This window comes from Mustelus asterias, chromosome 3, assembly GCF_964213995.1.
Source record: "Mustelus asterias chromosome 3, sMusAst1.hap1.1, whole genome shotgun sequence".
Taxonomy (NCBI): Eukaryota; Metazoa; Chordata; class Chondrichthyes; order Carcharhiniformes; family Triakidae; genus Mustelus; species Mustelus asterias.
Genome location: NC_135803.1, coordinates 63,760,653 through 64,337,368, shown reverse-complemented (window position 1 = coordinate 64,337,368; position 576,716 = coordinate 63,760,653). Strand labels below are relative to the sequence as shown.

Sequence of the window (576,716 nt, the reverse complement as noted above, 5' to 3'; positions counted from 1 at the left end):
AGTAAAAATGAAATATCATAAGCATCGGAAAAGGTCAACGCTGTCAATGGACTGAAGCAAACTTTCCAGCAACGCAATCTATGCTCCCCCAGCACTTGGGAGGGGCTGTCCATCTGGCAATGGAAAGTAACCACAGTAATCCAGAAGGCCCACACATTGTGATCTGTATTTATAAAGCAAGCACTTGAATGAAAAACTGCTTCTCATTTGGTTTTGCTAGACTATGCCATTCTGGTTTTTTCTCCCTGAAGTCTTAACCTCCTAAACGTATCTGTATTTCTGTGCTTCAACCAGAGATCTCTTTGGATAGAGTTCAGGTTATTGCTGGACTCTTCAATACTATTTATGTTCACAATAACGTCATCTTGGGCTAGATCCTGTCCAGATGGTGTTGCTCAGAGGAGAGTTTACTGGCATGGTTGTTTGAGGGGTTGTTCCTGAACAAGTTCCTTGCCAATGTGTTATGAACATGAAAAGATATATGACTCGGGATTGTCTGCACAGCTCAGCAAGGTGCCAATTGGTAATAAATGCGCAGTTGGGTTTCTGCTTTGTTCTCTTCAAACTTGTTGATGTAAACTAAAGGCTCTTCTTGCCTTCCTTCAATTTCACACTCCCCACCTCCCCCACCTATAAACCTATCACGGGGGAGCAGAGCATGCTTTTCAGGTCGTCTTATTGTAATTGAAATGGAAAAAGAAATCTCCACAGTGTAGCAGCTTATTCTATTTTTTTGCATTTGCATGCATAGGTTAACATTCTTAACTTATACTTCCAAGCTTCAAAGAAATGAATCACTCATTGTTAAAGCATCAGTCAAATATAATGTTTCCTGTGTTACCAAGATTGAGCTAAAAAAAAAATTGCAGCCAGTTAATGTCAGTATGCTTTATTTTATAAATGAAACTTCCAGGAGAATTTCTATGCATACAATTCTAACGGTATTATCAAACCCATCGCAGAAGTATTTAACCAAAAGTTTTCCTGTCAGACTGGGGGATCTGGATATTACTATTAATTTCATTTAACATAGTCAGTATTAGCATTGAGGTTCAAACACTTGTTTCTAATCAGGAATTATAATCTAGACTATCCTCTTCTGTGGCCTTATCCATAACATTCAAATTTTCTAATGGTCTGACTTGCCCCACACATAGTAACTTCTCATTTGGAGACAGACTTACCATCTCAAAGGGAATTGCTTCTGTCTTAAATCGCCAAGTTTGTACAATGAGTGTGGTGTTGGTATAGAATCAAATACATTTTCCGCTCCCCAGAACTGTCTACTGATAACTGTTCTCAATATTACTTGTGAAGGTGTGGGCTGAGGATAAAGTCGGGCTCAGATTGTAGCCAACTAGCTTATTTTTGCACAAGCCTCGATTTTGCCATCAATGTCATTTTAAAATGTCACTTTAACACCCTCTGGTAAAATAAAACAGACTAAAAATAAATTCAGTTTCTATGGGTGCAGAAGAATCATTTGTATAACAGAGAGGAAACTGGCAAGGCCAATGGAACCAAAGTGATGTAAGAGACACTAAGGAGACATTACAAAGGAAATCACATTATATTGCTATTAATGTTGACCTCAGAAAAAAAGTCACTCAACTTTTCATGAGTTTGGAACATCTGCTCCTTTCAGATCGTTATCTTAGTCAGCATCATTACGTCAGCACCATGTGCTTCTGATACACATGCTACTCTACATATTGATGTGATGGAAACATGGCAGTATAATTGCAACCTCCATACAAGTCTGATTAACAGATGATCACAGACATGGCACATATAGAATAAAGAGTGGTTAGGATTTACTACAGATGGAGAAAAATTAATGGATAGAAATTAGTGCTCAGGGTTACAGCACATGTAGGATCATTCACGTCCAGAGATATATTACACAGAATTATAGCTTCAGACATTATCGCCGGGATTTTACCACCTCGCTCAGGCGAGGCTCATAAAATCCCGCCCGAGGCCAATGGAGAATTCCGTTCTGCGAGCCTCGCCCGCCCCGGAATCGGTAAAGTTCCGGCTCACATTTCATTCAGCCCAGTTCCCTCTGCTGGCTCTTTGAAAGAACTATCCAATTACTCCCACTCCAATCTTTCCCTGAAACTGTTCTTTCTGAAATAGAGAACGTTTCCTGTTATTTTTTGCCCTTCTGGTATTTTTCCAATTCCCTTTTAAAAGTTACTATTCAATTTACTTCCACCTTTCAGGCATAGCGTTCCAGATCACAACAACTTGCTGTGCAAAAAAATAAAGTTCCTTTGTGTCACCTCCGTTTTTTTGCTCTCTGTTACTTCGGGTGGAATCTTACCAAAAAATGGCAGTGTTGGTTCTGGCATGAAAAACTGAGTGATTCCTGCCGAAGGCGCTGCTGTGTTTTCGGGCCGAATCTTATTCCTCACTGTTAATAATTTTTATGCCCATGAGTTTCACGCTGTTCCAGTGGTGCATTCCCTCTGATTCGCCCATCCTTCCACAACTTAGCTGCTGCAAGCACTGGGGAGATCCATAACAGCTCCCCTGTCTATGTGGAGTTTGCACATTATCCCCGTGTCTGCGTTGTTTTCCTCTGAGTGCTTCAGTTTCCTCTCGTAGTCCAAAGATGTGCAGCATAGGTGAATTGATAATGCTAAATTACCCCTTAATGTCCAAAAATGTGTAGATTAGGTGGACTCGCCATGGTAAATGAGTGGGTTTACAGGGATAGAGCAGAGAGGAGGGCCTGGGTGGGATGCACTTTCAGAGAGTCGGTGCAGACTCAATGGGCTGAATGGCCTCTTTCTGCAGTGTAGGGATTCAATGGTTCTATGGCAGCACGGGGATCAGGAAAATTAAGAAACCGTAGGTACTTATTGGGCACGGGTGAGTATAGACACTAGTGTAGATAGGTCACCATTTGGTTCTGAATGTTTGTCATTAAATTTCACTTTGTTCACCCACAGAGCCTCCACCCTGTCTGTTCATGCCACCAAGCTTGGGGGAACCACTTCGCTCACCCGGCACCTCATCCCTGTGGAGTGTGAGAATGGCAGTGCTATGTTCCTCCCACAACGGCGACGCAGTAAGGAGGTGCTGCTGCTGGCATGCCCCCCTGGAGCCCATCCCCCAACCCCTATCCATGGAAGGGCCTTCGCCCTCCCCCCCATCAAAGTGCACCCCTCTCATGGCTAACAGTGTTCTCTAGTGATCACGAGGCCAAGGGCAGTCAAGGTGCTGCTAGGCTGTCCACCATGGCTGTAAGATGGATGTGAACACCAGGACTTCTGACCTGAATGGGGCCTATGGTAGCTGAAGCTGCACATCCCATATTTCCGAGCCTTATGATAAGCCCATTCAATGGCAGGATGCGTTAAACTCTCTGTTAGGCAGGAATCAGACATATCATTGGGGATGAGAGGAGCATCACTTTGTCCTCAATGCAAGTTATGATTATTCTCCCACAGAGTCTGGCCAATAACTTCAGTGCCCTGCCCATGACACCTGACAGCAGCATGGGAGCATACTGCTGGCACCACATAACTGGGGAGATTTTAGTCCCCATCGTGGGAGACCTCTTTGCTCCCTAGTCCTGCTCGTATCTGAAGTGAGACGCTATGAGGTCATCTGTAGCTCATCAGCCCAGTCGGGCCCTGTCCACTGCCCAAGGGGTTTTCTGCCTCCTCCTCTGTGTGGTCACCCTCATGACCCTCCTCAACATCCTCCTCATCCGAGGAGATGTGGTACTCCTCCATCCCCTCCAGGTCCTGGTGGTTACCCCTCTGCAGAGCCATGTCGTGGAGAGCACAGCAGACTGCTGTGATATGGGAAACCCTCTGGGGGCTGTATTGTAGAGCATCTCCTGACCGGCCCAGGCACCAGAACTGCATCTTCAGCAGGCCAATCGCCTGCTCGACCAGCATGCACGTTGCAGCGTGAACCTCATAGTAGTCAGTCTCAGCAGGTGTTTGAGGCCTCGCACTGGCGCCATCAACCACCTCCTGAGTGGGTACCCATTGTCCCCAAGGAGTCATCCCTCCAGCCACAGTTCTCTCTCAAAGACTGCTGGGTTTTGAGAGTGGCCCAAGGTATAGCTGTCATGGGTGCTCCCCAGGAAATGGGCACACACTGGCATGAAGCGACCACCATCCACCAGGTACACGGTACATACTCTTGCAACTCGGCCAACGTTGTCTACCTGATATGCTGCAGGAAAGGATGTCCCGAGGCATGGTACATTGGGGAGACCATGCAGACGCTACGACAAGGGGTGAATGAACACCGCTCGACAATCACCAGGCAAGAGTGTTCTCTTCCTGTTGGGGAACACTTCAGCGGTCATGGGCATTCGGCCTCTGATCTTTGGGTAAACGTTCTCCAAGGCGGCCTTCACGACACACGACAACGCAGAGTCTCTGAGCAGAGACTGATAGCCAAGTTCCACACACGAGGACGGCCTCAACCAGGATCTTGGGTTCATGTCACATTGGGCCCGATTTTACCAGAATTTCGCGCCCAAATCGGCCAGCGCGACGATTTAAGAAGCTCGCGCCCAACTTTACCGACAAATCTGACTTTACCAGGTTGCGGCCCATTTCGCGTCCGCGCATTAAACGACCTGCTAAATAAAAGTCCGAATGGGACTCCAATTCAGCAAGGGAACCACTGAAGCCAATCCCCCCCAACCATCCTTCGTGGACCCTCCCCACGAACCCCCACCCCGGCAGCACCCCCCCCCCTCAATCGGACCCCCCTGGGAGGCAGGCCCTGCCGGCAGACACCCCCCCGCGTTCGGACCCCCGTGGGAGGCACACCCCTGACCTAGCTTGATCGCTGGCCTCCCTCCACCATCCTTCCGATCTGCAGTCCGTCGAAAGCCTCCTGCATGTTCCTGGCCTTGCTCTGCCTTTCTCTGGGGGTGGGAGGGTATGGAGAAGGGGAGTGACGTGTCTGCCCCTGGGGGTGGGGGAGGGCGCTGCCAGTCTGCGGCCGATCCCTCCTCCCCACTGGAGGAGGGATCGGAGAAGGAACCCCCCCTCCAGGGGCAGACACGTCACTCCCCTTCTCCATCCCCCCTCCCCCCCAGGGGCAGACACGTCACTCTCCTTCTCCATCTACCCCCCGCCCCCCCTCCCCCCCCCCCGGGGAAAGGCAAAGCAGCACAGACAGCAGAGAGGATGAAAGGAATTCCCTTTGGAGGATAATGTCCAAATCACAGGAACTAAAAACCAGACAGTCCAAAATCTGGGATAATATTTCAAAATGTATATCCCCCCATCCCTGTCCTGTAATATTATCCCAGATTTTGGACTGTCAGGTTTTTAGTTCCTGTGATTATAACGTGGACATTATCCTCCAAAGGGAATTCCTTTCATCCTCTCTGCTGTCTGAGCTGCTTTGCCTTTCGCGCCCGGGCGCGTTGCCTGCGGTCTGTTCCGACTTGCCTGGGCTTGCAAAATCTCACGAACTGTCCTGTCTGGAGACAATACACATCTCTTTAACCTGTGCTTAACGCTCTCTCCACTCACATTGTCTGTACCTTTAAGACTTGATTACCTATAAAGATTCGCATTCCAACCATTATTTTGTAAATTGAGTTTGTGTCTTTATATGCCCTGTTTGGGAACAGAACTCCCACTTACCTGATGAAGGGGCAGCACTCCAAAAGCTAGTGGAGTTTGCTACCAAATAAACCTGTTGGACTTTAACCTGGTGTTGTGAGACTTCGTACTGTGTTTACCCCAGTCCAACGCCGGCATCTCCACATCATCACGTTAGAGGGCAGTCGAGCAGTTGTATGTGACCAGTGTTTCCATCCTGATGGGGGACCTCGCCAATGAACCCCATCATGACCTTGATTGGAGGGCATGATATTAGACATCACCATCACGCCTTGCATTGGGGTTCACATCAGTGATATCTGTGTGATGTTGCAGCCTGACTGCAAATGTCAGCTCAATGCCTGGGACATCGGCTTGCAAAGGGTTAAAAGTTGGCCTCCACTGAATGGCTGTGCTGTTTGGCTGCACAGCATTTATTGGCACAACCACTAGTTAGGGGAGGTTGGGGTGGCTGTTCAGCCAAGTGTCTTCCTCTTATGGCAGATGAGGCACAGCTGAATCGTGCAAGGCCAGCTATTAGCATATCCAGCTCATTCCCAGAGTGCACACTGTTTCTCCCAGGTCACAAGAGGTGTGGAGCTGAGCAGCCTACCATGACCCATTGAGATTTACCGCTACACACAAGCACCCCTGACAATTGGTTTTGGACTGTCGGACAGCTTCTCCTCTTCGACCGCATGCCGCTGCCTCAATGTGGGTTCCAATCACACTGCAGTCATCCTGCTCCGAGTGTGTGGCCCCTCAAGCCACATGAGAGGAGATGCAGCCCATTCCTGATTCCCCCCTTGTGCCCTGACAGCATGGGATCCCACCAGGGTAACTCACAGTTTCCCCCAGTGCTGAGCTTCTTGTTTTCCAGCCCTTCCACCCTCTTGCCAGCCCCCACTAATGAAGGGCACACTCCTCAGCTGTGATATGGACAGGAACCCAGGAAGGTGGACACGGGAAGCACTGTCTGCATACCAGCCTTCACAACCCCTTTAAAGTAAGAGGTGCCCCGAAAAGAAAGGAAAGTAAGGCCTGCAAGTGATCCCTCGTGACCCCTCTCCCCGAAATGACGATTCTGGCACAATCACCCTCGGCCCTGAGTTGAACTTATCTGTGTCCCCTGTGTCCTCTCTGGTGTCCCCTCAGCAGTCTGCACCGCGAAGGGTGCTGGCTGCCTGAGCATTCATCTCTGAAACCTCCTCGGGAAGGTGAAGGCGCCAGGTTCAAGCTTCTGTAGACCAAATGTAAATGGCACTGGCATGATGTCATGCTAGCACCTGCTAAATATCCAGCGGGGTGGGCAGTGGGGGGGTGGGGGGGGCGGTGTTCTGGAGAGAGTGCTCGTTAATAACATGCTAATGTATTAAAATGAGCTTTCTACGGTCCTGCGGCGTTTTTCACACGCCGACGCAAATCACGCTTTCTGGATTTTGGGCACACGCCACCATTCCTACAGATGGAGAATGTGGGCTCAAAATCACCCCCTCAGTCGCTGAGCAATGCACTTCTGTCTGGAAGAACTCTGCACACTGCAAACTGGTGGATGTCCAGCTGAATGAGATCACGAGGAACATCTCAGGAGCAATCCGGTCAACCACACAAATTGGCTTCTGTGCTTTGTAACATAGCACCACCGCAAATCCGTCGTGTAGTTCACACAGCACAATATGGAGAAAGAGTGCACAAAAATCCAGATCTGCCACTGGTAGAAGACATCGTTCACCCACCCAGCAAATGCCTCATCTCAAGGTGGCCAACCTGCACCAACCTGCCCGAGCCAGGCAGCTCTGCTGAGGACCTGTGGAAGGAGCTGTGGAACAACAGCAACAAAACAGCCCAGAATCAGCACCATGCACAACTGTGACAAAGTACAATCCATGATGCATATAATTGACATGTGCTCTGACCTGTGCTTCAGCGGTCGTCTCACTGCCCTACACTCGGCTGATGAAGAGGTTGCCAACTGGCTGAAGAATTTCAAAGTTAACATCTCGCTGTTCATCAGTGCATACAATAGTAGTTTGCCAACCACCTTAAATTGCCCACCCTTCTGCCATTGTAAAGAATTTACACTTGCAAATCATTCACGATTTTGAACACCTCTTTCAAATTTTCTCTTAATCTTTTCTTCTTGTAAGTTAACAACATCAGTGCAGTCAAGACCATAACAACTCATTCTGTAGAAAATGCTCTTCATCTCCCCCTGGTTCTTTTGCCAATGACCTTAAATCCATATCTCCTGGTTACCGACCCTGTGCCTCTTATGTCTGGATTAGTGGCAACAGACAAATTGCATGTAAGAAGTTAGAGATAAACCAATGAAAGTTAGATAAATGAATGACTAGGGACGCAGGCTGTGAAAAAACTGCTTTAAACTGGGATTTATTCAGAGGGCTAATACACATAAAAGACTGAAAACCAGTAAATCTGCACTAAATGAAGTTAAACATATCTAAAATCTATCCTTTGGTTTTACATCGCAATGAGTGTAGCAGGATGGAAGCAGATGAATAAATTTAGGAATATTTAGCACAGTGCTTTCTAGTTTAAAGACAGTTCACAGTATTATCCTCTTAAAGGCAAATGATGGCCAGAAATCAGGGGACTTCAGAGAACCATTCTTAATAATTCCTGACTTGCCTCGGTAGATTTGGATTAACGGAGATTTCAGACGACTTGTCAATCTGACCAGATAATATTAGTTGTCTAATTGTAACATCTTTGGTGAGTGCCATTTACCCACTAAATAGGTTTTCTCATTATGAAGGCATTCTAATTACTTTTCTCATTGGGATTTTGTGTCTTTTTGCTAAATGTCTGCTCCTCTCCTCACTCCCCCCAACAGCCACCTCCCTCCCCCCCCCCCCCCCCCCCCTTCACTAGTTCACTTGTTTTTGACTGAAAATGTTTGATTCTTTTATTCGGGTTCATTATGGCTTTTGAATGATGCAAATCAGCTTTAGTCCCAGTCCCTGGCTTGACATTTATTTTAAAATATTACCAGATGCAGTTTAAGTTCTTCTGAGACAGCTCAATAACCACAGTTACATGGTGTCAGTTTGAAGCTGACATGAGAGGACTCAGAAAGAGATCCAGACTTATTTTTGCGCATATACAATGGTTTTGTTTGGTGATATCGGATTGGCTGTTGTTGTACACCTCCCCTAAATTGTCACTCTCTTGAAGTCACTGGAAATTAAAATTCAGGGAGATGTACATGGGGCAGATGCTCCAATATTGTTCATTTTACACTTTCAGACAAAACCAACATGACTCCTTTTGTCCTCTCTTTGTATTTTAAATGCTGTCTCTAATTCACATCTAAGAGGGCTGGGAGTGGTCTGAATGGCATCATAAACCAACTGAAAATTTAATGCTCAGCACATTGTGTGAAAAAGGAGTGGCGTGGAAGATTGTCTAAGTGTGAAAGTGTTTGTCTTGTGTGGGGGTGAGTATTTAATACTGATTATTCAGCAAGAGTAGTTAAGACAATTATTTGGTGCGCGGGGAAGGAATACAATTAATTTTTGGCAGGCAACAGGTACAGAATTATAACTGTCCAGACTTGTCTGGTGTCTGTATTCAGTTCAGATGAAAGCCTTGAATCTTGTCATTATAATGACACAATTTCTTATTTTCACAGCGATCTGAACCTCTTATCCTAAAATAACGCCAGGGAAAAACTAATTTCTCAAAACTGCATTGTCTCTGGTGAACTTACTTTAATGCACATTACAGTTGTACATTATTCTGAGTGCACATACATAATCGAACACTTGGGGAATATAGAATCCCTACAATGTAGAAGGGGGCCATTCAGCCCATTGAGCCTGCGCCGACAACAATCCTATCCAGGTCCTATTCACGTAACCCCTTCCAGTCCCCTGACACTAAGGGGCAATTTCTTAAGATCCATCCACTTAACCCGCACATCTTTGGACTGTGGGAGGAAACCAGAGCACCCAAAGGAAACCCACGCAAACACCACCCAAGGCTGGAATCGAACCCGGGTCCCTGATATGTGAGGCAGCAGTGCTAACCACTATGCCACCGTGCTGCCAGGGCCAGAGTCAGGGCCAAGGCCATGGGAGACTGAGAGAAGCTGGGGCTGTGGAGGCCCAGGTGGAGGTGGGTGAGCGAGGGGAGTGTGGGCAAGGGTGAGAGTGAGGGTGGGTGAGTGTGAGGGTGGGAGTGAGGGTGAGAGTGAGAATGGGTGAGAATTAGGGTGGGTGAGGGTGGGTGTGGGTAAGCGAGAGTGTGAGTGGGTGCTCGCATTAAAAATACCATAAAGGTAAGACTTGAAGTATTTATTGAATAATATAACTTTTTTATTCTAATAAGTGTATACAAAAAAGACATAGAAACATATTTTAAATTTGTTTCTGTATGCATGTACCTATTGCACAATAATAATTATTTTTTGTGAACAAACAAAGAACAAAGAACAATACAGCACAGGAACAGGCCCTTCGGCCCTCCAAGCCCACGCCGCTCCCTGGTCCAAACTAAACCATTCTTTTGTATCCCTCCATTCCCACTCCGTTCATGTGGCTATCTAGATAAGTCTTAAACGTTCCCAGTGTGTCCCCCTCCACCACCTTGCCCGGCAGCGCAATCCAGGCCCCCACCACCCTCTGTGTAAAATACGTCCTTCTGATATCCGTGTTAAACCTCCCCCCCCTCACCTTGAACCCCTCGTGAACGTCACCACCGATCTGGGAAAAAGCTTCCCACCGTTCACCCTATCTATGCCTTTCATAATTTTATACACTTCTATTAGGTCACCCCTCATCCTCCTTCTTTCCAGTGAGAACAACCCCACTTTACCCAATCTCTCCTCATAACTAAGCCCTTCCATACCAGGCAACATCCTGGTAAACCTCCTCTGCACTCTCTCTAAAGCCTCCACGTCCTTCCAGTAGTGTGGCGACCAGAACTGGGCACAGTATTCCAAATGCGGCCGAACCAACGTTCTATACAACTGCAACATCAGACCCCAACTTTTATACTCTATTCCCCGTCCTATAAAGGCAAGCATGCCATATGCCTTATTCACTACCTACTCCACCTGTGACATCACCTTCAAGGATCTGTGGACTTGCACACCCAGGTCCCTCTACGTATCTACACCCTTTATGGTTCTGCCATTTATCGTATAGCTCCCCCCTACGTTAGTTCTACCAAAATGCTTCAATATATTAAGAATGTTCCTCATGAGTTCCTTCTCTTAGGAGTCAAAAAGGGTTCAGTGGCTGAAAAGTTTGGGAAATCCTGCCATAGACTAACGTATAGAACAGATCAGTGTTCCTCTTTCGGAACAATGTCATATCCCTGTGTAAGTACCATAACAGAGGATATGCTAGAAAATAAGGAGGACCAGCTGGACACAGTAACAGGAGGTGGAGATGAATAGGGTTAAAGAACCATATCAAGAATCAGCACAAATAGCTACTGTGTCATAAAGAGGCTCAAATCATGGGTCAGGCAATCCACTTTCAATAACAGAATCACAGAATGGTTATAGCAGAGGAGGCCATTTGGCCCATTGTGCTCATGTTGACTCTCTGGAACAAACAACTAACAAGGTGATAAAATTCACTGTTGCTCAAACAGCATAAAGGCCGCAATGTTCTGGGCCCATTCATTTGGATGCAAGTCCCATTATGGTTGCTAACTCTCGCAAGAGAGCCATAATGGGATTTGCAGCAGTGAGATCTCAGTTTGAGATCTTCCCATCCCCTCCTCAGTGAGGGTGTAAATGTGATTACTACCAATTTGCAAACATTATAATATTCTTAAACAGCTTAATGATGTTGTTTCCAGGGTCATCAGATGTTCCCCAAAAATGGAAACCAGACGTGATGACTGTGCTGGGGGCTCGGAGGTGAGTATACACCCGAGTGGTGAGGGACATGCCAGGTTGGCACTGCCAGGGGCACTGCCAAGGGCGTGTCTCGAGGGAATCACATTGAGGGGGTTCCCATTATGTGGAGGTGGGGTGGTAATAATGGGGGCGGGGAATGATGCGGAGGGATTGCACCTGCATTGCAGTGGTGGGGGTAGGGGGGACACTAATATCAGCGATGATGGGGGAGGGGTGGGCTTACCCTGATGCCTGTATTGTTGCCTGTCTGTGGTTGAATGTTGGGATGTTCCCAACGTCTCTGTCAGGAGAGTCCCGATGTCTGTTTGGGGGGTACATTGAAAAGTAAATCCTGATTTCTATGCAGCCAGTCATGCCGGTGTCTTTAGCCCCTGCCTCTCAAGAATTACAGCACAAAACAGGCCTCCTTGCTTTTTATTGACATTGGGGTGATTTTACCAGAACTTGGCAATGTCTTGGTGGAGTGAATCCCACCGACGGCTCTGACATGATTTCAGACTGAATCTGAGGCTTGTGAACAAAAGTTTTTATGGCCACAAGAATCACGCTGCACTCGTGATGGCCTCCCTCTGATTCACCTGCCCCGGCTCAACTTAATCGCGGCAATCACTGGGAAACTCCAGATAAACGGCTCCCAGATCTATTGCAGGGGATGGCTGCCAGGAAGCCCATACCTCGATTCTCAGAGATTGCTGGATGGAGTGCAACAGAAGTGGGATCCACTCTACTCCCTCTCCAGGAGAAGGCCTCCCACCAAGGTCACCACCCCCACCTAGAATGCAGTGGCAGCACTGGTGAGTGCCAGCTCATTGCAGAAGAGGATTGGGCAGCAGTGCCGCAAGATGAAACATCTTCTTTTGTCAGCTAGTGTAAGTGAGGCTCATGCAGTCTTTTTCTGGACCCCTCGCACACCCTTCACAGCTTCAACTTAATTGCTCACCCAGCTACTTCAGCCTTTGCCAACACCTGTAAGGAGGCCCTCCTTCCCCCCCTTCCCCAATCACCATATCCCCATACTTCCTGCCATGCTCCTCATACTCCAGCTCCCACTTAAGATCCAAGCAAGCCACACCTAAATGTCAACCCTGCTGCCTACACTCTCCCCATCTGTGTCATTGCAGGAGAAAATCAACCATAAGTGTGAGCAAACACGCCCAGCCAGAGTAATATTGGAGATCAGAACCCTCACAACCCTCGAGCTGGCTGGGGAGGAGGTAGAGCACACCCCTGCGCTGACTGTGAAGAGGGGGCAGCAGACGAACATGAGAATCCTCAAGACATACTGTTATCCTCCAAGTCTCAACTGAGTAATCAATGTTCCCTCCTTTATTCCCTGCGATACACTAATGCCATCTCCCTTCTCTTGAAGGCAAAGCAGCTGAGCAGCCCAGACTGGACATTCTCTCTTCCAGCTTCTTCCGTTGGGAAAAAGATACAAAAGTCTGAAATCATGTACCAACTGACTCAAAAATAGCTTCTTCCCTGCTGCCATCAAACTTTTGAATGGACCTACCTCGCATTAAGTTGATCTTCCTCTACACCCTAGCTTTGACTGTAACACGACATTCTGCACTCTCTCCTTTCCTTCCCTATGTACGGTATGCTTTGTCTGTATAGCGGCACTGTATACTAATACATGTGACAATAATAAATCAAATCAGATCAAAATCAAATCAAAATCAAAACCATCCTTGCCCAACCTGGATCCACTAGACTCGAGCAACTCTGAGGGAGACTTCTTGGACCCCACTATTGAAGAGGCATCATAGATGTCACCTGCACCCGGCACCAGGACAGATACTCACCTCAGTGGGTTCAAGAAGTAAACAGGTTTCTGGGTTATTCACTGGTAAGCACTTCACAGTTGAAGATTCACAGCAGGTGGAGGCAGGGATGTCTCAGGAAACCGACATCAGGAAGGGATGACAGCAGCACTCGGAGTGTAAAGCTAATTGGAGGTGTCCCATCGCGATCCGAGGAGATAGCACCGTCACTCCAGCACAATGAGACCAACACTGTGAGGGCACCATCCGCAGTGGAAACCATGGCGCAGGATGTGCATTCCATGGCAGGAGATGTCCGCACCATGGTTCACCTCATGACCTCCATGTCTGAGGGCTTCAACTGCGTGGTGCAGGCACTGGTGGGAATCCTTTAGGCGGGATGCAAAATTTTGAGCTCCAGATAGCAGGTTGAGATGCGGAGATAAAGTCAGTGATGTGTTTGTGGTATATCAGGCCTATGGCAGGTTTATACTTGTAATGGATTTTCACACCATGAATACTCATTAATATTAAACAGTTTTTTAATAAAGCCCTGGCTTCAATATAAAGTTAGCAGCTCACAAGAATCTCATTGCAGCCGGTTGAGGATTGTTTAATGGGTTCAGTCAGATTTATGCTGTTGTGCCTGAGTTCAGCAGCTTTCCTTGTCAAACTCTGTGAGGGCAGGAGAATAGGAGTTTGCACGTAGCTTGGGATTCAGCAAAGAAGGTGATTTGGAGTGGGGTCAGGGGCATGGAGGAGTGAAAGAAAGATCCAAAGGAAGACAAGGGTGGGGTCAGGGACATATGTGGTGGGAAGGGCCTGGCATCCTGGATGTGGTAGGAACACAGTAAGAAGTTTAACAACACCAGGTTAAAGTCCAACAGGTTTATTTGGTAGCAAAAGCCACACAAGCTTTCGGAGCCCCAAGCCCCTTCTTCAAGTGAGGGGGAATTCTGTTCACACGTGATCTTCTTGGAGATCCTCTCCACTTGGAGCCGGCAGTTTGCGGTGTTGATGGTAGTCATGATGTGGAAATGCCGGCGTTGGACTGGGGTAAACACAGTAAGAAGTTTAACAACACCAGGTTAAAGTCCAACAGGTTTATTTGGTAGCAAAAGCCACACAAGCTTTCGGAGCCCCAAGCCCCTTCTTCAAGTGAGTGGGAATTCTGTTCACACGCGATCTTCTTGGAGATCCTCTCCACTTGAAGCCGGCAGTTTGTGGTGTCGATGGTAGTCATGAGGTAGGAACACCCAGTCAAATTAAGAAAATGAGGGTCAGAACTGTCCCAGATATGGTTCATCTCAGGGTGTTGGCTGGCAGAGGGAATGTTCACAGTCACAAAAAGGAGGTTGATTTGATAAGGAAATATGTCCAGTCATAGAATCATAGAATCCCTACAGTGCAGGAGGCCATTTGGCTGATCGACCTTGCGCCGACTCCCCGATAGAACATCTTGCCCAGGCCCTATCCCTACAACCCCATGTATTTATCCCACTAATGCTCCTAACCTACCCATATTTGGACACTAAGGGGCAATTAACATGGCCAATCCACCTAACCTGCACATCTTTGGACTGTGGGGGAAAACCGAAGCACCTGAAGGAAACCCATGCAGACACAGGGAGAATGTAAAAACTCCACACAGACAGTCACCCAAGGAAATGAACCCAGGTCTCTGACACTGTCAGATAGCAGTGCTAATCACTGTGCCACCGTGCCGCCCTGGTGGTTAGGCAATCAAAGGTCTCATAGGGTGGGCAGGACAATGTCGACAGGGATAAATGTGAGCTCGTCGAGAGAGCTGGCATTTCTAATTGAAGGGTGGCAGGGTCCAGGGTAAGGCTAGTTAAAGCTTAATAAAGGAAAGGTGCAAAGTTTTGTTGGGTGGGTTAAAGTTAATAAGGGGTGAAGCTGACAGGAGGAGGGTGGAAAGTACAAACCTTAAAATGACCATTTGTACAACGTCTCTGGAAACATGTGCAGTGTCAGGATTGGAGCTTGAAGTGGGAGCAGTCCAGTGTGTTGTGGGTGGAGTTTTAGTTGTGGATAGTGAAGGAGTCATAAAGTTCACTGTTTATCAATTCTCTGGGGGAAATCCATAGAGCCACATGTTCTTAACTCACTGTCTGCCTTCTTCACACAGTATGATTGGTGGAATAACTACTGGTCTCATACACCCAATATTCCGGCAACCTCAGGAACAGAATAGAGGATGCGACAATGGAGGGCTCTTGCAACAGAGACCAGCAATAGGCAGCACCACAGAGGGAGACTGCTTAGGATGCTGTCATCCAGGAAATAAGAGGGACACTGGTGTTTGGCAGCAAAGTTATGTAAAGCCTCATTTTTTTGTCCAGAAAGCTGACAGTAGTTGATGGTGGGTTCTACAATGAAAAGCTTCTCCACCACAGAAGTGCATGTGTTTCCCATGCACGCCACCAGCGCTTTAAATTTTATTTATAATCTCATGGGAACCAGCAAAAAACGAGCTAACAGAAGTGGCACATGATTCCAGATATGCCACCAGGAGTGCCACGCTATTGACAAAACTGCACCGCACTCCTCCTTCCCATGTAGACATGTAGGATAAGATAGCAGGAAATAGACATTAACTGTAGTTAAAAAGATGTAGAGGATCATATTTCAAAAGGTGACCTCTTGATTTTGGGGCATTGGGGGGCAGGGGGGGCTGTTGGGTTTTTAAGAGGCAATTCACAACATAAATAGAAGGGTCATCCCAACTCGACACGTTGGTTCTATTCTCTCTCCACAGATGCTGTCAGACCTGCTGAGTTTCTCCAGCATTTTCTGGTTTTGTTTCTGATTCCAACATCCACAGCATTTTGCCTTTATAACTAAATTTATCTGTGTGAACAACAACATGCCAATTTTCTGGCTGCATCATTACTTCTGCAGGTACACCCTAAAGATGGCAAACTGTTCTGTTCTGGTTTTGATTCTGAGTAATCCGCGTGCTGAGCTTTTTGGAAAATCCAGCAGTCCAGTCAATTTAGGCAGTGGTGCCATTCTGCTGTAGATGTTTAGTGGAAAAGCTGAGGGTGATGGCCCTATTGAATATACAACTGTGGACTACAGCTGTGGGGCGGCACGGTGACAGAGTGGTTAGCACTGCTGCCTCACAGTACCAGGGACCCGGGTTTGATTCCCAGCTTGGCTCACAGAGTCTGCACTTTCTCCCTATTGTCTGCGTGGATTTCCTCAGGGTGTTCTGGTTTTCTCCCACAGTCCAAAGATGTCCGGGTTAGGTTGACTAGCCATGCTAAATTGACCCTAGTGTCAGGGGATTAGCTGGGTAAATGTGTGGGGTTATGGGAATAGGGCCTGGGTGGGATTGTGGTCAGTGCAGACTCGATGGGCCAAATGGCCTCCTTCTGCATTGTAGGATTCTATGATTCTGTACAACTAATAGTACTCTCTGTACCAGCTTCAAAAGAGACTGAGGAATAAATTGAAGGAGATGGTTAACTTGGCAGCAATTGGCAGGGCTGTATTCATGCTCAAAGTTACTGCGGTCTTTTTTGGCACATTTCTGTTGACTTTCTCCCTGCTAAACCTCAGCCTTGTAGGGGAGACAGGTTACCAGCTAGGTCATCTACGGGTTGACATATTGGCAGCAGTGGACAATGCATCTGCGGTGAGATCTGATTCCTTCCCCGTTCTACACTTCCTCCTCCACCAAGTCATGTGCAGTGAAAGCAATCATCGCAGCTGTGAACTCACTGACTGCAGTAAATGATTAGCACTGCTACAATTAATATCAGCTTCCTGATTTATGAGGATCTGCATGAGTTCTAATGCCTGTGTCACATGGGCAAGATTAACGCATTGGTCAGGTAGCACACAAACACTGTAATTTTATAAGCTGGTTCCTGACGAAATGCAATCCCACCCCCGCCATCCCAACTTGGAAGAAGAAACCCCGAGATTGTTGCATAAAGTGTACAATCCACTCGAAAACCCGGCTGGAAATCACTGGCTGCCCCCAAAAGGCAGGCTGTTATTTCAAAATTAACATTCTGGATAATTTCGATAAACTGACCTGCTTTTCTACAACTTCTGGTCTGGGAAATAAAGATTATTTTATCCTGTGTTCACTGTAGTTCAGGAATAGTAATTTGCATCAAAGCACAAAATTTCCACCACAAACATCTTCACATCACTTCAGCATGACATCATTGTGATGAATGTGACTAGCAGACGTTTCCAGCTGTTCTCCCTCATCAGCAGCAAAGGAAGCAGCTCTGTAAAACAGTACTGGAAAATATTACTGAAACACTATAAACTGCCTATGCTGCGTCGCTACATCCTTTATACATAAATACAACAACACAGTATAATTTGTTTTATGTTATCCTTATTTTCTTGCCTTCAAGAGGCATTCTTACCTCAAAATGTTCACATCCAGTTTAAAGATAGATGAGAAAGGCCAGGGAGATGAATGAACCAAATGCCTTTCCATTGTTCTTTTATCAGGTTCACTTTTATCAGATTGAGACTAACACATTCCAGCACAATGTGGTGCCGGCAAGTTAGAATTGTAGCACAGAGAGAGGCCATTCAGCCGACATCATTCCTGTGCCTGCTCAAGCTAACTAATTAATCCTACAAGCCACTTCTTTCCTCGTAGCCTTTTAAATTTGTCCCCAATATTTATCTGATTCTCTTATGGGTGTCACTATTCAAGCTGTTTCCATTACCCTTTCAGGCAATGGATTCCATGGGGGCAATTCTCCCATCCTGATGCACTAATTCTTTAGTGCGTGGGCCAGGAGAATCGTGCGTGCTCCGATTCACGGGATTTGCGCATGTGTTCCTGACACGCGCACATCTCCCAGCAAAGGATATGCGGCGCAGTTGGGGCCATGCTGGTTACCGGCGGGAACAGCAGGTAAGTAACTTTAACCTTAATTTAATGTTATTTAAATGTAATTATCGGGCCCGGGACTGAATTCTCCGGGCCCGAAAGCATCTCCCACCCCCCCAGTACAGTTTCACTCCTGCGGGGTTAAGAGTAGCTCCCCACTTTTGGGCAACTAGTGGGAGACCCGACCTAGGGGGCGGGGGGGGGCAATCAGGGCCCCCCGGGGCCGGGCAGCGGGGTGTTGGTGTACCCTGGGCAAGGGCACCCTGGCAGTGCCAGCCTGTGCACCCGCCATTGCCCAAGGGGCAAGGTGCCCATGTCCAGGGACACCTTGGCACTGCCCACTGGGCATGGGGCAGTGGTAAGGGAGCAAGGCCTGGGGGACAGTGCCAAGGGGCGGGGCCTAGGGTGTGGGGCCAGCTGGGGGCAGGACCTAGGGGCAATTGGTGCGGGTGGGGGGTCCCGCTGCCACTCTGCAGACAGGATCGGTCGGGGCTGGAGGGAGGCCAGCAATCGGGGCGGGCTGGAGGGGGTGGTCTGCCGGAGGGGAGTCTGCCTCCCGTGGGGGGGGGGTCTGCCTCCCATGGGGGGGAGGTCTGCCGGGGTGGGGGAATGGGGGGGATCGTAACTGCTGGGGGAGTGGCTGGCATTCGGGGCACTCCAGGACGGGGAGAGGTCATAGGCTTTCCCACGAATGGACGGGATTGGGCTGTGGCGGGGAGCTGGAGGTGCAGCACTGCGGGAGTCCCGGGCTGGCCAGCGATCGCGCTGGCCAGCAAACTGCAGGCTGACAGTTCGGGGTCACTGCACATGCACACAGTTCCAGAACTGTTAGACTCTGGCGTGAATAGGCCCTGCCCCCAAGCTTTTAATGATATTCATGATTGTGACCTCTGCATTGCACAGAGTGTGGGAGATTCGAGTCTGAACTCCCACTGAAAAAACAATCGTGAATTACACCAGTTTTCCTGTGAATTCAGCACTGAGAACTTTTTTAGGAGAATCACACCCCCCCATATCACAATAGCTCGATAAGTAAAAAAACGTATCCTCATATCCCCTCTGTTTGTTTTACGACTACCTTAACTCCATGTCCTCTAGTTTTCTGCCTTTTTACTATTATCAAAACCATTCATGATATTAAACACATCTAGTTAATCCCCTCTTAACATTCACTGCTCTAAGGAGAACAACCCTGGCTTCTCTCCGCACAACTGAACTCCCTCTACCTCTTTTCTGTGCTCTCTAAGTCTTGATGTCCTTCCTAAAGTGTGGTGCTAGAATTGAACACAATACCCTAGCTGGGGTTTAATTGGTGTTTTATAAAGGATTAGCATAAATTCCTTGCCTTTGTATACTATTTCTGTATTAACAAAGCCAAAAATCCCATGTACTTTTTAACCACCTTCTCAACCAGCTGTGCTACCTTTAAAGATTTGTGTATGTGCGAGCCAAAGGCCCCCCGGGTCCTGAACTTCCTTTAACGTTATAGTTCATATTGCATCTCCTCATTCTTCCTACTAAAATGCATTACTTCACACTTCTCTTCATTCAACTGTATCTACCATGTGTCTGCCCATTTTCAAATCTATGTGCTCTAGATTCTGTTACTATTTTCCTTATGCTTAACTACATTTCCAAGTTTTGTGTCATCTGAAAACTTTGAAATTAAGTATACCTGAATCCCATGATTAAAATACACAAAGCAGGGCAGTGGTCCTAATATTGACCCATTGGGAACATCACCAAATACCTTCTCTCTAATTTAAAAAAGTCACTGCAACCCTCTGCTTTTGTCCCTGAGCCAATCTTGCATCCTGCCATTGTCCCTATGTTACATGGACTTCCATTCTGTTAACAAATCTGTTATGTGGTACTTTGTTCAAATTCTTTTAAAAATCTTTATACACAATATCAACCACACTACTCTCAGCAGACCTCTCCATTACTTCATTCAAAACATCAATCAGGTTAATCAAACAAGGTTTATTTATAATAAACCAATGTTGACTTTCATTCATTAGACCATGGGATAAAGTTTCCAATCCCGCCTGCCACGGGAATTCTCACAGTCGAGGTGGGCAATTTAACGGACCATTAAAAGTTCCATTGACCTCAGGCAGGAATTTCCATTCCCTGGGTGGGTGGGACTGGAAGATCCTGCCCCATGTTTTTCCGAATCCTGCTAATTTTGCCCCAGATTACTGTCTCTAAGCGTTACCCCAGCAGCAATGTTTGGTTGACTGGCCTTTAGTGACTGGGTTTATCAATCTCCTCTTTTTTAGACAGAGGTGTAGCATTTGCTTCTCCTAAGGCCAGGCATTCCACTACTGTGACATGCCCCATCTCATGCCCTGGTCAGGGAGTGACAAGACTCAACTTGGGTATGACTGACAAATTAGGAACTGAAGCATTGCTGGGAGTCTGACCAACTGATGACTACATAATTGAAGTGAACAGCTTATTCATCTTGCTGCCAAGCCATCAGCAGCTGCAGGATTGTGCAGCTGTGTCACTGAATAATAGCCAGAAGGAGTAAAATCTGAACAGACAGTAAAACATAGATTCAGCAAACGCATCCTTACATTATGCAATTTGGCTGCCATAACTGGTGCCTCACAGTAACACAAATAAGGAATTTATTGTATCAGAAAGTGGTCGGATGCTATTAAAATGAATGGTTTTTTTTGCACAAGTTAAAATCAAACTGCCATGTACTTTGTAAACCATGGCTGGGCAGCAATTAAGGGAAAATAAGGAAAGGACAGAATAGGGAACAGCATGTTCTTTGCAATTGATACAATTAGCAGTCAGTGTTGTGAGCCAGGAAGCAGTTTAGACACAGATGAGGTGTTGAAGAAGCAGCAACAAGAGAGAGAAAAAGAGAGACTGCCATCCCCAAGAACCAGTTCAGCCAGAGCCTTAGGGGTTGAAGGCAGGAGAAGAGCAGGAGGGAGGAGCAGCCATCCTCAGGAAACTGCTCAGCTAGAGATGAAATGCTGAAGACAAAAGCCAGTTTGTGCAAAAGGAAGATCATTTTCTTCACTGAATCAAAGACCATTCCCAAGTCCTAGTCACTTCAGCTGTACAGTGTGGCAATCACTAGCCAGATTTGACCAATAGGTTTATGGTTGTTGTTTGGGAAATGGGTTCTCAGCAGAGTTTAGGATTATGGGGGAAATCGGTACTTTTGGGCTTTCACTCTCTGAGGGACTATGTGCTCACTGTTCATTTGCTGAAGTATAAGATTCTTCTTTGTAGTGTTTTATTTTCTTTCTTTTACTTGATAAATACTTTTATTTGTTGTTCAATTAAAGAGAGATGAGTTCTCACTTTTTCCGCAAATGTTTCTCGCTAATATCCAAAAAAATAACAATACACCATGAGATCCCAATGTTTCAAGTCGGAACATTCTCATACATAGGGCAGGATTTTACAGCCTTGCTTGTCCCAAAATCACAAAATCCCACTTGAGGTTAATGGACCTTTCCATGGTCCGCCCCTCGCCCACTCCGAATCCCGTGACCAGCGGGGCGGTAAAATTCTGGCCATAATATCAGCAGGGTTTCATTACAATTGAATGTTATGAAAGAACACATATATTTTTTGTTTTCAATTCTCACATCACTGGCAAAGCTGGTAGTTATTTCCCATCCTTAGTTATCCTTGAGAAGATGGTGGTGAGCCTTATTTTTGACCTCTTGCAATCTGTGTGGTGAAGGTACCTACACTGCTGTTAAAAGTGAGTTCCAGGTTTTTGATCAATCGGTGGACATAAGGAGCAGAGGAATCAAACTCCATGATGATTGAAAATTCCAGAGATGTTGCCCAAGAAAATTGGCAAGCGCACCAGTGAAGTCAGGGTTTTACTGGCACTTAAAACATCTGAAAAATTCACATTTTTATTCACAAGCACCAATGCAAGACGAGTTGCTACTGGCTGAACTGTGCTCATTTAGCCATTTCCTTCCTGTTTATAAATGTTTAACCTTTTTAAAAATTATTTTTTACTCCATCCTTAAAGTTACAAAGCCAATGCTCAGAATGGACCGGGCAAATCCAGATCCATTCTTTGCTTGCTCCAAAAAACCAAGTTCAGATTCCAATTGAATCCAATTCATGGTCCCCACAAGAGAGACAAACAAGATCCAAGCTGACAAGATAAGGCATTGCACCCCATTTTGAACTTGATCTGATGCTTACCTTCCTCTGTAATGTTATTCTCAACACAGTGAGTCTTGTATCTATTCTGTATAGTAACTTTATAATCTAATTTAGAACTGTTTTCACAAAGACTTTGCAACATACAAGGCGATGTGAGACTAATATTAATCTTAAAGACTCACCTATGTAGGTATATTCTATGAATTAGATCCTGAGTAAAGCCAAGCAGTGTTGTACCGGCAGTATTTACAACAGAGACATATGGCTGGTATGTACATTTCATGCAAGATCCACCCAATGAGCTGACACTGGTTTCAGAACAGACCATAAGACATAGGTGCAGAATTAGGCCATTTAGCCCATTGAGTCTGCTCCGCCATTCAATCATGGTTGATACTTTTCTCATCCCCATTCTCCTGCCTTTTCCCCAAATAATAGGATCGGGAATAGGCCGTTCAGCCCATCAAGCTTGTTCTGTTGCCATTCATGGAGATCATAGCTGATTTATACCTTCATTCTATCCACATGCTTTGGCTCCATTTTTTTAATATGTTTGCCTTATCAAAACCTTTAATTGAGTTTACCCACCGATTATCACTTAAATGGCTTCCATGCTTATTTTAAACAGGCACATTCTCACCTGGGAGAGCAGTAACATAATCTCTGCAACAAAATTGAATGTTAACTCACAGGTTACTCCATTCAATGATGCACTGGAGTGGATGATCCAGGAAGCAAGAGAAAGGAGGTCTGTCCTGTGTGCAACATTTTTTTATTCATTCATGGGATGTGAGCATTGCTGACTGGGCCAGCATTTATTACCCACCCCTAAGAGCATTTGAAAGTAAACCACATTACTGTGGGTCTGGCATCACATGGAGGCCAGGCCAGGTAAGGACAGCAGATTTCCTTCCCTAAACGACATTCGTGAACCAGATGAGTTTTTATGACAATCGACAATGGTTTCATGGTCGTCATTAGACTTTTAATTCCAGATTGTTACTGAATTCAAATTTCATCATCTACAATGGTGGGATTTGAACCTGGACACCCGGAGCATTATCCTGAGTCTCTGGATTACTAGGCCAGTGATAATAAAGGTGCCTTCCACAAAAACAACTGGAACAACAAGCCTTTCAAGAGAAGATAGGCAGGATCATTGCCGTTTACATAACTCAGTTAATTAGGAGTAAAATTCGAGAGAAAATGACAGATCGAAAAAACCTTTCCACCTTGAGGCTACTGTACAGCTTGTTATGCCAAGTAGTTGCCCAAAAGTAGCTATTGCTCAAAGTATTACTATATAATTGGTAAAGAATCATACAGATTCATCCTGTCCGTTTATACCATAAGATAAGCAGTCCATTGAATGCTTCCAAGTTGGTCATATCCATGGACCAGCCCCTGATCAAACAATTGTTGTTAACCTAAACCATATTTGCATTAATAGCTGTTCCAAGACTCAGTGTTTTGCATATTACTTACACCGTAAATATATTTATGCTAACACAGTCATTAAGGGTTATTGTCAGTGGGAGTGATGTCCCAATATCTGCTTGATTTCCTGAAGCTTCAGTACCCTGTGGAAGCAGTGATCCTCAGACATTGCCCTGTAACTATGCGACAACCTGTAGAATTATTGGGTGGTATGTCATGTGGTAGCCCTTCTTTGTTCGTTTTTTCCCAATTCCAATTGTTAAAAAAATGACAGGCAGGATTAATTGTAAGAAGGTCAAAATAATTGATAGGGTAGATAAAAATAAATTTTGGGGGGTGGGAGTGGAGCTCCAAATAAGGGAGTTCAAAATTAGTGCTAAGTCATTCAGGAATGGGTCAGAAAACACTTCTTCTCACAAAGGATAGTGGAAATCTGGAACTCTCGCTGAACTCTACTGGTCTACTGGTTTGATTAGTAAGTTTGCGGATGACACAAAGGTTGGTGAATTTGTGGATAGCGATGAGGACCATCAGAGGATACAGCAGGATTTAGATCGGTTGGAGACTTGGGCGGAGAGATGGAGATGGAGTTTAATCCGGACAAATGTGAGGTAATGCATTTTGGAAGGTCTAATTCAGATAGGAAATATACAGTAAATGGTAGAACCCTTAAGAGTATTGATAGGCAAAGGGATCTGGGTGTACAGGTACACAGGTCACTGAAAGTGGCAATGCAGGTGGATAAGGTAGTCAAGAAGGCATATGGCATGCTTGCCTTCATCGGCCATGGCCTTGAGTTTAAAAATTGGCAAGTCATGTTGCAGCTTTATAGAACCTTAGTTAGGCCGCACTTGGAATATAGTGTTCAATTCTGGTCGCCACACTACCAGAAAGATGTGGAGGCTTCGGAGAGGGTACAGAAAAGATTTACCGGGATGTTGCCTGGCATGGAGGGCATTAGCTATGAGGAGAGGTTGGAGAAACTTGGTTTGTTCTCACTGGAACGACAGATGTTGAGGGGTGACCTGATAGAAGTCTACAAGATTATAAGAGGCATGGACAGAGTGGATAGTCAGAAGCTTTCTCGCAGGGTGGAAGAATCAATTACTAGGGGACACAGGTTTCAGGTGTGAGGGGCAAGGTTCAAAGGAGATGTACAAGGCAGAATTTTTACACAGAGGGTGGTGGGTGTCTCGAATTCGCTGCTGGGGAGGTAGTGGAAGCGGATACCATAGTGGCTTTTAAGGGGCATCTTGACAAATACATGAATAAGATGAGAATAGAGGGATATGGTCCCCGGAAGGGTAGGGGGTTTTAGTTAAGTCGGACAGCATGGTTGGTGCAGGCTTGGAGGGCTGAAGGGCCTGTTCCTGTGCTGTAATTTTCTTTGATCTTTGTTCTTTGTTCTGTCCCGCAAAAGAGCTCTGAGGCTCAGTCAGTTGAAAATTTCAAATTTGAGATTGTTAGGTATTTGTTAGGCAAGAACACTAAGGATTAAGGTACCATGGCGAATAAATGAACTTATGATACAGATTAATAATGATCTAATTGAATGGTGGAATAGTTTTGAAGGGCCGAATGGCCTCATGTTCCCTTGTTTCTAAGAAGCTCTCTTGACTGTGAAGTTTTATGCAGGAGAACACGATTGGAAATGGTATAATTGGGGTTAGAGATCACAACATTTGAGAGCTTGGCTGATCTCTCTCTCCTAAATACTTCAAATAGCGCACTGCTTATGTGGTGTGTGTGAAGACAGCAATGTTGAGTGGGTTTGCATGCCAAATGATTGTTATGTACAGTACGGACAAGAAATTACACATTTACTAAAACTCTCACTCAGGAAGTGACAAGTGTTCCAGTGTGAAAGGAAACTAAGGCGTTGGCTATACTAAATAAGCGTTGCCCCTGACCAAACAATTGTTGCGAACACAAGCCGTTGTATTAACAGCTATTTCCAGGCTCACAGTTTTACGCATTGGTTAAAATGCAAAAGTCATATTAATACTAACACATTAGCCTATTATTTAGTGAGCTTCTGTTTCCATATTGATGTTTTGAATACATGTGCTTTCAAAAAGGAGTATTTTCTGTTGAAATAGCCGCAAGGCCATGAAATCAGTAGCAAATGATCTATAGAAATGAGACAGCCTCTTGATATATGAATCAATTACATGACATTAATGTAGGCTTTTTAAAGTCTATTTATGTGGGGTTGAAGTTTTAAGTGCTTCACGATAGCCTTGATTAGATTAAAGAGAAAGGTTGTTTGATTTAGAATAAGGGAATAAGCAACAAGACAATGCTGACAACATCTGAAATGTATTCAGCATTAGGCAATCCATAAATTTGCAATGATTACACACAAGGAAATGAAGAAAGAACTATGACGAGATAAAGTTCATATGCAAGACAACAGCAAGATCAAAAACATTTTAAAACTGAAAGTGATAGTTAAGTGACATCTGAGGTGAGGTTTTACAAGTCAGTAAAACAATGGGGAAAAAGTTGAGATTCACAACTTTGATGTATCTTGAAGGAGTGAATTAATGTAGAGGAAAGTGCAATAAGCTTCAGGTTCAATATGGTGTACGTACAGAAGGCAAGAAGCATGTGTAAGACACATTGGAGAAACAACAGAGGAGAATCAAAGCAATAAGAAAGAGTTTATTAGATGGAGACAGAGATGTTAAAAGGCTGCAATTTCAAGAAGTTGGATGCTATACGTGATACGAAGATTGCATATTAGGCACAATGGGCGGGAATTTCCAGTCACGTTCACCCCAAAACCGGAAAATCTGGCCTGAATTCAACGGACCTTTGCATGTTCCGCCCCCTGCCCGCTACGATTCCCGTGAGGGTGGGACGGGAAAGTTCCCCCCAATCTGTTTAAAGTGAAGGCCCTACACTAGATTTAGGAGTGAATGTTTACACAAAGACATCAATGCAATTAAATATTAATAACTTTCACCTGTAATTTAGTTATTTTAAAAATATATCACATGAGAACTGTAAACTGTTCCATAACAGTATGTAGCTTTTTGCCAATGGTAATTTGTTGTTCATTGCTAAAGAGTAACCTCATAAAAGGCACAAATTAGCTTCCTGAAAACGTCCTTCGCAAACCTTTCTCCATATGTTTACAATCATAGATTACACTGACACAAATCATATTAAAATCTGTCATAGCACCAGTAATCTGATGTTATCAGAATTGTTCTACGAGGCTTTTTCTTTCCCAAAAGAAATCAGCACTTTCATGACAACACTGCCCCTTTGAAAGATTCCAACTTTGCTGGCTGACCGCATTAACAAACTAACTGTAAATAAATTCCAATCCATGAGCATAGAAGACAGATCGAATATGCCACTAATGTCCCTGCCAAAAGTCAAGGACAGAATTCTTCATTTATGCGGCTAAGTGGTGGTGGGCAGTTCCAGTGGCACCTTTCCCGCTGGCCAGAATGGCAAGATCCTGTGCCAAATTCTGGACTTGGAAGACCATTAATTATGCATAGGCGAGTTTCCCTTTGAATCACCTGGTGGGCCAGCAGTTGGTTCGTCTGCCCACTATCAGCTGGCATGGTCGAAGGTCCCACCAGTCCAGCACATTCATATCACTCTCCCCAACCCAGCTGTTTTCAGGAGACCCCCCAACATATCAGGAAGCCAGAAGCAAAAGGTGAATAACCTCAAGAAAGAGACAGCTCCTGCTTCATCCACCAAGGCCCTGAAGACCCTTATTTGATAAGTCAGGTCCATCAGCATGTGCTGTACCCCAGAAATGTCTCAAGAAAGCACAGAAACCTCACCTCTCCAACCTGGAAGGCTGTTGCTGTTGCAATGCGGCTGGCACCCGTCCACGAAGCACCACATAGTGCAGGAAGTGGACGAATGACCTCACCCGTTCCACAATGGTAAGTCCTCTCTCAATTCCCTTCACTACCAAACTCTCAGGGTGGCACCATGTACTCATCTGGCGACTCTCTTCACGGAGTTTGCACATTCAGTCATGGGGACACATATCAACATTTATTCTCTCAACTAGGCTTTCACAACACCACCATCCCATCTGTCTTGTTGCTTACGCTCCATTCTCTGTCCCTTTGGAATAGGGCACACCACACACAGGGGACATGCATTTCATCCAACCTCTGCTCCACCCCCTCCGATCACATCTCTTTCTCCATACAGGCCTGAGCCACAGACAACAAAAATAAGCAAACCCAGAACAGGGGAGGGGCAGCAAAAATCCTCACCCTCAATGAGTTTGCTGGCACGGACAGCTTGTGGCAATGCAGAGTTTGGCCTCTCCCAACAACCTAGTACGGATCTCGTGGGCAGGCCTCCCACGTCTCCCCTCCTCAATGGCATCAGTGCACTTATGTTGCCGCTCAGCAGCCCCCTGGGCTTCCTGCACCTCCTCATCTTTCAAGAAGGTCCCCTCCTCCTCCAGTTCACCTTTTGCCATTGCTTCACCTCTATGCATAGCTACATTGTAAAGGATACAGCAAACTGCAATGGTACAACAAACCATCTGTGGTGTGTATTGCAGAGAGCCACCTGACCAGTCCAGGCATCTGAATCACATCTTCAGAAGTCCTATGGTCTGCTCTATGAGGGAGCATGTGGTGGTGTGAGCAGCATTGTACCTTTCTTCCGCTGGAGTCTGAGTCGGTATTTAAGTGGGTCGTCCTTGTATTCCAGCAATCATACATGTAGATGTTCTAGCCCTCAAAGATTCCAGGCACCTGTGAGTGACTGAGGATGTCGGAGTCGTGGCAATCCCCAGGGAACCATGCACACATGCAGGATGTGATTATGATGGTCACACACCAATACAGGTTGATGGCGTGGTGGCCCATACGGTTTATAGCATCAGAGGCTGCTACCAGGGAGAACGTATAGCCACATGGGTGCAGTTTATTGCACCCTACTCTCTTTAAAGGCCTGAGGTACCTGAAAAGCCAGTGTATCTCTGAGCCTGGCTATCCTCATCCAAAGCAAAGTTGACATATTGACGGGCCTTGCTGTAAAGGGCACTGGTCACCTTCTATATACAGCAATGTGTTGCTGGCTGTAAAATGCTGCACAGGTGCCCACTTGCTCCCTGGAAAGACCCAGAGGCAAAGAAATTGAGCGCCTCCATCACCTTGAGGGCCAATAGCAGGTAAAGCCTCCAAACCCATGTGGCGTCATTTCTTCTCAGAGCAATGGCATATGTGGCATCTCCAACACCGGCATCTCCACATCATATGTGGCAAACCAGATCTCTGGGCAATCGTAGCCTTACCTTGCACTGCCTCTCACTCATCTCTACATAGGAAACCCGTTGATGATAGACCCTCTGTGACAAGCCAGCCCTGATGTTTGGGTCTTTACTCCTCACCTGCTGTTGATGCTCAGGCTCCTACTGGCCATGTCCCCCAGGCAATGCCTCCTGCTGAAGCTGTGCAGGCAGACACCTTTCCCTCCTTCACCTCCTGCATCAAAATGGGATCCTGAGAAAAGAATGCTGGACTACTGGATCCATTATCACTTTTCCCTCTCTCTGAAAAGATATATTGAAAACCAGAATGGTTAAAAGATGCAGAAAAAGAAGGTGTGAATGAGAGACCAATGGGAGAAGGGGGGCAGCTAAACTTTGGCATTGTTCCTCATGTTATCATAGCCCTGGGACATAGAGGTTAACAGCATTCCATTCCATAGATGTTACATTTGGAGCCCTGGTGGGGGGTGAGAATCCGTGAGTTACATCATTGAACTAATGTGGCTCTGAACTCCGTTCATTGACTTGGTGCAACTCCGAGCATTTGTTTGTTCATGGTGAATGAATGAAATCTGTTTGGCTACCAATGAATGGTATTAATTATTAAAACGTGACTCCCCTTCACTGATGGGATGGCAGATTGATGAAGCTGTGCATCCTTCACTGTCGCCTTCACTCTCCAAGGTTGCATCCTGTCTGCCATTAGGTAGCTTTGCAAAATTTGACATGAGGCTATTCGAAATCTAGCTTGCTCTTGCTTCCTGGGCAATGGGGTCTCTGTCCTGCATAATTGATCTGGACCCTGTCCACTGTAGGGGCACCACAAGTGAGTATCGGTCCCAAAAAGGAGCCCTTTAACCCAGTGTAGTGGTCCTCTCATACTCATCATACCCCTCCCACACAGAACCAATCTTACTTTCAATTTTGGAAGATGCCATTTTACCTGAGTGTCAAGATAGCGTTGCTGCAGCTTTATTACAGGATAGAGTAGGAGCCCCCCCCCTCCCCCGTCACTGTCCATGTCCCTCTGATTTACCTGGTCATGGTGGATGTTGACACACTCCATCCATCACCAGTGACAGCAATGCCAAATATGGTCCTGAACCCACCCTATCTGGATGGCATGTGCAACATAACTTACAGGGGTTCCCACATCTCATGCCCAGTTAAACATCACCCCCCCCCCCCCCAACACACACACACACATACACACACACACATGCACACACACAGCCTTTACCCTTCCCTGCAGCTGGGGTACACCATGCTCCTGCTGCATGGCTGCTGCTCTTCTGCACTGTCTCCTTTCTCTGACTTCAGACTGTGGTGTCCACACAGCCACTGGACTGCTGTACATCTTTCCATTTTGCAGCAGGAATGTCTGCACTCTCTGACTCCTGTCTGCCAGCCTCTGAACTTAAATGGGAGACTTGACATGGTTCCCATTTCCAAAGGGGAATACAGACAATCGTGACCATCACAAACCACTACAGCCCCAACCTGTATGAACCACCCCTTAATGTGCCACATTAACAGGCCCCCACTCCTTTTTCCGGAGTCTGTGTGCAACCCCTTCCTTAGATCCCCTTGTTTGTCTGCATTTCATTCAGCCTTGTCAGGGTTCAGCTTCCCTCCCCTCAATCTTCCCTTTGCCTTCCATTGCTTGTCATCTTCATCCAACTCCTGCCCCTCTAACTGCCATCGTGGGCCCTCGCCCTCACCCTCCCCCATCGCTTGCACAACCCTCCTTCCACATTGCCCTACTTGTCTTCATCAGCCCAGCCTAGGTCAGCATTTATTGTTCATTCCTAATAGCCCTTCAAAAGGTGGTGGTGAGCTGCCTTCTTGAACCGCTGCAGCCGCTGTGATGTTGGTAGACCCACAGTGCTGTTACGGAGGGAATTCCAGGATCTTGACCCAGCGACACTGAAAAAACAGTGATTGATTTCCACATCCGGATGGTGAGTGACTTGGAGAAGAAACTCCAGGTGCTGGTGTTCCTTGGTATCTGCTGCTCGTCTTTCGAGGTGGTAGTGGTCATGGGTTTGGAAGGTGCTGCCTAAGGAATTTTGGTGAGTTCCTGCAGTGCATCTTGTAGATGGTACACAAGGTTGCCACTGTTCATCAGCGGTGGAGGGATTGAAAGTTTGTGGACGGGGTAGCAATCAAGCAGGCTGCTTTGTTCTGGATGGTGTCGAGCCTCTTGAGTGTTGTTGGAGCTGCACTCATCCAGGCAAGTGGAGAGTGTTCCATTACACTCCTGACTTGTGCCTTGTAGATGGTGGACAGGCTTTGGGAAGTCAGGAGGTGAGTTACTCGCCACAGGATTCCTAATATTGGACCTGCTCTGGTAGCCACATTATTTATATGGCTAGTTCAGTTCAGTTTCTTGTCAATGGCAACCCCCAGGATGTTGACAGTGGAGGATTCAGCAATGGTAATGCCATTGAATGTCAAGAGCGATGGTTAGATCCTCTCTTGTTGGAGATTGTCATTGCCTGGCATTTGTGTGGCATGAATGTTATTTGCCACTTGTCAGCCCAAACCTGGATATTGTCCAGGTCTTGTTGCATTTGTACATGAACTGTTTGAGTATCTGAGGAGTCGCGAATGGTGCTGAACATTGTGCAATCATCTGCAAACATCCCCACTTCTGACCTTATGATGGAGGGAAGGTCATTTATAAAGCAGCTGCAGATGGTTGAGTCTAAGACAATATCCTGAGGAAATCCAGCAGTGATGTCCTGGAACTGAAATGATAGACTCCAACCACCACAATCATCTTGCTTTGTGCTATGTATAACTTCAACCGGTGGAGAGTTTTCCCCTGATCCCATTGACTCCAGTTTTGCTGGGGCTCCTTAATGTCCTACTTGGTCAAATGCAACTTTAATGTCAAGGGCACTCACTCTCACCTCACCTCTGGAGTTCAGCACTTTTGTCCATACCGACTGACCCTGGCGGAACCCAAACCAAGCATCCGTGAGCTGGGTAAATGCTGCTTGATGGCACTGTTAATGATCCATTCCATCATTCTGCAAATGATCGAGAGAAGACTGATGGGGTAATTGGCTAGGTTGGATTTATCCATTTTATGTTTAAAGGACATACCTGGGCAATTTTCCATATTGCTGGGTAGTGGTGTACAGCAAATCAGGAGCGGTTGAGCAGTATGGCGGGTAGGTTTAGTATGTTGTGCTCAGCTCAAAATCTCTTGTGAATCACATTGTGCGTGCCTCTCTTTGGCAATCAAGTTTTAGACCCCTGGTGTGAGGCAAGGTTGGAAGGCCCGACAGGACCTATTTGATAGCAAATGGCGTTCACGCATCAACTAGCAGGAAGACTGACCCACCATTAACCCGCCACCGGGAAAAATGCAAAGTGTTTTTATGCTGTCAAATTTCCGATTTTTTGGCTGCTGCTAGATTCTCCACTCTTGCCCACCATGGATGGGATGGGAGAATTCTGCCCAAAGTCTTGAACTGATTTAAAGTTAGTGCTAAACCTTTTAGTTCAATCATGCTCTGCCAGTTTTTTTTTTGCATGTATGGGTTTTACATAATATTCCATAAAGTACCTTAATAACATGTGCTAGACTAGAGACTGGGACATGACACAGTGATTGGGGAGCACAATGCTAGTCACTATGTTCTGCAAGACATCAAAACGAAGAAGAATGTTCAAGTACAGTCTATAAATAATTGATGATGATGATTAATGGAGATAAGAAGATCTTTACAGCAAGGCACTCCCTGAAGTTAGTGAGGCTGCTTAGCCACTCGATATTTCATGCTCTTCATAGGCTAGTAGTCTGTAACTTGACGGTGCCTCAGTAAAAGGCTGAATACCAGGCCTGTAAAACAGCACCTGTTTTCTATTTTCATGCATTTAGTACCATCACTGTGGAAGCTTAAAGATTTCTTGGTATTCAAGAAAGACTATGGCGTGCAATTTTCAATCAACTGAAACCCACATTTCACTGTCTCCATGATCTTTTAATCAAAGTTGGGATTTTCACGACAGGTGCTAAGTATAGAAATTTTAGGATTTCTCATGAAATTTTAATGCATAATGAATCCCATCATTTAAGGATGATTTAGTCAACAAGATGGAGATATCATAAAGATGTTAGGGATAAATTGCACTTCATCATGCCTGTTTTGGGGGTGAGAATCAAGCATCAGGAGAACAGATTGTTGGGTCATGATCTCTTGCACCTGAAATTCTCCAGAGGTGCATTAGTTACCAAACTGGAATCTGTCAATCCCCAAGTATTCAGGTATCTGATTAGTCACAGCCTAGTGTGCAGATGAGACCTAAGACACTGTCAACCAAGTCTGAGGCTCACATCATCAGCCGTTCATCCACATCACTCTGCCACTTTGTACAAGTTTTGAAACAACTTGAATTTCTTGGTCCTGAACAAAACTGGTCCAGTATAAATCAATGCTTGGTTATATAAGTGAAACTTTGTGCCTTGGAATTGACTTTATTAGCTTGACTATAAACTTAGTCCTCCAGGTCCTCAGTCCTGGTTGATCCCCATTTTTGGGACATGTTCAAAACCCTTGATATGAAGATTCAGGGAATTTTCATCTCAATTTTTATGGAGACTTTGGCAGCAGAACAGGTAGATAATACAATATATACACAGTTGTACCAAATGGGCATCTCTACTGATACAATACCTCAATCCTGCAGTGGTGTCGATGTAATAATCCCATGTTAAAGATAATGCAATGAGTTAAAACAGAATTCCAAACATTCTAGTAACAAGGCAACCACGCATCTTGGCCTTCTGCAAGCCCCCTTTATCAGGAAGCTAAGGGGCAAGTGGAGGAATGACCTACTCTGGTATGGATTGGCTATCGTGGAAACTGAAGAATTTTAAATATTATTTTATTCAGCCCATTTGGACCTCAGGACGGGTAGCAAGGTGTCACCCCACCTTGCAAGGGCAGATCGGGTTAGGCCACAAGGGCAATGTGATGCACATTTAAAGTCTCCAGTTTGCATCCACAGGACTTGGCATCTCAAGCCCGGAGCTACATCAAGCAGAGATTTTGCTCTGCCACAATGATGGCAGTGTAGAGGGCACCCAAGAACTTTGGGCTGAGGGTCAAATTCACCATCCTCGTTTGCAGCAGCATGTGACCAGCCGGTAAGATCATGCCCATAGAGTCACACAACCATTTCGATTTAAATGCCAGCTGTTTAATTAGGTTTAAATCTGCCGAACACCTATAACAGTCATTTGATGTTGGTGTGTTATGATACTGATCAGAATAATGCTTTGGTTTAAATCCTCTTTGTCAGAACCATTTAAAGTTCCAGATGGGAAGTGATTGTGTTTCATGTGCTATCTGGCCAAGTACAGTACCAAAACAAAATCTTCTTTCCCTCTCTGAGCTCTATTTGAATCCAGGTCTGAGGATCTGTCAGAGTGAGGAGACCATATTCATCTTGGTGCCAAAAAGGTTCTTGAGCTTCTCACATGTGTTCTGAGAGGTGAAGGGACTAGGGGGGAAAAATAAAAAATATATGACCCTAAACAGTCACCCCTGCAACTTTGAGAAAAATAAATGCTACATTGTATTTTGGGACTCACCAAACTCATAAAAAATGTGATTCACAGCAATTATCAAGGTTTAACATTGATTTCACCACAGTGTTTGCTTTGACACACACATGTTAAAATTATGGGTAAGTGGGACTTTAGAGAAATATCATAATGGAATGCATACTGATTCTGAGCAAAGTGTTTGGATTTGAACTACGTGTTAAATGCCAGCTAATTTTACCAAACCGATCAGCCTGGTCTCATTTCAAGGAGTCATCACATTCATCAGGGATATGTTATTAATTCAGTTGGCGAGTTTTTACTCATCGCAGTGGTTCAAACTGAATAGCCAAATGGAAATTGGCATTGGGTAGGTATTAATCTCAGCAACTGTCAAGCACAGATATCAGAGGTAGTAAACAGCCATCACCTTGGAATGAGGAAATTGAGCTACTGCTGTTATTTAATAACATGCAGTTATTTATCCACGTTATTTATTACTTTGCCTTGAACATTGCCTTTAACTTGTACTAACTAAGTCAAATTTGCTTTCATTATTTTAGCATCTTTCAGTTGACAGGATGAAAATGCTATTGATGTGAAGAACTTGAGCTGAAATTGAGCTCTTCCCTTGGAAACAAGACGGAGCTTACTCATCATCTCTTAATCCAAGAGTGGTGCTCCATGCTGATATATTTCATCACAGACTGCTCCAAAGGTATTTAAAAGAAGATCCATATTAGCATGTGTGGTAAACCACTGTTAGCTTATTGCCTGTGTGTGTGACATGTCTGGACACGTCCCTGCTGGCCCTGCCCGGGACTCCTCCCCCCCGGTCCAAGTATAAAGGCGACTGCTCCCCACCCCCCTGCCTCAGTCTGGACCAGTTCATCGGCATGTGTGTGCTCCAAGTCTTTTGCTAATAAAAGCCTATTTGTTCTTGCATACAAACTAGTCTTGGCTTGATTGATGGTGCATCAGCATGTTCATGTTGACTGTGTCAGAACGACAAGATGGAATTCTTCTACCTACTTGTACACATCTAACTGTGAAGGAGACAGATTAAGAGATTTTGCTGGACACATTTTATCTACGAGACATTTATATGACTCAATTCTTACCAGTTTCCATGTCAAGTTTACACTTACCACGTTTTTTTAAAATTTTGATGAAGAAATAATGGATACGATTGTCCCACACATTGGACTGTTTTAGATGTTTTCACACTGGTCAGAGCCAATATCTTCTCAGAATGTGATTCATTTCCACCACAGAAGTGAATGAAAAAGAATTTTAGAGAGAATATTGCAGATAGTTTCAACCACTAAGAGTCAGGGACAGCTGTTTCAAGAATCCTGGTGCCACGTAACCATAGCCATAGCAAGGTTGTAAAGCAACAAGTCTTCTGCAATATGAGCTTCAATAAAGTGGTTGAATATTTCTGTGGCTCAGTGGCACCATATTTACCTCTTGAGTCAGAAGGCTGTGAGTTCAACCCCCGCTTCAAACTTAAACTCAGATCTAGTTGGGCACTTCAGTGCAATAAGGAGGGGGAGCTGTACTGTCGGAGATGCCACCTTTCAGATGAGATGTTAAACCAAGGTCTTGTTTGTCCAGTCAGGAGAAGGTAAGAGACTCAGTGGCACAATTTCAAAGAAATGCAAGAGTGTCTTAGCCAAGATTTATCCCTCAACTATCGCGACGAGAAACAGATTACCAAGTCATTATCACATTGACATTTATGCCACCTTACCATGTGCAAATTAGCTGTTGTGTCTCCCACATTAAAGCAGCGGCCTGAATTTCATGCACCCTGTGGCAGCATGGCCCCCTTTAAGGGGGCGATCTCTTACGCCCATGTGATCGGGTCAGACCCTAGGAGTGTCAAGCTGGGAAGCCGAGCCAATCGAGTGCAAGGGGGTGTGTCCCAGGTCAGGGAGGAGTGGAGAATAGTCGCGTATTTAATTCTGTCAGATCCTTGTTTGTAAATAACTTTATCATTGGTAATAAATTCTTTTATACTTTGAGCCACAACGTGTTGCCTTCAATCTATTACATTCCTCACCAGCGGGTTTTTGGACGTTAAGGGGGGAAGCAAGGAGCATGAAATTGATGGAACAGGATTCCCTCTGGGTCATACTCGCCCTGATCTTGCAGCGGTTTACACTGGGGCGGGAAAGGCCTTGTACTGTCCTTGGCCCAATTGAGGTCGTTAAATGGTCAATAATTAGCGACTTAAGGTCATTTCCCACCCAGCCTCAATTTTTAGGCAGGCAGAAGGATTTACCTGGCACGAGAGAGGCCCAAAAATGAATTATTTTAGAGCTCGGGGGGAAAAGTGAAAGGGGGGGGGGCACGTCCATCAGAAGACCCCTCCTAACTTCGGGTGCACCCCCTTTAAGATTCAGTGGCTGCTGAATCCCTTTTGCTCCACCCTCTCACCCAGCACGTCATTTGCCCACTTCCCCCCCCCCCAACCATCACCACCACCCCTGCCTAGCATTTCTATCCTGGGACCTCAAAAATGTACCTTGTTGTCTGTTCCCGGGACATGGACATGTGGCATGTTGAAGCACTTCCTTTTTCGTCCACTACAGCTCCTGTAGCTGTATTGGCTGGCAGCTCTCTAAGGCAGGACTTCCTCCTGAGTGATGGGCCCAAGTCCTGCCTGCAGACAATTGAGGTCCATTTCAGTATGGAATGGCCCCTGGGCAGTCAAACCAGAGTCAGTAAGGAAACTCTTTGTATAGCAGGAAGTTAAACCCTTCAAAATGTTCAGGCCAGTAACTCCACACTTAAAAGTACATAATCAACTGTAAAGCTTTTTGAGATATTTTGAGTTAATGAAAAGCACTTGAGCAAATTCTAAATGCGAATTTTTCTTTCTTTAATCTACTGTCATATTAAAATTAAATATGACAATTTTTTGGTGGAGGCTGCATATTGCACTGCAGCGCAATATTTATAGCTATCATTCCAAGCCCACAATTTAAAGTAATAAAAACAGAACATGGTGGAGATACTCAGCAGGTCAGTCAGCATCTGTGGAGAGACAAACAGAACCAATGCTTCAAGTCTGGCCCTTCGTCAGAACAGACCTGAGGCATTGGTTCTGCTTTTCTCTACAGATGTTGCCTGACCTGCTGAGTATCTCCAGCATTTTCTGTTTGCGTTTTGGATTTCCAGTATCTGCAGTATTTTGCTTTTGTGTGTGTTCCCAAATTTAAAGAACCATTCACTGATTTGCAAGACACTACAGTAATGACAACAACCCCGTTTTAAATGTGTAAATGTACATGTACTGTAGTGACTGACTATTCTTGAAGGTTTCGTGCAGACTGGCAATGATTTGCAATAGGAGGAATGTAACCTCATAAAGTACATCGGGGGGGGAATTTTATTAAGATGGAAAGGAATAAGACTGATCTGTTTCCTATGTTTTTCTCTGTTTTCCTGAGAGTAATGATGTTGCTATGTTATACACAAATACACTGAAAGTGCTCTTGCCCTGCATGGAGCCATTTTAAGAGGATGACACACAAATTGCATGCACGTTTCTGCACGCAAGGTGGAGATCAACAAGCCCCCTTCATATTCCACCACTGTGCGACCCCCATGCATGACGCCCTAAACGAACCCCCCTTCATAACCCCTGTCATAGTCCACCCTGTACTGCCCTCCTGTCATAGCCCCCATGGAGGCCCGACCCACACTCAGAACCCACCCCTGACACACAGGCCGGGATGGGGGGGGGGGGGGGGGTGCCAGGATGGGGGGGGCACCAGGATGGGGGGGCGGGGGTCAATCAACCAGGGGGGGTGTGAGATCAATGGGGAAGGGGGAGTGATCGACTGCAGTGGCCAGCAATTGGCGGGGGTGGGGGTCCGATCAGCCGTGGAGGGCAGCGATCGCAGGGGGAGGAGCCGTGCAAAGGAAAGAGGGGTGCAAGTGGCTGACAGATCTCTCTGTTCTGTTCATTACTTTAGCAAAGAGAAGGCGATAAAGGGAGCATTCCAGGAACTGGCAAACTTCGGGTATCTGAAAGCAGAAATAGAGCCGGGGAGAGTTGGGTGAGGAAGTCAATTAGCTCAGTTGGCTGGACAGCTGGTTCATGATGCAGAGTGATCCCCCTCAAAGGGGAAAGCAGCTTATGGTCATCTGGGAACATGGCGACTTTACCTTTACTGTCAGCCTAGAAGTGCTAAAGGGTGGAATTTTAAAAAGAGAAACAGTGGGCGTGATCTTACCGGTTGCTCATGCCACATTCCCGCTGCAGTGAGGTCGGAGAGTTTGATGCGCAGCTGAATCTCCATTCACTGCAGCGGGATGGCAAAATTCCGTCAGCATGAACGGTAGTAACATTCCAGCCTTAATAATAATGGCGAGAGTCATAACAGTGAGAACACTGAGTATTCCACGTCAGTCCATCAGACACGACCCAGGCTGCAATCATCCCACAATCAGTCACTTTCTGGGAGTTGCACACTGTTACTGGGGAGAAGGGCACTGCATAAACATGCCAGTGAGCCTGGCTGCAGAGAGTTTGTTTGCCGTTTTGCACAAGTGGCCTAATTTCACACTGCACTGGGAGACCACCACTTTCCCCCCACGGACATTGGGACCCCCCTCTCCCTCGCCTCATCGGTGGCATGTACCCCCAGCCTCTCCCTGACATGAGTCACTGGCATCGGGGCCTGTCGATGGGTTCCCCTGCCTGACCCTCAACATGCCCCCTTCATGCTTCACCACTGTGCGACCCTCATGCATGACACCCTAAACGAACCACCCCCTGCATAACCCCCTGTCATAGTCCCCCCTGTACTGCCCCCCTGTCATAGCCCTCATGGAGGCCCTACCCACACTCAGACCCCACCCCGACACACTAGCAGTCCCCATCTGGCACTGCCAGCCTGTCCTGTGGGCACTGCCAGTGTGACAGTTGGCAATGTCAGGTGGCAATGCCGATGGGCACGACCCAGCCATGCCCCTGACCACCCAGGGGCTTCAATTGTCTCCGAGCCCCCTGGTGTGGCCATTACACCAGGTCCCTGCCAGTGGAGACCAGTACTGATTCGTGCCTGTGTGACGTCCCGCTGGAGAGGTGGGAACATTCCCAGAGGGGGGGGACGATCACGTGTCGTACTTGCTAATGAGATTAAACTCCAGTCAATCTCATGCCTATCCGCCTCTTGCCCTTTCTGGACGCGATCCAGTTTGCGTCAGTAGAAAGGAGTCTGGATGATTGACACCGGGCACAGAATCGATTTTTAGGCCCGCACTCTATTTTCTGAGATCAGCACGATCTGTACCAGGTGTGGCAAGGTCAGAGAATCGCCCCCAAAATCTCTGGAGTGGATCTTAAACTCACAACCTTATAGTTTAGAGATAGTGAGCCAGAGCTGGCTCTGCACCATCCAACAAAGACTGAATCATTATATATTATCAATTAAATTGATCGTCAAAACCCTGTGTACGGTCCCCATAAATTTCACATCTAGACCCATGGTGACCAAGCTCCTATACAGGAAATAGCCCAGGACCCTTTCCCATCAACAAAAGAGTCAACTACAAAGGTATGTTACTCACAACATAATAAGCATGCCAGCCATTTCAGACAATTCAGTATGATTTTTTTGCACTTAATTGAAGTGTGATTACCCCCAGTCTTTCTGCTTACCATTTTGAAAGTAATTTTAAATGTCATTTAGCTTCTACTCATGACTATTCCCCTGATGTGTCAGAGTTGTTTGCTTCAAGACCATAACATGCACATACCATCACATTCCAATAATTTGTTCAGGGTGCGGTGAAATAGCAAATGAATGACTGATAGGGTTTACTTACTCGCTGTAGCAGGACGAGTCATATTGTCCTGACTGCCCTCTTTAGAACGTGGATGACTCATCCATAAACAAGGTGGGGTTGAAAAATTATGTCACGATGCAATTTTGGGCCTAGTGCTAGAGACATAGCAGGCAAATCCCACTTACACAAACTTACCCACTATAAATTACAGGACTGGGTCACATTGTCCACTTTCCATGTAAGGCACTCCCCCCATGTCACATCATTAATTCTTCTGTTGACAAATAGCAGTGGAGTTAAAAAAGAAAAACTTGTATTTATATAGCATCATTCACAACATCAGGAGATCTCAAATTGCTTCACAACCATTGGAGCAATTTTTGAAGTGCTATAATGTAGGAAACACTGCAATCAATTTGCACAAAGCAAGATTCCAAAATAGCAATAAAATAATGTTGAAATAATCTCTTTTACTGTATAGGTTGAGGGATAAATGTTGGCCAAGACTTCAGGGAGAACTCTCCTGCCCTTTATTGATGTGGTTCCATGGAATCCACCTGAAAGGGCAGCTTAAAGTCTCATCTAGACAGAAAAGGCACACAGTTCAGCACTCCCATGGGACTGCATTGTAATGTCAGCCGCAACTTTGTGCTCAGGTCCCTGGAGTAGAACCTGAACCAAAAGCTTCTGGCTCAGAAGCAATGAAGCTACACCAATTGCGTAGGCACCTGACACGCAAATCCTGGAGATCCCCCAAATGAATATCTAATGTTGACAAGCACCTTACCGTACATAAACCTCCCACAGTGCTGAAAGCTGTGACATTAAACATGTGAAGAAAACTATCAGCTGCAGTATCACAGGTCGCATTCAACTGTGGATTTTTTTCTTATGATCTTGTAAACAAATTGGAATTTTGACACATATTGATTCACGTTAGAGATCATGTGTATGAGGCCTAAAGAGAGAAATTGTACAGAGAAAAATGTGATAAAATAGCACACAGTTTGAAATATTGTCCACATTAATGAAGCTCATGGTACTGATTCATGAGGCTAACTGTCCCTAACACAATCTACCTTCCTCATTTTAGGATAACAACCCGATTTTGAACACTCTCCCACATTTTTAATAGACTGGTACTTATCATGCATCCTGTATCCGAGGTAACCAAAGCAGCCTTCTTGAAAGTCAACCCATGGAAAGCGACTGGCCGGGATGGGGTTCCCGGACGTGCACTCAGATCCTGCGCGGACCAGCTGGCAGGAGTATTCGCAAACATCTTCAACCTCTCTTTATAGCAATCTGAGGTCCCTATCTGTTTCAAAAAGATGACCATCGTCCCTGTACCAAAGAAAAGCCAGGCAGAGTGTCTTAATGACTATCTGATGGCTCTGATACCCATCATTATGAAGTACTTAGAAAGATTAGTCATGGCACAAATCAATTTCCGGCTTCCCAGATTGCCTGAATCCACTATAGTTCACCTATCGCCGCAACAGGTCCATAGCAGACGGCATCTCCCTGGCCCTACACTCAACCCTGGAACACCTAGATAACAAAGACACCTATGTCAGACTCTAATTTATTGACTACAATTCAGCCTTCATCACCATTATTCCTACAACATTCATCTCCAAACTCCATGGCCTGGGGTTCGGCTCCTCCCTCTGCGACTGGATCCTAGACTTCCTAACCCACAGACCGCAATCAGTAAGGATAGGTAACAATACTTCCTCCACGATCATCCTCAAAACCAGTGCCCCACAAGGCTGTGTCCTCAGCCCCTTACTATACTCCTTATACACCTATGACTGTGCGGCCAAATTCCCCTCCAACTCGATTTTCAAGTTTGTTGATAACACCAGCATAGTTGGTTGGATCTGAAACAATGATGAGACAGAGTAGAGGAATGAGATAGAGAATCTGGTAAACTGGTACGACGAAAATAATCTCTCCCTCAATGTCAACAAAATGAAGGAGGTAGTCATTGACTTCAGGAAGCATAGTGGAAGACATGCCCCTGTCTATATCAATGCGGACGAAGTGGAAATGGTTGAGAGCTTCAAGTTTCTAGGTATCCAGATCACCAGCAACCTGTCCTGGTCCGTCCATGCCGCGCTATAGTTAAGAAAGCCCACCAACGCCTCACGCCTCTACTTTCTCAGGAGGCTAAGGAAATTTGGCATGTCCACTATAACTCTCAGCAGCTTTTACAGATGCACCATAGAAAACATTCTTTCTGGTTTTATCACAGCTTGGTATGGCTCCTGCTCTGTCCAAGACCGCAAAAAATCTATGAAGGGTTGTGAATGAAGCCCAGTCCATCATACAAACCAACCTGCCATCCATTGACTCTGTCTACACTTCCCACTGCCTCGGAAAAGCAGCCAGCATAATCAAGGACCCCACGCACACCGGACATACTCTCTTCCACCTTCTTCCTTCGGAAAAAAGATACAAAAGTCTGAGGACACGTACCAAGCGACTCAAGAATAGCTTCTTCCCTGCTGCCATCAGACTTTTGAATGGACCTACCTCGTATTGAGTTGATCTTTCCCTGCACCCTAGTTCTGACTGTAACACTACATTCTGCACTCTCTCTTTTCCTTCCCTATGTACGGTATGCTTTGGCTGTATAGTACGCAAGAAACAATACTTTTCACTGCATACTAATACATATGACAATAATAAATCAAATCAAATCATCAGTTTATGGATATGGTTTCTATCAAGTGGTAACTAGGTCCATCTCTGTTCATCCTGAAAAGATGGTTCTGGGACTTCCTTAAATTACTGCAGATGTTATTCTTTGTAGCAGTTTGATACAAGTGAATGGCTCAGAGGGCAGTTAAGAATCAACCACCTTGATGTGGGACTGGAGTCACTTATTGGCAAGACCTTTTTACATTTTACAATATCTAACACTTGTCAAGTAAAGCACAAGGGAGAGAAAGCTGTGCTTTGCAAATGTAACTTGCTTTCCTGTTATCTGCACAGCCTATGTGACATTCCTCACTGATATGGGTGCACAGAGCTGAGCATGCCCGAACAGATGAAAATGGCGTGATTGAGACTTCACACCACCCTGGCTGATGTAACCCCCAGGTCACCAAAATTGGGAACACCCAAGTTGCTCAAGGAAGAGAAAAGAAAGTGGGAAGCAACAGCAAAAAGAGAAAATTCTGGAAAACCTCAGCAGGTTTGACAGCATCTGTGGAGAAAGAACAGGGCCAACATTGTGAGTCTGGATGGCTCTTAAGTAGTAGAGGTCATAGAAGCATATAGCACAGGAAAGGCCCTTTGGCCCATTGAGTCTGCACCGACAATAACTACCACGAAAGGCATGCTAATCCCATTTTCCTGCACTTATCCCATATCCTTGAATGTTATGATATTTCAAGAGCTCATCCAAATGCTTTTTAAAGGTTGTAAGGTTTCTGGCCTTCACTACTTCCCAGGCAGTGCATTCCAGGTTCCCATTGCCCTCTGAGTGAAAAAGTCTCAAATCCCCTCTGAATCTCCTGCCCCTTACCCAAAAACTATGCACCCTCATGACTGATCCCTCAACAAAGAGGAACAGCTGCTCTCTACTCACCCTGTCCATATCCCTCATAATCCTATATACCTCCTTTGTTCAAAAGAAACAATCCAAGCCTATCCAGTCTCTCCTTATAGCTCAAGTTCTCCATCACAGGCAATATCCTGATGAACCTCCTCTGTACCCCTCTAGTGCAATCACACCCTTCCTATAGTGAGGTGACCCGGGTTGTGCACAGTACTTGTCAGAGTGAAGTAGCAATGTAAGCTCTGCAGTAGAATCAGGCATCCTGATTGCAGCTAAGCTAAATTTATGAAGCATTTTCTATTGGGAAGTGTCTGAAAGTACTCTTGGGTGTTTATGGTGGTGTTTCTGTACATTTACCATTGAGTATTGCTACTTCTTGACTGGGATAGCAGAGTAGGTGACCTGTTTACATAAAGGCGGAAGCAGATATGGGGTAAGCGGTGATAATACCTCTGGATTTACAGCAAGGCAAGGAGATGGGGCAGGTGTGGAGAGTGCAAGCTCTACACCATGCCCTCTGCTAAGATGGAGCTGGTGTCCTTCATGTTCCTTGATATCAAAAGGAGGCTGACTAGCAGACCAGCCAATGCACCCACATCTTGGTGTTAATACCTATTCAACTTTCCTCTGTATGCTTCCCCATTAACATCTTCAATTGAATACTCTGCAGCAGTACTTGTCTTCCACCATGCCTTCCAATAAGCTGACAACCAATCCAACTTTTACCCGGGGCCAGTCTATTACCTACTCATGTCCAATCACTCACCGTCTGTGAGTGTCAGATCAATTGATGGGGCCTCTTCACCAGCACGTGTACTCTTGTTGCAGCACTTCCACCTGGGGCTGCTGTGGCTGGGCAGGCGGTTAGTCTTGAGCGCCTAATAACAGGATCTCAGAGGGGGAAGGTTGGAGAGGGAAGGGGGATGGATTGGGAAGCAAGATGCCACACTATTAGCAGCTTGCTCATTATGGCTGATAGCAGGATGAGGGTTAGCTTGGAGTTGAGAAGGGGCAGAAGGCAGGAAGCATCCTCATCCTCAAATTTCTTAGTGATGTCAGGTGCTGCAGGCTCCTTCACAGTCAATCTTATGATAAAGGAAACTACTTCCTTTATGGAGTTCAGGAGGCACAGCCATCCTTGTCCACATTGCATCAGCTCTCCTCTCTTCTATTATAAGAAGTCTCACAACACCAGGTTAAAGTCCAACAGGTTTATTTGGTAGCACGAGCTTTCGGAGCGCTGCTCCTTCATCAGGTGAGCACTGCCCCTTCATCATAATCTTCTATTTTGTACCTCTTCATCCTATAAGAGAGAAAGGGGCTAGATTATCAGTGACTGTTTAGTACTGTGTTAGGAAGATACTCCTGTGAGCCAAGGAGTCCTGCTGGGTTAGCGATGGGGGTCTGATGTATTGAGCAGTGTGAGAGGTTGGTGGAGTAGTGAGTAGGAGATGACATGTGAAGACTGACTTTGACTCTCAAGTGAGATCATTAGACTTCTTGTAGCTTTGCCGCCAGACTTGGACTCCAGAAGTTGACATTCTTCGCCACCTTGGCCCATTTCCTTCTGAGGGTGATTCTTGATGATCTCCTGCCCACCACACACATCCCACCCTGGAACCATGGTGTCCCTCCTCCTACCTACTTCCATCACTAATACCTCCGGTGCTGGAATCATCATTCAGTATTTTTCTGTGTGACCTGGAGTTCATTTGTCAAGAATTTCCATTGCACCAATCTACTTTTTCCATCTTCCCTTTAAGAGGCAGCCTGCCTTTAAGAAAAGCAAACAATGTTTAGCAGCAAAAAGTGCTGTCAATACGACTTGCTGTCGGCAGAACTTGCTGACAGCACTGGGGTGCAGAGACCAACACTGGAAACACAGGGACTTGGGCCACAATCACACAGATAAGGTGGTTGAACCAATTTCGCATTTTACGAGTATGGGTACACCACAAATTTTAGCCCAGAAATTGGGGTAATTGAATTTCACACCCAAAACTTCTTACTTTTTTACTGAACAAAGATTCTGTAGAACATCAAACCTTTCACAAATTTAACAACACAAGTTAAAAAGTTTTGAAGAGTTTTCTGGCTAGCCTTTCTGAGCTCTGTTTTACTTTCTGCTGACTACCAAAGAAGGATGGGGGGGGGGGGGGGGGGGGGTGTAAGTGACTGCAAACTGCAATTTGTCCTAATTATCTCCAGCTTGTAAATTTAGTGCTATTGTGCAGTGAATATCTGAAAATCTTATCCAGTAATAATGACGCATTGCTGTACATTTGTTTCATTTTCATTTCCTTCCATTTTCTTTTTATTGTTTTCTCTTGACGTTACTCTGCTGCCCTCTGTTTCCAGTCGCCTACAGTTTACCTGATATCGACTTTAACATCAAATGTTTACTCTGTTACAAAGGACTGAAAACTGCCCAAATTTTTAAAGCCTGTACCAATGCCAATTTTAAAGAGCTCTCTTTAAACGCCAAAATGTATTTGAGGGTGAGCAATTTGCCAAAAATATTTTCAATTTAGGAGGGATTCCAAGTGAAAAGTATCAGAGTATTAATGTTTTGAATGTTGTTACCAGGTGGCTTCCTATTGGAGAAGCAATGGTAGTAAGTGGAAGAAAGATTGTGGCAATAACTTAATTTTACAATCAATAAGCTGGTCCTGGTCCATTTACACTCCATAATAGAACATAGAACAGTACAGCACAGAACAGGCCCTTCAGCCCACGATGTTGTGCCGAGCTTTATCTGAAACCAAGATCAAGCTATAAGAGTCTCAATTTTTTGAAAATCTCAACCTTGTGTCTTTCAATCCCTTTATGGTCTTACATCTCCATCAGTATAACCTCCTCCTTCACTTCAAATACCCTCTTCCAAACTTCAGCATCTCATTCAACATTACCCTCCCTTTGCCCAGCATTAGGAGTTGATCTTTCACCTGCCTAGGACCCAGGTTCTGAATTCCCTCCCTGTGCCTTTTGTCTCTCAACTTCCCTCGAGCCCTTGAGGATATTTCGCAAATCATCTTCTTAATCATATCTATTGATATATCCTTCTTTGCTTCAGCATCCACTTTTTTGGATTAAGTCTCTGTGAAGTGCTTTGAGACATAGATGCAAGCTGTTGCCATTGTGAAAAGCTGTGGTTATATGCCATGTAAGAAGTCTCACAACACCAGGTTAAAGTCCAACAGGTTTATTTGGTAGCACAAGCCACCAGCTTTTGGAGCGCTGCCCCTTCATCAGGTGAGTGGGAGTTCTGTTCACAAACAGGGCATATAAAGACACAAACTCAATTTATAAAATAATAGTTGGAATGCAAGTCTTTACAGGTAATCACGCCTTAAAGGTACAGACAATGTGAGTGGAGAGAGGGTTAAGCACAGGTTAAAGAGATGTGTATTGTCTCCAGCCAGGACAGTTAGTGAGATTTTGCAAGCCCAGGCAAGTCGTGGGGGTTACAGATAGTGTGACATGAACCCAAGATCCCGGTTGAGGCTGTCCTCATGTGTGCGGAACTTGGCTATCAGTCTCTGCTCAGCGACTTTGCGCTGTCGTGTGTCGTGAAGGCCGCTTGGAGAATGCTTACCCGTAAATCAGAGGCCGAATGCCCGTGACCACTGAAGTGTTCCCCAACTGGAAGAGCACACTCTTGCCTGATGATTGTCGAGCGGTGTTCATTCATTCGTTGTCGTAGCATCTGCATGGTCTCCCCAATGTACCATGCCTCGGGACATCCTTTCCTACAGTGTATCAGGTAGACAACATTGGCTGAGTTGCAAGTGTATGTACCGTACCTGGTGGATGGTGGTCTCACGTGAGATGATGGCATCCGTGTCGATGATCTAGCACATCTTGCAGAGGTTGCTGTGGCAGGATTGTGTGGTGTCGTGGTCACTGTTCTCCTGAAGGCTGGGTAGTTTGCTGCGGACAATGGTTTTTTTGAGGTTGTAGGGTTAATGGGAATGGGGGTTCGGCAGGCATTGGGTCCCATGGTGACCCAGTGTGAAGTGACCACCAGAGGTCTCGGAAAACAATGTAGACAGATGGAAGTCTGCATCATGACTGCAGCACCAAGAAGACAATCCGGGAAGGTACTTCAGGTGGGCAGCAAGACCTCTATTTTTCTGATGGGTGTCTGTGCGCTCTTGTGGAGGAGGTGATAGCCAGGAGGGATGGAAGGAGGAGGCCACCCCACCTCACCAAGAAGGCCTGGGAAGAGGTGGCATTTGAAATCAGTGGATATGACCTGGACCGGCACACGTGGCTACAGTGCCGGAAAAGATTCAATGATATTTTGTCTTCGGCAAAGGTAAGTTTTGAGTTGGCATCATCCAGTGTGAGGAATTGAGGAAGGGTGCCCGTGCTGAGTTGCCCCTAAAGGCGTTGAAATCAGGGAGTCTCAGAACACACCTCTGCCCATGTATGTTCACAGACCTAATGGACTGCTCTAATACAGTAGAAGTCATCAAGATCACCAATTAAAATGGTGAACAACTGCCCCAGGAAGTGTTAAACATTTCTGAAACATCCCTACTGTTCACTTTTACTGATAAGAGAAGAGAGCTACTCCAGTCCATCCACATTGGTGCCCAGATGAGTCTCACACTCATTTCCTACCAACACACTTTCCCTTCCAAGCCACACCCCATCCTGACCTTGAAAATGCAATCGCCGTTCCTTCACTGTTGCTGGGTCAAAATCATGGAACTCTATCCCTAACAGCACTGTCATTGTACCTACACCACATGGACTACAATGGCATGATTTCAGGGGTCACTTCATTGCCTTCTCCAACTATTTTTTTTAAGAATTACTACAAAGTTTATCCAAATCTTCTTGATCCATCACACAACGACTCAAGACAGCACAGTGGTTAGCACTGCTGCCTCACAGCACCAGGGACCTAGGTTCAATTCCGGCCTTAGGTGACTATCTGTGTGGCGTTTGCACATTCTTCCCGTGTCTGCGTGGGTTTACTCCGGGTGCTCCAGTTTCCTCCCACAATACAAAGAAGTACAGGTTAGGGTTGATTGGCCAAATTATCCCTTAGTGTACAAGAGGGGACCCAGGGGAGGGGAGGGGTGGGGAGGGGACCCCCCATGTTAAGGCTGGAGAGAAGATCTGAAGCCCTGGACCCATCTAATTGTCAGATGTAAAAGGGGTGGGGAACATCCACATGCATCACAGGGGTGAAGGGGATAGCATGGCTTGGTGCTGGATGTGGAGGGTAGAGCACTCAATGGAGCTCTGAACTTACAGGAGAAACTAGTCATAACAACAGTGAGAGATCTGCCAGTGGTGGTAGGGTGGCTAACCTAGCAATCCTCACCAGCCATGGAAGCCCTGGAGCTGGAGTGCAAGCAAGGAGGGAGGTTCTCAGGTCGCAGAGAGGCCGGTGTCTCTGAGGAACGTAAGTGCCCAGTAGGCTGAAGCGTGACATCAGAAAGTGAAAAGCATGTATGGACTAAATAAGGATTTTGATGCACCAATCACTGAGCCACCGTAATGTCACTGATACCACTCACAGTGGGCCACATATCACGGACATTAACTCTGTGTGATGACTAATAACACTGACCAGTTGTTTGATCCCTCAAATGAGCCATCCACCAGAGCCAACCAGGAGGACGACAACCTCAGCAAGACACCCTTGACACTAGAGAGGATAATAATGAACAATGCAACCACGGTATGCTCCCTCAGCACCAAGCACCAGATGCTGGCACGTCAATGGGTAATAGCACCTCAGCTCAGTTGGTACTGCACAGTGGTGAAGGCACATCATGCTCACTTGAGCAGATGATGGATGCAGGGAGTGCCCAGAGTACCAGCAGTCAAAGGACTGCTGGAGACAAGGGCCATGATGAGTTCAAGGCATATGATGAACCTCTGGAGTTGTAAATTAGGCAGAAAATGCTGATGTTCAGCGGGATGTGCGGGGAGATCTGACAGAGTTCCCTGAGGGTCAGCATGACATGGTCTCTGTCATTGAGGAGTCCATGAGGAGCATAAGCACTGCACTGACCCTGAGCTATGAGTGCACAGACTCACCCATTGAGTGAGTGCCGACTTCATGGAGAGGCAGCTCCAGGGACAGAAAGAAGGCCCTGCAAGCCCTCACATAGGCAATGACCTCAGGAAGCCACTGCCAGTGTGGGAAACAGATGTGGCACCCAGTCTCTTGGATTGGTGCCCATCCATCAGTGGTGAGCCGGGAAGTTCGATCACACCTCACGCTGCCAAATGACCTGCCTGTCTTCAGTGGGCTCATCTCACTGTGCCTCAGACAAGGACAGCAGCTCCTCACCTCTCTAGCAGTCATTGCGCCATTCTCAGAGTCTGCGCCAAATAACAGTGCCCAACCATGTCTCAGACAGAGCCTGCCCAGCTCCCGCAGGCCAGTGAATGTCTGCCAAGGTTATTTGGGCTAATAAGACAGCACAATCAGCAATCTGCCTCTAATGCCGCTGTCAGCGACGGGGACAACAAGACATAGCACCCACAAAATGTAACTTTAGGCACAGTGAGCACAGCAATGGGTTTGCATTGGTGGCTTATATTTTGTTTATATAACTTGTATAAATCTGATCAGATTGGATATTTCTTGTTTGCTTCACTGAAATGTCCTGAAACAAATGATTATTGACTCACAAGCCCTCAGCTTCCTGTGTATTCGATGGATGTTTGCCTCATCAGTGCCTAGTGAAATTTCTGGGGCAGAAATTATCATTACTGAGGCAGTGCTGTGATACTGGGTTTATGGCATGGTTTTGTGTGGAATGTTTAGAAACAAGGTGGTGCCCTTGATGGAAGGCAAGTTTTGACAGCCTTGCTGAAGGATCGCTGATCCAAAGCCTCACTGATGTCCCTGTCTCCCTGAAGGTTCCTCAACATTTGTCTGCCGACTCCGTATCTGATTCTTCGTTGGGTTCCTCCTCTGAATCAGGTGCATCTGCCTCCTGGTTCAGTGGTTCCCCCTTAGAGAGAGCAAAGTTATGTAGAGCACAACATACAACGACAATGAGTGACAGTCACTCTGGAGGATATTACAGGGCACCCCCATAGTGGTCCAGGCAATGGAACCTCATTTTCAACTATTGTCCTTTCCACCACCGTCTTTGTGGAGACATAGCAGCAATTGTATCGCTCTTCTGCCTCTGTCCCTGGGTACCTGAGTGGCGTCATCAGCCACCTCTTCAAGGGATACCCCCTGTCACCAAGCAACCATCCGTTGAGGCGAGCTGGAGCCACAGACAGCCTTGGCACTCGTGAGTGGTGCAATATGTAGGCATTGTGGGAACTCAGGGAACTCTGTCAGATCTCCCCGCACATCCCGCTGGACATCAGCATTTTCTGCCTAATTTACAACTCCAGAGGTTCATCATATGCCTTGAACTCATCATGGCCCTTGTCTCCAGCATGGTGCCAGGGTACCATGCACCAACTTGCAGAATTTGGGTCCTGTGGTCACAGGTCATCTGATCATTCATGAAGTGAAACTCCTTCCTGTTGATAAAGGTGCATGGCTGGTTCCTTGATCACATGGGTGTAATCACTGACACCCTGGATGCGGGGGAGCCCTGCAATAGCTGCAAAGTCTCTGGCCTGCTCAGCCTGGCTGACTTGATCCGTCTTGAAATGTTCTCACCCGCCTGAACAGAGTGTAAGTGACCAGCTGGACACAGCTGTGTGCAGCTGACTGGGAGATTCCACAAAGATTATCCACTGAGCCTTGGGAAGCATAAAAGTGTGATAGTGACTTTTAGAGCCATGGGCATTGGATGTCCACCCACAGATTTGGAAGCGATCTCCACTCCAATCATCTGGCATATGGACATTACGGTTTCCATTGAAAGCCAGAACCTCCTGCTGCTCTGGGCCTCTGTCATGTCAAGGTAGCTGGATCGTGCCTGCGCACCCTGGCAGCTGGCTAGTGGCAACTTCTGCAGGGATGTCCCCCTTGCCCTCCCTGCTGGCCTTGAGCAGCCTGTGTCTGCTCCTCTCCTCTGAGGTGATGCTTTTGACCAGCTGGCCTCCTCTCTCTTTGCCCCCTGTCTTCTTCCTCAGAGGAGGAGGTGTTCCCTGCTGAGTAGACCATACCCATGTGCCGAGATGCTAATGGGGCTGACCTGTGCATGGAGGGTGACAGGGGACTGGAAATCTCAGGTGTCTCAAGACTGAAGTGCCCTGAGCTTAGGCACCTCCCCAAAAACTAACATCCTACTGCAAGGTGAAAAACAATTTGTCACCATCTATGGTGCTTGTATTTTTTCCCATTTTCTCCTTTTACCCCTGTTCCCCTGAGGTCGATGAGTTTATTTTCAACACACGATTGAAGAAATGTTCCTTTTTAAATTAGGAATTCCACTGTGACGAATTTTTATTACAACTCGTGCACTATTTTAGCAGGTTAGCCAATTTATTTTACGTTGTGCAATGATACATGTAAAATATCCCAAGCTTATTAACTAGCACAATATCACAAAGGGATTTATTTCTAAAAATAGTTTGTGCCTGAAATCCAATCCAAAGGCTTTGCTAGTAAGTAAATTATGTGATCCTCTGACGTAACATGGAGAGCTGTTTAACTGAAAAATAATGGACTCTTTTTTTACTGGGTTCACAGACGCCAGTGTATATATTATTATAAGCAATAATAAAGAGAAACTATTACCAAACATGGGCAACCCCATTTACGGTAACCTAGATCTGGATTTGCAAATGCCAAAAGTAAACAAATTTAGAAAAGTGGATCAGTGAATTGTTTTGACGAGGAAGGATTATGTCGTATATTAAAGCAATCGTGATTAATGATGACAGGCAGTAATGTAGATAAATGTGCTCTAATACATAAGAATGTAAATGTTGGATGCATTCCATAAGCGTAACAAGCATTCTGCTCTACTTACGTTGGCCTACATTCATTCTGTTCTACATTTCAGCGTCACACTATTTGGTCGCCAATGTTGGAATGGATTGCATACAGCTGTCCCATGAACTAAAGCAATGAAGTTCTGCCCACTGGGCACATTTTGCAGCTTCAAATAAGAAGTTCAATGTTTAACAACATAATAAATGGCTATGCCGCAATGGGAAAATGCTTTCACAAACTTCGAGTCAGGCCTTTCTCCGTCTTCCGAAATGTACCCGCAACTCATGGCTGACGTTTCCCAGGATTTTCATTTTTTTCACACATTGTTTGGGTTCGTGATGCAGTTTGTGGGTCACAGTGAAATGTGGGAGGAGTGCCGGTATGAGTTGGGCTGGTTATAAGGCCCATTCGCGGAATCAGCAGCCCAGCTCCCAATATCATTTACATCCTTCCTAAACCATAGCCAATCCCATGCCCTCTCTGTCGATAATATGTTAATTATATTGTTAGGACACACAGATGAAGGGCTTTGTTCAATTAAGTACTTTGAACACAGATATATAGGGGATAGCTTTGGCACTAGGTTTGTTTCAGGAGAGATATGGGACTGAACAAAATCTATTAATGAAGAAAATGTTGTATCTTGGTTTATGATCCATCTGGATCCTGTTAACATCCTCCATGTCCCCCCAGATTCCCCAAAGTCACTCACCCTGTGTGCACTATGTACAGTCCTTAGGAGCCATGCAATATCAATGGGAATTTTTAAAAATACGGATATGAAAGAAGGTAAACCTGTACAAATCTAATGGTACTTTCATTCAAACATTTGTCATTGATATTGCAAAGAAAATAATCTGTATCCCTCTAGAAGAAAAGCTAAATCCTTTGTTAGGAAATAGAGATAAATTTAAGCAATTTATATTTGTTTGTGTGGTTCTTAGAAAGATGATACAGGTTAAGTTTAATTTGTGTCTCTGTACTTTTGTGCTAAGAAAGGGTTAATAACTTCAGTTCAGTTCAGTTTTAGTTTCACTTTAAATTTGCCTGCATTATAATATTTGATTTATTATTGTCACATTTGTTAGTATACAGTGAAAAGTATTGCTTGTTACGTGTTATACAGACAAAGCATACCGTACATAGAGAAGGAAAGGAGAGGGTGCAGAATGTAGTGTTACAGTCATAGCTAGGGTGTAAAGAAAGATCAATTTAATATGAGATAGGTCCATTGGCAGCAGGGAAGAAGCTGATCTTGAGTCAATTGGTACATGATCTCAGACTTCTGTATCTTTTTCCCAATGGAAGAAGGTGGAAGAGAGTATATCTGGGGTGCATGGGTCCTTGATTATGCCGGCTGCTTTTCTGAGGCAGCGGGAAGTGTAGACAGAATCAATGCATCAGAGGCTGGTTTGTGTGATGGACTGGGCTTCATTCACAATCCTTTGTAGTTTCTTGCGATCTTGGACGGAGCAGAGCTGTTCAAGCTGTGATACATGACCCTTAAAGCAACACCGGGTATAAAAAACTAAGCTGTTGATTAGCAACCAGAGGCCCACCCGGTGAAAGCAAGGACACTTTAGAGTCAGTTTGGAACCAGGTAACCCAGAGACAAGGAGCATTCTACAGGCGCTGCAGAAGGACAGAAAGCACATCCCAGAAGCTAAAGAACAAAACGTCCCAGGAATTGGGGGATGGAACGTATGAGACTTTCAACAACTTAAAAGGAACAAAGATATAAAATCTGGAAAAAGGACTCTGGTGAAATCAAGAGCAAAGAGAAAAGCTCACAGTTAAAGACATGGCTGCAAGGTGCAAAACTGGGAGACATCGGCTTGTGAGAAGGCAGATATCTGAGGTGACACCATAATATAACCTGTAGAGCAGTGCTGTTCTGTTGGTGTAGCTAAGTACCGGAGCAATTCAAGGGAAGTTTGAACGCATGTGGCAATCCAAGGCAGAGGAATACTGAAAGGAGATGTTCAAATTCTGAGGGTGGCTCTTTCGCAAAATATCTGAGAGAAAGCGTTGCTTAGGAGAAGATTCCAAGGTATGTTCTTCAAGAAAGGAGTTTGAAAACACTTGTGTGAAAGTCAGAGTTTCAGTGAGACTGTTGTAGGGAAAAATCCCTTGTACCAGTGCATTCAAGGGAGTCAAGTCGCAAGGCAAGGTTCAAAGAGTTTTTCTTTATTGTACAATTACTGGGTACCCAGGGAGACCCCTGTAGCCAGCCTAGAAACAGTGCTTGGCCACGTTGATCTCAATGGTTATACATTTACTCTGGATATTTATAGGGATCCAAATTCGAGCAGGAACATTTGCTCATACATTTTTACAATACTTATAAAGTGGCCTGTCTGGTCAGGAAGTTCCCTGGGAGGCTTGTCAATTTGCATCTGTATGGTGTGTGTCCGTGTTAATGGGACTGCCTGTTCTTGCCCCGGTGTTTTAGTGTGTTTCCCATTATCCTCTCGATGTGTCCCCTTATCTAAATCGATCTCTACTGTTTTGTGTCTGTATTCTATGCTTGCGAGATCAGGTGTTAATGTCATTTTGTCCTGCTGTGTGTAGGGGGGTTTAATCTAATCTTTTATTCTTTTTATCCTAGTTTATTAAGTTTCTCTGCCTGCCTTGGCCATTTTATTCCTGTAATATTTTATTGACAGTCCGGTTATGCCATATAACTCACTCCAGGTCTTGACTCGCAGATATCCCGATCTTTTAGCCAAAGGCCGGTTTAAAATGCAGCTTCGTGCTGTTGCTGGGCAGAATAAGGATCTTTTGTCGGCTTTGAAATTAAAGGTCTCTCAGCTGTGCAGAGGGGGATTTAAACGAATGTCCATTCGGGTGTTCCCCTCTGCATTGCGGGCACGTTATGAATGGTGCCAATCAGTCCAATAAATGAATATGTTTAATGAGGTGAATATTGATGAGATAATAAAAATATGGCTTTTGGAAAATGGCCTATTTCAGTCCCTCCTCTCGTCCAGGGGGTCCCATTCATGGCTGACCCCCCATGGACGATCTTCAGAGGTACAGTGACTTGTACAGATGTCGTCCTTGCCGTTGTTCCTCTTCCTCTGTGGTGTGGTTAAATTCTTGCATCTGGATACTGGCAGTGGGTAGCATTCTTGATGCAATATTTGCACATATCACTTTAATACAGGCTAGGCCCAGGCAGAGTGTGAACAGGATGGCTACTACTAAAATTAATCCCTTCATAATGTATGCTCCCCAAACTGTGTTAAACAGCCACCATAACCACCCATCAGTCCCTGTAAATCCCTGTTTAAAGCTATCCAATTGCTTTTGTATCCCGGACAGGGCTGCTGTTATGTTTAATGTCTCGTCGTGTACATATGTGATGCAGTTTCCTTTGATGATGGTGCATACCCCTCCTTGTCTGGCTAGCTGATAGTCTATTGCATATCTCGTTTGCTGTGTGTATAGTCTGAGTTCTGCGAGTTCTTGGTCAATTGCACCCAGTGCTTGTAGGGTGTTGTTTCCTAAGGGAGGCCTGTCTGCAGCCGTCATGTATACATTTTTGAATAAAAACACATAACCTTCTTTAACCCGATAACATGCATTACCCCGGGGTCGTTTGACCACATGGTCCCATGTTGTGGAAACTTCCCTCCCCCGGGACTGTCCACTTGATTGTACCCCTTGGTGAGAATCAAATGGGTATGTCCCCGAGGCTGAGCTTACGTGGGTGCCGTTGCACTTGCCACACATAAGCTGCCTACCCGCGGTGACTGCAATGCATTTTTGTTGCTTGCAGTCACAAGTGAAGTGTCCTTCCCGGACCCGGCACTCCTGGAGAGCACAATGTGCCTCAGCGCACGAATCATTTTTAGGGACAAAGGCATGCACGCACCCCCATCCCTCTCCCTTAAAACATTGTAGGTAGTTCCCATGTGTCTCCTCCCGTTGGGGTCCCATCCCCCCTAGAATTCCCGGCTCAGTGAGCTCTACACACCTTCCTTGTATCCCTTGTTTAAAGTACCCAATATGTTCCTTGCAGGGTGCCCCCGATGTGTCAATAGTGAATAACTCTTGTGGGAGCCACCCTGGTGTTACGATGAATAGGGAGTTTACTGATCGCGCTGAAGGGTAACAAGGGGTCCGATTCCCATAGATCTGGATGTGTGTTTTCAGGAATAGGTTTTCTTCCATGATTGGTGGTTCTGCTCCCCTAACCCCCATGTGTTGGAGCGTATTTACAATGGTCATGGTTATTATCAAATATGTCCCTATTCCCATATTGGTTTTTTTTACAACAGTATTTTTACAGTTATAGTATATACAGAAAATAAACAGGCAATCAAATTAAAAGTAGTTTGTTCCGACGTCTTGATAGTAGATCTGGTCCTGGTTCCTGTAGAATTTGAACGAACGAAAACGGTATCTTTAGTTTATTTGTCTTCATACAGCTTTAATTGGGTCCAATGTTTCCAGACCCCCTGTCCCCTTATATCTATACAGGCACAGGTATCTCCGCTAATAATGACCTCGTAAGGTCCGTGCCATCTTGGGGCAAATCCTGGTTTTGCAGGAAGCACCTTTGTTAATACCGGCTCCCGGCTTTTGGGACCTCTGGCAATATTTCTGAGTCCTCCTCTGTATCGACCTGTGCCTGATTAAAAATTACGGACCGGCGCATCCCCTTCAATTGGGTGCTAAGGTCTCGGATGTATTGACGGATCTTATCCTTTATCGGACCCACATCTGTCCAGCCTGTAATAATGTTTTCGGGTAAATGCATTGCTCGCCCGGTCATCAGCTCATTTGGAGTCAAGCCGGTAGTTCGATTTGTGGTCGCCCTAAGCCTCATCAGAACTGCAGGTAGGACTTCTGTCCAATTTCTACCTGAGGATTGCATTGCTTTTGCCATGGTTATTTTTAGAGTCCGATTCATCCTCTCCACCATCCCGGAACTTTGTGGGTGATAGGGGATGTGAAATTTCTGTTTTATTCCTAATAGTTAGCAAATGTTTTTCATAACCTTTCCTGTGAAATGTGTTCCCTGGTCCGAATCAACTTGAATTGGCATCCCCCATCGGAGAATGACTTCTGCTGCCAATATCCTGGCTACCGTTAGGGCTGTACAATTGGTTGTGGGGAATGATTCTACCCGCCTGGTGAATTGATCTACTATTCCCAGGCAGTATGTTTTCCCGTGAGAGGGGGGCAATGGTCCTATGAAGTCCATTTGTATCTGTTCCCAGGGTCCCTTTGGTCTGGGTTGGTGTCCCATCTTTACCTTTATGGGCTTCCCGGGGTTGTGCTGTGCACATATAGTGCATCTGCGGCAGTATGCGGCCACATCCCGTCCCAATCCTTTCCACCACCACTCTCTCCCCAGGCTCTGTATCATTGCATCCCTGCCTGTATGGGGAAGTCCGTGGTGTAGTTCCAGTAATGTGTTCTGGATACATCCTGGTGCCAATACCCAGTCATCTTTTCTCCACACCCCGTCAGTCCCTTTAACTGCGCCCAGCTCCTCCCATCTATCTCGTTCTTGTTGGGGAATGTCCCCATGTAATTTCTGTATGTCAATTTCTTCCGGTTCTACCACTATCGCTGCAAGGGGCAGGCTTTTAATGTCGCTGTTTTCTAGTGCTTGCTGTGCCGTTGTGTCTGCGGCTTGATTCCCTTTGAAATGAATCCACCCCGGGGTGTCCCTTCCGGGTTCCCACTGGTGGGCTTTTATTTTAATTACTGCAGCCTCTGTAGGCTGTTCACTAGCTGCTAGCAGCGCCTTTATCTGCTGTTGGTGTTTAATGGGGGTACCTCCTGTAGTAATGAACCCCCTTCTCCCCCATGCGGACATGTAATCATGGATCACACCAAACGTGTATTGGCTGTCTGTATACACATTTACTGTTTTCCCTGCTGCTAATCTTAAGGCTTGGGTGAGGGCAACTAATTCTGCTACCTGAGCGGACTGACCCCCGTCGATCCGTCCTGATTCTAGGGTTTCCAGGTTCTGGTCTACTACTGCCCACCCTGTCCTTGGTGATCCGGATACATATTTGCGGGACCCATCCACATAGAAGGTCTTATTTGCTGTTGGAAGGGGTTCATCTCTAATCTTTCCTTCCTTGCTATCTTCGTCAATTTCTCCACAGCTGTGCGCTTCCCCAATGTCTAAAATCCCTTCCGCGGGGTTTTCTCCCGTGTCCCTAATGATGGTGACTGACTTGTTAGGTGGTAGGAGTGTGGCCTCCCACCTTGCCCTCCTTATATTTGAGACTGTTTTGAGTTTGCCCGTGTTTAGCGTTTCAACCAATGTATGTTTTGTGTGTAGCACAATATCTCCTGTCATGACAATGGGCTCACTTATCCTCACAGCCCATGCTGCACAATCTAGGGCGCTATGCACCTGGGCATCCCGGTGACTACTGGTCCCTCAGCCGTTGAATAATACCCTACGGGTCTCTTTCTATCTCCATGAGTCTGTGCCACTACGGCAGAATCGAAGCCGTCCTGGTTATCACAGAAGATGTGGAACTTCTTGCTTCCATCTGGCAGTCCCAGCCCTGGGGCTGAAACTAACCTAGCTTTCAACTCTGCATATGCTGTCTCTTGCTCTTGTCCCCACTCTATACTTTCCAAGGCTGGCTTTCCTCCCTTCACTAGTCTCTGAATTGGCTCCACGATTCTTGCGAAGTCAGGGATAAAACTCCTACTGTAATTGAATAGTCCTAAAACTTTTTGGACCCCCCTTACTGTAACTGGTCGCGGCATTTCTTTAATCGCGGTTTTGCGATCTGCGGGCATTTCTTTAATTCCCTGGGAAATTAGGTGTCCTAAGTACAGGACCTGGGGTTTTGCAATTTGTGCCTTATGTGGGCTGACTCTCAGCCCGGCTTTTGCCAATCCTTCTAGTACTGCATACAGGGCTGCCTTGTGCCCTTCTTCTGTTTTGGACGCTATTAACACATCGTCCACATACTGGAGGACCATATTGTCCTCATGCAATTTCACCCTACTCAGGATATCGCTCATTGTTCTGTGAAATATGGCAGGACTGTTATGAAATCCCTGTGGGAGGCGAGTCCATGTATACTGTTTCTCTCCCACAGTGAAGGCGAATTTGTTTTGGGATTCTGTGTCCAGTGGAAGGGACCAGAACCCATTTGCTATATCTAGCACCGTGAAAATGTTGTGGTCTTGTGCCAATCCGTTTAAAATAGTCGAGGGGTTTGCCACAATGGGGTGTAATTTAGGTGTTACCTTGTTCAAACCTGTGTAATCGATGGTGAGCCTGTAGCTCCCGTCAGGTTTTATAACTGGCCATGTGGGGGAATTGGTGGTACTGGTGGTTTCCATGAGGATTCCCTTTTCGATTAAACCCTTGACTATTTCTACCACTGCCCCTTGCGCTTCTCTCTTGATAGGGTATTGTCGGTGGGGCTTGTGTTCCGGTCCTGGGACTTTTATCGGTTCTGTGTCGGTTAGTCCGGTATCTAATTTCGTCCTAGCCCAGGCTTCGGGAATGGAAGCGCAGATGGCTCCGAACCCTTCTTTTTCCTGATCCCAATCTCGGGCCACGATGGTGGCTACCCCAACCGTCCCCAGGTGGCTAGCTAATGTCCCTATTCCGGTCTTCCTACCGTCAGGTTGTGGCCAAATTAGTTTCCCTTTCCCACAATCTATCAGCACCTGGTATTCCCTCATTAAATCGTTCCCCATGATTGTGCCCTCATTATTCTGACAAACGTAAAATTGCATTGGAATATACTTGTGGTTGATTTCTACTAGTGTGGTTTCGCTAAGATAGGCGGGTATTCTCTCTCTCCCTACCCCGGTGATGTGTATTCTTTTGTTGGTCAGTGGCAGGGGTAGGTTTGTAATTGATATGGCTGCTCCCGTATCTACTAACATGTGGCATTCCCTACCCCCTACCAAGGCTTCTACATATATTCTCTCCCCCTCTTTCCTGTTTTGGATGGGAGCTACGGGTTGTGAGATTTCGACCAGTGTTGGCCGATAAGTGGGGTGGACGGACACCGGCTTCTGTCGGGATTCACTGTCTTCTGTGGGCGCGGTGACACTAATCCTCTCTTGTCTCCCATCTCCCTGGTTTGGGGTCTCTTCTAGTCACCCTAGTGGATTCCGGGAATGTGGTGCCCCCGGGGTTGGTCTATAGTTGTCTTGGGGTCTCCCATGTTTCCCCCAACACGTTGCCTCGGTGTGCCCTGCCCTGTGGCAGTGGTCACAGCGGGGCCCGCCATTCCCTTTGAATGGTGCTCCCCTGCAGAATCTAGCCATATGCCCTGGCTGGCCACATGTGTAGCAGCTGAGCCCGGTTCTCCCCTTATCTCCGTTATGGGGGGTTCCAGTTCTCTCTCGTCTGGGCTTTGCCTGGGCAACCTTCCCTTCGTTTATCCCGTTAGCCCACTCGACTAGCTCGTCATAGTCTTGAGATGCTATCACCCCCATCTTAAGGATTTCTTGGTGTACCTCTGATAGCCCGTCCTTGAATGCCTGGATAAAAGCCCTGTCTCTCCTATCCACATTGTCCTGTCCTGAACATTCCCTATATACCTGGAATAATCTCTCTCCAAATTCCGATGCACTTTCCCCCTGTCCTTGTTTAGTATTTGTGATCCTGCTCCAATTAGTGGGGGAGTTCCCTAAGACCCGTTGGATTTCGGTCTTAAATAATGTGAAGGGTGCCTGCTGGTCGTCTATCTCAGCCGTTGTAGGAACGGCATGTGTCCACCTTCCTCCATTATAGTCCTGTGCTGCTTGGGCTGCTGGCCCTCCTGCCACCAACCTCCATTTATCCGCTGGACAGGCTGCCCTGACCAGCTGGTGTATGTCCCTTAAATGTAACTGGTGTCCTACCCAGAGTGAATCCAATTCGCCCCAAAATCCCAGGTTTGCGCTTCTGGGTTTTAACTTCCCCAGGGATGCCATAATCTGCTGCCTTTCCCCTGGGGTAAAAGGCTTATAGGTAGCTTTTGGTTGTGCTAACGTCCCTCCTCTGGTTACTGGCGCTAGATTATCATTTTTTATGTCTCCTTCTGATACTGGAGCGGTTGTATGTTTCTGCACTGACTCGTATGAGCGCCGAGGGTCCGTTTCCTCTGATCTCTGCGTTATCTCCACAGTGTGGCTTCTGTGTTCTAATTCCCTCACTCTCTCCTGCAATACCTTAATTTGTTCTGTCTCTTTGTGTCTCTCCTCCATGGAGGCATTTACCTTCTCAATTAGTCCAGCTAACTGGGTTACTAACATTACTCCCATTACTTTTGTTTTGTCCCGTTTAACTCCGTCTACCCACTTTCTCTGATCTTCTAAAGTTTGTGATGTGTTCCACCCGTTCCGTTTCATCTTTGCAACAATCGCTTCTCTGGCTAACAGATACTTAAAAATGAGAGCTACTGCAGTTTCTCCCTTAACAACGTGGTCTGCCATTTTTCTGTCTAGCAGTCCTGCAACCCCCGTATGCTGGTTCCAACAGTAAAAGTGCCCCAACTCTCTCTCTTATCTCCTGTCACTGATACTGCTCCAGCACCGTCTGTATTGCTGCAGGGTCTCGTAGTGGGGTCCCAGTGGGTCTCTTCCCCTGTGCTCCCCCAACTATTCCTGACACCTCACGCTTGGTCTATTTTGTGTTGTCTTATTGGGATGTGTGCTGGTCTTTTGGTGGGTTTGTCGGCCCCTGTCCCCAGCCCCTTTAAGTACAACGCCTCCCGCTTGGCCACCACCTCCACTAGCAAGGTTGATCCCTGGTACCCTGCTATGGACTGTGGTGTTCCCTACAGACGAACAAGGTTATCAAACTCCGCCCGGGTCCCTAATGGATTCTCCGTCGTTGTGTCTCTTGGTCAGGATGGATCGGGTCCCCTCTTCCTCAACACTTACACATATGTATCTGTTATCAAAGCCCCTGTTATAATTAATAACTGTACCGACTCTGAGGTTGTTCGTCCCTTCAGAGTCTGTGTTGTTACCCGATTTACACTGTCCGTGCCTTGCACCCTGAGTGCCTGTGCCTCTTAGCGCCCGCTTCAAAACCCAACCTTAGCGTGGGAGATTTCTCCTCTTAACGTCCAGTTTAGGGTAGGGCACCTTGAGTCAAGCACTCCCTTGTCCTATTGCCTTGGCACAGACAGCGGTTTCATTTACAATCCTGGGTTAGTTACACCAATTAGTTCTGCATGCGGTTCTTATCTTTATATTAATCTTAATTCCTTATTCCCGTTATCAAATAGCCCAAAACCTGTTATCTTTACCTCTGGTCCTCTATTTCTATTAAAGTTACTTACCTTCTTCCACGCGGTCGTTCTGACCTATACCTCTTTAGTGCAGACTTCTGTTTCAATTTAAAAAACTTAGGCAGCATTATACAGTTCTACAAGACAACAATATTTAAAACAGACAAACCCTAACCCTTAAAGGTACCTCACTTTGAACGGAGACTTGTACTCACCCTTGACTGCTCTGGATTTTTATCAGATTCGTTTAAATTTGATCCCGGCTTTCAGACCGTGGCCACCAGTCAGAAGTCAGATATCAAATCCTGCCGACTACGCCATTTGTTGTAGGGAAAAACCCCTTGTACCAGTGCATTCAAGGGAGTCAAGTCGCAAGGCAAGGTTCAAAGAGTTTTTCTTTATTGTACAATTACTGGGTACCCAGGGAGACCCCTGTAGCCAGCTTAGAAACAGTGCTTGGCCACGTTGATCTCAATGGTTATACATTTACTCTGATATTTATAGGGATCCAAATTCGAGCGGGAACATGTGCTCATACATTTTTACAATACTTATAAAGTGGCCTGTCTGGTCAGGAAGTTCCCTGGGAGGCTTGTCAATTTGCATCTGTATGGTGTTTGTCCGTGTTAATGGGACTGCCTGTTCTTGCCCTGGTGTTTTAATGTGTTTCCCATTATCCTCTCGATGTGTCCCCTTATCTAAATCGATCTCTACTGTTTTGTGTCTGTATTCTATGCTTGCGAGATTAGGTGTTAATGTCATTTTGTCTTGCTGTGTGTAGGGGGGTTTAATCTAATCTTTTATTCTTTTTATCCTAGTTTATTAAGTTTCTCTGCCTGCCTTGGCCATTTTATTCCTGTAATATTTTATTGACAGTCCGGTTATGCCATATAACCCACTCCAGGTATTGACTCGCAGATATCCCGATCTTCTGGCCAAGGGTCGGTTTAAAATGCAGCTTCGTGCTGTTGCTGGGCAGAATAAGGATCTTTTGTCGGTTTTGAAATTAAAGGTCTCTCAGCTGTGCAGAGGGGGATTTAAACGAATGTCCATTCGGGTGTTCCCCTCTGCATTGTGGGCACATTATGAATGGTGCCAATCAGTCCAATAAATGAATATGTTTAATGAGGTGAATATTGATGAGATAATAAAAATATGGCTTTTGGAAAATGGCCTACTTCAAGACCAACTGACTCGGGGGTGATCTTACCAAAAAAAACTCTAAGTTCAGGAAGGGCGGGAAAACGGGAAAGTTTCAGGTCCGTTTTTTGGGTGAGTTCAAATCTGCTATTTTATCCACTCATTGCATGAAAAATCAGCAGAAACGGTTTCTCACCTGTAGGGGAAGGGGGTGGGGCGTAAATCACCCAAATGCTGGCTAGGACCAGCAGAGGGCATCATTGTGCACGTGCAGGTCTCTAAAGTTTAATTATTAATCACAAGTAGGCTTACATTAACACTGCAATGAAGTTACTGTGAAAATCCCCTTGTTGCCATACTCCGGTGCCTGTTCAGATACACTGAGGGAAAATTTAGCATGGCCAAAGCACCTAACCACCACGACTTTCAGACTGTGGGAGGAAACCGGAGCACCCAGAGGAAACCCATGCAGACTGGGGGAGAATGTGCAAACTTCACACACACAATAACACAAGCCGGGAACCAAACGCGAGTCCTCTGCGTTGTGAGGCAGCAATACTAACCACTGTGCCACCATGCCGCCCCATAGCAGCAGAGACCTGTCAGTCAGCCTCTGCTTCTCTCAGGCTGCCTCCATGGCCACCACCCACAGTAGGCCCCACCCCTTCAGGCCACCTCCTGTCGGCACTGCCTGGTGCCCGGTAGGCAGTGCCAGGGTACCGGGCTGCCACTGCCAGGCTGAATTGTGTGGTTGTGTGCACATATACAATAAATGTAGGTCCTGCAACATTTCAAACAACAGAGCTGTTCTGAAAATATCTTTATTTTAGTATCGTCTGAACATAAGAAATGTACTTACAGAGTTAACAAAATAGTGCTGAGGTGTCTATTTTTGAAGACTCATAATGGGAGAGGCTATATAAAGACAATTTTTGAAAAAGCTGCACAGTCATATCTTTTTTCTGCTTCTGACTTCTCTGAATCCTGTTCAATACTTACTTTAAATCTCCACTCTTCACCTCAACATAATTCTGCCCCTTGTCAGATTATTCGATAATAAGCCACAATTACACAAAACAAAATGGTGGATCTTCTTGCTCTTCAAACAATTCTTCAGATTCAAAAGACTTCATGTTACAGGAAGTTATGACTTCTTACAATGTAAATCTAACTGTTTTGTTTTGCCTGCCCCATTTTTCTCCTTCCTTTCCCCAAAAAGTCTGATTTATGTCAAAGTATTTTTGCATAGGTGCCAGGTACTCTAACTTGTCCAAGTAATCTTGTATCGCAAGTGTCATCAGACTATGTGACTGTGAAGGCTGGCTGGGTGCCGTAGTGTCAGATCACTAAAACCCAGCAACAAACAATTCTGAAAAGATTGAAATTAGAAGCAACTTTGTTAATTAATGAACAATTAAAATATTCTCAGCTGCATTGGCAATTGTTTTGAGGGAAGCCAGCATATCTGTAAAATTGTTAATCAACGAAGAAAACTCCCACCTCAAGCGTTACAACAGAATAAGTAGTGAAGTTCTTCTTTAATACCTAAATTGTTACCTTTCCTGGAGGCCAATATTTTCGCTGGATATATTTGAGTGTGGAATTTGGTGTATAGCAATCTTGTGTCTATATGCTGCTAAAATTATAGACCAATTGAGTAGAGCTTGTGTTTTGAATCACACTAAAAATACTGGCCCTGCGAGAATCAAAGAGTGAAAGATGAATTAGCAGATCTATATTTGCAAGGAGATTGAAGCAGAGAAGTTCTATTCCATGTATAATCCTCTCAAAAGTAGTCAGTCATTTTTCTTTGCTTTTGTTTTAGCCCAGGGCTTCCAGGTCAGTAGAGGGTACACATGGAAACGAGAAGTCTTGAGCCAAATTGGGATGGGGGACTAGGGGGACGTATCAAATATTTGAACTGCAAAAATAAATGCAGCTGGCTTTTTGATGCGTTCTACAAGTGTTAGTAAACATTAGGGTGGCTGAGGAAAGCAGCTGTCTCGCTGCCTTCATCTTCATCAGGACATCAGGTGGCCCGATGTTTACTTATATTTTTACCATCGGCCACCCAAGGGTCAGGCAGTGCTCCTCCCATTGGTAACTTAGAGGCTTCTTCTAAAGGACTAACTTTTGAACAAAAGCTAATATGGAAGGAGGCCTGTAATGGGGCCACAGTCGTTGGAAATGCTGGAAACCCAGAAGGGAAAAACAGTAAAACGGGGAAATAGGAACACTGGTCCAAACTGTTTTTTTTCTCCTTTCTGGGAAAAAGTGGCTGTAACAGTAAGAAGTCTCACAACACCAGGTTAAAGTCCAACAGGTTTATTTGGAATCACAATCTTGGAGATCCTCTCCACTTTGAGCCGACAGCTCAAAGTGGATAGGATCTCCAAGAAGATCGCGCATATTGACACTCACCTGATGAAGGAGCAGCGCTCCAAAAGCTCTTGAATCCAAATAAACCTGTTGGACTTTAACCTGGTGTTGTGAGACCTCTTACTGTGCCCACCACAGTCCAACGCTGGCATCTCCACATCATGTAAATTGTAAGAAAGTGTTTTTCCTGAGCAGATCCAGCAGATTTCACTGGGATCCAGGACACAGGAGCCAAGTTACAGTCTCAAAGTCAGAAATGTAGATGCTATCATTGCCATGGTGGCCACCAATAATTTAAGTGCTCCTATTTCCAATCAAAGTGCTATGCCTGTGGGAAAGTCGGTCATATCCAGATGGCATGCAGGAGTAGAGGAAATAGCAATTATATAGCAATGCCCCAGGTTATAGTGAAGCACAAAACTGCAACCATGCACCAGGTTGAGGTCATGGTTGATCTGAAGTTAGTTCAGGGGCATGGAAATCCTTCAAGGTGCTTGTGATAGATATGGAAACAGACGTTGGTTTTATTGAGCAGGATGATTAAGAGTTGTGCTCAGTCAGAGAGCAAGAGAAACAGGAGATGGAAGATAGGGTTGGAGATATACTTCCAGCACCCACAGCAACAATAAAGTCAGTTCTGCACAACTTACTTTCATCATTGATACAGTTACAGTCGTATCTGTTATCTCAGAGAGTATAAGAAATCCCTACGTCTCAGTCCCAAACGGAAAACTGGTATGAAACTGGCTAGTTATTCCAATAACAGTGTTTAAGTGTGAGGTGAGGGCAGTGTTAGAAATATGCTGATACTACTACCAATGACAAGTATTGGATGTATGAGGAAACAAACCTTCATGGGAAGAAATTGGTTAAAAAAGATGCAGTTAAACTGAACCAAGTTATTTACAAGCAGACATCAATAAGTGTGTGTCTGTCTTTGAGGAAGTCCTGAAATGGCATAGAATGGTCATTAAGTAAAGAGGTCCAAATGATAAAATTAAACATTACAAGGCTGAAGTCAAGATAAAGGACGTGGTACAGCTGACATGTTTCTATGCTGGTGTTTTATGCAAAATTAGAAGCAGTAAATAAGGAGTTGGTGAAAAGTTGTGTAATGTGTCTCAGAATGAGGAATGATTCAAACAATGTTCTTTCCATTCCGTGGTCAAACATAAGCAAATGATGGGAATGAGTACAGACAGACATACCAAATTTGAAGCAAGAATAGGCCACTCGGCCACTCGAGCCTGCTCCGTCATTCAATAAGATCATGACTGATCTGATTGTAACTTCAATCCTATTTTCCTGCCTACCAGAACTGTACACAGTACTCCAGCTGTGGCCTAACCAACACTCTGTACAACTCCATCATTACCTCCTTGCTCTTATACTCTATACCACGACTGATGAAAGCAAGTGACCCATATGCCTTCTTAACCATCCTATTCACGTGCTCTGCCGACTTCAGGGATCGGTGAATAAATACCCCAAGATTAATCTGTTCATTTGAGCTTCCCACTGTCCTGCCATTCAGTAAATACTCCCTTGTCTTGTTTCTTCTTCCAAAATGCATCACCTCGCTCTTATGAGGGTTAAATACCATCTGCTGCTGTTCTGCCCATCTGACCAACCCATCTATATCTTCCTGTAACCTGCGACCATCTTCTTCACTATGGGAATAGAGGGATATGGTCCCCGGAAAGATAAGGGGTTTTAGTTCAGACGGGCAGCATGGTCAGTGCAGGCTTGGAAGGCCAAAGAGCCTGTTCCTGTGCTGTAATTTTCTTTGTTCTTTGTTCTTTAGTACATCAACAACCTTTCATCCCTTGGTAATCGAGAATCTACCCAACTTTGCCATAAAAATATTCAAAGATTCTGCTTCCACTGCCTTTTGAGGAAGAGTTCTAAAGACTCTCTTAGATGAGTGACCCCTTATTTTCATACAGTGACCCGAGTTCTAGGTTCTCCCTTAGCATTCATTTCAAGAGGATTAGAATACAAAAGCAGGGATGTACTCCTGAGGCTTTATTCCACATTTGGAATATCACGAGCAATTTTAGGCCCTGTATCCAAGGAAGGATTTCATGGCCTTGGAGTGGGTCCAGAAGAGGTTCATGAGAATGATCCCAGGAATGAAAAATTTGGCGTATGAGGAGTGTTTGAAGACTCTGGGTCTGTACCAGATGGAGTTTAGAAGGATGAAGGGGGATCTCATTGAAACTTACAGAATAATGAAAGGCCTGGATAGAGTGGCCATGGGGAAGATGTTTCCATTAGTAGGAGAGACTAGGATCCGAGGGCACAGCCTCAGAGTAAAGCGTTGCCCCTTTAAAACCGAGATGAAGAGGAATTTCTTCACCCAGAAGGTGGTGAATCCATGGAATTCATTGCCACGGAAGGCTGTGGAGGCCAGGTCATTCAGTGTAATTAAGACAACGATAGATAGATTCTTGATTGGTAAGGGGATCAAAGATTACGGGGAAAAGGCGGGAGAATGGGGTTGAGAAACTTATCCGCCATGATCGAATGGCGGAGCAGACACAGTGGGCCGAATGGCCAAATTCTGCTCCCACATCTTATGGTCTCCCGCAAGAGGAAACATCCTCTACACATTCAGCCTGTCAATACCCTCAGGATTTTAAATGTTTCAATCAAGTCACCCCTTACTCTTCGAAACTCCAGCAAAACAAGCCTAGCCTGACCAACCTTTCCTCATAAGACAACCTGTCTGTTCCTGTATTAGTTTAGTAAACATTCTCTGAACTGTTTCTATTACACTTACATCCTTCCTTAAATAAGGAAAGCACTACGATACACAGTACACCAGATGTGGTCTCACCAGTGACCTGTACAACTGAAGCATAATCTCCTTACTTTTATATTCAATTCGCCTTGCAATAACTTATAATATTCTATTAGCTTTCCTAATTACCCGGTGTATTGGCATACTAGCCTTTTGTGACTCATGCATTAGGACTCATAAATCCATCTGAATCGCAGAGTTGTACAATTTCTCATCATCATCCCCAGCATTGCATTTAGAGGATATAATGAGGTGCTGGAGAATCCCTCTTGGAAGTTCCCAGGTAAGGGTTTACCCGGCAATTGTTCATAAGTGCTAACTTCTCCTGGACAATTGCGTAGTATGGGAACCCATCCGACAGAGCGATTTAAGTCGCTAACTTTTTGATTTGATTTGATTTGATTTAATTTATTATTGCCACATGTATTAACATACAGTGAAAAGTATTGTTTCTTGCGCGCTATACAGACAAAACATACCGTTCACAGAGAAGGAAACAAGAGAGTGCAGAATGTAGTGTCACAGTCATAGCTAGGGTGTGGAGAAAGATCAATTTAATGCAAGGTAGGTCCATTCAAAAGTCTTAGAGCAGCAGGGAAGAAGCTGTTCTCAAGTCGGTTGGTACGTGACCTCAGACTTTTGTATCTTTTTCCCGAAGTAAGAAGGTAGAAGAGAGAATGTCCGAGAAGCGTGGGGCCCTTAATTATGCTGGCTGCTTTGCCGAGGCAGCGGGAAGTGTACCCGGAGTCAATGGATGGGAGGCTGGTTTGCATGATGGATTCGGCTACATTCACGACCTTTTGTAGTTCCTTGCAGTCTTGGGCAGAGCAGGAGCCATACCAAGCTGTGATACAACCAGAAAGAATGCTTTCTATGGATCTGTATCTGTAAAAGTTGCATCTGTAAACGTTGGTGAGAGTTGTAGCTGACATGCCAAATTTCCTTAGTCTTCTGAGAAAGTAGAGGCGTTTGTGGGCTTTCTTAACTATAGTGTCAGCATGGAGGGACCAGGACAGGTTGTTGGTGATCTGGACACCTAAAAGCATGAAGCTCTCAACCCTTTCTACTTCGTCCCCGTTGATGTAGACACGGGCATTCGAATTGAAGGGGAATTTGGCCGCACAGTCATAGGTGTATAAGGAGTATAGTAGGGGGCTGAGAACACAGCCTTGTGGGGTACTGGTGTTGAGGATGATCGTGGAGGAGGTGTTGTTGCCTATCCTTACTGATTATGGTCTGTGAATTAGGAAGTTCAGGATCCAGTCGCAGAGGGAGGTGCTGAGGCCCAGGCCACAGAGTTTGGAGCTAAGTTTCATGGGAATAATAGTGTTGAAGACTGAGCTGTAGTCAAGGTGTTCCAGGGTTGAATGCAGGGCCAGAGAAATGGCGTCTGCTGTGGACCTGTTGCGGCAGTCGACAAACTGTAGTGGATCCAGGTAGTCCAGGAGGCTGGACTTGACTAACCTTCCGAAGCACTTCATAATGAGTATAATAGCTTCAGATGGTTTGTGCCAGTTTTACCCTGGTAGTCACTCTGAAAGAATTAGAAGGAAAAAAGAGCAACCACTTTAAACACTGGGACCAGGCCCCACACAGTACACTCCCTGACACCCTGAACTCTGCAATGAAACATCTTCCATCCCAATCCCAACCCGACCTGACCCCTGACCCAACCAGGCTTGATGACCTGACCCGACTCAAATGACCCGGCAATCTGCTAGTGATTCCCACTCTGAGGAATTTACAGGCCTATTTGCTTCTTGTTTATCTTTCCTGTTAAAACGGACCTATATGCTTCAGTTGGGGTTTAAGGGGAATCGGAAGCCTGAGGGGCTACAGGGATCAGAGGTCAGGATAGCGTGGTGGGATTGGAGGTCCAGGGGACGGAAGTCAGGGAGGAGGGAGAATCAGTGAGCATTCACATATCTAGTAAAGGTTGGAGGGAGACTCCATCAGTGACATGTAGATCATTTGCTTGAAAGAGAAAATCTGGGAAAGGGAGAACAGGAGAAACCTCATATAATCCAAATTTCTTCTTTAGGCCAAAGTGAAGGCCACAAAGGAAAGTGAGACAGAGTCTTTGATTAAGACAAATCAATCAATGTCACATTCCCACCCATTAAGTAGAGTTCAGAGTCAAAGTTCAGGTTTCACACAGTCAGAGATGTTGTGAGAGCAGAGTCAAGCAAATGGTAATGAAAGAAACACCCAGAGAGAAAGAGAAAGAAGCCGGATAAGTTAATTGAATGTATATGGGCTCAGTGCAGATCATGTCGGTTATTGGGAAAGGCAGTAAGAGACTGGACAAAGGCAGAGTGAAGCGGCACAGCAAAGCGCTCTGCAACAGCATCCAGAGTATTGCTAAGCCAGCCATTCACTGCCTGGCTTGCCACGAGAACATCATGTGCATCTCCGGGCTGATCTACAAGGAGGTTTGGAGGATCCTCAAGGTTTTCCTGAAAAAGATCATTAAGGACTTGTTGACTTAGACTGAGCATGCCAAATGCGCAATGGAGATGGCCATGAATGTGGTGTGCGCCATGAAGCCCAGGGATGGTCCATGCATGTCTTCGGTGGTTGAAGATAGTTTTAAGAAAGACGAGGACTTATAGGAAGGGAGAAGAAAAATGTTTCTATTTTCATTATTTCTTGTCAAATGATATTTTTGTTAAACCCGTGTTCAGGAAAAACAATTATGTTTTACATGTATATTACTTTCGCAGTATCTGTCGTATCTGCCTTGTTTGTGATTACAGTAGAAACAAATAAGCAACCCAGCCTGTTCAATTTGAGGTTTTGATGTTGATTTAGTTGGAATATATTCTAGGAAATTATGCACGTGTGCTATTTTACATTTTATGGTATAATTTTTAAATTTAAGTTGGGGCAGCGCGATGGCACAGTGGTTAGCACAGCTGCTTCACAACGCCAGGGACCCAGGTTTGATTCCAACTTCCGGTCACTGTCTGTGTGGAGTTTGCACATTCTCCCTGTGTCTGCGTGGGTTTCCTCCGGGTGCTCCGGTTTCCACCCACAGTCCAAAGATGTGCGGGTTAGGTGGATTGCCTATGCTAAATTGCCCCTTAGCATCCAAAGATGTGCAGGTTAGGTGAATTAGCTATGGGAAATGGATGGGATATGGGGATAGGGCAGGAGTGTGGGCCTGGGCAGAGTGCCCTTTTGGAGGGTCAGTGCAGATTCAATGGGCTGAATGGCTACCTGCTGCATCTATGGGTTCTATGGGAGGGAGTATAATATGTTGCAAAATCTGAGAATTTTGTTTTATTGACCTCTCTGCTGCCTCCTCTGCTGGGGAGGAATAAAAAAAGTTATTTCAATAATGGCAGCTGGCAGCTGAGCATGTGTTAGTCTTACTCGATGCAATGCACATCACAACTTCTTCAGGTAACAGTGGATTGCTGGAAATAACAGCTTCATGGCATTTATCAGGTGTTACATTTTCACTTACATGATTCAGTACTTGGGCTTTGAAACCACTTACACATTAATGGACTGAAAACCTTTCCAATGCACTTAAACTGTGAGTTGTTGTTGGGGCCTAAGTTGCCACCTGGGCCTCCTATGAGCCCCAGAACCTTTGAGAGAAATTGCAACTTCCATGCCTGGTGGTACTGCCATTTTCTTTCAATGGAAATGGATTTGTTTAGTCACTTTCAAGACAGGAACAGAGGTGGAACTTCTTTGCAGGCTGTTAAGAAACTTCTCTGCAGGCTGTATTGGAGGAGATAATAATACTTAGAGCCTGCATCATGCGATGTAAAAAGAGAATCTGTTCAGACCTATGTAAGTGGGGATACTGAGGTGTAAATGTCAAGGCCTCGCATTTATTTTTTAAAATTTTTATTAATGTCACAAGTAGGCTTACCTTAAGACTGCAATGAAGTTACTGTGAAAATCCCCCAGTCGCCACACTCCGGCGCCTGTTCGGGTACATTGAGGGAGAATTTAGCACGGACAATGCACCTAACCAGCATGCCTTTCGGACTGGGGGAGGAAACCGGAGCACCCGGAGGAAACCCACGCAGGCACAGGGAGAACGTGCAAACTCCACACAGTGACCCAAGCTGGGAATTGAACCCGAGTCCCTAGCACTGTGAGGCAGCAGTGCTAACCACTGTACCACCATGCCGCCCCATTCCTGTGGAATTCTCCCGATCTCCTGCCTGAACTTCTGAGAACGATTGATGGACACCCTAAAGATATGGTACAAATGGCCATTTTTATTTACATGTGTTCCACCAGTCTTCCACTGCAGAATTTCTATGGAAATTTCAGTTGATGCTTCCCGTGGTGAGTCACTGTCAAATATTTTGTGCGTAATCACCTTTCTCCTGATTACCCTTCACAGCAACTCACTTATAATGCACTACCTGAAAGGGTGACAGAAGTAGATCCAGTAGCTTTCAAAAAGTAAAGATTTGCTGGGCTACCAGGAAAGGGCAGGAAAGTGGAACTAACCGGATCGTTCCTTCAAAGAATCAGCACAGCATGATGAGCTGACTGTTCTGATACTATGATCCTTTCACCAAATCCAAGGCTATCATTTCTCACACTGAACAATTTACTTGCTAAGAATGAAACAGCAGCTGTCAACAAGATTGAGAAAACATTGTGGAAACATAAAAAAGATGTGCCAAACACTAGACAAGAACTAGACAGATAGAGTCTTTCCAGAAGAATAAAAAATAATGTTAGATGCAACACAATAGTGAAAGACAACGGAAATTCTAAAAATCCAGAAAAATCCCGGCAGCTGCCATTTTACTAATGACAGGTAATGTTAAAGGAGTAAGAAAGTTTTAAAAAGGTGGCTTTGACATGGAAATAATTAGATTGAATCACGACATCTAATGATAGTCTCTCATGCTTATCACCAGTTCTCCAGAAAATTCCTAAAATGCAGAACTGAATATGATGTTTTACGAACCAGACAGTTGAGCCTCCTGACTGTATCTAACGAGTTACATAACTGGAAATTGAGTGTGTGATCACTGAAATTGTTCTAAACAGTCAAGAGGCCACAGAGGACTTTTAAATGATGAGATTATGACTTGTAACATGTTGTGCTCATTCCTTCAGCATTTCAAATGGCCACCATGGGCAAGCCATATCAAACCTAAAAAGCACTTACATTATTTTTCAAGATGCATTTTCCCTCTGTAATATCCACAGAGAAGTAAAACACAAAGGCAATTTCTACATTAGTCCATTTTAAAGGTCATTACTATCTACTCAAACATAAAACACTGTGGATGCCGGAAATCTAAAATAAAAACAGAGTGTTCTGGAAATACTCAGGCAACATCTGCGAAGAGAGAAACCGAGTTAACATTTCAGGTCAATGACCCATTGTCAGAACTGGACCAAATTGGAGATTTAACAGGTTTTAAGCAATAACAGAGGTGGGGAAAGAGAGGAGGCAAAAGACAAAGGGAAGCTCAATGCTAGGTTGAACGGAAGAAAGATGAAATAACAAAAGGGCCGATGGTGCAAGACAAAGGAGATGGGTCGAGAGTGGGTGTAAATGGAACAGCAAAGTCATTATCATTAGTTGCTCTCCAAAAAGAATGGGAGCAGTCATTAGAATCTCAAATTGTTAAACTCAGTGTTGAGTCTGGAAGGCTAAAAAGGACCTAATAAGAGGATGAGGTGCAAGTTCCCAAATCTACGCAATGCTTCATTGGAACAGTGCCGGACACCACGACAGCGATTGGGAGTGTGGCACAGAGTTAAAGCGGCCGGTGATTGGAAGCTTGGGGTCACACTTGCAAAATGACTGGAAGTTATCTGAAAGCTGATCACTTAAATCAGCATTTGATCTCCCCAGTGTAGAGGAAGTTACTTTGCAACAATGAATACAGTATATACAATTGAAAGGAGTACACATAATTTAAGATTCTCCCAGAGGAAATGTTTGGGACAATGAAAAACAGGAAGGAGGAGAAAAGAGAGATAGTATTTCTTTAACTTCCCTTTTACATTTTCCTTCCCTTGTGGAATCATAGAATCCCTACAGTGCAGGGGGAGGCCATTCAGCCCATCGGGTCCGCACCAACCCTTCATCCATCCCCCTAGCCCCACACATTTACTCCGCTAATCCCTGAACCTCTGCATTTTTTGGGACAGTTTAGCATGGCCAATCCACCTAACCCGCACATCTTTGGATTGTGGGAGGAAACCGAAGCACCCAAAGGAAACCCATGCAGACACGAGGAGGACATGCAAACTCCACACAGATAATCACCCAAGGCTGGAATCGAACACGGGTTCTTGGCGCTGTGAGGCAGAAGTGCTAACCACCGTGCCACCGTGTCGCCTTCCTCCCCTTTCACTGCCATGCTTGCTTAAAAACTGTTGAATCACTAACTTTTTTTTACTTCTGATGAAAGGTCATCGACCTGAAACGTTAACTCTGCTTGTCTTGCTACAGATGCTACCCAATTTGCTGTGTATTTCCAGCATTTTCTGTTTTTAATCTTATTTTGCTCTTTACTGATTTTGCCTTTATGTTGAAGAAAGATAGTGTGCAGCTACTATTCCCACAGTACTGTCACTTTAATAGATATAGAGCCACTAGAAACCTTTAAATTATAAATAGCTGAAACCATCATTTTCAGTAACCAGAGACATTAACAGTTATGTGATCGAATGTAGTGTAAATTTTACAGTATGTCAGATACCAGACAGAACACAGTAAGACTGAGGAGACAGCTGGAGTACAAATAGTCCTATACTAATCTTGTCTTTAACCTAGTCAGACATTTTAGAAATAGAAACATTTAATCTAGTGTCCTAAACGCATTGTGAACGACAGTGCATGTAATAAATTGTATTCAATCAGATACATAGCCATTCATCTCCCTCCTGCTGGCTCAATTCAACAGCTATTCAGAATCAAGCTCTCAGTCAAACTCCAACATCGTTATCTTTTTACTCCATTACTGTTTGACAGTTCATTCTGCTACTCATGAACAGATATTGATTTTAAAATTGGAATGATGTAAAAATATATATTTCCAATATTTTAATGTATGTGAAAAAGTATGGAGTTGAAAGTGCTTCGCAGATCAGTCAACATCCATGGAGAACCAGGAGTCAATCAGACAATGTTTCGGTCCTAAAGATCCACCTTCAGCACTGGGAGATTTTTTAAAACCAGCAGCATTTTAAAAAGAAACAGAACAAGGGAAAGGAGTAGCTGGTTGTGGTGGCAGAATGGACCTTTTTTTATTACATTTGTGAAATTCTGCATTGCACAATTTGCATTGAAATCTGCCCTAACTTTTGCCAGAAACCTTTGCTGTGCGACTCACATATGGCACTGCAATGAAAATAACTTGCAGCTGTTTCTTCACCTCATCGACAGGCGTCACTTTATGACTTTGTAGATTTAGCTGTTTGTACATAAAGAACGCATCTTTCTTAGGCTGCATCGCTGAACGGCAATGAGCTTCTGCGAACACTGAGTTGAACTTTGTTTAGTGCAACCTGGGGTTTATGCGACCAGTAGCCAGTAATTTGTCATTATCTGAGAAACAGCCAAGATTAGCAGAACAATGTCAATCTACAACCAGCAGGGAATAAATCATCCTCAAAGATCAAAGGAGTTGAAGGCTGATTCAGATATACTTAGTACTGTTGACGAGCCTTTTATTTAGTCTATGGTTGGCAACTAATACAGCTGGCAGGTCAGAATCAATTACAATGGGAAGTACTTTACGTGAGAGAAATCTGTCATCAGTTTGTACTGTGGGGCTATGGGAGTTACAACCTTCTGAACTATCTGCCTCCTTTATTAACAGTTAACTAAGAGGCTTTATTCATGTTAGTCAACTATAAAATAAACATAGGACCTGACATGTTGCTATACAATGCCTTCCATTTTGGTAAGTTATTAACTGCTGACAACCTTAAAGGTAGAATTAATAAAATGTTAGAGCAGTAAGAGTAGTAATAGATGACTCTAATCTGTTTGATACAATTATTGTATTTTTTCAATAGAAAGGTTCAGAAGAAAGAAAATACAGACAGATTTGCCTTTAAGAAGTACTGCCTTGAAGCACCCAGAAGTGTTTTACAGCCAATTTGGCACTTTTGAATAATCACTGTTATAATCGAGAGAAGGACAAGGCACAGGTGTGATAACACACCTCTGCCAGCTCATACTTTGATGCTTTCTCCTTAATTTCCCATGATCATACTTTGATGCTTTCTCCTTAACTTCCCATGATCTCCCATGGGCGGAGAGGTGGCAGATGGAATTTAATCCGGATAAATGCGAAGTGATGCATTTTGGAAGAAATAATGTAGGGAGGAGTTATACAATAAATGGCAGAGTCATCAGGAGTATAGAAACACAGAGGGACCTAGGTGTGCAAGTCCACAAATCCTTGAAGGTGGCAACACAGGTGGAGAAGGTGGTGAAGAAGGCATATGATATGCTTGCCTTTATAGGACGGGGTATAGAGTATAAAAGCTGGAACAAAGAACAAAGAACAGTACAGTACAGGAAACAGGCCCTTCGGCCCTCCAAGCCTGTGCCGCTCCTTGGTCCAACTAGACCAATCGTTTGTATCCCTCCATTCCCAGGCTGCTCATGTGACTATCCAGGTAAGTCTTAAACGATGTCAGCGTGCCTGCCTCCACCACCCTACTTGGCAGCGCATTCCAGGCCCCCACCACCCTCTGTGTAAAAAACGTCCCTCTGATGTCTGAGTTATACTTCGCCCCTCTCAGCTTGAGCCCATGACCCCTCGTGATCGTCACCTCCGACCTGGGAAAAAGGTTCCCACTGTTCACCCTATCTATACCCTTCATAATCTTGTATATCTCTATTAGATCTCCCCTCATTCTCCGTCTTTCCAAGGAGAACAACCCCAGTCTACCCAATCTCTCCTCATAGCTAAGACCCTCCATACCAGGCAACATCCTGGTAAACCTTCTCTGCACTCTCTCCAATGCCTCCACGTCCTTCTGGTAGTGCGGCGACCAGAACTGGACGCAGTACTCCAAATGTGGCCTAACCAGCGTTCTATACAGCTGCATCATCAGACTCCAGCTTTTATACTCTATACCCCGTCCTATAAAGGCAAGCATACCATATGCCTTCTTCACCACCTTCTCCACCTGTGTTGCCACCTTCAAGGATTTGTGGACTTGCACACCTAGGTCCCTCTGTGTTTCTATACTCCTGATGACTCTGCCATTTATTGTATAACTCCTCCCTACATTATTCCTTCCAAAATGCATCACTTCGCATTTATCCGGATTAAATTCCATCTGCCACCTCTCCGCCCAATTTTCCAGCCTATCTATATCCTGCTGTATTGCCCGACAATGCTCTTCGCTATCCGCAATTCCAGCCATCTTTGTGTCATCCGCAAACTTGCTGATTACACCAGTTACACCTTCTTCCAAATCATTTATATATATCACAAATAGCAGAGGTCCTAGTACAGAGCCCTGTGGAACACCTGGTCACAGACCTCCAGCCGGAAAAAGACCCTTCGACCACTACCCTCTGTCTCCTATGGCCAAGCCAGTTCTCCACCCATCGAGCCACTTCTCCTTGTATCCCATGAGCCTTAACCTTCTTAACCAACCTGCCATGTGGGACTTTGTCAAATGCCTTACTGAAATCCATATAGACAACATCCACGGCCCTTCCTTCATCAACCGTTTTTGTCACTTCCTCAAAAAACTCCACCAAATTTGTAAGGCACGACCTCCCTCTTACAAAACCATGCTGTCTGTCACTAATGAGATTGTTCCGTTCTAAATGCGCATACATCCTGTCTCTAAGAATCCTCTCCAACAACTTGCCTACCACGGACGTCAAGCTCACCGGCCTATAATTTCCTGGGTTATCCCTGCTACCCTTCTTAAACAACGGGACCACATTCGCTATCCTCCAATCCTCAGGGACCTCACCCGTGTCCAAAGAAGCGACAAAGATTTCCGTCAGAGGCCCAGCAATTTCACCTCTCGTCTACCTGAGCAGTCAAGGATAGATGCCATCAGGCCCTGGGGCTTTGTCAGTTTGGAGTCTGATGATGCAGCTGTATAGAACGCTGGTTAGGCCACATTTGGAGTACTGCGTCCAGTTCTGGTCGCCGCACTACCAGAAGGACGTGGAGGCATTGGAGAGAGTGCAGAGAAGGTTTACCAGGATGTTGCCTGGTATGGAGGGTCTTAGCTATGAGGAGAGATTGGGTAGACTGGGGTTGTTCTCCTTGGAAAGACGGAGAATGAGGGGAGATCTAATAGAGGTATACAAGATTATGAAGGGTATAGATAGGGTGAACAGTGGGAACCTTTTTCCCAGGTCGGAGGTGACGATCACGAGGGGTCACGGGCTCAAGCTGAGAGGGGCAAAGTATAACTCAGACATCAGAGGGACGTTTTTTACACAGAGGGTGGTGGGGGCCTGGAATGCGCTGCCAAGTAGGGTGGTGGAGGCAGGCACGCTGACATCGTTTAAGACTTACCTGGATAGTCACATGAGCAGCCTGGGAATGGAGGGATACAAACGATTGGTCTAGTTGGACCAAGGAGCGGCACAGGCTTGGAGGGCCGAAGGGCCTGTTTCCTGTGCTGTACTGTTCTTTGTTCTTTGTTCTTTATCAACATTTCAACGGTGCTTAAAATAAAAAAAGGGGAAAATAAATGTTGTAGTAGAGGTAACATGTTGAAATAATGGGATTGGTTTTGAAGTGATTGCTTCTAATGGGCAGGAGTCAAGTAAAGTAACGGTACCTTTCAAAATGTGGAGATGCCGGTGTTGGACTGGGGTGGAAAAGATGAGAGGCCACACAACACTAGGTTATAGTCCAACATGTTTCTTTGAAATAAAGGTGATTTCAAATAAACCTGTTGGCCTCTAACCTGGTGTTGTGTGACATTTCATCTTATCTTTCAAAAGGAATCAGAGGCCTGAGCCATTTTCAGGGGCCTATCCATACACCGACTGGGAAGGGTAAAGTAAATCCAGCAACTTCTCCGTGAAACCCATGTGGCCCAGGTAGGTTAAAGGGGGGAAGCAAGTGATTGCACATGAGGGCAACAGAGTGGGTGAATCTCTGTGGAGACATTTCCTTGAAATGTGAACTCCACCCATTGGTACTTCAAAATTGCATCAGGTCCTATTGAATCATAGGATTCTGAGTCTCACGGACTAATTTAAGTTTATTTATTATTGTCATAAGCAGGTTTACATTAACACTGCAATGAAGTTACTGTGAAAATCTCCTAGTCGCCACATTCCGGTGCCTATTCGGGTACATTGAGGGAGAATTCAGCAAGGCCAACACTCCTAACCAGTACATCTTTCGGGCTGTGGGAGGAAACCAGAGCACCCAAAGGAAACCCACAAAGACAAGGGGAGAACGTGCAGAGTCCACACAGACAGTGACCCAAGGCTGGAATTGAACCCGGGTCCTTGGTGCTGTGAGGCAACAGTGCTTACCACTGTGCCACCATGCCCCCCCTATGAGATTCCTGGCAGGAATCAGGACTCTTTTAGATTTTTGAATATAACTTAGAGTGATGTAATTTAAATACATATGTCAAGGCATCTTCTGATATAGAATGAATCATGAGGACACTGAAAAGTGGGATATGATATCTGGATGAACAATTGTGCAAGATAATTACTGTTTGGGTCATGTTTTAGTGGAGAGAGGAAAGAGAAAATCAATGACACTCATAACACTTTATGTTCCAAGTTTGTGCAATGAAATTTGATATTCTTAATTGTTTGACAATACTGTTGCTTCTATTCTGCTTGGCAGCATAACTTCCCTCATTCACAGCCATGGTCATGTTCATGCTTTTGCTGCTTCTACATAAAAATGGAAGACCTGTTGGTCACAATCCATTGCTTAAAGAAAAATAATGGTCACAAAATCTCGCCAGGTCTGAGTGCATCTGTGGCGAGAGAATAGAGCCAAAGTTTCGAGTCTAGATGACCCTTTGTCAGAGCTGATGATAAGCCACCAGAAGGAATCCCACTCTGCCCCATTTTTGGTGGTAATACCATCCTGGAGGAAAATTCAAGTCATAGAACATCAGGCACTTCCACTTTAAGACATGAACTTCTGTGGAGTTGATCAGAACTCCCTTTGTGACTTTGGTGGCAGATCAATTGAAGCCCTAGAAAAGAAGAAACTGCAACAACAAAAAATCATTGGCATTTATCAAACTGGTATAATACTTAATATGTCTAGAGGAGCTTCACAGAGATTTAATCAAGAAAAAGCTGATGTCAAGCTAAAGAAGGAGATTTTGGACAGGGTTACTAAATGTTTGTCTAAATAAATTATCTTGAAGAAGGAATTTAAAGGGAGAGAGGAAATTGGAGAGGAGGGCCTGAGGAAGGGGATTTTGCAGCATGGATGCCTATCAATGAAAAATGCTTTTCAGGGGTAGGGACAGGCAATTTGGAAGAACAGAAGGGACTTATAAGATTGAGGAGGTTACAGAGTTAGGGAGGTAGGAGGGTGGCCAAGAAAGCATTTGGAATGGCAAAGTCAGAAGATGACAGAAGGATGGATAAAAGTTTCAGTAAGAGATGGATTAAGGCAGATGATTGCTATTGAGGTGGGAGTTGGCAATCTCTGTGATGGGTTAGAAGCTGAGCTCAGGATCAGATAGTATGCTGAGGTTGCAACATGCTGGGCTGAAACTGAGACGGTAACTTGGGAGGGAGCTGAGTGGTCGCTGGCAAGGGTACAAAGTCTGTGACGTAGCTGAAGACAATGCCTTCAGTCTTCCCACTGTTTAATTGAAGGAAGTTTCTCTTTGTCAGAGGGTGTATCATATAATCAGTCTGACAAAACAGAGCAGCCTGAGGGCTTGTTGAAAGTTAGGTGGAGCAAGACTAAAACTTTGATCTATTCAAGTTTCTTAAATCAAGTCATTATATCTTTTATAAAATTATCCTTCCCATGCCTCAATGTCCTTTGCTCCTAATTTACACCAGTATTAATACTTTACTTTGGGGCTTCTCTTTAAACTCTCCACATACTTTTAAACCTCCTGTCAGCTGCTCTGAGTGGAGCTGATAGATAATGTCGCTGACATATTGCCACACTCTGCAGGCTAATGATCTGTGCTCATCAAAAATGTGCCCATGACCGTGCTTGCCAACCCATGTAAGGCCTCCTTGCTGAAACCTGCTTTGTGTTGCTCCTCTTGAACTTTTTTTTTAAACTACTATTCCAAATTCCACTGTTAGACTCTCAGCATTTTATACTGGTCAACTGACTCATTAGCAGCTATCGAAGTATGTGAAAAAAATCGCTACGGTAAGTGTTACTTTTCATTGCCACTTATGGAATCATCTCTCACGGTCACACTTAGGAATGTGGCATGCCAGGGATAGTTTGTTTGCAGATCTATTAAAGGCTTACACAAATCCTTTGTGTTTGTTTTGTTTGCGCAAACTGAAAGGATGTTGAAGGCGGTTCCACAATCTCAAACTTTCATTGGGGAGCTGCACCTGCGGGGAATGTGCCTTTCATGACCTTTTGCTGGCCCCATAGTGCTTTACAGCCTGGGAAGTAACTTTGAAGTGTCGTGGGGAAAGCTGGCCAAGCAATATGCGCATAGCAAGATCCCACAAGCAGGAACGACGGAATGACTGGGTAATCTGTTCTTTTTTTGATGTTGGTTGAGAGACAACTGATGAGCTGATACCGGAAAGAACGCTCCATCTTTTTAAAAAATTACCATTGTTGAATCTTTACCTAATTGAGTTTGGTTTATCGCCTCAGCTGAAAGATGGCACACATGGCAATGCAGCACTCCTTCAGCACTCCTTCAGGAAGGCATTGGAGTGTTATCCAAAGATAACACCCGAAGGGCTCAGGCCCCTGCAGTTAGGCATGAACCCACAACCATTTAACTTGGGGGAAAAAGTAACACCACTGAGCTGTGGTCAACATTAAAGGTGTAACATTGCAACCCTGAATCTTTGGGTCCTATTTTACCATTTTGATTCTAAGTGCTGGGCGGACTTGAAACTGGGAGTGTTTCAGATCCGACTTTTAGACCCATTCTGAGGCGCCCCCATACACACTCTGCCTGCAAAAATATCAACAATTCCGAATCACACTGCACAAGCTTGTGGGCGGGGTTTAACGCGCTCAAAACCCTGCAGGTCCAATCAGCGCCTTCAACTGCACATGCACTGAAAAAAAAGATAGAATGCGGCTTCCCTGTCACATCGCTCCCGGGCCGGATAATGCCTCTTTCTGGCCCCCACAGATATTGTCCTGCCCCCACAACATTACTGATCCCCTTATCCCCCCATCCTTTCCACCATCCAGACCGATCGCAGCCCCCCCCTTCCCCTCACTGATCACAGGCAGAGTGGCAGTGGACCCTCCTTTCCCCTCATTGATCAAAGACAGAGTGGCAGTGGACCCTCCTTCCCCCTCATTGATCAAAGACAGAGTGGCAGTGGACCCTCCTTCCCCCTCATTGATCAAAGACAGAGTGGCAGTGGACCCTCCTTCCCCCTCATTGATCAAAGACAGAGTGGCAGTGGACCCCCCTTCCCCTCACTGATCTCAGGCAGAGTGGCAGCGGGCCCCTCCTTCCCTCCCCCACCCCCCCATCCCCCCACAATCTCAAGCAGAGAGCCATTGGACACACCTTCCCTCCCTGCCCCCCACTGATCTCAAGAACAGATAAAGGGCCCAATTTTACCATCGCGTTGCACCCGTTTGAGGGTGCGAAAACTTGGTGAAGTTGGGTGTGAGGTTAGTAGCACAATCCACGCCTGCCTCTGTGCCAGTTCTCCCTTTACCAAGACCCGAAAATGGCTGCGATCGACACTGCGCCGGATGCTCGATACTTACCTCCTCATTAACTGGAGCGCCCGAATCGGGCGTATGTGGAGCATGTCTGTTTTGTGCCGATTCTGGATGGGCGAACACGGTGGTAAAGGGGGAAGGGCCAGTAAGGTTGGGCGTGCAGCCCATTAAGTCAATTTAAATGCATGCAAATGCATTTAAATGGCCTTCATGCCCGTTTCAGGTGCAGTGTCGATCGCAGCCATTTTCGGGTCTTGGTAAAGGGAGAACCGGCATAGAGGCAGGCATGGATCGTGCTACTAACCTCACACCCGACTTTACCAAGTTTTCGCACCCGAAAACGGGTGCAACGCGATGGTAAAATCAGGCCCTTTATCTGTGCTCCAGGAGAACTTAGCATTTCATTAGAATTGTGGAATTGGATGACCAGCCCTTGCATCTAATAAAGAACTTCATCAAGTTGCTTAGGTGGTCTGACTTATTTGTGAGAAGGGTTTGGTGCAGAGTCTATAGTAGTTCTAGTGACACATATTCTGCACTTCTTGGATGGTTGACTATGACCACTGGTTGATCTGGGATCACACTTACGCTCGCCAGTTGGATTGGAATACGCCGTGACTTTGAATAGTTTAAGGGCCCATAATTGACATTCTTACTAAACAGTGTTTTGGAGATTTATGTTGTCTGCCTTGCACAAGATACAGGTAGAGTCTCTGCTTTGTGAATAACCAGTGATTCAGGCACAGCATGTAACCAAAGTTGCGCCTATTTTGAAAAATGTTTTTCCCCCTGAGTTTGCAGTCAAACTTATTTGCATATTGATGAATGCAAAAACTGCAGGCACCAGCAAAATCAGGCAGCATTTTAGAACATATTTTTTTAAAATTGCTTTAACAAATGTTCTTTAAAAAAGTAATATTTGCATTTATATAGTACCTTTCACGACCCCTGGATCTCCCAAAGTGGTTTATAACCAATGAAGCATTTTTGAAGTGTGGTCATTGTTGTAATGTTGTCAGTGCAGCAGCCAATATGAGCTACCACAAGCAGCAATATGATATTGACAAAGAAGCTCTTTTCCCTGCGTTAGGTTTGATTGGAAATGCAGGGTGGGTTGTCCAGTGGTATTTCCAGCTCACAAAGGGAACTCAACACTTAAACTGGGAGAGAATAAGATACAAAACACAATTCTCCCATCAGGAATAAATCCCGTGGTGGGAATGGGGATGGTAGTATTTCCCGCTGGGAGGCCAACAGAAATCCCGTAGTATATTCCATCCCCGACCGCATTAAGTTTGCAGCCAGGGGTTTTGCGACATCTTCAATCTCAGGGCTGGCTGGATGGCATGTCATATCCTGCCATCGTATCCGGACACCATTTTTAAAAGGTGCCTGGGCATCCACTCAATTCTAACACCGGGATAACTAAAATGGGAGCTGAGGGGCCAGTGCATAGTTTTATTGACACCTCCCCGCCTGTCCTCCTGGACCGTATGGAGATCCGGAGGAATATATTTTTCCCAGCTGATGGGAGGAAGAGGTGAACAGGGACACCAACACTACATGGGTGCATAGATGGCTGTAAATGCCTAGGAGGTACACAATACAATGCTGGAAGGGGGTGAATGACCTTATTCTGTACCATGGCAAGTCCCATCAGATGATTGCAAAAGGAGATTAATATGCCAGGGTACATGGGCCTTAGTGGCCATGGTATAGTCATTCTTCACAGCCCCTCTGCAGTGCATCCACTCCGTGTTGGAATGATCATTGTGTCTCCTTCACCCTTCAATACACATAGAATACAGCATGGAAATGATAGTAGGGGACTAGGGGGATTGGGGGAACAGGAAACAAGATTAGGTGCAGAAAGAACTCGCAACTCCCGCAAATGAGATGCCTATTTGAGCCTTCTCCTTGCCTGTGGATGGGCTCAGCACTCTGGAGGGAGCTGGCCCACAATCTTCTTCACAATCTACCCCAGTGATGACTTGTCACACAAGAGGAGGCTCTCCTCTGAGGAGAAGTAGGAGAAATGAACCAAACTGCAATGTTCAAATGCATGAAGCATGTAACTCCTCTCAAACTCATGCTCTGTTCTCTTTGAGTAGGACAAGATCAATCACAACTGCAGAGAGAGGCAGAAGGTGAGAGAGGGGTGCCCACATCTGCGATCTCTCACTGAGTTCGAGGACAGGCATCTGAGCTCGCAGAAGTGGAGTGAGACCGTGCCATTGGTGACGGAGGGCTCAGACTTGGCTGTCCACCTAGTAATAATCCATCCATTCTATAGAATCCTGAGGGTCAAATGTGCCTCCATGTTGGAGGCAGCTGATGCTGTCACTTGCACTCTCCTGCCTCACTTACAGGTGCCACCATGAAGAGGTCAAGTACTGAGCAGGAGGACTCCAGACCTCAGCACCATTCCCAGTCCAGAGAGGAGGCAGGAGATAGGAGAACACAAGAGCTGTACACCTGTAGAGGCATCACAGCAGACACCAGCTCAGGAACACACACCTCAGTGGTATCAGTGGTAAGTGAGGAATGATTTCACGGTCTGGAGGTCACCACAAGGGCACATGCCCACAGCAAGAGGGGGCAGGTTTAGCCAAGATCCCCGGCTTTCGGAGGACTGCCTTCCTCCATTAAACTCATCTCACTGGTTCCAGCATATTCCAAGCCCCTCGGGGCTCCCTTTCAGTGTCCAGCTGAGATGACCTGCATCTCTGCTCACCCACTGACCCAACTCCCATGCAGCACCTGTGCCCCTCTAATATAAGGCTCTGCTCACTTTTGATTTTTCCAACATGGTAAGGGACATACGTTATAAGTTTCCCCACCATTTCCCCTCTCCGAGTCACCTATGTCCTTTCCCCATTCTCATTATCCTGGCATCACCTTCTATCATGTCACCTTCCAACCCAAACCTTTTCCCTTCCAGAATGTCCAGCTGTGCATCCCACCCCTGTTCACTTTGACCTCCTCAACCTCCTTCTGGCCACCCCCACTCATGCCTGCCTCCATCCCTGTGTCCCCAGTAACAACATTTGCTGTCCTTTCACCCAGTACCATTGAACCCTCAATCTACCACACTATCAGCTCCACCTGCTCACAATACCCTCCTATCATGCATATCGAGTTCGCTCCCCAGAAGTCAAGTATTGACCCCAATGACCTCTCCTTGTAAGCATGTTCACCTGGACATTCCCCCACCCCTCTTCAGACCTGTACATTCTTCCCCCCTGCCGCAACTCCTTCACCACCAATCTGTACCTCCTGTGGCTTTCCATCCCACAGCTCTGGGATCCCATCCCCCATGGCAAAGAAAGTTCAGTCCCATGGTGAACTTCCTGAAAGAAGTTTGATCTCATGACGAAGTCCCTGGAAGAAATTTGATCCTTGCCGCAAACATAACCAGGAGTTGAACTTTCGCTTCATGGGGATTATTCTTTAATTGCTGACACATTCAAGTTCTTTAACAAGTAACACCGTGTATTGTGGTTCTGAAAAAACTTTTGGTAATTTAATATCTTCTCCCAGTTACACTCATTGGAAAACATTTTAATGTTATTGTCAAGTGATTAATGTGCACTGGTGAATCGACCATCTGTTTTTCGTCCACCAATTGAAGGTCATTTGAATCCCAAAAGGGGTGGGTGCTGGAAAATTAACCAGACTTGTCTCATACCCTCCCACCTCCAGTTTTATTGCAAGTGGTATGATGGGGGAATGGCCAATCCACATTCAGGAGGTGGGGATTTTAAGGCCTCCATTTTAACATGCTTTCTATTTCTGACCATGGTCAGCTGGGTTGCCTGATTTCAAAAAATACATCAGGTAACAGGAGCTGAGAAGGGCTTGGTCCACGAGAACGTTTGCATTTACAGCACAGCTGGTGGGCAGGAATATTTATTCCAGACCCAACAAGCTAATCCTGTAAAAAAAGATACCAAATCAGTTCAAACCTCCATCTCCACAATCTTTAACTCCAGATCTCTAAACCTGCTTTTTCCTGACTTCACTATGATCACAAACTCTCCCCAAGAGCTCTCTGCTCCCCCACAGCCTCTGTGCCTCCCAGCATTACCCTATATTCCTACCTGCCCTGCACCTGCAGACTTGTGCCATAGGCTTTCCTGAACTACAGACAATGAGCTGGTAACCAGGCTAGGCTGTTGGTGTTTTTATTTTATTGCCTAGGTTTCCCACCCATCTGCTGCTATTATCAAGCGGATTTCTATAACTCCTACCCGCTATTTTGAGCATACACCTCAGAAAATAATGGATTGACCAACTTTAATGGAAAGGAATATTGGGAGCAGGAGACGTCAAACAAGCAGCCTATCTGCACCTATTTTTTGCCTGCCAATATAATGTAAAATTGTTCCCATTACATGGAGACCGGTGTAGAAGCTCTCCTTGTTGTCATCATCCACCACCAAAGCATTAACTTCTGTAAGTCTACAAATTGCCAGCTCTGGATCACCATGAATTCCCTCAATCACATGACTAACTCTCAGCTGTCAAACTCCTTGTTCAACATAAAATAATGATCTGATCAAAATTTACCGAAATCTTGCTGCCGTTCACACCAGCAGGATCTTACAGTCCCGCCAATAATGCTGCCCTGCCACGGGATTCCTGGTGGTGAGGATTGCGTTCAACATCAGGACAATAAGATCCCACCACCAGTGGCAGCACGCCACCACTGCAAAAGACACCATAGAGAGGGAGAAAAATCCCGCCCACTGTTTCTCCTTCCTCGCCTCAACCGCAAGGTGCAAAGCTTTCCTCCCTCTCCGTGGTGTGTTTTATTGCAGTGGGAGGCTGTGTGCCGCTCGCTGGTGGTGGGATCTTATGGTCCCACCTTTGTCAATAGAGCAAGCCCCTCACCGCCAGGAAAGCCATGGCAGGTGTGTACTGTCAGCAGGACCCGTCAGCGTGAACGGCAGCAAGATTTCAGCATTGGTATTTTTTCGATCCAGAGTTGAGTTTCAAACACAGTTTCACCATCAGCAAAATTGCTTCCATTCACCTCCACAACTTTGTCTGCCTCTACCTCAATCTCAGCTCCACCTTGCACAGTGGTTAGCACTGCTGCCTCACAGCGCCAGGGACCCGGTTTCGATTCCCAGCTTGGGTCACTGTCTGTGTAGATTCTGCATGTTCTCCCTGTGTCTGCATGGATTTCCTGTGGGTACTCCGGTTTCCTCCCACTGTCCAAAGATGTGCTGGTTAGGTGCATTGCTAAATTCTCCCTCAGTGTACCCGAACGGGCGCTGGAGTGTGGCAACTCAGGGATTCTCATAGTAACATTATTGCAGTGTTAATGTAAGCCTACTTGTGACGAATAAATAAATAAACTTTATAAACTTTTATATAAGCTTTAGTTACCTCTGGACATGATTTCTCAAAATCCTCCTTGCCAGCCTCCCATCCTATCATCCAGGCATCAGCCAAGCTGCAGTGCCAGCACTCCCTTCTCTGAGACAGAAGGCTGTGTGTTCAAATCCCACTTGAGTTTTGAGCACAAATTCCCAGCTATCAATTCAGTGCAGTACTGAAGGAGTGTTGTACTGCTGGATGAAACAAACAGAGGCCGCATCTGCAAAAGTTATTATCACATTTTTTTTTGCAGGATTTTGCTGTGCACTAATTGGCTGCTGCTTTTCCGACATTACAACAGTGACTACATTTGGAAATTATTTCATTTTCTGTAATGTATTGTGGAGCGGCCTGAGGCCATGAAAAATAGAATATATAGGTAAAACATTACTCCCTTTTTCCAGCCATTTACTCAGACACCCCTAAGGGTGGAATCGTGTGCTCTCACTGGCAAGGAGTTTGGCGATGGGTAGAGCATGTAATTAGGTGCAATGGTGACATACCAGAGCCCCGCTGTCTTCCCACCCCTGCCCATGGTTGACCTTCACTCTGCACCACATATTGAGGCCATTAAATCGCCAATAATTGACCACATAGGGCCTTGTCCTGCCACCATTTGTATTAACCCAATGACAGGCAGACTTGTTGACAGGTAGAATTGTACAACCAGCTTGTCACCTCTGGGAAGGGTCCCTCGATCAAATGTTCTCAGTGCATAATCGAGGGACTCATTATCGGGATAACGGGGCCTGCTGAGAACTACCCGCTGCCCTTGCGACTGACCCAACTACACCACTTTCCCAGTGACACTCACACATTGACACTCACACGCACAAACTCTCAGCTCAGGAGCACAAGAGCTGCCAGCCTCGGATTGACCGACAGCTCTCAGTCGGTGCAACATCAATTATCTTTGCCAGAGTGGTTGTCTACTTGCAATCTGGTTGATCATAAATTTAAGCAGCAGTTGATTGATCACTGCATGATCTCCTTCACAAAGACCATTGCTGAAAGGACTTTCAGCTACAGATTTCATCACATGACATCAATATTTTCTGAACTCATCATCGGCAGATTTGCTTCTATTATCATTCAGAAACTTTGCTGATGTTTCTTTGACAACTGTGTAAATTTAAAACAAATGAATTGTTTGTTTCTCGATGCCATTAGTACTGGCACAACAGTCTCGTAAGAAACATTAAGTTTTGTTAAAGGGGATCCAATAATGTCCTCACTGACTAAATTGCAGGTCAGCTGACTTTCTAAAAATAATTGCCTTATCATGTTCTATGTCAAGTTTCATTTGTGCCCTTTTCGTAGAAGGTTTTCCGAACAGAATAGTATTTGACTGGAGATTACATCAGTGCTTCTAAAAGGGCTTACTCCAACCACGGAATTATAACTCTCTTTAGTGACCTCAATGTCTCATCATCACCCAAATCTAAAACAAGTTGTACTTTTATATTACTTACCATTTCATTGAACCTCACTACATAGTAAGTATTGACCAACCTATTCCACATAGTGCTTTCCTTTGAGCTCTAAGCACTGTCTAGCAGAGCACAGTTAAAGGAGTATGTGGCTAGCACATTTATCACAGGACTAAAACTCTTTACAACTAGTGTAATTTGTTCAGATTTGTCATTGTCTTTGTCCTTTTCTTCAGCGTTCTCTTCATCATGTGTCATTTCAAGGATCCTGCTTTTCCATTTGAGTTGCTCAGCAGATGAAGCACCTGATACTTGTTCCTTGGGCATTCCAGGGATTCATTAACCTATTATTGCGGCTCCAATTTAGTCTACTGCTGTAAAAGCCAAACTTGCTAAACATTTCACAATTTCACTCTTTTCCTTTTTATCACAAGTGAATCCTCAGTTAATACCAATCATCTGCATACAATTAAACACAAATAACATAGAATTAATAATCTCTCTCAATATTTAAGTGTCAAAGTTTGTTCAGTAACTCTCCAGTGAAGTGTCTTGAGATGCTATTAATATAGGCACTATACAAATGCAAGCTGCTTTTGTTTCTGATGCTGGTCTCACTAAATTTTTCACACCCAAGATTGCCTGTTAAATTTGTAAATATTTCTGCATAAGTTTCTGACATATTTCCTATTGCATCAAGTTTTAAATTAAGAACTTTGAGTAAAGTAGAAAGAAAGGGCTCCTCGAAGGTTTTAGATACTGTTGGAATATATTTTCCAGCTGGATGGCTATGATTCGCAACATCACTGCTGCCTGGGACTGGATCCTGCCTGCTTACATTTATTTTATCTACTGCTCGGTGTTAACAATAAAGATGGAACACTCCCAGTTTTCTGATTTCCATTCGTCTTTGCCAAGATTTGGGAGAGTATGTTGCTCGACAGGAAACGTGACATCAAGGATTAAGCTGGCCTGCTCATATTGGGCACTTGCTGGTACTGACTCTACCACAGGGCTCTCCCTTCTGACAGTCTGTTATTTATAGTGCAGACTAGACTTTTTATTATGGAAAATGCATCTTACCAATGCCAGACCTAGTTCTGACACTGGAAGTCTTGTGAGACAGAAAAATTAGATAAGAAAGTCTTCCACATGTTTTGTATCATTCTTATATGTTAACATTTCATTGGTTGGTAGATAGAAGTAGCTTAATCTAAATATCCTTCAAGCAATGGTTAGCAGGAGAGGAGAGTTTACATTTTTTCAAGTGGTGTAGCTATCTCTAAAGTGTTCTTTTTCCTTACTTCAGTGCTGTTATTTCAAAAATAAAAAGTGCCGGGAAATCCCAGCAGGTTAGACAGCATCTGCAGAGAGAGATACAAAGGTAATATTTCAGATCAATAACGTTCCAGCAGAGTCTATTGAGATGAAGTATTAACTTGCCACAGAACAAAGAACAGTACAGCACAGGAAGAGGCCCTTCGGCCCACCAAGTCTGTGTGGACACAGGTGCCTCTCTAATCTAATATTTTCTTGCCTCTACGTGGTCCATATCCCTTTATTCCCTGCCTATTCATGTATCTTTCCAGATGCCTCTTGAACATTGTTATAAAATCTGCTTCCACCACCTCCTCCAGCAGCACATTCCAGGCATTGGCCAGCCTCTGTGTGAAAAACTTGCCCTTTACATCTCTTTTAACCTTTCCCCCTCTCACTCTCAACCTATGCCACCGAGTGATTGACCCTTCACCCTGGGAAAAAGATTCTAACTATCCACTCTACCCAAACCTGTCATAATCTTGTAATCCTCTCTCAGGTCCCCCCTCATCCGCTGATGCTCCAGTGAAAACAATCCAAGTGTGATCAATGTTTCTTCATCATCCATATCGTCCAAACCCGGCGACATCTTGGTAACTGACCTGCTGAGTATTTCTAGCATTTTCTGTTTTTATCTCAGACTTCCAGCATCCACCGTATTTTTCAAACATCAATTTCTTAAAATCTTGAGGGTTGTTGAAGCTGACAACGTAGATCTGAGGGAAAGGTATTGGTTACGAGAATATAAGCAGTGATATATAGTTGATTACAGGGAAGTTCTAAAAGTAATAAATATTTTTTGCTATACTTTAAAAAGATCAGCCTTAACTATACATCCCATAACCTTGTGGAAACAATGAATTAAAAGTAATGTCCTTGCCTAGAATCTGATGCATCAAGATTTCATGAGCATTTGGTTTTATCTCGTCAAAACAAATTCTAATTTGCCAAAATAAAGGCACATTCAAATTTGCTCAGGTTTATTACAGTATTGACAAAGATACATAATGATGAAAATTAATGTTATTACTTTTAAAGCATTGAACCATTTATAAGGACACAGCACATATTTAACAATACAGAGAGCAGCATTCGACACAAAAGTCCTCTTGATCGGTAGCCCACCCATTTAATTAAACATTCTCATCCTGCACCAATTAAATATTGCTGCCTGTATTATCGACAGGACCTGCTGCAGCAACTTAACCAAGTCTTCTTTGGCAGCACCACCCAAACAAACTGAGAAGCAAAAGAGCAGCTGGTGCTTGGGACCACCATCCCCTCTAGGTTTCACTCCAAGTCACACATTATCCTGACTCGGAAATATAATGGCTGGGATTTAACCGGTTCACCCGGCCCATCGATGGGTGGACCGAGCCGGTACAATCATGTGAAAGCAGAGAAATCAGAATCAGGCCCGATTTCTCAGCTCTTGCGATTTTACGAGAGCCGGATTTCCAGCGAGGTCAGTCTCTCACCAGAAATGGGCGAGAGGCTGAATAAATTATTTGAATTCATTTAAATCTTAATTTGCATCTGCTTAGCGAGCCTGGCGCTGAATCGTCCAGGCTCACTTGCCTTTATGGCCACACTGGCAGAGGTTCTCTCCAGCAAGGAAAACACCTGCTCCCTATTAACAGGGAACCATTGTGTTCACCTCGCCGGAGGTCATTGAGGCCCTCAGGGGAGGCTGAGGGCAAGGGAGGGGTCCCTTGGGCAGTGTTAGCCTGGAAGTGCCACCCTGGCACTTTGGCACTGCCAGTCTGCCACCTCCATTATGCCCACTGGGCACCTTGCACTGGGCAATGCCAGGGGGCAGGGCTTATGGGGGGGGTGGCCCAATGGGGGGATGAGAGGGGTGGGGGCCACTGTCACTCTGCTGATGCAACTGGTGGGGGAGGAAGAGGGCACGCTGTCACTCTGCCTGTGATCAGTTAGGAGGGAGGGGGTGCAAATGGTCTAGGCAGCAGGGGTGGTGGAGGCTGTATCTCGGGCCGTGTGGGCCTCCGCGATTGCGGTGGGGGGGGGGAAGGGTTTGTGAGGCTACCTGCAGCAGCAGGGGCCCGACAGCTCTCTCACTCTGTCAGACTCTTGCTGCTGCTGTTGCACATGTGCAGCATCAGAGGTCTGCACATGTTCAATAGCTCCCTCTATAGTTGCTATTACATATGTGCAGACACATCGGTCTGTGCATGCACAATAGCTTCCATTGCTGGCTGGCAAATTAAGCCCAGACCACTGCCTGCAGCGGCTAGAAAGAGTGCAGCCCATATTTTCAATGACTAAGTGCTTAAGATTGGGCTTGAAAACTCACCCAAAAAACAGATTAGGAACTGTCCCATTTTCACACTAGCTGGACACAATCAATCTCATAAAATTCCACCCAAAGGACCCCAAGGAATCATCATTGGGTCAAAATTCTGGCGCTCCCTAGCGAACAACATTTGTGGGAGTACCTTCATTAAATGGACTTCAGATGTTCAGAAAGACCCATCACAACTTATTTGGTCCCAAAACCAAATAAGGATAAATGGCAGATTTCTGAAATGCAGAATTAATATTCTGTTTCAGCACAACATGTGGTAAAGCTGCTTGCCATGTCATGTGATACATCCTGTGTCCTTTCTATCATCTCCAAGATTGCTCCAATATATGATTACATGTAAAACTCTTATATGCCAAGTAGCTACCAAGTTCAGGTACAGTCAGTCCAACCTAGGATTTCCATCTCCATATAACTTGTCAATTAAAAACTGCCATTGGAACATCCTTTGGGTGTTCCCTGACCAATTGCTGTAACTACAGCAGAAGATCAGCAGAAATCTCCCTTTATGTAGTTGTGGTATTGTTCACTGAAGTTACATTGTTACTTGATTCCCGGTATGGATTCCCTCCTTTTTCCTGCTTAAAATCCACACATAATGAGCTCCTAATCTCAGCCAGGTTGCTCTTGTGAAGAAAGGGCATGGTTTCCAAGGGGAAGAAAGATTAGGCCAAGTGCTGACTCACGTTCCATACGGCCATCACGTAGGGAAATTTAATAGCCGGCTCAAGAGCTACATCGACAGAACATAGAGACTTAATTATTTCTTTACTGCCTCATTTAGGGGAGCCTATAATCGGACAAAATAGCTTCCAAGAGTGGAATGGGGAGATATTACAAAACAAACCATTATACTTTTTTAACAGGTGACTAAGTTTATCTGATGCCTGGTTGTTAAAATTTGATTATATTGGCCTTACATAGCAGTTAATTAATAACTGGCTTGAAATTTGCACAAGGAAGTCTTTGAAGAAATCCTTGAACTTTCAAAGCATGTTTTCTTCAAGCATCTCCGACAAGCCAAGTAGCTGATCTGGTGGCTTCTGTTGATCCTGTAAAAGTCTTTGATCTGGAAACTTAACCACTTTCAAGCACCCTGCAAGCAGTATATAGTGATCACAATGTGTGATAGTATATTACTATAAAAAATTGAAAATAAATGTATGACTTGTGTTGCTTGTTTGAATAACATAGTGTTTCTTATCCGAACACATAAGAAACATCGTTTCTGCGATAAATCTCTCTGGGTTTATCCTTAAAGTGATTGTAAACTCCTTTTCCCCTCCCTTCCCCTCAGTCATGAAGACACACTCCATGCTTCCAGAAGCAGTACTAACGGGAAAAATAACACAAGGGAATGTTAGCTGAATCAAGTGCTTCAACATTGAACATTTGCTGGTTAAGTATGAATGTCAAGCACAAGAGTGATCTTACTGAAAATGGTTAAGTTCCTATCCTCACTCAGACAATGCAGTCTGGAATTTGTGGCTCATTATAGTCCATTCTGTACCTCACTATTCCTCTAAAATCACTTTTGAATACCCTAGTCTAATTCCTAAAAGGGGTGTTTCCTTGTACGATGAATACTGTGTACATGTTCCAGATTCCAGACTTGCAGGGGCCCTGGCAGACATATTTAAAATGTCAGTATTCACGGGGGAGGTGCCGGGTGATTGGAGGGTGGCTCATGTTGTTCCGTTGTTTAAAAAAGGTTCCAAAAGAAATCCGGGTAATTATAGGCCAGTAAGTTTGACGTCGGTGGTGGGCAAGTTATTGGAAGGTGTGATAAGGGATAGGATCTACAAATATTTGGATAGACAGGGACTTATTAGGGAGAGTCAACATGGCTTTGTGCGTGGTAGGCCATGTTTGACCAATCTATTAGAGTTTTTCGAGGAGGTTACCAGGAAAGTGGATGAAGGGAAGGCGGTGGATGTTGTCTACCTGGATTTCAGCAAGGCCTTTGACAAGGTCCCTCATGGGAAGTTAGTTAGGAAGGTTCAGTCGCTCGGTATACATGGGGAGGTAGTAAATTGGATTAGACACTGGCTCAATGGAAGAAGCCAGAGAGTGGTTGTGGAGGATTGCTTCTCTGAGTGGAGGCCTGTGACTAGTGGTGTGCCGCAGGGATCGGTGTTGGGTCCATCATTGTTTGTCATCGTTGTTTGTCATCTATATCAATGATCTGGATGATAATGTGGTAAATTGGATCAGCAAGTTTACTGATGATACAAAGATTGGAGGTGTAGTGGACAGTGAGGAAGGTTTTCAAAGCTTGCAGAGGGATTTGGACCAACCAGAAAAATGGGCTAAAAAATGGCAAATGGAATTTAATGCAGACAAGTGTGAGATATTGCACATTGGAAGGACAAACCAAAGTAGAACGTACAGGGTGAATGGTAGGACTCTGAAGAGTGCAGTTGAACAGAGGGATCTGGGAATACAGGTACAGAATTCCCTAAAAGTGACGTCACAGGTGGATAGGGTCGTAAAGAGTGCCTTTGGTACATTGGCCTTTATAAATCGGAGTATCGAGTATAAAAGTTGGAGTGTTATGGTAAGGTTATACAAGGCATTGGTGAGGCCGAATTTGGAGTATTGTGTACAGTTTTGGTCACCTAGTTACAGGAAGGATGTAAATAAGGTTGAAAGAGTGCAGAGAAGGTTCACAAGGATGTTGCCAGGACTTGAGAAGCTGAGTTACAGAGAGAGATTGAATAGGTTGGGACTTTATTCCCTGGAGCGTAGAAGATTGAGGGGAGATTTGATAGGGGTGTATAAGATTTTGATGGGTATAGATAGAGTGAATGCAAGCAGGCTTTTTCCGCTGAGGCTAGGGGAGAAAAAAAAACCCAGAGGGCATGGGTTAAGGGTGAAAGGAGAAAAGTTTAAAGGGAATATTAGGGGGGGCTTCTTCATGCAGAGTGGTGGGAGTGTGGAAAGAGCTGCCGGATAAAGTGGTAAATGCGGGGTCACTTTTAACATTTGAGAAAAACTTGGACGGGTTCATGGATGAGATGGGTGTGGAGGGATATGGTCCAAGTGCAGGTCAATGGGACTAGGCAAAAAATGGTTCGGCACAGACAAGAAGGGCCAAAAGGCCTGTTTCTGAGCTGTAATTTTCTATGGTTCTATGGTTCTATTCCATCAAGAATTTTGTGTACAAAGTCAAGCACAAGCAGTCAGCAGGGTTTTTGAACCCAGGGGAATACATTCTTTTCTGGATGTTTGAATTGTTATCAGAAACAAGCTCCACTTGAGACAATGGAACCAACAAGAAAATATGGAAGTGGGGGGTGCGATTTCCCAGCCCACTGCAGTGCTCTAGCAGCACAACGGGACGGGAGATATCAAAGCAGGCTGTTTAGCGGGCTTCCTGTGGACACCACGACCTCCATGAGTCTTCGGCACCGAGATCTTTGGAGTAATCATCTCCACGCTGGAATTCAGCGCAGAGCTGATTTAAATCGTCATTTCCATCTTACTGCGGGCCCGGAACTGAAGTCTCTGGGCCCACTAGTGTCTCCCCCTCACCCCCACTGTCCCCACTGCCAGGAGCGGTTCTCTCCAGCGGTGTTTACAACTGCTCCCCACGAATGGGGAACAGGCACCCGACACTACTGGAGGGAACAGAGGCCATGGAAGAGCCCCCAGGAAGTTGGAGGTAAGGGGGGGGGGGGGTTCTCCCTTGGGCATTGCCAGCCTGGCAGTGCCAGGCTGGCCCTGTGGCATTGTCCAAGGGGCAAACTGGCAATGCCCAAGGGGCACCTCGACATCGCCTACCGGGCATCGTGTAGTGCCAAGAGGGAAGGGCTAGAGGGGGCAGGGCCTACTGGAGGTGGGGCCATAGGGGACAATCGGTGGGAGTGGGTGGTTCCCGCTGCCACTCTGCACAGAGATCAGTGGCAGAGGGAGGGAAGGGGATGATCAGGGCTGGCGGGGATGATGAGGCTTGCCCGGAGAGGTCTGGGAGGCCAGCAATTGATGGTGGGGGTAGTCGGAGGTGCAGTGATGCAGGGTTGCAGGGCTGGCCAGTGATCGAGTTGGCCAGCGATTAGGAGGCCGGCATTGCAGGGGCCAGTGCATTTGCGCCGACTCCACTCTGACAGATTGGCGCATGCGCAGTGGCCCACTCAGCACCATGCTGCCGGCCTCTCCAGCGGGAATAGGTTCCACCCCCTGATTTTCAGAGTGAATCTCGCTAGGGCACTCTGCAGTGCTCAGAGTGTGGGAGATTCATTCTGAAAATCACGCTAAAATAACCAGCAGGAGTTACTCCAGTTTTCACGTGAATTTGGCACTTAGAATTTTTTTTGGAGAATCACCCCAATGGTGTCCCTTTCTGTGAGGGCAGCAAGGAGTTCCCCAGTCCATTCACTGTCACCATATTAGTACAACACTAACAGATTTATAGTGTGCCTGACTGCAAGTGGTAACTACACACCAGCATCGACAGTAAAGCAGACTTTTGCCTCTCTTTCATATGGCACAACAATTTGGATTTAATGCCATGCTGCAGCAGTGATGTGCTTTATTTTGCTTCCTGCATTAGTTATTTCACTTATATCCAATCCAATTACCAAAGCAACTCTGGTTCTATGTCAGTGATGCTCTAATCTACAAGAGGGTAGAAATCATCTCAATTCCATAGAATCCCATAGAACCACAGAACCCCTACCGTGCAGAAAGAGACATATCAACATTAATATTGGTACAGCAAAATTTCACATTGTGTATCCTGATCTAAATTTATGCTGATTCACAGAATGCTAGACAGCATTGAGGTAGTGACAAGGAAAAACATGAACCATTCTCTTGTTATGCATTGATGTGCAATGTTGTACTGAGATGGACAATGTACATGAACATTGTAGAACTCCTTGAAAGACAATCGTACACAAGCACAATTTTCCAACTAGTCCTTTAAGGTTGGTCAGCCTGGCAGCAGCAAACAGGTAGAAGCCACAGCACTGCATGGACATTAGCAAAGTCACACATCTCTGACCAGACAATAGGAAAATTTGCAGTCATAAGCTGCTCAACTAGTCGGTCTTGGGGAACATTTCAGTGTATAGGTATTGGGGATTGGAAGCAATGTATGTGAAGATGTGTCCAACATCCTACACTAGGTTTCAGATTCCACCCTGATAACTCATCATGTACTGTCGGCAAGCTTTCTATTGGCTCTGAGGTACATTCTGGCTTCACACAGTTTAGATTCCATATGTTGACAAACAGCAGCTGTATCAGCACATTGATTGTAAATTTATAGTATATTACACAGACATGTGTGGCCCCAATGTGTGGCCTTCAAGGTGTAGTATAAAGAGTTAGTGCGAACTGTGTAATATGCTAATAAGATACAGTATACATCATCACAGGTGGTGATGCAATGTCTCATGACATTGCTCCCTCTTGTAGACCTCATGCTGAGAGGTCGCTCGTAGTAAGAGATGTTCAAATAAAATTAATGTTTTCCTTACCTCAGTGGACTCGATGAATATTCTGTATTAATCTTTTCACTGGAAAGACGGAGGCTGAGGGGAGCCCTAATAGAGGTCTACAAAATTACAAGAAGCATAAACAGGGTGGATAGTCAGAGGCTTTTTCCTAGGGTGGAAGTGTCAATTACAAGGGGGCACAGGTTCAAGATGAGAGGGAGAAAGTTTAAAGGAGATGTACAGGGGATGTTTTTCACACGGAGCATGGTGGGTGCCTGGAACATGCTGCCAGAGGAGGTGGTGGAAGCAGGCACATTAGCAACGTTTAAGACGCATTTGGATGGATACACGAATAGGGAGGGAATAAAGGGATACGGACCAAGTAAGGGCAGAAAGTTTGTTTTTTAGTTTAGTTAGGGCATCGTGATCAGCATAGGCTTAGAGGGCCGAAGGGCCTGTTCGTGTGCTGTACTTTTCTTTGTTCTAATACGAGACCAAGAATATTGTACAATTTGTCATTTCTCCCTGATGTTGCAGGATCTGAGAACGCTGATTTTTGAGTTATCTGTGAATCAATCAGTAAATGAGAACATTTATAGCCATCTGGCCTGAGTAGAATCTATGTTCTATAAGGTGGCAAAGACCTGGGTTCAATTCAGGCCTTGGGTGACAGTCTGTGTGGAGTTTGCACATTCTCCCCGTGTCTGCATGTGTTTCCTCCGGGTGCTCCAGTTTCCTCCCACAGTCCAAAGATGTGCAGGTTAGGTGGATTGGCCATGCTAAATTGCCCCTTAGTAACCAAGATGTGTAGATTAGATCCTAGGTGGGGGAGAGGGCCTGGAGAAGATTCTCACTCAACAGAGTTGGTGCTGACTTGATGGGGTGAATGGCCTCCTTCTGTGCTGTAAGGATTCTATGATGATGATGATATCAATTGTGCTGTCTCCATTCTATAAACCCCATGTAGAGATAATTGGAAACCAAATACCTTGGAATCCTTTGGGCAGAATTACTTGGCAAAGGGCAATAGTTTCTTGTCCATCATCTAAGATCATTTCTGCTTATCTGTCCAATGCTAATGACATTATTCAACCAATAGCCTCCACAGCATAGTTCCTCTCATTGAGTGACTTCAATTGGCAAAGTGAGGATTGTCTAAGGGCCAAAGACAGACACCACAATGGGTACGTTACAGTCCACTTCACAATTGCCAATGACCATATCCCGCCACCTTATTCTTTGACTAAAAGGTAACATCTATTTTAAGCTAATGTTTACCAGCCCACAGAATCATTTAAAAATGCTCAGGTGGCAATCACCAGGTGACATGTCTGACCAATATTTGGATTGCATCTGAATAATTTCCTTTGGCGTTTTGAATAGAATATCAAATACAATGTGTGAGAGTAATCTCAAGCAGGAAGTTGTTATTTCAAGTTGGCATTTTTTCTGGATTTAGACCAAACAAGCATATTTAGTACCACACAACACAATACCCTATTCAAGCAGCTACATAGTCACATTGTATCATAATCCAAATTTAATGAAAAATGTGCTTCAGCCTTGGCAAAAAAAAGCAAGAATGTTTTGGTAGATGGAGAAGATAGAACTACCAGAAGGACACGAATGTATATCACATACTAAATGCCAACAAGAAAAAATGGTATGATTATTGCATCAGAGGTCGAAAATCAGTTCCAAGCTGACATAATTTTCAAAAAAGCTCTAATGACCCATAGAAAATTGTCAAATCTTTATTTCACAGCAAGCCCAACCCCATTATTATATTCCACAATCAAATAAGTTTCTCTTTGCAGTTGTATTGGCTCTCCAGTGAAACAGCAGTAGGCAGGAATGAAGAATCAGCAAGGGAATCTTTTCACTGCCTCCCTGATCATAGAATCATAGAATCCCGACAGTGCAGAAGGAGGCCATTTGGTCTATCGAGCCTGCACCAACAACAATTCCACCCAGGTCCTATCCCCATAGCCCCACGTATTTACCCTGCTAGTCCCTCTAACACTAAAGGTTAATTTAGCATGGCCAATCAACCTAACCTGCACATCTTTGGAGAGTGGGAGGAAACTGGAGCACCCGGTGGAAACCCATGCAGACTCAGGGAGAATGTGCAAACTCCACACAGACAATGATCCGAGGCCGGAATTGAACCTGGGTCTCTAACGCTGTGAGGCAGCAATGCTAACCACTGTGCCACCATGTCGCCCTGATAACCTGAAGCCTGTAACTTCCTATTGGAAGCAAATGTGGTGAAATGTAACGTGGAAGAGCACATGGGTTTAGAAGCGGGTGGTGATAGTGATGCAAGTGTGGAAATTGACAGTGCTTCAGGAAACAAACCCTCTCCAACCCATCAACCTGTGCATTTAACTGCAGTGTGTTAGGCTGCACATGAGTGAACCCCAGGAGGGGTGGGTTGTTAATTTCAATGTATTGAGCATTCATCTGCGTTGATATTGATATGTTTTGTGGCATTTAACTATGAATGCACGGGTTAAAGCATTGCTGGAACACAGTTAAGTTTCTGAACACATGACAGGAAGGTAAGTCTTGAAACTTCACAGTTGCTTTTTGTATGAAAGGCTTTGATCACCGTGCTTGTGGTGAGAGGTTACTTTGGATATTGTATCTCTCACTGCACTTTGAAACTTTGACTTCCGATCTATCGGACCAGCTTGGGTACCAATTAAGCTGCTTTATTTTGGGCCTGAAATAAGGACCAAACTAACCAGCAACAAGCAGTGACAGCATTTTCCTCTCAAACTTGTTGTTTCACATGAAAAACTAGATGAGCAGAGAGCTGCAGTTTGTGGGAAGCGGTATCTACAACACAGGGCCTTCAGGGAGAATATAACCTTCCTACACGTTGGAAAACCAATGCTTCAGAAGACTGAGATGGTGGCATACTGGAAATGGCACCTCAGTAATCCTGAGGAGCAGGCTAATACTCTGGAGCACAGGTTCAAATCCCACCATAGCAGATGGATTCAATCAATAAAGTCTGGAATTGAAAGCTAGTCTCAATAAACTATCATTGATTGTTGTAAAAACCCATTTTGCTCTCTAACGTCCTCCATTCTTACCTGCTCTGGTTTAGTTATGACTCCAGAGCTTCAGTAATGTCATTGACTCTTAACTGCCCTCTGAAATTATTTAGGAAGCCATTCAGTTCAAGAATGCTGGTCTTCTCATGATCTCATATCAGGTGGGAGAAGACCTGTTGTCAACTGGACCTGGTGGCCAAAGTTTACCAGTGGCTGTCAAAGACAAACTACCCTCAATTTCTTTGTCAATGGCTCCTTCCATGGGCTGTATTGTACTTGTCCCCACTGGACGTGTTTCAAATGGTGGGTGGGATGAGGGCATATAAAATAGGATGCGTGTCCACCACCTTCCCATGAGCTCACACCCTTAAAATGAGGAAGGCAAGCAAGCACCAAAATTGACAGCCTGTCCACCATATTTAAATAGGTGATCAATGGTCAATTAGGCCTGTGAGCAAGCCAATATTTTTTATTCATTCATGGGATATGGGCGTCGCTGGCTGGTCAGCATTTATTACCCATCGCTAATAGCCCGAGGGCAGTTGAGAGTCAACCACATTGATGCGGCCCTGGAGTAACATGTGGGCCTGACTAGGGAAGGATGGCAGATTTCCTTCCTTAAAGGACCTTAGTGAACCAGATGGGTTTTTCCGACAATCGACAATGGTTTCAAGGTCATCAGTAGATTCTTAATTCCAGATTTTTTTATTGAATTCAAATTCCACCGTCTGCTGTGGTGGGTTTCGAACCCAGCTGAGTTTCTGGGTTAATAGTCTAGCGATAATACCATTAGGCCATCGCCTCTCCTGCTTGTTGTCAAGGCACAAGTCAGGAGTCTGATGGAATACTCTCCATTTTCCTGCATGAGTCCAGCTCCGACAACACTCAAGAAGCTCCACATCATCCAAGACAAAGCATCCCATCCACAAACATTCACTGCCTCCACCACCAACGCACAGTAACAGCACTGTGTACCATTTACAATACGCGCTGTAGGAATTCACCAAGTCTCCTTGGATAGCACCTTCCAAATGCACATTCATTACCCTCTAGATGAACAAGGACAGCAGACCCAAGGGAACACCACCATCTGGAAGTTTTGTTCCAAGTCACTCACCATCCTGACTTGGAAATATATCGCCATTCCTTCATTGTCATTGGATCAAAATCCTGGAACTCCTTCCCTAACAGCACTACTAGTGTGCCTACACCACTTGGACTGCAGTAATTCAAGAAGGTAGCTCACCACCACCTTCTCAAGGGCAAGTCGGGATGGGCAATAAATGTTGATCTAGCCAGAGGTGCCACATCTTGTGAATGAATATAAAAAATTGACCTTGCTAATATATGGCCCACACTACAAAATATTTGGCTTACAGGTCCCATTTTAATGTGAATATGTGATCTCATGCACAATCTGCTCGAGTCCTGTGATGATGCATCTTTAAGGTGAGTAAATATGATTATTAGTTCATTATCGGGACCTGAAAGGTCCCGATTGAATCTCCCACGCCGCCAAGATTACTTCATTCCGGCGCGGTTCAGACTAGCTCCTCACATTTGGGGAACTAGCGGGAGACCCCGCCGGAATGAAGGGGGGCAAACCGGGCCCCCCAGGGGGTCGGGTGGTGGGGAGTGGTGCCCCCTGGGTAAGGGCACCCTGGCAGTGCCAGCCTGTGCCCCCTGGCACTGCCCAAGGGACAAAGTGCACATGCCCGGGGGTAGGGCCTATTGTGAGCGGGGCCGAGGGACGATTGGTGGGGGTGGGGGGTCCCATTCTGCATTGGGATTAGTCTGGGATGGAGGGAGGACAGCGATTGGGGCAGGCTGAGGCGAATGGTTTGCCGGGGGGCCTGCCTTCGGGGGCGTTCTGGCCCCCGGTGGGGGGGAAGGGGGGGGTCATCAGGGGGGATCTGCCAGGGTGAGGGGGGTGGGGGGGATCGCCACTGCTGGCGGGGGGGGGGATGGGCTGGACATTGGGGCGCTCTGGGACCCGGTGGGGGGGGATCAGGGCTGGCCCAGGAATTGTTGTGGGGGCCGCGATCGGGCCGAGGGGGCGTCAGGAGGGGCAACACTGTGGGGGTCCTGGGCTGGCCAGTGATTGAGCTGGCCAGCAAACGGGGAGTCTGACAGATCGGGGCCACTGCGCATGCGCAGAGTTCCGGAACTGTCAGGCTCCGTCGCGAATAGGCCCCACTCCCCTGGGTTTTTCATGAGATTCACGACTGGGACCTCTGCAGTGCACAGAGTGCAGAGATTCAGGTGAGAAGCTGAACTGACAAAACAGTTGGGAGTTAAAACAGTTTTCCCGCCAATTCAGCGCTTTTGGGAGAATCGCCTCCATTTTGTCCTCTTGGGTCATGTCCTGCAAGAAACTTAAAATCCCTGTGGGAGTTTAAAGACATATATTCAAATAGTCATGATAAGAATGTTTTAAGTGATCATTTTGCACATGTTCATATTTCAGTCGCTGCACAAATTGAATCAACACGAGTGAGTGTTGTATGCCATTTAATTGTCTGATATTTAATTCTGTCAACAGGTAGGTGGGAGGCACCCAGTTCCCATAAGGTATACGAAGAATCTGCTGATGTCCAGTACCTCCTTCTTCATAGCTTTCAGCTGAGAGATGACTAGAGGATCACCTCGAGTTCTTTGTCTCACTCTTTTGTTCTGTGCCCTTTGTAAGTAGGGCGAGGAAAGAACTATGAGTGAGAGTAATGGCATGTATTGAATGGATAGATGAAGAGCATTTGTTGAGGGTCTCTCTGAGGGAGAGGTGCAACAGTGTATAAGGATAAAGTTAAGTGTCAGTGATGAATAGACAGATAGAGATATGAGGAAGTGAACAGACAGAGAAGCATATGAATAACCCAAGTCATTAAACTACTTTCAGCATTAGATCCAGGAGCATGGCACCACACTCCTGCTATTTACTGTCTCCACTAGCTCCTTAGTTTCACTCGCCGGCTTATTTTCCCTGTCAGTGGATAGTAATTCCCTGTGGGCTCTTCAAACCCCAATATTACATCCAGGGAGTTATCACTAACATGAGATGCAGCCTTTGAGTATGAGTCTCCGTTCTGCCACTTGCTAATGTTTTGCTCCCAAATCCAAAATCCTTTAAATTTCATTGTGTGGAATGTTCCATTAAATACCGGAATTGAAATTGACTCATGCTGGTCATCACCATGGTTCCCTCAACCGAATTGGTCGGGAAACCAGGAAATAATACCGTGGCTGGGTTGAAAAGCCACTGACAGAGGCACTGCATCAACTTCTGGTTTTCCTGTATTCTACTGGAACCACTCTCCTCCCCACTCTCACCTCGTGAGCAACTTAAAATCCAGCCATATGTGTCCGCACAAATATTGGTGGGTGCATTGAAATGTGACACAAATGAGGGGAATCAGAATATGATGTGTATCCCATTTATGTGTAATAGCAATACTGGGCTCTAGGAACGCCTATAGATTTTCCAAAGACAGTCATGGAAGGACCTAAAAGGACTGTCCTTGCTGTAGTATTGGGGTTAATGTGGAATTCAGTACAGTACTGCCCAAACAGTGATGTAAGACAGCACATGATCTACACCCAGAATTAGTTGCATATTGGACAGAGCTGTGAGCATCAGCGGGCAGGGTTAGTTCCTAGCTTTACGATATATTTATCTTTACTATGTATTTGTAAATTGTTCTAAGAGTCAGTAAAGACTCATAGTTAACTTTCTCAGATTCACCAAACTGCAACCAATACCCTACAACGCTTACCTAGTACAATTGACCATGCATTATACATTACAAAAGATTCAAATTCAAACCCACCTTACATTTTCTGCCTGCATCGGCTGCATGTGAAGGAGATGTCACAGCCATTCCCCTTCTCCACACCAAGTGGATGCCTCAAGACTGGCACAAGAACCTAAAAATCCATCAAAATTATTGAAAACCCTTACCTCAGGAACTCAACCACAGTCAGCGATACAGGCATTGGATGAATACCTCATTCCAAAGTTTGATCCTGGAAACTTACTGGCTGTCAATGGATAAGACTGCCTTGCTAATCCTCCAAAGAACCGTACCGTACTCCAAGTGCCGCAAATGCTAGGGGAAAATTATATTCATGCCAACAAAACAAGAGCAGATTAAATTACATCCCAAACATTTGGTGTCAAATCAACAGTTTCACGTAAAATACCAGAGACCAAACATTGATCTTGGTTTCGGATAAAGCTCGGCACAACATCGAGGGCCGAAGGGCCTGTACTGTGCTGTACTGTTCTATGTTCGATGTTCTATTACAGACCACTTCTTCTGCATGTGAAACTTCCCATCAGACAACGCCATGATCTACAACTCTGCCCCATCAAACAGGGAAAGCAAATTAAGTGTTAGATATACTTTACTGTTGGCCACTCACTTTAGAGGTGTGAATGTAACCTTTGACTGAATGGGAAGACAGTTAAAACCTTCCACATAGTTACTTAGTTGCCAGAATGCTACCATCTATGATATATATCTGATTTTGATTTAATTTATTGTTGTCACATGTATTAACATACAATGAAAAGTATTGTTTCTTGCGCTATACAGACAAAACATACCGTTCACAGAGAAGGAAATTAGAGAGTACAGAATGTAGTGTTACAGTTATAGCTAGGGTGTAGGGAAAGATCAACTTAATGTAAGATAAGTCCATTCAAAAGTCTGACAGCAGCAGGGAAGAAACTGTTCCTGAGTCAGTTGATACATGACCTCAGACTTTTGTATCTTTTTCCCAAAGGAAGAAGGTAGAAGAGAGAATGTCCGGGGTGCGTGGGATCCTTAATTATGCTGGCTGCTTTGCCGAGGCAGCAGGAAATGTAGACAGAGTCAATGGATGGGAGGCTGGTTTGCATGATGGATTGGGCTACATTCACAACATTTTGTAGTTCCTTGCGGTCTTGGGCAGAGCAGGAGCCATACCAAGCTGTGATACAACCAGAAAGAATGCTTTCTATGATGCATCTGTAAAAGTTGGTGAGCATCGTAGCTGACATGCCAAAGTTCCTTAGTCTTAGAGTCATAAAGTCATAGAGGTTTACAGCATGGAAACAGGCCCTTCGGCCCAACTTGTCCATGCCGCCCTTTTTTTAAAAAAACCCTAAGCTAATCCCAATTGCCCGCATTTGGCGCATATCCTTCTATACCCATCATACCCATGTAACTATCTAAATGCTTTTTAAAAGATAAAATTGTACCCGCCTCTACTACTACCTCTGGCAGCTTGTTCCAGACACTCACCACACTCTGCATGACAAAATTGCCCCTCTGGACACTTTTGTATCTCTCCCCTCTAACCTTAAACCTATGCCCTCCAGTTTTAGACTCCCCTACCTTTGGGAAACGATATTGACTATCTAGCTGATCTGTGCCCCTCATTATTTTATGGACCTCAAAAGATCACCCCTCAGCCTCCTACGCTCCAGAGAAAAAAGTCCCAGTCTATCCAGCCCCTCCTTATAACTCAATCCATCAAGTCCCGGTAGCATCCTAGTAAATCTTTTCTGCACTCTTTCTAGTTTAATAATATCCTTTCTATAATAGGGTGACCAGAATTGCACACAGTATTCCAAGTGTGGCCTTACCAATGTCTTGTACAACTTCAACAAGACGTTCCAACTCCTGTATTCAATGTTTTGACCAATGAAACCAAGAATGCCGAATGTCTTCTTCACCACTCTGTCCACCTGTGATTCCACTTTCAAGGAGCTATGAACATGTACTCCTAGATCTCTTTGTTCTGTAACTCTCCCCAACGCCCTACTATTAACTGAGTAAGTCCTGCCCTGGTTCAGTCTACCAAAATGCATCACCTCGCATTTGTCTAAATTAAACTCCATCTGCCATTCGTCAGCCCGCTGGCCCAATTGATCAAGATCCCGTTGCAATTGGAGATAACTTTCTTCACTGTCCACTATGCCACCAATCTTAGTGTCATCTGCAAACTTACTAACGATGCGTCCTATATTCTCATCCAAATCATTAATATAAATGACAAATAACAGTGGACCCAGCACTGATTCCTGATGTACAACACTGGTCACAGGCCTCCAGCTTGAAAAACAATTCTCCACAACCACCCTCTGGCTTCTGTCAAGAAGCCAATTTTGTATCCATTTAGATACCTCACCCTGGATCCCATGAGATTTAACCTTGTGCAACAACCTACTATGCGGTACCTTGTCAAAGGCCTTGCTAAAGTCCATGTAGACAACATCAACTGCATTGCCCTCATCTACCTTCTTGGTTACCCCTTCAAAAAACTCAATCAAATTTGTGAGACATGATTTTCCACTCACAAAGCCATGTTGACTGTCCCTAAGATGTACTTGCATCTCTAAATGCCTGTTGATCCTGTCTTCTGAGAAAGTAGAGGCGTTAGTGGGCTTTCTTAACTATAGTGTCGGCATGGGGGGGACCAGGACAGGTTGTTGGTGATCTGGACACCTAAAAACTTGAAGGTCTCGATCCTTTCTACTTCATCCCCATTGATGTAGACAGGGGCATGTTCTCATAGAATCATAGAATCCCTACAGTACAGAAAGAGGCCATTTGGCCCATCGAGTCTGCATCGACCACAAACCCACCCAGGCCCTATCCCCATATCCTACATATTTACCCGCTAATCCCTCTAACCTACGCATCTCAGGACACTAAGGGGCAATTTTAGCATGGCCAATCAACCTAACCCGCACATTTTTGGATTGTGGGAGGAAACCGGAGCACTAGGAGGAAACCCACGCAGACACGAGGAGAATGTGCAAACTCCACACAGTGACCCAAGCCGGGAATCGAACCCAGGTCACTGGAGCTGTGAAGCAGCAGTGCTAACCACTGTGCTACCATGCCGCCCTTTACGCTTCCTGAAGTTGATGACAATCCCCTTCATTTTGTTGACATTGAGGGAGAGATTATTGTTGCCGCACCAGTTCATCAGATTCTCTATCTCATTCCTGTACTCTGTTTCGTCATTGTTTGAGATCCGACCCACTACAGTGGTGTCATCAGCAAACTTGAAAATCGAATTGAAGGGGAATTTGGCCGCACAGTCATTGGTGTATAATGAGTATAGTAGGGGGCTGAGAACACAGCCTTGTAGGGCACTGGTGTTGAGGATGATTGTGGAAGAGGTGTTGTTGCCTATCCTTACAGATTGTGGTCTGTGAGTTATGAAGTTCAGGATCCAGTTGCAGAGGCCCAGGCCATGGAGTTTGGAGATGAGTTTCATGGGAATAATAGTGTTGAAGGCTGAGCTGTAGTCAATAAATTGGAGTCTGACATAAGTGTCCTTGTTATCTAGGTGTTCCAGGGTTGAGTGCAGGGCCAGGGAAATGGCGTCTGGTGTGGACCTGTTGCGGTGGTAGGCAAACTGTAGTGGATCCAGGTAGACCAGGAGGCTGGAATTGATTCATGCCATGACTAACCTTTCGAAGCACTTCATAATGATGGATGTCAGAGCCACCGGCCGATAGTCATTAAGGCATGCTGTTTGGTTTTTGTTAGGTACTGGGATGATGGTTGTCTTCTTGAAGCAGATAGGGACCTCAGATTGTTGTAAAGAGAGATTGAAGATGTCTGTGAATACCTCCGCCAGCTGATCCGCACAGGATCTGGTCTCCTAAACAGGCAGTCAGGATCCTTCTTTATATTTTCTTGCTGGGTTCTGATATCATCAAAACCCAAAAGCATTTTAACTCTGGCATGAGCAGGGAAACTTTCCCAGCAGGTCAGCCAGTTCCAAAGAGGGCCAAGTGAGTTAACTTTTCTTTACTTGGTGAGTCCAAAAGAAGGAGTGTCTTTCTGAGACTCCCAATGAGAGGGCAGGCCTGCATTGCCCTGGACTCCTCTCTTCCTAAGCACAAGGTCAGCCACCACATGCTCCCACCAACTTCCCAAGTTAAAATAGCCCAGGTCTGTTTTCTGCAGTGGCAGGTGTGCTCCCAACTCACCTCACTACCCATCCACCTAAAACCCATCTGGAATTAAAATAAGGACCTAAATGAAAAGAGAAAGTTATTAACATGACAGTATAATTTCTTCAGGCTCTCTTTATTCCCAAAATCTAACTCGATCAAATTTGTGAAAATCTGCCTTCAATATGATTAATTTTCAGGTATATTTTCTTCTGCCCCCTGATATGGAAATTTTTTTTTCAATTCTCCAAGATGGCAGAGGACACTCCCACACTAAGCTACACAAGTCATGCCTAAGAATGCTCATATTTAGATATTTGCACATCATTTGGGTGTTATGACCTGCAGCAGACAGACAGATGTTCTCATTTAACATTTTACCACACTAAGCCATAAAAGCACAAGGTAAGTTCTATATTTTGTAAAAAAAAACTGGTATTAATGTAATGTGTTTTAAAAACAGAATTTTATACCTTTCCATTATGGCTATCATATTTACCAGATGATATAGAGAATGATGAATTGGTTAAACTAAAATTATTATCACATACAGCAACCTCCCCCTCTTTGAGCAATACAATTTATATCTGAGACAGTAAATGCACACTACTTTAGTGTCCACTTTAAATGCCCAGTGCACCATTTTTTTGAATGTAGCTGGAGTGCAGCGGATGGTGAATTTAGGCAGACATCAGCCCTTACTGCTTTCCACTCATTCCGGGGTCTGTCCATCCTGTCTATGGGTTTCGGCAGTAGAAGTTGCCATCTGAAGCAGTTTCCTGTATTCATTTAAATTGGGTCAAAATTATTGCCCCGGGATCTACCGCACTGTCACAAGGAACATCAACGATATTAGCCAAACTGCAGTCCATAAAAAATAGAAAAGAAGTGATTGGCATCTCGCTTGCAATTCCTGACACTTTTATTACTTTCCTCAAGGGCACAGTAGGAGGTGGCCTTGATTGTGGCACAGATTGCAGGATTTCCCAACACCCAGGGAGTTATAGACTGCATATACATTATAGTATTATGACAATCTTCATGAATTTCAAAGGATTTTACTCCAACGATCACAGCTAATCTTTGACAATCTGCTTAGCATCGTGCAGCTAACTACTCTGTATTCCCGGAGATCCCATGATACATTTGCCTTCAGCTGCTCTTTGTTCTCCCATCATTTAACCCAAGTAAATTAATGAACAAATAGTTCCTCAGAGTTCCAAGGCTAGCCACTGCAGATTTGATTTATGTCATGTGCACCTGTTGAACAGAGCAATAATGAGATCCATGCTGTCAGGGAAGCAATCATCAAACACATGACAGAAATCTTGAAACAATGATTCTGAAGCCTTGTTAGTAGTGGTTAGTTATTTCAATACAGACCAGTTGTAGATTTTATGCAAGTTACCTGATTTAGTTGTGCACTGAGGACTTTATATGGAGCTTACAAAGGGTGAATGCCTTCAACCTTTGTTAAAGGAAGATACAAAGTATCAAAGATGTTGAGAAATCTACTGGGAAACATTGAGGCATCTGACAAGATCTGACTAATGAGTCCTTCATTCGATGATAGGGGATCATTAACAATCTTGTTAATTATCCTATCCAGTCGCTGAAAATATGCAACCTCTATACATATACCATTGATTCCAAAACTGCCAAACATACATCACAGCTCAGCTTCCAATTTGCAAATCTTTTGCAGGTATATATACCCGGCTTAATCCAAATTATGTTCCAGTTCCTTTCTTTTTTGCTTACATTGCTGCCTGTCTTGTGATTGTTTTGCACTTGTTAATTGTATATTAGCTGAGTGTTTAATTGGCAGAAGAATTAGCAAATACATTAGTTGTAATTTATCAAAATTCATTGGACTCTGGGGAGGTGCCAGCTGATTGGACAAGAGCTAATGTAACGCCACTGTTTAAAAAAGGAGGTAGACAAAAGGCAGGTAACTATAGGCCGGTTAGCTTAACATCCGTTATTGGGAAAATGCTGGAATCTATCATTAAGGAAGAAATAGCAGCACACCTGTGATGCGCTATCAATTAGGCAAAAGACTACTTGTGTGCCAATACAACTGTAGGCTTTTATTCATAACAGAATCAGGAGCACATCCCAACAGGTAACCGACCCGAACTGAACAAGCGGGAGGAGACAGCCACCTTTATACTAGGTGACAAGGGGAGGAGCCAAGCCGACAGGGGATGTGTCCAGGCATAACAAAGGCACAACTGAAGTCCACCACAACCTGGAAAAGAATGGTTCAATCAAGCAGACGCAGCATGGATTCATGAAGGGAAAGTCATGTTTGACTAATTTACTGGAATTTTTTGAGGATATAATGAGTGCGGTTGACAGAGGGGAACCGGTGGATGTGGTGTATTTAGATTTCCAGAAGGCATTTGATAAGGTGCTTTACAAAAGCTGGTGCATAAGATAAAGATACACGGAGTTGGGGGTAAAGTGTTAACGTGGATTGAGGATTGGCTATCTAACAGAATAAGAAGTTTAACAACACCAGGTTAAAGTCCAACAGGTTTATTTGGTAGCAAAAGCCACACAAGCTTTTGGAGCGGAGCTTTCCAAGGCGGCCTTCGCGACACACGACGGCGCAGAGTCGCTGAGCAGAAACTGATAGCCAAGTTCCGCACAGTGTGGCGTGCCGCAGGGATCGGTGCTGGGGCCTCAACTATTTTCCATATACATAGACAATCTGGAGGAGGGGACCGAGTGTAGGGTAACAAAGTTTGCGGATGACACAAAGATGAGTGGGAAAGCAAATTGCGTGGAGGACACAGAGAGACTGCAGAGAGATTTGGATAGGCTAAGTGAGTGGACAAGGATCTGGCAGATGGAGTATAACGTTGGTAAGTGTGAGGTTATCCACTTTGGAAGGAATAATTGTAAAATGGACTATTATTTAAATGGTGAAAAATTACAACATGCTACTGTGCAGAGGGACTTGGAGGTCCTTCTGCATGAATCACAAAAACTCAGTTTGCAGGTGCAGCAGGTAATCAAGAAGGCAAATGGAATGTTGGCCTTTATCGCGAGAGGGATGGAGTATAAAAGCAGGGAGGTCATGCTGCAACTGTACAGGGTACTGGTGAGGCCGCACCTAGAGTACTGTGTACAATTTTGGTCCCGTTATTTAAGAAAGGATATATTAGCTTTGGAGGGGGTACAGAGAAGGTTCACCAGGTTGATTCTGGAGATGAGGGGGTTAGCTTATGAGGAGAGATTGAGTCGACTGGGCCTGTACTCATTGGAGTTTAGAAGGTTGAGGGGAGATCTTATAGAGACATATAAGATAATGAAGGGGCTAGACAGGGTAGAAGCAGTGAGGTTATTTCCACTTACAATGGAAACAAGAACTAGAGGGCATAGCCTCAAAATACGGGGGAGTCAATTTAGAACAGAGTTGAGGGTGGTGAATCTTTGGAATTCTCTGCCCAATGAAGCAGTAGAGGCTACCTCATTAAATGTGTTTTAAGTCACAGATAGATAGATTTTTAACCAGTAAGGGAATTAAGGGTTATGGGGAGCGGGCGAGTAAGTGGAACTATCAGATCAGCCATGATCTTATTGAATGGCGGAGCAGGCTTGAGGGGCTAGATGGCCTACTCCTGCTCCTATTTCTTATGTTCTTATGTTCTTTCCTCCGGGTGCTCTGGTTTCTCCCATAGTCTGAAAAATGTGCTGATTAGGTGCATTGGCCATGCTAAATTCTCCCTCCATGTGCCCGAACAGGCACCGGAGTGTGGCGACTAGGGGCTTTTCACAGTAACTTCATTGCAGTGTTAATGTAAGCCTACTTGAGACACTAATACATAAACTTAAACTTAAAACATTATTGTATTTAAGTGATGGGTATTAACTGGGATTCACTTCTGCTCCTAAAAATAGGGCAAGATTGAAACCTTGCTTTTTTGGGGGGGTGTTGGTAATATGTGTCTCTGTAAATAAAATCTAGTAAATGTGTCAAGGTTGAGTTCCACTCAACTTTCAGTGCCTGGTTATCTGAAGTAGAACACCCTTTTGTGTCTGTCTGCAGTACTTGTGTCTAATCTGGTAACTCTGTAGAGTAGTTTGCAGTGATTTCAGCAGGATTGTTGGTTGGCTACAGTTTCTTTTGAGCACAGGATTGAAAAAGGCCATCTATGGAGGCAGTCAGACTCTGCACAGTTCTAGCTTGTATGCAAGCATTGTTTGTGGTGGTGCAGTGTTGTTATCATCAGAGTAGGTACAGATTATTATGGTACAGATTAGTCATGACCTAATTGAATGGTATACTCAAGTTCCATTGTCCCAGAGCAACAAGAGTAACATTCATGCCTGTTTTATACCTGCCTCTGATAAAGATTTACCTCAATGTTGTCCACTGATCTGCAGTACAACAGACTCAAGATGACCATTACATTTAGTGGGGCTTCTAATAATACTATCCCCTAATAAATTCAAGGGAACTGTAGATCAGAGTATTTATACTGCCCCCACAGCCTTCGTCAAAGGAGATTCCCCAGATAGTTTGGTGTGACCACATTGTCCGTTGTGGTCTGCAGTACTTTGTTGCCATACATTAGCACCACCGCTTGTGTTAATTGTGGAATGCTCCACCCTAGCTATCATGTACGAAAGCTCCTAGACACACTGTCCAATGTTAGCAGTGATCTATCATGCTCAGAAAGTATCCTTTACAAAAGCGTGCCACTCAAATTCGCACGTCTGTCCTTTTAGAGAAAGGGAATAGAAGTAAACCAGTTTTCTAACTGATTCCTTTTCTTCTTTTGTCCCTGTCATTTCCCTCTCCCCACTTGTGCTCTTTGGACCACACAGAGCATTTGCTCAAAGTCATTATTTAAATCATGCATAATGAATATTTTTGCACAGGTATTTAGCAGGATAAGAATAAATGATGGTGCCAGATCTCCAGCATCCACATTTTTTGGTTTCTTTGTTGTCTTGCCCATGATTTGCAGCATTTACTTTTTAAGCGGGACAAATGTTTAAGGAGTCCTCTTCCCATATGGCCACTCCTGCTCCTGTTTTGGGCAGCATTTCCCTGCAATTAGAACAGAAAAGGTGAATAAATGATGTTGTCAAAAGTGCTTTCATCCTTCACCATGATGTGGAGTTGCTGGCGTTGGACTGGGGTAGGCACAGTAAGTAGTCTCACAACACTAGGTTAAAGTCCAACCTGCTGTTGTGAGACTACTTACTGATCCTTCACCATGTTATTTCTTTCTAACCAGTGTGAAATTTAAGGAACAAGTACTATGCAGTTGCATTAAATGGAAGAATGTTGCAGGGTAAACAACGTTTCAAAGTGTAAAAAAATAAGGAAGTAAGGCAAGGTTTCCTGCTGCCTAATGGTTAATATTTGAAGGATCCCAGGAAATGGCAGATTGACAAAAAGCTTTGAGGAGTGGAAACAATGCAAGTGCGATTTCATACCTCAGAACACCTGGTGAGGTCATTAAGTTTCTTCCTCCGGTGCAGTCAATGTGTGATATACACTACTGACTTTGGCTTTGTTTCCAACTTTCTGCTAAGCCTCTTTTCCAACTTTGCATTAACACTGCAACCATCTGAGAGAATCCCTCCAGTCCCCAAATCTGGTTCTCTAAGATCTCCCACTTGGTCCTGAAGCCGTGGTGCTTGTCATTTCTTCACTTGCCTCTTGGCATGCTTGTTTCTATTCTTGTGCAGGAAGTGTGTAGCAATCATTTAAGTTGCTTCCGGCCTGCCATTTTCTTGCCCCAGTGGGCAAACTGCCGATCCCTGGTCATGGTTGCATCTGCAACATCCCCTTAATAGGTAAATGAAGCTGACTCAAAAAACTCAGATTGGTGCTAATCTCAACACTTCTGATTCCTTATGGAGGTAAGCCAGAAAACAAAAACGAAACTCAACCTCTGTGTAATCGTACAGTTCACTTCCCATAACAACTCATTCGCCTAGAAATGACTGTCTTTGTATATCATTCTTCTGTCATTATTCCAAATTCTACAAATGGTTTAAAGCTGACATTAATTTCTGAACCACTATCTTCTGAGAAAGATTGGAAAGCACAGTATAAAGTTAGATTTTAGAAGCAGCTGAATGGGGAAGGTGGTCTGGAAGGATTACATTTGGCTGCTCTCCATTCTACTTTGCACATCAGCAAGTTACGGTCGGATTTTCAGCCCTCATCAATTGGTCATAGAGACAAAAACTATCCCTTATTTTATTTTAAAGAGGAATTGAATAAGTTTTTGAGAAGGGAGAAGAAAATAACAGGATAGAATTCAGAAGCAATGAAATGGGATGAAGGTGAGAGGTCTAGTTGAAGAGCTAGCAGTAGCTTCGAACATTGAGCCAAAATAGCAGCTTTTGCGCGGTAAATTCTCACATTCTCAAATTTTCATATTCCATGTGAGCCTGGAAACTTTGTCAAACTGCTTGAGTGAAAGAAGGTGTTGGCAAGAAGCCCATAATGTACCTGATTTGAGTAATTCCATGTCAACAATGCAGAGGTGTTTAGGAAAAGGTGAAATCTGTAATATTACTGATATGGAGACCAAAATGAACATTTAACTAAGGAGCAAAGTATTGGCTGGATTTGAAAAGCTAGTTAGGTTAGTGAATCATTGTGGTCATCGTGAATCCTAGTGTCAGGTTTAGACTGTTGAGGCTTTGACTCCTAATGTGCTTTTAAGCGGAACAGAGTTCTAACGATAATAGCGGGGGACCCTTGTGTGATGGAGCCTTGCAGAAGTTCAAAGGAGAAACATCTGGATCTGGATTAATTCTTACTGCATTATTCCACAATTAATGTAATTGGGACAGACACCAAGCTGTTCCTGCCCATTAGATCACCTCATGAAAAATAGGATTTGGGGGAAATTGTCAGCTAAATCCATTAAAAGACGAGGAGAATTCCTTCCATTGCAGCACTGAAAGATTGTTGTTTTCTGCCATTCCATACTCAACCCCAGCATGCACATCTTTTTCCTCTGCACGGGGTGAACTCACATAATTCATTGAACATCTGACAAATGGCTTGAATTATCAGCAGTATTCAGTCAAGCACTATACAGTTCATTATCGCTGTACTACGGCCTGTGCTGCTCAAAACTAACATGCTTCTTCTGACATTCCCTGTCAGCAGACAGCTCAGTGTAGACCAAAGATCGAGCAATTTCATTCTGCACAGCTTGATCAACCCTCCAGATGGATGTCTTTGAGCCTCCAGCCACACAAGCCAAGTCTTCTTTAGGTAAATAAACTGTTACAGTCATTTTTAAAAAAAGAAAACATAAATGTACATATGGAGGATGTCAAGAGCACACAGCTGCTCTTGGAATGCAAGAAAAGCAACATTTGAAATCCAAGGATGAAGGTAAAATTACATGTGTATGACAAATCTGCATTTGAATAGAAACCGAACCTAATTTGAGGTACAATTGTCAAAAAATTTGATTCTCTTGTTCCAGTTATTACCAATGTTAAGTTTAGACAAACTCAACTTTTGGGGCATCAGATTTTCGACAGCACAATTTGTGAATTATTTTGTTTGTTGTTATTTTGCAGATTTCTTTACTGTGACTTCCTACGTTTCCTTTCAGCAGAATAGCAACTCATTCATTGTATGTATTGAAATGGCTGAAATATAGCAGGCCCTTTTTTGACCTCTGATTACCATCATTACTACAACCTTTCCAATATGCCTGTAGCCAGCAATGACTTCTTTGACTTTTTAATTCACATTCTACAGTTCTTTCTTCCAGCAGCCTTGTGTGATATTTCCACCACAGTAACCATGTAGGTACTGAACCTCTCTGGGACTGACTGGTGCCTGGCAGCTGTTAGTTCTGTCAGTAAAATGCTTTCAACTGTGGCTGGCAGTATACAACATCTTACGATGTTCAACAGCTCACTTTGCCACGGACTGTAAATTATGACATCCAATCAGCACTGAGCTGTTCATTGATTGTCTTACAACAAGGATTAAATTCAGTTCAATCTTTCTCTCTGGTAAAGTAAAGGTAAGGGGCGGCAGGGTGGCACAGTGGTTAGCACTGCCACCTCATAGTGCCAGAGACCCAGGTTCGATTCCTGGCTTGGGTCACTGGCTGTGCAGAGTCTGCACATTTCTCCCCATGTCTACGTGGGTTTCCTCCGGGTGCTCCAGTTTCCCCTCACAGTCCAAAAGACATGCTAGTTAAGTGCATTAGCCGTACTAAATTCTCCCTCAGTGTACCCGAACAGGCGCCGCAGTGTGGCGACTAGGGGATTTTCACAGTAACTTCATTGTAGTATTAATGTAAGCCTACTTGTGACGCTCATAAATAAACTTGGGTTAAAAAAAAACTTTTCATCAAAAGCGAGACTCAACTGAGACTCAGTTGGACCTGAAATTATCTCAGCCATTCCCAGAAGACCAAGATCCAAACATAGATATCCTGGAAGTTATTGGTGGAACTGTCCAAGTAAAAGGTAGCTGACTGCTTCCAGTATTGCTGGCTGCACTGGCTCTAAATTTCTTCCATCATTTCATGTAAATCTTGACTGAAGCAGCCAATTCTTGGTTGGACTGAATTTCTAGAATTACACTTATCTCCAGTACAACCATAGAATAAATATTACATCACTTGCAGCATGTGCTAAAGCTATTAAGAAAATGTAGATATAGTTATGAATGCAACATTTTATAAGATGATTACATTTTGGGGGTGCCTCTTTAGTTCAAAATAAAATGGGGCCGTGAAGAGAGACATGTGATCTGTTTCAAATTTTGCCCAACAACAAGCTTGAATAGCTTGGTTACCATGCAGACAGGGTGAGAATAAGGTGCAAAATGTTCATATCTGAAACAAAGGCAAAGGCAACTTTGATTTGATTTATTATTGTCACAGGTATTGGTATAAAATGAAAAGTATTGTTTCTTACACACTGTACAGACAAAGCACACCGTTCATAGATAAGGAAACGATAGAGTGCAGAATGTAGTGTTACAGTCATAGCTAGGGTGTAGAGAAAGATCAACTTAATGTGAGGTAGGTCCATTCAAAAGTCTGATGGCTGCAGGGAAGAAGCTGTTCTTGAGTTGGTTGGTACGTGTCCTCAGATTTTTGTATCTTTTTCCTGACGGAAGCAAGTGGAAGAGAGAATGTCCAGGGTGCGTGGGGTCCTTAATTATGCTGGCTGTTTTTTCAAGGTAGCGGGAAGTGTAGACAGAGTCAATGGATGGGAAGCTGGTTTGAATGATTGACTGGGCTTCATTCACAACTAGGCTGACTGCAGACAGACTTTCCATCTCAGAGTTTGAATTGGACAGAAAGAGAAAAAGAGATAGCGAGAGAGAGAATGAAGTCTTTCAAAGGGACAACAAGCTGCGGCTGGTCTGATTAGCAGAAAGGATTGTGCTGCCTTTCTGTGAACTACCAGGCAGAATGCTAAACAGAGATGGTCTCTGATCAAAGAGATGCATCCTGTGACATTCTAAAAGGTTTGGCAAGGCTGGTGGGGAGGGAGGGGAAGAGTAGCTGGAGTGGGTTTAACGGCTGGTGGCCACTCTAGGAATTTTCCAAGAACTGAAGGAAGTACCTTTTAACAGTCATTTGAGATTATAACTTGGCAAAATAAGGAGACATTAACCCATTGGTAGCTGAGAGTAACTGTGGACTGTGTCCATTAAAAACAGTAATCATTTCTGAAAGTGTGCTGGAAAGTATATTTATGCAGCATGGGGTTATCAATCGCATTAGGCAGTAATTAGGTTACATTTTGTGTAGTTTAGAATACTAGTTGCCTACTAAGTGATGTTTTGTCAATGTCGTTTTAGTTTGTTTTTTACAGTAAAGTCTTGAAACTTGAAATCTTGTTGTGCAATTCCTTTAAGTTGGTCACTGAGAATTCAAATATCTTTTTTAAAGTTATCAATCTCCACAAAGATAATAGTACACTTTACTGTTCAGTTAGATCCTGTTAAACATCCACACCATTTTGATGAAAAATGTTATGCTTTAAACAGTATTACACTGTTATTTTAGTTGTCAGTTTTGTACAGTTTAGTTTTGTTTCAAAGCTACTTTTTCCTCTGCAACGGCTTTGAAATTAACTATATATATTTTGTTAAAATATTACCAAAAAGACAGCCATGTTGCCAAACTCTTTTGTCATTGAATCATCAGGGCAAATGCAAGAATTCCAAATTTCAAATCTCCTTGGCCAGAATTGTCTTGTCAACAAATCAGCATTCTTTTATCCTGTTGCATAAATTGTTGGTGATCATTTGATATTTGCCATTCTTACATTTGTCTTAATGCATTCAAAATGAGAAGCTTCAGCAACATGTCTTTATTTTCAGGAGAATACAAGCTCCATGCTACCAAGCACTTGCATCCAAATGGTTTGCCATTCTGTTTCATTCTTTGTGCTCCTGTATTCCTTGTATTAGGATTAACATTTATGCTAGGGTTAACGTTTCATTTCTTAAACTACTTAGATTTGAGCTTCAACTAATAAAACAGAAGAAAATGGGAATTGTAAATGGAAATTTCATCTTTTTGTCTGAACAGAGTTCAGATCAGACATATGTTTACATTTACTGTGATATTTTCTGATTTTCCTTCCATAGTTTTTGCAAGTTACTTTCTCCTGCCAAATCCCTGGCTCCCACTCAACCAGGCAGCTTTTCACTGTCTGGAGGGAGGACAACTGACTTGGGCTGTACTGGAAGAAATAAGTACTAGAATGTATGGGAGCTGGGGAGCTTATCATTAAAAATTGCTATCATCCATTCAAATCTACTCCGATGATTCTATGAATTATGCCAATCGAAATTGCCATGATCCAGATTTTGGATTTCATTGTGAATTGGGCTCTGTCTGTATTGGGTTTCAAGGAATAAGCCCCTGAGGGTCTGATGACTGTCAAGTTAACCCAGACATCTGAAACACACAAGCCCCATAACTCTGATTCAATGGACCATGTTACCATAGCATGCAGCTGGCACTCTGCAAAACGTGTATGTTACTAACCTTGGCTACGGAGAATAACCTTTATCTCCCATTCACACAGAGGTTTGTCATTATGCATCAAGGATTGTGGGCAAGGTGGAACATTTTAATATGATGGCATTGTGACAGCTATCAGGTTTAACTTCACATGAACTTGTCGGAAGTGTCGTCATGTTCATATGAACTTGTCAGAAGAACCCTGGCTTGTTGAGGTGCATGATAGTATCAGTGAAGGGAACACACATGGTCACATGGCTTCTTGGACATGAGTAAATCTGCCAAGATGTGAAATTGTAATGCCGAATCAATTCAGACAATAGGGTTTTCAATGACTTCCTTTCAAGCTATCTGTTTGTGAGGATCTCTTCAAGCTCACGTGGACTGCATTACATGCATTGTATGCCTCTATCGCAGATGATAATGTCCATTATGGGAAGAATAAAGTAAGAACATGACCATAATCTGCATTTATTGATGCAAGCAGCACATACTGAAGGATTGGTGTTCAGCAGTCTGAAATGTGCCATTAACGTGCAGTGGATAAATTTATTTTGTTCTATTTATTACAGTGCATGCGCATATCCTAATTCAAGTAAAATAGATGAAGTTAAAGCCAGGCAAACTCTACAAGATAAGGTTGATCTTCAAAGATGTCTAGGTATCTTTAATTTCTCGTCTCTACACATTCCCAATTTTGTAAAAAGAATTTCACTGCAAAGGGAATTGTTTGGAAAGGATGTGCATTTCCTGTGACATAAAAACCACCAATACATTTTTTGAAGCACTGAAAAAATCATTATCAGAGCAGTACCATTGCAATTTCATAATCCTAGGGAGACAACTACACTGGAGATATAGAGAGAATCTAAACATCGCCTCTTGATATGCAATCCAATATCATATAATCCTTACAGTGCAGAAGGAGGCCATTCAGCCCATTGAGTCTGCACCGACCACAAACCCACCCAGTCCTTATTCCCGTAACCCCACATATTTACCCTGCTAATTCCCCTGACACTAGGGTCAATTTAGCATAGCCAAACAACCTAACCAGCACATCTTTGGACTGTGGGAGGAAACCACAGCACCCGGAGAAACCCCATGCAGACATGGGAAGAACGTGCAGACTCCACACAGACAGTGATGAATCCCCCACTACAACAGTAGGTCAGAGGCTAGGAGTCGTGCAGTGAGTAACCCGCCTCCTGACTTCCGAAAGCCTGTTCACCATCCACAGGGCACAAGTCATGAGTGTGACAGAATACTCTCCATTTGCCTGGATGAGTGCAACTCCAACAAGACTGAAGAAGCTGAACACCATCCATAACAAAGCTGCCTGCTTGATTGGCATCTCTTCCACAAACATTCACACCCTCCATCACTGACAAATAGCGGCAGCATCTACAAGATGCACTGAAAGAACACACTGAGGTTCCTTAGACAGCGCCTTCCAAATGCATGACAACTACCATCTAAAAGGACAAGGCTAAGGGAACATTACCACCTGGATGTTCCCCTCCAAGTCACTCACCATGCTGACTTGGAAATATATCATGTACCTTCACTGTTGCTGGGTCAAAATCCTGGAACTCTTTCCCTAGCAGCACTATGGGTGTACCTACACATCAGGGATCGCAGTGGTTCATGAAGACGACTCACCATAATCTTTTCAAGGGCAACTATGGATGGACAATAAAAGCTGGCCTTGCCACCGATGTCCATATCCTATGAATAATAAAAAAATACTTGATTCCACAGTAAAACCCCTAATTCTCAATTGTGGAGAGACCAAGCTAGATCTACACATTGCAATGTTACATTTGAGAGCAACACCTTTAAGTGCAAATATTCCATCACTGACAGAGCTAATGTTTGGCAGATCAGCGCATACCAACTTATCTACTCTTACCCACTCCGCTCTCTCAGAAATTAGAGAGTAACTTTGGAAAGTCCAAGAGAAAATGACCGTTGTACACAATAAAAATGCAGATACAGAATTGTCAAGTTTACAGATGGGACAACAAGTGTGTATCCAAGATCCCACAAAGATACATGGCAGCCAGTTGAGGTGACAAGGATTAGTTCAGAACAAAAGTCCTATGAAGTCACCATTCACAAACCTCAATGCTGAGGCATAGCCAAAGACAAATGAAATCCATTCCAGCTCTTCAACCAAAATACAGCCCCATTGCATCAAGGATAAAACTCCAAATGCAACCAGGAACAACAATCCACGAATGACAATCCCACAAATCACTGTGAGCAATTTTTAAAAACCTCTAGACCAGGCATTACCTCTACACTTTAGAGGCTTGTTTCATCAGTTTGGTTGCAATTATGTAATGGCAACTATTGTAAAGAGTTATACTTCTTCAGAAGGGGGAATGTATCTTGAAAAAGATAGAGGCATGGTGTAATATGCCTTTAAGGTATATCAGCATGACATCATTGGAAGGGAAATGTGTAATGTGATCTGGTCTTTGTGTCACTTTTGCTTTGAGCAGAGAACAGCACACAGCTTTGATATCTTCAAGCTTTGTATCTATGTGTAAAATCTCATGTGATAAATAAACTCACAGTGTGTTTACCAAATCCCTTATGAGTGATTGTCACCTTGTATCTTGTATAGTAAATAAGTCTAAAATATTATATCTTTATAATAAGATGTCATGTTTATCCCAGAGAGAGTTTCCCAACACATATCCTTTCCATCATCAAGACCACCTTAATAACTTTATATAACTCTGCTCCATGTCTGCTTTTCTAATGCTGACACCCTTCCCCATGTCTTTTTTTGCACTTTTCCAATGCACTCTTGACCAATTTCCCACATTCTACCCTTCGTAAACTTGACACCATCCAAAACTCTTTAGCCAATGCTCTTGCTCACGCCAAATCCCATTAACTTATTACCCCATGTTGGTTAACCTCCCCTGGCTCTCAGTTAAGCAACACCTCAAATTCTCATCCTTCTTTTCAAATCCCTCCATGGCCTCACCCTCCTGACTCTGTAATCTCCTCTAGCCCACAATATCCTGAGATCTCTGCACTCATCTAATTCTGGCCTTTTGAGCATCGCCAATTTTAATTGCTCCACCATTCATCATGGAGCCTTCAGCTGCCTAGGCCCCAAACTCTGGAATTCCTTCCCTGAACCACTGTTCCTCCACTACCTCCAAAAATGTGAGAGTATTCCAAACTTATTGTGACTTGGTCTGTAGAACTAGTGGTAGACTGTTCTCCTTGTTCCAAAGGAAGGGCTTGCGTTTTATCAAAATATTCCATTACTTCCTTGTAATGGTGGTTTGGGGATTCTTTTTTGTATTAACGAGTGTCAGACACCTATTCAAATGGCTCTGGTTTAGAGATCTGCTGAAATTGCCTCCAAAAACAGGCCCCTGGAATGCAGCAATGGGATTAATGCCTGCAGAGATTAGGCACAGGCTATCGCTATGCTACACTGGAATGCTATTGCACCCAAGGAAAACAGGCACAACACGTGCCAATTTCTACCTCAACGTCCTTTTGGGGAGAACAAGGATTTAGGAAGATTATTAAAAGTTGATTAGGTAACTCTGAAATCAATCAAAATGAAATAGTCTTGTTGAGTGGTATTTCCTATCCGAAAACAAACCTTTTGTCCTCATGTTTAATTTGTAATATTTCATGAATCATTGGATGGTTTAATTTACCATCAGTTTTAAATTATCATGGGAAAAAGCAGTAAATAGCATTCCGACTGTCAGATGGTAGCTGTGCATAATTATCACAGCTATTGCCAAAGCAGCCTTAATACTCTCAGACAAGATGATTCCAGGCAATATAATCTTCAGTAGCTTATCCCCGAATATATTTAACTCTTGGTGCGTCACAGACCAGTTCACTCATTCTATGGTAATGGGTTTTTATTGATGCATGAAAATAGTGGCCCCGGTAATTATGGAGAGGCAGGAAGGCATAAAGTGTCTGAAAAATCTTGGAAGAGGACCTGGCCATCCAGTAAATCTAAGAGCGTAGGAACTTATCATTCTTTTGTTCCATTTCTCGCCTGGCGGCTGGCCAGATTGACTGCAGACTGCAGCTTGGGACCAATTCCCTAGGAGGAAGAGGAAGGCCATGGTCAGCCAGGAGGGGTGGGAACTGCAATTGGGTCGACAGGAGGTGACATGAATGATCGGGAGAAGAGGAGGGAGAGGTCAACACAGGTTCAGGAAAGCTGAAGCCTTGCTTTTGGAACCAGTGGAAACATTCCTGCCCCTTCAGAATCACAAAGTGTGAAAAGGGCACTTAGTTTGTAGAGTCGACTGCGTCCACATCCCTTTCACCACTGGGTTTCACAACCCCTAGGAAATCAAAGCAGCAATAGCTAAATTTAAATCAGGCTATTAAAATTTAATTTAAAATATATTAATAAATGCCCGCCTCTCCAAGATGGAACTCTGATTGTCCAATATCTGATGGTGTTAAAATGGGCACAATCTATTAGGGACACATTCTCTGTACCTACGTCTTTAATCTTCACTCTCATCCATCTCCCAACATCAAGTGGGGGCAGGGGTTAATATTGGGTCCTCCATGCCTGAAGCACTGGCATCCTTCCATCATCTACGAGAAATGATGCACATGCAACATCCATTTGGGTGGACACCCCACCTAAGTGCATCCATTTAGGTGGGGTGTCTGCATTTGGTGCAGTTTTGCTGATGCCTGTGAAGGTCAATTCTTGAAAGTCAGGTTCTACCACAAGCACTGCACAAGAATCTGCCAACTGAGGTTGTGGGTTGTTGCTTCTTGTGTTGGCAAGCTGCTGAATGAAGCCACTGGTCATCGTTGTAGTGCATGCCAGCTCACAGGAGGTGCTGACAGTTCCTTCAGTCAGCAGCTAGTGACTCCCAAGTGTGATTGTCAATGTTCAAAGCATTCGTGTCATGCTTGCAAGCATCCTTGACGCAGGTCCTTGGGTGTGCCACTGGTCATCTGACTCCAGCTACCTCGGCACGTGCAATATAATCTTGACATAACTGGGCCCTTGATGGCTGAAAAAAATGGCCTTTCAAAATGTATTTCTATGCAATTTTAAAAAAAGACAAAATTGTTTTACATAGAAATATGCATAGAAAATGGAAGCAGGAGTAGGCCATTCAGCCCTTTGAGCCTGCTCCGCCATTCACCATGATCATGGCTAATCATCAAATTCAATACCCTGATTGTGCCTTCACCCATATCCCTTGATCCCCTTTAACCCCAAAAGTTATATCTAATCCCTTCTTCAAAACACACAACATTTGGCCTCAATTACTTTCTGTGGTAGTGAATTCCAGATTCACAACTCTCTGGGTGAAGAGATTTCTCCTCACCTTAGTCCTAAAAGGTCCCTTATCCTCAAGCTATGAGACCTAGTTCTGGACTCCCCTACCATCAGGAACTTTCTTCTGAATCTACCTTGTCTAATCCTGTTAGAATTTTAGAAGTTTCTATGAGATCCCCTCTCAATCTTCTAAACTCCAGTAAACATAATTCGAACTGACTTAATTTCTCCATGCCCTCCACCCTGGAAGCCCAGGATGAACTTGTATCTGGGGTCACCTTGCAGATGTCAGAACAGCTTTCTTGAAGATCAACCCACGGAAAGCAACTGGTCCAGATGGGGTACCCGGATGTGCACTCAGATCCTGCGTGGATCAGCTGGCGGAGGTATTCACAGACATCTTCAACCTCTCTTTACAACAATCTGAGGTCCCTATCTGCTTTAAGAAGATGACCATCATCCCGGTACCTAAGAAAAACCAAACAGCATGCCTTAATGACTATCAGCCGGTGGCTCTGACATCCATCATTATGAAGTGCTTCGAAAGGTTAGTCGTGGCACGTATCAATTCTGGCCTCCCTGACTACCTGGATCCACTACAGTTTGCCTACCGCCGCAACAAGTCCACAGCAGACGCCATTCCTGGACCTGCACTCAACCCTGGAACACCTAGATAACAAGGATACCTATGTCAGACTCCTATTTATTGACTACAGCTCAGCCTTCAATACTATTATTCCCATGAAACCCAACTCCAAACTCCGTGACCTGGGCCTCGGCACCTCCCTCTGCGACTGAATCCTGAACTTCCTAACTCACAGACCACAATCAGTAAGGATAGGCAACAACACCTCCTCCATGATCATCTTCAACACCGGTGCTCCACAAGGCTGTGTTCTCAGCCCCCTACTATACTCCTTATACACCTATGACTGTGCAGCCAAATGAATGAAGACGTAATCCCCATCTCTGCACTCTGGCTCAGTGGACATATCACATATGATTGCATGATCTTCTCAATTTTAGGTGGAAGGACAGTTCCACATGGCCAGGACTATGGCTGAAAACTATTAGACAATTTTCTTGAACACTAAACTGTTAACAGAGTAGCACTTAGTACAAACACATTTTAATACAAATGCTCTCAAAATATTTTTTAAAAACTAGCAACGACATTGGGACAGAACTTGGTTCCCTTTGTCCCTGTTTACACCTGAAAATATCCAGCACATACCGCAATCAGTCACCATTCAGTATCAGAAAGACTCCTAACATAAGCATGATGCCCTCAATTAGCGTAGATAACTAATCTAACGCCTGCATTAGCCAGATGTCCAAACAAATTCAGTGGATGGCTCAAGTCCAACATGGAAAGAATATCGTGCACTTCACATTGGGCACTCAGTGCTTGTTTTTTTTTTACACAATCCAATCAGACTGTTTTACTTAATTAACATCTAAACTTTTCCATGTTGGATTTGCACACAAAAATCACGGCCACTTTACATTTTACCTCAAAGGCATCAGTCAGCCTGTCTGTAATGACAGAGGTGACAAACTGACAGATTGGACAGAAATACACCGCAGGAGAAAGATATGAAGATCTACAATGCATTTCAAGTTATATTTACATCCCTTGAAAAATTGATGACAAATGTCATATGAGTTTTACCCCATGTGTACTATAACCTGCAATAAAAAATTTAATAAATAAGCCAGCAAATACAGAAAATGCTAGATTCATGTCACAGAGATCCTCTCCCTGACACTGTCTGTTGTTAGCTTGAATTGCACTAGCTGCATTGTAAGTTCAATCTGGTGGGAAGTAGCATTTTAAAAGCACAATGCAGACATTTGGCCCATCTAAGATCTGTAAAATTTTGAATAGGATCTTTTCAAGTACGCAGTAGATGTTTCCTAATATTAGAAATTCAATATCAGAAGAGAAGAGCTTTATATGTGCCAAAATACAGAAGCACATAGCTCCTTTGTGGCTAACCTACAGCAACGTGTGGTCAGCAGTGAAACTATGCTTTACACTACACACACATCAGTCTGAGATCAGTAGCTGCAATGTAACTAAAGCCAAGGATTCATTTCCTATTAACAGGATAATAAGATTTGCAAATCAATCCACCAGTCTTCGCCCACAGGATCTGGTGGCCAAAGGATTTGTGGCATAAATCTGCCATTAGTTTGAAACAAGTCAGGGCTAAATTGTTCCATTCTCTCTGGCAGAATGAAAATGGAGGGATGAGATGAGATGTGGGGGAATAAATGAAAAGTGGTGCACATTGCAATCCCTAACAACCGCTGACAACTACTATCACAGTCAGCACTAAACTCTCCTCCCAAATAAAGATTCCAGGGCCAGAGGTAGCTGATAGTAATAGGAACTTGCTTTCATTTTCTGTCATAGTCAAGTCTGAGTCTGAGTCATTGAAAGTACATGGAACCAGATAAGGCTGGCAAGCTGTTAAATGACAAATAGGCACAGAATCATTCAAATATAAAGCCCCGTATATTTCGATTATAAATCGGTGGAAACTGCTGGAACAAGGCTGTATTTTGATGACACTGAAATTTGTTCAAAGATTTTCTTAATCTCTTTTAGATTTATGACAGTGCTTAAACGTTCAAAACATATGGCTGGAGGCGGTTATGAGTGAGTAATGAGGCAGTTGGAGAGTTCAACTGAAGTAATAAGGCATAGGATATCTTTGACAGAAACAGAACCTTTTGCTGATTTATTTTATACTAAATATGTGACAGTGCTCTTGCGATCGTTTCAAAGTACTTTTTCCTTTATTTACATTTTGATGGAGTCTACTATTAAAATCACAAAAGTAATTTGAATCTGCAGCTTCAAACCCTATCAGTCCTGTGTTGATCTGTGATCACCCCAGAGGAGGTGTAGATCTCAAGGTCGGTTGATATATTGAAGCTGGCCATTGAAACACTGCTGGGCCATAATCTGATGCAGCATCATCACTGGTGTATATTAAAGTAGCAGCAAATTATAAAGGAACCTGAGGCAGAGGTTGGACATTCCTTCTTATAAGAACCTGAGACAATATTTCCACAATGTACATTAGTGGAAATAAATTGACAAGCAGTTTCTGTGCTGCTTGTGAATTAGTGAACCGACTCATTACAATGAAGTGAAAATAAAAGCTCAGTTATCGAAAAGGAATGTGCTTAAGTGCGCTTTTTCAGCCCTCATCTTTTTGATTCCACCTTTTTAAATTGGGATGAGCTAGCCGGAAGAAAACAAAACACACATTACCGAAGGTCGTAACAGGCCTCAAAGCCAATGCAATGAGAGCAAGCCCTTATCTGAAAGCAGCTCAGTGGCACAGTGGTTAGCACTGCTGCCTCATAGTGCCAGGGACCTGGGTTCGATTCCTGGCTTGGGTCATTGTCTGTATGGAGTCTGCACATTCTCCCCGTCTGCGTGGGTTTCTTCCCACAGTCTGAAAGACGTGCTGGTTAGGTGCATTGGCCATGTTAAATTCTCCCTCAGTGTACCGGAGAACAGGTACTGGAGTATGGCAACCAGGGGGTTTTCACAGTAACTTTATTGCAGTGTTAATGTAAGCCTACTTGTGACTAATAAATAAAACTTAGGAAAAAACTTTACAACATTATTTATGAATTTGGAGCAAATCTACAAATGTTAAAATAATGGTATCTGTAAACTGGATCAGTTGTCAGATACATTGATGTTGTGATAGGCCTACGGAGTTTATAATTTATAGTCATGTTGAGTGCCATTGTAGTGAGCGGGATTGGAAATCTTGGCTGATTTCTTTTCTCTCCTCTCAGGACCATTGAGACTGGTGGAGATGCGCTACTGCATCACAGACTAGGCATCAAACCTGGGGCTCTGCAACTCATTGTGGGACAACTCCACTTAATCGAACAGTCCACATGTTACCCCGCAAAACTCTGTTTTCCATAAAGTAAGGAGTTGTGTTGGCTGTAAGTAAATCTGATGGTAAACTGCAGTGATGTCAGCTGAACGAACTGCAGGAAAGAAGAGTACAATCCCCCTGTGGTGAAAAATCGCATAGCAATTGTCCAATGTGATATCCAGCAGTGAATCTTGATTCAAGCTGATTATCTGCCAAAAATACATGAAAGCTGTTTCATCAAATATTTGCAGCAAATGTAAGGGTATTTTTCTGTGGAGGGACAATAGAGTAGCCTGTTTTCAAATTGCGATTTCACAATTTTTCATTCATTTATGGCCTTCTGAGAACTGCTGCAACAATTTCAACATCAAGAACAGGATTTTCACTAATTCAGAGAATATGGTGAGAAGGGAAAATTATTTAGGAACAGGAAACAGCTATTAGAACCAGTAATCCATTACTTTTTTTCTTCAGTCAACAATCTCACTATCTCACCATGTTCCTCAATCTTTTTGACTAGAATCATACCCACCTCAGGGAGGCGATGGCCTAGTGGTATTATCTCTAGACTATTAATCCAGAAACTCAGCTAACGTTCTGGGGACCCGGGTTTGAATCCCACCACGGCAGTTGGTGGAATTTGAATTTGATTTTAAAAATCTGGAATTAATAATCTATTGATGACCATTGTCGATTGTTGGAAAAGCTCATCTGGTTCACTAATGTCCTTTAGAGAAGGAAAATCTGCCATCCTTACCTGGTCTGGCCAATATATGTGACTCCAGAGCCACAGCAATGTGGTTGACTCTCAACTGCCCTCTGAAATGGCCACTCAGTTTCAAAGGCAACTAGGGATGGGCAATAAATGCTGGCCCAGCCAGTGACGCTCATGTCCCATGAACGAATAAAAAAAACCTTCAATCCATTTATACTATTCGACTTCCCTTGTTTTAAATTCTGGGTGAAACTATTTCACATGTCAGCTGTAGCTTAGCCCATATCTCTGAATCCTAAGGTTATAAGTTCAAGCTCCACTCCAGAGACTTGGGCATTAAATCCAGGCTGACACTTCAGTGCGGTAGTGAGGGAGTGTCAGACTATTGGAGCAGCCATCATTTGCATGCGACACGACATCAAGGCTTTGTATGTCCTCCCAGGCCAATGTAAAAGATCCCATTAGTTCAAACAAAAGTAAACAATTTCTCCCTGGTGTCCTGACCCAAAATTTAGCCTTCAAGCAATATTGCTAAATTAGATTAACTTCATTGCTCTTTAATATGCACAAATTACTGACTGTAACTGTTGATTTAGGAATCCAATTGATGCCAGTTCGTAACTATTTTTTATTTTCAAGACCTGTGAGGTTTTCCTTACAAAGTAGATTTTAAATATTAAGTTTAATTTTTTTCTAGTAGTGCATACATTGAGCAATATAAGACCAGGGATTGTGTCGTCAGTATTCTAAATGTGACACTAATTATAATCAGTAAGTCAGTTTTGTAGACATTATATGGCAAAAGAGCAGGGAGGCACAGAGTTAAACTAACTTGTTTTCAAAAAGCAAATAATAAAATATGTTTCCCTTGCATTAGTGTTGCAGTCCATGTGAAGCAATTCCATCAGGTGTCCAGTTCACCACAGGCTACTAAGCGATGCATACTCTATAATGAAGATTCAACACTCCAAATAAGCTAATCTAAATGCATAGCCTGCTTCTTGCATAAGGAGCAGCAGCAATAAAAAGCTAGCATTGCTTCAAGCTGCCTTAAAGGGCCACTGGAAGTAAAAAGCTGGAAATAGATGGCAGATTAGTCTGCTTCTCTCTCCACAGCCTGGAGGGATATTGCACGTCAGAGGTGGCCTCCACAGATGCTCATTGACCCGTTCTCTCTTTCCAGTCTATTCTGTTTCTTTTTCAGATCTCCAGCATTTGCAGCATTTTCCATTTAATTAAAAGACCACTGTTAACTTAGAAGTTTAAAAAGAAAATCTGCACATAAAAAAGAATGGAGAACTTCAGGAGTTTCAGTCTCATCAGTAACCATGTCATTTACATTCATTTCCACAATGTAAGTATAAAGGGATGATTTTCTCTCTGCCTTTATTTGCAACAAAATCATAATCATATTCTTTACAAGTAGATTTATGATTCTACTTCATAGATTCAAATAAATCTTCTCCCTTGAATTTTAAATCAATTGCTAGAAATTTCTCCCTTGAATGGGATGCTCCATGGTTGGGTTTTGTAATGGGACAGTCACAGATTTACTACAATGGAATCCCATCGCTATAAATGAAGAAGTTAAAATGACATCAATGGGGCCCATGAAGTTGGCCTCTTGGAGCATGAGCTCCCTGATTGAGGTAATGATTACCTACCTGCCCAATCAGGGAGTCTCACCTGTATATATATATATATATATATATGTCAGGGTGACGAACACTCTGGATTCTAACTTTGTACCTGAAGCACTCTTAGGAGTGGAATTGAGTTTGTAAATAAAGGGAATCTGGTGAAGGGACTCTGGCCTCTGAGGAGTTATTTCAGAAATGTTGTTTGGTTCATAGATTAAAATAATTTTTCCATGTTGCCATGCTCTGGTAGGCCTCTCAAATCACAGTGCCATCTTTACTGACAACCCCTATTTGAAACTTGGCTGAAGTGTTCTGAAATGGTATCTTAGTTTCAAACCCCCCCCCCCCCCAATATACCTGCTTCCTGGATTCAACATAGCAACTTAACTGCTAGAAAATCAAACCAACTTCTACCTCTAAAATCAAAAGAGGAAGTAATTTAGCAAAAATACAAGATTTGCACAGAACAGAACAAATTATATGGTCAATGGAGGCCTATTGCTCTGTATATTCTAATCCAATCAAGAGGAACAGAGCAGCGGGAAGCATGCGTGCACATGCACACACACATGTATATCACGCATACACACGCACACATACACACATGCACTCACACAATCAAAGCATGGAAAGAATTACTTTATTACATAGCATTTAGACTATAATAGGGTTTCCATGACAATAAAATGAAGTACAGAAAGCTTGCTGTGTTATATAACAATAAGAAAATTACCCTTCTGCCAGCAGAAATTGGCGAGTGTTTTAAGTAGAATTTAATGTGGTTTTGTCTTAAAATACTAGGATGAATGAGATTGGTTCAAGCCTTAGATCTTCAAGTACTTCTAGTATCTCAATCGTACTATTCTAGAGGAATGCCTGTATCTTAACTCCATTTACCCACCTTGGTTCCATATCCCTTAATATCTTTGCCTAGAAAAAAATCTATCAATCTCAGTTTTGAAATTTTTAATTGACCTAAACCCAATAGCTTTTTTGAGGGAGAATTCTAAATTTCAACTGCCTTTTGTGTGACAAAGTGTTTCCTGACATCACCACTGAATGGCTTAGCTCTAATTTTAAGATCATACCTCCTTGTTCTGGGCTCCATTGGAAACTTAGGCCGGAATTTTCTGGCCGTTCACGCCCCTCCGCTGCTGCAAGCAAGGATGGAGAATTTGGCACTCGGGCAAATCTCCGTTCACTGCAGCGGGACCAGAGAATCCCACCAGCGTGAACAGCCGGCAAATGCTGGCCATAATATTTCTCTATCTACCTTATCCACTCCTTTAATCAGCTTCAGCTTAAAACTTAAATTACCTCTGAATCTTCTACTAAAGAAGAAATAAGGAAAAGGCAATTTGACCCACAACTAAAAGAAAGGTGAATAAAAGAATAGTTAACATTGAAGTTTGACTTTAAACTCAAGATCATTTCAACTATTGTAAAGGGCAGAATTACTGACTGGTAAGTGGGTGTGAAAATGTTTCTGTGGTGTATGACTCAGGCAATTCATGTTACACATTTCTCTTCTATTATTTTTGCAACCACTTGAGAAATAAGTGCCGGTATTTCCCATTGAAGTTTGGCATGACATGGTCACAATGGAAGTCACTGAAAACATGCAATCGTCCAGTCCGGTCAATACGTGGTTGCAGCAGTGAACATGTGGTGAAGTCATCATTTACCATGCCCTTACAGGGCACCTCGAGTTTTAGATCAAACCTCCCCTTCAAAGAGAGAGGAGATTGTGGATTGCGCCACAGCAAGACATCCTGGGGTTTCACTTTACGAAATTGGAAGGAAATGAAGGAGAGACGTTGGTGGGAAGATAATATTTTCCTAATCCTCCAGGGTGTTTGCTACACCAGAGCTTGGCAAGCTCAGGGAAATGACAATTACATGTTTCACATGATGTTTTAAATCCAATGTCTTTTTTAATAAACACAATAGATGGAATATATTTAAGTGCACATTTCGGATTTTTGTTCCATCTCCCGGACGCAAAGTTAATTTTCAAAGAGAGATACAAGCTTGTTGACATTAATTCCTTGTAGGTCATTACATTTTCCAGTTGTCTCTGCTGTAGTTCTGAGCACTGCTAGAGGGAGCAGGAATGTGGGCTGATGTTTTCCTTGATAATTCAGCACAGACTGAAAAGCCTTGAACTTCTCCTGTGTGCATGTTAATATTCAAATCTATTACATTCCTATGCAATTCCTCTATCTGCTTTTTCACCGAGGTAGTAACTCCATATAATGCAGGCTAATGAAAAAGGCATTTGTATTCAAATCTTTGCACAGCTTACTGTTAAGATACAAGGATCAAATCTGAGAGTTGCTGGCCTGTGAGGATTAGTACCACACTGCATGCTGCATTTATCCTCTGATCCTTTTTGGAAGCCTGTGAATCCATTCAATATGCACAGATGCATTTGTATCACCATCTTCGAGTTATATTTTTTGCTTTGATGTTTGGCTTTCCCTCACTCATCATTCCCCAGACCACATCTCAGGACACCTGATTTAATTTTCTCCCATGTCTCTTTCTCCAATCTCAGGTGCCTCTCTCCCCTTATCCCTCCCTCACCCCGAGCATCCCCAAGGATGGTGGTCTTTGTCATTTTGGTGGGCACCACACATTTATTTTCTATGTCCTTTTTTCGTCAGCCCACTTAAATGTGGCGAGAATATAGTGGTGCCTTGAGACTGTATGCCTCCGCTTTGCAGCACTTGTACCAGATACCACACTGCACTCATAAATAATTCAAGCAAATAAGGTAGGAATTCGGATACGCGAAACCAGGCACAAGGTCAAAGAATTTAATCTTGAACCCTGTAGCTCATTCACGGTGATTGAATGGTGCTGCATCTACTTTACATGTCATTGCTGAAGGGACAACCAATCGACTGCTGGCCTCTGATTCTTAATGTAGTGAAAAGTTCAATTCCATCCAAGTGATAAGAGAAAACTTTATTTCTAAACTTCATGTGACTTGATTCTCAGCCTTTGCCAGTTGTTTGAAACTGTCCATTAATATTAAAGAGTAATTTAAGAGGAGTTAACTTTCAATTTAGAAATAGAAATCATAAAAACCCTACAGTACAGAAGGAGGCCATTCGGCCTATCGAGTCTGCACCGACCACAATCCCACCTCGGCCCTATCCCCGTAATCCCACATATATACCCCACTAACCCCTCTAACCTACGCATCCTGGGACACTAAAGGGCAATTTAGCATGACCAATGCACCTAACCCGCACATCTTTGGACTGTGGGAGGAAACCCGAGCACCCAGAGGAAACCCACACAGACACGAGGAGAATGTCCAAACTCCGCAGAGACAGTCACCCAAGCCAGGAATCGAACCCAGGCCCCTGGAGCTGTGAGGCAGGAGTGGTAACCACTATACCACTGTGCCATCCTAAACCATTGTGCCACCGTGCCGCCTTAAAAACTTCCTGTCCCTATCTGAAGAGGAGCATCTGCCTTCTAATATCTATCAAATATTTTCCCACTGCTGAGATGACATCACAAGAGGTAAAGAATCTGCAGTGTGTCGCACCATGTAGTTGATCTTATTGTGGCAAAATTCAGGAACAACTTTTGAAACTGAGAATAAAACAGCAATAGATTCACAACACCTTAATTCATTGTTGTACTGAAAGTCTGTGAAAATGCTGCATTCGTTAGTTAGATGGATTAACAAGAGACATTACACAGATATATGCTGTTATGATCCTAGACTAGATCCTTGAATTGGGTAATGATCTGGTTAAGGACCAGTAACTTTTCTGGTGTTACAGCAGACAAAATTTGAAATTCCAGTTATTTCCCAACAGAAGTAAGCCACAAAATGTCATGGTTTAAAACATATAGAAGAACTTTTGGTATACAAAAACCAGCAAAGCATCCAGTCAACACTATCCGTCTTATATTCTAATAGCCAGAACTAACATGAGATAAACATGAATTAACAGACAAACTATGATCATACACACCACAAGCTGCACATTAAATGGTAGACAGAAACAAGATGGGCCCCCTGAATTTTCTGAGCAACCAACCCAGACATCAGTCATCACTTTGAGTCACAAAAATTCTTTAAAACTCTGTCTTCCTCATGTTGGTTTTCAGTTCCTGTCATTTAAGCATCGAACCTTTGATTTCCCTCAACAGCAATTCTAACTCAGAACGCCCCAAAAACTGCTTGCCCCCAGTTGCTCAATTTCTTCTCTTGAGACTGTCTAACTGGATTCATAAGGCTGCACTCTAGAATCTAAACACCAGCATAATTCCAACTCTCACTGACAACTGCTGCTTAGGTTTTCATTTGCTGTAACTGCCAGCTTCATGGAGCTATCAATGAATTACTGACTTGATCCCAGCGCTCTCGCTGCTCTGAGCAGAACACCACAGTCCCTGGGCCTCCCAATAGCACAGAGCTAGCAATGGCTCCCAGGGCTTTTTAGAGATCCACCCTCCTCAGCAGCATAAAGCTAACAGCAGGTCATTAGCTGCAGGAGCCAACCTTCTTCTCTGTCTGCCTCCAACTCATTGCCCCTTGAACTGATCAGTGTGACTTGTTAATATCTTCCAACAGAGTTCCGCCCCAGTTCTTAGGCAGTTTTCAAGCTGGGACCATTCTGTACTTCAAATGTTACCATCTCCACTCAACCAGAGATCGCCGCAAAAGGCGCAAAAGTACCTTGGCTCCACATTTAGCATACACAAGACAAAAAGATCCAACAAATATAGATTTCATCAAAGTTCATTCAATTCTTAATACCAACACTTCTTATCAAAATACTTACTAATAATTTTCAAGTTTCAAGCAAGCAAATGGAAGAAATAGTAGAATAATTCTGGAAAAATATCTACTGGCTTCCTGAAATTGTCAAGTGTATTTTCTCGTTGCTTTTAGTTTCCAAGTTTCACTGCAGTGGCCAGGAACATGGGATAAGTTTATGACTTACCAACAAATGTAAAACTGACCACCCACTTTAGCAACTACCTGATTTTCATTCCCATCCTTTCTGTAATGAGTGGCCAATCACACACAGCAGTTATTTACCCAGAGGACAAGTGTAAAATCTACTCCCATGTGTTTTTATTAGAAGCTGTTCTTTTAGGCCGCATTATTGAGTGGGTGTCCGTAAAACACTTTGTAATCTGTTTCAATTCTCCATCCACTCCAACTTATCAATGTATGATCTTAGACAAGCTTAGACAAAAATCGACAATCACTTTAACCCAGTGATGCGTAACCTCGGCTAGCAAATGGGCCGCATGAATGGCTCTCCTTCATCTCAGTGAGCCGTAAGGTTAAATCTGGCTTGTTCATTAACCATGACCCCATGAATAAGATTAAATACATTTAATACACGCCAAATATTTCATAATGAATTTTAGCAAATGATTAATCACATATTAATAGAGCTATCATCAACTTAAAATGGTAAAAACAAACTAAATATTTACATTTTGGATGCGGAGGGAGTGCACGTCTCTCACAATCAACATTGTGTGCAGCCAACATGCATCTCACTTACTTGCTTTTGCTTTACCTGCGTATCATTTCAGTCATATCAGTAACAAAATAAGCTACATGGACAGAAATCAGTGGAATGTGACAAATCTGCACGTAGGCAATGGTCAACAAAATGCCCGTGGGCTGCATTCAGGACCCAGATGGGCCGCATGTGTCCTCAAGGCTGCATGTTGCCCACCACGGCTTTAACCACACCTAAATCTATTTTTTAAATCATTTATCACAACACGCTGTACTATCACTAATTTACTATAGAGTAGTTGTAAAGTTCTGACTTTAAGTTGAATTTGTCCAATGAAAGGGCAATGCATATGAAAATAATGATAAGATACCATGAAACTTAATCCATGGTGGTGGTGATGATACCAAATCCATTGACTTGCTCGCAAGTTTGACAAGTCCTAACATGTGGAAAGGGCAGCATGGTGGCACAGTGGTTGGCGTTGCTGCCTCACAGCGGCAGGGACCCGGGTTCAATTCAGCCTTGGGTGGATTGTCTGTGTGGGGGTTGCACGTTCTTCCTGTGTCTGCATGGATTTCCTCCCACGCTCCAAAGATGTGCAGGTTAGATTGATTGGCGAAATTAACTCTTTGTGTCACGGGGATTAGCAGAGTTTGTGTAGGGGGTTAGCAGGATTTATGGGAATGGGGCCTGGGTGGGATTGTTGTTGGTGCAGGCATGATGGGCTGAATGGCCTCCTTCTGCACTGTAGGGATTCTATGATTCTATGAAATTGGACCCACTAGCTTGGACTATCCAATTAGGAATGAACAATTATGCTCATAAATCGGGTAATCGTGATCAGAAAAGTGGAAAAATACCTGTTACAATGAACATCGGCCCATTTTGTTTCATATACATTTCTCCTTGGTGAGGAAAACATAATATACAACATCAGAAACAGGCAGGATATCCATCTAAGAATTAAATGTTTTACACAATATTTTCCAATGTTCCAGCCAGCAGGATGACTATTCATTACTATATCCTCATAAAATGGACATCCCGGGTTGCTGATTAACAATAATTTTATGGAAGATGAGGAGAGACAATATTAAGAGTACGGCAAGAGTATTCCTTAACCATATTTTTTGTCATTCTTTCCCCTCATTTGTTGTGAAAAAATATTTTCCTCTAACGTCATTACTGGCACCAATGGGAATTCCCTACTTGAGATCATTGGAAAAGGAAGATCATGGGAGAATTCCAAGCTGTGTAAGAGTGCTCACCCAATAATATCTGCATATCTGCATCTGTGGACATAGATGAACATGTCTCATTGTGATTAATGCATGCGGAGCTCTATACGCAAAGGAAGTAAGACCTGCAGACCCCCATGACAGCACTAAAATTTAGAACTGGCTGACAGGATGCAATGTTAGCTTCATATAAATACTGGGAAGACTGAGGTCTTTGATCCTTGCCACAATAACCATCCCCTAGTCACCAACTCCAACCCTCTCAATGACAACTGCCTGAAGCTAATCCAAGCTTTTACTTCACCACAAGGTGAGCGTCCCAACACTTATCTACTGTTACCAAGACCATCCACTTCCACTCCAAAGGAATATCGAATCCTGCTCTATCACAGCTCATCTGTTGCAAAAATATTCATCCATGGCCAAAATTTTCCAGTTGTTCACGCCCTGCCACCGCTGCATGTTGGGACGGAGAATTTGCCACTCAGCCAAATCTCCGTTCACTGTAGCGGAACCTGAGAATCCCGCCGACGTGAACAGCCAGAAAATTCCAGCTCATGGTCTTTCTAACTTCCAGACTTAATCATTCCAACATTCTACTGGCTTATCTCCCATTTTCTGCTCTTCATAAACTCAAGCTCATTCAAAACTCTGCTGCCTACATCCTAACTTGCACCAGCTTCACTCCTGTTCACTCGTTAGCCCTGTGTCCATTGACCTACAGTCCAGCACCACCTTCATTTTAAAATTCTAATGCTTACTTTCAAACCTCTCCATGGTTTCAACCCCCCCTTATCTCTGCAACCTCCACCAGCTCTTCAACCTTCCATGTTATTTGTGTAAATTCATGTCTGGCTTCTTGACCATCCCCGATTTTGATTGCACCACCATAGGTGGTCATGTCTTCAGCTACTTGCACCTTAAATTCTGGAATTTCCTCCACAAAGCTGTCTGTCTCTCCACCTCTCCCTCCACTTTTAAAGTGCTTCTTAAAGCCAATGGGTGCAATTTTCCTAAAAAAAAACACCCAAGTGCCCAATGGGCAGGAATACGGGGGTTTTCCCGCCCGTTTTTTGGGTGACCTTAGTTGAATGAATTTCCAGCACTCTGTACATCACAGAAGCCAAGAGGGGATTTACGGCAGTGAGGTGAGGAGCGGGGCATAATCCCACTGAAGAGGCCGGCAGCAGCGGGCTGAGGGGACCAGTGCACATGCGCCAATCTCCCAGTATACTGGGAGATCAATTGGCATATATGTGCCTCTCGCCCCGCCCCGCCGCCCACTGCCCAAACCTCTCACCACATCACCAGCCTTCTGATTGCCGGCCTCCCAGTTGCCGACAGCCTAATTGGCAGCCTCCAAATCACCAGCCCCGACACCCCCCCCCCCCCCCCCCCTCACAAACAGCAAGCAGATGGCTAGACCAGGGGTGGGGGAGGGGCAATCTTACCATTGCGCCATATCCAGCCAAGATTCCATATCCAAGATCAAGAGAGAGCCGGGAAATCAAGTTTCTGTCCGATTTCTTGCCCCTTGCGATCTTACCAGATATCTGCTGCGATCAGCCTCGCACCCATTTACAGCGTGAGGCTGAATAATTTTTGTAAACATATTTAAAATGGAATTTACATAGATTTAATGAGCCTGTGGCCTCTCCAGGGAAGGTTCTCTGGTGGGAAGGTGCCCACTAGGCACCGGACAGTGCCAAGGGGGCAGGGCTAGATGGTGCATGGCCTACTGCAGGAGTGGACCAGACCAAGGGTGGCCAGTTGTTCAGGGGGGACACGTTATGCACTCTGAGAGGGAGGGGGACGATCGGGACCGGCCATGGGGGAAGGGGGGGGAATCAGGCTGCCGATTGTGGAGGGGGGATGGGAGGTGTTGGGCCACCAATTGCTGGGGGAGCGGGTGTCGGGTCGCTGATTGCGGTGGGGGAGAAAGACAAGGGAGGGCGGAATCGCTCCGGGTAGGTGGTGGGGGGTGGTCACGATGGGCTACAGGTCCCTACGGTAGCGGGAGGGGTTATTTTCTTTAGGCCATGGAGGCAGGCTGACAACAGCAGAGGCTGAGTGACAGGCCTCTGCTGCTAGAGACCTGCACATGTCCAATGGAGCCCTCTGCTGCTCTCAGCCAGCGATCAGGTGACTTAAGAGTCCACTATAATTGAGAAACCGTTTCTGCTGTTTTCTTATGCACAGAGTCAGTCCTGGATTTTGAATTTTATTGGTAAGGTGGTCTCCCCCGGCCTCCAATCCCCAACCCCACCAACAGCCCCCAGCCCCAATGCAGACTTCCCCCTATTCCCTCCCCTGCTATCTCCCCCAACCCCCTGGAATGACCCTGCCCTCCCATGAGTCCACACCCCCTCAGGTCCCTCCCCTGGTGGGCACTGCCAGTGTGCCAGGCTAGCAGTGGTTGGGTGCCCAGTTGTCAGTGCCAGTGTGCCAGGCTGGCATTGCCCAAGAGGTACCCTTGCCCCGACCTCACAGGCAGCCTCAGTGATCTCTGGTCCCACCAGCAAGGCCGTCATGCCTGGCTCCTGTTGATGGGGATCATAGGTGATCCCCACTGCTGTGGGCCTCCACCAGTGAGGTCCGAAATATTAGCGAGCATGGTCAGTACCATCCAGGCTCACTAAACAGATGCAGGGCAGGTTTTGAATATTGCAATCGGTCTCGTGCTGTTTCTTGGTGCGAGACTAATTACATTTTAAAAAATGGCCCAAGAAGATCACGACCGGCCAGACGCCGATCGTGATTCCCATTTTTGGCCACCCACTGACATCTCCCAGACTGCTGCGCTAGTGAGCAGCACAGCGGACCAGGAAAACCGTGTCCTACATCTTTGACCAAGCTCTTTCAAAATAATGGCCAATTGCTCTCAAATATGATGTCCAGACCTTGGACGTGATGAGGTAACAGCAGGGACAGTGACTTCCTGCCTGCCTCACCGTGAGAGTCAACAAGCTCCTCCCATATGTAATAGGCTGAATAGCGCAACATCGTGTGTGGCAAACCACCTCAACAGAACTCACTCTCACTTCCACGTCCGCCATGGAAATAAGACTCCAAAATGGAGATTCTGGCCTATATACTTCCTTTTGCTGCCCATGATTTGTATGTTTGCAAATAGAAAGTGAGTGTTTTCCTATGCTCAGAGTGAGTGTACCAATTAAAATGGATTGTGTAAAATAGATGATAGCAAATCCATTAATGGAAATGATAACCAGGAGAAAAGTAAAACTGGCTACTGATTTTACACGAAGTCAACAATCTACACTAATAATGCAAAAACAGGCATCAAATATAGTATTAAAAATTGTGGTGAATTGGTATGAAGTCAAGTGTAGTGTCGTTGTGGTTGATATCTGTCATCACTCTTGCTTCGTATTGTTATCGATTCTAGGAGATTGCGTGATGAAGGATTATTTGAAGATCTGGTCATCACTCCAGAGCCTCTGTATTGCCTGGCAACAGAGATGACATTAGCTGTGGCTGACAACTCAATGCTGAATGCTGTCCGTTATCACTGAATTGAGAATGCATTGCCCTTTCCTGTTGGCAGGGAAAAGTTACTGTTGCATCTTTGAAGGAGCTTTCCACAGGGAGGGTCGCATTTTACACACATGACGTGAAATGTTCACAAATTCATAATTCTATTATAAACGAGTTCCTGTCAAGAGTTCTTGAATTGTGGGGAGCGATCGCAGGTGGTGCTTTTAAAGAGGGACACCGAAACCTCCAAAATCAGCGACATAGTCAGATTATTAAACTCCTGCCAGTTATAGAGGTTGTTACCATCAGCAGAATGAAACCAGACTGTCAGACCATCAATCCTGAGCATGATTAACAGCAGCAATAACAGCAGGAGCCACCCCTTGCTGTCACTTCTGAACGCATTGATGTGTCAGCAGTCATGATGACCCCCAAGTGAATTAAATAATGAGTGAAGCATGTAGGGTCTACTGCAGATTATAAAGATGCTCTGCTCTCAGAGCTTTGGGGACTGATTTTCTTAAAATTCACTTACTTTTACCATTCTAATTTCAAAGATTATAGGCAATATTTCTTCCCTGCTTGTCACCACACATAACATTAGTGGCATGCTGAGAGCAATGCTATTGAGTGACACTCTTAAAAAAAGAAAATACGCAATCCCCTAATATAGACCATTCAGAGTTTTTACGCCACACATTTGCTCTGACTCAAGTGTGCAAGAATGGAATACAGAATGCCATTAATATCTTACATTTTTTACAGCAACAGTGAAGGCAAGTAGGCAGGATGTGCTATAGCAGCACTAACGCGCTAGCATGCTATAGTTTTCAAAATAAAACAAAAGAGCTGTTCAGAGCAGAAGTCCAGCAGCTTCTGTGCCAGTGCTGCCAGTATATTTATTTTAGAAATTCAAGTCATGCTCCTTACCTGGGGAAAGGGAGGAATGGCAAATGAAACCTCGTGCCTTGTTTTGTTCCTGCACACCGTGAAGGTAGTTCAAAATTGCAGCATTTACATTTCCTCTGGTGACCTATCATTTCATACGTCAACAAAAAATAAAATAGGCTTTTAACACCACGATAGGGTACACAATGGAGGCACTCTCTGTCTCCCTTACCTGACCTGTAGGTTTCATCGCCTTCTGAGCTGGAAGGATAATAGGAGAGCTCCCTTGCTGTCCTTATTTGATCACCGAATCTACCTTCCAGCCAATAATTGGTCAATTTGGGGAAAATCACTCTCGGGCGTCTGTTACCCACACAGTGCAGGGTTGTGACCCCCATTTGACACCTTAGGATCCCAAGTCAAAAAGGCAAAATCCTGCCCTTAAGGTAACAAAGAGGTAAGGGTTTGAACAGCAGATGAACTAAGGAAGGGCTGGAAATGGGCCATGTAGCTGAGGTGGAAATAGGCAGTCTTAGGGCCTGATTTTACCAAACCTTCGCGCCCGTTTTCGGGTGCAAAATCACGGTAAAGTTGGGCGTCGGGCCTTTAACGCGATCTGCGCCCGAATCCGAGCAGATCACACCTTTACCGACACCCGATTTGGGCGCGGGTCCGGCCCGCGCCCGAATCGGGCAGCCCGATGATTTAAATGCACTTGCATGCATTTAAATCGACTTAATGAACCGCGCGCCCAACTCTACCGCCAAATCCCACTGTACCGTCTTCTGGCCCAATCCGCGTCCGCGCTGTTACCAACCTGCAAAACAAAAGTCTGAAGTCACCGCTGCAGCCTCCGAAGAGCGGGGTCAGAGACTGCAACGGCTCTCTGACCCAGGTCATCCTCTGGTCGGGGCAGGAAGGGTTGGGACGAGAAGAGGGAGTGTGACGCCTCATCCCCTGGGGGGGGGAGGGGGTGTGTTGTCTCATCCCCTGGGGCCGGGAGGGGAGGGGGGGGAAGGAGAGGGGGTGTGACATATCATCCCCTTGGGGGGGGAGGGGGAGGAGAGAAGGTGTGACGTCTCATCCTCTGGTCGGGGTGGGGGGGGGCGGTCAGCTGCCAGTCTGCGGCCGATGCCTCCTGCCGGAGTAGACATGCGGCCATGCCATCCCATCCCACAAAACCTTCAGGATGAAGCGATTCCTCGCTAAGAAGATGAAGCAGAACCGGCCGATTCCACAGTGGCTGATTCCACAGTATAAAGGGATACACCATCACTGGTACACTACCAGCCACAGCCATCTCTCCCGATCTCTTGCCCCTGCAGGGAAGAGTAATCTGTGGCTGGGAGTGTACCAGTGATGGTGTATCCCTTTACACTGTGGAATCAGCCACTGTGGAATCGGCCGGTTCTGCTTCATCTTCTTAGCGAGGAATCGCTTCATCCTGAAGGTTTTGTGGGATGGCATGGCCGCACGTCCACTCCGGCAGGACCCATGGGCCGCAGACTGGCAGCCGACCCCCCCCGACCAGAGGATGAGACGTCACACCCCCTCTTCTCCCCCCCCCCCCAGGGGACGATCGGTCACATCCCCTCCCATCCCACCCCCCCCAGGGGATGATCGGTCACACCCCCTTCCCTCCCACCCCCCCCAGGGGATGATCGGTCACACCCCTCCCACTCGCCCCCCGCCCCCCCCCCTCCCCCCCCCCCCCCCCACCCCCGACCAGAGGATGAACGTCAGAGAGCCGCGTTCTGCTTTTTTATTTGTGCCCGGGCACACTCTGTCAGATTTTTTTCGAACTGTGCATGCGCAGTTCAGAGCTCCGATCGGTCCACCAGCGTTAAGGGCCGCCCACAGCGCAAATTGGGCCGGAGCCGGCAAAACGCGTATGGGCGCGGTGGAAAGAGGATTCCAGGCGCGATCTATTTGATGCCCAGATTCAGCACTTAGGCTCAAAATGGTAAAAGTGTTGACCTGGTCATGTGGTCAGAGCACATTTTGGGGTCAAATATGACACTAAGGTTACATTCGGTCTAGTTCAGCCTTAGATATTTGCCAGGGCGAGAAGTTGGGAATTGGTGGCTAGTGAATGAAGTTAACGATGTTGATCAAAGACAATGGTTTCAGTCTTCCCAATATTTACATGGAGAAAGTTTTTGCTCATCCAGTCCTGAGTGCCAGCTAATTTCAAGATAAATTTAAAGGCGTCAATCATGGTGATGGTGAGATGGAACTGGGTGTTGCTAACATATATATGTAAATTGACGCTGTGTTTATGGATGATACCACCAAGCTGGTATCGAGGCCTTAACAAGTGAGCTTCTGGCAATGATTAGATAAATTGTAGATTCGTATAATCATAGAATGGAGCAAGGTTTGTACAAAGCCAGTCAGCTTGAGGACAGCGCGGAGAGGCGTTGGAGGAGAATAGTGTGGTCAATCATGTCAAAGGCTGCAGACAAGTCGACAAACTGAGAACAAGGGCAAATTTACCTTGTTAAAGCCACATAGGATGTAATCTGTTATTTTGATAAGACATTTCCATACTGTGACCAGGGCAGAAACCTGGATTGAGGGATTCAAACATGGAGTTCTGAAAAAGAGGAGCATAGATTTTGGAGGCGATCAAACACATTCAAGCAGGAAGTTTGGGGCAGTTGTTTTCAAGGATGGAGGGATTGCGTTTTAAGAGAAGGGTGGTTGGACACAGTTAAAGGAGAGAGAGAAAGAGAGAAAGGTACCTGAGAGGATGTGAATCAATATAATATCAATGACATGGGGGTCGGGGGGGGGAAGTTAGGTGGTCAGCAGTTTATTGGAGGTGATGAGCAGAAACAGAGAGAAACTAGAGAAAGCTGAGAGTTCAGGTCTCAGCAGAATAGAAGCTGACAGGAAGTTTGGTCTGGTGAGATAGCAAAGGAAAGGAAATGGCAAAGTCTGCTGAACAGAACAAAGAACAAAGAACAAAAAACGTAGAGCACAGGAACAGGCCCTTCAGCCCTCCAAGCCTGCACCGACCATGCTGCCTAGCTGAACTAAAACCCCCTACCCTTCCCGGGACCATTTCCCTCTATTCCCATCCTATTCATGTATTTGTCAAGACGCCCCTTAAAAGTCACTATCGTATCTGCTTCCACTAATTCCCCTGGCAGCGAGTTCCAGGCAGCCACCACCCTCTGTGTAAAAAACTTGCAGTAAGAGTTTTAACAACACCAGGTTAAAGTCCAACAGGTTTATTTGGTAGCAAATGCCATTAAGGCCTCATACATCTCCTTTAAACCTTGCCCTTCGCACCTTAAACCTATGCCCCCAAGTAATTGACTCTTCCAACCTGGGAAAAAGCTTCTGACTATCCACTCTGTTCATGCCCGTCATAATTTTGTAGACCTCTATCAGGTCTCTCCTCAACCTCTGTCATTCCAGTGAAAACAAACTAAGTTTCTCCAACCTCTCCTCATAGCTAATGTCCTCCATACCAGGCAACATCCTGGTAAATCTTTTCTGTACCCTCTCCAAAGTCTCCACATCCTTCTGGTAGTGTGGCAACCAGAATTGAACACTATATTCCAAGTGTGGCCTAACTAAGGTTCTATAAAGCTGCAACATGACTTGCCAATTTTTAAACAAAATGCCCCAGTCAATGAAGGCAAGCATGCTATATGTCTTCTTGACTACCTTCTCCACCAGCATTGTCACTTTCAGTCACCTGTATACCTGTACACCCAGATCCCTCTACCTATCAATAATCTTAAGGGTTCTGTCATTTATTGTATATTTACCATCTATATAAGACCTTCCAACATACATTACCTCACATTTGTCCGGATTAAACGCCATCTCTCCACCCAAGTCTCCAACCAATCTATATCCTGTTGTATCCTCTGACGGTCCTCATTGCTATCCACAATTCAACAATGTGTTGTCCGCAAACTTACTAATCAACAACGATTACATTTTCCTCCAAATCATTTATATATATTACAAACAGGTTGCTTCAATCTTGATAACAATGAAGTTGAGGGGCTTCTAGCACAATGTTAAGTTAAGTTTATTTATTAGTCACAAGTAGGCTGACATTAACACTGCAATGAATTTACTGTGAAATTCCCATAGATGTTGGAGGTGAAGATAGAGAAATGAATGATGAGGGGTTTCAGCAGACAGTTTGCAGCAGAGAAATGAAACTGGGGCTTATCTTTGCTCAAGAATGACTTTGGCATAAAAAGTAATTTTGGCAGATGAGAGCAGGGCCTGGTAGTTCTTTATGTGACTTAAGCAGATCAAGTGGTGATGGCTAAACCAGTTGACCTCTGTATCCGTTCAAGGCTTTGCTCCTTGGACTTAAGGGAATTGAGGCGAGGGCTTTTCCAGTGGGGAACGGCCGGGGTGAGAATGGTTTTAGTGCAGATTGAAGGTAGAGCTGAGGGTGTGGTTTATAGATTGATAGATGCAGAAATGTTGTGACAAACAGGGGGCCCAAGAGTAGACAGTTGGGATTTTGAAAGTGCAGTTGTAAGTGAATTGTAAGGTTGGGAAGTGGAAGGCAAAAAGGATGAAATGTGACACCAGGAAATGATCATAAATGGCCTTTATCATTTATTTTGATGGATGTAGCAAGGTCAAGGAGGCCACAACACTGCCAATTTAATAGTTCTTCAAATTATTTAGTGCAGGAGTGAACTATCTTGATTTCGTCTAAACCATACAAATCAATGGGGTTCCAAATCCAATCTCTGGTCTTTTATTGAATTTATTGATTTTTGGCGAGAAAAACATTTATATGTCAGCCGTGACTCATTTGGTAGCACACTTGCTTCTGAATTACAAGGTTCATGTTTCTGTCCCATTCCAAGGCCTGAACACAAAAACCTAGGCTGACAATCCAGGCAGTAAGCACTACACTAATGGAGGTGCCATCTTTCCAATCAGATGTTAAATCAAACTGCTATATTTCCTTCTCAGTTAGATGTAAGATGTCCCATGGCACTATTTTGAAGACGATTAAGGGAGTTGTAAAGTGTATATCTCAGAGCTGTGCAGAGTTGACATGATGTGGAGATGCCGGCGTTGGACTGGGGTAAACACAGTAAGAAGTTTAACAACACCAGGTTAAAGTCCAACAGGTTTATTTGGTAGCAAAAGCCACACAAGCTTTCGAGGCTCTGAGCCCCTTCTTCAGGTGAGTGGGAATTCTGTTCACAAACAGAACTTATAAGACACAGACTCAATTTACATGAATAATGGTTGGAATGCGAATACTTACAACTAATCCAGTCTTTAAGAAACAAAACAATGGGAGTGGAGAGAGCATCAAGACAGGCTAAAAAGATGTGTATTGTCTCCAGACAAGACAGCCAGTGAAACTCTGCAGGTCCACGCAACTGTGGGAGTTACAAATAGTGTGACATAAATTCTGATTCTAGGATCGCATGATAAAGACTCAGGAGGAAAAAAGCAGAAATATTTATGTGAAATAGTGTGACATAAACCCAATATCCCGGTTGAGGCCGTCCTTGTGTGTGCGGAACCTGGCTATCAGTTTCTGCTCCGCGACTCTGCGCTGTCGTGTGTCGCGAAGGCCGCATTCACGGGCATTCGGCCTCTGATATTCGGGTAAGCGTTCTCCAAGGCGGCCTTCGCGACACACGACAGCGCAGAGTCGCGGAGCAGAAACTGATAGCCAGGTTCCGCACACACAAGGACGGCCTCAACCGGGATATTGGGTTTATGTCACACTATTTCACATAAATATTTCTGCTTTTTTCCTCCTGAGTCTTTATCATGCGATCCTAGAATCAGAATTTATGTCACACTATTTGTAACTCCCACAGTTGCGTGGACCTGCAGAGTTTCACTGGCTGTCTTGTCTGGAGACAATACACATCTTTTTAGCCTGTCTTGATGCTCTCTCCACTCCCATTGTTTTGTTTCTTAAAGACTGGATTAGTTGTAAGTATTCGCATTCCAACCATTATTCATGTAAATTGAGTCTGTGTCTTATAAGTTCTGTTTGTGAACAGAATTCCCACTCACCTGAAGAAGGGGCTCAGAGCCTCGAAAGCTTGTGTGGCTTTTGCTACCAAATAAACCTGTTGGACTTTAACCTGGTGTTGTTAAACTTCTTACAGAGTTGACATACCAGTTTATATATATGTAATAGGTTTTATTCATAGTACCTTAAAATGTTTGCTCCATGCTTACCTCTATAGCTTAGAGCAATTCTACAGTTTGCTTATTTCCCTCTCAGTCCACATCCAAGCTTAACAATCAAGCACAGTGAGCATCAATAGTAAACAGACTCATGTAATCAAACAATATCAATTGAACACAACAGGGGTTATGCCTCATGTCCTGGTCAATATTTATCCCTCAATCAACATCATATTCTCTGGTCATTATCACATTGTTGTTTGCAAAGTGTGTGATGGCTGGCACATCTCTTACATTACATTAGTGACTAAACTTCAAAACTACTTCACTGGATGTGAAAAGATACAACTGGTGGTCATGAAAAGCACTGTATAAATGCAAGTCTGTCTTTTGTTTTCTTTCAGGACAATATGACCTCTTGGGTTAATCAAAAATAGAATCAGCTATAATTCTAATTCTAAACTATTGACCAAAGTTACTCCCTCCCCCTCCCACAAACAAGTATGTGTGGGTTGACATCAAATCAGAGGCGGAGGCCCCCACTGACGTCCATCCCCACAGTTAAGTTGCCTGTCAGCACACATTATTTAGCCTTTCACCTGAGGAATAGTTAAGCTTTCAGGTACTAGTCAACATTCCATCTCCAAACTCAGGAGAAGAGGGAAGAAAATTACAAATTATTTGACTTATCTTGAATCAGAAAAGAGATTTTTTTTCCTTTATATTACTTGTATTCTATCTGCCTCAGTGTTAAAATAAAACCTCACTTATAGACGCTGTTTTTGGTTTGATCTGCTGAAAGCCATTTTTAGAATACGTTTATAATAGATCAGCCTAAACTGGTTTTTAAATCCTAGTGTGTACAATTCTATCTCCAGCCAAGTCATGTGCTACTCTCAGTGTCGCTCCAAAGTTTCCACAGTCTGATTGGCTGTCATTAACTCCCCCAGAGGTCCCCCTCCAACACCACCACAATCCAGAGTTCCTCTCAGAGCTCTCCTCTACGGCATCTGCCTGCTCGTCTATGACTCTCACAGTTAGAATGGAATAACTTAAAAGAGTTTCAGCAGTGTTGTTCAGTCGACTCGCAGAGGTTGTCAGTGGAAGTCTGCTTCTCCCTGTTTTACAGACACTTCACCCAGAAGAGAAAGTAAGAGTGCCGAGACAACAGCAGGGGCTGTCTCTCAAGTGTTTTCTCTTTTATAAAACTGTAGTCCTTCATCAACTGAGCAGGAAGAATATCACTGAGAGTTAAAGGGTACGTGGACTTATGCTTTTACTTATGTTATCTTCTCATTTTCCTTCATAATTACCTCAGGCTTGTGTGTTGGTGACTGCATTATTAAAATGAATTAGAGCAGCAGTACTGCTTTGCTTACACTTATTGTCCCCATGAAGAAATCCTTTTGTAAAAAATCTGTGTTAAAGAGGGTTCCCAGTGGCATGACATTTATATCTATTGCTCCAGGCATGTTTTCTGTTTAAGTAATGGAGAAATGAAGTTAGAAGATGTAGGACCTCAATAATAGAGTTCGAGCAGAGAGGGCTCTCTGGTTTGCAGGTTTCTAAAGATATAATCAAAGAATCTTAATTATACTTTTTTGCTCATACTTGTGATAATGATTGTACTGTGTTGAATCCTGTCTATGTTTTTCACATTGAGGTGCTGTTATCACAGTATTGTAGTAACAAGTTTAGCACTGGGCTGTGTGAACAGTATTGAAGTTGGTCTGACGAACTGATTTGAAGGCAATTCTATCCACATGCATGGGTATGTTTATAAGACTGCTCCAGCTATTCGTCTAATGCAGGAGTTTTGAACTGCTTTCACCTCAAGCACGGGTATGCTTGCTAATACACATAGTACCGTCGAGTCTGTTTCTGCTGTGTCACATTAGAGCTATCTCCATACACAATATAGTTATAGCAACAACACATAAACAAGTCTTGCCAATGTTCAGTGGCAGCAAATTCTGTTATATAGGAAAGTGAGCAGAATCCACATGACCAAAGTTCTTGTTCCTCCACAGTTTGCGCACAGTAATATTGTGCAGTTTTTTAATATATATATATAGAATAATTGAACACCTAGTTACTAGACTGTAACTTAATCGAGGGAGTTCAGATGGCATCATAAAAAGCAACAGTGTAGCCCAAGCAGTTTATAAATGTTACCTGAAACCCTTACTAAAGTACTAGTATTAGCCTTTACCTGACTCCTTGGTAACTGATATTTAAAGTGGCACTGACTTCATTTAAAATTTGGCAAATCTTTATTCATTTGTTTAGAACTCCATATCAAAAGGTACCGTCAGGACACTTACAGATGATGCATTCTGAATCTATCATTCCCTAAACATTTTGTCATGGTGGCGGTGTCCCTTTAACAACTATGTGGAACATGACATTTTAATATTTGTTGAAACTTCCATTTGTTCTGTTGTTTCTGAACTGAATGCCATTCACAGAAAGGTATTATATCATACTTATTGAGAAAAATATTTTCAGTGCACTTTGGGATAAATTGCATGCATAATACATATAATAAAGGACTATCTGCGGGACTGCTGAGATTTACCTCTGTATTAATGTCATCAGTGTTAAATCTGTGTCAAATTTTCCTGACTGGCTCATTAACTATGTACTAAGACCTACACTCTTAATTCTAAAACATAAGCTTGATCAAGATGCTTCAGTTGTCTGGGGTATTGGTCTTTGTTTGTAATCTGTTGTGCCATATGCGTTGTACCTGTTGATGCCACATCCTTGCGTATGTCTGCAGATCCTGGTAGTTGTAATGGTGTGTGAAGGACTTGCGAGGAGGGAGTTACTGCACGTGGGAGGAGTTGTTAGCCAAGCTCCAAAGGTCGTAGTAATTAGATTCTGTCGAATCTCTCTGAGGAAATGCCTGAGAGGAATTAATTACACATTGTTGTTATTAGAAACCTGTTTCATAAAGAGACCGCCTGTTATGATTAATAAATCTGAGGCAATTCTTTTCATGTTATAGCACTGTCTCCATGTGGAGCTGGTACGGAACAGAGTGCAGAGAGCCTCTGTCGTGTGCTCTTTGTAAGCTCTTGTGCCTGTGACCAGTGCCTGCCTCTTCTTGTTTAATTCAAATACTTTGTGAGATTAATTTATACAGAAAAGACTTAAAGACATAAAACTTAATGTCCTTTAGGCGGGAGAATCAAGTCTCAGCAGGAACAGACCTGCATTAGGGAGGCTTCAATTTAGGTGCCTTAGGATACAGTGTAACAGAAATACTGGGTGAGGTCCACTAATTGCATCTGTCAAACAATCACTCTGTAGTGTAACTTCTCATGCTGGATTTTTCTTTGGAATTTGTGATAAGAGTTGCGAAAGAGTTAGGACAACATTAGTCAATTTTACAAAAGCGAGAAGAAAAGAAGTCCAGAAGATGTGAGGCAAGCAAAAGAAAATACTAGAACACATAGGGTGAAATCTTACCCAAAAAATGGCAGTGTTGGTTCTGACAAGCAAAACGAAGTGTTTCACTCCAGATCTTACCTCAATCTGTCCCAAAACTTCAGCTGGGCGTGTTTCAAGCCATCATGTGGAGGGACGAAGCCTCAACACGTGGGCAAAGCCTGGCTGCACTGTGATCGGGGCGCCATGTTTAAAGGGCACCCCGATCAGACCAAACAATGACCTACACCCCCACCCCACCACAGAGGTCTCAGGGGCTCCGCTCACCCTGTGATCGGAGCTGGCATTCACCCTCGGTGATCGGAACGGCATTCACCCCCCACCCCCCCCCCCCATTCCTGCTGATCCGAGCTGGCAGTTCTCCCTCCAGCCCCCAACAGTTGGTGCCGGCACACCGTCCTTCCCCTGAACTTCAGACCCCTTCCCCCTCCTCCAGCAATCAGTGCCGGCAACTCCACCTCTTTTACCCGAACATTGTACCCCCTTCCCCCAACCCTCCACCCACACAGCCATTGCCAGCACCACCGCCCCCCACCCCCCCACTCCAAACAGCCATTGCCAACATCCCCAGCTCCCATGTCTGCTCCTGCCCACCACCACAAATAAATGAATTCTCCCCCCCCCATGAGGATTCCATGGTGCCAAACTGGCAGTGCCAACGTGTGCCAGGGCAGTGGAAGAGGGCATTGCCAGGCCAGTGCCTGGGAATGACCCTCACCCCTGGGGGCGATATTCATTTTTGTGCCCCCGTGAGGATTCCCCACAACAGGTTCATGTCTGGGTGAACCTGCTGTAAACCGCGTTGACATGATGTCACATCAGTATGGTTGGAAAATAGGTTTGGGGCTCAATATCTGGTGGGGGGGTCTTTAATTATATGTAAATGTAGTCTAATATATGTAAATCAGGTTCACGCCCATTGTGGAATGAACCTGATTATGTCACCGACAAGGGGCAGCGACAATTGGAAGCCGTCATCTCGCCGGCGAGATTTGTGACTTACGGGTTTCTCCGGAGATTGAGGCCCAGCCACCATTCCCACAGACAACAAACGTGGGCCCAAGATTGTCCCCATAGAATTAGAAACATATTACAGCACAGAAACAAGGTCATTCAGCCCATAGTTCTATGCCAGCATTTAAATTCCACACAAACAAGTTTGCACCATATCTCATCTCACCCTGTCAACAGTTAGCAGGTCAGGCAGCATCTGCAGAGAGAACAGGCAGGCTGATGTTTGTGGGCAACGACCCTTTGTCAAACACTGTGAACATTTCAGAGTTTTGAGTGTGTCCAACATTTCTGGGGGCGCCAAATGCCTTTAGATGGAAGATGAAGTATAAAGAGCATAGATATTACATTCCTGGGCATCTAAGGGAAATCAATAAGAATATTAGTTACCTGGAAGCATCCTCATTTAGAAACTTCACTTGCAAACATAATGAACAAAGAACAAAGAAAATTACAGCACAGGAACAGGCCCTTCGGCCCTCTAAGCCTGCACCGACCATGCTGCCCAACTTAATTAATAACCCCTACCCTTCCGGGGACCATATCCCTCTATTCCCATCCTATTCATGTATTTGTCAAGACTCCCCTTAAAAGTCACTACCATATCCGCTTCCACTACTTCCTCAGCAACAATTTTCAGGCACCCACCACCCTCTGTGTAAAAAGCTGCCTCGTACATCTCCTTTAAACCTTGCCCCTCGCACCTTAAACCTATGCCCCCTAGTAATTGACTCTTCCACCCTGGGAAAAAGTTTCTGACTATCTATCAGGAGATAGGTAGATGTGCTAAAAGTCAGGGGAATGATGACTCAGTAGGTCAATCCGATGCACAAATTAAATCCAGCCCTTGCCTTCATTTAAAAGCTGCAAACTCTCATACAACTCAGGGTTGAAGCAGGTTGAGCCTAAGGGAAAGGGAGCGGATTGGGGTAATGAGCAGAGGTGTACAAAGCTGCTGACAGTTGACTGAAGCCTGCTTGTCAGCTGAGGGAGAGAGCTCACACTCTGATTGTTTCCTTCCTCTGTGCTGATTTGAAAAGAAACAGTAGTTAGGCCATTCGTTGCTCGGTACAAGTGTCCTGAGCATACACTGTGTAAACTGCCACCCACAGTGGCATCCATCCGTGGGGCGGCACGGTAGCACAGTGGTTAGCACTGCTGCTTCACAGCTCCAGGGTCCCTGGTTCGATTCCTGGCCCGGGTCACTGTCTGTGTGGAGTTTGCACATTCTCCTCGTGTCTGCGTGGGTTTCCTCCGGGTGCTCCGGTTTCCTCCCACAGTCCAAAGATGTGCGGGTTAGGTTGATTGGCCAGGTTAAAAATTGTCCCTGAGATGCGTAGTTAGAGGGATTAGCGGGTAAATATGTGGGGGTAGGGCCTGGGTGCGATTGTGGTCGGTGCAGACTCGATGGGCCAAAATGGCCTCCTTCTGCACTGTGGGGTTTCTATGATTTCTATAAACACCTGAGTTTTAAGCAGTATCTCGAAATCATTCCGAGATGCTAAGATGCTATTTTTTAATCCATAATCAGCCATATGTGTGCTTTAAGTGACCAGGCTACTCTACTTTTCTTCAGTCCTGCCTGAATATCATAGTGCGGGCTTTTGGTGTAAGCAGGGTGGCTGAGGGTTGAATTCCACTGCAAGCCAATCCAGTTTAGGCCACGACCCAAACAAAAAGCCAAAGAAGCATTGGAAATTAGTCAAAAAGGGGAACAAGAATGATACTGGCTCAATAATTAAAGAGGCATTAAGGGTACTATAGAACACTGAAGGGACAAGTGAGGCACAGTCTGAGATTTTTAAACCAGCAGAGTGAATGTGAGGAAGTGATTTGTGTGGAAAAAGAGAAAACGGAGGATGTGATTATACGCTGTGGAAATCTCAGTCTAAACCTGACTCCAGGAGTAACTACTATCCATTTGAAGCTATCCGTATGTTATAGCCTGATACCTGGCTTCATAATGATCACTGACAGTCACAGGAAATGAAATGCAATGTCTGATATCTTGAGTCTCACTCTGTTGAGGGACACAGATTAAAGCAAAAATGTTCTGGATTGCCGACTTCAATTATGAGCTTCTATCACGCCAATTTCTAATATGCCAAGAAGGACAAATTTGAATATACAGGTCATTTCTGTTTCATTGGTTTATGAGAACATGGAGAAATAAAAGCAGATGAAATTTCTATTAGGAAGCCCAGCTTTTCTCATGATATCCTGTAAATTTGTCAGACTATGGTTTAATGATTACCACTCTACAAAATCATAAAATAGGCTTCTAAGGATCATGGTTTGTGACCCTCTGGATGGAAAACTTAACTTTCCATTACATTATTGAACAGTTTGAATAGGATAACTAAAGCAATCGTACCCCCTTTACATCTGTCAGATAAATGTGCTGTAAAATGTTTGATAAATGGTGACATGTGGCAAGACAATAGGACAGTAATGGCTTTTCAGTTTGACAAGACCTTGCTGTAAGCCAACCACAAATAAGAGGTTTCATATGAATCAACTTTCGAAAGAAAACCAAAGGTTAACTTTCAAACTGCCCACCAAGGTGTAAAAGTGGTCTTGCTGATCAGCCATCCATTTGACACCTAAATGGCAATTTAAATCTACACCTAAACCGCAGTCATAATGAAGAATTGGATGATGTCCAATTTAAAGACAACTTGCAGTTAATAAAGCACCTCTCATGACCACAAGTAATCCCAATGTTCCTTTACAGCCAATTTCATACCTGGGAAGTGTAGTCAATTCTGTAACATTACCAATGGAGAAAATTATCTGAAGTTTGTCCAACTTTGTAAAATGAGCTTCTATCATTACGGATGTTAAGGTTGTGAAATACAGATGTAATTGAGGACAGGAAATGTTCAGTGGATCTTGTCAGTAAAAATACACAGTCAGGCCTTTGAATTATTTTCACATGTAACTTAATAAAGTTTATTAAGAAAATTGTTGGCAAAAATTGCGGCGTCAAAACTTCCTCTCCAACTCAGGAATTACTTGCAACAGGAACTTCCTGTCCTTGATTGCATTGTCATTTAATCAACAATGATGAAGGGTGATGATGGCTCACAGGGTAGATTTTATTCAATGGTGTGCACTCTCTTGCCCCAGCAGCAGAACGGGTAGCATCTCTTGGCTTACTGCAGTATCACAAAGCCCAGAGGTGTCTTACTGGACATTGTCAAAAGAAGTAACAATTTAGCCCTGATTAGAAATTTGAAAGGGGACTATGAAGTCAGTACTCACTAAATAGCGATGCACCCCAAACACATACAACATCACTGTAGTAGATATTTTGAATGTCATTCTTTAATGAAATCTAGTCTAATTGTCAACATCCATATCTGGTGCCAACTAAGATCTAAAGCTTACTGAAAAATTAGCAACTTATGGTGCAGTTCAAGTGTAACTCCAATTGAAACCTCTCATATAAATAGTAATTACCTGGGCAATAATTCACTCTCTGTCTCAGGTTCCTACTGGTGAAAAACAAAATGAGGAAAATGTAATTTTGGCAATTCTTCTTTTAAATAATTGAACTTGTTGACATAGGAAACGTAAATGATTTTTCTTTTAAACAATTTTGGCTTTTCTGTTCAACCTTTCCTGGCATTGACTTAGAATCATAGAATCCCTACAGTACAGGAGGAAGCCATTCAGCCCATCGAGCAGACAACAATTCCACCCAGGCCCTGTCATAACTCCATATATTTACTCTGCTAATCCCTCTGACACTAAGGGGCAATTTAGCATGACCAATCAACCTAACCTACACATTTTTGGAGTGTGAGAGGAAACCAGAACAACCGGAGGAAACCCACACAGTCACCCAAAGCCGGAATTGAACCCGTGTCCCTGGAGCTGTGAGGCAGGAGTGCTAACTACTGTGCCACCGTGCTGCCCTTACTTGTTGGGTAGAATCCTACTGATACACCACCCAGCCACCCCACACCTTATAAGAATCCATAGAATGCCTATAGTACAGAAGGAGGCCATTCAGCCCATCGAGTCTGTACTGACCACATCCCACCCAGGCCCTATCACTGTAACCCTGCTAATCCCCCTGACACTGGGGTCAATTTAGCATGGCCAATCAACCTAACCCACACATCTTTGGATTGTGGGAGGAAAGCGGAGAACCCAGAGGAAACCTACACAGATATGAGGAGAACGGGCAGACTCCACACAGACAGTGACCCAAGCCGGGAATCGAACCCGGGTCTCTGGTGCTGTGAGGCAGCAGTGCTAACCACTGTGCTGCTGTGGTTGCTTTTTATGCATAAACCTGGACAGCAAGTTTTCCCAGGTCATTTCACCATGGAACGCATCCCATCTTAATCTGGTCCGGTCCTCGCCCAATACACATCTGGCCACACCTTCCAGCGAGATTAATTGATGAAGAATGAGATGCCTGATTTGATTTTTTTCCTCAATAGCCCTGAGGTACTGAGGCAAATTGATTTGCCTAGTTGAGAATGGCTAATTCTGCACAGATCAGCGATAATACCAGAGACTTTCCTCAGTTATTTGTCTCAGTTATATAAAAAGTATTACATTTAATAAAGGAGACATTTGGAAAGCAGAACACTGAGTGCACCATGTATGATTAAGATGGAGAAGCGGTAGCGCAGCGTTATTGTCACTATCCTGTGACCCAGGGCAAGATCTGGGGACCTGGGTTCAAATCCCACCATGGTAAAATTTGAATTCAGTAAAAATCTGGAATTAAAAGTCTAATGATGGCCACGAAACCATGTATCAATTGTTGTAAAAACCCACCTGACTCACTAAGGAAGTCTGCCATGCCAACTTATGACTCCAGATTGACAGCAATGTGGCTGACTCTCAAATGCCCTCTGAAAAAGAGGGCATTTAGGGATGGGCAATAAATGCTGGCCCGGCCAGCGATGCCCACATCCCAAAAATGAATTAAAAAACAAGCAAAACTTCAAGTGAAATTTCTGTCACCAGGATTTTCCAGCTCTGTCGTGGCAGAATCCGCTATGGGAGATTTGGTGGTCTACCAAAAGTCCACTGACTATCAGTGGGACCAGACAATTCCTATGGTGAGCAGGGCAGGACTGGAAGTTCCTGCCCTTTATCCTATACTATGGCCATCAATGGGTTTCTAGACATTGTTTATAAAAAAATAGAATGTATGGGCTTCCCATTGCAATACTGCCCGGCCGCTAAGCAATGTTACAGACTTAGAACATAGGACATTACAGCGCAGTACAGGCCCTTCAGCCCTCGATGTTGCGCCGACCAGTGAAACCAATCTAAAGCCCATCTAACCTACACTATTCCAATATCATCCATATGTTTATCCAATAACCATTTGAATGCTCTTAATGTTGACGAGTCCACTACTGCTGCAGGCAGGGCATTCCACGCCCTTACTACTCTCTGAGTAAAGAACCTATCTCTAACATCTGTCCTATATCTCTCACCCCTCAAATTAAAGCTATGTCCCCTCGTGCTAGCCATCACCATCCGAGGAAAAAGACTCTCACTATCCACCCTATCTAATCCTCTGATCATCTTGTATGCCTCTATTAAGTCACCTCTTAACCTTCTTCTCTCTAACGAAAACAACCTCAAGCCCCTCAGCCTTTCCTCATACGATTTTCCCACCATACCAGGCAACATCCTGGTAAATCTCCTCTGCACCCTTTCCAACACTTCCACATCCTTCCTATAATGCGGCGACCAGAACTGTACGCAATACTCCAAGTGCGGCCACACCAGAGTTTTGTACAGTTGCAACATGACCTCCTGGCTCCGAAACTCAAACCCTCTACCAATAAAAGCTAACACACCGTATGCCTTCTTAACAACCCTATCAACCTGGGTGCCAACTTTCAGGGATCTATGCACATGGACACCCAGATCCCTCTGTTCATCCACACTACCAAGTATCTTACCATTAGCCCAGTACTCTGTATTCCTGTTACTCCTTCCAAAGTGAATCACTTCGCACTTTTCCGCATTAAACTCCATTTGCCACCTCTCAGCCCAGCTCTGCAGCTTATCTATGTCCCTCTGTAACCTGCCACTTCCCTCCGCACTGTCTACAACTCCACCGACTTTAGTGTCATCCGCAAATTTACTAACCCATCCTTCTACGCCCTCATCCAGGTCATTAATAAAAATGACAAACAGCAGTGGCCCTAAAATAAATCCTTGCGGTACACCACTAGTATCTGAACTCCAGGATGAATATTTCCCATCAACCACCACCCTCTGATTTCTTCCAGCTCGCCAATTCCTGATCCAAACCACTAAATCACCCTCAATCCCATGTGTCCGTATTTTCTGCAAAAGCTTACCATGGGGAACCTTATCAAACGCTTTGCTGAAATCCATATACACCACATCAACCGCTTTACCCTCATCCACCTCTTTGGTCACCTTCTCAAAGAACTCAATAAGGTTTGTGAGGCACGACCTACCCTTCACAAAACCGTGCTGACTATCCCTAATCAAATTATTCCTTTCCAGGTGATTATAAATCCTATCTCTTATAATCCTTTCCAATACTTTGCCCACAACAGAAGTAAGGCTCACCGGTCTATAATTACCAGGGTTGTCCCTACTCCCCTTCTTGAACAAGGGGACAACATTTGCTATCCTCCAGTCATCTGGCACTGTTCCTGTAGACAATGATGACCCAAAGATCAAAGCCAAAGGCTCTGCAATCTCCTCTCCAGCCTCCCAGAGAATCCTAGGATAAATCCCATCCGGCCCAGGGGACTTATCTATTTTTACACTTTCCAGAATTGCTAACACCTCCTCCTTATGAACCTCAATCCCATCCAGTCCAACAGCCTGCATCTCAGTACTCCCCTCGACACTGTCCCTCTCCAGTGTGAATACTGATGAAAAATATTCATTTAGTGCCTCTCCTTTCTCTTCAGACTTCACACTTGTTGTGTCCTGCCCAGCTTCAATTTTTAGGAGGATTTCCCAGATGTGGGAGAAGGCCAAAAATTATTAGGGCATAGGTCTCAGGCAAGAAAGAGGGGGGCACCTCCATTGGAATCCCCTTCTAACTTCGGGCACCCCATCCCTTGTGGTCCGGTGGCTGGCAGAACTCCTTCCCTCCACCGGCCTCTGCCCCCAACACCCCACTATCCAGTCCCTCCCAGCCCGAAACCTGCCTTTCCATCCAGTCCTGGGACTCCAGCTCTGATTGTCTTCAGGAAATTCCTCTTCTATCCTCCGCAGCTTCTGTTACTTCAGGGATGAAAGAGCTGCCGAACAATCTGATTGGCTGGCAGCTCTCCAAGGTACGACTTCCTCCCGAGTGATGGGCAGAAGATGCGCCTACAGCAATTTGATATTCATTCAAGCGTGAAATGGTTGCAGAGCGGGCAGAATTATAGAATCCCTACAGCACAAAAGGAGGCCATTCTGCCCATCGAGCCTGCACCGACAACAATCCCACCCAGGCTCTATCACTGTAACCCCACATATTTACACTGCTAATCCCCCTGGCACTAAGGGACGATTCACCATGGCCAATCAACCTAACCTGCACATCTTTGGAGTGTGGGAGGAAACCAGAGCACCTGGAGGAAACCCACGCAGAGACGGGGAGAATGTTCAACTCCACACAAAGAGTTACGCAAGGTCAGAATCGAACTCTGGCACTGTGAGGCAGCAGTTTAAAGTTTATTTATTATTGTCACAAGTAGGCTTACATTAACACTGCAATGAAGTTACTGTGAAAATCCCCTAGTCGCCACACTCTGGCGCCTGTTCGGGTACACTGAGGGAAAAGTTAGCATGGCCAATGCACCTAACCAGCACTTCTTTCAGACGGTGGGAGGAAACCTGAGCACCCGGAGGAATTTCAGCGCTAACAACTGTGCCACCGTGTCGCCTGAATCGCCAGGGATGTGATCCCCACTGATTTTTCAGATGTCAGGACGGGAAACCCCATCATCCAAAATATTCTGGCCTTTATTTGTTGGTCTCTCGACCATGTCTGCAGTAATGTTCAGTAAGTAGTAATAATGTATGAAATAACTTGCATACATAGCTGTCTCAGTATGAGTACAGTAAGAAGTCTCACAACACCAGGTTAAAGTCCAACAGGTTTATTTGGTAGCAAATACCAGAAGCTTTCGGAGCACTGCTCCTTCGTCAGATGGAGTGGAAATGTGCTCTCAAACAGTGCAAACAGACACAAAATCAAGTTACAGAATACTGATTAGAATGCGAATCCCTACATCCAGCCAGGCCTTAAAGGTACAGACAATGTGGGTGGAGGGAGCATTAAACACAGGTTACAGAGATGTGTATTGTCTCGAGACAGAACAGATAGTGAGATTCTGCAAGTCCAGGAGGCAAGCTGTGGGGGTTACTGATAATGTGACATAAATCCAACATCCCGGTTTAGGCCGTCCTCATGTGTACGGAACTTGGCTATCAGTTTCTGCTCAGCGACTCTGCGCTGTCATGTGTCGTGAAGGCCGCCTTGGAGAATGCTTACCTGAAGATCCAAGGCTGAATGCCCGTGACCAGCATGAGTAATGCAGAGTATGATGTATTATTTTGATATCTCTCAACTAATTCTGTTATGGTGTAACAGGTTAGTTTAAATTCGGAGGGGAATTTACACTGTTCCCATAAATAATCAAACTCCAACAGGGAGTTGTTCAGTGAATGCAGCAACTTGTCAATGACCAGAGAACTGTGAAACATCCGATAAAGACAACACCAGTATTTTGTTACTCAGGCACTTAGTCAAGTCAACAGTTAAGCAGTATGTCAGTCAATCAAAAGTGAGGAAAAGAGGCTCTGTATTGTACCAAAGCCGAGCAGCTAGCAGGGATCAGTTGTGTTTGTGTTTCCTTACTATACTGAAAACATCTAGATTAAAGTTATTTATGTTTGGTTAGCTGTTTCAGTGTGTTGAGAGATGAGAACCACTAAGGCCCAGGCTGTTAAAATATATATGCATGAATGACAACTGAAGCAATAATTCAATAGAGAAGTGACCATCTGAATAGCTACACTGTTGATGCTATACCACAGTAGCATCAATAATGTGTTAATTCATTCTTGCCTATGTTGATAGATTGCATGCACCACCGAATGGTCATTTTCTTTTACGAGTTGCGGATTTGCCAAACTCATCAATTCCATTTACAGAAGAACGCTTCAGTGAAATATTAAGATTTTGTGAGAGATAATGGGCCGACTGGTACATAATGGGCCGACTGGTACAGGTCTCATGACAGACCAACACTTCTTCAGTTTGTTGCACGTCTCAAAAGATTATCTATTATGAAGTTATGAAGAAGAATGGAATTACTGCAGAGGCTCATGTTTATCATGCTGGTCCGTTTATCTATTTCACACTGCACCTGGGACACAAATGTGGATCTCAGAAAGTTAGCTAGCAAAGCATGGCCAATCTCCAGAACTGCAACATTGTACAATGAAGATGCAACGTATATTTATCAACAATACAACTTCAATGAATTGTGAGCATTTCAACCAGAAGAATCTTGGGTGGCTGAATTATTACCATGACTTAGAAGCAATGAAGGCTGCTGCAAAGCTACCTCAACAGTTTATCAGCATTTTTAAATAGCGTAACGTATTTGCAAATACTAAAAGAAACTATAGAACAGTGCTTTTGGAATCATAAAATCTTGCAGCATGTGTGGAGGACATTCAACTTATTGGGTAGGATTTTACAGCCTCGCTTGTCCCGAAACTGTAAAATCCCGCCTGAGGTCAACAGACTTTCCTATTGTCCGCCCCTCGCCTGCTCCAATTCCCATGGCGGGCGGGACGGTAAAATTCCAGCCATTGTATCTACTCTGGTTCATTGAAAGAGCAATCCCTCTAGTTCCACTCCCTTACTCTTTCCCCATAGCCCTGCAACACTTTTCTTTTCAATATATATCTAATTTCCTTTATAATTATTGAATCTGCTTCCATTATCCTTTCAGATAAGTAATCCAGATCATCATAACGGATAGCAAAAAAAGCCTTATTTCCATTCTAAATCTTTAGCCAATCATCTTAAATCTGCAGGCCTTTAGTTGCTGATCCTCCCTTTAAGTGGAAATAATTTCTCTTTATTTGCTCTATCAAAAGACCTCGTATGTTTGAGCACTACTTTCAGATCTCCCTTTAACCTTCGCTAAGGACAACAAACCCAATTTGTCCAGATCTCCACATAAGTAAAGTCCTTCATCCCTTCAGCTGAATCACTCAGAGTTCTGCTTCCCCGATCAGGCTGTGCCAGTGAAGAGTGTTGCTCACTGGGAATGCGGATTGAGAAATTGTGGACCTAGAGATCTTGATTTTTCAACCATTTCAATGAAGGGCTGCAGAATTAGGTACCACAAGCCCACCTTGACCAGCATTGAGAACATTTCAAATGAGTGCACCAGGGAACCCGGGTTCAATTCCGGCCTCAGGCCACTGTTTGTGTGGAGTTTGCACGTTCCCCTTGCATGGGTTTCCTCCAGGTTAACCAGTTTCCTCCCACACTCCAAAGTTGTGCGGGTTAGGTTGATTGGCCATGCTGAATTTCCCCTTAGTGTCAGAGGGACTAGCAAGGTAAATACGTAGAGTTACAGGGAGAGGGCATGGGTGGGATTGTTGTTGGTGCAGACTTGATGGACCAAATGGCCTTCTTCTGCACTTTAGGGATTCTTTGATTCAAGCATGATCGTATTGAGTAGCAGAGCAGGCTTGATGGGCTGAATGGCCCACTCCTGTTCCTATTTATTCAGAGAGATGCATTCAAATTTTGCCACTGAAAACTTTATGATGAGGAATGTATCTTAATTACATCATTATTATTTCTTAATTGGGATTCTTGATTAAGTTCATGGTAAAAATGAAATTCTGCATTATGTTATATCCCTGTTGTATGTTTTTACTTCTAAATGTGTATTTTTGCTGCATTTTAGATGAAAAGAAATCGAATATTCCATTGCTGGAAATTTGTTTTTTATATTTGTCCTTGAGATGTGTGTGATGGTAAAGATGCAATAATTGCCCTGCCTTGGTTGTCCTGAGAAGGTAGTTGTGAGCCGAGTCCTTTAACTGCTGTGGTCCCTGAAGGACATGCTGGTTAGGTGCATTGACCCGAACAGGCGCCCGACTGTGGCGACTAGGGGAATTTCACGGTAACTTCATTGCAGTGTTAATGTAAGCCTTATTTGTGACTAATAAATAAACTTTAACTTTAATCCTTGTTGCTGCTGTTAAGTAGACCATTCTAGTATACTGGCCCAGTCACAAACTCCTAATTTTAAGCTAGGAAAAGAAAGTTAGCTTGATTTTCAGTGTGCTAATAATAATGTGAAAGAGTTGTAAAAACAAACAATGCTGGGAATACTGAACAAGTCTGTTGGCATCTGCAGTGAGACAGCCAGAGTTGACCTTTTGTCACAAGGAGTTGCAATGAATGACGTGGTGACACATTCGGAGGACAGAATCTCGCAAGAATTTGGCAGTGTCAATTCTGGTGGGAAAACTGGTGTGGAACTTTCCAGCTACACTGGCCAGTTTTCTTTCCAGATATTTTCACTTTAACTGCAAAGGAAAGGGTGGGCATGGTTTGCACCATCACTCTGATGAGGCGGGGACTCTTAGAGCCGGGAATTGGTTCCACTGAGATAAGGATGCCGATCACTGAAAAAGTAAATCTATCCCCCCTCCTCCATCACTAAGACAAAAATAAATCTACCCCTGCCCCCTCCCCCACTCCCCCCACCATGGAGGCATCCCCCTGCCTCCCCTTTCCTCCTCCATCATGGAGGTGCCCCTCCCCTCACCATCTCCCCCTTGATCCTCCACCATCACTGGCATCCCCATCGTTCTCTGTGTCTGCTCCTCCTTCCACCACAAACAGATGAGTCCCCACACTTGAGGCTCTCGGTGAGGTACGGAAATCCCGTGACAGGGAATTCTGGCAAGAGTGGTGTTCAATTACATTTTAAATTTATTTAAATGCATTGAAATCAAGTTCACAGCCATAGTGAGCATGAACCTGATTACATCATCAGCGAGGAGCGGCAAAATTGGAGAACGCTATCTCGCCGCCGAGATTCGCAATTTCCGATTTTCGCCGGATCTTGAGCCCCCGCCGGCGATCTCACGGACAGAGAGTGTGGGCCCAAGATTCCACCCGGAGTCATTTTAACCTCATCCACTCGACTGGAACGAGGCAGTTTTGGATTGTTTCACACCATGTCCAATTATAATTTCCATCAAAATCAAATTGAGTGATATGGAAACAGGTGCCTGTCTTGAACGGCCACACCTCCACCTGGCTAAATTCTGAGCTAAGTTAATCGCACCTATGAGCTTCCTGTCACTTGTCAATTCTCCACTTTTCTCTTATTCTGACCTTTCTGTCCTTGGCCTGCTACACTGTTCCAATGAAGTCAACTGAAGCACGAGGTACAGTATCTAATTTTTCGATTTGATATTCTACAGTCTTTGGGACTCAACAGTGAATTTAACAGTTATGATGTCTGCCTCCATTAGTTTTTTGTGCTGTGTCTGCTTTTCTAGTTTCTTTCTTTATTTCTTTACTTTGCATTCAGGTGGTTGTTACCCAGCCATTTGCACCTCATCTTGGCACATCTTTTGCTTCTTTCCTTTATCCATTATCATAAAACCCTTTGGGGGCGATCTTACAAAAAAAATTCTAAGTGCTGAACCAGTGTGAAAACGGGAAAAAAACATGCCCATTTTTTGGTGAGAGAAAAATTCAAATCTTATGCCACTTGGAGGAAAAAATGAGGCAAAGTGTGAGGAATGGATGGAGTCTATTCATGCCGGAAGGCCGGCTGCTGAATGATAGAGGGCACTGTTGCGTATGCGCATGATCACCCAGTGCATTGTGTAAAGTGTACACAGTTAGTGCACTTGGAACTTAACACTCCCCACACCCCCCAATTGTACCCCCACTCCACCCCCAATCGCAACCCCTCCCTGGCTGATTGTGGCCCCCGTTCACTCCTCCAATCTAATCATGGCCCCCTGTTTGACCCCCCCCCCATTTGATCACCGCCCCAGTTCACCCCCCAGATGATCGCTGCCCCAGCGATCACCAATTGCAGAGTGAGCAGCTCCACATGTGCAGCCTCCCATTCAGGCCCCAACCCCTCCCCTTAGGCCACACCCCTTGGCACTGCCCTTTGCTCAGTGGGCAGTGCCAGGGTGCCAGACTGGCACTGTCAGGGCCCCAGGCTGGGCGTGCCAGGCTGGCACTTCCCAAGGGTCACTGTCCTCTCCTGCCCCCGACCACCCTGGTGGCCTCTGGCCCCACCAGCAAGGCCATCTCATCTGGTCCCCATTGCTGTGATCCCCACTGGACCTTCACCATTGAGGCCGTTAATGCAAGTGAGCCCCCCCTTGTCATTTCATCTCTCCTGCCCTTCATTCTATCACAGGTCTTCCTTCCTGTTCTTTCACCCACCTCCCCCTTTTCATTTACTCAAAACCTACCTCAGTTTTGATTAAAGGTTATCACAACCTGAAACATTAACACTGTTTCATTCCACAGATGCTGCCATTTTTAAATTTCAGATTTCCAGCACCTGCAGTATTTTTGCTTTTGCATATTCAGGGCTAATGGATTAGTGTGCCAGTCATGGAATCTTTACAGTGCAGAAGGAGGCAATTGGCCCAATGGGTCTGTACTGGCTCTCTGAAAGAGCATTCCACCTCATCCCACTCCCCTGCCTTATCCCCGTAACCCTGCGCATTCATTTTTTTAAGACAGCAATCCAATTCCCTTTTGAATACCTCAATCAAACCTGCATCCATCACTCTCTCAAGAAGTTTGGTCCAGACTCCATCCATCTGTTGGATGAATTTTATTTCCTCACATCACTTTTACTCCTTTGTCAATTATTTTGAATCTGTACCTTCTAGCTCTTGAGTGGGAATAGTTTCTCACTATTTACCCTGTCCATACCCCTTAGAATCTTTAATACCTCTATCAAATCTCTTCTCAGCCTTCTTTTCCCCAAGGAAAACAGTCCCAATCTTTCCAATGAGTATTACCAAGACATGGTAGTATAATGCTCCATTATACAAGTATCAGGTTAATACACAAAACTTCAGGTAACTCAACAGAGCCTAAAATATCAAAACTCTTTCTATGGATTCAGATGACAACAAGGCAAAATATTTCTTTATGTAAAATTTATAACAGTGCATGTGGAGGTTTTTACAATGGAGAAATGCTAACTCTCCAATCACCATCATCACTGTCTAGATTTTCCACCAGAAGATGTCATGGAGTTGAGAATGTGCCTGCCCAAGTATTTCAAATACCAAAGCTATGGTATCCAATGTAATTCCTATTATTGTGTGCGAGTAATGATACACGTGGAGAACCCCAGTGCATTTCTAGTATACGGGGCTGATTGAAATGTTTGTGGAACATAAAACATTGCCTGCAGACCACTGACTGTGTACAGAAAAGCAAATCATTGTCATGTGTATGAACTGATTAAGGATAAGAAATAACTCTTTTTCCATTGGTTCTGAGAGATTGTTGTAGATGGGATAAGTTGATGAGTTAAGTGGATATTTGACTCAACAGTCAACATTGGTGTCATCTGATTTAGTGCAAACTCAACAAAGGCCAAGAAGATCTCAGGTTTCGTGTGTGAACTCAGCTAAGATCAACTTGTGGACTTCACAATTGGCTCCAAGTCATCAACAGAGAGGAACATTAGCTGGGAAATTAAGATAAGGGCTATCATTACCCCTTTACCTCATTGCTTTCCCAACTGATTTTGGTGTAGGATTGTAGAGGAAAATCCAAGCCTTTGAGAGGCTACTGACACCAGATTAGCCAGGATGCCAACTTCTCAAAGGCAATTATGGATGGGCAATAAATGTTGGTCTTGCCAACGCCACCTGTGAATGAATAAAAAGTAATATTCACCTTGGCTCACACATAAGAATGATCACTTTTGCAAAGGGTGCCATATCTCTGCAAACATTTCTTCAGTACAAGGCCGTACACTCAAGAGAAGAGAAAGAAAATTAGGAGTAAAAAAAAATTAGGCATTAGTCAATATCACATTTTGAACAATTGTACTGTTCTTAATGGTTACATAGAATGTGTGGTACAATGCGATATTGTTAAATGTCATACAGGGCAAGATTTTCTGACACAATTGGCCTCTATAATGTAGTCTATGGTTTTTATTTAAATTACCAAACAGCAGTTTCCTGCAATTTCCTATGAGTCTTTTTATTACTCCATACAAAAGCTCCAATTAAAATGCATAGATACTGTTGTGAATATCGTTTGAATGTTGTCTTTGAAAAGAAATGGAGACTTTTCCTCCTAAAAGGTTGTTGAAGGGACAGTGGCCTGATTACCATCGAGGGAGTACTGCAAAACAGTTAGACATTTGGCTTCAATGTGGAATAACATGCCTGCCATGCTTTCTCAAGTCATTTCAATACAAGCTGTGTCGTTGGATTGCATTTTGTGACAAAGCAAGAAAGAAAGTGAGTGAAACACTTTTATATAAATAAGTTTCCTAGACATTGGCTTCTGCTGCATCTATTTTTCAGACAATAAAATGTCTAATATGGAATGTGAGCTTATACCACACCTGAAGCACACTGTTACCATTGCTCCCTGTGTGACTTCGCCTGCAGGCCACTGACTGTGCATGGAAAATGCAAATTATTGTCATGGGACCTCGCTTAGCCAAGCTGTTCCAGTACAGATACAACACTGCCATCTACGCAGCAATGTAGAAAATTGCCCAGGTATGATCTGTACACAAAAAGTCGTACAAATCCAACCTGGCTAATTACATCCCCGTGCTCTCGCTCGTCGGTAAAGTGATAGAGGGGTCACCAACAGTGCAATCAAGCAGCACTTGCCTATCAATAACCTACACACTGACATTTGCTTTGGGTTCCGCCAGGACCACTCAGCTCCTGAACTCATTACAGCCTTGGTTCAAACATGGACAAAAGAGTTGAACTCCAGAGATTAGGTGAGAGTGACTGCTCTTGACATCAAGGAAGCTTTTGAATGAGTGTGGCATCAAGGAGCCTGGCAAAACTGGAATCAATGGGAATCGGTGAAAATTTCTCTGCTGGTTGGAGTCACATCTGGCACAAAGGAAGATGGTTGTGGTTGCTGAGGTCAGTTATCTCAGCTCAAGGACATCACTGCAGGAGTTCCTTGGGGCAGTGTCCTAGGCCCAACCATCTTCAGCAGCTTGATCAATGACCTTGCTTTCATTATAAGGTCAAAAATGGAGATATTTGTGAATGTTTAGCACCATTCATGACTCCTCAAATACTGAAGTAGTCTATGTCCAAATGCAATAAGACCTGGATAATATCCAGGCTTGGGCTGACAAGTGACAAGTAGCATTTGAGCCACATAAGTGTCAGGTAGTGACCATCTCTGACAAAAGAAATCTAACCAACGCCCTTTGACATTCAATGGCATTACTATCATGGAATCCCCACTATTAATGTCCTGGGGGTTATTATTGAGCAGAAACTGAACTGGACTAGCCATATAAATACTGTGGCTACAAGAACAGGTCAGAAGCTGGCAATCCTGCAGTGATTAACTCACCTCCTGACTCCCCAAAGCCTGTCCACAATCTGCAAAGGACAAACCAGGAGTTAGATGGAATACTCTCCCCATGCCTGGATGGATGCAACAACACTCAAGTAGCTCAACACTATCCAGAACAAAGCAGCCAGCTTGACTGGCATCCTTTCACCACCAACACACTGTAGTTGCAGAGGGCACCATCTACAAGATGCACTGCAGAAATGCACCAAGTCTCCTTGGAGACTTAGAGACCTTCCAAACCCACAGCCACTGCCATCTAGAAGGACAAGGGCAGCAAATGTTTGGGAACACCACCTGCAAGTTACCTTCCAAGTCACTCATCATCCTGGCTTGGAACTATGGGGGCGATTCTCCCAAAATAAATTCTGTGTCGAATTCTTGTAAAAACTGCAGTAAATCACGCTGGTTTTTCAGCGGGAGTTTCAAAATGAACTTCCCACACTCTGTGCACTGCAGAGCGTACTGACATAAATCCTGTTGTAAATCAGTAGGCGGGATCTTTTCCCGCTGGATAGGCCGGTGGGGAGGGGGGCGGGGGAGGGGGGAGATGCTAGTGGGCCCAGAGATTTCAGTCCTAGGCCTGCTAATGATATTTAAATGGTATGGAATTATAATTTAAATAAATTATGCAGCTCCGTGCCAATTTCTGATGCCGATCTGACGGCACCGGAAATTCGGCAGCTGGAGACTCACGGAGGCCGTGGCACCCAGCGGGGAGCCCGTGAAATAGCTTCCGCTCGAGTCTCCCAGCCTGCTGCACTACAAAAGCAGTGCAGTAGGATGGGAAAATCACTCCCTATATCACCATCCCTGCTGCTGAGTCAAAATCCTTAAACTTCCTGCCTAACAGCACTGTAGGTGTACTACAACACATAGACCACAGCCGTTCAAGAAGGCAGCTCACCACCACCTTCTGGAGAGCAATTCGGAATGTTAGCCAAACCAATGAAGCCCACATCCCCTGAAATAACAAAAAATAATTGTTATGATTCCAGACAGGAAAATCACCAAATTGTTATGCTCCCTGGTGAGAAGGGATGCACTGGCTCCCCTTTATTCAACCCACTTGGTTAGTCACAATGAGGTTAATTTAAAAAGGATCCCTTCCTTATGGGTAACTTTTCCAAATAAATTTATGTTTTAAAAGGAGCCAATTTAACCAGGCTTTCTTGAGTTAAAGAATGTGTCAGTTTATTAGCGACTAAAACGCAAAAAGAAAATAATAAAATGCAATATACATACACTGATTAGAAATGAGAAGCGAGTCGAAAATAAGACTTTTTTAAAATTCTAAAAATCAGTCTTTGGCTTGTCCGTGAGGAGTAGATAGTGAAACATTGTGGCCGTTAACAAGAACAAAGAACAGTACAGCACAGGAAACAGGCCCTTCGGCCCTCCAAGCCTGTGCCGCTCCTTGTTCCAACTAGACCAATCGTTTGTATCCCTCCATTCCCAGGCTGCTCATGTGACTATCCAGGTAAGTCTTAAACGATGTCAGCGTGCCTGTCTCCACCACCCTACTTGGCAGCGCATTCCAGGCCCCCACCACCCTCTGTGTAAAAAACGTCCCTCTGATGTCTGAGTTATACTTCGCCCCTCTCAGCTTGAGCCCGTGACCCCTTGTGATCGTCACCTCCGACATGGGAAAAAGCTTCCCACTGTTCACCCTATCTATACCCTTCATAATCTTGTACACCTCTATTAGATCTCCCCTCATTCTCCGTCTTTCCAAGGAGAACAACCCCAGTCTACCCAATCTCTCCTCATAGCTAAGACCCTCCATACCAGGCAACATCCTGGTAAACCTTCTCTGCACTCTCTCTAATGCCTCCACGTCCTTCTGGTAGTGCGGCGACCAGAACTGGACGCAGTACTCCAAATGTGGCCTAACCAGCGTTCTATACAGCTGCATCATCAGACTCCAGCTTTTATACTCTATACCCCGTCCTATAAAGGCAAGCATACCATATGCCTTCTTCACCACCTTCTCCACCTGTGTTGCCACCTTCAAGGATTTGTGGACTTGCACACCTAGGTCCCTCTGTGTTTCTATACTCCTGATGACTCTGCCATTTATTGTATAACTCCTCCCTACATTATTTCTTCCAAAATGCATCACTTCGCAGTTAGGTAATTAGTAGGCATTGACTTAGGCAGTTGGTTTGGAGATTCTCAGTTCTGCAGCTTAATTGAAGGATTTAACTGTGGCTTTGCTTCCAGCAATCAGAGAGAGACAGACTTTACCTGCCAGTGCTGGGGTAACTAGCTGATGTTCTTGATCTGTTATCTTCATAGTACACACTTGCACAGTTGAACTAAAACACCACACTAGCACATGGAGACCAGAGATACAGTTGGTTTTAAACCTTTTTCTTTGGCATTCCTGAAAGGGGAAAAACACAGGCATGTCTGGGATATAACTAAGATGTGGAGATGCCGGCGTTGGACTTGGGTAAGCACAGTAAGAAGTCTCACAACACCAGGTTAAAGTCCAACAGGTTTATTTGGCAGCACTAGCTTTCGGAGCCTCAAGCTCCTTCTTCAGGTGAGTGAGGACTTGTGTTCACAAACAAGGCATATAAAGACACAAACTCAACTTACAGGATAGTGGTTGGAATGCGAGTCTTTACAGGCAATCAAGTCTTAAAGGTACGGACAATGTGAGTGGAGAGAGGGTTAAGCACAGATTAAAGAGATGTGTATTGTCTCCAGGCAGGACAGTTAGTGAGATTTTGCAAGCCCAGGCAAATTGTGGGGGTTACAGATAGTGTGACATGAACCCAAGATGCCGGTTGAGGCCGTCCTCATGTGTGTGAAACTTGGCTATCAGTTTCTGCTCAGCGATTCTGCGTTGTCGTATGTCGTGAAGTCCGCCTTGGAGAATGCTCACCCGAAGATCAGAGGCTGAATGCCCGTGACTGCTGAAGTGTTCCCTGACTGGAAGGGAACACTTCAGCCTAGTAATTGTTGAGTGGTGTTCATTCATTTGTTGTCGTAGCGTCTGCATGGTCTCCTCAATGTTCCATGCCTCGGGACATCCTTTCCTGCAGCATATCAGGTAGACAACGTTGGCCGGGTCGCAAGGCGTTGAGTACTGAGGCAGTTGCAGCAATGCCGTCGTCGTGGGGGATGCTGATGTAGAGTGCTGAGACATCCATTGTGACGAAGAGTGCTCCTGGTTCAACTGCTCCATGTGTGCTGAGTTTCTGTAGGAAGTCCGTAGTGTCATGACAGAAACTGGGAGTTCTTTGTCCAATGGGTTTCAGGATGCCTTTGACGTAGCCAGAGTGGTTCTCACACAGGGTCCCATTCCCTGATACGATGGGACAGCATTGCTGCAACTGCCTCAGTACTCAACAGCGACAACTGCCAATCTCCAGATGCAATTCCACAACTCATCCGCTCCATCCTGGACCACAACGTCTTCACCTTCAACAACCAGTTCTTCATCCAGACACATGGAACAGCCATGGGGACCAAATTCGCACCTCAATATGCCAACATCTTTATGCACAGGTTCGAACAAGACCTCTTCACCGCACAGGGCCTTCAACCAATGCTATACACTATACCAGTGGTTCTCAAACTTTTTTCACTGTGCCGCACTTTCGGAATAAAAATTTGCTCGCGCCACACCAAATTTTTTATTGATAAGAAATACATTCAAAAACAAAACAAAGAACTCCTAGCAGTGCTTGATTCATTACATAGAACACAACTACTTTATAATATGATCATGGGACATCCAGAAAGTATAAAACAATGCAGCTACATAAAAACATGATTCATTCCCAAAATATACTTATAGACGAGCCTCTTACATATGTAACTTTAAGTAAGTATACAAACTCAATGAGAGGTGTGAGCTTGTTTTTGAGGGTAATCTCATTTATGTTAGGTTTAATTTGAGACAAACTCTCATCTCCTCATCAACACAAAGAAGCCTTTCTCTTTTCTGATCTTTGATATTTGTCAGAGCTGAAAATCCCTGTTCACAACAATATGTCGTGGAGAACTGTAGAAGAATAGCTAATGCTCTTGAAGAGATGCGTGGATACTGTTTCTGGTTATATATCCAAAAAGAGTCCAGTGGCATACTCCCGTGTTTCATTTTCAAGGTGCGATCACTCAAAATGCAGGCCATTTCCTCCTCCTCATCCAATGTCAGACCTGAACAGCTGGAATTCGCAAAGGGGTCTCTAACCCAGTCGAATTTTTCTGTCAACAACGATGGGAAGTAATGATCAATCTTTTCTACCAGTGTTGCAAGATGTTCCTGTATGAGGCCGTACAATTCATTGCTCGTTTTAAAACTTTTTACCAGTGGGAACATTTCGAGGTTATGTTGCATCGCTCTTCCGAGCCAGAGCTGAAGCTTTTTTTTGAATGCAGTTAGTTTGTCTGTAGTTGTGAGGATATTGTCATCGCGGCCTTGCATACTGGCATTGAGCACATTCAACCTGGAAAAGATATCAGCCAAGTATGCCAGCTTTGCACACCAGTCATTGTCATCCAGTTGGTGGTACAATGGGTTCCCTTCTTGTTCCAAAAATTCTCTTAATTTGTTCTTCAGTTCCAACACCCAATTTAAAACTTTTCCGTGGGACATCCAGCGAACCTCCGAGTGCAGAATTAGGCATTGATGTTTTGATTCCATGTCTTTGCAGAGTTGAGCAAATAACCGCACCTTTAGTGGTTTTGCTTTGATGAAGTTCACAATGCGCACAGTCTGATCTAGAACCAACTTCAAATCAGCTACAAGGGTCTTGGTGATTAATGCCTCTCTGTGTAAAAAGCAATGAGTTGATATTACATCTGGATTTTTCTGTTTGATGAGTGCCGCCAAGCCTCTCACATTCCCTATCATACATGGCGTTCCATCCGTACAAATTCCAATACAAGAATCCCATGAAATCTCAACTTTTTCCAAATACTCAGACAAGGTTTGGAAAATATCTTGTCCTCTGGTATGTTTTTCAAGTTCCTTGCAAAATAGAAACTGTGTGATTATTTCGTCATTGTGAATGAATCTGATATAGGCAAGCAACTGTGCTTTTCCACTAATGTCGGTCGATTCATCAACTTGAATGGCAAATTTAGAATTCTTCATACTTTCAGAAACATGCTTCTCAATATTAGCTGACATATCAACTATTCTTCTGCGAATTGTATTATCAGACAAAGGAATTTCCATAACTTCTCGCTCAGCATCATCACCAAACAAAGTTTTCACAATCAAGCTGCAGGCAGGCTGAATCAATTTTTCAGCTATTGTATGTGGTTTTGTCTGTTGAGCAATCAATTCAGCCACTTGGTAAGATACAATCTGCATCTTATCTGAGACTGTCATTCGTTTTTCGAAATATGATTGTTGGCATTTCTGCTGTTCCAAAAGCCTTTCAAAATATTGAACATCCTTGTTTGCCAGATTTCCATGTTTTGACAACAGATGTCTTTTCATCTTGCTTGGGACCATATTGGAATTGGAAAGCTTCTCACCACAGATCAAACACATAGGCCGAGGTACGTTTTCATCTCCAGTCCATGTGAAACCGAGACTCAGATAGCTATCCATATCTTGTCGACAAACTTTCTTTTTTGGAGGTTTGCTTGGGCCTGCTACTGGTGTAGAATTAAACGACTTTTCTTCAGCACTCTGTTCGAATGGCGATTCTGGATCACAACGTGGACTCGGATCGTCCTCAGCATCACTTGATGCTCTTGCTCTCACTTTGGAAAAATATCTATCCATGTTTAAATGTTTCTTTGATTGTCCTTGAATCTTCCCGCCACACTTGCCATCCTCTCTCACCGCACCAGTGTGGCGCGCCGCACCCTTTGGGAACCACTGCACTAGATACATCGATGACATTTTCTTCCTTTGAACTCACAGCGAACAATCGTTCAAACAACTATATGATGACATCAACAAGTTCCATGCCACCATCAGACTCACCATGGACTACTCTCCGGAATCGGTTGCATTCTTGGACACACGCATCTCCATCAAGGACGGTCACCTCAGCACCTCACTGTACCGCAAGCCCACGGATAACCTCGCGATGCTCCTCTTCCCCAGCTTCCAATCTAAACACATTAAAGAAACCATCCCCTACGGACAAGCCCTCTGTATACACAGGATCTGCTCGGATGAGGAGGATTGCAACAGACACCTCCAGACGCTGAAAGATGCCCTCATAAGAACAGGATATGGTGCTCCACTCATTGATCGACAGTTCCGATGTGCCACAGCGAAAAATCGCACCGACCTCATCAGAAGACAAACACGGGACACGGCGGACAAAGTACCCTTCATCGTCCAGTACTTCCCCGGAGCAGAGAAGCTACGACATCTTCTCCGGAGCCTTCAACATGTCATCGATAAAGACGAACATCTCGCCAAGGCCATCCCCACACCCCCACTTCTTGCCTTCAAACAACCACACAACCTCAAACAGACCATTGTCCGCAGCAAACTACCCAGCCTTCAGGAGAACAGTGACCACGACATCACACAACCCTGCCACAGCAACCTCTGCAGGACGTGCCGGATCATCGACATGGATGCCATCATCTCACGTGAGAACACCATCCAACAGGTACACGGTACATACTCTTGAGACTCGGCCAACGTTTTCTACCTGATATGCTGTAGGAAAGGATGTCCCGAGGCATGGTACATTGGGGAGACCATGCAGACGCTACGACAATGAATGAATGAACACCGCTCAACAATCACCAGGCAGGGAACACTTCAGCAGTCACGGGCATTCAGCCTCTGATCTTCGGGTAAGTGTGCTCCAAAGCGGCCTTCACGACACATGACAACGCAGAATCGCTGAGCAGAAAGCGATAGCCAAGTTCCGCACACATGAGGACGGCCTCAACCGGGATCTTGGGTTCATGTCACACTATCTGTAACCCCCACAATTTGCCTGGGCTTGCAAAATCTCACTAACTGTCCTGCCTGGAGACAATACACATCTCTTTAACCTGTGCTTAACTCCCTCTCCACTCACATTGTCCGTACCTTTAAGACTTGATTACCTGTAAAGACTCACATTCCAACCACTATCTTGTAAATTGAGTTTGTGTCTTTATATGCCCTGTTTGTGAACATAAGTCCTCACTCACCTGAAGAAGGAGCTTGAGGCTCCGAAAGCTAGTGCTGCCAAATAAACCTGTTGGACTTTAACCTGGTGTTGTGAGACTTCTTACTGGGATATAATTCACAGGAGATGATTTCTGCTGAGATGGTAATCAGCTTCCATTATCTGCACAAGAGATTACAGTTCAGTTTTTTTACATTGCATCTCTTCCTTTGGAATGCCTTTGGTTGGAAAAGGGTGCAATATCCCATTGTCTGTCTTGGGACTGAGCATAATCCACTCAGGAATTCCAGCAAGTGGTTGCTTTGCAATCTCAGCCAGCTTTAGCTTATACGTCCTTTTTTAAAAAAACAAATGCCTTATTTAAAAATCCAGTGGGTGAGATTTTACGGCCTCACTCATCCCGAAACCATAAAATCCTGCCTGAGGTCACCGGGCCTTTCCATATTCTGCCCCTCGCCCGCTCCACTTCCCATGGTGGCGGGGCAGTGACATTCTGGTCAATATGTCCGTATGTAATTCAGGGCTATGATCCATTGCCATGATAATGATAACACCGAATGACATACTGGTCAGGGTACCCTGTGGCCACTGAGAGCCTTGGGCTCATTGCCTGTGCATATTTGAGGCTGAGCACTTTCCTCAGGCCCCTTTCCAACATCATGTTATGCTGCGGTTAGTTTCCTGAGGCTCGCAACAGCAACGCTACAGTCTTTAAATGAACCATTGAAGGCTGCCACAAAAAACCTAAGGGCATTTTGATTTTTAGTTATCTAAATGTGGGCCAAGAGGATGCTCTAATAATGCTCCTCCTGGCACCACATGCTGTCCTCACATTCTTCATTCATGCCCCGGGTTAAAATCAGGGCTATAACCATGTTTGCCCATCTGAATAAAAGTTCCCATGGTGCTAGCCTATAACATTCAGTCTGTTAAAGGATGGTTATATCATCCAGGATAGACGATGTATTCTGGAGATTGGATTTGAATTTATTGTAGGCCTCCAAAATATGGTGTAAGTACAGCACTACATATTGCCACATGGACACGTTTGCCCATCAACCTGAATTGATGTTTTGAATTGATTTTTGTCTCAAATTCACTATATTTACATTCTCTCTATCTTGTGAAGATGAGGAGGGAGAACCATTGGTGATCTTTACCAGAGTGGCATCAAGATATTTTGTTTTGTGTCAACATTTCATCTGTTCTTCAACAACTGAAAAATATTTGACAAAATTGGTTTTAAAAAACATGATTACTGTTTCGGGCCAATTCTCTAGACAATGTATAAATTAAGAGGAAAGAGATTATAGTTGACACATTGAGTCTTGGCTCCAGTTGATGGGATTTTGGCAAGCTTAGCTTAGTATCAGTCGTTTGGGGACATGCTCTATCAACACATTTTTGTTACAGCTTCAAAGTACAAGTTCTTTGTAAGGTTTGAAATTTAGCATTTTTAAATGCAATCTTTTCCTTGGATGTATTAAAATAGCACAGCGCCTTTCAGCAGGAATGAGGTCTTTAGGATTGGTCATACAGAATGATTTAAAGCGAACCATTCAAATTTCTATTTGCCTTTGATATCATGTGATACAGTGGAAATAAAGTCAAATACTCTGCTTTCTGACTGTTGCCTCAGTGTAAGACAATGCAAATGGAACTAGAATATGAGTCAGAGTAAAGGTCACAGCTAATGATGAGAATTTGGGTACATTCAGCATTTGACATGACTTTAAAGGGCCTGAATTGAATGAGTTCACTGCCAGATCTGAACGTGAAATGTCAAACTTTTAATAATAGATTTAATCTAAAATTATGAATGCTCCTTACAGAATAGCAAAGATGAGTCTGCTGTATCTGGTTATTAGGCAATATAATACAAATTAAATAAAGATCAGGGATTACAGCCGTCAGCACACAGTTGCATATGCAGAATGCGTGCACATCTTAGCATAGGTATTGCTGACAGTGTAATTGCTTATCCTGAGGCAGTTGTGTGAATAAAGACAGTAATGTCATGAAATGCTCAGATCACATTTCCCACCCACTGAGCGCACCATTTAAAACTCCAGTATAGGCTTCATACTGACAGTGTATGCATTCACCTTCTCATCAGTTTGAATATGCTCATTATTACTATTAGAAGGGCCTCCTGCTATTTTCTTGTGGACCACGTGTCCAGTGCTCTATTCTCACCCATTTTAAAACGACCAGTCAGGTTCTTATTTGTGAGGAACTGGAGCATAACAGAGAGAAAAAAACTTGCATTGATATAGTGCCTTTCACAACCGCAGTGTGTCCTGAAGCACTTTACAATGAAGAATGTATTCTTGAAAGTGGAGTTGCTGTTGTAATGTAGGAAACAAGACAGCCAATTTGTACGCAGCAAGTTCCCACGAACAACAATGAGACAAATAGCTCAATAATCCGTTTTATATAATAAAAGCAAAATATGGCGGGTGCAGGAAATCTGAAATATAAACAAAAATGCTGGAATAACTCAGCTTGTCTGGAAACATCTGCGGAGAGAAAAACAGAGAATGCTTCAAGTCCAAGACAGACTCAAAATGTTGGCCGGAATTCTCCGGCCGCTCACGCCAGCAGGATTCTCTGGTCCCGGTGCAGTGAATGGGGATTTGGCAGGGTGGCAAATTCTCCGTCCTCACTTGCAGGAGCAGCGGGGTGTGAATGGCCATTAACTCTGTTTCTCTCTCCAGAGATGCTGCCAGACCTGTTGAGTTTATCCAATAATCTGTTTTGGATGTTGGTTGAGGAATAGATGTTTATCAGTATATTGGGGAAAACTTTCTTGTTCTCCTTCAAAATAGCACCATGGGAACTTTTACATTCGCCTCAGAGGGCAAACACACTTTGTGTCATTCAACACTCTCTCAGGAGTACACTAAATTAACTGCCTAGATCATGTGCTCAGGTCTTACGGAGTGGGAACGAACCATCAGAGGTAAGAGTGCTACTACCGAGTCCCAGTTGACACTCAACAGGTATTGGTAAGCTCATTATTTTCCCCTCACTCGATCAGTGGAATTGGAGAAACAAGGTCGAGCTGCAAAGGATATCAGATGGCACCAGCAGTTGTCTGGCCACACCCAGTTATCAGCATGTTCAGGCACAGCTACTTGGCACTGACTGAAAAGCAGTGACTTCAGAAGCACAGACCAGATACAACAAAGCAGCTATGAATGGCCCCTTGTACTTCTGAAAAGTCAGCAATGCAGCTGATTTGAGGTTCAACAGGGGTACAATTGCAGAGCTGTACCATTTTATTCAAAAAGAACTGCAGACAACTTCCAACATAGGAATTGTACATGCAGTGGCCACCAGGGCCACCAAGATGCACTCTCACAAGACTATATTAATGAACACAAAAGGTATTTATTAATAAGAATTGTACAGCAGCCTCACAGCTGTGGCTTGCTCCCAAAATGTCTCTGCCTAGGAACCTTTCTCATCATGGGGCGATTCCATACTCTGTTGGCCACCCAGGTCAAGTGACCCTTACTCTGCTGTGTCGCCCTTAAAGAGACAACCACCACAGTGGCCATCACCAACTGTCTTTGCAAACTAGTTCAGAAGATATCAGCTGTATCAGTTAACTGGCTCTCCACAGATATGTTAGAAGGATTCATTGCTTAGATAGGACATGATTTGGAGATGCCGGTGTTGGACTGGGGTAAGCACAGTAAGAAGTCTCACAACACCAGGGTTAAAGTCCAACAGGTTTTTTGGTAGCACGAGCTTTCGGAGCGTTGCTCCTTCATCAGGTGAGTGAAGAGTTGGGTTCACAAACAGGGCATATATAGATACAGACTCAATTTACAAGATAATGGTTGGAATGTGAGTCTTTACAGGTAATCAAGTCTTTACAGGTGCAGACAATGCGAGTGGAGAGAGGGTTAAGTACAGTTAAAGAGGTGTGAATTGTCTCCAGCCAGGACAGTTGGTAAGATTTTGCAATTCACACCTCTTTAACCGTACTTAACCTTCTCTCCACTCGCATTGTCATCACCTGTAAAGACTTGATTACCTGTAAAGACTCGCAGACCTGTAAAGGTTCCAACCATTATCTTGTAAATTGAGTCTGTGTCTATGTATGCCCTGTTTGTGAACCCAACTCTTCACTCATTTTATTAATTTTATTATTCCACAACCTCCATGCATCCCTGGCAGCCGGACGCGCCATCAGCTCCGCGCCAGAAATCGGCACAGAGCTGAATAATTTATGTTAATACTTATTATAATACCTTTAACATAAAATTAGCAGGCCTGGGGACTTCAGTCTGAAGTCTCTGGGCTCGCTAGCCTCTTCCCCTCACCCCCGCCAGGAATGGTTCATTCCAGTGGGGTTTAGTACTTGTGGGGAGCTGGCGGCCCGACCCCGCTGGAGTGAAGGGGGCAATCGAGGTCCCCCAGAAGGTTGGGCACTGGGGGAGCCCTGGGCATTGCCACCTTGGTAGTGCCAGCCTAGGTTCCCTGGCACTGCCCAAGGGGCAAAGTGCCAATGCCTAGGGGGCACCTTGGCACTGCCCAACTGGCATAGGGCAGTGCCAAGAGGTGGGGTCTAATGGGGGAATGGAACCTCTGAGGGCGATCGGCGGGGGTGGGGGGGGTCCCACTGCCACTCTGCATTTGGGCTGAGTGACAGAGGGAGGGAAGCAAGTGATCGGAGCTGGCCATCAAGGAGGTCAGCCTTCTGGGGGGGTCAGGGCTGCAGGGGGAAAGGGATTCATGTCTGCTGGGGGGGTGTGGGGGGGGGGAACATCAAGGCGGGTGGAGGGGGGGGGGTTGTGGTCGAGGCTGGCCCGGACACGTTCGGGGGACCAGCAATCAGGCCGTGGAGGGTCACCTCATGGCTGGCGATGCGGAGGTCGCAGGGCTGGCCAACAATCAAGAGGCAAGTCTGCTTCAATTTTTTTTAAGAGTCATTTTGTCCTGCACATGGAGTGGGGATCTCTTCAGATGTTTTAAGCTTAACAAATACATAAAGTGACAGACATATGTCAGTCCTTTGGTTGATCCTGTGTGTCAATAAATTAACATGTTACTAGCTTCCTAATCATGCGCTGTGTGAAGCTCCTTTAAGATTTCGACATAAGAACATAGTTTCAGATCAACGTTGCAGTACGTATTTGTTTTCCTGCAGCAGCATGGCTATGCATGCTAAGCATTTAATGGACTGTAAAGTTATTTGAATGTTTTGGAGCAGTAAATGAGTAACAGGTTATCAGAAAACACTGTGACATGCATACTTGGGTGAACTACTTGGCATAGAAAGCCACAATTTTGTTTCGCTTTGGCAGCTTTCATCAGATTTGCCATTTTTATCCATCCCCGCACGTGTCACAGACAACATTGACTCCTCTGTCAGCAATCCCCTGCTAAGCTTGTTGCCCAAGTCACTTCTACAGAGGGCGCCTGGCATTCCCAATGAGAACAATTCTCCTATCACTTAATTCCTGAGGTATTAGCTCCAATTCAGCAGCATCAATCATTAAGGTGTGTTACTGAAATTTTCTACTGCAGACCCATGCTGATCAATCCCAAACTGCAGTTTCAAGTCATTTATAAAATCATTGCATGGTCACATCATAAAAGAGGCCATTCCTCCCATCATTTCCACGCTGGCTCTCTATGTGTCCAACTCTCCAGCCTTTCCCCTTTTCAGGTATTTATCTAATTCCCTTTTGAAAGCCATAGTTAATCCTGCCTCCAGCATTCTCAGGTGACCCTACATACTTGTTGCCTTTGGTTCATTTTGCCATTCCCCTTAAAGCAGTGCCCTGCTTCAGCTGAGTAAATCCCTCTTCTGGGCTGCCCGCTGCGTGGGGCAGAGCTTGGGTGCAATCTGAGTCATTTGTAAATCACAAATGTCAAGGATAAATGGTAACTGGGCTTTCAAGGCTACTATTACCACAATGTTCCTTCCCAATGCACTGTGTGAAATCTAACAGATAATACCACAAGGTCACACACTTATAACCGCTAGTACAATTATTACCTTGGTATCAGGACAAGGGTACATGATTGCAGGTAGCTTTTGTTTTTGCATGAAATATACCATGACAAGCCACATTCGATCTTACCGGGCATTAGGATGCCTGTTGATGAAGACACTAAATAATCACAGACAGGTCAAGACTTTGAATCACCAGCATCTAGTTTATCCAGCTAAAACTAAGCCAAATTCATAACTGGTAAATAAACTGGCTCATTTCGGTTACCCTTGGCCTACTTGCAGATGTCAGCCTGGATTTTCCAACTGGTTTCACATCATTTTTGAACCTGTCTGAGGAAATCCAAAGTGGAAAAATAGGCAGCGATCGATAATTCCCATTCTCTGCCCACTTCATATCAGCCATAGGCAGGCAAAGCCAGCAAGAGGGGAAAACAACACTGACATATTAAGTTGAAGATGGGGACACCTTGGGTGTGCAAAATGCCCACTCAGAATCATTAGCATGTTAAGTGGGCACCCAATTCTAGGTCATTGAGTTGAAATAAGATTGTCAGGTTTGGCACAGCGTGGTAAATACACGATTTGACTACTGACATTAGATATCACCTTTTATCCACGGTGCCAACACAAATTGACAATGGTATCATTTTTCAAATGATTGAAGGAATGTCAAGCTTTAGCAGGGTCCTGTGAGCAGGATTGTTCTCTCTCAGTGTATTCATAATGGTCATAAAAGACTTGAAGTTTTGAAGTCATTTTTTTTTTGCAGTGAGCAACATACTGCTGTGTTGTGTGCTTCTGAATACATTTAGTACTCAAACAGAGGTTTCCATTGTTCTCTGCATGAAGCGTAAGATTGCGATTTTCTGCAATCCTGGAATAAAGACCAAATTCAAGCAAGGAAATAGAAAGTGAACAAAGACTTTGCTTGATGTAATACAGTTTCAATGCCCGTGTTTACTGTAGGACAAAAGGGATAAATTTCAGTTCTGCAAGGACAAGGCAACCTTGACAAAACTTCAGATAAGCTGAAAGTTTGAGTCATTATTGCAGCTTGTTTTTGTATCGAGCTCGGCAAAGAGCCTTTGTCTAAAAATGTCAGGTAGCTCATAACAAGGCTCGACATGATGGAAGCACTATTCGGCATCAGTTTCCATTGCTAATGATGGAGTTGAATCTGTAATAATGAGTGAACCTGCAACTAGCCCACCATCAATCATGAGATAGTTTTCCCACAGGGGACATACAGCCAATATAATAAAAATCACCGGAGTTAGGGTAGCTGCATAATGCATGTCCATGGAACAAATGTTAAACATGTGTTGGGCTTTATAAATAACAAACAGTATCCACTTTTTACAAGTCACTCACTTGGAACTGGATGTGAGACTCAAGTATTGTTTAGTCCCTAAGTCCCAAGAAAGTTTGTCGCTTCTGAGAAAAGCTTTTCCTGTATCCAACACTTTTATCATTTAAAAATAATAAAAGTATTATTCTTTCAATTATATTTCTATTTGTTAAAAAAGCACCATTTAGATGTCCTGAAATGCCTGGTTTTGTTTTCAGACAAGTCTTGGTTCCATCCATTTAGAAATTTTTAAGGAGTATTGACAAGTGAATCAAAGAGTGAGTCAAAAGATTATTCCATTGTCTGAAATGGAACTTGAAATTGAGACAAGAATATAGTCACTAAATCTTGGATTGTCATCCAATAGGGTACTCACAACTGGATGGTGGAATTTCCACCTCCAAATCAGAATGTTTAAAGTTTATTAGTGTCACAAGTAGGCTTACATTAACACTGCAATGAAGTTACTGTGAAAATCCCCTAGTTGCCACACTCCGGTGCCTGTTTGGGTACACTGAGGGAGAATTTAGCATGGCCAACGCACATATCCAGTACGTCTTTCGGACTGTGAGAGGAAACTGGAGCACCTGGAGGAAACACGCGTAGTCATGGGGAGAACATGCAAACTCCACATAGACAGCGACCCAAGCTGGGAATCGAACCAGGGTCCCTGGCATTGTAAAGCAGCAGTGCTAACCACTGTGCCACCGTGCTGCCAGAAGGTTTGGTTTTGGGCACCTTTCCAGACTGTCCCAGCAAGCAGAGGCCAGAGCATCTGCTTTGAATACTGGACTAACCTTCAGCTGAGCTACTTGTGTCCAGAGGGTGTAGGTGTCTCCCTGCAGTTAAAGGATACCTGAGGCTCTTTAGACTTGGTTGCAGCCCACTTACGAGAAGCTTCCAGAAAGTAAAGATAAACTACGAAGACAACTTCATATAAGTGACTCAAGGTTGTCATGTGAGAAACTTGATTTCGCACCATATTAAGAGAAGAATTGGAGATTCACAGACTGAATGTATTGAGATTGCAGAGTATTGATTTATAGAATTCTGACGGTTGAAAGTGATATTTCCATGATTTCAAATGCTTGTCCAGACTAAATTTACAATAATCTCTGCCATGTTGTCTTAAAACCTACTAAATGTGATTTCCCCTCGTGGCTTGAATCATGAGACTGAAGAACAAATTAAACTAATCACCTCTTAGTGGCTAACGCAGAAATTACAATGGCAACATTTCAGGAGAGGCTTGTTTGATCCTCCGAATGGTTCACAGGAAATAATTGTGGAAAAACAATAATAAAAGTGTCGCTGGCGATACCAATTTAATACTTCACACTATCCCGAGAAAGATTGCAATCTTGTAGTAAGTGTATACGAGTGGATTCTTAATACTTGGTCTGCCATTCTGCAAGGTTGCATAACTTTGCCTTTTCCACAGGGAACTATGATAGAAATTTCACCTCAATTTAAACGAAACTTAATGAATTTTTGAAAACCTGAGACTTTCTGATGTCCTTGGGGGCAAGAGAATGCATTTAAAGAATGAGTTTGTGATTTTACTTTTAAACAATTTTCATTTAAATTTCTCTGGAGGTTGAAATTGCACTGAGCAATATCAATAATGGGTTCGTTCATCTTTAATAAGAGCAGAGGAATATTGTACTAACACACCATTGCATTCATTATAAATATGGCACAGCCTGATTTGAACCCAAATGTACTGAAATGATTATGCTTATAAAATAGTACAATGAAAACACTGCTGAGAGTGAGGTTCAGCACCACTTGTGATGTGGAACTAAACTGCATTTAACACTTAAGTTTTGAATTAGTGAATGATGTTGTGAGGTTTGGACTTGGGTCATGCAGGTAACCCTCACCTCCTTCCTGCATTCGCCAGTTATGTGCCACCTTCTCCTGCACAAATGAGGGCAGTGTGTTATTGAATGTCATGCAATGTGTTTAGGTGGTCTGGCTGTCATGATTGATTAGTGGTCAGTGTGTGAGATATGGATGAGAGTCTTCTAGTGGTGAATAGTGACCAAGTTTTTCTGGCAGTTGATGTGGTGAGCCATTGGTCGATTGTGGAATCTTCTGGCCCCGCCAAAGTCTATGGTCTTTTGTGTGGTTCAGACATCCCGCCTCTGGGGAACCTGCTTATATTGTCTTGTCTGAACTGTAAAGACAAGGGGGGAATCCTCAAGCTGTTCATGCCATCGGGATTTTCCAGTCCCGCCCACAGCGCACCCCCTCCAATGGGTTTCACAGAGGCATGGAGTAACATCAATGGGACCAGAGAATCCCGCTGCCAGTGAACAGCACGCCACCTCCTGCCACCGACAAACACGTGGCTGGGAGGCCGGAAACTCCCCCCAAGGACCACCAACAACCCACACCATCTAATTTTCTCTTTGATCCTTAGCAAGAGAAAATTGTATCCCTCATCTCTCTTGGTGAGATAAATACAGCATAGATGTCAGAAGGTACCTCTTTAGGGTGATAAATGATTGGAACAGGTTCCAAGGAAGGATGGTTGATACAAGGACATTAGAGTCATTAAAAACAAAACAGATAGATGATGGAAGAGAAAGATTTGCTCTCTTGGAATGGGCAGATGTTGTGAGGGTTCTGCGAGGGGTTGACTTGAGCGGGACTGGAAGATTCCACCAGTGGGAGGGGCCAGAAAATCCTGCCCAATGTGTGAGAGTGAGGTGATGTTATGAGTGTTAAGTATGAGTCCTGATTGATGGATGTTGCTGGTAGGTGAGTGATGGAAGTGTGGTGAATTAAGTACTGACTGAGCCCAGTGGCACAATTAACATTTTTGTATGCTCTCACAAACTTTGATCTCTCATATGAGGTCATTGAACTTCTTGTGGTTCTGGATCCAGGAGCTGAGAATTAAATTGTTGGAGCTGACCTCGGGATTTATCTGTTCTGCCTGTCTTCTTGTTGTATGTCTGGAGGGTTTCCTGGTCACCACCTCCCTTTCCCCCACTGCGGGTATGAGATATCTCTGCTCCTTTCCAGCAGCTCCATAAAGGCCTCCAGTACAGCATTGGACAATCTTGGCACACGTCCTCCGATGATCAGCCAATTGTTATACAGCACTATTCCAAATGATCACAGCACCTCCAGCAGCCTCTATCTGCCATCCCTTGAAGAGTTGCAGGTTTTCTTGAAGCAGTGTTGGCAAATAATGATATCTGATGTGCAGCCAATGAACAGCACAGTTAGCACTGGCTGCAGCAGCAATCATTATAATGAGCATTCAACATGAAGTTGGTGTTTAAAGTTTATTTCATTTTTATTAGTGTCACAAGTAGGCTTACATTAACACTGCAATGAAGTTACTGTAAAAATCCCCTCGTCGCCACATTCCAGCACCTTTTCGGGTACACAGGGAGAATGTAGCATGGCCAATGCACCTAGCCAGCATGTCTTTTGGACTGTGGGAGGAAACCGGAGCACCTGGGGAAAATGTGCAGACTTTGCACAGACAGTGGCCCAAGCAAATTGAACCCGGTTCCCTGTGCCACCGTGGTGTGCTGCTTGTGTCACACTCCACAATCCCAGTGCCCATTTTTGAAGGTTATCGGATTAGCCTCCCGAAGCACTTGCGAAAGAAGGATTGTAACCTCACATTTTAAAATTACTCCCCTTCAAATAGCTCTGCCATTGCAGTATACCACTCCCTAAACAAAAGCACAAGTGGCAATCATCCCACCGGCTTATATTGACTTGTCTGAACAGTAAAGACCAGGACAAACCACGCCATCTGATTTTCTCTTTGGTCGTAAGAAAAAGCAACTTACAGTCCCGGCTCATTTCTTTGTCAGACACATACAACATAGGTGATAAATGGTTGGAACAGGTTCCAAGAAAGGATGGTTGGAGTCATTAAAGAAACAGACAGATGATGAATGAGGAAGAGTTGGCATCTCGGAATGGGCAGATGTTGCAATGACACATCTGGAGTTGTGAATTCAAAGGCATAAAATTGGTCAGGTTAGAACACCTTCATCACCACATTTCATAGATTCGAACTTAATGTCCAAAGGTAAGTATAAGTTCAGATCTTTGAACCACTTTAGACCAATCTATACAAAATGTTGGGGGATGTTTTGGCCAAAGGATGAGAACAGTTGCCAAAAGAATTCTGTGCGAATAAAACATAGCAATTTGAAAGTCTGGCTTTTGCGCACAATTTTGATCCTAATTGTTGTTTACCATAATTTGTACTTGCCTGGATGCACTGAACCAAACATTTGCAGATTTAGTATTGTTAACCTAACATATGGCAAGACCATAGAAATCATCTAACATATTATTCTGTTTTGAGCATTTTTCTTGCTTGCCATTTTGTATGAAAAACGACAAAATCACAACTGAATAGCTTGTAAAAATGCAGAAAAAGAAAGAGAAAGGCCAGCTATCTGGCATTGATTTCTCTCACCTTTGGATATTTTTGTCTCTCAAAGGAGATGAGACAAGTAGCTAACAATCCACAGAAACCTTAACCGGCAATAGGTTTGTAACTATCCTCAGGCCTTGTCTATCAACACCACTCCCCCATGTGGGAAGGCTCAATCTGAACATGGACTTAAACAAGCAGCAGTTCCTTCTTCTCATCCCAGAGTACCTGGAAGCAATTCCATGAGGCATCAGCTCACATTTTTAATGTATTTTTATGAACATAAGTCACGGTTGTTCCCAGTAGGTATGTATCATAAACTAATTTCATTTCTTCAGAATAAATGTATCAGAAAACTATCAGCACAGACAAATTTAGATTCAAGAATGTTTCCAAGTTGTGCATTCAGCCTGCATTTGTTAAAGAAGAATGAGAGAGGCTTTGCCTTTTATTAATGTAGAGTATTTGTGCTTTGTTACGGCTCAGTTTCATACAGATTTCAATGCAGGATTGTTACCACATTGAACAGTGCAGCTGTACAAGAAGCAATGTTAGATTAATTAGAAATAAACAAGCACTGCAATTGTTGTCAGTTATGTTCTCTTCTAGATAGAAAGGATGTGGGTCCCATTTAATGCTTGCTTCCCCACCAAATAAATGGTGGTGGAATATTAATTTTGGACACTACGTACTTGGGACTACGATGTTGTGGCCATTACGGAGACGTGGATAGAACAAGGACAGGAATGGTTGTTGGACGTTCCGGGGTATAGATGTTTCACTAAGTGTAGGGAAGCTGGTAAAAGAGGTGGAGGAGTAGCATTGATAATCAAGGATAGTTTAACGGCTGCAGAAAGGCACTTTGAGGGGGATCTGCACACTGAGGTAATATGGGCTGAAGTTAGAAATAGGAAAGGAGCGGTCACGTTGCGAGGAGTTTACTATAGGCCCCCAAATAGTAATAGAGATGTGGAGGAAGAAATTGCTAAGCAGATTATGGATATGTGTGCGGGTCACAGAGTAGTTGTCATGGGGGACTTTAACTTTCCAAATATTGATTGGAACCTTTGTAGGTCAAATAGTTCGGATGGGGCAGTTTTTGTGCAGTGTGTGCAGGAGGGTTTCCTGACACAATATGTGGATAGGCCGACAAGAGGTGAGGCCACATTGGATTTGGTACTGGGAAATGAACCGGGCCAAGTGTTAGATTTGGTTGTGGGAGAGCACTTTGGAGATAGTGACCACAATTCGGTGTCTTTTGTTATTGCAATGGAGAGGAATAGGGCCGTACAGCAGGGCAAGGTTTACAATTGGGGGAGAGGTAATTATGATGCGATTAGGCAAGAATTAGGGGGCATAAGATGGGAACAGAAACTGTCAGGGAAAGGCACTAATGAAAAGTGGAACTTTTTCAAGGAACAAATACTGCGTGTCCTTGATAGGTATGTCCCTGTCAGGCAGGGAGGAAATGGCCGAGGGAACTATGGTTCACGAAAGAGGTGGAATGTCTTGTGAAAAGGAAGAGGGAAGTTTATGTAGGGATGAGGAAACAAGGTTCAGATGGCTCGATTGAGGGTCACAAGTTAGCAAGGAATGAGCTGAAAAAGGGGCTTAGGAGAGCTAGGAGGGGACATGAGAAGTCCTTGGCGGGTCGGATCAAGGAAAACCCCAAGGCTTTTTACTCTTATGTGAGGAATAAAAGAATGACCAGGGTGAGGTTAGGGCCGGTCAAGGACAGTAGTGGGAACTTGTGTATGGAGTCAGTAGAGATAGGCGAGGTGATGAATGAATACTTTTCTTCAGTGTTCACCAAGGAGAGGGGCCATGTTTTTGAGGAAGAGAAGGTGTTACAGGCTAATAAGCTGGAGGAAATAGATGTTCGGAGGGAGGATGTCCTGGCAGTTTTGAATAAACTGAAGGTCGATAACTCCCCTGGGCCTGATGAAATATATCCTAGGATTCTTTGGGAGGCAAGGGATGAGATTGCAGAGCCTTTGGCTTTGATCTTTGGGTCCTCACTGTCCACGGGGATGATGCCAGAGGACTGGAGAGTGGCAAATGTTGTTCCTCTGTTTAAGAAAGGGAATAGAAATGACCCTGGTAATTATAGACCGGTTAGTCTTACTTCGGTGGTTGGTAAATTGATGGAAAAGGTCCTTAGGGATGGGATTTACGACCATTTAGAAAGATGCGGATTAATCTGGGATAGTCAGCACGGATTCGTGAAGGGCAAGTTATGCCTCACAAATTTGATTGAATTTTTTGAGGAGGTAACTAAGTGTGTTGATGAAGGTAGGGCAGTTGATGTCATATACATGGATTTTAGTAAGGCGTTTGATAAGGTCCCCCATGGTCGGCTTATGATGAAAGTAAGGAGGTGTGGGATAGAGGGAAAGTTGGCCGATTGGATAGGTAACTGGCTATCTGATCGAAGACAGAGGGTGGTGGTGGATGGAAAATTTTCAGACTGGAGGCAGGTTGCTAGCGGAGTGCCACAGGGATCAGTGCTTGGTCCTCTGCTCTTTGTGATTTTTATTAATGACTTAGAGGAGGGGGCTGAAGGGTGGATCAGTAAATTTGCTGATGACACCAAGATTGGTGGAGTAGTGGATGAGGTGGAGGGCTGTTGTAGGCTGCAAAGAGACATGGATAGGATGCAAAGCTAGGCTGAAAAATGGCAAATGGAGTTTAACCCTGATAAATGTGAGGTGATTCATTTTGGTAGGACTAATTTAAATGTGGATTACAGGGTCAAAGGTAGGGTTCTGAAGCCTGTGGAGGAACAGAGAGATCTTGGGGTCCATATCCACAGATCTCTAAAGGTTGCCACTCAAATGGATAGAGCTGTGAAGAAGGCCTACAGTGTGTTAGCTTTTATTAACAGGGGGTTGGAGTTTAAGAGCCGTGGGGTTATGCTGCAACTGTACAGGACCTTGGTGAGACCACATTTGGAATATTGTGTGGTCACCTCACTATAAGAGGATGTGGAAGCGCTGGAAAGAGTGCAGAGGAGATTTACCAGGATGCTGCCTGGTTTGGAGGGTAGGTCTTATGAGGAAAGTTTGAGGGAGCTAGGGCTGTTCTCTCTGGAGCGGAGGAGGCTGAGGGGAGACTTAATAGAGGTGTATAAAATGATGAAGGGGATAGATAGGGTGAACATTCAAAGACTATTTCCTCGGGTGGATGGAGCTATTACAAGGGGGCATAACTATAGGGTTCATGGTGGGAGATATAGGAAGGATATCAGAGGTAGGTTCTTTACGCAGAGAGTGGTTGGGGTGTGGAATGGACTGCCTGCAGTGATAGTGGAGTCAGACACTTTAGGAACATTTAAGCGGTTATTGGATAGGCACATGGAGCACACCAGGATGATAGGGAGTGGGATAGCTTGATCTTGGTTTCAGATAAAGCTCGGCACAACATCGTGGGCCGAAGGGCCTGTTCTGTGCTGTACTGTTCTATGTTCTATGTTCTATGATACACTTTTGATAATGAGGGATGAGATCTGTTTATCTGTCAGAACTTGAGCACAAAACTAATGCAGTACTGAGGGAATGCTGCACTGTCAGAGGTGTGCCTTTCAGATAAGATGTTAACCTATGGCTCCTCCTGCCCTCTCAGGTAGATGTAAAAGTTCCATGGCACCATTTGAAAGGAGAGCTGGGAAGTTCTGCCTGCTGCCCGAGCTAATATTTATCCCTCAATCAACATCACAAAGTAAAGCCAACTAAGCAGTCCCATTGCTGTTTGTGGGAGCTTGTTGTCTGCAACTTGGATGTTGCATTTCCTACATTACAACAGTTCAAAAATACTTCATTGACTGGAAAGTGCTTTGAAAAAAAGGTTCCATATAAATACAAGGGTTTTTTTTAAAAAAAAGCTCTGCTCTCTGCTTCTGGTCACAAATAAAACTGTCACCAGTTGTACAATTACTTTAATATGTGATATCATGAGCATAAATCTTTTTAACCATCAGTTGCATGTTTATTGATTAGACAAGAATACTAGTCCTATGATTGCATTCCCAGTTGGGAATTTGCAGACTTGCAGCCAGTGACCTTTGCTTCATTTAAATCCTGAGCTGCAACTCCACAATCTCCAGATCCAAGCTGCAGTCTCCAAGGGTGCTGCTGCACTCTGGGAGCAGACAGCTACAGAATCAGCCTGTAAAACTTTACTCAACCCCAAAGCTTTCAAAGCTCATGTAAAAATATGGCCCTGTTTCTTCAGACATCAAGTCTTAAAGTTAAACGTTATTTATTCGTTACAAGTAAGGCTAATATTAAAACTGCAATGAAGTTATTGTGAAATTCCCCAGTCGCCACACTCTAGCGCCTGTTTGGGTCAATGCACCTAACCAGCACGTCTTTCAGATTGCGGGAAGAAACCGGAGCACCTGGAGGAAACCCACGCAGACACGGAGAGAACGTGCAAACTCCACACAGACAGTGACCCAAGCCAGGAATTGAACCCGAGTCCATGGCACTGTGAGGCAGCAGTGCTAGCCACTGTGCCACCATGCCGAGAATCACTGTGCCAAAGGAGGCCATTTGGCCCATTGTGTCTGCACCAACTTCTCGAATGAACAACTCACCTAGTGCCATTCCCCCTGCTTTCTCCCAGTAACCCTGCACATTCTTCCTTTTCAGATAACTGTCTAATTCCCTTTTGAATGCTTCAACTTGCCTCCACCATACACTTGGGCAGTATACAGCCAGTCTTGATCATTCATTGTGCATTTGAGATGCTAATTCATGCAGGAGTCTCCCAAATTGCTATTCTGGCTTGTGATCAAGCTCACAATTGGACTCTGTGTTCCTATTCAGTGCCTTCCTTCCCCAAAACAGCACCACGCAGGTGGGAGATGGGGGTCATGATGGGCAAGGACAGGGTCAACAGGGGTGCTGTCCAATAATTAATAACCTTTTTATGACCATGTTTCAGTGCTGAGTGGAGAAGTTTAACAATGGTGATGTTGAATGTCAGCCAGCATGGTGACCCTACATCAGAAAATTCTGTGTTAGTGCAAGCGTTGCCATGGATATTTAGGTAAAGTGCTGAAAGGCTGTTGGCACCAGTGGAACCTTACGCCAGCATGAGACAGGTGGGAGAAATTTAACAACATTAGCCGGAATATACACACCACAATGGCCATAACTTTTCCTTTATAATTTAATGTGCTTGGCAATTCTAAAGACCTATACCTATAAAAAGTGAAGTGACTTATTTTCAGTCGTACAACTGTAATTGTCAGGAACAATAAAGTTTGATGGCATCTTTACTGGCAGAATACCAGTCCTCATGATGTTACCATAATAGGAGACACGATGCTTTGTGAAAAACATGAAAGCAACAGCTTGCCTCAACACTGAGAAACTGGCTGCCCAATTTGTGCCCTAAAATGTAAACAACAATAGAAGAGAATCCTGAAATAGAATGGAACAATGAATCAAATCTACCTAGTCCTGCGTAAGGCAGTCTGACAACTATTACCCAAGTGCTGAATGCCTGCTAGCATTGGTGAGAAAATCGGGAGGCTTCATATTCATCAAAAGTTTACAGGAAATTGTGGATAAAACTTCCTCTCGTGATTGGTTATTACTCACACTAAACTCCATTTTGTTCAGGCATTAGCTGTTTAAGCTAATTAACAACAGCATTTTTTTTAAAAAGCATACAGAGACACTTTAAGTGGCTGCACTGATATCAGAGAAAAGTCAGCACCTGATGAAATCAATAACTTAAAATTAGAAAAATGCAGTAAATCCTCAGAATCTGGGAAAAGACAAATTTCAGTTGTGAGAACTGGAGAACGCAAGTCTCTATATACTGAACAAAATAGCACGGTAAAGAAAGTAGGGATGGCGAACGCCATCACAAAGAAACAGTTATTGGAATGAATACTCTGTCAATGTGTTACCTAGAAAACTGGAACTAGGTGTAGAAGATATACAAGGAGAAATTCATAACAGATAACAAAGAGACGAAGGAAGAGTATCAGTCAAAGCAGCTTTGAAAGCAACATGGAAATGGATGTGGGATAGTATAAGTTCATAATATATAGAAGCAGAATTAGGCCATTTGGCCCATCAAGTCCACTCTGCCATTTGATCATAGCTGATATGCTGTTATGGTGCAAGGATCTAAGGTCATATATCATTAAAGGCAATCCATGGATAAGTCACCAAGGAAAAGGTAAAGATATTGTTCATTAGGTTTACGTTGAACTTTTCTTTCATGGCATGTGTGTCACTGGCAAAGCTAGCATCTGTTTCCCATTCCCAATTGTTCCTGAGAAGGTGATGGTGAGCCACCCTCATGAATAGCTACAGTCCAGATGGTATAGGTGCACCCACAGTGCGATTAGGGAGGAATTTGCAGGATTTTGATCCAATGGCAATGAAGAAACAGCAATATAGTTCCAGTTCAGGCTGGTGTGTGACATTAAGGGAAGCTTGAAGGTGGTGGTGCTCCCATGCGCCTGCTACCCTTGTCTTTCTAACTGATAGAAGTTGCGAGTTTGGAAGTTTTTGTCAAAGGCATTTTGCAGAGATGGTGCACACTACAGTCACTGTGCAGTGGCAGTGGAGGATGTAATTTTTTAATGTTGTAAATGGGGTGCTGATCAAGCCTTTTCCGGGATGATGCCAAGTTTCTTGAGTATTGTTGGAGCTGCACTCAGCCAGGCAAATTTTCCATCACTGACTTGTGAACATAAGTACTAGGAGCAGGAGTAGGCAATTCAGCCCTTCGAACCTGCTCCGCCATTCAATACCATTTCATCTTGGCCTCATTGCCAACTTCCTGCCCGCTCCCCATAACCTTTCATTCCGCTACTAATTAAAAGCCTATGGGGCGAGAGAATTCCATCGATTCAGGACGCTTTGAGTGAAGTAATTCCTCCTCATTTCTCTGTTAAATCTACCCTTTAGCCTAAAACTATGGCCTCTCATTCTACAATGTCCAACGAGGGGAAACATCTGCTCTACACCTGCCTTATCAATATCCTTTAGCATCTTATATATCTCAATTATATCTCCTCTCATTATTCGAAACTCCAGTCAGTATAGGCCTAAACTGCTCAACCTCTCTTCATAAGCCACATCTTTGATCCCTGGACTGCCTCTATTGCATTTGTGCCCTTCCTCAAATAAGGGGATCAAAACTGTGAGCAATACTCCAGATGTGGTCTCATCTATACAGTTGCAACAGCACTTCCCTACTTTTATACTTTGTTCCATTAGCAATGAATGCCAAAATTCAATTTCCCTTCCTTATTGCCTGCTGCACCTGCATAATAACTTTCTATGATCCATGCACGAGGACACCCAGATCCCTCTGTACTGAAGCATTTTAAGCTTCTCTACATTTAGATAAGTTGCCTTTTTATTCCTCCGACCAAATGGATAAACTTACAGTTATCAACATTAAATTCCATCTGCCAAATTTTGGCCCATTCAACTAACCTATCCCTAACCATTTATAAATATTTTATTTCCTGAATGCAACTTGCTTTTCCACCTATATTAGGGTCATCTACAAATTTGACTATAGTACATTCTATCATTGCATCCAAGTCATTAATATAGATGGTAAATAATTGGGGTCTGAGGATCAAACACTGTGGCACATCATTAGTTATAGCTTGATATCCAAAAAAAGACCCATTGACAACCAAATAAAGACTCATTTATCCCAACTCTCTGCTTTCTGATGGTTAGCCAATCCTCTGTCTAAGCTAATATATTACCCTCAACCCCATGGGATCTTACCTTGTACATTAACCTTTTGTGCGGCACCTTATCTTCTGGACATCCAGACACATCAGAGATGGCACTTGTGATGGCACCTCATTATTTGAGGAGTTGTGAATGATACTGAACACTGCAATTATCAGCAAACGCTCCCATTTCTGACCTTGTGATAGCGAAAAGGTTATTGATGAATCAGCTGAGGATTGTTGACCCTGTAGAATACCTGTAGTGATGTCCTGGGACTGAAATGATTGGCCTCCCACAACCACAACTACCTTCCTTTGTGCTAGGTATGACTCCAAGCACTGGAGAGTTTTCAATCATTAATGATCTGCATGAGGGCTTGAGAAGATTAACTTTAATGTTTTTGTCTCTCACAGTTGGTGGGATTTGAAAGGCGAGATTGAATTTCCTCTTAATATCATTAGTTTGAAAGTGATTCATTCCCATTACCTATTGAATAAATATTAGCCAACAACCCATCAGAGTACTTTCAGTCATCAGTTCAGACATGTGCATTGGCACTGCTAGTATCCAAGTAGCAATTCACTAAACAAAGCAATTATAGAAGCTGCAAACTTTGCTTTCTTGAGGAATCTAATTTACTTTAAAGGAACAATTTTTACAATTAATTTTCTTTGTGATTTAAAGCAATTAGATGTAGTAGTTTCTAATTTAGCAGATTCATGAGGTGGAACACGCTTTTCTTGGAATAAAATTTTCTTGATGAAACAGACCGACAATGTCTGCTGAACTTAATTGATTCAGAACCAAATTGCAAATAATTGTTGGTTCTTTCGATTGGCTTTGTGTCACCATTTCACCACCGACCAAATACTGTCCAAACAAGAAGTGAGTACAATTCATCTATGGTTCAGCTCTGAAGACATTGGATTAAGATAAGCTCCAGCTTCCGCACTGTCCCTGTTAATAAGGCATCACAACTTGGTGGTGTACCAAGATGTCATTAAGTGTAGCCACCAGCAGTCTTCAATTGAATGGTTGCTTCCTGTTTGATTTATTAGACACATGAACTCAACTGTTCACTGTGATTATCTCTGATAGTGATTTTCAGCTCAGAGGCTTTAGTTCTCTGGGGAGTTTGCAAGCCGATTGGAGAAATTCGACATTTAAACTTATTGGCCTAATTTTCTCCCTATGTATAACATCCTTCTGACTGTCTTGAATCGATCTATCATAAACTTATGTTAATGTGGCAAACTAGCAAAAGGCTTGTCCACGATTTCAAAAAGCTGAGACACTGGCTGAAATTCTCCGACCCTTCACGCCCTGTTGCCGCTGTCAGTGAGAACGGAGAATTTGGCGCTCAGCCAAATCCCCATTCACTGTGTGGGACCGGAGAATCCCACCTGTGGGGGAGGTCGGAGGATCCAGCTTACTATTCTATCCGTGACCGGCTTTTCACCTATAGTTCATGGCATCCTTCCCCACCCCTACCCAACCTCCAGTTCACAGTGATCACTCACTCCCCCACCCAGTTCACTTTGGCATTTCTTTTCCTGAGCAGTTCATGTTCCAGACGAGTGCTTTATCTCCATTCCTTGGTCTCTGGTTACCCCAAGGATCTATCCAATTCTGCCTCCTATTTTTCACCTCCATGCTGTCCCTCAACAACATCATCCAAAAGCAGTGTTAGTTCTCACATGTACAAATACAACAGCTCTATCAGTTCTCTCAGTTCCTCCACTGTTGCTAAATTATCAAACTCACTATCTAGCATTCAGTACTGGACAAGCATAAAGTTCCTCCAGTTAAATATCGAGAAGACTGAATCCATTGTTTTCAGTTCCCGCTCCAAATACTGTTCCCAGCTTTCATCTCCATATCCCTCTCATTGCCAATAGTCTGAGATTAAACCAGTCCAGTTGCAGCCTTGATGTCACATTTGACCCAGAGATGACCTCCCGACCTCGTGTCAACGCTTAGCTACCTATTTCCATCTATGCAACACTGCACGAGTTCACCCTGTTGCAGCTCATCTGTTACCTAAACCTTCATTCGTGCCTTTTTTCTCCCACATTCTGTCCTCAGTAAAACTTGATGTCATCCATAGCTTTGCTTCACATGTCTTAACAGTGGTTAGCATTGCTGCCTCACAGCACCAAGGACATGAGTTTGATTCCTGGCTTGGGTGACTGTGTGGAGTTTGCACATTTTCCACCTGTCTGCGTCGGTTTCCTTCGGGTGCTCCAGTTTCCTCCCACAGTCCAAAGATGTGCGGGTTTGTTGGATTGGCCATGCTAAATTTCCCCTTAGTGTCCAAAGATGTGCAGGTTAGCTGGATTGGCCATGCTAAATTTCCCCTTAATGTCCAAAGATGTGTAGGTTAGGGGGATTAGTGGGCTAAATGTGTGGGGTAGGTCGAGGGTTGTCTTGGGTAAGATACTCAGCCGGAGAATCAGTGCAGACATGATGGGCTGAAAGGCCTCCTTCTGCACTGTAGGGATTCTATGAAGTCACACCAAATCCTGTTTCTCTATCACCAACCCTCCCCTGCCCATGTGAAAATGGCTGAGAGTGAAACCAAGGCAGAAACAGAGGTAGCTGTCTGGTTTCCCAGGGCCCAGGAAACCCGGCTACCCAGAGCTAAAGTGAAAATGAGAGATAAAAGTGAGGCCTGCAGACTAAATATAATATTTAAATTCATAGCCCACCTCTTGGTAGCAGATTTTCAGCCTGCACTCCTTTCTAACCCCCACCCTGTCATCCTGCCTCCGTTAAAACCAGAGCTTGGAGGCAGCTTGGAGTCAGGGTTTAGATTTTTAATATTTTAACCTCATGCCAAACCCAAATTCTTCCCATTGACGCACGGGACATATAAACTTCATCGTGGCAGCAAGGCCATGATGTGTCTAAGCAACTCAATGTCAAGCACAAACACATTCTCCCTTTGGAGAGAGACTGTTTTGAAGCACACATGAAAAAATAATATTTGCTGGAAGATATTGGAAAGGAATTTTGTATAAATACATATATAGGCACTTGGGATGCAAATAGGACAGGACAGTGCAAAGGAATTCTTGCCATTTGTTCCTGTCTGTTTTCCACACTATTTCAAGACCTCAGCATGGTCCTGTCAACAGGACAGGTCAATTTGAGAATGAAATCTCAGTGTCACTGAATGATATCCAAATGCCTTTCTCCACCAGTTTGGAAACTTGAAGGAAGAACAGACTGCGTGGTGAGTGATGGCCAAAGTGCTCTAATATTTTATTACTTTATCCTGTAACCTCAGTTTGACATAGATTTGAAATGCAAGCCTATGTGCTTTAGTGGTGACTATAGTACTCTTCAAAATGCCACGGATCACTGAAATGATAATCAGCACCATTAACAAAAATACTAATAATTTTTGTGATAAGATTAAAAAATGCTGGATAAAATCTCATCTGTGGAGAGAGAAACAGAGTTAATGGGTCCATATGACTCTTCAGATATTTTAGGACCTTTATGTCTTTCAAGCCATTCTTACAAGGTAGGGAGTAAAGTTTTTTTCATAGAAAAAGAGATTTATTTTCGGCTAACATTTGAAATAATTATTTTTATGTAAAGAAAGATCCACTCAAAAGCCTCGTGTACCATCATTGAAACCTAACAGGAAGGATAGTCTTTGCACAAACTATGGGCCCGATTTTACCATTTTCATTCTAAGTGCTGAATCTGGGTGCAATTCAGACTTGGAAATCTGTTCCCAGGCGCCCCCACACGCACTCAGCCTGAAAAAAAAATCGCGAGTCTGAATTGCGTGTGGGCGGGGCTTATCACATCCAAAACGCTGCAGCTCCAATCGGAGATTTGAACCGCACATGCGCAGTGAAAAATAAAATTGAAAGACGCGCCCCTGTCACATCGCTCCCAGGCCGCAAAAAGCAGATAAAGCGGCCCGGGAGCAAAAAGCTCATCACCCCACCCCCACAACATAACTGTCCCCCTTATCCACCCACCCCTCTCGCTACCCAGACTGATCGCGACCCTCTGCCCCCTCCGCCGCCACTGATTGCCCGCAGAACAGCAGCAGTCCCCCCTGCCCCCCCCACCAGAGATTCATCTGGCCTCCCTCCCCCCCCGACCAGAGAATAATCGTGCCTCCCTCCACCCCCAACCAGAGAACAATCTGGCCTCACCCCCCCAACCCCCAACCCCCCTACCCCCCCCCCCCCCCCACCCACCAGAGAATGATCTGGCCTCCCTCCTCCCCCTCCCCACCAGAGAACGAACTGGCCTCCCCCACCCTCCCCCCCGCCCCATCCGGAGAATGATCTGGCCTCCCTCCTCCCCTTACAAGATAATGGTTGGAATGCAAGTCTTTACAGGTAATCAAGTCTTTACAGGTACAGACAATGTGAGTGGAGAGAGGGTTAAAAGGTGTGAATTGTCTCCAGCCAGGACATCTTCTCCGGAGCCTTCAACATGTCATCGATGGAGACAAACATCTTGCCAAGGCCATCCCCACACCCCAACCTCTTGCCTTCAAACAACTGCACAACCTCAAACAGACCATTGTCCGCAGCAAACTACCCAGCCTTCAGGAGAACAGTGATCACGACACCACACAACCTGCCATAGCAACCTCTGCAAGACGTGCTGGATCATCGACATGGATGTCATCATCTCACGTGAGAACACCATCCACCAGGTACACGATACATACTCTTGCAACTCGGCCAACGTTGTTTACCTGCTACGCTGCAGGAAAGAGTGTCCCGAGGCATGGTACATTGGGGAAACCATGCAGACGCTATGACAACGGATGAAAGAACAGCACTCAACAATCACCAAGCAGGAGTGTTCTTTTCCTATCGGGGAACACTTCAGCAGTCGCGGACATTCAGCCTCTAATCTTCGGGTAAGCGTTCTCCAAGGCAGCCTTCATGACACACGACAACGCAGAATCGCTGAGCAGAAACTGATAGCCAAGTTCCACACACATGAGGACGGCCTCAACCGGAATCTTGGGTTCATGTCACACTATCTGTAACCCCCATGACTTGCCTTGGCTTGCAAAATCTCATTAACTATCCTGGCTGGAGACAATTCTCACCTCTTTAACCTGTGCTTAACCCTCTCTCCACTCGCATTGTCTGCACCTGTAAAGACTTGATTACCTGTTAAGGCTCGCATTCCAACCATTATCTTGTAAATTGAGTCTGTGTCTATATATGCCCTGTTTGTGAACCCAACTCTTCACTCACCTGAAGAAGGAGCGATACTCCGAAAGGTTGTGCTACCAAATAAACCTGTTGGACTTTAACCTGGTGTTGTGAGACTTCTTACTGCGCCCACCCCAGCCCAATGCTGGCATCTCCACATCACTTCCACCCCCCCCCCCCAACCAGAGATATATCTGACCCGTCTCCCCGCACCCCCCCTCCCCTCCTCACCACCAGAGAATGATTGGCCTCCCTCCTCCGTCCCCACCTCACCAGAGAATGATCAGGCCCGCCTCCCTCCACACGCCCACCACCGATCTGAGTTAGAGAGCAGTTGGAAGTTCTGAACGTACCTCTTCAGAAGCTGGAGCGCCTGAAACCGACCTTTGCCGAGCATGTCTGTTTCGCGTTGAATCTGAATGTGCGAACGCGATGGTAAAGGGGGAAATGCTGGTAAAGTTGGGTAGGTAGCCCATTAATTCAATTTAAATGCATGCATTGCATGCATGCATGCGTGGATCGCACTAATTGTCTCACACCTGACTTTACCAAGTTTTCGTGCCCAAAAACGGTCGCGACGCAATGGTAAAATCAGGCCCTATATCTTGTGAGGTCACTGAATGCTTTGCATGTATCTTGAATGAGATTCCACCAAATATATCAGTACCTTGTTTCCACTGGCTTGGTTGTACATACACTATATTTGTCAAGACCATGGGCTGGACTTTATGACGCGCCGTCAGGTTTGGTGTGGAGGGCGTGTAAAATATGTTGGATGGCTAGCAAACTGCCTTCCCGCCCATCCCGAACCGGTCACGATAGTATATGGGGGCGATAAGGTGCCCACAAGGGGTGGCATCATAGCACAGTAGTTAGCACTGCTACCACACAGCGCCAGGAACCCAGGTTCGATTCTGGCTTGGGTCACTGTCTGTGCAGAGTCTGCATGTTCTCCCTGCATCGGTTTCCTCCAGGTGCTCCAGTTTCCTCCCACAGTCTGAAGATGTGCAGGTTAGCTGGATTGGCCATGCTAAATTTCCCCTTAATGTCCAAAGATGTGTAGGTTAGGGGGATTAGTGGGCTAAATGTGTGGAGCAAGTCGAGAGTTGTCTTGGGTAAGATACTCAGCCGGAGAATCAGTGCAGACATGATGGGCTGAAAGGCCTCCTTCTGCACTGTAGGGATTCTATGAAGTCACACCAAATCCTGTCTCTCTATCACCAACCCTCCCCTGCCCATGTGAAAATGGCTGAGAGTGAAAACGAGGCAGAAACAGAGGTAGCTGTCTGGTTTCCCAGGGCCCAGGAAACCCGGCTACCCAGAGCTAAAGTGAAAATGAGAGATAAAAGTGAGGCCTGCATTCTAAATATAATATTTAAATTCATAGCCCACCTCCTGGTCGCAGATTTTTAGCCTGCACTCCTTTCTAACCCCACCCCATCATCCTCCAGAGTTTGGAGGCAGCTTGGAGTCAGGGTTTAGATTTTTAATATTTTAACCTCGCGGCGAACCCAAATTCTTCCCATTGACGCACGGGACATATAAACTTCATCGTGGCAGCAAGGCCATGATGTGTCTAAGCAACTCACAGTAGGAGGGGAGCTAGTCCAGAAGCTGCAGCAGAATGACCACTGGTGCCTACAGCTCATTTACCGCTCTGTGAAAATGTGCTTGACTTCTGCAGGCTCTATTTTTCAAAACACAGAGGTCATTTGAATGACGTGGATGTTCAACAATTAATGCATTCCGTGGATATTATTACACTGTGATGGTTTTCGTTGCCAGTAAATACTTCATACATTCATATAATTTATCAACGGTTGCTAAAGGTCTTTGCTCTGTAGTTTATTGGAGCAATACTGACTGACTTGCTGAGTAGGAAATTAATGCTGACAGTCGTCATCGCTGCCACCAGGTCATGCAATCTTGGTAATTGTATGTGTCAGAGATTCAATGAGTTCGATAGTGCTCACTTAGAACAGGAATTTCCTGGTGGTGAAGTTAGGTGAGTCTTGGCTTGTATCACTTTTATATAACCACTTAAACTGAGAATTGTCATGCATCCTAACAGCTTCAGAACTTTCGAGTTTATGCACAAACAAAGTAGCAGTGACCCAGTGCTGAATTCAATATTTCCATCAAGGTTCAGTCCAAGCAATTGATGAATAAGTCTTGCTTATATTTACATAAGCTCTCCCCACCCACTCCCCCGAACCACAACACACATATTCCCCCTTCATTCCTTGTCAAAACAATGCAGTTGTTCAATTTTCTCTCAGGATATCTCTTTTCGATTTCCATGTTCCACCAATTGGAACTTCAAACCCATTCTGCTGCTTATCTTTCTCTCCTGCTGTGAAGAGTTAGCTGTCAGGAAATTGACAGTGGTAACTGTAGGCTCTTGAACAGTTCAAACATTTAAGATACTCTGCTAATCAAGTGGTAGGGACACCAGTTCACCCAAAGATGGGTACGTACAAGCAACATTCTAATCATATTTTACCTCTGTGCTTCCAACGGCTAGAAAAAAAACGGTGATCATGAGATGCAAAATAATTTTGTTAACAAAAGGCAAATGTTCCATCTCTCAGGATTTCTGACATAAAGAAAATAAACTTCTGTTGATTGACTGATGGCTCTCAATGGGACCATCACTAATAATAGGCTTGATTACTTGCTTGTACTCAATCAGTATCTCCGCAGTTTGTGGCAGAAGGAAATCATTCAGATCATGCTTTAATGGGAACAAGATTTCCTGCATTACCGGTCATTCAAATCACTTTAGAAATAGATACTTAGTGAAAGAAATTGTTTGGTACAGTGAGGACACGATCTGATGCAGATTCTGAAGAACAAATAAGCCAGTAATGTCTCAGAGCCAAACATGCAATATCATTTGGCAATTGCAACACTATGTGATAATTCATACTTATATTGCAAAAGGATGTACTTCACATGTTACTCCAGGAAGGACATTGACACAAGCTCTACGAATGTTTATTTCTAAACATTCTCCTTATTTAGCCAAAAAAAAGTTATTTAAAGCATCGCTTTGCACAAAGTGATGTACCGAGCTTACTTTAGGTGGTATCTCTAAGGCCACTCAAAATGTTTCTTGGGGTTTAGATAACACCCTGGAATTGGTTATATTCTAGTAATTCATTTTAGGCAGCAATCATCCAACATGGTTTATTTGCAATTAAAATCAATTTGAGAACTATGTCAAGTGAGACAGAGTCACGAGGCGGAATTTTCTCAGAAAAATTCGAAGTGTAAAACAAGCAAGAAAATGGGAGGTTTTCTCACCTGTTTTTACAGCGAGGTATGGTCATTTACAGCCCTCTGTGCAATTCAGAGGCCATAATGGGAACCTCGCCAATGGGAATGGGGGTGAAGTCTCAGCTTGCCTATGAGGCTGGCTGCTGAGTTCTAGGGACGGCATGGTGCAGGCGCATCGATCTCCCAGCATACTGTGTACACACAGTGTATACAGTATACTGGGAGATCTGTCACCTCCCAGACCCACCTCCTGCCCCGCCTCCACGGACATTGCCCCCCCCCCCAGCGATTGCTGCCCTGAACAGCGCCACGTCCTCCCCCTTCTTACCCCCCTACAGAGCTCCCTGGTCCAGCGTCCCTCAGGCCCTGCTCCCTTGACACTGCCCGGTGTCCGGTGAGCAGTCCCAAGGTACCCAATGGGGAGTGCCAAGCTGGTGGTGCCAGGTTGGACCTGCCCATGGGGCATTGCCCAGCCCTGCTCCTGACCACTGGGGGCATCAATAGTCTCCATTCCCACCAGCGAGGCCATCACATCTGGTCCCCATTGGTGGGGGCCATCTGTGATCCGCACCAGTGAGGACCTTGATCGGCAAGGGGGCTAAGGTAAGTGAGTCTGGACGATAGCGTCCAGTTCTCATTAATGACATACTAAGCATGTTATTAATATTTAAATCAGCCTCACGTGCTTCCCGGCGTGAACCCGATTTTTCGCCTCTCTCCCTATCTTACCGGCTTGCCATGCCGATCTGCCAACATAGTGAGCCAGTAAGATCCCTCCCACAGTCTTTGTTTATTCTCATGGGAAACATACAAAATCCACAAGAACAAAAAATAGCCAATTCCCTGCAACAAACTTCACGGCCTAAAATCAGATGTGTTACTTTCACGAGATGGATATGTTTGTTTTCAAGTCGTTCTATGGATTCACATGCTCATTTTTTCTGCTGACACAGTTCAAGTTCTGTTACACTTCAGCTGCAGATTCCCACCGAATGTCATTCACAGGAGGAATAAACCAATACAACTATATCACCTCCAATTAGAACCCACAATTAAATTGCACCAATTCTTTTAAACTATTGTGAGAGCTAAGGGGATGAATGTAATTCCCTGTAAATGTGTACGCCTTTTGAGACATGCATTTCCTTAAAAAAATGGTAAAGACTGAGCAGCCTCGGAGAATTATTTACTAGATGTTGGAATTTCAAATGAGAGAAAGGAAATTTATTCCCACTCCAAATATGATCTGAATATTGCCCCTAGCTGAGAAACTGCAATCATATACTCTCCCTCTTTCAACCTTTCTGCATCCTGATGGTGCACAGGTCAGACATTCTGTAGCTAATTATTCCTGGCACAGGTTGTTAGTCTGTTGCCAGGGGCTTATAGCTTGAGGAGCACTGCACCATATCAAGTATAGCCACAGATACACACACAGTCACAGACAAAGTAAGGGCAATTTAGCATAGCCAATACACCTAACCTGCAAATCTTTGGACTGTGGAAACTGAAGCACCCGGAGGAAACCCACATAGACACGGGGAGAATGTGCAAACTCCACACAGACATACCCCAGGCCAGTATTAAACCTGGGTCCTTGGTGCTGTGAGGCGGCAGTCCCAACCACTGTGCTACCGTGCCACACCCAATCTTATACCAGGGAAGTATAACTACCTGAAGATGAATCTCTGGCCATTTTGCGGTAGCTGAATGCCAGATCATAGAAATCATAGAATCATAGAAACCCTACAGTGCAGAAGGAGGCCATTCGGCCCATTGGGTCTGCACCGACCACAATCCCACCCAGGCCCTACCCCCACATATTTTACCCACTAATCCCTCTAACCTACACATCCCAGGACTCTAAGGGGCAATTTTTTTTTAACCTGGCCAATCAACCTAACCCGCACATCTTTGGACTGTGGGAGGAAACCGGAGCACCCGGAGGAAACCCACGCAGACACGAGGAGAATGTGCAAACTCCACACAGACAGTGACCCGAGCCGGGAACCAAACCCGGGACCCTGGAGCTGTGCAGCAGCAGTGCTAACCACTGTGCTACCGTGCCGCCCCTTTGATGAGATTAGGGGCTGGATTTAGTGTGCGTGGGTCACACAGACTGATTGGAGAACTGGCGACAAACCCAAGTCACTTCAGTAGGGTGGCCCGACAGAATTAAGTAACTAGTTTCAGGCATTACTCCTGGATTTAGGACCCCGAAGGCAGAATGTCCTCACCTCCCCACAACCCCCGCCCCGACTCCCAATGGCTGTCAAACCAATCAGAGGGTTGGCAGTCTCCATTGCTCTTCAAAGTCACCAGGAGCAGTGGCTGCTGTCAGTAATGCACCCATCACAGTCCTGAGATCGATGAGGGAGCCAGGCTACAGTTGACCAAGCGGGTGTCACAAAGAGAGGGTCGTTAGCGAAGTGGAGGGGAAGGGGAGTTGGATTCTAGGACAGGGGTTGGCTTTCAACAGGCACCCTTTTGCATTGTAAGAGTAGTTGCCCCCAGGAGGCCACTGGCAAACCCAACAGGGCTTATGGAGTGGCCTTTAAGAGGCATGGGGATCCCATACAAATTAGGGAGAATCCCTGAGCCACCACTAAATCCCAGTGGGTTCAGGTATAATGACCTTTAAGTGGCTCAATAATGAGCTTTTTACCAGGGCTGATTCCCTGTGCCTGCCTATTCCCACTCAGGTCTCGATGGAAGGTCAGGTTGGTGAGAATGGGATTTGTGGCTGTCCCCACAATTGTACAGGTCCACCTGCCACGTATCCCATTCCGGTAAAATCCATTAAATCTAGCCCTTGAGTTTTGTATCATTCTGATTTGAAAAGAATTCAATCAGAACATGGTTTGTGTGTGGCAAGAGCATTTCACTCCCTCATTGACAAATTGAGCCTGATGTGCTTTCTGTCAAATGTCTTTGCTTTTCAAATAATCATCATGCTATACCACTAAATGATTCTCTTTTTGCGACCATTTGTGATAAGCTTATCCCAAACCAAAAAAGCAAATGCTGGGAAATCTCAGCAGGTCTGGCAGCATCTGTAAGGCGAGAAAAGAGCTGACAGTTTGAGTTCAGATGACCCTTTGTCAAGTGATAAGTTTATACTTGTCAATGGAATTTTCAAATTCCTTCTCAAACACACATTTGGCCAATTCTCTTTTATATAACTTCAGAGATTGCAAAGTGTACAATTCAATGTTTTTGGCTGCATTTCTATCATTTTGAGTGTCTTTCATTTGACCTGTCATTGCATGAATATTAGTTTAGAAACTATAATAATGGGAGATAAGCAATAACAAATACCATACTTTAATTTGGGAGCTAACTGTGGTATAATGGGTGATTTGATAGTTATGGTAATAAGTGATGTAGACCATAATGTATCATAGAAACCCTACAGTGCAGAAGGAGGCCATTCGGCCCATCGAGTCTGCACCGACCACAATCCCACCCAGGCCCTAGCCGCTAATCCCTTTTTTTTTTACCCGCTAATCCCTCTAACCTACGCATCCCAGGACTCTAAGGGGCAATTTTTAACCTGGCCAATCAACCTAACCCGCACATCTTTGGATGTAACAGTGATATTAGCAGTCATGTACTGGAGGCTCTATACAGCAGATTGAGCAGGCTACTCTCAGGAGAAAACTGCCTACTTAGTAGCTCATCATATAGATACATTGTACATAATGTGAATATATATATAGTAAATAGTGTCAACAAACCAGTTTGAAGTAACTAAGTCATACCACAGTCTTCCTAGATAAGATAGACAATAACCACCAGCATATGAAACACTAACATTGAATACAAGAGCTTATTTAAGGAAAAATCAAAATCTTGTAAACTGGCTAAATTTTACGAAATACAATAAGAAATCATAGAATTCATAGAAACCCTACAGTGCAGAAAGAGGCCATTCGGCCCATCGAGTCTACACCGACCACAATCCCACCCAGGCCCTACCCCCATATCCCTACATATTTACCCGCTAATCCACCCATCTCAAGACACTAAGGGGCAATTTTAGCATGGCCAATCAACCTAACCCACACATCTTTGGACTGTGGGAGGAAACCGGAGCACCCGGAGGAAACCCACGCAGACACGAGGAGAATGTGCAAACTCCACACAGACAATGACCCAAGCCGGGAATCGAACCCAGGTCCCTGGCACTGTGAAGCGGCAGTGCTAACCACTGTGCTACAGTGCCGCCCTAAATAATGTAAAAAAATATTTTCTGCAGTCAGATCTGTGCTTGAAATCTATCAGTTTTCACATGTATAGCTAAATTCAATTTGTCAAACTAACACCGTAACCCAGAAATTTCAGAAGGGATGCTCTAAACAAGTGAACTGAGATTCACCCTCACATCACAACAATTGCATTTCTATGCCATCTACATTTTTGGCAAATATGAACTGTATTTTGAACTTGGTGTCAATTATTATTTGATTATGTTCTGGTGAAGTATTTTGGGATGCTTTAATAGGCCAAAGGTCACCCAAGTTCAGAATCGAACCCAGGACCTTGGTGCTATGAGGCAGCAGTGCTGACCGCTGTGCCACAAGCAGCACAATCTTACACAGGCAGACTTTCCCAGAGCTGCTGAGTATGAGAAATATTGCAGATCAAATTTAAGCCGAAATAAATAAAGACTTTCACTTTTGTAAAATGGAGATACTGATAGATGAAATTGGAAGTTTAAACAAGTGCAGTGGGGATTCAGTCATACCCCTTAGTGAGGAATGTTTGGCAATAATAAATAGTTCAACAAACATATTTACTTTTGACCTGAGGAAAGCTTTCGCAGATCTTGGATGGGACTCTCCCAAAAAAATTCTAAGTGACAAATTTGCGTAAAAACTGGAGTAACTCCCGCTGTTTTTTTTTTCAAAATGCACCTCCACACTCTGTGCATCACAGAGAGCCCTAATGTGAATCTCATTAAAAAGCTGTGGATGGGGCCTATTCCCGCTGGAGAGGCCTGCAGCAGAGCGCTGAGTGGGCCATTGCGTATGCGCCGATCTCTCAGACCTGAGATCAGCACATGCGCAGTAGCCCCCCTGTTCGCTGGCCAGCTCGATTACTGACCAGCCCTGCGACCCCCACTTCGCTGGCTGTGCGACCCCCTCCCCACCACCCAATCGCTGGCCTCCCGGATGTGTCTGGGCCTGCAGCCTCGACCCACCCCTCACACCCTGACACACCTCAATCTTCGCGCCCCCCCCCCTCCCCGACAGTCCAGATCTCCCAATTTTCCCCCCATCCACCAGCAGACCCGACACCCGCCCCCCCCCCCCCACAGCCCAGACACACTTCACTGACCCCCCTGCCTCCCGCAGCCGAGACACACACCCCCACCCCGATATCCAGACCCGATCGTTGGCCTCTCTCCCCCTGTGACCAAGCCCAAGTACAGAGTGGCATCGTGACCCACCACCCCCACTGATTGCCCCCTGCAGTAGGCTCCCCTTATTTTTCCCCCTTTATAGACTTTTGTTGGAACTAGAAACATGACCGTACCCATGGACCACACCCAATGCTGTTTATGGATAGCAGCCAAATGATGGAGAGGGCAGTCCATCACTTTATTCACTTTCTGAGATGCCAAGTTTCCAAAACTGAAATTGCTCAGCTTCGGCTTAACACTTTCCTAAGTGGAGTGGAGGAATTGAAATAGTATCATCTCATTCTATGGCACTATGTGATGCTACTCCAACACACAATGCCACCTCTGAACCTATTTAGAATAATCCTTAACCTAACTTCCACAGACACAACTCTCCCATATAGGGCCATCATCTCCAAGAAGAAATAAGAGAAATCTCATATAGCATAATGGAGATGGCCTGCCAAGCGGAGTCCCAATGTATGATGAAAGGCACTTCTATTCCTGTTATTGTAGGGCTCTAAGACCATGAGGAGTGAATGATGGTAGCTAGATCATCTCCATATATGTCATTGTGGGTGTCCCAATTAAGGGAAACAAAGAAGTAGTTTATATAATTCAATATTTCAGATAAGGGGCAGGTCTTCAGAGAGATGAGATGGAAATCTGTGAAAAGTGTCTATGTGGACCTAATAAAAAATATGTCGGAGTGTTCAACTATCTTTGGTTGATTAAAGTTAAATCAGTGTTGAGAATATAAAAGGGTGATACAAAATGATAGCCAAGTTACAGCCGTATTCTTCCAGTGCTCCAGCAAACTGCTTTGGGTGGAAGGATCCATGTTTGTGTGAAGGATTTCAACACAGTGGCTGGAATTTTACCATCCCATCCACCACGGGAATCGGAGCAGGCGAGGGACGGATAATAGAAAGGTCTGTTGACTTTGTGTGGGATTTTCCGGCTTCAGGGCGAGAAAGGCCGGAAAATCCCACCCATTGTATTCCCAACCTTGGGTAGTTCCTTGTGAGAGTGTTTGGTGAGGAGGTTTAATACTTCTTCAAAGAAAGTTGCAAATATTGGACTGGGCCGTATATGCGCCGAGCAGCGTTTCCTTCAGCTCGGCCTTTGACAGAAGCCGGAGTCCTCGGCTACAGAGTGCTGCTGCAGTGTGGGAAAAAAGTTAGAGGCAGGAAAATCATAAATATGGGACAATCCCAAGTTCCAAGTAATGATTCTTTGATTTAAGCAGAATTGCGATTATTTCCACCCACAGAGCTGCAATTAGTTTATTTGTGATTTCATCACTTGTGAAAACAGTTTTCCCATTACACATTCCAGCTTCATGTAAACTATTTGTGCTGTGAAGTGTTTTTCGTGGAATTCCCAAATGTCCCATTAAACACAAAGGCTTATTTATCCAAAAAAAAGTCTGTTACGTTGGGATAAACAAAATATTATGGAGATGGAACTATTTTTACCGTGTGCAGTGGGTTTGCCAGTTGGATGCTTGGCAAGAATCAGTGATGTTAAATTCGTAGCCTTAACTCACTCACCCAGAGACAGGGAATCCTCTCAGTCATATGAACTGAGCAGTAGGGGGTGAGTTACACTCACAGCATAAACACCAAACTTAACTTAACGCATCTTACAGCACAGTATTGATGCTTTCAGCTAAAAACATAAGCTGCTGAGGTTCCAGAACATTCAGTTTGTAGTCTCTCTATTCAGATTTATGTGTAGGATGCCGGTCTTTTCCAATAAAGAGAGATTGGGGGTTTTTATACTTTTCTCAACACGATTCCCCATTGGGGGATGTGTAGGGTTGGGGACGGAGGAGGTTTTGGGGATCTTAGGTCTTTAAGATTGTTACTGTTAAATACAGGGAAAAAGACAAGACATCGTCACCTACTGCAGTTCAATTTGTTCCTTCAGTTTCAGCAGAGTTTTCAGATTTCCACAAAATGGAAACAACAAGTGAAGGCCAAATATCTTCTCATAGGCAGGAACAGAAAACTGGCAGAAGTCATCCCAAACCACTGTTAGCTCATCACCTCGTGTCCAATTTTGAATACCCTTGACAGGTCCACACCCTCAGCTGGAGTTCAGCTGAGGAGAAGCAAGAGACTCGGATTACAATAAAGTATAAATATTTTCTGATTTGGCTAATGAATGGCATTTTCAAAAAATATCATGGATGGCGAGGATTGTCAGTTCAAATTTCCACCTTAATCCCGTCAGTTGAGTGGACTTGCTTTATAAAGGATTACAAATCTATTGCTACCAAGAGCAAATGATACAGAATCTGCTGAATCATTGAAGAATAAGCTGGATATGTTCCAAGTTATGGAGGGTTGAAGGCCAAATGTTTGGATCAAGGGTGAGATTGTGACAGAAATCACTGTCTGGAACACAAAACCGAGAGACACTCAGAATGATTCAAAGATACAAACAGGGTTCCTCTCATTCCTAGGAATTTTATTCTCTCAGAATGGTACTGAAGGGGAATTCACGTAACCTCCAACTTGAACTCATGGGTTTTAACTGGAAAATATGAATGGGGTGATCATATTCATGGAGATTTTAAACCACTTGCAATGCAGTCCTTTTAAACATAACTATTCTGCCCTGATTCTACACACTTATTTGGATTAAACTTTTGTGAAATGTCAGTATATGAACATGAACTTGAAGTAGATGAAGAATGGAAAGGAATTTGGTGAGATTGTTTCCTCATGATTGTAATTAAATTAATCCGGTTCCATAGACTGATGGAAATTCAGACGTAAGTGACATATGAACCCTTTTATGCTACATCGAATTTAATCAATTTTTTTCTGCCAATTCAGCAAAACTTCTGCTGCTCGTTATTATAGTTCACCACCACTATTCTCCTGCAATCTAGTAGCTCACATAAATTTTCTGAGTTTACTCCAGTTCTGGACAAGCTGTAAATGTATGCCTAAAATTCCGCCTGTCCATTTCTATCTACATTGATACCTGTGCATGAACTGAACAGACATTTATTCCTGGGTGCTACATTCAGTTGCTCATAAGAAATATTACGCTTTGTGCATTTTTCCATACTGGATTTCTGATTTTGTGACTATAATCCTGTTTGCAAATATTAAAAACAGCTTTATTAGAACAAATGGCAAAGTCACATGAGAAAAGGCACAGCATGCCAGTCTGTAAGAATTAACTTCCTATTTAAGGAGAAGTTGGTTGTAAGATCAGTACCAAGTGAAAAAAAAAGGGAGAATTTGTCTCATTTCAGCTTCAAATGAATTTTAGAAAATGAAACATGATTGCACAAGTTTTAAAGTATTTTTATTGAGATAAAGCCTCTGCATTTAAACACATATGCAATACAATGGGCAGGACTTTTCTCTCTCTCTGTGGCGTGTTTTGCAGTGGCAGGAGGCACAGTGCCATTCACTAGCAGTGGGATTTTACTGTCCCACTGTTGTCAATGGAGTTTTCTGTTGAACACACACTCGTTGCTGGGAAACCTGGATGGGGATGCGCCGTTGGCGGGACCGTAAGTTCCCGCCGGCGTGAACAGCAGCGAGATTTTGACGAATGCTTTCACTTGTCTTTTGTTAATACAGTCAAAGGAAGACAGAAACAACAAGGATCTTCATTAGGGGTGTATACTTGCGCATTGGAAAGTGTCCTTCAGATCTAGGCTGGAATTCTTCACCCATCGGGCAGGCTCACTCAGCAGGCCTGGAAGCAGGTGTGAAATGCATTCCCAGCCACGGCAGCCCCACAGCACAATTTCACGCTGACTGGCCAATTAGCAGCCACCCAGCTTGAAATTCGCTCTGTAAAAAGGTTGAGCACGGACGGGAGGGCAGGAAGAGGGCAGACGCCAAGTAAAAGGCTGGTGCTTGCGATGTTATCCTTCAGGGTGTTAGCCATTGCCAAGCTGCCTCAGGGAACCACAGTGCCATGAAAAATATCATTGTTTAAAGTTTGCCGCAAGTGTTTTGGCAGCAAAATCATACACAGACCAGATACATAGATTAATATTATGGGGAAAAGGCAGGAGAATGGGGATGAGAAAAAAATCAGCCATGATTGAATGGCGGAGCGGACTGAGTGGCCTAATTCTGCTTCTATGTCTTATGGCCTTAATATTATTTGAGACCTGGCTTCTCTTCCCACCCTGGATTGAGATTGCAGTTTAAACGTAAAAGCTGCCTTGCCAATCGGCCCACCCAACAACCGTAAAGGCAGACAGGTAACATAAAACCCCGGTCAAGTATCGTTTGATTAATTTACATTAGCTTCTTGATTGTCAGCGGGTGTGCTTCTGATTCATGTGTGCCCACCAAGTAAAATATCACGCAAGAACACAATGACATCAGGACATGTGCCCGACGTCTCCTCACACAATTTTATGCACTTCCAGGATGAGCATATGCTGGAATTTTATCCGTAAAATTCTGCCCATGGGTTCTGCTCTAAACAGTTTAGCAATACTGCCATTGCTGACAACCACTGCTGCTACAAACCCTGAATCAAGTTTTCTTCAATACATTTTTATTAATGAACTTGGTGTTTACGAAGATCAAAGAAAATAATTGGAAAATACATTCCATTGTTGTCACCAGCATCAGCACTGAACATTCCGAGATCAAGCAAATTTATGCAGTGTGTGGAGTAATGCTTACGTTCGAAGCATAGAATCCCTACAGTGTAGAAGGAGGCCATTTGGCCCATCGAGTCTGCACCAAACACAAACCCACCCTGGCCCTATTCACGTAACCCCACATATTTACCCTGCTAATCCCCCTGACACTAGGGTCAATTTAGCATGACCAATCAACTAACCCGCACATCTTTGGACTGTGGGAAGAAACCGGAGCACCCGGAGGAAACCCATGCAGACACGGAGAGAATGTGCAAACTCTGCACAGACAGTGACCCGAGGCTAGAGTTGAACATGGGACCCTGGCGCTGTGAGGCAGCAGTGCTAACCACTGTGCCACCATGCCGCCCAAATATAATGCTTACGTTGTCCCAATATAGTGTCTATGGTAAAAATGTTTATGATTTAGCTCATTATTGTCACATTAAATTCTGCCATTACAATTGAAAGAGTTAGAAACCATTTTCACGAACAAAAATCTTACCTTATCTTGACTTATTCTAGTCGTCATCTGGCAGTTTGCTTGAGGGAAGGAACAAGCTATTTAATTCAAATATGGTATCTGATTCAAAGTTTTTAATGTAGAATTTAAAACACAAAAACAGGCCATTCAGCCCAACTGATCCGTGCCAGCCTTTATGCTCCACATGAATATCTTCCCAACCTACTTCATCGAACCCTATCAGCATATCCTTCTATACTCCCTTCTCCCTCATTTACTTACCTAGCTTCCCCTTATGCTATTTGCTTCAACTGTCCCTTGAGGTAAGAAGTTCCATATTCTGAACACTGTGGTGAAACATTTCTCCTGAATTCCTTACTGGATTTATTAGTGACTCTCTCGCACACAGGTTTATAGACCTGAACTGAACAGTTATGCATTTCATGAATCTCTGTTTACCATTTTGAGGTCACTTGGTTACACTTTTAAAATCAATGATTTTGATCTGGAGCATTCAAAGCAAGATTGTAAGACTGGAACTATTTAAGGGAATAAGACAAGACAGACAACTTCTCTATTTTGTGAGGAGATGATTAAAAAAAGCTATTTAAAAATGTAATTTGAATATTGTTGTCAAGAGAGACATGTGACTGAAGCTTCACAACTGAAGCAGAACAAATGCAAGAATGCAAAATTTCAAAAAATCGACAACAATTTATACCAGAGGAGAAAAGGGTCCTGATTGGTTGGCACGTCAACTCTGATTGGCCAAGGCATTTTCATGGCGAAATCAATAGGGAATATAGACTAATTGAGAAAGGCACAAGGATTGAACATATTTCTTTTGCTTGCAGAGAACAGGTTCCTGCATATGAATGTATGTCACCTCTAGCAATTGTAAATGAGTCGTGTTACAAAATCGACTGATTACCTTAAATTTGTTTTTAGTGCAGATATTAGCACACTCAAGATTGTTCAGCAAATACTGCCCAATCTCAGAAGCACATCTATCAGTGGAAATTGTTTGGGGAGTTTTGCCAACACAGGCTGGGTGACTGTAATCTATACCCTGCCTGTTACAAGCAATAAAGGAAGATGCTGTTTGATTTGATCAGCCAATCATTGGGATGTATGGCCTATACACTCATACCAGCACTGAAATTCATACAAAACATTGCTCATTTGTGTCTAAACAAAGAGGGATCCAGGAGTTTAGAGATTGGACCAGCACCGGTGCAGTTTGGATGTGGGCCAATTGCTAAGTTGGTGTGCTTCATGTCCATTTTATGTCAGAAGAATAAGCGCAATGCATATCAGTTTCTACCCTTTTATCTTTACAATGCTGTCTCTTTAAAGAAGTTTGTCATTTTTCTACATCTACTGTTTTTCAACACACATCTAAGTTAACCTTAAGCAAGTCACGGTGCTTCTGAAGACTGAAATTGACTTCAGTAATTTCACTGCATGTTCCTCATCAAGCAGAGACTGCATGGCTCCAGTTAGGAAACTGAGCTCCTGACATTAGAAACCATATAAATCCCACCATGGAAATGAATCATATGTGCCAGCAAAGTCCCAGGTGAGTCTGTGCTGAGTTAGCTGATCTCAAACTAGGCAACAGTTGGGACAGTATTACTGGCCTCGGCCCTTCAGGCTCAGGAGACGGAAAAACAAATCTAAGATTTCTCACGTCTGATCTTTGTACGGTGTTGTCTGCTGGAAAGTGTGTAGATATCAGCTAAGAACAGGACTCAAGTTCAGCTTTCTTTCTGCATTTTCTCCATGATCAAATAGCCTAATGACACTCATTTACTCGGCCTGCACATTCGACTAGGGTACTGAGGATTACCAACATTAATATTACAGTGCTGCATCCTATATTGGGCCCCTCAGAGAACTGATGTGAGCACAAATTCAGAAGTGCAATCAAATGTGTTAATGAGTTTTGCTCCAGATTTAATCTACACTCAAAGCATTGGATGTCCTGAAATAGATATGTTTTTGTAAATTAATCACAGGCCAGTAGAAGAGAGAGCTCTGCCAATGATTACAAGCTATGTAATTAATTATTGTGAACCTCATACAGCCAAAGAAATCTACCACAAAATTTTACCCATTCTGTGGCAGCACAATTTACTGATGGCACTGGTAAGTTAAAGCCTACAGGAATAGTACTCTGAACTGCACATTATTAGACCACATTGAGAGCACTGCAGACAAGCATGGTTTAAACATAGTAAGAATTGAAGTGAACAGCATTAATACACAATTAACATTCAATACTTATACATTTTCATTACTTCAGGAGACAAATAAGTTAGTGATAATTGTGCATCCACAAAGCCTTGCTGGAAACTATTGAACTCAGCACAGAGTAAGAGTTGAATATTGGGCTTCCCTACTCTGCATGGTACATTATTGTGTCATATTAACCATTCATTCAATGGTATGTGGTATCCAGTGACCTGACCCTCACTCTTTCAATCTATTGATATTATTATTTGAAAATGATTAAATTGGTAAAAATCATCACATTTTTATAAATAGGTAGAATTGCAAAGACAGTATTTCGAGTTCAAAGCCAGCAGTACTTCTTAGTATCTTTCTCAGTGTTAGTCTTACTGAACTGATCTAAAAGTTTACAGAGAGATTGTCTCATGGTAGAGGTCGCAAACCAGAAGGGACATGTAGTACTATTGCATTTCAAAACCCAAACATCCCCCTTTTTCTGATGAACAGAAGAAATATTTTCATGCACAATCATGTGTGAGTTACCCAAGTTACCACTATACATCCATTGTTCTCATGCATTAACAATTATTTGTTCCACTAGCCAGTCTCAGCATTTGCATTGCATACACCATCTTTGAACCATGCAGGTCTCCTAATTGTACACGGGTGAGTTTTCATTGGCTGTTCATCTGGGTGATCTTCATTGTCCAGAGAGTGTCATTCCCATGGCACTTGTTGCTATGGTAATGGTTGTTATCCCATTTCCGTTCTTAGGGAAAATTGGATCTCTGGGAATGGTCGTTGTTCTGTACTCTGTAGAGCTGGTAAGATCCCATCTTCCTGACTCATTGACTGCAGTGAAAGATCAACTTCACTAATTGTTTATATATGCCTGTGGTTGCACCAGTATGTTTGGTCGTTCACTCCCATTATGTACAATCAAGGTAACAATTTCTCGACACATGTCCCAAGTTTCCACATGGGCTGAATCATGTTAAGAGCACTGAAGGTTTGTACCCTGACTGGCTCTCCAATCCTCAGCTCTGGCAATGGTTTGGAAATGTAATCTTGTCAAAATGAAATTTGGTTTTCTGCCGTTTCACTTTGATATTTTTCATCCATGCCTGTTACTATTTCTGGTTTCAGTAGCTTTTTTTTACTACTGGAAGAGTAGTTTGAGTGAGGCCTGACATTAGTCTTTGGACTGGATTACTTTTCATGCAATTAGTCAGTGTGTTTCTCTGCCCAGGGATTGCCTTGCAAGATTTGTTTAATTTCTTGATGATTTCTTTGTCGATTTTCACTGCGGGCTCAGACTTTTTCATTCAACTGGGGATAGTACAGAGATTATACATGATGTTGAACTTCTCAGTCCTTTGTGAAGCAGCTAAATTATTCAAAAACGTTTATTTATTAGTCAAATAGACTTACATTTAACATCGTAATGAAGTTATTGTAGAAATTTCCTTGTTGCACACTCCGGTGCCTGTTCGGGTACACTGAGGGAGTATTTAGCAATGGCCAATGCACCTAACCAGCACCTCTTTCAGACTGTGGGAGGAAACCGGAGCATCCGGAGGAAACCCATGCAGACACGGGCAGAACGTGCAAACTCCACACAGATAGTGACCCAAGCTGGGAATCGAACCCAGGTTCTTGGCACTGTGAGGCAGCAGTGCTAACCACTGTGCCACCATGCCGTCCCACTCATGAACTGAGGGCCATTGTCACTCATCACAATGTCTGAAGTGCCATAAAGACTGAAGGGTGCTTTCAGGCATTCTACCATCTCTCCTGTTGTTGTTGAAGTCAACTGGTCTACCTCCCAGTAGAAAGAATAGTAGTCTATAGTGACAAGATAATCAATTTCTGCTATGGTGAAGAGGTCGTCAGTTTCATCCATGGTCTACCTGGGATGGCATGCATCATCAATTTAGCTTTAGCTTGTTTAACTTGGTACTTGTTACAGACATTGTACTGGCCAATGTGGTCTTTAATTTCATTGCTCATGTTTAGTCAGTAGAGCATTTCTCTTGCCTTTCTCAGACTTGATTCAGTTCCTTGATGACATGTATGGATGAGCATCTCTCCTCTCAGCTTCTTAGGGTTGATGACTATTTCCTTTGTACAAAATACCATCTTGGGCTGTCAAGTTACCTCGGTATGCCCAATATTCTCTTGCGACCATAGGTGATTCCTTGATGCTCCAAGACTATCCTTACATCACTAGTTTTCGTAACATTTGTAAAGTTACACCTTGTTGGGTAGTTCGCTGGATTTGAGCAAGGTCTTTGCCTGTCAGATTCAACATCTCTTGTTGGGTCGATGAATTTTAGATCATGTGGAGCTGCTGTTTCACTTTGAATCTGGAAGATTTTAAATTCTGTTGTGAAGTCCTCAACTTAGTGGCACAGGTGGTTAGCACTGCTGCCTCACAGTGTCAGGGACCCAGGTCACTGTCTGTGAGAAGTTTGCACTTTCTCCCTGTGTCTGCGTGTGTTTCCTCCAGGTGCTCTGGTTTCCTCCCACAGCCCAAAGCTGTGTGGGTTAGGTTGATTGGCCATGCTAAATTGACCCCAATGTCAGGGAGATTAGCAGGGTAAATGTATGGGGTTACGGGAATAGGACCTGGGTGGGATTGTGGTCGGTACAGACTCAATGGGCCGAATGGCCTTCTGTACTGTAGGGATCGATTGATTCTATGATTCTCCATGGGGAGTGCAGGACTTGACAGCATGGCTGTTTCAGATGTACATCTGTTTCTCTTGCTTGTATGTCATGTCTGGATGATATCTCTGTAAATGAAGTAACATTCTTTGCAGATGCTTTGGAACAGGTAGTAGTGGTTTGGGAAAAATGCTTTGAAGTAGTTTGTGGTCAGACTCCATTGTTACCTTGTCTCTCCCAAAGAAAGTATTAATGAAAATGCTCAGAAGTAAAAACAATAGCCAGGCATACTTTCTCAATCTGAGCATAGCATCATTCCAGTTGCATCAGTATCCTGGATGCACATGTGACTGGTTATCCTTGCTGCATTTGGGGCTGCTCCAAGACCTGTCTCACTGGCATTATACTGCAAAGTGATTTCATCATTGACATCATAGCACTGGCCTTCTCATGACTAGTTATTGATTTTAGTGCTTGCTGCTTCTTGTGCCCTAATACTGCTTCACCTCTTTGGCAGTGAACTTGCCTAATGGTTCACATTCTGACAAATTAGGCAAAGATTTTTCTAAATAGTTCATGAATCCAACAAATCATTGACTGTTTTCATGTCCATTGGTTGATGTATTTCTGCTATAGCTCTTAATTTGTCAGGATCTGGGAAAAGACCTTTTGCTGTCAGTACATGACCTATGTACTTGACTTCAGGCATCTCCAGTTGCAATGTTTTCTTGTTCAGTTTCAGGTTCATCTGATGAACTCTCACCATGGTCTCTCCCCAGGAGTGTTCGAAGTGTGGCTACTCTTAGCAACTATCCTGCTCCTGTTTATCATTTGTTGACCTTGCTGGTAGGTGTGCACTGTTTAAAACTTAGCTTTAAAATTAAAGGACCAAATTTTCATGTATTACTGAGACTCCTGTCTGAGTCAAATGGGCTGCTTAATATAAGAAAGATACAGTTGTGATGGTAGTAGGTGGTGAGCGGAAGTGGGATTTTAGGTTCTGCAGAGTTGCCCCAATCTGGTAAAGCAGAATGGGCTAAAATAACCCCAATGTTCTCCCCCAGATTCCAGAACTCACTACCAAAAGGATTCATTGAGATGAATAGCATAGATTCCACCTAAGGGGAATCTAGATAGATTCATGAGGGGAAAAAGGAATAGAAGTGCAAACAAAAGTGCCAGGCAAAGATCATCTGCAACAAGGAGAATCTAACCATAATTCCTTGACATTCAATGGCATTGCCATCACTGAATTATCAACAGCTTTGTGGTTGCCAATGACCAAAAACTAAACTGGACTAGCCACATAATTACTGTGGCTACAAGGGCAGGTCAGAGACTAGGAATCCTGCCCACATCCCATGACCAAATGATAGTTCCTTTACAGTTAGACTACTTCAGAAATGATACATAAAGATGCTGGAATAGAAAAATTGCCTCAAGTACTTGGCTATTGCTGTAGACATTTTAGACAAAATATACTTATAGTTGGCACTATGCTGCCTGCAGTGCTCATAAGTATAAGTTCCAATGCAGCCTAACTTGCACAAAGTGGGTTTCTTGTTTTCATTTTTCTCAATTCTGCCTCATCTCACTGGAGTAGTATCACTATACATCAAATCTACTTCCTTATTTTCTCCTGGGCAACAAGCAGCAGGCCCAGCCAATTAATATGTGGATCCAAGAGGCTCCTGGATGGCTTAATAACCTTTTTTTTTGCTGAGTTGCCAAAATCCTGGTGGCTGATTAAGAGAACTCACAAGAAAATCCCCAGTGTAAAGATGTTTACATGACATTTTTTTGCATATCATTTATTTTAAAGGGATTAACAGCTATGTCAAAACAACATACATGAATGCACAAAAGTGTAAAACATCATATGTGAAACTCATCAATTGGAAGTTGCAGCAACAAGGTAATGTAGGATGCATACAGGCTCCATTTGTAGTATCACTATAAGGTAGTTTGACTTCACACCAAAATTGCAGTAATAATGTAAGTTACAGCCTTCCATCAGACATTGGATCTGTCCTGACCTAACATCACGAGGAAGATGAACAATATTGGCTGGGAGGTTGTCTCGTTCCAATTCACTTCACAATCAGTTTAGATCTTACCACCTAAATGACACTCCAAGCTTAGCTTTGGTGAAAAATAACCTTCTCTTAGCACCACTACCAGATCTTCAGAGTGTGAAAACAACCTTAGTGTGCAAAGCGGCAAAGTAATTAGACATTTCTGCATGTTTCGCAGAGGCACTGGCTCCAACCACCAGCTGAAAAATTGGGGGTTGGAGAGGTGAGTCCTCCTCAGCTAGACTGGGAAGCCACAACTGGATTTTACAGTCATCGCAATTAATTGCCTGAAGTCATGGCTTTCACCCCCATATGGGAGGATGGCCGGACTCCAAGAACTGCCAGTCAATCACCGAGCACATACACCACTGCAGACAGACCTTACGAGGAACAGTGCTGAGGTTAGATAACCAGCACTCTGGTCTGGGGTGGGGTGGGGAACCTCCATGGGGCACAGGGTGCCCAAATAGGAGGGACCTCTGTCAAACCCACTGCCAAGGTATACCTGGCAACCTCATCATATGCCCCCTATGAAATTAACTTCTGCTGTCGGTAAAACTAAAGGCCACATAAGGGCCTCAAATGGAGTGGACCAACCGCCATCTACGCTGCTGCTGGTAAAATACCAGCGGAGGTGAGTGGGTGATGAGAACAGCACCCAACACACCACTGCCACCCCACACCATCCCATACAATTTTGCACCTCCCTAATGCCTGCTAACCCACCTCCTTGAGGTACATAAAATTTCAGCCAGACTCAAATCAGAACGTGAATGAATATTTATCCATGGGTTTCCCCAGAGTGGACTGCTTGGCCTGTGTTGTTTTGGCCCATTAAGAACAGCATCAAGAAGACTTGTGATACCCTATCAAACAGGAGGGAGGTAAAACTGGCACGTCATACTTCAACGTCCCATAGACCAAACTGGCCTGATGCCTGAGAAATGTCCTCAGTCAACTGTCTATTCTCTAAGCCTAAGTCTATGCAGCATAGCTTGGGAGGCCGCAAAGAGGGAAGATCAGGAATGAAAGCAATTTACAAAAGCTTAAGAATGAATAAAGGGGCATTAATAATAAATGCGGAGAGAAATGAATACAGTCAAACAAATAATTTCTGATTCAATTTCTCCTGTTATGAGGAGCAGTCTCTTTGATGTCCCACTTTTGATCCTTTGCTGCTGTATTAAGAAGGAAATTAGTCCTGTTTTAGATTAAGTAGCTCTACCTCCTGCTTCCATTTTTCAACAAATGCTTTGATGGCCGTAAGTAGACTTTTCCCCTTATGAGATTCCTTCAAAAGGTTTTGCTCACTTAGGGGAAAGCAGTTCAACTCTGGGCTGCATAAAGCTGTTACTGAGCAAATCAAAAACACAACTGAGGAAAGGAACACTCCCTTCCTCTACTCTCCCCTCTAGCCCCTCTAATCAGTTCACTTCTCAATCTCTCATGTTAGATTTCCTTGACTATTATGGTGTTTATCCCAAAGGTTTAATAAAGCAAATTGCGACTGCAATGTTGGGCCACTGGTAGCAGAATATTGAATAGATGCCAAGTTCAAAAAATTAACAGAATGGCTTATGAAGAAAATTGGTAGACATTAAGAAAATAGATTGAAACTCAAAAGAAGGACACAATGTTCATCGATGTATTCAACTGTAACAACATTAAAAATGACCAAAATATCATCAAAGAATGTGGAACTTTTCTTAAAAGGGTTGATGACAAGGAATTTAAGTAAATTAGTTTGTTTTAATTATTTTAATCTTTTGTGAAATTATTTTTATGCAGTTTCTTGCATCATTCATTGTCAGAACCTTAATAACTTTATTATATACTCAGGGGTGAGGGCTGAAATGGCAAGGACCATATACTACTGGGTAGCATTCCAAATTACTAAGAAAATTCCAAGATCCGGCTAGTGCTACAGTTGAATATTGGTTCCTCTTCCCTCTTATGGGAGATTTGACAGGCCCAATATTGGGTGTTGGCTATTAATGTACAGAAATTGCCGTAAGCCTGCAGTAATACTTGCCAACTTCTATGACAAGTATCTGCATGGATTGGGTTAAAGGAAGGTTATTACAATAAATCACAGAAGGATAAATTACCTTATATGTATTACACACAATTCTAACCTTCAGAGCTTAGGGCAATAATTTGACAGCTCTACTCTCACAAAGCATTTTTCTTTTTTCATATTCTCCAAAATCTGACAAACAGTTCCTTATATACATTCTGGTCTCTATTCAGGTGCATTGTGTTGCACCTGACATTGCCCCATCATTATCTCAATGTGTTGTTGATGTATTGCCTTCAATACCTCAAGACATAACCTGAACAAATTTGTATGACTCATGTACTTCATATAGGGTGGGATTCTCTCAAAAAAACTCTAAGTGCTGAATTCACATAAAGACTGGAGTAAATCCCACTGGTTTTTTTCAGTGGGATTTTCAAAATGAATCTCCCACACTCTGTGCACTACAAACTGCACTTGTGTGAATCTCATTAAAAATTTGTGGGCTGGAGAGGCCGGCAGCATAATGTTGACCGAGTCCCTGCGCATGCGCTAATCTGCCACAGCAGGGATCAGAACATGCGTAGCAGCCCACACTGTCAGCCTCCCGATCACTGGCCAGCCCTGTGACACCCGCATCACTTGCTGCGTGACCCTCTTACCATCTGATCGCTGGCTGGCCTCCCTCCCTCTGTCACACCGCCCGAATGCAGAATGGCATTTCACTAACAGGGCAAATTGACCCTCAATGCCTCAATTGAAAGACCATGGGTGAGATTCTCTGGCCTCCCCTCAACATTTTTCTTGGCAGTGGGAAGTGGTGTGCCGTTTGCTGGTGGTGGGTCCTTCTGGTTCTTCTGGGATTTCCCATTGAAGCCACTCTACGCCACTGGGAAACCAGTGGCAGGGGGTGCGCTGACAGTGGGACCACAGAATCCTGTTAGTGTGAACAGCCAGAGAATTTCAGCTATGGGCTGGAATTCTCCAGGCTCGCACGCCCCACTACCGCTGTCAGCGAGAATGGAGAATTTGGTACTCAGACAAATCTCTGTTCACAGCAGCGTGACCGGATAATCCCAGCCGCAGGCGTGGTTGGAGAATTCCGGCCCACATGTCTAACAAGCCTGTTTCTACCACTGTTCCCTTGCTAAATTATTTGGCCCAAGACTCAGGAGTGGGCTTGAATCTACAACTACGTGACTGAGACAAGAGTGCTACCATTGAGCAATGGCTCAATCTTGAATTACATATATACACAGTTATGTTTCTCACGATAATCTTTCTTGCCTCTTTTCTTATAGTAATTCAAGGACTCTCATGTCACCCTTATTATCCAACTAACTTTTGGCTATTAGTATTTTCACATTGGTGTTTTGTTTTAACTTGATTAAAGCATATCTTTGATTCAAATGTAATCATGCAACATGTATTTGCTGACTCCCTAACAAGTATATGTTAAGGTCTTCAGAAAGTGAAACAGAACAGCAGTCAAAAGATTTTTTTCAGGATGGATAATGTCACAATAGTACCTTGTTCTCCCCAATTACTAGTTTAAACCACTAGAAAGTGGTGTAATCACATGGTATAAATAATTAAATATCAACTGAAGTTTTCTTATCGTGAATACGAAGGTAACACTAATTAGAGGAATTGGAATTTAACCATCGAGCATGTCCCCAATTTGAGATACTCCAACATTTTCTCGGCCAGTTCTGTAACTTGCAACATAAAAATGGAGACGTGGAAGATTCTTCGAGAAAAGCTTCCAATCGCAAAAGAAAAATGCAGCATTTTTCATGCACATGCTCAATATAAATGGCAAAGTAGATGATTCCATCTTCAAAGGCCATGTTCTGGCTCACTTTGGACTTCTTGTACAAATCTGTACTGATCGTAGAAAATAGCACCGGGGCAGAAGGAGGCAAGAAAGGAATGTATCCCTCCCAATTCTGTTTGATCTGAATTACCTCTCCTCACTTGATATTATGAGAATTGATGTCCCTCCTGACTTTCAAAGGTAGTTGCACATCTGGTGCTCATCTTTAAAGTCCAACACATAAAGTAGGTATGATCATGACATACTGTTGGAAGCATGTAATACTTGAAAGTCAATGTACACACATGTGAGCATACACGTCAATCAAAGGTTAAGTAATCATATTCAAATGAGCCAAATACCTAGGCTGGAATTCTCTGATCTCGCCCACGGCTGGGATTCTCTAGTCCCGCTGCAGCGAATGGAGACTTGGCTGAGCGTCAGATCTTTGCTCTGGCTGGCATTGGCAGCAGGGCATGCAAGACCGGAGGATCCCAGTTGTTTGTGTTTCTCAATACTAATTCTAAAGAAATGAATGATTCTATGACTAGCTGCTAACATTCTGGTCATCAGACGTACCGAAGCAAAGTCGTTGGGTTCAAGCTATAAATATATGTAGCAGCTTATTACCTCTGCCACTAAAGGTGGTTTTCACCCATGTTTGTTAGTCTATTTGTCTGTAAATAATATACTTTAAAAACTAATGGCTGGATTTCAATGAAAATTGGTATACAGAGTGTGGCCCATGGAACAGCCGATTATTTATTGGCGATGATGTGGATTTGAAAGCGAATTCTGGATTTTTTTTTAAAGATCTGTTAACATTGGGAGATAGGCACATTAATTCTTTGCTTGTTTTCAAATTCTGTCCAATCTTCTGACCTGTCACTAATCTTCACAGAAATGTAAGCTTTTTCTTTCAATTTGCTATTGGCCGAAAACCTTCAACCTCGCTCACAGCTGGGATTCTCTGGTGCAGTGAATGGAGTTTTGGCAGAGCGCCAATTTTCTATTCTTGCTGGCAGTGGACAAGAATCTGCACCGAGATCAGAGAATCCGGCCTTTAATCTTTAATTTCCTTAGTTAGCCGCAGATGATACATTCTTCCTTGTGAGTCTTTCTTTCTCACTGGAATGCGTCATTGCTGAGTGTTATGTGTCAATATCTTATCAAATACATTATTAAGGTGGGTTAATATCAATTATACTGTTGAGACTTGTTAATGCCATGCATTGTTAAGGGAAACAGGCAATGGTTATTTGAGCACGTAGAAATAGGGAATAGCTGGGACACTGGGGGAATGAGAGGAACGTTGACACCGGACAAAGTCAATAAACTCTCTCAGCAAGGAAGGGCTCTGTATGGTGGCTTTGGCTTCACCAATTGGCATAGATCCAACTAACATTGGTATCAGAGCGTGGTTGGCCTAAAGGCGAAGATTGAAAACTAAGGCTGGAATTTTCCAGCTGTTCACGCTGGTGTGTCGTCACCACCGGTTTCCCAGTGGTGTAGAGTACAGCCAGTGGAAAATCCCATTCTCAGCAGTGGGACCAGAAAATCCCACTGCCGGCTGCCTCCCACCATGAAAGACACACCACAGGGAGGCTAGAAAATCCCTCTACAAGATAGCTTTTCAAACAGAAGATTTGTAATTGGAGTTCTTTTGGAGAGGAATGGCTGAAGCCAAGTATAAAATCTCAGAGTATGAATTTTCACTGTTGTTCTGTGAAGCTGAACCTTATGACCATTCAAAGAAAGAAATACATATATGGACACGGGTTATGTTCTTACCAAAGGAAAAAGCAAGGTATGGCCTTGGCACTTTCATTTCCCACTAGAAGCAAGATCGGGGCAAAGTATTTTCAGAGCTAGATGTTCACCATTTGGACATTGATGAGGGTTTGGATAATCTCTTAAAATTTATGGACAAAACATATGAGAAAGATGACCCATTAACTGCACAGAAGCATGGTCAGACTTTGATAAATCTAGAAGGATGGATGATTATTCCGTAGAAGAATATATCAGGGAAGTTAACAGGTTATATTACAGATTGTAGAAATTAAATTAGGAAAGTCCAACAGGTCTATGGAGGGCGGGCAATGTACCCTCCGAAAAATAGTTTTACTTGAAGTCAATGGGGTGAATTTTACAGCAGGCGTATTCCTCAGCACGACAATGTTGACTTTAGAATGGGGCCCTACACAAAAATAGATTGGCGGCAGCAGTAACAACATGAGAGTTTGATTTCCACCCACCAGGCACAGAAAGTCCCACCCTCATGAACTGTCAGCTAATCTGATTGACCAGAAGCTGAGTAGCCCCAATAGCCATGATGTGGAGATGTCGGCGTTGGACTGGGGTAAACACAGTAAGAAGTTTAACAACACCAGGTTAAAGTCCAACAGGTTTATTTGGTAGCAAAAGCCACACAAGCTTTCGGAGCTCTAAGCCCCTTCTTCAGGTGAGTGGGAATTCTGTTCACAAACAGAGCTTCTTACTGTGTTAGCCCCAATAGCACCAGAAGTGATTAGTAGCCACTGCTGAAGCTACAAGGAATCCCAAGAAGAAGGAAGATGAATAACAGACTTCAAGGTACATCTAGGGCTAGCTTTTTCCCAGGGTGGAAGAGTCAATTACTAGGGGGCACAGGTTTAAGGAGATGTACGAGGCAGATTTTCTACACAGAGGGTGGTGGGTGCCTGGAATTTGTTGCCAGGAGAGGTGGTGGAGGCGGATACAGTAGTGACTTTTAAGGGGCGTCTTGACAGATACATGAATAGGATGGGAATAGAGGGATATGGTCCCTGCAAGGATAGGGGGTTTTAGGTAAGTCGGGCAGCATGGTCAGTGCAGGCTCAGAGGGCCGAAGGGCCTGATCCTGTGCTGTAATTTTCTTTGTTCCTTGTTCTTTGACAGGGGACATTAGCGTGAGGAGATGCAAGTATGGGTCTTAGAGACCAGAGGCGCAAAGGGGGGAGGTACCAACCTGGGGAGGGTGCCCCTGATGAGCATAGTGAATCCCCCCCAAAGGAGGCACTCCCCCTCCAACCTACATTTTAGCCCAAGGTTGTGGATTAGCCACCTTCCTTCCACCTCCCTCTTCCCAACATATTATGGCAGCAGGGGTAAAATAAGATCCTTAAATGGCCTTTAATTTCTAACTTAAAGGCCTTAACAGGCCTAAGGATGGGTGGGTTACCTGACCTTATCCACTCCCCATCATATGGGAGTCAACCCAGGGTCAGCAGGAAGGTAGTGGGCTGGTTACTCACTTTATTTTGCATTCTCCCCCCACACCCCCCCCCCCCCCCCCCCCCCCCCACCTTCAAATACACCAGTGGAGGGGAAGGGGGTATAAAACTCCTTCCGACTATTGCTTCTGTTCCAAAACAAAGTGACTTGATACCATCACTCCCACATCATTGGGTATTATGGTCCTTTGTAAATTCAAATGGGACACTAGATCTGTGAAGTCATCCTAAAATGTCTGAGGGACATGGGAAGATTTAGAAAAATAAACTAAACTCTGTGGGTACATTAAGCTTAATGTCTGCTGCACCAGGAAAGCACGAAAATTAACCTGTACTCAGATTATCAGCTATGACGATCTTTTCTTCCCCCTCGAAGCACAAAACATTGTAACTTAAGAACACTAAGTACAGGAATACATCATTCATATCCTCAAGCCTGCTCCATCATTCAATTCGATCATGGTTGATCTATACCTCAACTGCATTTTCTAATTTACTCCATATCCCTTGATATCTGTACCAAACAAAAATCTACCCAACTCAGTCTTAAAAGCTCCAGTTGTCCTAGCATCCACAACCCTTGGGGCAGAATTGGGAGAGAGTGCCAAATTTCTACTGCCATTTATTTGCAGAAAGTGCTTCCTGATTTCCATTCTGAATGGCCTCGATCAAATTTGAAGATTTTGTTCCCTTGTTTTTGATTCCCCAGAGAGGAAATAGTTTCTCCGTATCGACCCTATCAAATCCTTTTAACGTTTTAAACACCTTGATCAGATTACCCCTTAATTCCTACACTCAAGGGTATACAAAGTCATATTGATGAAATTTGTGTTCAGAATTTAACCCTCTAAGCCCCAACTTTATCCTGAATCTCAATTCTCAACCTTGGTTTCTTCCTGCAATCTATAGTTTCTCTAACATGGTGTCATCTAATCTCGCTTTGGTGATTTACCTCATCCAATGTCCCTCTTTTAGTATTGATAATCACAGAATCACAGAATCCCCACAGTGCAAAAGGAGGCCATTCAGCCCATCCAGTCTGCACCGACCACAATCCCACCCAGGCCCTATTTCCGTAACCCCACATATTTACCCTGCTAATCCCCTGACACTAGGGCCAATTTATCATGGCCAATCAACCTAACTTGCACAGCTTTGGACTGTGGGAGGAAACCGGAGCATCCGGAAGAAAACCACACAGACATGGGGAGAACGTGCAAACTCCACACAGACAGTGACCCGAGGCCAGAATTGAACCTGCATCCCTGGTGCTGTGAGGCAGCAGTGCTAACCACTGTGCCACCATGCCACCTACAGTAATGTCCTACAGTAAATGAACTTGGCTTGCTGCCTCAGTTCTTCAATAAAACCAGGGTTCAGGGTAAGCACATTCCTCAGAGTGAAGGGCAAGGCTGATAGAAGTAGGGAACCCTGGATGACTCGGAATACTGAGACCCTGGTCAAGAAGAAGAAGGAGGCACATGACATGCATAGGCAGCTGGGATCAAGTGGATCCCTTGAAGAGTATAGAGGGTTTAGGAGCAGAGTTAAGAGAGAAATCAGGAGGGCAAAAAGGGGACACAAAATTGTTTTGGCAGATAAGGCAAAGGAGATCTTCTACAAATACATAAAGGGTAAAAGTTCTATAAAATAATGAGGGGCATAGATCAGCTAGATGGTCAATATCTTTTCCCAATGGTAAGGGAGTCTAAAACTAGAGGGCATAGGTTTAAGGTGAGAAAGGACAGATACAAAAGAGTCCAGAGGGGCAATTTTTGCACACCGAGGGTAATGTGTCTGGAACAAGCTGCCAGAGGTAGTAGTAGAGGCGGGTACAATTTTGTCTTTTAAAAAGCATTTAGACAGTTACATGGGTAAGATGGGTATGGAAGGATATGGGCCAAATGTGGGCAATTGGAACTAGCTTAGGGGTTTAAAAAAAGGGGCGACATGGACAAGTTGGGCCGAAGGGTCTGTTTCCATGCTGTAAACCTCTATGACTCTATGACTCTAAAACTTTGATGTGTCGGTGAATTATCTTGTAAGTATGCACCATGTTTGAAAAATGTTGTTATAAAAGCATAGAACTGGTTGAGATGACAAGTGGTGTTTATCTTGGCAGAGGGTCATTGATCTTTGAGAATAGTTATAAGCTGAATGCAGATTCCCCGTAAGCATTCGAAAAAGAGTTGCATGACTTCCTGGTTAGGATAAGAGAGGTTATGTGCCTCATGGTCACTGTGATCTCTTAAAACATGGGAAAACTCTAGGGGTTGGAGAGGAACTTTGTTGAACTTGTTTTCCTTTGAATTAGCCCTAGTTTTATTTTAATTGCTTTTTTCCAAGGGTGACATGGCTGCTGGTGGGTTGTGAGCCTTTGGGAATCATGAGCCTGAGTTGCAAATTGACTAGGATTAATGGACCAGCTGGTCTGTATCTGCTATTGCCTGTATTCTGCCAGAAGGTGAAAGATCAAACCTACCTCAATGTATTTTGTGTGGCTCAGGGGAGCTGGTCCCACCACCATAAATCTGAGATCCTAAGAGTAGATCCACTGCAATATCAAGTAACAGTGGTTATAAGCAGTACAGAAGTAATGTCACTCAGTAAAATGCGCAACATAAAACTAGGTGTTTACTGAGCAAAATAATAGATTTTTTTAGTTCTACTGTTACATTAAAAATCCCACTGGTTTTATGTCACGGCTTTGAAGCTTAAACAGTGCTAACATTTTATTCTGTCTCCATTGTGTTGTCTAGACAATTATTGTCTAGAACCATTATTAATTTCAGTCAGTGCAGACCCCCTTTATAATGTTGGCTTTGGAAGTAGTACAAAAGTGCCTGTTGTGTTTTGGCAAAACTGTTAGAAAGCAAGTTAGTGAGTTTAGGAGAGAGGCATAAAAATGAGCTTTGAATTAGGACTAAGGTAGCACCAATGAGCCTTGTGAAGAGGTTGTCTTGCCAAGACATGCACAAGTTGCAAACAAATATTGTCTGCCACCTGAGCAGGCTGTTTCTATTCATAGTAAATGAAACTAGTGAGCAAAACCTTGCTAAAAAAATGAGTGTTGGTTGCGGTGAGAAAAATGGAGTGTTTCCCTCCGAAGGTGCTGGTGTGTTTTTGGTTGAATCTTATGGCACGTTAGTGTTAATTTTTATTCCCACGAGTTCCACGCCGCTCCATCGGTGCATTCCCTCTGATTCACCCACCGTGTAATGACTTAACTGCTGCATACATTGGGGAATTCCATATAAACGGCTTCCCAGCACTTGCTCCACATCGACTGCAGGAGACGGCAGACAAGGAGCCAGAACCACACTTCACGGAGAGGGCCCTCACCAGACTGTTTGATGCAGTGGCACAGGGGAGGGAATCACTGTACCTACACTTGAGGCGATGGCTGTCCAGCATGGTGGCCACCCCCACGTGGGAAGCAGTGGCAGCCCTGGTCAATGCCAGTGCATTGCAGAAGAGAACGGGGCAGCAGTGTCGAAAGAAGTTGAATGATCTTCTCCACTTAGCGTGGGAAAGTGAACCTCCCTCAGTCTCCCAGTGGACTCCCTTTTACATCCCTCACACCCTTAATCCTTTCTGAAACTCAGCCACCTTGTCCTCTGCCAACACTAGGCACCAGGTTCGCCCCTCCCTCCCACAATCACTATGTTCCCCCAGTAGTTGCTATACTCAGCACACTCCAGCCCCCACCCAAGCCCCATGCCTGCCACACGTCATCACCATCTTAAATGTCAACACTCCCACCTAGACTCTCCCTATCCAAATCATTGCAAGACAAAATCAACCACAGCAAGGTGAGCGGGCGCAGCCAGCTGGAGTCATGCCCAAGCTACAACCGTTATGTGCTTCGAGGAGCGAGCCTTCGTGTTGGCTGGGGAGGAGGAAGACACCCACATAGAGTCATAGAGTCATAGAGGTTTACAGCATGGAAACAGGCCCTTTGGCCCAACTTGTCCATGCCGCCCTTTTTTTTAAACCCCTAAACTAATCCCAATTGCCCACATTTGGCCCATATTCCTCTTTACCCATCTTATCCATGTAACTATCTAAATGCTTCTTAAAAGACAAAATTGTACCCGCCTCTACTACTACCTCTGGCAGCTTGTTCCAGACACTCACCACCCTCTGTGTGAAAAAACTGCCCCTCTGGACACTTTTGTATCTCTTCCCTCTCACCTTAAACCTATGCTCTCTAGTTTTAGACTCCCCTACCTTTGGGAAAAGATATTGACTATCTAGATGCTCTGTACCCCTCATTATTATATAGACTCTATAAGATCACCCCTCAGCCTCCTACGCTTCAGAGAAAAAAGTTCCAGTCTATCCAGCTTCTCCTTATAATTCAAACCATCAAGTTCCGGTAGCATCCTAGTAAATCTTTTCTGCACTCTTTCTAGTTTAATAATATCCTTTCTATAATAGAGTGACCAGAACTGCACACAGTATTCCAAGTGTGGCCTTACCAATGTCTTGTACAACTTCAACAAGAAGTGACGTCTCGGACCGTGTTTTCCGGATTCTTAAGGGGGAGGGGAAACAGTCACAAGTCGTGGTACACATTGGTACCAACGACATAGGTAAGAGAAGGGACGGGGATTTAAAACAGGAATTTCGGGAGCTGGGCTGGAAGCTGAGAGCAAAGACAAAACATGTGGTCATCTCTGGTACGCTACCGGTGCCACGTGATAGCGAGTTGAGGAACAGGGAGAGAGTGCACTTAAACATGTGGTTGCAGGGATGGTGCAGGAGGGAGGGTTTCAGATACGTGGATAATTGGAACACGTTCTGGGGAAGGTGGGACCTCTACAAACAGGACGGGGTGCACCTGAACCAGAGGGGCACCAATATCCTCGGAGGGAAATTTGCTACGGCTCTTCAGGGGGATTTAAACTAATTTGTCAGGGGAGTGGGAAAAGGAGTTGTAGTCCGGAAGTCAGTGTTGAGGGTGGTGAGATATTGGGGAAGGTATCAAGGTCAAGGGTGGGTACCGGTAGACAGGAAGATGGGTTGAAGTGTGTCTACTTCAATGCAAGGAGCATCCGGAACAAGGTGGATGAACTTGGGGCGTGGATTGCTACTTGGGACTACGATGTTGTGGCCATTACGGAGACGTGGGTAGAACAAGGACAGGAATGGTTGTTGGACGTTCCGGGGTATAGATGTTTCAGTAAGTGTAGGGAAGCTGGTAAAAGAGGTGGAGGAGTAGCATTGTTAATCAAGGATAGTTTAACGGCTGCGGAAAAGCACTTTGAGGGGGATATGCACACTGAGGTAATATGGGCTGCAGTTAGAAACAGGAAAGGAGCGGTCACGTTGCGAGGAGTTTACTATAGGCCCCCAAATAGTAATAGAGATGTGGAGGAAGAAATTGCTAAGCAGATTATGGATACGTGTGGGGGTCACAGGGTAGTTGTCATGGGGGACTTTAACTTTCCAAATATTGATTGGATCCTTTGTAGGTCGAATAGTTTGGATGGGGCACTTTTTGTGCAGTGTGTGCAGGAGGGTTTCCTGACACAATATGTGGATAGGCTGACAAGGGGTGAGGCCACATTGGATTTGGTACTGGGAAATGAACCGGGCCAAGTGTTAGATTTGGTTGTGGGAGAGAACTTTGGAGATAGTGACCACAATTCGGTGTCTTTTGTTATTGCAATAGAGAGGGATAGGGCCGGACGGCAGGGCAAGGCTTACAATTGAGGGAAAGGTAATTATGATGCGATTAGGCAAGAATTAGGGGGCATAAGATGGGAACAGAAACTGTCAGGGAAAGGCACTGATGAAAAGTGGAACTTTTTCAAGGAACAAATACTGGGTGTCCTTGATAGGTATGTCCCTGTCAGGCAGGGAGGAAATGGCCGAGTGAGGGAACCGTGGTTCACAAAAGAGGTGGAATGTCTTGTGAAAAGGAAGAGGGAAGCTTATGTAGGGATGAGGAAACAAGGTTCTGATGGCTCGATTGAGTGTTACAAGTTAGCAAGGAATGAGCTGAAAAAGGGGCTGAGGAGAGCTAGGAGGGGACATGAGAAGTCCTTGGCGGGTCGGATCAAGGAAAACCCCAAGGCTTTTTACTCTTATGTGAGGAATAAAAGAATGACCAGGGTGAGGTTAGGGCCGGTCAAGGACAGTGGTGGGAACTTGTGTATGGAATCAGTAGAGATAGGCGAGGTGATGAATGAATACTTTTCTTCAGTGTTCACCAAGGAGAGGGGCCATGTTTTTCAGGAAGAGAAGGTGTTACAGGCTAATAGGCTGGAGGAAATAGATGTTCGGAGGGAGGATGTATTGGCAGTTTTGAATAAACTGAAGGTCGATAAGTCCCCTGGGCCTGATGAAATGTATCCTAGGATTCTTTGGGAGGCGAGGGATGAGATTGCAGAGCCTTTGGCTTTGATCTTTGGGTCCTCGCTGTCCACGGGGATGGTGCCAGAGGACTGGAGAGTGGCGAATGTTGTTCCTCTGTTTAAGAAAGGGAATAGAAATGACCCTGGTAATTATAGACCGGTTAGTCTGACTTCGGTGGTTGGTAAATTGATGGAAAAGGTCCTTAGGGATGGGATTTACGACCATTTAGAAAGATGCGGATTAATCCGGGATAGTCAGCACGGATTTGTGAAGGGCAAATCGTGCCTCACAAATTTGATAGAATTTTTTGAGGAGGTAACTAGGTGTGTTGATGAAGGTAGGGCGGTTGATGTCATATGCATGGATTTTAGTAAGGCGTTTGATAAGGTCCCCCATGGTCGGCTTATGATGAAAGTAAGGAGGTGTGGGATAGAGGGAAAGTTGGCCGATTGGATAGGTAACTGGCTATCTGATCGAAGACAGAGGGTGGTGGTGGATGGAAAATTTTCGGACTGGAGGAAGGTTGCTAGCGGAGTGCCGCAGGGATCGGTGCTTGGTCCTCTGCTCTTTGTGATTTTTATTAATGACTTAGAGGAGGGGGCTGAAGGGTGGATCAGTAAATTTGCTGATGACACCAAGATTGGTGGAGTAGTGGATGAGGTGGAGGGCTGTTGTAGGCTGCAAAGAGACATAGATAGGATGCAAAGCTGGGCTGAAAAATGGCAAATGGAGTTTAACCCTGATAAATGTGAGGTGATTCATTTTGGTAGGACTAATTTAAATGTGGATTACAGGGTCAAAGGTAGGGTTCTGAAGACTGTGGAGGAACAGAGAGATCTTGGGGTCCATATCCACAGATCTCTAAAGGTTGCCACTCAAGTGGATAGAGCTGTGAAGAAGGCATATAGTGTGTTAGCTTTTATTAACGGGGGTTGGAGTTTAAGAGCCGTGTGGTTATGCTGCAACTGTACAGGACCTTGGTGAGACCGCATTTGGAATATTGCGTGCAGTTCTGGTCACCTCACTATAAGAAGGATGTGGAAGCGCTGGAAAGAGTGCAGAGGAGACTTACCAGGATGCTGCCTGGTTTGGAGTGTCGGTCTTATGAGGAAAGGTTGAGGGAGCTGGGGCTGTTCTCTCTGGAGCGGAGGAGATTGAGGGGAGACTTAATAGAGGTTTATAAAATGATGAAGGGGATAGATCGAGTGAACGTTCAAAGACTATTTCCTCGGGTGGATGGAGCTATTACAAGGGGGCATAACTATAGGGTTCATGGTGGGAGATATAGGAAGGATATCAGAGGTAGGTTCTTCACGCAGAGAGTGGTTGGGGTGTGGAATGGACTGCCTGCAGTGATAGTGGAGTCAGACACTTTAGGAACATTTAAGCGGTTATTGGATAGGCACATGGAGCACACCAGGATGATAGGGAGTGGGATAGCTTGATCTTGGTTTCAGATGAAGGTCGGCACAACATCGTGGGCCGAAGGGCCTGTTCTGTGCTGTAATGTTCTATGTTCTATGTTCTAAGACGTCCCAACTCCTGTATTCAATGTTCTGACTGATGAAACCAAGCGTGCTGAATGCCTTCTTCACCACTCTGTCCACCTGTGACTCCACTTTCAAGGAGCTATGAACATGTACCCCTAGATCTCTTTGTTCTGTAACTCTCCCCAACGCCCTACCATTAACTGAGTAAGTCCTGCCCTGGTTCCATATACCAAAATGCATCACCTCGCATTTGTCTAAATTAAACTCCATCTGCCATTCGTCAGCCCTCTGGTCCAATTGATCAAGATCCCTTTACAATCAGAGATAACTTTCTTCACCATCTACTATGCCACCAATCTTGGTGTCATCTGCAAATTTACTAACCATGTCTCCTATATTCTCATCCAAATCATTAATCTAAATGACAAATAACAGTGGACCAGCACTGATCCCTGAGGCACACCGCTGGTCACAGGCCTCCAGTTTGAAAAACAACCCTCTACAACCATCCTCTGGCTTCTGTCAAGAAGCCAATTTTGTATCCATTTAGATACCTCATCCTGGATCCCGTGTGATTTAACCTTATGCAACAACCTACCATGCGGTACCTTGTCAAAGGCCTTGCTAAAGTCCATGTAGACAACATCAACTGCACTGCCTTCATCTATTTTCTTGGTTATCCCTTCAAAAACCCAGTCGAATTTGTGAGACATGATTTTCCACTCACAAAGCCATGCTGACTGTCCCTAATCAGTCCTTGCATCTCTAAATGCCTCTAGATCCTGTCTCTCAAAATACCTTCCAACAATTTACACACCACAGATGTGAGGCTTACTGGCCTGTAGTTCCCCGGCTTTTCCCTGCAGCCCTTTTTAAACAAAGGCACAACATTTGCCACTCTCCAATCTTCAGGCACCTCACCGTGACTGTAGATGATTCAAATATCTCGGCTAGGGGACCCGCAATTTCCTCCCTAGCCTCCCACAGTGTCCTAGGATACAATTCATCAGGTCCTGGGGATTTATCCACCTTGATGTGCTTTAAGAATTCCAGCACCTCCTTCTCTGTAATATGTACACTCCTCAAGACATCAGTATTATTTCCCCAAGTTCCCTAACATCCATGCTTTTCTCAGTAGTAAATACTGATGAGAAATATTCATTTTGGATCTCACCCATCTCTTGTGAATCCTCACATAGATGACCTTATTGATCCTTAAGAGGCCCTACTCTCTCCCTTGTTACTCTTTTGCCCTTTATGTATTTGTAGAAGCTCTTTGGATTCTCTTTTGCCTTATCTGCCAAAACAATCTCGTGTCCCCTTTTTGCCCTCCTGATTTCTCTCTTCATTGTACTCCTACACCCCTGATACATCTGGCATTTGTGCAGATAACCACACTTCAATGGGCTCAATAAGTAAGCAGGCTTCTGGGTTGCTCACTAAGTTGCACCTCACAGCTGAATATCCACAGCAGGAGGAGGCAGGGACATCCCAGTGAACCGGCACTTGGAGGGATGCTGAAGTCCAGGACTCTGCTGAGCCCCAGGCCAATGATGTGACCCTGGGCCCGGCTGTCACACAGCTGCTGGAACTGCAAATATAGAGTCGCGAGTATCAGGAAGGGATGACAGCAGCCCTCCTCAGAGTGGAAGCGTATGTAAGGATGAGAAAACAAGGTTCAGTTGGGTCCATTGAGGGTTACAAGTTAGCAAGGAATGAGCTGAAAAAAGGGCTTAGGAGAGCTGGGAGGGGGCATGAGACGTCCTTGGCGGGTCGGATCAAGGAAAACCACAAGGCTTTTTACTCTTATGTGAGGAATAAAAGAATGACCAGGGTGAGGTTAGGGCCGGTCAAGGACAGTAGTGGGAGCTTGTGCATGGAGTCAGAAGAGATAGGAGAGGCGATGAATGAATACTTTTCTTCAGTGTTCACCAAGGAGAGGGGCCGTGTTTTTGAGGATGAGAGTGTGGTACAGGCTGATAGGCTGGAGGAGGCAGATGTTCTGAGGGAAGGTGTATTAGCAATTTTGAAAAACCTGAAGGTCGATAAGTCCCCTGGGCCAGATGAGATATATCCTAGGATTCTTTGGGAGACAAGGGATGAGATTGCAGAGTGTTTGGCCTTGATCTTTGGGTCCTCACTGTCCACGGGGATAGTGCCAGAGGACTGGAGAGTGGAATGTTGTTCCTCTGTTCAAGAAAGGAAATAGGAATGACCCTGGTAATTATAGGCCAGTTAGTCTTACTTCGGTGGTCGGCAAGTTAATGGAAAAGGTCCTGAGGGATAGGATTTACGAGCATTTAGAAAGATGCAGCTTAATCCGGGATAGTCAACACGGATTCGGGAAGGGTAAGTCTTGCCTCACAAACTTGATTGAATTTTTTGAGGAGGTAACTAAGTGTGTCGATGAAGGTAGAGCAGTTGATGTCATGTACATGGATTTTAGTAAGGCATTTGATAAGGTCCCCCATGGTCGGCTCATGAAGAAAGTAAGGAGGTGTGGGATAGAGGGAAATTTGGCCGATTGGATAAGTAACTGGCTATCTCATAGAAGACAGAGGGTGGTGGTGGATGGAAAATTTTCAGACTGGAGACCAGTTACCAGCGGTGTACCACAAGGATCAGTGCTGGGTCCTCTGCTATTTGTGATTTTTATCAATGACTTGGAGGAGGGGGCTGAAGGGTGGATCAGTAAATTTGCAGATGACACCAAGATTGGTGGAGTAGTGGATGAGGTGGAGGGCTGTTGTAGGCTGCAAGGAGACATTGATAGGATGAAGAGCTGGGCCGAAAAATGGCAGATGGAGTTTAACCCTGATAAGTGTGAGGTGATTCATTTTGGTAGGACAAATTTGAATGCGGATTACAGGGTCAAAGGTAGGGTTCTGAGGAATGTGGAGGAACAGAGAGATCTTGGGGTTCATATCCACAGATCTCTAAAGGTTGCCACTCAAGTGGATAGAGCCGTGAAGAAGGCCTATAGTGTATTAGCATTTATTAACAGGGTGTTTGAGTTTAAGAGCCGTGGGGTTATGCTGCAACTGTACAGGACCTTGGTGAGACCACATTTGGAATATTGTGTGCAGTTCTGGTCACCTCACTATAAAAAGGATGTGGAAGCACTGGAAAGAGTGCAAAGGAGATTTACCAGGATGCTGCCTGGTTTGGAGGGTAGGTCTTATGAGGAAAGTTTGAGGGAGTTAGGGCTTTTCTCTTTAGAGCGGAGGAGGTTGAGGGGCGACTTAATAGAGGTTTATAAGATGATGAGGGGGATAGATAGAGTGGATGTTCAGATACTATTTCCTCGGGTGGATGTAGCTGTTACTAGGGGGCATAACTATAAGGTTCGCGGTGGAAGATATATGAGGGATGTACGAGGTAGGTTCTTTACTCAGAGAGTGGTTGGGGTGTGGAAAGGACTGCCTGCTGTGATAGTGGAGTCGGACACTTTAGGAACTTTCAAGCGGTTATCGGATAGGCACATGGAGCACACTAGAATGATAGGGAGTGGGATAGCTTGATCTTGGTTTCGGAAAAGGTTCGGCACAACATCGTGGGCACCGAGGCCAACACTGCAAGGGTGGTGTCTGCAGTGGAGACCTTGGTTCAGGACGTGCACCCCACAGCAAGAGATGTCTGCACCATGGTGCAGGGCTTTGACTACTTGGTGCAGGTACTGGTGGGAATCCATTAGTGTCAGCATCAGAGAACAGCGGGGCTTCTGGATCCCACTCTATGGTGGAGCACAAGGGCTTCCAGGAACATGAAGGGATGAGGATTCGCAGGGGCAGAGTCCAGGGCCCTCCAGCCAGGTGACCCTGGGCATCTCTGGCCCATCTGACACCTCCACACCTGTGAGCGACACACCTCCAGCCCCTAACACCGAGGAGGGCAACAGTCAAACACCCAAGCTGCTCGAAAGTAGGCCTGACCCTCAAGTGTCCCCCCCCCAAACCCCCTCCCCCCCGCCCTCCCTTCCCCCGCCCGCCCCCCCCCCCCCCCCAACCCCCCCACCAACCCCAAAGGATGCCTGCCAAGTTCATTTCAGGCAACAGGGCGTGAAAGTCAGCAGGCCGTCTCAACCTCAGCTGTGGATCCTGGGGAGATATCCAGACATAGAGGGAAGGTCAGGAAGATTAAAGAACCATAGGTACTTAGTAGGCATGGTGAATATAGGCACTAGTGTAGGTAGGTCAGTATTTTGCTCTGAATATTTGTCAAAAAATGTCACTTTGTTCACCCACAGAGCCTCTACCCTGTCTGTTGATGCCACCAAGCTTGGGGGAGCCACAGCGCTCACTCGGCGCCTCATCCCTGTGGAGTGTGAGAATGGCAGTACTGTGTCCCTCCCACCCTCTTGCCAGCCCCCACTACGGAAGGGCACTCCCTCAGCTACGATATGGAAAGGAATCCAAGAAGGAGGATGCCGGAATTGCTTCCTGCATACCAGCCTTCAGAATTCTTTCAGAGCAAGGGGTGCCCTGACACGGGCAGAGAAGGCCTGCACGTGACCTCTCCCGACCCCTCTTCCCGAAATGGCCAATCTGGGGACCCCTACACCGGGTCCAAGTTGAACTATACATGTCCCCCAAGTCCTCACCAGTGCTTCCTGAGCAGTGGACTCAGGGTGCTGGCTGCCTGAGTGCTCATCTCTGAAACCTCCCTCGGACGTGAAGGTGCCAGGTTCACGCTTACATAGAGCTGTTGTAATTGGTGCCGACTAGACGTCACACTGGCGCCAACCAAAACTTCTGTGTGGTCTCAATATCCAGAGAGAATTCTCGCTAATGACGTGCTAATGTATTAAAATGAGCTTTCTGCAATCCCGCAGCATGTTCCACACCACTCCATGAGAGGCCGGGAAGATCAGAATTCAGACACTCATTGGCGCGAATCACACTCTCCAGATTTTGAGCGTGCGCCGCCATTCCGGTAGACGGAGAATGCGGGTTCAAAATCACCCCCATTACTACCTGGTACACTACATGTAAAAGTATTCAGTGACATGTTTTATGTTATGGTACCACACCCAGCTATGCCGAAACAGGGAGATCCCAAAATTCCCATCAGTCCCCGGGTAAACACAAAGTCCTATTGATCTACAGGCATGTTAATGCTCTCTAAAGTGGTGGAAACCTGATTCATTTCCCCTGCATAAGCCAGCTGTACAAAGGCCACTTGCAGCATCTCCTAGTGTAAGTGGACCCAGATCAATGAACATGGCATAGAGCAGGGATCAGGCAAGAGAGTTAGATTTCGAACAGACAAACTCATATCCTTAAACAAAAGATGTAGCAGATATTCCTGGCTTGTTCCCTGAACATATTTCTTTAAGACCTGGTTGGTTGTAGAGATTCACATTCTAATCAGTATTCTGTAACTTGATTTTGTGTCTCTGTGCCCTGTTTGAGAGCAGATATCCACTCCATCTGACGAAGGAGCAGCACTCTGAAAGCTAATGGCATTTGCGACCAAATAAACCTGTTGGACTTTAACCTGGTGTTGTTAAAACTCTTACTGTGTTTACCCCAGTCCAACGCCGGCATCTCCACATCATATTTCAAGAGCCAGTTGATGGAAGCAAAAATGGTGATGAGCATGCCTAACCCTGCTCCAGTTCTTACCGCATAATACTTCTTGAAATTTTTTGAAAGGTGTCCCTTTGCTAAAAAAGTTTTTCCCAGGAGGATTGGGATTCAAAGCTCCAAGACCTTCATCAGACTTTTCCTGGTAATTTATTTGGTAGATTTGTGAAGTATTTTTTTCTCGATTCAGGCAGCAACAAGGAAACAATGTACCGGTAAAGATATTGTGATCCAAAGTGAATGAGTTTGTGAAAATCACCAATGAAGTACAGCAAAATAAACATGATCATTACCTACTTGTGAGGGACACAGGTACAAGAAAGCCACTAAATCATTCAGTAGAAACTTTTTTGTGAGAGACAAGTTTCTCCTGCATGAAGTGGTTGAGACAAATATTAACGATGTATTTAAGGGGCAAGTGCATGAAGGAAAAGCCTGTCAGGTAGAGTTAGATTAAGTAGGTTGGGAGAGAGCTCATGTGGAGCACAAACACTGGCACGACCAGATGAACTGAGCAACTCATTCCTGAGCCATAAATTCTGGGTAATTCAATGTTATTAAAATTTTGATTGATATTCTCCAGTTTTCTTATTCCTTTTCACTTTACTCCCCTTGGTATCTTCCTAGTTTCAACTTTAGTTTGGTTTCTTTCTTTGCTTTGTAGGTTACAAAGTCAGGTCAGACATCAGGGACAATCCTGTACACCATCAGACATAAAATACAAGAGCCAGCCTGACTGAAATCTAATAGAAAAGGGGGGCAAGTGTCCACAAAGTATGACAGCTTTGCTAAGTATGTTCTGCTGAGGCACCCAGGCAGTAGGGGTGTCGCTGCACCATCGAGCAGCAGCGGACATCAGTTAGCATCTGCAATTCCTCACCCACTAGTTCCCAAATCTTAACCTTGCTTCTTATCAGAAGAGGTTTTGAGTGAAACTTCAATGGTTTCCCCCACGGTGACTGTAGGAATCACATGTCTTTAAGCTGCTGGACAGTTTTTAGAGCAGATTGCGTATCTATTCCCTTGATTAAAAAATGATGTATTACACGGTAAGGAGGAAGAAAAGGAAAGAGAAGTAGCAAATGAAATCAAGTTTTCAAAAAAAAGAAAATAAGAAGAAATGTATTCTTCAAAAGATTTTGTTACCTATTTATTGAGAATCTTAAGAGAAGGGTCAAGACTCGCTGAGCAGGACTCGACCAAGTAGTACGAACAATCTTCGTATTGTAATCTGACTATAGAAATAAACAGTTGCTTATTGTAAATCTTTTTCTCCAACCCAGTGAGTATAGGGATGCTATTAAACAGCTATTTGTATATTGTTACACTGTGATCACAGAGCAGAAAGAATAGCTTTATCTTTTGGTAAGTGTAATGATTAGTTGTGGTGCAAAGTTTACTGAGCACCAGAGCTGAATCACACAGTCATTGGAGCAGTTACAAACTGACTTGTTCCCCTGTATGCTTCCCATAATGGATCATTTCTTTCTCTTTTGCATGAGTCACAAGATCACTTTGAAGCAAAGAGATCATATGCAGGTGTGCTATTGTCCGAACACCTGGGAAGGGCAAAGTTATTCTTTCCAGCTGTTCATAGCAGAACTATGAAGATCAAAGGAAAAATGAAAAGAATAACTAGCTTAATGACTTTCTATCCTGCATGGGTTAAGGTAACAACGTTTAGAACCTGTGTATGAGGTGGCTTTAGTGTCATGTGTACATCACATGATGGATAATAGACGTCATTGAGAAGGTATTTATGTGGTTTTCTTTATTTGTGATCGAGTTACAAACAATGAAAAGTTATGTCAAGGTCATGATATAACAGAGAATGCCACATGGAATTATACAGCACCAAGGAGGCCATTCGGCCTATCACACCAAGGAAAAGCAATATTCATTTATCAAGAGCACAGTAAATGCTAAATTACCAAAGGGCCAGTGGACAGCTCAACAAAATGAATCCAAGGGGTACGATTTTCTTGCACTCAGTGCTGAGTAAGAAAAGGTTCCTCAACTTGTGCCAGCTTCTTTGCCAATTATTCTAAATCAATGTCCTCTGGTTACTGACCTTCCTGATAGTGAAAACTCTATCCTCCAGCCTATTCCACTAAAACCCCTCATATACTGTTATTAAATCACCCTTTAACTTGCCTTGGTCTGAGGAGAAAAATTCCACCTTTTCTAATCTCGACAAATAACTGATCTGGGGTACCATTCTGAGAAACCACCTTTACACCTCTTCAACATCTTGACAGATGAACAGGAGTCTGCTCCATTGTGCAATTACTTTATGGCTGATTGTATTTTAATTCAATCACCCCTCACTTAATGTCCTTGTCCAACAAAAATCTATCAATCTCACTTTTGAAACTTTGACTTTAATCACTTAACCATTCTAAAATCCTCTCCTGTCAGCCAACTGTAAACTGATGGCATGTTGAATGATTTGTCTACCTAGTCTCTCAGATGGGGAGAGTTCAGGACGTGTGGGGATATCATAGAATCATACAGTATAGAAAAGGCCCTTTGGCCCATCGAGTCTGCACTGACATGTGAGAAACACCTGACCTTCCCATTTACCAGCACTTAGCCCATAGCCTTGAATGTTATGGCAAGCCAAGTGCTCATCCAGGTACTTTTTAAAGGATGTGAGGCAACTCACTTCTACCACCCTCCCAGGCAATGCATTCCAGATCACCACCACTATCTGGGTAAAAAGGATTTCCCTCACATTCCCTTCTAAACCTCCTGCCCCTCACCTTGAACTTTGATATAAAGGAAGAGAAAGAAAATATATTCTAATTAAATTCTGTTCGGGAAAATAAAGCAAATCCGACATTCTGGATCCCATTACCTTGTGAGACATCTTGTCCCATGTGCCTACAATCAGCCTGTTCAGTCACTTGAAGATCCATGGCAGAATCTCATGACCTTGAGTAGGTGTCATCCTCTAATCAAGGGACAGCCGCTGCCAATGAGATGTAGACCCCAAACTTGAGACCTTCTTAAGAGTAAGAAATCATAGAATCCCTACAGTGCAGAAGGAGGCCATTCGGCTCATCCAACCTGCACCAACCACAATCCCACCCAGTTCCTATTCCGTAACCCCTCATATTTACCCTGCTAATCTCCTGACATGAGGGTCAATTTAGCATGGCCAATCAACCTAACCAGCATGTCTTTTGGACTGCGGGAGGAAGCCGGAGCACCCGGAGGAAACCCACGCAGACATGGGGAGAACGTGCAGACTCCACAAAGACAGTGACCCAAGCTGGGAATCGAACCTGGGTCCCTGGCGCTGTGAAGCAGCAGTGCTAACCACTGTGCCACCATGTTGCCCGGTGTGATTAATAATTTGGTATAGGCTACAACATCAAGTGAAACAAATTTTTTATTGCAGCCTATATGTCAATTGAAATGGTACATTAAACATTCACGGTATAAACAGCATCTCACACAATCAGAGATTAGAATTTACTTTTGTGCAACACAAAGTATCTCTCATGAGCTCATTGCTCTTGAGGTATGATATCATCCACACATGTTAAACAGATTTATATCTCACCGTCAGCATGTAGCTCGACTCGAGTCTCCAATGAAAACCTGAAGAAAGGAGAACAGAAAGTTAGTAGTAATTTATTGACCCCAGATGCTAAATGCTCCACATGGGGCAGTGTGTAAAAGTATACCATGCCTTTAAATTTTCCATAAATTCATAATTTCTCTCAGTCTGCTCGTAAATCAAATTCACACAAAAACAATTCCAATATCAGTAAATGTTTTATTATAAACACTTTGATAGTCAATGCTAATTAATTCCACACTTAAAAATATTTTGCGCTTCCATAAATGTGTCAAGTACAAATTAACACGGTGAATGACAATATTCAAGTGAGCGTTTGTGAGAATCTAAAGACAAGCGTTTGAGGGAATGGAACAAACTGCACCAAAAGGTAACCTCACAGGGATAAACAGACTGTGAAGGGGCAAGTTTCTGAAGAAAGAAGTTGCTTCAATATAAAACCCTTTGATATTGCCAGAATAACTGAATGTGCTTCATGAGCTGTCAATTATGTTTTAAGTTCTGTTATGTAAACTCAGTAATCGGTTTGCAAGCAAGGTCCTATAAACAGCAAATTACGATTGACCAATTCATCCATTTTGTTGACATTGGTTGAGGGACAAATTTTGACAGGGCATGAGGAGAATTTTTCAAATTGTGCCGTGGGATCTTTTGTGTCCACCTAAACAGGTGAACATTTAGTTTTGCATCGCATTTAGAATACAATAAATGGGGTTAATTTTAACCTCACCTGCCCACTGGGAAACAGAGGTGTTTTGGTCAGTTACCCCTTTTTCACGCCATGCCCAATCTTAAGAGAATTAAATGGAACAAAGTGTTAAATCAGGCATTTGACCATAAACAGCCCAGTCTCTTCTTTAGTACTGTTGGCAGCGGAACATTCTCCTCTATCCAGCTGTGAATTGTCTGTCCAGGTTATATGCAGAATTCTTGGAATGGGACTTGAACTTACAATCCCTAGTCTCAGATGTGAAAATAATTTCATTTTTGATTTGATTTATTATTGTCACATGTATTAACATACAGTGAAAAGTATTGTTTCTTGCGTGCTATACAGACAAAACATACCGTTCATAGAGAAGGAAACAAGAGAGTGCAGAATGTAATGTCACAGTCATAGCTGGGGGGTAGAGAAAGATCAACTTAATGTAAGGTAAGTCCATTCAAAAGTCTGACAGCAGCAGGGAAGAAGCTGTTCTTGAGTCGGTTGGTACGTGACCTCAGACTTTTGTATTTTTTCCTGATGGAAGAAGGTGGAAGAGAGAATGTCTGGGGTGCGTGGGGTCCTTAATTATGCTGGCTGCTTTGCCGAGGCAGCGGGAAGTGTAGACAGAGTCAATGGATGGGAGGCTGATTTGCGTGATGGATTGGGCTACAGTCATGACCTTTTGTAGTTCCTTGTGGTCTTGGGCAGAGCAGAAGCCATACCAAGCTGTGATACAACCAGAAAGAATGCTTTTTATGGTGCATCTGTAAAAGTTGGTGAGAGTCGTAGGTGACATGCCAAATTTCCTTAGTCTCCTGAGAAAGTAGAGGCGTGGTGGGCTTTCTTAACGATAGTATCGGCATGGGGGGACCAGGACAGGTTATTGGTGATCTGGACACTTAAAAACTTGAAGCTCTCAACCCTTTCTACTTCCTCCCCATTAATGTAGACAGGGGTATGTTCTCCTTTACGCTTCCTGAAGTCGATGATAATTTCCTTTGTTTTGTTGACATTGAGAGAGAGATTATTGTTGCTCCACCAGTTCACCAGATTCTCTATCTCATTCCTGTACTCTGTCTCATCATTGTTTGAGATCCGACCCACTACGACCCTTTGCTAATGCTACCATTAAGCAGCGCCAACAATATGGTTGTGAAATTGGTGGTGGCACAAAACAGGCATTCGCAATCCAGCGGCCCATTTTATGTCCTCCCCAATGTTGCTCTTCACTGAAGTCAATGGAAAAGAGATTGAGGCAGACTGTAAAATAAGCTGCTCATTCAGTATCATATGCTTAACGTTACTGTCAAAAATTAGTTTTGCTCTCTTGTAAAGTGGACAATCTCGTGTAAGCAATCATCAGAAGAAACTGTGGGCAGACAAAGGACTATAGAGAGACCACAGATAGTGGGCCACAGAAAGCTTGGGCAAGAAATTCCCCAAGCTTTCAACTAAAATGGGTAATTGCAGACACCAAGAAAGGTGCAAATCAATATATGAAAGATTGTTAACACATAGAAAAAGCCCTGTCCAGAAATTTTCAACTAGTCACAGAGATTCACCTGCATGTTTTCTAATTCTTTGATATGCAACAGCTCCAGGAAACAAACTAACTGAATGTGCCTTTCCCTGTATGGGGTGTAGTGTTCCTGCATCATCAGTAAACCTTAGGAATTTGCTATAACTTTTGATACTGTCTGTATCTATTTAAAGGGAATCATCTCTAACAATGTTTTCTTGAGTCTCCCAGTTGGCAGAGCTTTGTAAATGCTGCACACGTGCTGATCTGCGCTGGTTTCCATTCTACAACAAAGTGAAATCTATGCCAAGTGACGCTTTGTGAATGCCATGTGAAAATTCTACAAGTGACAAATTGTGAAAATTCACAACACACAGACTCCAAGAAACTTATATGAATAGGAGCTCTTGATAATCAAGCTTTTTGATCAGCAACTATTTTTATTCATGTCAGTCAGTTGGGTACAACTGGATTCTGCCATATTTGCAGTTCTACGTGGACTCGCTTCTCAGTCACCACCCTCATGTGGTTCTGTCACAAAATACTGGTCGCTGCCTTCACTTATCCTCCAGGAGATGAATTGTAGTTGACTGCCAAAATGCATTAGGAGTGCACAGCAGTTGAATAGGCCACCAGCTTCAGACAAGGATTTTTTTGTGAACAATGAGCTTTTGTTTTGGGGTTGGCGTACAGCAAATCAAGCAGACATCAATAGGCAATGAAGCGCTTGTTTTATTTTTAGAAATCTGAATGTATTTCAAACAAAATTGGGTCATACAGTTCTCACATTCCTGAGATTTTATTTTGTTTCTGCTTATTATGTCTCCAACCGAAGTACCCAAAATCCAATGGAATTTCTAAAAATCAATTCTGTTTATTTTTTATGGCTTTGGCATTCTATGATTCATAATCAGATGTTAAAATGCAATTTTAATTTCACCTAGACATGCCCAGCAAACATTCAGTGGAATGTAAAAAATAACTCCACCAAAGTTAAAGGTGGCTATGAGATTCCTGAGGCATAGGGACCAATTCTGGGAACATGAGATCTTTACAAGCTGGATAGGTTGCAGCCAGCAGGACCAGAACCAATATCTTTATGGGGTATTTGCTAGTACTGTAGGGGAAGGTTTAAACTAAAGTGGCAAGAGGGATGGGGACCTGAGCACGGAGACATATAGTATAGTAAGGGGTTGAGGACACAGCCTTGTGTGGCACCGGTGTTGAGGATGATCGTGGAGGAGGTGTTGTTGCCTATCCTTACTGATTGTGGTCTTTGGGTTAGGAAGTTCAGGATCCAGTTGCAGAAGAAGGAGCTGAGCCCCAGGCCACGGAGTTTGGAGATGAGTTTTGTAGGAATAATGGCGTTGAAGGCTGAGCTGTAGTCAGTAAATAGGAGTCTGACATAGGTGTCTTTGTTATCTAGGTGTTCCAGGGTTGAGTGCAGGGTCAGGGAGATGGTGTCTCCTGTGGACCTGCTGTGGCGGTGGGCGAACTGTAGTAGATCCAGATATTAGAAACATGCTGTAGAAATTTGCATTAAAAATGCTTTTTACAGATGTATTCTGAAAAATAAAACTGCATGAAGCATTTCTCGTTGCTGGTTACACTGATAATGCTGTAATTTAGTGTGTGTGCAGCCATTTAATCTATATGATTCTGGTTCACGGGAGGAGGCTCATAATCTTTTAGGCAATAGCCAGTTTCTGCTCTTTCATTCCACTGTAATTCCCCAAAATTTGGAGCAGTCTGGTTTATTTTTATTTTTCAGTCTTTATAAACCATTGGATTTTCCAGGCTGTGATACTGACAATATTTAAGTGCACAACATACATAATTGTGTAAGTGTCTTAGGAGATAGTCACCATAGGCACGGACAAGAGTCCCAACTCAACAATCCAAAAAGCTGGATCTAAAGAGGTTGCATTGAAAAGAATAGAGCTCTGACCTGCATCATATAATTATGAAAGGATTGCCATAAAGACATTAACAATATCACTGTTTCACAGCTTTGTGGGGGGTTTATTTGTTTAACACTGGCCTAGATGAATATTAAAACTAAAGGTGGCTGGCCTTGAAGGAGGTGGACAGACCAAACTGAAAATGTGTTTCATGCCTCTTGCATAATGTTGGCTGGTCCCAACATAGATGTGAGCTCAACATTATCCTATTTAATGATGACAGAGTCAAAACAAGCAGGCTCGCAGAAATATTAACCTAGATTCTGAAGTCAGTGGTGAAAGTGATAGTGCTCGCCTTTGACCTCAAAGAAAACTGACTACAATGCTCTAGCGAGCTCGGCAGTGTGGATTTTGAGGGATTCCATGATAGTAATGAGTGCCCATGATAGTTAGACTTCCTCTTCTTGGAGGTGGTCATTGCCTGATACTTTTGTGGTGTGAATGTTACTTGCCACCTCTCAGTCCAAGCCTGAATATCATCCAGTACAATACAGGCAGCTTCAGTATCCGAAGAATTCCAAATGGAACCACCGGTTGTGCAACCATTAGTGAACACCCCACACTTCTGACATGGGAATGTCATTGATGAAGCAGCTGAAAGTGATTGGACCTAAGGCACTGCCTTGAGGAGCTCCAACAATCAAAGATACACAATTTATATTAACTTCTCTTTATGGGATCTCTGGCATCCAATAATGATGGTGCCATCAATGAGGTTAAGCAGTCATTCACACTGAAGAATTCTCACAGGCAGCAAAGCAGGAAATAAGAAGCAGGTTTTATCATTCATTTTTTGTATGATGTTTAACGTCACATCTGAAAGGCAACGGCCGAGATTCTCCAACCTCATCCTGGGATTCTCCGGTTAAGCTGCTGTGAATGGAGATTTGGCTGGGCGCCAAATTCTCCATTCTTGCTGACAGTGATGGCGGGGTGAACGACATCGGAGAACTGTGGCCAACGTATTTCCCCAGTACCACACTGAAATGTCAACCCAGATTTTAATGCTCAAGTTTCAGGAGTGGGACTTAAACCCATAACCCATTAAAGAAGAATCAAAAATTTACTATTGTTGCAAAAATGTTTTCTGTGCAAGTTACCTTCTTACAATTTAATTCAAACTGTGACTTCCTTTTCAATATTGTTGATCTCCAAAGAGCTGGAGCAGCAGGATCTTTAAGCATCAGTACAATTACTAGAAGTATTGTTTACAGTTGCTCTGTTTTTTTCTTTAAGGTTGTAAAAGTTGGCCTGTGAAAACTTTCAGGTCTTCATAAATAATTACATCAAAAAAGTGTTACTGGATCACAGATTCATGTGCAATTCCTCCACTAACTTAAGACGTTATATAAATGCAAGTTATTTTTGTTGTTGAATAATCCAGTTAATTGCAAGCTAAACTTTTGTTCAACTATCCAGTTTATATCTTGTGCTTGTGAGGAACAAACACGATTGAATAGTCAGGAACGATTCATTTCTAAATAAATTGTGCCTCTAGTTCAAATACGCTTGCACAGAGTGCCATATTCAGGCCTGTAATAAAGGAAGCAAATTCTGACCCAGCAGGGAGTTACATTGGGATAAATACACAGTATGGAGGTCAGCACTGCATTGACTCCTAACCATGCCCCTATTTTGAGAAATTGTTCCCATTGGCAGAAACCAACCTGGCTTTCAATGGGGAATTAGATTAGCACCTGAAGGGAAAATAAATTGCAGGGTTACAAGGTGGCGACACGGTAGCACAGTGGTTAGCACTGCTGCTTCACAGCTCCAGGGTCCTGGGTTCGATTCCCGGCTTGGGTCACTATCTGTGTGGAGTTTGCACATTCTCCTCGTGTCTGCGTGGGTTTCCTCTGGGTGCTCCGGTTTCCTCCCACAGTCTAAAGATGTGTGGGTTAGGTTGATTGGCCATGTTAAAATTGCCCCTTAGTGTCCTTAAATGCGTAGGTTAGAGGGATTAGTGAGTAAAATATGTAGGGATATGGGGGTAGGGTCTGGGTGAGATTGTGGTCGGTGCAGACTCGATGGGCCGAATGGCCTCTTTCTGTACTGTAGGGTTTCTATGATTTATTTCTATGAAGGTAAGAACTGGGAAGTGGGACCAGGCTAAACCATTCTTGCAGAGTGCCTGCACGGACTCAACTGAATGTCCTCCTCCTGTGTTGCAACCATTTTATGAATCTAATCTATTATATTACTAAAAGTAGAAGGATAATCTTTAAAAAGCTGTGGTTTTGTCCAGTTTGTAATGTTTAACCAAATACTATATTTCTACTGATAAATCATTGGCTGTTCTTCATAATTAATTGAGAATAAAGTTCATCCAATCCACAATGTTATATTCTTTACCATAACTTCTGCTATCTTTCATATATGTTTGGCTGCAATTTGAGGGTTAATTTGTTCTACTTTCTGCACATTGAATCTCTGTTAGCAACAGATTCACAGGGCCAGACATGGACCATAGGCAGCTGGGATTGAATCAATAGCTTCCTCAACAGTTTTCTCCCTTCCCCAATTTTCTTCCTTTTCCGAAAGCTGACTCCTCACAGCTTACAGATTCAATATTCACTCAAGCAGTCAAGGTTTATTACAACCAATATTTGGTTATGTTTATGTGAAACTTTATGTGGAACCTTGATAGTAAGTTTTAGTTGGTGCCTTGACCAGCAAGAGCATCAAAGCAGGACATGATTCTGTCTTCCGCTGATCATTGCAAATCTTCCAGCAGAAGTCACTGGACAGCAATTTGGAACAGAATTTTTCTAACCCAGGGGGCCAATCTTAGGACCATTACTATTCCTCTGGCTAAAATCAGCTAACTCTACAAATTTTTCTAGTCAATGAATAATCTTAGTGAGTCAATAGGAGGATTAATAATATGGATATAGAATTTTAAGATTCTGGAAAAATAACCAGAATATACATGTATTAACCACCATTTATTTTAACAAAGCAGATATAGTGAAAGAATTTTGTAAATGGTATTTATTAACAAGGCCCTGTGGCTTTAAGTCAAAAGGCAAAGAGATCAAAGTCATCATTAGCCCATGTTAAGTCAAGGAATGTATTTCTGCCATGGACAAATTGAGGTCACCTGCCACATTACATTTCTATAACCCATCAGGGTCATCTGCCTGTGGCCTATGTTTCCCATAGTGATATAAGCCAAATCGAACAGATAGACATTAATTTCAACATTCCAATATATAAAGAAAGTGCAACTTTCATTTGTAAGGGTCACTGAAGCAAAAGCCTAAGGCACATCCATAAATGAGTTGCACTAGTAATACAAAAGGAGTACACTTGAGAGACTGGTTAATGGCCCATGAGGTATATGCTAATATTTTTAAAATTTGCTTTCAGCTATGGTTAGCACCTTGGACAAAAATATGTTTCTTCATATATTTTATTTTATGATTTCTCTTCAGAACCATCAAGTGTGTCAAGGCTGAATTGGAGCTGTGCAAAATGCCATCTCTTTTAAGGTATGGTATTGAATATTTAATTTACCTTCAATTAATGAAAAAAAGCTCTGCTTTTAATGTTAAATTAATGTGTGCTTCTGTCTTGATGGCCTCTCATGCCTGTTTCCCTAACCATATATAAAACAAATTTTATCAGGTTTAAAAGAGATTACTCATAGTATTTTTTATAGCTATACAAAATGTGATACTGATAAATGTGGAAAATTGTTTCAATTTAAATTGCAAAATTTGGGAAAGGGGAGGCAATTTTAAACAAAATGCAAATTTAGGACCAATGTTTGGAAATAGCTCTTTATACAAAGAGTGATTAATACTGAGGTTGGATGTCTGGTGGAACAGTGGAAGTAAAAACGTTGGAATTATTTAAACAGGAATGGGGTGTTGGGAGAGCTGTAGGCTTTTTCTGGATGAGTGAACTAAGCTGAATCAAATTACTACCCTCAATCGTATTAATCTTGTGATCTTGAAAATTATTCAATCAAACTTTGATTAAATTGATTCCCCGAAACCGCAACTGATTATATCTTGAAATCAATGTGGGACTGACTGGTAAGCTGTTTATATATGCCAATGACAGTTTAAACTTGGTGCTTGAGTCATGTGAAGAGATTTATAGAACAGCTGTAATAATGTATTAAAGATGATAGCCGAGATTTTCTAGTCCCCCTGTGATGGGCTTTCCCGCAGCAGGTACAGCGAGCCATTGGCCACCAACTGGATCTTCCAGTCCGGCCAAAGTCTACACCGTTTTGCATGGCTCGCCGCCCCACTGCTGGGGAATCTGCTGCAGAGGATTGACTTCAGTGGGAAGTCACGCGGCACAGAATTAGGATCTTTTGATAGTTATGTTCAAACTGGGGAGATCAATAATCAAATGGAATATTGATTAGCTAATTTCAAGCAGATAGCCATATGCTTATTGGAAAGTGACAGGAGGACAAGAAAGTGCAACGCTTTGAATCAAGTAAAATGACTATAACATATGGAAAATGAAATTGAAGGGAGAAAGACTAAACTCCAACAAGAATTGCCAGATGGCCTGTATCCATGTTGTAATTCGTATGTATGTAATTCGTATGTAATTCTATAGCGAAGGAATGATCTGATAACTTACTTGGAATGGTTCAGTGGTATGAATCACACCATCAGTTCATTATATTCAGAGTTGTATTTGTGATGCAGCTCTAACTTTCTCAATAGTGCAAAGTGCCTGCCCTGTTGCAGTATTATTTTTCTAACAAGATAGTTGTGTTGAAGGGAGTTATTTCTCAGTGCTATATTTTTTAATATGAGGATTGTAAACACCAATTTCTTGGTAATTAGGGTGTACTGATGTATCCTTAGTGGTTCAAAGGTCAACATCAATAGTTGTGTTCCAACCTCAGAATTGACATCTCTGAGATTTTAAGCAGGTGTGCCTATGTTTTCCAGTATCTGGGATCATATTTTACTGGACACCTCAGGCATGCATCTAATTTCTATCTGGAGTTTATTTTCAGTCCTGAAAAAGCGTGTGTAATTTTGCAAATTACACATCAAGGTTTCTTTCAAAGCTGTAGGTGTGTTCATGTCTGTGAAATGCAACTTTGCACCCTCTTGGTATTTTGAGACATTTGATAAAATATAGTCACATACACAGTGTCCTGAAATTATGAAAAAATATAATGCAAGATCTATCCCTTAATGCTAATAGCTCTCATCATGTTGCAATATATTTTTTGTCACTACAAGTTTGAGCAGACCTGATCATTTTTCCACTCGCTCCTACAATTGTCAAAAGTTTGAGAAAGCAGTGAGACTGATTAAACATTGTTTATTTTTGGATTTAGACTTTGTTTTGTTCTCCTATTCTTAGTCTCCACCTGCCTTGATTCAGCCTCTGCCAAGAGGAAGGACATCTGATCTGTTTCAAGGCCCCCCAGCCAATGCCTCTTACAGCAACATAGGATGGGTCAGACTATTCTCGGTATCTCCCCACAACTGAGAAGAGGAATTCAATACTTACAAAACACAGGCAGCAGCCACGAATTCGCAACTCTATAGTGCAGTATATTGGCTGTTCATCATGACTAAAGAAAGACCAGCTTTAGTGAAGGATTCCTATTATCAACCTACCCGCAATCACAAGACTGAAACCCCTGGGCCTCAACTGAATAGACCCTGTCACTCGGCCTCCAGATGTAGAAGCTAACCAGTGGGACGGAGCAGGATGACAGGTGACAAGAAGCTGCCATAGATGACCCAAAGGGATGCTCTTGGTGCTCAGGTTTCGGGGCAGTTCTGAGGAGCCTCATGGTTGGAGAGAGAGGGAGGGAAGCCTGGGGCAGTGGAACCTAAGGCTTCTCCATGGGGCCCGAAATAGTATTACTGACCCAGAGAGAAACAAGAAATAAACAAAAACCACTTCCTATTTTGGGCCTGTTATGACCAATAGGGCTGGCAGAGAAGCAGCAATGCTTCCTGACAATCAGCAGATCCCAATTTGCATCTAAAACCCTGTTGGTTTCTAAGTGTTCTCTCCATCTAGCCTGCTCAGGTCCTGTGTAAAGACAGTGCAGATAAAACTCAATTGCCATTTTAAGTGCAAACCCTTATCTTTCCCATTCCTTCAATCCCCCCGCCCGCCCCCCCCCCCCCCCCCCACCTCCCTCCCCCACACCCCCAACCTCTCCCTCTGTTAGCTTCAGCCTGCCAGGCTGGGTTGCTATCAGTCTTCAAATGTCACAACTCAAAATACAAGAGACGAAACAACCTTTAGAAAGTGAATGAACCTGAACGTGAGCCTTTCATCTCAGGATGTTCTAGGACACTTTATAAGCAAGTAATGACTTTTGAGGTGTAGTCACTGCTGTAATGTGAGCAAGCATGGCAGGCGGTTTACATAAATAGCAGTCATCTGTTTTAGTGATAAATATTAGGCAGGATACTGGAAGAACTCGCTGTTCCTTTTTGAAAAGTGCATGGAATATTTTTATACCCATCTGAGAGGACAGACAGGGTCTTAACTTAATGCCTCATTTCAAAAGATAGTGACTCCAATAGTGCAGCACTGTTCTGAAGTGTCAGTGTAGATTATGTCTGCATATCATGGGCTGGACAATACTGGGATGAAGTAGGGGGGTTGTGGACAGCATGCCCACCCCATCCCCTCGAAACAATGTCGGCATGAAACTGACATCTCCACACCGACCTGTCACACAGCCATAAAGCACTGCAGGATGGACTGGAGAGAGCCTAATGGGACTCCTGCCCCTCATTGGCTGGCAGTTTCATCAAACCAGGAAGGCATCAGTGGCAGCTGCCCTGCTGACAGGAGAAGAAAACATCCCATGGTTCCCTGGAGCAGCAGTGCCCCTGGCTCTCGGACTTAAGGGAGGGAATGGGTAGGAAGGATGGAACGGTTCAACCTAAGGTGGGAGGGAGGGTGGCGCTTCATGATTGGCAAAGGGCAGCCACCAAAGCATGACCCCTCCCCACTTTCTTCCCACCCTTTAGGCATCTGAGTTAAGAAATCAGTCTCCTCGCTCCCACCTGGCTGCCCACTGCAAGCGTGATTATTCATTTAAATATGATGGGTGGACTGCCAATTTTGGCACCAGCCTGCCACTCACATTGTGCGGGAGAGCTTGGGATTGGGTAGAAGGTGGTGAGATGGGCACCTGCCCGGTTTTGTGTGTCCCTCCCTGCGGGAAACACATCTGTCGGGGGCACGTAAAATTCAACCCCCTTGTAACTGGATTGGGACTTCAACCCATGACCTTGAGAAGCAAGACTGCTACCACTGAGTCAAGGCTGACAGAATAAGTGAAATGCTGGGTTCTCAGACCTAGAGTCAGAAAATTACAGACAGCTATATTTCTCCCAAACTGACTTTGCAATTAACAGGCAGCTATACAATTATCAGATTTTCTTAAGTGCTTTACTAATAAAATGTATCTGTATTTGGACATACCAAAGTTAAACATAACTTTTTTTTCAGCAACTAAACACAACAAACTTTGCTCCACGCTATCAGTAATATTTGCAATATCCATGTGTTATTTCAATATCTCTAATATTCCTGGCTTTCTTGGCACTATACACCATGGTCATGCTATGTAACTGAGCAGCTGTGTTATTCCCAGGTCTATTCCAGCATCAACCAGATGTGCAAGAGTAGCTTACGGAACTTTTTCTTCCAATTTTCCATTCATCTCCCTTGCAAATTATGTGCCCATGTTCTGTGCATCATAACAGCTCAAAGCATTCAAGTATTTAACATTCAATCTTAGTGATGTCAGTTACTGTTATAATTCACATCACCTTGACAGTTCATAAGCTGTTTGTACTCAAGCTCTAATCAGTTCATCTTCAATGCCACAAGTTCCAATTTCTGTACAGATTGCCTTCAGTCTCAAGTTTAGCAAGCTGAAAATGCATATGACAAGGCATGTATTCAACAAAATCCCAAGTACAGTACAAGGTTAACAAATTACCAGTGTACAATTTAACAATAGAAGTCCTTCACTAAAAGCAGGTCATTGCAAAGCATGGCCCGCAGCAATATTCGGTGGATAGTTGATATGTCAATCAGACACTGCGAAAATCATTTCAATCCACAGAGTTGTCATCTTTTAGAGGTGAACCTCGGCGAATAATGATGAGTGAGCAAACCAATCCATGATTCCAGTTCTCTCACCGAAACATAGAAACATGAAAAGACCATTTAGCCCCTCGAACCTGTGCCACCATTCAATGAATTCATGGCTGACCTGTGACCTAACTCCACACAATCCCTTTGCTCCATTTTCCTTAATACCTTTGGATAATAAAAATCGATTACTCTCAATTTTAAATGTACAATTGATCTTGTATCAAATATGGTTTACAGAAATGTATTCCAAAATTCCTTTGCATATAAAAGTGTTTCCAAATTTCACTCCATGACATCTGTGAGTATTCTGCTCTTGGATACAGACTGGGGAAGTATCTATTGAACATTATTTTAAATAAATTAGAAAATAGAATCATATAGTACAGAAGGAGGCCATTCAGTCCATCAGGTCTGTCCCACCTCTTTGAAAAAGTTATCTCAAGTATCACCCTCCTGCTCATTCTCCAAAATCCTGTCAGTTTTCTTTTCAAGTATCTGTGCAATTGCCCTTTGGGCAGTTATTATTGAATCTACTTTCACTGCCATTTCAAGGAGTGCACTCCAGATCATGAAAGTCCATAGGCTCGCACTTCCAAACACAGCAAAACCACATCATTTACAGGGTTAGAACAAAAAGGATAGAACATTTTGGTGGTGGGTAGAGAACTTTATTGTGACAACAACACAAATACTTTGACTTACTGAACATTAGTGACACTCTGTAATTGCAGTTATGACTAGGACACAGGATGGGCCCACCCAGTCTATTCTGGCTCTCGAGAGATCCGGTCAGTGCCATTCCACTGCTGTCTCTGAAAACGTGGGAGCTTAGGGGGTAGCGGTGGTATTGTCATTGGACTAGTAATCCAGAGACTCAGGGTAATGCTGTGGGGATCCAGGTTCAAATCCCACCACAGCAGATGGTGAAACGTGGATTCAATAAAACATCTGGAATTAAAAGAAAACTTTAGTGGCAGCTATAAAAATACATCTGGTTCACTAATATCCTTGAGGGAAGGAAATCTGCCATCCCTACCTGATCTGGCTTACATTTGGCTCCAGCTCCACAGCAATGCAGTTGACTCTTAAAATGTCCTCTGAAATGGATTAGCAAGCCACTCAATTCAAGGGCATTTAGGGATGGGCAACAATTGCTGGTCCAGCCAGTGACATCCCATGAATGAATAAAAAAGAACTATTCACTGTTAATTTTTTCCAATAACCGTTTCTGCTATCAGATATTACAAGTTGTACACAATACAGTGTTTACAGATCAGTGCTGATATAAAACAGTAACTATTCCACTCTTTAAACATATTGAATTAGCTCCTTTGCTATTGGATTTCCAGTCCTGGTCTGTAAATGAAAACAGAGCCACAGCTTCCAGTCATACACAATTTATTACCATAGCAATGTAAAGTAACATAGAGGCTTTGCTTTGGGAGTCAGATTTGAATCTCAATTTAAATGACTAAAGAATTATTTTAGCATTGTATGTAGTTTCAGCATAAACTACATACAATGCTAAAATAATTAGTGACCTGTCAAAAAAAATAATTAGTGGCCAATCAGCATTTGACCTGATGACTAATTAGTAAGCGATTAGCAGGTTAGTGACTAATGTTTCATTTGTTGTTCAATTAGTGACTAATTAGCAACTAGGATCAGATTAACACTTAATTGTGCATTCAACTGTATCTCATGAGTACATGAATCACCATATTGATTGTTAGATTAGTATGTACATACTTGACAGACCTTTGGTTTGTCCATATTCTCCTGAGGGCAACTATTAAGATCTGATATGGAGATAATACAAACGTTTTCATTGATGTGAATCCATGGTGATCCCAATTTCTAATTAAGTACAGAATTTAGCTTTGTTTAATATTTTGTACTGGCATTTTGCAATGGAATAATCCTCATTGAAATGAATGTCCTTTTGCAAATATTACTGACCGTCAGTTTATTGTGTTCTGGCAAGGATACTGTGCAAGTTGGATATTACCCTGGTTGGGAGGGTCCAATGTGTGGGGCAGAATCTGGATCCAGTTTATTTCTGCTCCTCTTGCAGTCACACAAATTGTACTTGTGGGATTGGGACATAGCGAGAGCAGGTTTTTTTCATTCTTTCATGAGATGTGTGTGTCATTGGCAAAAGGCCAGCATTTGTTGCCCATCTTGAATTGCCCTTGAGAAGGTGGTGATGGAGCTGCTTTCTTGAATTGCTGATGTCCATTTGGAATTGGGGTGGAAAGGGGGGTTTGGGGAAAAGGGAAGTGGCCCCCCTTCCCAATGCCAGGGACCTGAATCAGACAGTGAGTGCCTGTGAATGAGACATCCCACCTATGACACCACAGGCAGACTTGACAGCATTTGTTGGGAGGCACAGGAGGGCCATGAGACTCATTTAATTCCTGAGCCACCACTAAATGTCAATTGGCTTAGGGATAATACGTATCAGCTGGATCATTCATGAGTTTAATTGACATCCTCCCACAAGCAGGCAAATTGCGCACATTCCCCCTTCCTGACCCTGACTTAATCATGAGATTCTTTTCCCATCACCGGAAGACTGATAAGCGTACTTCCAAACAAAGTATTGGGGACAGCAGCCATCTGACCATCATGATGGCCTGGATTAAATTCCCTGAGTATGCTGAAACTAAGACCCTGATTTTTTTGGCACGCCGTCCCCAATTTTGGGACGGGCAAGGTTTGCAGAATGGCATTCTCCATTGGCCTTGGCGTGATCTTACGAGCCTAGGCTGGGCGTGCTGGTAAAATTCCAATTGTCAATCCAATTCAGGGCATGCTGAAGGCCCCAAATATTGTATAAAACAGTGGTAAATTATTCCAGGGTAACCCACTATTCCCTGGAAGGGAAGGTAAAGACATGTTGGCATCTTTTTAATTGACTCCATCGTTTCCCTCCTGAGGGGACGTATTTGCTATATTAGAACTGATGTAAGAAAACTATCCCATTGGTTAAATGCTATAATCTAGAATTAGGTACAAGATCAGGCTGAGGTGAAAACAATGGGATAGAAGATGGACTTGCAAGCACTAACCAGCTGTGCGAGGGGAACAGGGCCCTCGGATGCTTCTCGAGCATTAATTATATACTGATCTCACCTCATACTTCATGAATTTAGATCATTTGAATTTCATTTCACTGATTTCAGTTTCAATTCCTAAGTGTTCTGGCTGTCATCAGCTTTGCCAGTCAACTCCTGCCTGCTAGTACATCAAAGTCCAGGCACATTTCTGTGCCACTATCAGCATGAGGGAAAGAAATTAGTTTTTCATGTCTCTGCCAAGGCTACAAGAAGTCTGTTTTACAAGCTGTATCTTGTTTTGTTAATAAAGTGTAACCTTACCACAGGCTTTCACATTCGCCAAAAATTGTGGGGTTTGCGTCACTGCCTAGAATTGCTTGCAAATGTCCAATCAAGGAAATCTCTTAAGTGCTTCTACATTCGTCATGTTTACAGCAGATAGTGCAGCTGTACGATAAGGATTTTAACATGAATATAAATTCTTACTTTTTCATGGCTTATATAAAGCACCCCATGCATATATTTTTTTAAAGTCTGCACCATGATTACCCATATTCTTTAGCCATTTAGTCAGGCGCAGACTCTCTTCCAGTTCATCATCCACTTACACTTATAAATGATTCAACACACTTTCATGTACACACATGTTGTACACATACAGATGATACAGGAAAGTTCACATTCATGAACACATACATATATAGCAATATAAACATAGTGTGGTAATTACTGAACAAAAGATTAAGGCTGAAATTCTCCAGCCTCGTCCGTGGCTGGGATTCTCCGGTGCCACTGCAATGAATGAAGCCATGAGTGCCAAATTCTCCATTCTGATTGGCAACAGTGACGGGACGACCGAGATTGGAGAATCCTGTACATTGAGAGTGGAATGTGCAATTTGCTCTGTTGAGTAATCAATTTAACAGCAATTGGTGTATGGGCAAGGGCTTTACAAGTGTGTGCTGTAAGTTTCATGCAGTTACAATAAGCTGAAGAGTTGAAAACAGCTGTCTAGACATATGTGAAATGCTCATCTGCTCATTCAAATATGAAGAACACAATTTTCTCATCGACCGAGTAATTTGTTCAGTAAATCAGAATTAACATCAAAGCAGCATATGTTGTTCCCTTATTTATAGAAATGTCAAGGAAACGTCTGGGTACGAGCCAGGGTATGCCTCCCTCTGGTTGTTCCAATTTTTTCTGGAAAGGTTCCTGCCTTCCACTTGCCACAGGTCCACGAAAACATGAGTGGAAACTTTCCAGATGGAAAATATTGGAAACCCAATCTCCATCAATCTATGGTACATTGAATTGAAGGCCAGCCCCAATTTACCACTGCTATACTCGTGTAATGGCCAGAAAGAACACAATCAAGATCCACCTAGTTCACCTTCCACCATCCAGGTAATCCACATGGTGCAATGATAATGAAGTACAATCATAACAATCAAACTCTTCACAATTAGTCTATAACAGATCCAAAGATGGCATGAGGGAAATCCCAATGATGGAGAACTATAGAACATAGAACATAGAACATAGAACATTACAGCGCAGAACAGGCCCTTCGGCCCACGATGTTGCACCGACCAGTTAAAAAAAAACTGTGACCCTCCAACCTAAACCAATTTCTTTTCGTCCATGAACCTATCTACGGATCTCTTAAACGCCCCCAAACTAGGCGCATTTACTACTGATGCTGGCAGGGCATTCCAATCCCTCACCACCCTCTGGGTAAAGAACCTACCCCTGACATCGGTTCTATAACTACCCCCCCTCAATTTAAAGCCATGCCCCCTCGTGCTGGATTTCTCCATCAGAGGAAAAAGGCTATCACTATCCACCCTATCTAAACCTCTAATCATCTTATATGTTTCAATAAGATCCCCTCTTAGCCGCCGCCTTTCCAGCGAAAACAATCCCAAATCCCTCAGCCTCTCCTCATAGGATCTCCCCTCCATACCAGGCAACATCCTGGTAAACCTCCTCTGCACCCTCTCCAAAGCCTCCACATCCTTCCTGTAATGTGGGGACCAGAACTGCACACAGTACTCCAAGTGCGGCCGCACCAGAGTTGTGTACAGTTGCAACATAACGCTACGACTCCTAAATTCAATCCCCCTACCAATAAACGCCAAGACACCATATGCCTTCTTAACAACCTTATCTACTTGATTCCCAACTTTCAGGGATCTATGCACACATACACCTAGATCCCTCTGCTCCTCCACACTATTCAAAGTCCTCCCGTTAGCCCTATACTCAACACATCTGTTATTCCTACCAAAGTGAATTACCTCACACTTCTCCGCATTAAACTCCATCCGCCACCTCTCGGCCCAACTTTGCAACCTGTCTAAGTCTTCCTGCAAACTACGACACCCTTCCTCACTGTCTACCACACCACCGACTTTGGTGTCATCAGCAAATTTGCTAATCCACCCAACTATACCCTCATCCAGATCATTAATAAATATTACAAACAGCAGTGGCCCCAAAACAGATCCCTGAGGTACACCACTTGTAACCGCACTCCATGATGAATATTTACTATCAACCACCACCCTCTGTTTCCTATCCGCTAGCCAATTCCTGATCCAATTTCCTAGATCACCCCCAATCCCATACATCTGCATTTTCTGCAGAAGCCTACCATGGTGAACCTTATCAAACGCCTTACTAAAATCCATATATACCACGTCCACTGCCTTGCCCCCATCCACCTCCTTGGTCACTTTCTCAAAAAACTCAATAAGGTTAGTAAGGCACGACCTACCTGCCACAAAACCATGCTGACTATCACCTATCAATTCATTACTCTCCAAATAACTATAAATCCTATCCCTTATAATTTTTTCCAACATCTTGCCGACAACAGAAGTGAGACTCACCGGTCTATAATTCCCGGGGAAGTCTCTGTTCCCCTTCTTAAACAATGGGACAACATTCGCTAACCTCCAATCTTCTGGTACTATACCAGAGGCCAACGACGACCTGAAGATCAGAGCCAGAGGCTCTGCAATCACTTCTCTTGCCTCCCAGAGAATCCTTGGATAAATCCCATCCGGACCAGGGGATTTATCTATTTTCAGACCCTCCAGAATATCCTGCACATCCTCCTTATCAACTGTAATACTGTCTATTCTACTCCCTTGCAACCCAGTGTCCTCCTCAGCTATATTCATGTCCCCTTGCGTGAACACCGAAGAGAAATATTGGTTCAATGCTTCACCAATCTCCTCCGGTTCCACACATAACTTCCCTCTGCCATCTATAACTGGCCCTAAACTTGCCCTAACCAACCTTCTGTTCTTGACATACCTATAGAACGCCTTAGGATTCTCTTTAACCCTATCCGCCAAAGTCTTCTCATGTCCCCTTTTAGCCCTTCTAAGCTCGCTCTTCAACTCCCTCTTAGCCAATCTAAAGCTTTCTAGTGCACTACCCGAGTGCTCACGTCTCATCCGAACATAAGCCTCCTTTTTCTTTTTAACCAACAAAGAAACTTTTTTGGTGCACCACGGTTCCCTAGCCCTACCAATTCCTCCTTGCCTGACAGGGACATACCTATCACAGACTCGCAGTAGCTGCTCCTTGAAAAAACTCCACATGTCGGACGTTCCCAGTCCCTGTAATCTCCTAGTCCAACCTATGTTTCCTAATTCTCTCCTAATAGCCTCATAATTACCCTTCCCCCAGCTAAAACCACTGGCCCGAGGTTCATGCCTATCCCTTTCCATCACTAAGGTGAACGTAACCGAATAGGTCTGCAATGCACATCATCTATCTTTAGAGGCATGCATGAACAAAAATTAAACTTTAACTAAAACCTGTGAAGGGCCCCCCTTTTGTGTCCAGACAATCTTGCAGGAGGAGATTTGGGGAAGCATGTGACATTTCAACAAGGAATAGGAAAAATAAAATAACATAAAGAGGAAATAAAAACAGGAAAGTTTTCATTTTTCACAAGATGAAGTGCAGAATATGCCATTTCAAATATATGATTGTGTCACATTCACTCCAGTTTTTGCTTAGTCATTAATAAATGAGATGACTGTGTTTGCGTAAACTTAACCAAAAACAAATACATGAGAACATAAGAAATAGAAACAGGATTACGCCATATGGCCTCTTGAACCTTCTCTGGCATTCAGTAGATATCATGGCTGATCCTTAATCTCAATTCCACTTTCCTGCCTAATCCCCATATCCCTTAATTCCCTATGAGCTCAAACATCTATCAATCTCAGTTTTGAATATACTTAACAACTGGGCATCCTCTTGAGTGCAAAATTCTGAGTGTAGAAGTTTCTCCACATCTCAGCCCTCAATGGGCAAAAATCTGACACCATGGTCCCTCATTCTCCACTCTGTAGGCAGGTAAAACAACCTCTTAACATCTATCTTGTTAAGCCCTCTTAGGATCATAAATGTTTCAATGTGATCACCTCCCATTCTTCTAAACTCCAGGGGATTAGAATACAAGAAAAAGTAAGTCTTGTTACAATTGTTCACGGCTTTGGTGAGACCACACCTGGAATACTGTGTCCAGATTTGATCTCCATATTTAATGAAGGATTTGCTTCTGTTGTAAATCATACAGTAAAGCTTCACTAGATTGGTCCCTGGCTGAGGGGATGTCCTAGTGAGAGGCTGAGTAAATTGAATCTATATTCTCTGGCATTCAGAAGAATGAGAGGTGATACATTGCAACATACGAAATTCTGAGAGAATTTGATAGTGTAGAGATTGGTGGTTGCTTCCCATGGCCATAAGATATAGGAGCCGAATTAGGCCATTTGGCCCATCAAGTCTGCTCCGCCATTCAATCATAGCTGATATGATTCTCATTCCCATTCTCCTGTCTTCTCCCCATAACCCTTGATCCCCTCATTGATCAAAAACCTATCTATCTCTGTCTTAAAGACACTCAATGACCTGGCCTCCACAGCCCTCTGTGACAATGAGTTCCACTGATTTACCACCCTCTGGCTGAAGAAATTCCTCCTCATCTCCGTTTTAAAGGAGCGTTCCTTCACTCTGAGGTTGCGCCCTCGAGTTCTAGTCTCTCCTACTAGTGGAAACATCTTCTCCACATCTACTCTATCTAAGCCTCTCAGTGGCAGGGGAATCTAAAATATGAGGACACAGTCTCGGGATAAGGGAGCGATCATTGAGGACTGAGATGAGGAGAAATTTCTTCACTCAGATAGTTTTGAACATTTGGAATTCTCTGCCTCAGAAAGTTGTAGATACTCCATCATTGAATATATTTAAGGACTGAGATAGACAACCTTTTGGTGTCTCAGGGAATCCAGGGATACAGGGAGTGGGAGGTAAGGTGGAATTGAAGCTTAAAATCAGCCTTGGTCTTACTGAATAATGGAGCAGGTTCAATGGATCGTATGGTCTATTCCAGCCTCTATGTCTTATGTTCTGCTCAATCTCTTCTCAGAGGACAGCCCTCTCATCCCAGGAATCAATCTTACCACCACCTTCTCAAGAACAATTAGGGATGAGCAACAAATGCTGGCCTTGCTAGCAATACTCGTATCCCATGAAATAATTATTTAAAATCAGGTGAATCTTCATTCCACGCCCTCTTGGGCAAGCCAATATAACTCAGAACATTAGATTTAGGTAGAAACCAAAGTGATTAATTTTTATTTAGGTCAATTCAGTGACATGGATTTTATTTGAGCCATGCAAAACTTTATTTGGGCCATGCAAAACTTTATGTGATGTCCCAAATTCTAAATCCCAAGCAGAATTCAGTATGATCTCTGTGCTACATTTAACTCAGTAAGAAGTTTAACAACACCAGGTTAAAGTCCAACAGGTTTATTTGGTAGCAAAAGCCACACAAGCTTTCGGAGCTGCAAGCCCCTTCTTCAGGTGAGTGGGAATTTTGTTCACAAACAGAGCATATAAAGACACAAACTCAATTTACATGAATAATGGTTGGAATGCGAATACTTACAACTAATCAAGTCTTTAAGAAACAAAACAATGTGAGTGGAGAGAGCATCAAGACAAGCTAAAAAGATGTGTATTGTCTCCAGACAAGACAGCCAGTGAAACTCTGTGGCTGGCTGTCTTGTCTGGAGACAATACACATCTTTTTAGCCTGTCTTGATGCTCTCTCCACTCACATTGTTTTGTTTCTTAAAGACTTGATTAGTTGTAAGTATTCGCATTCGAACCATTATTCATGTAAATTGAGTTTGTGTCTTTATATGCTCTGTTTGTGAACAGAATTCCCACTCACCTGAAGAAGGGGCTTGCAGCTCCGAAAGCTTGTGTGGCTTTTGCTACCAAATAAACCTGTTGGACTTTAACCTGGTGTTGTTAAACTTCTTACTGTGTTTACCCCAGTCCAACGCCGGCATCTCCACATCATGACTATATTTAACTCTCAGACATTGAAACATGCACTTAATTAAGCACATACTGATACATTTAATCCTAGTTGTAGTGTAATGATTAATAGAATAGTTAAGCCAAAGAGTGACGTAGACCATGATGTATCAGTAACATCAACAGTCATGCACTAGACTTGAGAAGGAGAAGATGAACACTGTACTCAGGGGAGACATGCCGACACTGCAACCTATCTTATATATAGTATTAATGAATCAGTTTAAAGCAAGTACCGGAGTAAGATTACATACAGCCTCTCCAAAAGAAATAGACAACACATACCAGAAGCCAGCAAACATGCCACGAATAATTGACACATGGTAGCATCAGTGGTAATACCAATCTAACCAAGGATTGGTGTCATCAAATACACATGGCAACAGGTGTAGAAAAACCTGATAGCAGTAAGAATCTGCAAACTTGCCAATGGAGGGGACAAACTGGAAAGACGTAATGATGTCTGTACCCAGTGAGTAGTCATTGCCTACCCTGCCTATTTGAAATTCTCGAGGGCCCATAGAGAACTCTAAAGTGGGAGTAATGGAAGAAATACTTCCTTTGATATTAGGCAGCATTGGGCCTCATGCTGAAGAGTAGAACACCAGGTCAGTTCATTCCTTTAGTTTGGTAGCCAATGAGTCTTCCATGGCAGGGGGTGGAAAAATCTTCCGTAGACTTTAACGCCATTCTCAAAGCCTTCAAGATGTATTTTATTCCAAAGCAAAACCTAGTAACAGCATGTGCATGTTTTAATCAAAGGCCCAAAGAACAGTTGAATCAGTTAATTTCTTACTGATGTATATTGCCCAGCCATCTCTTCCAGTGAGTTAATGAATAACCACATCATCAGATTGTTGTAGGTTCAAGTAATCCATTTAAAGACAAGGTCTTAGAGGTTGGTACGCTATTCCAATTGGCAGCTTCGCTATATGAAGTTATGTTGCTTTCTTTGTGGAGTCCACTGTGTTTCTTGCAGAGCAGCATTCAGATCTTTATTCTACTGAACTTACTAACGCAATGCCTATATATTGCAGGTTAACCATGAACAGACTTCCAAGGGGAACAACTTCTTTGAGTTAATTGAGGATCATACTTCCAAAGAGTTAGTAGCACCTATTTCCATGGGTGAAAGTACATTGATGTCCATATTTCAGTCTCAGCTGAAAATCTTCTTTCCATTAGAGCTGCTGTTCAATGTAGAGGTCAAGGCAAAATCTGCTCAGCTTCAGCATCAGCAGAATCCTGTAGAGCAAATTTATCTCCATATCATCTTAGATATTCATCCCATTGTAGAAAATAATGTCTTTGTTCTTACTCTAAAAAATTCTTTCCATTGTCCATGGTGGAGCAGCCTCACACAGAGCAAAGTGTAGACATTACCACTGTCTACAGAAAGAGAACATCCTTTCCAAAATGTCATCAGGAATTCACCTCTTCTTCACTTCCCAAAAGGCCTACACTGGAATTTTGTTGTTGATCTTTTCATCCAGATTTGTCAGAATCTCAGATCTTCAATATTTTTTTCATCTTCGATGCAACAGTGGAAGTCTTTATTGGAATTGAAGGTCCTACATCTTCTTAGGTCTTTCTCTAGTGTGCTCCAAGGGAGCAGAAGATTCCTGAGAGGATCGTAATTCTTTCCCTTCTAGTTTAAGAGTTTAAATGTTGCTCTCCTTCAGTCTTCTCTTTTGCATCTGTCTTTCTCGAAAAAGGATCCACGATCCTTACAGTTAAGCAGTCCTGAATTCTACTGTCCAATTTCCTGCTGCTTTTCAAAGTTGTTGTCCTATTCTTCTCAATTATATCCTCCAAGTAATAAAGGAATTCCTGCATTTCTCCAAGATGTCTTCCCTAAGGGCCAAGGACACATTAGGAGACGGAATCTCTTATAACAGTGACTTGTCGGGAAGAGTAGGAGTAGGATTTGAATATAATCTGCAGCAGTAAAAGGGAGTTACAGAAATTTTGATTTGATTTATTATTGTCACATGTAATAATATACAGTGAAAAGTATTGCTTCTTGCGTCCTATACAGACAAAGCATACCGTACATAGGGAAGGAAAGGAGAGAGTGCAGAATTAGTGTTACAGTAATAGAAACCACAGGTGTAGAGAAAGGTCAACTTAATGAGGTAGGTCCATTCTAAAGTCTGATGGCAGCAGGGAAGAAGCTGTTTTTGAATCAGTTGGTACATGTCCTGAGACTTTTGTATCTTTTTCCCGACGGAAGAAGATGGAAGATAGTCCAGGATGCGTGGGGTCCTTGATTATGCTGGCTGCTTTTCCATGGCAGCGGGAAGTGTAGACAGTGTCAGTGGATGGGAGGCTGGTTTGAGTGATGGACTGGACTTCATGCATGACCCTTTGTAGTTTCTTGCGGTCTTGGACAGAGCAGGAGCCATACCAAGCTGTGATACAACCGGAAAGAATGCTTTCTACGGTGCATCTGTAAAGATTGGTGAGAGTCGTAGCAGACATGCCGAATCTCCTTAGTCTCCTGAGAAAGTAGAGGCGTTGGTGGGCTTTCTTAACTATAGCTTCCGCATGAAGGGACCAGGACAAATTGTTGGTGATTTGGACACCTAAAAACTTGAAGCTCTCGACCATTTCTATTTCGTCCCCATTGACGTAGACAGGGGCATGCCCTGCACTACACTTCCTGAAGTCGATGACTATCTCCTTCGTTTTGTTGACATTGAGGGAGAGATTATTGTCGTCACACCAGTTCACCAGATTCTCTCTCTCTTTCATGTATTGTATCTCATCATTGTTTGAGAGTTGACCTACAACGGTGGTATTTTCAGCAAACTTAAAATTGAGTTGGAGGGGAATTTAGCCATACAGTCAAAGGTGTGTAAGGAGTATAGTAGGGGGCTGAGGACACTGCCTTGCGGATCACCGGTGTTGAGGATGGTCGTAGAGGAGGTGTTGTTGCATATCCTTACTGACTGTGGTCTGTGGGTTAGGAAGCCTAGGATCCAGTTGCAAAGGGAGGAACTGAGCCCCAGGCCATGAAGTTTGAAGATGGGTCTTGTAGGAATAATGGTGTTAAAGGCTAAGCTGTATTCTATGAATAGGAGTCTGACATAGGTCTCATTGTTATCTAGGTGTTCCATGGTTGAGTGAAGGGCCAGGGAGACGGCATCTGCTGTGGACCTGTTGCAGTGATAGGCGAACTGTCATGGATCCAAGCAGTCTGAGAGGCAGGAATTAATTTGTGCCATGACTAACCTTTCAAAGCACTTCACAATGATGGATGTCAGAGCCACCAGATGATAGTCATTAAGGCACGCCTGCCTGGTTTTTATTTGGTACCGGGACGATGGTCACCTTTTTGAAGCAAGTAGGGATCTCAGATTGGTGTAAAGAGAGGTTGAAGATGTCTGCAAATACCGCCGTCAACTGGTCCATGCAGGACCTGAGTGCTCGTTCAAATACCCCATCCGGACCAGTTGCTTTCCGTGGGCTGACTTTTGAAAGGCTACTCTGATGTCAGCAATGGTGACCTTGGATACAGGTTCGTCCGAGGCTTCTGGGATGGAGGGCTTGCTCTCACTAACCTCTTGCTCGAAATGGGCATAGAGTGCGTTGAGCTCATCGGGGAGGGGTGCATTGCAGCCGGCGATTTTACATGTCTTCATCTTGTAGCCTGTTATGTCTTGCAGACCGGCAGTCTTGCCGACTTGCAGTCGGCAGGAGTCTGTGTGGCTAGCCTGGGATTCTAGCTTGGTCCGGTATTGTCTTTTGACATCTTTGATGGATCTCCATAGATCACATCTGGCTTTCTTGTATAGGTCAGGGTCGCCTGACTTGAAAGCCTCAGACCTGGACTTCAGCAGGCAGTGGCTATCCCTGTTCATCCATGGTTTCCGGTTAGAAAACACACGGATTTGCTTCTTTGGCACACAGTCTTCTACACAATTACTAATGAAGTCAGTTACTGGAGTGCCATACTAGTTCAGGCTGGCCGCAGAGTTTTTAAATACTGACCAAAATACTGACTCTAAGCAGTCCTGTAGGAGGTCCTCCGGTGCCTCAGGCCAACATTGCACGATTTTCTTTGACAGATTCCCCCATTTCAGTTTTTGCTTGTAAGCCAGGAGCAGGAGCACAGCCTTGTGGTCTGATTTACCAAAGTGTGGGCGGGCGATAGAGTGGTAGGCATTTTTGATATTTGTGTAGCAGTGGTCTAGGATGTTTGGACCTCTGGTGGAGATGTGTTGGTCGTATTTTGGTAGAACGCTCTTGAACTTGGCCTGATTGAAGTCCCCGTCACGATGAACAAGGCCTCAGGATGTTTCATCTCAAGACTATTTGTGGTGGTGTATTATATTTTGTCCAGCACGCTCTTAACATCCACGTGGGGTGGGATGTAAACTGCTTTCAGGATAACAACGGTGAACTCTCGTGAAATGCAATGTAAATAGTTTAAAACATAATTTCATACTGTTGTTAAGTAGATATCATAGATGTGGGGAGGTGTAGTGTAATGGGTTAATAGAATAGTTACATTAATTAGTGAAGTAGACCATGATGCATCAGTAACATCAGCAGTCGTGTACTGGACACTCAGTCAGGTTGGAGCACTCAGTACTTAGGAGAGACAAATCTACTCTGTATCCTATCTTAGTGTTAATAAACCAGCTTAAAGCAAGTGCCAGACTACAGTCTTGTTAGATAAAATAGGCCACTCATATCAGAAGCCAGCAACCATGCCAAGAGTTTATGAAACATCGCAAAGGATTATTAATTCTGAGTTGACATCTTCAGATTTGTTATTGCCCTCCCCTGTCACGTGTTTTTAAATTATATTTCAGTCTAATTACTGTATTCAGAGACAACTATGCAAATCTCAGCCATTGCACATGCCAATGTCATGGAGTTAGGCTTTCAGCGACCGGAGGCCTGTTACATTGGCTTCTTGTCATCAAATATCTTAGTTGGTCAGTGGGACTGCCCACAGAGTTAAACTCCTCTTCCATTTGCAGTTGACCACACTAGGAGGATCATAATCATGTTTCACCTTTCTAACAAATTAAACAAGCAGCTATATGGAGACATAAGAATCAGCACCAGAAATAACCCAACCCTTGCAAAAGTGAGATGTCCATCCTATTCTTTACCTCAGTGACATCAAATACTGTCTGAAAGAATGAAGGGAAACATATTCATGATGTGGTGAGTGTCCCTTTAAGGGCAACACAGCAGAAGAGGGTGGCCTGGCTTGAGGGACCAATTGGGACCGAGAGTGTGTTATCACAACAGGGGGTGGAATCCTCTCTCAGGTAGAAAACATCAAGCAGACATGCAAGGACTGGGACAGCTGGTGGGGTACTCACCTCGTACAGTTTTTCCTCATTAATAAATTCCTTTTGTGTTCCAAATGAAATCTGTGGGCGTGCACCACTGCACATGCATATCTGACATGAACATTCAATTTACAAATCCATGTAAGTCCTCTTAGAGTGAGAGCCAATTCTACCGTGTAGATCTGGTTCTAAGCAACCTGTTTTACTGAACCTATTGCACATACCAGGGTTCCATTAAACTTAACAACTAAATTGTAAATCTCATTTGCTGCTCATTTAACCCTGGAGAAAAACAGGATGCCTGTTTAGTTCCAGACACTGTTTCATTTACCCACCACAGATATTTCTTTATAACAACCCATAATCATATAGTAGCACGATAGCAGATTCAGTAAAGTGCATGTTCCACTGATTGGGCGTCTGAGAGTTAAAAGGAGCACAAAGGCCACTTTGAATTCTGCCTGTACTAATGGTAACAGAACTTGGGACATCATATTGCAAATTGAGTTCTCGGTAGCCTAAATAGAATGCATGCCATTGAGCTTGGCCTAAATAAAACTGAATTGCTAGGTAAGTTTTTGGTCAAATGCAACATTCGGAGTTAATTTTTTGCAATCATTTCCTTACTGCATCTTACCGTAAGTTGTCAAATTTCAGCAGCAACATTCCCCCCAAAAATCCCTATCTATGTAAAGGCAATAAAAGCACAATTAAACCAGCCAATACTTACTCCGGCTACATTGTTATTGATTGCATTGATAAAAGGTATGTGTTGAGTATAAAAAGAAAAGAGATCAAGGCCCACAGAAATACTGTTGTTTTTAAAAAATCAGAAAATGTTGGAAACACTCAGCAGTTCTGGCAGCATCTGTGAAGAGAGAAACAGGGTTAATATTTCAAGTCACTGACCTTGCATCAAACCAACTCTGACAAAAGGTCATCGATCTAAATGTTAACTGTTTCGCCACAGTTGTTGCCAGACCAAATGAGTGTTTCTAGCATTTGCTGTCAGATTTCCAGCATCCACAGTATTTGCTTTTTGTACAGAGTTACATGGTCAATTCTAGTTATCACTCTTAAAAATGCTAATTTTGTCACTGGAGATCTGTTTCAGAAATGTTTTTGTAAGCCTTATAAGGTTAACTCCAGAAAACGTTTGGATGTGTTGGAGCAGATGAGAAATGAATCACTATTTGCAAAGTATTTTTCCATATTAGTCCCTAAGCATGTGGGTTAATTTAATCTGCCCTTCTGTGTCTGGGTTCATTTTCAATAAAGTGACAACAGTTTCACACTCTACTGACTCTCATTGCTTTTGTCTGTCACTTCGGTAGCTGACACTTCAGTTAAAAATAGTTCTCACTTCAGATTATTACATTAATTTGATTTAAGACTGAGAACAATAGACTTTTGTTAGGTAAAGTGTAAGCTGTATGGAACCATGATAGATAGAACAAGATAAGATCCAGATCAACCATGATCTAATTGAGTGACAGAACAGGCTTGAGGGGCTCAATATCCTACTCCAGTTCCTCTTTCCCCATCCAGTCATACTGCTCTGCTCAATTACCCTAGTAAGAAGTCTCACAACACCAGGTTAAAGTCCAACAGGTTTATTTGGGTTAAAGTCCAACAGGTTTATTCGCCCAAATAAACCTGTCCAACAGGTTTATTTGGGTTAAAGTCCAACAGGTTTATTCGCCCAAATAAACCTGTTGGACTTTAACCTGGTGTTGTGAGACTTCTTACTGTGCTTACCCCAGTCCAACGCCGGCATCTCCACATCACAATTACCCTAGCACATTGAAATCTACATTCTCACCTAGAGTCATTTACAGCATAAAGTGAGGCCATTTGGCCCACATGCCAGCTCCTTTCAGAGCAACCGAGTTAGTCCTGTAGCCCAGCAAGTTGATTTCCTTCAAGTACCCATCCACTTTCCTTTTGAAAACATTGTTTATTTCCACTTCCTCCACCTCGTAAGCAGTGGCTTCAATCACCACTCACTGCATAAAAATGGTCTTCCTTACATTCCTCCTGCATCTCTTACAGAAAATCTGAAATCTGTATCTCCAATGGTGCATTGGCCATACTAAATTCTCCCTTGGTGTACCTAAACAGGCACCGGGGTGTGGCGACCTGAGGACTTTCACAGTAACTTCATTGAAGTGTTAATGGAAGTTGTGACACTAACAAATAAACTTAAACCTCATCCTTGTAACATCAGCTAAAGGGAAGAGTTTTTCCTCCTGTAACTTATCTTTTTTTTTTATTCATGTAGAGGATGTGGGCATTGCTGGCTAGGCCAGCATTTATTGCCCATGCTTAGTTGCCATTCAGAAGGTGATGATGAGCTGTCTTTTTGGACTTGTGCAGTATTCGAGGTGTAAGTACACCCACAATGCTGTTAGAGAGGAAATTCCAGGATTTTGACCCAGTGACAGTGAAGAAACAGCATTACATTTCCAAATCAGGATGGTGAGTCACTTGGAGGGGAACCTCCAGGTGGTGGTGTTCCCATGTATCTGCTGCTCCTGTCCTTCTAGATGATAGTGATCATGGGTAGGTGCTGCCTAAGAAACCTTGGTGAGTTCATGCAGTGCATCTTGTCGATGGTACACATGGCTGCCACTGTTCGTCATTGATGGAGGTTTGTCAGGCTGCTTTGCCCTGGATGGTGTTGAGCCTCTTGAGTGTTGTTGGAGCTGCACTCAAAGTTTATTTATTCGCCACAGGTAGGTTTAAATTAACACTACAATGAAGTTACCATGAAATCCCCTGGTTGCCACACTCCGGCGCCTGTTTGGGTACACTGTGGGAGAATTTAGTATGGCCAATGCACCTAACCAGCACGCCTTTTGGGCTGTGGGAGGAAACCAGAGTACCCGGATGAAATCCACGCAGACACAGGGAGAGCGTGCAAACTCTAGACAGACAGTGACCCAAACCGGGAATCGAATCCAGGTCCCAGGCGCTGTGTGGCAGCAGTGCTAACCACTGTGCCACTGTGCCACCCCTTCTAGGCAAATGGAGAGTATGCCATTACATTCCTGACTTTTGCCTTGTAGATGGTGGACAGACTTTAGGAGTCAGGAGGCAAGTTACCTGCCACAGGCTTACTATTCTTTGAACTGCTCTGACAGCCACAGGAGTTATATGGCTAGTCCAGTTCAGTTTCTGGTCAATGGTAACCACCAGGATGTTGATAATGGGGGAATCTCTGGAACAATTCATCTAGAACTGGAAGTAATACTCTAGCTGGGGCCTAACAAGAGCTTTATATATGTTCAGCATAACTTCCCTGTTTTTATACTCAATGCCTCCATTTATGAAGCCCAAGGTCCCATATTATTTGATAACCATTCTCTCAATACGTCCACCTTCAAAGATCAATGCACATCCCAAGGTCCCGATGCCCTACACACACTTCAGAATTGTGCCATTAAGTCTATATTGCCTCTCCCTATTCTTTTGGCCAAAATACATTACCTCTCACTGCTCTGTATTAAATTCCATCTGCCCATTCTGTTAGACTATCAATGCCCTGATGCAGACAATTCATATCAGCTTTACTATTTGCCACTCCTCCAAGTTTTGGTATTATTGGCAAATTTCAGAATTTTGCTCTGTATTCCAAGATCTAAATCATTTATAGTGACCAAAAATAGCAGTAGTCCAAGCACTGACCCTTGGGGAACACCCCTGTGCACCACACCCTGTCCAAAAAAATCTACCATGACTCATTGCTTACTGTCCTTAAGCCAATTTTTCATCCAATTGCACACTGAATTTTCTATTCAATTTTCAACTTTGTTAACAAGCCTTCCAAGTAGTACCTTGCCAAAACTTCCTTAAAATCCACAGAGACAACATCCACCACATTCCCTTCACTATCCTTTTCTGTTACTTCATTAAAATTTTCAATTAGGTTAGTTAAGCATGATCTAAATCTGTGCTGTTTCTCCTTAATTAACTCAAACTAAGTGCCAGTTGAGTTTTTTCCCTGATTATATATCCCAAAACCTTACCCACCATGAATATTAAACCAACCAGTGAGAACTGTCCTTACACCCTTTCTTGAATATGGATGTCATATTTGCCATTCTCCAATCCTCATCTCCCTAATATCCAGGGAAGTTTGAAAGATTAAGGCAAACCCTTCCACTAACTCCACCGCCATTTCCTTTAGCAACCTGCAATGCAAGCCATCTAAACTTATCTACCCTTTCCTTAGCCACTCTTTTCAGTACCTCCTCCCTTTAAATTTCACCTTATCCACTGCCTTCACTATCCCTACTTCTTTAGTCAGATTCCTCTTCCTTAGCAAACACCAATACAAAGAACTCATTAAATAGTCTCATCTTACCCTGCACCCCAAAATATATATCACCCTCCTCATCCCTAATAGACTCTCTCCACTTCTTACCACCCATCTACTATTTACATGCTTGTAGAAGATTTTTGTGTTCCCCTTTATGTTGACATTCCATTCTCATAATCCCTCTTGACCTACCCTCTCAAACTAATGTATTTGACCTGGTTCTCACTTGAAGAATTCACCTGACATGCATTACACAGCCTCCTTATTTGTTTCATCGTAGTCTCTATTTCTTTCATCATTCACGACCCCTTGTTTTTTGATCCTTTACCTTTCAGCCTTGATGGAATGTACTTAGCTTATGTCTGAGACATTTCTTCCTTAAAGATCAACCAGTGTTTCATTACAGTTTTTTCCCTGAAAGTCTCTGGCTCCATTTTACTCTAGCTTGATCCTTCCTCTTTACATTGAAATGATCAGTCTTTCAATTTAGAAAGTCCATATTAGATTGTTCCCTGTCATTCAAAAATAAGAGGTCACAGTGAGAGGTGGTAGATTTAAAACTGAGATGAGGAGGAACTACTTTCCACAGAGGGTGGTGAATTTGTGGAACTCACTGCCCCATAATGCGGTAGAGTCGGAATCGTTGAATGGTTTCAAGAGGGAAGTAAACATATTTCTAATTAAAAAAGGGGAAGAGGGATATGGGGAACAGGTGGGGAGGTAGATTTGAGACAAGGGAGGGATCAGCCATGATCCGGTTAAATGGCAGAGCAGGCTCGAAAGACTGAATTTGCCTACTTCTGCTCCTAATTCCGATGTTCCTATGTTTCTATGTTCCTATTCTCCATTACTATTCTAAACCTTATGATACAATGATCACTCTTACTCAAATGTTCCATCCACAACACTTGGTATACATGTCCCACTTCATTTCTCATCCAGCGATGCATCCTTTCTAGTTACACCAAAACATACAAATCAAAAAGCTACTTCTGAACACATTTCAGAAATTCTGCCCCCTCCTTACCCTTTTTCTCTAATATCTCAATCAATATTAATTTAATAATTGAAGTCCCCAGTATCACTCTAACGTCTTGCACACCTTTGTGATTTATATGCAGATTTGTTCCATTATCTCCTTACTCTTTTCTACTTCTATTTGCTGGTGCCTATTCCTCTGTCAATGTAATTTAAACCCTCCCTTTCCACTCTAATGAACATCTGCATGAGGACATTTGTTCCAGTGCTGTTGAGATGCAACCAAGTCTTTTGAATAGGTGCCTTTAGCCCAAGCTGGTCCCATTGCCCCAAGAATCTAAAGCCTCCCTCCTACAACATGTTTAAAGCCATGTATTGATCAATGCTATCTTTCTATTTCTACCCTGGCAAACACAGGGAGTAATCCAGAGATTATGATCCTTGAGATGCCACTCTACAGTTTCCTTCTTAGCTTTTGAAAATCTGATCCTAGGACCTCAATACCAGCCCTCTCTGTATTGTTGGTATCAACGTGTTGCACAACTTCTTGCTCACTTCCTTCCCCTTGCAAAATATTCTGCACTATTTCTACAATGCCCTTTACCCTGGCATCAGAGAAGGAACACACCATGCAGAATTCATGATGGTGTTATTGCCTGTCTGTCCTCCTTTGCAACAATGTGAGATCATCCAAAGTGATTGCACAATAAATGATCAACCCTTACATTTTGGATCAAAGTTTACAGACTCCCTATGTGAAAACCTAAATTAAAAGTCACGTGTGAACAAACGCTAAATGGTCATAAACAGCGTAAAATGTTCCAGTTTCCTAGAAGAAACAACTAATGCATTTACAACAGGCCTGGTCATGATTATATTGTTGCTGCAGGTCAGCTAAATACCTTTCTATTACTGTGGAGTTCAAAATTTCTACCAACATTAAGGAAGGCCTATGGACAGAAAATTGTTGTATTTGAAACAATTGCAAGACAGTTCTTCACTGGCCCCAAGTGTTTTCCAGCTGTTGTATAACCATGGTGAGTTGTCACAGTCCCCAGAATAGTAGATTCCAGATGCTGCTATAGTCAGAATAACCACTCATGCTTGTGAGCTGTAGGCAGTGAAAAATCTTCTGAAACTTATTAATGTCAGCCAGACATCTGTACTGTATAGTCTGAAACCACTGCTTTTTAAAAAATTTTAACACTGGGCAGGATTTTCCACACGCCCCTTCGCATGTTTCACAGAGTGGAGATGGTCCGCCATTGGCCGGCAAAGAACAAAGAACAAAGAACAGTACAGCACAGGAAACAGGCCCTTCGGCCCTCCAAGCCTGTGCCGCTCCTTGGTCCAACTAGACCAATCGTTTGTATCCCTCCATTCCCAGGCTGCTCATGTGACTATCCAGGTAAGTCTTAAACGATGTCAGCGTGCCTGCCTCCACCACCCTACTTGGCAGCGCATTCCAGGCCCCCACCACCCTCTGTGTAAAAAACATCCCTCTAATATCTGAGTTATACTTCGCCCCTCTCACCTTGAGCTCGTGACCCCTCGTGAACGTCACTTCTGATCTGGGAAAAAGCTTCCCACCGTTCACCCTATCTATCCCCTTCATAATCTTGTACACCTCTATTAGATCTCCCCTCATTCTCCGTCTTTCCAGGGAGAACAACCCCAGTTTACCCAATCTCTCCTCATAGCTAAGACCCTCCATACCAGGCAACATCCTGGTAAACCTTCTCTGCACTCTCTCTAACGCCTCCACGTCCCTCTGGTAGTGCGGCGACCAGAACTGGACGCAGTACTCCAAATGTGGCCTAACCAGCGTTCTATACAGCTGCATCATCAGACTCCAGCTTTTATACTCTATACCCCGTCCTATAAAGGCAAGCATACCATACGCCTTCTTCACCACCTTCTCCACCTGTGTTGCCACCTTCAAGGATTTGTGGACTTGCACACCTAGGTCCCTCTGTGTTTCTATACTCCTGATGACTCTGCCATTTATTGTATAACTCCTCCCTACATTATTTCTTCCAAAATGCATCACTTCGCATTTATCCGGATTAAATTCCATCTGCCACCTCTCCGCCCAATTTTCCAGCCTATCTATATCCTGCTGTATTGCCCGACAATGCTCATCGCTATCCGCAAGTCCAGCCATCTTCGTGTCATCTGCAAACTTGCTGATTACACCAGTTACACCTTCTTCCAAATCATTTATGTGGTAGTGGCAGTGGTATCTTTTGGTCCCTCCGACATGAACAGCTGGAAAATTCCAGCCACTGTTTCTGTTGCAGGACAATAACTAAACTTTAAACAAGTAAAGGTATTGATCTGTCACAACTCTTGTCTAGTCAGCTAAATTATATAGGAGTAGATTTTAAATCCCAGTGGGAGGCAATATCCTTTCAGATCAGTTCCAGCTTTATTAACCTCTCGCTGATTAGGAAAAGTGATGGGGTAGCTCTGTTAATTAAGGATGACAGTAGTATAATAAAGAGAGATAACCTTAGTTCTAAAGGTCAAGATGTAGAATCAGTTTAGGTGGAGATAAGAAATAGTAAAGGTAGGAAATCCCTTGAGGGAATAATTTATGGACCCTTCTAAAAGTAATTATACTGCAGCATGATATACAGGCAAAAACAATGGGGACTTGTGTGAAAAGTACAGTGATAATCATGCATATTTTAATTTACATTAGTATTAGATTTATCAGATTGGCAAAGGGGACCTGGAAGCTGAATTCATAGAATGGTTTATGGGACAGTTTCTTAGAGCAGCATATTCCAGAGCCTATCAGGGAGCAGCCATTCTAGACCTGGTAATGTGCAGTGACACAGTAAGGAGTCTAACAACACCAGGTTAAAGTCCAACAGGTTTATTTGGTAGCAAATGTTTGGTGGCGTTTGCTACCAAATAAACCTGTTGGACTTTAACCTGGTGTTGTTAGACTCCTTACTGTGTTTACCCCAGTCCAACGCCGGCATCTCCACATAATGTGCAGTGAGACAGGATTAATTAATGAGCTCATAATGGCGCCCTAGGTAGTGGTGATCGTAACATGATTGAATTTTACATGAGTGAAGTTTACGGGAGACAAGAGTGGGTATAAGACCAGTGTTTTAAATGAAAATAAAGACAATTATAAGGGTACAAAGACAGAACTGTTAAAGTGAATTGGGAAATTAGGTTAAGGGAGAGGTCAATAGAGATGCAAGTGGCAGATATTTAAGGAGATAGTTCATAACACTCAGCAAAGTTACATTCCAGTGAGAAAGAAAGAATTGAAATGAAGGAGGCATCAAATAAGTTAAATATAGTATCAAAATGAAAGAAAAAAGGCATATAATTCTGCAAAGGTGTGTAACAGGTCAGAAGATTGAACAGAATATAAAGAATAACAAAGAATGACTAAAGTACAAAAGAAAGATACCTAGAAATATAAAAATGGATAATTAGATTTTCTACAGGTTTTAAAAGAGGAAAAGAGTAATAAAGTGAGCATTTATCCTCTATAGAGTGACTCGGGGGATTTAATAGTTCAGAATAGGTAAATGGTGGATGAATCAAGCAGATATTATGCATCTATCTTCACTGTAAAGGATACAAATAACATCCCAGAAATAAATGTGAATCAGGCAGCAAAATGAAGAGGGGGAGCTTCAAACAATTACAATCATCTGGGAAAGGGTACTGAGAAAATCATTAGAACAAAAAGCTAACAAGTCCCCAGATCCTGATGGATTGCATCCTAGGGTGTTAAAAGAAGTGGCTGCTGAGATTGTAGACGCATTGGTTTAAATGTCCCATAGTTTCTTTGATTCTGGAAGTCTCTCATCAGATTGGAAAATAGTAAATGAAACATTATAGTTAAGAAAGCCCACCAACGCCTCTACTTTTTCAGAAGACTAAGGAAATTTGGCATGTCAGCTATGGCTCTCACCAACTTTTACAGATGCACCATAGAAAGCATTCTTTCTGGTTGCATCATAGCTTGTTATGGCTCCTGCTCTGCCCAAGACCGCAAGAAACTACAAAAAGTCGTGAATGTAGCCCAATCCATCACGCAAACCAGCCTCCCATCCATTGTCTCTGTCTACACTTTCCACTGCCTCGGCAAAGCAGCCAGCATAATTAAGAACCCAACACACCCTGGACATTCTCTCTTCCACCTTCTTCCGTCGGGATAAAGATAAAAAAGTCTGAGGTCACATACCAACCAACACAAGAACAGCTTCTTCCCTGCTGCCATCAGATTTTTGAATGGACCTACCTTGCATTAAGTTGATCTTTCTCTACACCCTAGCTATAACTGTAACACTACATTCTGCACTCGGGTTTCCTTCTCTATGAACGGTATGCTTTGTCTGTATAGCTCGCAAGAAACAATACTTTTCACTATATGCTGACAATAATAAATCAAATCAATTCAAATCTTCTATTCAGGAACAGAGGGAGACAGAAATCAGGAAAGAACAGGTCAGTAAGCTTAACATCTGTCATAGGGAAAATGAAAATACTGGATTCTATTATTAAGAAGGTTATAGCAAGGCACTTTAAAAAAATCTCAATGCGATCAGACAGAGTCAACATGGTTTTGTGCAAGGAAAATCAAGTTTGACTAATTTATTAAAGTTAATTGGGGAAATAACAAGCAAAGTGGGCAAAGCAAGACCTGTGGATGTTTTTCTTTTTATTCATTCATGGGACATGTGCATAGCTGGCTGGCCAGCATTTACTGCACATGCCTAGTGGCCCTTGGAAGGCAGTTGAGAGTCAACCACATTGCTGTGGCTCTGAAGTCACATGTAGGCCAGACCAGGTAAGGTTGGCAGATTTCCTTCCCTAAAGAACATTAGTGAACCAGATGGGTTTCTCCGACAATCGATAATGGTTTCATGGTCCTCAGTAGATTCTTAATTCCATATTTTTTTATTTAATTCAAATTCCACCATCTGTTGTTGCAGGATTCAAACCCGGGTCACCAGAACATTAGCTGAATTTCAGGAGTAATAATCTAGCGATAATACCACTACGCTATCGCTTCCCCATGTGCTGTACTTTTATTTCCAAAAAGCATTTGACAAAGTGCTATATCAATGGTTAATACACAAAATAAGAGCTCATGGTGTAGGGTGCAATATATTATGGTTAGAGGTTTGGTGAGCGAACAGGAAACACAGAGTAGACATAAATGAGTCACTTAAATGCTAGCAAGTTGTAATGAGTGAAGTACCACAGGAATCAATGCTGGGGTCCCTACTATTTACAATCTATATCAATAGATTGTATGATGGGACTGACTGCATGGTTGCTAAATTTGCAGAAGATACAAAGATAAGTAGGATAGTAAGTTGTGAAGATGATATACAGAGTCTGCAAAGAGATATAGACAATTTAATTGAGTGGTCACAAAATTGGCAGATGGAGTGTATTGGGGAAAAATGTGAACATGTCCACTTTGGCAGGAATGAAAGGAAAGCAGCATATTATTTACATGGATAGAGATGGCAGAATTCTGAGGTACAGAGGGATCTAGTTATCCTGGCACATGAATCACTAAAAGTTAGTCTGCAGGTACAGCAAGTGAGAAGGAAAGCAAATGGAAATTTTTTTAATACAAGGAGAATGGAAGAGAAAGTAGGGATGTTTTGCTACAATTGTACAGGGCATTGATGAGACTACATCCATAGGTAAGTGTATACAGCTTTAGTCGTTTTTGAAGAAATTGTATGTTTGAATCATAGGATCCCTACAGTGCAGAAAGAGGCTCTTCAGCCCATCAAGCCTGCACTGACAACAATCCCACCCCAGGCTCTATCCCTGTTACCCCATGTGTTTACCCTGCTAATCTTGCTGACACTAAGGGGCAATTGAACATGGCCAATCAACTTAACCTGCACATATTTGGAGTGTGGAAGGAAATCAGAGTAATTGCATTCGAAACATTTCAGAGAGGGTCCACTCAAAACTGTTTCCTGGGATGGTGGTTTAGCCTATGGGGAAAGGTTAGACAAGTTGGGCCTACTTTGGAGTTTGAAAAAATGAGAGGCAATTTTATTGAAAAATATAAGATCCTTGGGGGACTTGACAGTATGGATGCTGAATGCATGTTCCTCCTTGTGGAAGAGATTAGAACCCAGGGACACGGTTTAAAAATAAAGGGTTTCCCATTGAAGATGGAGATGAGGAGACATTATTTTCTCTGAGGGTTGTGAATCTTTGGAACTCTCTTCTCCCGAGAGTGGTAGAGACAGGATTATTGAATATTTTTAAAGCAGAGATCAATAGATTCTTGACTAACAAAGGAGTCAAAGGTTATTGGGGGTGGGCGGGAAGGTGGAATTGTGGTCACTATCAGATCAGCCAGGATCTTATCAAATGGCAGAGTAGGCTTGAAGGGCCAAATGGGCTACGCCTAATTTGGATGTTTGTCTGGTCAAAATAACGCTGCCTCTTCTTTGCTACTATGTCCAATGATCCCAGTATGTAACTGTGGAAAAAAACTGTTCAAATGAGGCAATTTTATTGAAAAATATAAGATCCTTGGGGGACTTGACAGTATGGATGCTGAAAGCATGTTCCTCCTTGTGGAAGAGATTAGAACCCAGGGACACGGTTTAAAAATAAAGGGTTTCCCATTGAAGATGGAGATGAGGAGACATCAACATAACTTCTAAATACATATTTTGTGAGAGCTTGTACATTATGAACAAGGATATTGGTTTTGATTTTCTCATGGAAAATCATGCAGCATTACTTGATATAAAATACCCAGTGGCTCTGGCACGTTCCCTGTCTTTTCACTTTCTTTCTAGCCATTTGATAAAGTCAATCTACTTTCCTTCTTCGCTGTCTCTTCATGGAAATGAGAATGGGTCCATCAGCTGCCCTTCGATCCTTTATAAAACTACATCAGAGTTTAAATAGGGAATTTCAATATAATTGCTCTTTTGAAACCCAAATCACAGTTTCAATTAAGTTTAACATTCTACTAGTTTATTTGTTTACCTTATTTTGTAATTGCTCAAACAGAAAGTGACAACGCATAATTGCAGAATTAGGAGTCACTAACCTGAGCTGTGTGTGAAATCTCGATTAGCAGGGACTGCTGAAGCCACAGTACTACCCTGCAACCCACCCCCTACTCCCCATCCAGCAATGACTGCTCGCAACTGATGCTGTGCCAATTCCCACTCCCAAAAGCAGCTGGGCTTAGAAACAATTCATAGGCCAATGGGGTCATTGACATTCCCATTTAAACATGAATATTTCAGAAAACTGTGCATGTCAAAATGAATGTTAATTCTTTGTCATGGGTTGCATTTCAATAGGAATTAGCCAGCTCTCACTCTAATTTGGAGCTGAGGCTTTTAAGTACCACTGGTTTAGCGTTGTGTTTTATGCTTTGGAGATATGCAGAGGTCACACATCGGGTTCTGTGGGTGGGATTTGTCAGTCACTCCCATCCCAAGACCAGAACTTCCTGCCCAAGATCAACAGACCTTTAAATGGTCCGTCAAATTGTCCGTCATGCCTGTGATAATAACCGCAGCAGGCGGGACTGCAAAATTTAGCTTCATGTTGGCAGCAGCTTTATTCGCAATGCTCTGAAGCTTCCACCTTATTGCTTTCAGTTTAGTTTCAGTTTCTCTGGACAGGATATTTATTCCTGCCCCTCCACAGTGAGTTTCGCGGCGGCAGGATTTTATGGTCCCATTGTTGTCAACAGGGTTTCCAGTTGAACACATCCCTCGCTGCTAGGAAACCCACGGCAGGGGTGCGCCATTGGCAGGACCGTAAGATCCTACCAGTGTAAACGTCAGCAAGTTCTCAGCGCTTGTAACTGCACCCAGACTTGGCTAACAACATAGTTAACAGTCAACAGACATGCATAATCAAACACTGAACAATTAACATTTAGGCCATCTTCCATCTAGTGGAGGAAGTCAGGAATTATTGGGAGGTAGAGAGGCCTCAATCGGGTTAACCATGACTGAATGGCTGAGCAGGCTTGAGAAACCAAATGACCTACTCTTACCCAACTATTTCTTAGGGTACAAACTAACTAAGTAGGTGCAGCACCTACTCCACCCATTTGTACTTTAAAATTGCAGCCAGATCCGACTACAGAGTAAGATTTGGACTTGCACACTTTAAGTGCCTCCTGTTTGAAAAATGCATGGCTGTGCATCCAAATACAGGCCCACTTCAAAATTACATCAGACAAACCTTGGGCACCTGAGGAGCAACTAAGATCTCCCTCTCTTCCACTGGCCAGGCTTCCTTTAATTTTCCCCGACTGCCCACCCATTTTTCACGGCAGGAACAGGCAGCCACCAATTGAGAACTATGTCCAGAATATTTATGATCAAACCCTGGAGTCTAATTGGCTAAGCAATTTTCGAATGAAATAAATAAAATATTTCAAAGGAAAAATATATAGACTTGCCTTGACCAAACAAATGGCAAAGATGGTTGCTGTGCATCATTAACTCACTTCATCCTTCAAATACCATTCAACTGCTTGCATTCACTGATATCTGGAAGCATGGCTGGTGAAGCCATCTTCTGCAACTTGTGTGTTAAGGCCGCATTTGGAGTATTGCGTGCAGTTCTTGTCGCCACACTACCAGAAGGACGTGGAAGCTTTGGAGAGTGTGCAAAGAAGGTTCACCAGGATATTGTCTGGTCTCAAGGGCGTTGACTATGAGGAGAGGTTGAATAAACTAGGATTGTTTTCACTGGAAAGACAGAGGCTGAGGGGATACCTGATAGAGGTCTACCAAATCATGAGAGGCATAGAAAGGGTGGATAATCAGAGGCTTTTTCCCAGGGTGGAAGTGTCAATTTCAAGGGGGCACAGGTTCAAGGTGAGAGGGGGAAAGTTTAAGGGAGATATGCGGGGAAAGTTTTTCGCGCAGAGTGGTGGGTGCCTGGAATGCGCTGCCAGAGGAGGTGGTGGAAGCAGGCACATTAGCAACATTTAAGAGGCATCTGGATGGGTACATGAATAGGAAGGGAATAGAGGGATATGGACCGAGTAAGAGCAGAATGTTTTTTCTTTTAGTTTAGTTAGGGCATCACGATCGGCACGGGCTTGGAGGGCTGAAGGGCCTGTTCCTGTGCTGTATTTTTCTTTGTTATTTGTTAATCACAAAGGCAGACTAGTAGAAGTGTGCACAAAGCCCTCAATGATGCATTGCAGAATCTTTTATGTACAAAAGTTACAATTAGTCCTTTGGTAGTACAGAAGCTAAATATTGCTGAGAAAAGGGACCTTCTGGTGAGTACAAGACAAAAATCTTTGACAGCATGTCTCTTTTTTGAGCAATACAAAAATTACAGCCTTATTTCATTGTGAACAATATGAAAGTCTTGTGCTAGTGAGGGTCATTAACATGCCTCCTCTCCAGTCGCCAAAACCAACGCCACTGCAATCAGAGATCAGCACAAAAAGAGCCACTCTATTTTAGCCGCTTGTCCACTCCATTCCAGCCGAGTGTTGAGAGTTAAAATTTCCCCCATTAATTTAATATCCATACTCCTGGCAGCAGGAATGTGTTGCAGATTCCTCAATCTCTTCTGACAGTAGTCGACCGTGATGAAAATATGGACAAATGCACTGGCCATAGTATAGGATTTTTGTTTGGATTCTCTGCAGGTTAACACCAGCCTACTGATCGCAAAGAGTGCTGCAAATCATCAAACTGCAAAATTAAAGGCCACAGTATTAATGAAAACTGGGCTCATTTCCAAGCTTTTTATTAGTTATGAGGTGAGACGACTTGGAAAACAATGAAATTTAAGCCTATAGCGAGCTGAACTGATTTCAACTTGATGGAGGTCCAGTCCAGCTGGTTGACATCTTACCTCATAATCATATGTGGATTGGAGCTGTAAAAGATTGGTGCCTCTGTTTAGACACTGCCCTCTCGAGAATTGCCGCACTATAATGACATTGTATGAGATTCCTCTGTGCCTCAGGAAAAGAACTGACACTCTATAAACAATGCTCAATGTATTTGTTTTAACATCTAAAATGAAGTGTTTATCCTCATAGAACACATATAAATCCTCTGGAACCTGACCAGAGAGTGATTTGTTGAGTCCTCCAATGAGAACACCCAACCGCCATTTATTTCTTTTTTTTAACTAAGTAAATAGCTCTATATTTACACACTGATAAAATTTATCTTTTTTAAATCATCCATGCAATGTGGGAGTTTCTGGCAAGGGGAAAATTGATTGTCCAACCCTAATTGCTCTTCAGAAGGTAGTGGTGTGCTGAATACTTGAATCACGGGTTTCCCGGCTGTGAGGGGTAAGTTCAACAGGAAACCCTGTTGACAACAGTGGGCCCAATCAGATCCCACCGCCAGTGAGTGGTGCATGCCTCCTGCCGCCGCCTAACACACTGCGGAGAGGGAGGAAAATCCTGTCCATTGTCAAAAAAAGAGAACATTTCACCCGCAGTTCCTGAGTAGCGGCAATGATCACCAGAGCAGAGTTAGGGCAGAACGTGAATCAAGTTTTTTGAAGCAGTGATGTAAAGTACTTAAAGGGGTACAAGGGTCTCAGAAGCTATCAGCAATTGATCAGGTCAGGGAGGTAGTTACAGCATGGGGAGTCAGTCAAGGTCACTCCAGCCTCATAAGAGGGTCAGTCGGGGAAATATGGATTTGAAATTTGATAAGGACAAGATAGATGCAAGGAGACTGGACACTATGCATTCTGATATTGAATGGGGTCACCATGCCCTGGCATCGTGGGCCAGAGAAGCAGGAAGCAAGGCTGGCAATCACTATTGGGCAGCCAGAAAGAAGGCTACAGCTGGCAACGGGGGCACAACTGTCAGATTTTTAAAAATTAATTCGTGGGAAATGGACATCACCGGCTGGCATTTATTGCCCATCCCGAATTGCTCTTGGAGGGCATTTGAGAGTCAACCACATTAGTGGCTCTGGACTCACATGTAGGCCAGACCAGATAAGGACAGCAGATTTCCTCCCCTAAAGGACATTAGTGAACCAGATGGGTTTTTCCAACAATCAACAATGGTTTCATAATCATCAGTAGATTCTTAATTCCAGATCTTTTTTTAATTGAATTCAAATTCCACAATCTGCCGTGGCGGGATTCGAACCCGGGTCCCCAGAACATTAGCTGAGTTTCTGGATTAATAATCTAGCGATAATACACTAGGACATCGCCTCCCTTTTGGGCCTAGTGGTGCGACAGGAGGCAACTCGGTTGGCAGGAAGGATGGAACCCATGAGCAGCTGGAGAGCACAGGGTAGGAAAGAAGAGCAGTAAGGCAAATGGACGCCGTACCCTCAGCCTAAGATTTACCACTGACAACAGAGTTATGACCAAAAACCAATGTCACAAGAGACTGAAAATTGCCAAGAAGATGGTGAGAGACCTTACACCTCACAACAGTGAGGCCATATCCTGCCAGTAAGTATTAAAGTTACCAAGGCCTTCAACTCTTTCACTTCTGGCTCATTCCAAAGATCATCTGCGCACCATGCATCTTAAATGCAGCTGCACATCACTCATCTCATTGGTCAATGATCTCTCTTTGCCAGGGTTTCACAACAGAGGCAGCCTCAAAGGGATGGAAGCCGTGGGTTTATCATAATAGCTGGACTTCCTCCCCACAGTATCCCCCGATGCAGGACATCATCGATTCCATCCATGTTAACACCAAGACATCCAGCAACTTCCCACTCAGATCCATTAACAGGAAAGCTCTCCACTCCCTGAGCCTTCAACTGGTCTCTGACCACAACAAGAAGTTCCTCCATTTGTGCACTCGCATTCCTGCTGCCATGACTCCCACATCCTCCAGCAATTCAGGCTGCCTCAGATTTTCACTCTAACCACCAATGTGTGTGGCTGAATCCTGAGGTTCAAGGGAGCCCCAGACAGAAACAAAACAACAAATGCCACTGATTCAATGGAACGACCATTGAGCAGGCCATTGAATTTCTGAAAATGCCATTCTAGTACCTGGACTAATCAGATGTTGCCCTCCAATATCCTTCCACCAGGGTCTCAGCCATTGTGGTGGTCTGCTGTCTCATTGAAGCATAGAAAGTTTACAGCACAGAAAGAGGCCACTTGGCCCATTACGGTCTATGCCAGCCAAAAATGAGCCACCCAGCCTAATTTCACTCTCTGGCATTTAGTCCATAGCCTTGATGGTTACAGCATTTCAGTTGCATATTTAGATACATTTTAAATGAGCTGTGTTTCTGCCTCTGCTACCATTTTAGCCAGTAAGTTCCATATCCCTACAATCCGCTGGGTAAAAAAAATCTTTCCTTATCTCCTGTCCAATCCTACCAATCACCTTACCTTTGACCCCTTACCAGTCACTGACCTCTCTGTTAAAGTAAATAGGCTGTTTCCATCCACTCTGTCCAGACCCCTCTCCATAACATGGCTCTCCAGAGGGGTATGGACCTTGAGGGACAGTGAAGCCTGGAAGGGGACAGTTTACTGGGGAGAAGCAAGAGGAGGAGGTGAAAGAGGTGAGGAAAAAGGAGATGGAGGAAAATTGATGCTGATCAGAGAGGTGACCTTGCTGCATGACAAAATGGCCTCTTCCTATCACCCACCAGGAAGACGACTTTCCTCCACTACTCACATCCTCCGGTATTAGATTCAAGATCGCATCAATGATATGAGGGCAGCGCTGCCATGGATGCCAAACATGCAGTTGTCCTGTGACATCTGACTTCCCTTTGTTGCCGCATAAGGCTTTTAACAATCAGCAGATTTTTCCCTTAGCGAAACAATCGGCCTCAATACCATGGGTGTCTAACTGAGTCCAAACTTCATCTGACCTTCTCCACTCCCAATCCCACTGGCACTATGTGGATAGTAAACCAGTGTCCATATCAGTTGAGGGCTTCCCCACATGTAAATTCGAACTTTTCCCGCCAGAGGCATGTTATTGACCAGAAAACTCCAGCTTCTTTTTCCCATCTATGTGTTGAAAGTCCAGCCCCATGACGCGATTGACAAAGCTGTACACAATACTCCGACTTCAGCTTGTTAGTTCTGATTGTGCATATTCCAGGAAGCTCCATCAGACAATCTCTCACCTCGAATCGCTCAACCATTTGTTGCCTGACACATCCAGTTGTATGGGATATAAGCTTCCCACACCAACTGAAATGCAAACAAACATCTTGTTACTGGATTGGATGATTCTGGACTGTCAGGTCAACAATCTTTATTTCCAAACTCTGATATTTTTCATACCATATTTTTTGATATAAAATTAATACTTTAATTCCTGAAGAATCTAGGGAAAGCTGAGAAAGTTGTCAACTGATTAGGTCATCTGGTTCCCATAAGTTAGAAATAATCACACTTAAGATATAAAACATTGAAGCTTAATTGAGTGCATCTCAAGCTTCTCGCCAAGTGGCTGATAGATACATTGAACTGTAGTGCAACAGCGATTAGAATACCTCAACGCAAGTATATTCTTTCTTAACTGTGGAGACTGCACACAGTCCTCCACAGTGTCTCACCAAAACCTTGTACAATTCTTCTTTAGTTCTGTACTTCCTGGAATCGCCTTGCAATAAAAACCAACATACCGATAGGGTAAGATACTGGGAGAGAGTTGAGCAGCCATAGAAATGACATGGCTCACCAATAAGTTAAGCGCCTTTGGAGGAGAGGAGAATTCGATAGAAAGTAAGGGAAAGAAACAAGCAGTTTGACTTCCACCTTGCAATATTTTAAAGATGAACAATGTTGGTTTGTTTTCCCAGAGTTGATTGCTTATTTCTCCTCAGCAACATTTCCTAATTATTGTTTCCCAGGAACTTTTCCCGCCGGAGGCATGTTACTGACCAGAAAACTCCAGCTTCTTTTTCCCATCTATGTGGTGAAAGTCCAACCCCATGATGGGATTGACAAAGATGAGACTTTTTTTATTCATTCGTGGGACAAGGGCGTTGCAGGCTGGCCAATATTTATTGCCCATCCCTAGTTGCCCTTGAACTGAGTCATTTCTTGCTAGGTCATTTCAGAGGGCAGTTGAGACTCAACCATGTTGCTGTGGCTCTGAAGTCACATGTAGGCCACACCAGGTAAGGACGGCAGATTTCCTCCTCTAAAGAGCATTAGTGAACCAAATGGGTTTTTCCGACAATCACGATGGTTTGATGGTCATCAGTAGATTCTTAATTCCCGATAGTTTTATTGAATTCAAATTCTACCATCTGCCGTGACAGGATTCGAATCCGGGTCCCCAGAACGTTAGCTGGGTTAATAGTCTAGCAATAATACCACTAGGCCATTGCCTCCCATATCATTGCTGATTTACATTGCCCAGTATCACAGTGAAGACATTTACCTCACACGTGCCAGTCCTTCAAAGCTATACATTTCTCATGATCTCATCCTAGTCGGTTTTTGTTCAATTGCAGCCGTCTTGAATTGTACTCCCATAGTCACAGTGTGTCAGACAAGAGCTGTGTCACTCGCATTTTATCTTGCTTTTTCCTCCTCCTCCTCTCACAGTGTCACTTTGGTTGTATGTTCTCCCTTGAGTCAAGGGTTATGAATTCAAATCCCACTGCAGATATTTGAGCATACAATCTAGGCTGATACTTCTGTACACTACTGAGGGAATGCCTCACTTTCAGATGTGCTATTTATTTGAGGCCTTGTCTGGCCTAAAATATCCCAGGCACTACTTTGAAGAAGAGTAGTGGTTTCCCCACACCCCCTCTTCTGTGTCCTTTGCAATAGTTGTCCCTCAAAAAGATCAATAAAAACAGACAACCTCACCATCATTACATTCTTCTCAGTGGAATCATGCTGTGCACAAGTTGACAGCCAAGTTTACTCCATTACAACAGTGGCTACACTTCTTTGGTTGTAAAGCACATTGTGATGACCTGAAGTCATGAAAGATGCTATATAAATAAATGCAAGTCTGTCATTTTCACATGTGTAAACTGTACAAGGTTCAGGCAATTCAGAAAATATTAGGAGTATCCATAGCCTTTGGGCACTGAAACTGATCAACGTGCTGTAGAGTTTGAATTTCCAATTTACTCTGAGGAAGTCATCAAGCTGGGAATCTGATTTCACTGAGCAAAGAGACTATGGCCCAGAACTTCCAGTCAGTGGCGATGCTGGGTGCATTGCCACTGCCCGCGATGTTTTCCGTGCCCAATGGAAGTATCAATTTTCAGCCGAACTTCCTATCCCAGCTGAAGCAGAAATGGATCATGGCAGACTCTCCAGGGTAAGTCCAGTGAGTACAGCAGAGTTGAAAGAAAGAGAGGAAATGCCCCCTTTTTCCGGCACTAGCTGCTGTGTTCAGATAAGTTTTTATCGGTCCAAATCAGTAACTGAGATGATTAGTGAATGAATGTGTGGGTGAGATGGGTGAAGTGGGTGAGGTGGGTGGATGAATGAGGGGGTGGGAGGTTAGTTGAGTGGGTTGTGTTGGGGGAGGGTGTTAACTGGGTTGGCTCAGTGGGTGATTGGGGGGGAATCAGTTGTGGTGCTCAGTTGAATTACATTAGCTAACCACTGAGTTCGATCAGGCACTAACCAGTGTAACACTTCCTGGGTAAATATCCAGGTAAGTCCTGCAAATCTGGCTCAAATCTCTGACAAGAACTTCTGTGTCAAAGACGTTCATGGAGAGTCCCGGGAATCGGATATCAGCCCATCAGAAATTTAAACTTAGAGCCAACGTTTCAAGTCTGGATGCTCTGACGAAGGGTCATCCTGACTCGAAACATTGGCTCTATTCTCCCTCCACAGACGCTATCAGACCTGCTGGGTTTTCCCAGTATTTTCTGCTTTTGTTTTAGATTCCAGTATCCACAATATTTTGCCTTTATCTCAGAAGTTTAAACTTGCCAAGCAATTTCAACGCATGTGTGTGATTCAGGAGTCACGTGAGGTCCAGTTGCACATTCACAATTTGCATCCCATCTCTGACAATCTGGACACCAGAAACTATGGACCTATATCAATTTGCACCTTGACTGTGAATTCTCATTCATTTTGTGCTGTAGAAGTAATCTTGTAAACAGGCAGGTATAATATGGGTTCACAGCCATGATTTTTCACACAGGGAGTTAATGATGTCTGTGGTGTTGCTGAGGGAGATACTGAATGGGGGCTGGTCATTTTCCCACAGGGAAGGCGAAGGGAAACGCTTTGTTGCTTTTAGCAGATATTTATTAATGTCACAGGACTTGAAGAATAGCAGAAGCAAAAACAAAAAGCGACATTTGCCAAATAGAGTCCCACTTTATCCCCATTGCCGCCTCTGAGAAAATGGGAAAATAAAACAATACCACATTGTTATCAGCAGCTTCAGGCATCTACTGAGCAGTCTGACTCATGTCACTTATTAATATTAATTGGTTATGACAAACCTGTTGGGTAAAAAGCACCAAATACGGCAATTTTCCTTTTCTACTTGGGTCTTTGACCCTTGATGGCGAATGTTGCAAAACCCTGAACAACAAATGTGTTATGGAGCTAGGTTATTTGAAATGCTTACAGAATTGCATTTGCAATTTCTAATAGGCATTATAAGGAAGGCTTTTCAACACATTTCTGTTGGGCAAATTTAATTACTCAGCATAGAGTGACATCATGATATTAGTACAGAGATCCCAGCTGAAACCGGAACCTCAGTTATGAGCCAAGTCTGGAGTTCATTATCTGAAATGCTTGTATGTGACAGATGATGCTTTCCTGAGCTGAAAGCACGAATCACTGCAAAGCTACCATTTAATTATGTGTCCAGTGTATGTCAGTATGAAGGAAGCATCTAAATGCTTACTCCCAAGTTGTTCCGTGCGTGTTTTTAAGACAACTATTGGATGTGAATGTTAGCTGCTTTATATTCACAGCTAGTGGCCCCATGATGACAACTGGAGAACATGATCCTACATATGTGACTTTGGTATGGCAATTACAGTTGTTTTATTGAGACCTAAAAGGATGCACGGCTAAAATGTTGTTGTCCATTTGTTTCTGTCTTCAGCTAGCAGTAATCGCAACAAACACTGCTTCACCATGAATGAAAAGAGACCATTAATAATGAGATGGAGCACTTTTCTATTATTGCAATAATATTCAAACAAAGGCAGAATTAGTTTGGTATTGTCAGCAAGGGAGAGGAGAAAGGCACGATTACGACATCTAATCACTAGCCAGTGACTTCCCTCCCCACCTCTGACGTTAGGTGAGGATCCTGGACTTCACTCACATTTGAGCAGCCTTCGCATCACTCGAGCAGGGATTTTAACTCCAGGTCAAAAGCAGAGAAAGACATTGGAGTGCAGTACTTACTTGGGAATTGATTTTGGAGGCCTGGTCAAATTTAATGCCCGGGCCCCATCAACATTTCACCAGCCAGCTGCCCATCCAGAATGGACATAAAAAATCAGTTCACCAACTGTCATCCTGCGGAGATCAGAAATTGCAGATAATGACCAGTGGCACTCTGCTAAGGAAGGGGTGGGGATTTGTTGGGATGGTTGGAGTGGGTGGGGGACTGATGTGGAGATGGTGGAGAGGGTCCAGTAAGGAGCCTGAGGAAAGCAAGGCCCAAATGTCCTTTTTGGGAGCTGGAGGGTCAGGTTCCTCAGAAAACTATTACAAAACAATATAGAAAAATAATTGGAATTATGCCATGTCATTCTCAGGACCGCAGAAAATGTTCAAGATATCTTCATAATCTCTCATTATAAAAACAGAATTCAGTTGTCAAAAATTCATGACCCTGATAATTGTTTCAGGATCATGAAATGATAATCTGCAAAACATATTTTACAGAAGTTTAATATAATAAAGTGCATTTTTAAATCCTAGTTTGCAATTCACAATGATTGCTTGACATGAAGAAAGTTAGAGATTTTCTGATGTAAATGCAGTTTCCAAGGGGATGTTGTTTACTAGCACTAGGTTCTGGATCTTTCATGCAATCACGGCCTCAGATATTTTCACTCATTACTGGCTCAACAAGAATTCCCCAACAAACAAGCCAGTTCTCAAATTCTCTGTTGAAAATATGAAGACTTGGACTGAGTGATCACTTTGGACGAAGACCTCCCACAGAGCCCCTTCTCCAGGTCAATCCCCCACACACCCTGCAGGGTTGGTGATATCCCTGGTTGGACCCTCGCCACCCAGCTGTGCGTCATTGAGCGAGACCTGTTGACCTACAACCAGAGGAGCTGGCTGTGCCTTGCCACAAGGGATAACTTGAGAGAGTTGGCAGAGCATAATGTCGGTCACTGTGTTCTCAGAGGCAGGACTTGCATACTGGATCTATTATTGTTGTAAAAAGAACTATGTTTTTCTGCCTTGGGGTTTCTTTGTTTTTAATACTTTCATTCATGATGAAAGATCCTATTTGGAGTCAACCTTATTACAGTACCTGATTCACAGAGATACCCCCACAATTCTGCATGGGCTTTTAATGGGACCTCAAGGGAAGGGTGTAGTAAATCAGTTGAAGTGAGATTTCAACTACAACCAGTGGTGAATTGGTTAAAAAGATATTGTAATGGTTCTGTGACTTGAATCAGTTAACGGTTATTTTAACCATGCAATAGGGAACATTGATTTTCTCTGCAATGCAGCTAGACATTTGCTCAATTCATTACAGATCCATATATAATGATAAGTGGTCTGGAAATTCGATCGTGCCCGACCACTGGAGTGCAGAGGCTGGGGTACATTGCACGCACCTTTTCACAAGGTCCAGATGGCACTTTAAATTTGTGCTGAGACCTAATTAAAAATGATTCAAGTGTGCAGCTAGTACTGTAATTAGCTGCACACCTATTGTGCTGGGGATGGGACAAGATAGCGAGTAACTCTGACACCACTTAATGCCACCAGCCCCTCTTAAAGGAGAGATGCAATCCGATTGCAAGATGGCAAGGGAATTATCCAGGTTGAAGAAGTTGGCTGGAATCCAGATAGGACATTCCCTAAGTTTCATGATTCTGCGTTGGAGGTCCTGCTCCAGACATTGCTGATGGTGCAAGATTCTACCCCTCGCAGGGGGGCAGACAAACCTCCAGCCAACACCTATGTGGTGGAAGGGGGCTGCAGATGAGTTCAAGACCAATAGTTCAGCTTCCGGTACAAGGCTGCAGTGCCAAAAGAAGTTCAATAACCCACCAGAGCTGTAAAGGTAAGAATAATGCTTTCTTACTCTCTGCATGTGGCAGCCAACCACAAATCTGTACAGTACACCCATATAGGGATGTATTTCCTTTTTCAATATCCCTGAAGTGGACTAAGTAAGCACTAAATGTGATGTGATCAGATTCATTTTCTCCAATCAATGCAACTTTACTTTGTTACAACGATATAAAAGAAAAAACATTCCATGCTTCCTCACATTAGTGGATCTTCTTGCTCAACTTAAATTATATTTCTTCCAAAAACTATCCCTCATTTCAAACATCTTCACCTCAGCAAAGTCGCTCCATAGCTTCCCCTTCAAGAAACTTGACAGCTAACCTTCTTCCTGTCTCCTCAGGAAGTCGGGGTCGATTCCCAATTCCTCTGCACCCGTCCAGAAAAGTTGATCATTTTAGTCGGGTGTGATAACGGGTTGAATTGAGACAAACTTCATTAAACATTCAACAAAAGTTGTCATTCCACCCTCTGATGTTGATGTTTATTGAAACTCCCTGAGATGGAATGACTATATCATTCTCAGTCACCCATTGTAACAGTCTTGCTTTAATACGCACAGTGCAAATGCCTGCAACCTCTGCCTTCCATTTTAATCCTGTTCAAATTCATTTTGCTCTAAAACGCAACACTTAAAAACTAACTCTTTTCTGAGGATAAATGGCCAAAATAATCAGACACAAACTCTGACAGTGCAAACATAGGTCTGCATTTTAATACATCTGTGTAAAGTGCTCTGATGAATGGAGACATGAGCACCTTTAGTAAGCTGCATTCCTGTACCGTAAAATGCTTTAAACAGAGGGCATGCAGTCAATAGAGAGTTCCAAGTAGACAGCATTCATGCGGTATGATGACATCAAGTCAGTATCTCCTACTTTCGACGTAATGAGTCTGTCTACAAAGTTTAAGTTGCGCCAGAGATTTCTTAATTGATTGCATTTGCAGACAGAAGTACCAGTGCCTCAGACTCTCCTTCTCCACCCCCGCCTTCCACTTTACCCCAGGCAGTCTGCCAATTATGAACGGTTTATTTTTACAGAGATGCTCACTCCTGAGCCATAATCATGTTAGAAATGGTAAATGAACTGAATTTGAAATGAGTTCAGAGAATTCAGTCAGTGCTAAGTGTTGGGTAACATCACTTCCATAGACTCCTAAAATGTATTTCATCTCCTTGCTTATGAATTCCATCATATCTGTACAAACTGCACATTAACTCCACCCAGGAAAGTTGAATATATGCTGCTAAAGACAGAAATATTATTTTATAATGGGAAAGTTAGAAATAAATATTTGATACAGAGGACCAGATAGAACGCATGAAACTTTGGCCCAGATTAACTTTTGATGCAACTTGTTTGAAAGGCTGGCTTGAACCCAACTTTTGTCATCAAGGCCCCATTACAATAAAATTTCTATCTGCAAGTGTTTTTACCTTCTGTCTAAGGAATTTGCACCACTATTCCAAATCGGGTTAGATCACTGTAAATCCCTGATCTGCTTTACAGAGACTACTTCCATTTTCCGCAGAATTAACCGTATCTGCTCTCCCTAATTACACTGCTGCTTAAAGGAGTGAGTACATCAACCGTTTAAACAAAGAAGGATCTCAAGTTCAATCTCTGGTCCATGGTGAGGTGACTCAGCTCAGCACGGGGCATTGTAAGGCACTTAAATTGACCTCAGAGCCATTGGATTAGGGAGGACTGAAAGTTGAGCGGGATTCCAACTCCTAATGGCTATCCAGCAATATCTGCAGGAAATGCGCTTGAACAGCAGTTGGGTGAGGGAAAGATCATCCACGATGTTCCAAAGGTTGAATAGCCCCATCAACTTTCTAGACTCATGCATGATGATTGGCAAGCATGGATATCAATCCAGGCAGCAGCTGGGGCACCACACTTGTCCTCAGTATCCGTGGAAAGCACATTGGAAAGAGACAAGAAACCAGAGTTTTCTCGTGCAATTGTTCTTCAATTTTGTTCACAACTTTTTAAGGTTGTCATGAATGCACTTCTGCAATCTAAACAAGAGCGAAAGGTGCATATTTTATTTTGAAAATGTTTAGCAAAACTATTTTCTGTGTTTGCCAACCCAATACAACACTGGGAGACATCCCATCCAACGAGGTCACTATTATGTATAGCTGTTCTCTGCCCATCACAGTCAATTAAAGTTTTTCTTTAAGGCCACCATTTTCACTCCTCAAAAGATAAACACAGATGAGGAAGGACATCTGGCCAAACCTAGTTCAGCTTCAAATCCCCTGCATTATTTCATTAATTTTCCTCTTAAATTTTTCCTGGCTATGGAGTACATTTCCATGGATTATCTCTTGCATGTCCACCAAAGAGCTGGAGATGAATGGCAGACAGGTGTGTAGACTATTTGCTTGGAATTTTCCACAACTCATCTGCCAAAACTACAATGATTGAGCAGGAATGTCCCATCGGAAATTTGCCCCACAGTGTTTTTCACTCTATTATCCTAAAGTAGGACAGTCACCCAAGAGCTTCCTGATAAATGTGTGAATTTTGCCTGTGACCAATTTAATCTGGTTCTGCGGTCAGGAATTACCTTGAAGTCTTGTTCCAGGTTTACCTCAAAGTGGAATTTTAAATCTCCTTGAAATTGTCCCGTCAATGTACATGGCTAAAGTACATGCACATGTTATGTAAGTGGAACACTAATTATCCTCAAGGCAACCAGGGTGGGGGAGTCTAAAACTAGAGGGCATAGGTTTAAGGTGAGGGGCGAGAGATGCAAAAGGGTCCAGAGGGGCAATTGTTTCACACAGAGGGTGGTGAGTGTCTGGAACAAGCTGCCAGAAGTGGTAGGAGAGGCGGGTACAATTTTGTCTTTTAAAAAGCATTTAGACAGTTACATGGGTAAGATGGGTATAGAGCGATGTGGGCCAAATGTGGGCAATTGGGACTAGCTTAGTGGTTAAAAAAAGGGCAGCATGGACAAGTTGGGCCAAAGGGCCTGTTTCCAGGCTGTAAACCTCTATGACTCTATGTTTCTAACCAGTTTTACTCTATATTGGGAAAAAAATATTGGGGGCGATTCTCTGGGGCCACTAGCCCCAGCTGGAAATCTTGAGGGCCCGCTGACTCGGGCGAGAGGCCAAATCAGGAATCTCGCCAAGCATCCAGCCCATTGCCAGTCTTCTGGCTCTGGGCAAGAACCGGTCAGATTCTTGCCCAGAGCAGGGGAGAACTTGATCACTGCTAATTTTAAATCATTGAATGTCATTACGGTGTTTCAGACCTGGTGTGTCCTGCAACCACCCCCCCCCCCCCCCCCCCACGCGCCCCCCCCCGACCCCCCCGACCCCCCCGACCACCACCACTAGTGTGAAGCCCTGTGGGTGTCAATCACACATGGTCCTGGTAAGCAGGGACCAGGCACCGTGGACTCCAAGGGGGGAGGGCAAGAAGATAAGTATTGCCTCCAACTGTGTCTGTTGGCCCCTCTGACACTGCCATGCTGCAGAGGGAGGATCCCTCAAGGGACCCGAGAAGGGGTTGACCTTGGGGCTCTCATCCCAGGATGGGGTCTCATGGCTGGATATCTCCTTCCGACCATGGGAAGTGTGGAAATTACCCTTAGGATGGTGACTTCAGGCAACTTTTTGGTTAAAATCTTTATTATTGTCTATATTCTGTAAAATATTTGAGGTGGCCTGGTTACTTTAAAATCCAAGCCGCTGAACAACTGAAATCCTCCAAAATCTCAGCTGCACTCCTTTCTTCAGTAAGGGTTGCCCTGGGTAGATTTCAGAAGCCCCAGGTGTCACCAGATCTCTTTGAAGTACTTCGATTGACAGGAGATGTCAATTTCACCAGGTAGATCCCCTTGCTTTCTCTCATAAGCCCCAACTGCTCTGAAACAAATGTGAAGCACTCTGATTGACAGGGACTTTGAATTTCACTAGAGGATCCCCCTTTCTAGCTTGCATGAGCCCCAGCTGTTCTGAAAGCACTTACAACTGCTTTGATTGAAAGCGCCAGAACCGACTAAAAAGGGGATTAGCTGAGATTAGTTTACGCAAGGAACTGATGTTCCATTAGCTGCTAAAAGCTTTACTGGAGGACAGTTCCAGGACAAATCAAATAGCTCATTATTGATATAATCAGTTCATGCTCCATTCAGTCAGAAGTGCTTCCTCTTTTGAGCTGTTGCGGTTTCTAACCACAAATTCTTTTCAAACAGGCTTTCTCTTTGATCTGAAGTCCTTCTTGAAAGGACCAGGTGCACAGTTTGACTGCTTTTTCTTTATTAGTGGTCTTTTTCAACATCTTGTGCTGAAACAGTATGCCTGTACTGGAGGTTGTTTTCAGCCATAGAAGAAGTTGGCATAACTCAGAGATTATCTTTCAAGAAGCCCTCAATGACAACCTTCTAGCGACCACCAGTTATTTCCCTGGATAAACATTATGACCATGTCATAGGAGCTCAGAGGCCTTTGGCGCCCTCAAGCGGTCAGGTTCATGTCTGGACATTGACCTGGCTCTGCCCCGCCACCTGTCAGGATGTCATTGCCAGAGTGGCAGGGGCAGTGCCAGATTGGCACTGACAAGGGAGTCCAGAAGGGGGTGGGGCCTGAAAGGGTAGGGCCTTTGCTGCCCCCAGATTGGAGTGTCTCTCTTTTGAGGGGCCAGGTGTGAGAAGCCTCTAACAGGGGTTTCGGTCACCGTCATCTCTGCGTTTTTGGGGGGGTGTGATCTGAACATTTAGTGGTGGGGGGGAAAGTTGCCCCTCTGTGATGAAGGGTTGTGAGTACTTCTCTTGTCTGCAGGGGAGGAGGGACGGATGGCCTGGCACATGTACACTGAGATCGGGGCGCCCTTTTTAAAGAGTTCTGTAAAGCCAGTCTTACTGGCATGTTTCACGTTGGGGATGTTTTTGCAATCACAGAGTGGTTGAATCCCACCTGTTTAGTGCTGCCAGCACCAGCAGGAAACAATCCGGTTTTCCCACTGGCGGCAGCACTTAGATTTTTTTCAGGAGAATTGCGGTCATTGACTGATTAAATGGAGAATGATGTCTCTCTGCTCCACACCAGCAATGTATTCACTACAACTAAACAAAGTCGCTGCTTAATTCAAAGGGCATGTTTCCTGCTCATCTTGTTAATTATTTATGACCCCCCCTCTGTGTTATCCCTCCCAAGGTTTTGACAGTGTTGTCACTGACCACAGTTTGTCTCGAAAGTCACGTGACTATGCTGCACATGTTGGTCTGTGGAAGAGTTCACAGTTTATTCCTGAGCTCAGTCGATAGATGAATTATTATCGTTGCTGAACCTCTTAAATCCAATTGTCATTTTAAAAATATTTCCACTGAGGTTTGCTCAAATTGCAAACAAAGTTTTAAGAAATTCCTTCCTTTACGGAATATTCTTTGTGAAGCAAATACAGTCTCCAATCAGTCATTAAGCATCTGAATCTAATTTGTCCGTGGAGGCAGAAGTGTTTGGATTTCTCTCTTTGGGGGTCAGTGACTCGAGCTTCAGTAATTGACTGCATCATTGGATGCCCAGGAGACGCAGGAACTCTGAATGATTTTATACATCTGTTTCCTGGATGAGCTCCTGTCTGCAGAGGGTTTCTAGGTCATTAGGTTCTAAAGGGCACTGGATCTCACTTGAAAACATATCTCTCTCTCCTCTTTGATGGGCCCAGACAGTCAGCACTTACACTAAACAGAAGGCTTTCTTCACCCTGGTCTGCAGCTTCCTCCAAAGACTGTTTGCCTGTTGCAATTCTGCCAGGTTTGCTGTGTTCTTTATTTTTACTGATTATATTTATGATACTGATGGCTATAGTTTATTTACATTATGTTTAGTCCAGTTTGGTACAGCACTGGAATATATCACAAATCAGTCCTCTTTGGGAAAGTACTGGGATTTAATTCAAAGCGGCATTCCCCCTGCACCCTCCCCACCCCCACCCTAGAATGTGTTGGCGCAATTAGTTCTCATAAACCTGGAGCTTTACTTGGGTCGGATTCAGTGTGGTGAAGATTACTTCTCTTTTCATTGTGGAAACAATGGTTGCAGATATAAATTGAAAGTGTTGTGGAGAAGGGAAAATCACTCATAGAGTGAAGGTGCGTTTTAAATACCGAGTTGGGATCAGAATAGCAATGTGTCAAACTTGAGTTAGACGACTGCTGTTTCCACTTTGTTTCTCGGCCAAAGAAAATATTCCAGTCACCAGCACCCAAATGACATTTGAATAATAATGTTTAAAAAAGAGTCAAGGCAATTAAGGGAGATTTAAAAGGTTACCTTGCACTTGGAATCAGACTATGACTGATCTGAAGCTGTAACAAAGTGCCAATATTTCATCAAGGTTTGCTCGTGCCATTTGGTTAAATTTGATTTGGTAATTTTTTCACTGGAATTCTATTCTTATGCCAACAGTAAGACAAAACTGCATCACATCACATTCACGTAAAATGTGTGGCTTATTGTTCAATTGGATCTTGGAAGAAAGGTTTTCTTTGGTCGTTACATGTTAACAAGGTTGTAAACATATCAAGACTAGTTCCTTTGATTATCTTTACTAGTAAACTGGTAAGTGTGCTTCTTTTTAGTCCATATTCCAGTGCACGTGAGGGCAGAGTTGTATATGTCAGATCTTTTTGAATAAAATCTCCCATGTCTGAATGCTGAAATTTGGAGAAAAGTGGTATGCTCACAAGTATAAATGTGTCCTAAAAGCTGTCTACATGCAAATATGCACAGGCATTCAAGCTGATAATTTCAAAACACAGGGATGATCATTCTCGTCATCATTAACACATTCCCAATCTGCAAATGACACATGAAAGATTTAAAAGCCATGTAGAGTATTAATCGCTGTTTCATTTCAGAAACATTCTACAATGAGTGTGTTGAAACGAGGGGTGGAGGATATATCCAATAACATTAGGATTGTGAATTACATCTGAATATTTCTGGTTTACAGATAAAGAAACTGATCTCCAAATTAAGTTTTCTCAATCAATTGATCACTGTTAGTTATCGTGCCAAATTTAAACATGGTAGCCAATTGCCATAACACTGCAATGTATTGTTTTATGGGTTGTTTTACTGGCTCGCCATTTCCTTGACATCTCTGGCAGGATATATATTGTTTGATCATCGCACTTGTCTTTGGCGCATAATATTTTCCAAGAACACTCACGGCTGTTCCAAATGTAGTTGTCTCTTCTCTGAGCTTCCTGTAAATGTATCAGTTTCGACTTCTTGCGGGTTGCTGCTACAACCAGGCTGCCCATCCCCATAGAGAGCAAGTAAAGGTTGAACACCAAGATTGCAGACATTTAAAGAGATATTTCAGAATACACAGAATAGTTACATTCCAGTGAGAAAGTAAAATTTCAAGGGGCGGATCCATCATCTGTGGCTAACTAAAAATGGTAAAGATTGTATCAAACTTAAAGAAAAAGCATAGAATTGCGCAGACAGGTGGCGGGATTGAAGATTGGACAGAATATAAATAATAGCAAAGAATAACAAAAATATTAATAAGTTGGGGAAAAATTAGACTACAAGAGAAAACTGGCTAGAAATTTAAAGAGGTTTATTACGAGTTTCTACAGGTATTTAAATAAGAGTTAATGAAGTGAGCATTGTTCCTATAGAAAGTGAATCTGGGGAATTAATGATAGAAAGTAAGGAGATGGCAGATGAAATGAAAAGATATTTCACATCAGTCTTCACGATAGATGATGTAAGTAACACCTCAGAAATAGCTATAAAGCAGGAAATGGAAGGGAGGGAGGATCTCAGGAAAATTATAATCACCAGGGAAATGGCATTGAGCAAATTGTTGGAGTTGTGGGATGACAAATCCATGGGTCCTGATGGCCTTCATCCTCGGGTCTTAAAAAAAGTGGCTGGTGAGATCATTGGTGCATTGATTTTAATTTTCCAAAATTCGCAAGATTTGGGGAAGGTTACATTAGTTTGGAAAATAGCACATGTAACTCCTTTATTCAAAAAGGGAGACAGAAAGCTTGTTAGCTTAATATCTGTCATTGGAAACTGTTAGCAGCTATTACTAAGTATGTTATAGCAAGGCTTGAGAGGCTCAGTGGCATACTCATACTCCTAATTTGTATGTTTCTATGAAATCCATCACACCTAAGGATCTCCCAGTAAGGAAGGTAGGGTGCTGGAGCTAGTAAATTTAAACTATTCCTCATCTCATCACCCACTGTAGGTTTTAGGCCTTGGAGGAATGCAGAGATGACACTAGATTCTGTTTTTATTCAATGCTTTAAAAGGTCTGCCCTCTCTTGCTTCTCACTTCACTTTAGTTTCTCTTCCTTAATAACCACACCTGGACTTGACTAACAGCACACAGAACCGAGAAGAGTCAACAGACACACATAATCAAACAGCAAACAATTGAATACTACAATATCGTCAGCAAACTTGGATACATTACTCCCTGTCTCTTCATTTAAGTTGTTAACGTAGATTGTAAATAACTGAGGCCCCAACTCTGATCCTTGTAGCACTCCACTATTTACAGCCTGCCAACTTGAAAATGCCCCATTTATCCCCACTCTTTGCTTCCTGTCCGTTAACCAATCCTCTATCTGTGCTAATATATGCCTGGATGTGTACAGCTCCAACAAAACTCAAGAAGCTTGACATCATCTAGGACAAAGCAGCCCGCTTGATTGGCACCACATCCACAGACATACACTCCCCCCACTACCGACGCTCAGTCGCAGCAGTGTGTACTACCGACAAGATGCATTGCAGAAATTCATCAACGATCGTTAGCACCTTCCAAACCCACAGCCACTTCCATCTAGAACAAAGAACAAAGAAAATTGCAGCACAGGAACAGGCCCTTCGGCCCTCCAAGCCTGCACCGACCATGCTGCCCGACTTAATTAAAACCCCCTACCCTTCCGGGCACCATATCCCTATTTTCCCATCCTATTCATGTACTTGTCAAGACGCCCCTTAAAAGTCACTACCGTATCCGCTTCCACTACCTTCCCTAGCAACGAGTTCCAGGCACCCACTACTTTCTGTGTAAAAAATCTGCCTCGTACATCTTCTTTAAACCTTGCCCCTCGCACCTTAAACCTATGCCCCCTAGTAGTTGACTCTTCCACCCTGGGAAAAAGCTTCTGACTATCCACTCTGTCCATGCCTCTCATAACCTTGTAGACTTCTATCAGGTCTCCCTTCAACCTCCGTCGCTCCAGTGAGAACAAACCAAGTTTCTCCAACCTCTCCTCATAGCGAATGCCCTCCATACCAGGCAACATCCTGGTAAATCTTTTCTGTACCCTCTCCAAAGCCTCCACATCCTCCTGGTAGTGTGGTGACCAGAATTGAACACTATATTCCAAGTGGGGCCTAACTAAGGTTCTATAAAGCTGCAACATGACGTGCCAATTTTTAAACTCAATACTCTGGCCAATGAAGGCAAGCATGCCGTATGCCTTCTTGACTACCTTCTCCACCTGTATTGCCACTTTCAGTGACCTGTGTACCTGTACAGCCAGATTCCTTTGCCTATCAATACTCTTAAGAGTTCTGCCATTTACTGTATATTTCCTATCTGTATTAGACCTTCCAAAATGCATTACCTCACATTTGTCCGGATTAAACTCCATCTGCCACCTCTCCGCCCAAGTCTCCAACTGATCTATATCCTGCTATATCCTCTGATGGTCCTCATCGCTATCAGCAAATCCGCCAACCTTTGTGTTGTCCGCAAACTTACTAATCAATCCAGTTACATTTTCCTCCAAATCATTTATATATATTACAAACAGCAAAGGTCCCAGCACTGATCCCTGAGGAACACCACTTGTCACAGCCCTCCATTCAGAAACACACCCTTTCACTGCTACCCTCTGTCTTCTTTGATCGAGCCAGTTTGTATCCACCTTGCTAGCTCACCTCTGATCCCATGCGACTTCACCTTTTGCACCAGTCTGCCATGAAGGACCTTGTCAAAGGCCTCACTGAAGTCCATGTAGACAACATCCACCGCCCTACCATCATCAATCATCTTCATCACTTCCTCGAAAAACTCGATCAAGTTCATGAGACACAACCTCCCCTTCACAAAACCATGTTGCCTCTCACTAATACGTCCATTTATTTCCAAGTGGGAATAAATCCTGTCTCAAATAATCCTCTCCAATAATTTCCCTACCACTGATGTAAGGCTCACCGGCCTGTAATTACCTGGATTATTCTTGCTACACTTCTTAAACAAAAGAACAACATTGGCTATTCTCCAATCCTCTGGAACCTCCCCTGTAGCCAGTGAGGACACAAAGATTTCTCTCAAGGCCCAGCAATTTCCTCCCTTGCCTCTCTCAGTATTCTGGGGTATATCCAATCAGGCCTTGGGGACTTGTCTACTTTAATGTTTCTCAAGAACCCCAATACCTCCTCCTTTTTGATCTCAACATGACTCACACTATCTACACATCCTTTCCCAGACTCATCATCCACCAAGTCCTTCTCTTTGGTGAATACTGACGCAAAGTACTCATTTAATATCTCGCCCATTTCCTCTGGCTCCACGCATAGATATACTCTAGGACAAGGGCAGCAGATAAATGGGAACACCACCACCTGCAAGTTCCCCTCCAAGCCACTCACCATCCTGACTTGGAAATATATCACCATTCCTTCGCAGTCATTGGGTCAAAATCCTCAAATTCCCTCCCTAACAGCATTGTGAGTCAACCCACAGCATGTGGACTGCAGTGTTTCAAGAAGGCAGCTCACCACCACCTTCTCAAGGGCAACAAGGGATAGGCAATAAATGCTGGCCAGCCAGTGACACCCATGTCCCATGAATGAATAAAAAAAAATATTACCTCCAACTCCATCAGCCCTTATCTTATGTGCTAACCTGTTGTGCAACACATTATCAAATGTCTTTTTGGAAATCCAAGTATAATCTATCCACTATAATTTTATAAGTGCATTGTTAAGACTTCCTTAATAGATTGCAGCATTTCCTCAATGACTCAAGAACAGCTTCTTCCCTGCCGCCATCAGACTTTTGAATGGTCCTATTACACATTAAACTCATCTTTCTCCTCGCCCTATCAGTAACTGCAACACCATATTCTGCACCCTATCCTTTCCTTCTTCCCCATGTGCTTCATGAACGGTATGTTTTGTCTGTACAGCGCACAAGAAACAATACTTTTCACTGTATCCCAATACATGACAATAATAAATCAATCAGTCAATAGGACATACCAAAGTATTTTTATGCTTAATGAACTACTCTTGAAATGTAGTCACTGTTGTACTGTAGGAAACAGGACAGCCAATTTGCAGGGTTCCCCAAATAGCAATTTGTTCATATAATGTGTTTGTCATTATGTTTACTGATGGATGAATATTGGTCAGGACCCCACTGAAAGCGTCCCTGCTCTTCTCCGAAATAGTTTCATGGGTTCTTTAACATCCACCTGTGAGGCCAGATAGGACCTCGGTTTCATGTCTCGTCTGAAAAACTGCATCGCCAACTGTGCAGCAGACCCCAGTACTGTACAGGAGTGCTATTCTGTAGTTTGTACTGAGGTCTCTGGATTGTATCATAAAAAACAACCTGCTGACACAGAGATAAAGCAGAATAAATGAATAGAAATCAAAATTTTCTTGAGAAATCTTCAAGGTATATATAATCCAGATTCACCTTGAATGGGTTAATGTGCATCCACATGACTTAATATCCCTCCCAGTTGTTTAATGTACTTCTAAACTGTTTCTGGTGTGCTGACAAGTGGTCCCAGAATGCTTCCTTCTGCAGGCAGAAAATCGGGAGAACTGGTTATGCCAGGTATAAACTTACTTTCTGTCTCAATTCAGCAACTGCATTATCTCAAGAGAAAACATTCTCTATCTAACCACAGAGCTCTCCAGAACCTTACTACAAAGCCCAGCAAATCAATCATCCTCACTGGCAAATCCTGCAAGAATGACAACTTAAATAAAGAAATATCCCCCCACCAACTCTCTGTTTTAACCTTGACTTAAGCTGGGTTCACAGACACCAGCAACTGTTCAATACCATGATGTGGAAAACCTTTGCCTGTGAGCCGAGTTCGGTGGTTTAAATAGTTAGGTGGTTTAAGAGTCCAGCCACCTCAACTCAGTGGGCTCTTCTACCCCTTTAATGTGGCTCCCACCTCTTCTAGAGCTGCAGTTCCTTTCCAAAACTGATTCTTCACATTGCAGGTTGATGCTGATTCTACCAAGCTTTTTATATCTCATGGAAAGGAAACATCAGTTAAACGCTGACATGGAAGCAGACAGGGTTCAGGGGCTGACCCAAGGTTGCAGTCTCATCTGAGACAGTGCTGATTGTTTTCCTAAAAACTAAACTGCAAAATTGAGTATTGTAGTGCAACAGGATGTTTCTGTTGTGTTCTTGCATCTCAGGAGCAATATGAAGGTTGTGTCATTTCATGTAAAGGGTGCTACTTCATATGTCTTTTTTCTTTCCTATTGGAAATTATTTATATTTATTTGCAGGGTCCAGATATTAATATAGTCACTTAGCCTAAGTGCAGTGGGACACTCTGGAGGTAGTCAAGGTGTTTCCTTGTCCGATCTATTTAAAGCGCATGTGTTCACCACACCTGGCAGCAATTCACTGTGCAATTGTGCAAAAGTTCATGTCATGGCCCCTTCCTCTACAGGTTTATTAATGAGGATCCTTCAACGTTCACAGGATCAGGTTAGTGAATAGGTAACGGTGGGAAATGAAAAAATTCCTGAAACTGTGGTCACCACAAAGTAAATTGATACACGGTGGGGAGGAAGGGGAGATATAGTGAGTAACATCTTAAATAACCTTTCAGGAAAAAAACAATAATCTCCCAGCCGAAGTTTTCCACCATCTGTGCCAGTCAGTGGACACGCCGTTAATCGGGAATGTTTGCTTCAAGGAAAGATTTGTTCAGGCACTGATTCATTCCGCACACAGTCCAGTAGGAAAAACAATTGCTTCACGGGTGGGAGGTTTAATACTGGATTGGTGGCTGTGAAAACTACCTGACATAAATGGTGAAAAATCACTCAGTCTGGACTAATAAAAAGGTGATTGATATCTTTATTAAGTTCTTCAATGTGATTTTGCCACTTCAAACAAGTTTTAAAATGGAAAGGTACTGTGATTGATACCACTGTTTAGCTCCTAATTGAGGTAAGTGAGGCTCATTAACTCTCAGCAGCACACTCGTGATGGTTATAGTTAATGCCAGAGGTCAGTGGATCACTGCATGCAGGCAAGCAGGTCCTGTCATTGTAACTCAAGGTTTGGACGACCAACCTGTACAGGTGTTTTTTTATTCATTATTTCTTCATGGGATGTGGAAACACTGATGGGCTCACAGTTATTGCCCATTTCTAGCCCATAAGAAAGAGGTGATGGGACCACTCCTTGACCTATGTACTGATGATCTTTAGGACTTGTCTTTGAACTGCTATCATCCTTGTAGTGATAAGGTTCCACAATGATGTTAGGTTGGGAATTAAGTAAAAGGTAAATTTGCCATAGTGCCAGATGACCTTAAGCTGGTAGTGATTTTAACCTGAGGATCACCACACCTCGGGCAAGGTTGAGAAGGCAGAGTGTTCATGAATAACCTCAGCCAGTACTGGAATTGAACCCATGCTGTTGGCGTCACACTGCATCACAAACCAGCTGTCCAGCCAACTGAGCAAACTGGCACCCCAGCTAGCCAACTCCCCCGTAGGTTGGGAATGACACGATCAGTGACTGTGAGGAAGCAAGACAATCTGGGCTAAATCTTAGCAAAAATTGATAGAGTGTTGTTTCTGGTGAGAAAACTGACATGTTTCTTTCCAGAGAAACAGGTCAGTTTTCTACCCAGATTCTACCAAACTCAGCAAAAAAATCAAGGGGGCGTGATTAATGTCTGTGTAAACCTGTTGTAAAGCATGTCGACATGACGTCGCATCACATCGGTGCAATTTGGAGATATGACGAGGCGTCAAGATACAGCGACAGGGGGGGTGGTTAATACTATTGAAATGAAAGAAAATCATGTAAATCATGCCCATTATGGGTGTGAACCTGATGACATCTCCAGCGAGGGGCGGGGAAGACCTGAAATTACGTTCTCGCCAGTGGAAACTGCGACTTCTGAACCTTGAGCTCCTGCCAGCAACCTTGCAGACAGCAAACATGAGCTCAAGATACCGTCTTCTGTTCCAGTTTACCAAATCTTGCAAAAACTTTGTCAAGTTTTTCAATGGTCTGTTCAGATGTAGTAGATCTCATGATAACAACTTCTGGCCAATTTGAGTGGGCATCAACTACGACTAAGAATGTGTAACCCTCAAACGGACCAGCAAAATGCACATGCAATCATTGCCATATTATTTTAGGACACTCCCAAGGGTGCAAAAGAGACAACGGTGGTGTATTTCTTATTTGTGCAAGGATTGACACTGTCCCACTTTTCCTTCAATCTGGACATCCAGGTTCGGCCACCAAAAATAACTATGTGCTAATTCCTTCATCCAAACAATACCAGAATGTCCTTCATGTAGTCGTTCAATTTCAAGGAATGGTCACTCGGTTTCCCCACAATAGACACCCACCTTGGGTGGTCACCTCAAGCTGATGGAAAAACTGTTCTAAATCGCGACTGTTCTGACAGTTCAGTTTCTCACGCGACTTTCCCCACTTTGTGCACTGCAGAGGTCCAGTCGTGAATCTCATTAAAAACCCAGGGGGGTGGAGTCTATTCACGCCAGAGTCTGACAGCTTTGGAACTCTGCGCATGCGCAGTGGCCCCAAACTGTCAACCTCCTGTTTGCTGGCCAGCCCTATCACTGGCCAGGCTGGGACCCCCGCAGTGCTGCCCCTCCAGCACCCCCCAATGGCCCAATCGTGGCCCCCACAGCAATTCCCGGGCCAGCCCTGACCCCCCTGGCACGGAGCACCCTGATGCCTAGGCTCCACCCCCCAGCAATGGTGATCCCCCCACCCCCCTCATCCCGGCAGACCCCTCCTCGCTGACCCCCCACCAGGGTCAGCCCCCCCCCCCCCCCGGAGGCAGCCTCCCTCCCCCCCAGCAGACCACCCCCCATCCCCACCCCCCCAGCCTGCCCCAATCACTGCCCTCCTTCCATCCCAGACAGATCCCAATGCAGAGTGGCAGCGTAACCCCCCACCCCCACCAATTGCACCTAGGCCCTGCCCACAGTAGGCCCTGCTTCCTTGGCACTGCCCAATGCCCACTGGGCAGTGCCAAGGTGCCCCATGGGCATGGCACTTTGTCCTTGGGCAGTGCCAGGGGACACAGGGTGTCCATGCCCAGGGGGCACCACTCCACCACCCGATTCCCTGGGGGGGGCCCCGATTGTCCCCCTTCATTCTGGCAGGGTCTCCCACTAGTTCCCCGAAAGTGAGGAGCTAGTCTGAACCCCGCCGGAACGAAATACTCCTGGCGGGGTGGGAGATTCAATTGGGACCTGAAAGATCCCGATAATTAACAAATATACATATTTAAAATAGATTAAAAACAGATTTAAATTACTTACCTGCCTTCCCGCCAGTTTCCAGCGTGGTCTGACCGGCAACTTTTCGCTGGCTCTGGGAGATGCGCATGCGTTCCCGTCGCACGCGCAAATCCCTGTTCAAGGCCGCAGACGCACGTCTCCCACCGCGACCTGCCAAAAAAGTTGCAGGCCGCAATGGGAGAATCACGGCCATGGTTGCAAATCAGGATGCAGATGATGCTTCCCAGCTCCTGTTCCATTCAATATCAAATCCATCACCTTCCCCATTACGGGATCATTTCTATTATATCTCTGAACTTGAGAAGCTGTGACAGGCAAATTATCTTCTGGCAAAAGATAAAGAATATTAGCAAAATTAGTTGGTAGCATCTACTCTGTAGGTAACGGTAAACATGAGAATGTATCAGCATTAGCATGACACTCTGATTGACGATACATTATATCATGGGAGTGTGCAGATAAGATCTTTGCAATCGGCCAGCAGCTAATGAAGGTATGCCTTTATACGGCCCAAAAATAGTAGGTAAGGGTCAATGATCAGTTAATAACGTGAAATGATGACCATATAACTAATGATGAAACATTCATAGGCCTAAAATTATAGTCAATGCTTCTTTTTCTAACTGAGCATAATGAGATTCTGCATTCGTCAGAGTAAGTAAGCAAAAGCAAATTGGTTGTTCTTTTCTCGAAAGCATAATATGTGAAACTGTCCCTACTTCATTAGGTGAAACGGTAGCTTCAGATTAAAATGAACCAATATTTCCGACTGAGAATCATAGGATCCCTACAGTGCAGAAGGAGACCATTTGGTCCATCGAGTCTGCGCTGACACCAATTCCAGCCAGGCCCTATCCCTGCTTAGTTACTCTGCTAATCCCTTTATCACATCCTGGGACACTAAGGGTTAATTTAGCATGTCCAATCAACCTAACCCACACATCTTTACCTTTAGATACTTCTGCAAAATATCTTTGACATCCTTATTTGCTTTCTCACAGTCTGTTGTCCAGCTCCATGACTGCTTCACACATAGTAAGTTATGCAATGGCTTCCATTCAGCTAAGTTGGGAAAGAAAATTGCCATAATAAATTACTAATCCTAGAAAAGACCGCAATTGCATCACATTGGATTTCAAATGAGATTGTGATTAAGGTTTGTTCTGATTTCTACAATGATTTAATAGCATTGCAAAATTCAGATGTCCCATGGAATTGAACCTCATTGTGAGTGAGTTCTACCCAAAAGAGAAAAGTAAGGAGTGGGGGAACCGATATTAGGAAAATAAAAATGACACGCAGGTTTTGAGTTATGTGTTCGTAATACAAGTGGCACAAATGATGGACAGGAAGTTCTGTACTCAGACATGTCTGTGGAGAGTGTATTAACACTCTGCTTGCCATCTCCATTTGACTGATAGACAGAGATTGAAAGCTAACACCTTGTCCCTCATCATGATTTGTAGGTCCCCATCCTACCATCCCAGCAGCAGTTGACAGCAGCCGATCATGCATACATAAATTTTTATACATCAGAAACAAATGTTTTTGCATTTTCTGTAACAATCATTTTTTTCCACAGGTTAGGTAGTGGCACGGATAAAGGTTTTCACCCTAGGGGTCTGTTGTTTTATGAGCGCTTGAAAAGATCTGGAACTTCTGTCATTTTGAAATAGAGACATTAATGACACTATTACAAATTGCAGATGCAAGGATAATAAGACACTTGCAACAGCCTTAAAATATTTTCAGCGTAGTAGAGGAAGCTGTTGGTTCAAAGGGAATTACTTATAACATGAAAGTTAATTGGGCAGATTGGAGTTGCTGGCTAGGCCAGCAAATTATGTCCATCCCTAATTTCCCTTGAGAAAGTGGTGGGGAGTGATCTTTCTGAACAAAATTGATTGTCTTCCTAAGCCATTTCAGAGGGCAGTTTAGAGTCAATCATAGTATTGTAAGCTTAGAGTTACACAATGTCCTGACAGTAAGGCAGAGATGGAGATTTCCTCCCCTAAAGTGAACCAAATGGGTTTTAAGGTAACCTGGTTAGTTTAATGGTCACCATTACTGACACTAGCTTTTTTATCACAGATTTTTTTGGAGATGTCATCACAATTTTATTAATAATACAAGTGCAGCAAATAAATCTTTTCACTGGCAGCTTGCAAGATCACTTCAAAATATGTCTTAGTATTTTATCTGTATACAGTGGTATTCCCAGGTAGAGGGGGAATGATTGGGTAATCTGCCACCCAATCATATCTGGAGAGCAAATGAGTGGAATTGATTTTATGTACATTATGTAACTATCTTCCACTCACTCCACTTGCTGGAGAAATTGCCCTGTTTTTATGTGAAGATGTTATATTATTTTGCTTTTGAGTTCCACTTGGTGTGATGTTTATTTATAAAGTAGACTCTGTAGACTGTTTGCAGTGGTGCAATGTTTTAACAGACTCTGCTGAGTAAATGGACTGTTTGCTTTGAATCCGGCTATAAGTTCTGCCCTGTCTCTAATTCACTAGCTGTCACAGTGCAACTTAATGGCTGACCCAGTGATGTTGGTAAAAACTCTGTAGTTATATTCTGGAATCAGCATTAATAGTGCTGCATCTGTTTTTCTGCATTAGTGGTGGCTGTTTCTTCCAAGGTAGCTAAAAGAGAAGAATTTAGAATGAAGCGTCAGAGAAAGATAGAGTGAGGGAGAAAGAAAAAGAGAGGGATGTAACATGGAATGGTTAATAAATCACTCAAATTATTTTCATCAGGAGAGAAAAGAGCTGACGTTTCGAGTCCAGATGACCCAAAAAACGTCATCTGGACTCGAAACGTCAGCTCTTTTCTCTCTTTACAGAGGATTAGATAGGGTGGACAGTGAGAGCCTTTTTCCTCGGATGGTGATGGCTAGCACGAGGGGACATAGCTTTAAATTGAGGGGTGATAGATATAGGACAGATGTCAGAGGTAGGTTCTTTACTCAGAGAGTAGTAAGGGCGTGGAATGCCCTGCCTGCAACAGTAGTGGACTCGTCAACATTAAGGGCATTTAAAGGGTCATTGGATAAACATATGGATGATATTGGAATAGTGTAGGTTAGATGGGCTTTAGATTCGTTAAACAGGTCGGCGCAACATCGAGGGCCGAAGGGCCTGTACTGCGCTGTAGTGTTCTATGTTCTATATAGATGCTGCCAGACCTGTTGAGATTTTCCAGCATTTTCTCTTCTGTTTTCAGGTTCCAACATCCGCAGTAATTTGCTTTTTTTTCACCATCAGTATTTCTTCGTTTGATTTTCCTTCTTTCAGCACATTAATGTACTTTTTGCCCCATTTATCCTCTCACAATGCTTCGATTCCACAAAGAATTATCTTCCGTTTTCCTCTTCCCTTGGGAATGTATTGAGGTTTGGTTCGATCTTTTCTCCTCATATCCTGGGCAACACAAAACTTTGGTGCATTAGAGCAGCTTACTTTCTGTTCAACATCCAGAGTTTGATTAAAACACTTAAATATTTAAAAATAATTAGAATGCCCTTTGGTCAATGTATTTGTTAATCATTTGGCTTTTGTTTGAAAGAACAAGTGGCAAGGACATCTCTTAGAAGCATATAGAAATGAATTACTGAACAATTCACAGGATTCAAATTAACATCTGTCGGCATCAATAGCCCAGGGTGTATCAATCAGCTTGTCATTTTGATTATCCATATTAATTTAGCGTCCTACTCCCTTACATGGGCTCAGCCCCTATCCAAAGCCAATTCCCCACTGATGCCCTTAGCACGTACTTGCAAAAAGAAACATTTTGCATTTAGAAACAAAATTGCAATCATATAGCACACTGACAAAGTAATTCTATTGTTGGTGCGTTAATATCAAGTTAAGCAAACTTGCTACACTGAACAATTCTTAATAGGTGAGTCATGGGCATGAATGGCAAACTACACACTTTCACTTCAGTGAAAATTAAGACAGTACATGATGGAGACAGTCAAGGTTCTGCATATATATGGTATAAACACCATAAGGACTACTGTTCTCAGGAAAGGATTACTTGTACATAACTAAAATGAGCAATAAAAAGGATACTCTAATAATTTAAAAAAGGGCTGGTTGCACTGTAATGAGGACAGGCAATATAAGCTTTTTTGGCCACCTAATGCAAAGCATACCTGATTCCTGATACCTAGGGGGCGATTCTCCCATCCTGCTGCGCTAATTTTCTAGTGCAGCGGGCTGAGAGAATCGCACGAGGTGCATTTCGCGAGCTTCCCGCAAGCTTTCGTGTCCCGTTAGCGGCTCCCAGCGCTGGACTTCCGGCGGATCTGCTCCGTGCCAGAAATCGGTGGGGAGGCGGGGCTAGCATTTAAAGGAGACTTTAAATGTCAATTAAATGCTATTAGAGGGCCCGGGACTGAATTCTCTGGGCCCATTAGCCTCTTCCATCCCACCAGAGTGTTTCACTCCAGCGGGGTTTACAGTAGCTCCCCACTTTTGAGGCGCTAGTGGCCCGACCCAGTTGGGGCCACCAGAGGGATGAGCAGCGAGGATTGGTGCCCCCTGGGCATGGGCACACTGGCAGTGCTAGCCTTTGCCCCTTGGCACTCTCAGGGGGCACGTTGTCACCGCCAATCGGGCATGGGGCAGTGCCAATGGGGTGGGGGTCTATTGGGGCGGGGCTTAGTGGGCGATCGGTGGGGGCGGGGATCCCGCTGCCACTCAGTGTTGGGATTGATGGGGGCAGGAGGGAGGCCAGCAGTCGGGGCGGGCTGGGGGGCAGAGGTATCTGCCGGGGGGCAGGGGGGCTAGAGATCAGGGCAGTCCAGGACAGGTGGGGGGGGGGGTTGAGACTGGCCTGAAAATGGTCAGGGGGACCATGAATGGCCCGTGGGGGTCCCAGGCTAGCCAGTGATCGAGCTGGCCAGCAAACGGGAGGCTGATAGTTCGGGGCCACTGCGCATGCACAGAGGCCTGCTGGTTTCAGCCTCCCAGGTAGAATGGGCTCCGCCCACTGTAAGTTAATGATATTCATGCTGGTGGCGTCTGCATTGCACAAAGTGTGAGAGTCTAGTCTGATCTCCCACTGAAAAAACTACTCCAGTTTTCCCGCGAATTCAACACTTAGAATTTGTTTGGGAGAATTCCACCCCCAGTTCTTTATAAGGAAAAATAACTTATTTGAATTAACCTGAAACCCTGTAAATGATGGGTTGGGTCAAGTGAGGGGCAGAACTCCAGCTGTGTAATGCTTGTTAGAACATTAAATGGCTGCAGCATCAGCAGGAATGTGTTCTCTGGGTGAACTTATAGAGGTCTATAAAATAATGAGGGGCATAGATAAGGTAGATGGTCAACATCTTTTCCCAAAAATAGGGGAGTCTAAAACTAGAGGGCATAGGTTAAAGCTGAGTGGGGAGAGATACAAAAGTGTCCAGAGGGGCAATTTTTTCACTCAGGGTGGTGGTGAGTGTCTGGAACGAGCTGCCAGAGGCAATAGTAGAGGCGGGTACAATTTTGTCTTTTAAAAAGCATTTAGACAGTTACATTGGTAAGATGGATGTCGAAGGATATGACCAAATGCTGGCAATTGGGACTAGCTTAGTGTTAAAAACTGGGCAGCATGGACAAGTTGGGCCAAAGGGCCTGTTTCCATGCTGCAAGCTCTATGACTGCTGACTCCTCGGATAATAGGAACGGAAACCTCACCATCCTCAAAATCATGGTCATGGCTAATAAGGAATGTCTTTGGATTTTAATGGAAACATCGGAGAATATTCATGTGACTCTATTCAAGTACCACTATTCAGAATTTGGAAATAGTTATTTTTAACCACAAAATATAACCTGAGCAATTTACGACATTGTCTAAATCCACTGAATGTGTTTCTGTCCTTAATAGATTTCAGGATTATCCAGACTTTTTTCCCATTGATTCCTTTCCAACAAAAACATAAATAATCTATTAGACGTTCAGCAACTTCTGTAGCAATTAACTGAAGGATGACAATAACTCACGGCAAAATCATCTCTAAGGTGCTGCCAAAGGCTATCAGAGTGCGTTGAAGAATTCCTTGCTGAGAATACATCAACATATGTCAACATCAGGGGAACATAATCCACACTTCCTTTTCATCAACATATATATATCAACATGTTTGAAGGTCATTCATTCCCTTGCCCAGAATTATATATGTTTCAGTTCAGATAGTACTTTTAGTAATTAATCAGTGAAGACATTGATATAATGCTCAATTTACTTACTCTGTTATTTGCTCAATTTCATATCATAAGCATAACAGCTATAGCAAACCTCAAAGCATTAACCTTTATGACATTGTTACCTTTGGGACAGGCGCTGGCGGGTATAGCACCATAGGTTTATGACCCTTAAATGGGCAGAACACCAGCAATTAATTTCAGTACTTCTGTCAAGTTTCCACTTTGGGCTTGCTTAGGATATTATTCCCAAGTCTTTCCACAGAAACTTGTTTTTACTCCACTACATTACCAATTTTATATAGAAATATTCAAGATTTGTTCATTGAAAACAGGAAGAAAGTGTTGCTTCACAGTGTGATAAAGCCAAGTCTAATTAAACTGATCAGCGAACTGTATTGTAGCTCTTGTATTGAAGTACTAAATTTACTTTGGATTCTGTTCAGGCAAAAACAAAATACTGCTGCCCAGGGAAATTAACATTTCATGCAAGCTTCATTTCTGTGTTATTAGCCGACAAATAAGACTGTGGGCCCGATTTTACCAAAAGTTCGGGCGCGAAATCGCGGTAAAGTCGGGCGTCGGGCCTTTAACGCAATTTGCACCCGAATCCGAGCAGATCACGGCTTTACCGACACCCGATTTGGGCGTGGGTCCGGTCCGCGCCCGAATTGGGCGGCCCGATGATTTAAATGCATTGGCATGCATTTAAAACGACTTAATGAACCGCACGCCCAACTCTACCGCCAAATCCCACTTTACCGTCTTCTGGTCCATTCCGGGTCAGCGCTGTAAGCCACCTGCAGAATAAAAATCTGAAGCGGATTTCTATTCTGTAGGGGAACTTCCGAAGCCCATCCTCCTCAACCATCCTTCGCAGACCCCCCCGCTAACCACCCCGGCAGACGCCCCTCCCCCCCCGGCCCCAGGATCAGACCCCCCTGGGAGGCAAGCCCCTCCGGCAGACCACTCCACCCGGGATCAGACCCCCCTGGGAGGCAGGCCCCCCCGGCAGACCCCCCCCCTCCAAGATCGGACCCCCCTGGGAGGCAGGCTCCCCCCAGTAGACCACCCCCCCCGGGATCAGACCCCCCTGGGAGGCAAGCCCCCCTCGGCAAAGCACATCCCCAATCTACGTCGATCGCTGGTCTCCCTCCACCATCCTTCCGACCTGCAGTCCTTCGAGAGCCTGCAGCACCTTCCTGGCCTTCCGCTGGCGTCCGCCGGAGGAGGGGGGCGGGCTCAGATGGATCTCTGGTTGGGGAGGGGGAGGATGGGGGGGGGAGGATGGACTTGGGAGAATCTTGCAAACTGAAAATAATGTTGCATCTTCTTTGTGCTGCCTAATTATCTATGGGAAAGGTAATTAAGCTACAGTGTCTTAGTGAGCAATTAGTGACCTGTATAATACATTTGTGACCTGTAACTGGATTGTTGATGTCCCTGTAACCATGAGCCAGGTGCTCAAATGTTCAGAGTCATGTGGTGAACTTGGAAGAATTGTCCCCGTGGTGGAACTTGGTTGGAAATAAGATTCAAGGAGGTTACTAAATCTGGGAAATCAACCATAGTGAAAAGAAGTTTGTATTGGCAACCCTTCTCTCACATTCCATGGCAGATGTGCCCCTACTTATGAATGTGATTTGCATGGGCAACGTTGGGTACAGCTAATCTGCCTCTGGAGCAGCCTTGGATCCTTTCTTTCATCTTGTTTTCATCTGGACATTGCACAGAATTAGAGCAATTCCCTTTGGAAGATAATGTCAAAATTATAATCGCAGGAACTAAAAACCTAACAGTCAAAAATTTGGGAAAATATTTCAAAATATATATCTCCCCATTCATGCTGCATTATTTTCAGTTTGCAAGATTCTCCCAAGTCCATCCTCCCCCACATCCTCCCCACGCCCCCCCCCCCCCCCCATCTCTGCTCTCTCTGCTGTTTTTATCTTCCGCGCACAGGTGCGCTGCTTCAGATTTTTTTTCGAACTGCGCATGTGCAGTTCAGAGCTCCGATCATTCCGGCAGCGCTAAGCCCCGCCCACTGCAGGGATCGGACTGGAGCCGGTAAAAAGCGTATGGGCGTGCTGCAAAGAGGATTCCGGGCTCGGATCTGCATTACGCCCGGATCCGGCCCTTAGACTCCAAATGGTAAAATCGGGCCCACTGTGTGTACGTGGATTGAATGTATGTAATAACATTATTGGCAAACGTCATTATAGTTTGCTTTGATCTTGGTGCTCAAATTGTTTAGGTAATCCCATACCCAAAGCCACACTTTTCCAGCAGTAAATGGTGATTTCTGGGACCCGCTAAGAATAAAATGGAAAAATATTGCCAGATTTTGCCAGATTGGGACATCTTACATTGTGCCCTGTTAGTTAAACCAGTTTCATGATAAGGTTCAAAATTTTCTGCCCACAAATCTCCCAGAAGTGCAAGCAGATAACAGCATTATGAAGAAGACAGGGGCATCTGAAACCATTCTTATCCAATGGGATTTAAGGATTGAGAAATGAACTGAGGAAGTATTGAGAAGAAAGGTGCATTAAGGACTGCAAATTAGAAAGGGTGAATTCAACATCACAGAAAAAAAAATAAAGGGAAGGAAACAAATATTGGATTAAGAGAGATTATTTAAAAATTAAAGTAAGGCCAGAAAGTTAAAAGTTGACATTTTTGTAAATCTCTGAAAACAATCCACATCCTAAAGAAATGAGTTTTCACATTTCTAATTGCCCTCTTCCTGGACAGAACAAATTGATAATATAATGCAGTGAAACAAGTTTATATGGAAAGACCTGAGAATAACGTTCTATCGGAATATTGCCCAGTCATTAATTATTATTATGTTGTTGATGGGGGACTTACATTATCAATTACTTGATTTAACTTTCTGGGGCATGTTTAATGGACAATTAATGGGTAAATGCAGCAACTTCATAAAAATCAATGAGAGGTTAAGCATGAGATGCCATTTTGAAGAAGTTAATGACAGAGTGGCAAAAACAACCAGCTACTTGTTAGAATTTGCAATTCATGCAGTACGTCTCACTATAGGTTACTGGCTGATTTGAGCAGTAATAAAGGTGTACATTATTCAGAGGCTTCTTTTTGAAGCAGTCAAATCTGCCTTTTGTTTCTTAAAATTTTCCATGTTTTGAACGTGCTTAACATTACTCAAAGCTGTGTTACATTTATTGTTGAGTTTGCTATAAAACAAAGGGCAATTCCTGTAGAGAATTGCTTTATTTTTCCAAATTAGGACCACATACAGTGCAAGGAGTGTCACTGATAGAACCTGGGCTTTGAATCTAATGCACATTTATTCTGTGGGTTGGAATGCCTCTTTTGGGCAATCACAACTCAGCTCCTGGTGACCGTGGGACCATAACACAAAACTGGCCCACCATGGCAGTATACTAAGCAGTTAGCTCTCCAACATCCTAGTGTCATGCCAAGTAAAGAAATGCATATTATGAATTCACAGTCAATGCTTAAAAAATGGACAGAAACAAGCTGTTAAGATGGCTGCTGAAATCATGTGACTTTTGGCATTCGGACTATAGACAGTGTCAAGTATCCAACAAATATCTAATTGAATATGGACCTAGGTGAAGGTATCTCGCAGCCATCTGTGGAATTCACATATCTCATTGCTTACGGATAGGCCAATGCCTAAAGACTGTCTGTCTCCATGTTTCATATTAGACAACTTAAAGGCCACTATCAACTTCCCATTGTATCACAATGGCCTCACCCATCCAAACTAGACTGAGTGGGCTTCTGAAGTGTTAGCCCAGCAGTCATGTGATTAAAGCTGGTTTCAGGGACTGCACCCTTATTACACCAGAACCCAGCAGATCCACCAGAACTATCAGTCATCAGCCAGTCTGAGAACCCAACTCTGAAACCAACTGCAAGTTATCAAGCAGTCAAAGTATTTAACCTGTTCCTGTTTCAAAGTTCACCCGAGAACCAAACTCCTTGTAACCATGCAACCTTCTGTGAACCCTGTCATTTACAAGACCCTCATTTCAACTTTAAATCACCAAATCCATTCAAGAAACCACAAGCCTCCCAGTGAGAGACCAGAAATCATTAATCAGAGACTGAATTAACTGTAATCAATTAAAATTGCACTATCTTTATCTGTATCCAGTGTGTGTCTGTGTGTGTGTGTGTGTGTATGTACATGTGGCATGCATGTGTGTCAGAGAGACCGAGTTTGTGTAATTCGAGTATTTGTTTTAAACTCATAAAAGCTTGCTGCACATTCAAAGGTAAGAAAAGATGCACTTTACCCATGCAAAATATATTGATTACTAATTAAGCGGGAATGTACAATCTGTCCGTGACACTTGTAACAGCTCAAATCATGCTTCTTCTAATCAACCATTTGTGATGATACTATTATTGTGGTCTTTCTCCAGGAACATATCTGGGAACCACAGTATTGTGGTTAACACATCAAGCAATTCATATACCTCAAATACTGATAATGTATTACAGACCTGTTCATTGCAAGGAAAAGGATATTTCTGATTCCAACTCCTAACAATTTGTCAGACCTCTAACAAATTTCAGGTAGAACCTTGCACATATGCATGTTTGTTTTATGTTCATAGGAGGCCATTAGTAGTTTTGGCAAGCAAGGGATTCTTTTCCTGTTGATTTATTGTTTGTTGGTGAAGGACAGAACACGGTATTAAGAAAGTATCCCATGATTTCATAGTATTACTATGTTAATAAATTCCTTAAAAATATTAGTGGACAAATACATGGTGAGGAATAAACTTGAGGCTAAAAGGATATATTATACAATATATATTGTACAATTAGATCAGGTTTGTGTTCTTGAGTTTTAGTTAATTAAACGTATGAAAGAGGAGAGATTTTCTAAAACCGCCTCTCTCTTCCAATAATCGTCAACAGGTTTATTTGGAATCATGAGCTTTCGGAGCGCTGCTCTTTCATCAGGTGATGAACTCGCTCATCTGATGAAGGAGCAGTGTTCCAAAAGCTCAAGATTCCAAATAAACCTGTTGGACTTTAACCTGGTGTTGTGAGATTTCTCACTGTGCCCACCCCAGTCCAATGCCGGCATCTCCACATCAATAATGGTCAAGGTATTGTGATTGCTGTAATACTGGAAAAACAGCCTAGATGTCCTGGTGCCAATTTTCAAATGCTGGCCATCCATTTATGAGGCACCAGGCTGGTAGAAATGGTAGAGAAACAGTGGCCACTCAGGGCTCAGGTAAGCCTGTAAATTATCTTCTGGAGGTCCTACCCAAAACAGCGATGAGGCTGTTTGCACTTGTAAATCATTGTACAATGGCAATTGTAGGGCAATTTTCAAATATTGAAAGGTAGAACATGTGCCATGCACACCCCTCCAATTGTACCAGACAATAAGCTCCCTAAACAGTCACTCCTTTAAAAAGACTGCTGGTGACTACTCCAAAAATGGCTTGAGGCAGCCCCTGCCTTTCAAAGGAATGTACCTGTCACCTCTATCCAGTCTGGTCAACATGACAGTCTGGTCCCATATTGTGTAGTCAGCTCTTAATGCTTTCACAGACTTTGCTTGTTATGCCTACATCAGAAGAATATACAACATTTTCCAATTCTCCCATAACAAAATGCCCACCATGAGTGCCAGTACCCTAAATTAGATCAATTCAATTTAATTCTCTAATCATCGTGCCAACAAATAGATAATGTTTGTACACCACATTGTAATACTTGTTTGGGTCATGAAAGCTGTGCATAGACCCAGGATGGGTGAGAAATTGGCCCATATTTCTGGTTCTTGTTCTCACTTACTAGAGGAAAATATAACACATGTGTTTATCAGAGTGGTGATCAGTGGTTCCAGTTCTCTGTGCAAAGCAATTCCACTTACATCAGTTTTATGTACTTTGCTGTGAGTATGGCATTTAGGTGCAAGTTGCCAGAAGAGGCCTAAGCCAAGGACCACAGAATAACCTCATTAGAGATAATGGCCTAGATTTTGCGGTGGCAGCAAAGCCATTGACCCTGAAGAAAGCTTCCGACAAAGAGCTAGAGATCTCTGTGACTTGCTTTTTTCACTTTCCCCACTGTTAATCTGAATCTGATGCCAAGCCAAGTGCATCTCCAGGTGTTCAGGAACAGCAATGTCAGCAAGCAGAGTAAGCAGCCAATAACATTGAAGTATTCGCACTGACAACAAACCAGGAAGTAAAATGCGGTCATAATTCTTTACTTCTAAAAAACTGTTTTACAGAAAGCAAAACACATGAGATTAAAGCAGGAGCCAAAGTATCGGAAGCAAATTTCCAAAAAATATTAATTTCAAAATGCACTTTTGTTGTAAAATTAATTTCCAGCATCACAGGGGTTTTTCCCAGCAGTAATCATGGCCTTAATACGGGTTACATTTCATTCAACAAGGTGTAACTTTTTCAAGGGTTTTCAAGATGAGACAAATAGCATAAAAGGGCAGGTTCTCATCAGCTCCAGTAATTTCTAATTGATTACAAATTTGGGGAAGGGATGCTTCAACAGTGCAGCCTCTGGAGAAGCATAGAATTACTGACAGCAACCCCTGGATGTCTGTGTTTAACTAAGCATGTGTGGACTCCAGAAGTTGCTGTCAGTTTCAGAGGAGTTATGAGGATAAACGCTGACAGTTTGCAGTTATCACTACTCCAAAATCTGGGCCGATCAATCATAAAACTAATCCACTGCCATGTGTTCCTTTCTTCTTCAGTTATAGGTGTGTTGAGTAGCCAGACATGAATAGTATTCATTAGCAGCAGAGAACACCCAAAGTCCTTACAGCTGTAGTGGAGAAATGTCCCTGGTACGAAAATAAGCACAAGGAAATAAACACTTTAAAAGAAACATAGCACTTTGGGTGCGTTCTTATGTGTTTTTTCCCCTTCACTGCGATATTTCAAGAAACAATCAGCACTTTTTAAAAAAGGAATTTGGCCATTCTTAGAGGCAAAGAATATACGGAAACTTAGGGACATTGAAATATAGAAACAGCTGCACACAGAGTAAACTGTGTGATACTGTGCAATACATTTTAATAAACCTGATAATTCTATTTATGTGAAGACCTTTCTGTGTTAATAGTACACTTTTTCAGTTTTATTAATTTTTCAAAAAAGTTAACATCATATTCATTAATTTTTCACAATTTATATAAGTTAAATGACTTGTTAACTGCATGGAAATGATTAAAGGTTCACTAATAGTCCATTGTGATTTTCTGATTTTTGAAAGAATGGTTATTATTTTTCCTTTTATCCCAATAATGAAATCAAATTTCAATAATGTTACTTAACTGTCATTTGAAAAGAGTAATCACAGTACTCACCACTTATAGTGGGTTTATTGGAGCCAACATATTTCTTCCACTATTAGCGTCAGACAGTGTGCCACTTATTGCCAGTTAGTTCCCCCTATCACTGACTATATCTGACTTGTACAATGTTATGATGTGGAGATGCCGGCGTTGGACTGGGGTAAACACAGTAAGAAGTCTCACAACACCAGGTTAAAGTCCAACAGGTTTATTTGGTAGCAAAAGCCACTAGCTTTCGAAGCGCTGCTTCTTCATCAGGTGAGTGGGACTTCAGTTCACAAACAGGGCATATGAAGACACAAACTCAATTTACAAAATATAATTTGTAAATTGAGTTTGTGTCTTTATATGCTCTGTTTGTGAACGGAAATCCCACTCACCTGATGAAGAAGCAGCGCTTCGAAAGCTAGTGGCTTTTGCTACCAAATAAACCTGTTGGACTTTAACCTGGTGTTGTGAGACTTCTTACTGTGTTGTACAATGTTAATCAGAGACAGTGGAGGTGCTTCTAGAACTCAATGTGATATAATCCTGACCTACGCATACCTTTCTCCATTGCATGTTGGAACCATGATATTGTGTGATGTTCTGTGCAATGCTCAGACTGTTGGTACCAGGCATAAATTCATAGACTTGCATATTTTTCCATACTATGTTGCTCAGAGCTTTTCTTCAGCTGAATTCAATGTGTGGATCCATTGCTGATAATTATAGCAAGGTGAGTGCTCCTTGCAGAACATGTGTATCTGCCCAAATGATCCATGCACTTAACTCACTGTGAGCAACAACTTTGTTTTTGCCAATAATGGCCGTTACAAATGTTTCGTGCTATCCTGTTGGTTGGTTTCAGTGTTGAGGGTATTAAATTGTCTTCCATACAGAGAAAAATGTAACCCATACCAGCTAAATAATGTGGAAAAGTATTAACATTATGCGAGAACAAACCTCAACATTGGGTCCAGTTCCCCTTTAATGTCCACTGGAGAGAGCAACAGTCAGAAAAAACCATTCCAGCTTCTCTGGACTGAATTCAAATCCAAATGTGAATGAATAGATTCCCAGCCCACAGAACCACTCAGCTCTCCTATGCACAATAAATGTTTAAGTGCCAGCACAAAAATTCACAACCCTTGTGAAAACATACAACCCAACAATAAGGTGACTTTTTCTGCAGTCAACTGACAAAGTTCTTTTAACTTGTCAGGTGCCCCTCTGCCCCACAACTGCACACAAAGAGTTACAAAGTTAGTAGTATCTTTTTTAATCTGACAAGTGCGGGAACTTTTATAAAGCCTGAGAATCAATGACCTCATGAGAAAGCACTTGTGTAGGTTTGGGAGAGTCTTGGATTTGTAGATTGCGGAATGAAGCCAAATGAATTGCACCATATCTCCATCCAAAGTGTGACATCATTTAAAGCTGTGTGGGGACTTACTCAACAGTTTTATTATCAGCAAAGCTGTCCAGGCTTAGAAATAATTACAAAATCACCATTATCACGAGAGTTTTGCTCAGTGCTTTGATATTATGGGGTTTTAAGTTAACATCTCTTAAATGACCAGCATTTAATTGTTAAATTGAGTTTACCAGAATTCCTTTGTTTGTTTTTTTTTGCTAGATTGTTTTCATTTGATCACTAATACTACAGATTACTAAAGATTGCCTAAACAGAAAAAAACCTTGTCAAAACAAATTTCACCTTCAGGCAATGCTGAGGAAAATAAATTCAAGATTGTCACCAGCTTTTTGCTGTTACAGATGTTAACAGATTGTAAAAATCAAATAATTGTTTTTCAATTAAAGAGACATTCATGTTTTAGGCTCTCTTAATGTCTCTCGTTCATAGTTTGAGATGAGATTCTACCACCAAACTCCATCCCCCAATTTCATGGTGGCTATATCCCTTCGTCCTCCCACTCAGTTAATACTGGCACTCATTCCTCCTCTACTTCCAAGTACCCTTCCATCTTCTGACATAAGGCAATGCCCCACTTTCTTCCCCCATCCACCTCTACTTCATCACCATGCATTTCTCTCTTTCCACTATTGCTTTTCATGTTCTTCCATTCCCTTTGAAACAGAAACTGCGAATTGAATTTGGCATTATTGCACTGAATCATGTATCTGCCACCCCCTCAATGCTAATTGTCGGGATGGCGTCCCATCTGTACCGTAGACAGGAAATCCTGTTATCGCAAGGGTTCCTGCCTACAGTTTACACTGGCCCCAATCCATGCACGGGTGTCGGCACAGTGCCAAAAGGAGCTGGGACCAAATCCAATGGAATTTCAGTAGGATTCAGGTAGGACTGAGATTAGGAGAAGCGCAGTCTGAAATGCACTAATGTTATTCCTTGTATTCTCATTGAATCTACACAAACACTGACTGCTACTTTTGCCATGTGTGCATGTTCTCATTCTCCATCATGGCACATTTCCATGCTGAAGATCGAGAATATGTATATCAAACTACAGATGTTCCCAATAGTGCTACAGTTGTGGGAAAAAATATATATTTCTAGGATATTTCTTACAGCCAACGTAATGACCAGACATTCAGGAAAGCTGCCTTTCCAAGCAATTGCACTACTTCCTTTCAGTAGCAGTAGCTACAGATCTTGGAGCTGCTCCATTTGTGTTGTGTATAAACAACGGAAATTAAACATTCAGAAAATTCCCCACCAACTTGCATCAAATTTTCTATTCACCCTGATTGGAATTCCTTTCCTTTTTTGCTACCTTTTCCTTCATTTTCCTACAGCCTGTTTTCTCATACACAATATACATAAATTTCAATAATTAATTTAATTAATCATATCTCCTATCAGAAATGGAATGCCAATTGAATATTCTCTGCCTACCCCAGCTCTCTGGGAAGATGGGAGAAACTTACCTCCTTGCCTGAAAGTGCTCACTTTTGCCAATGTTCAATTTAAGAGGTACAAGCCACGCTCCTGTAGCTCAAACAACTGTGATCCTGACAAATTATTTCACCACATAGTCATCAAAGGCAAACTTGTTTTTGTTCTCGGACAATATTCAAAAATACACACTTTTTAATGGCATACTATTTATGCTCAAAAACAGGAACCCCGATTAATCTTTTCTTTTTGTGTATAAACTGGATCCATTTGCAGGGATTATGAAAGTGGAACAGGCACAAAAGGCTGCAAGGATGCATTTACTTGAAGCAAAATCCTTCTGTGCTCATTCAATTGTGGGATGTCTATGCTAATCAATTAAATATTTTTGAGTCCCAGTATGAGCAGCAAGCATTTATATAGCACCTTTCATTATCTACAGACATCCCCAAAGCACTTCATGTCAAATGTAGTGCAGACATTGTTGTAGAAAATGTGGCAGCAAATTTGCATACAGCAAACTCCCATAAAAAGAAATGTGACAATAGAATCCCTACAGTGCAGAAGAGGCCATTCAGCCCATCGAGTCTGCACCGACTCTCTGACAGAGTATTTTACCAGGCCCTCCCCCTATCCCTGTAACCCCACACATTTCCCATGGCTAATTTATCTAACCTACAGATCTTGGGACACTAAGCAGCAATTTAGCCTTACCAATCCACCTAACCCGCACATCTTTGGACTGTGGCAGGAAACCCATGCAGACATGGGGAGAATGTGACAACTCCACAGACAGTCACCCAAGGTTGGAAGTGAACCCAGGTTCCTGGAGCTGTGAAGCAGCAGTTCTAACCATTGTGCCACCATACTGTAATAGGAACATAGAACAGGACAACTAGCCACTCAAGCATGCTCTGCTATTCATTGAGGTCATGGTTGATCTGCAACCTAATTTTATATACCTGCCTTTGCCATATATCCCTTAATACCTTTAGTTACAAAATTCTATCAATCTCAGATTTAAAACTATCACTTGCTGTTTGAAGAATAGAGTTCCAAATTCTACCATCCTTTGTAGAGATGTTTCCTACATCAAGAACAAATAAATTGCACTTTTTGTAATACTGATTGAGGGACAAATATTATTCAGGGTAACTCCCCAACCCTTCATCAAAATAGTGCCTTGGGATCATTTACTTCCACTTAAGAAAGCAGAAGGAGCCTCAATTTAATTCCTCATCTGGAAGACGGTACCTTTGCCAGCGCAGCTCTCCCTAGACTGCCATGCCAGTCCAGATTTTGGTGCTCAAATCTCTGAAGTGGGACTTGAATCCACAACCTTCTGACTCACGGGCAAGGGTGCTGCCAGCTGAGTCACGGCTAACACCTAAAGTGCTTACTGGATGAATTGCATAAGCTTCTTCTGTTTTGTCTAAAACATGCACTTTAACAGTAATTTTGTGAAACATTGCTGACTGCAACTATAATATTTTAGTTGCCGATATCGGTGTCTCTCTGCACAATTGGGAAAATGGTAAGTCTCTGTTTTGCAGGAAGGTCAAATCTCAGTTTTATTCCACATTTGTTTCAGTTAAGGCCCATAAAGCTACCAGAGATGACTCATCCCTTGAGCTCGGGTTAACTTTGAACCCAAATCCCAGAGATGAAAGAGCAGTATCCTAGCTGCACCCCACCTAGTCCCAGAATTCTATTTTGAACAGTTTCCAGGGTGCAATTCACACAGTGCTGATATGTTTACACTCAGGTCTGTCAGCTTCACATAAACACATGCCTTATCCAAGCATAGTTCCGATCCAAGAGCACAATTTGAATCTATTAAACCACTTCCCTTTCACTCCTGTTCTACATAATTCTTGATCCAAACATAACATTTAAACACCAAATCCTGTCCCAAGATAAAACATTACTCAATTATCTGTTTTTTTAAAGTTCATTACACCAAATGTAGTAATCTCCTGCCAGCAGATTATAACAGAAGACAAATTAATCTATCTTGTTTTAGAATGTTGAAGTTGGTTTTGTTCAGATTGAATTGCTGAATTTACTAAACCAGCTGGATGCAAAGATCTGATGCTGAGCTGTTTCTCTCCACAGTTACTGAAGACATGATAGTGGCCTGAATTTTCGTGCAGAGAAGTTCTTCGTCTGCACTAGAATGTTAGTAGGGACCCAAATCTAGATGTCCTGCTACCAAATCTGGTCTCTGCCAGGGCAGGGGAATGGTTATAAATTGCGCATCTGAGGTTCAAGAATTTAGCTATCCATATAAATCAGTAGCTGTCTACACTAATGTGCAATTTTGGTGAGGTAGGTGTCTGAAAAAGGTAGTGTGCTGATTAAACCTGGTAGGAGTAGGTCTGAATATTGTGGATTCATTTGGATAGCTAGGCTATCCTTTTGGAGAGGTACGGTAACTTTTGGGATGGGTCAGGTGCCATTTAGTATTTTTGAAAGTGGACATAATTGTGAGTAAAACTGATTGAAGCTGTGAAAAAACTACCAAAGCTCATTGGAAATGTCAAAGCTGTCAAGGGATTTAACTCTGCTGGGCTTTAAATTTGTGGTGTAAATGAGTCAGTGCTTGATATTTCACCCTGTCTGTTGACATCAGCCTAAGAGCTACAATTATAGGATTTATCCTGCATAACTGATTTTATAACCTAATAATATTATCACAATGGGGTGCCTGTTAGGTGAGCAGCTTGATTGACAGCTCTAAGTGTTCATAGAATAGTAATGTTTGTTTTCATAAGCTAGTTGAAGGAATTTCCATGCATTGAATTGTTTCTTATCAATGAAAGTCTTTTGTAAATAGTGATGTTATCAGTAGACATATAAATTTAATCTGTGCCAGCATGATTCCTGGGGTGTGCCCATGGTGGATACTAGGTGAGATGGCAAGGGCAAAGGGTAATATGTAGGGGGCATGGGTTAGCATGAGATAGTGCTAAGTTGACATAGGGACTATAAAGGGACATGGGGATGAATGGGGGGCATGGGTTGGCATAAGGGGGCATGGAGGACCTGTGGGGTGAGTCGAGGGACATAAGGTCACATGGGTTGGCATGAGTGAGGAATGGGGAATGTGAACGGAACTGAGGGAGTATGAGGGGTGAGGACGAGAGAGTTTTTTTGTTCTGTTCAATTTTTTAAATGACATAAAAAGTACCAGAGCTTAAAGGCAGGCCATCCAGCCAGTCAACCTCCATGTTCAGAAATCTTCACCTTCGTTCTGGAGTCAGTAAGGCCCAACTTCTAATGCAGCCCATCATCCCTGCCTGCCACACCTCCCCCCCGCCCGCCCGCCAAACCCCACCCAGCAAACAATCCAGGTCAGTGTTTACAAACCAGAATCTGGGCTCAGCACAGAGACTTTTTTCCAATATTCTATTGATGGATTTGTGCTTCGTTGCCAGCAGTTGAAATAACTGAACAATGCATTGCATGGAAATGATTGAACAGTTAGGATATCTTGATCTTTAGGAAATACTTACAGGAAAATATACATAAATTGCAGGGAAAGTGAATAAATACAGGAAAATTATTTTGTTTTATTGTAACATTCATACTGTACTTTTGCAAGATCTGTATCTCTCTTTCTTTGTAGCCATTTCCTCACTTCATATTCATGCAAATACTCTCTATCACTCATTTTCTGCATTAAGCCCAATCCAAAATATATTCCAATACAAGTCATTTCACAAATCTTTATAAAATGTCCAGGTATTTGTCATTCTTAGTATTGTTCTCTATCCCCTCACTGAGTGTTTTGTTCTCATATAGTGCCTTCTATCACCCCAGGATATCCCAAAATGCTTCACAGCCACTAAAGTACTTGTGCCTTTACTATCGTAATGTACAGAAACATGACACTCAATTTGCACACAGCAAGGTCCCATCCCAGCAATGACATAAATGACAAAGTGATCTATTTTGCTGATGCTGCTTGAGAATATTCACAAATGTACATCAATGATTGTAGGGTCTGGAATAAGGGGTTAAGATCTCAGGATACTGGGTATCCATTTGATTATGTTCTCAACTACTCTAATGGAACTTGAACCAAAACTTGCTGATACCCAATAGCAAAGTATTTACCAATGACATTTCTCATTCTATGTCCCCCATGATCTCTGAACCACATACCAATCTGGATATTAAGATAGACAAGCAACCTGTTCTCAACAGTCATCCAATGTTTATGGAAGCTCAGGAATATTCCCAAGTGCTAATCCTCCCCCTGATTTTTCTTGCCACTGCCCTTTAAGAAGTGTCTCTTCTTTTCTACAGATGGGTATGGCTGAGATAAACTGCTCAGAATTTGAGTTTGAGTCTGCTATCTAGGTGAAAATTCAAACTCTCTCAAACCTGTTGGTTGCTTTGTTGGACTTACTTCTATTCAGACTCCCTTAAATAAATTAATACACTGATTGATGCAGTTTCTCCAAAAATTCAAGCCTGAAGTAAAATTGTACTAAGAATCCTTTGGAATTCAGATTTTTGAACATGTTCCACGAATTGAGTCAATTATATATATTTAAAAGTGTTGCAGGTTGCTTAAAGACTTGATCACGCGATTTGATGGTGATGTCATTAGGGTGTTTGCAGAGGTTGTTGTTTTACTCTCATTTTTGTATTCTGCAGTGTAGAGAACAGCTCTTCAATAAATCTGTTGTAATTTGAATCCACATGTGTAAACCACATTCTTTCCTTTCTGTTAAAACCCCTAACATAGTTAGAACATTACAGTCAGTTCCTGTCAAAACGACCTAAATGTTTGAACCTAAGTGAGTTCCATCATGTCTGCATGGAATGGATTTCTAGGTGCTGTACATAACTTGCTCAAAAGCACTTCTCACACTGTATATAAGCTGTTGACAGTAACTGAAAACTCACATTTGTATTGTGTAACAAGATATGTTGACAATTTTGAACAAGATATTTCCTGTAATTGTGAGATCAGAAGGTTGCGGTGAAATCGCAGGATTCTACTGAACTATTTGAGGGCTGCTGTACTATGAAAATTAAAAAATTAATTAAATTTTTTCAGAACCTATTAGACACTTTATCTGGTTCTTGGAGTGTCACTTAATTCTAATGTCTTATAGGCTGCGTGTTACGTAAAAATTCATAAACCCTATTTTATTCTCCAGTGACATATTGAATGCTTCAAACTCTGAATTACTTCTTTTGCTGCAGCACTGTAACAGCCTGATATCTGAATGAGATTCAGTTGCAAATCCTAATTCTAGAGAATGATGATGTAATCGGAACGGAATACACTATTCAGCCCCAGGAGCCTGTTTCGTCATTTGATTCGATCAATGTTGTTCTGTACTTCTACTCCATTTAACTGCACTAGCTTCATGTTAAGTATCAACATGGCTCAGTTGCAAGCATTTGCACACTTTGGATAAAAGATTATGGGTTCAAATTCCTCATGATGTGGAGATGCCGGCGTTGGACTGGGGTAAACACAGTAAGAAGTTTAACAACACCAGGTTAAAGTCCAACAGGTTTATTTGGTAGCAAAAGCCACACAAGCTTTCAAAGTTCTAAGCCCCTTCTTCAGGTGAGTGGGAATTCTGTTCACAAACAGAGCTTATAAAGACACAGACTCAATTTACATGAATAATGGTTGGAATGCGAATACTTACAACTAATCAAGTCTTTAAGAAACAAAACAATGGGAGTGGAGAGAGCATCAAGACAGGCTAAAGACTTGATTAGTTGTAAGTATTCGCATCCCAACCATTATTCATGTAAATTGAGTCTGTGTCTTTATAAGCTCTGTTTGTGAACAGAATTCCCACTCACCTGAAGAAGGGGCTTAGAGCTTCGAAAGCTTGTGTGGCTTTTGCTACCAAATAAACCTGTTGGACTTTAACCTGGTGTTGTTAAACTTCTTACTTCAAATTCCTCAACAGAGACTTGAGCATAAAAGTCACTCTCAGTGCACTACTGAGAAAGTGTTCTGTTGGAGGTGCTGTCTTTTGATGTTGGACTGAGGCCTCGTCTGCTCTTCCAGGTGGACATAACAAATCCCTTGGCACTATTTCAAAGAAGAGAGAGGAGTTACTCCCTGTATTTATCCCTCCATCAACATCATTTAAAACGAATATCCAGCCATGATCACAGTGCTTTTTGTTGCTGTGTGCAAATTGGTTGCTGTATTTCCTACAATAGTGTCTACACTTCAAAAGTACTACATTGGTTGTAAAGCACGTTAGAATTCCCCAAGGTTGTGAACATGCTATCTAAATACAAGTCTTTGAATCACATTCTTTAACACTCAGTTCCCTTTTTTAAAAAGTCTAAAGTCAAACTCAAAGGGCAGAATTCACCCCAAAAAATTCTAAATGTCAAATTTGTGTGAAAACTGGAGTAATTCAAGCTGTTTTTTTCAGTGGGAGTTCAGCAAAGAATCCCCCACACTCTGTGCACTGCAGAGGCCACCAACGTGAATATCATTAAATTTCAGGGGGCTATTCACACTGGAGAGGCTGAAATCAGTGTGCTGAGCAGGCTACTGCGCACGCATCAATCTGGCAGTGCCGACATCAGGGCTTGCGCAGTGGCCCCGCACTGCCAGCCTCCTGATTGTTGGCCAGCTCAATCACTGGCCAGCACCCCGACCCCCATAACTCTCTGCCCCCCCCATGGCCCAATCGCTGGCCCCCCCAAACATTCCTGGGCTCAGACCTGACCCCCCATCCCAGCCTGCCACGATCTCCAGCCCCTCCCTCTCTGATCAACCACCCCGACAGTAACCCCCCCCTGCAGTCCCGACCCACGCCCGCAGTGCCGAGCCCCCCAGCAAGCTAACCGCACCCACCCCCCACCGCAGGCCATCCCAATCGCTGGCCTCCCAACGCCCCTCACTGATCCCTATGCAGAGTAGCAGCGGGACTCCCCACCCCCACCGATCGCCCCCTAGGCCCTGCCCCTAATAGGCCCGATGGACTGTGCCAAGGTGCCCCCTGGGTATTGGCACTTTGCCCCTTGGGCAGTGCCAGGGGGCCCAGGCTGACACTTTCCAGGTGCCAATGCCCAGGGGGTCATCCCCCCTGCCGCCCAACGCTCTAGGGGGCCCAAATTGCCCCCCCCCCTTCATTCCAGTGGGGTCGGGCTGCTAGTTCCCCAAAAGTGGGGAGCTAGTGTAACCCCCACTGGAATGAAACACTCTGGCTGGGTGGGAGAGTCTAGCAGGTCCAGAGAATTCAGTCCCGGGCCTGCTTTCTCATTTAAATTATATGGAAATGATTATTTAAATCATTTCTGCATCTCCCCACCGATTTCCGGAGCAGATGCCGTTGGAAATCCGGCACTGGGAGGCGCAAACAGGGCACGAATGCTCGCGCAAACCATGCGAATCGGCCGCCATGGGATTCTTCCACCCCGCTGCGATAATTCTTTAGCACAGTGGGATGGGAGAATCGTGGCCAAAGTCTTGTGTCCCATAATTATTAAGTGGATCATGAAATTATGATTTGAGGATATCGTCATGTGAACATTCCAGACATTCATGTGAAATCCCTTCCAGTTATTAGACTGTAGTGATGGGTTTGCATGTGTTAGAGACTCATTAAGATAGTAAACTGATATCCCATGCTGTAAATTCAAGGCAACGAGAGTAATGGATACCTGGGAGTGACTGCAAATAATAGCTCTGGGTGGAGATAGCATCATAAACCATGAGGATGAAGCTGAATATATAGCTGTCATCTGAACTCTGAGATCTGATAACTGCCCATTAGATTTACAATGCGTACGGTACAGAGCATGAGATCATTTTAGTTTAGAGTTTTAGTTTGCTGACAGCGGTTATTCTGGCAGATGTCAATAGTTAGTGTGCTGCTAGTCTTTGAATGATGAAGGATTAATTATTTTGAAATGATCATTTCAAGCTCATGAAGAATTAATCAACCATTGATAATCAATAAAACGTATAATGAAAATACATGTTGAAGAAAATGTACACACAATTTTAAGGCAGTTCTCCAATGCTGTCAGAAACCTTCAGAATAATCGTAGGATTAATGTGTGTATTGTTTTTGTGAACATTTGCTGATTTATTAATTTTAACCAATGTAATCTTCCCATTCCTGATACACAGTTCAATGATTTATTACTGCAGTCAAGCTCACCAACACATCTCTTTCAAATGGAACTAGAGAGATATTTTAATCAGTTGAATAGACAGATTTATTGCCAGGAACATTGGAAACTATTGTCTCCACAGGACAATTACCTATTTGGCCATTTCAACTTTCACATAGTCTGTTAACCTAATGTTAACTTTTGTTTCTACTGTAGTTTGAGCTTAATCTGTGAAGTTCATAAAATATTCCTAAATTGAAAGATAACCTTACGTTCTTTATGCTGCTTTGCGAATTTGAATTAAAACGTGCTCACAATTTTGAAGCTTTGTGGATACCCTTATTAATAAATTCAAAAAGGAAGCTTTTTGCTGCATTATTGCCTTTGCAAAACAATTCCCTTCTATTTTTTTTAATATACTTTTCCAATTCAATCAAATCAAGTCCAGTTCAGAGTCTCAACAAGTTGAGGCATTTCCGATCCAAGCTGACAAAACAGGGCCTTCACACCTGTCTTGGGCCTGATCTACATGAGCCAAGCTGATCGGAGGAGGGGGAGGTCTCCTCCTCCAAGGCTTGATCTCATTTGCATCTTAGCCAGAAGGCTGAGATGCCGCTTTTAAAAATTACTTCATATGAAAATGAAGCTTAAATGTAACCTAATGGCCTCAACCAAGCACAGCATCCTCTTCATACTACACTTGATCTTAGCCAAAAGGCCGAGAAGCGATAGGTTCCCTATTCACTCCTGTTTTCAAGTGATTTCATTTGTAGTTCTGTACCGAAGAAATGACCCAGTGCTGATTAGAGGTGAAAACCTCCCTTTAATCTGTAATTTAGGGATCTTTTCTTTGCTGTTTCACGGTCCGTAGGCAGTGCAACTGTGACATGTTTTTCAACACTATTTATTATTAGCGATTCAAAAAATGTAATTTTGCTTAGGTCTTCTTTCACTTCAGCAAAGTAAATATTTTGACAGTCCCCTACCAGCAATATTGCTGCACTCAAATAGTTATATTTTAATTACCATGATGGCAAGATAAAAGGATGTCTACACAACTAATACTAGACTTGGATTGACGAGTACTGACATGATTAAATAACAAAACACTAAATTCAATTTAATTTTCATGTAATCAGTTTCTTAAGTCACATTGTTGCTTCTCTCTCTCTCTCTCTTTCTTCCAGTTGGTTCATAGGCAACAGGACGGGCTAATGCTGAACAAGTCTGTTGAATTCTAAAGCACATCTGCTGCACACATTTGGAACTCAGCAGGCAGCACCATCCCTTAACAAAATTACTTCACGCCTGAATATCTCTTTGTGGATTGTGATGCTGTTTAGATGCTTTAACAGGCCTGCATCTAGGCCACATGCCCAAATATTGAGAATGGAGACTGGCGCCTTGACTACGGTGAACTTTGCATCATTTTCCTGAGTGAAGAGTATAACATTGACAAGTGACATGTGATCCTCTGACCCAGGGAAGCCTTGACTGACACAGTTATAGCAGCTGCAACTTGACCACACGTCTCAATAGCAGGCCTCAAAAGGCTTGTAAGAGCCAAGCACTTAGATCCTACATCTGTAGTTACAACCTGACTTGTTCTCGGAAAGTACTGAGGATATACAGATTTCTACTGAGAATGATGCAGCTGGAACCCTCAAGGCCATTAATTTAATGGGTTAATGTAACCAGAGACTATTAGTCATCTTGTGAGAAAGGGTCAGAAGAAAGTTGCATCCTCGTCCCCCCCGAATGCGCCCGGGTTTCTCTGCAATGGCAGCAACATACAGACTTGTTGTCAGCACTGTGAACTGTTATAACAGCATTATAATTGATCAACGCTTCCAGCATACTGTACACTACTGTAATGGGTCCTGCCAAGCCTTCCCAAATGCTGCTGGCATTGACTGCAATGTGGTCCACCATGCCGTCTGTTCAGAGCTGCTGAGTCATTCACCTCTTCCCTCATCCAGCCCAAGGTTCGCAAGTACGCAGGAGATGACCCACAAATTTCTAGCTGCTGAAAGCGTGGCAGCTTCCGCTGATGTTGCTGCTGATGATAGTCATCAGCTTCTGCCTGGTGCCGCCAGGGTCAAAAAGGGAATGGGAGTGCAAGGTTTATCCAACCTAAAGGACATTACCAGTGATGCCATAAACCTGGCCAGCGGCAAAATTAAAGAGTTTTCATTTGACAAAGTGAAGTGCCCTGCAAGCCATGTGACCTTCAGGAAGGGGAGGAAAGTGAAACCAGATATGGCTAGCAGAAGATCTGCAGACTTTGATATAACATTTAACCATGTTGGCAGCAATGAGAACTGCCCATCTTTTGGTTTTGCACAAAAAACAGCCATTGAGCAGAAAGAGGCGAACCTTATCACAATGCATGAACAAAATATCAGCAATGCCACACAGTTGTACCTTCAAAACCTCTCAGAAGATAATCTCATTGCCAAATTTTTAGGAAAGCACAAAACAGATAGCTCAGACTCAGGAGAGGACATAAAGATTTGCCTAGATATTCTACTTAAATGCTCAGAAGACCTGAAGAAATGCACAGATATAATAAAGCAATGCATTAAGAGCAAATCCCATAATAATGATGACAGTGATGCCAGCAACAATCCAGACCTAATCTACAGAAACGTCATGGCGAGACTTTCAAGCTATCTGAAGAAGTTACCTTTCGAACTTGAACATGGGTTATCTGGACGGGATAATCAGCATGATCTTGCTGAATTGGTACACAGTCTACACAGTCTGCAGCAAATGCCATACCCTCCATTTGGGAATGACCAACCACCCAGATATGAAGATGTTGTCCAGTCAGCACCACCCCAATCTACCAAACTACCTCCTCCAGCGGATACTCAAATTGTTCATCGAGCTACCAACGGCAACAGTGTGATACCTATCGAAAAAGTTTATGGTACTTCATATAATGGTCATCTTCAAGAGAACGATATCCAACAAAATGATTCAACTGCTATAGATCAACCCCACATACTACCTCACATAAATTGCTCTGATAACCCTTCCTCTCACGATCTGTTCCTATCCAAGAATATTGACAGTACTTCTAAGATACCAATGGAGCCTCTTTATATTCAGGAGGATTGTGATGTTGACAAGGTTTTGGAGCAGGAATCAAGAGGGAAAGATTATTTCAATTTTGGAAAGGCTGAAAAACACCTTCAGCCTCAAAAGCAGGCCTCTCCTATTGACACTTGCAAGAGGGCAAGGGATGATGGAGTTAGAATTAGAGATAATGTGGGTGAAAATACGTCACATGTGCAGCCAACTTCTGAATCTCCCAGCTTTTCCAATAATGTAAGTAGAAACCATAATTCCACAGAACCTTCAATAACAAGATCAAAAGCTAAAACAGATAACGATAAGACACATCAACAGGAAGAAATTGAGAAGCTACTGATGGATTTGGAATCCTTTTCTCAAACCATAAACACGAGGCAAGAATATGATTCTTCTAGAAACAATGACATTGACTTAAAGAATCATAGTCAGCAATCAGGACAAGTTAATTTTTTGACCACTGAGTCAGGAAGAAAACACTTAGAAATGTCACTCAGAGAAACTGTGCCATTGTCATCTCCCACAAAAGGAACCAATGTAAATAAAAATAACAAAACTGAAGAGGATGATGCAGCCCTGCTCTTACGCATCCTGGAGAGTATTGAGGGGTTTGCTCAGGAGCTGGTTGAACGTGGGAGTAGTAAGGGTATCTTGGCAAGAGAGAAGGAAGTAATGCGGATACTCCAAGATACATTATCACAGGCTTCTGAGTCTTGCAAAACTGCACACTCAATACAGCCAGTTGTAACTAAAGATACTGGCTCACACCTGTCAGTTCAACAGACACCAGAGGTGATCAAGGTAAGACTCAAGTTCTACGTGTTATATTTGATTTATAACTTAATTCAGTTGTTATCCATATTTTTAACAACTCCAATTATCAACAAGGGAAAATTAAATGGACTCCATCCCCTCAATCTTTTTTTAAATTGAAACCTATTTTGTGTGATTCTCCTTTTATATGTCAACCCACTCTTTTGGGAAACTTTGTTCTATTTTATTGTCTGCTCTGATGGTTTTGCTGTCCTCTGACGGTTTTGTAGCCCGCTGTAGTGAGTTGACGGTAATTAGATTCCCTTGCTAGCTCACTTGAGCACATTACCTAATTTTGTGTTTCTAAATTAGAACATTAAACTTGAATGCAGGGTTTTATCCAGTGTCATTTATGGGTAGCCGTATCTGACAAGTGGGGATCATGCTGCATTCTTCCTGGAACATGCCAGAATTCTTTCCATTTCAGACCTGGAACTTCTCGTTTATTTATAGTCGCCGGGTTCCTGCGACAATTTTTAGAATGCAGAGAGCACCCGCAAATGTTGTTCCTTGGAACTGAAACAAGTGGAAAAAGTTTAGTCCACTGGTTTATTGTAGAATTTCACTTTGATGCTAAAACTGAAAGATCTGGATCGATTTCCTCTGGGCCATTTAGGGTGGAAAATATCCATTTTCACTTTGACAGGTCTCATATTTAACAAAAAAATTGTTAAATGCAAGACTTTCTTCAGCCTATATTCAAAGCAAAAGATGTGCAAAGATATAGGAGGGTAGTTCAAACATACGTCAATGGTATTTAATTGTGGTTGAACAACAGTCCCAGAGTCAATGGAAAAAGGATGAGTTAGCATGTGCCAAGTGGTGGATAACATTATATGGGTGGAATTGGTCATAGGCAGTTGTGTAAGCTGGGTGATTCACAACTCCTCAAATTTCCTTTTCTATTGACTGCAGTAGATAATCAGGTACAGTACTAACAAGATACTGACTCTCCTACATTGGTTTCATGCTGCTACTCTTCCCTTATTCCCATACATATCCCATACTCATCACCTCATTAGGTGGATGCTTTAAAATTGAAAATCATCTTTGCTTTTTAGTCAAAGTAAATTAATTCTCTGTAATAATTAAAACAACGGGGCTGTCGCCAAGGACAAAAATGATTTCTGTATTCAAATTTCTGACCTTTGTTGTGTATTGGTTGAAATATTCAATATGTGTTACATTGGTCAGAAAAAGATGGGGTAAGGTTTTCCAGCTGCTCCCACCAGAGAGACCAACCCCCCACCCTCACTCACCCCACCCTCCCCAGCGGTGAGACGGACAAGCCACGCAAAACGCCATAAACGTCAGTGGGACCGGAAGATCCTGCTGGTGGCCAATAGTGAGCCACCTCCACTGCTGGAAAACAAGCCGCGGGGAGGAGAAGGAAAATGGTCTAATCAAAATCATGCAAACTTTTGAGAAGGGAGTTTTGTACACAAAACATATGTTTGTATTATTTTCCAAAGTACTAAATGCATGAAATTATAAATATGTCAAACCTGACTCTCTGTAAGTCACCATCAGATAAAACAGTTACTGCAGTGTAGTTGCTGTGTATCAGAGTACTAATTCCAAGGCGTGGATTGACAATCGCAAACATGTGTTCAATTCTCACCATTGTAGTTTAGAAATTTGAAAAAAACAAAGGTCTGTATTAGCAAAAGTGAACATTTAGCTTTTAGATGGTCACTGAGAATGTTCTTCAGAGTAGGAAAACTGCCACCAACATGAGATCCAGCCTTATGCAAGTCCAGTACCATTCCAAGGTGGGTAACTGGCCATGCAAACTACTCTGCTGTACAAAAACCACTCAAAGAGGTTCAAGTAAAAGGCTTGCCACCTTCTCAGGAAGATTAGGGAAGAGTAATGAACGCTGGCCTTGCCAGTGAAGCCCAAATCCCAAGAAATGTTTTTCAAAAAGTCTCTTTTTTAACATAATAGTATTGAAAATTGTGTTGCTTATTGTGTTCATATGGAATGAGCCCTGAGGAATATTTGGACTTTCTTGGACCTGGAATGAGAACTATTATTAGCTCATACTTTAGATCCAGGTCATCCAAAATCCAGATGCCAAAATCGAAACCTCTAGTCCAACAGCCAGCAGGCAGCAGCCCACAGTCGTGACTCCAAATAAGATTTTGTATGATTGAAACAAATGCCACCCCCCAAAAAAAATGTATTCAAATATATTCCCTTTCACATCAAAATGTCTCATTAGGTAAAATTTTGAGTGGGGAATCAGAGTCATCTTTTTCCCCATGGCAATCAGTATTATGTGATCACTGCACCATCTTCTCTTAGATATACAAATGCCAGTGTTAATAGCACATTTGCAAAACCATTTCCCTTCCCCTCTCAGATCATTGCACGCATTAACCCATCACATTACAACACACAATAATAGCTCTTTACTGGCGCATTACAACATTACATGTAGGGTTAAAGGCCATCCATCCCTCATACAGGCTATTAAACTGCTTGAGGCTTACTTAAGTGCATTAGCAGAAGAACTGTTCAATTCGGATCAAAATCATTGCACATGTTCATGATTTTGTGACAAGTAATGAGAGGAGGAAATCTTCCTGAAATTGATGAGTAGTTTGCTTTTGTGGTTTAATTTAAAATCATGAAATAAATTCCAGTGAAGATGGGAAAGGAACATCACTCAGAGCTGCAGAATATGTATATATATCTGTTTGGCTTAAGCATAGATAATATAACAACTTCAAAGGAATGCATAAGAAGGGAGTTGTCATCACATGCAACAGAAGGTGTTGACTCTAACATTATTAGGATTATTTCCTCTTTCCATGTTGATATCATTTCAGATATATATTACTGCAAATCTATATACACATTTAACACGTCTTTTGTTTGTAGGGAGAAACATTGAAAGTAAAATCTGAGCTGAATATTTCTATCAGTACTAATATTTTAAGCTCCACATCAATAATTGCAATTGGAGTCATATTTAAACATCAGCCGCCAGTTTATTCAAGGATCATATTCAGATTTCAAGCTTTCAAACATTTTTAGACAGATGTAAATTACAAATGATTATGTTGTGTAATCCTTTAATCTTTTCCATTACATTTCTTTGAGTTCCTGTTGTTAGCATATTCAACGATATCAAATTCTTTCAGTGAAACACTAAGTTGACATTTTAATCACTCTCCCAACTTTCAAAATACACATTGAGATTTCACTACTTAGGAACTAAACTGCCAGAAACACCAATGCTCTTGATGTGCGATTTGCATTTATTCTCAGTTGGGTTGGCTGGCAATCAGGGAGAAAAAATGTAAGTAAAGAGATTGAAGAACTAAATAAAGTATGCTTGCTGTCATCCAACATGAAGTAAAAGTACTTTGGTAGAGAGGTTTTATCTTGAGCAATTTTGCTCTTACAACATCCATTACCCCCCTATTATACTGCCTTTCCTTTTACTGCAAGATAGATTGACTGCTAAATCGCGTCCGGAAGTGCCATTATCAGGCTGACCAAAATGGCACCTGTTGCACGAGTGCATAATTCTTCCATGAAATGCACTGCACATATCCGCTGGCAGTATGGAGAGCAGGCTGATCATGACATCAGTCAGTCTCCAACGCTAAATTGATACCTGTACTGCCATTTTGGATCTCCACACTCCAGCCAATTGCCTTTCTTATTCTTGCATAATTATATACACGTTAAGCAACATAAAGGATCTCTCCTGCCCCAGCACTAATTAAAGGGAGCCTCAACTAGGAGCCTCTTGGTACATTACTATGGCAGGGCTGGGTTCTAGCATTGACCTCCATGACTATCTGCTTCCACTATCAATGTGTCTGAAGAGCCTCCTGCAAATACAGGACTTCTCTCACCCTTTTCATTTCCTCCACCAAGGCTTACAGTGCAGCATCATTCTCCCGTGTTGTGCTATTCTTCACTCTTTCCCAAGTCAGATTTTCTGTACCACTGTCAGCACCTGACCAGCCACTGTGCACCTTCCCATTAAGTAGTAAAGATTAGCTTAGAGCAGTGCAGGCTAGCTTAAGAAGTGCCTGTAAGTTACAATTTTTTTGCATCTTGTTGAGGCATGCAACAAAGAACAGTGCATTTAACATGAATGCAACAAGTGCATGCATGCAACAAGGAACAGTGCATTTAGCACAGGCTGCATACACTTCTGCAACCAAAAGGTTTGGCAGGCAGCCAAAACTGCTCTCTCAGCACACAAACAGCACAGGGTCATTTTTCCTTCCACTTTGAACAAAACATCCAACTTTTATCTGGTGCTCCTGCATGAAGCAGCTGAGATTAGAAACTCTAACAGAAGTAGTATTGTATCCCATATCTCTTTACCTCACAAATATTGTGTTATTTTCCAAATAAGATGAGCAGAAAAGCTGAGAGGTAGGATATTACATTTTGAGGGATATTACAAGATTTCATTCTTATTGTTGAAGACTAAACACCTTAACTGAGTTTAATTTAATTTAATTTCCAGTTTGTACTACGTTATAGGGCAGAATCTTGTGCCCGTCCTTTGTGGGGAGAATACTGGCGGGGGACATTTAATCAGGCAGGAGCATGGCAGCCTTCCCACCTCCACCCTGTTCAAGTCTATGGTGGAAAGGTCCATGGACTAGCCTTCCCACCCCAACATCAATTGAGGTCCTTAAGGGGGCAATTAAGTTAATTCCCTATGTATGCAGTCTCATGAGAAATGGAAGCAACCATCAAGGGATTTGCAGTTTTCACATGCTGGGCCAACTCTACTACAGTTAAAACCTGTTGACCATCACATACAATCAGAGAAAAGTTCATTACTCACATAATAAGGGTCAGAGATGACTATGCAGTACTGGGTCAGCTGTCTCCTTTATAGTCTTGCCTCCCAGTAATTGTCAGAGGTGGGCCTTTGTATTGAAACTGCAACACAATTAGCCTAGCTTTGCATTTGGGCTTGATTCCAGCTCAATGATTCAGAGTCAATGGGCCTATCTCTAACATGAACCCATCTCCTGGGCACAAAAGTAAAGCAGGCAGGCATCTGTAAAGTAAAAGTAAAAAGTAAAAAAAAGTAGAAGTTCACAGTAACTTCATTGCAGTGTTAATGTAAGTCTTATTTGTGACAAATAAATAAACTTTATTTTTAAAGGCGTTTTTCCATATTGAGTTGAATTCAGGCCACCAAATTTAACAGGACAGTGCTGTAACCTATGATAACTCTCAGTCCCTCAGCAATCAATGTTTGTCTGCCTTCAATCAGTGTCCAAATTCCAACTGACCAACAACCAGTTCACCAGGACTCAACTCTGAGTTTGAATTTTCAATAACCAACTGCACCATAAGATTGAAGCAAAGTCACTAGGAGCAGGTTATAGTAAAAGTTAAACGGCAATTGGTTCAAATTCTGTTGCAGGGCTAGAAACTGCAAACGTAGTTGTATAATCTGCAGCATAATGATAGTGTTAATGAGCTGAATCCACTATACAGCCCATCATGATCTGTAGATATTGCCAATAGTATCAATGAAACAAACCTTTATTTAATGTAGTGGAGCTCTGTGCATTTGCCTGACAAATAGGAATCACTGAAAATCAATAAGTAATGTAATAAATTGTGGAACACCTTTTGCTCTGACGCATAAAGTGAAATAAAGCTTTATTTCTCTATGCAATTCAATTACTGGATTTTGCCATCTGCTACTCAAAAATTAATACGACAAAATTAAAATAAAGCCTTCAGGAAATCAGGATGTGTATCTTAACTGATAACAGGGTTTACATGATGATAGATCACTTGTGTTTGCGACACACATTTAATTAGTAACATTCAAGAACCTGTTAGCCTATATTTATCAAGCAACAAAGTTGATCAAAATTATCTGTAGTGTATTGTAGCTGCCTGTGTATACAACAGGGAAACGATCGTCTAGCGAACAGTTAGACTTATTGACATAATTATATTGTAATGTTTCTAATGTTGACATTATTTAGCATTCAACGCACCTGAACATTAACAGCCAAATAATCAGGGATGGCTTGAAAGAATTCAGAGATCTCATGAATGATCATGATACACGTACTAGTTCTCCTGTGGATTTGGTAGAAAGCAATACAATTACAATTAGTTATTTTACTAGGCTCTGCCAGACAGTGCATCCTGATAAGTGTGACCACAAGTAAGATTAAAGCTTATACACAAGAGAAGGTTATGTTCTAGGACATGGTGGCAAGGTGGCACAGTGGTTAGCGCTGCTGCCTCACAGTGCTAGGAACGCAGGTTCAATTCCGGCCTCAGTTCTCTGTCTGTGTGGAGTTTGCACATTCTCCCCATGTCTACGTGGGGTTCCTCCGGGTGCTCAGGTTTCCTCCCATAGTCCAAAGATGTGTGGGTGAGGTGGGTTGGCTATGCTAAATTGACCCTTTGTGTGAGGGGGCTGGCAGGGTAAATACATAGGATAAGTGGAGATAGGCCCTGTGTGGGATTATTACCGATGCAGGCTCAATGAACCGAATGGCCTTCTTCTGCGCTGTAGGGATTTTATGACATTTTACTTGTTGGAGGTGGACCGTTAAGTGGAAATTTCCTATACTGGGTTTGCAGCTTGTTGGAATTTATAAAATTCGCAATGACTCTGGCAAAAATTGGTCATGCGTTTTCAATTATATCTGTAATATTTTAATTTTGATTGACTACTGATCGAATTTGGAAGGACAAGTATCAGATAATGCTGCAGCCGAGTTTAAGTATTCTCTTCTCATTAATGCAATGCTAGTAAACAACCAGAATTTTTGCGAGTGAGTGCATAATCTGACTCTCATTCGCTATTAAGTTGAAATGTGTTAACATTGCATGAAAGATATTGTGTATATTTTGTATAGGGAAGGTGCTACTGGTTTCCTATTTTTAACAGTGCTTAATGTTCAAGCAGAACCATTGATAGGGCGAGCGTTGCTATTGACATTTGAACACAGAAATCTGGTTGCGTTACTCAATCTTTCTGCTAAGGCGTGACCTGTTTACATTTCAGCAGCACTTTAATATTAGATCTATTAGCAATCCCACTGACGCCATTTATGTTGCTGAAGAGGGCAGCTGTTAGTTGAGGAATTCCCACTGTGACAGAGTGATGCTGCATCTTTGGGCCTTTTTTGGCTCAGGGAGGCAAAGAGCATAGAATGGCAGCACAGCTGAATAAATGAAACCCTGGAACTTGAATATATCTATTTGAAGTAGGTGTATAATAGCTTGTGTCAATATGGAAGGCATTAATGTGTAATGCAGTGATCTTTGTATTTTGGTGATTTCCAATTGAGATCTGAATTTGAATGTGAGCCACTTTTGTTTACATTCATTGCGGAAGCCATGTGTATTTTGTTTTGGATTGCCTGAGGGCTGTTCTTACATCTTTTACATGCCATCCCTCAGTACATGCTGGAATTATATTTTATCACAAAGTAATTACTGAAATGTGTCTTATGTCTCAAAGCTCTGCATGTTTGGCTTCAGTAAAGTATGAAGACAGTGCTCAACGTTGATGAGCATGTGATGTACGTCTAAAAAACATCACTTGTGAGCTGATGGAGACGTCATTATATGGATGATTTGCAGGGCTCATTTGCAGCATTGTGAATCCTGTTTGTTACCTCTAATATGAAGCATGGAGATTTCTGTAAACTGGTGGTTGGCTATAGGTGGCCCATGTGGGTTCTGATTGCGCACAGATATTTTGTTGACCATTTCCCATGCACAGGGTTGCCACATTTCATTGATTTCCATCCATATAGCTTTTTTCCTACCGATGCGCTGAAGTGATATGCACATAAAACAAAGGCAAGGGAAGTGAGGTGCATGCTGACTGCACACAGCATTGACTGTGAGAGATGTGTGTTCCCTCTGATCCAAATTGTAAATATTTATTTTGTTTTTATCATTTGAAGTTGATAATTTTATTAATATATAAATGATTATGCCTTTTTATGACTTGTTACGAAATATTCGGCATGTGTTAAATGTGTTCAATCTTATTCATATGGTCTTGGTCCATAAGCAAGCCTGATTTCAATCTTGTGGCCCATTGAGATGAAAGAGAGTCACTCATGCAGCCCACTCACTAGCCCAGCTTACCCATCCTTCACCTATGAAGGCCTTTGGTAATCTAAAAACAGCCTGAATTCAATTAGCCTTTAATAGCTAGATCTCCTCACTATTTACATTACTAGATCACCAAAGTCCATAATACGCCAACTAACAGGTTCACAGTAACTCTTTGCTTACCTTATTGCACATCAAATCAAACTAATCTTCTGATTTGTATATAGTATTTATTGTGTTTAAACAATAACAACTGTTAGAACATGTTTCTGAACATTTCCACTTGTTTTGTTAAAAAAAAGTTCCGAAGTCTATCCTAATGCTGATCTAAATTACCGCCAGACGATTATACCAAAACCTTATTCCAAATCAGTGGTCCTGGAACTTTGGAGACAGGTTACATGTGTTCTCACTTCCACTTGTCATTACCTTGCTTAAAGACTTCTAAGTTAAAATGCATGGTTAATATGTGTTGGACATTAGTGAGATGCCATAAATCGTTGCAGACATATTCTGACCAGATGACTGCTGAAGACTTCATTGCTCATGAATTGCCCGGGTTCTTTATTTTGTGAATGGTTAACAGTCTTAATGCATAAATGATGTAGCATCAATTTATTTGGGGTTTTGGACCACAATCAGCCTGAATGGTAAAAGCCCTAATGCACTAAAAAAACTCAAACTATTGAAATAGAAGAAACCTTCTTCCTCATGTATGTTCCAATTGCCGGATTTCTCCTTCACTTTGTTTTTTTTAAATTGTTCCCAATTTTTTCTCCTCTTCAGTTGGTATATAGATTAATGCTTGAATATCGCAATGGGTGCCAACCCCACTCTTATCCATCATTCATTTCTACAGCTGTGAAACCAGACAGTGGGTGTGAGCTGGGCATCAATATTATCAAGACCAATCCAACCATTATCTGACACATGAATTGCACAAAGCAACTCAGACCATTGGACAGTGAAAGAGTGTGAACAACGACTGACTTTTTTCACCCATCAGATCAGCTATGACTGTAACATTACGGCTGGAATTCTCCCGTCCCATGGGAATTGTAGTGGGGGGGGGGGGGGGGGCGGACCATGCAAAGGTCCATTGACCTCGGGCGGGATTCTCCAGTTTTGAGGTGAGTGTGGTCAGGGAATCCCGCCCTACATTCTGCACTCTCTCCTTTCCTTCTCTATGTACGGTATGCTTTGTTTTCCTGCTCTGCAAGAAACAATACTTTTCACTGTATGTTAATACATGTGACAATAATAAATCAAATCAAATTAAAATCAAAAGCGCTGGAAGGCCGAATGCGCCTTTTTAGCCAAAATCAGCAAACCCGGCACAGATCAACATTTCCAACCATGCATAACACATAAAAGTTCTTTTATGTTGGTCATCACACCCCCTCCATTTTTAGACAGGTGTGGTCTCAGAACTATGAAAAGCTTATAGATTATGTGAACAGTACAATTTTGATAATGGGGCACTGCCCCAAACATCCTGTTTCTTTAAAAGAAAAGAAAATAATTCCTTTAAAATGAAACGTGATTGGCAGAATCAAAAGTTTAAGTCCTCTCATCTTGGCTCACAAGGTTGATGATAACCTATTCAGTAATCTTGTTGCTTAGGAATTATAACCTGGGTATTGCTGTCAGTCTAAAGAACATGCAATAGGCACCAGCATTTGATCAATGAGTGACTGAGCTGCCCCTTATAAGGAATCCTTCTTTGAACATGTAATCAGAAAAGTGTCTCCGAACACAGTCTGCAACACTTGTCCGCACTCTCTCAGCTACAATCGATGCCTACTTCCTACTGCGCTGCTAGCTTATTTTCCACAAACTTTGTTGACAAAGTTCAAATAAAGTGCAACCAATTCATTCACCTACTCTGTTTCATGTGAATGATGTTGGTATCCTTTCCCACAGTCCTTTCTTTCAATGCTGCTGTATTAGGTACAATTTCCAGCCCTAATCTGTGTCATTTTCTGAATGATTACTCCGTGGATGTCATGTATACTGGCTGGCAGGCTGCTGGTTGCCAGTGGGAGAAATGTGGGATTGAGGTGGCCCTGTGATGAACTCAGCTACTCGCTCTGTTGCTACTTGTTCCTATGGATAGCTGGCAGTGCCCACTCTCTGTCGCTTGATGAGGATTGTTGTAAGGGACCCCCTTAGCTTGGCGCTGAGGTGAATGCCTGCCTCAGTAATGCACCCACTCTGGGCACTTTCCCTGATCTTTAACAGAGTACACTTGAGGGCAATGATAAGGCCCAGAAAGCTCTGCATCGAGGATTTGCCCCCAGTAGTTTGAAAACAAGACCTCTCTTTGATTTGAACACATGCATTCTTGAGAGATTTGAATCCAAGTCCTTTGGGTCATAAAGATCTCATTGGCCCACCTGGTATCACTTGCTAATAGAGACCATAGAAACCCTATAGTGCAGAAAGAGGCCATTCGGCCCATCAAGTCTGCACTGACTCTCCGAAATCTGCATCTTGTCCAAATCAAAGTTGTTGTTACTGAGAAGTCTCCATTTTCTATCAATATTGCAACACAAGCCCTCTTCCCTGCTCTCCTAGGTAAGGATGCAACTTATTGCCAGCTGCTAAGCTAGTGTGACTTCTCCATTGGCCAGCCTTTGTGGGGTATTAGCTCTCAGAATACACATACCAAAACCCAGGCAGGCTCTTCCTAAAAGCATTTTGAATGTACCATTACCGTGTCTGCCGTGTCTGTACCATTACCGTGTCTGCTCATCAATTTCTACGTTTGCACAACCACATTACTCAATGAAGATAACAACTCCTATCACACACACCTTACTCTTTACCAACCGTAGAAAGACTAATTAATTCAAACTTTGGTCTTTATAATGACAGAACTTTCTGATATTTAACTTTTTTGGAATATTCTTAAAATCAAAATGAAGGCACCTAAGATAAGAATCAGCTTTAAGATCAATAAACAACTCTTCAAGCCATTTCGCAGCTTCTTTAACTTGACCTGCAATGGAAGATCGATGGGCTCTTGCTGAAGAGGCTTAAGAAACCCTGCATAGTTCAGAATTCCATTGGAGACGTACTGTCGCCACTGTGAAAAACAAAACGTGCATCTTCTGAGGTCATTACTGGGTGTTGGAATACCTTCTCAGAATATGATCTGCTTCTGGCATGAGCAAGGTATGAAAAGTTATGCTGGCAGCCTCTTACAGTGCCATATGTCTATGATTAAACCTGACGTGTTAATCTCAGTAGTTAACAAGCAGCTTGTTGCGTGCATGATAAGCTGAAGGATATTGCCTTCTTGACCTGTGCTTTAACCATGACGTTGACACACTGATTTTCAAAGTGTGAGCAGCTTAATTTTTCTTTCCATGAGGCAAGCCTCTTTGCTTAGAGATTAAGCCAATATTCTTGACCTAATAGTTTGAAAGTGGCCTTTTTAATCAAATTACAACATGTAATTATTGTAGCATGGTGTTTAGGAGCTGTAAAAAAATAGACTTTGTAAAACCGAATGCTGCTGTAATTGTCAATATTTGCAGCATTAGATTTGCCGCCTTAGATCAATAGACATAAATGAATGGAATTCAATAAATTGATACCCGATGCTATTGGAATGTTGAATTACTTCATTGGATTATTTACAAATGCTGTGCCATTGATTTCCCCACTCCTGCTTAACTTGCTACTGAAATATTCAACCATGCATTTCTAACCTCCAGACTTGACAACACTTTCATAGTTGGTTTCCTCATTTTCTGCCATCCACAAACTTTAACTCATGAAAAACTCTGTTGCACATGTTCTGGACCACATTGTCCCATTCACCCATCACACCATCTTGGCTCTCAATTCACCAATGCCTCAATTTTGACATTTGCCCCATTGTGTTCAAGTTCCTCCACAATGTCGCTCCTCCCCATCTCTGCAACGTTCTCCAGCTCTATCTCCAAATCTGGACTTCTGTGCATTCTCACCATTGTCACCATTGTTAATTGGGTCTTTAATCAATTAGGCCTCAAGCTCGAGATTCCCTTCCAACTTCTCTGCCTATCTACATCTTTCTCCTTAAGACCCTCCTTATAACTTATCTGTTTGACCAAGCTTTTAGTTACCTGTTGTAATCCTGGTTCAGTGTCAAATTTTTATGTTCAATCTTATTATTCTCCATATAAGATGCCAGGCAAATGCAAGTAACATATTAATAATTTAAGTAATCTTACAATTAAGACTTTTTTATTGATAATTTAAACTATTTTATAGAAGCAAGTAAAGTGTATCCCAAATGCCATTCATATTATGGGGATGAAATTAGGTGTTGCCATTATAGTATAAGGACAGAGAGAGGATTAATGTGGGACTGGGGAAGCAGTACTGCCCATGTAGTGATGAGAAGAATCTCATGATGATAGACTGTGTGTAGTAGAGTTTGGAAGGAGCCAGCATGCAGAGTTGTGCCTTGAAGATGTATATAGTTGTGAGTTACAGTAAACGGTCTATGTTCAAGTCTCCAGACCTCTTTGTGTGACACCATCTAGTAGGCAAGTGTATGGATAAAATATTAGCAATTATAAAAGAAACCTTAAGTCACGGAGAAATCATATATTATACATGCATTATAAAGTTAGAACAATCAAAATAAATTTAAGACAGCTACTAAGAGATCAAATGAAGGAATTTCTTGCACAGAAATTGCTTAAAGCCAATAGCACTGACACATTCAAGTTGAGGCTGGATACATACACAAGAGAGAAGGGAATAAAAGGATTATGCGGAAGATTGGGAAGAGGAAGTTCATGAGGGTTGTAAATGCCAGCATAAGCAAGTTGAGATGAATGCCCTGTGATGTGGTGTTGTTGCTATTTCTTTTCCCGCACCCAGTGGTGCAGACTTTCCTCTGTTTCCACAGCTAGTTTTCTCTGGAACAGATCACTAGCCTTTCATCAAAAGCTTATAGATTGAGAAGTGCCACTTCACATCAAGCATGGCTGACCAGGAGTCTCTCCCGCTCTTACTGTCTGCCATTGCCTTGTGTTGGAAGGATTTTGCAAGTTGATACTCAACCTGTTGGCCACATTATGAACTCACCTTCCTTGGCCACCAAGTCCTGGGATGGGACTCGAATCAGGAGTTTCTGGCTCAGAGGCATGGATGCTACCGACTGCATCACAAGATGTGGTGTAATTTATATGTATTTCTGTGTAATATTTGGATACTTGAAGCTATTACATTTTAGGTATTTTACAAAAGCCTCTTCATCTCTTAAGATGGAGTTTGGCAGTTTGCTATTTTGCCTGCTCATTGATGCTGTGATCCCTTATGCTTCTCTTACGGTAACAGTTCTACAGATGGAAGATGGCTCATCCAGTGGGGTGTTGTCTGACACGTCAATGAAGGGATTGGTTGTGTTATGCTGTGATAGCTCTCTGTCTTTGAATGGAGTTTCCGTTCTTCCTTTCATGACACTTTTTCTCACATTAGGTCAGGTTCTTTGGGAGTTGGGGGATAGTATTCAACTGGTATGCTTTGAGGAATTTTAATGGCAGATAATGTGCTTTCAATGCTGCCTCGTATCTGGTAAATGATGAACACATTTGTGTGTGCAAGACATACCTCTCTTATTCATGCAGTCACAGTATGCAAGTATGTAATGCATATGGATAACTGGATGAATCAGGTATCCCTGAGGCCACTGGATGACTTATGGTTATGGAGGTCAAGAGGCCTCATTTCCTGCTTGCTAAGGTGTTGAACAGCCATTATGGCATCTGAGGTCAGACAGTCTAAAGTTATTTCCCAAAAGGTGAGTCTTATGCTCCTACTGAATAGAATTATGCCTCATCATGCCAATTATACAAACATTAAAGGCTGCCATAGACAACACAACTACTTGTTCTTAGATTGTTAGGTTTCTAGTACACTGTAGCAGCATTTGAAGACAACATATTTCATACTAAATTACTTCCAACTTGAGACCAACTATTTGCAGCTTCAGACCATTTCATTCTCTAGGTGTAGTCTCAGGAGTGAATGTTGTTGCTTTATGTCAATCTTTGATCAAGCTGTCAAAAATCTAGTAATATATCTAAAATCTTCAATACTTTAATGGCCTGGTTACAAAGTTATATCTCCATTACAGAGCATGTGTTCACCAGAAATTTCATTTAGGTGGAAAACTGCATGTACTCAAAGCTCCCTTTAACACTTATTTATTAAAGCAATCTACTCTACACCACTCCTATAAAAATCCTGCTAAGACTCCACAATTAAAAGGTTAAAAGGGCTTCTTTTAACGGATTGAAAGATAAAACTCCTATTTTCTCTCGTTAAAGAAACCACTATTTGAATGAAGTCACTGGATCAGGGATTGACAGCTGCATGGTAAAATTGTGGAACTTTCATCGCAGTTGAATTTTTATAATTTTCATTGATCTTACTTTGAAGAAATAAGGAGCACAATCTCCTCTAAAGCAGAAGATTGTTGATTCAATATCCAGTCCAGTACTTCAACACATAGGCCACGCTTTTCCGGTCTTGCTGTGCCTGGCGTAGATCGCACCAATCCCGGAGAATTGCATGCGGGATTAAAAAGGGGTTTGGCGTCTGGTGCCAAACGGTTTGCAATTGTCCTGGTCCCTTGCTGCTGGTGCAAACCGGATCTTGCCAAAAAAGGGCGTGAAGCTGATTAGCATATTTAAAATAACATATAAATACACTTAGCCCATCCAACTCCGGATTCTCATAGCTCCCATGATCTTCCGACCCTGGGGAGGTCGGAAGGAGCAAGGACTCGACAAGAATCACAGCTGGTGATTCCAGTGGAGACCAGGCATGATGGCTATGCCAGGGGACTCGGAGGCCACTGAAGCCCCGGGTGGTCGGGGACATGCCTGAGTAGGGGTCATGAAGGGTGGGCTATGATGGGGATGCTATGCAGGGGGGCTATGCAGGGGTGAGGCATGAAGGGGATATGTCAGGGGTCATGAAGGGGGACCCATTAAGAAGGCCCCAGTGCCAATGCTGGCGGTCTGTGTTGGGGAGGGCATGTGGGAAAACATGCCACTGATGAAGGGGATGGTGCCTCAACGTCCGCGGTGAGGAGGGAGAGGCTCTTCCAGTGCACTGTGAGATCGGGATGCCCTTTCAAAATGGCAGCCGATTGCTTTGCATCCAGGCTCAGCGGCGTGTTTAGGTCCCGCCCCTCCCAGAACTGGTGCAGAACTCACCACTCTCCCAAAAAATAACAAGTGTGAGACGGTTGCGGTCTGATCTGTGCCAGACAGACTGGCATAGATCGCTCCGGTTTTCTCGCCCTTATGATACTTAAGGCAGAATTCTCCCAAAATATTTCTAAGTGTCATAACAGCGGGAATAATGGAGTGATCCGCACTGGTCTCTCAGGCACTGGCCAACTGCAAACTTCCCACACTCAATGGTGGAATTTTTTCCCAAAGAGCGCAAGCTTACCGGCCATTCACATCATGTTCCCGCTGCAGCAAGGGTGGGGAATTTGGCGCCAAGCCAAATATCCGTTCACTGCCACATGATGAAAAATCCCACCAGCATTAATGGTTGTCACAGTCCGGCCTAAGTGTTGAACAGGTGAGAAAATGGTAGGTTTTCTCGCCCTTTCTTTTTTCAGCGAGGTAAATAACAGGAATTTACAGCACTCTGTGCAAACTAGAAGCCATCAAGCAATTCTCACCAGTGCGGTGGTATAGAGCATCAGCTCACCTGTGAAGCCAGCTGCTGAGCTCTAGGGGTGCCCTTGCTCACATAGTAAGCTGTCACAACACCCTGCCCCCCCCCCGATCATCGCCCCCCCCCATCACCGTTCCAAACATCAGCTCTCCCCAATTGCCGCCCCAAACATTCCCCCCACAATTGCCACCCTAGACATCACCTCTCCACCCCCCCGATCACCGTCCTAGCCGATTGCCACACGCCCCCTTGATCACCACCCCAGATGGTCAACACCCCCCTTCAGAGTTCCCCCCCTTCCCAGCCCCCGACTGAGCTTCCATCTCCCACCCCCTCAGGCCCTGCCCCCTCAGGCCCACCCCATTGGCACTGCCCAGCCCTTTCCTGACCACCAGAGGGCTTCAATGGCCTCCGTTCCCACTGGCGAGGCCTTCATGCCTGGTCCCCCTTCGTAGGCACCATCTGTGATCCTCGCCATTGAGGATCTCGACCAACGAGGGGGCTAAAATAAGTGAGCCCGGACGATAGTGCCTGGGGCTCATTAATGACATGTTAATCATGTCATTACCATTGAAATCAGCTTGCGCCCTTTCTGGGTGCAAGGCTGATTTTGCCCACAAAACAGTGCCAGCGATAAATCGGGCGTGAACCCAATTTGTTTTGCTCTCACTCTATCTTACCGGCTCAGCACTCACAAGCCATAATATCGCACACAGTCACTTTCTGGAGAGTTTTGCGCCAGTGCTCAGGGGGGTGGGCCCGAAACATGCCGGTGACCTCAGCTTCAGAGTGCTCAGGCGCTGTTGCGTAAGTACGGCCCAATCTTACAGTGCACTGGGACACATCTCCCTCACCCCATGGACAACAGGACCCCACCACCCTCATTGGCAGCATGTTCCCCCACCTCCTCCTCAACATGGGTTGCCAGATTCGGGGCCTTCCCGATGGGTCCCCCAGCAGGACCCCCAGCCTTCCCTCCTTGGCACTGCCCCAGCATACTGGTGGTGTCTAACTGGCACACTGATAGTGCCAACTGACACCGCTGGGCTATCCGGTAACCACTGCCGAGCACTATCGGTGTGCCAGTTGAGCACTGCCAGGTGGGCACTTCCTGATGGGCCCTTCCCGTCCATGCCCCCCTGACAACCCGGGGGCTTCATGGCCTCCGAGCCCCATGGCATGACCATCGCGTCAGATCTCTGCTAGTGGAGACCAGTAGTGATTCTCGCCGCTATAGCGTCATGCTCGAAGGCCGGAGAATTCCATACGCTGGGAGTTGAATGGGTTATGCATATTTAAATGCTACTTTAGCTATGCTAATCGACCTCACATCCAGAACTGGTTCACGTCATTAGGGAGGGTCTGGGAGAATCGCAAACTGTTTGGCACTGGGCACAAAATGAACTTTTATGCCCGCGCATAATTCTCTGGGATCAGTGCAATCGGTGCCAGGCATGGCAAGGTCAGAGAATTATCCCCTTCGTCATTTTTTGGGAAAGTTCCTCCCACAATCTATGGCAGGGGTCTCCAAACTTTTCAGTACGAGGGCCACATCGTATATTTTACACATTTTCGGCGGCCAAAGAAAAAAATTAGTTTTATAAATGAACTGGCGATGATTAAGCCCGTGAGAGCGAATGAAATTCACTTTGAAACAACAGGCTTCAGAACGCAAGACATATCCCATATTTTCCGCACAATGCTTGTTGATGGATAATGCAATGCAGAAACATGGGCTTTGAGAATCCACCAACCTCACAAGCTTTTGTGATTTGTCCAACCAAACCTTTCTTCGCCCCAGACATGTTCTTTCCTCCATCAATTGTCACGCATTGCAGTTTATTCCACTCCAGGTTATATTCTAACACAGTTTTTTGCAATTCTTTGAAGATGTCTTCTCCAGTTACTGTGCTGTGCATGCTATGCACTGATGCCAATTCTTGTGTCACATTAAATTCACTGTCGATGCCACGGATGAATACTAGGAGTTGTGATGTGTCACACACATCAGTCAATTCATCAAGTGCGAGAGAATACAACTGAAAATTTCTTGCTTTGTCTGCAATTTGATTAAATATATTGCTTCCTATATCCTCAATTCTACGAGCAACAGTATTTGGCGCAAGACTGATGATTTTGAACAGATTTGCTTTTTCTGGGCATAATTCTTCCACTGCTTCCATTATACACTCTTTGATGAGATCTCCATCGGTGAATGGCTTTCCTCTTTTAGCCAACACATAAGCTAGTTTGTAACTAGCCCTGGTTAAAGCTTCATTTTCAGTTATCTTCTGCGTAAAAAAGCTTGTTGGGAAAGCAACCTGCGTTGCATTGATTCAAATTTTTCCGAATGCTGTGTTCCTGTGAATTGAGAATAACTTGGTTCATGTTTGGTCTCATAGTGCCGACGTACATTGTACTCCTTCAAAACTGCAACAGTTTTGTTGCATATGACACATAAGGCTTTATCACCTGCTTGTACAAAGAAGTACTTTACACCCCATTCTTCAGTAAACAGGCGGCACTCACTGTCCACTTTTCTTTTCTTTTTTCCTTCCATAACTGAATTGGTCTGAATTGCCGCCATCATTGTCATTGTTCGCGCTCATTTCAGACAGATTGAGTTTACGGATTGGATAAAGCAGCTGTCACTCAGTCAATGCAGAGCGGCAATTGGGTAACAGATGTCTCAATTGCTGATTCGTTTAATGAACTGTCAGTCACAGGACGGCAGCTCTGATTGGACAATAGGCTGGTAAAGAGGATGGGGATTCCCATGGGTCACCGCGCGGAGCGGCTGCAAATGTCCGGCCTGTGGCTTTTGTCCCCGCGCCCGGATCCTGAGTCAACGGCAGGGTTCCGGACACGGGAATGTTTTCGGCAACGGGAATCCCGTCCCACCCCACTGGCTGCGGGCCAGATGTTAGCCCGCTGCGGGCCGGATGTGGCCCGCAGGCCGTAGTTTGGAGACCCCTGATCTATGGTAACACTGTGACAGGATGAGGGACTGCTACATTGTTTAGATGCAATACATCAAAGGAGATGTTTAACCCTGACTGCCTATCCAATGGGTCAAAGTGGATGTTGCAATATCAAAAGGATTGCCTCGGAGCACTCATGTTCGGAAGGGATTTTTCATATACCATGTATCATTGCAAGAAGCAATGTCACTTTAAGCAAATGGGTCTCAGGGAGCCTACAGTGCAGCTTTTATAAACAAGCACCCACCCAGACCAGGGCTGCATCCCTCAGTGACCAGGAATCTGCTGACAGGCCATTACATCCTGTCTGCACCTGTCAGGGCAGCTCATTAATTCCCATGGTAACAGAGGCTCATAACATGGATGCTAAAGTAGAGCAACAGCTATAAATCATACATTCCTGCTGAAAATCTGCCACAAAGGAAATTTTTGGCAAAGAAGAAGCGTGAACAATCTGGTTCAGAGGTAACACGTTGAAAGTAAGGTCGCTGCTGTTGTCAACTTTCATGCAGAGTGTAATCCCACTGCTGCACCTCTTTCCACCCAAAAGCAATAATGTTTAATTCTTCTTCAAGACCACAGAAACGCAATATAGGAATACTTTGAAAACTAACTCCATCAATATATTTTGAAGATTATTTTTTCCCAATAGCATTTCCCAGTTGTACAAGTCAATGGATTCAAACCTGCAATATTGGTTTCACAGAAAAGAAACTGTCATTTGCCCTACCAGCTACAGTTTTTATTTCTCTTCAAGCCTTGAAAACATAAAAACAATTTATAAAGACTTCACATGAAGTGTTTGAGTTGAAAAGGTCAAGGACGCCAAACTGAACTGCTATTTAGTTTAGCAATGTCTAATCTGAACTCATTTATTTTTACATGCTGTAATTCATGGCTGGCTTGAAAAAATAAAATCTACTGAACCAGATATATTTTGTTCTATTTATTCATAATCATCGATTGGTTGCAACACATTGGAGAGCTGGAACAGCCAGGGCTCCTAGCCAAAGTAATAAAAAATGAATCATGCAAAATTGTTAGGAACAATGTAATGTGGTTATTGAGCTGGCAGGGAACAGGGCATCAAAAACAAAAGGTCACTCAGAAAAAGCCAGCTTTAATAGTTTCCAAGATTTATAGATTTAATGACTGACTTTAAGATATTTTATCATTATAATCTATGGGGCCTTATCATTTGACTTGTACACATTGAAATCACGTATTATTGCTGGAAGGAAAATTATATGGATAGCATAATCAATAGAAATGACCAAGATGGTTGTTGGTCAGTGTGATCTCCAGGACCAGCCTTGAAAGACTAAGGAGTTCTGAGAGGAATTTTCCAGTCGTTTCTTTTCTATATTGGACCTGGAAATTTTTCCAGGTTTTTTTTGCCTCTCCTAGGAGACTATATTAAACCTGAAGATAGCAGGAATTCAATGGCAAAGGAGGAAGTGTCTAGTCTTGAAGCTGCAGGCATTGTGGGTGAAGAACAGGCCTAATGGACCAGGTGGTTTTATCAAGTCTTTTAGTTTGGGATATTAGGATGTTTTTCATTTTGATCACGTGCTGCACCCCATTTGAACCTCAGTTGTACCCCTGCAATTGAAGGGTGGCTCTTGCTACCAATAACCAATCCAAGTTATCTATACAATAGAATCCCTACTGTGCAAAAAGAGGTCACCTGGCCCATTGAGTCTGAACCGACTCTCCGAAAAGGCATCCCACCCAGGCCCTTCCCTCTGCCCTATCCCCATAAGCCCGCGCATTTACCATGGCCAATCCACCTAACCCGCATATCTTTGGACTGTGGGAGGAAAGCGGAGCAGCAGGAGGAAACCCACACAGACACAGGGAGCATGTGCAAACTCCATATGGTCACCCAAGGCTGGAACCAAACCCAGTGCTAATCACTGTGCCACTGAGTTGCCCTATGATGAGTTTTGAACCCAAACAGGTCATGCGTTGGAATAGTCAATTTGTCTGAAAGGACTACTAAATTTAACTGGTCTTAGAGTGCACCTGTGATTTCCTCCCTATTTGCAGCCAAGCTGGTTCCATCCTAGTGCCAAAGTGTGCTGAATGGTTTGTAGGGGACAATTCTTCTGTCCAGCCCAGACATGACCACCTACATGGGAAGTGGTCTATATCATCAGCCTATTTTGCTATCTAGTGTGGGGTCAGCACAAATGCACCTCATGAAAACTGGTGTAGAGGCAATCAACAAAAATGATTGAGGTCCACTGAAACCTCCAGGAAAGGTCATGCTGGACCCTTGAAGATTTTCTTTACATTATTTTATTATGGTGACCTTGTCAATGGAAGCATGTAGGTTTCCCTGCGAGGGCCGGTGGGGGAAAGGGGTGGCGGGAGGGGCCGAGAGGTCTGATGCAAAGACCCAATTCACTTCCCTGCCCTGAGACTCGGCCAGATGTTGTGGCCTCTTCAGTGGGCAGATGCAGTTCTAGTTTTCCATAACCATTGTGTGACTACCTTCTGACCTCATCAACTGTGCTGGGATCAGCAGCAGAAGTTAGAAAGAGTTTTTGAAACCCCCAAAATTTTCTGAAATCTTAGCGGGCCAATTCTTCCTCTGAGCTCAGGGAAACCAACTTGCACACCTTTGCAGCTCAACAACTGTACGCTCAATCCTTTCCCCACCATTTCTTTTTCACACTGGGCCAGGTTCACAGAGCTGTGCTGGAGTGCATGAGGAGTGTGAGTGCAGTGGCAGGTTTATTAGAGGCCTGCTTCAATTTTCCAACACAGTATCCCAGCTCCCAACTGTGTTTGGTCCTGATTGCAGCCATTTTCAGGCCTTGGGTAAAGGGGGAACCGGCGTGGAGCGGGCGCGGATCGCGCTACTCACCTCATGCCCAACTTTACCAAGTTTCCCTGCCCAAAAACGGGCGCAACACAATGGTAAAATTGGACCCTTTGTCTCAGACCCCTTTCAGGTAGCGCGTGGTGACCTAAGTGGGATCTCCAATCCTGCAACTCCTCATTGCATTAGGGTTTTTATGAATGTTTAGGCATGCCCATCAGTATATATCTTTAACATGTGATAGCGCCAGTCAAGCAGAAAGAGCCAGTGATTTTGCAGCCTTAGCTAGATTTCCATGGGTACTAAGGATAATTGATTGCACCCATGTAGCCATAAAAGCACCAGCTGGACAGCCAGGGGCATTCATACAGAGAAAAAGATACCACTCCATCAATGTTCATATTGTGTGTGAATACTGCAGGTGTATGCACATTACCAGGAAGTAGCCAGGATGCAAATATCCTTAGACACTCTCAGGTCCCGGGAATATTTACCAGCCCTGCAGCTTTGGATGACTGGCTGCATTAGCAACAGAGGATACTCTATAAAAAGATGGTTGATGACTCCAGTAAGGAACCCACGGATGGAGCCTGATTGTAGGTAAGGTGAGAGCCACACATAGGCCAGGGGTCTCACTGAGCAGACCATTGGTCTGCTCATGAGGTACTTCAGTTGCTTGGACAGATCAGGTGGTCCTCTCTGAAATGCGACTGTGAGAGTGTCACTTATGGTCATCACTTACTGTACATTGCACAACCTGGCCCTCCAGAGAGGGGAAGCCTGGTCAGAGGAGGAATGGATGGACACTGCCTGGTCCTCTGATGGTGAATCCTGAGAAGTGGAGGGTGAGCCACACCAGGCAGTTGTGCAAGGCAGTTCTCAGGAGGATCTGGGTTCCTGTGAAATAAGAAATACTCAGATATATAGAAGATTCCAATCATGGAGTATCTCCAGCTCGGTAACAATTCCCTGACCTTTTACACCTTCTCCTCTTACCTCTCTGTTATGAATACCAAGACTATGTGAAGACAACGAAAGTCACCAGATAATGTGCAGCAAAGGGATCTGCCTGAATGCAAACTCCCACAACGGCAGTTAGAAAATCCAATTCAGATCCATCACATTAGACAGAGATAGTGCACAAAGCAGCCAGAGAATCAGGTGAAAAGAAAATTCATTTGTGTGCACAATAAATCGAAACAATGTTCAAATGTCACAAATAAGAAAGGCACCCATATGTATTGTGAGGTTTTCTTGATTCTTTTCCAGGTACTGTGGTGTAGCACTACCCTAACAATGCCGGCTGTGCCAGCTGGAGATAGGCCACTGACCTTAATGCCTCTTTGTCTGGGATGATCTGGAGGCCATCCTCTGCCTGAGGCTATGAGGGGCCTGATATGCTGAGAGTCTCCTATACAGTGTCTGGATGCTGCTATTATCACAGCACTTGGAGGCACCTGTGTCAATGGCAGAGAGGTGATGGAATGGATGTCCCCATCAGAAGCGCCCTGAGTGGTGCCCTATGGTGGCATCAGCAGTTGTTTGTCTGCCAACATAAGGTCCATTTTGGCTCTCTCTGCTCTCCTGAGGGTCCAGGACCTGGATGTGACTCCAGGCTCAGAGGTAACGGTCGGTCCTTCAGGGCTATAGCCAGCAGCTGCTGATGTTGGGCCTGTAGGGAAAACAAAATGAAGGAGAATTAGGGGCATCTTCCTCCTTTGAACTGAATTTGCAGGGATACATTTCCTCATTGAAAACACTGGCACCATTGGGAATTGTTAACCAGCGTTTGAATCGTAGACTCTTCAACATAGAGAGGCAGACCTTCCTTCCTCCCTGAATTCTGCAAGCCCCCCTCTCAACTGGGGGTGATTTCACAAATGATCAATATTATCTTCTTGCCAGCTTCCCCAGTTTCCAACACCAACCTCTCTGCAGCCTCTTCAGCACCGTTTGTGGAATTATAAATATGTTGCCTTGGAATCTCACTACGCTAGGGCCTTTTTCCAACCCCACCTCAACCTATGGCCCTGCTCAAATCATTGATAGCCATCCAGGATCTTGTCCTCAACAGATGTCAGGGTTGCCAAATTTGCTGCACTATCTCCGATCCTGATCCTCTCTCAGGACATTGTGCCCCCTCTCCAGCAATAAAGAGGGAACAGCAAGAATGTGTTACAATCATGCCTTTAAATATGTGATAATATGTACTTTCTTGGCACCACATATTTCTCAATGCTTTTTGCCAACTAATGGATGTTGTAGTTCTCCCCCCGCCCCACCCCAACATACCCACAGACCCTACCGTAACTCCCATTGCCATGCAGATGGCATGTCTGCATAAAACCACCTTATACACAAGGCAATCCCACATAATAATGAGCCTACAGCATACCCTTCCATGTATGTCCATCTGCAGAATGGTAACACACTCACTCTTGTAGCTCTCAAAAGGACTGATTTTGATGATCTCACTGAGCACTTGCTATTCATCAGGATGATGGATCAGCTGCAATCCAAGTTCTTTCTTCCCTGGCAAAGATCCTGGACACTTCAAAACTAGTAGAATAGTCGTCCACATTTAACATCAAGCTCTCACCTACTGCAATAATTAATTGCAATTTATAATTCTTTCATACAAAGAATGCTTTCTCTTGCAGTTGTCACAGTTCTGTGCCAGGGCCACCTTTAAAGGGTAGCCATGACCGACTTCCGATTCCTGTCCCTGGATGTCCTGCCTTCCAGTCGCCAATTAATGCACTGCCCACCCTTCCTGCATATAGTTCACCGGCTTCCCACCGGGCAAGTGTTCATTGGCCGCTACACACTATATCTGATATCTTTCAAAAGTGGGAGTCAGCAATCCATACATTTCCGGGTTGGACTTCTGCCCACCACCAAGGTACATAGAATTCAGACCAAAGTGTCAAAAACAGATTTTTCTTCAGCAGCCATTTAAATCACAGTTGAAAAGCTGACAGCACAGGCTGAGAGGATGTCTTGTTATATTTTTCACTGCAGTGTGGTGCCTCTCCATTGGAAAAGGCTGATCAATGTAAGAGTCAACTTACTTTTAAAGGACAGACCCTATGATGAATCATTAAAAATACATCTACATTACAATATAGCACCTAATAGTGACACTTGAAGTGTGAAAATACTTTACACTTAGCTTTCAGAATGTTCCAGTCTCCTCCTCGGGGATTTTCACTGTAGCTTCATTGCAGTGTGAATGTAAGCCTACTTATGACACTAATAAATAAATTTAAACTTAAACTCAATTTAAACTCAGCTGGCTTTCCATTTTCTTCATGAACTCTCAACTGGGGGTGATTTTAATGGGCTTCCAAAACTCTGCATCACCAGGTAAAAATGGTGTGCAGAGGGAAATCTGATTTTTTCTCCCCCCATTTAAATTGGAACCCAATTTTGCACACCAGGCGCTCCTGGCCCACAATAATTCCAAAGGAAAATGGCATAGGTTGGGAACTTTGAGGAAATTCAAATTTTGTCAAAAAAGACTGGCCATCTACGCGCCTTCACACCCGGATAAAAATTTGACCTAGTTGTCTCTTTATTCAAAAAGTTAACAGCTCTGAGGTCTTGTTGCTAAAAATGAACAAATGCTAGTGAGATATGATCAACAATGTTTATACAGTGACCAGGATTGGATTTCACAGCCTCACCATCCCCCAGGTAGATGCGGCAGATCATTTCAATGGCTGTTTATTTTGGCGGAACCGTAATATCCTGCCAGGTGGGAGGGATGTAAAATCCTGGTCAGTGGGCGGGATTCTCCAGCCATCCTCGCCTCAAAACCAGCAAATCCTGCCCGAGGTCAATGGACCTTTGCATGGTCTGCCCTCCCCCCGTCCGCTGCAATTCCCGTGGCGGGCGGGACGGGAAAATTCTGGCCACTGTCTTCAATGTGGTAAAAAGAAAGGCATGCCACAGGAGCATTATGAAACAAGATCTGACACTGAGCCACATAAAACTTGATCAAAGGGGTAAATTTGAAAAATCTAGATTGGTTCTAGATTGGTTAGCACAAGGGGGAATGATAAAAATACATCATCATTGTTGCCTTTCTACCTTTTCTTTTGCCTAAAGTAAACAAGAGATATTTACCAAGTATGCTATCCTGCTGGCAGAATCTTCAACAGAAGATTATCCTTTAAAAGGACAGTCAAACCTGAATCTGCCATGATCTTTTCAATCGCAATATATGGATAGAAACCATGGCTTAGATGGTTCACTTAGCCACTTGGAGCAGACTAGCAAGTGATGGGAAGATAAAGAAGAGATTTAGAGATTATTGCAAAGCGTTATAGCTCTCCAAGTGAGTATAGTTTTGTTACATCAGACGGGGTTCTAAATGAGAAGATAATTCCTTGCAAAATACACTAGTGGTCAAAGAGTCATTTCCCTGCAACTATCCAAGATAATTTTTAAAATGTGATTGGCACTCTGTATGCATTTTGATTCTATGTGACAATGCCTTTTCCAGAGTGGAGGAATTTTTTTTTGAGGAAGAACCCTAGGTGCAAATGTACTATTACAAAAAGGTCTCTGCTCCCTTCCCCTCCTCTCCCAGATCAAGCGGTGAAGAGTAAAACTTGGATAAAACTTTACCATCACATCATCAGTATTTGAAATGCAGAGGATTTTTTGCCTATTGGAGCTAACAATACATAACCCTTTAAAAATTCAATCAAAAGACTAAAAATTACTCTACTATGTCTTCATACTGGAAACCGTCATTGGTAAAGGAATGGAACATGTCACTTTACATCAGTGCTCAAAGGGGAAATGCAGTATTTCAAAGGGTTAGCTCATACTGTGAATTTAAATTTGGATAAAAAGGAATGAAAGAAGGAATGTAAAGTATTATAATCTGCTGAAAGAGGCAAACCAAAATAAACTAATCACACGACTGTACGTATTTGATTCAAGGTCATAAATCACATCTGCTGAGCATTCTTATTGCAGCCAAAAAATGCTTCAGCATTGCACCTAAGGCAAAAACTGTCCAAAATATTTCATACAGGTAAACTGTGTCTATATTTGGAACAAAACAACAAAGCACAGATCTGAAATTCTGTACAGGCTTAGGAACAAGTTTTGAAAGATCCTAACTGACTGATAGCTTAAAAAAAATAAAGACAAGTCAATCAAAAAAAAAGAAATGTGCAATCACTTTGCAATGTATTCATACATTGCTATTGTTCAAAGCTATTGTATGCTTTCTGAGCATAATTCTTTCTTGAGAAATGAAGCCAGACACATTTAGACTAATTCCTTTTGGAAACAATTACAGAGGGAAAAGAACCTAGCTGATCCTGATGAGATTAGATTGCTGAATGTTTAACGCAGTCTAGGTTTGGCCGAATTCTAAGTGATTTCATTCCTGGTGTTGAAGTCAGGCATTGTATCCATCCCTTTGCTTATTCTTTTACCTTCACACCCCAAATGTGAAGTGATCTGGAGTAAAAGAATAAAGAATGGGTGCATACCATAAATGGCAAAAAAAACCTCATGGAGTGGTACAGATAGGATTGCAAGTCAAAAATAAGTGAGAGGAAGCCAACAAATTGGATTCTGAGTTTCACACAGGAAAATTGGATTCAAAACCCCAGCAATGCTAAATCTGGTTAGGAGCGCTGCATTGGGAATGGCATTAAACAGGAGATTAGAGATATATATGATACAGGAACATCTGTAATTATGGGTGACTTTAATTTGCATGTAGATTGGGCAAATCAAATTAGTCACAATATCAAAGTGGAGAAATTCCTGGAGTGTATACGGGATAGAGTTCTGGACTAATACATTGAGGAACCAGCTAGAGAGCAGGCCATTCTAGAGAGGCGTTGTCTAACGAAAAAGGAATAATTGGCAATCTAGTTGTGCGAGACCCCTTGGGGATGAGCAACTATAATAGAATATAGCATTCTTCATCAAGATGAAGAGTGATGTAGCTGATTCTGAGATGAGGGTTCTGAATCATAATAAAGGAAACTATGATGATATGAGGCATGAGTTGACTATGATGGGTTGCGAAACATTACTTCAAGGGATGGCGGCGGATAGGCAATGACAAACATTCAAAGACCGCACGGATGAACTGCAACAATTGTTTACTCCTGTCTGGTGCAAAAGTAAACTGGGAAAGGTGGCCAAACCATGGCTTACAAAGGAAATTAGAGATAGTATTAGATCCAAAGAAGTGCTATATAAATTGGCCAAGAGAAACAACAGACTTGAGGATTGGGAGCAGTTTAGAATTCAGCAAAGGAGGAAGAAGGGATTGATTAAAAAGGGGAAAATAGTGTACAAGAGTAAGCTTGCAGGGAACATAAAAACTGAGTAAAAGTTCCAAAAGTGTGTGAAGAGAAAAAGATTGGTGAAAACAAATATAAGTCCATTACAAACAGAAACAGGGGAATATATAATGGGAAACAAAGAAATGGCTGACCAACTAAATACATACTTTGGTTGTGTCTTCACAAAGGAGGGCACAAATAAGGTACCAGAAATATTGGAGAACACAGGGTTTATTGAGAGCGAGGACTGGAAGGAAATCAGTATTAGTCGAAAAATGGTGTTGGGGAAATTGATGGAATTGAAGGCCCAATAAATCCCCAGGGCCTGATAATCTCCAGAGTACTTAATGATGTGGCCCTAGAAATATTGGATGCATTGTTGGTCATCTTCCAAGATTCTGGAACAGTTCCTACAGATTGGAGAGTACCTAATGTAACCACACTATTTAGAAGGCAGGTAAAAAGAAAACAGAGAGTTATAGACCAGTCAGCCTGACCTCGGTAGTGGGGAAAATTCTAGAGTTCATGATCAAAGATTTTACAGCAGAGCAGTTGGTAAACAGTGGTAGACTTGGACAGAATCAGCATGGATTTACAAAAGGGAAATAATGCTTGACAAATCTACTGGAATTCTTTGAGGATGTAACTAGTAGACTTGATGAGGGGGAACGAGTGGATGTGATTTACTTAGACTTTCAGAAGGTTTTCAACAAAGTCCCACATAAGAGATTAGCGTGTAAAATTAAAGCTCATGGGATTGGGGGTAGTGGATTGAGGTGGATAGGAAACTGGTTGGCAGACAGGAAATAAAGCGTAGAAATAAATGGATCATTTTCCAAATGACAGGTAGAAACTAGTGGGGTATTGCAGGGATCGGTGCTAAGGCCCCAGCTATTCACAATATATAAATTTAGATGAGGGAACTAAATGTAGTATCTCCAAATTGCAGATGACACAAAGCGTGGGAGAGCAAGCTGTGAGGAGGATGAAGAGATGCATAAGGGTGATTTGGACAAGATGAGTGAGTGTGCAAATGCATGGCAAAATAATGTGGATAAATGTGAAGTTATCCACTTTGGTAGCCAAAACAGGAAGTCAGATAATTATCTGAATGGCTGTAAATTAAGAGAGGGGAATGCGCAACGAGACCTGGGTGTCCTCATACACCAGTCACTGAAGGCAAGCATGCTGGTGCAGCAGGCGGTAAAAAAGACAAATGTTTTGTTGGCCTTCATAGCAAGAGGATTCAAGTACAGGATTGTCTTGCTGCAATTATACAGGTTCTTGGTAAGGCCATACCTGGAATATTAAAAATTGTGTGTAATATTCTCCTTATCTGAAGAAGAATGTTTTTGCTAAAGAGGGAGTGCAGAGAAGATACATACCAGACTGATTCCTGGAATTGTGGAACTGACGTATGAGAAGATATTGAGTTGGTTAGGATTATATATGCTAGAATTCAGAAGAATGAGGGGAAAACTCTTAGAAACCTATAAAATTCTAACAGGGCTAGACACTGGGCGGCATGGTGGTACAGTGGTTAACATTGCTGCCTCACAGCGCCAAGGATCCACGTTTGATTCCCAGCTTGGGTCACTGTCTGTGTGGAGTTGCACATTCTCCCTGTGTCTGCGTGGGTTTCCTCCAGGTGCTCCGGTTTCCTTCCACAGTCCGAAAGATGTGCTGGTTAGGTGCATTGGCCGTGCTAAATTCTCCCTCAGTGTACCGGAACTGGTACCGGAGTGTGGCAACTAGGGGATTTTCACAGTAACTTCATTGCAGTGTTAATGTAAGCCTACTTGTGACTAATAAATAAATAAACATAAACAGGGTAGATACAGGAAGGATGTTCCCGAGAGTAGGGCTGTTATCATCTAAGGATTCAGGATAAATATTTTAAGACTAAGGGTGAAGAGGAATTTCTTCATCCTGAGAATGGCAAACCTGCAGAATTCACTACCACAGAAAGCAGTTAAGGCCAAAATATTGTGGGGGTGATCTTACCAAAAAAATCCAAAGTCCAGGATGTGCAGGAAAACGGGAGAGTTTCAGATCCATTTTTTTGGGCGAATTCAAATCCGCTCTCTTATCCACTCAATGCATGAAAAAATAATAGAACCGGTTTCTCCTCATAGGGAGAGGGGGGGGCTTAAGTCTCCAGAATGCAGGCTGAGAGCTGCAGAGGGCTGCATTGCACATATGCAGCGCTCTAGCAGCAGAGACCTGTCACTCAGCCTCTCTGCTCTCAGTCAGCTTCCCAGACTAAAGCATAGCAACCTCACCCCACCCCCCCCCCCCCCCCCCCCCCAGCTACCGGGGCACCCTATTGCAACCCCTCCACCCGCTGGGATCGATCCCCCCTTCCCTCCCTACCCGCAATTGGCCGCCCACCCCCCACGATCAGCTGCCCGACCCCCCCCTCCAATGGCTGCCCAACCCCCACCGCAATCGCCCATCCGACCATCCCCCTCTGCCCCCCACCAATCCCATTGCAGAGTGGCAGTGGGTCCCCCTCCCTTCACACACTGATCGTAACTGCAGAGTGCGCAGCGGCCCCCCATCCAACCGTCCCCAATCCGGCCCCGCCTCCCAATAGCCACGCACCCCCCACCGCCACCCCCCTCACCCCTCCCTCCCCTGCCCCCACCCAGGCCCCTGCCAGGTCACACAGGCAAGTAAGCCTGGACAATTCCATCCCAGGCTCATTAAATGAATGTAAATTCCGTTGTAAATACATTTAAATAATTTATTCAGCCTCACGCCGGAAATGGGCACAAGGCTGAACTCACCGGATATCCGCTGCCGGTAAGATCACGAGAGGCGAGAAATTGGGCGCAAACCTGATTTCTCGTCTCTCCCACAATCTTACCAGCTTGCCCCGCCCATCGGTCGTCGGGGCACAATGGTAAGATCGTCTCCTGTGTGGTTTCAAGAAGGAGTTAGATATCACTCTTGAGGCAAATGGGGATCAAAGGACATGGGGAGAAAGATTGGGTCAGCCTATGAATTGGAAGATTAGCCAAGATCATAATGAATGGTGGAGCAGGCTGAAGGGCCAGATGGCCTACTGCTCCTATTTTCTATGTTTCTATGTAAGCATCCTGGGAGATGTTCATTGTAAACCATTTATGCTGAAATAGTTTAACAGTTTTGCCAAACATAATTCACAGAGAAAATCCTCTCCCACACATGCCCATGCCCACCCTGCCCCCACCCCTCACCACCTCACCCCCCACATTATAGGCAGGTTAGCAGACTCGGTAGGGGAGAAGAAAATGCAACTCTCTTAAGATGATATTTGAATTTGGACTTTAGAGCTATAATGAGAGCTGAAAGACATTAGGCCAATTTTCACTGGAGTGGTAAACACTAATAGATGAGATGAAAATCATGAACGGGTTGAGGGTTAAAGAGTGAAACGTTTTTTCCACGTGTCGGTGAATTGGTATCAAGACAGCATCAACTTAGCATTAGTACCAGAAGCATAGTTTTTCATGCAGAGCATTAGAATATGAAACATTGTGCTTGATTATCTGCTAAAACTGAGTCATGTGTGGACCAGGACCCTCAGTAAGTAGGCAAGTAAGGGTTGGTTTTATTATCTGCTGAGCTATACCAGTTCTGGGGCTAACATCAGCTCTCACAATGTGGGAAATTCTGAATGTGCTGAGTTGCATCAGCTGCTGTAAATGAACAATTACCAGTCAAATATATAACGGATATACAGTAGCAAGAGGACAATAAACTTAGTTACAGCACTAAAAAATAAGTCAGCTTTAATTCAGAAGCAAGTCTCCTATGTTGTTTCATTTATTTTAGCAAAAGGTCCATGTGCCATAGAAAAGTATCACATGCCATTGTTCTGCCACAGTGGTATAATGTCCAACTGTAAATCTTGTACCAGTGTGAATACCATGTCATAGTATTGTGTAACTATAACGTCGCTTATACCAGTTGAATTGCTGAACCAGAGACCATCATCCCTTCAACCAATCACAAACCAGAAACTTCAATCAATTAGATCCCACTGTCTTTCAACCCCAGGCCATCTAAATAGTGTAAATTCTGTTGGTAATTTCTGTGATGGATTCAATCCTATTGTACCAACAAAATGTTATGTGATATACAATCCACCACTCACCCTTCATGTTATTAAAACAAAAACTAATCACATTTCCCCATCATGCTTTTCTATCAATCTGACACCCATGAACATCATGCAAAAATTAATGGTGTCAACCCTAGATGCCCTTTCCCCTGCTAGCATTCAATCATTTATTCTTACCATGGTATTTCAAAGCCCGGCACCACATCATGTGAGAGAATTATATGCTGCCAAGCAAGGTAAGGTTATACTGTCGAGTCTGCCTCTCCTTCAGCTGCCATTTCCAGTTAGCTGCACTGTGCCCACCTGCACATTCCATCTTGGACTACTCGCAGTGCTCTGCTCTCCCTTCTCTGATTCTGCTCTTGGCACCCAAGACTTTGTCCCTAGCTCCTACAGGTTTCTTCCTGAGGGCCAACATTGGGTATAGTTCTGTTCCATTTTCCATACCTTGGGCCTACCTCTACTCTGATTAACGTCATTGAATCCAAGCCATTCCTAACACATCGAGACCAGAGAAACCTCCAAGAAAGACAGTGACAAATGGAACTGCAGGTGACATGAAGGGGAGGGAATACAAAAACCATGTAGAGCAAAAAGTGGGAGTTAGAATGAATGGGAGATGAAAACAAAGACCAAGGGAATCGGAGAGAATTAAAGACAAAGTGAAATGGGTACAAGAAGAGAGAGAATAATTTGTCTCTTCTGTAATCAACCCCATAGGAGATCAATTAGTACCTTATGGAATTTGATAAAGTCATATGTCAATTATGCCAAATCCTGAAAGTGTGTTTGAGTGAAAAATAATTGCTCCTGAACTTAAGAACACTCATTAATTTTGGTCTATGAGACATTAAGATATAGTAGATAACTTGGAGCACTTCAATAAATATATGTTTATTTCTGTCTGACTTAATATATATTGTAAAGGATGACTTTAATTATAAGCACTTGGTTGAACTGTCAACACCAGCAGCAAATTGTGCACAGATACATACAGCAATGTAGACCGAGCAAAGTGAATCTCTGGTACAATCCAACTGTGATCTACACTATAACTTACGCTACAGGTGTTGGAACAAAGGAACTAAGTGACTAACAAGATCTGACAACATAGAAGAACATAAAGTCAAATCTGATTTCAACACACAAGTGGGCAGGGAAGCTTGAAAAGAATATTGCGTGTTACCAATAGAGTGAAAATGTGTGCAGTGGTATTTGTAGCAAATGTGTTATTTAAGATGAATAGATTAATCATTGTAATAAAATTGCACGCAGACTGCCTCATGCATTTTTCCACTGAGGATAACTGTTACTGACTAAGAGTTGTTGTTTACTCTTTTTGGGTAATGATTTAGTTGTCTTGTTAGTACAAATATATCAACTTCATTGTCAAATAGATTGGATCCAACCATAACATGTAAATTATTCAGCAGCCTTTTTGCATTTACTTGTATTATACATTTTAGACTTTATTGAATTGTTGCTGAGCTTTGATAGGTCCTGGAATATTGTATGTCCATTAGGTTACAAATGATCTTACCAGATGCTTCCACATATGGCTATCACTTTCACCGATCTTTATTCTTATGGGATGCTTCAACACCTGTGAAAAACAGACAGACTGCTCAGGCACTCATTCTCATGGATGTTAAGCACTCTAAAGAACAGAATTGATGTTTAAGGTCAAACATGTGGCTATTGCTCACAATAGACTATTTAGATGAACATCTTCATTCATCATTGACCAAATCCATTTGTACTTGGTGTTAGAAGCAGGCAGCTATATGTTATGAACTTTCAATTGAGATCAGACTAGAGGCTCTGTGGACTTCAGCTGTTAGCACTTTAGTTTGCCATTGTCCACTGACAAACATCATTGTTGCTGCATAAAACAATTCACATTCAGGTCTGACTGTCTTATAACACCGATGAGCAGGTCAGAGTTATTTGGTGGAAAAATTCATCTCAAGTCCATGCTGGCTCCCTGAAGATCATACTCACTTTTTATTTTCTCTTGAGATTCTTCATCGTAACTTGATGCTCCAACTAAGTTGGTTAAAAAGACATCTGAGGTTTTAAATTTGATCATACAAGTATTAAAATTGATTTACTATTGATTCCACACAAGATTTGTCAGTTGCAAGTCTTTCAGAGAGACGCTTTTGTGACAACTGACCCACTTGCTCAGTTTCTTGCCTTGATCTTCAGCTGTGGGTATCTTCAGTGACATATTCTGCTGACTTCATGTCAGTAAGGATAGCATGCTTAATCCTCTTCTAAAAACCGTTTGCTCACCAAATATCCTTAGATCCAAACTGATTTTAAATTTGTTATAGTTTTCAGAGTAACTTGGCATAAAATGTTTCCTAGCTCTGATTGAGCCAGCAACTTAGTTTTTTAAAGATCGGGGTGCCATTTTTAAAGGCCTTCCAAATGCACAAAAGTTCATATGAAACACCCCTCCACCCCCAGCACTGCCCAGACAATGCCTCCTGGCACTGCCTGTGTAGTGCCCGGGTATGACCATCTCCTCCTGAGCAATGCACTAATCTGAGCTCCTCTGGGAGGTTTGCCCAGCAGATGCATACCCAGGGATGCCAGTCATAATTCACACTGATTTCCCCTTGCGCCAACGTGAATCGATTCTCTTATAGTCAGTGGGGCATTGAATGGTGGATGATTCCGGCGTAGAACTGTAAATATATTATAAAGATGTTCCTGATGTTGACTGTTGGGAATTCTGTTATGTCATGGAGGGGGTAACAATCGCATCATGCTTTTATGTTGGCGTGAAACGCGATTTGGACATGTCGTAAGAAATTAGAGTTGTACAAATAGCCAAGAAAGCTTCTGCATTTATATAGTGCTTAATGACCTCAGGATGCCTCAAAGTGCTTCTCAGCCAGTATGTATCGTCACCTTGAGGCAAACACGCAGCCAACTGGTGCACAGCAGGGTTCCACAATACAGCAACAAGTTGAACATCCAGGAAACAGGGAATTCTCTGTTCCATGAAGGGGTGAGTGAGCCTGAATTTAACATTGCATCTGGAAGAAAGCACCTTCAACAGTACAGCACTCTTTCTGTATTGCATTGAGATGTCAGCATAGATTATGGGTGGAGCTTATATCTTTGGGTAGTATTTTGACAGGAAAGCAGGGCCCAGTGTGCATGTAGTGGTCCAACCAGAACTGGCGATAAATGGCTTAAACCAGTTGTGTGCCATGTATGTTCAAGCCAGTGAGCGCTTGGAAAGGAGATGGAGGCTGTGCTGTGGAAACAACCAGGCCAATTGAGAGTAAGGGTTTGCTAGGGTAATCAAATATGGAAGTGAGTGAGTGCAGTTGAGGTGTTTGTATCATTGTAGTGAACAAAACACCAAAGGCTAGACAGTTTTGAGTTTGTATGTATTGTTGTAAGTGACTTAGGAAGGGAGTTTTTTCAGGGGGCATTCACAGAGGGAAGGGGGATGTGAATGGTGAAGGATACGAGAAAATAATTAGAAATGGTGTTGTCTATGATCGAGGTGATTGGAATAGAAAGGTCACCCAAGACAACATTCTTAAAATCATTCCCAAAAATTAGTATGGAATATTAGTAGCAAATCTTTACACACTTGTGTGGAACAATTTCCAAGTGCAAATTCAGAGTTATGCTCTCTGGGCATAAGTATTGAGCCTGAACTGAAATGCTGGCAACAATTTGGCTGCAACTGTGAAACGTTCCTTCAGATAACTGACAGGCCAGTCGTATCTCTCCAGTGGTGCAGCTGCTATTGCCTTAGGACTTTTGAACTTAGTGCTTTGCGCTTTAGCCCAGATACTGACACTCAGCAAACTCTAAGGCCCATTATAGAACATGATCACAGCCAATTGTATCCTTTTGATATGCCTTCAAGAGTACAAAAGTACACAATGCAAAACTTGCTTGTATTTGTGTAGCTGATCAATCCAAGAAAATCATATGAAGAAATGATCACACTGCACATAATAATATTAATCCAATTATTTTACTCACGTTGCTACATTGAGGAGCTCTGACAATAAGCGGAGGAGTAAACCAGAAGCCTAAACATGCCAGCAACAGCTAATGTGACCTTAGCTGATTTGCGTATTTCCAAAGAAGTGAGAGATCTGTTCCATGTGGTCTGTGCAGCAAAATTTATCATCAGGAGAAAAAAGTCTGGATTCTCCTGTTCAAGCTGGAGTTCTGACAGGTCCCTGCTGCCAAGAGTGAGTGAGAGAGGGCCTATAGATTCCTCCAAAAAGACAAGTTTCACTGCAGATTGGCACAAATCCAACCGAATCCAATGATGAGACTCTGAAACACATCTGCAATGATTTTTGTGGTCTTAATTCGCCAATCTGTTGTTTTAACAATGATCGTGTGGGCTGTGACCTTATTGTAAAAAGTCTCTTCAATTTTCTGATCTGAATATAATAATTTCCTCTTTCAGTTTTGTGGTTGATTTGTTGGTGATGACTAGCACCTAACTTTCAGCAGAAAAGCCTCAACAATTAATATTGGAAGGACACAGGGTTCAAAGGAACAAAAAAAAAGTTGGTTTTAATTAGATTTGCAAAAACAAGAAACAAATCCAGTTTACTGTACGAGGAATACATTGAGATTTGGTGAAGATTTGTTTATGATTAAACTATATAGGAAAATTTCCATAAAGTGTGCCACATATTGTATTCCAGCCGTATAAGATTCAATTTAGTTTAATTCTATTTTTATCAGGATTTTTTTCTTCCTCTTCATGTTCTGATCTGCCCAGGCCACACATTGAGCCCAGAAGGTAATCCAGGGAGATAGATTGCTCCTTGATTTGTATTAGATCTGACACCATTTGCTTGGGGTAGCTGAAAATGTCCAGGGTATTTTTGCCACTAACTTCGTCTCTCCCACTGTGGAAAGTGCTTGACCTCTGCTTAACACCTCTGAACAATGGCACAACCTAGGACCTCAAACTCATTAAACTGGGGATTCACAGGTGATTACATTTGTATCATGACAACTGGAACTCCAGTTGAACATTCTACCCACTCTAAGCAACAGGTTGTGACGCTGCCTTATTATAGAAACATAGAAAACTACAGCACAAAACAGGCCCTTCGGCCCCACAAGTTGTGCCGAACATATCCCTACCTTTTAGGCCTACCTATAACCCTCCATCCTATTAAGTCCCATGTACTCATCCAGGAGTCTCTTAAAAGACCCTATTGAGTTTGCCTCCACCACCACTGACGGCAGCCGATTCCACTCACCCACCACCCTCTGTGTGAAAAACTTCCCCCTAACATTTCCCCTGTACCTACCCCCCCCAGCACCTTAAACCTGTGTCCTCTCGTAGCAGCCATTTCCACCCTGGGAAAAAGCCTCTGAGAGTCCACCCGGGTCCGGCGCGCGCCCGAATCGGGTGTCGGTAAAGACGCGATCTGCTCAGAATTGGGTGCAGATCGCGGTATAGGCCCGACGCCCAACTTTACCGCGATTTCATGCCAAAAACGGGCGCGAAGTTTTGGTAAAGTCAGGCCCATTGAGGGGAACTCTCTTGGTCTTCTTCAAAATAGTGCTAAAAAATCTTTCACATCCACCTGAGAGAATAGACTTGGGCCTCGGCTTAACTTCTCAAGCAAAAAGCAGCATTTTGCACAGGGTAGCAACTCTCCCAGTATCCCTCAGGAGTATCAGCTGACATATTCCACTCAGTTCTTGCACCCATAACTCAAAAACAATAGTGCTACCACCAAACCAAAGCTGACCAATTTGAAGTGACAATCCTCTGCTGATTTAAGATGTGGCAGGTGAGGATATTGCACACAGGCAGAGCAGGAAGCATGGGAAAATTTGCTTGATCATTTTAAATTGCAAGTATCACATTCGTGCAATCCAAGTGGACAGCTACTGCATACAAGTATTTAAATCACAGCGGACTCTGCACCTCATGGAACCACAAAGCTTTACCAAAGTAAAGTGACAATTTGGTTTTCCTTCATTACTACTGTTACCACAGCAACCAGGCTAAACAGGCTCTTTTCCTTAAAAGCGAGAAGGCTGAAAAGAAAGATTTAAGATAATTAAAGGATTAGGTGGGGGGGGCGGGTTTCATTTGTGAGGGAGACCAATACTAGGGACTGCAATTCTAAAATAGTCACCTAATAATCTAGTAGGAGAAACATCTTTATCCAGAGAGTCTTCTCTGCAGTTGGCTAACACAAGGAATAGTGATGGGGAATGACATAGGTACATTGAAGATGAAGTTAGGTAGACAGATGAAAGAAAAAGGAACATAGGATATGCTGATGGGGTTGATTGAGAAGGAGTGGACAGAGGCTCATATGAAGCATAAATACTGACTTAGAACTTTGGTGAGGTTACAGCTAGAGTACTGTGTGCCTTTCTGGTCACCACATTATAGGAAGGATGTTATTGCACTGGAGTGACTGCAGAGGAGATTCACCAGGATGCTGCCTGGGATGGAACATTTAAGTTATGAAGAGAGGTTGGATGGGCTTGGGTTGTTTTCATTGGAGCAGAGAAGACTGAGAGGCGACCTGACTGAGGTGTACATGATTATGAGAGACATGGACAGACTGGATAAGGAGCAGCTGTTCCCCTTAGTTGAAGGGTCAGTCACAAGGGGACAGAGGTTCAAGGTGAGGGGCAGGAGGTTTCGGGGGAATGTGAGGAAAAACGTTTTTACCCAGAGGGTGATGACGGTCTGGAATGTGCTGCCTGGTAGGGTGGTAGAGATGGGTTGCCTCACATCCTTTAAGAAGTACCTGGATGAGCACTTGGCACATCATAACAATCAAGGCTCTGGGCCAAGTGCTGGTAGATGGGATTAGAAGGGAGTTCAGCCGTTTCTAATGTGTCAGTACATGGATGGACCGAAAGGCCTCTTGTGCACTGTATGATTGTATGATTCTATGAGACCAGTTGGGACAAATGAGCTGCTTTTGTGCTGTAGGATAATCAACTCTAATTCTGTAGCATGACATTGCCTACTTACAGGACAGAAAAATGTGCCTGCATGCAACAAATTCAGGTGCCCTCATGGTCTATGAATAGGGTTAAATATTTTCCACAGATTGTGTATTCCATGCAAGGTCTCTGGAATGAAGCAGTCATGGGAATCCATCAAATTCCATATGGATGTTTTAGGTACATGTTTGAAAACTTGGTGAGATTTTACACAGCCTAGAGATTAAGGGCCTTGGCAACAGTGATACAACTGCCAATGGTGGGCAAAGGAAGTAGGGAAATGGGACAGAGTTGGAGATACACAGAGATCTCAGAGGGTGATAGAGCCTGAGGAAGTAACAGAGATAGGGAGGGGCAAGGCATCAAGGGGTTTGAACATAGAATTGTAGAACCCCTACAGTGCAGAAGGAGGCTATTAGGCCCATCGAGCCTGCACCGACAACAATTCCACCCAGACCCTATCTCCATACCCTATGTATTTCTCCTGACTAAGGGGCAATTTATCATGGCCAATCAACCAACTCACACATCTTTGAAGTGTGGGAGGAAACTGGAACATCCGGAGGAAACCCACACAGACACAGGGAGAATGTGCAAACTCCACACAGTCACTTGAGGCTAGAATTGAAACTGGGTCCCTGGTGCTGTGAGGCAGCTGTGCTAACCACTGTGTCACCGTGCCACCCATGAAGCTCAAAATTTTTAAACAGAGTTGCCCGGCGCCCCGGAGCCAATGTAGGTCAGTCATTGGGGGATCCCAGAAATCCCATTTAACACACCCCAAATTAGTCTCAAACCCCATCAGAAGCTTGACCAATAATAGCAATAGGGAATGGTATGGGTGGACACCATGGGCGGTGCCAGCGGTTACGCACACAGTGACGTCTCAATGTCAGCTATGCTGGGTGAGAGGGGCATTAATGTTTCTCCACACAGAAGATTCAATTCATCCTCGAGTCACATTAAAAGCTGCACTGGTCAGAGAATGAAAAAAGGCTTTGTAACTGGCTGCCTGCTCCCCTTTGAGCTTTCCGCAGCAATGATCCACAACACAGGGAAACAGTGAAGAGGCGAAGGACACGAGAGAAAAGACATTTGTAGGATTTTGCATGCAGATTCCCCAGGTTGTTCATGTCTGGTACAATAAAGAGATCCCAAGATCAATTGAAAGCTGATTTTTTTTTGCTGCATCAGTTGATAAATGTTATGATGAAAAACCCACAATAGGGGAACATGTAATAAGAAATCCAGAAAATAGACTGATTTCCTTGGAGCATCAAATAAAGTATCATGAAATATTCACATAAATGTGGTATATTAAGCTCCATTGTGTGCTATACATTTAATATCTAGGTGTTAAGTTAGTTAATATATAGGATAATGAAGATTGTCTGGCCGCCAATCTAATTGACACATTCTTGATCTCTGTCTCCATCCAGTGGTGATAGTATAGAATCACATCAGAATATTTACTTAAACACTGTGCAGCAGAAAGCTTCACCAATAGCACTTTTTCAAGCCAACAGTGACAAAACTCAGAGCCACTGATTTAATAGAACATAGAACATAGAACAGTACAGCACAGTACAGGCCCTTCAGCCCTCAATGTTGTGCCGAGCTTTGTCCAAAACCAAGATCAAGCTATCCCACTCCCTATCATTCAGGTGTGCTCCATGTGCCTATCCAATAACCGCTTAAATGTTCCTAAAGTGTCCGACTCCACTATCAAAGCAGGCAGTCTATTCCACACCCCAACCACTCTCTGAGTAAACAACCTACCCCGGACATCCTTCCTGTATCTCCCACCATGAACCTTCTAGGTATGCCCCCTAGTAACAGCTACATCCACCCGAGGAAATAGTCTCCGAACGTTCACTCTATCTATCCCCCTCATCATCTTATAAACCTCTATTAAGTCGCCTTTCATCCTCCTCCGCTCCAGAGAGAACAGCCCTAGCTCCCTCAACCTTTCCTCATAAGACCGACCCTCCAAACCAGGCAGCATCCTGGTAAATCCCCTTTGCTCTCTCTCCAATGCTTCCACGTCCTTCTTATAGTGAGGTGACCAGAACTGCACGTAATATTCCAAATGTGGTCTCACCAAGGTCCTGTACAGTTGCAGCATAACCCCATGGCTCTTAAACTCAAACCCCCTGTCAATAAACAGTGACAAAGTAATTTAAATTCTGCTTTTATTGCTTAATTTTCACCGGTGTCGGCATATTTCACAGTTCTATCTGTTTACAGATAGGCCTGCCCACTACTTCATAACTAGTCAAATTCTACTTCTATTACATGGGAGTTTGTAATTTTTACCAGTGTATTGGAGATCGAATTTTTCAGTTTTTGCAGTTGTTCTGTGACCTTGGTAAACATTGAATCCTTTTGATAAAAAAAATGTTCTTCACGTCTATCCAACAGAAAAAGATATAATAGTTGATTTGTTCATGAGGACATCAAGGACGTGGAATCTTTGGAAAGAGTGCAAAGAAGGTTCACCAGGATGTTGCCTGGTCTCGAGGGCATTGGCTATGAGGAGAGGTTGAATAAACTGGAATTTTTTTCACTGGAAAGGCAGAGGCTGAGGGGAGACCTGATAGAGGTCTACAAAATCATGAGAGGCATAGACAGGGTGGATAGTCAGAGGCTTTTTCCCAGGGTGGAAGTGTCAATTACAAGAGGGCACAGGTTCAAGGTGAGAGAGGGGAAGTTTTTCACGCAGAGTGGTGGGTGCCTGGAACGCACCAGAGGAGCTATTGGAAGCAGGCACATTAATTACATTTAAGAGGCTGGATGGGTACATGAATAGGGAGGAAATAGAGGGATTCAGTCTGAGTAAGGGCAAAGTAATTTTTTGAGTTTAATTCGGCCTCAGCACTCGCTCTTTGTCGTGACCTTGGGGTCCTGATGCCCACTGTAAAATTCAGACTTTCAATAGGTGCTCCTTTGATTAAAGCAATTCAATAGTGAGAATGGAGAGTAATGCCAATGTAACTACAGCTGGGGTGAACAGTATGTGATGTTAAAATACCAGCATATTAATGTGCCTATTTGATGTGTCTTCATTCACTATTTTACACGACCATGATTGGCACAGACTTGGAAGGTTGGAAGGCCTATTCCTGTGCTGTACTTTTCTTTGTTCTTTGAGATTAAAAGCTGCTTTGTAGATGATGCCCAATCAACACTATTGATTCCTATCCCCATGTACATCAGCGTGTACTTGTCTCCTGATTGAGATGTGACAAAGCAGGCTACTGGAATGAAATAATAGAGTCCCTCTGATAATTTATAGACACTCTCTTAATATTCACAAGTGCTTTTTTCTTGATCTGAGCTTAAGAGTTCTAGAGATCCCCTCAATGCGTCAATTAAGCAACTGGTTGAAAGATGTATAAGGTGAAGTTTGTAATCAGAAACTGAGTTAACAAGAGTCAAGTTGATCTTGGCTGATAGTGAATCATCAGCCTATTTTACACCCTGCCTAATTTTCCTTTTCCATTGAAGCCCCAAATAGCACTGATTCATCAAGACAAATCTCAGCCTGCTTTTAAAATTGTTTTCAATAAGATAAATCTAGTTCTTTAACATTGACTGTTTTATTAAGGATCCTAAAGCCTGTACAGAAATAACACTAAATGATATTCATATTTAAATGTGTTTACGTGTTTGCATGATATTCCCCCGGCCAATATTTTAATCCACTTGTTTAAGGCTCGTGTAAAATAGTGAATGAAGACACTTCAAATAGGCACATTAATATACTGGCATTTTAACATCACACACTATTCACCCCAGCTGTAGTTACATTGGCATTACTCTCCACTCTCAGTACTGAATTGCTTTAATCAAAGGAGCACCTTTTGAAAGTCTGAATTTTACAGTGGGCATCAGGACCCCAGGGTTACAACAAAAGGTACATGCTGAGTCTGCACTTGCCCAGCAGCAAGAGACTGGCTTTAAAACCGGCGGCTTCCCAATTACAAAACCAGCAGCTCTGAAACTTCGTCACAAAGGTGTTCAAGTTTTCATGGGTTAATGTGGGATTGGGGAAACAGTGTGTAGATGAAGTCTGAGGCCAGCAGGGGGGCAGCACCAAGTCGGGGCTGTACCCGGGAGATGCACATAGTAATGAAATGTTAATAAACAAGTTTATGTTCAAATACACAAGCCTCCAGACCTCTCAGTGAGATACCAAGCAACTTTACAACAATCAGCACCACCCTGAAGAGGTGTTCGCTGCTGAAGCATTGAGCTTCCAGCAAGTAAGTTGAATAAAAATGGAAATTCACAAATTTTGAAGGGGGAAACTTCCAAGATCTTCGGGGCTGCCTTCCCTCTCTGTCACCCCCTCCTTTCTTAAAGTTACAAAGCCAATGCTCAGAATGGGCCAGGCAAACCCAAATCCATTCCTTGCTTTCTCCACAAGCTAAATTCAAAATCCAATTGAATCCAATTCAAGGTTGAGCCGTGTCTGCTCTCCACTCAATGCTTCCCCGGAGGTAGAACGATTGGGAATTCAAACTCATTGCACAGAAGATCAGTGATGTGGGGCGGCACGGTGCTGTCTCACAGCACCAGGGACCTGGATTCAATTCCCGGCTTGGGTCACTGTCAGTGCAGAGTCTGCACGTTCTCCCTGTATCTGTGTGGGTTTCCTCTGGGTACTCCTGTTTCCTCCCACAGTCCAAAGACATGCTGGTTAAGTGAATTGGCCATGCTAAATTCTCCCTCAGTGTGACCCTGGGGTCCTGATGCCCACTGTAAAATTCAGACTTTCAAAAGGTGCTCCTTTGATTAAAGCAATTCAGTACTGAGAGTGGAGAGGAGTGCCAATGTAACTACAGCTGGGGTGAATAGTATGTGATGTTAAAATGCCAGTATATTAATGTGCCTATTTGAAGTGTCTTCATTCACTATTTTACACGAGCCTTAAACAAGTGGATTAAAATATTGGCCAGGGGAATATCATGCAAACAGGCGCTAGAGCGTGGCAACTCAGGGATTTTCACAGTAACTGCATTGCAGTGGTAATGTAAGCCTACTTTTGACTAATAAATAAACTTTACTTTTTTTATGTTAAATGGCATCTGCCCACGGCACAACCATTCCGTGGGACATTCCCAAAAAAATGTTTAATGAATGGAGGAACGTCCAGGGAAATCTATGCCATTTGATAATTGAGAAGAGCACCATTAATAACAGACACACAACAGGTGCGACAAAGCAACAACATTTTCCACCAGCAGTGTAACTGCTCCCCTTTAAATATCACTTCCCTCAAGTGAACATATGGCTAGCATATGAGGTAAATTGCAAATCAAGATTTCAAAATTGCATAACCCATGCCAAACACAAAACCATTGCCAACAACTCAGATTATTCAATAGCTTGTGCGCCTGTTTATCATATTCCAATAGATCCTTGTTAACCGAGGATATCAAGGAACATGGAGTCAAGCAGGGTAAACGCAATGGCGATACAGGTCAGCCATGAATGGTACAACAGGATTGAGGGGCTAAATGGCCGACTCCTGCTCCTATGTACCCAATCATTTCTATTCTGTTCTCAGAGGGGAAATCACTAAGCTACAGATCCAAGATCAGGGGGAGGTGATGGCCTAGTAGTATTATCGCTAGACTATTAATTCAGGAATTCAGCTAATGTTCTGGTGACCCAGGTTCGAATCCCGCCACGGCAGATGGTGAAATTTGAATTCAATTTTTAAAAATCTGAAATTAAGGGTCTAGTAGAACAAAGAACAAAGAAAATTACAGTACAGGAACAAGCCCTTTGGCCCTCCAAGCCTGCACCAACCATGCTGCCCGACTGAACTAAAACCCCCTACACTTCTGGGGACCATACCCCTCTATTCCCATCCTATTCATGTATTTGTCCAGATGCCCCTTAAAAGTCACTAATGTATCTGCTTCCGCTACCTCCCCCGGCAGCGAGTTCCAAGCACCTACCACCCTCTGTGTACAAAAACTTGCCTCGTACATCTCCTTTAAACCTTGCCCCTCGCACCTTAAACCTATGCCCCCTAGTAATTGGCACTTCCACCCTTGGAAAAAGCTTCTGACTATCCACTCTGTCCACGTCCCTCATAATCTTGTAGACTTCTATCAGGTCGCCCCTCAACCTCCGTCGTTCCAGTGAGAGCAAACCATGTTTCTCCAACCTCTCCTCATAGCTAATGCCCTCCATGCCAGGTAATATCTTGTTAAGTCTTTTCTGTACCCTCTCCAAAGCCTCCACATCCTTCTGGTATTGTGGCGACCACAATTGAACACTATATTCCAAGTGCGGCCTAACTAAGGTTTTATAAAGCTGCAACATGGCTTGCCAATTTTTAAACTTAGTGCCCCGGCTGATGAAGGCAAGTATGCCATATGTCTTCTTGACTATCTTCTCCACCTGCGTTGCCACTTTCAGTGACCTGTGTACCTGTACACCCAGATCCCTCTGCCTATCAATACTCCTAAGGGTTCTTCCATTGACTGTATATTTCCTATCTGTATTAGACCTTCCAAAATGCATTACCTCACATTTGTCCAGATTAAACTCCATCTGCCGTCTCTCCGCCCAAGCCTCCAACTGATCTATATCCTGCTGTATTCTCTGATGGTCCTCATCGCTATCCGCAAATCCACCAATCTTTGTGTAATCCGCAAACTTACTAATCAAACCAATTACATTTTCTTTCAAATCATTGATATATAATATGAACAACAAAGATCCCAGCACTGATCCCTGAGGAACGCCACTTGTCACAGCCCTCCATTCAGAAACACACCCTTCCACTACTACGCTCTGTCTTCTATGACCAAGCCAGTTCTGGTCGCCTCATTACAGAAAGGATGTGGAAGCCATAGAAAGGGTGCAGAGATTTACAAGGATGTTGCCTGGATTAGGTGGCATGCCTTATGAGGATAGGTTGAGAGAGCTAGGTCTTTTCTCCTTGGAGAAGCGAAAGATGAGAGGTGACGTGATAGAGGTGTATAAGATGTTGAGAGGTATTGATAGAGTGGATTCTCAGAGGCTTTTACCCAGGGCTAAAATGGTTGCCACAAGGGGTCACAGGTTTAGGGTGCTGGGGAGTAGGTACAGAGGAGATGTTAGGGGTAAGTTTTTCACTCAGAGGGTGGTGGGTGCGTGGAATCGGCTGCCGGTAGTGGTGGTGGAGGCAGATTCGATAGGGTCTTTTAAGAGACTTTTGGATAAGTTCATGGAAGTTAGTAAGATAGAGGGTTATAGGTAAGCCGAGTAGGTAGGGACATGTTCGGTGCAACTTGTGGGCCGAAGGGCCTGTTTGTGCTGTAGCTTTTCTTTGTTCTATGTTCTAACTTTCCAAATATTGATTGGAACCTTTCATAGGTCGAATAGTTCAGATGGGGCAGTTTTTGTACAGTGTGTGCGGGAGGGTTTCCTGACACAATATGTGGTTAGGCCGACAAGAGGTGGGGCCACATTGGATTTGGTACTGGGTAATGAACTGGGCCAAGTGTTAGATTTGGTTGTGGGAGAGCACTTTGGAGATAGTGACCACAATTCGGTGTCTTTCATTATTGCAATGGAGAGGGATAGGGCCATACGGCAGGGCAAGCTTTATAATTGGGGGAGGGGTAATTATGATGCGATTAGGCAAGAATTAGGGAGCATAAGATGGGAACAGGAACTCTCAGGGAAAGGCACAAATGAAAAGTGGAGCTTGTACAAGGAGCAAATACTGCGTGTCCTTGATTGGTATGTCCCTGTCAGGCAGGGAGGGAATGGCCGAGTGAGGTTCAAAAAAGAGGTTGAATGTCTTGTCAAGAGGAAAAAGGAAGCGTATGTAAGGATGAGAAAACAAGGTTCAGTTGGGTCGATTGAGGGTTACAAGTTAGCAAGGAATGAACTAAAAAAAAGGCTTAGGAGAGTGAGGAGGGGGCATGAGAAGTCCTTGGTGGGTCGGATCAAGGAAAACCCCAAGGCTTTTTACTCTTATGTGAGAAAAAGAAGAATGACCAGGGTGAGGTTAGGGCCGGTCAAGGACAGTAGTGGGAACTTGTACATGGAGTCAGAAGAGATAGGAGAGGCGATGAATGAATACTTTTCTTCAGTGTTCACCGAGGAGAGGGGCCATGTTTTTGAGGATGAGAGTGTGACACAGACTGATAGGCTGGAGGAGGTAGATGTTCTGAGGGAAGATGTATTAGCAATTTTGAAAAACCTGAGGGTCGATAAGTCCCCTGGGCCAGATGAGATATACCCTAGGATTCTTTGGGAGGCAAGGGATGAGATTGCAGAGCCTTTGGCTTTGATCTTTGGGTCCTCACTGTCCACGGGGATAGTGCCAGAGGACTGGAGAGTGGCGAATGTTGTTCCTCTGTTCAAGAAAGGAAATAGGAATGACCCTGGTAATTATAGGCCGGTTAGTCTTACTTCGGTGGTCGGTAAGTCAATGGAAAAGGTCCTGAGGGATAGGATTTCTGACCATTTGGAAAGATGCAGCTTAATCCGGGATAGTCAACACGGATTCGTGAAGGGTAAGTCTTGCCTCACAAATTTGATTGAATTCTTTGAGGAGGTAACTAAGTGTGTAGATGAAGGTAGAGCAGTTGATGTCATATACATGGATTTTAGTAAGGCATTTGATAAGGTCCCCCATGGTCAGCTCATGAAGAAAGTAAGGAGGTGTGGGATAGAGGGAAATTTGGCCGATTGGATCAGTAACTGGCGATCTTATAGAAGACAGAGGGTGGTGGTGGATGGAAAATTTTCAGACTGGAGACCAGTTACCAGCGGTGTACCACAAGGATCAGTGCTGGGTCTTCTGCTTTTTGTGATTTTTATCAATGACTTGGAGGAGGGGGCTGAAGGGTGGATCAGTAAATTTGCTGATGACACCAAGATTGGTGGAGTAGTGGATGAGGTGGAGGGCTGTTGTAGGCTGCAAAGAGACATTGATAGGATGCAGAGCTGGGCCGAAAAATGGCAGGTGGAGTTTAAACCTGATAAGTGCGAGGCGATTCAGTTTGGTAGGACAAATTTGAATGCGGATTACAGGGTCAACGGTAGGGTTCTGAGGAATGTGAAGGAACAGAGAGATCTTGGGGTTCATATCCACAGATCTCTGAAAGTTGCCACTCAGGTGGATAGAGCCATGAAGAAGGCCTATAGTGTGTTAGTATTTATTAACAAGGGGTTTGATTTTAAGAGCCGTGGGGTTATACTGCAATTGTACAGGACCTTGGTGAGACCACATTTGGAATATTGTGTGCAGTTCTGGTCACCTCACTATAAGAAGGATGTGGAAGCTTTGGAGAGAGTGCAAAGGTAATTTGTCAGGATGCTGCCTGGTTTGGAGGGTAGGTCTTATGAGGAAAGGTTGAGGGAGCTGGGACTTTTCTCTTTAGAGCAGAGGAGGTTGAGAGGCGACTTAATAGAGGTTTATAAGATGATGAGGGGGATAGATAGAGTGGACGTTCAGAGACTATTTCCTCGGGTGGATGTAGCTGTTACTAGGGGGCATAACTATAAGGTTCATGGTGGGAGATATAGGAGGGATGTCCGAGGTAGGTTCTTTACTCAGAGAGTGGTTGGGGTGTGGAATGGACTGCCTGCTGTGATAGTGGAGTCGGACACTTTAGGAACTTTCAAGCGGTTATTGGATAGGCACATGGAGCACACCAGAATGATAGAGAGTGGGATAGCTTGATTTTGGTTTCGGACAAAGCTCGGCACAACATTGAGGGCCGAAGGGCCTGTACTGTGCTGTACTGTTCTATGTTCTATGTTCTATAATAGGGTGACCAGAACTGTACACAGTATTCCAAGTGCGGTCTACCAGTGTCTTGTACAACTTCAACAAGACGTCCCAACTCCTGTATTCAATGTTCTGACCAATGAAATCAAGCATGCTGAATGCCTTCTTCACCACTCTGTCCCTGTGACTCCACTTTCAATGAGCTATGAACATGTACCCCCAGATCTCTTTGTTCTGTAACTCTCCCCAATGCCCTACCATTAACTGGGTAAGTCCTACCCTGTTCGATCTACCAAAATGCATCACCTCGTGTTTATCTAAATTAAACTCCATCTGCCATTCGTCAGCCCACTGGCCCAATTGATCAAGATCCCGGTTATGATTGTAAGACAGTAGTTATCAAAAATGGCTGACAAACTGTTCAGGTTCATTCCTCATGAATTAATTACAGAATCTCACTCTGAGCAACTGACAGAAGCAAGGCACCTTGTACCTCAAATGATAATGTATTTTGTGATGAAAGTCCTGAGGAACAGGAGACAATAGATCAAAGGCTGAATAGTGGTAATCTCACTGATCATGATGCACAGGACAGAGCTCTTGCATCCAAAGGCCAATTGCCCAGAGTTGGTATTTGGTGAGCTAGCAAATGGAGGGATAATGGTGGGATTTGCAGTAAAAGTGACTAGAAACGTTAAAATTGGCTGGATGTTCAGAATAATGGCCAAGAAGTGAGGTCCATGGACTGGTAGAATGGAGCAAAGGAATGGAGGGTAAGAAAGTGCAGTGCAATGATCAATAGTGGGTCCCAAAGTAACTCTTGGGCCAGAAAACAATAATATTTCTGGGTAAGAGTCTCTCATGGTGCAAGAGGGAGATCTCCTACTAGTAGTCCTGATAAACATAAAAGTGTAAATAGACACCATAACCCAAAAAGTTTAGAGACTCGAGATGATGCCTACAAAACAGTTTAACAACAGGATTGGATACAGAATTCCTCATGATCATCAAATTTAGTGGCTGCCAATAAATTTGAGGATAAACTAATAAGAGAGGCAAAACAAAAGGAATTCAATAGTTGAGGAGAGTTTGGAGTTTATTCTGAGGTAACATGTAAGGAAGGGGTCATCAATTTTGTGCATTTGTACTGAAAAAGTCATTGCAGATGGGACTTGTATGATTAAGTTGAGGCTAAGAGGTTGTAAAGAGTGATTGTATGATGCAGATGGTAGAGTGGATTCTCCCACAGCTGGAAAAATAATCTTGAAAATCCTTTTAGCTGTTGGCTGCGTATTCATGGGAGTGTATGTCAAATTACATGAAAGCTGCAGTTCTGCTGGACAATGCTTTTCAGAGAGAACTATTTCTAAAACCATCCAAAATGGTAGCAGGGGCAGAATGGAAACTATGGAAACTAAACCAATGTGTTTATAGCTTGAATGATGCTACAAGGTTTGGTATTTATCAGTGAGATGTATTTTGCTGAAAGTAGGTCGTGTGCAATTAAAAGTAAATCCTGTATTGTTTTATTGGTATCATAGTGAAATCTTTCAGGCATCTTCATGATGCATGTTGATGATTTATTTTGGATTCTGCTGTGGATTAATAAGATTAGCGTAGAATTTAAAATTGGAGTTCAGGTTTCTGGGGCTTTTAAAGATATTAAACTGAGTAGATCTGGAATAACTTGAAATCAACATTCCTATTTAGAGAATATTAATCCCATCCCTGTATCTAAGAAAGAGGCAGAACAATTGTGAAGCTTAATTGGTCAGTTGAACTGGTTGGTGCACTCTGACTAGACTAGATGCTAATTTTGATGTTAGAGAGTTAAATACTAAGATGAAGTACCTTAAAATTGAAAGCGTTTTAAGGGCAAATGAGGCTCAGTTGGTTGAATTCTTGCATCCAAACCAAAAAGGTTATGGGTTCAAGTACCAGCCCAGGGCTCGAGTGAATACAAATTGAGGCTGACACTCCAGTACAGTACTGGGGGGGGCTCTGCACTGTCAATTTTGAAGAAGAGATGGGTAATTATCTTGGGTATTCTGGCCAATATCAATCTCTCAATGTCTGTTCATCATCACATTGTTAGCCACATCCATAAATGTTAGCAAAATACAGAAGTTGGTCTGTAACACCAACACAACTGAAGCAGAAGACAAATACAGACATGTCGTGCTGCTGCAAGAAAGCCTTTCCCAAGTTATAAGATTCAGAATGATATATGTAGAGGCTCACGCTGGTTAACCTTCCTTCATCATTAATTTTGGAACGGTGCAACCTCAGTGCCAGATTTATGACCACGGCCTCTGACCAGTGAGGACTGGGACAAGTACTGGCGCCTTGCAAAACTCTGCTTCAGTTGTTTTAGTTATGTTGGCATCACAGACTAATATCCGTATTAATATCCACTGACCATTTATATGTGTCGCGCTAACTAAACCAGGAACGACCTACTGAGATGGTAGTCCAGATAATGAAAACTTTTAAATGGAAATAATCTGAAGATGGATCTTGAAGATTTCTAGTGATAGGATTGTGCTTACTTCCTTTGGCAGTGTGCTCCATTGTAGGATGATACTTGGGAAAAACGATTGTTGATACATGGTCTTGGAAACAAATGGTCTTTGTAGTTTGTGTGGATGTTTACTTTGTGTTTTGTCATTGCCAGAGGGAACGATGTACTTGTTTCTGTCAATTCCAACCAGCTAAACATAAGAACATAAGAAATAGGAGCAGGAGTAGGCCATCTAGCCCCTCGAGCCTGCCCCGCCATTCAATAAGATCATGGCTGATCTGAAGTGGATCAGTACCACTTACCCGCCTGCTCCCCATAACCCTTAATTCCCTTACCGATCAGGAATCCATCTATCTGTGATTTAAACATATTCAACAAGGTAGCCTCCACCACTTCAGTGGGCAGAGAATTCCAGAGATTCGCCACCCTCTGAGAGAATTAGTTCCTCCTCAACTCTGTCCTAAACTGACCCCCCTTTATTTTGAGGCTGTGCCCTCTAATTCTAGCTTCCTTTCTAAGTGGAAAGAATCTCTCCACCTCTACCCTATCCAGCCCCTTCATTATCTTATAGGTCTCTATAAGATCCCCCCTCAGCCTTCTAAATTCCAACGAGTACAAACCCAATCTGCTCAGTCTCTCATAATCAACACCCCTCATCTCTGGCATCAACCTGGTGAACCTTCTCTGCACTCCCTCCAAGGCCAATATATCCTTCCGCAAATAAGGGGACCAATACTGCACACAGCATTCCAGCTGCGGCCTCACCAATGCCCTGTACAGATGCATCAAGACATCTCTGCTTTTATATTCTATCCCCCTTGCGATATAGGCCAACGTCCCATTTGCCTTCTTGATCACCTGTTGCACCTGCAGACTGGGTTTTTGCGTCTCATGCACAAGGACCCCCAGGTCCCTTTGCACAGTAGCATGTTGTAATTTTTTTCCATTTAGATAATAATCCAATTTCCTATTATTTCCTCCAAAGTGAATAACCTCGCATTTGTCAACATTATACTCCATCTGCCAGATCCTCACCCACTCACTCAGCCTGTCCAAATCTCTCTGCAGACCTTCTATGCCCTCCACACGATTCACTTTTCCACTTAGTGTCGTCTCCAAACTTTGTTACCCTACACTCAGTCCCCTCCTCCAGATCATCTATATAAATGGTAAATAGTTGAGGCCCCAGTACCGATCCCTGTGGCACGCCACTAGTTACCATCTGCCAACCAGAAAAGCACCCATTTATTCCGACTCTCTGCTTCCTGTCGGATAGCCAATCCCCAATCCACGCTAACACCCTACCCCCAACTTCATGTGACCCAATCTTCTTCAGCAACCTTTTGTGAGACACTTTATCAAACGCCTTTTGGAAATCCAAAAACACCGCATCCACCGGTTCCCCTCCGTCAACCGCACTAGTCACATCTTCATAAAAATCCAACAAGTTCATCAAGCACGACTTTCCCCTCATGAATCCATGCTGCATCTGCTTAATCGAACCATTCTTATCCAGAAAGAATTAAACCACTGTACAGCAAAAAAAATTTGCAGGGCCATGGGTTAAAGCAGGAGAGTGGGATTGATCAGATAGCTTTGTCAACAAGCAGCTACAATGGTCTGATCGACCTCCTTCTGTACCAAATAAGGTTCTGTAACTGCCAATTGTATCAAATGGATAATGTATGGAAAAATGAATTTGTTTTCTTTGGAAAACTCAAATGTTGTCTAGTATTTGCCAGAGCTCAAATCGTTGTGGCCGTAAAGTCAGCTTAGGCCCTACCCCTACTGCCCCTCCCCCCACTCCTGCAACATTTTATTGATCTTCATGCAAAACTGGTATTCAGGGTTGGTGCCACTTCACAGCCAAACCAGCAGATGGCGGAAAAGCATTCTATTTGGGGAGCTTGATGAGGGGGTAGGGCCATGAGTGACAATGGGCCTGATCCCATCCCTCGAGACTATCACATCATACAATCTTCACACAGCCCTTGGACCCAGGTGGGGACACCCATCCCATGTCATTTAATTCTTCCACATGAATGAAAAGATGTGGCAGTAGAAGACAGCTATAGGAGACCTTCAGAGGGAAAGAAGTAGGAGCAACAACATTCTCAATTAAAGGAAACTGATTCTAACCAAATATCAGCCCCTGGCACTTGCAAACATGGCACAGCATTGTTTGTTGAGTCATTTCCTCAAAGAGTACCAACTAAGTCATACACACACACATGTACACCTCTCAAAACAAGTGCACCCAATTACAGCTCCTTGAAGACCGTGTTAGGGATCTGGAGCTGGAACTGGATGAACTCAGGATCATTCGGGAGGCAGAGGCAGCTATAGATAGAAGCTACAGGGAGGTAGCTACTCCTAGAAATTATGATACGTGGGTGACGGCTAGAAGGGGTATGAAGCAGTCAGAGCAGCGATCCCCTGGATCCCCTGTTCCTCTGTATAACAAGTATTCCGTTTTGGATACTGTTGGGGGGGGGGGAACTTAACAGGGGTAAGCCATGGGGTACAGGTCTCTGGCACGGTGTCTGTCCTTGTTGCTGAGAAGGGAAGGGGGGAGAGGAGTAGAGCATTAGTTATTGGGGACTCCATAGTTTGGGGGATAGACAGGAGATTCTGTGGGAATGAGAGGGATACGCGGCTGGTGAGTTGCCTCCCAGGTGCCAGAGTCCGTGATGTCTCGGATCGTGTTTTAGGGATCCTTAAGGGGGAGGGGGACCAGCCCCAAGTTGTGGTCCACATAGGCACCCAAGACATAGGTAGGAAAAGGGATGGGGATGTAAGGCAGAAATTCAGGGAGTTATGGTGGAAGCTTAGGGCTAGAACAAACAGAGTTGTTATCTCTGGTTTGTTACCCATGCCACGTGATTGTGAGGAGAGGAATAGGGAGAGAGAGCAGTTGAACACGTGGCTATGGGGATGGTGCAGGAGGGAGGGATTCGGATACCTGGATAATTGGGGGCTCATTCCGGGGTAGGTGGGACCTCTACAAACTGGATGGTCTTCGCCTGGACCAGAGGGGTACCAATATCCTGGGGGGGAAATTTGCTAATGCTCTTTGGGTGGGTTTAAACTAATTCAGCAGGGGGATGGGAACCTGAATTGTAGATCCAGTGTACAGGAGGTTGAGAGTAGTGAGGTCATGGATAAGGTTTCAAGGTCGCAGGAGTGTATCGGCAGGCAGGAAGGTGGTTTGAAGTGTGGATACTTCAATGCCAGGAGCATCCGGAATAAGATGGGTGAACTTGCAGCATGGGTTGGTACCTGGGACTTCGATGTTGTGGCCATCTCGGAGACCTGGATAGAGCAGGGACAGGAATGGTTGTTGCAGGTTCCGGGGTTTAGATGTTTCAGTAAGAGCAGGGAAGGTGGTAAAAGAGGTGGAGGTGTGGCATTGTTAGTCAAGGACAGTATTACGGTGGCAGAAAGGACGTTTGATGAGGACTCATCTACTGACGTAGTATGGGCTGAGGTTAGAAACAGGAAAGGAGAGGTCACCCTGTTGGGAGTTTTCTATAGGCCTCCGAAAAGTTCCAGACATGTAGAGGAAAGGATTGCAAGGATGATTCTGGATAGGAGTGAAAGTAACAGGGTAGTTGTTATGGGGGACTTTAACTTTACAAATATTGACTGGAAAATCTATAGTTCGAGTACTTTAGATGGGTCAGTTTTTGTCCAATGCGTGCAGGAGGGTTTCCTGACACAGTATGTAGATAGGCCAACAAGAGGCGAGGCCACATTGGATTTGGTACTGGGTAATGAACCAGACCAGGTGTTAGGTTTGGAGGTAGGTGAGCACTTTGGTGATAGTGACCACAATTCGGTTACGTTTACTTTAGCAATGGAAAGGAATAGGTATATACTGCAGGGCAAGTGTTATAGCTGGGGGCAAGGAAATTATGATGCAATTAGGTGAGATTTAGGATGCATAGGTTGGGGAAGGAAAATGCAGGGGATGGGCACAATTGAAATGTGGAGCTTGTTCAAGGAACAGCTACTGGATGTCCTTGAGAAGTATGTACCTGTCAGGCAGGGAGGAAGTGGTCGAGTGAGGGAACTGTGGTTTACTAAAGAAGTTGAATCTCTTGTGAAGAGGAAGAAGGAGACTTATGTAAAGATGAGACGTGAAGGCTTGAGAGTTACAAGTTAGGTGACGATCACGAGGGGTCACGGGCTCAAGCTGAGAGGGGCGAAGTATAACTCAGACATCAGAGGGACGTTTTTTACACAGAGGGTGGTGGGGGCCTGGAATGCGCTGCCAAGTAGGGTGGTGGAGGCAGGCACGCTGACATCGTTTAAGACTTACCTGGATAGTCACATGAGCAGCCTGGGAATGGAGGGATACAAACGATTGGTCTAGTTGGACCAAGGAGCGGCACAGGCTTGGAGGGCCGAAGGGCATGTTTCCTGTGCTGTACTGTTCTTTGTTCTCTTTGTTCTTTAGCCAGGAAGGACCTAAAGAGAGAGTTAAGAAAAGCCAGGAGGGGACATGAGAAGTCTTTGGCAGGTAGGATCAAGGAAAACCCTCAAGCTTTCTATAGATATGTCAGGGAATAAAAGAATGACTAGGGCAAGATTAGGGCCAGTCAAGGACAGTAGTGGGAAGTTGTGCGTGGAGCCTGAAGAACAAAGAACAAAGAACAATACAGCACAGGAACAGGCCCTTCGGCCCTCCAAGCCCGCGCCGCTCCCCGGTCCAGGATTGAATCCTGAATCCAGGATCCCCGCCCAATTTTCCAGCCTATCTACATACCAATATCCTATCCACCGAGCTGTCCCTCACAGCTACGATGCTTTGTTCATTACAACCTATTAACTTACCCCCACCCCCCCATTCCAGACCATGTGATCTCCAGGGAGAGGCGAAAACCCAGAGTGAAAAACCCCAGGGCCAATATGGGGAAAAAAAAAATCTGGGAAATTCCTCTCCGACCCCCTGAGGCGATCGAAACGAGTCCAGGAGATCACAATGGCCCCGATCGGAAAATGCTTCCCAAGAGATAGGAGAGGTGCTAAATGAATATTTTTCATCAGTATTCACGCAGGAAAAAGACAATGTTGTCGAGGAGAATACTGAGATACAGGCTATTGGACTGGATGGGATTGAGGTTAATAAGGAGGAGGTGTTAGCAATTCTGGAAAGTGTGAAAATAGATAAGTCCCCTGGGCCGGATGGGATTTATCCCAGGATTCTCTGGGAGGCTAGGGAGGAGATTGCAGAGCCTTTGGCTTTGATTTTATGTCGTCATCGTCTACAGGAATAGTGCCAGAAGACTGGAGGATAGCAAATGTTGTCCCCTTGTTCAAGAAGGGGAGTAGAGACAAACCTGGTAATTATAGACCAGTGAGCCTTACTTCTGATGTGGGCAAAGTTTTGGAAAGGATTATAAGAGATAGGATTTATAATCACCTAGAAAGGAATAATTTGATTAGGGATAGTCAACATGGTTTTGTGAAGGGTAGGTCGTGCCTCACAAACCTTATTGAGTTCTTTGAGAAGGTGACCAAAGAGATGGATGAGGGTAAAGCAGTTGATGTGGTGTATATGGATTTCAGTAAAGCATTTGATAAGGTTCCCCACGGTAAGCTATTGCAGAAGATACGGAGGCATGGGATGGAGGGTGATTTAGCGGTTTGGATCAGGAATTGGCTAGCTGTAAGAAGACAGAGGGTGGTGGTTGATGGGAAATGTTCATCCTGGAGTTCAGTTACTAGTGGTGTGCCGCAAGGATCTGTTTTGGGGCCACTGCTGTTTGTCATTTTTATAAATGACCTGGATAAGGGTGTAGAAGGATGGGTTAGTAAATCTGCGGATGATACTAAAGTCGGTGGAGTTGTGGACAGTGCGGGAGGTTGTTGCAGGTTACAGAGGGACATAGATAAGCTGCAGTGCTGGGCTGAGAGGTGGCAAATGGAGTTCAATGCGGAAAAGTGTGAGATGATTCACTTTGGAAGGAGTAACAGGATGACAGAGTACTGGTAAGATACTTGGTAGTGTGGATGAACAGAGAGATCTCGGTGTCCATGTGCATAGATCCCTGAAAGTTGGCACCCAGGTTGATAGGGTTGTTAAGAAGCCGTACAAAGTGTTAGCTTTTATTGGTAGAGGGTTTGAGTTTCAGAGCCAGGTGGTCATGTTGCAGCTGTACGAAACTCTGGTGCTGCCGCACTTGGAGTATTACGTACAGTTCTGGTCGCCGCATTATAGGAAGGATGTGGAAGCATTGGAAAGGGTGCAGAGGAGATTTACTAGGATGTTGCCTGGTATGGTGGGAAGGTTTTATGAGGAAAGGCTGAGGGACCTGAGGTTGTTTTCGTTTGAGAGAAGAAGGTTAAGAGGTGACTTAATAGAGGCATACCAGATGATCAGAGGATTAGATAGGGTGGATAGTGAGAGCTTTTTTCCTCGGATGGTGATAGCTAGCACAAGGGGACATAGCTTTAAATTGAGGTGTGATAGATATAGGACAGATGTCAGAGGTAGGTTCTTCACTCAGGGAGTAGTAAGGGCATGGAATGCCCTGCCTGCAGCAGTAGTGGACTCGCCAACATTAAGGGCATTTAAATGGTCATTGGATAAACATATGAACAATATTGGAATAGTATAGGTTAGATGGGCTTTAGATTGCTTTCACTGTTCGGCGCAACATCGAGGGCCGAAGGGCCTGTACTGCGCTGTAATGTTCTATGTTCTAATGTCCTATGTTCTATGGACAAGTTCCACTCACCGATGATAGCATATTCTCCTCTGAGTCAAAATGGGTTCAAAAACTAGAGCATAAAATCTAGGCTGACACTCCATAGAAGTACTGAGGGAGTGCTGCACTGTCAGGGGTGCCGTCTTTCAGTCTGTCCTCTTAGGCGATTGCATGGTTTTGAAGAAAGACTGAAGGAGTCTCCTCAATGTCATGGTCAATCCCTCACCTGACATTACTAAACTAAATCATTTGGTTATGTAGTTCATTATTTGCTGCGTGCAAAACCAGTTTCAATGTTTCCTACAATACAATATTGGCAACGTTTCAAAAGTGCTAATTAGCTGTAAAGCACTTTGCATGCCCTGGGGTCATGAAAGGCGCTATATAACTGCGGGCCTATCTTAAGTCTCCAACAATCACTGAACTCAACCAATATGTTCCCACCTCCCAAAACCCAGTGTGTAACACACTTTACTGCCTTGAGTTAAAATCAGGATGTGATGGAATGAGTTAGTATTGATTTATTGAAAGTAATATTTTGGGATACAGTATGTGGGTAATTTGAGATGTGACATTTGGTAAATGTAAAATATTTGGAAGGAACTGGTGTCCTTGGGGCTATAGTTTCCAAATCTTCCACCTTTTGGGTATGCATCATCTCCTGTCTGAGTCTATTGCAGAATAACTGATGGCTATGGTTTGCTATGGTTAATCAACAGCTTCATTATCATTATATCAACTACTAGGATGGTAGGTAGAAGGTGAAGCAAGGGCACATTGGTCTTTTATCATCTAACAATTCCTGTCTGTGCACATAGGCGTAGTTTCTGGTAAAGTTATAGTGGTCGAGCGAGAGAAGTCTGGAGGAAAATCTCAGAGTTAGTTGCTGACAGTTTGTGTACGGTTGAGATTTTTCACTCTGTGAGTAATCCTCATTATCTTCATTAGAACAGTCAACATCAGATAAATATGAGGAATATAGGTTTTTAAATGCTCCAGGGTCTCTCTCACCACTCCCTGTCTCAGAACCTCCTCCAGCCCCACAACCCTCCAAGATATTTGTGCTCCTCCAATTCCGACCTCTGGCACATCCTGGTTTTCATTGTGCCATTGGCTTTAGCTGCCTAGATCCTAATCTCTGGAATTCCTCCTTAAACTCCTCTGCTTGTCTCCTTCTAACTTCTCCTTTAAGACTCTAATTGACCTCTTTGACGGAGGTTTTGGACACTTGTCATAATATTTCTGGGGTCAAAATTTCATCTGATGACACTCCTGCGAATCGCTGATATTAAGTACACTTTACAAATACAGGTAGCTCTTGTAGAATGTCATCCTCAGACTGGAATCTATCACAAGTGCACGAACTTCAACTAAAAACACATTGAACATGCTAGCCGTGGGTACAAATCCTGTAATGGCCACTAAATCTCACAAGAGGCCAAAAATGGGATTTGTGCCTGTCAGATTTCAGATTCTGATCTTTCCCGCCAACAACACCACCCCGGCCTCCGATGATGCGATCAGGAAGGGCATGAGCCTGATTTGCAAACATTATAATCTCAATAGCGGGCTTGACGTCACTATTTCCGCCCTGAATACATCTTCTAATCCCACGAATCACTACAGGCTTTCAAAAATGAAAAATAGTCATGATGACTACACATGATGACGGAGGAACACAGGTAAATAAGTATAGTCCTCAGGTGGTGAGTGACATACCTGGACAGTGCCAGGGGCGGGACCACTGGGGAGCTCCATTGGGGGGGTGGGGGATGGCATGCCCTGATGTCTTTGGGGTGGGGGGAATGTCCCAATATCTTTGGGGGGTGGGGGGTGCAATGCTCTGATGCCTTTCGGGAGGAGCGGGGTCACCCCAGTGCTTTTGGGGGGGGAGTGTCCATTGTGTCCATAGATAGCTGGGAGGGGGGGTGCGGGTAAGTTTATTTTCTGCGCAGATCAGAGTGTCCTTTAAAGATGGCATCCCAATCTCGATGGAGCAGGCCTTGTTGGCTCTATCAGGACCCACCCTGCCAGAGTGATGGTGCAAACCACAGCCTCTAGATGCCCTGTGCACCGAGTGCCAGAAAATCCAGAGCGGAAAGCTCGGCTGTACATCTGGAGAGGTAACTGACACTGTTAAATTTTGGGATCATTCCACCTATTTGATGACAGGGGAATGCATTTTAATTTATTTGATGATTGCAATCAGCATTGATTTGTATGTCTTGCGGTAAAATTAAACCATCCAAACACTTTTCAGCAAGTTTAGGAACGCAAACTACAAATGGCTCTTGGAGGATGAACACTTCAATATTAATGTGATGTTGCTCTGACTGTCACTTTAGCAAAAGAGCATTAACCCATAATTTGGACATTACCTGGAAAGAAGTGTTGAAGCCTGCTGGACTACAGACAACAATATTGTAAGCTTCAAACTGCAGGAAAGTGCATTAAATAAAGTATCAAAAATTGATACTTTTTTTAGAAGTTTATTTATTAGTGTCACAAGTAGGCTTACATTAACACTGCAATGAAGTTACTGTGAAAATCCCCCAGTCGCCACACTCCGGCACCTGTTCGGTACACTGAGGGAGGATTTAACATGGCCAATGCACCTAACCAGCACGTCTTTCGGACTGTGGGAGGAAACCGGAGCACCCAGAGAAAACCCACGCAGGCAGTGACCCAAGCCACGGGGAGAACATGCAGGCTCCACACAGACAGTGACCCAAGCCGGGAGTCGAACCCAGCTCCCTGGCGCTGTGAGGCAGCAGTGCTTGCCACTGTGCTGCCCCTTGGGGGAGGGGTGCAGGGTATTTCCCCAGATGTCCCTGGAAAATAAACCTCACACCCTGATAGTCTCCTTCAGGCATTTGTAAGTTGAATGCCTGAAGGAGAGTTGCAAATTGTGCACTTTCTGAATTTTCTTCTCTAATAAAAGTGGTCAAGTATATCCGCAGCTTGACTTACAATCTCCACATGTGCCTTTGCACTTTCAGTGCAACCCTTCACCTGCATGTTGCCTAAGGCATCTAATCCAGGTCTGTTTCTCATCTGCCAATTTTGCTGGCGTTGCGACAATATTTTGTGAATTGGTTTGAAGAACTAGTGTTGGCTTGCTAGCTTGATATGTACACTGATCCCATTTAGAACGGCAGTCCGAAGAACATTCTGATGGTTTTATGGCCCTTGCAAATCCAGCACCTGAATTACATAAAAATACTCAAGATTTTATAAAAATGTCCATCAGATTGGGCAGGCTTTCTTGGGTTTCAGCATGGTTCAGTGGAATTACTCTCGCCTTTGAATCAGAAGATTGTATGCTGAGTGTTTTTTTGGGGGGAATATCAAATATGTCAGGTGGGTACCCACCCGTATCTTCCCCCGATTCGATCCCCTTGATATGGGAGGTGGATGTCCCGCCAGGCCTTAGACCTACTGAGGCCCTTAATTGGCCAGTCAATCTGCCTCTCCTGTCATCATACACTGGGGCAGTGCATGGTCATGGAGAGTGAAAAGGCAGGAAGGAAACAGGATATGCCCTTCGGGAGGTTGGTGCCCTGTACGCGTCAGGTGCAGGCCTGATCACTCCGCACCCAAGAAGCCCAGGACTTCCCTGGGTCTGCTGTCCATCCTCGATGTCCATGGGCCTGCCTGCAGTCCCACCAATGCCCACTATTCATGACTGGCGCTACTAGGGCTGCAAGAGCCGCTTGCCAATCTGATTGGCCAGCTGATCTGTAGAGCGGAGCTTCCTTTCCATTGAGGGGCAGAAGACCAGCACGTTTCACATTATTGCCGTGAGTCAGTGGGTAGGGGTAAGGGGAGTGCAAGTAGTACACACCCAATCCCCCACCCCGATAAAATTCAGTCCCATGGTTTCAAGTTCCACGATGTGGAGATGCCGGCGTTGGATTTGCGGCTGATGAATTTGGTGTTGACGCACCTCCTGATGGCTTGGGCATACATGTCAAGTCGAGGGCAGCGGCCTTCCGGAGGAGTCCAATTCGACTCTTTCCTCTTTGGTTGCACTACGGATCTCTCTTTCGGCTGTTCCGTTTCATTGGCTGTCTCATTGTGTTCACTGTTGGCCTCTTGGGGTTTTGTGGAAGAACTCCCGCAGCCTCATTCGCCTGATGAATTCCTCTGTGTCCACTGCGAGACTGATGGGGTCTATTTTGGTGGTGGGGCAAAAATTGAGCCCTCGGCTGAGAACTTCGATTTCATCTAATTGAAGTGTGTAGTCCGATAAGTTGACAATGGACTTCCCTGAGTGGTACTGTTTTCTACTGTGGTACCGGGGGAGGCTTGGTTGCTGCTGGTGGTGATGCCGAGTTTCTCAAGTTTCCTGTTCTTGGTGTGCATGTAGATGGTGTAGTTCCTTTGTCTCGTCTGCTTGGCAGAGTTTCGCAGCTGGTCTGCGTCCTGAGCGCAAGTTGAGAATATGTACTCTATCTTGGTTTCCAGGCTGCGGCGTTTGCTGTAGAGCTGGTGTATCAGGTGGTTGAGAAGGGTGAGAGAGGTGCGACGGCAAAGTCTCTCAGTGTAGTCTGTGTTATAGGTTGACCAAGTTCCACCCCAGAGCAGCCCTAATCAGTCTGACAATCTACTGCAGTTACTGAGAGAGTGCTGTTGTGTTGGTGGTGCCAGTTTTCTGATGAGACAAACCAGGGCACTGCCTCTTCTCTCAGGTGGGCATAAAAGATCCTATGGCCCTATGTCGAAGAGAAGCGGGAAGGATTTTCCTGGTGTCCTGTCCAATATTTATCCCTCAACCAGCCCCTAAAACATGTGACCGAGTCACTTATCTCATTGCTGGTTGTGGGAGCTTGCTGTGCACAAATCGACTGCTGCCTTTCCTACATCACAACAGTGATGAAAATTTGAAAGTAGCAGCGAAGAATTTTGGGATCTCATGAGGTCACAGAAGGCACATGACAAATGATATTTCTTTTGTTTTTCAGAACGATCTGAATTAAATAAGAATCCTAAAGATTTTGTAAATAAATGCCTCAAGTTGTATAAACTTTCCAATCTTTGTCTACTGCCAGAGTGTGGTGACTGGGGGATTTTCACAGTAACTACTCAGTTTTTCCACACATATAGAGGTGCTGAAATGATCCATAAAGGTTGCTGGATAGACAGTGGCTGAAAACGTGTAAAAAAAGTGTGACGCTTAAGCTTTGGAAGTATTGGCATTCTTCTCTCAAATTCGTTAGCAGATATAAAAGACATTTGCCACTCATTGCCAGCAAACAGCCTGTTGTGTTGCAAGTGCGTGTCCTTGCCACTGAGCAGCAGGAAGTTATGTGTCTCCCATCAGAGGTCAGCGCTGCCCACCACAAGACAGCGCCCGACTTCCTTAAATACTTCCTTGGTTAAGCATGGCTGGCAGAGCAAGCAGAGTCTGTCAGTTTGCAATGTGCGACCTTTGTTCTAAGTATAAACACAACAGCTGTCGTCTAATGATTTCGAGCACGGGTGGTTTAAAAACCTCCATTTTGTGGTGTTATTCCAGTAAAATTACTTTACGCTTGGCGAAGCTGAAGCTTGCAATTTAAAACTATGTCAGTAATGATAGTTTGTGAGGCAGACTGAGCATGACTTGAAGCTTTTTATAGATACAGCAGCAGTTTTAAAACCCTTAAAGGGGAAGGCTCTTCTCTTCAACTACAGCTTAATTTAGCCATCATAATGTGAACCAAAATAACATTTGTCTCCTGCCTTTTCACTTTATAATTTTGAATTGTAGCTTCTTCCTCCTGGGACTAAATGTGTCCTTTATCTAACAGTTAGCTCTTAAAGGGATACTACCATCATGAATAGGGATCTGCAAAATCTTCTATCTATTTATAGGGAGCAAAAAGAAAACAGGGAGTCAAGAGTCATTTTTCTCATGATGGTGTCACAGCCAAGTGACAAAGTCAAGTGTTTTGACATAGCTTAATTACACTGTGTGTTTTGAGGTATTTTTCTTGGAAAGTGATGCTCTTTTAGAAACACTGATACCAAAGCTACGCAGCTGTCTGACACACACCTGCTGTACCTCTGGCGAAAGCAAGCCAGAAGGACAGAAGTTAGGCCAAGATTTTGTAATGCCAAGCCCTGGCCTTGTATCAGAGTTTCTGCAATGGCTTCTTTGGTGCAAATGTCACGGGTACAGTGTATTAATGAGGCAGCAGAGGGTTCAGTCAAAGAACCAAACATCCCTGTCGACCTGTGGGAGTCCCTGGTTTGTGACTGACCAAAATGGAGCAGGTTTACTCAGGTAGGCACCGAACACATTGAGAAACTTTGTCGGGAACAGGCAGAGGTAAAGTTGAGGAGTCAGAAGAAATCATGCATTGAACTTATCAGCTCTCTAAGAACCCATCATACAGGAGTGAAAGCATGTCATTCGCAACTGAGAGGTGGCATGGCGGCACAGTGATCAGCACTGCTGCCTCACAGCTCCAGGGACCTGGGTTCAGCTCCTGGCTTAGAAGACTGTGTGGAGTTTGCACATTCTCCGCACGTCTGCTTAGGCTTCCTCCGGGTGCTCCAGTTTCCTCCCACAATCCAAAGATGTGCAGGTTAGGTTGATTGGCCATGCTAAATTGCCCCTTCGTGTCCCAGGATGTGTATGTTAGAGGGATTAACAGGGTAAATATGTGGGGTTTCGGGGATAGGGCCTGCGTGGGATTGTTGTCAGTGTGGACTCGATGGGCCGAATGGCTTCCTTCTGCACTGTAGGGATTGCATGAGAGATGCCTTGGAAGAAGGGTTGGATGGCAGGGACACCCAAACCTGGGAGTTTGCATGTGGCCTCAGTCAGCTGTGGATAGTGACATCAGTCTACCAAACGGTGATACTGGTCTCCACCTGGATGTGTGGACCACATACAAGGACCGTATCCTCAAGAGAAAATATCAAGATGTTGTGAAAATTATCTTTAAGATCCTGCACCATTCCCTCACCCCATCCCCTTAAAATCCATTCAAGTGCCTTCAATGGGGAAGGGAGAGAGGGAAAAAGTCATTGATCCAGAGTCGACGATTGGAAGAACTTATTAAGAGGTTAACGATTTAACCCTGTAAACCATACAACAGGCAACATCATCTTCCAAAAAGGAGCTTTTATACCAGAAACTGATACCTCAGTACAGTGAACAGACTGAAGGGCAACCAACAAGGCAAAATAAACATTTTTTGAGGATGTAACTAAGTGTGTCGATGAAGGTAGAGCAGTTGATGTCATATACATGGATTTTAGTAAGGCGTTTGATAAGGTCCCCCATGGTCAGCTCATGAAGAAAGTAAGGAGGTGTGGGATAGAGGGAAATTTGGCCGATTAGATAAGTAACTGGCTATCTCATAGAAGACAGAAGGTGGTGGTGGATGGAAAGTTTTCAGACTCGAGACCAGTTACCAGCGGTGTACCACAGGGATCAGTGCTGGGTCCTCTGCTATTTGTGATTTTCATCAATGACTTGGAGGAGGGGGCTGAAGGGTGGATCAGTAAATGTGCGGATGACACCAAGATTGGTGGAGTAGTGGATGAGGTGGAGGGTTGTTGTAGGCTGCAAAGAGACATTGATAGAATGCAGAGCTGGGCCGAAAAATGGCAGATGGAGTTTAACCCTGATAAGTGCGAGGTGATTCATTTTGGTAGGACAATTTTGAATGTGGATTAAAGGGTCAAAGGTAGGGTTCTGAGGAATGTGAAGGAACAGAGAGATCTTGGGGTTCATATCCACAGATCTCTGAAGGTTGCCACTCAAGTGGATAGAGCCGTAAAGAATGCCTATTGTGTATTAGCATTTATTAACAGGGGGTTTGAGTTTAAGAGCCGTGGGGTTATGCTGCAACTGTACAGGACCTTGGTGAGACCACATTTGGAATATTGTGTGCAGTTCTGGTCACCTCACTATAAAAAGGATGTGGAAGCACTGGAAAGAGTGCAAAGGAGATTTACCAGGATGCTGCCTGGTTTGGAGGGTAGGTCTTATGAGGAAAGGTTGAGGGAGCTAGGGCTTTTCTCTTTAGAGCGGAGGAGGTTGAGGGGCGACTTAATAGAGGTTTATAAGATGATGAGGGGGATAGATAGAGTGGACGTTCAGAGACTATTTCCTCGGGTGGATGTAGCTGTTACTCGGGGGCATAACTATAAGGTTTGTGGTGGAAGATATAGGAGGGATGTCCGAGGTAGGTTCTTTATTCAGAGAGTGGTTGGGGTGTGGAATGGACTGCCTGCTGTGATACTGGAGTCGGACATTTTAGGAACTTTCAAGCGGTTATTGGATAGGCACATGGTGCACACTAGAATGATAGGGAGTGGGATAGCTTGATCTTGGTTTCGGAAAAGGTTCGGCACAAAGGTTTACAATTGGGGGAGAGGTAATTATGATGCGATTAGGCAAGAATTATGATGCGATTAGGCAAGAATTAGGGGGCATAAGATGGGAACAGAAACTGTCAAGGAAAGGCACTAATGAAAAGTGGAACTTTTTCAAGGAACAAATACTGGGTGTCCTTGATAGGTGTGTCCCTGTCAGGCAGGGAGGAAATGGCCGAGTGAGGGAACCATGGTTCACGAAAGAGGTGGAATGTCTTGTGAAAAGGAAGAGGGAAGCTTATGTAGGGATGAGGAAACAAGGTTCAGATGGCTCGATTGAGGGTTACAAGTTAGCAAAGAACGAGCTGAAAAAGGGGCTTAGGAGAGCTAGGAGGGGACATGAGAAGTCCTTGGCGGGTCGGATCAAGGAAAACCTCAAGGCTTTTTACTCTTATGTGAGGAATAAAAGAATGACCAGGGTGAGGTTAGGGCCGGTCAAGGACAGTAGTGGGAACTTGTGTATGGAGTCAGTAGAGATAGGAGAGGTGATGAATGAATACTTTTCTTCAGTGTTCACCAAGGAGAGGGGCCATGTTTTTGAGGAAGAGAAGGTGTTACAGGCTAATAGGCTGGAGGAAATAGATGTTCGGAGGGAGGATGTCCTGGCAGTTTTGAATAAACTGAAGGTCGATAAGTCCCCTGGGCCTGATGAAATATATCCTAGGATTCTTTGGGAGGCAAGGGATGAGATTGCAGAGCCTTTGGCTTTGATCTTTGGGTCCTCACTGTCCACGGGGATGGTGCCAGAGGACTGGAGAGTGGCAAATGTTGTTCCTCTGTTTAAGAAAGGGAATAGAAATGACCCTGGTAATTATAGACCGGTTAGTCTTACTTCGGTGGTTGGTAAATTGATGGAAAAGGTCCTTAGAGATGGGATCTGCGACCATTTAGAAAGATGCGGATTAATCCGGGATAGTCAACACGGATTCGTGAAGGGCAAGTCGTGCCTCACAAATTTGATTGAATTTTTTGAGGAGGTAACTAAGTGTGTTGATGAAGGTAGGGCAGTTGATGTCATATACATGGATTTTAGTAAGGCATTTGATAAGGTCCCCCATGGTCGGCTTATGGTGAAAGTAAGGAGGTGTGGGATAGAGGGAAAGTTGGCAGATTGGATAGGTAACTAGCTATCTGATCGAAGACAGAGGGTGGTGGTGGATGGAAAATTTTCGGACTGGAGGCAGGTTGCTAGCGGAGTGCCGCAGGGATCGGTGCTTGGTCCTCTGCTCTTTGTGATTTTTATTAATGACTTAGAGGAGGGGGCTGAAGGGTGGATCAGTAAATTTGCTGATGACACCAAGATTGGTGGAGTAGTGGATGAGGTGGAGGGCTGTTGTAGGCTGCAAAGAGACATAGATAGGATGCAAAGCTGGGCTGAAAAATGGCAAATGGAGTTTAACCCTGATAAATGTGAGGTGATTCATTTTGGTAGGACTAATTTAAATGTGGATTACAGGGTCAAAGGTAGGGTTCTGAAGACTGTGGAGGAACAGAGGGATCTTGGGGTCCATATCCACAGATCTCTAAAGGTTGCCACTCAAGTGGATAGAGCTGTGAAGAAGGCTTATAGTGTGTTAGCTTATATTAACTTTTATTTGGAGTTTATTAGCTTTTATTTGGTGTTTAAGAGCCGTGGGGTTATGCTGCAACTGTACAGGACCTTGGTGAGACCACATTTGGAATATTGTGTGCAGTTCTGGTCACCTCACTATAAGAAGGATGTGGAAGCGCTGGAAAGAGTGCAGAGGAGATTTACCAGGATGCTGCCTGGTTTGGAGGGTAGGTCTTATGAGGAAAGGGAGCTAGGGCTGTTCTCTCTGGAGCGGAGGAGGCTGAGGGGAGACTTAATAGAGGTTTATAAAATGATGAAGGGGATAGATAGAGTGAACGTTCAAAGACTATTTCCTCGGGTGGATGGAGCTATTACAAGGGGGCATAACTATAGGGTTCATGGTGGGAGATACAGGAAGGATATCAGAGGTAGGTTCTTTACGCAGAGAGTGGTTGGGGTGTGGAATGGACTGCCTGCAGTGATAGTGGAGTCAGACACTTTAGGAACATTTAAGCGGTTATTGGATAGGCACATGGAGCACACCAGGATGATAGGGAGTGGGATAGCTTGATCTTGGTTTCAGATGAAGCTCGGCACAACATCGTGGGCCGAAGGGCCTGTTCTGTGCTGTACTGTTCTATGTAACATCTTGGGTCAAAGGGCCTGTACTGTGCTGTACTGTTCTATGTTCTATGTAAAAGGCCATGCAAGATAGAAAGAGCTATTCCTATAGAAATTTCCCTCTTAGCAGGATTTGAGCTGATAGTAGAATGTAATTTACCAGAGTTATCACAAATATTCTTCAAACAACACCATTGAAATGGCTCCTGGGTGAGAATTGAACCATATAGATGAGAAACATACACAGATGCTTTGTGCAAATGTACAGCTGACGGAACAGACTGCCCATAAACGCCAAGGATGTGTTTTTTAAATCTCTCGTCCGTATGGTCTGTGACGGATCTTTTAACCCATCCAATGTAGTGCATTTCTTCTCTTCAGTGCCATAGAATCCCCCCAGCAGTGTGAGCAGGAGTGTGTATACAGTACTAGACCATGTTACATAACTAGAATCTGTTTGAGATGCTCTCAAAGTTTACTACTATGAAATGCCAGTGCATTGAATAACCATGACAGCAGCATTTTCAGGGCGTCCTTAATGCGTGAACTGTAGTAACTCAGCCTTCATTAGTACAGATTCCTATACCTTTCAGTGCATGAATTGAGCAACAGCTCCACAAGTATCTGAATGTTCATGCAAGTGTGAAAAAAGCCCCCAAAGAAACAAAATACAAGTCAATTATATAATGTCCATGTAAATGTCCATCAAGCTTGCACAGGCCTCTGGTCTTTTCACTTGATTTGAGAAACAGATGCTGGATATATATGTTGGCCTATAGACTTAATGGCAGAAATGTTACCCTGACTCTGCAAGTATTCAGGACTCCAGTTGATCTGGGGCTAGGGTTTTATATGAACCAAGACAAACTGAAACTCAAAATCAGCATTGTATTTGGTAACAAAATCTGCACATAAATACAAATGCTTGAGATTAAATTATTTTCTTTTGTCCCTACCTCCTGGTTGATAGCCGTGTGCACTAAGGACAGAATCTACCTTGGGACTGATTTAATCACAGTAAGAGTTTTAACAACATCAGGTTAAAGTCCAACAGGTTTATTTGGTAGCAAATGCCATTAGCTTTCGGAACGCTGCTCCTTCATCAGATGGAGTGGAAATCTGCTCTCAAACAGGGCACAGAGACACAAAATCAAGTTACAGAATACTGATTAGAATGCGAATCTTTACAGCTGATCAGGTCTTAAAGATACAGACAATGTGAGTGGAGGGAGCATTAAGCACAGGTTAAAGAGATGTGTATTGTCTCCAGACAGGACAGCCAGTGAGATTCTGCAAGTCCACTTCACTGATTTAATCAGCAGGTCTACTACAAGGAAACAATTTTAAGAAAATAGTTTTCTTTTTTAAAACATGCAAAGAGAAAAGAATGAGACTATTAAGAGGGAATTAGAGACCGTAATTTCCAAGCTCTCCAAAGATACACTGGGGATTCCCCTTTGCAAGTTCCCAGGTAAGGTTTGCATAGCAATTGCCCAGAAGTGTAAACTTCCCCTGAGCAATTGTACTGCACCGGGAACCATCCAAAAATGCAATTTAAATCACAAACCTCCAATAGTTCTGACTAGGTTACATCAATGGTTACACAGAAAGTGTTAGAAGGATTAAGAACCACTTCTAACTTCTGGGAACTATTGACACAGGCAACACACCCTAAACCATCAACTACTCCCACCCCCCACCCCCTGCTCCCCCCACCCCACCCCAACTTCCCAGACCACCACCACCCTCAAAGGTCGAGAACCAATGACATGAATTCCCAAATCCACAGGGTTCTCGCACTCCAAAGGGACTCTTCAACCCACCCCCCCAAGGCCCGACCTCTTAGACCCCTCAGTCGCTAACCCCCACAACTCCAACTATCCCCCCCATGTTCGACCCAACCTGACCCGGCCTGACACATACCCCACCCCCCGCAACAAGGCCCAACGTGGCCTGAGGTCCAACTTCCACCGACTCCCAGCACTCCCAACCTCACCCCAACCTTTGAAACACCCTATCTGAAACTCACCCCCAATCTCCAACCCCCCAGCATCCAACCACTACCCCAATCTCCAACCCCACACAACTCCAACTCTGCTGATTTCCAAATAACCTCCTGACTTCTGAACACCATGCGATTAACAACTTTTGACAAATAGTTGTCAAAACTATAGTTGCACTCTCCTCACAGGCTGAGGAGAGTGCAGAGCTTAAAAAGAGGCATAGGATATCTGCAACAATGCAATGAAAGAGTGAAAAACTTCACACGATGGTGCCAGTGAGGCTCGAACTTGCTGGAAGTCCCAGGAATATACAGAACAGGATCGTGCAGCACAGGAACAGGCCCTTTGGCCCACGATGTTGTGTCGGACACGATGCCAAATCAAACTAATCCCTTCTGCCTGTCCTTGGTCATCTCCCTCTTTTCCTTGCATATTCATGTGTTTATCTAAAAGCCCCTTAAAAGTCCCGATTATATCTGCCTGCACCACCACCCCTGGCAGCACGTTCCAGACACCTAACACTCTCCGTGTAAAAAACTTGCCCCTCACATCTTCTTTGAGCTTTCCCCCTCTCACCTTAAGTGCATGCCCCCGAGTATTAGACATTTCAACTCTGGGAAAAAGATTCTGACTGTTAACCCTTTCTATGCCTTTCATAATTTTATGGACTTCTATCAGGTCTCCCCTCAGCCTCCACTGCTCCAGAGGAAACAACCCTAGTTTGTCTAACCTCGCCTTATAGCTCATACCCTCTAGGTATCCAGGCAGCATGCTGGCAAACCTCTTCTGCACCCTTTCCAAAGCCTCCACATCCTTCCTGTGATTTGGCGAACATCACAGATTGAATATAATACTCTATGTGCGGCCTCACCAAAATTTTATAAAGCTGCAACATGACATCCTGACTCTTGTACTCAATGCCCAACCAATAAAGACAAGCATGCCATATGCCTTCTTTATCACCCCGTCTACTTGTGTGGCCACTTTCAGGGAGCTATGGACTTGAACCCCAAGATCCCTCTGTACATCAATCCTGTTCAGGGGCCGATCTTTCTTGGAAGCCCGAGACATAAGTTCCAAATGAATTTCTTTTGGAAGACCCAGACATGTTTCCAAAACTGTAGCAGCTGATGGCAGTAAACAACAAGAAAAAAAGTCCTGAGGTGGGTTGAGTAAAAAAACGCAGCAGTACAATGGAAAATATTTGAATCAAGGCTGAACTGGAAAGTTTGAGGTACAGATTCAAGCTGAGTATATACTTTTGATAACAAGCAATAAAATAAACTAAAATCTTCAATGAACCAAACTGTTTATGATCGAACAAACAAATTTTAGAGGCCACACAAAGATACGAGGAGGAAATAATGACTGCCAAGTCCATGAGTGAGAGTTGGGAAAACTTAGCCAAATGTATATCGAGGCACATCAGCAGGAAGAAAAGAGACTTTAAAAAGTTTGAGCCTTGAAAAGCTCTTTGAAGAACCAATACGTACCCCTGGAAAAACACAAGGGCCTGAAAAAGAAAAATATATTTTTTACCAGCAAGTTGCTGTGATTGGTAATGCAGTGCCTTAAAGGTGGAAGCAACTCTAATAGCAACATTTTAAAGGAAATTGGATATATATTTGAAAAACAGAATAAATTTACTGGGCTGAGGGGAAAGAACAGGGCAGCAAGACTCTTCTGCTGGTCCCCATATACTTGGTGGCAATGGTTGTGCCCTCATGATGACCAACTTGTGGAGTATGCATCAGACTATCAGAAATCTTGACACACAGTCTGTTGAGTACTGCAGGTCTCCTCCAGAACAGCCAAGTCAGCAGAAGCATTGTTCAAGCCTCCTGATGGTCATATTTCATGTGGCATCAGGGCTTTCACTGAACACATTCTGCCTGTGCGCCAGAATCATGAACCATGTCATCAGAGGGTAACGCTTGTCACCCAGTCGTCACCCGTTGGTTTGTCATAAAGATTCAAATGGAGATGGCATAGCAGTCAGCATCACAAAGGCATCATGCTGGCCGCCAAGATACCAAACATTTACCGACATCAAAATGCTGAGTCTGGTTGCACACCAGCTGGATATTGAAAGAGTGACCACCCTTTCAGTTGTGGCATGTTTTGGAGTTTGTGTCTGGCAGCCGCAGAGTGGAATGCATGCAGTCAATGGCACCTGTATCAGCCTGCAATCCTCACAAAGCTGCATGCTCATTCCATCTACTTCTGTGTGGCAAGGGAGAATGAAATGTATTCGGTTCTCCTCAATACATTTACCTATCTTAGGCAACAGTGGATGGAAAACCTGGAAATGTTATAAAGATCTCCAGCTTAGAGAGATCCAGACACATGAAATTTCATAGCCAAAGTCACCTTCATGGCCACTGATAATGCAATCCTCGTCCTATTCACAGTGCCAGGGACCCGGGTTCAATTCCAGTCTTGGATGACTGTATGTGTAGAGTTTGCACATTTTTCCTGTGTCTGCATGGATTTCCTCTGGGAGCTCCGGTTTCTTCCATTCCAAAGATGTGTAGGTTAGGGGGATTAGCCATGGTAAATGCATGGCTTATGGGGATAAGGAGAGGAGGGATGGGTCTGGGTAAGATACTGAGTTGATATGGTCCCATGGGCCAAATGGCCTCCTTCTGCACTTACGGTTCTATGGTATTCTGAGGCTGCAGTTGTAGCTGCAGCAGATGAAAGTTTTTTTGAGGATGGCTTTAGTGAAGCTCTGACAGCTGACATGTTGTTTCTTGCTGAGGATCAGATCAGAGTAATGCTCCCTGAGCACCCGGATAATCCAGGTATGGCAGCCTGCTGAAAACCCTTCTTCTCCTCCTTCCTCTTCCAGCACTTGTCATGCTCTGTATCACCTCTGTTCATACTCTCAGTCATGCTGTATTCAAAGGGTTGTCTTATGAGGAAAGGTTGCACAGGCTAGGTTTTTATCTGCATGAATTCAGAAGAGCAAGAGGCAACTTGATTGAAACCATTAAGATCCTGAGGGATCTTGACAGGGTGGATATGGAAAGAATGTTTCCTCTTGTGAGAGAATCTAGAACCAAGGGTCGTTGTTTAAAAATAAAAGGTTGCCCATTTATGACAGAGATGAGGAGAATTTTTTCTCCCAGAGGGTAGTGAGTCTTTGGAATTCTCTTCCTCAGAGGGCAGTGGAAGCAGTCTGTGTATTTTTTAAGGCAGAGCTTAGATAGATTCTTGATAAGCAGGGGGGTGAAAGGTAATCATGGGTCAGTGGGAATGTGGAGTTGAGGTTACAATCAGATCAGCCATGATCTTATTGAAAGGCAGAGGAGGCTTGAAAGACCCGAGTGGCCTATTCCTTCTTCTAATTCATATGTTCATATGTTGGTATGCACATGTCCAGGAGGAAATGGTTTGTGTAGAATCCTTGAAGACAGAAAAAAGTCCTTTAGAACGTGCTACTGCTCTCCCTTTGGAAAACTTTAACAACTTGAAACAACTCTGGAAAACATCCAAAATATTTTCAATTGTGGTAAGTGATAGTAGAAATCAATCCGCGACCAACCTGAAAGTAGTCGATTGTCGCTTTTATGGGGTGTGGGCTCAGTGGTTAGCACTGCTGCCTCACAGCGCCAGGGACCCTGGTTCAATTCCGGCCTTGAGTCACTGTGTGGAGTTTGCACATGCTCCTCATGACTGCGTGGGTTTCCTCTGGGTGCTCCAGTTTCCTCCCACAGTCCAAAGATGTGCGGGTTAGGTTGGTTGGCCATGCTAAATTGACCGTAGTATCAGAGGGAATAGTAGGGTAAATATGTGTGATTATAGGAATAAGGCCTGGGTGGGATTGTGGTCGGGGCAGACTTGATGGGCCGAATGGCCTGGGTGGGATTGTGGTCGGTGAAGACTTGATGGGGTGAATGGCCTCCTTCTGCACTGTAGGGATTCTATGATTCTATGAATAATGCTTGCTGCTGAATGTTCAGCTGTGCAATGTTCTGGGAGGTTGTTAGCTGAGTGTCAAGCTTCAAAATGGCTGCAACAGTATTAAATCAGCATTGCTTAATTGTGCACATACACTTATTTTTATCAGTCAATGTTGTGTAACTGTGATGCAAGTTTACTAGAATGGTATCATGAGCTCCAGTTACATAGAGAGACTAGGAAAGCTGGAATTGATTTTAGGGCAGAGAGGTTGAATGTTAATTGTGTTTAATTGCATGCAGGTAGTGAGCATTAACTGAGTGAATCCTTTTACTCCTATAAAAATGAACAGTCTAATGTGTGTGGTGGCTAGTTGAGGAGGTGAAGTTTTGCGATATGCATCTCTGTAAATAAAAGCTTGTAAAAGTGTTTAAAGATTGGCGCCAGTTTTATCCTTCACCATCTGGCTTTCTAGAATAGAAGTTAAGGCAAGATTTAATAATGGTGTTAAAATTATGGAGGGTTTTGATGGAGTGAATAAGGAGATACTGACTGTGAAATTCTTTAACTCTTTGCATGCACATGTCAATATCTTCACCAAAACAATATTTAGCACAGCTACTACCAGAAAAGTAGGCACATGCCGCCAATGCCATTTTGGGGGCAAAACATCACTTGTAGCACTGGTGAACTGAGCACTAGGAGCTGCATTTTACTGCCACTGTTTCCTCATTTACCTATCAAAACCCTTATAATTTTTAATACCTCTGTTAAATCTCCCATTAACCTTCTCTGCTCTAAAATCAATTGCAGCTATAGGCTCTTGATATAACAAACGTCTCTCATCCCTGGTAGTGAATTCTACATGATGTGGAGATGCCGGCGTTGGACTGCTTATGGTATTTGCTACCAAATAAACCTGTTGGACTTTAACCTGGTGTCGTGAGACTTCTTACAGTGAATTCTACCTCACAGCTGCATCACTTTGACTCATTGTGTGCATGCAGTTATATTTCTGAAGTAATGGGGGTGGAAGAGGGGTCTCCCAGAACCACTGGAAGTCAGTAAGTCCAAAGTCCATGCTAGAGATTCTCTGGGGAAACAGATTATCTGCCTCTGACTCCTGAGTCATGCCAGTTATTCCTACTCTGCAGGAGCCTTTGTGGGATTGTGATGCCCGAGTGCATACATCAGCACAGCACATGCTGCACATTGATTCAGAAATTGAATCCATTGCCAAGTTCAGCCCAGAATGGTGGCAGTCGGGTAAACTGGGCCCATCGCTCTATGATAAAGAAAGAGTTGTGGAAGCAGACCAGATTCTTGAAATTATTCAGGAGCATTGTAATTCAAACTGAAAATGGACCAGAGGAAAACCCGATGCTAAAATAATCTTTGGAAAAGTCTGATCGAATAGCAAAAGGGGTTGGACAAGTACCTGTTAAATGTGGTCTGGATAAGATCCAGGGAAAGGCTTTCTGCTTGTGACTCTGGAGTAAAGCTGGCCTTGGTTTCAGTCACTGATTGTAGAACCTGCCTGCTTTTTAATTTCCTTTGAGCACAACATCATAACACTCGGTTGAATGTCTACTCCTGTGTGTTGGAAACAGATTCCAGTTCATCTTTTCCGTGAATATCTCTGAAAGGCAAGATCAAATTGTACAGGCTTCCTTGTCACAAAGTTGCTCGCAGAGGCAGAAGGGGATGGAGGGATATGGCTAGGGGACAAACACATTGGTGTTAGGAATCTTGATGTGTCTGATATTCTCCAAACAGCTGCTGTTGATTGGTGGAGTAATCTGGGACTGCAGTTGAACTGAAATGTCAGGATACAGTGCCAACAGCAAGTGTGGAAGTTATTTATACACTAGGCTGGGGATAAAGCAGAGCAGAAGAGGGAGGGAGGGAGGGGGAAGAAAGGGTGTGTTAGGACGTTAGTCTCCTACAGCGAATCAACTACTTGTAAAAAGATATCTATGAAATCAAATGTATTCACCTCGTCAGATCTATGTCTGAAAAACAACCATGACAATTTTCACAGAACTTTTTTTTTAGTTCACTTATTGTAAAATTATTTTCTTTTCCTGTTTCTACTTTTTGCAATGATTTGTTCCACATGTCTTCTCGGGCAGTGATAAGTTTTTTTTTGTACTCTGCAAAAGCCGTGTGATTTATTGAAGTCCGTGTCTCACATTTTAAGTTAAGAGTCTATTAGTGTAAACAGTGTCATAGCAGGTAAGACTATTCTCGTGTCTTCTTCCAGCAAGTGCTAACTTTAGCTGTTCTGGTAGAGGGTTCTTCCTTTCCCATAATGCACTCGTACCAGTCCTGGACAGATCAATTGTCGTGAAGCCCTTCGATCAAACAGATCGCATTGCAGGACATGTTTCTGGGTACAACATAGCAGTTAAACATCGAGAATCAAAGGCAAGAGTGAATGTCAGCACTGGACTCTGACCTCGTTGGTGAGGTACAATGCATGGACATTGTCAGTCTGTGAGAATACAGGAAACAGTGTGGTCTTTCAAGAAGGAAATTCTCACTCTTCTTTGTAAACTGGGACCCTGAGTGCTTTTCAGTCTATATTTACCACGTTAGAAAAGGACACTCACACAAACACACGGAAGCATTGCTGAGCAAAGCTTTACAAGATGATGATTAAGGAAACTTCTCTACGGAGGGACCCTGACCTACGAGGGGAGTTTGCTTTCCTCGCCCGTGGATGTGATTTTGTTTTGCCATCACGATTCAAGAAGAGGTTGAAATCGTTCCAGCAAGCACAGGTTTGAAGTGTTCTCAAAGCCTTGAATCTTGGTTCTATTGCTGTTTAGACAGTGTCCTCTCTGCTATTTGCAATCAGTGCGTGAATGCCTTTAAAGACAGCTATTTGCACTTGTACCAACAGGTTTATAAATAGACCCCCGAGGATCTTGTTAAAAATGCTGAGACTGATTCATCCTTCAGAGTGGGGGGGAGGGGGGGCGGTGAGAAGAGAAAGAGGGAGAAGAAAATATTTTGATTGCTACTTTTTTTGCACCTTCTTTTGTCAGTTTTAACTTTAACCATATATAGACTTACCCTTTAGATGGTGCATGGAGGGAGGGAGGGTTGGGCTCTGTATCCCCTTACACTGGTATGGATGCTGCCTTTTAGATAGAGATTTGGTGAATTGAGATACTCACATTGTGTCGTATATCCTACTTTGTAAAACAGTTCAGTCCACAGTGGACACACTTAGACAAGATATTCCTTAGAGGAGTAGGAACAACAATGTTACTGGCAATCTGAAGCAAAACAAGAAATTAATTTTATATAGTGATAATATAATTTACAGTATGTGTGCAGAAGCAGCTATTCCTGCGCATTCTGAAGTTTCATTTAAAGTACTTAACCCTTTCACAAGCTGATTCAGCTGTAAGAAGCAGACAAGAGCAGTTCTTTCTGCTGGTCTGTACAATGTCCCTTACTGTTACTTTTGGTCTGTTAAATTACTGTGTATTTTCTGAGGTTTTCTCTTCCATTTTACTAACAACATTATCAATCATTTTGCCAAATGAGTCCATTTGATTCATCATGTCTGTGCGGTTCACTTTAAGAACTATCTGCTTAGTCTCACCTGCCTGCTCTTTTCACATAGCCCTATATATATATGTTTTTTTATCTTTTCAAGTACATAGCCAATTGCCTTTTGAAAGTATTACTGAGTAGCATCCACCATCTTTTCAAATAGTGTGTTCCACATCGTGCTACATAAATGGAAGTCCCCTCATCTTCCCTCTGGTTCTTAATTGCGAATTAGTTAAATCTGCTTCCTCCTTCCATTACTGACCTTCCTGCCAGTGGAGTTCATTTTCCATCTTTTATTTATTCAAACATATGCAATGTGGGAATCTTGTAGGCCAGCATTCAGTATCCATCCTTAATTGCCCTTTTGATATGCTAGGCCATTTCAGAGGGCGGTTAAAAGTCAACCACGTTGCTGTGAGTCAGGAGACATGTAGGCTAGACAGGCAGCTTTCCTTCCCTAAAGGTGCAAGAGTGGATAAATGGGTTTTCCAACAATCTGGGAGTTTCATGGTCACCATTACTGCCAATAGATTTTTAGACCAGATATGCTTGAATTTAAATTCCCCTAGTTGCCATGGTGGGATTTGAACTCATGACTCTGGATTTTTATTCCAGATCTCTGGACAACTATATAACCAATATGCTGCCATATCCCATACCAAATTTAATTCAAAAACTTCACATTAAATATTGAGTTAGCAGCGTGAACAGAAATGTATGTCCCTGCCACCTCAGTAGGACTTAGTTCAAAGGTCTGTGAAACAGCAAAAACAATTTTCTATCTCTTAACTAGATTTCCGTTACAATTTAGGAATATGTTCAGGTGAGAACTTTCAACTTAAAGCACATCTTAGTCATGACCAGAGCAAAAATAGCATTTTACTTGTCCAATTGTAACAGCTGACATGTATAGTATATAGACCACAAGACCAGGATCATTTACAGATAAGATATCGTGACCAGAATTTGGCCAGGTTGATGGATTAAAATGTCACAAATTTGCTTTAGGTTTGGGCCTTCAAACATTTGGAATTCCAACATGGAGGCATTGCCCATACAGTAGAAAATTACTGTTCTTACCAGAAGAAGCAGTAGAATGCTGGCAGCACGGTGGCACAGTGGTTAGCACTGCTGCCTCACAGCGCCAGGGACCCAGGTTCAAAGCTGCCTCGAGTGACTGTCTGCATGGAGTTTGCATGTTCTCCCTGTGTCTGTGTGGGTTTCCTCTGGGTGCTCTGGTTTCCTCCCACAGTGCAAAGAAATGCAGGTTAGGTTGATTTGCCATACAAAATTGACCCTTAGGGTCCTATTTTACCATTTTGATTCTCAGTGCTGGGCGGACTTGAAACTGGGAGTGTTTCAGATCCAACTTTTAGACCCGTTCTCCAGCGCCCCCATACGCATTCTGCCTGAAAAAATATAAGCAATTCTGAATCCTGCTGCAGAAGCCTATGGGCAGGGCCTAACGTGCCCTCCCCCCCAGTGATCACAGGCAGAGTGACAGTGGACCCCCCCTTCCCCCCCACTGATCACAGGCCGAGTGACAGCGGACCCATCTTCCCCTCCAGCCAACTGATCTCAAGCAGAGAGCTGTCGGACCTACCTTCCACCCCCCTCCACTGATCTCAAGCAGAGAGCCGTCGGACGCTCGGCACTTACCTCCTCACTAACTCTCACTGATGGAGCGCCCAAATCGAACTTATATGCAGCATGTCTGTTTCGCACTGATTCGGGATGGGCGACCACAGCGGTAAAGGGGGAAGTGCCGGTAAAGTTGGGCGTGCAGCCCATTAAGTCAATTTGAATGCATGCAAATGCATTTAAATGGCCGTCGTACCCGTTTCGGGCGCAGTCCCGATTGCGGCTATTTTCGGGCCTTGGTAAAGGGGGAACCGGCGCGGAGGCGGGCGTGGCTCTCGCTACTCGCCTCAAGCCTGACTTTACCACGTTTTCGCACCTGAAAATGGGCACAACGCAATGGTAAAATCGGGCCCTTAGTGTCAGGGGGATTAGCAAGGTAAATATGTGGTGTTACAGGATTGGGCGTGGGTGGGATTGTTGTCAGTGCAGACTCGATGGACCAAATGGCCTCCTTCTGCACTGTAGGGATTATATAATTCTAACACATAATTAGTAATAGAATAACATTGGATAATGTTTGTCATGATAGGTGTGCAGTAAGCAACAAACTAAATCCAGTTTGGACTCCATACCATATGATACATGTAACACATGTTAACCCAATGTGTAACACATAAATGCAGTCTGCAGAGTGACAGAATGAATCTAGCGCATGCCCCACTCTATAAAGAATGTGTAACACCACAAATCATTTCTGGGCTCCACTCTCTGGCAATTTGCCAAACTTAACCCAAAATAGGCTTTATACAATGTAGAAAGTGTAATATGGTGAATCCATCATAAGCTCCATAAGGAACATACAACAGACTGAATCCAGTACAAGTTCCACTCTACGTGGAAATTGGAACAGACTAAGTCCTGTGGGTGCTTCAGTCTTTATGGAATGTCTAATGAGGGAATTTGGAATTGGCTTGCCAAAGATAGAGCATGTACTGCACTGAATCCAATGTGAAGTCATGTCCAAAGTGTAAGTGCAAGGAAAGGCAGACAATATTTTACTGCCACCCAACTTTAGTCTGGTATAAAGAAGGAATATACTCATAGAAGAACAGATGGATCTTGGGACAGAAACTTACAGCCCCTTCCACCAAAGGGATCTTTGGTCTCTCCAAAGTCAATGGAGTTTTGAACAGCTCGCCCCAATTTCCAGCCCCACGTCTGCCGCAACGGGGCTATAAAATTCTACCTATGGTCTTTTTTCATTTAGAAACTCCTATATACCTTGTTTAACAAATCATATTGCTTGGCACACATTTTCCAGAATGCATTTCTTATCTCAAATCCCTTTTATTAGCCACCTAAGGTTCAGTCAGGTCAACAGGGGACTGCTGATATAAATGGAATCCTAAATCGATGTAAAACAAAATCAGTGCTCATTAAGAGGAAATTGCTCAAGGTTGCTAGGGAAACAATCAAGAATGAATGTCAGTGCTGTAAATATTGATCTTCGATACAGCATAATTCTTGTTCTGTTTGAAATTTAAATTCAGCAAATGCCAACTGTTAGTTTATCCATCTCTATGCTTGATATGAGTTTAATGGTGTGATCAAAGCTAATATTATTTTTCACTTCCTTGGGCGTCTAGTGACAAGTGCATCAGTTTGGTACCCAGATGGACGGATGCAATTCTGTTATCAGCCCACAAACACACCCATCCTACCACCAGGAATGTGACTGCAAATGTTCTGACTATTTGCAACATAATTTAATAGAAAACAATTTTGTGGAGGTACCAATATCAGCTTGGTTGAGTTTGTAGCATTTTCATCTCTCGGTTAGAAAATTATGGGTTCAAGCCACATTCCAGAATTTGAACTCTATATTAAAGTCAACTATTCGGTAAAGTGCTGCTGGAGATTCTGTCTGTCAGGTTAGATGTTTAATCCAGGATCTTGTCTTGCTGATTTTTGGGATTAAGATGGGCGGTAATGATTCCGTGATACTGCTGAGGGAAGATCAGAGTTTTTCCTTTGTGTCCTGCTGTTGTTACCTTCATACCAACCCACACTGACTTCAACAATAATTCTTTGTGTGGATCATTTTAATGGTCAGTATTGGAATCATGCACAATTTGTTTTCTCCAGTTTGAAAAGAGAAGCTATTGTTTATTTGTCTTTTTTAGTGTTGTCCTTTTCTGGCAGGACCATTCTGACTGAGGTTAGTTAATTCAACACACAGCAGGGATCATGCTTCACATCATTCCTCCTCTGCACAATTCAATATTGCACCACGGATGCATTTTCCCATTGGGTCATGAGTAGATGAAACAATGTCTCTCTCAACCCAACTCGGAAATCTGTATGTCTAGTTCCATTTCGATGGTGTGAAACATTCACAGATTAACTTAGTTCACATTTAGACAGTTATCTATCATCACAACCATTTGAAATTCCTAATATGTCGCTTGCTTCCTCAATTATTCAGTCTGCAGCTCATATAAACAGCATCTGGCAGGTCCAACCATGAATTGGCTGTTAAGATCTTAGTCCTTTTAGGTGAAGCAAATAGATTAATGCGTGTCATGTGTCTCAGTGGTGAATGCAAATGCTAATGTCCAAACAAGTTGTGTTGCTGTGACAGTTTTATGGTAACATAGAACAGACCCAACATTCTGCCCAAAACTAAAACTGAATATGTCCATAGATACAGCTTTGAGGCACCAAACAGAATCCCTAAACTAAATTAGCACAAAATTATTTATTGAATCCTCTTAACTACTTGACTCTGCTGCTGACAGTTATTGCACCAACATGCACACATGTATGTTTCTTTTTCCATTATGCTATTCAAAATATAAGAAGAAACTGTGTCCTATTAGTTAAATGACCGCAGCAGAATAACCAATACCTGTAGCCTTGTGTAACTTGTCTCAAGTAAACATGTAGTATTGGCTACGTACATTGCTGACAATGTTAGAATCACAGAGTGGTTACAGCACAGAAGGAGACTGTTTAGCCTGTTGTATCCATGCTGGCTCTCTCTAAGAACAACTCAGTGGGTCATTCTCCACCGCCCTTTTCCCTTAGCCCTGCAATTTCTTTCTCTTCAGCTGTTCATCCAATTCCCTTTTGAAAGTCCCAGTCTGCATCCTCCACACTTTCAGGCAGTGCATTTGAGATCCTAAACACTTTAAAAGATTTCCCTTGTGTTGATTTTGATCCTTTTGCTATTAAATTGGTGTCAATGGGAATAGTTTTTCCCCATCCACTTTAGCTCCCTCATGATTTTGACCACTTCTATCAAATATCCTCTCAACCTCTCTTCTAGTGAGAACAACCCCAGCTTGTCCAATCTATCCAGTTCTTCAAACATCAACTCTTTCTCCACCCTCTCACAGCCTTTTAAGTGTAATGCCCATAATTAGACACACTATTCGATTTGAGGCCGCACCAGAGTTTTATAAAGGTTTATCATAGCTTCCTCACTTCAATGCTCTATGCCTCTATTTATCAAGCTCAGGATCCTGTTTGTCTTTTTAACTACTTTCTCAACCTGTCTTGCTACATTCAATAATTTGTGCAGATGATTTGTTCCTTTGTGTCCTTAATTTTAGTTTGCCACACCTCATTCTTCCTACCAAAATCTACCTCGTCACACTTCTCTGCATTGAATTTCTTTTGCCACATGTTTGCCCATTCCAACAGCCTATTGACATGCTCTTCTATCACTTACAGTTCACAATACTTCCAAGTTTTGTTTCATCTGCACATTTTGAAATGTGCTTTTTACACCAAGGTCTGGATCACTAATATATATATCAAGAAAACAGCGTTCCTAGGACCCCCTATTACCCCATTGTATACCTTCCTCTAGTCCAAAATCAACCATCCACCAAGACACTTTGGGCCCAATTTTACCATTTTGATTCTAAGTGCTGGGCGGACTTGCAACTGGGCGTGTTTTAGATCCGACTTTTAGACAAAGAACAAGAACAAAGAACAATACAGCACAGGAACAGGTCCTTCGGTCCTCCAAGCCCATGCCGCTCCCTGGTCCAAACTAGACCATTCTTTTGTATCCCTCCATTCCCACTCCGTTCATATGGCTATCTAGATAAGTCTTAAACGTTCCCAGTGTGTCCGTCTCCACCACCTTGCCTGGCAGCGCATTCCAGGCCCCCACCACCCTCTGTGTAAAATATGTCCTTCTGATATCTGTGTTAAACCTCCCCCCCTTCACCTTGAACTTATGACCCCTCATGAACGTCACCACCGACCTGGGGAAACGCTTCCCACCGTTCACCCTATCTATGCCTTTCATAATTTTATACACCTCTATTAAGTCTCCCCTCATCCTCCGTCTTTCCAGGGAGAACAACCCCAGTTTACCCAATCTCTCCTCATAACTAAGCCCCTCCATACCAGGCAACATCCTGGTAAACCTCCTCTGTACTCTCTCCAAAGCCTCCACGTCCTTCTGGTAGTGTGGCGACCAGAACTGGGCGCAGTATTCCAACCCGTTCTCAGGCGCCCCCACACGCACTCTGCCTGAAAAAATATCAGCAATTCCGAATAGCACTGCACAAGCCTGTGGGTGATGCTTAACGCACCCAAAATCCTGCAGATCCGATCGGCATCTCTAACCGCGCATGCGCAGATTTTAAAAATGATAGAATGCGGCTCCCCTGCCACATTGCTCCCGGGTCGGATAATGCCTCCCCCTGGCCCCCACAGACATTGCCCCAGCCCCACAACATTACTGACCCCCTTATCCCCCCACCCCCTCCGCCACCCAGACCGATCGCGGCCCCCTCCCTTCCCCCTTACTGATCACAGGCAGAGTGGCAGCGGACCCGCCTTCCCCCTCACTGATCACAGGCAGAGTGGCAGCGGACCCCCCCTCCCCCTCACTGATCACAGGGAAGAGTGGCAGCGGACCCCCCCCTCACTGGTCGCAGGGAAGAGTGGCAGCAGACCCCTCTCCCTCCCACCGATCTCAAGTAGAGATGCTAGCAGACCATCCTTTCCCTCCCCCCCCCCCCCCCCCCCACCCCCTCCCAACCGATCTCAAGCAGAGAGCCGTCGGATTCTCGGCACTTACCTTCTCACTACCTGGAGCGCCCGAATCGGACTTTTGCAGAGCATATCTGTTTTGAGCTGAATCTGGATGGGTGAACGCGGTGGTAAAGCGGGAAGTGCTGGTAAGGTTGGGCACGCAACCCATTAAATCAATTTAAATGCATGCAAATACACTTAAATGGCCGTCACGCCCATTTCAGGCGCAGTCCTGATCGTGGCCATTTTCGGGCCTTGGCAAAGAGGGAACCAGTGCGGAGGCAAGAGCAGATCGTGCCACTCGCCTCACGCCCGTCTTTACCAAGTCTTTGCGCCCAAAAACAGACGCAACTCGATGGTAAAATCGGGCCCTATGTTCCCTGTCACTCATCCAACTTTGTATCCATGCTGCCAGTGTCTCTTTCATTTCATGGGCTTCCACTTTGCTGACAAGTCAATTAAGTAACATTTCATCAAGCACCTGTTGGAAGTCCATATACACGATATCAACCGTATTGCCCTCAGCAACATTCCCTGTTAACTCTTCAAAAGATTCAGTCAAGTTTATTAAACATCGTTTGCCTTTAACAAACCCATGCTGCCTTTCCCTAATTAATCCACACTTGTCCAAGTGACTGTATGTTTTGTCCCGGATTATTATATCTCAAAGCTTTCCCAGCATCTATGTTCAGCTGTAATTACTGAGTTTATTCTTGTACCCTTTTTTGATCAAGGGTGGAATTTTTGTCATCCTCCAATTCTCTGGTATCACCCCGTATCTAAGGAAGATTGAATGATTATGGCAAATCTGCAACAACCATCCTTCGTTCCCTTTGCATCCTCAGATGAATTTCAGCCAGTCCTGATGATTTATCAGTTTGAAGTACATCCAGTCTTTCTGATACCTCCACTTTTTCAACCTTTAGCCATCCAGAATCTCAACTACCTTCTCTTCCATGACTTTGGCTTCTTCCTTGGTAAAGACAGATGCAAAGTTGTTATTTAGTACCAGGTTCCAAGATACAATCCTCAGTGTGTCTTATATGAAGCAGGCATAACATCAACATGTTTTTGTTTCATCAATGGAGTAAAACACCAATTAAATGCTCATTAGCAACTTTCTCCAGTAAATCTAATGGCTGGGATAGGAGGGGTGGGAAATGACTGGAGATTAGAGGGAATGTCAGAGATTGAGGAAAATGAGAAGCCAGAAAACAGATCAGAACAATTGGTGGTGAGGCGGAGAGGGTGGTGGGAGGTCTGACCATGAAGTAAATAAACTGGAACCAGCAGGTAAGTGGAAAGGCATTTACCTCCTTGATTCAGCAGTGCCTACCTTCCTGCAGCTATTGGGTTTCCCTATAGGCCTTGGAACCCTGACTGGCGAGGGTTAAAGTTAAAATAGTGTTTAAACATGAGGCAGGCAGTTTCCTCCTGATATGATTAAATGTCAACCAGCCTAGAAGAGGGCTATTTGCTTACCACACACAAATCCCCTCCACCATCCCATCTTTGCTAAAATGGAAATTGGGCAAGTTGGAGTTGGGAATCAGAGTTTTCATCCCGCTTCACCCAAACCCACTGGATTTTGGGGCTAAACCTTTCATACCCCCCCTCCTCCTTTCCCCCCCCCCCCCCCCCCCCGCCCAAACATTGCTCACCAAAGTAGGCATTCTTCATATAAGAGTCTAAACAGGGGGAATCAAATTTGAAGACGTATTTGAAATTTAAGACTTTCTTTGTTGAACAGCACAAATTATGGAACAGTGTAGTGGGATGCTTAAAGTTCTAAAAAAAGTAAATCGAACCTGATGGTTTCCAAATAGCTGTCTAGAATCAGAGGTCATAATTAGATGACTACATGTAAGTAAAAATGGAACATGAGTGCATGAGAAAATTCTTCACACAGATTTGAGAGATGGTGGAATTCACTAACAGGATTAGTGGTTGAGGCAAAAACTATATTAAGATGCAGTTGAACAGGTAGAAAATTAGGAGTAAAGGTATGTGGGAGCTGGTTGGAAACATATGCTGAGGACTGTTTGCTTGCATGAAGGGTAACCACTGACATGGACTGGGTGAGGCCACGTGGCCTGTTTCCACGTTACAACTTCTCTGTATTTCCGTATAAGCATTGAGGTCTGCGTTCCCCAATTCTCACATTGAAATTAACTACAAATATGTGTAGATGGCATAAAAAAAGACAAGATTGTCAATCACACATGTCCCATACTACCATGATGTACGTGATCATTGTGACACTTGCCTCCTTCCCACAAGCAGTAATTCATTGATAATGAATCAATTATTGGCATTCTGATTGTTAGCTCCTTTTTCACCTCCCTGCCTAACCCAGAAACATTGTAATCCTTCAGCTGGTGTGTAAGTTGAATGCAACAAATGCAACACAGACCAAATATCAAACCTCCAGTTCTATATGGCTTAGTATTAGCCAAAAGACCACATGGGACCCGGGTTAAGTTTTGGTCTTGGGTGATTGTCTGTGTGGAGTTTATGTGTTCTCCCCGTGTATGTGTGGGTTTCCTCAGGGTGCTCCGGTTTCCTCCCGCAATCCAGAGATGTACAGGTTGGTTGGATTGGCCTTGCTAAATTGCCCCTCAGCATCCCAAGAAATATAGGTTAGGAGGATTAGCGGGATAAATGTGTGGGATTACAGGGATAGAGCAGGTGGTAAGCCTGGCTAGGAAGCTCTGTTGGGGAGTCGGTGCAGGCTTGATGGGCCGAATGGCCTCCTTCTGCACTGTAGGGATTCTGTGAATATGAATTACATTAGTTGTTATATGTCTGCATCACAAGTGACAGAAAATTCAGAAACATAAGTCAAGATTGTATTTAAGTAAGATAGGTCATATTTAATCACCTTCCTGCTCCCTTGGGCTGCATTTTACATGGTCCTGCTCCACACCATTGGCAAAAGCATACCCACAGTGGAGGCACCTAAACTAGAGTGAGTGCCAACCTCACCACCTTCCCACCCATCCCAAGCTCATCCCTATAATAGTGGGTGGGTAAGTGCTGAAATCAGGAGCCTGCCAGCCATACTTAAATAAATAATTAGGGACAAGTTGAGCTTGTTGACAGCCGGTTGACCCCGATAATACATTGCTCATGCAATAAAATGGTTGGTATGGGCAGAAGTGGGCAAACTGCTTCTGTAAAAATATTTTCAAAGGGCAGGAAGGAAGCGGGATCACTATCTTCAGGGGCGCCCATGTGCATCAGGGGAGGCAGACCACCTAAGATAGTACCACCCCCTTTTCTTTACCCACCTGGTCTACAACACACACCACCTCAAACTCCCCTGTGCCTCCTCCGTAAACTTCCCAAACCCTCTCTGTCCAACATCCCTTATCTTGTTCCAGGATCTATGGGTGTTCTTCTTGGGCCTGCCTGCAGTTCTGGCAGTGCCCATTAATGCACTCTTGACACTGCCAGGATTCTTGGATTCTCCCCACTTCTTCAGTGAAGGTTGAAAGTCTCACATTGCCCCAGTGTGGCCCACCTGCAGCACATTATGCTGATTTTGCTTCCCAGGGAAGGGTGATCTATCAGCCCTCTTGTGATATGCTGCCCCTTATTCCAGTCACAGATCCAAAGGTCAGACAAGGGAGCATATTTGGAGGTCGGAGTCTCGGGCTCATAGATCTGCAGGTCTGCCAGAATTTGGATTTAAACAAGTGCAATATAAATCAGTAGTTGGGTGCTGTCTACCATATCATTAAAGTGTCAGTAAACACTCTCTGATTCATTCTATATTTATATATATATATATTTACACTACTATCAGTATACAGTATATATAGGAAAGCATCAGACTTTAGCAATGATCATCGTCAAATATGAGATTGAAACTGTGCTGATAGATGTTAATAAATGAACATGTTTACAGAATTCGATGGAATTCCTTAATTTATTTTAACTGAAACATTAACCTGTTTATTTAAATGCATTTGAAACCATGCTTGAAAACCTGTTAGATCTTTTTGAGGATGAATAAGGGAGAATAAGTGGATGTGGTGTACTTGGATTTTCAGAAGACTTTTGATATGGTCCCACCCAAGAGATTAAGGAGCAAAATTAGAGGACATTAAATTGGGATATTTTGCTGGCATGGATTAAAGAAAGGCAGAAAACAGAGAGAAGGGATAAATGGGTCATTCTCAGATTGGCTAGTGCTTGGGCTCCTGCTATTCACATAATCAATGATTTGGATGTGGCGACCAATTGTAATATTTCCAAATTTGCTGATGACACAAAACTTAATGGGAATATGAATTGCGAGGAGGGTGCAAAAAGGCATCAAGGGGACTTAGACAGGTTAAGTGAGTGGACAAGAACATAGCAGATAGAAAATAAGGTGGAAAAATGTGAAGTTATCCACTTCTGTCAGAAAAACATAAATACAGAGCATTTCTTAAATGGTGAGAGATTGTGAAATGTTGATGTCCAAAGGGAGTTGAATGTCCTTCATAAGTCACTGAAAGCAAACACATAGGTGGTGCAGCAAGCAATTAGGAAGGCAAACGGTATGTTGGCCTTCATTAATCTGGGTACAGGAGTAAAGAACTTGAGTTATAGTTGTATAGAGCCTATGTGATACCACACCTGGTCTACCGTGTACAGTTTTGGTCTCATTACCTGGATATGCTTTCCACAGAGAATCCAACAGAAGTTCAACAGATGGAGCTGTGAAAGCTCAGTCATTGAGCATGTTGAGGATGATGCGATAGATTTCTACATGTTAAAGATGTCAGAGGATATGGAGATACTGCAGGAAAATGGTGTTGAGGTGGAAGATCAGCGATGATCTAGTTGAATGGTGGAGCCAGCTTAAAGGGCCGAATGGCCTACCCCCTTCTCCTATTTCCTATTAATGCTATTGTTAAGTTGGCAGTGGATCTAGACAACAAAGGTCCATTATTAATACTGTGCAATATAATTTGTACTTTCTCGTCTACTTCCACTTAAGTGACAAGTTTCTACTACTTTCTAATTATTGTTCATTCATTAAAGCTTAAATTCCTCTCGTTAATTTGGCAACCTGTTCTGTTCAGGGTGTGATTGTAACCATGATAAGGTTACCTTAAATGGAGAATTCATGGCATACTTTCCAAGTATACTTAGCAACACAATTGGCAATGTTATCATTCAAACAGAAATATTATGATAACATTGCAAAACATGATTGTAATCCTTGTACAAACCAACAATGTGAAAAAGTTACATTGACCTCGTCTGGATTCCTCCTCTCCCCAGATGGTAAAGAGTTAGTTACTGAATCCAACAGCACGAGGGAACAACATAACTAAGGGGAGGCAATGGCCTAGTGATATTATCGCTAGACTATTAATCTAGAAATTCATCTAATGATCTGGGGACCTGGGTTCGAATCACGGCAGTTGGTGGAACTTGAATTCAATAAAACAAAATCTGGAATCAAGAATCTACTGATGACCATGAAACCACTGTCGATTGTCAGAAAAACCCATCTGGTTCACTAATAACCTTTAGGGAAGGAAATCTGCCGTCCTTACCTGGTCTGGCCTATATGTGACTCCCAAGCCACAGCAATGTGCTTGACTTTCAACTTCCCTCCAAGGGTAATTAGGGATGGGCAATAAATGCTGGCCAGCCAGTGACGCCCATGTCCCATGAATGAATAAAAAAAGAAGGAACAGAAAGAGTTACTGAACTTGACAGTGGAAGTGAGCAGAATTACATCAACCTATACTATATTAGCTAAAAAAAACTTCCAAACATCCTTGTGATTTAACTCTGCTCACTAACACAACTCTGACAATGACTGACATAAGGTTTGACGACTCAGTCAATTCCCCATACGCCATCAGGACTTACTGGTTAAATCAATGTTTCGAGTTATTATTGAGGAAAGACCTCCATTAAACACACTTTTTGTCTTTTGACCATCTTTGACATTGGGAGTTGGGTCAGGCATGGCAGCAACACATAACTCTCTGGAAGCAATTTGAGTTATATTGGCTACGGTTTGGTAGCAGTGATCAGAGCTATAGATAGGACTAGTACAAGAAGATGGATTGCTGGAAGAAAGTAAAACACATACTCCAAAAAGAAACAGCTCTGCAGCAGAGTCTGATCCTTCGATAAAGGTAAGGATCCAGGACGCATACCAGATTTGAACATTGAGATGAGCGAGGGCTTCAGATTCTAATTCAAACTCTCCGCCATCTGTAAGAACAATTAAAATACAGCTCTCGCCCCATTGGAATGTGTGCATTCCGAAGCACACATAGGTCTGATAAACTTGGATCAGACACAGTTTTATCCTGTAGATCAGAAAGTGCCAACACTCTTTGAAATGGATTGGACAGTACCAACTGAGATTAGAAGGGTTTTTCTCTTTGGAGTGCAATATAGGTATTAGGGTAAATAGTGCATTGATTGAAAAAGCTCTTTCTGATGCCAATCTTGGGTTAGCATTGAGAATGTTAAGAATAAGTACAGATTTAATTTAATGAAAGAAACACAAACTGAAGGATCCAAGGAGACATGCTGCAGAACAGTTGCAACATCAAAAAAAGTCAGAGAATAAAGTAAATCAAAAATCAGCAACAAGGTTCTGTCAAGCTTGGGTTTTAAATGGGAAGGAAGAGAAGAATCAAGTTTCACTGTCGTAAGGGAGTTGACAAAATGAATTGGAGCAGGAGACCGTATGAGGATGTGGAGAGCAGGAAGTGAATATAGATAGAAAATTTAAAGACTAGAAAAGTACAAAAGATTGAAGTTCAGAAGAGGAGCACCGATACTTAATTTGTCATGTTGTATAGTGTTGGAAATACTAATAGTTCCTGCACTGTTCAAACTATGGATTATTTTAAAATGGAGGAAAATCAAGTAGCTTCCTCTTGTGCACTCCAACTATACCTGCTGCTTTCAAGGGTTCTATAATAGTGGGTGCAGCCTGGGGAACTTGCCCCTACCATGTCAAGAAAAGCAATTGGATTAATGCAGGATGACTGCAAGTTTTGCATTGAGTTGAAAAATAACAAACTTTGATGGATTTAGCAGGAGAATAAGTGGGTTTAGTGGCATTTTCTCCTCTTTTGAAAATAATTGACATTTCAGTCCAGAGGGGAACCATGGGGTGGAATTTTCTCATATTTTTTCAAGTGTCCGTTCTGGTGAGAAAATCGATGAGAATTAGCATCAGCGGGAAAACTCACCAAATATTGAAATTCTTCAACAATACTTTTTTCCCACATGATTCACACTGCACTCATGCCATCTTGCCTCTTATTCACTCACTTGGGAAAACATAATCATAGAATCCTACAGTGCAGAAGGAGGCCATTCGGCCCATCGAGTCTGCACCGAGCCTCCATCAGAGCATCTTAGCCACGCCCATCCCCTGCCCTATCCCCATAATTCCACACATTTATCCCGCTAATCCCCCTAACCTACATTTCTTGGGATGTTAAGGGGCAATTTAGCATGGCTAATACACCTAACCGGCAAATCTTTGGACTGTGGGAGGAAACCGGAGCACCTGAAGGAAACCCACACAGACACGGGGAGAACATGCAAACTCCACACAGACGGTCACCCGAGGCCGGAATTGAACCCTGAATCTGTGAGGCAGCAGTTCTAACCAGTGCTAACCACTAGCCGCCCCATCTCTATAATAAGTGGGGCGCGCCGTTTAAACACCTTCCCAGCACTTGTTCCAAGTCAAGTGGGGGATGGCTGCCAGGAAGACAGCACCAAGAATTTCGGAGGGAGCCCTCACCAATCTCCTGGATGATGTGGAGTAGAGGTGTGACATTCTGCACCCGTGATCACGCAGACATCCATCAGCCAATGTCGCCAGACATATCGCTGAGGATAAGAGGAACATCGCTCTGTCCTCACTGCAAGTCACCATCATTCTCCTGCAGCATCCAGTCAAATCACTTGAGCGCCCTGCCCATGAATGTAGCCACCATCACTGTGCCCTCCCACAGTCACCACAGTAGAGAGGATGTCAGACCCCATGGTGGGAAAGCTCTTCACTCCCTAGACTTGCTCAACCCCAAACTGAGACACCATGAGTGTGTCCCTAGCCCTAGTCATTGTCTGAGGTCCTTCCTCCACCTCATCCGTGGGTTGCCCCTCGCTGCTCTCCTCCAACCTCCTCCTCATCTGAGATGATGTGGCACTCCTTCATCTCCTCCTGGTTTAGCTGCACTTGCAGAGCACAGTAGACCACTATAGTGTGCGATACCTTCTGGGGTTGGTACTGGAAGGCTCCCTTGACTGGTCCAGGCACCAGAACTACAACTTGAGCAGCCCAATCGCCTGCTCAACCAGCGCACATATTGATGCATGAGCTTCATTGTTGTGCGTCTCAGCAAGTGGTTGTGGCCTCCGCACTGGTATCATCAGCCACTTCCTGAGTGAGTATCCTTTGTCCCCTGAGGAGCCAGCCCTCCAGCCGCTGCTCTCCCTCAAAAATGGTTGGGGACTGTGAGGGCTAGAAGATGTAACTAACACTGTTGCTGCCCAGGAAACAGGTACATAGCTGCATGATGCGTATCACGTGGTCACAGATAATCTGGACATTGAGAGAGTGATGTCAAAAAAGGTGCCCCATGCTGCAATTGGGAGCGCAGAGCCATGTGGGTGCTGTCAATGACACCCTGGACCTGGGGCATGCCTTCTGTGTGGACGAAGCCCGTTGCCCTGGCGTCCTGGCTCACCTGGGTTTGGTCCATGTTGATGTACATGTGGGCTCTCGCAAATAGTGCATCTGTGACCTCTCTTACACACTTGTACATTGCTGACTGGGAGATGACTTACAGGTCACCCATGCAGCCTCGAATCAAGCCACTGGGATAGAAGTTCAGAGCAGCAATAACTTTAAGGGCCACAGGCAATAGGTGACCTCCCAGGCCATGCGGTGCCAACTCTTGAATCATTTGGCACAAGTGGTCCACCATCACCTGGGAGAGATCCAGTGCCAGAGAGATCCAGCACTGGATCTCTGACGTCTAGAGATAGGAAGTTCAACACTGGAATCCCCGTGGCCGGTAGCGTCTTCTCCGAGGCTCCGCCATCTGTGGCCTTGCTTCCGGAAGAGCAATGGGCCCTGCTTCCCTGTCCTCTGCAGGGCACTGGTCCTGGCCGTGTGCAATGGCATGTCGATGTTGCTGCTCCTGGCCATCATAATCTTGGCAAGAATTGCCAACTTGACAGGCCTCAGAATCATAAACCGAAAGGCTCATACTCACATCTACATAATATTGGTGACACAGATGTGGCCCCCAATGCAAGGCGTTTTGGTGAAATCGTCCATCAGTCATGGGGACTGTGCTGTGGGGCGGCGGGGCGGCACGGCAGCACAGTGGTTAGCACTGCTGCTTCACAGCTCCAGGGACCTGGGTTCGATTCCCGGCTTAGGTCCCTGTCTGTGTGGAGTGTGCACATTCTCCTCGTGTCTGCGTGGGTTTCGTCCGGGTGCTCCGGTTTCCTCCCACAGTCCAAAGATGTGCGGGTTAGGTTGATTGGCCATGCTAAAATTGCCCTTAGTGTCCTGGGATGTGTAGATTAGAGGGATTAGTGGGTAAAATATGTAGGGATATGGGGGTAGGGTCTGGATGGGATTGTGGTCGGTGCCGACTCGATGGGCCGAATGGCCTCTTTCTGTACTGTAGGGATTCTATGATACTTTCTATGAAAGGAAGAGAACATCAAAGTGAGTGATGAGGATTCCTGACAATGTCCTGACCCATACATATCCCCCTTTGAAAGCTTCTTTCCATTAAGCCTCACTCTCTCCCCTGTCACACAATCGCCAATTCATTACAGTTGCCCCTCTCAACTTCACCTGAATGAAACGCTTCGATCCTTGAGAATTTCAGTGATCCGTGTGCTTCCCCCCCACCCCCCAAGGGCGAGGATTGAGGGCAGTTGAGTGCATTCAATGGACCTACATTCCAACCTCACCGAGGGGAATAAGCCGCTACCCACTGTCATCCCTTGAACGGGGTGACTGATGGATGATTTCACCAAAACGCCTTGCATTGGGGGCCACATCTGTGTCACCAATATTATGTAGATGTGAGTATGAGCCTTTGGAGTTCAATGCTTGGAAACTATGCAAAGATTGGGTGCCAATGAGTGGCACATACATTGCAATTCTGACTCAATCAAGGAAGTGTCAGGGAGCTAATCAGACAACTGGCTTCCCCTTGAGACAGGTGAGGCACACCTGATTCATGTAATTAGCATGTCAGCTTCATCCTTAGAGGGCATCTTCATTCCCCCAGCTCACATCAGATGCAGATTAAACAAGCCTCCTAACTGGAACAGCCAGCCACCCAGAAACTAATCCTTGACAGCCAGGCTTCCGTATAACCAGTGGCCTTGAACTTCCATACAGCTCATGCCCTCTGACTTCACAGTGCCGCTTGAGTGTGGAGATTCATTCTTACTGCAGTCATCCTCCCTGCTGTGTGAGGTTCTTCTGTCCTCATGAGACTGGAAAACACCCCTTGTCAGACGTCCCACTCTGTCATTGCAGCCTGGCCTCTCATGGAACCCCACCCAAGAGCCTCACAGTCACCCCAGTGCCTGATTCACCTGCCCCCACACAATTTCCAGCAGTCATTCTGGAAGGACAATCCCTCAACAGTAATATCACCACAGGCCCAGCAACGAGGACACGGGAAGTGCTGTGTGCTCACCAGTTGCCAGACCCCTTTAAACCTAGAGGCTTAAAGCCATGAAAGGTCTGCGAACGGCCCTACCCCCTGTGATGCCGATACTGAACCCCCTCCCTCCACACCCTGGCCCCAAGTTGAACTTATCGGTGTCCTCTGCATCCTTTCTGTTGTCCCCTCTGTGACTGACACCCTGGATAGTAATGGCAACCTGAGCGCTCCACCTCTGATATCCCCTTCCAGAGGTGAGGTCGCCAGGTTCAAGTTTTTATATAGCTTTTGTAAATGCGCCGGTGTTTCGTCATGCCAGCGACCGATGAATATTCAGGGAGGGGGGAGGTCTCGGAGAACTCGCTAATGGTGCATTAAAATGAGGTTCCCAACCTTCCACTACGGATTTCTTGTTACCTTGCTGGCGAGGGGCCTGGAAAATCAGAAATTGCAATCTCGCCGGAGAGAATCGCATGTTCCAAATCTCGCCGAATTTTCTGCCCATGTAGGTATTCTCGTTGACGGCTAACACAGGCTCAAAATCTCCCCCCTGGAGTCAATAGCTCCCAGACTAGAAGAATTGAATAGGCATAATGAGCTGAATGATCTTATTTCTTTACAACATTCCTTCCCATTTAACTTTTTGTCCAAGCAAAAAAACAAGAAAAAGAAGCCAAGCTCTGGTTGATACCATTGTACGTTGCTGTGTCAATGGGGAAGTGCTCCAGTTCTCTGACTGATCAGAGACATTACTGTGGAGCATGGATGGTTCCAGAAGAAAATGGCTGTTTGAAGGTAAGAATCAGAGGAGCTCGGAAGGAAATCAGAACTCGGAAAAATCAGAGCACAAACAATCAACCACATCCCAATAACTAAAATAATTTACATTTATGGAGATTTTAGGTCACTAACTTGGTATCTTTAGAATCCATGATAAATATTTCCCCTATGTTGCTCTAGTGTCTTAATATTTAAACTGGGTTGGGGTTCTATATGCAGCCCTATGTCAGCAGGGTTAAATTCTGACCATTTTGTTTACAATTGTTGCACATAATCTGCACTCATTTCTCAGCCCAAGTTTGATTGCAATTTGAGACCAGTGTGAGATTATTTTACCGCATTTTCATTAATCCAGTAAAATCATGTTACAGAGAAAGTTACACAGTGCCCACAAGCACAAAGCAGCAGGTGTACAAATGGCTGAGTACAGTTAGCTGGTATTTAAAGCCATTTGACCTAAAGAAATGAAGTCAGGCGTTCAAGACTCCACACAAAATAACTCGTGTTATTATCAGTCAGAATCGCTCTTCGTGGATGAAATACATTGATACCTCTGACTGGATGAGCTTTCTTATGCTCAAATATATCTGGTTTCAGCCTGTGCTCCTGTAAATATATGTACTTTTGAGGCCTTTTTAAAAAAATTAAGCTGGGTCTGTGGGTGAGCAGAGCATTCTCACATTCTAATCAGACTCTTTCTCTGGAACACAATGACCCCTGTGTTTTGCCTGTGGGATTCATTTCTTTTTTTCTGATCTAACTGCTTGTGAGCACAAATTTTCAACATCTCAAGCACAAGCGTAATGTGGGAAAAATTAATTATCATAACACCGCTTTAAAGCAATGCCACGCAGACTGTATGGATTCCCCGGGGGGGGGGGGGGGGGCGGACAGCACCGCAGGCTGCTTGCTAACTCTGTGACCCGTGCGGGTTTCCTCAGTGATATCCATGGAGAAACCCGCGTGGTCTGTTTGAAGCAGAGATACCGAAATTATCTTCTGTTTTTTATCCTTTGCTTTTGATTTGTGTACATATAGGAATTTGCTATTTAAAATATGTACTGTTTATTGTCACGCAGTCAATGCTTCCCTTCTTTTAGTCTCTCTACAGCTGCATTCCTCTTTCTTGTATCTGTAGTTCTGTTTTTACTCTTTGCTATTTCTGGGGAGTTTTTTTTAGTTTTTTACTGTTTTATTCTTTTGATGTTTCTATTTCTTTTCCCCTGCTTTTCTGAGCTTCTTTTCTTCCTTGTTTCTTTGTTTCACTCCCCTCCTCCACTCAATTCCCTGTTTTTTTGAATAGAAGCATAGAAAAGTTATAGCACAGAATGAGGCCATTCCACCCATCTTATCCATGCCAGCTCAAGGACACTCAGGTGCCCTTTCTATCCGACCTTCCTGCACCCGGCCCATAGCCGTATAGCTTACAGCACTTAAGGTGCTGGAATAATTCTACAGCTTGTAACATAGGAGCAGGAGTAGGCCATTCAGCCCCTTGAGCCTGCTCCAACATTCAGTCAGGTCATGGCTGATCTGTGTGTCTCCTCTATTTCCTGCCTCAGCTCCTGATACTCTTACATAACAGATATCTGTTCATGCAGCCTCCATTTGTCCTATTATCATAGAATCTCTACAGTACAGAAAGAGGCCATTCGGCCCATCGAGTCTGCACCGACCACAATCCCACCCAGACCGACCCCCATATCCCTACATATTTTACCCACTAATCCCTTTAACCTACGCATCTCAAGACACTAAGGGGCAATTTTTAGCATAGCCAATCAACCTAACCCGCACATCTTTGGACTGTGGGAGGAAACCGGAGCACCCGGAAGAAACCCACGCAGGCACGAGGAGAATGTGTAAACTTCACACAGACAGTGACTCAAGCCGGGAATCGAACCGAGGTCCCTGGAGCTGTGAAGCAGCAGTGCTAACCACTGTGCTACCGTGCCCACAGCATTTCTGAGCCTGAGATTGGTTGGTAGACAAACCCCGTCACCAATGTTAAAAAATGATTTTACTATCACAGTCATTTGTTATGAGGAGGTGCTCAGCATGTCCCTGCAAGAAAGGATGGAAAATTGGAGCAAAAATCACTGTTGTATTTTGATAATGATATAAAGACACCAATCATTCATGAAGGGTTGGGTAAATACGTTGTGGGTACATTTATTTAAACCAAGCACATGGGAGCAGATAAACATGTATAGAAAGGTTGAAGGCAGCAGCAGCAAGGCTGTGAGTGCTATGCTCAATGCCATCCCTCACACCCTCCACTCGAACACTATAGCCACATTGGTCCCTGTCAACTCCAGCAGGATTCAGCACGTGGACCCACCAGGGCCAGTTGCACCACACAGTTGCATTCCCCGAACCCCCAACAGCTCCCCAAAAAAACCTGGCATCGTCACGTTGGAAGGCAGTCAAGTGGCTGTGTGTGACCAGTGTTTGCATCCTGAAGAGGGACCTTGCCAATGCAACCTGTCATGACCTTAATTGGGTTGTGAGATGGTAGACATCACCATCACGCCTTGCATAAGGGAGCACATCAGTGTTATCTGTGTGATGTTGCAGCCTTACTGGGAATGTCAGCTTAATGCCTGGGACATCGGCTTGCAAAGGGTTAACAGAAGGGCCTCCACTAAAGGGCAGTTTTTGGCTGCATAGCATTTAATTACATAATTACTAGTGTGGGGAGGCTGGGGTAGCTGTTGAGCCAAGTGGCAGACGAGGCACAACTGAACTGTGAGGTCAGCAATTAGCATATCCAGCTCATTCCCAGAGTGCACTCTGTTTCTCCCACAAGAGGTGTGGAGCTGAGCAGCATTCCATGACCATTGAGATTTACCGCGACTCACAAGCACCCCTGACAATTGGTTTGGTCGGGCAGCTTCTCCCCTTTGTCCTCACACCGCTGCCTGAGTGTGGGCTCCAATCACACTGCAGTCTTCCTCCCCCGAGTGCGAGGCCTTTAGACCACATGTGGGGAGACACAGCCCATTCCTGATTCCCCCATTGTGCCCTGACAGCCCGACCTGTCATGGAACCCCACCAGGGTTACTCACAGTTTCCCCCAGTGCTGAGCCTCTTGTTTTCCAGCCCTTCCACCCTCTTGCCAGCCCCCACTAAGGAAGGGCACACTCCTCAGCTGTGATATGAGCAGGAACCCAGGAAGGAGGAAACAGGGAGCACTACCTATGTCCCAGCCTTCACAACCTCTTTAAAGCAAGGGGCCCGGACATGGAGGGAAGCTAAGGCCTGCAAGTGACTCCTGTGAACCCCTCTCCCCAATATGGTGATTGTGGAACCCCCCCCCCACGGGACCCCCCCACTCCCAGCCACTAGTTGTACTTATCTGTGTCCCCCACGTCCTCTCCAGTGCCATTTGATCAGTGAACACTCCAGAGGATGCTGGCTGCCTGAGTACTCACCTCTGAACTCCCCCTTGGAGGTGAAGATGCCAGGTTCACGCTACTGTGAGGCTGGCATAACGTTACACCGGCACCCACTGAATATCTGGTGACAGGGAGAAGTCCCGGAGAGAGTGCTCGCTAATGACATGCTAATGTATTAAAATGAGCTTTCTGCCGTCCGTCCTGCAATGTGTTTCATGCCGGTGAGGGGCCAGGAAGATCGGAATTCGGAAACTCCCTGGTGCGAATTATGCTTCCGGATTTTGAGCACACGCTGCCATTCCTGCAGACGCAGAGTGTGGGCTCACAATCGCCCCCAATTGTTTTGCTTCTTCTCTGACTTTCTTCAAGTCCACACCTCAATGTTATTCCATCATCCAATGTTTCTTCTTCCTTTTTTTGTTTTTATCCTTAATTTCTCCTCCAATCAATTTTCTCTCATCACCATTTTGATTCCTGGAACGTCTAGATCAAACTCACTGATTTGTCTATCTGTCCATCCAGCTGATTCTGAGCACCCTCTGCAATTTCCTTCTCTTTCCCTCTCTCTTTCCGAATCCAACTCTCACGGCTATAGAGAGCAACACTCCACACTAGTGACTACTCAACAGCTTTATCAGCTTTATGTTGATGCTTGTGGACTTCTAGGACACTAAAGTTATTGGTCATGCCTATTGTTGTCATAAATCTAACTTGGATTCCATTCTTGGATGGAACTTTGGTGTTTATCATCAAGCTTAGGTACTTGAATTTGTCCACTGCCTGTATCTCACTGCTTCAAATCTTGACTTTTCCATCATCAGTTAAAGCCGTAATGTTGGTCTTTATCCAGCTTATATGCAACTAAATAAACATGAGTTATGCAGGTTGTATTCAAGAATGATTTATGGGCTTATCTTTTCAAACAGTATTGTGGCGACAGATCCAATTTGCATGGCAGCAGTAAAGTCTACCCTGATGCAGTACAGGCATGCATGAGAAGCTTGGAGAGAGCGTACAAAAATACTCTTTATTTAACAGGGCAAGAGGAAGCTCTGCCATGCAAAATATGTCCGTTTACTAGATCTAGTCCAGTGCAATGTTGGCCAGCCCTACTTTGGCAGACTGCACCATGTTGTTAAACCTCTTCGTCATCTGCTCCCATGTCCTTTGGCTGTCAGAGAGAGCATTATGTCAACCACCAATCAGACTGGATGGAGTTCCTACATGGGGGACTTCCCAAGGTTCCCAAAACAATTTTTTTTTAAAAGCTCATTTGCTCTACTTCTCTCCTGAGCATGTCACAAGAAATGTCTAAGATTAAAAGTGATCATCACCCTAAATCAGTTAACATCCAACTTTGGGCCTAGCTAAAACCAAGAAGTACTTTTTAAATAGCAGCTACAGCTATGCAGTTACATATTTCTGAACACCAACCCCCCTCCCCACCATTAACATTAAGTTCCTATTGAGGTCCTCAGTCCAAGCCAGGAGCTGGCTATGCTTAATTAATTAAGCTGACTTCATGAATTTTAGTGTTGGGGCCAGAGAGCTTAGCCGGTAGTACGCTTCCTCATAATGAGCTATTTTTCCCTGAGGAAAAAGCACATTTGCTCCAAAATACCATCAGAAACACTGCGAGCAGCTAATAAATAATAACAGACAATGGAGAGATTTCTTGTCAACGTGTGGATTGTGGGCAAGAATTTCTCACTTGTAATTTTCTTTTAAACGAACTGGCTGTTAGGAACAAAACTATATTTTTAGCGTTTCATTAAATTAACAACTGCTACATTTTTAAAGAGTGCGAGCTGTCCTGGATGAAGCAGCAAATGTGGAGGAGGCTGCACAATCACTATAATTATAGGCATTTTCAATACATGACACAGGCCATATCCAGATACATTGGGGCAGGTGGGGTAGGCACTGGGGGGTTTATCTTAAATTAATAGCAATCATATGTAAATCGAGAACAATGTAATGGTACATTTTGACAATGCTCTCTCAAATGTAAAGAAACAAATCACTTGGTATTTATGTACACCTTTCACAACCTCAGAACATCCCAAACCGTTTTGCAACTAATGAAATCGTTTTGAAGTTCAGTCACTGTTATCATGTAGAAAACACAGCAGCCAACACTGAACACAGCAGGTTCCCACAAAATAACACTCTTTTAGTGACGTTGGTCCAGACACCCAGCAGAATGCCTCCACTCTTCCATCAGCTCGTCCTATGGGATACTCTGCATTCACCTGTCAGGGAAGAGGACCCGAGTTTAAAGCCTCATCAATGGATGTAAGAGTTTTATAAATTAAAAGTGGCAGAAGTGTGTTGCGTTCATCCAAGTGCATTCCACACACACTGGCTAGAATATTGCTGGCATGCTGTAGTTCTGCCACTGGGACCAAACGTGGCTCCTGGGCCCATGTGGGCGAATGGCGGGACTGTACAGTATTTTATTGGTGGTAGCTAATTAAGAGGCCTCTGCCAGGACTGACCAATCAGAGGGCTGGCTGCATGGCAGCCATCTATAGAGAGGGCAGCTGCAGAGGCTGCAAGGAGAAGGTGAGGTGCCCTGTGAGGCACCAGGAGTAGGCAACCTAAGGGATGAAGCTCCAGTGGTGGTGTTAGAGTCACAGGGGCCGCCATTTACAGTGGGGAGCTCCTCAGGGGTCATTACACACCATTAAATTTTTGATTTGGTTTTTTGATTTGATTTATTATTGTCATGTATTGACATACAGTGAAAAGTATTGCTTCTTGCGCACTATACAGACAAAGCATACTGTTCATAGAAAAGGAAACAAGGGAGTGCAGAATGTAATGTTACCGTCATAGCTAGGGTGTAGAGAAAGATAAACTTCATGCAGGGTAAGTCTATTCAAAAGTCTGACAGCAGCAGGGAAGAAGCTGTTCTTGAGTTGGTTAGTACGTGACCTCAGACTTTTGTATCTCTTTCCCGAAGGAAGAAGGTGGAAAAGAGCATGCCCAGGTTGCGTGGGGTCCTTAATTATGCCGGCTGCTTTGCTGAGGCAGTGGGAAGTGTAGACAGAGTCAATGGATGGGAAGCTGGTTTGCGAGATGGATTGGGCTACATTTATGACCTTTTGTCATTCCTTGCGGTCTTGGGCAGAGCAGGAGCCATACCAAGCTGTGATACAACCAGAAAGAATGCTTTCTATGGCGCATATGTAAAAGTTGGTGAGAGTTGGAGCTGACGTGCCAAATTTCCTTAGTCTTCTGAGAAAGTAGAGGGGTTGGTGGGCTTTCTTAACTAAAGTGTCGGCATGGGAGGACCAGGACAGGTTGTTCGTGACCTGGACACCAAAAAGCTTGAAGCTCTCGACTGTTTCTACTTCATCCCTGTTGATGCAGACAGGTGCATGTTCTCCTTTACGCTTCCTGGAGTCGATGAGAATTTCCTCTGTTTTGTTGACATTGAGGGAGAGATTATTGTTCCCGCACCAGTTCACCAGATTCTCTATCGCAGATCTCGTATAAATGGAGGACCGCCAACTGCAGGAAGCTGCTGGAAGGCCACTGCAATGTATCTTGCGGGCTCCCTCCTTGGCGGGATGAGCTGTGGTGGGGAACAATGTTAACGCCAATGAAATACCAGCAGATGTGTGAAATGGCAATTAATAAGCCTTTTAATTGGGCACTCACTTCTGGATGGTGGACAGCCAAATTGTTACCATTTCTGCCTTGCGTAATGTGCCATGTCAACAGGAAGACATCAGACATAATCCCACCTGACACCTTCCGCAATGGTGTTCCAGCTCCCCTACCTTCTACTCCAACTCCAAAGGGCTGGTAAATGTTTGGACTATGTGTAAGCTGTCACAGAATTTGAAGGGTGTCTATATTGCATTAGTACCACCCATCTATGGATATCACATTGCTGCATTTCATAGAATCCCTAGTGCAGAAAGAGGTCATTCAGCCCATCGAGACTGCACCGACAACAATCCCACCAGGGCCCTATCCCCGCAACCCCAGGTATTTACCCTTCTAATCCCCCTGAAACTAAGGGGCAATTTAACATGGCCAATCCACCTAACCCACACATCTTTGGACTGTGGGAGGTAACCGGAACACCCGGAGGAAACCCACACAGACATGGGGATAATGTACAAACTCCACACAGACAGTGACCCAAGCCAGGAATCAAGCATGTGCCCTGGCGCTGTGAGGCAGCAGTGCTAACCACTGTGCCACCGTGCCACCCTAGTATACATCAAAAGTAACATCAGTTTATAATGGGTCTGGGCTCAGAATGGATGGTTCACTATCACATCAGCACCATTCAGCAATACCAGACATGTGCTTTTATGTTTGTCCAACTGTGAAATTTCCTGAAAGCAATTCTCAAATGGAAAGTTTCGGTTTAATTTTAAGCAAATTGAGAACATCGTAAGGGTTAAATTGCTCTTTTGAACGCTTTAAAAATATTACCTTGCTATCCCTCATTATAGCACACACAAAATCAAAGCAGAATCGAGGAATGAAATCAACACTCACGTGCCAACATTATACAATTAAACATCTTAATGGCAGCAGAGACATACTGATCGTTTAAAATGTCACTTTCCAAACACATTACTATTTATATACGAACTGAAGAGCATGTATGTACAGCTACCATACTGGAGTTATATCCACACATAAGGACACCATCGAAGGAAAGGAATTAAATTAAGCAGTAGTGGTTAGGCGTGCCAAGCTGGAGTTTTAAAAGGCTGCAGATTGTGGGAGGAAAGGATCTAACCACAGTGTTATTAGAGGAATGCTAAAACGCCTGACACTTTTATTTTAGCTGTTTTTTTCCTGGTAAATGTTGCAACGTGTTTACTTCCAATTCCTCTTTGCAGTGAACTACTTCTAGGTGTAGATAAGTTTATTTCAGCACAGGCATCTTTGTGGTACACTGGGGTCCTGAGAGGAAAGGGAGGGGGTCTCAGCTTCTTTGTTCAATCTTTCCTAGGCAATGAATGGAGCAGTGAGTAACGTGCTAGGAGATAGAAGGCGCTTAGTTGCAAGGCTTGTGGAAACTGGAAACTCAAATCACACAGCCAGGATTCATCTAGTACCTAGTCCAGGGCCTTGGTTTTAAATTTTTAACCCTTTGAGGGCAGCAATAGCATTGTCTGCTCCCAGGATTTCACCAGGCTGCAACATTGGCTCTTCACTGCAAGGATTGTCGATGGTTTCTGTGCATTTTCCTACTTATTCTTCATGATGTTGGTCTTTCAAAATTTACAGAAAGTCACTTCTGCAGATGCTATACGAAAGAAAAAAGGTGCGTGACAGTCTTTTAAAAGTTCTCAAAGGGTTAAAGTCTGAAGGAATCTATGGAGCTTACTCTGTTGTCTTATATTCAGGGGGCACTGATTTACGATGTCTTTTATAAGTTGAATTCTTTTATTATGTGGAGTCCTGGGATTCTTCACTGTGGATTCGGGAGTGACTTTTCACCCTTTTAATGTGAGGCTCATCGATTTCTAATGAGTGAATAAACAGAATCCTTTCTCTTTACTGAGGGGATTTTTAAATCCATAGATTGTATTCTGGGCTTCCATCCATTCTTCCGTGAAAACCTAAAATCAGGAGCTTTGTTCCTTATGCAGTAAAACAGTATAGAATGTTATTCTGGGTATATGTCTCGGTATCCAAGTTGGCCGGCTGATCAGCAGTCTGCTACTGGGACCACAGTCTTTACACTGGTGTGCAGCGCAGGCTGAACTGAGTTGTGGCAACTGCTGCCTGGGGGTTTTTATGGATTCATTTCTCACTTGCGGCCGAACTCGTACAAGCGTTCACTTTCAAAGCAGAAGGACTTATAATTTGCAAAGCTCCCTACCTCCATTGCTGCATTGTTATTCCTTGTGGGTCACAGAGACCTTTAATCTTTATGTTGGATGGAATGTTTTGACTGAATTGTCTGCAACCTGAGCTTCAGATTGCTAGGCAGGTTCATGATAAATACGACAGCTGCTGATTAAAGAGGCAGACTCTTCATTAGCAAAGTGTATGTCAAAACTTATTTAAGTAAGGAGGGAGAGGAGCAATGGCCCACTTTCGTTTTCCAGGCCCCTCGCCGGCGGGGTAATGACAAATCCGTTGCGGAAGGTTGGGAACCTCTTTAAGTAAGGAGGGCGAAGAGCACTGGCCCACTTTCATTGCAGTGATGTTAATACAAAAGTGAAGGAATGTTCCATTGCACTGTGCTTTTGTAAACAAAGACAAATAATTTGTCAAACATAAAATTTCTCTCAATACTACATAATATTGGTCCTGTATAATATTTAAAGCACAGAAACAAGTAAACGACAGTGGCACAGTGGTTAGCACTGCTGCCTCACAGCGCCAGGGACCCGGGTTCGATTCCCGGCTTGGGTCACTGTCTGAATGGAGTTTGCACATTCTCCCGGTGTCTGCGTGGGTTTCCTCCGGGTGCTCCGGTTTCCTCCCACAGTCCAAAGATGTGCGGGTTAGATTGATTGGCCATGATAAATTGCCCCTTAGAGTCCTGGGATGCATAGGTTTGAGGGATTAGCAGGTAAAATATGTGGGGGTAGGGCCTGGGTGGGATTGTGATCGGTGCAGACTCGATGGGCCGAATGGCCTCCTTCTGCACTGTAGGGTTTCTATGATGATGGTCAGTGCAAACTCGATGGGCTGAATGGCCTCCTTCTGCACTGTAGGGATTCTATAATTAAGAAGTGTAAGTATGGAGACAGAAAGTACAAACCACAAGTACAAATAGGTGTGCCAGTATTAATGTTCCACAAAATCCTCCTCCCACCATACTTCACCTTACACTATCAATATTTTTCCTCTATTCCTTTCCCCCTCATTTAGCTTCTTTAAGCTATCCTAATAGCTTTATTAGCTATAGGATAGCTAATGCCTAGCTCTCCCAAAAACCTGAGCTGATCCAAATGGTAGTGAGTTTCACACTCTAGCCATTCACTAAGTAAAGAAGTTTCTCCTGAATTCCTGAGAGGATTTATTGGTGACTATTTTATATTTATAATCCAAAGCCTGAATTTCTGCTCCCGGATCATGAGTGCAGTCAGAATAAACTCCTGGCTCTGCAAACCCAACCCAGGAGAAATTGTCCTGCGAGGTTTGGATCTTCAGGGTGTGGGGCAGTGAAAGTGTAAGTTGTGGCAGGTGACCCAGGAGGCTGTTACATGCGGAGGCTGGCTGGGTGGAAAGCCAGCCTTGGTATCCCGACACTTTGTCAAAGATATGAAAAAATTAATAAAACAAAAATGGCCCATATCCCTCATACCCCCCCTCGGCCCCATACACAACCTGTACCAATCCATGCCATCTCATGCTGCCCACTCATCTCCATGGCCCCTCATACCCTTCATAACACCTCATGCTCCTGTGACCAACCCCCAAGGGCCACTTCGCCAACCTATGCTTCTCTACCCTTTAACCCCATGACATGCCCTTTATAGCCCCTGTGCCATCTTAGTGCCAACTCATCCCAACCCATGCCCCCCACCCACTGCCCTTTGCCCATACATCAAGTATGTCAACTCAACCCAGTATTCACCGTGGCAGATCACAGGAACATTGCTGAGATTATTAAAAGTTCTTAAGGTCTATTAAGGAATTCACTGGTGGATTTTCCGGCCTCCCAGCCACCTGTTTCCCACCAGCAAAAGGCAATACGCCCGCCGTTCCCTCGTGGCAGGATTGTCTGAAATTTCACATTGAAGTCACCCCATGCCACCGGGAAAGGCGTAGGAGAGGATACACTGCCGTTGGGACCAGAGAATCCTGCCGGCCAGTGAATTCCAGCCACTATTTCAGAGAAAAACACTTGCGTTGATAAAAACCCATTCACTACATTTAACTTTCTTTAAATCTCTTATAAAAACAAGTATTTGTATTCATAGCCCCACTTCCAAGACTTTATAAGCACTTGGTGGTGTCAGTCAAACTGAACTGTGATAATGAAAGGTTGTGAAATCGGTCATGCAGCACTAATCCTGTAATGTTCACCTTCAGGCTTATGTCAACAAATGGAGCGAAATAGCAAGCACTTATTTTCTTTAACATTTCAAACAGTTTTTCCCAAATACTTAAGGGCAGGAGATTTAAATCCCTTGACAGCTTGACAGTTCCAATGAACTTAACAGTTCCAATTAGTTTATGCATGTATTACTCACATTCACGGCTGCTTTTAATATTCCCAAAGGGCACCAATAAATCCTCTCAGGAATTCAGGAGAAACTTCTTTACTTAGTGAATGGCTAGAGTGTGAAACTCACTACCATTTGGATCAGCTCAGGTTTTTGGGAGAGCTAGGCATTAGCTATCCTATAGCTAATAAAGCTATTAGGATAGCTTAAAGAAGCTAAATGAGGCAGGGAGGGTACCAGAGGACTGGAAAGTAGCGAATGTAACACTGCTGTTTAAGAAAGGAGGGAGGCAGCAGTTGGGAAATTATAGGCCGGTTATGACAGGCATGAAATTGGGCATCTCCCAAGCTAAACCAGCCAGAGGGCTGGGAGGGGAGGAGCTGGGTTTGCCTATGTTTGAGGCTGGGGTTGGGGGGGTTGAAAACCACTGCTTCACTATTTTGCCCATTCACCTCAGGCAGAATTTAATGAGGACAATGGGGGGCTTGATGACCACCAAAACTGGTGGCTTCCCCGCCATCCTGAACTCTGGAATCCGCAAGGGAATCATGGCTCTAATTGGAAGCAGGAATCCCGCTCCGGGTCTCCTGGGTCACAAAGTACATTTAATTGCTGCGTTTCACCCAATAGGATGACCCTGCCCCGAGAACTTCCAGCCAATTTGAGGCCAGCAACTCTGCATTACCAGCAGCCTCACCAAGCGGTGGCTTCTGCTGGTAACACGTGGTCTTTCATCAGGGATTATTGTAGGATCCCTGGAGAAAGGTTAGTGATGGAGGGATAAGGATCGTGGGGAGCAGATCATGGGGAGCTGGGAAAAGAGGCGGAATCAGAGAAAAAGGTAAGGGAGTGGCTCCTAGCGGCACTCCCATCCCCACTTCCCAATGCTGGGTCCCTCAGTCGGGCACTGTGCACCTTTTAATGAGGGACCCACCCCGATCAGGCCATAAACAAACACAACAGAGTTTGCTGGACAGACTGCTTGCATGGTGAGTCTTCTGCCTGCCACTAGTCGAGTACCAGCAGCAGCCCTTGTGGGCATTATTTGCCAATTTAGGGGCACCATTTGGTGTCCAGGTGAGCAGACTGCACACCAACTTTCTCACCTGTTACTTAATTGGGTAGAGGTGTGGATGCAACATGGTTCCCTGCCAGATTAAATGCCCCCTTGCATTGGAACTCACCTGCAGGGACTGGCATTAAGTTCTGTCCCAGATGTGAGGGACATGAGTGAAGCAGTGGAGGACAGCTGGGACAATTAGAACAGTGTCCCAGAATAAGCTGTGTTTTCCTAAGGTAAAGGAGAAAGATTAGATAGGGAATTAAATGAGCAAATATTTCTGGGTCCCCGGTATTATGAGGCTATTTGATTCTTCTATCTCCCCGTGAACGTATATATTTAACAGTAACTGAAACTGGCCTGATTATTATAGCAGTATGATGGAATATTGTCCCTTTATCTGGATGAGTGCATCCCCAATAACATTCAAGAGGCTCGACACCATCCAAGACAAAGCAGCCCCCTTGATGGGCCTTCCAACCACCACCTTCCTACGTTCACCAGCAATACACAATGTCAGCAATATGTGCCATATACAAAATGCACTGCAGCAACTCACCAAGCCTTCCTCACGGCACCTTCCAAACATGCAACCTCTGACACCTGGAAGGACAAGGGCAGCAGATACATGGGAACATCACCACCTGCAAGTTCCACTCCAAGCCACATAGTATCCTTGGAAGTATATTTCTGTTCCTTCACTGTTACTGGATCAAAATCCTGGAACTCCCCTCATAAAAGCACTGTGAGTGGACTGCAGCAGTTCAAAAAGGTGACTCGCAACCATATCTAAAGAGCAATTAGAGATGGGCAGCAAGTGCTGGCCTAGCCAGCAACACCCACAATCCATAAAAGAATAAAAAAAATACAGACCAATCACCAACCTGGATATTTAGCACATGAGCAATGAATCTGCAGTATACCAGTGTAATTTCAATGTGCAATTTACCAGCATTAAAATACAGTGTACTCGAATAAAAATGCAGTATTCTAAAATCATATGAATGGGTAATAATAAAATATATTTCATTAAATAAATTAGCCTGCAAGCAATTATCAGTATAAAGTTGTTGCAGCTCACCAACCTGGGCAACCCATGTCAAAAATAGAGATTTGATTTGATTTATTATTGTCATATGTATTGGAATTCAGTGAAAAGTATTGTTTATTGCATGTTGTACAGACAGAACATACCGTTTATAGAGTACATAGGGGAGAAGGAAAGGAAAGGGTGCAGAATATTGTGTTACAGTCACAGCTAGGGTGTGGAGAAAGGTCAACTTAATATATGGTTGGCCCATTCAAAAGTCTGATGGCAGCAGGGAAGAAGCTGTTCTTGAGTCAGTCGGTACATGATCTCAGACTTTTGTATCTTTCTCCTCGACGGAAGAAGGTGGAAGAGCTAATGTCCAGGGTGTGTGGGGTCCTTGATTCTTGCTGGCTGCTTTTCCAAGGCAGTGGGAAGTGCAGACTGAGTTAATGGATGGGAGGCTGTTTTGCGAGGTGGACTGGGTTATTTTCAGAACCCTTTGTAGTTTCTTGCGGTCTTGGTCAGAACAGGAGCAAATAGAGAAACGAAAGATAGGTCGTGAGGAGATATTGGTGGAAATAGCAAAATCAATGCCAACTGCTGCTGTACAAAAAATGCAGGGACAGAGATTATTGTCTGAAATTGCTGAACTTAGTGCTGAGTGCAGAAGGCTGTAGAGTGTATAATTTTAAGATGAATTGCTGGTCCTCAAACTTGCACTGAACCTTGTCAGAACAGTGTGGGAGGCCAAGGTCTGAGAGGTCAGAGTGTAAGTGTGGCAGATGATTAAAATGATTGAAAGCTTGCGATCACATTTGTGGACTGCATGAATGTATTCCACAAAGTGGTCACCCAACTGCATTTAGTCTCCCCAATGTAGAGGAAGCAAATCATGAACAACATATTCAATATGTTAAATTGTTAGGAATTCAGGTAACTTTTTTCGCCTTGAAGGAGTGTTTGGGGCCCTGGATGATGGAAAAGGGAGGTTGGTTAGATGTAAGGCAGGTGTTGCATCTCGTGTACTTGCATGGAAAGATGGAGGAGACCAGGTTGTCGGGGAGGGAACAGTCTCTTAAGAATGTTGAAGGGGGAGCAGAGGGAAAGATGTGCTTAGTGGTGGCATCAGGTGGTGGAAATGGTGGATACTGGTTTGTTTGAGGCTGGTGGAGTGGAAGGTGAGGTCAAGGGGGATCCTATTGCGCACGTGGGAAAGAGTGGAATGGGCAAAATAGAAAACTTCAATTTATCTCTCCAATTTCCTGCCACTTTTAACATGCACTACAGAGATATAACACCATTATACAAGCACAAAAAAAAATCCCCCCATCCCCTATTATGGGAATCGAGCTTTAGTGGAGAATTTGGGAGTAACAGAGGGATTTCTTTCACACAAGATTAGATCTGTACAAGTTTTAACATATTTCTCATTGCATCCACTGCGAAATCCTAGCAGCTCCGTCTGAAATCCATTTTTTGTTGTTTCGAATGTTTCACAGATCCTGGCAAAATCAGGCATTTAAATACCAATTCAACACGTATCAGTTTGGTGAGCACTAAGAGGCTTTTTTGACCATCACAGTGGAGCTCAATGTTGTCCTTACTTAATGTCCCCTTTCCAATGGGAATAACAAATTAATGATTCGGAGCAAGAGCTCAGAATCACCCCCCCCCCCCCCCCTCCCAATTAAGCAAGGATTCTGAGACTAATTAAAGAGGTTTATCTGTGATTCCCAATCATTTCAGTTAAGTAAACATAGACCAAAAAGTTGAACCTGGCAGTTCCTGAACCATGACCTGGAGTTTAGTGGAATTGGGCTGAGTACGGAGGCTTTTAAAAATGGACTCAATTCTGGAATTCCCATCATCATTCCCTTTTCCAACAATTTTGGGTTGTGCAGGATATGAGTCCAGGCAGCCAGCCCTATGTAGCACTCCCAACCTTGCCAACTCTGTTGCTGGGGTCTGCATTTCAAACTGCTACCTCTCCGTGCATCCCCCCCCCACAACCCCTCCGCCCCATCCCCACCCACCACAACCCGCTATCCCCTGCACTTTGGATGGAGCCAGACCTGTTCAGTGAGACGACATGATTCATTGCAGCTTAGACGGATATTTAACCATGAGGGAACCCTGTTCCTGAGTCAGAAACCAAAGAGCAAAACAGCTACTCAACATTTCCTTTGAAATACATTGCCCATCTTATTTTATAAAGCTGCCAATCAACCCCAGCCATTCATAGTTTCAATTTAAAATAGCTATTTTCCAGTTCAAGCTTCTTAATCTTGTGTAACTAAACACACCGGCATTAAAAAACCACATCAAAGAAAATTAACATTGCAAAGTAATAGAGGTGTCAGTCAACAAATGCTGTACTCCACTCTGCAGCTGTGTCTACATTGCCTGCTGAACTAAGTGGAGTGGTAATTCTTGGAGTTCAACCAATCATTAATAATGAAGCCAATTGGAAAAACAAATGTCTGCTTCTAATGATACAGTTTCAGATAGCCTCATTATGAATGTATTGCTGTACATACTGGATACTGGGAAAGTAGGCTTGGCCTTTTTTAGGTCAAGGGAAAGTAGGCTTGGAGAATACATGAGGAAAGGGAAATGACATGAAGGTAATGAAAATGGTTTGAAAGGGGCATGGGAGATATGGGGGCATAACGGGGTAGGTGGGAGTTGTGATGGATTGGGAGCCTTGTAGTCATGATTGCAACTGGGTTGATCATAGAATCCCTACAGTGCAGAAGGAAGCCATTCGGACCATCGAGTCTGCACTGACAACAATCCCATCCAGGCCCTATCCCTTGTACCCTCACGTATTTGCCCTTCTAGTCCCTCTGACACTAAGGGTCAATTTACCATGGCCAATCAACCTAACCCACATATCTTTGGACTGTGGGAGGAAACCGGAGCATCCAGAGGTGAAAACCCACGCAGACACGGGGAGAATGTGCAAACTCCGCACAGTCACCCAAGGCCGGAATTGAACCTGGGTCCTTGGAGCTGTGAGGCAGCAGTGCTAACCACTGTGTCGCCCAGATAATTGGAGGTCGATCTTCCAGCCTACCATCCTTGCCATTCACCCGCTTCTGTTGCTGCCCAGGCCTGCCATTGGAGGTGGCAGACTCAACTTTATCCCTTCCCCACCTCCCCAGAACAAAATCATAACAGGCAGAGACCTCCTTAATGAAGATGTGTTTGTGGGGTTGGCAACTTTCCTGAGTCATGCTTCCCATCTCCTCTTTAGCCATTCGGCCCTATACCTCTCTTTGATTGAACCAATGAGGTTACCAAAAAGACAGTTCTGCAAGTGCCCACTCTTTCAAAGAGACACCACTTATAAAATATTTTGAGCATGATGTCCATTGAAAGCTGAAGAAGTTTGACTTGATCCGAAATCACACATCATTATCTCTGCTGATTAAACAGCACTGTGCCCTATGATGCCCATCAGTGTGGAAGGCCTCCTGGACTATGTGACTTGGTACCACACTAGCCGATGCATTTTTTTCATTAAATTCTTAAGGAAGCACACAAATCAATATATGCGCAGTGTAAAACAATGGCTATCTCACCATTTGAAAAGACTGTTCTGCCATCTTTTACAGGTCCAAAGTAATAAAGAAAAGAAACCTGGAACTCCACCCCCCACTGTGACAAACACTGCTCCCAGTCCCCCCCCTTCAAACAAAGTTGTCGTCAGCACTCCTGTATCCATAAACATTCCACGCTTCTACTTCCCTAAAGGACTTCCAAGTGCTACCAACAACCACGAAGAAACTGTTACCAAGATTCAAGCAGCCTTTGCTGAATTTGAGGATGAAAAGGCTGATATATATGAAATGGGCAAAATCACAAAGGTAGGAGAAAGCATATTTTAACCATAAATAATGCTTAAGTATGTTTTGTAAAAATGTACTTTTTCCCTTGGATCCGTTCCATCTAGAATTCTGGCAGTGATGCGTGTGATTGCTAGGTTACTGATCGTGAATATCATTAGGAATCCTGCAAAGTACACTACCACTGGCTTCCAAAGCAAAATACTGCCAACCAGAACTATTTTAATACTAGTTGTGAGGTGGAATTTCAACTTGCTGCCCACTTGTTTTATCAGCTTGAAGAGTCTTCCATTATTAGATTTTAGTTTGCCGCAATCTTATGTGCATACTGTATTGGAAGTAAATTCCTTTATCCCATTCCACCTGCAGGGAGCACTGCTCCAAGGACTGACAATACTGACTGACCCTTCGACAGTTTCTCCCCTTCAATAATTATGAGAACTTTAATTTCAAAAAATCTCATTCATTTGTAGGATGCGAGCATTGCTGGCTGGTCCATTCCTAATTGTCCTTGAAATGAGTGGCTTGTTCAGCCATTTCAGAGGGCATTTAAGGACATTGCTGTGGGTCTGGAGTCACATGTAGGCCAGATCTGGTAAGGATGGCAGATTTCCTTCCCTAAAGGGAACCAGATGGGTTTTTAACAACAATTAATTGATTCATGGTCATCATTAGTCTCTAATTGCAGATTTTTATTGAATTTAAATTTCACCACCTGCCATGATGGAATTCAAACGTGGGTCCCCAGAGCATTACCCTGGGTTACTAGTCCAGTGATAAGACCACTGTGCCACCACCTCCTATTGCTGCAATGGCAGGTTTGGCGAGTGGACTTAGGTTCACCATTAACATTGCACCATATTTGGGCTGTAAATTGCTGGAACATCAATCCAAGGTCAGTGTTGCCTCTACAATTTCACGAATGTCGTGCCCAATGGTTTATCTCTCTGACCAATGAAGTTAAAAGGTACAGAAATATATGCCTACATTTTGCACTCCAGTTTCCAGAGTGGGAATTGAACCACAACATCCTGATTCAGTTGGAAAGCGCTACCAACTGAGTTGCCCCATTATATTTCAGTCAATATGTATTGTAAAGGAAAGTAAATTGCTGCACTTGCTCTTCACTCCTATTTCACAAATTTTCATCGTAGGGAAAACAACTTTGATAGCTTGGTAATATCATAGTATACGTAGGGCAGAAATCTGAGTCAGTTGCAGATAGGTCTGAATTACCACCCATAACATAGTAACTACTGTGTGTTAGTGAGCGAAGCTGAGATCTGCAAGTACACAGTGAGGCTGCCAGTATCTGAAAAGAGGAAAGATAGATTAGGGTCCCGTTTCTTTGCCAAAACACGGGAGAGAACAATACTGAATCCTATGAACTTTAAGAATCATTCATTTAACAAGAAGTAATCTATTTCAACCAATATTTTTAAACCTTTGACAATATGTGAGGTTCTTTTATTCATTTTACAGTTCGTGAGCGTCGCTGGCTGGCATTGATTGCCCGTCCCTAACTGCCCTCCATTTCAGAGGGCATTTGAAAGCCCAGTGACAAGACCAATTCGCCACTACTTCCCCAGTGATGCAGCCTAATTGGGTATTAACACAAGCCAAAATGTTTCCTAAATCCCTTTTAACTGTAGTTTTATATTTTTGATTATAATCTGTCTTCCTTCTCTACCGGACATCATAACAAACAATGAATAAAGGTTAAAAAAAAATGTTGAAGCTTCAGGCTGAGACCTGTTCCATGTCTTTTGTTACACTGCCATGACACATTAGTTTGGGAATAGTCAACTTCATAACAGTCATTGAATCAATGTCAGACTTTTATATAATCCAAAATCTCTTGTGGTAACTTGGTGAGTAGATGCTATTTTTAAGTACTTTGTCGTATGGAATCAACCATTTTTGTTGTATTTAAATCCAAATTTGTGAAGTGAGAGGAACTTTTAAGATGTTAGGTAGTTGGGGAAATAAAGCACTATTCTGCCACACCCAGTATCAGCTGGGTTCCAATGGAAACCCCATCTTATTTTAAGTATCAGTAGTATTGACTGTTTTGTTCAAAGATTAATTGTTCCCTGTAGGCCTCTATGAAAGGGAAGCGATGTTTAAAGTTTGATTTTGTTTTTCTAGGCATGTGGCTGTCCTTTATACTGGAAGGCCCCCATGTTCATTTCTGCTGGAGGAGAACAGACAGGATTTGCGTCAGTGCACTCTTGTGTAGCGATGTGGAGAAAGTGAGTATTCGTCCCATCCTGCCTTCCACTATTGCAATCGCCAGCAGCAATTGTACAAGAATATATATAACTCACTTACATACACAATGGAAAAGCCGAGCACCTTCCACAAACTCAAGACGTGCTAAAGTACTTTACAGCCTTGTAATGACTCAGGAAGCCCGACAGGAAAGGAACATAGTTTATTACAGAATGCAAAGCAAAACCACTACTGTGGTGTACACATGTGAGTCCTTGCCTGAGACTATAGCTCAGCAGGCCCAGTCTTGGGCCTGCCCTATAAAAGGCTCAGGTAATGAGTTCCAGCTGGGCAGGCCACTGCCTCTAACCAGGGAAACACATTCCCAATGGACCTTGTGGGGTTATCACACAGGCTATTAAACACTTTTTGGACATTGTAAAGCAGAAATGCGACTTCCAATTTGTGCGCAGCAAGGTTCCATAAACAGCAATGAGATAAATGGTCAGATTATCTGTTTTAGTCATGTTGGTTGAGGGATAAATAAAGGCCAGGTTACCTATTCTTTGAAAAAGATCTCCTCTGTTCTTTGAAAAATGTCTGGGGATTCCTTAAGCCCTCCTGAGACAGAGCAGATGGGACCCTTGTTTAATGAAAGATGCCATTTCTGCCAATGCAGCACTCACTCATCTGCATTGAAGTATAAATCTGGATTATGTGCTCATGTATCTCTCTGGAATAGGGCTTGAGGTCATGACCTTCTAACCCTGAGGTAAGATTAATAACCCTGAACCATGGCTAACCAAATCAAATGAAGTTTTACTTGTTTTATTTTGTAGTATGAAATGTATAAGTCACCATTTTTACGTGGTAGTGCTTTTGCATTGAAATATAAAGTTTCCTTAAGTTTGTTTATAAAAGACAGTCCTAAAAGAGATTTATCACATAGCGGGATTCAACCTAGTCATTTCCACAAAGCTTTGAGACAGGCTCAGTTTCTGCAATCAGGAGTGAGTTATGTTGAAAAGACCATTTCAACAGGGCCATGCTGGCTAACAACAATTTGCATTTATATAACATCATTAACCGTGGGAAACATCCAAGGTGCTTCACAGAAGCGTAATTAAACCAACATAGATACCAAGCCAAAAAAGGGGATATTAGGGGGATGACTAAAAATTTGCACTGCTCTTCATGCACAACCCTGATTTTATTTACTCCACCTTTGGTGCCATACTTTCTTTCAGCCAGCTAGGCACTAAGCTCTGGAATTGCCTCCCTTACCCCCTCTGTTCCTCTCTAAGTCTACCTCCTCCTTTAATACACTCCTTAAAACCATCTTTTGGTCATCTGCCCTATTATCTCCTTATGTGGATTGATCTTAAATTTTGTTTGCTAACATTTCTGTGAAGCGCTTGGAACGTGTTAAAGGTGCTATATGATTGCAGGCTGTTGTTGAGATGGGTCTTGAAAGAAGAAAGGGAAATGAAGAGGCAGAGAGATTTAAGGAGTGAATTCCAGAAACTAAGCTTTAGATAGTTGAAGGCAAAGCTGCCAGAGATGAAATGAAGGAAGTGGGGGACGCACTTTTACTATTCACAATCATTTTTTTCAGTTAACCCTTCATTTGTCCCTAAATGTGGCTTTTCAGGACCCTTGCAGCTATCTGAGAAAGACTTTCATGCTATCAATTTGGGCTGGATTGGAACCCCATCCTAGAACAAAGGACTGATGGTACTAAATCCTATAATCCTGGGAGTCTCTGGTCAGTTCAATCCCCAGTCTGTACTGAGTTAATCTGGAGATTTTCTTTCCAGGGTGATTTTTCTTTTTGTATTTTTCATCTAATTTTCTTTGCTCTCTGGACCCAGTTGATACAATATCAAACATAGCTCCTTCAAAGGATTTTTCAAGGCTTATTCCCTCTGTATATAGTTCTACTTTCTGTTTCCAAATTTTACCTTAAGGTTATGGCTTATCAAAATTATTACTTGATTAGTCGATGAATGCTCAAATTTAAATTAATATGAAAAGATTTTTAAGCTGACAGGAAGCAATTAATTTTATTCAAAGTTATGTATGATTGGAAATGTCTTCCAGATCGGTTAGGAAAAACAAAGCCACATACTATGTTCTATAAATGTAAAAGTCACTTATCTGGGGAGTGGAGGGCAGAAGGTGGATAAACTGCAATGGGCCAAATGGCCTCTTCATATTCTTGGCTTCGTTATGCGTGTTTCCCACTGGCTCAATGCAACTGTTAAGTGTTCTGAAAAATTGGTTAAAGGCTGTTGTCACCAAGCAGTGTGTACTGTACTTGTAATGCCCTCTCCATATCCTTTACACAGGTCAAACAGATCTAATAGCAGTTTGAGTAGCTTAACCTACCCTAAGGAGGACACAGTGGGTAATGAAAATGTTACATGTTCTAAACCACACTACTTAGTGGAAGTCAGATTCCTTTAACACTTTTATAAACTGAGGTGCAAAGACAAATTTCACTTGACTGACAGGTTAATGTGGATATAAAGCTTCTCTTTTACTTCTGGAACCTTGTTTGAATTTGCTTTGGATCTATAGGATGATGGGCTTTACTATTTGATAGATTGTAAATCATCTGATAGCTCCAACAGAGCTGAACTGCATTTTAAATCCATTTTGTTGTGATAAGTGGCCATAATTCACATTAGCCTCACACAAAGAAGCTACAAGGCTGAAATGAGAAATGAAAAAAATCTCACTGGTGTAGTAGAGGATTGTTAGATTTTTGAAGTTGATGTTAAGGCATATCATTAGGAAACAATGAAGGCAGCTTTATCTTGCATATGAACGTTACCAATTAACAGATACTCTCACTAAGTTTCAACTGCGTAAAAGTAGAAGAAAAAGAAAGGCTTCCATTTATATAGTGCTTTTCACGATTAGCAGATGTCTCAATTATGTACTTTGGCCAGAATTCTCCAATCTCTCCCACGGCTCGGATTCTCCAGTCCCGCTGCAGTGAATGGAGTTTTGGCTGCCAGCGAGAAAGGAGAATTCTCCATTCTCGCTGGCAGTGGTGGTGGGGCATATGAGACCGGGGAATTCTGCCTTTGTTTTTTAACTTTACATTACTGTTGTAATGTGGGAAATGCAGCAGCTAATATACACACAACAAGCTCCCACCGAAAGCAATGTGACAATGATCAGCTAAATCTGTTTTTTTATGATGTTGATTGAAGGGATAAATATTGGCCAAAACACAGGGGATAATTCCTCTGCCCTTCTTCAAAATTCTGTCATACGATCTTTTACAATCACCCGAACAGTCAGATGAGGCTCCATTTTTTTTGTCTCAACTTGCATTGTATTTGTTTTTTGCTTAATTAAAAGCCACGATTTGATGATAAGAAAGAACTTGTGCTTATATAATTTATCATGATTTCCCACAGTACAGAGAGATTCACGAGCATGTGTAAAAACAGAGAAAAACAAAAAATTGGGGCTGTTTTTGTCACAACAGAGACAACAATGGGAATTTGATATCGTTGTTTAAAATTATGAAGGGATCATAGAATGTTACAGTGCAGCTGGAGGACATTCAGTCCATCATGTCTGTGTCGGATCTTTAAAAGAGCTATCACATTAGACCTCATGCCTGCACATTCCCTGAGCTGTGCAAGATTTCTTCTGGGACCAATTAGATAGAAACAGACTATTTATGTAGCCTAGTATGAGGACATTAATCTTGCATTTAACTTTAAAAATCTTAGACAGAATATTGGTTTATCTCTACAATGGTGTGGGTTATTTTACTGTCCCAAAGTAATAAATGCAATGGTTCTATCTTTCAGAGTGCTGCAGAGTTGCCATGATGATACATCTAAGTTTGTTTATCTTCTTGCCAAACCAGGCTGTAACTACCTAGAACAGGAAGACTTTATCCCACTGCTACAGGTCTGAGACCACTCTTTTCTCCTCTAGTGAATATTTCAATGCAATATGCCATCTTACTAAGCCTTATCTATTCATGAACGGCCTATGAGCAATTTTTAAAATCCTGTGTGACTGGTTTAGAATACGTTACATACTTAGAACAGCAGTCTTTAACCACCCATCACCTAGGCACAGAGCATAACCACGGAACACAATGTTAACTGAGTGAACCATGCATAGAATGGGGAATTTAGTGAAAGAATTCTGTGCAGCGAAAGCTTCTTTTCACTTTTAATACTTGTAGTGATTTTGTAATCTCAAGGTGGTAGATAGAGCAGCAGATTTAAACAGCGTGGGAGACCACGCAGTAGAGCCTTTTGGGAGAAATGGACACCAGGCGAACAGAAGAATGTAACACACAGTCCCGTGAGTGGAGTAGAGGGGGCAAGTTACAATATTAAGTTTATTGGGGAGTAGTTTTAGTTGGAGACACATAAGGGAGAAGGAGGAGTACTTGGACAGTTTGTGATTGAAGCAGGTCTTGTTCCATCGGCGGCACTGTAGTCACAGTGTTGCTACTATGGGTGGAGGGGCAAGGGCGGGATGACCTATGTCAGTCTCTCTGTGGTGTGACTTCCATACATTGACAAAATCCTGACCTGCTGAGCGACATAAGAACATAAGAACTAGGAGCAGGAGTAGACAATTCAGCCCCTCGAGCCTGCTCCGCCATTCAATATGATCATGGCTGATTTCATCTCGGTCTCTATCCTACTTTCCTACCCATTCTCTTTAACCCTTCAACCCAATACTAATTAAAAATCTGTCTATCTGCTTCTTAAATTTACTCAATGTCCCGGAATTCACCACATTCTGGGCTAGTGAATTCAACAGATTCACAACCCTTTCAGAGAATTACTTTCTCCTCTTTGTTTTAAATTTGCTATCCCTTGTCCTAAAGGTATGACCTCTTGTTCCAGATTGCGCTACAAGAGGAAGCATCCACTCTATGTGGACTTTGTCAATACTTTTTATCATCTTATATAGCTCAATTAGATCTCCCCTCATTCTTCCATAGTATAGGCCTAAACTGCTCCAATTCCTTTCATAAAACAAACTCCTCATCTCCGGAATCGATTTAATGAACCTCCTCTGAACTGCCTCTAATGTCATTATATCCTTCCTCAAATAAGGGGACCAAAACTGTGCACAGTACTCCAGGTGCAGTGTCAACAATACTTTCTATAGTTGTAGCAGCACTTCCTTACTTTTATACTCCATTCCTTTAGCTGTAAATGCCAAAATTCCATTTGCTTTCCTTATTACCTGCTGTTTCCGCATACCAGTTTTCTGCAACTCCCAGATCCCTCTGCACTGAAGCACCCCGAAGTCTCTCTCCATTTAGGTAATAAGTTGTCTTTCCATTTTTCTGACCAAAATGGATAATCTCACACTTTTCTACGTTAAACTCCATCTGCCACGTTTTGGCCCACTCACCTAATCTACTTATGCCCGTTTGTAAATTTCTTACTTCCTCATTGCAACTTACTATCCCACCTTTTTTAGTGTCATCTGCAAATGTAGCTATAGTATTTTCTATCCCTGTATCCACGTCTTTAATATAGATTGTAAATAGTTGGCCCCCTGAGGACTGAATCCTGTGGCACCCCACTAGTTGTTACATCTCTCCAACCAGTAAAAGACCCATTTATCCCAACTCTCTGCCTTCTGTCAAAAAGTCAGTCTTCCATCCAAACTAATAAATTGCCCCTAAGTCCATATGATTTTATTTTGTGTATTAACCTTCTGTGAGGCCACTTATCATACACCTTCCTGAAGTCCAGATATACTACATCTACAGGATCCCCATTATCCACTTGGCTTGTTACATCTTCAAAGAACTCTAATTAGTTAAATGCTATTTGCCTTCATAAAACCATGCTGACTAGGATGGATTGCATTTTGACTTTCCAAATGTCCTGTTATTATTTCCTTAATTATGGATTCTACCAATTTTCCATTAAATTAACTGGTCTGTAGTTTCCTACTTTCTGCCTTCCTTCCCTTTTTGAATAAGAGGGTTACATTAGCATTTTTCCAATCCACTGGAATCTTACAGGGCATTTTGGAACATTGTAACTAAATGATCCATCATCTCTGCTGCCACTTCCTTTAATACCCTAGGATGTAGGCCATCAGGCCCTGGGGACTTGTCTGCCTTCAATTCCCAATAGGTTGTTGAGTACTATTTCCCTATTGATGATGATTGTTCTAAGTTCCTCCCTTTCTATTTCCTCTGCATTATCTGTTACTATTGGGATGGTACTAGTGTCCTCCATCATGAAAACTGAGGCAAAATATTGATTTAGCATCTCTTCCATTTCTGTGTTCCCCACAACTAACTCCCTGATCTCATCCTCCAAGGGTCTAACATTCACTTTAGCTACTCTCTTCCCTTTTATGACTTATAAAAGCTTTTGCTATCCTTTTTTATATTTTGGGCTAGTTTTCTTTCATAATTTACTTTTGCTGTTTTTATTACTTTTTTAGTAATCCTTTGTTGATCTTTAAAGGTTCATCTTTGAAAAAGTCTTCCAGCCTGCCGCTGGCCTTTGCAATATTTCAAGCCTTAGTTTTGTCTTCATGTTGTCTTTAACTTCCTTGCTGAGCCATGGATATTTTTCCCCTCTTCCAATCTTTCTTCCTCTCTGGAATATATTTTATTTGGGAGGAATTGAATATCTCCTTAAACAACTACTACTGCTTATCAACTGTCCTGCCTTTTAGCCTTCCTGCTTAGTCTAATAATGCCAAGTTTGTCCTCATGCCGACATAATTACCTTTGTTAACTCCAAAATGTGAATGTGGAACTTCAGTTTCTCACCCTCAAACTGAGTTTTTAATTCTACCATACTATGATCACTCTTCCCTGGAGGATCATTAACCATGAAGTCATTAATTAGTCCCTGCTCATTACACAATACAAAATCCAGAATAGCCTGCTCCCTGGTTGGTTCCACAACATATTGCTCCAAGAATCAAACTCTTGTGCATTCAATTGAGGCTATCCTTGCCAAATTGATTAATCCAATTTATGTGCAAATTAAAATCACCCATGCCTGACTGCAGAGCTGCTGTTTGGGGACCTATAGATTACTCCTACTGGGGATTTATTTCCTTTGCTTTTTCATATTTCTACCCAGACTGATTCCATATCTTGATCTCCAGTGCTTATATCATTTCTCACTACAGCACTGATTCCTTCCTTCACTCGCAAAGCTCCACCACCTCCTTTTCCTTTCTGTCTATCCTTCCGAAATGCTGAGTACCCTTGGATATTCAATTCCCAGAGCTAGTCTCCTTGTAACCATGTCTCAATAATCACCACCGAATCATACCCCTTTGGCTCTATTTACGTTGTTAACTCATTAATTTTGTTCCAAATTCTTTGTGCATTCAGGCACAAAGCTTTTACATTTATTCTACTATCAAATTTCCCTACTCTTGTATAATTCATTGTTGCATACTAATGTTCACACGTTCTGCCTCTTCCTTTTATTTTCTAGTAACAATCTGCCTCATCGCTAACCTGCACTCCTACCTTCTCCTTTGGTTTTGATTTTCTAATTTTCCTTGCAAGTGCACCTTCCCCCCACCCAGCTATTGCCCTATTGTGCAATTTGCCAAGACCCTGGTCCCAGCATGATTCAGGTGAAGACCATCTTATCGGAACAGCTCCCTCTTTCCCCAATACTGGTGCCAATGTCCCATGAATTTCCCATACACCAACCTTTGAGCATTTACCTCTTTATAATCTTATTAACCCTGTGCCATTTAGCTCATGGCTCAGGTAGTAATCCAGAAGTTATTACCTTTTTTGTTTTGCTTTTTAATTTAGCCCCTAGCTGCTCATATTCCCTCAGCGGAACTTTTATCCTTATTCTATCTATGTCATTGGCATCTACATGGACCATGACAACTGGATCTTCATAGAATTGTTCATAGAATCCCTACATCAGGTCTGCACCAACTCTCCGAAAGAGCATCTCCCCCAGCCCCTATCCCCATAACCCCATGTATTTACCCCACTAATTCCCCTAAACTACACATCTTGGGACACCAAGGAGCAATTTAGCATGGCCAATCCATCTAACTTGTACATCTTTGGACTGTGGGAGGAAACCAGATCACCCAGAGGAAACCCACGCAGACATGGGAAGAACGTGCAAACTCCACACAGACAATCACCCAAGGCCAGAATTGAACCCGGGTCCATGGCTCTGTGAGATAGTAGTGCTAACCACTCTGCCACCGTACCACCCCATTCCAGGTTCTTCTGCAGCCCAGATGAAATACTCTGAACCCTGGCACCAGGTAGGAAACTCAACCTACAAGACTCTCAATTCTGGTCACAGAGAACAGTGTCTATGCCCCTAACTATATTATTGCTGATAACAACTACATTTCTCTTCTCTCCACTTGAATTAGTCCCTGCACCATGGTGCTGTGGTCAGCTTATTCATCGTCCCTACAATCTTCTCTCTCATCCACACAGGGAGCATGGACCTGTGGACAAGGACAAGAACAAAGGCTCCCACGACCCTACCTCCTTGTTCCTTCCACCTGCCTTACTTCCAGTCACACTCTCCTGTCCCTGATCATTGGCTGAATTAAAAATAATTAATCTAGGGGGTGTGACTGCCTCCTGAAACACAGCGTTCACGTACATCTCCCCTCCCTGATGTGTCAGTGTCTGGAGCTCAGACTCCAGCTCATCAAGTTTGAGCCTGAGTTCCTCAAGCAACCAACACTTAATACAGATGTGGTCACTAGCAATCACAATGGGGTCCACAGCTCCTACATCACGAAGATACAACACATCGTCTGGTCTTCCATCCCTATTTTACTTAATTAGTTTTTAATTTGATTTTTTTTAAATTTTCAACTGCATTTTTAGCATCTTGATCTGCAAAATATTTCTCCTTATTACCTTTAATCTGAAAGCAATTTAGAATAGATAATTCAGATTAGCAGTTGTATACCAGCCAAGGAAATTGCCATTTTCCTGTGGCGCCACTCTTGATTGTTTTCAAACTCAGCCCGCTGCCTCAGTATAGTGTGTCCCTCGCATTCCGGCTGTCTCAGATCCCGAGAAGGTAAGTGAAGGCCCCAAGCCTGGTGCTCCATTTATCCTCTCCTCAGTATAGTCTGTCCCTTGCAGGTTTGGCTGCCTCCACTCCTGAAAAGCACTCCCAAGTCATAGAAATCATAGAATACCCATAGTGCAGAAGCAGGCCATTCAACCAATCGAATCTGCATTGACTCTCCGATGAAGCATCCCACCCAGACCCTATCCGTGTACTCACATGTATTTGCCCCACTAGTCCCCCACACATCTTGGGACACTAAAAGGGCAATTTAGCATGGCCACTCAACCTAACATGCACATCTTTGGAATGAAACAGGAAAGAAACAGTTTGTAAACTGAAATTAGCGGCATCCTGAGGATTTATAGCAGAAATAAAAATTGATAATATTGCAGATGTTTGGAACATGAACAATTACAAAGGTTATTCCCAGTTCTGAGATGCAGGGCCCTCACGAATTGTATACTAGGTTTCTGTGTGCTGTTGTTTGCTCTTCTTGAATGGAGTTGGTGATGGGGCAAGTTTACAATCATCTGTTGAGAAAATAAGTTTGTTAAAATGAATGGGCGGCACGGTAGCACAGCGGTTAGCACTGCTGCTTCACAGCTCCAGGGTCCCGGGTTCGATTCCCGGCTCGGGTCACTGTCTGTGTGGAGTTTGCACATTCTCCTCGTGTCTGCGTGGGTTTCCTCCGGGTGCTCCGGTTTCCTCCCACAGTCCAAAGATGTGCGGGTTAGGTTGATTGGCCAGGTTAAAAATTGTCCCTTAGACTCCTGGGTTGTGTAGGTTAGAGGGATTAGCGGGTAAAATATGTGGGGGTAGGGCCTGGGTGGGATTGTGGTCGGTGCAGACTCGATGGGCCGAATGGCCTCCTTCTGCACTGTAGGGTTTCTATGATTTCTATGAATGCTACTGATTGTATACTCTTCTATATTCTAAATTGACCCTTTTGTGACTGTATGTGCAAAAGTGTGGGGACAGAGCCAACCCACATCCAATTTTCATGATTAGAAAATGCTGCCATTGGGAGATTAAAGTTGATCTATCACTTACTATTACCAATTTTTTGTACTAGTGTTTAGGAATTTGGTTTAGGTTTGTGTCTTGAGCTGGAATTACTTGTTGAATATAGTCCCATTATGTCTTTCAAACTATACATTAAATTGCTGTCTGCCTCTGTTCCCCAGGACATTTGGGACTGCAAAATGGGAAAATTGACATTCAGAAATGATTAGTGTCATAATCAATATAGCTTTAGTTTAAAAAAAAAAGCTTGGCATGTACATCCGGAAAACGATTTAAAAGCTCTAATCCCCATTGCATGAGCTAATTCAAACAACTCTCTTTATAACGTCTTGGGGAATCATGTTGCGTTTGGGACGCAAATTAAATGTGATCTCTGAAGTACTTCATTTACATGGTAAGGCTATGTAAAGAATGCCAGGAGCCAAAAATGCCCAAAGTGCTGCCCACAGTGATTAATTGGCCAACTTTAGCAGGGTTCAGCTGAAATATGCATTAGCCAAAGTAAGTGGTAACATTATAGCCTTGGACTACAGTTGATTTATGGTAATGATTGAAAGATAATTTTATAAGATGATTAATGTATTTTTAAATTATCAGGATAACTCAGAAATCTTTTATCAACAGAATTGTTAGCAGTCAACTGTCTTACAACTGAGTGCAAATAAATGCAAGAGCATTTGTGATTTATCATTGGTGCACAGAGTTAGTAAATTATAAAATCACTATTCTGGGGTCAGTGATAAACATATCCCTGTTGATTCTTAGCACAGAGCCTAGTCTTCCATATTGCAACGAAGGATATGTCTTTAATTTTACTTTGCTACAATTTCTCGCAGGAATCTTTTCCAGTTGAAATTAAGTCAATGTTTTTGGAGCAATCATCTGTTTTGATTAAACCTCTAAATAAACCTTATCGACAAAAATAAAGATAACAGGTTGTGAGAAGCAACATGCTGGAGTGTCATTACACTGTCCCACAGAGCTGTGAGGTGAACTCACACCTGAGACTTTGTACAAGGAGCTGTCAACCAGATTGGAGGAGGAAAAGATAACCTGACAGCCTCCTAGCAGCTGAAACCAGAGCTGCTTGGGTAAAACTGGATAATGTCAGGCTTTGAGATGATACTATCTGTGGTTGAACAGCCTGCCATTATGCATTTCCTAGGCTGATGTATCTGGTATGACCACCACCATGAGGTATTGGAAGCTTGCCAGTGCTGTTGGCACCAGTATCTCTCCATCTACGTAAGATGGTGGACATGTATCAAATCTGTTGGCGAAGGAGTAGCCTCATATGGTGCACTTCAGCTGATGGCTGAAGGGATCAGTCCATGAGAGGCAGATTATGCCACAACTGCTGCAAATGAAGTGCTTTTCAGGGAGCATTGTGAGTTGTTGTTTTCGGTATTGATGTCTCTTGCCAAATCACTGTAGCCATTGATCATCATGGTGGCGCACACCAGCCCACAGGTCGTGTCGCTATTTTCCTCTCCCATTAGGGTGCTGAAACATTCCCTATATATATATATATATAATATATATATATATAAAAAAACATTCCCTAGACTACTATCATCACACTGCTGTCAGCTAGTGTCCGCCAGATGTGAAAATCAATGTTTAGGGCCTCCATATCATGCTCACAAGCATCTTAAAACAGAGCTTTGGGTGTCCTCCTGATTTTCTGGCTCCAGCTACCTCATCAAACAGAGTATTCTTGGGCATACATCCATCTTCCTTCCTGCTGTTACCGACTTTTAACCAATAAATGGTACATGGGAGCATGGAAGCCTGAAGGAAGCAACAGATTGAAAAAAGAAACAGGAAACTCTTACATTATTTCTATTACAAATACTTTGTAACTATTCTTGAAGATGTTGTCCTTTTTGGACTGGAATGCCCCACATTTTAACCTGATGTCTGTTCGTTTCGGGACATCTGTGAGAATATGGTACCAGGGAGAAGGGGCAGTAAGTGCTTCCATGAACCATTGGAAAATAACTCTTGCATTGAATTTAACCCAGAAATTCAGACAACATTCTCCCACATTTAATGAGATTATGTAAGCATTTCAAAAATCTGACCACAATAAAAATCACATGAAAATCTATATCAAATTATTTCAAATGAAATTCAGTCATTCCAATTTGCAAGGATTGTCTATTTTAACACAATCTTTAAGTTAAGCAGAGATAAAATTATTTAAATAAGTTTTTTCATGATTATAAGCCTTATTCTAATGTTTGAGATGATTCAGTGTGGGGCTAAGGCATGTTCCACCTGACCTGGGTCAGGGATGCCACCTAGTGTCCTGGCAAAGCAACTGAACAAATTTCGGCACATTAAGGGACTCAATAAAAGACATCTGTCTCAATTGAGTAAGTCTTAATTTTGCTTAGCGCTAACAGGAACAGAGTAGACATCTTGCATGCAGCCAATCCATCAGGATTTAACTAATCATTAACTCCCATCTGTCTGCTTGTAGGAGCATTTAGACAGTTAAAAGAGCTTTGTTGTATGGCTGCTGCTATTTAAAGGGCTGCAACAGGAATTTAAATGCCCGTGTTGGTTGTTTGGGTCAGCAGCAAGTATTGTGAACTAAAAGCAGTGTGGCCACGATGCCAGCATTCAAGAGGATGCATTGTTCACCCCAAGGGTTAAGATGCAGCAGCTGAGGTTCTTCTGCATGAATATGATAAATGGAAAGCTGCTGCATTTGGCATTCCAGATACCCTCCCTGGTCAAAGGCTGATTCCAGTGTGTCAGGGACATATGAACATTCAAATTAGGAGCCATGTGGCCCTTTGAGCTCACTCCGCCATCATGGCTAACTGGATTGTGGCATCAACTCCACATTCCCACCTACCTCACCCCCAATAACCTTCAACTCCTTTGTTAGTCAAGAATCTGTGAGGGTAACATTTACATTGAAACAACCACCAAGGGTGCACTTTGAATAATTGTACACCACAAGCCTATTTTCTATCTGAATCAGAAAATCTCTCTTATGGATCCAATATGAGAAAGTAAATGACAGAGTCATAGAGGTTTACAGCATGGAAACAGGCCCTTCGGCCCAACTTGTCCATGCCGCCCTTTTTTTAAACCCGAAACTAGTCTCAATTGCCTGCATTTGGCCCAAATCCCTCTATACCCATCTTACCCATGTAACTGTCTAAATACTTTTTAAAAGACAAAATTGTACCCGCCTCTACTACTATTCTGGCAGCTTATTCCAGACACTCACCTCTATGTGAAACAATTGCCCCTCTGGACACTTTCGTATCTCTCCCCTCACCTTAAACCTATGCCCTCTAGTTTTAGACTCCCCTACCTTTGGGAAAATATATTGACTATCTAGCTGATCTATGCCCCTCATTATTTAACAGACCTCTATAAGATCACCCCTCAGCCTTCTACACTCCAGAGAAAAAAGTCCCAATCTATCCAGCCTGTCCTTATAACTCAAACCATCAAGTCCCGGTAGCATCCTAGTAAATCTTTTATGCACTCTTTCTAGTTTAATAATATCCTTTCTGTAATAGGGTGACCAGAATTGTACACAGTATTCCAAGTGTGGCCTTACCAATGTCTTGTACAACTTCAACAAGATGCCCCAACTCCTGTATTCAATGTTCTGACCGATGAAACCAAGCATGCTGAATGCCTTCTTCACCACTCTGTCCACCTGTGACTCCACTTTCAAGGATTTATGAACATGTACCCCCCAGATCTCTTTGTTCTGTAACTCTCCCCAACGCCCTACCATTAACTGAGTAAGTCCTGCCCTGGTTCGATTGACCAAAATGCATCACCTCGCATTTATCTAAATTAAACTCCATCTGCCAATTATCAGCCCACTGGCCCAATTGATCAAGATCCCGTTGCAAGTGGAGAAAATAACTTTCTTCACTGTCCACTATGCCACCAATCTTGGTGTCATCTGCAAACTTACTAACTATGCCTCCTATATTCTCATCAAAATCATTAATATAAATGACGAATAACAGTGGACCTAGCACTGATCCCTGAGGCACACCACTGGTCACAGGCCTCCAGTTTGAAAAACGACCCTCTACAACCACTCTCTGGCTTCTGTCTTTGGAAAGCAGCCAAAGTTAAGGCTACCCAGTCACTTCCCAATCCAAGTAGATGCTTCAAATATGCACATTACAAAATTTTCCCTTACAGCCTGTTAATTCTTTCACTGCTACTTCGTTCAGACAACCAGACAGTTTTTTTCAATGTTTGTTATATACAACCCTACTGGAGTTTCACAACCTTCTAACAAAACTCAAACATGCTCTTTTACTGATGCATCCAATTAACTACAAGATGAATTTGGACATTACTGCATGCATTCTTGAAACTTAAAATATTCAAACAACTATCCCTGCACCTACAGGATCAGCTGGCTCATAACTGGAGGGAGTAGGGATCCAACTGCAGAAAAGCTTCAAAATGTCATGTCCTTAGCGGCCTTCGAAGAGGCATGTTGGACATCATGGTGGGGGGAGGCTAAGAACACAGAGTGAGTTGGGTAGGCTGAAACCAGAGATCTCCAAAATGAGTGCCATCTTGCTTTTGCTTTGTCCTTTCTCCCTCATCACCCACTGACTCTCACATTGGCATAGGGCCAAAAACAACACAATCGCTGTTTTTAAGCACATTGTAACATATGTCACTTTTCTGTTTGTAGCTGAAAAACAACAACCAGCTAACAGTTCCAAAGGCACAAAAAACCCAGCACCTCACAGCATTTGGCATTCCATGTGTCAGCACTAACACAGCTTCCTCCACCCTGGAATTTCAAATACTGAGTTTGAGAGAGTTGTGAGGCCAACGATAAGACCATAAGATAGAGGAGCAGAATTAGGCCATTCGGCCTGTTGAGTCTGCTCCACCATTCAAACATGGCTGATAAGTTTCTCAACCCCATTCTCCTGCTTTTTCCCTGTAACCCTTGATCCCCTTACCAATCAAGAATCTATCTACCTTAAATGCATTCAATGACCTGGCCTCCACAACCTTCTGTGGCAATGAATTTCATAAATTCACTGCCCTCTGGCTACACAAGTATTTGTGACTTTGGAGAAGCATGCAGGGAGGAACCTGTTGGTTGAAAAAGCCTCAGCCATACCAGGTGTGGATATTCTAGTTTTTAATCTGTCCAAAAGAATCTCACATAGACCAGCTATGAGTGTGGACTGTGGTAGAGTCACCAATTTTACTAGACTGTGTTTTTACTGTAAAATGCTTACAAACTGTGAACTTTCGTCGTCGAGGCCCTTGCAATACAGGTTCCAATCACAGTAGGGCAATCCACTCATGAATGCTTATACTATTACAATAGGGGTTGTCTCAGTTGGTTGCACTGGTAAAAAAGAAAGGATTTGCCATTGCTGTCCACTATGCCACCAGTCTTGGTGTCATCTGCAAACTTACTAACCATGCGTCCTATATTCTCATCCAAATCATTAATATAAATGACAAATAACAGTGGACCCGGCACTGATCCCTGAGGCACACCACTGGTCACAGGCCTCCAGTTTGAGGGTTTTTCTATCGCCTCAGGACATCCCAAAGTGCTTCATATCTCATTAATTATTTTTGAATTGTAGACCAACATGGTGGCCATTTTAAAAACTGCAAGGCACCACAAACCACAGTGATCAGATAATCAGTTTTGCTGGCTGATGATAAATTCAGGCCAGGACACCAGGAGAATTGCCCTGCTTTTCTTCAAATAGCGCCTCGGAATATGTTTCCATTCACCGGCACATTGAGACAGAGCCTGAGTTTAATATCTCAACTGAATGGCAGCACCTTCAACTATGCAGCACTGAACTGAAATAAAATAAAAGCAAATTACTGTGGATGCTGGAATCTGAAACAAAAACAGAAAATGCTGGAAAATCTCAGCAGGTCTGACAGCAGCTGACTGAACAGAAGTGTCAGTTTTGGAATTGGAATTTGGAGTTAGAACGCTTTCCCCCACGCCAATGATGACACCAATAGGTTTTCCAACGGTAAACCACCATCTGATGTGGCTGGAAGAAGGTCCAGGCCTACAGAAGGATGCCAGACAAGTCAGAGAAATGGTCTGTGCTACTGCCCATATCCTTACTGATGTGAAAACTGCAAGAGAAGTCCTGTTGATATGAAATTCTTTTATCTGTTGAAGCACAGATCACTCCACAAAGATTTTCCATGTATTTTAATCAGCCGTCCAACCCACTCTATTCCACTCTTCAGGGTTTCTTTTATATTAAGTGACACAAAGTTGTTTTTGCTTTGGTTTCTCCAATTTCTTTTTCTCATCCTTCTTAATTTTACTTTGCTAAATCTTGCCTGCTTCCCTCCCCGCCACCATCATTCCATACCAACCCCCCCCCCAACCTGTTAGACATATTGCAAAACATTTAGAAGTAAATTATTTAGCACGTCAGCTTGAGAACAGTGTTTCTGACTACTTGTACAAATGTGACTAGATATCCATCAATTGGCATGTTGTCGGAGCTAGAAATATGCAACTACTACAGAGTCAGGCATGTGATTGACCACTAATGCTAGCAAACTATTATCACTGGTTCGAGAATGCTCTGATGTAGTTAGGCAAACTGTCCTTAATAAGTAGTCCTTCAATAGGGCTTTAGCTGCAGCGACAGATAACAGATCATCTTCCACAATGTTGCTGTGAAGTGTGTTAAATAAAACTCCGTGTACTGGTAAAATTTTCCACTGATCATATTACAGCACATTGCAGAGAGGAGGCTGTTCAGTTTTTTTTGCTGGAACTGGAATAAAACATTCACGTTTACCAAAATATTTATCACATTCCAGTCCAGCCATCCCAATATAGTTGTATCATGTGTCGATGACAGAAATGTTAAATGAAGAGAAAAGAAATGCTGTGATCAAAATGGAAAATCACTACAAAATTAGGATGTTGATCCTGGATTTTGTCTGAATCTGAATGAATCACGTTGGGTAAATTCAGATCAATCCATTGTCCTGAATTTGTTCCTTTTAGATTTCAGATGACACATGCTGGTCAGTATAAGTAAGTGCAACCTCAGGATTTTTTTTTCCCTCTTACATTTTTTCCAGGGACTCCAGTCTGTGTCCTATTTCCATGTGGAAGGATAGGTGCCTTTATCCTAGGCCTGTGCCACCAGTACTCTAAACCCCCAGTAATGAGGCAAGCAAGAGCGGGTACAGACACATTTTCCTCTGAGCCTTTGTTGAGCAGACCCTGAGATCCCTAGCGCAACTCTCAACAACACTGCTAAGATCAAGAGGTCATGGGGGAATTATGACATGAGCCCCTGTTCTGTTATTACTTGTCATAGATCAGCAATTTTTCATTAGCCAGCTTGCTACTTTTAGCTTCAGAATTTTATCACAGCGCTTGTAGTCTATATAAGAGTACAGTGGTAATGTGGTTACGTTACTGAACTAGTAATCTAGAGTCCTGGACTACTGACCTAGGGATGCACATTCAAATCATGGCAGCTGGGGAAATTAAATGTCGTTAATTAAATAAATCTAGAGAGGCGACCAGAAAACTACAAAATTGTCGTGATCACACTGGGAACATTTTCCATCATCTTGTGTCACCCTACCACTATGCTAAATGGCATCGATTCAAACCAGATCCAACAGCATAGGGAGGTTCCTCAGGGCTATAAACAGCAGCAAAATTATATGTCACTACAATCTGTAACATCAAAGCTGAGCACGTCTCTCATTCCGCCTGTAGCATTAAGCTAAGGAACCAAACCGTATTCAATGAGGACTGGAGAAGAGCACATCAGATGCAGCACCAGGTATACCTATAAAAGAGATACCAGTCTATGAAGCCACAATACAAGACTACCTGAATTCTATAGACAGAGCTAGGTGATCCCAAGCCAACAGGTCAGGTAAAAGCTCTGCAGTCCTGCCACATCCAGTCGTGAATGACAGTGGACATTCAGATGACTAACTTAAGGTGGAAGCTCCATGAACGTCCCATCCATTAATAGTGGAGCCCAGCACATCAGTACAAAAGATGAGGCATTTGCAACGATTTTCACTCAAATGCCAAGTGGATGATCCATTTCTGCCCAAGGCCAGAATCAAACCCGGGTCCCTGGCACTGTGAGGCAGGAGTGCTAACCACTGTGCCACCCTGCCGTCTTTGCATAGTGCAGGTAGGGAATACCTATACTAGGTGGACTGCAGCAATTCATGAATGTGGTTCACCACCACTTTCTCAAGGACAAGTAGGATGGAAACAATGTTTGCCTTGTCTGTGACCCCGACATGTTCTGAATGAGCAAAGATAAAGTTTTGCTGAAAAAGCTGTCAGAATGTGACAATCTAAAATGTAATTTCTCAAAGTAGGACATTCAAAAACATATCTGGATCTGACGGCAAGTTTTGGATTCGCCCATTAGTGCCAACCTGATACTCTTTTGTAAGCACTTGAAGGGTGATGAAAGGAATTAATCAAGTCGATATTTCTTGTTTTGAACTCAAAATGAACCCCAGCCAGAATCCCAAATGATCCCGGGAGAGTTGGAAGACTGCTGCACCTTAGGAAGTCAAATTCCATGGGGACGATCTTACCATTTTGCCCTGCTGGCCGATGGACAGGGCGAGCTGGTAAGATGGCGAGAGGGCTGAAATCAGGTTTCCCATTTCTCGTCTCTAGCCATATTACTGGCACTGGATATCCAGTGAGATCAGCCTCGCATCCAAAAAGGGCGTGAGGCTGATTGTAATATTTAAATGCTACTTAAAATAGCATTTAAATATTACAAGTGAGCCCGTGATGGAATCTTGCCTCTGTAGCCTCGCCAGTGGAGGTTCTGTCTGGCGAGGATCACGTATGGTCCCCATTAATGGGGATCTGTTGTGATGACCTCATCTGTATAATCAGAAGCCTTTGAGGCCCACCTGGGAGATTGGAGGCAGGGGGTGTGCCCTTGGGCAGTGGCAACTCGGTACCAGGCAGTGCCAACGGGTAGGGCCTGAGAGAGTGAGCCATTCGGTGGGGGGGGCGGGGAGGGGAGTAGGAAGGACCACTGTACACTCTGCAGCAGCGATTGGTGGGGGGGGGGGGGGAATCTGCTGCACACTCTATAAAAGCGATCAGTGGAAAGGAGACTGCTGCCATTCTGCAACAGAGGTGGGAGGATCGGTCCAGGTGGTGAGTGGGGGGGTGGCAATCGGTCCCGGTGGGGGGAGATTGGGTGGTGTTTAGCCATGAAGGTCAATATAACTAGAAGAGGCAGTGACAGGTTTCTGTGTTCACATTATGCACATGCGCAATTGCGACCTCTGCTGCTATCAGCTGGATTTTGGGTGATTTAGGATCCGCCCACTCCCCTTGCTGGCAGATTCTAAGTTTGACAATTTTGACTGAGTCAGGTAAGATTCGATTCTTAAATCGCCCAGAAAAAGGCACAAATTTCTCCCATTTTCACATCTGTTTGGGGCATTCGTAAGATCATGCCCCCATGTGTTTCTTCTCAACTAAATTTCACCACCACAGGAGCAAACCACCCAGGGAGAACATCAATGGAGTTTCTAGGCTATCTCCACCCAGCTCACTCCTGTTAGGACAAGTGAAAACCAGTTCTCACTTCCATCTGGGCATCCTGAAGACTCCAACAATTAGAGGTACATATTATTATTGGCATCCCTCTGTCTCGGGAGAAGATGGAATGTGTCTGGGGTGTCTATCACTTCTGTATTGAACATCATCTGTTGTGGCTGTAGGGATCGATTCATAAGTGACATTCCCCTCTGCAGCTGGCACAGAAGAATAGCATTGGCCCAAGACTGACTGATGTTTTTCTCTCTGGCGAGTTCTTTTCTCCACCATCAAGTCATTATTTTGTCTTCTGCTTTTTCCATGATTTTCCCGGCTGCTTGCCTGCAAGCACTCCGGTTAGCAGTGAGGATTTCCTGTGCATCGACTCCAGCCCTGGTCAACTTGAAGTCTCTGTTGCAGACGTCCTTGTATTGCAGATGAGGGTACCTGCTGGTCTCATGCCGATAACAAACTCACTGTAAAGCATGTCTTTGGGGATATGGCCATCTCCATTCAACCCACATGACCCAGCTAATGGAATCACCACTGACCCAAGGGCAAACATTTTGGGGATCCCTGCATGCTGATGTACTTCGATATTCAGCAATCTATCATGCCAGAAGATGCCCAATATTCATCTGAGGAAAAAGAGGTGGAAGCACCAAAGCATTCAATATCACCCAGCCCGAATGAAAATTATTATTTTTAGCCTTCAATATTTTCCTCGATTACATCTCAGATCTCAAAGTGATGATCTTTTCACCCAAAGATTTAGGCTGGAATTCTCCGACCTCGCACACTCCGCTATCGCTGCCAGCGAGAATGGAGAATTTGGTGCTCAGCCAAATCTCCATTCACTGCAGCAGGACTGGAGAATTCCAGCCGCCTTCTCCCAGGATTTGATTCCTACTTTACCTCCTTGAAAGGGACTTTAGAATTTTTAGGCTAGACAGTTTGCAAACACAATATGGAAATGTATGCGATTCAGCACTTACCAAGGAATGGTAAGGAAAAGTAGAAACAGTAACACAAGAGTAAAACCACAGTACTCCCAATTTCCTTAGCATGAATTGAGAAAGTCTGTTCTTTATTCCTGTCACGAAGAGTAATTTAATAATTTCATCTGCTGCTCTAATCATCTGTAGGATCTGATCAATGAAACTTAATTCACCTGATCTTACAGCATTAAATATTAATTTATTGGACATTCACACATACAAAACTCAACAAGAATATCTCAAAGCCTCTTCCCTTGCTGTGAAATGTTGCACAAGCTCACTAATTTAAACATCCACTTTCTATCACTTCTCGCTCAACTAAGGAAGTGCTTTTTGTTCCACAAAAATCTGTTGTTTGTGGTGTCTGATCTGATCAAGGTGTTTTATCAGTTTTTAATAGGATAGATATGGAGGCCAAAATTTTCCATTTAAAGTGCCAGACCATATTTTCCAGCACTTAATAAAAGGAAATACTTAATGCGTGTCTCACGTCATCTCACACTGGCAGGGCGAAGCCTGACACAGCCGGCAACATCAGCTCACCAGAAACTGGGAAAGGGCGCACTGATATTAAAAAAACCAGAAAAGATCCCCCTGTGGAGACAACCCCATCACCCTCCACACATGCCACCTCCCACTCCACCACCACCACTCCAACGCAGGCAACCCTCCACCACTGCACAAACCTCCCCAAATGAAGACCTCCTCCTCAGCACACTGCCCCCAGTGCTGCCCCCCCCCTCCCCCCAGGAGGCAGTGCCAAGGTACTGCCCAGCCATGTCCCTCTCCCATCGGGGGTCATACGTAACTACGCACTCCAAGCAGGTCCCTTCGCCTGGTTACCATTTTTAAAAACCTGTTGTAAACCTTGCCGACGTACCATCAGCAATGGAGAATTCCTTATGTGAGGGACGATACAGCAGAGAAGCCTGCTAATGATATGTTAATGTATTGAAATGAGATTCTTGGCCACCTTGGGCAAGAACCTCATTATGTCACTGGCAGGGGTGAGGAAAGTCTGAAAACAAGATCTCGCTGGCAAGATTTTCATTTTCCAGCTCTCGTGGGACTTTGCACATGTGTCGCCATTTGAACTCGTGGTGAACACAGGTGCAAAATCCTACCCCCCCCCCCCCCCCCCACCAGGGGAAACCATTTTTTCTGGTGGGGAAGTTCAAGAGCAAAGAGAAATAACATTAAAATTAGACACAGGTCATTGAGGAGTGAGATCAGCAAGCACTTTTTCACACAAATGGTAGTATGCATTTGAAACCGCTTGACCCCACAATTTGCTTCTGGGTTGATTGGATCTTTCAAAACTGAGATCAGTAGATCATAGGTGGGTAAAGATATTGAGGGATAAGGAACAAAAAGGTATAAAAGTGTGAGCTCAAGTAACTGAATGGCCTACTCCACTTACTTCTGTTCCTATGAGGTGATCACAGTAAGAAGTCTCACAACACCAGGTTAAAGTCCAACAGGTTTATTTGGCAGCACTAGCTTTCAGAGTAACGCTCCTTCATCTCTGAAAGCTAGTGCTGCCAAATAAACCGTTGGACTTTAACCTGGCGTTGTGAAAGTTCTTATTGTGCTTCCCCCAGTCCAACACCGGCATCTCCACACCTATGAGGTGGTGCCATGATCTGGGGTTTTTATTTACACAATGCTGAGTGAAGGCTATGTTTATTTTGCCAGATGACTATATCCAGGCATAAAGGCTAACTGAATGTTTTTAAATGTTTTCCCCAGGATATCGTGGATACACATCCAGGTTTAACATTTTTGAAGGATGCGCCAGAATTCCATTCACGATACATTACCACGGTAAGATCTGGTTGGATATGTTACACTTTAAAATCATGGGTTTCAAGATGGAGCCCCTAAACCCAAGGAAACTCCCTGAGGGAATCTACATCCCCAAGGTGGACATCTGTCTCTCTGGCAACTGCTTTCTCTACATTTTTAACTTTTTTCAGTTGCTGTATATGTTAAAAATAATTTTCTGCAATGATAATTTTTCATTATCTTTGGATATCAGACATCGACCTTCAGAAACTAGGTTCCCAAGAGTGTGTTAATATTTGCAGGGAGTTTCCCCACAGAGAAAGGTTTGACAACTGTTGTTTTTCGAATTCCATTCTTAGCACTAGGCTGTGAAATAGTTCTTGTGTGCTGCAGCAGGGTCTGATTACTGTTTTTTTAATTGTACTGTCACTTCACAATAAGTCTATTGTCTGGAAACAGTATGAAAGGAGTTTTCCATGCCATTGTTCAGAGAGATTTGAAAGGAATATCAGTGATTCAATGGGGAGCTTTTGGAGGAATAGTTTCTTGATCATTCTTCTACAAGACCTTGACTGCTGTGTGGTCACAATGTATTACGTGGTACTGCCCTGGATATTCAATTGTACTGTGTTTTACATGATGGTTGAAGTAGGTTTGCATCACGTTGTGACCCTTGTTTGCAACCTTGGTAAAAATGCTGTTATTATGATGTCCCCACTTTTAAAAGTAAACAAAGAAATCTCTTTATGTGACATTTGCAGAAAATTTCAAGTCCCTGGATAACATGGCCAGAGTTTGGACCCTTTCATGCCCTAAAAGAGATCAAATTTATGGGTTCAAATAATTCACTCTTCCATTGTGTGTGTGTCTATTCTCCAAAGGCATGGTCATTTTAAGTTAAACACCCGTAATTTATTTTCTTTGGGTTCAATGTTACTGAGAGTCTAAATTTAGTCTTTCGTTGTGGATCAAGCAGTACCAAATGGGTACAAATCCAATCCGCAACTCTACAGGAACCCAGTTTTCACAGAAGAACAGTATTTGCCATTGACACACCTCCTAGTAACTAATCAAAGGTAGTACTGGTGAGAGCAGCCTGCCCACATAATGTCTTTGGGAATGAGAGATCATAGAATGGTCACAGCATAGGAGGAGGACAGGCATCCCGTTGAGCATCTGCAGGCAAACTCCAGCCAGTCCAACATCCCCACCTTCCCCACATAGCCCTGCAATTTGTTCCCGTCATGTACTTATCTATTCCCTTTTGAAAGGCTTGATTGTATCTCCTTCTAGGATCCTTTCAGGCAATGCATTCCCGATTATGACCATTCATTGCCAATGGTAGTTTTTCTTCATGTCACCTTTTGTCAATTACCTTAAATTTGTGTCCTCTGATTCTCAACCCTTCTAGCAAGAGGAATAGTTTCTCTCCATCTACTCTGTCTCATCCCTTCTTGATTTTGAACATGTGTATCCAATCTTCTCTCAACCTTCTCTGCTCTAAGGAGAACAACTCCAGCTTTTACAATCTACCCACTTAACTAAAGTCCCTCATCCTTGGAACCATTCTCATAAATCTCTCCCCCAGCCTCTCTAAGGTCTTCATGTTCTTATGGAGCTGAAAATTGGACACAATACTCCAGTTGTGGCCAATCTAGTGTTTTATAAAGGTTGATCAGGTGTGTGGACCAGCAAGAGGAAAGAGAATAGAAGATACATACCAATAATAGGTACCTACAATCAAAGATAAGTACACCAATTGAGCAAAGTGCAGTGTTGATTATTATTGCACAGAAACTGGGTCACAATATTTGGTACAATGTGATAACCAAAGTCAATTTTCTCTACCTTTGTTCTGATTATTTTCCATGACATTTTGCTCTCGTATTCGGAATTGGGAAAATATTTGGTCCTGTCTTGCACATGTTGGTATTCGAAGATTTATCATACAGGTTTAAGACATATTGTTTAAACTAACATTGTTCCTAAGTCGTCTACCCTTCCAAAATTCTCTGAAGGTTAAAAAGTAAACTTCATCCAAGTCCTGCCTTACATAAATAATATTCCTTTGTTGAGTGGTGCACTCGTTCTGCATTCTGTCTCTGTCGGTAACTTTCAGCCAGATGACTACGATTGATGAATGCAGTTCATGTTAATGACATTCTGTGGCATTAACTCAAATAGTAACTATTCATGAATAGTCGATGCTAAATCTTACTTCCACTTTAACTTCGTTACTACGCAGTACCCTTGCAAAATTACATTTGTGGTGATTAACTTTGGAGGCTTGGCACAGGTGGGGTTGGGACGTCGGGGGGGGATGTGCGGTGGGGGGAGGTAGCTGACATTTTTTCAGTTTGATTCCTGTAGGTGATGAGAACGTTTCTGGATATTGAGTCAAACTCAACTGGCTTCAGTCACATTCCAGTGTGAGCATGGGTTTAACTGTAGTTTAATCAGTAGTTGAGGTTTGATTTCTTGTGTGTTTTTATTTTGAACCTTTTATTTAAATAGTTTTCCACCTGTTGACTATAGATGGAAGTTGCTATTGGCATGCTCCTACTTGCCCCCTTTCAAGAACGCCAACCATAAGGAATTGATCACAGCAGCTTCGGTTGCCAATATCCCATGACCTGATTTCTTCTTTCTCTCCCTTTGTTGTCTTTGTAAAGACAAAACTGATTAAAAGTTGCCTCTATTACCCAGTGTATTAGTTTTCCCCAAAAGCTATGGCTGTTTCCCATATCCCATAAAATGTAATGAGATCCTCCTTGGTGACACAAAGCACCAATCCCAATAATGGAAGGGCGGGGGCAGAAGGATTTTGAGATCCTGGCATCAAAAAAAATCAGATTCACATGACTGCCCCCAAAAAAGAAGAGCTGACAACAGTAACCACTTTTGTACACATGAGTAAGTGCTAAGGATTTCCAAATTAACATAACATGTCATGGAAAGAGTGAGAGTGCTCCAAGGTGATCTCTATCATATGACTCTCCTTATTAGGTAGGTAGTTTGTTATTTGTTTCCTTGATGTGTGAATAATGTTAATCCCTTTGTTTGTTAACAAGTCATAGTGAGGTGATTTAAAATAGAATGGTAATTTCTCTTTGGAGGCCAGGCTTATTGAATGACGCTTGAGGCTGGCAAGACTTACACTGTCAGTTTTGTAGGATGTCTGTCTATAAACTGCAACATGTAACTGTGCTGCCAATTTTTCCTTTCCTTTATCTCCTGGTAATAGGGAGTGTCTGATTTGTATACAGTTCTATAATGAGGGTTATTTATGGTTGTTCTGTTTACTTTCATAGGTCATACAGAGAATATTCTACACAGTCAACAGATCCTGGTCTGGCAAGATAACTCTGACAGAGCTGAGGAAGAGCAATTTCCTGCAAGTATGTAAATCTTCCAGAGCCTACAGAAATATGTCAACATTTATCTCAATGTTTGTCAGACTGGGCAATAAGTGGCAGAGTTAATTAATAGTTAAAGATGCAGAATTCTACCAATGTACTTAAGGAATTCATGGTTAAGAAGACTTTCTTCCACAAGATACCTCCAATAACTTCAGCAAATTCTCTAAATTAAACAAGAAATGGCAATTTTACTACACCAGCTCCAATCCTTCCTTTGACTGGGTACAACTGGCCAATCAAGGACCCTACCACATTTATCCAAGTGAATGAGCAATATGACTTCTTAAAAGAAAATATATTCAAGAAGACAAAACCCCAATTGTAATTCCACTATTTCATTCTAATATTATCATTTACTAATTATACTTTGAAAATGCAATGGTTCCAACAACATATAGTTTTTTTTTCTCCATGTCTAGGTTTGTCATTTTGACCTTCCATCCTATTCGTAACTAGATATATAGGCCATGAAGAAAATGCTCCTCTGTATTAAGTTCCCTTTTGCTCCCTCTGAGTGGTTGCAATTAGAAATGTTATACAGCACTGTGCTCTCAAAGGCACTAGCTGCAGAAATCAGCATTGGACAAGCATCTTTATCATTCATATTAGAGTCATAGGGCTCAATTTTACCATTAGCATGCATTTAAATCGACTTAATGAATCGCGCGCCCAACTCTACCGCCAAATCCCACTTTACCGTCTTCTGGTCCGTTCCGGATCCGCGCTGTAAGTGACCTGCAGAATAAAAATCCGAAGCAGATTTCTATGCAGCAGGGGAACCTCCGAAGCCCATCCTTCACAGACCCCCCTGCTAACCACCCCAGCAGACTCCCCCCCCCCCGCCCCCCCGCCCCCCGGATCAGACCCCCCTGGGAGGCAGGCCCCCCCCAGGATCAGACCCCCCCCCCCCCCCAGCAGACCCCCGCTCCCCCCCCCCCCCAAGATCAGACCCCCCTGGGAGGCAGGCCCCCCTCGGCAGAGCACACCCCCAAGCTACCTCGATCGCTGGTCTCCCTCCACCATCCATCCGACCTGCAGACCTTCGAGAGCCTGCAGCACCTTCCTGGCCTTCCGCTGGAGGAGGGGGCGGGCTCAGATGGATCTCTGGTTGGGGTGGGGGAGGATGGGGGGGAGGGTGGACTTGGGAGAATCTTGCAAACTGAAAATAACGTAGCATCTTCTTGTGCTGCCTAATTATCTATGGGAAAGGTAATTAAACTACAGTGTCCTAGTGAGCAATTAGTGACCTGTATAATACATTTGTGATCTGTAACTGGATTGTTGATGTCCCTGTAGCCATGAGCCAGGTGCTCAAATGTTCAGAGTCATGTGGTGAACTTGGAAGAATTGTCCCCGTGGTGGAACTTGGTTGGAAATAAGATTCAAGGAGGTTACTAAATCTGTGAAATTAACCATAGTGAAAAGAAGTTTGTATTGGCAACTCTTCTCTCACATTCCATGGCAGATGTGCCCCTACTTATGAATGTGATTTGCATGGGCAACGTTGGGTGCAGCTAATCTGCCTCTGGAGCAGCCTTGGATCCTTTCTTTCATCTTGTTTTCATCTGAACATTGCACAGAATTAGAGGAATTCCCTTTGGAAGATAATGTCAAAATTATAATCGCAGGAACTAAAAACCTGACAGTTAAAAATTTGGGAAAATATTTCAAAATATATATCCCCCCATCCATATTTTGAAATATTTTCCCAAATTTTTGACTGTCAGGTTTTTAGTTCCTGCGATTATAATTTTGACATTATCTTCCAAAGGGAATTCCTCTAATTCTGTGCAATGTTCAGATGAAAACAAGATGAAAGAAAGGATCCAAGGCTGCTCCAGAGGCAGATTAGCTGCACCCAACGTTGCCCATGCAAATCACATTCATAAGTAGGGGCACATCTGCCATGGAATGTGAGAGAAGAGTTGCCAATACAAACTTCTTTTCACGATGGTTAATTTCACAGATTTAGTAATCTCCTTGAATCTTATTTCCAACCAAGTTCCACCACGGGGACAATTCTTCCAAGTTCACCACATGACTCTGAACATTTGAGCACCTGGCTCATGGTTACAGGGACATCAACAATCCAGTTACAGATCACAAATGTATTATACAGGTCACTAATTGCTCACTAGGACACTGTAGCTTAATTACCTTTCCCATAGATAATTAGGCAGCACAAAGAAGATGCTACATTATTTTCAATTTGCAAGATTCTCCCAAGTCCATCCCCCCCCCCCCCCCCCCCCATTCTCCCCCCCCCCCCCCCCCCCCCTCTCTGCTCTCTCTGCTGTTTTTATCTTTCGTGCCCTGGTGCGCTGCTTCATATTTTTTTTCGAACTGCGCATGTGCAGTTCAGAGCTCCGATCATTCCGGCAGCGCTAAGCCCCGCCCACTGCACGGATCGGACCGGAGCCGGCAAAAAGCGTATGGGCGCGCTGCAAAGAAGATTCCGGGCTCAGAGCTGCATTACGCCCGGATCCGGCCCTTAGACTCCAAATGGTAAAATCGGGCCCATAGTGTCATAGAGGTTTACAGCATGGAAACAAGCCCTTCAGCACAACTTGTCCATGCCACCCCTTTTTTTTTAACCCCTAAGTTAGTCCCAATTGCCCACGTCTGACCCATCTCCCTCTATACCCATCTTACCCATGTAACTGTCTTTGTAAAAGACAAAATTGTACCTGCCTCTACTACTACCTCTGGCAGCTCGTTCCAGACACTCACCACCCTCTGCGTGAACAAATTGTCCCTCTAGACCCTTTTATATCTCTCCCCTCTCACCTTAAACCTATGCCCTTTAGTTTTAGACTCCCCTACCTTTGGGAAAAGATATTGACTATCAAGCTGATCTATGCCCCTCATTATTTTATAGACCTCTATAATATCACCCCTCAGCTTCCTACGCTCCAGAGGAAAACGTCCCAGTCTATCCAGCCTCTCCTTATAACTCAAATCATCAAGTCCCGGTAGCATCCTAGTAAATCTTTTCTGCACTCTTTCTAGTTTAATAATATCCTTTCTAAAATAGGCCTTGCCAATTTCTTGTGCAACTTCAACAAGACGTCCCAACTCCTGTATTCAATGTTCTGATCAATGAAACCAAGCATGCCGAATGCCTTCTTCACCACTCTGTCCACCTCTGACAACTTTCAAGGAGCTATGAACCTGTACCCCTAGATCTCTTTGTTCTATAACTCTCCCCAATGCCCTACCATTACCTGAGTAAGTCCTGCCCTGGTTCGATCAACCAAAATGCATCACCTTGTATTTATCTAAATTAAATTCTATCTGCCATTCATCAGCCCACTGGCCCAATTGATCAGGATCCCGTTGCAGTCCGAGATAACCTTCTTCACTGTCTACTATGCCATCCACCACAGATGTGAGGCTCACTGGCCTGTAGTTCCCAGGCTTTTCCCTGCAGCCCTTCTAAATAAAGGCACATAATTTGCCACCCTCCAATCTTCAGGCACCTCACCTGTGACTATTGATGATTCAAATATGTTTGCTAGGGGACCCGCAATTTCCTTCCTAGGCCCCCACAGTGTCCTGGGACACTTCATCAGTCCCAGGTATTTATCTACCTTGATGCGCTTTAAGACTTCCAGCACCTCCTTCTCTGTTATATGTACACTCGTCAAGACATCACTGTTTATTTCCCCAAGTTCCCTAACATCCATACTTTTCTCAACAGTAAATACAGATGAGAAATATTCATTTAGGATCTCACCCATCTTTTGTGGATCAACACGCACATAGATGACCTTGTTGATCTTTAAGAGGTCCTACTCCCTCCCTAGTTACTCTTTTGCCCTTTATGTATTTGTAGAAGCTCTTTGGATTCTCCTTTGCATTATCTGCCAAAACAATCTCGTGTCTCCTTTTTGCCCTCCTGATTTCTCTCTTGACTCTATTCCTATAATCTCTATACTCTTCAAGGAATCTACTTGATCCCAGTTGTCTATGCATGTCATGTGCCTCCTTCGTTTTCTTGACCAAGTCCTCAATATCCCGAGTCATCCAGCGCTCCTTACTTCTATCAGTCTTGCCCTTCACTCTAAGAGGAATGTGCTTACCCTGAATCCTGGTTAACACACTTTTGAAAGCCTCCCACTTACCTGACGTCCTTTTGCCTTCCCACAGACCCCCAACGAGCTGTTGAAAGTTCCTGCCTGATACCATCAAAATTGGCCTTGCCCCAATTTAGAATTTTAACTTTTGGGCCAGACCTATCATTCTCCATAGCTATCTTAAAACTAATGAAATTATGGTCACTGGTCCCAAAGTGACTCCTCACTAACACTTCTGTCACCTGCCCTTCCTTATTTCCCAAGAGGAGGTTATATTCGTGTGGGATTATTGAGTTCAAAGACCTTGCAGCAGTCTATCAATTCAAATTCTATTTGAAAACATGCTGGGTGAGATTCTGCAGGAACAGGGCATCTCAGAGCAAGTCCCATTCGTCAGATTTGTTCATCAAGGTATTGGTTTTAAAATGTTTTGCCCCCGAACCTGCTGGACATACGAGCTGATGACAAGAGGATGAATGATTACTGCAGGCAGAATCTGATCAGCATGGGGAGATGGCTTTGAAGGCAAGAGGACAGGGATTTTCAGAAACTCTTGCATCAAGGTTCCAGAGGTGGGTGGCTAATTATCAGCAATTAAGCACTCAGTTAATAGCAAATTGGTTATGCTGATGGAATCTTGGTACCAGAGGACGAGTCGCCCACTGGGGCGGATGCCCATCAGATTCCTGGAGACAGTCTCCTGGTGGCAGGTCAGCACACCCCCTACCCGGCTCCCCCAATTCCTCCTTCCCTACCCCTTTGTCCATCCCTCTTCCCCCAACCCCTCCCCCAGCTCCCCTCACCTTCCCCACTCCCTCTCCAGTTTCCCCTCTCCTGTTCTCTCTACCCTCCCTCCATTGATAAGAGGCCTACTAAAACATACTGCAGAAGGTAAGAGCTCAGTGTGTTGGGGATGATAAATATGTGTACAAATGTATGGCATAGATAGAGGATTGGCTATCTAATAGGAATCAGAGACAAGAAAATGGGTAATTTTCTGGTTGGCAAACTGTAACTAGTGCAGTGCCAAAGGGATCAGTACTGGGGCCTCAACTATTTATGATATATATTAATGACTTGGATGAAGGGACGAACTGTAATGTAGCCAAATTTGCTGATGCTACAAAGTAGAGATGCAATTTGTGAGGAAGACACAAAGCGGTGACTGGAAGAGCTATATGCCCCCACCAACCCGCCCCCTCCATCCTGGTAGCAAAATCAGTGTGAAGCCAACCTGCTCCATGCCAACCCTACCAGCAACCAAGATGCACTGCAGGCGAGCTAAACAAGGGCCCCTCTCAGGGTAGGAAGTCCCACCCACAGGAATTGCTGGCCAAATAGGTTGGCCAGCAGCTCTATCAGTCTTGGCAGTGCCAAGGGGGTATTAATGGGCACTGCTAGGACTGCAACAGGGAACAAGAAGGAGCAATGGATCCTTGGAAATAGACAAGTCTGGGATCTTGGTTGAGGAGGGTTTAGGCAGGTTAGGAAGGGGAGCAGGGATGTGGTGGGTTTAAGGCAGACGGGAAGGAAAGAGGGTTCAATCTTAGGAGGGCTGCCCCCTATCCACAAAGAGCAGCCCCAAAGAAAGAATAACCTCACCCCCCTATTTCCTTCCCACCCTTTCTAAAAAAACAAAAATCAGAGGGCCCGATTTTACCATTTTGATTCTAAGTGCTGAATCTGGGCGCAATTCAGATCCAACTTGGAAATCTGGTCTCGGGCGCCCCCATATGCACTTAGCCTGAAAAAAAATCACGGTTCTGAATTGCGCCTGCTCTGGTCAGAGCTTTGAACCGCGCATGCGCAGTGAAAAAAAATTTGAAAAACGCGCCTCTGCCACATCGCTCCCGGGCCACAAGAAGTGGATAAAGCGGCCCAGGAGCGATGGGCCCCACATACATCGCTCCACCCCCACATCATAACTGCCCCCCTTATCCACCCATCCTCACCGCCACCCAGACCAATCGCGACCCCCTGCCCCTTTCCCCACACCGATCGCTCGCAGAGTGGCAGCGGACCCCCCACCAGAGAGCGATCTGGCCTTCCCCCCCCCCCCCCCCCCACCAGACAACAATCGGACCTTCCTCTCCCCCCCACCACCCCTCACCACCACCAAAGAAAAAGAAAGATCTGACTTCCCTCCTCCCTCTCCCCCCCCGCCCCCGCCACCCCACCAGAGACACATCTGACCCGCCTCCTCCTCCCTCCCCCCCACCACCGATCTGAGTTAGAGAGCCGTTGGAAGCTCTGAACGTACCTCTTCAGAAGATGGAGCGCCCGAAACAGACCTTTGCCGAGCATGTCTGTTTCGCGTCGAATCTGGACGGGCGAACGCGATGGTAAAGGGGGAAATGCTGGTAAAGTCGGGCGGGCAGCCCATTAATTCAATTTAAATGCATGCAAATGCATTTGGGCATTTTGGCCGTTTTGGGCGCGATTCAGATTGTGGCCATTTTCGGGCCTTGGTAAAGTGGGCATCTGCATGGACACAGGTGCGGATCGTGTTAATGGCCTCACGCCCGACTTTACACACGTGACACAATGGTAAAATCGGACCCAGAGAATCATAGAATTCCTACAGTACAGAAAAAAACCATTCAGCCAATCGAGTCTGCGCCCACCCTCTGGCAGAGCATCTTTCCTTGGCCTACCTCCCTCTCTATCTCCATAATCCCACACATTTCTCCCTCTAACGTACACATCTTGGGACACTAAGGGGCAGTTTACCATGGCCAATCCACCTAACCCGCACATCTTTGGACTGTGGGAGGAAACCGGAACACCTGGAGGAAACCCACGCAGATACAGAGAGAAAGTGCAAACTCCACACTGACAAATCACCCAAGGCTGGAATTGAACCCTGGTCCTGGCACTGTGAGGCAGCAATGCTAACCACTATGCCACTGTACCGCCCAAAAAATTGGGCGACCCACTCCTGTCCAACTGCCAAAAGTTTTCTGGTGTGTGTAGCATATTATCAGGGTTAGTTGGCTTGGTAACAATTGATAACCTACTAAAATATGGCAGGTGGTCTGCCAATTTCAGCAGGGGGGTATCGAACAGTTGGCAGGGGGACTGACAGTCGAGAGGAGGGCCGACAGTCAGCTGAGGCTGAGGGGGAGCAGTGGTGCCGGGTTGGGTTAGATTTCCCCTGGGGCAGGGTTAGTCCATTGCTAGGGGGAGTCATGTGGAGGGGATTGTCCGATGTGGGGGTGTCAGTAGATTTGGAGATTTCTGAGGGCAGGGGTAGTTGGTGGGGAGGGGGTGGGGGTCCCACGGGGCTCAGCATGGATTTGTACAATAGTGGCCCAGAAGTCAGAAGTTGTTTTAATTCTCCAAAATGTTTCTGGATAACCGTTGATGTAACGCTGTCGGAACCTCCCGATGTTTGTGATTTGAGTGGCATTTTTGGATGGTTCCCAGTGCAAGGCAATTGCCCCTTGGATGTTTGCACTTCCTGGGCAATTGCCACGTAATCCTTACCTGGGAACATTTCCCGACACATCTTTGGAGTGTCCTATGTACAGTCTTGATCTCCTTAAGGAACGATATACTTGCATTGGAAGCAAGTCAGAAAAGATTGACTAGGCTAATTGCTGGGATTCAGGGCTTGTCTTATGAGGAAAGGTTGAGCAGGTTGAGTGTGTACCTTTGAAGAAGAATGATAAATAATCTTACTAAAATGTAAAAGATTCTGAGGGGGCTTGACAGGGAAGATGCTGGGAGATTATTTTCCCTCGTGGGAGAATTTAGAATGGGTGGAGATTTAACCTGAGGATCACCACACCTAAGGCGATGGACAAGGTTGAGAAGGCAGGTCTTCATAAATAACCTCAGCCTGTATAGATATTGAACCCGTGCTGTTAGCATCTCTTTGCATCACGAACCAGCTGTCCAACTGACTCTCATTGGTCGAAAGAGAGCTTCACCAAATAAAAATTTTTCCTTTTGGTCTTAGTGCTTCTTAATATGTGTCAGGAAGCCAGTCATTAATTTGGGTTTTTTTTAGTCTTTCATGGGCTGTGGCTTTCATTCACAATGTCAATATTTGTTACCTGTCCCTAATTGCCCTTGAACTAAATGGCTTGCTAGGCCATTGCAGAGGGCAGTTAAGAGGCAACCACATTGCTGTGGGTCTGGAGTCATATCTAGGCCAAACCAGGTAAGGACGTCAGATTTCCTCCCCGAAAGGACATAATGAACTGGATGGGTTTTTATGACTATCAATGATAGCTTCATTAATAAAGGCCAGTGATAGAAAATTGAAGGTAGCTAGCTTGTCTGTCCTATAAAAATTGGGAAGCAAGAGAAGAAGGAAATAATTTTCATACATATTCACCATATGAGAATAGATTCAGAATAAGTTGTCTACCAACACACCAATAGGGGGAGACGGTGGTGTACTAGTCATGTCACTAGACTAGTAATCCAGGTGTTCAGGCTAAATTTTCTGGGACCTGGATTCAAAGCCCACCATGGCAGGTGATGGAACTTAAATTTAACCCATTAATAAAAATTGAAATTGAAAACTAGTCTCAGTGATGGCAACCATACAACTATCATTAATTGTCTTAAAAAACCCATCGGGTTCATAATGGCCTTTTGGGAAGGAAATCTGCCATTCTTAGGTCTGGCCTACATGTGACTCCAGCAATGTGATTGACTCTTAACTGGTCTCTAAAATGGCCATTTAGTTCAAGAGCAGTTAGGGAAGGGCAACAAATGCCAGCCTTGCCGGCGATGCTCACATGCCATGAAAGAATAAAATCACCCCAGATTAAAGAGTAGTGCAAAACCTCCGTGATGTCCAGCAACACTTGATGGGGAACAGTGTGTTTTGAGTGAGTGACATATAACTTTGAGCAGGCCTAGAAGTTTTAGGGCTACCTTTAGTCTGACAAAATCCTACAATGGTTGAAGTAGTGATGGTGTAATATCCCATGATGTGTCTGTTAATAACGGATGTTTCTGCTCCTTTCTAACACCTCATCACTCTTTGATTTCCCTTAGACCCTCGTCCTCCTGGAGGAAGAGGATGATATAAACCAAATTACAGACTACTTCTCCTATGAGCATTTCTATGTTATTTACTGTAAGTTCTGGGAACTAGACACTGACCATGACCTCTTCATTGACCAGAAGGACTTGGCCAGACACAATGACCATGGTGAGTAACTTTACAAATTTCACATCAGTGTGACTTAAGCGATGTACACTTTAATTTCCTGATAATAACATTATGTTTCCTTTTGAAGACTTTAACTTATTGATTTAATTGTTGCAGCCTCCATTATATTTCCAATGCTTTGACTCGCCTTCTCTCTGCTCCAAGTATGGAGACAGTGAGTTATACTCAAAATAAGTCTCTTCCTCGATTCAACCACTCCCCCCCCCCCCCCCCCCCCCATCACCCCTGAGGCTCCCATGCCCCACTTGAAGATTTACTCACCGCATCTAGAGTTTTCTTCCAACCCCTTCCTGTAAACAATGACCCTCAGAGTTGTGAGCTTTTCTTGCAGCCTTGTCGGTCGGGATCCAGCTCCCTTCCCCCCCCCCCCCCCCCCCGCCTGCTCCCCTCAGTCTTTCGTCTGCCTTCCATTGTTCATCTTCTCCATCCACTTCCTGCCCCTCTGGCTGCCAGTGTGAGCCCTCACCCTACCCTCTGCCCTGCCCTCCCCCTCCACTGCCAGGACCTTTGAACCTGTTAGCTGAGGGTGAGCGGATGAATCAGCTGCAACCCATCAGGAGGGTCAGAGGGGAACTTTCCTTGCACAATTTGGGAGGTTCCAAGCGCAGGTTCTGGCATCATTCTGGTCAGTGGGACAAGCACCATCAGAGCTGCCCGACACCGCAAAATGGGAGAATTCCTCCCATTATTTCTCATTCCCAGTTTTATTGCATTTGAACTTTAACAAGAAGCAGATAATCAATTCTCCCAAAAGTGCTGAATTGGCAAGAAAACTGGTCTAAATCCCGACAGTGTTTTCAGTTCAACTTCAGACTCAAACCTCCCCACTCTGTGCACTGCAGAGGTCACAATCATGAATATTATTAAAAACCGGGGGGTCGGGGCCTATTCACACGGGAGGCTGACAGTTCTGGAACTCTGCACATGCGCAGTGTCCCGATCTGTCAGTCTCCCGATCGCTGGCCAGCCTGGGGCCCCCACAGCGCTGCCGCTTCAGCCCCCTCCAGGCCCGATGGCGGCCCCCACAAGCATTCCTGGGCCAGCCCCAACCACACTTCCATCCAGGAGTGCCCCGATGTCCAGCCCCCCGCACCCAACAGTGGCGATCCACCCCCTGATCGCTGGCCTCCCTCCAGCTCCAACCTGCAGAGTGGCAGCGGGACCCCCCATCCCCACTGATCGTACCCTAGGCCTTTCCCACAATATTCCCCACCCCCTTGGCACTGCCCAACAGTGCCAAGGTGCCCCCAGGCATGGGCGCTTTGCCCCTTGGGCAGTGCTGGTGGCACAGGCTGGCACTGCCAGGGTGCCCATGCCTAGGGGGCACAACCCCCCCCCCCAGCTGTCTGACTCATTGGCGGGCCCCGATTGCCCCCCCCTTCATTCCGGCAGGGACTCCTACTAGTCCCCCGAATGTGGAGAGCTACTGTAAATCCTGGCGGGGTGGGAGATGCTATCGGGCCTGGCAAATTCCGTGCCAAGCCCAATAATCACATTTAAAATACATTTTTAAAAGATTAAAATCACTTGCCTCTCTTCCCACCAGTTTCCAGCACAGTCCCGACTGCGCCTGTTCTCCAGCTGTGGGAGACGTTCCTGATGTATGTGCGAATCCCATGAAGTGGCCGACACGCGATTCTCCCATTCCGACATGCCAAACAATGTGCGTGTCGGGATGGGAGAATCGCCCCCTACAGTTCTGATTCATGGGCTGTCTCACATAAATCTCACATTGAATCTTGATGTTGCAGCATCAAGATTAACAGTTTGGACTCATTTTATTTTGTCTTTCAGCAGAGCTCCACAGTGAACACTTTGCCCAAATATTGTGAGCGTTCTTGCCTTCTCTTCTTTCTTCTTTGTTATCAGGTGCTACCTGAAGAGACCAGACAGATTTTCCAGCAGCTTTCTATCAATTTTCTTCTTTTATCCGATAGTCTCTGTTTAATCATTATGCCACAATGTTCGATGTGATGTGGTAAAAGGACTGAAGAGTGTCTCACTAAGATAAAAAGAAAACATTGTTAATAATATAACGTCCCATCAGATTGCTATCATGGATGGGCTTACGTTACAAATGTATATGGCCAGGGTTTTCCAGTTCTGCCGAAGGTGACCCCCCCCATGCGGTCCATGGCAGCACGGCCGACAAGCAACACAATTGGCCATTGACTACAGCGGGACTGGAAGATCATGCCTGCAGTCAATGGTCAGTCGCCTCTGCCGCCAGAGAACCCGACCGTGAGGGGAGAGGATGTTAGATCCCACATGGTCCCTTTCTTGCATCTGGACAAGATTTGTAATGCAGACGTGAATATTCTGTAGCCTTTCTCTTCCAACTCCCAACGCACCACAGGATAGTGTTCATTGGCAGAAGCTGTTGCGATGCAAAGCTTTTCAATCCCTCAGTCTGGGTACAGGCCCTCAGCGTTTAATATCCATCTTCACTTTCAGAGTCATGTTTGGAATATCAGATGTTCTACTTTTGCTTCATATCTTTCTCCACAGCCATTTCAAATAGAATTATTGAAAGGATATTCTCTGGAGCAGTCACAAGGTACGTCAAACATCTTCACTTTTTATAACTGAAAATGTTTTCTATAAAATTGATTTAGACATGTCTCGGGTGAAGCGATACTTTATGTATTGCGTACAGATTCGGGACGTGATTTTCCAGGTCTTTTTGATGTAGGTGCAAATCCATTATGGCCGCAAAGTCTCGCAAGAGGGCCATAATGGGATTTCATAGAATCCCTACAGTACATACGGATGCCATTCGGCCCATCGAGTCTGTACTGATCACAATCCCACAAAGGCCCTATTCCCGTAATCCCACACATTTACCCTGCTAATCCCCCCGACACTAGGATCAATTTGCGCCAGAAATCCTAGAATGAGATCTTCCCTGCCCCCACTGGCAACTTCATCGTTCATGCCCACCGTGAACCTGATTACCTTCAATCTGTATGGATTTAACTCCGTACCATCCAGTAATGTCAGATGTTCCCCCACCCACCAGTTTCACCCCCTGCCCCCCCCCACCCCCTGCCAGCTGGAATGACATCACACCGGTGGGAATTACTACTGCCAGAAAGACCATGCTGGGGATGCGGAGGCCAGTGTATCCCTCAAGTGGTCAGGAACATGGCTGGCACCAAAGTGGTACTGCCAGGGTGCTGGGCCAGGGGATGGGGCCAGGTATAGGGTGATGATGAAGGGGAGATTGCTGGCAATAATGGGTTGGGGTTAAAGTTTGCTGGCGATAATAGATGGAGAGGGCGGGGGGGTTGAGGTTAGGGAGATTGCCGGCGATAATGGATTTGGTTGGGAGAGAGATTGCTGGCGATAATTGGTGGAGGGGCTTGATTGTCCCAATGTCGGTTGCAGGTGCTAGTGGGAAGGGAGGGAGGGGGGTGAGGCGGGGGGTGAGGCGGGGGGGGGGGCAGGAAGGGGAGGGGGATGGGGGGCAGGGGGAGGTGGCGGTGCACAAACGGGTCTGCCTCTTAATTTTGAGGTTAGGAAGGGCGCTGCGAAGCCACCTGGCCAGTGTCATTAGGCCTTGCTCTTCAAGAATGACGGCAGAAAACACCCCCCGCTTTTTCTTTGATAAAGATCTGGGAAAAAAATCTGGCTGTTTTTCTGGGGAGAAACACGTCAGTTTCAATATAACCTGACACTTCACCATTTTTGGGGAAAATTCCACCCAAGATTGACATACTTGTAGGAAACTCCTCCCTCTATGAAGGCAAACAGTAACCCTTTATTTACCTAAGGAAGGGTATGCTCGTCTTGGAGGCAGTGCAACAAAGGTTCACTGGACTGATTGTGCAGATGAAGGGTTTGTCCTATAAGAGAGATTGAGGTAGACTGGTACTATATTCCCTGCAATTTAGAAGAATGAGAAGTCATCTCATTAATGGATATAAACTCATAAAGGGCATGGTAGAATAAATGCAGAGAGGAAGTTTCCCCTGGCGGAGCTTCTAGAACTAGGAGGTCAGTCTCAAAATAAGTGGTCGGTCTTTTAGGACAGAGCTGGGATGAAATTTCTTCACTCAAATGGTTGTGAATTTTTGGAATTCTTTACCCCACAGGGTTGTCCTGGCGTTAAACATATTCGAGACAGAGATTGATAGTTTTTTTGGATCCAACAGGAATTAAGGGATGTGGGGATAATGGAGGAAGGTGAAAATGTGGTAATAGCTCAGTCATGATTGTGTAGAATGGCATGACTAGCGGTCTGAATGGCCTACTTGTGCTCCTATTTCTTATGTGCTTATTTCAGCAAAGGCATTAACCCATTTAAAATAATAGACAAAGAATTTTCACACAAATACATTTAGAACATATACACTAACCTCACATAATGCAGTTTCATCACTTTACGTGAGGGCTTTAAAAAATAAAGGCTCAGTGCGTGTTGTGCAGGGGGCTTCTGTGCGCTAGGTGCAACCCTGACGTCATTGTTACAGTGACAAAGGAAATCAAATCATACCACTGTGTCCCACTTACAGTAATGGGTTTCATCACTGCTCCAGTTACAAATAGAAATGAGAAATGTTGATGACACAGGAAGAGGCCTAATTTGTCTGGCAGTCACTATGTCCACACAAGGCAGTGATATGTCTCTGGCCGCAGCCACTATGGGGGCAGTGCATGTGAGGCTGCTGGCTAGTGATGAACCATGGCCTTCAATTGGCTTTGCACTGGAGAATATTCGTATTTTTGTTCAGCCCACCTGGCATGTGTAATTTGTAAAAGAATTTGGAAAACACTTTCTGCTCTGATCTGGTAAATGCAAAACTTCCATTTTCAGGGGCAACTGTGTGCAGAAAGAAGGTCGGATGAGCTATGCTGATTTTGTCTGGTTTCTGCTTTCCGAAGAAGATAAGAAGAATCCCACCAGGTAATTTTTCTAATGAGATTATGAATGGTAATTCCACTTCCTCTGTCACTGTATATGTACAGCCCATGAACCCCCTGTTCTGCAGCATAATCTAAATACCCCTGTCAACACTAAAAAGCTGCAATCCTGCAAAACCCACTCTTCCTTCTTCTAGATCTGTCTTCACCATACACCAGGTGAGAGGACAGGTAAGCTGTACATAGCTGGGTACTGTTGTAATGCCCCACTGCTTGGCTCTTTTGTCAGTTTTCCCTTTCTATACCTCATCTCCCCAACACTGTGCTAAAATTGAGTACTCATTAAGAGAAACTTGTGTGCAAACCAGTGAGTCACCGTCCTTTGTGAAATACGAATTAAATTGGAATTTAATACTAGCAGAAAAGTCAAAGAGTACCATTCTCTCTTTCTTTATTCTTTCTCAAAATGTGGGCACCTTGGGCGATGATTTAATTGCCCTTCCCTATTTCCCCGATTTGAGAGATCTGGGCGGTTTAACAGATTTATTCATTAAGATGTTAAATCCCTAGGAAGCAGCAGTAAAGAAGATGCATAGCATGCCATATTATACTGCTAATTCAGTTGAGGATAAGTCAGAAGATATCGCTCCAAAACTGTACAGTGCCACGGTCAAAATGCAGCTTGAGTACTGTCACCAACACAGTAGAGAAACATTCAATCCGAGGCAATGCAGAGAAAAACCACTACAATCGTAGGGCCACAATTTTTCCCACTATCAACCAAAGAAATGCAGTCAGCTGCTGATTGAAATTTTCCAAGTTGGGGAATTTGGGAGGTGGGAAGCTGGTAGAGAGAGAGAAAACAAGGAGAAAAGTGAGAAGGGAAGGTTTGAATATCAGGAAAATGTACATTGAAACACTTTCATTGAAGTCTCCCCTTAAGTGCCTGATCAATGGCCCATGTGGGAGAAAATTTCATCAGGGTAGCAGGGATGGCAATGTTTGTCATCAATAGATTGAAGGGTCCAGTCCAATTATCAGAAAAAAATTATAAAAACAGATGGCAAAAGTTTCTACAAATATATAAAACAAAAAAGAGGTGCTAAGGTAAACATTGGTCCTTTACAGGATGAGAAGGGGGATTTAATAATGGGAAATAAGGAAATGGCCAAGGCACTGAACAGGTATTTTGTGTTGGTCTTCACAGTGGAAGACACAAATAACGTGCCAAAAATTGATGATAAGAAGGCTATGACAGGTGAGGACCTAGAAACGATTATTATCACTAAAGAAGTAGTGTTGGGCAAGCTAATGGGGCTAAAGGTGACAAGTCTTCTGGCCCTGATGGAATGCATCCCAGGGTACTAAAAGAGATGGCGGGAGAAATAGCAAATGCACTAGTGGTAATTTACCAAAATTCGCTGGACTCTGGGACGGTTCCGGCATATTGCAAAACAGCAAATGTGACGCCACTGTTTAAAAAAGGAGGTAGACAAAAGGTGGGTAACTATAGGCCAGTTAGCTTAACTTCTGTACTGGGAGAAATGTTTGAATCTATCATCAAGAAAGAAAGAGCGAGACATGTGGATAGAAATTGTCCCAAGGCACTGAACAGGTATTTTGTGTTGGTCTTCACAGTGGAAGACACAAATAACGTGCAAAAAATTGATGATAAGAAGGCTATGGCAGGTGAGGACCTAGAAATGATTATTATCACTAAAGAAGTAGTGTTGGGCAAGCTAATGGGGCTAAAGGTGACAATGACACAGCATGGGTTCATAAAAAGCAGGTCATGTTTAACTAATTTAATGGAATTCTTTGAGGACATTACGAGCACAGTGGACAATGGGGAACCATGGATGTGGTGTATCTGGATTTCCAGAAGGCATTGGACAAGGTGCCGCACAAAAGGCTGCTGCATAAGATAACGGTGCACGGCATTATGGGTAATGTATTAGCATGGATAGCGAATTGGTTAACTAACAGAAAGCAGAGAATGGGGGTAAATGGGTGTTTTTCTGGTTGGCGATCAGTGACTAGTGGTGTGCCTCAGGGATCAGTGTTGGGACTGCAATTATTTACAATTTACATAGATGATTCGGGGTTGGGGACCTAGTGTGTGTCAAAGTTCGCAGATGACACTCAGGTGAGTGGCAGAGCAAAGTGTGCAGAGGACACTGAAAGTCTACAAAGGGATATAGATAGTTTAAGTGAGTGGGCAAGGGTCTGGCAGATGGAGTACAATGTTGGTAAATGTGAGGTCATCAATTTTGATAGGAATAACAGCAAAATGGATGATTATTTAAATAGTAAAAAATTGCAGCATGCTGCTGTGCAGAGGGACCTGGGTGTCCTTGTGCATGAATCACAAAAAGTTGATTTGCACGTGCAGCAGGTAATTAAGAAGGCAAATGGAATTTTGTCCTTCATTGCTAGAGGAATAGAGTTTAAAAACAGAGAGGTTATATTGCAGCTGTATAAAGTGCTGGTGAGGCCATACCTGGAGGATGTGAACACATTGGAGAGAGTGCAGAAGAGGCGTATAAGAATGTTTCCAGGGATAAGAAACATCAGCTATAAAGATCAATTGGAGAATTTGGGACTGTTCTCTTGGACAAGAGAAGGCTAAGAGGAAATTTGATAGAAGTGTTCAAAATCATGAGGGAGCTGGACAGATAGATAGGGAGAAACTGTTCCCGCTCATAAAAGGATCGAGAATGAGAGGGCACAGGATAAGTAAGCAAGGCAGTTGAGGATAACGTAAAGACAAAAACGAAGGCATACCGTATTGCAAAGACGAAAGAACAAAGAACAAAGAACAGTACAGCACAGGAAACAGGCCCTTCGGCCCTCCAAGCCTGTGCCGCTCCTTGGTCCAACTAGACCAATCGTTTGTATCCCTCCATTCCCAGGCTGCTCATGTGACTATCCAGGTAAGTCTTAAACGATGTCAGCGTGCCTGCCTCCACCACCCTACTTGGCAGCGCATTCCAGGCCCCCACCACCCTCTGTGTAAAAAACGTCCCTCTGATGTCTGAGTTATACTTCGCCCCTCTCAGCTTGAGCCCGTGACCCCTCGTGATCGTCACCTCCGACCTGGGAAAAAGCTTCCCACTGTTCACCCTATCTATACCCTTCATAATCTTGTATACCTCTATTAGATCTCCCCTCATTCTCCGTCTTTCCAAGGAGAACAACCCCAGTCTACCCAATCTCTCCTCATAGCTAAGACCCTCCATACCAGGCAACATCCTGGTAAACCTTCTCTGCACTCTCTCCAATGCCTCCACGTCCTTCTGGTAGTGCGGCGACCAGAACTGGACGCAGTACTCCAAATGCGGCCTAACCAGCGTTCTATACAGCTGCATCATCAGACTCCAGCTTTTATACTCTATACCCCGTCCTATAAAGGCAAGCATACCATATGCCTTCTTCACCACCTTCTCCACCTGTGTTGCCACCTTCAAGGATTTGTGGACTTGCACACCTAGGTCCCTCGGTGTTTCTATACTCCTGATGACTCTGCCATTTATTGCATAACTCCTCCCTACATTATTTCTTCCAAAATGCATCACTTCGCATTTATCCGGATTAAATTCCATCTGCCACCTCTCCGCCCAATTTTCCAGCCTATCTATATCCTGCTGTATTGCCCGACAATGCTCTTCGCTATCCGCAATTCCAGCCATCTTTGTGTCATCCGCAAACTTGCTGATTACACCAGTTACACCTTCTTCCAAATCATTTATATATACCACAAATAGCAGAGGTCCCAGTACAGAGCCCTGCGGAACACCACTGGTCACAGACCTCCAGCCGGAAAAAGACCCTTCGACCACTACCCTCTGTCTCCTATGGCCAAGCCAGTTCTCCACCCATCGAGCCACTTCTCCTTGTATCCCATGAGCCTTAACCTTCTTAACCAACCTGCCATGTGGGACTTTGTCAAATGCCTTACTGAAATCCATATAGACGACATCCACGGCCCTTCCTTCATCAACCGTTTTTGTCACTTCCTCAAAAAACTCCACCAAATTTGTAAGGCACGACCTCCCTCTTACAAAACCATGCTGTCTGTCACTAATGAGATTGTTCCGTTCTAAGTGCACATACATCCTGTCTCTAAGAATCCTCTCCAACAACTTCCCTACCACGGACGTCAAGCTCACCGGCCTATAATTTCCTGGGTTATCCCTGCTACCCTTCTTAAACAACGGGACCACATTCGCTATCCTCCAATCCTCAGGGATCTCACCCGTGTCCAAAGAAGCGACAAAGATTTCCGTCAGAGGCCCAGCAATTTCCTCTCTCGTCTCCCTGAGCAGTCGAGGATAGATGCCATCAGGCCCTGGGGCTTTGTCAGTTTTAATGTTCCCTAAAAAACCTAACACTTCCTCTCTCGTAATGGAGATTTTCTCTAACGGGTCAACACCTCCCTCCGAGACACTCCCGGTTAACACGTCCCTCTCCTTCGTGAATACCGATGCAAAGTATTCATTTAGGATCTCCCCTATTCCCTTGGGTTCTAAGCATAATTCCCCTCCTTTGTCCCTGAGAGGTCCGATTTTCTCCCTGACAACTCTTTTGTTCCTAACGTATGAATAGAATGCCTTAGGATTCTCCTTAATCCTGCCTGCCAAGAACATCTCGTGCCCTCTTTTTGCCCTTCTAACTCCCCGTTTGAGATCTTTCCTACTCTCTCTGTATTCCTCCAGAGCTCCATCTGTTTTCAGTGGCACACTGGAAGATCGGGAAACTTTTAAAGATCAACAAAGTGACACTAACAAAGTAATAAAAAGTGCATAGGTAAATTATGAAAGAAAACTAGCGCAAAATATAAAAACGGACAGCAAAAGCTTCTATAAGTATATAAAGAGGAAGAGAATAATTAAAGTGAATGTTGATCCCTTGGAAGATGAGACTTCCAAGTTAATAGTGGGAAAGCATAAATGGCTGAGACACTAAATCAATATTTTGCCTCAGTTTTCATGGTGGAAGACACGAGCACCATCCCAATGTTACAGAAAATGCAGAAGTTATAAAAAGGGAGGAACTTAGAACTATCATCAACACTAGAGAAAAAGTACCGAGCAAACTATTGGGATTGAAGGCAGGCAAGCCCCCAGGGCCTTGATGGCCTACATCCTAGGGTCTTAAAGGAAGTGGTGTTGGAAATAGTGGATCCATTGATTACAATATTCCAAAATTCCATATTCCAAGGAATGGTTCCACATTTAATGTGATAAGTTATCTATTTTGATAGGAAAAATACAAAGGCAAATTAAATGGAGAGAAACTTCAGTGCAGAAGGATTTGGGTGTCCTAATGCATGAATCACTGAGAGCTAGTACACAGGTACAGCAGGTAAAAAGGAAGGCAAATGGAATCTTGGCATTTATTGCTCAAGGAATAGAATATAAAAGTAGTGAAGTGTTGCTGCTACTGTACAAAGCATGAGTGAGAGCACACTTAGAATATCGAGTACAGTTTTAGTCCCCTTGAGGAGAGATGTAGTTACATTAGAGGCAGTTTAGAGGAGGTTCACCAGATTGATGCTTGAGATGAGGGGTTTGTCTCACGAAGAGAGATTGGGCAGTTTAGGCCTATGCTCCTTGGAGTTTAGAGGAATGAAAGGAGATCTAATTGAGGTGTACAAGATGATAAGAGGGATTGACAAAGTAGACGTGGAGCGGATGTTTCCTATTGTAGGGAAATCTAGAACAAGAAGTCATAGTTTAGGAAAGGGGTGGCAAATTTTAAACAGAGATGAGGAGAAATTACTTTACTCAAAGGGCCGTAGGTCTGTGGAATTCACTACCCCAGAATGTAGTGGATGCCAGGACATTGAGTAAATTTAAGGAAAAGGCGGACAGATTTTTAATTAGTAAGGGTATGAGGGCTGTGCTGAACAGGCAAGAAAGTGAAGATGAAGCCGAGATGAGATCAGCCACGATCATATTAAATGGCGGTGCCGGCTCGAGGGGCTAAATTGCCTACTCCTGCTCCTAGTTCTTATGATTCATATGATTTAAAGTGATTTTCAAAAGATACAAATGCAATGTGAGAAACAAAATTCATTCAGCAAGTGGTTAGGGTCTGGAATGCACTGCCTGGAAGTGTATTCATGAGGGCGTTAGACGATTACTTCAATAGAAACGATGTGCATCATAACAATCCTATGACACACTCTCTGTTATTGGAGGTAAGAATCAATGGCTGCAACGGGAATCTTTTTGGTGGAATTCAAGGTTCTTGTTCTGCAGTGACAAGACATTTGTGATTCTGTTTTTAATTTTGAAAGCTTTATACACAAGATTATATAGGTAAAGTGCAGTGCCTTTTAATAATTTACCTGCCAGTCTGGTAACATAGGTGATTTCTAGCTTTTTTAAAATAAGGCTCAGGTTGCTTTGAAAGATTCTGTCAAGCAATAAATGAGGATTGCACTATAAGTGCCCTTTGTTAACAGGAAATGAAACGGGGTGATTTATAATAATGTTATTCTAGGTCACCCAGGGGTCATGGGCATCTTAGCCTTACATCTAGTTATTCATTTTCTAAAAGACTACAGACTAGTACAAAATAGACAAAAGCACTTTCAGTAATTTTGTGAGAGGTGGTGGCCAAAGAAAATTAAGATTTATCAAAGATTAAACCAGCTTGACTTGTCATCAATGCAACCTGCTTTCCTTGCTTTGAACGTGACTGTGATTCACATAAAGGCAAAGATATTTTTTGTTAATTGCCAGTAATTTATCCTTTTTAATGTATTTCGTGGATAGTAGTTGCAAAGTAATAAGCACTTGGCCTTTTTTTTTTAGCATGGAGTACTGGTTTCGGGCCATGGACATGGATGGGGATGGTGTCGTCTCTATGTACGAGCTAGAGTACTTCTATGAAGAACAATGTGAACGCATGGAGGGAATGGGCATTGAGCCATTGCCATTCCATGACCTCCTCTGTCAGCTGCTGGATTTAGTGAAGCCAGAATGTGAAGGTAAATAAATATAGTAACACAATCCAGGAGTGGCTCCCCATCCAGTTCTTACAGCAAGAGAGCAAGGAAGCTGATGGTCAAAAATCATGGATTGTGGGTACACAATTTTAAAGATGTGCCCTCTATTGATGTCTGCCTACACTTGTACTGCGGGAAATCAGAATCATCTCTTATGAGAACAAGCAGAACTAACCTGGAAATGGCTACGAACAATTAGCACCCTGCATCACATTCCTTACTGCCTGCTATTTTAAAATTTGGCACCCTCGTATCACACTCCTCTCTGCTATTTTAGAATATAGCACCCTTTTATCACACTTCTCTCTCTCTGCTATTTAAAAATAAACAGATACTGCCTTTGCTAAAATAGCAGAGATTAGAATTTGTTAAAAATATGTCAAGCACTTGAAGATATTATCTCTCATTTTGATTTTTGGGCTCAATTTCTATTACTAAACAACCTAAATGTTAGCGTGTTGGAGGGGGCGTCAGATTATCTTATAGCAGATAAATATGGTGCTGATTTGCTTTTCATTTTTACGAAGCCTATATTACTCTTTCAAGGGGTTGATTATCAAGAGCATTCAGCTCCTGGGATAATGAGCCTGCTCTCAAAGCAATGTTTTAACAACAGGTCATTGATAACCAGAAAACGTGTGCTGTGAAGATTCAATATCTCATGCATGTGGAACCATTTGTCTTAATTTGCCCCACCTCCCCCATGGTTAGCACTTGCTGTTTAAAAAGTAAAGTAAAAGTTTATTTATTAGTCACAAGTCATTAACACTGCAATGAAATTACTGTAAAATTCCCCGAGTCGCCACAGCCCGCGCCTGTTCGGGTCAATGTACCTAACCAGCACGTCTTTCGGATTGTGGGAGGAAACCCGAGCACCCGGAGGAAACCCATGCAGACACGGGGAGAACATGCAAACTCCACACAGACAGTGACCCAAGCCAGGAATCGAACCCAGGACCCTGGCATTGTGAAGCAGCAGTTCTAACCACGGAGCTACCGTGCCACCTGCAAAACTGCTTCTCTGAGGCAAATATAGATGGTCAGCACCTGTACGAATAAATCTCATGAGCTCATTATCCCAGGAGCTGAATGCTCTTGATAATCAACCCCTTGAAAGAGTAATATAGGCTTCGTAAAAATGAAAAGCAAATCAGCACCATATTTATCTGCTATAAGATAATCTGACGCCCCCTCCAACACGCTAACATTTAGGTTGTTTAGTAATAGAAATTGAGCCCAAAAATCAATATGAGAGATAATATCTTCAAGTGCTTGACATATTTTTAACAGAGAGTTGGAGGGAAGGTGAATTACTTTTTTGTTTGTATTTCAGATGTGGGCAATACTGGCACAGGCATGGTCTGGATTGGGGTCACATTTACACCAGACTGGATCACAATTTCCTTTCTCTCAAGGATATTTGTGAATCAGTTGAATTCTCACAGTAAATCAACAGTTTCTGTGGTATTTTTAATTAATAGATTTATTCAATTAATTTTCTCAAATTACTTTGATGGGATTTGAACCTACAACCATTTGGGTTATTATTCCATTAATATAACCATTATGCCACCCTATCGATGGATGGTGTGAAAATAAGGAAGAATTTGTCTTTAGCACAGGCTGCAAATGTATCATTGATCCCACTTTTTAGAGCTCCGTTCACAACAGAATCATTAGCAACAACTGCATCCAAAATTATGGGTCTGTGGTTATGATCTGAAATTGTTAAAATGAGTGTTGAGTCCAGAGCTGTAAATTGCCTAATTGAAACCTGAGGTTTCTCTTCAAGATTACGTTGAGTTTCATTGAAACGGTGAAAGATCTGAGGACAGGATACGAGCGGAGTGGAGAACTAAACTGGTAGGCGGCCAGAAGCTCAGGTTCATGCCTGCAAACTGGACAGATATGTTCGGCAAAGTGTCACCCAATCTCTCTCCAGTGTAAAGGAGACCAGATTGTGAGGAGCCAATACAGGATGCTAAACTGAAAGAAGTTGCTGTTTCACTTGGAAGGAGTGTTTGGGCCCTGGATTTGGGGAGTGGTGAAGCAAGAGAGGTAGATGTTGTATTTCTTGTGTTTGCACTGTAAGGTGCCATGGGAATGGGCAGTAATTTAGGAGTGGACCAACCTGCCATGGAGGGATCATTTCCTTCGAAACATTGGGAGGCGATGATAATGTGTTTGGTGGCAGAAATAACAGAGGATAACCTGTAGAATATGGAAGCTGCTGGGTTGAAATGTGAGGACAAGGGAACCTTCTTGGGGCGAGGGCAAAAGATGAATGCATAAGTGCTGGAATGGACACATTGAGGGCCCTGTCAACCACAGTGGCAGGGAGCCTTCAGCTGAGGAAAGAGAAAGATGCATGAGAAATTCTGGTGTGGAAGATGGCATCTTCAAAACAGATGCAACAGAGAAGGAGAAATTGGGAAAATGGAATAGAGTTCTTGCAGGAAGAAGGGTAAAAGGAAGTGTAGTCAAGGCAACTGTGGGATTCAATGGGCTTACAGTGAATATTGTTCAATAGCCTATTGCCAGAAATCTAGACCGAGAAGCTGAGGAAAGGAAGTTAACCATGAGAAGGCGGAAATTGGAAGCAAAGTTAATTAAGTTATTTAGTTCAGAATAAGAGCAGAAAACAGCTGAAACAATGACCAGAATTCTCCGGCCAGTGGGATTCTCCAGTCCCACCGACAGCGCATCCCCGCCTGCGGGTTTCCCACCAGCGTGGGGTGACGTCAGTGGGAATTCTCATTGACAGTGGAGGGACCAGAGAATTCCACTGCTAGCAAACAATGCACCACTTCCCGCCGGCGGGAAACATACAGCTGGGAGGCCGAAGAATCTCGCCCAATGAGTCTACTAAAGAATTCCTGTTTTTTGGATCTTGCGAAGGAGGTAAAAGCAGGTTGTGGGGGGTTCAGGGCTATGATATTGGAGACTGAGGATGAAAGATCTCCAGAAGAGGTGAAGCCAATGATGGTCTTAGAAACAATAACTTGATACCCACTGGTAGAGCCATGTCCAGGGAAAGTTGGAAGTGCCAGAGAGCTGGCGTTCAGCCTCCACTTTGTGGAGGTTGGGTCACCAAATAACAACAGCACTACCCTTGTCAGCAGGTTCAATGACAATGTTGGGGTTCAATATGAGAAAATTGGAATGCTCCAAGAAGTTAGCTTCGAGCCAGTGAGGGAAGCAGAGAAATTGATTTGGCTGATATTGTGCGTTCCATGAAAAATCAACATAGTCCCTACTCCTGACCACCATCCAAAGATCAGCAATGTAGGAAGTGTATATATGGACATTGGATGAGGCCAAGATTAAGCTCGGCTGTGATATCTACCTTAGTTCAATAGCATACTGACATCTTTTGTCAAAGTTTATAGATGAAAAAGGACATTTTTCTGCTGAATCCTCCCACTATCACACCCAAATACACACACAGCAAATTCATTTTTTTTCAGAGAACCTGATTTGTTGACAAATGTTTGAACAACAGGTTAAAATAGGCAGGACCAAGTTGGGACAGTGACAGTTTGCCTATGAAATGAAATTTGTAATTTTAGTTCTTGCCTTTATCATTTATTTTTATTACTGTTCTTCATTCCAGGTAAAATAACCATGCGGGATCTAAAGAGATGCAGAATGGCTCATATTTTCTATGACACCTGCTTCAACTTAGAGAAGTATCTGGACCACGAGCAGAGGGATCCATTTGCTGTACAAAAGGTAATGCAAGATGGAGCAGACAACTAGTGTCATTTAACAGCTCAGGAGCTGAAACAATCACTTTAAGTTCAAGGCAGAGTTAATGGGTCTAAGTGTCAGGGCTGCCTCTGACCTGAATGTGTCAATCTGATGTGATGGAGTCTGTCAATTTCAAAATAGAATGCTGTGTCAAGCATCTTATTATAAAATATTACAATATGTCCAACTGGAAGGGGGTATTCACCTTTGGAACCACACCCTGGAATTAGCTAGGAAATTGAAAGCATAAAAATAAAGGATGCAAGTGAAACATAATCCAACGTTACACCGAACATCCTGTATGTTTTTACCATGGATTGATTTTGTTCATCTAAAATTGGTCAGTATTTTGATTAACTATTTGCTGCAACTTGATCATATCCTTTTCTGCTGAGCAAGGTTCTTCTAATAAAGTCAATGGAGCTTTCAAGTGCTTGTCAACCAGAGAAAAAAAAGGACTACTCTAATAAAGACACGAATGTTACACATTCAGAACTATCTTTCACTCGAAGGAGTATAAATTCAATGTGCTTAGTGGTCACCTGTTAAATGCCATGTCCAATATTCAGACCCATTGACATTACTGGAACTGAATATTGGGCAGAGGTTGTAACAAGCAATCCAACACCACCCAGGTAAAACTTCTACCCCTATGTATTTAATGATGGCCAGAATTTCTGAGTGTGGCCGCCCAGCCATTGAAATCTCTGTTCAGAGTGGCAGGACCGAAGATCCCACTGTTATAAAGGGCTGGAAAATTTCAGCAAATGTCTTTATCTTGTTGATTGAAGTGTTCATGCTTTTATCTAATTGAATGTTTCCAAGATAAGTTATCTGAAATTTTGAGTGAGATTCAAACTTCAATAATTTAATGGCTATTTGACTTGTGTGAATTTTTGACCTTGTAGGTTTGGATAAGGAATCCATATTAAATATATATTAAAAAATGAAGAATGAAGTCACTGCATTCTTGCCGACCATCGTTTTTTGTGTATTGTAGGATATCGACAGTGAAGGTCCAGAGCCTTCCGACTGGGACAAGTACGCAGCTGAAGAATATGAGATTTTGGTTGCTGAGGAATCGGCCAACGAGCAGTTACAGGAAGGGTAAGCAGCTGCAAAGTGACAGTCATTCTATTTTTACCCTGAAGCATTGTAAAAAAACAATCCATTAGGGTCTCGGTTCATTGTTTTTGGGTCTTGGACTGGATGCATTTCTTGGCTACGATAGAACCTTGGTGGGATCAGACCTTGATTGACGCTTTGGTTCTTTGCAAGGATTCTCAGTGAAAAGAAATCCACCAAGTCTCCTGATGTTCTGCATGGATTTTGCTTGTCTCCTTCCATAGCTCCAGTGGAAGAACAGTAGAAATTGTTGGAACTGGTGCAGGTAGTCATTTATATGACTACCTGCACCATTCTGTTTAAGTTACAACAGAAGAGAGGCTGAATCTCTGAGAACCTTCAGGGACCAAATAGTGTCCATTAAGCCAAAAAACATTGTAATATCAAGTTTTTTTTGTTCAAATGAGCATAGAAATTCTCACATCCATTTTAGCATATATATTAGTAAGGCCTTATATGATATCTACTTAATTGGAGGATTCATCACTTTGATTATGCAATATGTTACCTCGAGAAAAGAGAAAAACTTTGATGCTATATATAAATTATTGTTTGTACTGACCAGGAAATGAGTTCAAACAAGATTGTTCAAGGTGTGATCCACATAATTACTCAATATCTGCAAAATCTATAGCAGTACTAAACCTAGTCTGCATGTACTTTTCACACCTTGATGGTTCAGTGACCTGCCACATGTACAACTGAGATTGACAGATCAAGAAAGTCTCAGGACTAACCCTTGATTTGAGCATTAGGGTAACCAACTTCGGCTTCAACACCATTAGATGAATGAAAGAACAAGCATTAGCATCCAATGATCCTTGTGGAAAGAGTGTCCGTGCGGACTTTTCATCAGATGAGGATTAGTCAGATGAGGTCAGATAGTCTGCTGACCTTTACTCTCAGGGATCAAACATAGAGTGTGGTCACCTGGACCAAGTAGCACGGTCCAGTTGTGCGCAGGACAGATGAAGAGAAAATCAGATGCAATAGAACTCCGTTGGAAACAACTATGGTAAGAGCAAAGTTTAGGAATAATCATTAATGATTATTCAGCTCAGTTGCATATAGTCCAACCATGCTGTTGGACTGTAGCTGCTATAGTTTAGAATCATAGAATCCTACAGTGCAGAAGGAGTCCATTCAGCCCATTGAGTCTGCACCAACCACAATCCCACCCACACCCTATCCCCATAACCCCATGCATTTACCCTAGCTAGCTCCCCTGACACTAAAGGGCAATTTAGTATGGCCAATCCACCTAACCCGCACATCTTTGGACTGTGGGAGGGAATCGGAGCACCCGAAGGAAACAAAAGCAGACATGGGAGAATGTGCAAATTCCACACAGACAGTGACCCAAGCCGGAATTCGAACCAAGGACCCTGGCGTTATGAGTCAGCAGTGCTAACCACTGTGTCAACTTGCCGCACGTGGAATCACCAGAAATGACCCCAGATGCTGCGGCAACAATCTCAAGTTGAATGAAAATTGCAACTCAGCAGTTGTTTGGAACAACTCCGAACTTGGGCTCAGGGGCCAGGAATTACCGTGTACACAAGCAGATAAAACAGGCTGTTAGCATAGTATCACGTTGAGCTTATTCAAAATGGTGCTTTCAGAACCAATCTCATGGCCTGTGCACTAATGGACCATTAGTAAACATGATGGTGATTGACCTGTCTCTGTCTCTGCTCCTGTGTCCGCTTAATTGCACTGTCAGGAGTGATACCGAATTAAACTATAGTGTTTGTTTTACCGAAATGTTGCATATTGGTGTGTTTAACTAAAAGTAGCACCACCTATTGTTAGTTTGGGCATTGTCGCCATTTGCAGCACTCAATTGACAAGCTTAAAGTATAAAAATTTAAGTCACCACGCCAAAGATTGACTTTCAGTTTTCAGATCAGAAGTAATAAAGAGATTGACATATTTAAGTATATACTATGTGAGATAATAAGGATGTTGCAGAGGCTAGTTGCTGCTGAGTCAGTGTTAATGAAATGTCACAGAGTGCTGCCACCTGTTGTTGAAATAGAAACATTGCTAATGCGGTGTCCCTCCCTCAGTAATGCAGAGTCGGTTACCCAATCACAAAAAAAAGCACAAAAATTATTTTCATTGGTGTTCATTATGTGGGAATCTGTGTCTCGGTGCAGATCTGTAAGTCTCCTAAAAATCAGCACTGTAATTAGTCCCATTTATAAACTCTTGAGTGTAATATCATGAATGCCAAACAGATAAGAAAATATGAAAAATGTGTAAACTTACCCATTTGAAAAGTACATGTATGCTAGGAGCAGGGTGGGGAGAATGATGATGAGGAGGGGACAAATATAGTGTTGGGCACACCCCACTGAGGAAAGCAAGGTGATAGGATCATAGAATCTTACTGCAGAGAGAGACCATACACCCAATCGATGTGGCCTTCCTCTCAGGAAGGTAAAATGATAAATACGCCTTACAGCAAGAATTAAATTTGTTTACACTCACCAAAGTAAAGGACATTAGGACTGGGAAATGCAAAACCTTGCCATTTTGGGCACCTAATATCTGCATCCCAGGTCAGCACTAACTATCTATTGCAGGCCAGCTTATAAACAAATTGACAATGGTTCTGCATTTCAGATTCCCTACAGGTCTATGCAAAGAGTTATGAATGCAAGATTAGTGGATCAAAGGTGATGTAAGCAAAATTGAATAAGGCTTAGGATTTCCCAACTTTGAGTTGAGGACAAGATGTGCTCCCAAAGGTTAAATACCCTGTTCACACATACTGTCTCGGATGACATGTAAAAAATTACTTGGATGATGTACTGAATAAGGGCCAATGCACATGGAACAATTCCATAGAATCCCTAGAGTGCAGAAGGAGGCCATTCAGTCCATCGAGTCTGCACCACCTCTCCAACAAGAGCATCTTACCCAGACCCACGCTCCACCCTATCCCTGTAACCTGGCATGTAAAATTGGCATCCGTTCACAGGAAGAGAATTTTTCTTTGTCAAAAAACTCCTGGTGGGAGTCCTGTAGACATGACACCATCCAGTCCTCTGGAGATTTTAACTCCTGAGCCTCAGTTGCACGTACACCCATCAGCCTTGCATCCAATCCCAGTGGGAAGGGCAGGTAAGTGGGTGCAGGATTGTATACAGCAAGTTAACATTGTCAGTGGCCTGAAGGAACAATTCCTGATTGTCAGATAAATGCTAGAAGGAAAGTTAGGAGGGTGTAGTGGGGGAATTTCCGAGGCAAGGGAGGTCCAAAGTGGGGCTCAAAGGGAACACCTCACTCCTAGCCCACAAGAAACAAACTCCAATGTTAAATGGCTTGTCTTTCTGGGCCTCTGTTGGATCTAGATCTACTTGGCTCCAGGTTGGCCCCCAGCAAAGCCACAATGGCTTCCCCCCACAGACCTCATGTTAAAGTTGACGTGATCAGGGCCCGATCTGCATAGCTGAAGAAGGACTCCACTACATAGAAGCAGAGATCATAAGAGCACATTAAATAAGTGTAGCAGTAGACCATTTGACATTCCATGTCGGCTATGCCTTGCAATAAAATCAAAGAACAAAGAACAAAGAACAATACAGCACAGGAACAGGCCCTTCGGCCCTCCAAGCCCGCGCCGCTCCCCGGTCCAGGATTGAATCCTGAATCCAGGATCCCCGCCCAATTTTCCAGCCTATCTACATACCAATATCCTATCCACCGAGCTGTCCCTCACAGCTACGATGCTTTGTTCATTACAACCTATTAACTTACCCCCACCCCCCCATTCCAGACCATGTGATCTCCAGGGAGAGGCGAAAACCCAGAGTGAAAAACCCCAGGGCCAATATGGGGAAAAAAAAATCTGGGAAATTCCTCTCCGACCCCCTGAGGCGATCGAAACGAGTCCAGGAGATCACAATGGCCCCGATCGGAAAATGCTTCCCAACCCTAGTCATTTCCACTTCCACGAACACCATATGAATTCCCTGCCCCCGAGACAGGTTCCCAACTATCCGCAGTCTCACTCTGTACTGGCACCAGCAAGATGATCGTAGAATGAAGCCTTGAAACGAGAAACCAGGAACAATTAGCCCGCGCCGCTCCCTGGTCCAAACTAGACCACTCTTTTGTATCCCTCCATTCCCACTCCGTTCATATAGCTGTCTAGATAAGTCTTAAACGTTCCCAGTGTGTCCGCTTCCACCACCTTGCCCGGCAACACATTCCAGGCCCCCACGACCCTCTGTGTGAAATATGTCCTTCTGATATCTGTGTTAAACCTCCCCCCCTTCACCTTGAACCTATGACCCCTCGTGAACGTCACCACCGACCCGGGGAAAAGCTTCCCACCGTTCACCCTATCTATGCCTTTCATAATTTTATACACCTCTATTAAGTCTCCCCTCATCCTCCGTCTTTCCAAGGAGAACAACCCCAGTTTCCCCAATCTCTCCTCATAACCAAGCCCCTCCATACCAGGCAACATCCTGGTAAACCTCCTCTGTACTCTCTCCAAAGCCTCCACGTCCTTCTGGTAGTGTGGCGACCAGAACTGGACGCAGTATTCCAAATGCGGCCGAACCAACGTTCTATACATCTGCAACATCAGACCCCAACTTTTATACTCTATGCCCCGTCCTATAAAGGCAAGCATGCCATATGCCTTCTTCACCACCTTCTCCACCTGTGACGTCACCTTCAAAGATCTGTGGACTTGCACACCCAGGTCCCTCTGCGTCTCTACACCCTTTATGGTTCTTCCATTTATCGTGTAGCTCCTCCCTACATTATTCCCACCAAAATGCATCACTTCGCATTTATCAGGATTGAACTCCATCTGCCATTTCCTTGCCCAAATTTCCAGCCTATCTATATCCTTCTGTAGCCTCTGACAATGTTCCTCACTATCTGCAAGTCCTGCCAGTTTTGTGTCGTCCGCAAACTTACTGATCACCCCAGTTACTCCTTCTTCCAGATCATTTATATAAATCACAAACAGCAGAGGTCCCAATACAGAGCCCTGCGGTACACCACTAGTCACAGGCCTCCAGCCGGAAAAAGACCCTTCCACTACCACCCTCTGTCTTCTATGACCAAGCCAGTTCTCCACCCATCTAGCCACCTCCCCCTTTATCCCATGGGATCCAACCTTTTTCACTAGCCTACCATGAGGGACTTTGTCAAACGCTTTACTAAAGTCCATATAGACAACATCCACGGCCCTTCCTTCGTCAACCATTTTGGTCACTTCTTCAAAAAACACCACCAGGTTCGTGAGGCATGACCTCCCCCTCACAAAACCATGTTGACTATCGTTAATGAGTTTATTCCTTTCTAAATGCGCATACATCCTATCTTTAAGAATCTTCTCCAACAACTTCCCCACCACGGACGTCAAGCTCACCGGCCTATAATTACCCGGGTTATCCTTCCTACCCTTCTTAAATAATGGGACCACATTGGCTATCCTCCAATCCTCTGGGACCTCACCTGTGTCCAGTGACGAGACAAAGATTTGCGTCAGAGGCCCAACGATTTCACCTCTCGTCTCCCTGAGCAGCCTTGGATAGATTCCATCAGGCCCTGGGGATTTGTCAGTCTTTATATTCTCTAACAAACCTAACACTTCCTCCTTTGTAATGGAGATTTTCTCCAACGGTTCAACACTCCCCTCCGAGACACTCCCAGTCAACACATCCCTCTCCTTAGTGAATACCGACGCAAAGTATTCATTTAGGATCTCTCCTACCTCTTTGGGCTCCAAGCATAAGTCCCCACTTTTGTCCCTGAGAGGTCCGATTTTTTCCCTTACAACCCTTTTGTTCCTAACGTATGAATAAAATGCCTTGGGATTCTCCTTAATCCTGTCTGCCAAGAACATTTCGTGACCCCTTTTTGCTCTTCTAATTCCCCGTTTGAGTATTTTCCTACTTTCATTATACTCCTCCAGAGCTCCCTCCGTTTTTAGCTGCTTGGACCTAACATACGCCTCTCTTTTCCTTTTGACCAGTCCCTCAATTTCCCTGGTTATCCACGGTTCTCTAATCCTACCCTTCCTATCCTTCTTTTTTACAGGCACATGCTTGTCCTGTAGCCCTAACAACCGTTCCTTAAAAGACTGCCACATACCAGATGTGGATTTACCCTCAAACAGCCTCTCCCAATCAAGAGCTGCCAATTTCTGCCTGATCCCAATAAAGTTAGCCTTCCCCCAATCCAACACCTTACCCTTGGGACACCACTCATCCTTTTCCATCACTATCCTAAAGCTAACAGAATTGTGGTCACTATTTGCCACATGTTCCCCGACCAAAACTTTGAAGACCTGACCGGGCTCATTCCCCAGCACCAGGTCCAGTATAGCCCCCTCTCTAGTTGGGCTGTCCACATATTGTTCCAACGAACCCTCCTGTACACATTTTACAAATGCCTCACCATCCAGAGTCCCTGCCCTCAGCGATTTCCAGTCTATACCAGGGAAATTGAAGTTTCCCACTACAACAACCCTATATTTCCTGCACCTATCCAGTATCTCCTGACATATCCATTCTTCCACTTCCCTTGGGCTGTTGGGGCTGATTTTGTACCTGAAATCTACCTTTGTGCGTCAACCCTTAATTCCCTTAGTACCCAAAAATCTACCAGTCTCTGTCTTGAATTTACTGAACAATTGAGCATCCACAGGTCTCTGGAATAGAGTTTTCCAAAAATTCACAACCCTTACGAGAAGATCAGGTTAAAATTACAAACCTCTTGGGTTTGGGGAGTTAAGTTGGTGCATCAAATTTATATGCATGGTTTCTGCCAGTTGGACAGGATTAAAATTGGCCCTTATTTATTCTGGGCTGATTGTTTTATCAATCGGTGGTAGGATTTGGTTGGATTCTGGTGCAATCTTTTGCTTCTTCCTTGCAGCTCATTCGAGGAAGACTACGAATCAGATGAACCATCCACCCCAGAACTCAGCAACAAGATGGACAAACTTGTCATTTCTGACCTTCCGACATAAATTCAAAGCTAGCTCAGCTGCTGGACAGTCAGAGTGACCAGTAGACACCAACTTTAAGGACTGACCACTACCCGGTCAGACATGTAGAAAAAGAGAAATTGTTTATATCTTTTTTTGTTTTTTTTGTTGAAGAGATTATGCTAGATTTTATATCAAAACAAAAAAAGTACATGCTTACTGTGTGCAATGATTTATTCAAAATCAAAAAATACTGTCTGTTTGTGCAATATGTCTTAAAATGCAGTGTTATGTATATGGATTTCTATTAGCCGCCCCTTGCTGCATTTGCCCATGTTTAGTTATTGCTTGTTTTTTCTAATTCCTCTCAATTTTTCTTCTTGTTCACTTTTCAGGGTGACCTTTATGAACGACCCGTTACTCAGTGCCTTATCAAGGCTTGGTAAAGTTCCTTTCCTCCTATTAGTACTCACATGCTGTGATTTTCTTAAAAAAAAGTTACCCTCAATATCCAAAGACAGTTGTAATTAAATAGTCTGACCTAGGCCCAGCTAGATAAAATAATGCAAGAGCAACAACACAGCTTGCATTTATATAGCTCTTCGACACACCAAAACATCCCCAAAGGTCTCGTTCCATTGTTCCAGGAATATGTAATGAAATGCACAGAATTAGACCAGCCTGAGCTGTGATATGGTTGGCATAAAGCACATAGCTAATTTTTCATTTTCCTTGCATATAAATTATTTTCTAATTTGTACAAGTTTCTGCAAATTGAAGAATGCAACTTTTTTCTATAAGAGACAATAAGTGGCTCGTACTACTCACAAAGCATCCTCAAGAGTCCTTTCTGAACCTGTACTTTAGGCCTTTGTTAGGCACCTGTACTGTTTCCTTCCACTTGCTATTCCACTCAAATATTTCATAGAATCATAGAAACACTGCAGTGAAGAAGGAGGCCTCGCCCATTGAGACTGCACCGAGAACAATCCCACCCAGGCCCTATTCCCATAACCCATGTATTTACCTCACTAATTCCCCTAACCTACACATCTTTGGACACGAAGGGGCAATTTGCCATGGCCAATCAACCTAACCTGCACATCTTTGGAATGTGGGAGGAAACCGGAGCATCTGGAGGAAACCCATGCAGACAAACTTCACACAATCACCCAAAGTTCCTGGTCCCTGCAGCTCTGAGGCAGCAGTAGTACTAACCACTTTGCCTAACCACTGAGTCTGCACCTTTGATACACTCCAGTTGCTGCTATGATGGGGATCCATTCTTTAATTCAAAGTAGATGAATAATATTTAGTATGACTAAGCAGTTCCCTTTGGCCAATCATCTAAGTAGCTTTCATTTTTCAGATTCATATTACAGAAGCAGCAGAAGCTGGAGGGGCAAAATGAAAGGAAATAAATTGTGACATAATTTCAGCATTTTCTGGCATTAACAATCCACTTCAGTTTTCAATAAAATGTTGTAATTATTACTTTACTAAACTCTGCACCCATCTTAATGACAAAAAGGTTTGGTTATTGAACAAGAATCTTAACCCTTCAGAGACTAAAGTCCTTAAAATTGTTTTTTAAAAAAGTAAAATCCCCAACTACAGAATGTAGAAGCTTAATGCAGCATGAAAACACGTAAAGGTGCCTTCTGTTGCTGAATGTTAAATCTATAAAGGAAGCAAATTCTTGGTCATTAATATTAAACAGTTAATCCAGAAGAGTGCAGGTTATTAATATTAAAGGTTTAAATAGAAATCTTTCAATCAATGCAATTAACTTTTTTTCTGTTCTCTACATTTTGATGACATCAGCCAAGCCATGTTTGCAGACTCTTTTTGTTTAGTCAGTTTTCGACCCAGTATTCTATTCAAATTTCTATTCGAGATTCAGCCTGCATTTTTGGTTCACTTCATTTGCTGCTGAGTGGTAGGGTGGGGGTGTGAGGAGGGAACCCGGTCTTTCACTCAAGTTCCATTCCAGTCTTTGCAGCTCCCTTTGCTTTTTCGCAATTTCTCAACTTTAACAGAATCATAAAATCATAGAAACCATACAGTGCAGAAGGAGGCCATTTGGCCCATCGAGTCTGCATCGACAACAATCCCACCCAAGCCCTATTCCCGCTTAGTTACCCTGCTAATCCCTCTAACCTATCACAACCTGGGACACTAAGGGTTAACTTAACATGTCCAATCAACCTGACCCACACATCTTTGGACTGTGGGAGGAAACCGGAGCACCCGGAGGAAACACACGCAGACACAGGGAGAATGTATGTGCAAACTCCACACAGACAGTGACCCAGGTCGGAAATTGAATCCAGGGCCCTGGAGCTGTGGGGCAGCAGTGCTATACCACTGTGTCATCGTTTTGGTGTCACACTCTGGAGATTTTACTCACACAGTCCTCGACGCACTCCTTTGCAGGACATCTATTTGTTTCAATAAATGACAATGAAGAGAGAAGCATCTGAACGACACAATACCAAATAGGGAAGGACGGTTTGACGTTCAAAATTTACAGTATACAGGCAAGTGTCTGAGTACTGATTGAAGGCTATGACATTATGTTATTAGGTATGAATTAATTCAAGTTCACAATGTTCTCTTTTCTGTCGCATATCAAAAATATAGTGAAATGAAGAGAGACCTATAATTGGGAAGTTGTCTAGTTTTTAAAAAAAGCATAAATAGCAATATGAAGTAACTGAGTTAGTTTGGTACCATGCCTAACTTGTATTGGTTTTTTGTTCTCCTTATATCCCTCTTAAGGTCTCAATTAATATCTACACTCTATTCCTGATACGGACAATAAAAAATAAAAACTGAAAATGCTGGAAGTATACAGCAGGTCATTCATAATCAACCCATTAATATCCATTTGTGATTGAATCATTCTTGGTGACAGCATTTCTGTACTCAAGATTCCTGATCACTCAGCTTTGAGGACTATTCTCACTTACTCTTGATTGTAACCTGACAGAAATCTCTTCTCTTTCTCTCCAGGCCATTTTTACCAACCACCCCCACCCCGAACATGAATATCATTCCAGATTATTTTCTATCTGAGATTACGATGTTCTCATATTGTTGCTGCCCAGATGTTGTGCCTGTTCTGCATATGCAGAAAATTCTGCACCTACAGAGAACCACTCAACCCAAATCAAATATGCCAATTTTAGCTCATGGGGTAGACTTCCTATAACTTTGGAGATCAATATTGTGCGGTTTCTAAAATGGGCCGGCCACCAATCCATAATGCCTGGGCAGCCAGTCAAAAAGCTACCCCATAATATTTATTTTGCCCCACCTTAACAATAACATTTCCTTATCGCTACATAAGTTAACTTCAGAGAGGTTGTAACATGAACTTGGTGACAACTATAAGATTTTGTGATCGTAATTAATGCAACATTTTGAGAATTAGCAAAGGTACAATGCACTTTTTTATTGAAAGTTCCTGCCTAAATAGAAAAATAAAGATAGTTACTGTCAGCAATCACTATAGAACTTTCCTTTATCCTGAAATGTATTCTTTCCTGGCCTGATAGTAGACTTGATACTAATGTCATCGCAGAACACCAGAAATAATTACATTTTGCCTTGGTATCTAACCATTGCAATGAAGCATTGCACAATTCTTAAGTGGGACATAACCTCACTTTGTATCCATGGGACAAGCACTAAACCTTGGCCTCAAACGAACAAGTCTTGTATTATTACCCAGTGTCACCATCTCCATTTCCCAAAAAGACTGCCCTCATGGCCTATATCGCCTTATCTGTACATGTTGTATAAAGAAAAGGGCATTTTGTGATATGACACTGTCCAAACACATTTTAATTAAAACATTGCCTTGTTTCTCATGTGGGACCCTTCACTTGCTGTATAAACAGAGGATGATTGGCAAACCTAAAGTTTGTGCTTCAGTAAATTTAGTTTCTGTTGCAGCTGACAGGCAAACCCATCATCAGGGGTTTCTACACAGGCTATTCCAATATTTCAACGCAGTGAAATCTCCCTGAGAAGTTCCTTTGAAGCAAATTCACACCATCCATTGGTTTAGATTTTAATTTAAATTGCAGAAGTAGAAGGACCCTTTCCTGATTAAATGTAAATATTTGTTCTGTATACATCATTTATTATTTAATGTCACATCCCAAGGTAAGTCTGGAACATTTTGATGGGGGATGGGGTGTGAGAGTAGTTTAACCCAGGTAGGTTTCTCTATTTGTGTGGCCCAGTTTACTGCTTTCTGTACCAAAACTTCAAAGTGCTAGCGATAAATGGAAATTACCCGGGAATTTCCATTCAGACTATGATGTGAAAACCCAATTCGCCGGCAAAGTTTGATGCCAACATTAAAATTTAGAGGATGACTTACTGTTTATAGGAAACCAAAATATTTGTGGTGTTACTAAAATCAGAATAGGTTGGAGCAATGTTATAGATGGTTGCACAGAGGTTACAGTATACTTATATTTTAGTCAAAGACCACAAATTGCAGAATTTCCACTTCCAGAAAATATTCCAATTTCAGTCATTCTGATCGGGTATTAATATATGGGGTGGGATGTAAATTTCTGTATGTGTATATTTCATGCACTGTGCTTTGGGATGTTTTGAAATTCCCCCACAAAAGATCTCAGTTTCTTTCATTACATAATGCTCTGCTTGTTTACTTTTGTATGTTGTGGTTTGGTAAAAGTAATTTTACAGGGAAGGCACATCCTGATAATTTCAGTTGCAGAGAGATCCCCATCCAGCCACATTTGGCCAAATGTTAATATAACCTAATCATGGAGGGCGAGAGGAATAAATTTGAGCCGTGGTTCACTCAGAGGCAAGTGTATGACTCACACTATGCCCAAGAGCAGGGAACTGGATTTGCTTTTAACAAATGCTTTTGAAAATATAAAATCACTGACACTTCAATTCTTACAGATTCAGTGATATCCAGGGGATACCTGGCACTCTCCTCTTGAAATTGGGAGTTGCATGCAAATATTCTCCGAGATTGGAAGTTCTGATTTATATCAAGTGGGGCACAGGATGTGGTGGTTCCCTACACCTGAAGCCAAGGTTGAATGTTGGCTCTGTGATGGATACTTGTTGGCCTTTAGACATTAAAAGTTTTTAAAGTTCATTTATTAGTCACAAGCAAGCTTACATTAACACTGCAATGAAGTTACTGTGAAAATGCCCCAGTCGTCACACTCCGGTGCTTGTTCGGGTACACTGAGGGAGAATTTAGCATAGCCAATTCACCTAACCTGTACATCTTTGGACTGTGGGAGAAAACCGGAGCACTCGGAGCAAACCCACGCAGACATGGGGAGAACGTGCAAACTCCACACAGACAGTGACCCAAGCCGGGAATCGAACCCGGGTCCTTGGCACTGTAAGGCAACAGTGCTAACCACTATGGAGCATTTACATAAAACTTTCCACCAAGATATTAAATGGGAGACGGAGTCAAGCCCATGGTAATCTAGAACATGTATAGCTAGTGGTAAGAATGAATTTGATGGACTGAAAGCACACCTTGTGTTTATTTCCACATATATGGATGAATTTATTGCATGTTATCTTTGCACATGTTGGATAAACTATGAGTGTGCCATGTTCCAGCTTAAACCTTCCTTAAACAATATTGCCCTGCAAGCCAATAAATCTCACTTTTGAAACACACAATTATATTTGAAGATGCCAAGGTAGTGGTAGAGACCCAGCCTGCAAAAGGTTAAAGCTTTGGAATGAACTCCTCACTCTGCCATCTGAACATTGTAAAATAAATAGGTTAACATCTCTGCTAAAATAACAGAGGAGTTTTGGACAACCACGTGAAGCATTTATGCTGGGTAATTTCAGGCCCTCTGACTTTGAGATAAAAAATAATGGATTTCTGGTAAAGATTACTGTTAAGTCATGAGGAATCAGTTGGAATCCGAAGTTCCCAAAGCAAATTGTGTATGACCTATATATCCGCTTAATCCCAAAATGGGATTACAGCTTTAAAATCAAAAGCCTCTTTCTTTTAGACTATGTACTATGAACATCATGGGTGTTTTATTTAGCTTAGCAATTCATTTTGCTTCAGGATGCTAGAAGCTTGCAGTGGAGAAACCAATGACCAGTACAAATCATATAGTTATTTGTAGAATAAATATGCATAACGTAATCACAACAGATTTATTAAGATACAAGGAATTAATCACCAGAGAGAAGGAGCATACTATACAGTCACCACAGAAGCATGGGTTCAAATTGAATTGAGGCTAACAGGACAAAAAGCTTCTCCAAAAATCAACTGTAAGGGTCCTAATTTTGGGCAGCTTCTAATGAGTTGGTGACTACAGTACAAGCACTTCATGATTTGGCACATTTAGCCATAGTGATGTCTGGGAACTGGATGAATTTGTGTTACTGTTGGAGGTTAAGGCATATTGTTGGGGCATGAGCATAAGGTCATAGGACACAGGAGCAGAAGTAAGTTGTTTGTCCTATTAAGTCTGCTCCACAATGTAGAGGAATTTACTGTGCATTTGGAAAGTCTTCCATTTTCCAGCCTTTTGTTCATAAGAGTTCATTAAAATTACTTCAAAATGAAAAAAATACAGCCACTATTTACTGTATATTTAACATGGTGCAAAATGCAATTATTATAAAATTTCAGTTTACAATTGGCAATATTAAAACAACGACTGCACTTTGGCAGCATGGAAAATGGCTCCCTCTGTGTACTCAAGTGACAAATTCATAAATACTTTTCCAGTTACCATCCCAAGCAAAGGAAATCTGTCTCCCATATAGACACTTACTGTAATTAAATTGCATTTCATGACTAGATATTAGCAGGTAAAATATTATTTGAAGGAACTTCAAAATAACTTTTTTGTTAAAAGGTGACCAGAACCAGTATCATAATACATGAAGCTAGAAAGTTGAGGGGAAAACAGTTCAGTATCTTGCAAGAAAAGGATGATTTGCTTTGTTCCATTGTCCAGAATACAGAGACACAAATTCTTAAGCACTGGTCTTTTTGCACAGCAAGTGAGTGATGGTGGTTTTATGGAGTTGAAATCAACCATGATTGAATGGTGGAGTGGACTCGATGGGCCGAATGGCCTTACTTCCGCTCCTATGTCTTATGGTCTTATTGTATATGTTGGGGGTTGACTTTTGTTCCAAAACCACATATTAAAAACTTGTCTGTTTAAGGTGAATTGCAGGCAGTATGAAAATTTTCAATTAGATCCCAATTCAAAATAGCTTTAAAATTTAAAAAAAGCGCATTACAACAGTAGTACTTTATCTAGTTGTGAAAAATCCTCAAAATATGAACGTGATAAGAAAGAGTGTTATTCAGAAGGTGTCTTGAAATGTTCACCATTTTGACTAAGAATTAAGCACATGATAGCACAGATGAGATTAGGTGATATTTTTCATGGCTAGGCAACAATGAAAATCAGCCTGGTTTTATGTATCCTTAATTAAAATTTTAAAAATTGATGTTTTCTCCTCATCGCTGGAGTGACCAGCAGTTCATGCAAAGTATGAACCCCCACCAACGCACTGAAATTTTAATTGTTATGGGTTAATGTCTTGTATGATGTGGAATGGATATTTCATCTTTGAACTGTGAGCTTGAAGAGATTTGGCTAAAGCACAATTGCCAACTTATTTAAAGAGGCCTCTTTCCTTTTCCTGTCCTCAATCTCATAAAGTAAAACTGTTTCCCCTGAAGACTCGTCCTTTGAACTCTGCAATGCAATAAACTGTGCCTTCTTGAACCCAGTGTCATGGGGTGTAATTTTAACCCTCCCTAGTTCAAAGAGGTCAGAAGTAGCAATCATGATATCTCACCAAAACAGCACAAGGAGATTTACAACTCCTGGTACAACTTATTTTCCTTTTGATTACTAATCATGTAACACCTTGAACGGACAGTTTTCATGGATTGTGGCTTGGATTGCATTTTCTAAAGTAAACACATTTGGGAGTAAGGATTGCACTAACACTGGTAGTGCTGTGGGCCTGTATTATGTTCAATGAAGCCATAACTGGGATAAAATTGCATCCGAAAACTCCTTTGACAAAGCTCTTTGCAGACCCTTATTTTCCTTCGAGTGTCCAATTAAAATTCCAAGAGGAAGAGTAATATTGTTTATAATGTCTGAATACTTCCACAAAATTAATCTTTATGTCAGACTACAACCAGGATGTTTGAACCACTTGGGACATTTGTTTTTAAATAGAAGGAAAGGTACAAAGCCAAATATGAAATATATGACCTGCAATTCATACTCATTTAAAAAAAAATAAGGTACCACTTTGCACTGAATAGAAATTTCTCCCTTTTTGTATCTAGCTCTGTTTCTTGTTTTCTCCCATTGATTTGCACCATTAGTCAGCTTAGACCGTACCTCTCAACTGTCTCATTTTTAAATGGGACATTAAAACAGTAAAGAGTGTCTCTGAAGCAAGCAGCAGCGGCAACGAGAGACACCAAAGCTGACAAAATTAGCCAGCTTGTTGGGTCTACAAAAAAAATGGTTCCACTGTCAGCCACATCTGCTCTTTCCCCACACTGCAGTTTGAGAGATATGGTTCAAACAAATTTGAAAACTTGCATCTGTATTCTTTTTCTCTGTCATACAGTCTGTGAAAGTCTGTCAAATGTACAAATATGGTACAACATTTCTACAGCTGCCATTCTTGTTAACACTAAATATTTTTGAAACCGTGCCTTATTTATAACCTTAATATTTTAGATAATTAATGTATACATGTGTGTAGAAAAACTTGATTATCTCTGTAAGTAATGTAAAAAAGAATTGTCAGCCAAAAAGTGTGAAATTTGTTTTGTCTATTCTGTGTGGTTTGCCAATATAGAAACCTCAGCATTTAGAATATCTGTAAATTTATACACTACCTTCCCTTATTAGGGTTTTCTTTTTATAAAAAAAAGCAAAGGAAAGCTACTTCAGAGATTGAGATTAATATTCAATTTATTCTTGATGTTAACTGGACAGATTTATATATTAAATATGAAAAGCTCCAGGTTAGTCAAGTAACACTTTTTCCAGTGTTGATTATTTATAGCAATAGGTCTTCTGTTTTTTATTGTTAAAACACACTCATTGTTCAGATTGATACAACCTGTACCAAATGACTGAAGATTAGAGATGAAAAACTGCCATTTTTGTCCACAGTAATTCTAGCTCTATGCAAACACATCGGAGTCATCTATGAAAAGTGTGAGCTACTGTATAGCAACTTAAAAACTGCTCAAAGATTTTTTTAAAGTATTATAACTGTTAATGATAAAACCATTATAGAAATGTCATAAATGAAAGTGGTGTTTGTTGTTATGTTGTGCTTCTTTGATTGCTGAAAATAATCATGTGGTGTGAAATATGCTGGTTGCTTGTGTTAGCATGGCTTTACATTCGCTGAATTTGCTTTGGAATTTTGAAATTAAATAAAGACTTTTAAAGAGGTTATAAAAAAATTTTCTAATTTAGCACCCTTTAACTCAATTTTCCCATTTTCTGATGGGATGTGGGCATCACTGACTGGTAAACATTTATTGCCCATCCCTTGAGGTGGTGGTGAGCTGCCTTCTTGAATCGGTGCAGCCCCTGAGGTATAGGTCCACCCACAGTGCTGTTAGGGAGATAGTTCTAGGAATTCAACCTAGCGACCATGAAGGAACAGTGATATATTTTCAAGTCAGGATAGTGAGTGACTGGGAGGGGAACTTCCAGGTCATTTTTCAAGGTTCTGAATTCAACTATTGAAGGAATCACAGGTAAGCTAAATCCTGCCTTCACACATAAGCCAGATTTCTCCAGCCATTTATGCTCTGCTGCAAGCAAGGATGGAGAATTTGGCGCTCAGCCAAATCTCCATTCACTGCAGTGGGATCAGTGAATCCTGCTGGAGTGAACAGCTGGAAAATTCTGGCCAGACACTTTATTTTGTATAGTTTTGTATAGATTTGTATAGGCCCATTTCCACTCCCTAGCCAGAAACATTGTGGGGCAATTACAATGGCCTCACTAGTGACCTAGCCAGAATCACCTCATTCAAATCTAAAATCTTATGATCAGTATAATTGAGTCCGACACGGAGCAGAGCCATAGCCCTCTTCAGTTTCATGGTTTATTCATGAAACTCTTCATTCATGGAAGAGTTGTTTCCATATTTTAAAGAAAAATCAAAGTTGGTCCTTCAAGGTTCTATTTGGGTCAGGTTTGACCATATTTCCCAGGTTAATAACCTTTCTGGGTCAAATTACAGTGCAACCTAACTCCATGTTATTGCATACTGTCTGAAACCAAAGACAATTCAAATCAGGCTATTCAAAGGTTCATACAGAAATTGTGTCAATTCCATCTTTGCTGGTGTGACTTTTCTCATTTTCACTTTACAGCTGAGTTATAGAATAAATTTGATTCCCAGGCATATAAGGAGAAATTAGGCCAGATAACAAAAGCTTAGTCAAAGAATATCGTAAGAAGGAAAGAGAGTTAGAGAGGTGGAAAAGTTTAGGGAGTGAATTTCAGCACTTTGGGTCTATAGGTAGCAATGGTGGGGAAATTAAAATTGGAAATGCTCCAGAGATCACAATTGGCAGAGTGCAGAGGTCATAGAATCCCTACAGTGCAGAAGGAAGCCATTGGACCGATCGAGTCAAGGTCTAAGAAGGTTGTAGAATTGAAGTAGATTACAGAGATAAGAGGGCAAGGCCTTTGAAGGATTTGAAAACACGGATGAGAATTTTAAGATCGAGCCAGTTTTGGACCAAATGTGGATCACTGAACAGAGAGAAAATGGGTGAGTGAGTTAGGAGCAGCTGCAGCAAAGTTTTGAATGACCTCAAGTTTGCAGAGGAGAAACTGGAGTGAATAATCACGCCTATAATAACAAAGACATAGATGAAGGTTTCAGCAGTGGATAGGCTGAGGCAAGAGAAAAATCATAGGAGGAAATAGGAGGTCATAGAGATGGCATGAATACGAGGTGGGAATCAAGCTCATCTATGATTCAAATATGACACTGTGAAAAGAGTGGGTTAATCACAGAATCAGAGGGAGGGATGGAGTTGGTAGCTAGGGAACAGAGTTTGGAGTGGGGGAACAAAAAGATTGGTTTCTGTGCTCCCAATATTTTGTTGGGGAAAATTTCTGCTGATCCAGCGTACATGTGGAAACAGAGACTGTGTGTATGTGTGTGGGGGGGGGGGTGGATCTTACCCCCAAAAATTCTAAGTGCCAAACGAGCGTGAAAATGGGAGAAATTTGCGCTTTTTTTTGGGCAAGTTAAAAATCAAATCTTACCCAACTCTGTCGAAAAAAAATGAAGCCAAACTGGTTTCTCACTAGCAGGGAGGGGGCAGGGCCTAAACTCACTGAAAGCCAGCAGATAGCAGCCAAGGGCTCAATTGTGCATGCTCACTGTTACTGCCTCCCCACCATGCCCAGACTCATCTCCCATGCTATTGCAGGCTCTGTGGCTGATTCCTCCCCCCACCCCACAATTGTTGTTGCAGAGTGGCAGCGGTTCCCTCCTGATGACTGTTGCAGAGTACCAGCAGTTTCCCCCCACCGATCACTGACGCAGAGGGGCAGCGGTCCCCCCGCCCAATTACTATTGCAAAGTGGCAGCAGTCCCCGCCCCCCCCCCCCGCCAATTGTTGTTGCAGAGTGGGAGCGGTTCCCCCTCCCGATCAGCCCATCCCTGTCTGACCCCGCCCCGGTTCATTCCAGCCCCTCAGACCCCAGCCCCTTGTCGCTGCTCACTGTCTGGTGAACACTGCCAGTGTTCCAAGCTGGCAATGCCAGGGTGCCAGGCTGGCAGTGCCAGGCACACTGCCTATGGGGCATCCCCCTTGTCTCCAACCTCCCCGTCCAACTGGCGAGGCCATCACATCTGGTACCCATTGATTCCGGATAATTCCGTTCCGGCCTCACTTGTAATATTTAAATTTTAATCTAAATAGAATTTAAATATTCAGATCAGCCTCATGCCCTTTTCATGCTAGAAATCTGGTGTCGGTACAATCATGAAGGGTGTGAAATCGGGTGCGACCCTGACTTCTTGTGATCTTACTGGCTCGCTCCACCCATCAGCCAGCGGGGCAAAAAGGTAAGATCACGGCCTGTGTTTTCAGTGTTGTCACTGAACAAAAGCATGTGGATGAGAAACAGAAGGAGACCACAGATAGATCCTTGGAGGACACCAGAGTTAACAGTGCAGGATCCAGAAGAGAAGCCACTCTCTGTATCTGACTAGATACGAATGAAACCAGGGCAGTCCTACCCAACTGAATGGGACTGGCGAGTCGCTGGAGCAGAAGTTAATGGTGAATGAGATTAAAGGTTGCAAACAGATAAAGGAAGGTGAGAAGGGATGGTCTACCTTTTTAGTAAAAGTCACATACAATATAATTTGTCTCAAGAAAGAACCATTTTGGCAATATGGAGGTGGTGGGGTGGTTACATAGCTAGAAAGGGAAGATGAGTGGTCAATAGTAGGAGTAGAATCTAGAGAGAAAGTGATGGGTCTAATTGATAAGATGAGCTTGGAGGAAGCATGAGGGGGATTGGAGAGAAAATATTCCCCATGGTGAGAATCTACCTTCTTGTTCTATTTTCTCACTTTGCACTTTCTGTGCTCCCTCCAACAACATCCCTCGTAAGAAAAGACCAAAGTGGTTTTCTTCCAATTATGCCATGAAGTTGGGTTCCAAGAGTTGCATTAAAGTTCCTAGCACAGCTACACCAAGAAGTGCTGCTCCATTGTTGTCCTTAAATGCTGCCGAGGCAACAAATCCACCCCACCGCATGCTTATCATAAAATGCAGGAGGGCCCTTAAAAATGGGTTTGATTGCCTCCTTAAAAATGTCAAGTGCATCTCCATTGTTCATTTCGGAAAGACCAACTGTGTTCCCATGCACCTTGCTTGTAAAATTGAGACCCAGTTTATGCTAGGGCCCTACCTGGTGCCATCTCATAAACCTTTATGACCCTGAAGGAGGAAATTTTCCAGAAAACCATATTTGCATCATCAAACATATTTTTATTGGACTAATTGGCACCACTCATAACGGGCCAACAATGCAGAGGGGCACCCCCGGATGGATATTCGATCGGGTCTCCCCCTGCACAGCTGAGAGACTCACGAATTTCAGAAACTACGGAAGATCCCTAATCTGCCTAGCAACAGCGCATAGCTGCATTTTAAACTGGCCAAGGAAGATCAAGATCCCTATGAAACGAGACAGAGAGTGGGTTATCAAAACCAAGCTATCACTGAAATATTACCAATTCGGCCAAGGCAGACATAAAAATCTGATAAACTAAGAGATAAGGATAAAAGGTTAAGAATGAAATACCCCAGACACCCAACAGGACAGGATGACATTAACACTCAATCTCACAAGCAGGAAACACAGACACGGAACAATAGGACCAATTTAAATAAGAGGACACATAGAGATAGTAATGGGAAACGCATTTAGACACCGGGGCAGGACCAAGTAATCCCATTAACACGAACACACACCATACAAATGCTAATCCATGAAACTTCCTAGGGACTTTTGAAACTGACAGACCACTTTATACATTGTGTAAAAAAAGGCATAATCAAATGTTCCCGCGCGAATTTTGGATCCCTATAAAGATCCAGAGCTGATGTGATTTAATTGAGATCAACGTGGCCAAGCCACTGTTTCTGAGCTGGCTACGGGGGTCTCCCTGGGATCCCAGTAATTGTACAATAAAGACACGCTTTGAACCTTGATTTGCGACTCAACTTCTATTCTGCACTGGTAAGGGATATTTCCCTACAACAAAATGGCGTAGTCACGGCAGGATTTGATATCTGACTTCTGACTGATGGCCACAGTTTGAAAGTCGGGATCAAATTTAAACGAATCTGATACAAATCCAGAGCAGTCAAAGGCGAGTGCAGGTCTCCGTTCAAAGTGAGGTACCTTTAAGGGTTAGGGTTTGTCTGTTTTAAGTATTGTTGTCTTGTAGAACTGTATAATCTTGCCTAAGTTTTTAAATTGAAACAGAAGTCCGCACTAAAGAGGTACAGGTCAGAACGACCGCGTGGAAGAAGGTAAGTAACTTTTAACTTTAATAGGAGTAAAGGACCAGAGGTAAAGATAACAGGTTTTGGGCTATTTGATAACAGGAATTAAGACTAATATAAAGATAAGTACCGCATGCAGAACTAATTGGTGTAACTAACCCAGGATTGTAAATGAAACCGCTGTCTGTGCCAAGGCAATAGGACAAGGGAGTGCTTGACTCAAGGTGCCCTACCCTAAACTGGACGTTAAGAGGAGAAATCTCCCACGCTAAGGTTGGGTTTTGAAGCGGGCGCTAAGAGGCACAGGCACTCAGGGTGCAAGGCACGGACAGTGTAAATCGGGTAACAACACTGACTCTGAAGGGACGAACAACCTCAGAGTCGATACAGTTACTAACTATAACAGGGGCTTTGATAACAGAATACATGTGTGTAAGTGTTGAGGAAAAGGGGACCCGATCCATCCTGACCAAGAGACACGACGACGGAGGATCCATTAGGGACCCGGGCGGAGTTTGATAACCTTGTTCGTCTGTAGGGAACACCACAGCCCATAGCAGGATACCCGGTTTTGGGGTAACGGATCAACCCTGCTAGTGGGGGTGGTGGCCGAGCGGGAGGCGTTGTACTTAGAGGGGCTGGGAACAGGGGCGGACAAACCCACTAAACAACCAGCACACATCCCAATAAGACAACACAAAATAGTCCAAGCGTGAGGTGTCAGGAATAGTTGGGGGAGCCCAGGGGAAAGAGACCCACTGGAACCTCACTACGAGAACCTACAGCAATACAGACGGTGCTGGGGCAGTATCAGTGACAGGAGATAAGGGAGAGAGTTGAGGCACTTTTACTGTAGCAGCCAGCATACGGGGGTTGCAGGACTGCTAGACAGAAAAATGGCAGACCACGTTGTTAAGGGAGAAACTGCAGTAGCTCTCATTTTGAAGTATCTGTTAGCCAGAGAAGCGATTGTTGCAAAGATGAAACGGAATGGGTGGAACGCATCACAAACTTTAGAAGATCAAAGAAAGTGGGTAGACGGAGTTAAACGGGACAAAACAAAAGTAATGGGAGTAATATTAGTGACCCAGTTAGCTGGACTAATTGAGGAAGTAAATGCCTCTATGGAGGAGAGACACAAAGAGACAGAGCAAATTAAAGTATTACAGGAGAGAGTGAGGGAATTAGAATACAGAAACCACACTGCGGAGATAACGCAGAGATCAGAGGAAACGGACCCTCGGCGCCCATACGAGTCAGTGCAGAAACATACAGCCACTCCAGCATCAAAAGAAAACATAGACAATTATAATCTAGCGCCAGTCACGAGAGGAGGGACGTTAGCACAACCAAAGGCAACCTATAAGCCTTTTACGCCAGGGGAAAGGCAGCAGATGGATAGGAGAGATCTTAGTTTTCGTATTTCAGTGTGTTTGTGAGATCTGGTAGCTTGTCGAATGTAGGTGGTTGTTGTTGTAATTAGATTGAGAGCGGGGAGCTCTTTGTTCCTGTGGAATGTTTGCTACAGGCAGTGGGTGCAGTACATTGCACCTTGGTTTAGCCTCAGGGGGCTGGGAGAGTGTTAAAACTGTTAAAGATTAAAGTGATAGGATTTCTTGAATTTACTTTTGCTTTGAGTTAATTACAGTTTGGAAGAAAGAAGAATAAAAGCGATTGTCTTAATCAATGTTCTGTATTCTCTTTGAATGTTTTACACTCATCCCAGTCTGAAATGATAAGTTTGAATGAAAAAGGATGTACTGTGGAATGACTTTTGGAAGCTTCCATGTGTGTGTGTGTGTTTAAACAAAGTGGTTGCGTGGATGCTTTGTTGTTGTTTGTTTTAACGTTAAGAAAGGATTTAAACCTTGGAAGGAAGCATGTGCTCTTTCCTTTGTCTTGAAGTAGAAATTATAAGAGTTAGTTGAGGGGTTAAGAGAAGAAAATAAGTTATTTTGTGGAAAGGTAGAAAAGCAGGAACAAAAGACTGAGGTCTATGAATTAGTTTAAAGTGTATCAAGTCAGTGAAATACAGTATTAATCGCAGAATATCGCGATTTGCGAACGTCAGATAGTTTAGTATTCTGAACTAGTTTAAAATTATGTACTGCCGTCGGAATTTCATGAGCCATCAAGGTTCAAGGTTTGCCAAATATAAAAGCACTGCAAAGCTTAAAACCTAGCCAGTTAAGAAACCAAAATGTTCCTAATCAAATAACTGGTATGTATTGTACCTGCTTTGATTTTGATTCGGCGCCTGTTACTTTTCCTAGAGTGCGGGGGTTTCGATCTGGAGCTCAGTTTAAAAAAAGAAACGGCTTAAATTAAAAGGGTTTGGATATCACGGGTACGATGTGTAAAGTGGTATGATACAACTGCCGCTTGATTATTTTTATTATACAGTATAGCACTGCCATATAGACACAAGAATAACATCAAATCCTGAAAAGCCTTAACCAACTTTGTATGATATATTCATATACTATATTGAATATTGATAAAGACATAATTATTTTGTGAAGTACTGTGGTGCGGCACTTGCACGCAAACAAATGATCAAATTAGAGATAGTGTAGGAGTACATCATATAAAGATCGGAGCTGTATGGCATGTGATTTTAATGGGGAAAGCGATGTCTTTTGATAAGATTACAGACAAATGAATGGATGCCCAATTGCAGCCAAAAAAGGCCAGTACAAAGTGTTATTTAATTCACACTAAGCTTGCTATGGATGGGGGATGCCAATTCCAAGTTGATTCGGACCAGGGAACACATTTCACAGGAAAGGTTCTGAAAAACATTTGCCAACTATTAGGAATAAAACAAAAATTTCACATCCCCTATCACCCACAAAGTTCCGGGATGGTGGAGAGGATGAATCGGACTCTAAAAATAACAATGGCAAAAGCAATGCAATCCTCAGGTAGAAATTGGACAGAAGTCCTACCTGCAGTTCTGATGAGGCTTAGGGCGACCACAAATCGAACTACTGGCTTGACTCCATACGAGCTGATGACCGGGCGAGCAATGCACTTACCCGAAAACATTATTACAGGCTGGACAGATGTGGGTCCGATAAAAGATAGGATCCGACAATACATCCGAGACCTTAGCACCCAATTGAAGGGGATGCGCCGGTCCGTAATTTCTAATCAGGCACAGGTCGACGCAGAGGGGGACTCAGAAATATTACCAGAAGTCCCAAAAGCCGGGAGCCGGGTATTAACAAAAGTGCTTCCTGCAAAACCAGGATTTGCCCCAAGATGGCACGGACCTTACGAGGTCATTATTAGCGGAGATACCTGTGCCTGTATAGATATAAGGGGACAGGGGGTCTGGAAACACTGGACCCAATTAAAACTATATGAGGACAAATGAACTAAAAAATACCGTTTTGCTCATTCAACTTCCACAGGAACCAGGACCAGATCTACTATCAAGACGTCGGAACCAACTACTTTTAATTTGATTGCCTGTTTATTTTCTGTATATACTGTAATTGTAAAATACTGTTGAAAAAAAAAAGAGCGATATGGGAACAGGGACATATCTGATAATAACCCTGACCATTGTAAATACACTCCAACATATGGGGGTTAGGGGAGCAGAACCACCAATCATGGAAGGAAACCTATTCCTGAAAACACACATCCAGATCTATGGGAATAGGACCGCTTGTTACCCCTCAGCGCGATCAGTAAACTCCCTATTCATCGCAACACCAGGGTGGCTCCCACAAGAGTTATTCACTATTGACACATCGGGGGCACCCTGCAAAGAACATATTGGGTACTTTAAGCAAGGGATACAAGGAAGGTGTGTAGAGCTCACTGAGCCGGGAATTCTAAGGGGGACGGGACCCCAACCGGAGGAGACACTTGGGAACTACCCACAATGTTTTAAGGGAGAGGGATGGGGGTGCGTGCATGCCTTTGTCCCTAAAAATGATTCGTGCGCTGAGGCACATTGTGCTCTCCAGGAGTGCCGGGTCCGGGAAGGACACTTCACTTGTGACTGCAAGCAACAAAAATGCATTGCAGTCACCGCGGGTAGGCAGCTTATGTGTGGCAAGTGCAACAGCACCCACGTAAGCTCAGCCTCAGGGACATATCCATTTGATTCTCACCAAGAGGTACAATCAAGTGGACAGTCCAGGGGGAGGGAAGGTTCCACAAGATGGGGCCATGCGGTCAAACGACACCGGGGTAATGCATGTTATCGGGTTAAAGACGGGTACGTGTTTTATTTAAAAATGTATATATGACGGCCACAGACAGGCCTCCAAGGTTCTTTTCCGTAGGGACAATCAGACCTCTCACGGTTCCATGCCCAAGTGAAGGGCATGTCCAGAAACGCATAGTGACCAGGGCCATCAGCGCAGAATTTTGCTCCGACTGGCAGGCCCCTGTCACACTAGGGTCTTCTTTAGGATATGGATTTCTGGGGACACTATCCCTGGGAGGCGCCGCAGGGGTGATCAGTGCCAGTAATAGGAACTTCTTCATATGTGGACTGACCATTTTAGGAAACAACACCCTACAAGCATTAGGCGCAATTGACCAAGAACTCGCAGAACTCAGACTATACACACAACAAACGAGATATGCGGTGGACTATCAGCTAGCCAGACAAGGGGGGGTATGCACCATCATCAAGGAAAAATGCATCACATACGTACACGACGAGACACTAAACATAACAGCAGCCATGTCCGGGATACAAAAGCAATTGGATAACTTTAAACAGGGGTTAACAGGGACTGATGGGTGGTTAGGATGGCTGTTTAACACAGTTTGGGGAGCATATATTATGAAGGGATTAATCCTAGTAGTAGCCATCCTGTTCACACTCTGCCTTGGCCTAACCTGTATTAAAGTGATATGTGCAAATATTACATCAAGAATGCTACCCACTGCCAGTATCCAGATGCAAGAACTTAACAACGACCCAGAAGAGGAGGAACAACGGCAAGGACAACAGCTGTACAAATCACTGTTCCTCTGAAGGTCGTCCATGGGGGGTCAGCCATGAATGGCACCCCCTGGACGAGAGGAGGGACTGAAGGAGGAAATTTTCCAGAAAACCATATTTGCATCATCAAACATATTTTTATTGGACTAATTGGCACCACTCATAACGGGCCAACAATGCAGAGGGGCACCCCCGGATGGATATTCGATCGGGTCTCCCCCTGCACAGCTGAGAGACTCACGAATTTCAGAAACTACGGAAGATCCCTAATCTGCCTAGCAACAGCGCATAGCTGCATTTTAAACTGGCCAAGGAAGATCAAGATCCCTATGAAACGAGACAGAGAGTGGGTTATCAAAACCAAGCTATCACTGAAATATTACCAATTCGGCCAAGGCAGACATAAAAATCTGATAAACTAAGAGATAAGGATAAAAGGTTAAGAATGAAATACCCCAGACACCCAACAGGACAGGATGACATTAACACTCAATCTCACAAGCAGGAAACACAGACACGGAACAATAGGACCAATTTAAATAAGAGGACACATAGAGATAGTAATGGGAAACGCATTTAGACACCGGGGCAGGACCAAGTAATCCCATTAACACGAACACACACCATACAAATGCTAATCCATGAAACTTCCTAGGGACTTTTGAAACTGACAGACCACTTTATACATTGTGTAAAAAAAGGCATAATCAAATGTTCCCGCGCGAATTTTGGATCCCTATAAAGATCCAGAGCTGATGTGATTTAATTGAGATCAACGTGGCCAAGCCACTGTTTCTGAGCTGGCTACGGGGGTCTCCCTGGGATCCCAGTAATTGTACAATAAAGACACGCTTTGAACCTTGATTTGCGACTCAACTTCTATTCTGCACTGGTAAGGGATATTTCCCTACAACAACCCCCATCTCCATTGCCATCCGTTTATGCATCATCAGTGTTTAATGACTTCATCATGCTATCCCATTTACATCTATGCATATCTACCGCTGTTAAATATATATTAGCAACTTAATACCTCTGGAAATTTTGATCTTAGTTTGTGTTTAACCTGCAACATATAGCATTTGGCAGATCGGGACAGATTTCGATTGGGATTAGATTCCAATGATATTTCATATCAACAGTGTTCTGCATGGTTAGGTTATCTATAGTGTGAGCCCTTCTCACAGGTAATTCAGATTTCTCTTTTTTTCTCTAGCACAATGGTTTACAGTACCAAATGTAGGACAAAATCCAAGATGTATCCAGTTTCTGCCACTAGAGGTGGGATAAGAACCTGTGATTCAAATTTAGTTACCAAAGAGGTATTAAGCCATCATTAAAGTTTTGCTTTTACTCTGAATTAACAACTTTGAGGTACTTTAATATGGCTGTAAAATATTGCATTAAAATGGTTTAAGATCACTGAAAATTACTTAACTACAAACGGTAATCATGAAAGAATTCTCTGCCATCAACATGTAAACTGGACTAGATTGGATTGAATCCAATGCCCATATAAAAGAAGATCTTCATATTGAACAGAACAGAAACTGAACTCCATTTCTGCAATATTTGCCTGAGGGCCAATTATGGCATCCACTCCCACCCGTTTCATCTGTAGCTGTCAGCAGATTTCACACATATGTGCCTCCAAAGTTCTATTCATAATTTGTCCAGCTGACACTAACAGCACTGAATTCTCTAAGATAAAAGCAAAACATTGCGGATGCTAGAATCTGAAGCAAAAACAGAAAACGCTGGAAAATCTTAGCAGGTCTGACAGCATCTGTGGAGAGAGAATAGTGTCAACATTCAGTCTAGATGACCCTTCATCAGAGCTTTAGCTCAGTGGGACAGGAACAAGCTGACATGAGCCGCCTATTGGGGCAGTCCTGTTTGTGAATTTTGGGAAGGAGGTAAAAGTGGGCTGTCCAGGGTTGGGAGACTACAAGGTTGGAAACTGTGGAGGGAAGATCTCCGAAGGAGATGAGGTCAATGACAGTCCTGGAAACAGTGGCTTGATGTTTGGTGGTGGTCTAGGGGGAGGTAGGAGGAAGTGTCAGTGTTGGTCAGTATGCCAGACAACAATAGCACCACCCTTGTCGGCGGGTTTGACGACAAAGTCAGGGTTGGACCCTAGAGAGAGAAGTGCAGCAAGTTCAGAAGGAGACAGGTTAGAGTGGGTGAGAGGAGCAGAGAAATTGACAAGATGAAAAGATCAGGAGCAGGTAAAAGGTTGCAGGGAGGGATCCAGGTGGAGGGAGAATGACAAAGGGTCATCCAGACTTGAAACATTGGCTCTCATCTCTCTTCACAGATGCTGTCAGACCTGCTGAGATTTTCCAGCATTTTCTGTTTTTGTTACTGAAATTCTGTACCCTTGTCCAAAAAGAGAGGACATTCGAGTAAATATTCTTATGTGACAAAATTCTCCCAGCATTCCCAACCAATGAGTGGAAGAGTGCAATTCGAACTATTAGGCCTAAAGCTTCTTTCGAAAGTGCTTGCCTTATACTGCGGTTCCTGATAATCCCATGACTGTGAAATATAATTTGTGTCAGCATGACAGAAATGTTCCCCTAAGCAAGCTGTCAGTATCATATTTACATAATACTTTAACAAATGTTCTTTCATACATTCGGATGTATATTAACAAATCTTCAATACTCATGAAAATATCAAATGTATTATCACTGGCAAAGTGACCATTGCCACTTACATTATTTTCCTAAATACTGTGGTTTACCAAGAGTCCAACTCTTACTGCAGCAGTAGTTTGGGTAATTTTAATTGACATTTTTGGCTATTTATCTGAAGAGAACAAGGTTGAATTAGAAACTTTCTGCCATCCATCCTTTCAAGCATGATTTTTCAGAGTTACATGAACACAGCCCAGAGCTGACTGTCGATGGATTTCCTGTTAGGGCATAAAATGGATTCACCACATATGCTCGCCATAGCAACAGGAATGAGATCAGAAACTCTCCATTATAGATTACAGACATGAATCCAAGCCAATCTCTGTGTTACAGCATTTTGGGGCTCCAACATACTATTGTATTTATTTTAAATAACAATGCATTTCATACTAGATGGAACAATATAACATGGTGTACAATGTTATTCTGAATTTATTTTAAACATGGAACGTTAGTGTTTTTGGCACTCCAATTAAAGAATGTCATTTCCTCAATATTTTGATGATTTTTGTTATATTTTAGGGACAGCTGACAGCAAAGGAAGCACAGGATAACTGTGTGTCTGTATGTATGCATTCATTAAATTGAAATCTCCCATGAGATATGGCCCTGCAGTTGCAAATTAGATATTAATAAACAATTACTCTCGTAGACAGGTACTTCGAATGAAATGCTGATACTTGCTTACTGTTTAAGATTTATGGTAATAAAACTCCTCATTTGCTACATGCTTCAAAATATTGCTGTTGTTTTCACCTACAATATTGAATGTACAGCTAATGTTAACCATTAATAAAATCCTGAACACTGCCCTGCCAGCTCCGAGTTGACAGCAGCCGGCTGTTGTCATAGCAACAAGGCAAGCATTAGACAGATCTATCTCTGTTCTCTTCGGATTGGTCAAGCTTCCAGCTATGTAAACAAGAATTATCTGATTACACTCTCCAGGCATAAGCGACTAATAGGTCTCCAGCTCCCCACACGAGCTGCATCCTTCGTGTCACACACAAACTGCATAAAGCTTTACATAAATATTAAACAAAACGCGTTGTTCAATATCTTACGAGTATATTTTTTAACTGCTTAAAATCCAAACATTTATCCCACTTTAAGTAATCTGCCATTTAGACAAGAAACACATTAGGGGCAATCTGGATGCAGGATTCAAGATAAATGTACTTGATAGGCTAAACAACTTATTCTCAACCTTTACTTTTCGTATGTCCAATGTCATTCCTGAGTTACAGTACACTAGGGCAGAAACATGTTAGATTTTGCGCGAAAATAGATAATTTTGTGCAATCTTGTTCTTTCCCCGAGGTAAATAGAGGCACGCTTTTTTTAAAAGCTTCTATTGCTTGCAGTGTCAAACCAATCCTTGGCATAGAATTAGCCGGCATGTATCATTTCTGCTCATTTCTACAGGGGGGACGCATTAGCTGATTATAACTCAATTTATACTATTGAACACTGACTAATTTAAAAATTGAGTCAATTTTAAGTACTTTACAATAAAGTAAACATCTACTAAGTTGTACTGATGTGAATAATTATGTTTCTCAGAAAATCAAGAACACTTATATAAATTTCTCAGTCAATTCTGTAATCAGTTTTTTTTAATTGGCTAGCAATTCTTTAAATAAAGTCATTTTAAAAACAATTTAGTTGGATCTTTACTCCTTTTGCCCTACAAATATACATTTGTAAAAGTAATGAAAACCTCTAAGGATTGAGGAGTTGATTGGTTAATTAATGGTTCATACCTTCAAACAATTTCAATTTGCGTAAAAATAAATCTCATTGCACCTGACTCTTGTCAACTGCATTGTAAAGAAGTAACCAGTTGGGAGTTTTGTCAGGGAAAGTATTATCATGCTTCACTGGAATTTCCATTAAATTAACTCCCATTTTTCACAAGTTCATGAGAACAAAAGTCACTGGGTTACTGCAATTACTGTTAATCTTTTAGATGCATCTTCAATTCGTTATAATGTGGTCAGCACCTTGAAAATCCCCTAAACAGCGATTAAGTTTTAAATTTGCAGGAACAATTCATGCGAGTGCTGTTTTACCAGTGTGCCATGGTCCAAATAGGAATATTTCACACCGTTGCTTGATGCAAAACACAACAATTCAAACAGCTTTGCTAATTAAATGTTTGCTTCACAGTATGAATATTTATCTTCATCTACAAGTGCAATGGGTTTGTTATAAAACAACTCAGTCTGGTAGTATTAGTGTTCTTTCTATTCAACAACAAATTTAATTATATATATATAAATATTCACAGAGGTAATATTTCATAATACCTCATCAACTCACAATGAAATGCATGCTGTTGGTGGCTGAGTTGGAGTCATATATTAATCCTGATACTAATCTTGGTTTTTAGAAAGTGAATAGACGAGGACCAGTCTGGGAAGCAATAGCTCTAGTTAATATGTAACACAAGTCAACATGTAGCAAATGGCAGTTTCATGTTTTGGGACTGCCTTTGACAATCTCTTTGTATGAAGGAACATAGAAACAGGAATAGGCCATTCAATTTCTCAAACCTGGTTCGCCATTGAATTAGATCAGAGCTGCTCTGTATATTAACTTCATCTGCCCATCTTGGTGCCATAAAGTATAAACTATTTAGAAGGTTTGCCAGGGTACATGCTGAGAAACGGTTTCTTTTGGCTGATGAGTCTAGAACTTTGGGTCTTTATCTCAGAATAACAAGTCAACAATTTAGGAGTGAAATATATGAAACTTCTACACTGAGGATTGGGAATCTTTGGAATTCTCTACCCCAGAGGATTGTAGACGCTTAGTCATTGAATAAATTCAAGACTGAGTCAATAGATTTTTGGGCACTAACTAAATTAGGGTTGCTAACCATCGAGGATTGGCCTAGAGTCTCCAGGAATTGAAGATTAATGTCCAGGATACTACTTTGTGCAACCCTGGAGAAAAATCAGACAGTCCAAAGATGCGCTGGTTAGGTTGATTGGCCATGCTAAAATTGCTCCTTAGTGTCCTGAGATGTGTCGGTTAGAGGGATTAGCGGGTAAATATGTAGGGATATGGGGGTAGGGCCTGGCTGGGATTGCGGTCGGTGCAGGCTTGATGGGCCGAATGGCCTCCTTCTGCACTGTAGGGTTTCCATGACATTAAAAAAAAATGTTTTTGTCATTTTCTTTGAATATTTCTCTTTACCAGATATAAAAATATTCTAAAAGGGGGAAAATGGCTGTTTGGTTGACATTAAGGCATCATCCAATTGGGTAGAGTAATTTTGATTTCTAATTGGTGTAGGAAGGCAGTGCATCACAAGGATGGGCATGTGGGCCAAATAATGGCTGGAGCATGAGGGCAAGTCATTTGATGAAACCTCTAGAAATACATTTAGTCAGAGTTGACAACCCTGAACAAAATCAATTTGGATCAGGATAGGATAAGACAGTTGATTTGAGATAAAAGATCAGCCATGATCTTATGGAATGACGATGGCCACATAGCCTACTGTTGTTTCCATTTTTTATGTTCAGTATTAACACCCTTGTCTAACAAAAATCTGAGTTTTGAATTTTTCTTAACAGTCTAGTCTTAATAGTTTTTTGGTGGTGGTGGTTGGGGGGCGGGGGGGATGAATTCCAGTTTTCCACAAAGTTTTGTGTATGTTTCCTGACATCGTTCTTTATAGATTCAACTCTAATTTTATGAGAGTGTAGGCTGTGACACTGGACTAGTAATTGAGAAGCTCAGTCTAATGCTGAGGACATGGGTTCAAATCCCAGTTCCAGGGCAATTAGGGATGGGTTAGAAATGCTGGTCTTGCGGGTCATGCCCTCATCCCATGAAAGAGCGAAGAGAAACAAATAAGGTTAAATCTCCATTTCTTCTGCACTTCCCCCAAATAGGCAACAGTTTCTCGCTATTTACCCGATTGAATCCCTAGATTCTAAAATTCCTCAATTAAACATCTTGATCTTCTATGTTCAGGAGAAATAAGGATAATCTTTGCCATTTGTCCTTTAAAGTTAATCCTTTTGGCCAAGAGATCATGGGGACTCCTCTCTTGGTCAACATTTTCCATTCATGGGATCAAGGAAAAGTACAGCCATGAAGGGGGCCATTCAGCCCATCAAATCTGTGCCAGTTATTTTGAAGAGCAATCCAGTTTGCCCCATTATTCAGTTCTTTCCTCAATTTAGAACAGAGTTGAGGAGGAACTTCTTCTCTCAGAGGGTAGTGAATCTTTGGAATTCTCTGCCCAATGAAGCGGTGGAGGCTACCTCATTAAATGTGTTTAAGTCACAGATAGATAGGTTTTTAGCCAACAAGGGAATTAAGAGTTGTGGGGAGCGGGCGGGTAAGTGGAACTGAACCCACTATCAGATCAGCCATGATCTTATTGAATGTTGGAGCAGGCTTGAGGGGCCAGGTGGCCTACTCCTCCTTCTATTTCTTATGTTCTTATGTTCTTATACCAGCAATTCTTTTTTCCTTCACGTATTTATTCAATCTGTTTTGAAAATCGCTTTTGAATCTGTGTCCACTACCCTTTCAGGCACTGAGGAATGGATTGTCCATCTTAGTGAACGAATGACTAACCATATTCACATTTATCATTATCGACGAGAAGTAGTAGTTTTTGTATAAAAAGTGTTTTAGTACTGTGAAAGAGCTGACCCAGAGAAATGAAGTGATGAAAGTCTTCACAGGAGGCTACAGACTATGCAGCACAATTTGGTCATCATCTGACTAAACTGAAGAATTTCAGAAAATTAAATATTTTGAAGAACACCACAAGTTTGCTTTATATTATTAAGGATCATACTGTCATTGAAGTAACAAAGCTTAAAAACATCTACATTTTATGAATTGTGTCACAGCCTGTAATGGACCTGTATCTTCATAATGCTCTGAGCTATTTCAAGATACAGTAATTTTTATATTAATGGAAAGGTTAAAGACACATTTAATAAATACTATAACCCTATTGGCCAGAGCTACCCAACCCAATAAATAATATATCATCCAAAAGATAAATTACTATTTGAGGGCATTCATTCAAGGTTGAAGCAATAGAAATAATAACTCCTGTTCGAAAGTCTGCTACAGATGCTTATATGTCCTTCATAAAAAACTGGAACCTCTATAAATGATAAGAGTGAGTTATTTAAAATATGTATGAAAAGTGATATCAACGTGCATTATTTCGAGGTCAGAATTGCCAATAAAAGCTCCAACATAAACATAGCAGACAAATTGAAATTTTTTTCTCATTTTTGGAATTGTCATTTGATGGAGTTCTGTCTATGCCTAAAAATGTGGATATTCATACACAATCTACAAGGACTATGAACAAGATCATATAACCCGGGGTGTATCAATAGGACTACTTTGTGATCTGAACTGGATATTGGGTCTTCTACACATGCCTTTACACTCACCTTTCCAATCTTTCAAAGGTGCACTCACAAACACCATTGATGCAAGGTGGATGTGAAACATTAAGCTACTTTATTTTAGACTGCAACTGAACATACAATGAATTAGTCAAAACAAATTCCATTTACTCTTTCCTCAAAAACATGTCCTTTCCCCTTCATAAGCTGGCTCACATATTTATGATGTGGAGATGCCGACGTTGGACTGGGGTAAACACAGTAAGAAGTCTCACAACACCAGGTTAAAGTCCAACAGGTTTATTTGGTAGCAAAAGCCACTAGCTTTCGGAGCGCAGAAGGGGCAGTGCTCCGAAAGCTAGTGGTTTTTGCTACCAAATAAACCTGTTGGACTTTAACCTGGTGTTGTGAGACTTCTTACTGTTACATATTTATGGCATTATTTTTCATTCTCGACAATTTCAAAACGGGATTTCTCCCGGTTAAATGACACATCTCAATCCCCGGTATAAAATACTGACTTAGTGCCCTGAACCTGTTTATTTTTCCTGTGTTTTGGTTATTTTGATCCCAAGAAACATCCAATACCTTTTTGTTCAGGAATTCAGTCGCAAGTTTGTCAACCAAACCTGCTCCGCATATATTCAGAGCCCAAATCTCATTTCCCACCAGCAATAACAGGTGTGAATGTATGTGGACAATCTGAAATTGCAAAATGCTCAACATTTCCAATCTTTGTAGAGACATTTTCAATATCTGGTCCATTAACACCTGAAGCTCTCCACTACCTCAGTCCTGTGACAAGAAAGCTTGTTTCAACCTGTGGGAATTCACTTTTTAAAAAAACACAACATGGCATAACTCTGTTCATTCCATGAAGAAAATATGATCAAAAATCCTGAAACATGGCAAGCCCACACACAAAAAAAACAGTACATAAAGGGGAACAGTCTGCACATTAAGATAGGAAAGCAGGTTTTTAAAAATTCTTTAATGGGGTGTAGGCATCACTGAAAAAGCAAGTGTCTATTGCCCGTGAACCAAGTGACTTACCCAGCCATTGAGGAAGGCAGACAGGAGGCAACATGTGCTTTGGTCCAGTGTCACATGTAACAATGGCACAGTTCCTTCCCCAAAGGGAGGCCATTATAAAGCAGATGGATTTTTACAACAATCAGTAAGTTTCATGGTTACATTAAGATTTATTCATTGAATTTAACTTCCATCAGCTACTGTGAAGATCCTGTGTTCACTGAGCATTAGCCTGGGCCTCTGGATTACACATCCAGGGACCTTCCCACTCGACCACCATCTCCTCAGAAGATTACATTTAAGGATACGATGACGTGTGAATTGATGTGATTGATGTTTCCATATTGCATTGATTTATCGAAGACAAGGTGTGCAAAAACACTTTCACAAAAAGGCTCATCCTTTCATCATACTTTTTGTGATGTACCCTTGCTTCAGAATTACAATAAGAAGTCTCACAACACCAGGTTAAAGTCCAACAGGTTTATTTGGTAGCAAATACCATAAGCTTTCGGAGCACAGCTCCTTCGTCAGATGGAATGGTTATCTGTTCTCCCACTCCATCTGACGAAGGAGCTGTGCTCCGAAAGCTTATGGTATTTGCTACCAAATAAACCTGTTGGACTTTAACCTGGTGTTGTGAGAGTTCTTACTGTGCTTACCCCAGTCCAACGCCGGCATCTCCACATCAGAATTACAAGCCACAGACCACAAATTTCTAATTCCAGCAATGCATTCGATAGTTGGAACATAAAGAGAAAATGTTCTTCAATGGCTGGGTAAGCTGCTCGGTTCATGGGCAACAGACACTTGTTTTTTCAGTGATGCCTACACCCCAAAGAATTTTTAAATGTCTGGATGACCCCTCATCATAGCTGAAGTTAACAGAAAATAGGATGAGATTAATACTGTTGTGAAGAGGGGTGTGAGGGGGGTGAGGGGCTGGTGGTGGTGGGGTTGCTGGTAAGGAGGAGCCAGTGGTTGGTAGAGGTGGGAGAGACTGACAAAGATGTCAAAGACAAAAAGTAAAGGGGGATGTTAAACCATTTACATTCCCTTTGTCAATGGCAAAGGGAAAACCAGTTATGTGGAGTTGAGGATATCAGAAGTCATGATCTCACTGAATAGTGAAGTAGACCCAGAGGGCCTAATGACCTACTTCTGTTCCGACACCTTACGGTCTTCTATGTTTTCTTGACACCTAGAATAGCACAGAACAGAAGGAGTTCATTTGTTTTCTTGCATCTGTGCTGGGTCTCAAACAGCAATTCAATTAGCCTCACTCCCTGAGCTTTTTCCCCAGATCCCTGCAATTGATTTTCTCTTTCAGGTATTTATCCAATTCCCCTGTGTTAGGAAAACAAAGGCAGTTTTAAGGAAATTATATTTGTATTGGTAAACATTAGAAATAAGGTATAATTTTAAGTGGGTTTAATTTAATGTTTATGTGCCAGGGAGGATAAAGCCTCTAGTTAGATTCATGCTGGACAAAGGTGTTTGCATGTGTGGGGGTCAGTTACGTTCCAACTATGATTCTATTGTGCTTAGAGGTAGGTTATGGCGTGACGAGTAAAAACACTTGCAGTGGTTGCTTTGCAACTGGAAGCCTCGTAAGGTAGAAAAGCTTTTAAAATTTAGTTTTAGTGAGATATATGGTAGTTGAAAAGGGGCACCAGTGAATGAACATCTTTCAACTCTGCCAGAAGAAAAACTGGACAGGATGGTAGCTGCAAAGAGGCAGGCATCTCAAAGGACCAGTTACAGTCCAGATAATCAGGGAATTACGACTGAAAAAATATCTTGAGATGATTGAAGTTAAGAAATCGGAGACAAGGCAGTGTTCAGAAGAATTCAAGAAAGAGTAAACTAAGTGCAGTAGCCAGATTTAAAGTGGAAAACAAACTTCAGAGGCAAATCAAAAGTTTGTTGTCATTTTTAATAGAGACAGGGAATCGAGAGTTAAAACAACTGTAAATAGATTTACAGTAGTCAAGACAAAGAAATCCAAATGCCAGTGGTGTAAAACCTGGATACTGGATCAGTTGTTAAAAATGGAGCTTTGTTTAAGAGTCATTTGGAAAACCCAGACTGGATTTCAAATACAAATCAGTAATGTAAAGCATTATTGTAAAATAATATTTTAAGGCATGTTTTGGGAGTGGAGCTTGGAAACTCTCATGTAAAAACCATTGGGGGGAATTTTGAGGAGAAACCCACAGGCACTAACTTGGGTTCAGAGCACAGTGTGTATTTGACCACAGCCAATTTGTGCGCTTGAAGAGACTTTGTGGTACTGAGATCATTGTAACTTAAAATGTACTTTGTTATCCATGTTAATGTAAAAATCTGTGTATTTGTTAAACTAAGGATGGAGTAAAGGAGTATTTTATCATAACCCAAATTTATCATAACTCCCAACACCTCTGAACACCAGACAACCCTCTATCGCCCCCCCACACATCATCCCCAATTACCCCCTCGACCTCTTGATTACCTGTCCACCCTCTTCCCCCGCTGAACCATATGCTTTAATATAGATTTAGCATTACTTCCTGGTTTTTGTATTCTATGCCTCCATTTATAAAGCTTAGGGTTCCATATGCTTTAATAAGTGCTTTGTCAACCTGTCTAGCCATTTTCAAAGGTGCCCAAGGGCATTTTGTTCTTGCACCCCTTTAATACTGTACCATTTAACATGTGTTGTCTTCCCTCATTCTTCCTAGCACCTCACTCTGATTTCTCAAAGTTATGTTACATCTGCCTCGTGCATGCCCATTCCATTAGCCTGTCTTTTTCGAGTCCATTACTATTTCTGCACTGTTTCCTGCATTTCCAAATTTTGAATCATCTGCAAATTTGATAATTGTGCTTGTACGCAAGTCTAAGTCATTAACCGAAGTCAAAACTCATATTGAACCTTGGAAAATAGCGTTTATACTACTCTCCAGTCCAAAAAAAACATTTGCCACAACTCTGATTTTTGTCCTTTAGCAAATTTTGTATCCATGTTGCTAGTACTGTTTTTATCCAATAGATTTCAAAACTTTTAAAGAGCTTATCATGTGGCACTTGATTTTAAAAGTCCATATACACATCAACTAATTGTACCGTCCTCATTCATCCTCTCTGTTATCTTGTTAAAACTGCTCAATCAAGTTGTCAAACAGGATTTATCCTTAACAAATCTGTGCTGACTCTCCATTAATAGTCCATACTTTACCAAATGGCTGTTAATTTTGTACCAGATTATTGTTTCTAAAAGCTTCCTCACTACTGATGTTAAGTTAATTTGTCTGTAATTGGTAGGTTTATACTTCTCTCTGCTGCCACCCTTTAGTCCTTTGGTACCACTTGTGCGTGTATTTAGGAAGGATTGGGGTCAGCACCTCCACATTTCCTGCCCTTACCTCCCTCAGCAATGTAGGATGTATTCCATCCAGACCAACTGACTTATTCACTTTAACTGTCAGCCACTTTAGTTAATAACAAAAGGAAATAAAAGTAAGAGCAGGAATATGCTCTTTAAGACTGCTCTGCCATTCAAAGAGATCATGGCTAATCTTGTATTTCAGTTACACCTTCCCACAGTATCCTCATATTTATTGATTTCCTTGGTATCAAAAACACTACTCATCTCTGACTTGAATATAGTCAACAGCCAAGCATCCACAGGTTTCTGCTGTTGAGAATTACAGTTTCACAACCCTTTGAATGAAGACATTTTTCACCTCAGTCCTAAATGGCTGACTTCTTAATCTGTGGCTATTAACATTAGACTTGCAAAGGAGTGAAACATCCTTCCAGTATCTACCCTCTGAAGCTCCTTTAGAATTCCCCATATCTACTCACTCTTTTCTGGAAGGACAATCCCGTCACCCCAGGGTTCAATCTATTGAATCTTCTTTGCAGTCCCTCTGATATTGTTCCTTGTGTAAGGAAACTAAAACTGTACACAGTACTCCAAGTGTAGACTCAACAGTGTCCTATACAGCTGCATTAAGACTTCTTTATTCTTACACTCCAATCATTATGTAATAAAGGGTGACATACTATTTGTTTTCCTAATTATTTAGCGTATTTGTTTAACTTTGTGGTTGGTATACAAAGGCGCTTAAGTCTCTCTAAATATCAATTTAGGTCCTCACCACTTAAAAATTCTGATTTTCTATTTTTCCCTACCAAAGTGGAAAACTTAACATTCCTCCACATTATGTGTCATCGTTTTAAAGGAACAGCGCAGCTTATTTTCCCACCTAACTTTGTATTGTCAACAAGCTTGGTTTTTCCTTCTAAGTCATTGATATTGATTGTAAACAATATCTTTGTGGCATCCCACCTGTCAATCTGAAAATAACTGTTTACTCCAAATTTCTATTTTTTTTGTCGGTTAACCAATCCTCAATCCTTGCTAACAAATGACTCCCAATCCCACGAGCATAAATTTTGTTTAGAATCTCTTCAGCGGTACCTTATCAAATGCTTTTTGAATATACTGATTTGCCCTTATCCACTCTGTTGGTTAAAACCACAAAAAACTTTAGCAGGTTTGTCAAACACAATTTTCCTTTCCTGAATTTGTGTTGAATCTGTCCAGTGATGTAACTTCCTAAAAATATATAATATATATTAACTATATCACATCTCTAATAATAAATTGCAGCATTTTCCCGACCACTGATGCCAGGCTAACTAGTCTATAGTTCCCTGTTTATCCTCTCCCTCATTTCGTGAATATTGGGGTAATGTTGCTACCCCTCCCCCCAAAAACAAATTATGGACACCGCTCTAGGTTCTAGCAAAATCTCTTTTAAAGCCCTAGGATGTAACTTCAGTCAATGTTTATTAATTTCCTCTAATTCTTCATTTTCATCAGTTTCTTGGTTCCTAATGCTTCCAGGATATTGTTTGTGTCTTCGATTATGAAGTCAAATACAATAAGTATTTATTTGATGTCAGTACTAAAATACTCTTAATATCCAGCCATGCCTTGTGGCTCCACCAAAAGATTTTGATTTTATGCTCTAATCAGCCTCACCATTCCTTTGGCAACTCTTTCATTCTGGGTGTGCCTATATAAGATCTTTGAATTCCCTTTTATGTTAACTGTGCATCTATTTTCCACTTCCCCACACAGAGTAAACAAAAAGTTGGGCTACTGTACTTATTGGAAGAAAACATTTACCCAATGTGCTAGAGAACAGCAAGTTGGGGTGTTGCTTTATAACAGAGGTGAAATGTGTAGGCAGAGAACTCACTATATTAGCTGATATTTCATGCATTAACAGTTAGATCATTACATAGCTTACCCCATTGAAGTGTGAAAACTTCATAAATAGAGCCTGTATTCCATTGACTATACCATGAAAGGGCCGTGGATGTCGTTTACATGGATTTTAGTAAAGCATTTGACAAGGTCCCTCATGGCAGGCTGGTGCAAAAGGTTAAATCTCACGGGATCAAAGGTGAACTAGCTAGGTGGGTACAGAACTGGCTTGGCCATAGAAGAGAGAGAGTAGCAGTGGAGGGGTCTTTTTCTGATTGGAGGTCTGTGACTAGTGGTGTTCTGCAGGGCTCTGTACTGGGACCTCTGCTGTTTGTGATATATATAAATGATTTGGAAGAAGATGTAGCTGGTCTGATTAGTAAGTTTGTGGACGACACAAAGATTGCTGGAGTTGCGGTTAGTGATGAACATTGTCAGAGAATACAGCAGGATATAGATAGGCTGAAAAATTGGGCAGAGAAATGGCAGATGGAATTTAATCCAGATAAATGCAAAGTGATGCATTTTGGTAGATCTAATGCAGGGGGGAGCTATACGATAAATGGCAGAACCATCAGGAGTATAGGCACACAGAGGGATCTGGGTGTGCAAGTCCACAGATCCTTAAAGGTGGCAGCACAGGTGGAAAAGGTGGTGAAGAAGGCATATGGCATGCTTGCCTTTATTGGACAGGACATAGAGTATAAAAGTTGGCATATGATGTTGCAGTTATATAGAACGTTGGTTAGGCCACATTTGGAATACTGCGTCCAGTTCTGGTCGCCACACTACCAGAAGAACGTGGAGGCTTTGGAGAGAGTGCAAAAAAGGTTTACCAGGATGTTGCCTGGTATGGAGGGTATTAGCTATTAGGTGAGATTGAGTAAACTAGGGTTGTTCTCCCTGGAAAGACGGAGGTTGAAGGGCGACCTAATAGAAGTTTATAAAATTATGAAGGGCAGAGATAGGGTGAACAGTTGGAAGCTTTTTCCCAGGTCAGAAATCACAAACACAAGGGGTCACAAGTTCAAGGTAAGGTTCAATACAGATATGCGGGGGACGTATTTTACACAGAGGGTAGTGGGGGCCTGGAATGCACTACCAAGCAAGGTGATTGAGGCAGACACGCTAGGATCATTTAAGACTTATCTAGATAGCCACATGAACAGACTGGGAATAGAGGGATACAAATGGATGGTCTAGTTAGGAACACATGATCGGTGCAGGCTTGGAGGGCCGAAGGGCCTGTTCCTGTGCTGTATTGTTCTTTGTTCCTTCTTTGTAAAAGTGCTGTTTGTTCAGTACCTGTGCTTTACACATCTTAAGGGAAGAGCAAGAGCAACCACTAACTGACATAGTCCACATCCTGGGAAAACCTGGCATATCAGATAAATGAGACTTCTATAATATTAATTTATCCATTGCATTTCTGTTTCTTGGGTTACAGTGGGCCCGTTTCCAGACACTTAATCATTCCTCCCTCACTTTCCTGTCAGTTGTGCCAAAGCTCATAGGATAGTTTGACCAGGTGACAATTTAAAAAGTGTGCAGCATTTATTTTTAAAAATTATTTCACTGGATGGGAGTGTCACTGGCTGGGCCAGTATTTATTGCCCATTCCTAATTTTCCTTGGGAAACTGGTAGTGAGCCATCTTCTTGAACTGCCATACTCCATGTGGTGCAGGCACACTCAGTGCTGTTAGGAAGAGAATTCCAGGATTTTAACCCAGTAACATTGGCGATATAGTTCCAAGTCAGGATGGTGTGTGGTTTGGAGGGGAACTTGCAGATGGTGGGATTCCCATGTATCTGCTGCGCTCTTCCTTCTTGGTGGTAGGGGTTGCGGATTTGCAAGGTGCTGTTGAAGAAATCATTACGGTTGAGGAGTCATTGGCTGAACTCAGAGATAGCAACAATATGCGACTTTGGAGGGAACACCCCAGTCAGCTAATCATATGTCACAGTGATACAGACATGAGCATATGTTGATAAAGGCAGTCTGGTTCAAGGGGTTAATTCCTTACATGGTTTCAGTGTTCAGATGAAATGGCATTTCACTAAATATAGTGTGGTGTCAACAAACTAAAGGCAGATGTCCCTGGGACAACTTAGCCTTGAGGTTTCAATAACTGTTATGATAAAAGACATTATGCACTGCACTTGTTTGTAAAACTAGGATACTTCAATTAAGTAAAATATTTAAAGATGAACCATTAATTCAATAGTATAACAACTGAAATTTTTACACGATATGCAAAATTAAAGGAAAATTTCTTCAATCACAAAAGCTTGCCACAGATACAATGCAAGAGACTCCAACTAACCTGCTATTCAAGTAGTTGCATGGGTTTATGTTCCAACAACCTGCTGTTGGAAATCTATTTGTGATAAGCAAACTGTAGATTGTGAATTTATACTCATTAATTTCATAGAATAAGCTTGGATACCCAATGTATCTTTCATTGTGTGACTAAATAAAACCCAGCTAATGCTGATCTTTTGCAATGTTTATAATTATTGTTATTCTGCTAATGATTTAGACCCTGTTGATTCAAGGTAAAAATTAAACTACCTTGACTGTTTTCACCAACAAAAAAAAATGATAATAATAAAATCATTGAAAAGGCAGTGTTAATCATATATCTTTGCCTGAAACAATTTTTAATGTTTCTGGCAAATAAGAATTAAATTGCAATGTGAACAAAGAACATAGAAAATTCGGCACATGAACAGGCCCTTCGACCCTCCAAGCCTGCACCGACATGCTGCCCGACTGAACTAAAACCCCTACCCTTCCGGGGACCACATCCCTCTATTCCCATCCTTTTCATGTATTTGTCAAGACGCCCCTTAAATGTCACTATCGTATCTGCTTCCACTACCTCCCCCGGCAGCGAGTTCCACCCTCTGTGTAAAAAAACTTGCCTCGTACATCTCCTTTAAACCTTGCCCCTTGCACCTTAAACCTATGCCCCCTAGTAATTGACTCTTCCACCCTGGGAAAAAGCTTCTGACTATCCACTCTGTCCATGCCCATCATAATCTTGTAGACTTCTATCAGGTCACCCCTCAACCTCCATCACCTCCAGTGAGAACAAACCAAGTTTTTCCAAACTACTCTCTGTTTTCTATGACCAAGTAAGTAGTCTCACAACACCAGGTTAAAGTCCAACAGGTCCAACCGCAAACTTCTACGACCAAGCCAGTTCTGTATCCACCTTGCCAGCTCACCTCTGATCCCAAGTGACTTCACCTTCTGCACCAGTCTGCCATGAGAGACCTTGTCAAAGGCCTGTGATCATCATACTGACTGATCTGGTTTAGTTAATTAATCAAGACTTTTCAGACTGAGCCACATATAATAGTCTGTAAATTATATGACATATTAAATCCCAACTTTGTTTCTGGATGTCCATGTGCCATTGTACAATCATACAACAGATAAGGAAACCATTTGAGAGAGATATTCAATTAGTTTAATTCCACTGCCCTTTCCAATAAACCTGCAATTTGTTTCCTTTCAGTATTTATCCAACATCCAATATTAACTTTTTAAAGTGATTATTGAATCTGCTTCCATGACTCATTTGGGCAGTGCATTCCAGATTATAACAACTCGCTGCATAAAACAATTTCTCATACCACCTCTAGTTTCTTTGTTATTAATCTTGAATCTACATCCTCAGGTCATCAACTCTTTTGCCCCTGGAAACAGTTTCTCCTTAATTACTCCATCAAAACCCTTTATGATTTTGAATGGTTCTGTTAAATCTCTATCTAACCTTCTCTGCTATAAGGCAACATTCCAGTAAATTTCCTTTTCACTTTATCTTTCCTAATGTGAGGTTCCCAGAATTGGACACAATATTCCAACTGAGGAGCAGCCAGCAATTTATCAAGGTTTAATGTGATTTCCTTGCTTTTACACTGTCCAGGAGAGAGTGGTTTTGAGTGTAGGGGGTGTGTGTTGCAGCATGTTCACACCAATTTAGACGGATGTTGGGAGCATGTAAGGCAGAGTTTTCCCCGTCATTTGGAGGCTAGTTTGGGAGTGAGCAGATTCCAAAAGTCTCAGAAAATGATGTCAGGTCTAGATCCCAAAGTGATCCCATCTTCCTCTGGCTTTCCCCCTGCATTGAAGGTGAGCAGGAATCCCCCTTGGATTTGTCAGCAAATAAATTAAGTAGTTAAGCCAGTTCTGAGAAGCCTTATGCCTGAACCCAGCCATGGAACCTGTATCCCAATCTGTCAGCAACTCACTAAGTCACTGAGGCGCAGGTACAGCAGGAAGAGCTTCTTTAGTGAAAGCCAGAGTGAAACGGACTGGAGCTCTTTAGTGTAATTGATCAAAGCCTCCAGCCCAAGCCATTGAGAGACTGCTATTCAAAACATTTCCTCTGGCAGACAGTGTTTTCACTGCTTGATAGGTGATTGTCACCTTCTTGGAAGGCATTTCACCTATCTAGCACTTCACTCATCTGCAGCAGCACTACCCTACTACTAGTCTTCAACACTGCACGACAGCAACTGATGCAGATCCATCTTCCATCTCTGCTGAACAGCGAGTAGAGGCCACAGCACTGCCAGCTTCTCCAACAGCAGCAAGAACAACATTAGCAGCTGCACTAGTTGCCTCCTCCTGCCTATTCACAGGGTAGATGGAGTGGACATTGAGATACTGCAGCATAGGATCTCCATTTGTGTAATCACTAGTGCCACAGGAAACAGCAGGCCACTGCTGATATTTGCAGCCTCCTGAAACAAGACCTCCTTCCCAGTGGAGCAGTTGGACATGCATTCCTAACAAGGGGAGGCAGTGGCACTGTCACTGGACTAGTAATCCAGAGACCCTTGTTCTGGGTTCAAATCCCACCAAGACAGATGGTGAAATTTGAATTCAATAAAAATCTGGAATTAAAACTCTAATGATGACATGAAACCACTGTCGATCGTCGTAAAAAACCATCTTTAGGGAAGGAAATCTGCCATCCTTACCTGGCCTGGCCTACATGTGACTCCAGACCCATAGCAGTATGGTTGACTCTCAAATGTCTTCTGAAATGGAGGGCAATTAAGGACGAATGATAAATACTGGCTCAACCAGAAATGCTCAAGTTCCATAAAATGAACGTCACTGGAGGTTTCCCAAGTATCCCATTGCCCTGTGTATCTGCCTCTCTCCAATTTACATGCTAGGAAGGAAAGCGGAGAGGGGTGAGAACTTGTAATGGCTTGTGTGTCTCTCTCTGGGTGGGTGGGGGGGAGGTGGGGAGACGGGAAAGGACACCATATGTCAAGGGCAACTGTGAGGCATGTTTACAACAGCACAATTGGCTAATGGTGAGAGAGTGTTGGCTGCTCAAATGGAAACATGAAATGACTGCAGGGAGAAGAATGAATAGAACTGCAAGGTGTGTTTACATAAGAATTGCTGTTTCGGAAAATGCTGGGAGTAGGCTTGGCTCTAAAAATATTACGCCACTCACATTGCCCATCCTCCTGAGGTCCTGTATGCTCTTGAAGCGGTCTCCAAGTTGTAGAAATTTAAAAATCTTTATGGTGCAGTTCGTATTAGATCATTGTTTACTGTGATTGCCAGCCTGTTGCTGATTTCTTTGGACACTTCCATCCATGTCTGCCTGGTTGGAGTTCTCCTTTTGCTTCTATCCTTGGCAGAGTTGTTCTGAATGCAGTCCTTCAGCAGGACCTCCAGATAGAAATGAGACATCTGGAGAGCAGCTTTCTCGGATCTCTACTCCATTCCTGGAGCATCAGAGCAGTGCAACATGGAATCTGGTTGATACCAGATTACAGCCTGAAAGCTCCATGTCATGAGGAGCTTTTCTGATACATGACATGGTCCCTTTAATTAGAGTTCCTTTGTTTGACAGAATGGGCATATCATCCCACCCTCCTTCCTTAAATAATGAGAAAGCCCGCAAGGTGGGATGATAATTGGTTTGCTCAGGTAAGGATGAACAACCAGGCATGCTATGCTATGCAGAGGGTCAAGTTCCAAAGCTCAAAATGGTCCCACAATTGTAGCGGGGACTTAAGTGGTAGGATTTTACCTATAATTTTGGGCTCCTACCTCATTCCCATAATTGTAGCATGGTGTCAACTCGAGTCCATGTTGCATTCTTCTCTATAGTGCTGCCAGCGGCTGCTGCACACTACAGGTGCAGGAAAATCACATTCTCCAGGTAACTTTCTCTTTTTAAAGGCACACTCTGTATAAAAGAGAAGCTGCACTCAAGGAGTGAATGTTACTGGATAATCACTGTAGGGTGGACGGAGATGTTGCCATGTACCAGAGAGAGAGCGCAACACACACACACACATTTGTTCTTCTGTCCCTTATAAATTACATGCATTGCTACTTTTTTAAACATGTATTTCATTCTAACCCTTTAAATGCAATTCAATTTAAAAAGGTAGTTTGAAAGATAGTTTTTGTTCTAATTAAATTTATTTTTAATAAACTTTATAAAAGCACTGAATTTTGTTTGTATAATGAATACTTGGGCCAGATATTGGCTCACAATTGCTGACACAGGAAACAATCCAGGGCCCAGCTGGGAATCGGCAACCCTCTTCAACACGAGTCAGGAAGGAGCACGTGCTGTTCACAGCTTTTTAAAAAATATAATAAATTTACTATGTTGAAAAAATGTTGTTGATCTGAAAATTTAATGATTTCTCTTTCCACAGATGTGATCCATTTTTTATTTGATTTTTTGTGGTAGACTTCAGCAGACACTTTAAGGACCATGGTTATGCTGCATAGAGTCATAGAATTATTATAGCTGAAAAAGAGGTCAAGCGGCCTGTTACGTCTGCATCAACTCTCTGCAAGAGCAATTAGCCAATTTTGCTCTCTTGGTCTTTCCTTAAAGCTCTGCAATTTCAGTTGCTTATCCAATTCCCTTTTGGAAACCACAACTGAATCTGCCTCCACCACCCTCACCGGCAGCACATTTCAGGCCATAATCATCCATGTAAAAATGTTTCTCTCATATTGCTTTTGGAAATCACTTCAAACTGTGGCCTCTGGATCTGAGATTTCTACAGTAAGAAGTTTAACAACACCAGGTTAAAGTCCAACAGGTTTATTTGGTAGCAAAAGCCACACAAGCTTTCGGAGCTCCAAGCCCCTTCTTCAGGTGAGTGGGAATTCTGTTCACAAACAGGGTATATAAAGACACAAACTCAATTTACAGGTAAATTGAGTTTGTGTCTTTGTATGCCCTGTTTGTGAACAGAATTCCCACTCACCTGAAGAAGGGGCTTGGAGCTCCGAAAGCTTGTGTGGCTTTTGCTACCAAATAAACCTGTTGGACTTTAACCTGGTGTTGTTAAACTTCTTACTGTGTTTACCCCAGTCCAACGCCGGCATCTCCACATCTGAAATTTCTGCCAATGGAACAGTTCCTCCCTATCCACTCTGTACAGACCCCTGATGATTTTTGAATACATTTATCAAATCTCCTCTCACCCTTCTCTTCTCAAAGGAGAATAACCCCATCTAAGTCCCTCAGTCATGGAACAATCTCAAATCTTTTCTGCATCCTTTCTAAAGTCTTCCTAATTTGTGGAACTCAGAACTGGACACAGTTCATAATTTCCTTACTTTTGCACTCTGTGCCCCTATTTGTAAAACTAGGTTTCTACGTGACATTTTATTTGCTTTCTCAACCTGCACTGCCACCTTCAACAATTTGTATACCGCAAGGTTCCTCTGCTTTGGCGCCCCTTTAGAATTATACTCTTTAGTTTAAAATGCCTCACCCCACTTTTCCTCCCAAAATGCATCAAGTCACATATCTCTGCATTAAACAGAGATGAACTCCATCTTGTCTGATTTAATGTTGAAAGCAGAAGCTTGTCACTAGTTCTACCTCAGTATCTATGTACGGGTATGACCTCATGGAAGCAATACAAATTTGATTATTTCGTTTAAACATACAATATTTTCAAAACTCCTTAAACTAAAATGTTGATGTAAAATGTAAGAGATAAGTTTTACTCCGAAACCTTGAGATGTCTGGCAACAATCCAAGTGGAACTATTCAATAAAACGTTCCATTTAATTTGGAATACGTGCAATTTTAAAGTTAAATTGGGAGGATTAGAGTCAGAGGTTTACAGCATGGAAACAGGCACTTCGGCCCAACTTGTCCATGCCGCCCTTTTTTTTCTTAAAACCCCTAAGCTAATCCCAATTGCCCGCATTTGACCCATATCCCTCTATACCCATCTTACCCATGTAACTATCTAAATGCTTTTTAAAAGACAAAATTGTACCCGCCTCTACTACTACCTCTGGCAGCATGTCCCAGACACTCACCACCCTCTGTGAAAAAATTGCCCCTCTGGACACTTTTGTATCTCTCCTCTTTCACCTTAAACCTATGCCCTCTAGTTTTAAACTCCCCTACCTTTGGGAAAAGATATTGACTATCTAGATGATCTATGCCCCTCATTATTTTATAGACCTCTATAAGATCACCCCTCAGCCTCCTACGCTCCAGAGAAAAAAGTCCCAGTCTATCCAGCCTCTCCTTATAACTCAATCCATCAAGTCCCGGTAGCATCCTAGTAAATTTTTTCTGCACTCTTTCTAGTTTAATAATATCCTTTCTATAATAGGGTGACCAGAATTGCACACAGTATTCCAAGTGTGGCCTTATCAATGTCTTGTACAACTTCAACAAAACATTCCAACTCCTGTATTCAATGTTCTGACCGATGAAACAAAGCATGCCGGATGCCTTTTTCACCACTTTGTCCACCTGTGACTCCACTTTCAAGGAGCTATGAACATGTACCCCTAAATCTCTTTGTTCTGTAACTCTCCCCAACGCCCTACCATTAACTGAGTAAGTCCTGCCCTGGTTCAATCTACCAAAATACATCACCTCGCATTTGTTTAAATTAAACTCCATCTGCCATTCGTCAGCCCACTGGCCCAATTGATCAAGATCCCGTTGCAATTGGAGATAACTTTCTTCACTGTCCACTATGCCACTGATTAAGGTAAATTAACCTAAGTTATAAAAACTTTGCTGCTGTCCATGGGGAAAACTCTATTATAACGTCACGGTGCATGTGGAAGTCTTTAATTCTCAGCAGTTTTAAATTTTAAATGTCAATCATGTGAATTTGAAATGGACTCTGGTTAGAGGTTTGACCAGAAAAAGTAAATTTTGAATGACTAAAAATAGGTTTGAGCAAGTAAAGTTTAATCGAAGATACAAAATGTTTCCCTTTAGAGTTAATGCGACTGGGGAATTTTTTTCTGCTTTTAATTCCTAATAAAAATGTGCAAGAATTAAGAGAGAGGGAAAAGTACAAAACAATTTAAGAAAGCAGAGTTTGAGAACAATGCTTAGATCTCTTTGATTGAGCAGATTAAAATCACAAGGTGATGCAACTACATGCATCCAATGGTTTGCTCTACCTCCTGAAGCCCAGAGAAATTAACCCTTTCTGCTGACAGCATTCTACCTCCATGCCAAAAAATCTCCACACCACTTTTGCAATTTTAAACACAACTTTAAAAAAATGAATATTGCCCAATATATAAAGTTGATGACAAGGTATGATTGAACATATTAACTCATTGAGCTCCTCACCAGAACTTCAATGTATTTTGTTTCTTTTTAAAAATGTAACAAATGGATTCCCACTCAATGTGAAGAACAAGAGATTAAAAACAAAAACAGTAGGACACACACTGTTTATAATGGGTGGTTCCTATGGATATAAAAATAAAATTTGAGGAAAAAATTATTCATCGAAACCTGTTAGCTCAACAACATTGTTATTGAAATTTGGGATAATTTTGAGATAGAAAAGGACCAGCATAATATGTCATGAAAGAACAAGCAAGCAAAATATATGAATGCCTCAAATAAAATTGAAATGTTTGATTTGTTTTAAAGATGTGTTTATTTTTACTGTAAAGTTTGAACTCATGAATGAGATAGAATATGCTAATTCATGGGATACACCATATGGAAGATCGATATGTGATTTTTTTTACTGTAAACTTACTCCAGGACTCATGTAGAATGCTAATTAATGGGAAACACCATTTAGATATAGGCAAAGCGCAGCTCCAAACGTGAAATGGAATAATCTTAGATGCAATTCAACAGAATTTATAAATCTTATATCAATGTTTATTCTAGTGAAAGGAAAGCTTGAGACAACTTCCTACTGGAGATGCTTGAGTCCTTGCCAATGATTTGTTTTAAAAGAAAACTGAAGTTGATAGTCTGGTCACCACCACTTGAGGCATTGGGACCATACATGGAGAGATAAGCAAAGGCTTCAAGATCACTTCACAAGATTACATGAGTCAAGAATTTGCAACATTATATTGGGACGCCATGTCTATGTACAGATTTGCTACCTATGAAGTAACTAACATGGAGAAATAAGCTGGGAATGCATTCAAAGATGGGCAAAAGTTGGGACATACTTTGTGAAATGCACTGTAAAACAGGTCCCCAGTTATGTGCAACTACTTGACAAACAACAAGACATGAAGTGGTTAACATGGCCAGTAGAGCAAGAGAACACTGACACATGGGGCGTGGGGGGTTATTCTCCCAGCCCGCTGCACTGCTCTAGTCGCGCAGCAGGCTGGGAGACATCAGTGGCGGCTGTTTCACAGGCTTCCCGCTGGACGGCCAGGCCTCCAAGTGTCTCCCAGCCTCAGTTTTTCAGCATTGCGGCGATTTACATACTTTACTATACCTTTACACATAATTAGCAGGTCCGTGACTGAATTCTCTCCCCCCCCCCCCCCTCCGGTGTGACGTCATGCTGGCAGTGTTGATAACTGCTTGATAAAAGTGGGGACCTAGCATGGCAGCACTGAAGAGGAGCAAGGAGGTAAGTGTTATGGAGCTGCAGCCCCCAGAGTGCAGCGGAGTTAGGCAGCTGATAGTCCAAGCAAGGGAGCTAATGTTAACTCAAACTGCATGGATTTTGCAGTGACTGGGAACTCAATGTGATAATTAGGAGGCTGAACCTGCCCCGTGTGCCTGACCTGCAACACATGCCTTGAAGGGAATGCTGTAATAGCACCCATGGCGATGGCTTAAGGGTGCGCAATGGCCACGATACCAATGGCAGGCAACCTAATTAGGTGACGAATGGCACCCCAGATTGTGTGGTGTTGCCAGCATCCACAAGTGGGAACATTGGTCCCAGTGAGGGATTTTGGGAGGGGTGGGGGGCATGGAGGGTGGTGCTGGGATAGTAAAAAGCAAATACATGTATCTATCCATCTCTCTTTCTCACCCCCACTGTGCAGATGGATTTCGGACTGATAGGTCCGGAACTAGCCATCACGGTGGCAGCTGTTGAGGAGGCAGCAGCTCAGGCGGTGGAGGGAATCGTATGGCCACTGCAAGACCAGCCAGTGGCAGAACCTGCAGAGGGAGGGCAGGGGGCTGCTGGTGAGGCCCAAGAAATGGCAGCACAGTCTCCCGCAAAGGGGGGTGGAGGGCAAGGGGAGGAGGATGCAGAGACGGAGGTTGTACAGGACAAGGAGGGCCTGTTTGAAGCCATCTGCTGGCGTCATCTCCACCTGCGTAAGGAGATGGTACAGCATCTGTTCTCGCAGGCCTGGCACCTCAGGAGAAGGGAAGGCACCCCCGCTCCTAGTGGAAGTGAAGGTTATGGCGGCCCTGAATGTTCAATGGATAATTTCAGGCACCTAATGGGGACATCTGTGGCATATTGCTGGCCTCTGTGCACAGATGTGCGCGTGCCAGGTTACGGTTGTACGACGGGCAGGCCAGAACATCAACTTTGCTGTTGGTGTAGCAGGAAGCCCGGGCTACAGGCTTCGCCGCTATCGCTAGCATGCCCTATGTGCAGGGGGCTCTGGATGGGACGCATATTGCCCTGCGCTCCTCGCAAGTGAAGGGCAACTATTTATCAACAGGAAGGGCTTCCACACCCTCAATGACCAGATAGCCTGTGACCACACAGTAATCATTTTGCAGTTGTGTGCATGGCACCCAGAGTGTCGATGACAGCTATGTTATGAGGTGTTCGGACATCCCTGGGCTATTTGAAGACCAACCCGGACCACTGGGATGGCTCAGGGGGGACAGGGGAAACATGCTAAGGTCATGGCTGATGATGCCAGTGCGGAGGTCCAAGGCCGACGCAGAGACCAGCTGCAAGACCTTCGTACGCCATCTCCTCAACACCCGCTACAAGGAGGCTCACGCTGCCATGTGGCCAATTATGTAGTGCATAGACCTGCTGAAAATGCAGTTCTGGTGCCTGGGCCGCCCTCCAATATGGCTCTGTGCGGGCCTCCCACATCACCATTGCATGCTGCACTCTGCACAGTATCACGCAACAGCGGGGAGACCACCTGTAGTAGGAGGAGGAAGATCGACACCAGCAGGATGTCGAGGAGATGGTGTGCGAGGAGCCGGAAGATGGAGGACAGTTAGCGATTGCGAGGGTCTGACAGGACAGGAATGCTTTAATTGCAGCAAGATTAATCTCATTGCTGCTGTGCAATGTGGCAGCTGCTACCACCACTTTCCCCAAACACCTGTGGGGAAAACGCTGCCCACTCCTCCAACCCCAAGCTGTCCCCTCAAACCCACCAACCTTCCCCTCACCCACACCACCGGGGTTGGGGGGTGGTGCAGATGCCAGGGGTGGTGTTTTACAGAGGCCCCAGGGCAGCTGGACTGAACTCTACAAGCCTCTGCGTCACCTGCCACTGCCAGTCCTGGAGGCCCAGATGCGTCTGCCCCATGGTCTTTGATCCCTCGGTGCTGGCCCCCTTGAGACTGGGCCAAGCTCCAAAGCCCCTCTGCTGTAGCATTCTCTAAGCGAACCAAGCTCTGGAGCCCCTCAACATTAGCCCTGTGAGACTGGGCTGAGTTGTCGACAGTCACAGCCAGTGCCTGCTCTGCCTCCAGAATCTCTGCGAGAGCTCCAGCCATGGCTAGCAGTCTCCAACATGCCTCAGACACCCATGGCCCGATGTGCCTCCAGAATGCCAGCAACACCCTCGGCCGTGGCCCGCTGTGTCTCCAGGATGGCCTGCACCCTGTCACCCATGAGGACAAGTCCCTGACCCAGACTTTCCACTGCAGATGCCAACTTTGCAATGTTGACTTGGTTACTAGGATGTGCTGGCACCACCTCCTGCAACAGCACTCCGACTCCTCAAAACAGCCTTGCAGTTGCAACATGGTTACTGACAGCCTACCCACAATTACCAGGGTCTGCTGATGCATCTCCACCAACTTCGGGATGACTGATCCTTGAGGCCTGGCACCTGGTTCGGGGCCAGCTGAATCCTTGCCTCCAGCAGACTTCCATGTGCCCGAGCCCTCGGATGTTCCTGCCTCCACCCGATGTGCATCAGCTCACCAGTAAGTGAACCAGAAGCCTCACCGCTAACATGACCCACTTTCGTGATAGTCTCTGTGTTGGTGGTTTGTGTTATTGATGCCTGCACTGATTCACTGGTGCTATCCTTGGATTCCTCAAGGCTTCCCTCTGAGGTGCTGTCTAAGGTCCTGGGGAGTCTCAGCAGGAGCAGCAAGGGGGGTGGTGACACCAGAAAGGCCCAGAGCATCAGGATCACCCCTCTAAGAAAGGACACATGTTAGTGGAAGGGAGGGAAAACAGCCCACGCAGCATGGTACTTACATTAAAGAAGACCTCAAGAATAGGGTTCAGCTGATGCTCACTTGGATGCTGGACGCTGACCTAGTTGTCAGTGACCATTCTTTGCTCCACTTCCCCTGCCAGCTGCAGAGCGCACTGCTCAAACCCCATAAACAGGCGCAGCTCAGGTACACCACCACCAATTTTCTCCCTTTCCCTTCTATCATGTGCAGTTTTCTGATATGGAGACATAAGGGGATTGAAAAAATGATGCATGGAAGGGCACAGGGTGCAACGTTTGTCAGGGGTGGGGGCCCTCTGGGCTATATCAGGGCAATGCCTCCCCACTATTGGGTGCTGATTCGGGGGGGGGGGGGGGCGGGGTTGCAGGGGAGTGGTGTGAACGGAGTTGGTGGAGGTCCTTGGGGGGTCTGGGATGGCTTCACATTGTAAGCACAGCAGATGTACTCGTTTCAGAATGGGGTGCACACTCACCCTTGCTGCCTGAAGAACGTTGTTCACCTTTTTGTGGCACTGGTCTCCAGTCCGACATGCCATTGAACAGGCACTTATAGATGCAGCCACAGCCTCCCAGATAGCACTGGCCGCACGACCCCTTGGGCGACGTTCTTCAGTGGGGTACAGTAGCTCATGCCTCCCCTCCACGGCATCCAGCAGCCGGGCCCGAGCTCTCAGAATCCAGTGGTACTTCTCCTCTGTGCCACTTTCCTGGCATGACTGCGTGTCCATACCCACAGCTTATATACAGCTCTGCTTTGTTAAGGGAGTCCAGGTGCAGTCAGCTAGGGCCACTCATAGGCCCATTAGGTAATTTTCATGGTGAATAATGCACAGGCAACCTGGTTTCAATGGAGGTGGAGCTATTTCCAAAAGTGTCGATTAGGTTAATTCAACAAAGTACTGTGAAGGGCTCAAGGTTCTCAGCCAGTAGTGTTTGTAGGGGAAGTGAGGCACCAGCGATTTCAATGCTGGGAGGGTGTGTACTGATCTCCCAGAGATTGGCGCATGCGTAGTGGCCCACTCAGTGTGATTTCAGTCTCTTCAGCAGAAATAGGCCTGCCCCCTGATTTTCACAATGAATCACGCTAGGGCACTCTGCAGAGCTGAGTGTCGGAGATTTGTTCTGAAAATTCCAGTAAAAAAATAATATCCGGGGGTTACCCTAGGTTTTCACATGTATTTGGCATTTAGAATTTTCCTGGGAGAATCCCGGCCATACTCTATTTAGAAACTGGCTTTAAAACAATCAGGATAGAATTAAACGCTTAGAATCTCATCAAAGTAAAAAAAAAAAAGGAAATTTAAATAAAAGGAACAACATTTGGATTGGAGCAATGTAGAGCATTGGAGTAATAATGCTCAGAATTATCCACAAGTTGAATACAGTTGGAGAGCTGGAGGGTCTTAAGTCTATTTGATCGGATAGTGAAAATGTTTATACTTGTATGCCAAGAACTCTGAATTAGCAGTACTCTTGTAAAATAATTGAGTGAGTGAGGCAATATGTAGATGGGACTGACATTGAAAAAATGTGAGCATTGATGACTGTCTATTCACATTTTACAGGAGAAATGTTTCCCCAAATGCAAAATCTATTGGCAAACAATATTTGCACATCAGTCATCATCCAGTGTCTTCTGGAGTGGTGGAAAGAGGAAACAGAACTTTAAAAACAATGGTGGAAAAGTTGTGTAGATTATCCCACTCAATAGACCAGCATGCATGAAAGGCAAAGGTAATGACAGGAAATTGTACCACATTACGGTTAAAACTCTGAGTAAACACTGTACTTCTGTTTTCTTACAGATGTATACCCTGATACGATACCTCCTGGTATCCATGGCCTAGCTGAACTTTTCCTCTAGGATCAACGTCCTCCAAACAGGAATGAAACTCCAGAACTAATGCCACCTCCTAAGAGACTACGTAAACAGTAATTTTGTTGGTTGTCAATGTAACTACTGCAAATTGACTTTTTTTCAGACATGTGATTGGGCCATGGGTTTTTTCAACAGAATTATTACATTTGAAGAGGATGAAGGACTAATAATTGAATGCAACTGCATGGGTTTTGGAGACATGGCAACACCTACATTCACATTGGATGACAGAGTATGTGCTGGGTCAGCAGGGCAAAAAATGAGAATTCCTTGCATCAATAAAGATAATAGAAACATAGAAGATAGGAGCAAGAGGAGGCCATTTGGCCCTTCGAGCCTGCTCCACCATTCATCATGATCATGGCTGATCGTCCAACACAACAGCCTAATCCTGCTTTCTCCCCATAACCTTTGATCCCATTCACCCCAAATGCTATATCTAACCGCCTCTTGAATACATTCAATGTTTTGACATCAACTACTTCCTGAGCTAATGAATTCCACAGGCTCACCACTCTTTAGGTGAAGAAATGTCTCTTCATCTCTGTCCTAAATGATCTACCCTGAATCCTCAGACTGTGACCCGATTCTGGACTCCCCCACCATCAGGAACATCCTCCCTGCATCTAGCCTGTCTAGTCCTGTTAGAATATTAGTCTCTACGAGATCCCCCTCAGTCGTCTGAACTCCAGCAAAAACAATCCTAACCTAGTCAATCTCTCCTCATATATCAATCCCACCATCCCCAGAATCAGCCTGGTAAACTTTCGCTGCACTCCCTCAAAGCCAAGAACATCCTTCCTCAGAAAAGGAGACGAAAACTGCACACAATATTCTAGGTGTGGCTTCACCAAGGTCCTGTACAATTGCAACAACACATTTCTGCTCCTGTACTCAAAACCTCTCACAATGAAGGCCAATATACCATTTGCCTTCTTTACTGCCTGCTGCACCTGCATGATTACTTTCAGCGACTGGGGCACAAGGACACCCAGGTCCTGCTGCACACTCCGCTTTCACAATCCCAAGTCATTAAATTGGCCCAAATTAAAATATACCAGGGAAAATGCTGCACAAAACAGGAAAATTTGTGACCTAAACTCCATGTTAAAAGTCTATACTCTAGTTTACTTTAGGATCTGGGTTATAGAAGAGGAGGTAAAAGTAGGAAATCTTAACAGTGCCCTAGAAAGTAGGATGGACCAATAGGTTAGTGGTTACCCAAGTATGCATGCAACCATACAATAATACAGAATACGAAATTGTGCCCATCCCCTACAGTTCAAAGACAGTCCCCTTCCTAAAGGTCTGTATTCCCAATATGAGAAATTTATGATGTTAGTGGCAAAAATGATAAAGGATTTCATGAACAATAACCATGACCACAGTGGATGAGGAGAATAGCCAGGATTAGAAGGGTCTGAAAATATGAACATAACAGAAGCAGCTAATGGTGGTGTGATGTGAAAGGTTAGGTTATCGTAAACAGCGTAATTCAGGACAAATAGGGAGCTGAGAAAGAAACCATTCAGGCCATTGTCCTGAGATGGCACATGGTAGATCAGGTGCTAAAAATTCTGGAAGACATAGAAAACAACTGCATTCCAACGTATGTCAACAACACCAGATTTACAATATGGTTTAAGAGGGAAATTATGTGGGGAAAAGACCAATAGCTTGTGTTATCCTATCTAACGAAGGGAGATAGAGAATTTCAACATTAAACTGTGGTATCTGCGATACTATGGTTACCTATTGTAGGTCGTACCAAATCGAAGTCTACAGAATGAATCCATTGGTCTCTGGATGTCAGGACCTATGTATCCACGTAACACACCCAGCCACTTTAATTGGTTGAGGATACACCTGGAATAGTCCAAATCTTGAATGTTGCATAGACATGTGTCATTGTTACATTAGGAACCTGGGAAAACTAACTTGTGGGTTCACTTTAGATCAAAGATCACCCACTTCTGAGTTTACAAAGGTTGGATGAAGTTAGAAACAAACACGTATATGTTGGCAAAGGACTCGATTGCATCACTACTAGTGGTATACGAATAGACACGGGATACAATGGTGCCCAAATGCAAAAAAAATGTTTTAAACCCATTCAAGGTGACTCAAATCAGGAATGACGCACTCAATGTCACTGGAATCAGAATTGATTTTGGAATGCAGGAACAAGCACTCTGGGCCATAATACAGCTAGGCCACCCCCTACCCACATTATTCCTAACGGCTGCCCAAACATGTAGTCAGATACAAGAGAAAGGGAGTAAGGAACTAGATGATAAAAAGCCACTGACGGCAGACTGCTGTTAAGGCAAGCAAACACTCATGATTCAGAACTATTTCCACAATTTCTGTAAAAGTGAAAATGACAACCACTATCATCATTATTTTCATCCTTTGTTACTGAAGAGTATGCCTTTGGCTTCTCTCCGAGTGATCATTATGGTCTGCATGAAGTCCTCCGATTCTCCTGATAAGTAAACAAATATACATCCAAAGTATTCTGAAAGCTCTGATTACAAGTTTAAAGCTTAAAGTTTATTTATTAGTGTCACAAGTAAGCTTACATTCACACTGCAATGAACTTACTGTGAAAACCTCCCCGAGATGGCACACTCCGGCGCCTGTTAGGGTACACTGAGGGAGAATTTATCATGGGCAATGCACCTAATCAGCACATCTTTCGGACTGTGGGAGGAAACTGGAGCGCCCAGAGAAAACCCATTCAAACATAGGGAGAATGTGCATACTCCACAGACAGTGACCCAAGTTGGGAATCGAACCCAGGTCCCTGGTGCTGTGAGGAAGCAGTGCTAACCACTGTGCCATTGTGATAGCAGCATGCAGGTTAATTTTTGTTTTCAGAAAGCTTTAACAAGTGAAATCATACAAGTGTTCAAAATCATTTTATACTGCAGAAACAGGATAAGGGCCTAAGATTTTTAAAAAAATACCATAAAGCTTTCATTCATGAGCTGAACACAGCATTGCTGTTAGAACTTTTTTTTTGTAAGATTGAACCCTATGATTCCAAGTGTCATAAAAATCTGAAAGCAGGTGCGTTTCACATGTGTTTTTGGGAAAGTTTGGTAATGCAATCTTACCACATGATAGTAGAGAGATTCGCAGTGATTGAGGTGGGGGGCAGAGAATAGGTTCGTCGGTAAAGCTAGCTTCAGATCGCACGGACGCCATTGCATAGAGCGTCCCAATCTCAGTGAACTGGGAGACCCCCTCCCACGGACATCAGACCTCACCCATCATCAGCGACACATGTTCGCCCCCTGCCCCACCCCCACACCAACATGGGTCGCAAGCATCAAGACCCCCCCTTCCCCCCCACATAGACACACTATACCTCCTGTTGCATAGCCAATCATTGTGCATACCCCTCCCACCCCTACTCTGGCTCCATCCACACTTAGGCCACACCCCAGCACACTTATGGTGGGCACTACCCAGCCATGTCCTCGAGCCCCCGGGGGCTTCAATTCCCCGAGCGTGGCCATCATATCTGGTATCCGCTGGTGGAGACCAGCAGTTTTTCTTGTCAGTATGAGGTCATGTTGGCGAGGTATTGAGTGTCCATGAGGCCGTAAACGACCGTGCGGACATGTTGGCATGGTAATGACATGCAAAGTTGATTCCGCTGGCCAAACAGGGTCAGAAACTGCATGCAGTGCGAAACTGGGCGCGAACCCAATTTCTGGCCTTGCATGCAATTGTGCCGGCTCACCACAGCGGCACAACCATAGAATTAGTCTGTGCTATCTCTGAAAGAGCTGCCCATTTAGGCACACATCTCAACATTTTCCCCATAACCCTGCGTTCTTTTCAAGCAGAGGTCCAATTGCCTTTTGAAAACTCCCATGGAATCTGACTCCTTCCCTTTCAGGTAGTGTTCCAACTCTTTACAGCACCCTCAAAACATCCAAATTTCTCCTCTTGTTGATTGGATTACCAACCCACTTCCCAGGCGGTGGTTAGCACTGATGCCTCACAGTGCCAGGGACCCAGGCTTGATTCCCGGCTTGTGCCACTGTCTGTGCGTAGTCTGCACGTTTTCCCCGTGTCTGTGGGGGTTTCCTCCGGGTGCTCCGGTTTCCTCCCACGTTCCGAAAGACGTGCTGGTTAGGTGCATTGGCCATGCTAAGTTCTCCCTCAGTGTACCCGAACAGGCAGCGGAGTGTGGCACTAGGGGATTTTCACAGTAACTTCATTGCAGTGATAATGTAACCCTACTTGTGATAAGAATAAATAATAAAATAAGGATGCTTTGTTTTCCTATTTGCTCTATCAACATTTCTCATAACTCTGAATGGTTCTATTAGGCCTCCCCATATCCTTCTCTGCTACAATGATGTCCTATTTTCATATTGAATGCCATTATTACAAAGCCAAGAATCACTTACACTTTACTTTATCAACTTACCTGCTGTCCTTGGATTTGTGAAAATGTCCAACAGGTCCTTCTGCTCTTGCACACTTTGAAAATAGTACCATTTAGATTCTACTACCTCTCCAGGCCGATTTTTCCAAATTACATCACCTCACATTTGACCACATTAAATTGCATTTACCGTTCCTGCCATTTCAAGTCTACGTCCTCTTGAAGTCCACAACTATCCTATTCACTACTTGCTGTACTGTCATAGATTTGTATCATCCACAAACTTCAAAATGGTACTCCCTATACCCAAGTCCAGGTCATCTATAAATAGCAATGGTCCTAATATCCAACCCTCAGCGGAACCCACTGCAACCTGTCAGAAATAATATCTGTTCACCACTATTCTCTGCCTCCCATTCATTACCTACCCAAATTACTATCCTCCCTTTTATAGAATATGCTTTTTTTGACTAAGTCTGAAACGTCACCTATCAAAATGGACTTTTAAAAATCTATTTATATGTTTACTACATAACCCTGTTACGTCAAATAACTCAAATCAGGTGAATCAAACATGACTTGCCTTTAACAAATCTGTGTTTGCTCAAATGAGAATTAATTTTGTCCTCAACAATGGTATCCAGCAGTTTTTCGAAACTGATGTTGGGCTAACTGCCCTGCAGTTATCCCTCTCCTTCATTTGTAGGTTTCCAGTCTTTTGGCATCGCTGCTATAATTCTATCCCCACCCTAGTTTCCAGCAAAGTACCTGATATCCCACGAAGTACTGTAAATCCCATCTGGCCTGGGTGGCTTATTAACATTAAGTGAAGCACCTCATTTCTATGTAATATCTGTAAAACGTCACTCGAACAGGAAGTTCAATTTGGAGATACAAAGAAATGAAAATGGAGCAAAATTGGTACATGAATCCTTAAAAATGGGGTTATCATATAACTAAGCAGATGAGAAATGTGATAATACATATATAAATGTTCACATTCTTATAACAAAATCTGAAAATGTGCCGCAGGAACTGATACTTTGTTGGCTCTCAGGTGAAAGCCCTGAAGGAAAAGTAGCTTTATGAAACTGAAATGACATGTAATCAACATTTTAAAAATTTTCTGTAAATGGTGTTAATATGGATTTATTTTGCGATACTTTCAACTCCAGTTCTACCACCTAGGGCACTTAAGGAGCAAACATCAGCATCACAAGCAGGTGTGCATCTATTCCACAAGTAGAATCTTTCTTGCTGCTGCATTTATTAGCCAACCTCTAAGAGGCTCAGCTTGACGACCCTATCATTCAAATATAGCCAATGCCCTGTTGTTGATGTTTGTTGTTGATGATGGAGTTCAGTTAGCTCAATTGGTTGGACACCTGGTTTGTGGTGCAGAACGACAACAGCACGGATTCAATTCCCACAAGGGTTGAGGTTATTCATGAAGGTCCGCCTTCTTAACCATATCCCTTGCCTGAGGTGTGATGTTGGTCAGGTTAATTCACCACCAGTCAGCTTTCTCCCTCAAAGGGGAGAGCAGCCTATGGTCATCTAAGACAATGGTGACTTTACCTTCTCCCTTGATGTTTTCACTGCATTGCTTCCTGTCCAAAGTTAAGGTCACATTATACGCCTGTGAAGCTCTTAATATTGCCTTACATGCCTAGTCGTAATTCTAAAATGATAAGAAATAAAGATGTTACACAAATATGATTTATAAAATCTGACTCTAAAGTATTAATAGCTAGCAGTATAGAGTAAACTTATGGAAAAAATTTGGAAATTACATAAAACAGAAATGATTAGACATCTAATATAACCAAGCAACATATGACTGTTTTCTAATTAGTTGACAATAAAAATAGCAAGATCTAGCAGATAGCTGTTAGGAGGAATCATTGGTCAGAAACCCCACAGATAGATGCACAAGGCTGACCCAAATTATGAAAGGGCAGCTGATTGGACACAATAGAAAAAAAGAATTCCAGTCAAAAACAGCAAGGGAGCAGTAGGCAGATCAGGCCTTCATTCAATCAAGGATGCTGCAACAGCAAGTGGGGATATCAAGTTCCACTTCATGATTGTAGAAGTTAAAAAGTGCTATTTAGCCTCCCAAAAATGCCAATGATGTGAAATACTGATGAGCAATGTGTGACCTTTTTCGGTGTTGTTCATTTACAAATGTTTCTTTCCAGACGCCAACCTGCTGTAAAACCTAATCAATCCAATTTCAGTGCAAAAGGAACCACAGGCCCCGACGCCCATTGCAATCCCATTCTTAAGTAAATTGTGTGAAGCACTGGGGCAAGAACAAAAATCCACTCCATCAATAAGAACACCTATTTCAATCTCCAATATATCATGGCCATCTCTTTATAGCATAGTCAATGAAAGCCATATCCATGCGCGCTGGAGAAATTGAACTAGATGGTGACCATCATCACCAGCTTCTACTTGGCAAATTGTAATTCATCCGAATTGATGTCACATGAAAACTATTCTCCTAACCTACAGCCTGTGCTCTTAGTTACTGATTGTATCAATTTCCATTTATTTCTGAAGTTTGCATTCATCCTTATTGTCTATCCCCAAACATCCTTCTTGGTCAACATTGAGAGATACTGGGGGGGGGGGGGGGGGCTTACATCACTTATCCAACTGGTACTCTCGAAACTCCCAGGAAAAAGATAACAATTTCATAGTTGCTCTATCACTCTTAAAAATTCTTGCAGCTGGCGCCATCAGTGAAAAACTCACTATGAACTTGTCTTTGGCACAGGAACAGCTTCAGCCTATGTCACAATAGCTGGGTACTGCCCTGAAATCAGGGTAATTGTCTTTGTTGTACCCACACAACTCATTTAAGACTCCATCCTTGGGAATCTCTGGCCTGAGATTGTGGGTTCATTCCACTATGTGTGCTCATGGAGAGAACTTCTAAGAATTTTGGGACTCCGATCTCCTTTGATGGTTTAATAAACAAAAAGACCCCTCTGCTGCCTCTACCCATCTAGACTAAAAGGTCTCAATTTTAATTCTCAGTCTGTGCCAAGTTAGCTGATCTCAGCTGACATAGCTTGTGGAAGGCCACCATTAAGCTCAATGCTCTGTGTTAGACAAAGGAGAAAATACCACCCCTATCACAACACAAGGCTCTCTGCTGGAAAACTATGAGAGCATGCACGTTAGATTCTGCTGATGCTCATCTCAGTCAATAACTATGGATGCCCATGGTCAACAGCAACTGCTCGAGAGTTCAGTTCTTGTAGAATTGTCTTACATAAACAGTCATGAAAATGATATAATTTTTATGTTCCCAGAACATGAATCTCATTATCTCATGCTCAACTATAACCTGTGGCTAGAATGCAGGTGAACCAAACACAGGATGTCACCACTGTTGAGGGTGGTTGGAGATTGTCATCAACTTCAGAAAGCATAAAGGAGAACATGCCCCCGTCTACATCAACGGGGATGAAGTAGAAAGGGTCGAGAGCTTCAAGTTTTTAGGTGTCCAGATCACCAACAATCTGCCCTGGTCCCCCCCATGTGACATTATAGTTAAGAAAGCCCACCAATGCCTCTACTTTCTCAGAAGACTAAGGAAATTTGGAATGTAGCTATGACTCTCACCAACTTTAACAGATGCACCACAGAAAGCATTCTTCCTGGTTGTATCTCAGCTTGGTATGGCTCCTGCTCTGCCCAAGACCGCAAGGAACTACAAAAGGTCATGAATGTAGCCCAATCCATCACGCAGACCAGCAATCCATTGACTGTCTACATTTCCTGCTGCCTCGGCAAAGCAGCCAGCATAATTAAGGACCCCATGCACCTCGGACATTCTCTTTTCCACCTTCTTCCTTCAGGAAAAAGATACAAAAGTCTGAGGTCACAAACCAACCGACTCAAGAACAGCTTCTTCCCTGCTGCTGTCAGACTTTTGAATGGACTTACCTTGCATTAGGTTAGTCTTTCTCTACACCCTAGCTATGACTAACACTGCATTCTGCACTCTCTCGTTTCCTTCTCTATGAACAGTATGTTTTGTCTGTACAGCACGCAAGAAACAATACTTTTCACTGTATGTTAATACAGGTGACAATAATAAATCAAATCAAACTCAATGCTGCATCCTTCCATATAGGTAAGAAACTGGCATTTAATTTGACATCTTTC

The 576,716-nt window shown here is 43.5% G+C and overlaps 1 protein-coding gene and 1 pseudogene across 4 annotated transcripts; one reads left to right on the top strand and one right to left on the bottom strand.

The window, feature by feature from the left end:
- Positions 1 to 151,951: 151,951 nt before the first annotated feature.
- On the top strand, positions 151,952 to 528,591 carry ppp2r3a (protein phosphatase 2, regulatory subunit B'', alpha). Of its 4 annotated transcripts, none has more exons than XM_078209070.1 (15): positions 151,952 to 152,136; positions 256,347 to 256,403; positions 341,671 to 344,380; positions 457,786 to 458,037; positions 460,165 to 460,268; positions 464,061 to 464,163; positions 482,646 to 482,720; positions 485,993 to 486,079; positions 495,190 to 495,346; positions 497,876 to 497,924; positions 500,184 to 500,273; positions 507,052 to 507,227; positions 510,859 to 510,977; positions 511,996 to 512,102; positions 519,030 to 528,591. In XM_078209070.1, exons 3-15 carry the CDS (start codon positions 342,242 to 342,244, stop codon positions 519,121 to 519,123), a joined length of 3,552 nt encoding a protein of 1,183 aa, XP_078065196.1. In that variant the 5' UTR covers positions 151,952 to 152,136; positions 256,347 to 256,403; positions 341,671 to 342,241; the 3' UTR covers positions 519,124 to 528,591. The 4 variants fall into 4 exon arrangements, with proteins under 4 accessions (XP_078065196.1, XP_078065195.1, XP_078065197.1 ...); XM_078209069.1 differs by having other exon boundaries at positions 151,952 to 152,244; XM_078209071.1 differs by lacking the exons at positions 151,952 to 152,136; positions 256,347 to 256,403 and adding an exon at positions 265,439 to 265,502.
- On the bottom strand, positions 341,037 to 341,213 carry LOC144491905 (U2 spliceosomal RNA; annotated as a pseudogene).
- Positions 528,592 to 576,716: the final 48,125 nt, after the last annotated feature.

Coding starts and splice junctions, on each gene's coding strand:
- ppp2r3a (XM_078209070.1), top strand. CDS start 342,242: ATGCGCCCGGGTTTCTCTGCAATGGCAGCAACATACAGACTTGTTGTC. Junction 458,038..460,164: donor AAATGGGCAAAATCACAAAG/GTAGGAGAAAGC, acceptor TTGTTTTTCTAG/GCATGTGGCTGTCCTTTATA. Junction 486,080..495,189: donor GGAAGAGCAATTTCCTGCAA/GTATGTAAATCT, acceptor GATTTCCCTTAG/ACCCTCGTCCTCCTGGAGGA.